At 38.9% G+C, this 446173-nt stretch overlaps 4 protein-coding genes and 1 long non-coding RNA gene across 41 annotated transcripts; 3 read left to right on the plus strand and 2 right to left on the minus strand.

The window, feature by feature from the left end:
* Window positions 1–537: 537 nt before the first annotated feature.
* Window positions 538–13587, plus strand: LOC127450420 (peroxynitrite isomerase THAP4-like). Its single transcript, XM_051714531.1, has 2 exons — window positions 538–1100; window positions 12413–13587. The coding sequence occupies exons 1-2, from the start codon at window positions 902–904 to the stop codon at window positions 12748–12750; spliced, it is 537 nt and encodes a 178-aa protein (XP_051570491.1). The 5' UTR covers window positions 538–901; the 3' UTR covers window positions 12751–13587.
* A 6267-nt stretch (window positions 13588–19854) lies between these two features.
* On the minus strand, window positions 19855–111674 carry LOC127450363 (cytohesin-1-like). 4 transcript variants are annotated; one of them, XM_051714434.1, is made up of 14 exons: window positions 77139–77215; window positions 76990–77043; window positions 53362–53444; window positions 45483–45547; window positions 45036–45102; window positions 44819–44937; window positions 41999–42079; window positions 41716–41828; window positions 37181–37329; window positions 36834–36946; window positions 31039–31117; window positions 24807–24875; window positions 24285–24439; window positions 19855–21893 (listed from the first exon to the last, which is right to left on the minus strand). In XM_051714434.1, exons 2-14 carry the CDS (start codon window positions 77015–77017, stop codon window positions 21815–21817), a joined length of 1200 nt encoding a protein of 399 aa, XP_051570394.1. In that variant the 5' UTR covers window positions 77018–77043; window positions 77139–77215; the 3' UTR covers window positions 19855–21814. The 4 variants fall into 4 exon arrangements, with proteins under 4 accessions (XP_051570394.1, XP_051570395.1, XP_051570392.1 ...); XM_051714435.1 differs by lacking the exons at window positions 76990–77043; window positions 77139–77215 and adding an exon at window positions 111643–111674; XM_051714432.1 differs by lacking the exons at window positions 76990–77043; window positions 77139–77215 and adding an exon at window positions 92332–92612 and having other exon boundaries at window positions 31039–31115; window positions 36835–36946.
* Window positions 111675–121925: 10251 nt separating this feature from the next.
* On the plus strand, window positions 121926–418775 carry LOC127450331 (gastrula zinc finger protein XlCGF57.1-like). Of its 33 annotated transcripts, none has more exons than XR_007898948.1 (3): window positions 122118–122152; window positions 296115–296228; window positions 300855–304938. XR_007898948.1 is itself a non-coding variant. In XM_051714358.1 (3 exons), exons 1-3 carry the CDS (start codon window positions 151446–151448, stop codon window positions 217925–217927), a joined length of 1386 nt encoding a protein of 461 aa, XP_051570318.1. In that variant the 5' UTR covers window positions 151292–151445; the 3' UTR covers window positions 217928–222151. The 33 variants fall into 33 exon arrangements, 20 of the variants coding, with proteins under 20 accessions (XP_051570322.1, XP_051570318.1, XP_051570321.1 ...); XM_051714358.1 differs by lacking the exons at window positions 122118–122152; window positions 296115–296228; window positions 300855–304938 and adding exons at window positions 151292–151527; window positions 206375–206404; window positions 216654–222151; XR_007898949.1 differs by lacking the exon at window positions 122118–122152 and adding an exon at window positions 151493–151527.
* Window positions 267690–304938, plus strand: LOC127450390 (gastrula zinc finger protein XlCGF8.2DB-like). Of its 2 annotated transcripts, XM_051714476.1 has the most exons (4): window positions 267690–267840; window positions 280953–281115; window positions 288606–290842; window positions 297383–304938. In XM_051714476.1, exons 2-3 carry the CDS (start codon window positions 281067–281069, stop codon window positions 289625–289627), a joined length of 1071 nt encoding a protein of 356 aa, XP_051570436.1. In that variant the 5' UTR covers window positions 267690–267840; window positions 280953–281066; the 3' UTR covers window positions 289628–290842; window positions 297383–304938. The 2 variants fall into 2 exon arrangements, with proteins under 2 accessions (XP_051570436.1, XP_051570437.1); XM_051714477.1 differs by lacking the exon at window positions 280953–281115.
* A 17195-nt stretch (window positions 418776–435970) lies between the features above and the next one.
* Window positions 435971–437263, minus strand: LOC127450443 (uncharacterized). The gene is made up of 3 exons (XR_007898995.1): window positions 437240–437263; window positions 436944–437030; window positions 435971–436090 (listed from the first exon to the last, which is right to left on the minus strand). It is a non-coding gene; the product is annotated as an uncharacterized LOC127450443 (long non-coding RNA).
* Window positions 437264–446173: the final 8910 nt, after the last annotated feature.

Genomic DNA, 446173 nt, shown 5'->3' on the forward strand with positions numbered 1-446173 from the left:
TACAGTATTGTATTTCTGTTGTACTTCTTTTTAAATAACATGTATCAGATCAAATTAAATCTGACTATAGCTGTAGTAGATGTGATGACGACTATGATATTTGTGGTAAGAACTGTTTGTTGTATCTGAACAACTGATAAATACCTGACGCATTCACGTATGTGTATTGCCCTCTAGTGGTGACAGCCCAGGAATTTAATAAACAAATATGTACACACAGACAGTATCTTAAATACTATATAAAGAGTGGCTTGTAGTGTAACTATCTACTTTCTCTAAAGGGAAGCATTTATATTAGTTTAGCTCATTTTTCTGTAAAGTAGTTGGTAGTTTATCTAGCTATTTGACTAGTATGCCCCATTTTTCAACGAATGAGAGAAAGTCAACGGCGACAAAAAAATAAAAAAATAAAAGTCCCGCCTTACAGGTAAAAGAGCCAATCAGATTTTAGATACAGACATCGCCTGTCAATCAACTCGAGAACGCACATTCTTATTCGCTAGACAAGCCGGGGAAATAGCTATATTTAGCATAATCGGAGGTAAAGAAGCACAATTTATGATGCAAGTGTTGACATATTTTACTGCTGATTTGAAATATGTTCTTTAATCGTAATCTTGACCAACCGTTTTGGAGATTTTGGTCTTTCCCTATTCAGGAAGATAAGAGCTGCACTTGTATGCCGCTTGTTTACATTGAAAATAGTTGCCCGGGAGCGTCCCAAAGATGGCCACCGAGTGGACTGACTTGCCTTGAAAGCCACTTTGTCCGCAGCCGCTTTTCATTGATTTAGGAAGTGACGTATTTGTTCCTCAAACGTTTCCGGTTTATCGCGCACGTTCAAAACAACAGCTGGAGTCGCTTCGTTCACAGTCAGTTTGCGGTAACGTTAACGTGAAAAATGTCAACGTTAAAACTAGGACCATGTTGTTCTGTAGTTGGGTGCTCCTTAAGGCCTGGAACTAACCTACTTTCGGAGATTAAAGTGTTTCGATTTCCGAAAGACAAAGCACAACGGGACGCCTGGATTGCAGCAGTGAAGCGACGCGGCTGGACACCGACTAGCAACTCGAGGATATGTAGCACACATTTTATCTCTGGTAAGAGATCGAACACTTTGCCAGTTTGATAGAAGACAGTTAAGTCCAGTTAAGAGTCAGCTTTGAGTCCTGTCATTGTTAAAACATGTTGATTTGGTATTGATGTGTAGTGTCAATTACTTTTGTATTTTTGTTTCTTATCTTAATGCTCTGTGGGCTTTATTTAGGAAAGTAGCAGCTCCATTAGATGTGACATGTAGACATCTAGTCATCTGACAGATGCCATGCGTCAACAAACTAATACTTTACAATAATGATGTATTCATTAACATTAGTTAATTGCATTAGTTTACAAAGCACGTAAAAACTATAAAACGTTTCCATCACTTAATCTTGGTTAATGTTAATTCCAACATACAATAATAGGGAAGTGACCCTAGGGTGACCATATTGTGGTTTTCCAATTCAAAAAAATGTATTTAATGTATTGTAACATGAATACATTTAATAATGGCCATAAAATAAAATAACAAAATCAGAAAAGATCAGGTTCCATTAAAATCCTTATGTGTGTGTGTGTGTGTGTGTGTGTGTGTGTGTGTATATATATATATATATATATATATATATATATATATATATATATATATATACACACACACACACACACACACACACACACCACTTTTCGGTTCTCCTGCTGCGCATCCCTGAAGATCATATTTTTATTACAAACTCTCGTTTTGTGTTTGTCAGTTGACTTGTAATATTTTGTATGGGTAACATGTGAATACAATAAACACAAAATATTTCAGCCTATTGTTATGAGATATGCATTTCTATTTCATAAAAAAATACCATCCAATTTGAATTGTGTAATGTTAACAAAAATTAATTAATGAAAAAAAACACAGTTATTTTTAATTTCAGTTTGTTAAAGATTACTTGAAATTGAAGTGTGTAAATCTTAAAACTATTGTTATTATTATTTTGATTGTAGAGACTCAGGGCTTGTTTTTACCCCTCATATGGTCTGACCTGTGTTCTTGTTCATTGTATTTTCTGTCTTTTTTGCCATTGACACTCAAGTATGTATGTTTGCACTACAGATGTTTGACAGACGGAGTTGTACAATTTCCATCATAGTCTGTTTATATTCGTCATATTAGTATAAATCTCTCTGATATGTAGTATATTTGATGTCTCAATATAGTCAACATTTAGTTCTAATTTAATAATTTGCAGAGTTGCAGAACATACTTCTAAAATTGTACTTGGGTTATTGATGTTTCTGCGCACGCACACATACATTCTGCATAGATGCTGCGCGAGAGAGAGTTTAAAAATATTAGCCTGTTTTGCGCTCTTTCAGTCAAAATAATAACAAAGACATAAACATGTGAAAACTGATAAATATCAAATATACAGAATGAATGATATTCCTAACTGTAGAGAGCACATCAAAATGAAGACGAAGTCAAATCCTGGACATTTTTAGCCAGTGTTAAAATCCCGGCCAGACACTTTTTTCAGGTCCAAAAAAGAGGATGTATGGTCAACCTATTAAGCCTTCATACCATATAAGCCCACTTACTGTTTTATTTTGAAACATACACTGGGGTCTAAAAGTTTGGAATAATGTACAGATTTTGTTCTTATGGAAAGAAATTGGTATTTTTATTAATCAAAGTGGCATTCAACTGATCACAATGTATAGTCAGGACATTAATAACATGAAAAACTACTATTACAACTACTTAAACTACTTCAAAGAGTTCTCATCAAAAAATCCTCCACGTGCAGCAATGACAGCTTTGCAGATCCTTGGCATTCTAGTTGTCAGTTTGTCCAGATACTCAGATGACATTTCACCCCACGCTTCCTGTAGCACTTGCCATAGATGTGGCTGTCTTGTCGGGCATTTCTCACACACCTTACAGTCTAGCTGATCCCATAAAAGCTCAATGAGGTTAAGATCCATAACACTCTTTTCCAATTATCTGTTGTCCAATGTCTGTTTCTTTGCCCACTCTAAACTTTTATTTTTGTTTTTCTGTTTCAAAAGTGGCTTTTTCTTTGCAATTCTTCCCATAAGGCCTGCACCCCTGAGTCTTCTCTTTACTGTTGTACATGAAACTGGTGTTGAGCGGGTAGAATTCAATGAAGCTGTCAGCCGAGGACATGTGAGACTTCTATTTCTCAAACTAGAGTCTCTGATGTACTTATCCTCTTGTTTAGTTGTACATCTGGCCTTCCACATCTCTTTCTGTCCTTGTTAGAGCCAGTTGTCCTTTGTCTTTGAAGACTGTAGTGTACACCTTTGTATGAAATCTTCGGTTTTTTTGGCAGTTTCAAGCATTGTATATTCTTCATTCCTCAAAACAATGATTGACTGATGAGTTTCTAGAGAAAACTGTTTCTTTTTTGCCATTTTTGACCTAATATTGACCTTAAGACATGCCAGTCTATTGCATACTGTGGCAACTCAAAAACAAACACAAACACAATGTTAAGCTTCATTTAATGAACCAAATAGCTTTCAACCGTGTTTGATATAATGGCAAGTGATTTTCTAGTACCAAATGATCAATTTAGCATGATTACTCAAGGATAAGGTGTTGGAGTGATGGCTGCTGGAAATGGGGCCTGTCTAGATTTGATCAAAAATGACTTTTTTCAAATAGTGATGGTGCTGTTTCTTACATCAGTAATGTCCTGACTGTACTTTATGATCAGTTGAATGCCACTTTGTTGAATTAAAGTGGCAATTTCCTTTCGACACAGCAAAATCTGTACATTATTCCAGACTTTTTGCCCCCAGTGTAAATAAGACAAAAAAGCAGAAGAAAAATGTATTGTGGCAGAGGAAATGCACATATTTGTTGGTATTATTTTACTTTTTATTAGGAGTCCATCAAATGTTATTTGGAAACGTGCAACCACTGCTCGCTGGCCATTTTGGAAGTTGCTCCAAAACTTCAGTTTTTTGTAGACCTCAAAAAAACTAAAACTAAGACAAAAACTATTGATTAAAAAACGTTTGCAAACTAAAATAAAATATATATTGTCACTTGAGTAAATGAAAAACTAAAACTAACAAAAGTTCTTGAAAAACTAACTGAAATAAAATAATAATCATCAAATTAATTATCGTTTTCGTAATCATCGAGCACTCACTCACAGTAGCAGATCCTTGCATAGGTGATATAGGCAGGCGCCTAGGGCAGCAACGCTCCCTGGGTTGGCACAACTGGTTACCTGCCAGGCCGCCCCCACACAGAGCTTGCAAAATCGTGATGGGAGAGCACCACTCCTGGCTTGCAAGATTGCGATGGGAGATAGGTGCCCCAAATTGTGCCACCCTGCCCCCGCACAGCTTCCAAAATCATAGCTACTCAGCCTTAAAGGCTCTATATGGTTAGGATTATGGATGTTTATAATGTATTCTTACATTATGAATGTATCAGGGACATTTTTAATATCAAACTCTACTTAAAATCAACATAAACAAACATGCAGCGCGGCCACATGTATCTCGCTCTCAAACCGGCGCCTCCGGCTGCCCTTTATCTCGCTCTCCCGCTGATCAGCTGATATGTGCTCTGTCACGGCACGGCCACGCCCTCCTCCTCGTCACACTCCTCCCCTGCCCGATTCAGGCTGGGGCACCACTGGTCTAACTAATTCCATCTCTGGGGGGGAGACGCTGCCCTTCCGGCCGCTCTGTCAGCCGTTGGTCCACCCCGCCTACTGTGAACCTGGGGGAGAGATGAGGGGAGGCGTGGGGAGAGGGAAAGGGTGAGCGGAGACAGAGAGAGAGAGGAGAGAGAGAGGAGAACTTGCTTGCCAATTCTCGGACGTGCTGTCGCCCAGTCCTCAACCGCTCCTCTGCCCTCTGGCAGACGCCAGCTCACTCCTCCCCCGGCGGACTGCAGCGAGTCCTTTGGCCCCTGGCGAATGGAACCGCTCCTCCCCTTCTCGGCAGACGGCTGTGGTTCCTCCGGCTCTCGGCGGCCGGCAGCGACCCCTCCCTCCCCAGGCGGATGGCAGTGGCGAGGACTCCATGACAGCACATCCCTCCTCCCTCCCGGGTTTCGGCACCACTGTAACAGTTCAAGGACGGGCAAGGAGCAGGCGGGAACTGGCTGAACAGTCACGTAAAGTTTAATCAGAAACTTAACTTAAAACAAACACAATAAATAATAAATAAACACAATAAATAAAAACAGACACACATGCAACGCGGCCGCATGCATCTCTCTCCAACTGGTGTCTCCGGCCGCCCCTTATCTCGCTCTCCCACTGATTCAATGCCGGCCGTGCTCTATCTCGGCCCGGCCATGCCCTCGTCACAATGAACAAACATAAGATAACCATGATAAACAGTAGGCCTATAGGTAGGCTACACCATGACACAGGATCTTCTTAGTGGACTTGCATTATTTAGGATCAACCATGTGATTGCCAGGCAGATATGACGAAGTCATTGATGTTTTGCATCAAGGAAAACTAGGAGGGTAGGGTTAAATTTTAAATTAGGGATTAGGTAATAGCACAGAGTAGCAGCAATCTGTAAGAATTCTGCCATATGCTTTATTTATTGACTCTATAATTTAATTGTGCAATTTAAGTTATGTACTGTATACTGTATAATGTCAATGTTAATAGAATGTGCCATTTTTATATATATATATATATATATATATATATATATATATATATATATATATATATATATATATAAGGTCGTTAAAGGGGGATGCCACATCCGATCTCGTCTAGGTCACCAAGTAACCCAGAACCGCCACTGCTCACTCATCAAATGGCGGAATAATCTGACCTGTGTAACATGAGATCATATTAAACTGCAGCCTGAGAGGAAGATGCACTCATAAGAGCTCACACTGATGCAGATAGCAAAGTATTGGCAAATTACACATACTAGATAATTAACACAGAATCAGTGTTGTTGAGAAATAAAACGCATCTGGCGTTCCGTAGGAGCAAAACTTGCATGTTAGCATATAAAAGGAAACACTCTTGTGTTATTTTCTTTCATCTGTATCCTTGATTTAAGTTGAAATAATAAGGGAGCAGGTGATCTAAATAAGCAAAAACTATGAAACTAGCATTTTTCTGTGCGCTGTTAGACCTTACCGTGTTTTTTGTTTTTTACAGTAACATACTGGCAACACTGTAGTCACATCGTTACTGTAAAAACCTGACAATAGGTTTGCTGTGTACAGCAATTTATTCAATACTGTAATTGGTAGCTGAGGTATAATACTGTAAAAATATAAATTGTACAGTAACTAGCTGTAATTATCCCATACATTTATTGTTATTAATAAAGAAAATGCATTTAGTTTATCATTTTTTCCTTTTTGTTTATTGGAGTATGACAAGAATAAGGGAACTGGGTCATGACATTTAGTAATTTTATATAGTAAAACATAAATGACAACACAACATATACAGTGATTAAAAAGGTAACAAGAATACAAATTTATACAGGTTGAAGAAGTCGATGTTAGTCAGTGCAGGGCCACAGGGATCAATGAAAAGAAAATAATATTTGATCAGTTTTAATGTTAAAATCATGAAGTCATCACACTCAACACTTCCCAAATTCTCTGCTCACATAAGATGCTTACTTGTGCCCAAAACAGCAAGACAGTTTGCAACACAATAGTGAATGTGGGTGTCAAAGACACATTTTAAAACATCGAACCACTTTCATCGTGACGCACCGTCTAAAAATCACAACACTTACGACGCGAGTAACAGCAGGGAGACACAGAGCAATGACTAAAAATTTACCAATATACCAACAAATAACGTAGATGGACAATTGTACATTTCTAAATTAACATTTACCAACAATAAAATATGCTGTAAATGTTCATAGTTAGTTCATTACCTGAAGCATTTGCTAATTTTAAAGTGTTTACTAGCGATGTCCCGATACCATTTTTGGAGACTTGAGTATGAGTACCGATACTTCCTTTTTCAGTACTCAGCAAAACGGATGCCGATCCATGTTTATATGTTTTATTTTATTCTTTTTGTAATGTTGCAGTTTTCAAATACAATACTGTAAAATTACAATATAGTATAAAATTGCACAGAAAAAAAATCTATATTGACCTGTTTCAGTGACGTCACTTTTTCCTTGCAGCCGTCATATTTGTGACCATCAGCGGGAGGAAACAATGGCAGTGAATGTAAAAACACCAGAGAAACAATATCAAGAAAAACATTAAAAAAAAAATGCTTTTGATCCATGCGAAGTCCCAGGAAAGGTTTATACAGGTCTGAAGACAGCACACATATTGGCAAATAGAACTTTCGTGGACATTTAAAGATATTTTATCCACGATTCATCTCCGTAGTGTACACACACCCACCGGTTCACAGTAAACATTCAGAAGTTACACATGTTTTTGTGTTGTTTTCTGCTTTGATTTGGACACCGTATTAAAAAACGTGACACCATATGAGGAGTGGATGTTTAAACGGTGAGCTCTGCGCATTTTGCTAGTTTTTAATTATTTTTGTCATAAACCGGTGATTTTCGATGCACCCTGCTACATATCTGTTCTTTGAAGTCAACACGGCAAAGAATTCAAAATCCTCGGGCTCTGGAGTTATTAAAAGACACTTACGTGCTCAAGCGGATACCTCAGATAGGCCCGCAGACCAGGGACTCGGTTTGGACGATGCTGCAGGAGAAATTGTCCAACATGTCTGTGATGCTGACGAAAGTTGTTGCTGACTTAGAGGATCTTGCTGTAATACGTCAATCAATTACTGCGATGGAAACTAAATTCTCTGAGTTGGTTACAAGAATTGGGGACGTCGAGAGACAGATCGATTATCTGGATTCATCGGAGAGGGAATTATCTGCTAATCCGCTAGCAAAGGAACGTATTTTGGAAAAACTAGAGGATTTGGAGAATTGTAATCGGTGAAAAAACATCTGAATTGTTGGTATAATATGATATAATATTGGGAGGAGCCTTTAATCTTTTGATGGACTCGGTCCTTGGATCATAGTGAAGCAAACGTGTGTAAGCCCCCTAGAGCAACATTGACACTTCACAGGATGTGTAAAAATCTTGGTCTTACAGATATTTGGAGACATTTGAACCCATTTTGAAGGTGTTTGATATGGTAGAATGGGATTATCTTTTTAAGATTTTGGAAATGTACGGGTTCGGGAATATTTTTATTTGATGGATTGAGTTACTTTATAGACACCCGGTAGCGGCGGTACAAACAAAAGGATTAATTTCAGATTATTTTACTCTGGATAGGGGCACCTGGCAGGGTTGCCCTCTTTCCCCATTATTGTTCTGTCTTGCCCTGGAACCATTAACAGCCGCGATAAGAAACAAGGATGATTTCCCAGGGGTGATTGCGGGAGGTATGGCGTGTAAGCTTTTGCTTTACGCAGATGATATTTTATTATTCGTCTCCGACCCCACTAGATCTATGCCTTGCCGCCACAGAATTATTAATACCTTTTCTAAGTTCTCAGGATACAGAGACAATTGGTCTAAATCTGAAGCTTTGGCACTGACAATGTACTGCCCGATAACTGCTTTTCAGCCGGGCGCCTTCCAGTGGCCCAAACAGGGCATCAAATATTTGGGCATTTTATTCCCAGCAAATTTGTGTGATTTAGCTAAGAGTTAATTTTGACCCCTTAATAAAAAGGTTTTCGAGCGATGTGGGCAGGTGGGCTTCATTACATTTATCTATGATTGGGAAGGTTAATGTTATTAAAATGAATTGTATTCCAAAATTAAACAACCTGCTACAATCTCTCCCTGTAGATGTCCCCCTCTCTTATTTCAAGCAATTTGATAACATAGCGAAGTCCTTCATTTGGAATGGGAAATGTCCCAGAATACATTTCAGTAATCCGCGTAGGCTGATTGACAAATGTGGGCTAGGCCTACTCAAGATTTTATTTTATTATTATGCATTTGGTCTTAGACATTTGGCTCATTGATCGCTTCCTCCTGAGAGAGCCCCTCCCTGGTTTTGTATTGAGCAGGAAGTTCTTGCCCCTTTTTCGCCATTGCAAAGCCTTTCTATTAAACTATCTGGAGAAGTTAAATTACACCCGTTATCTCGCATTTACAGTTATCAGTCTGTCCAGAGTGTTTAATTCGGACATTTATTTAAATGTTGCCTCGAGCTTATGGCTTAACCCCAAATTATGTATTAATAAGTCCCCTTTCTGCTGGTCAAAGTGGAATGTAAGGGGGGTTACTACACTCGGTGACCTATATGAGAGCAGAGTGTTGAGATCTTTTGAAGATTTGATTCAACATTTTGGGATTCTCAAAGCAGCGAATACTCTGGGAGTGGTGATTACAGCTTTTGGAAAAGTTCATGAGGCATCAGTGTATTACTCCCTGCTAATTCAGAGTCTGGGGGACGGAGTTAATTCTATCAAGAGATTATGGGAGAAAGATTTAAACTTGGTATTGGAGGAGGGAGTGTGGGCTAGGATTCTAAAACATGTCAAGTCTGCATCTAGAGACGCAAGGCTGAGCCTTATACAATTCAAGATTTTACATCGATTTTATTGGACCCGTTTTAGATTGTATATGCTTGGTCTTAAAGAGACATCCATAACCCATAATTTTATATAATTTGATTCTGCATTTTCTGTTATGTTTAATTTGTTGAATGGAATCAATAAAAAAAATTAATAATAAAAAATAAAAAAAAAGTCTGTGATGATTCTGTCTGCATGAATGTAAGAGCTGCTTTTAACTCCTGAAGAAGGTTTTTGTAGCATCTCAGTGCAGCACATTGAAGGTATAAGGGATATTGGTCATAAACATGGCTGCGTGGTCATACAGTGACGTAACATGAAACAGGTCAATAAAAATAATCATTATAAAGAAAACCAAGAGAGCTGACCTGCTGAATTTATTGGTTTCAGCAACTCCAACTGAAATTAAAACCAAGATGTGAAGGCTGTCCATCAATAAGGATTATTTTGCAAATATAAGGGACAGATTCTTTTTTTATGAACAGAAGCATCTCTGCATGTATGTATGGCCCTATTAAATCCAGTCATTTTCAACATAACATTGCATTGTTATTTGCTATGAAATTCTATTCTATATAGATCCTCAAAATACAACATTGAAGTTATTTCTTGTCCAATAAAGTGCTACACAACAGAGCATCCCAGATGTGAGGTATTGCTTGAATATAATACAGTTATTATTTTATTATTATTACATTGAATATTACATAACTATACAGTAGTGATCTATTTCTGTTGTATTTTTGTCCATTTAAATGGAGCTTTTATTTTGACGGGATACTGAGTGAAGCTGGTTTGTGACGACGGCTTCACACCTCCAGAAGAGCAGGTTACGTGACCCAATGTGATTTTAAACTGCAAAAGGCTGCAATTTAATTAACTATATACAGTTGTGCTCAAAAGTTTGCATACCCTGGCAGAAATTGTGAAATTTTGGCATTGATTTTGAAAATATGAGTGATCATGCAAAAAAAAAAAAAACTAATTTATTTAAGGATAGTGATCATATGAAGCCATTTATTATCACATAGTTGTTTGGCTCCTTTTTAAATCATAATGATAACAGAATGGCCCTGATATTAAGTTTACATTCCCTTGAATGTTTGGCCTTGTTACAGACACACAAGGTGACACACACAGGTTTAAATGGCAATTAAAGGTTAATTTCCCACACCTGTGGCTTTTTAAATTGCAATTAGTGTCTGTGTATAAATAGTCAATGAGTTTGTTAGCTCTCACATGGATGCACTGAGCAGGCTAGATACTGAGCCATGGGGAGCAGAAAAGAACTGTCAAAAGACCTGCGTAACAAGGTAATGGAACTTTATAAAGATGGAAAAGGATATAAAAAGATATCCAAAGCCTTGAAAATGCCAGTCATTACTGTTCAATCACTTATTAAGAAGTGGAAAATTCAGGGATCTTTTGATACCAAGCCAAGGTCAGGTAGACCAAGAAAGATTTCAGCCACAACCGCCAGAAGAATTCTTCGGGATACAAAGAAAAACCCACAGGTAACCTCAGCAGAAATACAGGCTGCTCTGGAAAAAGACAGTGTGGTTGTTTCAAGGAGCACAATACGACGATACTTGAACAAAAATGAGCTGCATGGTCGAGTTGCCAGAAAGAAGCCTTTACTGTGCCAAAGCCACAAAAAAGCCCGGTTACAATATGCCCGACAACACTTTGACACGCCTCACAGCTTCTGGCACACTGTAATTTGGAGTGACGAGACCAAAATGGAGCTTTATGGTCACAACCATAAGCGCTATGTTTGGAGAGGGGTCAACAAGGCCTATAGTGAAAAGAATACCATCCCCACTGTGAACCATGGTGGTGGCTCACTGATGTTTTGGGGGTGTGTGAGCTCTAAAGGCACAGGGAATCTTGAGAAAATTGATGGCAAGATGAATGCAGCATGTTATCAGAAAATACTGGCAGACAATTTGCATTCTTCTGCACAAAAGCTGCGCATGGGACGCTCTTGGACTTTCCAGCATGACATTGACTCTAAGCACAAGGCCAAGTTGGCCCTCCAGTGGTTACAGCAGAAAAAGGTGAAGGTTCTGGAATGGACATCACAGTCTCCTGACCTTAATATCATCGAGCCACTCTGGGGAGATCTCAGACGTGCGGTTCATGCAAGACGACCAAAGACTTTGCATGACCTGGAGGCATTTTGCCAAGGCGAATGGGCAGCTATACCACCTGCAAGAATTTGGGGCCTCATAGACAACTGTTACAAAAGACTGCATGCTGTCATTGATGCTAAAGGGGGCAATACACAGTATTAAGAACTAAGGGTATGCAGACTTTTGAACAGGGGTCATTTCATTTTTTTCTTTGTTGCCATGTTTTGTTTTATGATTGTGCCATTCTGTTATAACCTACAGTTGAATATGAATCCCATAAGAAATAAAAGAAATGTGTTTTGCCTGCTCACTCATGTTTTCTTTAAAAATGGTACATATATTACCAATTCTCCAAGGGTATGCAAACTTTTGAGCACAACTGTATGTAGTCTATATGTATTGCACATGCAGATGATATATTTATTTAATTAACTTGCAGCCTTTGCGGTTTAATAATCATAATTACGTAAAGACATTCGTACATCAGGCGGTATCGGTTTTTGTTATTGGAGCCTTTTTATGTGTATGAGGAGGACATGAGCAGAGTATTGCCATCGGGACATCCCTAGTGTTTACCATAATATGAAGTGGCCCGACTGGTAGCTAGCATTGATGTGTAGATGCAGCTTACAGCTTCAGCATGCTACATTTGCTACTTCTATCTTTAGGCAAGCCATCAGATGACCTTCTCAGTCCAGACTACGCTCCATCAAAGTTTCCTCACAAACCTGACCCCTCCAGAAAAATGGCAAGATATCAGAGGGCTCTGAGAAGAACATCAGCAGTTCATTCTTCAAAGGAAGAAGCAAAAGAGATGGTCAAAGTTAAAGAAGAAAATAAGCCCTACACTGATGAATGTCTCTCTATGAGGGGTAATGAAGACCTGCAGAAACCTAACACAAGTTTAAAAGAGCAAGCGAGAAGCCAAGTGTCAAAGGTGGAAATGCGCACCTGTGAGAGAATCGTGCCAGCAAAGTACTTTGAAATTGACGTTGTAATTAAGTAGCTGAAATCTGATGTGGATTTAAAGGATAATCAGATAATTCGCCGAAGGATGAGGATTCATGTCGAATTCAAAATGACCACATTTTACGACAAAAACTTCATCAACTTGAAGCGAAGTCCCAAAGACACAATGGCAACTGTTGATCAAATATTACTTGTGTGTTATGCATTATCGACTTTGGATGAGTCGTTTAGTTCATTAGGAAAATATATAAGAGACAAACAAACTGTTACAAACAATTTCATTGTCGATTGATTGATTGTATACAGTATTCACAATGGTGGCAGATTTAGCACATGAACAATGTTCCCTTCTCATCCTAGGCTTCTCTTTATTATTATTTTTCTCTTGGTTTTCCTTTAAAAATGCATATGATTCTAATTTAGTTGCCTTACATATCATAGGCTTCTCTTTATAATATTTTTGTTTTCTAGTTAACAATTTATTATTTGATTCTAATTATCTAGGAATAATTATTAAACATTCGATTGTTAAATATGAACATTTGCTGTCTTGCAATAGATTAAACGTAACCTTTCACATTATTCAAATTGCCTTGGGTGTGATTTCACATTATTTGGATCATTGTGAAGACACTAAACAAAACTGGATGCCATTCAGATGAAACACCTCATGACAGACAGAGCACTGCATGATAGTTGTCTTAGATGTACTTTTACACAAACACATGGTCTCTGCAATCAGGGGCCATGTGTATAAAGCTGCTAAGAGTAACATTTTCGTCTTAAGTGTGTCAAAAGTCTAAGTATGAAGTTATTTTGCTCTTATTCCTAGACTCAATAAGTGTCATGCATAAAGTTTCATAAGTGTTAAGACTTGGTCTAACACACACACACATATATATGTATATATATATGTGTGTGTGTGTGTGTGTGTGTGTGTGTGTGTGTATATATATATATATATATATATATATATATATATATATATAATTTGTTTTTTACATTTTTTTTTTTTTTTTTTTTTTTTTTTTTTGCAGGTTGTCAGTTTACTTAAAATGAACTAAAGCAACACAATTTTGTCAACTTGATTTCATTGCGTCCTATTAAATTTGTAAAAATGTAAGTTTACTTAATTTGAGTTGGGACAACATGAATACTTTTTGAAGCATTGATGAAACTGGGCAGGGGATTTCCATTTCCCAGCATGCTTTGCATGGGACAGGATGGGGTGAACAAATGTTGAAATTAAGTGTTATTTTATGCATTTTTGAGCAAGATGAGAATAGGAGGAGATCTGAGTGCAGCTATATCCTTACCTAGTGTGAAGCAGTACGATGACTGTGTTATGTTGAAACCACACTCTCCAACAAAGAGCATGTTGGACTTACAATTGGAATTTGGCCAAATGTGATTTGTAGTTGAGCGAATAATTGAAATCCATCAACATAATTTTTTTTAATTGCATCACTTTTTTTTTCATTAATAAATATGAAAGTCATTATTGTGGATGCACAGCAACATTAAGGATTTGAAAAAATTCAAGGGTTAAGTTTAGATAAGGGGTTTGGGTAAGGGCATAGTATTAATAAGCACGTTGTTGGGCCTCATGTATTCAGATAGAAGACAAAGGCAGGCCTAACAGTCGTAAAAACCTAACTCAGCCCCCACACATTCCATGTCGTAAATTATACTGATAAAAATCACGCCAAAATCAAACAAAGGGAGTCCAAAACAGACTACAAATCCATGAAGCCTTGCTCACTAAAGGATCGATCTCTCAACTCCTATTGGATGAGGCACACAACAGAACGCACCTCAAACCATGACATCATCAGGAGTTCAAATAATTCTGAAATGCTTCCAGAGTTACTTCCAGCGACTTAGTTCACCGAATACGGTCTTTAGCTTTTTGCTGCTCTCCGGTATAGTAACACTGATCTAAACAACCAGTAAAGCCCTACAACGTACTTAACGCCTCATGCGCGAAACTCATGCTTAATTCTGCATTAGATATCTGAGCATTTGCACGTGATGAAATCGCACAAATTCTACGAATGAACTCGTACGAAATCATACAATATAGCCAACTCGTAAAATATGTATGAATTTTCATGAGACTGGGTTGGTTGAATAGGTCTATTTTACGGAGCAAGTGAGCTCACATGCGTGTCAACCAAACACAGCGCAACCCACTGAGAAAGGGACCGCAATCATTTAGACTAAAATATTGATTTTGATCAAATATTGTTGATATGTTGAACAACAAATTTACCAGAAAATGTAACCATATTTGAATTGAAATTTTTCAAGTAATTGAAGTAATAATTTAAGAAAAGTAACTGTAATGGGATTACAACAAAGTGTTTGGTTTGTTATCATTTAAATAAGTTACTTTAAATTGTCCTTTTGCATTAACGTTGTTCATTTTTTTTTTTTTTTTGTATCCTTCAATTTGCACATTGTTTGGAGGAGAACATTGGGTAAGATGTTAATGGATGTTTAGTAGCCTAAAGTTCTGGTTTTGTAAATCACTGAAATAATTTTTTTTTTCTTCAGAATCTTGAGAGAATTGTGAACTCTATTCCAAGCAACAACAAAAACATTCATCCAGAATCGTGCAACTCTATCTTACATGTGTTCTGACAATGAAACGAAGGAACAGGTGGGCTTGAACAGCGTGCTAGTCAGAATGTGTCCTAAACAACACACTATACACATACAAAATATATTATGCACACAGACATGCAGTGTTTGAAATTCAAAGTGTCGTATCGTCCCAAATGGAACACTTACTAAATAGAAGCGTTCACTGTTTAACAGCTGAAGGAAGTGATGTTTCAAGCGCATGTGATGTGTTGCCGCTAGCTTTAGCGTGTTAGCCAGCCTCCGTTCAACACTTGTATCTCAAACATTGTCCATATTCAAACAGCTTGGGGTGATGGTAAAGCGTTCATCTCATATTTGTAAAGTGCTGTATCAGAGATTATTTAGCAGAGATGGACCACTTCTATTACAATGAATGGGAGAATTTGGATCGCTCAACTAAGGAGCTCTGAGCGCTCAATGGATATAGAAAGGAAGTCCCGCCTTACAGGTAAAAAACACAATCAGCTTTTAGATACAGACATCGCCTGTCAATCAACTCAAGAATGCGCATTAGCTTTACAAGATGGGAAAATATCATTTTTTAGCGTAATCTGAGATAAAGGAGCACAATTTATGATACCAGCAGATTTTACTGCTGATTTGAAATATGTTCTTTGATCGTAATCTTGACCAACCGTTTTTTAGATTTTGGTCTTTTCCTATTCAAACAGATAGGAGCTGCACTTGTATGCCGCTTGTTTACGTAAAAAATAGCTGAGCAGAAGCATTCCAAAGATGGCCGCCAAGTGAACTGACTTGTGTTGAAAGGGACTTTGGTTTAGGGCTGTCAAACTCAACTTTATGCTGATTTTAATTTATCTAATGGTCATTTTGGGGGAAATGAACTTAATTGTCATGATAATCAAGTCATAATGCACAAAAAATCATAATAGTCCTAAAATTAGGCTTTATTTGATTTTTCTTTATGCAAAATATAATAGGATCAATGACGTCACTACACAAACTGAGACAGCTGAAGAAAGTCACCTTTAAACTTTTATTTAGGATAGTTTTTGTATGGTCATTGTTGATAGTATTATTTGAAAAGGGTCATATGATCATTTGTCATACTTTCCCCCTGAGGTCTACTTAAAATGTCAGTCAAGTCGGTTTTGTGTCATAATTTAATTTTTCATGCCCAATCCATTGAAAACAGCTTTACAATCTGCTTTTTACAAATCTGCTTTACAATCTGCTCTGAATGTTCTGATCAGACTGAAATGATCAGGGACCTTGATAAAAAAGAAAGGAACACGTGGCACCGTAGTACTACATATAATAGCGGTTTATAGCCCCTTTAAAAAATTAAACTGATTACTGACTAGCATGGGTGTAGATTCCGGGGAGGATGGGGGTGAGGTAACCCCCCAATAATCAAAACAAGCAAGCTGATCTAATGTACAAAGGCAGGCTATTCCACAGTTTAGTCCCAGTTACAGAGAACACACAATCTCCTTTCGACTTCAAGCAGGAGTGTGGGATCTGTAGGAGTTGGTCCATAGATCTGAGAGTCCTGGAGGAATGCTGATGGACAAAGTGTTCTGATAAATAGGGTGGGGCCAAGCCATTTAAGGCTTTAAAAACAAATAGCAAAATATTAAAATCAATCCTGTATTTAACAGGTAACCAATGCAGAGAAGCCAGAACAGGAGAAATACTTTCCCTCTTCCTAGTGCCAGTCAGTAACCTGGCGGTTGCATTTTGGACTAATTGCAGGAAACGTAAAGTCATATGATTTATTCCAGAGTAAAGGGCATTGCAGTAGACAAGCCGAGATGAGATAAATGCATGAATAACGGTCTCTAAATCTTTAAGAGAAAGCATATGTTTTAGTTTAGTAATCATAGTTGATAAAAGCTGTTTTTCACCACAGCACTTATTTGTTTTTCAAAGTTCAGTGCAGAATCAAAAATCACTCCTAAATTTTGGACAGTGGAGTGAACAGCTGATGACAAAGATGCCAAGTTGCTTGTAACATCAGAGATGGCATTTGGGGGTCCGAAAACAACTATTTCTGTCTTGCTCTCATTGAGTTGAAGGAAATTTCTTGCCATCCAGCGTTTAATTTCCTCCAGGCAAGCAATGATAGAAGAAATCACCATTAGGACTGAGAGGGTCATATTGTTATGCCGATGACACTCAGTTATGATAGGAGATATTATGCTTCTTGAAAATAGAGCCCAATGGAAGCATGTATATTGAGAATAAAATTGGTCCCAGAATAGAACCTTGTGGAGCCCCACATGTGAAAGGTACAGAGGGAGAGGAAGAGTTCCCAATCCTAACACTCACAGTTCTATCTGAAATGTAAGATGCCAGTCCAAGGCTGTACCGTTTATTCCCTTTTCCACTGCATGTTACGGTTCGACTCGACTCTGCTCGCTTTACTTTTCTGAGCTTGCTTTTCTGAGCTTTCAAGCAGAATAGAGTTAACGTATTAAAATGTACCATCCTCCATCATGGACTCCAACAATGCCGAGCCCAGGGCTCTCTCCCTCCCATTGCTCACCGGTCTATTGCCATAGATAGCGTCCATTTAGTCGAACCACTTCCACTTTCTTCTGTTTGAACCACTCTGGCTGTTGTGGTCCTTGATGGTTCTGTGGTCAGGTTTTTTTATTTTTATTTATTTATTTATTCATTTTTACACTTTTCCCTATACTGTTGGCAGCCGTGTGCGGCCAACAGCTGAGACACTTCCTGAAAGACTTTTTCGTTTTGCGTCACTCCATCCAGCTCTCGTTGGATCCTCTCCTTGGCTACTAACGAGAGGAACATCTGCACCTCGTTTTTTGACCACGGCTTGGTTTAGCGCACAGCCATTTCTTTTCACAATTCGAAAGTCACGTGAACAAACGATACTGCCATCACTGTTGCTAACTTTAAAACTAGCGGGTTGATGTCCCGTGTCGCAAATCCATTGACGCTGGTAGTGACGATTCTCTCTGACCAATCAGTGATCTGCAGGGTTTTGATGTCACATTTAGTATCAGCTCGGCTCGCTTGGAACCTCGACCGAGGTGGTACTAAAAAAAGTACCAGGTACTATCCACAGTGGAAAACCCCAAAAAAGTGAGCAGAGTCGAGCTGTACCGTGCAGTGGAAAAGCCCCATAAGTGAATCTGAATAATTTGTTTCTTTAAATTAGATGCAGGAGTAGCACACTAACATTTAAAGTTATACACTTAACATTTGAATCTTTTTCTTAAGCCATTATTTGATTGGACTGTCAAAGAATAATACATTTTGACACAAAATTAGATAAGAAATGCAAATAAACCGTATTTATTTTCGAGATGTTATCTGGACGCCACGTGCAGAAATGAAACTAACTAAAATGTAGTTATGTTCTTTGCAGTTCTTTCTCCCATATTTTATCTACTCATATTATTGTTGTTAATAACTGTTATTTCTCAACAGTTCTGTAAGTTTCTGATGTGGACGTGACTCACCAAATGCTTATCGAGAGCCGCCCGTCTTTACTCCGCCTTTACACAGAAGCCGTATCTGCAGCTGCATAAATGTATTTACACAGCAGCAATCGCAGGAAACAATGTATCATGCGCGCGAAATGTGTTTTTTGTGGAAATAACCTGCTGATTGTGATTGGAAGAGCGCAACGGTGTGCCGTGTGGTTGCCAGATTTTCATTCCGGCAATCAATATACATGATTATGATGTTGTATTTTCATTCTTTAGTGCCTGATATCAAAACATTTGGTGACCGCAGTCCATTTTTAAAATATCCCAAAAACACAACACACGATTCTGAGATTTTAACCCGCAATTGTGTTTTCAAATGAGCCCAGTTTGGCATGAAACTCTGGCAACACTGCTCATTCATTGCTGCTGATCTGGAGAAGACACGTTACTGAATACAGTTACTTCATTTTTGTATTCTGAATACGTAACGCCGTTACACGTAATCCGTTACATCTCAATCCTGATTATGAAGAATGTTCAAAGTGGGCTCACATTGATTCAATCATAATAGAGATTAGTTTGTTTATAGAATACTTGAGATGTAATAAAATGCCAAATGTGTTTGAAATGAACAGGAAATGGTTGACATTTTCTGAAGTGGTTATTCTGAGTAAGCATTATCTTAATTTGAGACAGCAAGCACCTTGCTATCTCAAAATTATTTGCATTAGTTGTCAAATTGTGCCCTATAACTATTGCCCCTGTATCTACACGATATCAGTTTAAACCCCCAACTTAAAGAATTTTATTCAACCTTCTGTTGTGATTTCACACATTATGTTGCGCGATCAATAAAAAAAAATTAAAAAAAATGTTTTACCTTACATTTGTGACCAGAAAAAAAGCAAAATTTCCTTAAGGGGTGCCTTTAGTCCCGTTGTACCGTACCAGTAATTAAACAGATGTTATTTATCAGATAAGGCGTAAGGACAATACATATATTATGTTTCGCATGATCAACTACAGCCATCAATCATTACGAGCAGAAAGAAAGAAAAACAGAAAGACACTGCTGCTATAATATCATCTTTATTTCAGTGTAGTCTGGCTACCATTGCAATGGTATCGACCTCAAAAAGAAAAAAAAAGAAAAGATAAAGAAAATGGCACTCAGCTAGTACAATACTGCTACACAAACAACACATTTATAAAATGGAATCCAGTATTCTCTATACACTAAAGTATGTACATCTTTGATAAATTAAACCAATACTGATTAAGAATGAATATTTTGCTTGAAGAATAACTGCTGGACAGATGGAAACTTGAGAAAGGAAAGTGAGAATTGAGGAGTGAAAGTAAAAACACGAGAGCAGGCACTGGAGCGACCGCACAACATCTGATTTCACTGACAGTTCACAATCACCTGTGATGTCACCATCAGTCAGTATGCCAACTGTAATTGTAGTTACGTACATTTATTTTTTATAAAAAATGTTTTGTATTGATTGACCTCTCGTAAGACAATAACCTTACTGTCCGTCTGAGAATCGGACTGCACAATAAGGATTTATTCAGAGCCCTGCTGCAGAAAATGATGACATTTTTACCAACATATTATTCTTTAAAAGTTGTTTTCTTTTAAAACAATATTTTTACTTTTCAGTTGCACTAACAATTGGAAACTTGAAACTCTGTGACAATTTTTAAACTCACTTTTCAAAGAAAATGAGCTTCACGACCTTGTGACGTAGGGGTGTTTTCATTTTTATCCAATCGTACTTGTCATTATTATCTTTACTAAAATAAAAATATTTGGGCACCCCCCACAGTCTATTTTTTATTTTTTAAGGGGCGTCCCGGCCCCCCTTAATCATTTGGCAAAATAATAATGGTTTTTATTACCATAGTTTTGGTTTTCCTGTATTATTAGTATAGTTTTACTATGAATATTTGAACTATGGTTCCTGTAGTTATAGCATGGTTAATTTCCATAAGGGATGGATAAAGGTAGTCTGAGGGAACACAAAACTACTTCAGAAAGTAAATTCCCTCCCTGTCCAATAAGTGACTTTTATTTTGCCTGCGGAATTTCACTGTGCAAATAACCACACTTTTATACTTCTAAGACTTTCACAAAGTTTTCCTCCCACAATACCTAAACTCCCTCACACTTATTTATTATTAACACCTTATTGTTGAGCCCTGGAGAGGTAATGCATGATATCCTGGTAATGACGCTATCCCATAATATTTCGCTGGCTTTATATGTGCATAACAGCTGCATAATGACACAAGCTGCCAACATTCAAACCACTGCAGCTTTAACAAACGTTTACGACACGTTATACGCATGTCGCATTTAAAAGCACACTGACTACAAAATAAACGTAAATGCCCACGGATCTGTTTACTTTCAAGAGCAAATCATCCAACACTGAGGGTGATTTTCCACCCTCCCAACAAAAGTTTAAATTCCAGATTTTCTGTTGCAATTTGTAGTAGTCCGTAAAAAAAAAAAAAAATCAACAGTTAAATACAGAAACTTTTGAAAACTAAGCCACTTGATGCGCTGTAAAAATGTAAAAATAGACTTATTGCCTGTACATATCAAAGCACAAAGGAAATCTTCCTTTCCCGATGCAAGTAGGAACTTTGCCCCACTGTTTTCCACATTCTGTCAGACCTGCTGATTTCAGAAAATGCAAGTGTGCAAAAGACAAGAGAAAGAGAGAACAGAGGAGAAAGAGCGTATTTTGGTAAAGCATCAGGAAAAATGTATTCTTTGGGGGTTTCAAGGAAGCACCAGCAAGGTAAAAGCCCACTGACTTCCTTCCAACACTCACACACACACACACTTGAGCTGAGCAAGAAGACATTGAAAAAGACAGGAGCAGAGTCTAGCTTTGCGAGGTTTGACCTCACTGATCTCTGTTTTCTTTGAACAGTGAGCTTGTATTTGACTTTCTGCACAGCTCAGTCTTCTCCAGAAAGGGGAGCCCTGAATCTGTAACACCAGCGTCCTAAGCAGCTCTAGTGTCTCTTCATAGATGACACTTTCTTCTTTCTAGCAGCCAGCATTTCGTAGAAGGGATCTCGACTGATGGCCGCCCTGAAGAGACAGAGCATATGTGAGCGTTTGTAATGGAGAGAGTCCGATAATCAGTTTGACCGATATTTTTAGATGATATTTACACAGTAAATAGTTATCGGTTCTTTAATATCGGGTTAACCAATAAAGTTGGACACAATGGACTTCACATTTTAAATATTAATTAAGTGAGAGGCTTTTAACAAGTGTATATTGCAAATAAAACTAGTAAAATTAATGATTTGTATACCACGTGCAATATTAGTTTTGTAAAGCAGTTCTTTAGAGGTCAGTGATAAATGATTAAGTTGTTAAAGAAATAGTTCACTCAAAAATGAAAATTCTCTCATCATTTACTCCAGATGTGTATGACTGACTTTCTTCTTCAGAACACAAATGAAGATTTTTAGAAGAATATTTCAGCTCTGTTGGTCCATTCAATGCAAGTGAATGGTGACCAGATCTCTGAAGGTCCAAAAAGCACATAAAGGCAACATAAAAGTAATCTATTAGACTCTAGTGTTTTTATCCAAATCTTCAGAAGTGATATGATAGTTGTGGGTGAGAAACAGATCAATATTTAAGTAGTTTTTTTTTTTTAATTATTCTAAATCTCCACTTTCACTTTTACATCTGAAAGTGAAAGTGGAGATTTAGAGTAAAAAAATAACTTAAATATTGTTCTGTTTCTCACCCACACCTATCATATCACTTCTGAAGATATGGGTTAGCTGTACAGGTCCAATCACCATTCACTTGCAATGAATTGAACTTCAGAGCTGAAATATTCTTCTAAAAATCTTCATTTGTGTTCTGCAGATGAAAGAAAGTCATACACATCTGGGATGGCATGAGGGTGAGTAAATGATGAGAGAATCTTCAGTCTTGGGTGAACTATCCCTTTAATATGCCTAAAAGCAGAAATAAAACAAGATTTAAAAATCGGTTAAGCATATCGGTTATTGGACACTTAAACACAAAAATAATCAGTGTCATATCATTAAAAAACAATATCGGTTGATCTCTGGTTTGAAAGCATTCGGACAGTGTTCAGGTTCTGAATTGAGTTGGTACTCGGGACCACAGATACTTCAGAAAGACTGATATTGTTACATCATTTATTTATTTTTGGTACCTAACTATCGAAGTCTGACATCCCTACATCAGAGAGAGAATTTACGGAATGATAAGAACCAAACAATAAACTGTTATGCAAGAAAAAGGTCGATTTACAAAAGAATATATATATATTTGACCACAGAATGTAGTGATTAACCAATCAAAACAGAGATTCAGAACAGTGCCTGCCCACTTTTCTAGCCATCTTGGTTCTGGAAGTATTCTTCCCTTTAATTTTTTTCATGGGGACTTCATAAAATCCTTCATAAAACAGTTGTAAGCCATGAATCAAACCAACCAGCTCTTGAGGTGAATTACAACATTACAAACTTTGATTTGAAGCAAAAAAAAGTATTTGAAACCAGATGAAAAGACAAAGGTGCACAATGTCTTTCATGAGGGAATAAACTACAATCCCATGAAGCATTGCCAATGACGTAATTTAATTAAAAACAATGGAAAAATGATTAAACTATTGACTTTAAGTTGTTGATTTTTAGTATAGACACAATATATTTGAACTTTGTTGGAAAATATTCACATACAAATACCCAAGTAGTTCGAGAGTAGAGAGAGTGCAACTCGACTGCATCATTCACAGTGGGTCATGCGAATGGGCGGTCACTGCAGAGCTCTTTTAGCGCACTTTGTTTGCTGTAATTCTCTGACTGGTGGTTTCCCCCCATAAGACTTCACCAGGAATTGCACTATTAAACATGACTTTTTGTTAAAATAATGTGGACTGATGACCTCAAAACAAGCATATATGCTCGATTAATAATCTCAGAGCTCATGGTAGGTCTGCCTTTAAATGTTTATTAGTTATCGGTAAAAATACATTTGCTTATAGAGAAAGTGAATGGGATTTTTACTTCTGGAACCAGAATGTTGGACTCTGGACCGGACCACATCAACTAAATTAAAGGAATATTCTGGATTAAATACAACCCAAGTTGTGGCATGCTGTTGATTAAAATTTATCTCAAGCTCCAGTTTGTGAAAACGCAAAAAAAAACAAAAAAAAAAAAACAGGCTTTACAGTAATACACTTACAAAAGAAGTACCGGTATATTTTATTAACAGTTTATTTGCCATTCTGCCCACTTGTCTGCTAGGTTTCCATTGTAAGTGTATTACTGTAAAACTGTTTATAGCTTGAATGTGGGATGAACTGAAATTAATTGCTTCACTTTAGTCACAGGTGCAATTGATTGAGCTTAAATCAACCTGTAACTGTAAAAATGTTCACTTATTCCAAATAAGATCAAGGCTCTTTGGAGGTGCAAGACTCACTTAATGCTGTTCATCCATTCGTCTTTCTCCTCCGTGGTGGGAGCAGAGATGCGGTAGAAGGTGTGGTTGCCTTCAACGACCCGTCCGTCCGCCTCTGTCTTACAGGCCTTGATCACCTGATCTTTATTTTCAGGGATGAAGAGTTCAAAGCAGTTCTGAGGAGCAAACACAAATGCACTATCACATATCTGAACACTAGAGGGAGACAAAGCTCTTTTGATAAGTAAAGTCTGGTGAAACGTTTGTAAATCAATGCTAGTATGATGCTTACGGCATACCGTACACAAGATCCGCTGTGTGCTGCCTACTATTTTTTTTAAAGTGCATGTGAAGCAGTATGCAATATGCAATGATAAACATTTCTAACGGCAGCATGCTACATTGCTGTCTCAAGACCTCACTACGTTGAATGTTTATTTCAGCATGTTTCGTTCAGATAGCTCAAAGACTGCTAGGATAATATAATTTTTGCCAGTAGATTTTGATGATAAATTAATATGATGCTAAAAAAAGAGGTTTTACCGGTTTCTTGTCTTCCACTTCACGAATGCTGAGGTTCTCTAGTGGGATGATGCCTCGTGGTTCTTTGTCCTACATGAGAAGAGACACAATAGTCTCTATTTTATCATGATACACCATAGATCACATGATAAACATCAGTGTAAAGTGTACAGGGTATGCCTAATCACATGACAAGGAACTTTTAGTGAACACTAGAGATTTGACCGACATTTTCTATTTACATTTATGCATTTGGCAGATGCTTTTATCCAAAGTGACTTACAGTGCACTTATTACAGGGACAATTCCCCTGGAGCAACCTGGAGTTAAGCGCCTTGCTCAAGGACACAATGGTGATGGCTGTGGGGACTGAACCAGCAACCTGATTACCAGTTATGTGCTTTAGCCCACTACGCCACCACCACTACTTCATCAGTTATTGGTTCTTTAATATCATGTCAACCAATAAATGGGACTATTTAGTTGGGCTCTGAAAACAGCAATTAACTAACCTTTACCCCACTGTGTATTCAAAGGGAACAACAGAGTTCACAGGTCAAATTAATGTATTGTTTGCATGAATAATTAAACTTTTTTTCTTTCATTCTACAGTGAGAAACATGTTTTTATTTATTTATTTTTTTCTCCCCTTTTTCTCCCAATTTGGAATGCCCAATTCCCAATGCGCTCTAAATCCTCGTGGTGGCGTAGTGACTCGCCTCAATCCGGGTGGCGGAGGACGAATCTCAGCTGCCTCTGCGTCTGAGACCGTTAATCCGCGCATCTTATCACTTTGCTTGTTGAGCACGTTACCGCGGAGATATAGCGCGTGTGGAGGCTTCACGTCATCCACCGCGGCATCCACGCACCACGCACTCCACCGAGAGCGAGAACCAAATTATAGCAATCACGAGGAGGTTACCCCATGTGACTTTACCCTCCCTAGCAACTGGGCCAATTTGGTTGCTTAGGATACCCAGCTGGAGTCACTCAGCACGCCCTGGGATTCAAACTCGCGACTCCAGGGGTGGTAGCCAGCGTCTTTACCACTGAGCTACCCAGGCCCAAAACATGGCATTTTAAGCTTAACAGTTACACACAGCCCAAAACAATGATGAATAAACGGTGACCATTTAGATAAAACAAATTATCATTGGAATGGGAATCATGTGGAATTTTATGATTTTGGTTCGTTAATGGTTCCAATAATGTTTTTTTTTTTTTTTTTTTTTTTTTTACGTTTGAGGAAGAAAAATTTGGAAATAAAAATTCAGTTCGTATTGCATTTACTGGCCTCCGCAGTCAGTTGCTAAATGATGAGATCATATGAACAAGCTTGAATTCTCACAAGCCTCAAGTACTGTACTACACAACAGTTAGGGGTGTAAATCGCCAGTTTCATCATGATACCATCTTATATATATTCTGATAGCCAGCGATCCGATGTTTGCCGATACCTTAAAGTCTGCCGCGATGCGATTTTGATTCGATTTAGTGGCCTGTGATCGATATTTAAGCAATATCACACGAGCAAGAGTGCGATATGGACCTATATTAGCACTGCTGTGATTCGGCCACTGGTAATCACAGCAGTGCTGATTTAGGGCAATATAGCTCGACTGCAAGTGTGATATTGCTTATACACAACAGTTCAATGAACAAATTTGAAAAAATTAGGAAAACTTTTGTACGGTCACAAAAAACGCATTTGTGCATGGAACTACTGTCTTACGTGACGGATCAGAATCTGCTGTTGCTGATTCAAACCAAATGATGCATCTAAGCCTCTCAAAAACATCACTTTAGAACTACTAGTATCACAATGTTATTGGAGAAACAAGGATGTGTGTGTGAGATAAAGAGAGAGAGATGGAGCGTGTGCGATCACTTGTTGATGATGCTGTAATCTGTTAGTGAGCTTTCTGACGATAATGTAATTTCGGTGAAATGCATCCTATATTCTAAGTGAAAAAATAGCCGTCCAAGCGGGGGTATTCCTCCCTATTTCGTGGTAGCCGGTGTGCAAGAGTCATTCACTATAGAAACCGCAGTCTCCTCCGTCATTTTAAACAGTGTGTCCTCTCCAATGTGGAAAGTCCAGAAAGAGGTAAGCACCTTGAGTTTGTGTAATTAATTAGTCTGTTGTGTCTCTCAGCTGTGATGAGCCGTAATGCTGAAGTTGTTAGTTTAAAGCCATTTAAAGCTATTTCCTAGCTTTTGTAGTGTAGTAGTAATACGAGCGATCACAGAGTGCTAACATATGTAATGTCACAAAATTAAATGTAAAGAGACAGATGTCTCTTAACACATCTGCACTGCTCTTACAATTTAGTTTAGAATGGCACGAACACATGTGGAGTGATACACACAGTTAAGCATCTGAGTGATGATGGTGTACTCATGGAACGTTCAGAATCAGATTCGAGGACCGGAACTAACTGTTGTACATTAAACGATATTATGTACATATTTTTAAATAATAAAAAAAATAAAGTCACACACATGTGATCCTCAATGTTCATCAATATTCAAACCTAATAACAGCCGGTTTCAATGAGGAACTAACTTACTGCAGTCAAAATAAATGCACTGACATACATTTAGATGTATTACATTATTTTAACAGTAACAATATTTTAACAGTAGCCTATCCACTGCGGTGGTCGAGACGGGGTCCCATTCGTTCCGTTATCTTCCATGAAGATCAGGGTGTAGTTTGTTGAAAATGTCAATGTGAATGTCATCATTGAAATTTTAATGTAGAAATTCAGACGACGGTACAATTCATATCAAAAGCAGTCTCAAATTCTTAAACTGTAGACTTAAACCACAAAATAATTATTTTAACTGAATTTAATCAAAATAATTAACTGTAACTGTCTTAACTATAAACTTTGTAAACAATTAACAGGAGGCATTAGGATAGGGCTAACATTAGCTAACAAATAATACATTTGATCATCAGCCATCTGTTAGTTATTTTTCTGTACTTTTGTGTTCCCGTATAAAGATTTAAGCGTTTTTTACCATCTATAAAACAGCCGGAAAAATAATCCCAGGTTAAGGTTAAAATTTTGTGAATCTGAACTCTCTGAGAGCCCTTGGCTTTAATTATCGTTGTATCTCAAGTTCTCTGTGTGTCTGAAGATGTTGGTCATGTAAGAAGATCCCAGAAAAAAAGACGTGCTTTACAACTTATAGCGCTGGCTGTTGTGTATGGAAGGATGCATGTTTTTTCTCAAGCATTATATGCAATTATGTGTTCATTTATCCATGTAAAAGAGAAACGAACCAGTATGTTTTCTTTTGATTAGGTACAGTGCTGTGAAAAAGTTTGTTTTTTTAATGTAATGTATTATCTTCAAATGAGATATAACAAAACAAAGGCAACCTGAGTAAACACAAGGTTGACTCCAACACCTATATCACCCATGTGAAAAACTAACTGCCCCTTTAAACTTAATAGCTGATTGTGCCACCTTTAGCAGCAACAACTGCAACTAAACGAGGCCTGCAGTTCCTTGGATGTTGTCCTTGAATTTTTTTTATTTATTTTTTGACTTCCTGGATGAGTCGTCGCTGTGCTTTTGGAGGAATTTTGGAAGGTCGGCCACTTCTGGGAAGGTTCACTACTGTGCCAAGATTTCTCCATTTGGAGATAATGGCTCCCACTGTGGTTCTTTGGAGTCCCAGATCCTTTCAAATAGTTTTTTAACCCTTCCCAGACTGATGTATTTCAGTCACCTTGTTCCTCATAATTTCTGGAATTTCTTTCAACCTTGGCACAGTGTGATACTGAGTGAGACCTTTTATAGTCAACTTCATGCTGCTGAAAGTTCTATTTAGGTGTTTATTTGATTGAACAGTGCTGGCAGTAATCAAGCTTTTGTGTGTCTAGTCCAGCTGAACCCCATTATGAATGCAGTTTCATAGATTTGGGGATTTAGTAACCTAAATATTTTTTCACACAGGCCCAGTTGGTATTGGAGAACTTTTTTGCTTCAATAAATAACATTATCATTTAAAAACTGTATTTTGTGTTTACTCAGATTGCCTTTGTTTTATGTTAGATTTTGTTTGAATATGAATTTGAAACAAAATAGTATGAGATGCTCAAAAACAGAGGAATCTTTTTCACAGAACTGTAAATTAGTATACAAGCATGTAATATTGTTATCTGAACAGAGTGAGGGGGAGAAGTTGTGCTTTTAAGTGATGTTCGGACACTGCAGCCTCTCATTTCGGAACATATTTTCGGAAGGGGCATAAAAAAATTACAGAATGCTAACAGATTGTCCATATTTTTAATTCAAGATTGTAATATAGTATTACAGGCTCTCTAATGTCACTAGTTGTGCTGTATTTAGATATTCCAGATGTTCCAATCAATGTCTTCAAATAAGCCAAGATAGGCTACAGCATACGTTCATGATTCATATTTCTTGATAATTAATCAGCACAGCTATACATTTTCTGATGGATTATTAACCCAAAAATGAAAATTCTCTTATTTACTCACCCTCATGATATCTCAGGTGTTTATGACTTTCTTTCTTCACCAGAACACATTTGAAGAAAAATATCTCAGCTCAGTAGGTCCTTAAAATGCAAGTGGATGGAGATTTCTCTTTTGAAGCTCCAAAAATTACAGTCAGCATAAACTTCATCCATACGACTCCAGCGGTTAAATTAACGTCTTCTAAAGCGTTTTGGTGTGAAAAAGATAAATATTTAAGTACTTTTTAACTATAAACCATCGCTTCCCATCAGCAGCAGTATACACGTTCACAAGAACGTTGAGTTCAAGCGGTCTCTCGTGTGACGTATTCGCGTTTCTATTATATGGACGTAATCTCACATTCTCCTCTCAGTTGAGACATCCTGGTTAAGCACACAAACACACCATTGTGAGTAAAGAAACAGATAAATACAGATCTAAACCAAAATCAACCAAGATACTGTACAGTGTTCCTCCTACTCACTAAACAGCGCTGCTCTTCCATGCGCCATCAAATGCCAATACGATTGTCACATGCTCATGCCGCTGCTGACCGGAAGTTAAAGTACTTACATACTGATCTATTTCACACCAAAAGCGATTGTGTCACTTTAAAAGACATTAATTTAACCGCTGGAGTCATATGGATGACATTTATGCTGATGTCTGTTTTTTTTTTTTTGGAGCTTCAAATGTCTGATCACATCCACTTGCATTTTAAGGACCTGCTGAGCTAAGATATTTTTCTGTTTTTCTTCAAACGTGTTCTGGTGAAGAAAGAAAGTCATAAACACCTGGGATATCATAAGGGTGAGTAAATAATGAGAGAATTTACATTTTTGTGTGAACTCTCTTTAATTCAGTAAATGCTCCGACTGATATATATATAAAATCTTTTTGATTCAATTAAAGAATCAGCTCATAAGAGTCTTTCGTTAGAGATTTGAAGAGATTTCGTTAGAGAAATGTATTGGTAGCACTGTGGGTTTGTAACTGTAGAGTTAAACGATCCAGCTCATGAGAGTCATTTGTTTGGGAATCTGACACTGGTCACGCTGTGTTTCTAACATGATCACAGGGGATGTTGGCATGTTGTTTCCGAGAGTTCCGGTGCTCTAGGATCAGCCATATTAAGCCAACACACTGACAATTGTCATCTTGCATCGGCTCCAGTGTTTTTATCTTCCCCTATTGCTGAAAGTGTGTTACGTCAGTATAGCATGTGGGAGACCCGGGTTCAGATCTTGCATTAAAACCAGAAAGCCATCGCGTTTGCATAATCAGTGACGGAACTGTTTCGGTAAGCACAGACCGATTTTAGCCAATGAAAAATCAACTTGCTGTTTCCAATTTTACCATGAGAACTGGGAGCGTCTGAATAGCGGAACAGGAAACATCATCCAAATATTTTAGTATGTTTTTCCATCTGCGTCACTGAAAAGTTGCATGTTCTGGAACCATTGACAGAACCGTAAGTCATAAAAAACAAATAGTTCTTATATTTTTTTTAAATACGAAACCAGTTTTAAACAAGAACCAGTTCTTGGTTTTCAACCCTTATTAGTATAAACATAAAATCACATTTATAATATTTAAGAAAAAATCATATTTTTTCAAATCTAATGATTGTTAATTATTAATATTAAAGAAATAATAGTTGTTTAGTTATAATCATCATATATCAGTTAATCTCAAAAAAAAAAAAAAGCCACAACACCACCACCACCTACTGGTTTTTTCTTCTTCAGTACTTACAGTAGTGTACTCGAAGTAGTAAAGGCAGTTATCAGTGAGAATGAACCACCGTCTTTTCCAGGTTTTGACACGTCCTCCTAAAGAACACAGAATGAGTTTATTAACTCTGTGTGACGAGACGTCAGATTTGAGGGCAGCGTGCAGTTGAAGAGTTGAGCGGCAGACGAGCAGACAGACAGATGAACAAACAGACGATGAGAGCTTTTCTACAGCGACTCCATGTTCAATGAGGCCCAAGCACACATTCCTCCCCAGCACCACCCCATGCTCAAACCAGCGCTGCTGACACATTCCCGGATGAACCTCACAACTATCACATGATGGGTGCCATTCATCTTGACCTGACTGAAAACTTCTCTATTCTTGAAGGCCCAGCACCATGTCAAATGTGTTTTAACATGATCAAACTGTTACAATGCAAATAGCTTTAAAGATGTAGTATAGTGTAGTAGTACAATCTATAGAAATTAAAGTGTTTCTGGTCTTAGAATAGCTTAAAAGGACAGTAAAATGTTCAAGTCACAATTATCTGTTCCAGAAACAGATGATTAAGCAGATCCTTGCAGGAATGGACAAGCTCCAGATCTTTGAAGAGATTTATAGGATGTTTTCTCATGTCCCGCTCTACAGGGACTGTGATTCCAGGTTGACCTCTGACCTGTGTCACCCCAGTTTCCTCTGCAGTGAAACATGATCATAGTGTCAGATGGCACATTAACCAGATGGGACGGTATCACACACGCCCAATAAACAGTATTGACATCCAGGACTGTTGACTATGGGTTATGTATACTGAAAACACCTTTTAACTGATTGTGAATTAGGGTAGTTCAATATTTCCAATCAGCATCAAATTAGAATGACTTAAGTTATAAATGTATGTAAATATATGAGGAAATGTGTACATTTCAGGTCACTATTTTAACCACTGTTTTGCCTTCACTAATTAATTTTAAATGAAGTACAAATATTTCATGTAGTCTCTAATCTAATAGAACAACAGCATAAAAACAGCATGTTTCATAATTTTATTTTACCAAAATGCTGCTTAAAATTGTTTTAAATGCAGTACAGCAGGTCATCCCGCAGGACATCAAAACATTTATGTAAACAACTCATTAGTTAATAAAAAAAACAACATTATCAATAATTATTCACTCCAAAATGATACATCAGAACACTAGTCAGAGATACAGTTACAGTATATCTTAGAAAAGAGTATTCTTTGAACAGTAAATGATCCTCCTGCACTGTTGAGTGTATTCGTATTTGAATATTGGCAACAAAATACAGAAATCAGAGCGCTCTGGCAGGTGCAAGTTTTCTGAGAAAGTTGATTGGCTGAGTAGTGGACTGTGATTATTGATCAGCCAGCTTCGGCTGCACAGAGTTGTGGAGTGGCTGGAGGTTGTGCTGGGCTGCAGTGGAGACGGACACCCAGAACACCAGGTGACTGACTGACACTCTCATACAGGACAAGAGATGGATGGGCAGGTAAATCTTACAAAAATATGTCTGGGTCATACTTTGCCCAAAAATAAAGGAAAAAATAAATAAATTATATATTGTATAAAGAAAATGAAAACTACTTTAAGGACAATTATTATTATTATTATTTATTGGACCATTATTTGGATAGCATCCCCCCAGATTCTCATTACTGTAACACAAAACAATAATTATATATTATTTAAATAGTGAAGTATTTAAACCTCATGGTAGTATTTGTTGAAGTGAATTAAACTTTTGCTTGTTTTAAAGGAGCAATATGTAACTGACATCAAGCGTTTAAAATGGGTACTGCAGTCCAAATTCAAAATATTGGAGAGAGTTGTCTCCCCTACCCCCTTGAGACTGGAAGCTCACGTGGGTTGCCAGGTTGAGGACACGCAACAGGAACGAGCAAACTGACAATGGCAAGTTGATCAGCTAATATAAACTTTTGCAATGTTTTTATTGTTTGCAAATTATAAACCAGCTCATGTGGATTTTTTATAACTCTGTCAATGTTAGCTAGATGTATTGCTGGCTTCCATGGCTGCACCATGCTGTGTTTTCCCACTAACTTGTTTCAAATCTGGCAACCTGGAGTGTCGAAATACTATTGGGAAATGGGCAGTGGGCGGGATCACACAGGCCAAAACACAAACAGAAATTCCGGCCCGGAATGGACATTTCAAAGTAGAATATACTGGCATCAGCGTTGTTTTCGAAGAAGCCAGTATTTCAACTTAGCATGTTTCCTAAATCTCTGATAACATGTTATGAAAATTTTATGCTTTATTACAGTAACTATATTACATATTGCACCTTTAATAAAACAGTGTACTACAGTACATTTATACTGATTTTTTAATAAAGCAATGTTTTTCAGTAATTTTAATTTATATGTAGTTTCAGGATTTTTTGGATTGTAACCATGTGAATTGTAACATTTTCCCCCAGATTCTCATTAGTTTAATACAAAAAAAATAAAAAATACATCTAATTACTATAATGTGAAATTAATACTATTTTATTAAATAGTTGCACATTTATTGAACTGACTTACATTTTTGCTGGTTTAAAATAAAACTTAATATTACAGTCATTTTCTTTCATTTTGCAAGTAGTTATATGTCTACATCTCTCTATCTATATACCAAAGTAAACCATCCAAACACATTACATTAATGAGAATTTGATGATGAAATGTTCTCAATCGCAAATAAAAATGTCACAATATAAAAACCTTAATGGTCCTAAAAACAGGCTGTGTTCTTTATTCAAAATATGATTTCTTATTTTTTCTTTTGAATTTTGGGGTGAAATATGACCAGGACATTCTCCTAACGGGTTTTGTAAGATTTACCCGAGTATTTTAGGTGAGATGATAATGGTATCATGTTTCACTTCATGTTGGTAGTTTGAATTTCTTTTAGAAATATGTGCTATCAGTCATGCATGCTAATCTCTAATTCTGAACATGCATGTAAATGGAACAGAACACTTTAGATGCGGATTTATTTTGGTGTCAGTTTCACTGATATTTGATACATCAATCAATACCCACCCTCACCCAGTATCTTACCACATGCACACACAATCAGCACTGCAGTCCAGCATCACACACACTCCTATATTTTAGGTACAGCACAGTGAACAGCAGTTCGTTGGTACAGATGCAGTATTCTGTTTCAGTATAATCACAGTACAAACACCACATACTGTAAATGCTGACAGCTCAAGACATTCAACCATTAAGGGGTAAAATGGTTAAATATAGTTTAAATTCTTATTTTGTCCTCTGTAGGTTTTATTGGTGTTTTCTGGGCTCCATTCAGACTGAGCGTCAGCAGAAAATACTGCAGCTCCCAAAGTAGAAATGACACAGAAAGAAAACATTTCGAACATCACAGCAAACAGACAGTTACTCTTCACTGCAGTGGCCATGAAATCCAAACTCAAGCCCCCGCCACCACACACAGACAGGGCTGCACACGGATGAAACCGCTGATTCAATGAGTACAATGACATCGGACAAACAAACGAATAAACATGTAAAAAGACTAAATCAAAGTCAGGAAAAGACTAACCCCATGGAACAAAAATGAACCTACAGTGGCTAATAACAGAAAGGAGACAGAAAGCAAGGCTAATCACCAAAAGCACCTGAGCACGGAGAGATGAGCGAGTGTTTGGGAAGAGCAGGTGTACATACCTCCTGAGGGAAAGACAACAGCCAAAATCATGGGAACAAACGAACAAATGAGGAAGAAAGGAAACAAATTGTTTTTTTAATTAAATAGGAAATTACCCCCTCCACACATACACACACACACACACACTGCCTCTCTGATCACAGGAAGTGCTTGTGCATTTCCTGTTGCTGTGAATTATTTGTTTCAAATCGTTTAAAGAGGACCACTCAAAAATTAACAAGGGAATATAAGCAGAAATATACAGTAGAATCAAGTGACATTCAATTCACAATCATTTAACACAAAGATGTATTTTCCTTTTAAACAGAAAGGGAAAATGTCTCTGGTTTGGTCCATTTGTTTGCACCAAAAATCATTCACTGACATGCTTTCTATGAAATGTCTATAATGCACTACAAAGGCAATGTTAATGCACTCATAATATAGCCTATATATCACTTGTACATACTTGTAAATAACTGTATCAGCAGGTATAAAACATCATAATATTACCTTTTCCTTCACCTTTCTTATCTATATATATTAACATCTAATCTTATAACTACTGTACATTTTATATATAATATATATACTTTTTTTATTGTATAATGTGTATTCTATATTGTGTGTATTGTATACTGTACATTTGTATGTTATTATTTGTATATTGTGTGTAATTATGCGTATATTAGATTTTAAATTGTGTTGTGTTAATCTGATGTTTGTTGTAAATTGGTAAATGTCTCATCACTGTCATGACTGCTATATTGATCGGAACTGCACCCAAGAATTTCACACACTATTGCACTTGTGTATATGGCTGTGTGACAATAAAAGTGATTTGATTTGATTTGAACTTTCAGACAGGGCAGTTTCTGAAATTTGGTTGATTTGACATGGAATAAACCTGCAGTAGATATACAGGCGTATTAGAAAGTATAAGCAACAATCCCACATTTCCACTGGATTGAAGCGATGTGCTTCTCTAGAACAAAACCTCATGCAGTTGACTCATTTTGATGAAGTGACTGAGTTTGTGAGGATCTTCAGCTGTGGATCACCTTCATTTGATTGTGAAAGAAGACTTCAATCATGGAGAGAGCAGAAAGTAAGTTGTGTTGTCCTCTGATTTGTGTGGAATTGTCACAGCATCATCAGATGAGCTTACAGTGATTGAAGGAACATGTGCTTTTGTGTGTGTGCACACGTTTTAAACTTCACGGCTACACTATTGTCTCACAAATCAGGTTATCCCCTATCATATTTGCAATTACTTATTTCAAAAAATATAATAAAAATGAAACATCTAACCAAAACAAATCAAGTTAAGAATCACTCAAATAACATAGATGATGGTCTTTGTTGGGGTGTTCTAGAACTTCTCAATTTACTTTCTTTTATTATCACATTCGGAATTTCTGAAGACTATCGCGAACAAATAGACATCTAAAAAAAAAGGCCATTAGCTTCCACATCCTGTTACTTCTGTAATTGTTATTAGAGGTAGACCAATATATATATATATATATATATCGGTTTTACCGATTAATCGGTGCGATAGTTGCTTTTTGGAACTATCGTTAATGGCAAAAATTTATGCTGATAGTTGCTGATGGCTTTTTCGTCATTTCAATATAAAAGTCCCTGGTGTATTTCAGGCTTGTTTATATTTAAAAGTCCCGCATTACGCACCAAATCTTCATTTTGGTTGAACAATTAACTGCATCTTTTATTCATTTAGGACTCTTTGTCTGTGCCCATCATAGTAAGGAAAGAATAAGAATAATTTTTTTTGAAAAATTATCGGCCTATTAATCGGTTATCAGCCTTTCCTACCACCTTTGTTATTAGTATCAGCAAAATTCACAATGTCTGGCTGTACATTATCCCTTACTATGTGTCTTTACAATTTGTGTCTTTAGTGTGGAGTAGTTGTTAAGGCTTGATGACTGGTTGCCTCAGCCACATCCTGGGCAGAACCTCATCAGTTTGAGGCACATATCAATGAGATCTACTCATCTGCACATATTCTTCAATCTTTGGGTACGGTCATGGCCTGAATGAGGAGTTTAAACTTTTTGGTCAGTGAGAAGTAACGTCATTGTGTCCCACTTACCCAGTTTAAGCAGCCAGCCCTCTCTGTCTGGATTGAAGAAAGTGTGCGTCAAGTCATTGCCGTCATCCTCAGGGATTTTGAAAGGCTCATTCTTGATGCTCTCGTACAAGTTCTGCATGAGTTAAGGTGAAAGACTGTGAGTCATAACTGACAAGAAACAACGTGAGAAGATATAAATCAAGGAATGCCAGTGAGATAAGAAGTTCAAAAGGAGCATTACAACCCCAATTTAGTGTCAGGGTGTAACAAATTGGGGGCTTGTCCAGGATAAGAAAAAGAGTAAAGGACAGAGACATAACAATGTGCATACATTTAATGATGTAACAAGGAATGAAAGATGACTAACCCTGAGCAGTTCTTCTGGCAGGTCTCCTCCATCATTGATACCTCTGTTCATTGAGATGAATCGCTCCACTGTAGGCTTGTCTTTAACGTTTGGGTTGTGAAGGCTGGTGTTCAACATGATGATGGCAAAGGACAGGATGTAGCAGGTGTCTGCAAAGAAGAAAAGTGTCAACACATACATATACATTTATATATATTTATATAAAACTGCAGCTGTGAATTACACTATTTCCCTGTACTATTAATATTTTTACAAAAAGAAATTACAAATAAATGTCTCCCCCTTTTCACCCCAATTTGGAATGCCCAATTCCCAATGCACTATAAGTCCTCGTGGTGGCGTAGTGACTCACCTCAATCTGGGTGGCGGAAGACGAATCTCAGTTGCCTCCGCATCTGAGACCGTCAATCTGCGCATCTTATCACATGGAGACATAGCGCGTGTGGAGGCTTCACGCCATTCTCCGCAGCATCCACGCACAACTCACCACTTGCCCCACCAAGAGTGAGAACCACATTATAGCAACCACAAGGAGGTTACCCCATGTGACTCTACCCTCCCTAGCAACCGGGCCAATTTGGTTGCTTAGGAGACCTGGCTGGAGTCACTCAGTACGCCCTGGATTCAAACTCGCGACTCCAGGGGTGGTAGTCTTTGCTCACTGAGCTACCCAGACCCCCACAATAAAGTAATTTTAATATAAAAGCTAATGACTCTGATAAACTCCGTTGAGCTGAAGTAAGTTTAACACACAGGGCTAAAGAGAGGCAAAAAAGAGTTTTTTATGTAAGTAGGGCACCAAGACGATCCTTGTGTGCACAATCTTAGAGCTGACAGTGAGCGGGTACACACCGGAATGCCGTACTGCTAATGATGCAAAAATGTCTCAGTATTAGCAGCTATTCTTGTGTACCAGCAGTTCTTATTAGGTGCTGGTATGTTATACTACTCCCATGAAATGCTCAATTTTCTCTCAAACAGATTTAAGGTTAACGCTCTATTGAGTTTTAAATCAACAAAACCTGCCTCCCTACCTTAAACCTTCATTTTTGTGGTGATTCTATGACACTTTCGTGTCACGTGTCAACTAGTGTTGTCTTCAGGATTTGTATCCCAGTCCTTTGCATTGCAAGTTCAATGCTCTATCAGTTGAGCTACTGCGCAATTGTTTATGAACTGATAGTCTGCCATTTTACTCACTGATTTGTGTAAAAGGGAATAAAAGTCCTTGTAGTTCTAACGCCTCTAGTGTTTATTTGACAGTAACACAATGAACTACAGTGAACACAGTGTAGTTCATTGTGGTTTGAGTTGTATCTCATGGGCAGATCTTTAAGGTCTCCTGGAGAGGAGAGGTGTTCCTCTGGGATCAGTGTTTTGACCCCTCCTTTTTTCAATCTACATTACATCACTCGGCCTGATCATAAAGGCACATGGCTTTTCCTATTAATGCTCTTAGATGAAGCATTAAGTAGTATTACGCTGCTCTACCAGTCGACTCCACTGTCTCAGCTCATGTCTCTGACTGCCTCTCGGAGATCTCTGCCTGGATGAAGGAAAGTCACCTACAGCTCAACCTTACCAAAACAGAACTCCTCTTGATACCAGCCACCCCGTCCGTTGACCACATCCTCACTATTCATCTTGGTTCAACTACACTTATGCCAGCCAGGACAGCCCATAACCTAAGAGTGGTGGTTGACTACCAGCTTAACTTTACTGACAACATATCTGTGACGAGGAGAAGGGTGTGGCCAGGCCATGATGGAGCATGAATGGCACTGAATCAGCTGATCAGTGGGAGAGAGAGATAAGGGGCAGCTGGAGGCACCGGTTCGAGAGAGAGACGCAAGAGGCCACGTTGCATGTGTGTCTGTTCGTTTATGTTTTATGTTGTGTTTTATCATTAAACATTGTTTACTGTTCAGCCAGTTCCCGCATCCTCCTTGCCCATCCTTTACCTGTTACAGTGATGCCAAAAACCCCGGAGGGAGGAGGGATGTGCTGTGGTGGAGTCCTCGCCACTGACATCCGCCAGGGGAGCAGCCGCGGCCGTCTGCCTGGGGACGGAAGAGTCGCTGTCGGCCGCCGAGAGCCGGAGGAAACGCGGCCGTCTGCCAAGAAGGGGAGGAGCGGTTCCGACCAGTGGCACCCCGGCCTGAATCTGGCGGGGGAGGAGTGTGACGAGGAGGAGGGCGTGGCTGGGCCATGATAGAGCACGGCCTGCACTGAATCAGCTGATCAGTGGGAGAGCAAGATAAGGGGCAGCTGGAGGCACCGGTTCAAGAGAGAGAGAGATGCACGCGGCCACGTTGCATGTGTGTATGTTCGTTTATGTTTTTTGTTGTGTTTTAAAATGAAACGTTATGTTTACTCTTCAGACGGTGCCCGCCACCTCCTTGCCCATCCTTTACCTGTTACAATCTCATCGGCCACCCAGTCTTGCAGGTTTGCGCTTTACAACATCAGGAAAATCAGACCTTTCCTGTCTAAATATGCTGCACAGCTCCTGATCCAAGCTCTGGTCATTTCAAGATGGGACTATTTTACAAGCCACGTAAAAATCATTTAGCAAAAAATGTAGGTACAGTAATGTGATTCTATGAGACCAAGTTGATTTAGTAGCCTATTTCAGGAACAGTTAGTTAAAAGGTAATTTTAACCCTCTGGGGTCTGAGGGTGTTTTTGGGCCCTGGAGAACTTTTGACATGCCTTGACATTTGTGCTTTTTTCAGTTGCTTAAAAACATATTATTGGCTATAATCTGATAACACTGTATTCAGCACAAACTGGGCTACAATAATATGTGAGCAACATGAATGTATATGTTTGTATTTTTGAGAAAATAACGTTTATGCGTGGTTTTTGAAATAAAAATTTTTAAATCACTGAAATAAGGCCATATATCACATACTAAACATTTGTTCACAAGACTTCTGAGAACAGGATCTTGCAGCCTAGAGTTTTTGCTACAAAATGACATGAAAACCATCCTGATCACTCATTCATACAAAACAATCGTCATTTCACTTTTGTAAGACACTTTTAGTGTTAGAAAGGCCATATGTGAGGATGATCATGAATACTGATGTGATTCACGCCTGATGAGACAAAGACCCCTCCCCTGGGAACAGAATAAAATGTAATATCTGATATAGGGCATATACACAATATATTAAAAAGAATTCTGGATTCTTTGATGAATAGAAAGTTCAAAATAACAGCATTTATCTGAAATAGAAAGCTTCTGTAACATTATAAATGTCTTTACTTTTGATCAATATAATACATCCTTGCTAAATAAATGTATTAATTTCTTTCCAAAATTCTTACTGACCCCAAACTTTTGAACGGTAGTGTATAATGTTACAAAAGCTTTCTATTTCAGATAAATGCTGTTATTTTGAACTTTCTATTCATCAAAGAATCCTGAAAAAAAATTTATATATTGTGTATATGCCCTATATCAGATATTACAGCAAATCAGCATATTAGAATGATTTCTGAAGGATCATGTGACTGAAGACTGGAGTAATTTTTATATATATATATATATATATATATATATAAAAATAAATAAAACTTGCCTTGGGACATTTACCACTTGCATTGATCGCCTCAGCACATTACCATATGAATAGCACCCTCTGTGCGTGGGTGGGATCACATTAGTGATAATTAGCCGAGCCAGGTGAATCTCTTTAGTTTCATACAGATTACATTGCAGGAGAATATTTGTTTTAATTTTGAATTATTTTATTTATAAGTAGACATTTTAAGATTTCTTTAGACATCATGTTTGTGTGATAAGTATTCGTGGGGTTTCACTTCATTTTTGTGACGTGTTTCAGAAAGATGCTCGTGGAGACAGAGACGGCTTAAAGCGCACCTTGATTATTTTCTTTATTTTACAAAAGCACAAGGTTTTGTTGTTATTGTGAGTGTACACAAATAAAAGTAGACCCTTTATAATTTCTAATGATGTCTTACACTTATCTGTATGCCCAAAAATGATGGAGTATTTTAAGTTGTTTCCGCTGTTATGAGGAAAAAATCCAGCAGGTCGCGCCGGCGTGTCAGTCGACCCCTGAGGGTTAAGATAAATGCATCGTTTCACCGTCGGTCCAATTTGACAACATTTCTTTTTTTATCCAAGACTATACATTTTCAGCTTCTGCATCACATGAACCTTCACGTAATTTTGTCAACTCCTTTAGAACTTTTTAATTGTCTCATACTCTTAGACCATAGACTTCTTTCATCTCAGCGTTCTAACCTTGAATGTGCTCGAACCATTGTTATGTTACAGCTTTGTTCCAATGTTTTGTTCACACAACAAATGCTATTGATGCTTGCTATTGCAGTACTTCTTAAGAGCATAGACAGGGATACCAACAAACTCACAATTTGTGTTCATTGCTTAGGGAAAGCAATATTGGAATATGTATATGACTCATGTTTCACGGAAACCTTAAATGGATAAATGTTGAAGTACCTGCAGGCAAAGATCTAAAGCAAAATAATGAATGAGTTACCTGTGGACTGAAATACTCCAGGGTTGCACTGGCAGTAGCGCTGAGCAAATGCCTCCATCATTCTGTCGATCTTCTGTGCCTCCCCAGGAAGTCTGAAGCTCCAGAGAAACTGTCTGTGTGGAGACACACATTACTTTGAAAATCAGAGCACAAATGAAGTGTGTATCAGTGTGTGCAACAAAATCAAGGTGCCCCAACCATTGAAAAATCACTGTATAAACACCTTCCAGTCTCCTGACAGCATTTGTGTACAGTGCATTATATCGTAGTCTGACAGTTTTACCTGAGCGCCTGGACCAGGTTCAGATCTGTGAACTCATGCAGCTCCACAAACGCATGAAGGACCTGGATGTTGAAGTCATCCCTGTTGAATATAAAAATTAGTAGTAAATAAATTCCCATTTAGCAGACACATTCATCCAAAGCAACTTACAGTGCACTTCATGCAGGATCCCGAGGTAAAGAGTTCAAGGGCACAGCAATGAAGGTTATTTTTCTTAAAACTAAATGCCACTTGACTTTATATTCTGATAGTGCAACACATTTAATAATGTGTCTTAAATGTCCAAAGTTTAGTTGTCCAGACACCCATTCAAGACAAAGTGCATGTAAAATAATTCAACGCTGCATCATTTTTCAAAAGCATGACATCACATTTGACCTCCACTAGCAGAGGAAGTGATATCCCTCATGAGAACTGATGGCAATCTTCCAGTCCCTCCCTGGTGATCTACTCACGGGACAAAGCTCTGCAGACCCCCTCCCTAACAGATGAGCTGTTACACTCAGAGATACTGATCTGATGTGCTCTTTCACAGAGCTCTCAGCAGACACACCAAGAATAAGAAAGAAGAGAAAACTAAGAGGAATGAAATCAAGGATGCACTGCAAACATTTACTTTATCAGTTCTTTTATCTTGTTTTACAGTAAAAATATCTTAACATCCTTGAGACACATTTATTTGAGAAGCAAAATGATGTACAATGAGTCTAGTTTTGAGAGAAATGTAGATTTTTTTTTGAAATTTTGGTCAATTGATGTTTATGCTTACAACAAGAAAATACTATTTGCCAATGGTTTCAGGAAAATACAATTTTAAAATGTAAAAAAGTTTCAACGTTTATTTTTTTAGCCCACTGGCAAAGTTGATGCTTGTCTAAAGCATAAACCTCACTACATTTGGTTAGATTTCTCTGAAAACAAGGCTTAATATCGTGTGTCATTTTGCTTCTCAAGGATGTATACATTCTTTTACTGGGAACAAGACAACAATTCTGAGAAAGAAAATTATTTTGCAGTGTGGAAGGGAGACGAAAAGAAATAATATTCGTAGATGCAATAGAGGCACTAGGTGTTGCCCAATGACTCTCTAGAATAACATGCTTTGAGTTCAAGAGTTTCAACCCAGTCTGAGTCAACATTCTTTAAATATAATGAGCGTAATGAGAAAAGTGTCAGGATAAAAGGGTAAACAAAAAAAAAAAAAAAAAAACGGATGGACACAGGAATTACAGAGCAATCCACATCATCCTGTGATCTCGGTGCAAACCACAGTGGGAAGAAGACTGCTTTCCAGGAAATCCTGCACAAATTCTGTTTGACACACATATCAGGCTAAGCTAACTTATGTTGGAGAAATGGGATGTGTCCAAGGAAGTTTGTTCTTATAAGGTTGAAAGTCATAATTATGACATGATGTGCATTCAAGTACTTTAAGATGGAACTAAATGGAATTCTGAAATGTATTTTTTTATTGGCATATGTGTGTTTCTTCAACTTTGGCCAATTTCATTTTTCAGGGGTTCATTTTAATCCTTTAAGCTCTGAAAGTGTTTTTAAATAATTCCTGTTTCAGTGGCATGCCCAAAATGAAAGGCTTATATCTCTATTAAAAAAACAAAACAAAAAACAAGGAGGGTCAAGTGTTTGGTATCATTTTAAAAAAAACTTTTAAAACTTTTCGATGTAGATCAAGATTAATTGAGACTCTCAGCCTAGGAAACTGCTGAAAAAATAAATAAAATCGCACACAAAAAAAAAAAAAAGTTTTTTTCTTTTTTTTCTGATTTGAAATTATAAACCTCAGGGTTTAAATAATAAAAACTGCTTTTGTTTTGTTTGCAATCATGTCACCTGTAACCGAGTAAAAATTTGTGTTGATACGTCAAAGCAATGAAAGGTTATTGCATTACAAAAATGTCTCTAATTGTCGAAAAGTCTCTTCAAACAAATAAATCAAAATCATTTTAAATAAGTTTGAATTACACATGCAAACACAACAATGACTAAAGGTTTCCTTTCTCTTTTCAAAGCACACAGACATGAATTTAATAATGAGATTTCACCAAATGAGTTTCATTCTGTGCCATTTGAGTCATCATTGAGTCTGTGTCATGTACTTGGCACCATCTCCTGGTGGCCATATTTAATAAGTTACCAATCAGATGTCTCTGCCCAAATATGAATGACTTTTTGAAATGATCTGAACCCAATCTGATTGGTTTAGCGTTCCATGATGCTACATCATTTCCAATTATGTCAGCTGATCCAAGAAAGCTAACGTGTTTTTAGCCAGATTGCAAGATGCCAGATAGCCAAATGCTGTGTGCACTGTGCACATTGTGCTTCGTGTCAATTATCTAATGATCTATGCATCCAATTACCTTGTGTGTGGGCTTGTTTGAAAGATAATCGCCTCCTCTAATTAATGGTATGCAATATTTTGTTCTGTTCATTTTTAAGTGATGTTATTAGCAAAAACATGTAATATGAGCAACACCTGTTCACGTCACACGTATGTCAAAGACATGTACTTAGCAAAGACGTACTCACATTATTTTTGTTTGCGAGTAAAACAAATAGGTTGGTTTTATTCTACTCTTTCCAACAACGTATGGGCTTGTGGTGTGTCCATGTGCGTGTCATCTCGCAAGTATATTCTGCTCAACTTTATTGCATCACCACTGGTCACTGTTTCTCATATCGCCTCAAATCAACAACACTCACTGAAATTAAATGACTTGTGATCGCTTTCTCGCTGCAATTTCCTGACAAATTCTGCTCATGCAGAAAGGAGGCGCATGTAATCAATCACACACTGACCTCTCTCCAAGGTAATCTCCTATGGCTGTCTTGTTAAGACCTTCACCCTTGTAGAGGAACCGTGCAATATCTTCCCTGGTGTTCTTCAGAAGGTCATTTTCAATCAGGAACTTGATCCCCTGCAAACACACACACAAATTCAAAGTGTTAAGCCTGCAAGAAGATAAACATGATTTCATTCATTTTGGGAACATGATTCAACGGGCTGCTTCATCACCTTTTTGGGGTCCATGTTGAATTTCTTGCGGCCCATGGCCACTTGTTTGTTCCTCTGCATGTTTTTCCTGCAGAGAAAAAGACAATGGATGCACAACAACATAATTTTCTATAATTCCTAACGCTCTTAGTAACTTTTACATAAAATGCTGATAGTTTCATATACAGCAATATTGATGTCTTTCTAAAACCTCTGACTGATAAGATACAGAAGTGTATCGATACGAAGACAAACACTTTCTTTGGAAAAACATGCACCAATGAACAGTTCACAAGAAATGTGCAGCTAAGAAAGTTAAAGTTTTTGATTTCATGTTGACTTTAAAGATGCTAGCCAGATTTGAGACAGTCAAGTGGTGCACCTCACATGTGAATCACAGGTTGTAAGTGAAAAAAGACTGAGTGAAAATAGTGCGTAAAAGCAATGGGTAAGGGGGCGTTCACTCACCTCTCCTCTGTGGAACCCAGGTTCTCAATCTCACTGGTCACTTCAGCAATCTCATCCTTCAGACGCTGTGGTGAGAAGACATGTGAACATTCATATCAGACAAGACTCCAGAGAAGTTAACAACTGCCAACTGTACAGCTGAAAAATAACATAAAACATGAAACACACATGTACACACAGTGGCGTGTTGCAGATACAACTTTGCATCATTCCAATGCATGATAAGTTAATCAATAGCTTATTATAGAGTTATTCCATGTTAAACCAACCCAATTTCAGAAATTTCCCTGGCTGACATTTATAAAGAAAGATAAACAAATGATGATGATAGCTAAAATATTAAATGCCATGGATCAATATTTACTGAGTAATAGTGCTGGGTATTGATATAGATTTCCAGATTCAATTCGATTCTGATTCGATTCGATTCAATATAATGTCCCTTTTGCTTACATATAAAAGAAATTATCTCCCAGCTAATGCTGTTAATTATACAGGGGATCTTTTAACTAGGTACATCAGAAAAATATTAATTTCACTAATTAAATTTTACTACTTTTTCATCATTTGTCACATTTTGGCTTTTTAAAAAAGAAAAAAAATTATGTATTTAACCAATAAATAAGATATTATATTTTGCATATTATTTTTGTTACATATTTATTGTTAAATTGCATAAACTGTACTATTTACAAGTATTTACATTGATTTGTTGAACACATGCTTAAACTGGTACTGTCTATAACAAAAAATGGCATTTCTGTAAACATCGCTTTTAAATAAGCGAATGTTAACTAGAGAGGACTCGAAAGGCTTTACCTCATCTGTGTGATGCATGATTAGAATTAACTGTTTTTGATCAACAACTGACTGTAAAGAACAGAAAGGGTATTAAGAGACATTATTCAATGACAGATAGATTGTGTAGATCTCATCTTTGGACACATTATATGGAACAACTTTTACTCTCAACACACTGTGAAAGGATCTCGCTGCTGAACACTTCACGACTAAACTACACAATTACTGGTGAGTGAAATGTAAACATATATTAACATATATACAGTTGTGCTCAAAAGTTTGCATACCCTGGCAGAAATTGTGAAATTTTGGCATTGATTTTGAAAATATGACTGATCATGCAAAAAAAACTGTCTTTTATTTAAGGATAGTGATCATATGAAGCCATTTATTATCACATAGTTGTTTGGCTCCTTTTTAAATCATAATGATAACAGAAATCACCCAAATGGCCCTGATCAAAAGTTTACATACCCTTGAATGTTTGGCCTTGTTACAGACACACAAGGTGACACACACAAGTTTAAATGGCAATTAAAGGTTAATTTCCCACACCTGTGGCTTTTTAAATTGCAATTAGTGCCTGTGTATAAATAGTCAATGAGTTTGTTAGCTCTCACATGGATGCACTGAGCAGGCTAGATACTGAGCCATGGGGAGCAGAAAAGAACTGTCAAAAGACCTGCGTAACAAGGTAATGGAACTTTATAAAGATGGAAAATGATATAAAAAGATATCCAAAGCCTTGAAAATGCCAGTCAGTACTGTTCAATCACTTATTAAGAAGTGGAAAATTCGGGGATCTCTTGATACCAAGCCAAGATCAGGTAGACCAAGAAAGATTTCAGCCACAACTGCCAGAAGAATTGTTCGGACCAAAATAGAGCTTTATGGTCACAACCATAAGCGCTATGTTTGGAGAGGAGTCAACAAGTACTGTGCTCCTTGAAACAACCACACTGTCTTTTTCCAGAGCAGCCTGTATTTCACCTGAGGTTGCCTGTGGGTTTTTCTTTGTTTATATTTTACCCACCCCTACTGAGTAATCCATTATTTTGTAAAGGGGGGTCAAAATGAAAATTTTTGCCTACGCTTATTTTGAAGCAAAACTACAGGAAAAATAAAATACTTTGTAAAGGCAGCAGCATCATTATTTTATTTTGACACAGAGATAGGGAGGTCTATTACCAAAATCAGTTGACTTCAGCACCTCTTGTTGCATTATATGCCAAAGGTGTGAGTCCAAAAATTGGAAAAAGCACTTTGCTGTTTTTCCAAAGTTGGAGCACCTATAACTACAAAAGTATAAAATATATCTTAATATCCTTACAGATTCTGGTTTTGAACAAGCTTTCCTTTTGGCATCTTCATTTTTAAGGCCCTATTTGGTTAATTGTCAGAGATATGAGGCTCTCAAGGCTCCATCTGTAAATTCTTAAAAAAAAAAAAAAAATGTAATTGTTGAAAATAGAAATGTACCTTTATTTATTAACAGAAAAAAAAAACATTTCAAAATATCCATTTTTGAGAGTTCAGAAATACACTAATATGATGAATAAGCGACACATGTGGCCCTTCAGTACAAGACCTATCTCTAGTTTTTGGATTTCAGGAATGTACATCTGCAAAGTTCTGGAATGCATCAGTAGGGGTCCAAACACTAAATGTGCTGAAACGCTGCAGTATTTGTACTGATTTTCTTATGTCATTCTAGTATTAATGATATACATTGCCTGGGGACCTCTGGTTGAGTTTACACGGAATGACCCAATAAATGGATACAGATGGAAAAAGAGTGGGAGTATATATTGGTAAACTAAGATATCTACCTACAGCCAGAGGGAAATCCATTACACAATGCTCTCCAAATCTACACCACTCCAATGGTTTTCCTCTAATTTAACCAGAGTGTTTCACCAGAGGTGTTTTACAATGAGCAAACTGTAGCACTATGTTCTAAGAGTGAATTTTTCGGTCCTCAGTTAAAGTGAAATGCAGCAGCAAAGCAACCAAATCTGCCAATTGGATCATATTTGATACATATTTTTTTTTTTTTTTTTTAAATGGTTCCGGTTCTGGTTGTTGATTGGTCAATAAAGTGTCCCAGAAGCACTAAAATACAATGAGTGTTCATTTTCATTTTTTTTTATTTTAGTCATAATTTTGTCCTTTGATGAAAATGTCCTTTAAAAGGCAGTCAATATTTCATCATGTCATTGATTTTAGTCCATTTTACTGAAATGGCAAAGCATAATTTTATGTCGATAAAAATAACATTTTAGTTGACGATAATGTGCGAAATGACAAAAAAAAAGTGCATCAAACTGTAACAGACCAAACTTATATAACCAAATATTCAAATCATTTAAAAAATGTAGAATGTATACTTCCAATTATTTAAACTGACAATTACTTACATTGATGTATCAAATATAAAACTGTCCTGACATCCTGTTGTGAATTCCTCAAGTTTAGACAGTTTAGGATATTGCGTTACGTATAGTGTGTTTTTCACAAGTTGAGCATTCTAACTAGTTCGCCAGTAGTTCAATCATTGTCTAACTAGTAATCAGTAATTAGTTCCTTGTCTGTGCTGCATGTATCTTGTTGATATGTAAGGGATAATATACAGTTAGCCGGTTGTTATTGCACAATAAACCCAGACAGGGTGATCAAGACCCAGACGTAAAGCAGAGGACTCTTGCATCACTATTTTGCGATAACCACCAACTGACTGTACATTATCCAGCTTATTACACAGCTACTAACCAAATAAATAAATATATGGACATAAAATATTGATTTGCGTCAAAATTATGTAATTATGTGAGAAAAAAATAAATCGCTGAACAGCTGAAATCCACTAATCAGCACCATCGACCAATCAGTACTGAGTATTCCAACAAGCCATGTAATAAGGCTGATTATTACATGGCTCTCTGGAATACTCAATACTGATTGGGAGGGTCTTGATCACCCTGTCGGGGTTTATTGTGTGATAACAACAGACTGACTGTACATTACCCCTTACTTAATGTCACATATACAAGATGTGTTTGATAATTAAGATCTCTTATAGTGGAAGGAAGCCACTTAATTAATTTGCTTAACAAAATAATTCCTAAATAAATTTTTACAAAATATTTTTATCACATATCACGTATCTATTTAATAAAAGCTATATGTCATGCTTAACAGTCTCACATACCTTCTTGCTCTAATATACAGCTACAAGTCAGAAGTTTACATACACCTCAGCCAAATACATTTAAACTCAGTTCTTCACAATTCCTGACATTTAATTGTAGAAAACATTCCCTGTCTTAGGTCAGTCAGGATCACTACTTTATTTTAAGAATGTGAAATGTCAGAATAATAGTAGAGAGAATGATTTCAGCTTTTATTTCTTTCATCACATTCCCAGTGGGTCAGAAGTTTACATGCCTTTAAATTGTTTAACTTGGGTCAAATGTTTTGGGTAGCCTTCCACAAGCTTCTCACAATAAGTTGCTGGAATTTTGGCCCATTCCTCCAGACAGAACTGCTGTAACTGAGTCAGGTTTGTAGGCCTCCTTGCTCGCATACGCTTTTTCAGTTCTGCCCAAAAATTTCCTATTGGAATGAGGTCAGGGCTTTGTGATGGTCACTCAAATACCTTGACTTTGTTGTCCTTAAGCCATTTTGCCACAACTTTGGAGGTATGCTGAGATGTTGCTTCAATATATCCACATAATTTTGCTTCCTCACGATGCCATCTATTTTGTGAAGAGCACCAGTCCCTCCTGCAGCAAAGCACCCCAACAAAATGATGCTGCCACCCCCATGCTTCACGGTTGGGATGGTGTTCTTCGGCTTTCAAGCCTCACCCTTTTTCCTCCAAACATAATGATGGACATTACGGCCAAACAGTTCAATTTTTGCTTCATTAGACCAGAGGACATTTCTCCAAAAAGTAAGATCTTATCCCCATGTGCACTTGCAAACTGTAGTCTGGATTTTTTATGGTGGTTTTGGAGCAGTGGCTTCTTCTTTGCTGAGCAGCCTTTCAGGTTATGTCGATATAGGAATCGTTTTACTGTGGATATAGATACTTGTCTACCTGTTTCCTCCAGCATCTTCACAAGGTCCTTTGCTGTTATTCTGGGATTGATTTGCACTTATCGCATCAAACTATGTTTATCTCTAGGAGACAGAATGCGTCTCTTTCCTGAGTGGTATGATGGCTGCATGGTCCCATGGTGTTTATACTTGCATACTATTGTTTGTATAGATGAACGTGGTACCTTCAGGCATTTGGAAATTTCTCCCAAGGATGAACCAGACTTGAGGATGTCCACAATTTGTTTTCTGAGGTCTTAGATGATTTCTTTTGATTTTCCCATGATGTCAAGCAAAGAGGCACTGAGTTTGAAGGTAGGCCTTAAAATACAACCACAGGAACACCTCCAATCAGAAGCTAATTGTCTAAAGGCATCAATTTCATCACTTTCTGGAATTTTCCAAGCTGCTTAAAGGCACAGTTAACTTGGTGTATGTAAACTTCTGACCCAATGGAATTGTGATATAGTCAATTAAAAGTGAAACAATCTGTCAGTAAAAAATTTTTTGAAAAATTTACTTGTGTCATGCACAAAGTAGATGCCCTAAATGACTTGCCAAAACTATAGTTTGCTAATATTAAATCTGTGGAGCGGTTAAAAAAAACATTTGTTTTAATGACTTCAACCTAAGTGTAGATAAACTTATGACTTCAACTGTATGTTTAGTGGCAATTTGGTGGACATGAGATTTCACACTATGACACAATGAAAACAGTGACCAAGTGAGTAACAAAATGTGTTTTTGCATGCAGCTTGTGGTTGCTACTGGTTAGGACACAATCTCGGGTTAACTAGGATGAGATTTGGATTTATTGTTGCTGTTAAAACATGGTGCTGTACAGTATCATGCTTTTGTATTCTAGATTCTCTCTGCATGTGTCCTGATAATTAAATCTAATTAATTTGGAGGAATCGTTTGCTCTAGAAAGCTCTTTTTGTTATAACTGACATAATAGGAGGACAACTGGAGAAAGACCCCAGAGTCAAGGCAAGAGATGCCAAAATTGGATTATTTTTCTGTCTTTGGAGAGATTAATGGGATTAAGACACAAGTATGTCTCTTCTGCCAAGAGTTTATTGATGTCTGGAGTCGGGCTGGCCCTGAGGTCACATGATGAAGAGTTTCCCCTCTCGTGCTCATTAATCCTACTTCAACACCAGCTGTACAGCTCACAATCATGGTGAAATTCTGCAAACTGTTTGTTCCTCTTCTGTTTGTATAGGTCTGTCCCGTTTCATAAATAGTTCTTCCTGTCCTCTATGGGGTTGTGCACTATTCAATGGCAATTTTTAGTATGTCGCAGCTTTCCCTGGATAGTGGAAGGCAATGCGGGCCTGACAAAACTTGTCATGAAGGTAAAATTGGCATCTACAGAAACGTTTGTGGAGAAGACAGCATTTTCCAAATGTGACTAAATGCTTTTCCATCATTGTGTGATTCCTTAAAGTATATAAAAAGTCATTTTTGGGCACTTGTATTGAACATAGATTCAGGTTAGCTAACATGCTAATTCTAGTAGCAACACCACACATAAGGACATACTTCTGAAACTTCATTTTCCTCAACTTGAAAATGGCAAATGTTTACATGTGTAAGAAAAACCAAAACCAAAAAAAACAGTAATCCATCTGAGACCGCAAGAGCCTTTAAAAGTTGAGTCATTTCCTTTTTGGGCTAATTCTGTTCATACAACATGAATTATTGGCCAAAAGTAGGACACTACATTATATCTCACTTAATTTTAGATTTTCGAGGTTTCTTTTTCTGGGATTCAAAGTTAAATATTCGTTCATATCATTTTAATAGGATCTGAGAGATTAGATGAAATGGTAAAATGAATACTGTTTTATATATATACACATACATTGTCATTTTTGAAGTAGGGCTGAAACGATTAGTCAACGTTATCTACAATGTAGACAATAAAAAATTGTCGACAAAAATGTTTATTGTCGAATAGTCATTTGATCTCATTTAACATAACATGAGATCACATTAAACTCTAATGATGATGCGCGAGAGCAGCACTACAGTTCGCACCTGAATGAGGAGAGGAAGAATTACACAGCTCACAGTCCAGATGCACTCTAAACTTTCCAAACAGATTCAGGTGATGTAGATCGCAAAGTATGAGGGAATTATAATGCAAAAATACCAAATAAGTAAATACAGAAGCACTCTCATTGTGGAGCCGGAGCTCTTTAAAAGGAAACACCCCGTTACATCTTTAATGCAGTTATATTTAATGCATTACAGCTTTATTAAAGTTCAAATAATACGGAAGCAGATCATGTAAATAACTACAAACTCCAAAACTGGCATTTCTCTGTGCGGTCAGCGCACAGTGTCCTGATCTAAGGGGGAGAGATTGAAACTGCACACGGCTGATGCACGCTGTCACGGGGATGCTGATCCCTCGAGCGCGCACGCTTAATGCAGCTAGATTATCACATGATGACTCGTGACTTATTGAATCATAATATGCGTCACTGTGCATTTCTTAACATGAAGAAAATTGGCAATACGCAGCTTTATTAATAAGAGAGAGTTTGTTTTTGTGAGTTAAAGATGGACTGAAGTGAACAGAAATGTGAGAGAGGGTAGTCTTCTGTTGCAATAATCACAGAATAGTCAAATAATTGTTCTAATAATCGTTAGATTAATCGACTATCAAAATAATTAGTTGCAGCCCTATTTTGAAGGCTTTTGAATGTTGACATGCTTCATCCAACAACAAAGCACTTTTAAAATCATTCACTCATGGATTTAGCCCAATACATTTATCATCACCTTAGCCTATACATTTATTCCTGACATAAAACTTAATATTCTACCCTAATATGTACACTACTAATTGTTATAAAGTGTGGATTCTGTGAATCTGTCCATGATTTACACATTGTGGTGATCATAGGGCAAAATTGAACATTTGTTCATATCAGTTCTAGAAAGTAATTTTGCCACAGTTTTTTATTACCTGAATATCGTCCAGCAGTTCTTGCTTTCGTCGTCGGATGTTCTCCAGCTCTTTTTGCTCCTCGGGTGTGAGGTCATCAGGCACTAGAGACAACATGAAAATAAAAGATTATTTATGTGAGCTAGTGTCAGCTAAACAACCAGATAAGCTTTTACAACATTTGAAATAATCTGTCTCATTAGGTCGATATTGGAAGCAGAGTGAAGCATGGAAATTACACGGTAAAACCCTCTTTGAAAAGTCCCTTTAAAGTAACCTTTACTACAGCCGCACACATTTAAGCATTCAGGCATCGTGCTCTATTTTCGTGAGCGCACGGAGCGCAGTGCTACGTGCAACGATCGTGCTCAACGGCTTATCCGATTTTCGAGAGGCGCTAATTCTATGCACAACTTTTGTGCCAGTGCAAAGCACAATTGAGCGTGGGTGGGAGTGTTTGCCTGCAAACTGTGAGTGTATTGTATGGTAATGAAGTGGCACAAAGTGCAATTTGCTATTTTACAGAGAAATAGGCCATTGTGCTCAGACGTTTCAAAAGCATGTCTGTTTAAAGTGCAAAGTTTAAACTCAGTTCCTGCATCATGTCCAAACTCAGAAAATATAGTGGAACATCAAATCATGTCCCTGACAATCAGAGTTGTGGCAATCTTACATGAAACAAAAATGTATAAGATTTGTGTTATCTATAGGTAATGGTTTATTTTTCAATTATTATTATAATGTTTATATTTACAACTGTATTTATGATCTAATTTATATGGGTATTTTTCCACCTGTTGTTGTAGAGTAATTTTTAAGTCACTGCAAAAGAGACCAGTGGAAGACGTTGGGAAGGATAAAGTGGTCTTTTGACCACTTCATTATTTTGATTATATTTTCATTCCGTTTGAAGTGTAATTTGAATTTAGAAATATTTTTGGTTAAATTTTTTCATGTTTCAATAAATGAATTTAACTGTTCAATGATTTGTGTGTCAGTAGATGAAAATTATTAATAATACTTACATTCTCTATAATATAATGGAGCATATATCCAAAACCTGACAAGAAACACATTTTCTATGCTTATAAAAAGGAACGTGCCACTGTCATAGACATATTTCTATTCTTGTAATTCACTGCATACAGTACTTTTACACTAGGGCTGTCACTATTGATTATCAGAATCAGAATGAGCTTTATTGCCAAGTGTTCTCACGTACACAAGGATTTTTTTTTTTTTTTTTTTGGGTGATAGGAGAAACAAGTACATACAGAACGTTACAGTGAGACAGAATATAAGAGGAGTATAAATAGACATACAAATAATAAGACATATAACAGAGAATGGCGTATGTACATGTGCAAGTGGTAATGTATGTGCAAGGTAGGGGAATGTACAGTTATTGAATTAAATATGTGAATTTACATATGTACATGAGATATGTATTTACATTATTGCACTATGGGGGAGACCTGAGGCAGTTTAATTGTTCATGAGGAAAATGGCCTGAGGGTACAAACTGTTCTCGTTTCTGGATGTCCTGGCACTCAGTGCTCTGTAGCACTGGCCAGAGGGCACCAGTTCAAAGAGGGAGTGGGAAGGGTGTGTGGGGTCCAGAGTGATTCTACCTGCACGTTTCCTCACTCTGGAGATGTACAGGTCTTGGAGGGTGCGCAGGGGGCACCAATAATTCTCTCAGCAGTCCTGACTGTCCATTGTAGTTTCCTTCTGTCTGATTTGGTGGCTGAACCAAACCAGACATTTATAGATGTACACAGGACAGACTCAGTGACGGCCGAGTAGAACTGTGTCAGCAGCTCCTGTGGCAGGTTGAACTTCCTCAGCTGGCAAAGGAAGTACAACCTCTGCTGAACCTTCTTTACAATGGAGTCTATGTGGGTGTCCCACTTCAGGTACTGAGAGATGGTAGAGCCCAGGAACCTGAATGACTCCACTGCTGCCACAGTGCTGTTCAGGATGGTGAACACTATCACTATCACTACCACTATCATCTCCACTGTTTTGAGCGTGTTCAGCTCAAGGACTACACCAGAAGCCAGCTGTTCAACCTCCCATCTGTATGCAGACTCGGCACGGATGAGGCCAATGACCGTGGTGTCATCTGCAAACTTCAGGAGCTTGACAGTAGGGTCCTTTGCAGTGCAGTCATTCATGTACAGGGAGAAGAGCAGTGGAGAGAGAACGCTTCCCTGAGGAGCACCAGTGCTAATAGTGAGGGTCCCGGATGTGAGTTTCCCCAGTCCCACTAGCTTCAGCCTATCTGTCAGAAAGCTGATGTTCCATCGACAGATTGGGGTGGGCACAGACAGCTGGGTCAGTTTGGTTGAGAGAAGATCAGGCATGATGGTATTAAAGGCTGAACTGAAGTCCACAAATAGGATCCTTGCATAAGTACCAGGTCTGTCGAGGTGTTGCAGGATATAATGCACTCAAATATTGACAGCATCATCCACAGACCTGTTTGCTCGGTAAGAAAACTGAAGGGGGTCCAGCAGGGGTCCAATGATGTCCTTCAGGTAGGCAAAAACCAGTCTCTCAAATGACTTCATGACCACAGATCAATCAAACTAATATAAATCTTCCTCTGAAGCACGTATTCTAACAGTCTCTCCTCAACAGTTCCCTGTAACTTTTAACTTTCTTTTCTAATGATAAAAGGCAAATATCAATAAAACTTCTATTATATACCATCTGCAAATATCTAGTTTAAACAGATGTAATTTATGAACCTCAAGAAAATCCAGTGTTTTCTTCCCAGCAAGTGCTCATCTAATATCTTCCTCTAAAGCGTGTATTCTATCTGCCAGAATCAAAACTTCAGGATCAGGATAAAAAGTTCCTCAGATTCACAAATCATGACGGTCAGTCTGTGACAATCCAAGCAGGTGATCCTGGCTGTTTAAACTGTCAGGATATTGTTGCTGCTCCCTGGATCCACAGGAGCGCATGAGTGCAACTTCAAGGTAAAAGCGCTTCACGTGTGCTGTAAGTAAATGTCTTATTCACTATGCACTGTATGTACAATTGGTTTGATTCAGTATTTTTTTAGAAAATGTGATTGCTAACGTGGACATGCCATCTATGGTTGCTGGACTACTGTGTGTACTGTTATTTCCTTCTTCCTAATATATTAATAATTTCTTCATTTGCAAATTACAAAAATTTGATGACTAGACAGAAATCAGAAGTAACTGCTATCTACCATTTAAAATACAATATTATTTTATATTTTATATTATTATTATAAGTTAAAGTTTAGTGTGAAATTGAGTAAATATAGTGGTAAATAAGTGTTTATAAATTGTTTACCAATTTTATGTTTATGTTATTTACTATATTAAATTGTGTGATATATTGGCATTGTATTGGCCTATTGGCCAACCTGCTCTCTGGATATTGGCATCGGCTATTAGAAAACTCATAAACTATTGTGGGGGAAAGAAAAACTATTTCAGAAAATAAATTCCCTCCCTCTCCTCTAAGGAGCTCCGTAAAAAGGTACAGAACCAGAAAATCAAACCGTTGAACTGAACTTAGTCTAGATTTCCTACCAATTAAAATGTCCATTTACTCATGTACTTTCAAAGAGAAAAAGTGCTAAAACATGGAGATAATCACAACTACAACTTTCCCTGTGGAAAAATAGTGTTGGTGCTCTGATACTGGGTTGATACTCAAATCTATTGTTTTCTCCAAATGACAAGGTATCGCCAATATCCACACAAAAACTGAGGCAAGATTTACTCAACACAATATACATATCTAATATACACATAATTACAAACAACACAATATACAAATAATAATAATATACAATGTACAGTATACAATACACACAATATAGAATACACATTATACAATAAAATATACTGTAGGTTGTATTGTACTGTATTGACATTCAGGCTGTCAGTTGATAGTCAGTTGCCAGTGTGTTGTTAAGAGAGAATATAATTTATGACAGTCCAGTGTGAGATAATAAGATTAATACAGTGCAGTGCTGATGTATATTGATCGTGAGAGATCAAGAGATCAAAAGTCTGATTGCTTGGGGGAAGAAGCTGTCATGAAGTCAGCTGGTGCGGGTGCTGATGCTGCGATACCGCCTGACTGATGGTAGCAGTGAGAACAGCTCATGGCTCGGGTGGCTGGAGTCTCTGATGATCCTCCGAGCTTTTTTCACACACCGCCTGGTATATGTCCTGGAGGGAGGGAAGCTCACCTCCGATGATGTGTCTGGCAGTTCACACCACCCTTTACAGGGCTTAGCGGTTGTGGGTGGAGCTATTGCCGTACCAGGTATTGATCCGGACTCAAGATGGCGCCGAGTATGGCTGCTGCGTTGTGAGCTCTGACACAACATTGCAGTTTTTTGTTTGTTTTGTTTACAATTCTTATGTTTTTGTCTTGGATGTTGTCTGCCTTATTGTCTATGACAGACAAACACTTTTGGACATTGGTTCTGCAATTGCACACCGTAAACCGGACTTCAAATTCCTCAATGCCGACCTGCTGTTTTCAAACATGGCAGCAGAGCCCTTTGTCTGGGCAGCCCGGCCGCGGAAACGTAGAAGGAAAAGGGGAAACAGAGCCGGCGTTCTCATCAGAGTAAGACGTCGCACAAATCGACCCCCGCTACCCAGTATTCTACTGGCAAATGTTCAGTCTCTGGACAACAAGCTCTGCGAGCTGAGAGCGCGGATCTCTTTCCAACGAGAGACGAGGGACTGCTGCATTATCAGCCTTACGGAAACTTGGATGTCTGCTGAGATTCCAGATTCAGCCATCGAACCCGCGGGGTTCTCCGTGCACCGAACGGACAGAGCGAAAGACCTTTCAGGTAAAAGCAGAGGTGGTGTCTCGCGGAGACAGAGACAATTCGGGGATCTCTTGATACCAAGCCAAGGTCAAGCAGACCAAGAAAAATTTCAGCCACAACTGCTAGAAGAATTGTTTGGGATATAAAGGAAAACCCACAGGTAACCTCAGGTGAAATACAGGCTGCTCTGGAAAAAGACGGTGTGGTTGTTTCAAGGAGCACAATACGACGATACTTGAACAAAAATGAGCTGCATGGTCGAGTTGCCAGAAAGAAGCCTTTACTGCGCCAATGCCACAAAAAAGCCCGGTTACAATATGCCCGACAACACCTTGACACGCCTCACAGCTTCTGGCACACTTAATTTGGAGTGATGAGACCAAAATAGAGCTTTATGGTCACAACCATAAGCGCTATTTTTGGAGAGGGGTCAACAAGGCCTATAGTGAAAAGAATACCATCCCCACTGTGAAGCATGGTGGTGGCTCACTGATGTTTTGGGGGTGTATGAGCTCTAAAGGCACAGGGAATCTTGTGAAAATTGATGGCAAGATGAATGCAGCATGTTAACAGAAAATACTGGCAGACAATTTGCATTCTTCTGCACGAAAGCTGCACATGGGACGTTCTTGGACTTTCCAACATGACAATGACCCTAAGCACAAGGCCAAGTTGACCCTCCAGTGGTTACAGCAGAAAAAGGTGAAGGTTCTGGAGTGGCCATCACAGTCTCCTGACCTTAATATCATCGAGCCACTCTGGGGAGATCTCAAACATGCGGTTCATGCAAGACGACCAAAGACTTTGCATGACCTGGAGGCATTTTGCCAAGACGAATGGGCAGCTATACCACCTGCAAGAATTTGGGGCCTCATAGACAACTATTACAAAAGACTGCACGCTGTCATTGATGCTAAAGGGGGCAATACACAGTATTAAGAACTAAGGGTATGCAGACTTTTGAACAGGAGTCAATTCATTATTTTCTTTGTTGCCATGTTTTGTTTTATGATTGTGCCATTCTGTTATAACCTACAGTTGAATATGAATCCCATAAGAAATAAAAGAAATGTGTTTTGCCTGCTCACTCATGTTTTCTTTAAAAATGGTACATATATTACCAATTCTCTAAGGGTATGCAAAATTTTGAGCACAACTGTATATATATATATATATATATATATATATACACATACATACATACATACATACACACACACACACACAGGCGGCTAAAAGTTTGGCAGTTTGGAATAATGAACAGATTTTGCTGTTTCGGAAGGAAATTGGTACTTTAATTCAACAAAGTGGCATTCAACTGATCACAAAGTATAGTCAGGACATTACTGATTTAAAAAACAGCACCATCACTATTTGACAAAAGTCATTTTTGATAAAATCTAGACAGGCACCATTTCCAGCAGCCATCACTCCAACACCTTATCCTTGAGTAATCATGCTAAATTGCTAATTTGGTACTAGAAAATCACTTGCCATTATATCAAACACAACTGAAAGCTATTTGGTTCATTAAATGAAGCTTAACATTGTGTTTGTGTTTGTTTTTGAGTTGCCACAGTATGCAATAGACTGGCATGTCTTAAGGTCAATATTAGGTCAAAAATGGCAAAAAAGAAACAGCTTTCTCTAGAAACTCATCAGTCAATCATTGTTTTGAGAAATGAAGGCTATACAATGCTTGAAATTGCCCAAAAACTGAAGATTTCATACAAAGGTGTACACTACAGTCTTCAAAGACAAAGGACAACTGGCTCTAACAAGGAGAGAAAGAGATGTGGAAGACCAGATGTACAACTAAACAAGAGGATAAGTACATCAGAGTCATTAGTTTGAGAAATAGAAGTCTCACATGTCCTCAGCTGACAGCTTCATTGAATTCTACCCGCTCAACACCAGTTTCATGTACAACAGTAAAGAGAAGACTCAGGGGTGCAGGCCTTATGGGAAGAATTGCAAAGAAAAAGCCACTTTTGAAACAGAAAAACAAAAATAAAAGGTTAGAGTGGGCAAAGAAACACAGACATTGGACAACAGATAATTGGAAAAGAGTGTTATGGATCTTAAACCCATTGAGCTTTTGTGGGATCAGCTAGACTGTAAGGTGCGTGAGAAGTGCCCGACAAGACAGCCACATCTACAGCAAGTGCTACAGGAAGTGTGGGGTGAAGCGTTTATTAGTATATTTCTGGATATTTTGCAGCAATCTTAAAATATATTGTTTCTATACTAACATGCTTCATGGGATTGTAGTTCATTCCCTCATGAAGGATGTTAAGTACATAGTCTTGTACCATTGCCTTTTTGTCTGATTTTTAAATACTTTTTTGCTTCAAATCAAAAGTTTGTAATGTTGTAATTAGGGGTGTAATGGTATGACATTTTCACGGTATGATAACCATCACAAAATGACCACGGTATTACGGTCTCATGGAGGTGAATTGACGATATTATTAGCAGTTTAATATTTGATTATGAAATATGTCTGATAAACACAGAGAAATATTTCAGTTATAACCAATTCTTGAACTTTATATTGGATTTCTTCAATTTTAATCCTTTAACTTTTGATCTTCATCAGGACACTCTCTTAATCCGAGAAAGTAAAAAAAAAAAAAAAACTACATTGAATCTGGGTTTTTTTATGAAACAGAGGCTATAATTTATTATCCTGTATACTGTATTTCCACTTAGATCATCTCTGCAAATTCCGTGGGATGGTGCTCATGGAGATGGTGCTTAAGGTTTGAAGTGTTTCCCGCCTGAGCAGATCCTTTTTTGCAACAAACTTTACAGACTGGGTAACTATCAACATTAATGGCGCCTCATGGTTTTCTAACATACCCAAAGTAATTCCAGACAGTGGACTTCAATCGTTTTGGCGGTGTAAATAAAGGTTCAGGCTCGGACATGTCTGTATGATGCTATTGTGCTGCACTTCTGATATGCTCGTGACGTGCTGTTCTCGTGACACCTGCATGTCACCTTTAAAACTGAGTGACGGTTGAATGTAACATGAGGAAGGCGCAATTTATTTTATCTTGCCAAGTTTATATGATGCTGTAAAAAACACAGATTCTGTCTTAATTAAACTGATTCGGATTTTTAGAAAAGTTTTTATCTTCATGCAATACCGTCAATGAGAAGATTTCAACGGTATGATAACCGTCCGTTTTAAAACCGAGGTATACTTGAAAGCGTTACATCTTCTATTTGTCAGAAGCTTATAGTGCTGCTAGCTACTTTTTCTTAATAAGTTGACTGTAGATTAAGTTAACTAATTTAAATACGAGTAGACTGAAGCACAGCTTTCCCAACACTTTAATTGTAGTCAAACTATTCTCACCTATGATCTAAATGGGTATGAAAACAGTGGAAAAGTTTCAAACCCAAAAGGGACCCTACATGTTTCTGATTGACAGCAGAAACTCAGACTCAAAAGATGCAAAACCTGCACACTTCCATGTTCAGGATCAGAGAAACACAGCTCAGCTGGTTTCAGAATATGCTACTCTGCTTACTCATTGACTTGGTTTGATCTGGGCTTTCTGCTGACATATTTTGGTGAGCGCACTCACGTCTCTACTCTGAGTTCCCCTCACAGCAGAGATTTTAATAACCCAGTTCTGATGTCCTTATGTATGCCGTCAGGTGGCGTGTGTGCTGTTCTGATCACTTAGTGAGCAGCTCTAGTCACTTTGATTGGTTAAAAGGGTGGTGCCCATCCTAACTGGCTGAGGCACTGTGGCTCAACAAAGAAACACCACAATTACTGAGAGGCTCTGCACATAAACAAGTCCTTAAATTTCCATCTTGGCAGGCTTGACACACACTTATTTACCATCCAGATCCACTGCAGAACTCTCCTCCGACAATCAAGAAATGGAAACAGTAGGTTGACTTATTTTTTAGCTGAAATCCATCGGTGTTTACTGAAATGTAAAACACTGCCCCCAGAGGCCAAAGTGTTGTTGGGTGTATGAGCACATGTGAGCTCCGTATTCTGGGTGTAATTTCCACAGGGGGGCACCAAAAGCCAGTTGTAAAGCAAGTTGTTTTCAGCTGTACAGGCTGTAATACAGTGAAGAGGAATTCATATTTTACAAACTGAACCCCCAACACAAACCCCAAACCTAAACCTAACCACCAGTGCTGTAAATATGTAATGTTAGGGGGGAAAATGGCTCGTCACTGATTATGTGAAAGCGATTACTTCCTGCTTTCAACACAGAATTTAAACTCAGGTCTCCCACACTGCTGATGTAATGTGCTACCGGGGAAGGTAAACACGCTTGAGCCAATGCAAAAATGTCTGATAGTAGATGCCGCTTGTCAGTGAGCCGGCATAATGTGGCTGATCACAGTGTACCGGAACGCTCTGAAACAACATGCCGACTTCCCATGTGATCCTGCTGGTACCATGGGAACCATTTTTGGAAAAGAATATTAGCTCACTACTAAATACTAAGCAGTATACACTGTATACTAACTACTACAGTACTAACTACTGTAAACAGTACGCAATATGCATCAAAACATTTTTCAAACTATTATGCTAAATAATTGTGTAATAATTATATATTTAATGTCTTTAATAATGTCTTTAATTTTAGCAGTCCAATCAAATAGTGTCAAAATAAAGACATAAAAAACCTGGCTGCAAGTGCTTCTGTTCATTCATCAACTGTAAATGTGGACGATAACTTCAACATTTGTCTCAGGAGTGGAGGTTGAAATATGATGACAGCGGAGTACACGACTGGATTTATATTTGTCTCTTTGTGGTGTGTCACAGTTTCAGCCTCAACTGGCACACCTAAACTTAGTGTGACTGGTGGCTTTAGCTACATGTCGGTCAAACAGCCTGTTCCTGTCTAAGTGAACTGTTCTTAGCCAGAAAAAGCTGCAAAGCTGACTTTATATTGATAGTCAAAAGCCTGTCTATGTGTGACTAGGTCCATCATGTGACCTTGTATCGCAAGTGAACGAGAACACTCGGCCGACTTATTGACCAGTTTCTCTTACTCCTTCCTTGCTGTACGAACCTTTCCATTGTATCCACTTTTATTTGCTGCTTTTCTGTCTCATACAATCTTATCTCTCAAACACAGCAGCATCCACTCACAGTTTCTTTAGCAACAGCAGGACCTTGTTGTCTCCTGTCTCCCTTCCTAAAGGTCTCTCTGCTTCAGAGCGCCATCTATTGTTCAAACCTGCAAACATTAAATCATCCACAGACAGTCCACGAGGAAAATAAACAGAAAAGCATCCTTTAACAGTTCATGAATGTGCATTTTTCCACCAATTCAGACAAGCATCGTAATAAAATATGATGGTTGTTTTGACTCTACAATGCAACCGGTGCAGTCTGATTCCCAAACGAATGATTCTTACAAGATCGGTTCTTTTGAATCTACATCATGACCAGTGTGCTCCAGAAACTTAAATCATGCAGTGCAGTTACAGACTGGTTGTTCATATGACAATGTGTAGTTAAAGATAGGCGTACACATTAGGAGTTGTTGAAATCAGTGGAATTTACTAAAAAAAAAAGAAAAGAAAAGAAAAAAGAAAAAAAAAATAATGAAATATGATCAAATTTTTGTTCATTTCGATTTTTAAATTAATAGATATGTATACACATTATTGGATTGAATTTATGCCTCTTAAAAGTCTTTGAAAAGTCATTAAAATTCTGTGTAAACAAACCTTTTACAATACTTTTATTACATTCATTTTTTATTTAAATCCGTTCTGTTGAAATCTAAATTGACCTCATCAGTAAATGTAATAATATTGCATTTATTTCTAAATATGTTTTTTAACCAAAAATAGGAAACGTTAATGGAACCGTTAAGGACGTGTAATGGTTAAATTCCTTATGATTCCCATTCGGGTTGGGTATTGATACAGATTTCCCGATTCTATTCGATTCCGATTCACAAGCTCTCAATTTGATTCGGTTTCGAGCCGATACTCAGTAAATTCTCTCTCAGCTAATGCTCTTAATTATACAGGGCACCTTCTAACTTTGTGTAAAATATATAATTTCATAATGTACATTTTATTTCATCATTAGTTTTTCATTGTTTTAGTCACATTTTTTAGCTTTTTAAAAATGCACAAATTGCATGTATTCCAATAATAAATATGTCGTCTTAATATAACATATGATACATTTTAGATATTATATTGCTTATTTTATGCTTATTGTTTCCGTACTATTTGCATAATTTTAGCATCTGGAACATTTTGTATTCGACACTGAATTTTTTCTTGAAGATTAGGGACTATGTGACTATGCGAGTTCAAACTAAATTTAATTAACACCTTATTTCTATAGGACTAGTTATTATATTCTGACTGTACCCATGAGTATATAGCTAGTAAAAATGTTTGTATCCCTCTAAATAACAGATATAATATTTGTTTCATCAGGCTCCTAATGATTTAGCCAAGTAATTATTACTGTGGTTAGGTCAATGTAAATACAACTGCCACAGCTGTAATACATTATTAATAACATGTAATACATGTATAATAAATTATTTAAAACTATAACATTTCTGTCAAAATACCTAATCAAAATCCAAAATACATAATCATGATAAATGAAAGTGAATTATTTTGGCGTATGCAGAGTGTTGTCTCTTTTCCTCATCAGTGCTGAATAGAATGTCGGGGCTGTCCAGCTGTTTGAGAGGTTTGACTTCCTCGATAGATTTTACACTAGAAAATTTCAAAATACAAATGGGTCTTTGAAGTCTACACTATATCAAGGTAAGAATTATGATCATCAAGGGAAGCCGCCACGATATCAAGTGATCAGCTCTAAACTATCCCATCTCTGATAGAATGGAGCAGAGCGCACCACTTGCACGAGCTTCTGTGATATCTCGCGCCACACTCACATGACAAACAGGCGTCAACAGCACCGCGCAAATGCGTTTAAAGCGTATCAAGTGGCAGACGCCAGCGTCGAAAAACCGATAGCGTAACATTTAGTCACATATCCGTGTGCTTTACTTGAATCAATTTTAGGTTTTAAGAATCAATATCGAAATTGTTCACATAAGGATCATGCTGCATCGGAAAAACTATATTTTTACCCATCCCTAATTCCCATCCCCACTGATGATGCAGTGAAATTTATGTTTTCAGATTTTGAAGGCCAGTAAAGTGTTATGTAAGGCCTGACACTAAAGCCTCTAAGATACAATACCTTTTCTCTTTTTCCCAAAAGACTAACAAACTTGCTGTTAATCATTGAGGAGGCATAGGTACTGAGATATATCTCACCTCTGACACCCTGACCGTAAAACTGCAAGACTGTGAAACACATTCACTGGATGTATCGTGTCATTGTTTAAGGTGTGCATTGGACCACTGGACTCTAATGGGATGTGTGGGACCTACTGGCAGAGGAACACAGGCACGGTGGGCAGATCACAGATCAGTGAACTCCACAGAGGCCTCAAAACATCAATCCTCTGGATGAATGAGACAATACCTTTCTTCTTGAGACTGAGGACTCAACTGAGGACTGCTTCAAAAATACCCTCCAAAACCTAACTGAAATAATAAACACTGCCATAATGCTTCCTTGCATTCTTCAGCTCAAACTCAATCTTGCAGCTTTAAATGCCCATGCAACTCCTCGTAGACACGCAATAACTCTTCCTGATGGAAGAAATGAAGTTGATGGTCAGCCAGTGGCTGCAAGACACGGCATTAATGGAACAAATGACCGTGTGATGGCAGAAGCCATGTGACACTAACCTCACACGTTTTTTGAACGCTCAACACTGCCGAGAGTCTCCAAGCAATTTGACGGTTTCCAATCAAACCACTCAATACATAAGAGAGAGAACATATTACAGACACTTTCATTCTACACAGAAGAGAATCTAATGTAGTATACGTAAAATGCCACAAAAGTCATGGGCTATGCAATGTTTTGTGCATCTCAGTTCAGCTCAGCATGCAGCAGCCATAAGTTAAAGCAAACTGACCTGATTCTACAATCTTTACTGGAATGTACCTGGTCTTCCTAAAATATCCGTCCACTTCCGTTTTTTCATCAAAACTCTCTCTTCCTCTTCTTTATCACAATTAGGACCACAGCTGAAGAGAAACTCAAAGCAGTCAGCTTGTCCAGGTAAAAAGTGGCAATAAAGTGTCCAGTATGATATACTCTTGCTACCACGGCTCAGGAGACACAAAGAGACATTTCACATTCTGCTGCCGTCCATCTGGAGACGCTCTTCTCTCTCCATCCCACATCTATCTCTCTCTCCTTCCTCCACTCTCAGAGAGCATACCATTCCAAACAACAAAGCCCCCTCTAGTGGTCACTCTCTGATCCTTCTGTTAGACATTGGTCATAATCTGTTAACTCCATTATGTGCAGATGTGTGGTCAAGATGAGAGGGAGCAGGGGAGATGATGGCATCAGTCTTCACTCAGGCCAATGAGTCAGTGTCATCATTACAACACACATATACTAATCACCAGACCAAGAGAGCTGATGTGGACAGAGCTGAGAATATATAGGCCAACAGTACACAGGGGAGCTCAAAAGTCTGAGTCCACTTGTGAAAATGCTTCATTTCAGAGTTTTTTACAAATTATATTATCAGCATAACAATTTGAGTAAAAGTTAACATGAATTGAACTAGTGTTGTCACAATACCAACATTTCAGTAGCTGGTACCGATACCAATGAAATTTAAAAGTTCTTGATACCTATTTTGAGAAGCTCAGCGAGTACTGATGCTGACTACCACCACTGGAGTCGCGAGTTCGAATCCAGGGTGTGCTGAGTGACTCCAGCCAGGTCTCCTCAGCAACCACATTGGCCCGGTTGCCAGGGAGGGTAAAGTCACATGAGGTAACCTCCTCATGGTTGCGATTAGTGGTTCTCGGTCTCAATGGGGCACGTCATGCACAACGAGCCACGTGATAAAATGCACGGATTGACTGTCTCAGAAGCGGAGGCAACTGAGACTTGAAAATGGCTTTTTTTATTACTGTATTGTTGTATTAGTGCATTTAAATTAAAATGACTAAATATTGTTCACCGTTTTGTTAATTTTGGCAAAAACATGCATTCATTAATTTTAGATTTTATTTCAAGCATTAAACATTTTGAAAATACTTTGCTACAATGGATGTTTGGTTGAAATGGTGGTTCTTCTTATTAAAAAAACACTTTTAATAACATTTCAGTACAAAATTCTAAGATATCAAGACATATATCAACCATCATCAATAAGCTGAAAAATATAGAAATATAATTTTTGCAGCCATATCGCCCAGCTCTAGTAACTGTCATGAAAATAATGTCGCAGTGCAAAGAATCTTAATGGCCCGGCTTCATTTTCGATATGCAAAATGTTTCTTTTGATTTTGAAGTAAAATAGGACCAGGACACTGTCTGGACAGGTTTCGTGACAATCACCCCGTATTTGGTGTGTCCTCCTTTTGCTTTAATGACAGCATGTACTCATTAAACTAGAATGAATAAAACCTCCATGTTATCCATGTTAGATCCATGTTAATCCCATTACATAATTTGACATTTCTTTGCTTACATTTTTCCAGATTTAAAAATATCCAGGTTTAAATTAGATTTTAAATCCCAGATTTTTAAAGTGAACTCAATGCAGATAAAAAAAATTAAAAAAACCCTACAATAACAGCAGAGCGATCGATGCAACAGCTCATCATGGCCCGGGATGGTCATTAATTAGCTCTTACTGGAAGCGGGACGTCCCAGTGTGTCCTTACCTCAGCGGAGGACAGATCTCTGGGGAGATGACACATTTCTGTGTCATGCAGACTATTTCAACATCACACGAGAGAGAGCGAAAGTCAGTGAGTCAATGAAGCAGCAATGAGCTAAAAATAACACAGAACAGTAAAGGCCTACAAACTCTATAAAGCGTTTTTGAGTGTTTTATTTTTATCATTATTCTAACTAAACAATGAGGCACTGGAGTATTTTTACTGCAGATCTGATGTGCGATCAGTGAGGGGGGTGAACACTGTGCTGAGCAAACATCCTGAAGCTCTGCAAAGTAAACATCCTGCTGTTTGCATAGGAGAAATCACATGAATGGATAAATAAATACCACACATTTACACACCATGACTGAAGACCAGTGGATCACACCCATTCATTTTTACTCTTGAGCCCTTAGAAGTGTAAAGGTGTGTTTGGTGAATACAAGCTATAATCTATACTTCAAAAACATAAATATGACATATTTTGGATCCATGCAGAGGCATTTAGTTAGTGTAAATATTGTTTTGCATTTGTGCAAAGTAAAAACATCTACTGAGAGTGAGAACCAAAGCATAAAGTGATCACCCCACATATCCTTCAGCCGTTAAACACAGCACACACACAGGATGCTTTATGCATACATGACAGGAAGTCACATGACCACAGCGGTCACAACAGATAATCAACAATGCGCACAGACAGGAAACTGAGCTGAGCTGAGAATTAAAATAATCAAATGTCATGCGATTTTACACTGCAGATAGTTAACACGCTGTGACTTATCAAACTGCTGTCTGTTTTCCATGATTCTTATGCAAGTTTTAAAGGGCAGCGAGAGGAATAGTGCTTGCTGTGCTGGTTAAATGTAAGGCGTTGTTTCCTGTTGAATTTCTTACTCAGAGGGCAGGTCAGAGTGTCCACACCCTTACTATGGGAAAGAGAGCTCTAACTAGACTTACTGTTTAACACCCAGCCCAGATGCTGGAATTTAATTGTAGGTAATTAAATATGAAAATTAACGTAAATGTGTGAATCAGTTTCTGGACATTTCTAACTATATGAATATACATTGACCGCTGATCTGTTAAGCATTCTATAATATAAGCATATAGTGTTATATGAAATGTAATTATGCTTTTTACTCAATGTCTCTTAACTTTGAGGTCCTTCATATGTTCTAGACTAGTGCTTGGAATCAATAAAGAATTATTACACTTTGATGAAGAAAATATGGTTGTCATTTAATGTTAATTCAGTGTGATTAATTATATAAAAAATAAAGCGTTGAAAAAATTAACACAATTATTCATGTCCATCGGAGCAATTCAAGCTTGAAGTACTACCTGTTTTCAGCAGGGGGCAGTAAGCGAAATTCCAGCTGTATACAAGTTTATCTTTCTGCATCCTGCAAAACAAGGAACACCCACTCCAAGTAACGCAAACCCCTGAAACTCAAGTGATTCTATTAGCTGAAAGAACTTAAAAATCCTATGCAATCGCTGTATGATTCATGTTGTCTTAACAATGCAAATATGACAAATAATAGCTAACTTTTGAATTACGTCACTGTGGCAGCGGGGGCGTGGTCAAGCATCTCTCCGGAGAGAGAGAAAGCGGTAAGGGCGCTAAACTATGAGCTAAATTATGTCTAACACCTGTCTCTAATTTCAGTAAGCACGGGGAGAGCAGATAAATAGAGCCACACCGCAAGTAGAAGAGAGAGAGAGAGCCTGGGCACCACAGAGCCAAACAAGAAGCAAGAGTTTTTGTTATGATGAGAGTTTTATTTTGGTGAAGTGGTGTGTGATTAAAGTTCAACTTAGTGAATATTGCAAAGAGAAAAATAAATCCTTACCTGAACCAGGAAAGCTGCTTCTCGCCTCCTCTTTACACTGGTGCCGAAACCCAGGATCTTGAAGTTTGGGTTGAAAATGGATGGAAATCGTCCCGTAGAGTCCTCCCAGTTGGCGGAGATCCTCCAAGCCCTCGCTGGCCTACATCAGAGCCACCAGCAGACATTGCTTGAGCTCCGACAAGACCAAGATCGCCGGTTTGTCGAGCTCCTGCACGCTCAAGTCGAGGACCGGCAGGCAATCCGGAGCCTCCTCAGCCAGGAGGCGTCCTCAGCCGCGACCCCGGACGCTCCCACGCCGTTACCCCAGCCGGCATTACAGAAAATGGGGGTGACGGACGACCCCGAGGCCTTCCTGGATTTGTTTGAGCGGGCCGCCGAGATCTGGGGTTGGCCGCTCGGCCAATGGGCAGCCCGACTGATCCCACTATTGTCCGGGGAAGCCCAGCTCAACACAAGAAAAAAATTGTTCGGGAGGAATTAGATGCAATGCTCGATATGGGGGTAATAGAAGAATCCCACAGTGATTGGTCCAGCCCAGTTGTTCTAGTGCCTAAGAGCGACGGGTCTGTACGATTCTGTGTGGATTATAGGAAAGTCAACGCGGTGTCTAAATTTGATGCATATCCAATGCCTCGCGTTGATGAGTTGCTCAATCGGTTGGGCACTGCTCAATTTTACTTGACATTGGATTTGACGAAGGGTTATTGGCAGATCCCCTTGACACCAATTTCCCATGAGAAAACCGCCTTCTCCACACCGTTTGGATTACACCAATTTGTGACACTTCCGTTCGGTTTGTTTGGGGCCCCGGCTACGTTTCAGCGTCTCATGGACCGAATCCTCAGACCGCATTCAGCCTACGCCGCTGCCTATTTAGATGACATCATCATTTATAGCAATGTTTGGCAGCGGCACATGCAACATCTGAGGGCGGTTCTGAGAGGGCGGTTCTGAGATCGCTGTGCCGAGCGGGACTCACAGTGAACCCAAAGAAGTGCGCGATTGGACGGGTGGAGGTACGGTATCTGGGGTTCCACTTGGGCCACGGGCAAATTGACAAGACAGCGGCGATTGCGACCTGCCCGAGACCCAAGACCAAAAAGGGGGTGAGACAGTTCCTGGGGCTGGCTGGCTATTATAGAAGGTTCGTGCCTAATTATTCGGATGTCACCAGCCCGCTGACTGATCTCACTAAAAAGGGAGCTCCAGATCCAGTCCAGTGGACGGAGCAGTGTCAGCGGGCGTTCACGCAAGTTAAAGCTGCACTTTGCGGGGGGCCGCTTTTACATTCACCTGACTTCTCTCTCCCTTTTGTTTTACAGACAGATGCTTCAGACAGGGGGCTGGGGGCCATACTCTCGCAGGTGGTGGAGGGGGGGGAGCGCCCAGTGCTGTACATTAGCCGTAAGCTCTCGTTGAGGGAAACTAAGTACAGCACCGTGGAAAAGGAGTGTCTTGCCATCAAGTGGGCAGTCTCTCTCCGGTACTACCTGTTGGGGCGGGCCTTCACCCTCTGTTCCGATCACGCCCCACTCCATTGTCTCCACCGCATGAAAGATACCAATGCCCGGATCACCTGTTGGTACCTGGCTCTTCAGCCGTTTAAGTTCAAGGTGGTCCACAGACCGGAGGCGCAGATGGCTGTCGCCGACTTCCTTTCCAGGAATGGGGGGGAGTGGTAGGCAGGCCGGATGCCGCCCCGGCCTGAGTCGGGCGGTGGGGATATGTGGCAGAGGGGGCGTGGTCAAGCATTTCTCCGGAGAGAGAGAAAGCGGTAAGGGCGCTTACACCTGAGCTAAATTATGTCTAACACCTGTCTCTAATTTCAGTAAGCATGGGGAGAGCAGATAAATAGAGCCACACCGCAAGTAGAAAAGAGAGAGAGAACGTGGGCACCATAGATCCGAACAAGTAGCAAGAGTTTTTGTTATGATGAGAGTTTTATTTTGGTGAAGCGGTGTGTGATTAAAGCTCAACTTAATGAATATTGCAAAGAGAAAAATAAATCCTTACCTGAATCAGGAAAGCTGCTTCTCGCCTCCTCTTTACAGTCACATATATATTATTAAACCAAATATATAAATGGTGAAAATTAACATTTCTTCTGTTCACAAGCTAACTGGTTAGCCTATTAGCTTAGCATCTTCTCTTAATTTTCATCAAGTTTCTTCTCACTGTCGCCACCTAGTGATATGGCGGTGTGACTGAATTCAATAGATTCGTGGTTAGGGTTAGGTTTAGGGGTAGAGATAGGTGTAGGGTTGCTACGAGACTCCAAATAAACAAACACAGTGTATGAATGTGACATCCAACTGCTGCAAGACTTCAGCATTTCGCTGGTTATTTGAAGGGGGCATAACTTGTAGTGGGCGTGTCTTGTAGTCTTGCAGGATGCAGACAGATGCTTCTCGCTGTGTTGGCAACAAACCACACTGACAACACAAGATGAGGACACGTCCTTGCATTTAAACAGCTGGATGGAGTGCAGTTTTGAATACAGGGATTATCAGTCATGTTTCAAACTATGTTTAACTTGACACAGCGACCTAAGACGCTGTTTATGATGCAATGCAATTAAAGTGAGACGCTCCAAAAGCGTCCGTCTGACGCAGGTGTACAAAGAGTGAAATAAACCATTTCAATATTTATTGTGTAAAAATGATTATGAATTTTTTTTAAACAGTTGCAGCATCATTTAAGCCACACTAAACAATTTAGCTCCTAATTAAGTTTTTTTTAAAAGTTAGTGCACTTTTTAATGATGTCAACAATCAAGGGAAATATCACTTGTTAGCAGAAGATTTTTATTGGCCGTCATTTCCAATCAAGCTGTACTTTTGCCGAACTATGCAAAAAGTCTTCGCAAGACAAAGGAGTTGTTCATTTTATTTCCATCAGTGTCATTTCCAGCACAGATTCTGTTTTTAAGATGTGCTGGAAATCACACTGTGCTGGGAATTTCATGACAAAAATGACATTCTCCTGTGATTCATGCAAGTACATTCAGATACTGTTGGACATTATTAGTAGACAAATTAAATAAACTAGTGAGAGTGTGAAAAATGTGTTAACGACATTTTACTTTCTAGAAATCCACAATGCTAAAAGTGCCCGAAACAAAGAAACATCCATATATGTGGTTCTATATAAGAGCGGACAGAGGCAGATTTCTGCAACAGTTCCATCCTGTTCCGTTAATACATGAAAACACATTCACTCCCCTACATAACATTCCCACCCCCTCACAGGGCGCAGACAGCTGGGTCACATTCCTCTCCATCAGGCACCACAGTTGGCACAAGTGTTAAACACACACATGACAACAGCATGTTACAATACAGGAAAAATCCTGCTTAAAAAAATCATAGGTTGATATTCAGAGAGAAACTGCCGTTCACGTTCCCACTGGCTTTCTGCCAGATGCCTCAGGAATGTGTTGAGGATAATGCTACATAATACACCACTGCTAAATTATGAGCGCCGCTGTTGGGATTTCACAGTTAATTTAATATTCTTGACGCAACATAATGCTTGCCAGCCCCAGTCAGCTGTGCACTTTCTACACTGCGAAAGGGACCACACACACACACACAAATACACGCACTTACTCGCAGTGACATCACAGCATAACAACACGTGTCAAACTCGCTTCATTTCAAGTGATCCGCAAGCTCATTTCTGAAACGTAGGATGGAAGGGGAATCGCAACGTTTCAGTTAGCGCTTTCCTCGTGAACAATAATGAGCCTTCCCCTGTCATCTGTATGTTTTGGAGCGCATTTTGCTCACTTCAAAAGCAGAATGAAACAGCGCTACACAGGTCAATTATCAACATGGCTTAATCATGGCAGCACGAGCGCAGAGCAGGTGCGGTAATTCGCGGACTGGTCTCAACCGCACAGACTATTTTAAATGAACTTGTGAAGCAGTGAGGTGTACTGCGGGAATCGCGAATCCCATCTGAATGCGGTACAGAATTGACTCTTCTGTCTCGGTGATGAAACTAATTGAAAACAAACAGCCCCCACATTCTAAACGGCATTGACAAAGAAATCAATTAAGCTCAATTAAAAGACTTTTCAATTCACAGATCACAATGCTTACAAAAATGTACCACTGATTTACTGCAGTAACACTAACTGTACTGTAGATGGCAGTTAGGCAGAAATGTATTTAGACTGCTGTTTTTCATTACAAAAATGCCATAGTTCTTTATATAGAAACCATAGTTACTAATCATGGTAGTGAGGAGCCATGCATGGTTTTACCAATGGTTACCATGCTCTTATTACAAATATCATTGTTAAAACTATGGAAGAACTATGGTGCATTTTCATAATTATGGACCAAGCTATCAGTTTTCCATCTGTGTAAAATCTATACACTTGTAATGCCAATTTATTAGGTGTTCATTTTTTCCACAGATGTTACTGTTGTTAATATCATAATTTCAATCTGCATCCCAACCTCAAAATCAATGCAGTACTGTCAAATGTGCATTTCAATGCACATAACATGTAATATTATTTGCATGGTTCTTCCAAAGCAGGTGCTGGTGCCACATTTTCAAAGGGCCCTTTGAGGGCACAAATAAGCCCTCAAAGGTAAGGTTGAAATTGAATTTGACACCCCTGTTTTAATCTATTCTTTGACCAACACGCGTTAATATGGGTCCGGCATTGGGGGCTTGTGGATGTGTGCACAACAGCACCGCTGCTAAAAAAAATCCTAGGGGAAACACTGCAAGATGTACATGATATGCATGTAACATGATTTCAGTGTGATAAAATCACTTACTAACCTCTTATGTGTAAAGTTAGAGCCAATTTTACAACTTTGTTACCATTACAACATAACACTATAAATGCTAAAACCTAAAATAACCCATGAGTTAGCTCAAATAATACATGAGTTTTAACAGAAGAATTAATGTAAGTGCTTTTATTAAATTATAAACTTCCTATTTCTGCCTTTAAACCCTCCAAAAATTAGCCACATTCACTTTCATTGTAAGTGCCTCACTGTAACCTCCATTTCTGCTTTTTTTAAAGAAAAGGAGGGACAGTCGAAATTATTTTGTTGTGGTAATCAACATTATGCCACAAATGCTGTTGATTGGACTGAACTTGTATTGAACTCGGACTATTCCTTTAATAAGAGGTTAATTTAAAATGCATATTTGTCTGAGAAAACGCTGACCTTCACCTCACAAATTATATTTCTGAAAAGCCCCAGTAACTTCTAGTCAAAGAATGGTTTGAGCTACAAGAAAATACACAAACATGGGATGTAAACAAAAGTGACAGATGAATTAGACAATTCACCACATCCAGTACTGTGTAAAAGTCTTTAAGATGCACATAAGATGTTTCACAAAAGCATTTGTCTTAAGATGGTTATTTGTATTTTCAGCTTTAGTGTGTCAATAGGAAATATAAATGTTAGACTACCAAACATTACTTCTGCAAATAGAAAAGATTAGAATATAAGAACAGGGAGCCCTGCAACAGATGTCATGACCCCCACAAAGCCCCCCAATGAACATTGTGTCTGTCTGAGATTACATAAAGAGACAGAAGCAATTGAGACAATCTAAATAGATAGAAGAACTGTGGCGAATTATTTTTGAAGACATCCTCACTATGCAACATTTTTCACAAGTGCCTAAAACTTTTGCACAGTATTGTATATAAGCCTGAATATAGAGCAAACTATTTCAAAAACACGCAAATTCACACAAGCTTTATCCTAGAAAACACAGTTTCTCAACACAGTTTTAACGCTCAATAAGTGAGCACATAGTTATTACACCAAGAGAGCACAAGCTTTAAAACTCAGAGGATTTTTGGCATCTGCACATTTATGAGTTAGAAAACCATGTAACAATAAACTACTTTCTTTCATAACTGCATAAGCAACAAAGAAAATTTGATGGATAGTTCACATGAAGGAGTGCTGATGTCAACAGACTCTAACTACATTATCACACTCTTTACACATAAAACAAGATCCTGTAGTTTCTGATTATCTTCAATGAATGTTTTTACTATTATTATTATTATTATTATTAAAGTTTGTTGTGTTTGATCACGAGAATTACAAGAGATTTTAAATGTTTTGGCATATTTTGTGAACACGTGAGCACTGTAGAAATGACTCATGATATTTATTTTTATGTATTTGAGTCCATTTATAAAACTAAATCGAGATAAAAACAATACAATAATTTGAACCCTTGTGCATCAATAAAAAAAAAAAAAGTTACTCAGAGGTCCTTGGAGGACAAAAATGTCAGCGTCAAAAAACTGCCATAATAATATTATATATTCATATTATTTTCCAATTAGTACATTTTTTTTAACCAACATCAGTCCTGATCATAACTACCAAATTTACCAAAAGGATTTGAACCCTTTAAATGCCAGTTTGTTTATATAATGCCACACACACACACACACACAATACACACACAGAAAACACACTCTGACATCCATACAAACACACCCACACAATTTTAGCTGCATAATTTATTCAATTGGCCTGCAGTGCTCTAAAATACAGCAAACAGAAAATAGGGAAAAAAGCATGTATTTGCTCCATAGGCTAAACATGAGAAAAATGGCACCATCTGGTGGAAAACATAAAATGCTTTACTTTTGAAGCCAGGGCTCCAGAATGAAAGCATAATATCATAGAATTCATGATTTTATGCTTTAATGGCACTGGGATCAAATATTGCAGTTTTAATGGGTTTCAATGGGGACATTTTTGTCCTTAAGGTCCTGAGTGTAACTATTTTGTGTACACAGTGTATTATAGATGTATTATAGGAACTGAGGTTGAAATATCAAAATTCCACAAAAAAAATACACACCTTTGGCAAAAATGTATCACAGCCAAAATAATCGAACAAACAAAAATTAAAAAGACAAAAATGTCCCGAAGGTCGCACAAGTGTTAAATACATAAAAACTATACATTCTGACGCGAACACAATCATATATAAACTTCTATCAAGACGGAACAGCGACTCAAATATAAATTTTGCTTTCATTTATCTTAAATGGCACACTTTATGGACACAAGAACTGAATGTGTTATTGACGAGGAAAAAGTGTGTGAAAAGTAACAGATGAAAATCGTCACTCACCGACGCCGTCTTCAGATTTCAGCACCATCGCGCGCGCTCTTCAGTCTGTTAATACTGTAAATAAATCAACAAAGCGTTCAAATCGCCTCGATTTACAGCAACAACTCAACTTTAACGTCAATTTTCGAGAGCAGTAACAGGTATTTTACATAATACTCGAGACCGGAAGGCTGTTCGCCAGTGATCAAGGGAGTGTCTTTAACCGCAACGAGCCAATCGCGAGCGCCGTGCACGAGCCCGATGACTCGCTTTCCGCGCAGCTCCTCAGAAACGGGTGGTGTGTCAAACCACGGGGAACTCGCTCACTCTGTAGGCTACAGAGAGCAACAGTGCCCGTATTTTCCCTATTCATTTCCTCCTCAGACTTTTCATACAATCCTTCATAAAAGAGCTGTAAGTCATGAACCAAACCAACCAGCTCCGAGGTGAAGCGCAACATCACGAACGTTGTTTTAAAGCAAAAAAGTATTTGAAAATCGGACGAAAAGACAAAAGTACAAGAATGTATACTTACCGTCTTTCACGAGGACACAAACTACAATCTCATATAGCATTTCGAATGATGCAATCGAATATAAAACGATGGAAATATATACAATTATTGATTTTAGGATGTTGATTATGAGTATAGAGGCAATATAGTTTACGTTTACTGAGAAATATTCACATATATACAAATACAGAAGTAGTTAGAGGTTGAAGGGAGACCACTGGTTTGTGTCATTCACATAGACCCCATTTACACCTGGTATTAAAGGAATATTCAGGGTGCAATACAAGTTAAGCTCAATCAACAGCATTTGTGACATAATGTTGATTACCACAAAAATGAATTTAGACTCATTCCTCCTTTTCTGTAAAAAAGCAAAAATGGAGATTACAGTGAGGCACTTACAATGAAAGTGAATGGGGCCAAGTGAATCCTTTTTAAGATGTGTTTCGGGTGATCCAATCACAATACAAGTCTAAACAGGGTCTAAAATGTTTTGTGATCGGATCACAAAAACCACACACGAATGTGGTCAAAAACCCATGTGACCACACTGCATTTGAGGTGTAAACGCTGATCCGTCCTGAACACGTCCCAGACAGCAGCAAAGCACCACCCTTGACCTGTCAATCAAACCCTTGCGCTAAAACAAGAGCTTAAGCTTTGCCTCTTATGAGCAGCTTTGAAAAGAAATAACTGTCCGATCGTAAAATAAAAAAATAAAATACAAACGTTTACAAGCACAAGAACTTCAAAGATCTTCTTCAGTTTGTCTGATATCAACATTCAGAGACACCGATGAGAAGCATGAACATCTGAAACTCCTTTAATAAAATAACAGAGAATTCTACTCAAAATGTTGCATTTGTGCTTAGATAAAATTTCAGATGCATCTGGGAGAAACAGCGCACCGTTTCTTTTGCGCTTTCTCTGTCTTTTATTACTTTTTTGCGTTTTATTATCATGCAGTAACACACTGACATTGTGATTGATGTATACCATCATGAAATCAGAGACCCTCCCCTCGAAATCTGAATGCAAGTGGTCACAGGAGAGGCATTTTAGCGACCAGCAGTGATGTGTCTCACCTGACCACATGCGATCGGATCACCCGAGACGCATCATAATACCAGGTGTAAACGGGGTCAAAGCGTCATGAAAGTGGGCGGTCACTTCCGGGCATGTTTGGCAGACTTTCTTGGCTGCAGTTCTTGATTGGTGGCTTTTCCCTCTCAGTATCATGGGTTGTGTAGTTGTTTACTGGGAATTCCGCTATTAAGCATGAAATAATTAAGTAAAAATAATGTGTGATGACTGATGGCTTCAACAGAAGCATATACCATCAAGTTACAACCTCAGAGCTCACAGTAGGTCTGTCTTTAAGTGTTTATAAGTTATCGGTAAAAATACATTAATCTATGGTAAAAATTAATGGGATTTTTACACTTGCACACATGCTGCCCAAAAATGCTGTCTAGGTAGGCAGCTGGCTAGGTTTTGATATGCAGCCACAGTATTGAGTTTCACCATCCACACCCTGTACTGGCAGTGTGTGTGTGGGGGCAGGGAGTGTGAATGACTAACTCAGACAGAGAGTGGCCATGAACGTGTGTCTGTGTGTATCACTGACTACATAGGGACATAAAGAGATAACACTGGACTATCGGTCAAAACAAGTATACAACAACTTTTTTGGAAATATCTGTTCCATGGGTACATGTTTTAGGCCTATAACAGACATTACACCGCATACAACTGTATGTTTCCCATGCTTTACAATAATTAAAGAAGGCTGTAGACTCCTGGCAAGGTTCAACAGTGACACACAGTTTAATTATTTGAAATTATTCTCAAAAACAGAAATTTTGTGGAGCAACACACCACACCTGTTGTGTTATCTGTTCAAGCTACTTTTCTTTATCCTGTGTTATGGTAGATTATTGTAGTAATATTGCTGGGATGGCCCATTCGAGATAAACTCTGTAGTCTTTCTTTGCCGAGAAGCGAGAAATAATCTGTTTCAAAATAAAGCAAACGTAACAATGATGAAGGACAACTCTTCCAGGAACAGAAACTCAGAAATAAGTGTTGCATTCCTGTCCAATTCAACAAACATCAGTGCTGTGAGCTACAGTAGTCTAACAATGTGTCCTCTGTTGAGAAGTGCCATCGTTTCATAAATAAAGGTCTTCCTAGTATGCCAACTGACCCACATACTGTACATCCATTACACTGAGACAAGAAATTCTTGTGTTTGGATCTCAGGTCAGTCTCACAATCAAGGAATCTTTCGAACTATGACGCGATAACGAATTACGCAATTCATGCGACGTTAAGTAGATGCTTGCTTGTGTGGGCTGGAAATCTGATGTTTATGTAAATATCATGCAAACGTCAAAGTAACATCATTTATTGTAAAGTCTTTTGTTCTTGTTGTCTTTGAGTAAAATGTATGTACTGTAAACATCCATTTCTGCTTAAAATTATAGATTAAATTTACAACATTTATGAAGAAAATATCTGCAAAACTCATCACCACAAACGCACCAAAGTGTTTTCACTTCAGGTGAGGTGTTTGTCTGAATCCCTAATCTTAAGTATTAAGGCTTGCCTTAGCAATCATCATGAATAAAAAACAAAATAAGTCAACATGCTATATCTCCACGAGTTCTCTTCTTATTTAATAATGTGCAGGATATTAATTATAGATATCTATTATTCTATATCAGGAGTGGAATTGCTACTTGTGAAAATGCAAATTTTTTATATCTGTAATTACAATTGCACAGTGTTGGGTAAGTTACTCTAAAAAAGTAATTAATTACTAACTACTAATTACATCTTCTACAGTGTAATTACTCTGTCTGAAAAGTAACTGCATTACTTATTACTAATTACTTTCTAAAACCCTGATCAACCTCGACCAGATGAACAATACAAGGATAGACATGAAACTGTTCTTTTAATTCTTTCAAATAAATCATATAAAATCAAATAAATGAATCATGAACTGGCCAAAGAATTTAAGGGGGCAGCGTTAAATTAGAAAACAGATATTTTAACATTAGATTTTAAATTCACTATTGTTTTATATAGAATTGTTCTAGAGTCTGTACAGTATTTAACACAATTACATCAGAAGTAACTAATTACATTACTGAAAAAGTATGAGTAATCCCTTACTTTACTTTTTTCAATGAAAATGTAATTTAATTACAGTAATTAATTACTTAGTAATGCATTATACCCAACACTGCAATTGCACTAGCAAAAACATCAAATTTTGATATAAAAAATGACATTTATACTCTCAGAAATATCCACTGTTGATGTTGTAAAAAAAAGATTATTATTTGAATTCTGTGATTGCATTTCCACTAGTAGAATTTCACAATGATATGTCATTTACTTCTGTTCAAAACACAATTACGCACATCTATCATTCATTTATCACTAGTTTAAATTACAAACACACATTTACTACTTATTAATAAAAAAATTATAGTTTTTGATATCAATTATTACATTGTTACTAGTACAAATATCCATTCCTGACATTAACATTTGAATTACAACTAGTAAAAATGCTAATTTTGGGTAAATGTATTGCAACATGCTAGATTTTGGTATTTCGGATATCTGGAAAATTATTTTAGAAATCAATAAATTGAAGAGTAAGTACAGAATCTTAAAAGGCTTTCTTAGTAGTTACAATCACATTACAGAAATTACATTATCAGAAATGAACATCACATTACACATATCAAAAGTTAGCGTTAAATCAATTGTTGATATCAGGAATGGACATTTGCACTGCAGCAATGTGATCATTAAAAATCAGAAATGATCATTTTTACTAGTAAGAAGTACATAGCACGACTGTTTGGAATTTCGATTCACTTTTTAAACAGGAGTAAATCTTTTTCTAGTTTTTGAAATCAAGAATGTTCACTTCTTAAAGTAATGACACAATTTTATATGAAGAATTCATGTTTTTTTCTAGTGCAAACCTAATTATTGATATCAAATAATGCACTTTCACTAGTGGTAATTTTATTACTGATCTCAAGAATTACCATTTTTAACTTGTGAAAATTGAATTATAGAGATCTAAAATTCATATCCTGCACGTTTAAATGGCAAAAGGCCTTGCAATACTCTAAACTGCTTGTGCGTGTATTCTTTGGTTTGTTTTCGTAGCAGCACTGCTATAAGCACAGCTATTTGTGGAATGTTGTTTTTCCTTGTATTGTTTCTCAGGGCAGTGTCAGCAACACTCGTGGCTGTGGGAACGAGGACTGGCTGTCATGAACGCCCTCATTGAACAAATTCAGTACTGAACAATACATTTTTCTGAATAAACGTTGAGTTTGAATGAAACAGGCCCTGCTGGAGAGGGTTACTGTGATGAAGAGTCAGGAATGCATTATGAAAAGGCCTCGGTTAAAGAAAAAGCGTTTAAAGGCGTAGCGTAGCGTAGTGTAACCCGAGAAGATCATGGCACCATTCACTCCTTTTCTGATATTATATATATATTATATTATTATACCACGAAAAGAGAAAGCTTTGTCTGTTCAGTTCAGAGGAAGAAATGTAAATAGGTGTGCCTCGATAGTAAAGGACCAATGAGATTTTTTTTATTTTTTTTTATTCTATACATTAAATCTATTTTTTAAAAGATGATTTATTGCAAATTTACAATAAAAGATAAGACACAACCCAACATCAGAAGACACAGCCACTAAGATGAACACTACTAACAGAACAAACGAAAAGAAATGGCAAGGTGCAAGACAACCTACAGTAATATGGGATGATAGTAAACAAGACAGCACTAAATGATATACAGTATATATTTAACATGGAAGGTCATAAGTATTCCATTTCTTAATACACTTTTAACTCTGAAAAATCTTCACAAAATCATAAATAAATAAATTCAATGAAGGTCTGTTTTTCCCATTTACATATGTGCATATGATACTTGACATGGAAAAAGCCAGAAATTTGGGGATTCAAATTCCATTGTAAATAAATGAAATGAATATAATCAACATTTACTGACAACCAGTTCTGCACATCTACCAAAAACTTACAAGTATACTCACACTGAAAAAACAAAACAAAGCACGTGGTCTTACAAAGGCACAATTCAAAATATAATTGAAGAAAAATGCTTTGAGCGACACCTGCTGGCTCAAGGAACTTAGTGCAGAGCACAGAATAACAAATCCCAAGTCAGTTTAGCCCTCAAACGGGTCTTGAAGGAATGAAAGAGAGAGAAAAACTCAGAGATGCATGTCAGAGAGAGTGCAAGGCTTATTTTGTCACTGTAGATTGAGGTATTATTTATTATGGCAATATTTATTCACCCTCATGTCATTCCAAATCCCTATGCTGTTGTTTTATCCTGTAGAACACAAAAGATACATTCCCTGTCTTAGGTCAGTTAGGATCACTACTTTATTTTAAGAATGTGAAATGTCAGAATAATAGTAGAGAGAATGATTTATTTCAGCTTTTATTTCTTTCATCACATTCCCAGTGGGTCAGAAGTTTACATACAGTTTGTTAGTATTTGGTAGCATTGCCTTTAAATTGTTTAACTTGGGTCAAATGTTTTGGGTAGCCTTCCACGAGCTTCTAACACTAAGCTGCTGGAATTTTGGCCCATTCCTCCAGACAGAACTGGTGTAACTGAGTCAGGTTTGTAGGCCTCCTTGCACGCACATGTTTTTTCAGTTCTGCCCCACAAATTTTCTATCGGATTGAGGTCAGGGCTTTGTGATGGCCACTCCAGTACCTTGACGTTGTTGTCCTTAAGCCATTTTGCCACAACTCTAGAGGTATGCTTGGGGTCATTGTACATTTGGAAGACTCATTTGCGACTGAGCTTTAACTTCCTGGCTGATGTCTTGAGCTGTTGCTTCAATATATCCACATAATTTTCCTTCCTCATGATGCCATCTATTTTGTGAAGTGCACCAGTCTTGTCTGCAGCAAAGCACCCCCACAACATGATGCTGCCACCCCCATGCTTCACGGTTGGGATGGTGTTCTTCGGCTTTCAAGCCTCACCCTTTTTCCTCCAAACATAACGATGGTCATTATGGCCAAACAGTTCAATTTTTGTTTCATTAGACCAGAGGACATTTCTCCAAAAAGTAAAAATTTGAACCCGATGTGCACTTGCAAACTGTGGTCTGGCTTTTTTATGGTGGTTTTGGAGCAGTGGCTTCTTCCTTGCTAGCAGCCTTTCAGGTTATGTCAATATAGGACTCGTTTTACTGTGGATATAGATACTTGTCTACCTGTTTCCTCCAGCATCTTCACAAGGTCCTTTGCTGTTGTTCTGGGATTGATTTGCACTTATCACACCAAACTACATTCATCTCTTGGAGACAGAATGTGTCTCCTTCCTGAGCGGTATGATGGCTGTGTGGACCCATGGTGTTTATATTTGCATACGATTCAGGCATTTGGATAGTACGAGGTCCACAATTTTATTTTTAATTTTTCTGAGGTTTTGGCTGATTTCTTTTGATTTTTCCATGATGTCAGGCACTGAGTTTGAAGGTAGGCCTTAAAATAAATCCACAGGTACACCTGCAATTTAGTACACCTCCTATCAGAAACTAATTGGCTAATTGTCTAAAGGCTTGACATCATTTTCTGGAATTTTCCAAGCTACTTAAAGGCACAGTCAACTTAGTGTATGTAAACTTCTGACCCACTGGAAAAGTGAAACAATCTGTCTGTAAACAATAGTTGGAAAAATTACTGGTGTCATGTACAAAGTAGATGTCCTAAATGACTTGCCAAAACTATAATTTGCTAATATGAAATCTGTGGAGTGGTTAAAAAATGAGTTTGAATGACTTCAACCTAAGTGTATGTAAACTTCTGACTTCAACTGTATGCACTGAAACAACGACCAGGAAGAACACAATTTCTCTCACATCCGTTTTCATAAAAAAAAATTTACTGCCAAAACAACAACACCATTTCATGATGATATACTTATGACGTATATCCTAACGACATCCTTACAGCCTTTATCATTTCTGTTTTTTTTTTTTAATAAATCACATTTTAACAAAATACAGGAAATAAAATTGAGCTTTTTAAAATCCGATTAATCGATTAATCAAAGAAATAATCTAAGATTAATTGATTATCAAAATAATCGTTAGTTGCAGCCCTATTACTAACTACTTGCATTTAAGGAAGGTTGGGAGTATGAACTAATTTCTGTTTCCAACACAGAGCTTATACGGTTTTCACGTGGAAAATGAACAAAACACGAACACGGATTTTGCGCATGAGCAGCCACTATAAAACGAACGAATCAATCTCTGAGACTACTCATTCTTCCGAGTCATAAAAAAACATTTGTTCAAAATGAACGAATCGTTCATGAACGACCCATCACTATAACACAGTGGCTATCGATTAAGTTAAAATTCAGTTTGCACCTTATTAACAATTAATACTATCTGTAAGCGAACTGATGTGGCCATAATTTAAACACAATGTGTATAGTTTTATGTCAAGATTTTCTCCCCATAGAAAACCTTTTTGACTAAGGACATGTCATTTTGCGTTCCATGAAAAAAAAAAAACATACAGATTTGGAACTCATATTCACACGGGAAGTTGGCATATTGTTTCCAAGAGTTCCAGTTCCCTAGGATCGGCCATATTATGTTGTCAAGCACCATGTGTTTACCTTCCCCTCTTGCATCAGCAGCATGGCAGATTCGGGTTTGGATCCCGCGTTGAAACCAGGAAGTTATCACGTTTGCATAATCAGTGATGAGTGCGATTTAGAGGTTGGATTTTGTACAGCTGAAAACAACTTGCTTTTGGCGCCCCTCTGTGGACATTACACCTGGAAAATGGAGCTCACGCATGCTCATACACCCAACAGCACTTACCGCTTTGGCCGCTGGGGGCAGTGTTTTGCATTTCGGTAAGAACAGACCGATTTTACCTAAAGAAAAGTCAACCTACTGTTTCTGATTTCAATTTGAAATCAATCTGCATATGTTTTTTTTTTTGTTTTTTTGAGAATTCAGATTGAGACAATAGTTAATTTAATTGAATTATCTGAGTAATTAATTCAATGCAAGACAAATCAAATATGTAGACTTGAGCCAAATTCAACAAACCATAATACAGGAGAACATGTAACAAAGGCAACAACAGTCATATTTCACTGACAGTTCATAGCTCATTTTGTGAACAGATGCTGACAGAGAATTAATTGGCCATCAGAGTCTCAGAAGTCCATTAAGTATTGGATTTGGCTCTCCAGCTGGTTCTGCTCAGTTTGTGACCCTGCTGAAGCGATTAGAGCAGTGGGCATTCCTGGCAAGAGCCCCAGAGAAGAGTTAAATGCCAATGTTTTGCCATTAGGACACACACACATGCTGCAGATTCACTAGCCAGAGAGTTTCCTGTATTTCTGACCAAATCTGAACCTTTGTTAGGACTCTACCTGTCTAGAGCAGCTTTACCATCTCCAACACTGAAAGAAATACATCATGGCTGGTCACCAGCATATGTTGTGTTTTGCATGCTGGTCAACAACACAGCTGTTGTGCTGGTGTTCCAACAAGGCTAGTTCAACCAGCAAGATTTCCTTGGTTAACCAGCATTACCATAAATACCATACTGGATGACCAGCTTCACAATAACATGGCTATGCTGCTTCACAAGCGTAAACCAGCACTGACCACCATTGGAACTGCATGCTGGTTGAGCTGCTCTTTTCAGCAGGGACACTAAATATATAATTGGCTAGTTGATATGAAATACTAGTGGGAAGTTGACATGTTGACCTCTGGAAAACAACTGTCCGCTTTCATTGTATGGAAAAGGAGATCTGGAAATTCTTCAACATATCTGTCTTTGGTTTTCATAGAAAAAGGACTTGAGGGTGAGTAAACGATGACAGAATTTTCATTTGTGGGGTGATTTATACCATTAAATCTAGAATAACCACCTCTTGTATTACACCCTGACTGTCATACGCCTGTCTTTTTCTGCCACTGTTGTTTTCCAGAGGTCAGAGGAATAATGAGCCCTTGTCTCGATCTGTTTCCTGCCACCCCCAGCTGTCTCCAACCAGATCGTAACGTATGGAACAATTTCCGTGTCACTCAGACAGAAGCTATAATTTCATCGCACCTGCTCTGAACTGACATTTGAGTGATATTTATTTGCTAATTATCGTCAGCAGCAAAAAGAACAATGTTATTGTGGGATTTGTTTGCTAATTAGCTCAAGATTGCTGTGTTTTGGAGGGAACATTAATGCAGCACCACTGGGCTGGATGACAGATGAGATGAATGTTCAAAATAACATACTACAATACTACTCTACTCTATTTCTGCCGCACAAAGTCTCTATACTCTGCTACCAACTTTAACCTTACAGTACCCACACAAACAAAGATATTTTGGAGATATGATGCAAATATATCCATACAATGAAAAGGACAGACAGGCAGCATAAAGGTAATCCATACAACTCAAGTGATTTATATCATGTCTTCTATAGCGAAATCGGTCACCAACTGGTTTTGCGTGAGAAACAGACCAAAATGTAACCAAATATAGGGAAGTCAGTGGCTTCAGAAGACATGGATTAAACCACTAAAACCATATGGACATTTATGTCTTTTTGGAGCTTGAAAGTGTTGGACCCCATTGCATTGTATGAATATATTCACATCACATCTCCATCAAAATCTTCGTTTGTGTTCAGCAGAAGAAAGAAAGTCATACACATTTGGGATGGCATGAGGGTGAGTAAGTGATGAGAGAATGATCATTTGTGGGTGAGCTATCCCTTTAAGTCTCACCAGCCTCAAGTACACATGTGACAGTAACATTTCTTGGTTCATTTCAAGTCAGACATGACGAAATTAATGATTTGCAGTTCAGTAAGATATTCACTAAAAAGAACTGGCTGATAAAAGTCATTCATTCAGGAGGTAGCCCTCTATGTTTTTCTGTCTAGATAAAAAAAAAAAAAAACAGCTCGATCATTCGGGAATTAGTCTACACTGGTCGCGCTGTATGTTTTGCACAGTTGATTCAAAAGAACCGGCTCATAAGAGTTATTTGTTCAGGAATCGGACTACACTGGTCGTGCTGTTGATTCAAAAGAACAGGCTCGTAAGAATCATTTGTTCAGGAATCGGACTACACTGGTCGTGCTGTATGTTTTGTGCTGTTGATTCAAAAGAACCGGCTCATACGAGTCATTTGTTCAGGAATTGGTCTACACTGGTCGCGCTGTATGTTTTTGCACTGTTGATTTAAAAGAACCGGCTCGTAAGAGTAATTTGTTCAGGAATCAGACTACACTGGTCGCGCTGTATGTTTTGCGCTGTTGATTCAAAAGAACTGGCTCATACGAGTCATTTGTTCAGGAATTGGTCTACACTGGTCACGCTGTATTTTTGCACTGTTGATTTAAAAGAACCGGCTCGTAAGAGTCATTTGTTCAGGAATCGGACTACACTGGTCATGCTGTTGATTCAAAAGAAGGCTCGTAAGAGTCATTTGTTTAGGAATCGGGCTATACTGGTCGCGCTGTACATTTCGCGCTGTTGATTCAAAAGAACCGGCCCCTAAGAGTCATTTGTTCAGGAATCTGACTACACTGGTCGCGCTGTATGTTTTGCGCTGTTGATTTAAAAGAACCGGCTCGTAAGAGTCATTTGTTCAGGAATCAGACTACACTGGTCGCGCTGTATGTTTTGCGCTGTTGATTCAAAAGAACTGGCTCATACGAGTCATTTGTTCAGGAATTGGTCTACACTGGTTGCACTGTATGTTTTGCGCTGTTGATTCAAAAGAACCGGCTCATAAGTGTCATTTGTTCAGGAATCGGACTACACTGGTAGCGCTGTACGTTTCACGCTGTTTTTTTCAAAAGAACCGGCCCCTTAGTGTCATTTGTTCAGGAATCAGACTACACTGGTCGCGCTGTAAGTTTCACGCTGTTGATTCAAAAGAACCTCTTGTAAGAGTCATTTGTTCAGGAATCAGACTACACTGGTCGCGCTGTACGTTTCACGCTGTTGATTCAAAAGAACCTCTTGTAAGAGTCATCTGTTCAGGAATCGGACTACACTGGTCGTGCTGTACGTTTCACACTGTTGATTTAAAAGGACCGGCTCATAAGAGTCATTTGTTCAGGAATCAGACTACACTGGTTACGATGTATGTTTCATAAGCATAATTCAATAGTAGCATTGCAGGCAGCTGAATGGTAGTGCAGGGAACACTGTCTGAGTAATTTAGTATGGTGTACCGACCGCATCGGTGGAAAATGAATGTTCAAGAACTGTTAACGAAACCTAAAGTCATGAACGTCTTTCAGTTCCAGATTTTCTTTTTTTAAATGGAAAAGGTTGTGAATTAAAAAAAATAAAAAATGTTCTTGGTTCCCAACCCTACTATTAATGTAAACCAATTCACAGTAGCAATGAAAAGGAAAAATAACTTTATTTTAAACAGTTAAACACCAGCAACTTAGCAATGACTAATAGTATGACATTGTGATCCAGCCATTAGATGAGTCATGCAGCAAGATCTACAACGGTGTTCACACATGAGTTCAAACTCAATGCTTCCTTTTTTGTCCTGTAAGTACGAAGGGTGAATCTGAGGGAGACGCAACATTTCCTCAGCACTTACATCATCATATGGAGGAATTTCCAAACAAAAGTCCCTTGGACTTAACCCTACTTCCTACTGTACTCCATTGCCCAATACAATAGGACCGTAACCCTATGGCACTCATTTGCATCACACCAGCTCTACTGCTGCTTTAAACCAGAACATTTAGGTTCAGAAATTCTTGTCCATACCCATAACCGCCCTCTGCCTGGACACAGTCTTCTGCTGACTCAACTCACGCCCTTCAACATGGTGACAAAATCCTCAAATCACTTACTCAGTCTGGCAGCTCAGTGAGTGTTCTAACTGGACGTTAGACCTCCAAAGTACAGCTTAAACCCTACAGCTGCAACCTGTGTAACACACGAACACTAACAGCACCTGATTACTAACGCGCCTTTTCCAGTTTTCTTGTTTGTAACAGTAAAATGTTTAGTTTATTGAGTTTGTTGAACTTGCTTGTATTCCACCCTCACAGCACATCTTTTACTAGGGGAAATATTTTAACGTTTGCATTACATAACCAACTCCATTTAGCACAAGCAAATTGCGCTGTAGCTCTACTGATAGAGTGTTGTACTACTTGTGATGTAAAGGAGCAGGGTACGAGTCCTGAAGAGCATGCAAGTCGACACGTGAGTGTCAGAGAAACACCACAAAATGACATGATTGCTTCAGCAATTGTGTTTTTCATCTCACATTTGCTTTTCTGACACTATCGGTTAGGTTTAGGTTTAAGGTTTAGTGCAATAACCGTAAAACCTCATCTGTTTGAGAGAACATTTAACTCGCTTTTAGCAGCACACAGCGGACAATTCACCAGTACTTAATTACTGCAGAATGTACTGCTAACTGCCAATCTTGCATGATGGTTGTGTCTAGATGGTAAACCTTGTTCTGCTACCAAGGTTAGAGTTCGGTTTACTACGGGACTCCAAATAATCGCAGTGTATGAATGCTGCATGCAGAACAACACAACCATTTTGCATGAGGACATATTCCTGCATGAGGTCTGGTTGTTGACTAGCATTAGCATGGGTACAGTTTTAGTGATGACTGTGAGTGAAGACGCTAATGAAATTGACCACTGAGCCTGAAGGATTACATGTCTTAATGGTATTAACCGATGTCCTCTCTCCTCGGTTCCTGTTTGTGAGACTACAGATCCCTTAAGCTGACCAGACAGACTGACTACAAGTTCATTCAACACAAACACGTTCTCTCTGTTGCAGTCCTTCTGTTTGCTGTTCCAGGAACTGTTGATTCTAGTGCATAAACTAAACCTAACACTCCTCAATCTGAGTGCACACTGGAAATCAAAACTGACCCTATTTACTTTCCTCAAACACATTTCTGATCTTAATATGAATGATTCATTGGTGCACATTATTCCCAAGAAAATAACAGCAGTGCTTGTCTTAGTAATATTTTATTAAAATGGAATCATTTGCTCCAACTCTGAACGACTTTAGTTGTCAGCTAATATCACCAAACGGACCCTTGTTTTTCAACCCCTCCCCTCCAAATCAATTCCCACTTAATTAAATCAAGTCAAATCCAACTTTGTTTTTCAATTCAACCTGGTCTCATAAAATGAATGTTACTATAACTACATTTATGCTAACTGACCTTTACATGCAACGTTCTACGTATCATGGCAGTTTCCTGGTGAAATGTCCACTAGAGGTGCTACAACAACTGTGCGTTTTATTCACTTTCACACAAATCACGAGTACAACTGCTGATTATGACTTTATAAACACTTATTTTCCAACTCTTACTATAACTATAATACATCATATGAAAAAACTATACATTTTTACACGTGCATTACAGACCCACTTACATTTACACTCTCATTTCAATGCAATTAGCTAGCGCAGTAGCTCACATCATGGAGAGTTGGAGTTTGGACTCTGGAGTCCACATTCAAGCGCAGTCAAACACACAAGCTGTCACGTAGAACTGACAGAAAATGACATGTTTGCTTCAGAAAATTTGCTTTTCATGTCACATTTGTTTTTAGGACACTATCTGTTAGGTTTAGGTGTTGGTTTAGGGTGAGGATGTCTGTTTTGTTCACCTCTTGTTTGCTTTTTACATCACTATCGGTTATGTTTAGGTTAAAGTTTTAGGTTAGGGAGGTATGTTTTATTCATTAAAACCTCCATCTAACATTCACCTTTAAAACCTCGTCTGATTACGACACCATTTCACTCGCTTTTGGCGCCCCCCGCTGGACATTCCGCCAGGAAACTGCAGCAAAATGTCAAATGGAGCACTTTTGTTTTGCAAAAATGTTGCCACGGTCATGTAATGTTCATGAAATCAGGCTGTTTATATTCTCAAAGTGATATGCAAAAAATACTCATTGACACCAAAGCCAAACCAAAAACGATGATGTTCAGCTTACAATGTGCTGTTAGACAAACAAGTTATTACAAGTTAAGCTCAGTTAACAGCATGTGTAGCATAATGTTGATTACCACAAAAATGACTTTCAACTCATCTTCCGCTTCTTTAAAAATTGCGGTTTCAGGTACATACAATGGATGTGAATGTAGACAATACATACAAACTGAAATGCACACCGTTTTAAAAGTATATCTACAAGATATAAACATTATACATGTTAACATGATTTTAACGTGATAAAATCTCTGTTTTACATTATTTTAGTGGGATAAAATTGCTTATAGGGTTTACCGGCATTGCGTCTTTATGGAAATGAAGTTGTACTATTTATTATAACTTAACACAGATAAGGTTAGTAAGGGATTTTATAACACTAAAATCATGGTAACATGTATAATGTTTACATGTTGTGGCTGTACTTTTTAAACAGTGTGTATTTAACATTTAGGACTGACTCTATTCACTTCCATTGTAAGTGCCTTGTTTTAACCACAGTTATTGCATTTCTATCTTTTTTCTTTCATTTTAAATATATGAGGAGTGATTAATGTTATACCACAAATGCTGTCGCTTCACTTGTTTTTAACCTGGAACATTCCTTTAATAATTTATAGAACAATTATTCTATTAAAAATGTCAATGCTAAAACATCTGTATTTCAGGTGACAGTTTTGATCGAGTCACAGTACCCAGAGAATAACAGTGTGTTTTTTGATTACTAGATTATTAAGCAGCACTTACCTGGTGGAGTGCTCGGTACCGTCGGACACAAGAAAGCCTGAAAACTTGACACACACAGTTCAGTAACTGTCTCCATAACTGCAGGCTGAATGTAATTTTTTCAGCTCTGTCTTTGCCTCTTTTTTCTATTCCCCGATTTCAGAGCCCTCTTCAAGCAATGCATGCCCAAACCAGCATGCCAGTCATCTTACAGAATCTTGCAGCGTTTGTGCTCTTCCTCTTTAAGTCTTCCCATTTGTGTGTGAGTGTGTGTGTCCTGCACACTTGATAATCCCAGAACTTCTCTCTGACACTCACCCTTGATACCTCACAATGGTGTTTTGTGTTTGTTTCCTCTTTCCTAACTTGCCACATGAACTGCAATGCTTGTCTTCTCAATGCTAATAATGCTCGAAATGTCTTGCTGTATTACAACACTCTCATCTTCTGCTCTCTCTCTCTCTCTCTCTCTCTCTCTCTCTCTCTCTCAAAAACACAGTGACTCTTTAAGATATTCTTAGATCTTACTGACTGCACACGCGCATTAGCAAACTGAATAATACAAAAAGCAAACAGATTAACACATCTACACCAGGGCCGGTGCTATGGTATTAGGATGCAGTCTTTGGTGAAACGTTGCTTGTTTCTAATATGCAGAGACCACTTTTTCAACAAAAACAAAAAAATTCACATTGAATATCCTGTTTCACTCGAAAGTATAAGTATGCCATATTATGGAATCCAGGGCGTGCTGAGTGACTCCAGTCAGGCTTCCTAAGCAACCAAATTGGCCCGGTTGCTCGGGAGGGTTGAGTCACATGGGGTAACCTCCTTGTGGTCGCTATAAGTGATTCTCACTCTCGGTGGGGAGCGTGGTGAGTTGTGCATGGATGCCGTGGAGAATAGCATGAATCCTCCACATGCGCTATGTCTCCGTGGTTAACCACGTGATAAGATGCACAGATTGACTGTCTCAGACATGGAGGCAACTGAGATTCGTCCTCCGCCACCCGGATTGAGACGAGTCACTACACCACCACGAGGACTTAGAGGGCATTGGGAATTGGCCATTCCAAATTGGGGAGAAAAAGGGAGAAAATCCAAAAAAATAAAATAAAAATATGTCATATTATGGAAATAAAATGGGTTCAAATGGTGTTTCATGATGACTTAAATGTGAAGCGTGCAATTTTTTTTTATGTCAAAATACTTTCTCCTATCCCAGCTTAACCCTTCAATGCATACCTTGAGTCTTTAGAGATGCAAAACCTCCTTCCACCCCCTTTACCTTTACATTTTTTGGAGTTATGCCCCCACCTCTTTAGTATTCCTCAACCTTTCTCTAATGAAAAGGGTATTTTTAAAAAATTCTAAAGATTTTTTTTTACAAATATTGCCCAGCCCTAATGTAGTCAATTATAAGTAAACCATTTGTAGGTTGATTCCCCAAAAAACTGTACCATGTAGCTCTGTGCCACACAAACCAAACACATTAAAACAAAGTCTGCTTTACATTGCTAATTTTTAACAATACCTTTTTTTTTCCCTTTTTTTTTTTTTTAAAGGTATTTGATTATTTTCTCTTAAACTTACTAGAAAACCATACTTATAAATCCAGTTAGAAGTCCACCTACATCCTGTTCATTGTTGACACCGAGATGACATTTTCTGTTATTATAAGAACATTAAGACTGTGGCACTCACCTGCCCCAGTTTATTCTCCCAAAGACATTTGCACAAGTTTCAGTCTACCTATCAAAACGATACTGTTGCTTGGCAACACGTGGCAGAAGTGCTGTAGTTCTGGGTGATAATCAGCAAGCAGTTTAGTTGGTTTGTTATTTCTATTTTTTATTTATAATCAGACACTTTATGCTTCTGTTGAAGCCATCAGTCCACATTATTTCAACTTTTCTTTTTTTAAATCGTGTTTAATAGTGGAATTCCTGGTGAAGAACTACACTACCCATGATCCTGAGGGGGGAAATCCACCAATCAGGGAATCGCAGCAAACAAAGTGCACCAAACATGCTCTGCAGCAACCGCCCACTCCAATGACACACTGAGTCGCTCTTCCTACAATCTCAAACTAATATATTTGTGAATACCTGAATGTTTTGCAATGAACATAAAATATATGTATAAAATTGTTTCTATACTTAATCAACAGTTTATTTTTCCATCGTTTTGAACTTGATTACATCATTAGCTATGCTTCATGGGACTGTAGTTCATTCCCTTATGAAAGACAATAAAGTCCCAATGAACAGCCTTGATGAGCGCAGTTTTCTTTGGTCTTTGGCATATTTCCAACCGAAACATGAAGTTGGGACGGGGGATGTCGAACGGCTCATGCTTTTTATTAAAATAGGCAATAGGCATTAGTTTACAAAGACACACACACTCCACTGCACTGCTTCTCGTGCCAGAGCTGGTGTTCAGCCAGGGAAACCAAGAAGCGATTGCGAGTCTAAACGCATATCCACTGACTTGAGAAACGAACGATGATCTACCTGAACATATTACTTCATAACCAGCCCACAAAAAACACAACGCATCTGTCATTGCTCAAGACGAGGCTGGAGCCTTTGTGCAATCCAATACAGATGAATGAGAAACAAGAGTAAAAGATCACAATACACCAATGTTTTGAATCACTATACTAAACATAAAAAATAAAAAACACTTACTTGTGCTGTACAACCCAAGAAACATCAGACTGAGTTAAATATATGAATAACTTGCAGCCACTTTTCTCGCATCCAACTCCCACGTTCCATTTAGAAGTGATCATCCCTATGCCCTATTCCCTTCAGAGACAATTAGCCTCCAATGTGAGAGCTTCAGGGGGCTGAAAGGTGAGGACAGTCATTCACAACTCACATTTTAAGTGATTATTATTGGAATTCTGTTTGGAACGACACTACAGCATAGATTGAGCTCCCTTCAAAGTGCCCTGCGAAGGCATCATCAGCACCAGTTATAACACAGCCAGATGCGCTGAACAGTTATGGGGGAGGGTGCATTCTTGTTCTAGAAAGCATTTGATTGGACAAAGTTTCTCAGCCTCTATGTGACAATGATTTTGTCTGAGTCTGTTTTGCTAGAAAAGAGACGTATATTTTATGAAACTTTATTTTTTCAACATTTAGAGGTGTAGTACACTTGCATATAGATGACCTTGAAACTATTAGATATGGACAAAGAGCAGTAAAACTTCCATTTTGATATCATGGGGTCTTTAAAGCTGCACTACAGATCTTTTGGCCTCTCTATTGAAATCTGTGTTAAAAAGCTAAAATTGCATGTAACTTTCAAAGGAACAATTTTTTTTTTTACATTTATTTTACTTCAGTTGTGTTTTGCACTGGTCTTATGCACATTAGAATCTCATGGTTTGAGGTTCCCTGTGATCACTCAGAGATATTCATGTGCAGAGCCAGAGTCATAATGTGCTATTTTCACATAAATATTGAGCTCTATATTCAGGACTGCACTAGGCACAGAGCAACAACTGTGCGCCACGTTTTATCAAATTTTCGTGAGAGTGTTAATTCTAAGCGTAAATTTCTTGCCAGCACAGGTGGCCATGGGTGGGAATGTTTGCACTATCTGTGGGTGTATGCACACCAACTGTTAGTGTATTGTATGTTAATGAAGTGGTGCAAAGCACAATTTGCTATTTTTCTGAGAAATAGGTCATTGCGCTAAAACGCTCCAGTATCACGTTTATTTTCAGTGCAAAGTCTAAAATCAGTTCCTTCATTTGCAGTTTGGAGATTCCACCAGTAAATGATATCAAAGAGCTATCAATCACTTTATAACCATGATTTGTGTGTCAGTAGATCAATATGATTTATAATAATAATAATGATTTTTATTTTATATAGCACCATTCAAAAACTCAAGATGTACAGAAATTAAACATAAAACATTAAACAGAGCAACATAAGACAAATTTACATTACAAAACAATGAGCAATGTTTGAGCAGCAAAGCATATTTTAAACATTCTGTAACACCGTAAAGACCACAGGTGAGACAGGATTATAGAGAACACATAATGTACATCGCGGTCCGGAGGCAGGAGGAAACACAAACACCCTCTATAGTATTTCACATCAAAACACCATAGCACTGGAACAATAGCAGACAAAATGGGAGAATGTTCAGAGCAAGGACGTCGTTATTGCACAAAAGAACGTAAGCCACAAATGGTCCATATTTCTATTCTTATATTGCATTACCAACAGTCCATTTACACTACCAATTTCTTATGAATGTTCTGTCTTTGTTTATATTGCTGGTGCTTGACAGGGAATGGACTACATAATAGGACGCTGACGGTGCAATAACCGGAGAAGAACCTCTGAATTAAATTGTACTTGACCGAGCACTTTAGTGCTTTGCGTGCGAGATTTCTCCAACCCACTTGTGCCTAGACTTAGCGAATGCTTGCATGAAAATATCAAAACTTCATGGCCATGCCCACTGACTTTGCACATATAACGTATTGCATAGTGCTGTGCTTCGTTTAAACATTTATAACCAAGATATTACTTGCTTTTAGGAAGATGAACAACCCTCTTTATTACATATTTTAATACGATAATTCAAGTGTTTTATTTACTTCACATTAATGTTTGTATTGTATTACACATAAAATGTTCTATTATACATAAAACCTTTAATTATTTTTATATTACAATCAGCCAAAATGGACAATGCAAGTGAACTGTAATACTACAATAGTATGTCTATGCACTGCACACAATAAAACTGTAGGCCTAATTCAAAACACAAAAAGAGGATTCACTAATGATGAGAATGAAAGATACTTTATTATACCATGGTCTTTTTGAATACTCAATTCTGATTTGCTGGAATGTGTGCGTTAAAACCGTTTAATGCACAGGTAGTTTCATTCAGTTTTAATAACCGTTCAATATTAATGCGTCTACGCTTCTGTTCTTCGTACTGAGACATTGCGAGAGTTTTATACCTATGTTCAAACTACCTCCGGACATGTGTTTTGCAAGTTGCATGTGTTGCAAGTCTGATGAGCCTAAAAGCCGTAATTAACAATCACATCACAAAACAGGACATTATCAAGTCATGCAATGGCATCTTAAAATCAACTGTGAAGCGCTACAGGAAACATGGAAGAGACACCGGTGTTCATCAGCCCCGTATTACTGAGTCTGACCTAGAGATAATTAAAAATGCACCTACACTTTTTCCAAACCTAAAAGGCTTGTAAGAAGAGTATGGTTTGATGGTTTGCACGGAGGAGAGAAGAAAACTTTATCTAATATTGCTGCGCTGCTCAGCACACCTGCTAGAGGGCGCCGCTTGATCACGTATCGCTGACTGAAACACTGAATGGAGACTGATTTATAAAATACAGCCTACAGGACAACTGTTCGATTCATTAAAGCACAACAACATAAGCTTCAACAACCTGCCAGAAAACATATCCCGGCATTATAGCAGGTAAAAAACTTGAGTTAAACTTGCTTTCGGAGATTGATGTGCTGCCACTGCTATTCTGAAACTGCCGTAGCTTCCTGAGCTGACACACATGTGGCACAGTAACCTGTCCTTCTTCTCTGAGCTAACGGACATGATGTAAACACGAATGACGTAAGCCTGCCAATTTCGCCAAACTGCCAAAAACCTGACCTGACAGCTTATAATAAAAAACATTATTTGTGGCAAAGTGTGTAATGTTGTGAGTCACATCAGAGCTGGCTGCTTTAGTTCATGGCTTACAACTCTTTCATGAAATCTCTATGGTAAATATACTTCTGGAACCAAGTGGCAGACACTGTTGCGCTCTATTAAACATTAAATATGTTTTGATTTGCTGTGACTGTGCCACATTTTACGTTCAGTGTTTAATGTCTTTCTCTCAATCACAGTCAACAAAGAGACAGACAGGAAAAAGAAAGAGAGAGTAAAAGAGAGAGACAGTGAGTGTGATGCTGAGGGACAAAAGTCTCCAGCATGAGCTGCAAAGTCAGGGGGATTAAAGTGCTGCAGCTGCACATCAAACGCGTCACGGGACAGCAGAGCTCTTTCTGTCCACTCAGCAGCTCGCTTCACATTTACTGTTCACTTCCCTTTCACATGTCATTTATTCTGCAGCTTAAGCCTGTAAAAAAAAGTGAAAAGACAGGGGAAATGTAATGGGAATGTAAGGGATGCCTCCAGAGGGTGAGAATCAACCTAGGTGATGATAAATGTTTATTGGTAATAAAACTATAATAAGAAGTGTATAAGTTCTTAATATTTCTTTTCGATACCCTTTTTAAATCATGTTGCAAATCATGGATATAGAATATCATTCTTTATTTTTGATTTGCATCAAAAGCACAACTAGCCAAGTGTTAGAAGAAATCACTTAATTTCTAGAGAAAAGTCCACAGTGGAAAAACTCATAATTTAATCTAAGGAATATACTGAACACTGCATTGATAAACTGCAACATAGGGCACTGTAACTTTGCAACAATGTCTCCCCTTAGTGGTCATGAACTGTAATGCCACATTGTTGATGCCTCGAACTGATGACTTTTTTAATTTGATTATTTAGATTTAAGTTAAGAGCTCGCCATACAGGCGCAGTACAGAAGATAAAAAAGCCCTTCTGCATGAGCTGTGCATCACATTTTGTTTGTGAAAAAATGCACAAAAGACAAATTCAGGCGCAGTTTTATTGAAGGCCAAAATCTTTAATTAAACAAGAACTATGTAATCATCAAATCAATAATTAAATCACTAAATAAATCAATAAATGTCCCATATATTTAGTTTCTGCACTAGTTTGCATCCATTTTTATTTTATCCTTATCTTAGGGAACATTTTTCATTTAAGCACAAGATTCACGTCTTTTCATTTTCTGCATTTTTTTCATTTTCGGCTATCAGCAGGTCTCTCAACGACAGTAGGACATCCTCTTCAATAATAACCTTCTCAAAGAACCGACATCATGTCGTGCATTTTCCAGTGGAGCATACAGCTGCTCAACACTGTTAAGATTACTCCACACACCTAAGTCAATGTTACTGTCAGTTACAGCATTTATTTCGGCCATTACAAGGTGACAGCTTGAATGCTTAAATGAAAAATCAACCCAAAGATAATGCTCACATGAAAATGGATGCAAAATATATTAAATTGTTTAATTATTAAGTTAATTATTTTATAGTTTAACAATTCCTTTTTGTATTTAATGATTTATTTAGATATTTATTTCATGATTTAATTTTGAGTAATTTGGTCTGCCATTCCAGTTTGGGGTCACTGCCTGATGCTGAAATATCTCTGAATCACAGGTTGTTCCACAGGAAGTAAAAATGCATTGTAAATTAAGCTCAATCAGCAGCATTTGTGGCATAATGTTGATTACCAAAAAATAAATTTTGACTCATCCCTCCTTTTCTTTAAAAAAACCAATAATGTGTGTTTCAGTAAGACACTTACAATGGAAGTCAATGGGGCCAATTTTTGAAAGTTAAAATACTCACTGTTTCAAAAGTATAGACACAAGACATAAACAATATGTGTGTTAACATGATTTTAGTGTGATAAAATTACTTTCTAACCTTTTCTGTGTAAAATGATATCTAATTTTACAACTTTGTTGCCATGATTATGTAATGCCTTAAACACTAAAACACTAACACAATCATAAAAATGACGATTAAACAACTTTACAGCTCAAATAATACATGAGATTAAACAGAAACATTGTTTTAAAAGTGTTTTTTATAATTATAAGCTTCACATTTCTGTTTAAACCCTTCATGAATTGGCCCTATTGACTTCCATTTTAAGTGCCTCACTGTAATCTCGATTTTTGCTTTTTTTAAAGAAATCGAGACGAGTCGAAATAACTTTCAGTGCTTATCAACATTGTCACAAATGTTGTTGATTGAGCTTAACTTATGCTGAACCCAAAACTTTAACAACAACTGGGTGAATCTCATGAAATCTGACAAGAACGTCTCGGTTACTGTTGTAACCTCCGTTCCCTGATGGAGGGAACAAAACGTTGTGTCAATGTAGTGACACTAGGGGTCGCCCTTGGGAACCCCAAACACCTCTAATCTTTGAGAAAAGGCCAATGAGAATTGGCGAGTGGAATTTGCATGCCACTCCCCCAGACATACGGGTATAAAAGGAGCTGGCTCGCAACTACTCATTCAGGTTTTGTGCTGAGGAGCCGAGACAAGGTCCCGGCCATTTCAGCGGATAGTACCGCATTGTGGCAAGAGGGACACAATGTTTCGTTTCCTACATCAGGGAACGGAGGTTACAACAGTAACCGAGACATTCCCCTTCTGTCACTCACTCGACGTTGTGTCGATGTAGTGACACTAGGGGTCCCTATAGAAAAACGGCACAACAGCTGGACCGTGTTACGTGAACTGCCGATGCAGGTGCACACAAGCTGCTGCGTGCGTAATAGCAGGTGCATCAGTCCGCACGTAACCTCCTCTAACGCCCCACAAGACGTCATGTAGTTCCCCACATCCAAGAGGGGGGGAAGCGACGTAACTAGCGTGGGAGCTAGTTTTCTCTATGTTTTCTCTCCACAGAGTATTAGATTCGGCTGGGGCCATCTAACACTATTACACATGTCGGGGAAGGTGTTCTTTTCTTTTCCTATTCTTTCAGGGGGAAAAGACCCCGCAGAGACCACATCCTGCCCGGAGGAGAGGTAACATGTGGCAATAAGTCAAGTGGGCTCACTAGCCACACATGGAAGAGGCGCGGTGGTAGGTCCTGCCTGGAAGGGGAGGAGCTCTACAAACACAGCGACCGGGGGCAGAGAGGGCTCTGCCCAAGGGAGATGCGGGTCTGCCAACAGGGAGACCGTACCGCGGAAAATACATCACAGGGGGTTACCGGAGTAACCGGCACATGTGGAGCACCTATCCCAGTACAGGGCATATTAGTACCCGTAGTGGGTCCAGCTGCGAATTCCCCCATCGAATTCGTGAGCCCCAGGGCTAGGGAGGAAGGACATCCAGGGTTCACGGTTCGTGAACTCGCATGGGAGAAGCAACGCACATCTTTGCCTCATGGAGGGGAAAGGCGCTATACACAAGTGATACACCCAGCCAGCTGTTCCGTATTACCAAACTTATCTGTTCGTACCTGACAAAACATGGGACGAAACCGGCTCAACCCGGAGATTTTAAAATCTCGCAAAGGTATTGGGTGTTACCCAACCCACTGCTCTACAGATGTCTGCTAGAGAGGTGCCATTGGCCAGTGCCCACGAGGATGCAAGACTCCTTGTAGAGTGTGCTCGTATTCCCAAAGGGGCGGGCATGGCCTGGGTTTGGTATGCCAAAGTGATGGCATCCATGATCCAGCCGGCAAGCCTCTGTTTGGAGACAGCGTTCCCTTTCCGCTGTCCGCTGAAGCAGACAAAGAGCTGACAGAGAATGCCTGCAGGTCCCCAACCCTCTTGATGGAGGTGAGCGCAATCAGGAGGGCCGTCTTCAAAGAGAGGGCTTTCAGTTCGACTGACTCTAGCGGCTCAAACGGGGCTCTCTGAAGGCCCAGGAGGACCACGGAGAGATCCCATGAGGGAAAGAGGCATGGCCTAGGAGGATTCAGCCTCCGGGCACCTCTCAGGAACCTGATGATCAGGTCGTGCTTCCCTAAGGACTTACCATCCACTGCATCGTGGTGTGCCACTATGGCGGCCACATATGCCTTCAGGGTGGAAGGTGTATGTGTTGCTCTGAACCGAGGAGAGCTTGCTCTTTTTTCCAGTTGACCCGAAGCCCTAGACGGCTGAGGTGCCTGAGAACCAGGTCCCTGTGTGCGCACAGCAACTCTCGAGAGTGCGCTAGTGGTGGTGGCGTAGTGGGCTAAAGCACATAACTGGTAATCAGAAGGTTGCTGGTTCAATCCCACAGCCATCACCATTGTGTCCTTGAGCAAAGCACTTAACTCCAAGTTGCTTTGGATAAAAGCGTCTGCCAAATGCATAAATGTAAATGTAAATGTGAATCAGCCAGTCATCGAGGTAGTTGAGTATGCGGAAGCCCACTTCCCTTAACAGGGCAAGAGCTGCCTCTGTGACCTTTGTGAAGACGCGAGGGGACAGGGAGAGGCCGAAGGGGAGGACCTTGTACTGATACGCCCGGCCGTCGAAACCAAAGGAAGGGTCTGTGATGAGGTAAATCCGAGACGTGAAAGTACGCATCCTTCAGGTCTACCGCTGCAAACCAATCTTGATGCCAGACGCACGACAAAATGTGGCATAAGGTCCAAGAATGGCCACAACCCACTGCCTTTCTTTGGCACGATGAAGTAAGGGCTGTAGAACCCTTTCCTCATCTCGGCTGGAGGGACAGGCTCTATCGCAGCATTGCGCAGAAGGGTCGCGATCTCCGCATGCAGGGTGGCAGCGTTCTCGTGAAGCGAGGTGAAACGGATGCCGCTGAACCAGGGCAGGCGCCTGGCGGACTGAATCGCGTAGCCGAGTCGAATGGTCCTGGCCAGCCACCGCAACGGGTTGGAAAGCACTAACCATGCGTCCAAGCTCCGGGCGAGGGACACTAAGGGGACAATCGCGGCGGGGGGAGCAGGGGATGCATGTCGAGGAGGCTTGCTTCATCTCGAACTCTTGACTGCGCTGAGGGGACCCTTGAAGCACTTACCGTGCTCCATGTACCCGGCGTCGGGGGGGGGGTCGGCGACGGGGAGGAGCGACTTTTTGCCTGTCCTCGTAACTCGTCACAACCGCCTGGCCGTGGGTGTGAGTGTGGTGCGGTCAGGCACGCGAAGGCGGGGGGCCCAAGTCGCAGGTGCATCTTTTTTTGTAAATGTGGGCAAACATAAAACAAATGGGAACACAAGATTTACCTCCCGGCCCTCCACCAGGGGACAGAGTGGTCTGGATACCAGCTCCAAGGTATCAGCGGACATCTCCCTCCCTGGGTCATCCGTCTCAGGGGCGCTTAGGAGCCTTCCGGGTCCTTGCGCCTGGTCGTGAGACGGGGGGCGTCAGCTTCCTGCAGGGGGTCTATGCTGGGGCCGAGAACTGGGCTCGGACTGTGGCAGAGCCGCGTGGGCTTTCGCCGCCGCAGGGGGACACCCTCGGTGAGCAGACGGAGTACAGGATTTTGAGCCGCACCGGGGCAAGATGTGCTGTATTGCCTTAGTCTGCTTCTTCACCACCGAGAACTGCTGGGCAAAGTCCTCGACGGTGTCGCAGAATAGGCCGATCTGGGAGATGGGAGCATTGAGAAAGCGAGCCTTGTCAGCGTTCCTCATCTCGACCAGATTCAGCCACAGGTGGCGTTCCTGGACCACCAAGGTGGATATCACCTGCCCGAGTGCTTGCGCCATGACCTTCGTCGCCCGGAGGGTGAGGTCAGTCGCCGAGCACAGCTCCTGCATCACATCGGGATCAGGACTACCCACGTGCAGCTCTTTCAGTGCCTTGGCCTGGTGTACTTGCAGGAGGACCATGGCATGCAGGGCGGAGGCGTCCTGTCCAGCGGCACTGTAGGCTTTAGTCGCCAGAGACGACGTAGTCCTACAGGCCCCGGAGGGGAGCGCCGGACGATCCCACCAGGTGGCGGTGTTTTGCGGGCAGAGATGCAACGCAACCGCCTTATCCACCTGAGGGATCTCCGTGTACCCGTGGGCCGCCCAGCTGTCGAGGGTAGTGAGAGCGGATAAGCTGGGAAATCGAGTTTGGGCAGAAAAAGGTGCCCTCCAGGACCTCGTCAACTCATCATGCACTTTCGGGAAGAAGGGGACCAGGGGGGTGGACTGGGGGGCACGGCTGTGAGCGGCGCCCCGAGCCCAGGAACCAGTCACCTAGCCGCGATGTCTCAGGGGAGGGTGGAGAGTTCCAGTCCAACCCGACCCTCGCGGTGGCCCAGGCAAGCATGGCAGTCAGCTCTGCGTCGGCCTCAGACGGGGCGGGCAGACCCAAAGGTGGCAGCCCAGTCGAGTCCTCGGCATCCGACATCGCCAGTGCGCTCTCCGATGCAGCGATCAAGGACTCATCCTGCTCGGAGAGAGATGTTAGGCTGGCCGTGAGGCAAGCTGGTCTCATCTCGGAACTCGACGGAGGCAGACGAGCGTGCTGGGGAATGGGAGGTCCGTGGGGAATTACCCAGCGAGACCACGCCCATTGAAATCCCCAAATCGCTTCCAGTGCCAGCCGGGCCGGCCTTGTACCTGTAGGTAGAAGGCGCAGTTCGGGGGGCAGCTTTAATGGCTTTACCTCGGAGGAAGGAAAGCCGCGACCACAACGTTGCCATGGTCATGTTCTCGCAATGAGAATACGAACCATCCACAAATGCAGCCTCAGTGTGAGCGCGGCCCAGACACGTGAGGCAGCGCCCATGGCTGTCGGCTGTAGGAATTACATAAAGACAGAACGGCATCTTTAAAAAGATGCGTCTTTAGAAAGACGTTCACGTCAATGTGCTGCTCTAATAGAGGAAAATATACTCTTTGCAGAGATATATACTCTCTTAGTAGCGCTGTCGAAGCACCCAGGGGCGTAGTCTGCACTAAGCGTGCAGAAGGAGCAACAGCATAGGCTTCTATCTGAGGTGAGTGGACCGGCAGTGGAATTCAGCTCACTGACACACAACCGCTCGGGGGAGAGGCATGCATATTCCACTCGTCAATTCTCATTGGCCTTTTCTCAAAGATTAGAGGTGTTTGGGGCTCCCATGGGCGACCCCTAGTGTCACTACATCGACACAACGTCGAGTGAGTGACAGAAGGGGAACATTTCATTACATTTCACAAAAAATCAAAAGGGTATATATATATATATTCTATATATAGATATGTTCTATATATAGATATATATATATATCAAGATTATTATTTTTTTGGCATAGTGACATTATTTTAATGACAATTAAGCATGCCTCCCCTCACATACATTACTGTAGTGCAGACAAAAATAAAAAAATAAAAATATTTTTTCTTGTTATAGTAATTAGAATTATTTTTTTCACTATTACAATAACGAAAATGCAATTTCCCGCATCACAGTAATGGGTATGATGTTTTTCTCATGTATATGTTTTGGCAGATATGTCTCATCACTAGGTTTCAATACAGATCTCCCACTCTGATTCACAAACTATCGATTTGAACTGATTCCTATTTCTATACAATTTAATTTAGGTCTATTTCAGTTATGATGTTTTTGCTTACATATGAAAGAAAGTTTCTCTCATCTAATGCTGTAAATTAAACAGGGCACCTTCTAACTTACATGAAAATATTAATCTTAAACCAACAGGGCCTAAACTATGCAGTTCAATTGCTATATATTTAACGGGTATAATAATCAACACAATCAAAACTGAAGTAAACTTTAAACTAAAAGATCAATCTTATCTTGGAATTTGATGAATCAGTATCGGGACTGTTCCAATAAAGATCATGATTAAATGGAAAAATCTATATTTTTTATCCAGCCTTACTCATTGTCATGAAAATAAAGTCACAATACAAAAAAAATAAAAAATAAATAATAATACAAAAAATAATCTTAATGGTCCTAAAATGGTTTTCATTTCTTTCTGTAAAATATTATTTTTCATTTTCTGAATTTGGGGTGAAGTAAGAGCCATACACTCCTTCATAAGATTCACCCCACTAGCAAAGAAACAGTCTCTCTCTCTCTCTCTCTCAGAAAGAAGAAATGTGCTAAAATGTGCTGAAGAACCTCCTACGCATCTTCCTGCGCCTCACTGCAGATCTGTGAACACAGACAGAGCAGATCAATCCACATTGTGCCTTGGCTTCATAAAATTATGCTTTTTTTTTAATATGGAGCACACATATCCCCTGTAAGCTCATGACACAATGCCAAAAAGTTCACACATTTACTCACAATCATGTCGTTCCAAACCCATATGACTTTCTTTCTTCTCTGCAACACAAAAGTAGATGTTTGGGGAGAATGTTTGAGCTTGTTTTCACTACAACAAAAGTGGATGGTGATTTATACAAAACTCCAAGAATGACAAAAAGCACCCAATAAAATGTAGTATATATATATATTGTTTTTGTTTTGTTCATTCTTTTCCCTTTATTAACATAAACCTGCCATTAAACTGTACATAAAGGTGTTCAATAAAATTAAATATAAAACATTTAATACAAAATAACATTGAATCCACACAATGAATGAATGAGCTGTCTGCTGCCCAAGTCAACAAAGAAAAGAGAGTCAGGCAGGAGCCAGTGGGCTGACAACAGAACAACAAACCCTCTCAGGTTGCATCAGTAAAATGCACAATGTGTAGTCTGTATTGTTGATCGAGTGCAGGCAAAATTTCCCACTTACACCATTGATTTAATGAAGCCCATAGCTTGTCGTGGGCATGTAAAAGTCTTATGTCCATCCTTGGTGTCAATTCTCAGCTTTGCAGAAAAAAGCAGTGCGAAGCTTAGCTTCTGTTGGTGCAGTAATTTTTTACACTCTTTGAATCCGTCTCGCTTCACTTGTGTTGCTCTAGAAAAGTCCGGAAAAACCATGATGTTGTGGTCCTCCCAGCACAACTCGCCTTTATTCCTTGCCACACGTAGAAGTCTCTGTCAGCCGACCGCAAGAATCTTGACAGGATAGATCTGGATCTGGATCTGGATGAAGCTGACCAAGCCAGCGGCCCACCGTGTTGATCAAATTCAACTGCACCATATCTTGACCTTCCTTTCTCTCTGGGATTCCAACAGGCTGACAATTTCAAATTTTTCAACATCCTGCCCTCCCAGTACAGTTTAACAAACAAACTATTACAGTTCTCACCAGTTAATATTGATTAAAAGGATAGTTGTAGCAAAGTGGAGCTCGCCATCAAGAGATCAACCCTCGCATAGTGTCATGTGACTCACCTATTCCTAATATTGAAATATTTGTGTAAGGTACAGTTTATGTTGGCTTGACAATTTTCTCATAGATATTACACGACTGTGGACACAATTTTGCAAATTGACATTATGTGTTTCATTACATGTATTGTGGCAGTTCCGAGAAGAAATGTCCACTGTGTGATGCTATAAGTTCTCCCAAAGAGATGAGGTTTTTAAGGTTAATGCTTTTTCGAGTTTCAAATCAACAAAACTGACTTCCCAGTAGGTAGGTATAGGAAAAATATGGGATTGGAAAGACGTAGGAATTTTTCACATTTTTGGCTGAACGATTCCTTTCATGTATTGTTTGTTTCAGTTTGTATTGTACATATTTTAAGGAGTCTGACAGGTTTAAACTATAAATAAAGATGTTAAATGAGCCGAAGCTTTTTTATGTGTGTTTACAGAGTGTTGCACTGAACTACTGTAGAACTGTATGTGTAGGAGGAAAAGAGCTCTTGGAATCCCACAGCTTCGCACTTTCAGCCCACAATAGTTCACATACCTACAAAAACAGCTAATGAACTCTCACTCATGTTCACTGGGGGTTTCAATGTTCATCTGTCATGTTAGAACCAGATCTGAAGCTTGAACATGTCTCAGCAGACTGAGTTCCCTGATCTTAGAGCATGTGTATGCTTGTGCATTCAGGATTTGGGGTTGGGGGGGAGGGTACAAACCCATTATTCATACCATGATCAATGGAAACATGTAAATGCTTCATGCTGCAACCCCCCACCCCCACCCCCCATTGTTCAAGCCAAATCTACGCCCTTGGTGACAACACTGACCTGACAGCACACCTGGATAATGTCAGTATGCAATATGACTTGAACTTACTGTTTTTAGAGGCCATGCTTAAAACCATCATATGTAAGAGCACTCACACCAACTAGGCTAATAATTCACAACAAAATGGCCCACAAAATGGCCCATTTCTGAGCATATGGGGGCCCCAAGCGAAATCCTACTTAGAGGCCCATAACAATATGTGTATTAACATGATTTTAGTGTAATAAAATCGATTATTAACCTTTTCTGTGTAAAGTTATAGCCAGTTTTACAACTTCATTGCCATGATGATGCCTTAAAGGCTAAATCACTAACACAACCGTAAAAATGACTATTTAAACAACTTCACAGCTCAAATAGTTCATGAGTTTAAACAGCAGAAATCTCAGCTTTGCAGCTTATAAGTGCTTTTATAAAATTATAAGCTTCACATTTCTGCCTTTAAACACTCAAATTCACGTGCCTTATTGTAACCTGTTTTTTTTTTTTTTTTTTTGTGGGAATCACCATCATGCCACAAATGCTGTCGAATGAGCATCACTTGTATTGAACCCGGAATATTCCTTTAGGTTTTTATGTGTTGACTTGCAGCTCACAAATTATTACAAAACAAAAACATGCTTTGTGGTGGTTCATCATGAACTACATCATTCAGATTTAGTTCATTTAGTTCAGATCATAACACATTGCTGTTATTGTAACTGGCTCTATTTTTGCAACAGTGCTAGGCGACCAGAGTTTGCATGCATACACCCACAGAGAGTGCAAGCCCTCCCACCCACACCCACTTGTGCTATCTGTGGGTGTATGCACGCAAACTGTGGGTGTATTGTATGTTAATGAAGGGGTGCAAAGCGCAATTTGCTATTTTCCTGAGAAATAGGCTATTGCGTTAAGATGTTTGAAAACCACGTCTATTCTGGATGCAAAGTCATGGCACACGTCCAGACTAATATGTTTTCTGGTGGAAACACATTAGTTTTGCCAAGTTTCCACTCATCCACACTTGGACAACGTTTTCCGTCACCAACACTTTTGAAAACGCCCCCTAGTACTGCACACTTTGGAAAACAGTGATGTTAGGAAATGAATATTTTGACTATGTTTACGCCTCTTATCCACCTTAAAATTGCATTTTCATCCACTGAGTCTCAGTTACTGCCTAATTTGGAAAATAATTCTGTTAGGACCGTGTCCACAGCACAAACAGTGTGGGAAGATTTTGTTCAAATCAATAACCTCAGGTATGAGCAATAGCAATAGTGCTTGGCTTAGCAAAAATCCACAGTCACAAGCCAGTCTTACCTCAGCTCAAACACACATATGAACAATATTCTCTTTGTGAACCATCAATCAAATAAATGCATTAACCATTAACCATGTGATTTTCTTTAAGAGACTACAACAAATGGTATCCTGTAAACAGCCTCTTGCCACCACTGTTCTATTTCGGGACGCATTCTGCTCTCAGCAAACTGAATGATGAATAATTGAAAGCACTCTTTCCGTCACGATATGAACATCATACAACAGCACACACTGAAAATGGTGAATTTCATCATGTTACAAATCCAATTTCTCTGTAAACTGAATTAAAGACTTTTCTTTGTAGCAATTTGGATTGTAGTGATAGTAAACAAATTGATAGTAAACTGTGTTATTTAATAGGTGTACTATTTTCATCAATAAAGTTACATTGTGATTTTACTTGTGTTTACATCAGAATTCTGATGTGTAAATTGAAGGATGAATAGATAGAAGTGAAGATCTGAATGCATGCTGCTACACTCTGATACAAAACTGAAGGAAGTCATTACACACTTGATATGGGGCTAGTTATCAAACAAAAGCTATATATCAGTGACTGTAAGATTTAGAGTCAAATGTTCAAATGCACATATGCTTGTTTCCTCCAGCAGTGGTTTTGGATGTTGGTTTCAAACACCGGTTTTAAACCGTATTACAGAATATTTTTTGTGAATTCTAAAATTCCAATACCATTATATTTTTGCAAGAACTGTAAGGTAAACTATTGAACACAATAAAGCCACACTGGTATATATTCAGTCAATGGTCAACTCTATATCATGTAATATATTAAAGAAGATTTTAAGTTAAAGTTTGAACTGTGTTCACAGGACAAGGGGTAGTTTTTTTTCTTCATAAATATCAGGTTGGGGCAGTCTTGTATGTTGTAATTATATGGGTCAATACGTGACATTAATAAATCAAAAATACATTAAAAAATGCAATTCACACAAAACAGTTACTTGCATACACCTCTACTATGATAAACGTTTTCTGAGTTCAAATTCATTTTGATATTTTTGGGGGGACTTAAAGTAAAAAATGTCTAAGTAGTTTAACTGTCCAGAGACATAAAGAAATGTCTCATTATAAGATGAAATTCTTGAAAAAATAAATGTTGGCATGAGAAATTTAAGAAATAATTTTAATTATGATAATTTAGGAATAATCTTTAATTATTATTTATGTAAAATATATACAATGAAACAGTGACATTTTGTTTTAAAATATTTTAATAATATATATATAAAAAAATTCAGCAAAGTCCACCAAATCAAAGTCTGTTGTTGTCATGTGAAAAACAGAGAAGATGTCTTGACACCTCATGACTGTGTGTGAATTTTTAAAAACATTCAACCTTTTGACATTTTTATGAATAGACACATTTTGTTTAGGTCATGTGGTGTAACCCTCAGAAAACTTCTTGATATTCCTTATACAGAAATTCATGATATTTGTAAAAAAGAAAAAAAAAAAAAAAAAAAAAAACCTTGAAAAATGTTTTTTTTTTTTTCATGCTTTTTAAAAAATTAAAGATTAAGTTGTGTACACTCATGTGTATTTTAATACCTTTTATTTGATTGTTTCAACACTTGTCATTTTAAAAATCATTTTTGTAGAAAATGCTATAAATATTTTTTGTTTTTGTTTTACATTTGTAACCAACATAGGTCCCCCCCCCCCCCCCCCCCTTTTTTTCTTCTTCTTTTTTTTTTTTAAGATTTCTAATCTTTAAAATACTTCTTATCTTGGACAACCCATTCACAAATGTTTAATTACAATTTCTGTTATTTTTGGATGTTACCTTTGACAGTATTGCTGTGGTTTCATGAACTGTTTTACTGTTTAAATATTGTTAAATAAATGATAAAGCCTGTAATATTTAATTACAAATATGTTTTAGAAGTTACTATTTTTATTTCTTCTTCTTTTTTTTTTATTTTTTTACAGTATTTATGGTATTGCTCTGTCAAATCTGGTCAATAATACTACACTGAAATCGACTTAAAATATTTACTGGAGTAAAAAGTGTGATAACTAGATGTGGTCTCTCCCACTGTTGCGATGACAGACTGTACTTTATATACTAACAGTAAAGTACAGTACGTCAGTTTGATGCAGAATGAGTCTAAAGGACCTGTTTGAGACATTCCCAAAACTTAAAACACCCGCATCCCTAGACATTCAAACGATACATCTATCAAATGTACACTGCAAAATCACAGCACTGCGAAACATCCTCGCAGTTTGACATGCAATACCGCTTTCGCACCTGAAAACATGAAGACATTAAAGCGCATGTCCTACCGTAGCTTTCCTCGTCCATCTCCAGTTGACTGCCACTGACGCACGAAGAGTGAAGAAAACATCTCTCTCTCTCTCTCGATGATGATGATGATGATGATGATGATGATTCGCAGACTCCTTAACAGATACGATGTCACTCAAAGCATGTGTGGGGGAACACTTATTTCAAGCTTAATTTTACATTATAAGTTTACTACCATGATTGTTTTACAATGTCGCAAAAGCATCAATATACACAATAAAATCAGTGACCAGGAAAAAATAATAAAAAAATAAAAATAGGCTACCTATAAATAAAATAATAGTAAATAAAAATAGATGCCAGTAATGGAAGCCTTTTTTTTATTATTATTATTTTATTTATGTATTTGTCTATAATTAACAAATGTCAAACTGTTTGTGTACATGTATTATTTTTGTCATTACTATTTCTGAAAGTCATGAGAATTCCCAGCACAGTGTGATTTCCAGCGCATTTCAAAGTCTGTATTGAGTTTAATAGAATTTTGTGCTGGAAATTATGCATAATTTGGCAAAATTACCATTTGATTGGAAATTATGCCAAATAAAAATCTTCTACTCACATGTGATATTTACCTTTATTTTTCTTCAAACATCCCTTGTTTCTTATTTCATCCCAAGCATGCTCTTCACTCACTTTTTTGTTGACTTCATTAACAAGTACATTAACTTTACAAAAACTTTATCGGGGCAAAATTGTTTGGTGTGAAATGACACCACAACTGTGGAACAGTAGTAATATCGAAATGATTTCTGTTTATTTCAATAATAATAATAATTCATAATCTTAATATTTATTTATTTTTATAATGTACCTTCGTATAGTTTAATATTGAAAGTCTGTGTCTGGGTCAAGATTAAAACAGTAAAATTTATACATAAAAAGCATTTGAAAAGAACCAAAAATAAGTTATATAATTAGTTAATGTTGCATTCATTTAACAAAAAGAAAAAGGTTGGAATGTGTTCATTTTAAATAAAAATCAAGCCCTGGGACATGAAATTGCCAGTATAATAAATATATAATATATATATATATATATATATATATATAATAATAAATTATTATTATTATTATTATCATCGTCATCATCATCATCATCATCTGCTCCACACTTCAGTCCAAAGAATCGAGAAGAATAAGAGCAACTTCTGCATCCGTCTTCAAGCCTTTTACCTCTCGGAGGTCTCTCCACTGCTTGAAAAGCCTCGCCGTTGTTGACGCAGCTCCTAGCCCTCGACTTATCATAAACCTTCTTTTGTAGTTTATATTCGTCTGACCTTTTTCTATTGGTCTGTTTCTCAGCCATTTGTCCTCCTTGGAGTTTAGAAAGCTTGCATCAGCCAGATTTGCCATCGCTTTTCGAATGAATTTCCCTCTCGCTCTGCCCCCAACCCCAATCCTGTGCACGCACAAGAACCACCCCATTGCTGATTGGCTGGAGTAGTGTTGTGTGGATCAGTCTGTTCCACTTTGTTTTTGTCCCATTTACAGATCCAGGGCTGTGTACAAATACTAGATTTTTTTCTGACACACAGAATGGTCAGCTAGCAGACTGTGAGGAAATATTGGCAGAATTTGACAAAAAGTGTATTGGATTAGAATTACTGAGTGCACCTTTAAAGGTTGGGTATATTCTCATCATTCTGACATGACGAAGACGATTCCAAACAAGCAGTAATAACTTCAGGTGTTACAACTAAAAATCTGTGTGACACTGTTGTAAATATGTTTATTAAAGAGGAGAGTGAAGATATGGCTTATCCAGAAGCATGCAGAATTAAAACCAAACACACTGACGAACAAACAGGTTGGTGTTCATTCTTGAGTGCTGAAGAATATTAAGATAATAAAAGCTTCAGTAAATTAGATTTGGTGGCTGTAGTTCACAGAATCACAGAAGCTGAGAATGTTAAACAATTAAAGACACATAAATAGTGGGGCCTGGGTAGCTCAGTGGTAAAGACACTGGCTACCACCCCTGGAGTTCGCTAGTTCGAATCCCAGGGCATGCTGAGTGACTCCAGCCAGGTCTCCTAAGCAACCAAATTAGCCCAGTTGCTAGAAAGGATAGAGTCACATGGGGTAACCTCCTCATGTTTGCTATAATATGGTTCGTTCTCGGTGGGGCGTGTGGTGAGTTGAGCACGGATGCCGCGGTGAAGCCTCCACATGTGCTATGTCTCCATGGCAACACGCTCAACAAGCCACGTGATAAGATGCGCAGGTTGATGGTCTCAGATGCAGAGGCAACTGGGATTCATCCTCCACCACCCGGACTGAGGCGAATCACTACACAACCACAAGGACTTAAAGCGCATTGGGAATTGGGCATTCCAAATTGGGTGAAAAAAAAAGAAAAGACAAATAAATGAATAAACAACCTCAAAAATGCATCTAAAATGATGATCATATACTTAAATTACAAACATCTATGAGATTTGAGGAAATTAACATGACCAAAACACCTTTAAGAATTTTTAGTACATTACATAAAATATATAAATATTTTCCCCAGTTTTGACAATTGAATGTCTTTTTAGACTTGATAGAAGTGAAAGAGGAAAATCAAGAACTGAATGAAGTGCAGGAGGAACATCCGTATCAGAATCCTCATTTAAAACTGGAGAAACATATTTTAGTGGCTCACATACAAGAAAGACAAGCTCCTCTCGAAAAAGAACTAAAAGAACATACACCTGCCCTCAATGTGGAAAGACTTTTACACATAAAGGAAATCTTTTGGTCCACATAAGTCTTCACAATGGCGAGAGCCTTTTCATGTGCCCTCAGTGTGGAAAGTGTTTCATACAGGCAAAAGGTTTAAAAATACATGTGTGTCCTCCTTCAAAGCCATTGAACTGTGATCAATGTGGTAGAAATCTTAGTTTGGCAGGTTACCTAAAAAGACACCTGGGGGGCCTGGGTAGCTCAGTGGCAAAAGTCGCTGGCTACCACCCCTGGAGTTCGCTAGTTCGAATCCCAGGGCGTGCTGAGTGACTCCAGCCAGGTCTCCTAAGCAACCAAATTGGCCCGGTTGCTAGGGAGGGTAGAGTCACGTGGGGTAACCTCCTCGTTGTCGCTATAATGTGGTTAATTCTCGGTGGGGCTCGTGGATGCCGCAGTGGATGGCGTGATGCCTCCACACACGCTATGTCTCTGTGGCAATGCGCTCAACAAGCCACGTGATAAGATGCGTGGGTTGGCAGTCTCAGACATGGAGGCAGCTGGGATTCGTCCTCCGCCACCCGGATTGAGGCGAATCACTACACGACCACGAGGATTTAAAGTGCATTGGGAATTGGGCATTCCAAATTGGGTAAAAAAAAAAGAAAAAAAAAAGAAACCTGGAAAGTCATGCAGATGAGAGCACCAGACAAGTGCAGCAGAAAGTCCGGATTGGTGCGAGAGCCTGTGTGTGCTCTGATTGTGGGAAGGCCTTTACTAAAAGCGGTGACTTGAGACGGCATTAAAGAATCCATACTGGAGAAAAACCGTACAAGTGCTCACTTTGTGGAAAGAGTTTCTCATTCAGGAACCCTGAAGGGACATGAGAGAGTGCACACTGGTGAGAAGCCATACCAACACTGAAAATACTAATAGTTATCTCAAATTGTAAAAAAGTATTTTACTCAACTTTAGCTTAAGTTTTGACTGTTCTTACTAGTTTTAATTAAGTTACCATTACTCTCTAAATCCTAAAAATGTCATTAATTAAAAACATTTAAATGGTCCTAATCAAACAGTACTTGAAATGTCACACTCAAATATATATGTTCTTTAAACTTCCAGTACTACTAACTCAGAATGATCAAATACAAAATTGCAGCTGTGTGGAATACCCATAAGCTCTTGCACTTGAATAAATTATGTATATTTGGTCAAAACAAGGGAACGTATGTAGAAAAAATTATAATTCTTATTTAAAAATGTAAATAGTTTTCATTCTTATGACTATTGTTGTTGTTTTGTTGTAGCTGGTTGATATTTGAGATTTTTGTGAAGTCACCATGAGGGTGATTAGTGTTACCTCTGGTGAACTTAGAGCCTGTTAAATTTAAGTAATTCTTCCTTACTCAGTTGTACTTTACAAAAGTGCAGATTTATGTGTACTAAGAAGTGCTGAGTAGAATCCAATGTATCAAATATCTAACCTAGAGTCCAGTCGTAATTATACTGTAAAAGACAAGATATATCTCAATTTGAATTGAATATTTAAATAAAAACAATAATTCTTTAAAATACAGATGAGTTGCATTTACTTATAACTAGTTAATGTTACTTAAACAAAAATAGTTCAATTTACTTGAGCCAAATAAGTATGTTTACTTAGAAAAAGCATGCAAACTGATTGCCTTGAAATATCTAAATAAGTTTAACTAATTAGATTTTACAGTGAAAGCATTTCATGTGGAAGACTTTCAACCAACCAAGTTCTCTACAGTCACATTGAAAGAAGTATTGTCCAGTGTTGGTTTTGGCTACATTGCATTATCTTCCATGATGAATTGGCTGTCATTCTATGTAACCAGCATAGGAACTAGGACATTTGTTAAAAAAAAAAAAAAGTTTAGGGGAGGTGAAAGTATAAGCCAAAGTCAGGTAACTTGGCGGCCATATTCGTTACGCCTCCAGGCGTCTGTTTTCTATTGATACAAGTAAAGCTTCTATCTACTTGAATGGGGAAAGATTGGTCAAGTCTCCAAAACGGTTGGTCAAGATTATGATCAAATAACATGTTTCAAATCAGTAGTAAACAACAATGGTATGGTACAACAGGGCTTATCCATCAAGTCACCACATACAATGTGTAAGAGTTGATTTTGTTGTCGCAATTTAATCAAACATTTAAAATTTTTGCAAATTTACGGAGCTAATGAGAATCTCTGAAATTATTGCATTTATTTTGAGACAAAATATTTGTAATTTTCGGTTTAGTTAAAGGTCAAGTATGTAATTTCTGCACTACTAGTGGCACCAAACTGAATGACAAAAATGAGGTATGTTTTCAAACAACCTTTGCCAAAATAGACCCATCACGCTCTTTCACACTCTCTGATTCCCTACGAACAAATTGGAAATACGAAATAAGTTGATAAATGTTTAACGTCGTAATGAACAAGACACTATAACATATACACATCGGACAGAAAGCCTAGCAGAGGAATCAGGTCGTCTGATAACACTGCCAGATTGAATGGCAGCTGGGTGTGCGGTGGATCCAGCACATAAGGTAGGATGGTTCTTCTGGTAAATAAGAAGCATAACGATAAATATTTAGAGTATCTTTTTTTTTCTTTTTTTCCCCAATTTGGAATACCCAATTCCCAATGCGCTCTAAGTCCTCGTGGTGGCGCGGTTACTCACCTCAATCCGGGTGGTGGACAAAGTGTGTGGAGGCTCATGCTATTCTCTGCAGCATCCACGCACAACTCACCATGCGCCCAACCGAGAGTGAGAACCACATTATAGCAACCATGAGGAGGTTACCCCATGTGACTCTACCCTCCCTAGCAACTGGGCCAATTTGGTTGCTTAGGAGACCTGGCTGGAGTCACTCAGCATGCCCTGGATTCAAATTCAGCGTCAGGGGTGGTAGTCAGCGTCAGTGCTCGCTGAGCTACCCAGGCCCCATATTTAGAGTATGTTAAGAATTTATCCGAAGCTCGATAGTAATGAGCTAACTTGTGTAGCAATACCTTGAGTGTAGCTTACCTGTCAAGAAGCAACTCGGCATCTCCACTGAACTCCAAAAATTCCCTAAAATTCCTCCACTTTGTAAATGCGATGCCAATGTCTGTGTCTTTTAGCAAGTCTTCGAATTTTGGCTGCTGACATAACATAACTCAGTACTAGCTGGACATAACCCCCCCCCCCCTTTAAGGGGCGACTCCTGGCGCCCCAAAGACTGCTGAGGAGGGCAGGAAGATACAGGTGAGGAAGGGGACCCGGAAGATGACCAGGTGGCCAGGGAGAAGACCTCAGGGTAAGGATTAGGTCCGGAGGCCTGGGGGGCGGCCACAGGGCCGGGACTGGGTCAGGCGGCAGAGCTGCTGGAGGAGGGGCGGGCAGAGCCATGGAAGACTCGAGGGGCGGAGCCAGGAGAGGCTGGAGGGGCGAGGCCATGGAAAGCGGAGCCAGGGGAGGCTCGAGGAGAGCTGGCAGTGACTGGGTAACGACCTCTGTGGTCATGAGCACTGGCAGCAACTGGGGAGAGGTGTCTTTTTCCTTCTCCTATTCTGGACAGCTGGGAGCGTAGTCATGGGAGCAGGTGAGGCCACCGGCATTGTCTCTATGAAGGTTGAGACTACAGCCGTGGAGGCCTTGGAGCCAGGAGCCGTGGAGGGCTTGGAGCAAGGAGACGAAGATGCAGGTTTTGGCCCGGGGTTCCCGCCATAATCCGCTGTGTAATGGGAACTGCAAAGTTCCAGAGCCTTCTCCACATATTCACAGAGTGTCCAGTGAGGATCAGCCAGAGGCATCAGTTCCTTCAGTGCACTATTCAGACCGGTCTGGAAGAAAACCACCAGAGAGTGGTCGGGATAGTGCACCAAATTCTCTAGTTCCAAAAACTCACGGACATGATCCTCAACTGGACGGTCCCCTTGCTTAGGGAGCAGAATTCTGACAGCCGCTAGATCCATGTGGGTCAGTTCTTCTATGATGAGGGGTTGCTGAGATGGGAGACGCTGGATCTAAATGCAGGCTTTTAATGAATATGATAATAGTCAAACAAACAAACCAAAACCAACCAACCAACCAACCAACCAAAAAACAAACAAACAAACAAACAAACAAGAACTGACAAAGTAATGCAAAACTAGAGGGTATATATACACACACAAGGGCTAACGAGGGAATGGAAAACAGGTGAAAACAATGGGGAACAGATGGCAGTGATGAGGGCAGTGCATGACGGGAAACGTAGTCTGGGGGAAACACATCAAAATAAGAGTCCTAGGAAACACGAGGGAGACAGACTGTGACAGGAGGGCAATGAAATTGTTGGCAAACTAGCTAAACAGGCCCTAAAACACACACAGATATAGACATAGAAGTATCACTAAGCAAGGTTAAAAGAAAAAATTAAAGCCAACAAACAGCAAGCAGTATGGAATAGTGAAATTAAGAGGAGACATCTGTAAAACATTTAGAAACAAGTACACGTTGTGAATATTTCAATAACAGGAAAGAAGACTCAATAATTACTCGCCTTCGAATACAAAAAAACTCAGTACCTTAGAGGACAAAAATGTCCGCGTCAAAATACTGCCATAAAAATATTATATATTCATATTATTTTCCACTTTCACTGACTTAGATTTTTTAACGAACATCAGTCCTGATCATAACTACCAAATATTCATTCATTTTAGGATTTTAACCCTTTAAATGCCAGTTTGTTTACATAATGCCACTGTTGTTTTTTACACACACACACACACACACACACACAAATCTCAATACACACATACAAAACACACTCTGACATCCATACAACACACCCACACAATTTTAGCTGCATACGTTATTCAATTGGCCTGCAGTATTAATACAGCAAACAGAAAATAGGAAAAAAGCATGTATTTGCTCCATAGGCTAAACATGAGAAAAATGGGGCCATCTGGTGGAAAATATAAACAAAATTAATTTTGAAATTAAAATTGAAATTTTCCAAAATGAAATCATAATATCACAGAATTCATGATTTCATGCTTTAATGGCACTGGGATCAAATATTGCAGTTTTAATGGGTTTCAATGGGGACATTTTTGTCCTGAAGGTTCTGAGTGTAACTATTTTGTGTACACAGTGTATTATAGATGTATTATAGGAACTGAGGTTGAAATATCAAAATTCCACAAAAAATACACACCTTTGGCAAAATTTATGTAGATGGCATTAACACAGCCCAAAAAATAATAAAACAATAATAATAATAATAATAATAATAATAATAATAATAAAAGAAAAAAACAGAAAAAGACAAAAATGTACCGAAGGTCGCACAAGTGTTAAATATCGTAAAGTAACAGGGTTAGACGGGAGGATATAAGAATTTTGTATTGTTTATTTGAGACATGAAGATCCAGCGTGTATTCCGGAAAGCAGGGTTAACTTACCGGCACACCCTGAACTCTCGGTTGATTAACCCATTCCTTGCTTACCTGCGCGGGGTTAGTTCACTCAGCCAAGAGTTTGAAACTCAGAATTTGTGCGCGTTCACGGTGAACTCAGAAAAGCATTCTCAGCAGATCACCGAATCCACGAGTCACCATGGAAACAGACGCTAAGAAGAAAAGCGCGCCATATTTCAGTGAAGCAGAACATTAAGTTTTAATGACTGCAAACGAGCATTACTTCATCTTCACTCATAATAGCGATAGGAGCAACGTTGGTTCAGAACTGAGAGTTTGCATGACAGAAATTATACTGAATCATTGCGTGAATTTTTAAAGTAATAAAACTACAAAGTTCTACCATACATTTAAAAGCTTAATTCAACATTAACATTAGACCTCTCTCAACTACATTAAAGTTTAATAGGTCGACCGTTACGTTATTTGTTTGCACTGAACTTCATTAGAAGTATTAACATTCATATTCTATTAGTATTATGATAATAGGCTATAGGTTTACTATATATTTTATTTTAAGATTCATTTGAGTGGTATTTACCATGATCTGTGCATGCTAATTTTATTTTACTGTCATGTGAACTGAATGTATTTCCTTTATTTTTAATACCATTTGATGTATCCAGTTGGGGTTTCTAAAAACGTAGAATCATTTCACCTTTAATTTCCCCCAGTTGCTGATGGTGTCATTGTATTAATAGACCGTCTTTCAATTGTAGGATCTCCCACAGTTGTCATCATTTTCCATTGATTTAATGTAATGTTTTATAGTAGGCCACACATGATTATTCATGTGCATGATAAGATGAAGGTCTGCTGTAACAGAGGTGGACAATGATAGGATTTACATGTCCATTGTGTTCTTTTCACATTTGATGTGGCATTAAAACTTGTCATGTTGTGTTCACATGTACAGTAGGGTCCATCTGCCTCCACCAATATTGTACGGAATGAAATTATGTTGTTTTAATTGAAGATCATGTGTCTGACTATACATTATAGATGTTCATGATCTCAGCATTAGGGAAAAGTAACTCATCTCTTCTTTGTTAATAGGAAGCTGTAAAAGGTTCCTATTGAAAAGTAGAACAAAAATGTAATTTAGAGATGGACCATGTACAGCTTCTGATGGAGTAGAGGAGGCTGAGCATCAGAAAGATACATCTTTTCATTGAATCACCTGAACACCAGCTAAATGAGGGCACTGTGGGTGACTCTATATGACAGCATGTCTCATTTATATTTTCAGATAATAAAGAGAGTAATGAACAAGTCTTGAAATGTGTGCATTTATATGTACAGTAGCCTACATGAATTAGAATGATAAGATATAAAATCTCTATATCTGTGGTCTGTGAAATGATGACATATTGTCTAGTTAGTGAAGAAGAATAACGAGTGATTAATTGCTTAAGCTTTTAAATGGCAGACATTACCTACATATTGATACTATGGAATGTCATTTTATAAATAACATTAATATTCATTGACTGAAGGAACTGTAAATAGAATGTGGGTGCTATAATGATTTTATTTTATGAAATGTATAGAATAAACGTTATTTATTAGAAGGGCTAAATATAAATACATAAAGCCCTGTCTTCACAGTGAAGAGCGTGGGGGACTTTCTAGTGTGTTCTGCGTTAAAAAAATATTACATTATTAAAACCTTCCCATTAAAAGTTAAAGCACAATGGAAATGCCGGAGTAAAGAAGATTTGTGAGGTAAAGATTGCAGTTTACTGTAATATTGCTTTAAAAGTATAATATTGTGCCTAATCTGAACTTTCTCGCCCACTGTGCCGCTATTAAAAGGGCACGCATGCGCTGACAGCCTCAGAAACGTACTAACATCTACCTGAAATAAACTAACTCTGGAACTTAACCTACTTCGGAGCAGGTTATGTTCAGAGAGCAAGCTGCTATGGCTACTAACATACCCTGAAAGTTACCTCCGTTTTTGGAACCGAAAGCTGAGGCTATCCGTAAACTTATGTCGCATAACTTGCTTTCTGGAATGCACCCCCGGTGTTGTGTATGTGTTTTTTTCTCCCCATTGATGCTCCACACTTTAGTCCAGTTGGTGGCGGTAATGCACCAAAAGCTGGATTGACGATCGACAATAAACAGCACAAGAAGAAGAAGATTCTCTTTCATCTGTTTTATTTCTTAAGTAATTATACAAGTTTTATTTCCAGTGTTTATTTTCGGCGGGAGAATTGTAAAACTCCAGGAAACAAGTGAAATCTGTGTGACACTGTTGTAAAGATGTTTATTAAAGAGGAGAGTGAAGATATGGCTTATCCAGAAGCATGCAGAATTAAAACCGAACACACTGACGAACAAACAGGTTGGTGTTCATTCTTCATTCATAAATTATGATTTTTTCTTTTATTCAAAATGGTTTGTGTTAGTGTTTGGTTTATAGTCATTATAGTAAGTTTTATATAAAAACAACAGAAGAAATGTCATTTAGATAGCTGAGCAAACATGTTTACATTTCTTTACATCTTTTGACTGAAAGTTTTTGCATGTTTTAATAAAAATGTTATTTAATGAAACTAATTGTAAACATATTTCCAGTACATTTTGTTTGTTAAAGGTGCATTCAGTAGTTTGGAGCCAATTTAAAAGTTTTACACATTAACTAATTAATTGTGTTTTTGTGAAGTTTGATCTGAATGGTGTACACTCACATGAGATGAAGACTGTACTCATAATAGTTTTCTATAAAAAGTGTTTTATTCTACATGGTGCGGGTCACCCCCTTCAAAGTGTTTTGCCATGTCGAAATCATATGACCAGTGGTGTTTCACTAAACGTCGAAGAAGAGAATCCTCATGCTCATTGGCTGCCACCTATGTAGATACTCTTGGCTATGCTTACCGCAGTGTTGTTCGGTGATACGAACAGTGAAAAGAACACAGTGGAACATATTTATTATCATGTTTTAGCAGCAGAGACAACAGGAGATCCAGTAGCTGTACAGCCGAAGAAGCGAAAAAGGCCTGAAGACAGAAAGATGGGCAAAGGCAAAAACGTCTCGGTTATGTACGTAACCTCGGTTCCCTGAGACGAAGGGAACGAGACATTGCGTATTTACGCATATGGGGAGTGCCTTCATACACGACCTAGTTGAAACCTCTCTACAATAACGCCAATATTCTAATATTGGCTATGGTGTTTGAGCCCCGCCTGTTTTGGTGCGAAACTGTCCGCTATAAAAACAGGTGCACAAACACCATTTCCTCAGAATTTCTGACTGAGAACAAGGAGCACATTGCTCATGCCTCAAGAACTCTGAGTCTTTTAGTGCGGCTAGCATTCGCAATGTCTCGTTCCCTTCGTCTCAGGGAACCAAGGTTATGTACGTAACCGAGATGTTCCCTTATGTCTCAGTACACTTGATATTGCATAGTTACGCATATGAGGAACAAAATCCCATCACGTAGCACTACACGATATAACTTCCCAGAGAGGAAACATGGCGGCGCAGTTTTGTGGGACGGCAACCGACATGAGCATGCCGCAGTGAGTGATCCTCGTGATGGCCATGAGGAGAGCACTCATAACGAATATATGATCTATAGTCATATAGTATGAATTAACTCCTTATGAACCCAGTCGGGAAGGGAGTATATTTGTAATGAAAGTGCTTGCAACTTTATGGTACATTATAACAGCCTGACTGCAGGCGGTTGTGCAAATGATGGGGAGCCCGTACTTAAAGGCAAGGGCATAAATATATATATATTTGGCTAATGCATAGCAAGTGCTCTAAACAGAGAGGACTGTGAAAAAAGAGACGTTACGTCTAGGTTGTAAAACCTTGCGAATTTGTTTTGAGAGGACCATCCTGCTGCAAAACATATGTCTTGTAAGGACACACCATTCGTCCATGCCCATGAGGAGGCCATGCCTCTAGTTGAGTGTGCTTTAACACCAATTGGGCAAGTCTTACCCTGCGACTCATAAGCCGAGGTAATTGCATCGACAATCCAGTGAGAAAGCCTTTGCTTGGAGACAGACATTCCTTTTTTGTGTCCTCCATAGCATATAAAGAGCTGATTAGACAGTCTGAACTGGCAAGTATGCTCAACATATGCATGTAGTGCCCATACAGGTCATAACAATGCAATGATTGTTCCTCATCCGAATTAAATGGAGGAGGGAAGAAGACCTGAAGGTGAACCACCTGTGCTTTGATGGGCGTGGTTAGGACCTAGGGTACATAGCCTTTCCTGGGTTTGACAGTTGCTCTTGAAAGACCGGGGCCAAACTCCAGACATGAACTGTTGACTGATAGTGAATGCAGGTCACAGACCCATTTTACTGAGGCCAGAGCCAGCAGTAGTGCTGCCTTAAAGGAGAGCATGTGCAGTTCAACAGAGTCCAAAGGCTCGAAGGGGGGCCCTGCGAGAGCTTTTAGGACTAAAGTTAAGTCCCAAGTCGGGACTGTAGCCGGCCGAGGTGGGTTTAATAGTCTTGCTCCTTTAAGGAACTTTATGATTAAATCATGCTTGCCTATAGAGGTGGCGGCTTCATGTGCATGATATAGTTGCCACATATACTTTGAGTGTTGACGGGGTGAGTCCTGCGTCTAATCGCTCTTGAAGAAATATTACAATTTCACGTATGGGGCAGTTTACTGGGTCCTTGCCATGTAAAAGACACCAATCAGTGAACACCTTACATTTTAGTGCGTAGAGGCGTCTCATGGACGGTGCTCCGGCTTGCCGTGCTTCATGACTGAACGTGTCAGTTCTGGTGTGTGTAGTGCGCCCCGTTCAGGGGCCACACATGCAGGTTCCACAGCTGGGGCAGGGGATGCCAGATTGTGCCTTGCGCCTGAGGGGAGATCCCTCCTCAGTGGTATTTCCCATGGTGAGCAAGCTGTACAGCATCTCTATCATTTCCGGAAACCATGGCTGGTTGGGCCTTTTCGGCAACTAATAGAACCGTTTGCTTGTCTTCTTGGACTTTGCATATGACAGAGTGCATAAAGCATACCGGGGGAAATGTGTATTTGCGTTTCGCCGGCCATTTGTGTGCCATTGCATCCATTCCCCGTGGGGCTTGGGACTTCGAATAACAGAGGGGACAGTGGGCATTCTCCACTGAGACAAATAGATCGATTTCTGCTTTGCCGAATATTTCCCAAATCCTCAGTACATTTTGAGGATGAAGTCTCCATTTGCCCAGTATCTCAACAGTGTCAGTAAATGAATTCCACCTTGGCTGTTTATATATGCCATAACTGTCATGCTGTCTGAGCAAACCAGGACATGACAGCTCACTATTTCTGACTGAAAGCCTTTAAGTCTAGATTTATAGCCAATAGCTCTAAGCGGTTGATGTGCCACGCCCTCCTCGCACCTGTCCAGGTGCCGAAAGTTGGGTGTCCATCGCACACTGCCCCCGAACCTGTGTTGGAAGCATCCGTGGTCACCACTTTCCGTCTGACAACTTGGGACTTTGAGTACCAGAGGGGACAGTGGGTATTCTCCACTGAGGTAAATAGATTGATTTCTGCTTTGCCAGATATTTCCCAAATCCTCAATACAGTTTGAGGGTGAAATCTCCTAAATTCCACCTTGGCGGTTTATATATGCCACAACTGTCATGTTGTCTGAGCGAACCAGGACATGACAGTTTGATATTTCTGATTGAAAACCTTTAAGGCTAGAAATTCAGCCGATAGCTTTAGGCGCTGCGTGAGAACTTGCCCCAGCACGACACCTCGCTGGTAAAACACAGGAGCTGTCCGTGGTGCTAAAGCAGCTATACAGCGGCGGGAGTGATGTGCATGCACCCTTGGTGCCAAGCATGTCGTGGCACACGGCGCTTCAGCCAGCACTGAAGAGGTCTCATGTGTAAGAAACCTAATGGAATGACGGCGGATGCCGCCGCCGTATATATATAATATTTAAATTAATGACCGTTTGACTGTTCATTATCCAGCTTATTAAAAGACAACTTGTCAAATAAATAAAAATGGGCAAAAAAGATTGATTTGAGTTGAAATTATTTGATTAGCTTACTTGTAGAGATCGCACAGGGATCTGAGAAGTAGGAAAGATGACTCACAATACTCGGATGACCGGTCTGACATGTCTTGATCCCTGGATGTGCGGTTGTTACTGAGAAAATTCAGATCTCTAGATGGCGCCATTGGCCAATCAGAATCAAGTATTCCAGAGCTCTGTGTAATCTACAGTACATATATACTGTGTGTGTATATATATATATATATATATATATATATATATATATTAGAGCTGTCAAAGTTAATGGGTTAACGCTTGTGATTAATTTAAAACTTTAATGCATTTACCATTAATACAGCATAAACCAGCATATACACTGGTCGAAGCAGGGCTGAACCGTAAACCCTGCCCAGAGTCATTACACTGACACACACAAACACCACAGCTGTGTCAGTTATCAAATGATGGGGAAAAGACCTCCTAACTCTATTTGTTGTACAAAACAAGCACAGATGGGATAAATCAAGTACTTTGCAGCCTTTGTAAGGCACAGTTGAATTACCACAGAAGCATGTCAAGTCTTAACTATCACGAAAATGCATAACGAGATGTTTGCAAACACTTTTCAAAGCGGCACTCTGCTGTCATTGACACCCTGACATGAATCATGAACGTGGCTTCATGAATGCTGTAATAATACGGATAGTCACAGTCTGCCGGCTGATTAATATTGTGGAGAATGAGAGTTTGAGATATTTAATGCCCATTGCAATGAATTAGGGCTGCAATTAACGATTATTTTGATAATCGATTAATCTAATGATTACTACAACGATTATTCGACTATTCAGCTATTATTGCAACGATTAATCATTAGCTCTTAACCGATTATTCAGCTTGTGCCCCGACTTACAATAAAGAGGACAAAATCATCTTTTAAAAATACATCTAAATGACATTCACTGAATTAAAGGAAAAAATACTTTTTATTAAGTTTAATTCAGTAAAGAAATTCTCTGCAAAAAATCCTATTGTTATCAAGTGTTTTTTTTCTTTATTTTTCTTGTTTTCCATTTAAAATTGTCTTAAACATCTAAAACCTTTTTTAAAGGAGTTTTAGATATTTATATTGGAAAACAAGGCAAAACAAAAACAAATCAAAAACTTATTTTGTTGCGGTGTATAATGGGGCAAAGACTACACTCTCTCACCTTTTTGTTCACTTCAATCCATCTTTAACTCACAAAAAAACAAAAAAAAAAACTATTTGTTTTCTTAAATGTAAGAAATATGATATAGTGTTTCTTTAAGAAACGCATATTTCCTTGCAGGAAGCTGAAAAAGTTGGGAAGATATGGGGTGGACATTTTCTTTAGTGCTGGCTCAAGTAAGAGCAGGGGAGTCATTAGACTGATAAGTAAACATCTACAATTCAAATGCCTCAAACAGATTAATGATAAATTAGGAAGAGTCATTATTGTTTTAGCAGAAATTCAGGGGCAAAGTCTTATTTTGGCTAATATTTACACACCTAACGCTGATGATCAGGGCTTTTTTATAGATCTTGAAGGGATGTTGCAAGCTGCTGGCACCCCTCATGATATAATATTGGGAAGAGACTTCAATCTGTTGATGGACTCAGTCCTTGATCATAGTGAAGCAAAAGCGTGTAAGCCCCCTAGAGCAACATTTACGCTTCACAGGATGTGTAAAAATCTTGGTCTTAAAGATATTTGGAGACTTTTGAACCCATCTGGGAGGGACTATACATTCTTTTCATCAGTCCATAAGATTTATTTTAGAATAGATGATGTTGTTTGAAAGTATATCTATTTTTTTATGTTTTTATTTAATTTAATTGCTTTATTTTGTTTGATTTATTTTTGTATGTTCTGATTGTTGGTGACCACTGTGGTGCGTGTTTGTGTCGGGTGGGGGGTGTGGGGGAATGTTCAGGGGGAGGGGTTTAATGTGTATAATTGGTTCCGTATTTTATGTTATGTTTGTATGATTTATGCATGGATCAATAAAAACTGTTAATAACACCAAAAAATAAAGCTTCGTATTACCAATTTTCTTCACGATAAGAAATGCACAGTAACACATACTGTATATTATGATTCAATAAGTCGTGAGCCATCACGTTATAATCTGGCTGCAGCAAGTGCACGCACTTCATCTCCGTGACATAGTGTGCATCAGCCGGATGCAGTTTCAGTCTCTCCCACTTAGATCGGGACACTTTGAGCAACTCATAAAAGAGGCACTAATGCCAGTTTCGGAGTATGTAGTTATTTACATGACCTGCTTCCTTATTATTTGAACTTTAATTAAGCTGTAATGCATTAAATATAACTGCATTATAGATGTAACGCCGAGGTGTTTCCTTTAAAGATGCTCAACACGCAGGTTTTGCTTAAGCGGAGAGGCAGCTCCATCTCCACTTACTCCACAACGAGAGTGCTTCTGTATTTACTTATTTGGTATTTTTGCATTATAATTCCCTCATACTTTACAATGTACTTCACCTGAAGCTGTTTGGAAAGTTTAGAGTTCATCTGGACTGTGAGCTCTGTAATTCTTCCTCTCCTAAGTCAGGCGCAAACTGCAGTGCTGCTTTTCACACATCATCATTAGAGATTCATATGATCTCATGTTAAATAACATCAAATTACTATTCGACAACGAACATTTTTGTTGACAATCTTTTTTTTATTGTCGACATTGTCGATAACATCGACTAATTGTTTCAGCCCTACAATGAATATGCAGCCTTTGTGGGGACAAGTTCTTTAAATTAGTCAAACTCCCAGTTAGACTTTGGGGAAACTTTTAATGTTACTTGCATTGGTGAAATTTTAGTGCATTTCTATTTTTATATTAAGGAAAGCTTTCTTTGGAAAATGTTATTGTTACATATTGTTTTGTTTTCTTTCCTAAGAAGGAAATAAATGCATTTTGACAGGAAAAGAAATGTATATGGAGTACATTTTCAGCACTTTCAAAATCTGCGATTAATTGCGATTAGGCCTAACTATGAAAAATGATGTGATTAATTGCGATTAAAATTTTTGAATCAACTGACAGCAATTTTATATATATATATATATATATATATATATATATATATATATATATATATATATATATATATATATATATATATTAAATAGGTAATTATCATGTCATATCCACCTTATTTTTCAATGTGACATTTTCAACCTTGACTGTCTGGTGTAAGCTTCTTCCAGCTATTTTGGCAATTTAAAAATACTAAAGTATAATGCATTCATCTCACACTGTTGCGCAGGCAGTAGCTCAGTGGTTAAGGCTCTGGGTTACTGCTCAGAAGGTTGGGGGTTCAAGCCCCAGCACCGCCAAGATGCCCTTGAGCAAGGCCCTTGACCCTATCTGCTCCAGGGGTGCTGTATCATGGCTGACCCTGCACTCTGACCCCAGCCTAGCTGGGATATGTGAAAAAGAAGAATTTCACTGTATATGTTCAAATGTATAATGTGTGATAAATAAAGAAAATTATTATTATTAATTATTAGGCAGACGACAGCCAGATCATGGGAATGAATGAGAGCTCAGGCACTGAAACATACAGTCCTATCCTTCTATCATGGTCCACTACCACAAACTTTACACAACCAGGTGAGAAAGAGAGCAGAAAGCAGGAGAAATAAAAGCAGCAATATTTTCTCTTTCTTTATGGTGTATAGTAAATAGACACAAAGATGTCACATTCAGCATGGATAATGAAACATCACAGTTGGATTAACATTTTTATTGATTCCACAGAAGACACAAAAACAAAAAACATATACATGGAATCAATATTTAACATTTACTCTCCACCACTACCCCTCCCAATCCCCAACCCCACCCCGACCCCCAACACTCCCTCCCGTTGTCACATGAACATATTCACACATAAATAAATAAATAAATAAAAATAAATAAGCAAATAAATATATAATAATCACACACATCCACAGCTAAACCTCCCTCTCCACTACCTCTCCCCAAGAACCCTCCAAGAATGCCAACCACTTGCCCCACTTCCCAACAAACAAATCCAAATGACCCAATCTAATAAATATCATCTCCTCATATGCTGCCACCCTCCCCATCTCTACACTTCACTCCTGAAATGGGGGCACTCCAGCTGACTTCCATTCCCGCAAAACAACCCAGTTCTTTGTTTTTGTTCCCCCATATCGATGACCTCCCTATCACCCAAAACACAGAGTCTCGGGCAAAATGAAATCCGAGTGCCCAACACGTCACACACAACACCCTGAATCTTCATCCAAAACCCCTGGATCTCAGCACACCACCAAAAAACATGGGCCATATCTCCATCCTCCGATTGGCATCGCCAGCAAGTGGGTGTGTCTTTAAGACCGAGCCTATACAATCTAGAGGGGGTCCAATAGAATCAATGTATAATCTTGAATTGTATAAAGCGCACTCTTGCATCTCAGTGGTGGATGCGTAGTGGACTAAAGCACTGAACTGGTAAGCAGAAGGTTGTTGATTCAATCCCCGCAGCCACCCTAATTGTGTCCTTGAGCAAGGCACTTAACTCCAGGTTGCTCCAGGGGGATTGTCCCTGTAATAAGGGCACTGTTAGTCGCTTTGGATAAAAGCATCTGCCAGATGCATAAATGTAAATGTAAATCTCAAGATGCAGACTTGATGTTTTTTAGAATCCTAACCCAAATTTAAATCTTTCTCCCATAATCTCTTGATAGAAGTTAACTCCATCCCCCAGACTCTGAATTAGCAGGGAGTAATACACTGATGCCTCATGACCTTTTCCAAAAGCAGTAATCACAACTCCCAGAGTATCTGACGCTGTGGTGGTGGGGGGGGTGTACAGAGCAGGTGGCACAGCTGTAAATACCTAAAAAACTGAGATCTTGGAATCCCAAAATGTTGAATCAAATCTTCAAAAGATCTCAAAGCTCCGCTCTCATATAGGTCACCGAGTGTATTAACCCCCCTCACAATCCACTCTGACCAGCAGAAAGGGGACTTATCAATACATAATTAAGGTTCAGCCATATGCTTGAGGAAACATTTAAATAAATGTCCGAATTAAACATTCTGGACACTTTTGTCCATACTGAGTGCAAATGCGAGATAACGGGGTGTAACTTAACTTCTCCGATTAGTTTGATAGAAAGGCTTTGCAATGGCGAAAAAGGGCAAAGAACTTCCCGTTCAATTCAAAACCAGGAAGGGGCTCTCTCAGGTAGAAGCGACCAATGAGCCAAATGTCTAAAACCGAATGCGTAATAATAAAAAAATATTTGGGGGTAGGCCAAGCCCACCTTTGTCGATCGGCCTATGCAAATTATTAAAATGTAATATAGGACACTTAACATTCCAAATGAAGGACTTCCCTATGCTATCAAATTGCTTGAAATAAGAGAGGGGGACATCTACAGGGAGAGACTGTAGCAGGTAGTTGAATTTTGGAATACAATTCATTTCAATAACATTAACCTTCCCAATCATAGATAAATGTAATGAAGCCCACCTGCTCACATCGCTTGAAATCCTTTTTATTAAGGGGTCAAAATTAACTCTAAATAAATCACACAAATCTGCTGGGAATAAAATGCCCAAATACTTAATGCCCTGTTTGGGCCACTGGAAGGTGCCCGGCTTGAAGGCCGTTACTGGGCAGTATGCTGTCAGAGCCAAAGCTTCAGATTTAGACCAAATATCTCTGTATCCTGAGAACGTAGAAAAGGAATGAATAATTCTGTGGAGGCAAGGCATAGATCTAGTGGGGTCGGAGACAAATAATAAAATATCATCTGCGTAAAGCAAAAGCTTATGCGCCATACCTCCTGCCACCACCCCTGGAAAATCATAATCCTTTCTTATCGCGGCTGCTAATGGTTCCAGGGCAAGACAGAACAATAATGGGGAAAGAGGGCAACCCTGCCGAGTGCCCCTATCCAGAGTAAAATAATTTGAAATGAATCCATTTGTTTGTACTGCTGCTACCGGATGTCTATAAAGTAACTTAATCCATTCAATAAAAGTGTTCCCGAACCCGTATATTTCCAAAATCTTAAAAAGATAATCCCATTCTACCATATCAAACGCCTTTTTGCCATCAAGTGAGATAGCAGCGACCGGAGTCTGATCATTCCCACTGACCACATGATATTGATGAAATGCCTAATGTTATAAGAAGAGCTGCGGCCCCGAATAAACTCCACCTGATCTATATGTATAAGAGATGTCATAACTTAATTGGTTAGCCAGGATTTTTGCTAATATTCTAGCTGGATCAGGGAAATTGGACTGTAATTCTTGCACTCGCTTGGATCTTTGTCCTTTTTAGGAATCAGACTGATCCGGGCTTGTGTCATGGTTGGTGGAAGCTTTCCATTCTTTAATGATTCCGTATAAACTTCTAACAAAAGTGTAGCCAGTTCTGTAGCATAAGATTTAAAAAATTCCACAGCAAAACCATCTGGCCCCGGAGCCTTGCCTGTAGGCAAGGCTTTAATTACCTCATCAAGCTCCTCCAAGTTTATCTCAGAATCAAGAGAATTTTTTTGGTCAGTCGTCAGTTTAGGGAGTTCTAATGGTTCCACAAAGTTAAAAGATATCTTCATCAGTAGACGAAGATGTGGAACTATAGAGATCAAGATAGAATTTTTTAAAAGCATAATTAATATCAGTGGCTGAGGTAAATATATCACCACCAGCAGATTTCACTGAGGGAATGGTAGAAAAAGATTCTCTCTGTTTTATATATCTAGCCAGAAGCTTCCCTGCTTTGTCCCCTGACACAAAGGATGACTGTCTTGCCCTGAATAGCCAAAACTCCACTTTCTGCGACAAAATAGTATTATATCTGTATTTCAGTCGACGACATTCGGCACTTCAGCTCTGCCTCGGCACTTTTAATATTTCCTTCCAACTCCACGAGTTCTCATGCTTTGGATTTTTTGATGAATGAGGCATACTGTATGACCCCTAAGAACCATCTTAAGTGCCTCCCAAGCCACGCACACAGAGGATACTCCATATAAACATTGATTTCAGCCTTTAACATTTGTTGAAATTCAGGATTTTGCAAAAGGTATACATTAAAGCGCCAACTGTATGTTTTCCTTTTCTCCATATGTGGCAACACCTCTAAACTCACTAGGGTGTGATCTGAGACTAAGATGTTTCCAATTGAGGAATCCACAACAGATGAAATGAGGGACTTCAAATGGGTTCAAAAGTCTCCAAATATCTTTAAGACCAAGATTTGTACACATCCTTTGAAGCGTCAGTGTTGCTCTAGGGGGCTTACACACTTTTGCTTCACTATGATCAAGGACTGAGTCCATCAATAGATTAAAGTCTCCTCCCAATATTATATCATGATGGGTGCCAGCAGCTTGCAACATCCCTTCAAGATCTATTAAAAAAAGCCCTGATCATCAGTGTTAGGTGGGTAAATATTAGCCAGAATCAACCTTTGCCCCTGAATTTCTACTAAAACAATAATGACTCTTCCTAATTTATCATTAATCTGTTTGAGACATTTGAATTGTAGATGTTTACTTATCAATGCAATGACTCCCCTGCTCTTACTTGAGCCAGCACTAAAGAAAACATGTCCATTACATATCTTCCCAAATTTTTCAGGTTCCTGCGGGGAAAGATGCGTTTCTTGAAGAAACACTATATCATATATCTTACATTTAAGAAAATAAATAACCTTCCTACTTTTTATTGATTGTGTGTGAAAAATACAATTATAAAGACCACATTCCAACATTAGTGCAACAGTCCCCGAACCTCCCCCCGAACCAAACAAACAGAAAAAAGAAAAATGTGCACATTAACCCCTCGCACGTCAGCGCCAACCAGCGTCCATCCTTCTAAACTCAAAAAGTCCATGTACGCCTACGAGAGCCCCCGCGACAACTTTGCTGTCGGATTGCTCAAGTCCGGTGTTTCTATACAAAAAATTGTAAGGCAGAATTACACAACAGAAGATAGTCTATAAAACTGACTCCAGCCAGTAACTGAAATAAACACACAAAAAAAAAACATGTAGATTCATCCACTTAACTGTTTCGAAGGTGTGTGCCTCCACAAAACAAGCTTCAGCTGCTAGCGGAATCAGCTCAGAAAACAAAAAAACTGGCCGTTCATTTCTTCGGGTAGTCAAACTCACTCCAATGTCCTGCAAGAAATATTCCATAAAATCAACTTAAGCCAACATGAGGCATTAGCACCCAAAACGAGCAGATGTATCCACAAGCTGTCCCAAAGAAATGATATTACACAAAACAAACTCCAGCCTCTAGGCGGAACCAGCACAAAGAGAAATGAAAAAGGCACCCAGCTTCCTCGAACAGTCGAGTGTATGTTTAATGATGGCCACATGAAAATCACCAAATGGCTTACTCCAATGTTTTTATGAAGTACAATGCTTTTTGGGGACATGTGAATGTTTTACGGCCATCCTTATTAATTATTCTCAGTTTGGCCGGAAACATCAGAGCAAAAGCGATCTTCCGTTGATGTAAGAGATTCTTGGATTCCTTGAATCGATCACGTTTCTCTCTTGTCGAATTCGCAAAGTCTGGGAACAAGAAAATGTTGTGGTTCTTCCAAGAAAGCTTTCCTTTGCTCCTCACCTCGCGTAACACAAGATCTTTATCGGATGATCTCAGAAATTTGGCCAGAATTGATCTAGGCCTGTCTCCCTCAGCGGATCTCCGAGCCGGGACTCTGTGAGCTCACTCGATTTCCAGCTTATGGCCTGTTATGCCGAGCAGAATCGGGAAGAGCTCGTCTAGGAATTTCACCATATCTCGGCCTTCCTCATGCTCAGGATTTCCAACAGTTCGGACGTTATTTCGCCGGCTACGATTCTCAAGGTCTTCCAATTTTTCCAAAACACGTTGCAAATCTGTCTTGGTCGCTAGCGGATTAGCAGCTAATTTCCTCTCCGATGACTCCAGATAATCGATCCGTTTGTCGACCTCCGACAATCTTGTAACCAGCTCAAAGAATTTCGCCTCCATCGCCGTAATCGATCGATGTATTACAGCAAGATCCTCCAGGTCAGCAACAACTTTCGTCAGCATCACAGGCATGCTCGCCAGTTGCTCCCGCCGCACTGTCCAAACCGAGTGCCTGGTCTGCGGGCCTGTCATAGGTTTCAGCTTGAGCACGTAAGTGTCTTTTAATGTCTCTAGAGTTCGAGGATTTTGAATTATTTGACATATTGACTTCAAAGAACAGATATGTTGCAGGATGTATCAAATCTCACATAAAAATAATTAAAAACTGGCAAAGTGCGCAGAGCTCACCGTTTACACTTCCGCTCCTCGCATTGCGCCACGTTATTCCCGAAACATCACAGTTGGAAATAAATAAAGGCAACATCGGTATTATTCTCCTTCTAGTTATTTACATTGCAGCTAATGACAGCGGAACTATGTCACACTCACTGAAAACACGCTTGTTTGCTTCCATGTTGCAAAATAAGATGAATAAAATATACCGCCACAGTCTAGGTAATTAATGGGACACACTGTAGCCCCTATTGTATCTGTTAGTGTTATTATTGTTGTTATTATTATTATTCCTCCCCAATGGCTGTCTATAGCAGCCCATAGAACCGTACATATAACCGTACATCTAAACTGACGTTGTGGATCGTAGGATATTTCAGACCTTTGGACACATTTTTTTTATTATTAGAAATTAAGTCAAATCATAACAAGCTGCGTAAACAGTACATTTACATAATGATTCTCTGGTGATAGTGTGATAGTGTCAGCTGAATGTGCCTTTGTGCTTTCCCGGTGATCACTGACGTAATTAGTGCGATATTAGCCTTTCACAGATATAAGAAAACAATGCTTGGGTGATTTAGAATTGGTGTCATAGCGTAGTTTGTCCAGCAGAGCACGCTCCGACTCCATTGTTTACAGAGCTGAGCTGACGGTGGTTCTGCACACAGGGCGGAGTTAAGCGGTGTCTTAGCGGTAAATTGCTAACTAGTTTGTGAAATACATACTGGAAAGTTAATAAACAATGACTCATCATTTTCCCTTTTCAATATAACTAATATAACATTAACCCTGTCCCTGACAACCATGTCACTCATGTTTATCACATCCGATAAGGTAGCAGATTGAAAGGTAAACAGAGCAACTTTTTGCAGCTCAGCAGACAACGGTGCGGTGGTGGATTGTGTCTGTTGAGTGTTGATTTTATGCTACGTTGTTATCTAGTTGTTGAGACGCAATGCTGGAAAGTAAATAAACAACGTCCATCTTTTACTCTCCGTGACAACGAGCTTATAGCTAACTAGCTAACCACGTAGCTACTTTCATACATTGTCAGCTGAGTGGAAGCTAATGTGTAAACATGTATTCACCAAACTGTTTTGTTCAGGATTTGCAGTTTGGTACCCCCTTCAACCGAACAATTCCAGTCATTGCATTTACAAAATGTAATATTTAAAAGTCTGGTTTTCCACTGGAATACGGTGTAACACCGCTGCTGCTGTTTATCTCTTGACCCGGCAGCAGTGAACCATGAGTTATTGTTTGTGACTTTTGTTATACATTAACAGCGAAATATTGCTGATGATGTTTTGATAAGCAAAAAAAAAACTGTACTTTAAAACAATTTAGTGGTACTTGTATTTTACTTGAGTATTACTATAGCATTTCTATTACTTTATACTTCCACTACATTTCAGAGGGAAATATTGTACTTTTTCCAATGTTGAAAATGTATAATAATAATAATAATGTCAAATATTCTTTGATAAAAAATATTTAAGAAAGCAGCCTTCTGAGTTCCTTTTTATTGTCATATCGGTGCAAACTTGGTGCACAATCCACATAGAAAAGGTCTGTTTTCATTCCAGCTCAAAAATTAACTATATCGGCCAACTTCATATCTGACTGTGCATTTGTAGGGCTCTTCTGTGAACTGTGTGAAGCAAATAAGACATGACATGAAGTTGTAGGTGCCCTCTAGCGGCAGGTGACTGTAGACAGCCTTATCAACGTCTGCTGTCATAATTAAAAATGCATTTGTCATGAAATTAATTAATGATCTAAGCTTAATCAATCAAATTATTAATGACAATTAATTGATTTTCGATTAATCATCAACATCCCTAATACTTCTTGTTCTTCTTTGTCTTGGTGTTGTTCTTCTGATATAAATGGGAGTGATATCTTTTGAAAGGATTGAGAAGTTTGGAGACAGCATCACCTGTAGTTTAAAAAAAACATGGTCTGTTTAGTATGGTTATCATGCCACATGGTACGATAGCATAGCATGCTTATACAGGTGCATCTCAATAAATTAGAATGTCGTGGAAAAGTTCATTTATTTCAGTAATTCAACTCAAATTGTGAAACTCGTGTATTAAATAAATTCAATGCACACAGACTGAAGTAGTTTAAGTCTTTGGTTCTTTTAATTGTGATGATTTTGGCTCACATTTAACAAAAACCCACCAATACACTATCTCAAAAAATTAGAATATGGTGACATGCCAATCAGCTAATCAACTCAAAACACCTGCAAAGGTTTCCTGAGCCTTCAAAATGGTCTCTCAGTTTGGTTCACAAGGCTACACAATCATGGGGAAGACTGCTGATCTGACAGTTGTCCAGAAGACAATCATTGACATCCTTCACAAGGAGGGTAAGCCACAAACATTCATTGCCAAAGAAGCTGGCTGTTCACAGAGTGCTGTATCCAAGCATGTTAACAGAAAGTTGAGTGGAAGGAAAAAGTGTGGAAGAAAAAGATGCACAACCAACCGAGAGAACCACAGCCTTATGAGGATTGTCAAGCAAAATCGATTCAAGAATTTGGGTGAACTTCACAAGGAATGGACTGAGGCTGGGGTCAAGGCATCAAGAGCCACCACACACAGACATGTCAAGGAATTTGGCTACAGTTGTCGTATTCCTCTTGTTAAGCCACTCCTGAACCACAGACAACGTCAGAGGCGTCTTACCTGGGCTAAGGAGAAGAAGAACTGGACTGTTGCCCAGTGGTCCAAAGTCCTCTTTTCAGATGAGAGCAAGTTTTGTATTTCATTTGGAAACCAAGGTCCTAGAGTCTGGAGGAAGGGTGGAGAAGCTCATAGCCCAAGTTGCTTGAAGTCCAGTGTTAAGTTTCCACAGTCTGTGATGATTTGGGGTGCAATGTCATCTGCTGGTGTTGGTCCATTATGTTTTTTGAAAACCAAAGTCACTGCACCCGTTTACCAAGACATTTTGGAGCACTTCAGGCTTCCTTCTGCTGACCAGCTTTTTAAAGATGCTGATTTCATTTTCCAGCAGGATTTGGCACCTGCCCACACTGCCAAAAGCACCAAAAGTTGGTTAAATGACCATGGTGTTGGTGTGCTTGACTGGCCAGCAAACTCACCAGACCTGAACCCCATAGAGAATCTATGGGGTATTGTCAAGAGGAAAATGAGAAACAAGAGACCAAAAAATGCAGATGAGCTGAAGGCCACTGTCAAAGAAACCTGGGCTTCCATACCACCTCAGCAGTGCCACAAACTGATCACCTCCATGCCACGCCGAATTGAGGCAGTAATTAAAGCAAAAGGAGCCCCTACCAAGTATTGAGTACATATACAGTAAATGAACATACTTTCCAGAAGGCCAACAATTCACTAAAAATGTTTTTTTTTTTATTGGTCTTATGATGTATTCTAATTTTTTGAGATAGTGTATTGGTGGGTTTTTGTTAAATGTGAGCCAAAATCATCACAATTAAAAGAACCAAAGACTTAAACTACTTCAGTCTGTGTGCATTGAATTTATTTAATACACGAGTTTCACAATTTGAGTTGAATTACTGAAATAAATGAACTTTTCCACGACATTCTAATTTATTGAGATGCACCTGTAGATCTGACGGTTATTTAATAATCACGACACACCTAGCTGTAAAACCATAAGTAATGGGTTTAATCACCTCTAAAACATGTCATCTGGATTAATATCTGCTGTACTGGACGTGTTGCATGTGTTCTTTGGGTTGTGCTTAGTGTTGTGTCTTTTAGTGCTAATCAATGCATTTGTAAGGCAACTTGATAACAATGCTATCTACTTATATGCAATGTTAGCTACGAATGCTAATATGTTAGCATCCTAACTGGTAATCATGCTGACTAATGCTTTTGAGTATTCACTCTAAACTTGCCATGTCTCTTTGTCCTTGTAAGCTGTTTGGCCCAGTGGTTAAAGCCTATGGTGTTGGTTCAGAAGACCAGATGAACCCTGGTATGAATCCAACCTCAGCTAGTCTTAACATTGTGTTTCTGTTATACATAAAGCTCATTGCTTTATGCTTAATGAATCCTAGAAGGGCTTGGCCACATGATTGCTGCTGCAGCTATATTATTATTATTCCCCAATGGGAGTCTATGGCAACCCTATGAACGCTACATAGGAAAATGATGAAATTTGGCACACTGATAGAGGTGGTCATGAATAGACCACATACAAATTTGGGGTCTCTAGGGCACTCCATAGTGCCACCACCAGTTCAGAAATTCACTTTTCTTTTGTATGTATCTTTTGAACTGTTTGGCCTAGAAGCTAAATTCTGATTGCTGTCCTCCTGATGATTCAAACGGACCCCTTACATTAAAACTCAGCCCATTACAGTGGATGCCATCTTAGATTGTGATGTTTACAGTTGTAACTTTTCATACTGATTTTCCCAAACAATGGCTCAAAATGGCACAGCAATGTTAATACATAATTTTGATTTTCGCTTTTGTTTAAAAGTTACAGTATTGCAAAGTTAACGAGGTTGATGTGAAAATTGATTTGAGGTTGTATCTTGGCAACCCTTTGTCCTATCGAAAATACATTTTGTATGCTTCATGAGGACCATGGTCTGAGGGCTCATGCAGAGTTTTGCGACAGTGCCACCTATGGGTAAAGAAGTATGAAAAATTGCTATTTTTGCCTGGAACCGTATATCCTAAAATCATGAGGATTTCGACTATACCAATTTTTCCCATATTAACCATACTGTCTCTCCACCATATTGAAATTTATTTAAAAAATATATCTTTTAAATACATTGTTGGATTTCAAAGAAAATTGGTGCGCATCATCGACATCATGTCCTGCTGATACTTGAACAGTTTGGAGACAGTGCCACCTTGTCTCCAAACACTTGTGTACTGACTCTCACCTCAGCAAGTCTCTGCCACTCAATGGCCATCAGCTGAGTGGCTTTGTTTTAAAACACTGATTTATAGTTCAAAGGGTCTTGGGTTCAAATCCTACATAGACCAGTGTTAGAGTTGATGTTATATTGTACTGGAGGTCTTTGAATTGTTTTTACTGAATAGTATCACTGTTCATTTCTGTTTGCAGTTATACTTGTTCTTTTTTGTCTTAGTATTGTTCTTCTGATATAACTGGGAGTGATATCTTATGAAATGATTGAGAAGTTTGGAGACAGCATTACCTGTAGTTCCAAAGAGCATGGTCTGTTTAGCATGGTTATGTTACATGCTATGATAGCTTAGCATGCTAATTGGTTAACATGCTAACTCTGGGGTATTCTATCTCCTTAGGCTGTATGATTGCAATTCTATGCGTAGGCAACATTAGCTTAGCATTCTGTCTTATAAGGCTATTTGATCACAATTGCCAGCAGCTATATCACCCTGTAGCTGAAGCTAAGCAGGGCTGAGCCTGGTCAGTACCTGGATGGGAGACCTCCTGAGAAAACTAAGGTTGCTGCTGGAAGGGGTATTAGGGAGTCCAGTAGGGGGTGCTCACCCTGCGGACTGTGTAGGTCCTAATGCCCTAGTATAGTGATGGGGACACTATACTGTAAAAAGACACCGTCCTTTGGATGAGACGTTAAACTGAGATCCTGACTCTCTGTGGTCAATAAAAGTCCCAGGACACTTCTCGAAAAGAGTAGGGGTGTAACCCTGGTGTCCTGGCTAAATTCCCCCCATTGGCCCTTATCAATAATGGCTTCCTAATAATCCCCATCCATTAATTATCTCTATCACTCCACTCTCTCCACCAATAGCTGGTGTGTGGTGTGCGTACAGGCGCACTATGGCTGCCGTCGTATCATCCAGGTGGATGCTGCACACTGGTGGTGATTGAGGAGAGTCCCCTGTTCACTGTGTAAAGCACTTTGAGTGTAGTGTCAGAAAAGCGCTATATAAATGTAACGTTCATTCATTCATTCAATGCTATCTGCAGGCAACATTAGCTTAGCATGCTAATCAGCTTAGCATCCTAACAAATGCAAATGCATTTTTTAGGCATTACAACTGAAATGCCAAGTGGTTAACAGCAAGGAGTGTTGGTGGCCTAGTGGGCTTAAGTACAGTATTGGTAAACAGAAGGTTGTTGGTTTGATTCCCACTTTTATCACCATTGTATTCTTGAGCAAAGCACTTAACTCCAAGTTGTTCTGGGGGGATTGTCCCTGTAATAAGTGCAATGTTAGTCACTTTGGATAAAAGTGTTTGCCAAAAGCATAAATGTAAAATGCAAAGCATACATTCATTTTATGCTTCTGTTGACCTCTGAGTCTTCAGGTTGAGCTTACTACTATGTAAGTTGTACTACATTGCATAATTCCAGCTTGAATTCAAAACCAAATATCTCTAAAAACAATTATTAGCAATCGTTTAGTACTTGTGGCTTGGAATGCATCTTTGGCAACGTTTGGCTGCGTAAGCTGATCATCCTAGTGGTTAAAGCATTGGATTTAGGTTCAAAAGGTTGTGAGTTCGATTCCTGGTGAGAATGGTTTTTAAAAAAATTTCCTCTGAGTCTTGATATTGTACTTATTACTACACACGCAGAACCACATTGAAGAATTCCTGCTCTGTAGTACAGTGGATTGTTAATTGGATTATTGAACAGAAAGTCTCAGTTTCAAACCCATCCTTGGGTGACTAAAAATATTGTAGTTTTTTTTCTTTTGTGCTCTTTGGGTTGTGGTTAGTGTTTTGCAATGGTTGCAATGCTGGTGCTTGGCCCAGTGATGGCTGCTTGCAGCTATATTTTTGTAATTATTTTGATTATTATGTATTGAATTCTTTATTTAGGGGCCTTTTTCAGCAAATATTTATATGAAGTTAGTTCAATGAATTAATCTGCACTGCAAAATTCAGTGACAGCTTTAAAGGAATAGTTCACCCAAAAATGAAAATTCTCTCATTATTCACTTACCTTAATGCCATCCCAGATGTGTATGACTTTCTTGATTCAGCCGAACGCAAATTAAGATTTTTGGAAGAATATCTCAGCTCTGTAGCTCCTTATAATGCAAGTAAACAGGTGCCATCAGGCTGCTGTCTATTTGACAGTCCAAAAGGCATATTTAGGCAGCATAAAAGTAATCCACATCCACATTAATTCATTAATCCACATCCACATTAATTGATCGACTCCAGTCGATCAATTAATGTATTCTGAAGCAAATCGATAGGTTGGTGTAAGAAACAAATCGATAATTAACACTTTATTAACTTTAAAAGATCGATTCCTGCCAGCAGTGGATGCATCGATGACATAAGCACTATGGCGCATTCACGTGAGCAATCGGAAGCGAGTGCTTCGTACACAACAGAGGAACGAACGTCACGCTAGAGTTAGTTCATTTCAAACAGCATCCCAGCACTGGCCAGAAGCAATGATTTAAAGTTAAAAACATTTTAATTATCGATTTGCTTCAGAAGACATTGATTGATTGGAGTCGTGTGGATTACTTTATGCTGCCTAAATATGCCTTTCGGACCATCAAACAGCCAGCAGCCTGATGGCACCCGTTTACTTACATTATAAGGACTTACTGAGTTTTTAAATTTTTCTAAAAATCTTTATTTGTGTTCTGCTGAAGAAAGACAGTCATACACATCTGGGATGGCATCAGGGTAAGTGAATAATGAGAGAATTTTCATTTTTGGGTGAACTATTGCTTTTACTTTTCAATGCTGGCGATTGATCACGGTATAAGTGGGATAATTATCAGTGTATTATCACTTGCATATTTTATTTTTGTCCATCATGAAATGAGTTTTGACAGTTTGATATGTTTATTTTAGTGATGGAAGTGAAAGAGGAAAATCAAGGACTGAATGAAGTGCAGGAGGAACATCCGTATCAGAATCCTCATCATTTCAAAACTGGAGAAACATATTTTAGTGGCTCACAGACTGAGAAGAAATCCTCACCAAAAAGAACTAAAGGAACCTACACATGCCCTCAATGTGGAAAGATGTTTACATGTAAAGAAAATCTTTTAGTCCACATGAAAATTCGCACTGGAGAGAAGCCTTTCACATGCCATCAGTGTGGAAAGACTTTCTCACAGAGAGCAACTCTTAACATGCACATTAGAGTTCACACTGGAGAGAAGCCTTTTAAATGCGAATACTGTGGGAAGAGTTTTACACAGCAAGGAAGTCTTCAGAGACACATACGAATTCACACTGGGCAGAGGCCTTTCACATGCCCTCAGTGTGGAAGAGGTTTCATAGTGGCAGGAAACCTTAAAGCCCACATAAGGCTTCACACCGGAGAAAAGCCTTTCAAGTGTCTTCAGTGTGGAAAGAGTTACATACAGGCCAGAAATCTAAAAATCCATGTGTGTCCTCCTCCAAGGCCATTCAGCTGTGATCAGTGTGGTAGAAATCTTAGTTCGGCAGGTTACCTAAAAAGACACCTGGAAAGTCATGCAAATGAGAGCACCAGACAAGAGCAACAGAAAGTCTGGATTGGTGCGAGAGCCCATGTGTGCTCTGATTGTGGGAAGGCCTTTACTAAAAGCGGTGACTTGAGACGGCATCAAAGAATCCATACTGGAGAAAAACCATACAAGTGCTCACTTTGTGGAAAGAGTTTTTCTCATTCAGGAACCCTGAAGGGACATGAGAGAGTGCACACTGGTGAGAAGCCATACCAATGCATTTCATGTGGGAAATGTTTCAACCAATCAAGTTCTCTAAAGTCCCATAGAAAGAAGCATTGTCCTCTATTGAACAATGGACAAGATGGCATTTCAAGGGCCCCAGTTTAGCAGGGCCCCTCTCTAACTGAAATGGTGAAGCAAAGTTGCTTTTGACTCTAACAGGAGGCAGTAAAAGATAAAACGTTCCATTTCCTGTCCAGAGAGACCATAACAGATATGCCGAGTTCTGAGTCTCTGGCCTGGGAGAGGTATGAGACAGAAATGGACACAACATGTTCTGAGCTCGAGAGACAATAATAGGCACAACCAGCAACAAGGTGAAGCTCTTGCGGACAAATAATCCCTTCAAGTCTTCTGCATCTGCATGTCCCAGCTTGCAAGGACGCTCTCAATGCTCCAGGAGATCAGGATTTCTCAGCACTTTGTGTTCAAAGCTGGTGAAACGGAATCCAGCTCCTTCCCCACTGCAACACACCTCAGCAAAACCAGTGAAAGACGTCGCCATCCTCGAGCAGAACACACAACACAAGCAGATCGTAAATATCACTGTCAGTTCATGATTTCTAATGTTCTTTAAATTGCAAAACCTGTGCATCAAATAATTTGAGTAATTTGTTTAATTAGAGAAAAGGTCTTCAACTTAGACTATTGTTTCTCTGTAAACTACTGTTTTGACATGAGATGTCTTGCCATAGCTACATCCAACCGAATCACTTGCATCTTTCCATCCTATGTACTTTATTTTCTTATCCATTTGTATTATCTATTAGCATATTGGTACCATTTAGTAATTGTCGATAGTAATTCTTCTTTATTGTTTTTTAAAAAAAAATCTTTTTATTGCAAATGTGTCTTCCTTGAGTTGATAATACAGTAGGAGGCTCTAAATATTAAACAGAATTTCACACAGTCCTTCAGATTATTCAGATGACCAAATCCTTCCTATTTACATACAGTGATGTGAAAAAGTATGTATTACTAAGTATACTGATTTTTTCTGTTTTTTGTATATCTCATACTAAATTGTTTCAAAAAATCTAACATAAAACAAAGGCAATCTGAGTAAACACAAAATACAGTTTTTAAATGATAATGTTATTTATTGAAGCAAAAAAGTTCTCCAATACCAACTGTGCCTGTGTGAAAAAATATTTAGGTTACTAAATCCCCAAATCTATGAAACTGCATTCATAATGGGGTTCAGCTGGACTAGACACAGCCAGGCCTGATTATTGTCAGCCCTGTTCAATCAAATCAACACCTAAATAGAACTTTTTCAGCAGCATGAAGTTGTTAAAAGGTCTTACCCAATTGCACACTGTGCCAAGGTTGAAAGTAATTCCAGAAATTATGAGGAAAAAGGTGATTAAAATACATCAGTCTGGGAAGAGTTACAAAGCTATTTCAAAGGCTCTGGGACTCCAAAGAACCACAGTGGGAGCCATTATTAATGGAGAAAACTTGGCACAGAGTGGACCTTTCCAGAAGTGGCCGACCTTCCAAAATTCTTCCAAGAGCACAGCGACGACTCATCCAGGAAGTCACAAAAAAGCCAAGGACAACATCCAAGGAACTGCAGGCCTCTCTCGCATCAATAAAGGTCACTGTTCATGAAATATATTACAGGTGGTGTGACATCACTAGGTCACATGACCAGGAAGTTATATAGATTTGAAAATTTCAAAAATGCATAAAAAATACACAAAATCATATTTCCAAAATCCAAGTCATGTAAGATGTGTTATAGGTGTTTGTAAATGCATAAGAGGTGGTGTGACATCATCAGGTCACATGACCAGGATGTTAAATATAAATTCCAGAAAAATACACAATCAAAGCTGTGTAAGATATGTAGCAGGTGTGTATAAATACATTACAGGTGATGTGAGATCTTTAGGTAAAAAAGCCAGAAAGTTAAATAGATTTATTTAAAGCATTCAGTTTACATTAAATAGTTATAACAGGGATATAAATCATAATAAAAATTAAAAATGATCTAAATTAAACTTCATTTGTTTACCAACATAAACATAACACATGTAAAAAGAACCACTTTTTAATGTAGTCATGGAATAATGTATCTCTTAACTGATATGTGTGCGTTTGGCACTTTTGAGACACTCCCTAACTTGGACTGCCCTTGTTGGGATCGCTGTTTTGCGTTTTTCACTTTTTATGCTTAAAACAATTACATTTATCAAATGACATTATAATTACTTTTGCTATTATGATTTACAGTGTTATCTTAACGAGATGGCGTGAAACGTCACTATTTTGCAATTACAATCCAATTAATGTTAAAGGAAATATTGAATGTCTAACAAATGTCCAACATAAAAGCAACTTTACCGCAGTCTTACCAGTTGAGATCATGGTCATTAGACAGCTCATAAGACAAATTCCGTAAAAAGACTTGCATGAATAGATCCATAAGAATAAATTAATGAAATTCCTTGTAGAGAGCAGGAGGAGGAATGCAAAGTTCAGAGCTCTTAAACGCAATAGCGGTGGGCCGTTGATCATGGTAATTCGACCACTTTAAAGGCAAGTTCTGTAAAAACAGCAAAATGCGGAGCTTTGTAAATAGATTTAAGAGATTAAAAATCATGTGGTCATGTGACCTGCCACCATCTGGCTGCCTCCTGCCAGTATGGACTGGCAGGTCTTGTGAGCTGCCACTGTCGACTACACATCTGCCAGTGGTTGGTGGCAGGTCACGTGATCCGCCAGTGGCGGCTCCAGCAGCCAGCTAAAGATTGAACCCCTACTCCTCAATTGCAAAATCATTCAGTGCTCTGAAACGTTCGCTTCCTAAAAAAAAAACCCACAATTCACCGTAAACACTAGGGAGCACCGCTGCTCACTCCCTGCATCCGAAACCAGGAAAATGCTGCCTTCAGAGGCTGTATACAGATGCAGGATGAAAATAAGGTGCTTTTCTAACTGTTTGGAGACCAGTTTCCTTAAGAGTTCCATTCATTCAAAACAGCTGTCAGTTAAGCCATTAACTGAGGGTACGTTTACACGACAACGATGTACTAAAAACTGAAAGGTTTTTCCTTTGCGTTTTTAAAAAGTTTCACGTACAGATGACAACGTTGTCAAAACGATCCCCGTTCACACGGATCCGTGAAAACGACTAAAAAGGCTGTATTATGCATGACAGGCCAGTTGGCGATGTCACTTTGTAAAGAAACACTACGCGCCTGCGCACATAAGCATTCTTCCACAGAGCGGTGAATACAAACAATGAAGATGGTGAAAGCATCAAGTAATTTTGTCTGGACAGACAATGAGGTTGCTTTATTACTACAATTACTTTGCTGGAGAAGCGTCAATAAACTCAAAATCTTGAGCAGCACAAACACAGTCCTGTAGTCCGCCATTGTAGTATTGAATGTCTCGCGTGCATGCCTATAGACTGGACTCTCAAGATTATTCAATAAACTGCTCATTTTTACCATCACTTCATCTCCTGCCTTCTTCTGTATTCCCCTGCGGACTCTTGGGCTGGTAGGAGAGTAAGTTAACATAACAAGCTGTTGATGTTGACTGGTTTTGGAAATCGGACAGAACTCTGATATATGGATATCTTCTGACGGAGAGAGAGGTCTTGTGTACACTGGATCTAACATGCATTTTCACTGCCTCATGTTTTCATATTCTAAGCATATCACTGAATACTGTACATGGCATCACATCTCTGTCTATAGGATATATACATAAGCGGTGGGTGAATGAATTGCAGGGTAAAGGTACATCAGATAAAATTAAGTAAGTAAATAAATAACATTTAAAATACAAATACATTTTTCGCATCTGAATCCATACATTAATTTATTATTAATAATTACCTACAATTAATAATTGCAGGTTCTGCCTACTGTACAGTGTTCACACTCCATACTAAACACTCCAGTTGATTATTGTTATTTGCACAGACACCAGTATTCATATTGATAATTATACATCTCAAACTGATGCCCATCAATCCATCATTCTTTATATAACACGTAATACAAGTGCGCATGACGTCATCGTTTTCACAAATGCGCGTTTTTGTACGTTTACACGGAGATGATAACGGCATCGTATTCAAAAACTTGCACTTTGAAACCCGTTTTCAAAAGTTTGCGTTTTTAGGTCCCAAAACGCCATTGTGTAAACGAACAGCCAAAACGCATAAAAAGTTTTCAGTTTTTAGTTGAAAATGTTGTCGTGTAAACGGCCCCTGATTGGGCAGCAAGTCAGCCATGTTCCCTTACCGGAAGCATCGCCACGTCTTCTGAAGTCTCTCAAGTCGTTAGATGACAAGCACAAGTGTAAATAAATGATGTCAAGGCCTTATTTTCTCTTAAAAAGAGATGTTGTTTCTAATGTCTTTCATTCATAATTACCATGAAAGTGAAACAATATTTTACATATTTGAGTTGTTAAAAGAAGATTTTGAAATACACTCCTGTATATTTAAATTTCTTTATGCCATTTATCTGTTATAATAACACTGTACGTTTGAATATCTTCAACGACAATGAACTATAGTGTCATTTCTACAGCGATGGTGCTGATTAATAACAGCTGACCTTTTTCACAGACTGTGATGACGTGTTCCGCCTTATTTATCAGCGTAAATCTTTCAATTTTCTTTTTTATATTATACATTTTTTTTAAATATTGAGTGTAAATTTACAACATTATGCTTTGTGTTATATTACCCTGGAATTAGTTTTAAAAATGAATTACCAGAGCTGTGAGGGGGTTTCTATTACCGCTGCTGAGAGAGTGACAGTAAATGGCATCTTCTCCCATTTTACTGTCTTAATCCACCGCTCTCTATTTTTTCCTCCGACCAGTAGGTGTCGATATGCGAATCGTCAAAAAACTAAAGAAAAAGAATTAGGTCCTCTTGTGAATGTGCATAAGAGGGCTGGTGAAACTATAGATTTATAGTAAAAAAAGGACTTAAATATTGATCTGTTTCTCACCCACACCTATCATATCACTTCAGACAGGGCCGTAACCACCATAGACATTGAAGGGGACATGTCGTCTACCCCCCCCCCCCAATATTCATAATAGTGGTCTACTGATATGGGTTTTTCCATGGTTGATTATTACATTATTACATTTGGTACCCCCCAATCCTAAATATGTGGTTACATCCTTGGCTTCAGAAGATATGGGTTCAACCACTGGAGTCATATGGATTGATTTTATGTTTCCTATATGTTATTTATTTTTTTGGCTATGTGCACCATGTATTAAGCGGTACAAGTTCAATTTTTAAAAGCGTCTGTTCTGCCCTATGCTGATGCTGGCTGAAAGAGCCACATCTCGTCCGGTGTAAACAGACAATGGAAGATGTGAGATGTCGCACCTGTGAAGATCAGAGTCTCTGCTTTGGCCTCTGTAGAAGCATCCCAACATCAGGAAAATATTGACTGAAGTTTAACAAAGTTCCTGATCGCATTAACACAGGATGATATGAGTGTGCATCATGTTTCAACGTGGATGTGTGTTCAGCATATATCAGTGTGGATTGTTGCCTACATGAATGTGTGTTCGGCTCATTTCAGCATTTATTTATATGTGTTTTTGGCTCATATTAGTGTGGATTGTTTGTGAATCAAACACAACATGATTCAACCTTTGCAAAGGAATGAGCATTATTGAAAGAAAGGGCAGTTAAAACACTATTGGACCCAACTTAAAAACCCCAAGTAACCAGTTTCATTCATGAATGTTTCATATGTCATGATTGCTTGATATTTAGAGTTTATGGTGCTGCTGTGCTTGAATGAACATTCGGATGCAATGTGCTTGGTGTGTGGTATGTGTAAACCCTGAAATATTTTTTTTTGTTTTTTGTTGTGGAGCTGGTTCATTCTCTTCTGATTGAATTTAAAATATATGGTTGTATCTGCATACTATGAGACAGCCTAAATAGATAGAAGAACTGTGGTGAATTCTCCAAGAAGCTTAGAACATCCTATCTGCCAACAACCAAGAAAAACTGTGTCCAGGTGTACCCAGGAGAATTGGTGCTGTTTTAAAGGCAAAGGTGGTCACACTGAATATTGATTGAGCTTTTTTATGTTTACTGGACTTTGTATGACATTAAGTGATAAATGATAGTGAAATACTATATATATATATATATATATATGAAATAGTGAAATGTATGAAACAGTGACATTTCTGTATAACATTCAGAAACAAGTGGCCGTTGGGATTGGGAGTATAGATTCCAATAACAGGAAAGAAGACATAATAATTACTCACCTTTGAATATGTCATTCTGGATTAAATACACACTATTCATTATAGAAAAACATGAAACAGGACTGTGTAATTTTTGTGTCAAGTAGAAACAGTTGAGCATGTACTGCTGATACAATGTAATGAAAATGCCAAAGAAAAATCAGAGCTTGTTACAAAATTAAGATAAATGGGTGAAAACACATTTAATTAACAAAGTCTGCTTAACAATTCTGCAGGAGTAGGAAAAATATACAGTACTGTTTAAAAATATCATAAAGTAACTCGTGTCATCCTGGATTTATAGTGAAAGCTAGTGGTGTCAATGCAGCATCATAAAAAAAAAAAAAAAAATGTTTTTGTTACAAATTAGTTACAGATGCCTTTGTCGAAATTCACTATTCCCAGCTAAAAATTTTGGTTCCTAGACCATTTTGGGAATGTTAGTTTTTGATTCCCTGAATGTTCCCAGAATGGACATCCTAATTTTCCCTGTTGGTTAGCCAGGAAAGTCTTTTTTTTAACTTTTTTTTTAACTACGGAATTAGACTATGGAATTACGTTCCCTTTAGGTTTGGGAAACTAACGTTATACAATCAAAAAAGCAATCAGTCTATATAAATAAATAACCTTATTTACGCTAGCAATATCTTTTATTTATTTTTTCAGTGGGAATGACCCCTGCCCCATGCAGAATAAAAGCTTTTATTATCAGAATCAGAATGAGCTTTATTGCCAAGTGTTCTCACGTACACAAGGATTTTTTTTTTTTTTTTTTTGGGTGATAGGAGAAACAAGTACATACAGAACGTTACAGTGAGACAGAATATAAGAGGAGTATAAATAGACATACAAATAATAAGACATATAACAGAGAATGGCGTATGTACATGTGCAAGTGGTAATGTATGTGCAAGGTAGGGGAATGTACAGTTATTGAGTTAAATATGTGAATTTACATATGTACATGAGATATTTATTTACATTATTGCACTGTGGGGGAAAGTTATAATTGTTATAATTGTTTTAATTGGTCTCCAAAAAAATTAAATAAAATAGTGTCTCAGTTCCTTCCTGAGCCTAAGTCTTACATTTTTTTTCTCTCTTCCTAATATTTTTTTCTCTCTTCAAAAAAAAAAAAAAAAAAAAATTATAATAATAATTTGTGTTTTTTGTGTTTTTATTGATGCTCCACACTTTAGTCCAGTTGGTGGCGGTAATGCACCAAAAGCTGGATTGCCGATCGACAATAAACAGCACAAGAAGAAGAAGATTCTCTTTCATCTGTTTTATTTCTTCAGTAATTTCACAAGTTTTATTTCCAGTGTTTATTTTCGGCGGGAGAATTGTAAAACTCCAGGAAACAAGTGAAATCTGTGTGACACTGTTGTAAAGATGTTTATTAAAGAGGAGAGTGAAGATATGGCTTATCCAGAAGCATGCAGAATTAAAACCGAACACACTGACGAACAAACAGGTTGGTGTTCATTCTTCATTCATAAATTATGATTTTTTCTTTTATTCAAAATGGTTTGTGTTAGTGTTTGGTTTATAGTCATTATAGTAAGTTTAATATAAAAACAACAGAAGAAATGTCATTTAGATAGCTGAGCAAACATGTTTACATCTCTTTTACATCTTTTGACTGAAAGTTTTTGCATGTTTTAATAAAAATGTTATTTAATGAAACTAATTGTAAACATATTTCCAGTACATTTTGTAAATCGTTCCAAAGAAGCTTTACAGAACATTATGCTATGACAGAAAATGAGTCTGTATGTCTTTAATAGAATATTAAGATATATAGCATATGTGTGTGTGTGTGTGTGTGTGTGTGTATGTATGTATGTATGTATGTAAGTATGTGTGTGTTTTAATTTTTTTATCCCCTTTTCTCCCAATTTGGAATGCCCAATTCCCACTACTTAGTAGGTCCTCATGGTGGCGCGGTTACTCAACTCAATCTGGGTGGCGGAGGACAAGTCTCAGTTGCCTCCACTTCTGAGAATGTTAATCCATGCATCTTATCACGTGAAACAAGACGAGAGAACGCGTAACGCGACGCGCACCCGTGTTCGTGAGGGATAGACAATAGACTGTTGACGCGAGTGCATGCTGCCAAGATGATACAAGCGTGATGCACCCACGTCAATAACAGACAGACAACTCCTGACAATATCCTGACTCAGACCGAAACTGAACCAGACAGGAAGTCAGGATCCAGACACCATGCTCCTGACATGAAACAAGACAGAAGAAGAGTGCACGGCAGGGAATACAACTGAAATCACGTGCTCACACAAAGACAGACAACGAAACACAAGACAGACGTGGAATGATAATGCCAAGGTCCTGTCAGACAAAAGCCCAGACTGACAGAGTGACAGGACCGTGACAATGTAATTGCACTGTAAATATAAGGGCAAGTACATAAAGGCGTTTAAAGTCTGGACCTCCAAGACTTGTGGACAAAGTTTACCTCCTGTCTAATATGTGTTCTGTTCCAGTGATGTTTGATATTAGGAAATAAACTGGCCTTGTTAGTTTCAGATATTACTAAAGATTACTAAAATTATTAGGAGCCTGATGAAAGGAAAACAGTACCTGTTCTGGAGTAGGAAACAAATATTTTCAGTAACACGGTAATATTTATCTGTCATTGTATTGACATATTAAGTACTTTTAAAAAAAAAATTGTCTCGAATCAAAATTTGTAACAGAATTTGTGCCTTTTTCAGCAAATATTTATTTGCGATTAATTCAATAAAATGTTAACAATTTAATAATTCTATTAAAACTTTTAATCCATTGACAGCCCTAATTATTAACACTATCTTTGAGTCTTATTTAGAACAGTCAGAATTCGAGATCTAATGATCTGCAGATAAATTAACTGATAAAAGTGAAGTTAACCATTATTTTTATTCTTCCGATCTAAATTCACTGCAAAAATCAATGACAACATTAACTGTTCAATGCAAGCAATTGATCATGGTATAAGCGGGATAATTATCAGTGTATTTTTACTTGCTTATTTTATTTTTGACACTCATGAAATTAATTTTGACAGTTTGATATGTTCATTTTAGTGTTGGAAGTGAAAAAGGAAAATCAAGAACTGAATGAAGTGCAGGAGGAACATCCGTATCAGAATCCTCATCATTTCAAAACTGGAGAAACATATTTTAGTGGCTCACACACTGAGAAGAAATCCTCACAAAACAGAACTAAAAGAACCTACACCTGCTCTCAATGTGGAAAGATGTTTACATGTGAAGGAAATCTTAACGTCCACATAAATATTCACACTAGAGCAAAAACTTTCACATGCCATCAGTGTGGAAAGACTTTCTCACAGAAAGCAACTCTTAACATGCACATTAGAGTTCACACTGGAGAGAAGCCTTTTAAATGCGAATACTGTGGGAAGAGTTTTACACAGCAAGGAAGTCTTCAGAGACACATACGAATTCACACTGGGCAGAGGCCATTCACATGCCCACAATGTGGAAGGAGTTTCATTGTGGCAGGAGCCCTTAAAGCCCACATAAGACTTCACACCGGAGAAAAGCCTTTCAAGTGTCTTCAGTGTGGAAAGAGTTTCAGACAGGGCAAACAGTTAAAAATCCATGTGTGTCCTCCTTCAAGGCCATTGAACTGTGATCAATGTGGTATAAATTTTCCTTCGGCAGGTTACCTTAAAAGACACCTGAAAAGTCATGCAAATGAGAGCACCAGACAAGTGCAGCAGAAAGTCCAGATTGGTGTGAGAGCCCATGTGTGCTCTGAGTGTGGGAAGGCCTTTGCTAAAAGCGGTGACTTGGGACGGCACCAAAGAGTCCATACTGGAGAAAAGCCGTACAAGTGCTCACTTTGTGGAAAGTGTTTCTCTAATTCAGGAACCCTGAAGGCACACGAGAGAGTGCACACTGGCGAGAAGCCATACCAATGCATTTCGTGTGGGAAAAGTTTCAAAAGATCAAGTTCTCTACAGTTGCATAGAAAGAAGCATTGTCCTCTAGTGAACAATGGACAAGATGGCATTTCAGTGGCCCCAGTTGATCCCTCTCAAACTGCAGTGGAGAGTTACCACATTTTGATTCCTTAAGACCTCCAGATGCAGCATGTTAGTGGCAGCAGCGGCTGAAACAAAGAGGTCCACAAAGAAAGACAAATCTGTCTGTATACAGGGATGCAAACTCCTCACCTTTAGGTGAAATTTGCCATTTTGAAACGGAAATTGGTTCCTTTTGTGATTTGCGCAGATCCGAAGAGTTTTTGTTTTGGCGTGGGGGGGTTGGACTCCCGCATGATTACAGCTGTGGCCAATCGTGTGCTTGGCTACAGCAGCGTGTGAACAGTGAATCTGCGTCTGACAGGAATGAAGCATGAAGGTGTCTGAAAAAGCGACACTCATGAATATTTATGACTGACTCATGACTGACCTGGTACTTGTACCGACAGACTGAATGAGAGGGGCATGTTGTTTGTTCACTTCGGCATCAGCATTTGAGTTTACCATGTTCATCAAGGAGAGAAAAGGGTAGAAGAGCTATTATGCATAAAAGTGACTTTTTATATACATAAGGAGCTTTCATATGACTCGTGTCAGCGCTCACTAATACATTGAAGTCTATGAAGTGACGCCTCAGTGCAATACCGGCTCCAAATTTACACCAAAGTGTTTTTCACACACGTTTTTGCCTCACAAATGATGTCTTTGAGTGTACAAAGCCACAATAAAAATTTTAAAACTGTCCAAATTTATGAAGAGGTATTGAATGTCTCATAATTTATTTCTTATTAAATAATAGTTTATCGTTTCCGATTATCCACTCCAGTTATTGAATTCCAGTTATTACATTCACCAAGAAAACACTAAGACCTAAACATAAACCAGTCCTATTTTTATTTTTTCTCTTCCAAATACATGTTTTCAATGATTATTGTGCACATTTCCCACTTTCTTGCATGGCACTCCTAAAATTGCCCCTTCATTTTGCTTTCTGTAATGCTTGTCATGTGGAGGGCAAAGTGTCTCATAATGCAGGCGTTGAATGGATCATTGAAGCCTCTATGCAACTCATGTGGAAGCCGCTTTACAATGATGAATGTTGAAACTTGTAGTTGAAAATTATTATTATTAGGCTGTTATTGTTGTCTTTTCTGATAAAAGTCATGCTCAGCTGTTTAAATACTGTACAAAAATGATAGATCTGCTTTGTTGCTATAATGCTTAAACATTCTACAGAAGTCAGTAGATTTGCAGATATGCTAATTTTAATAAAGGAGAAGGAAAGGACATTATTGAAACTTATTATTATTATTAGACTATTATTGTTGTCTTTTTGGATGAAAAATCATCAGTAGTTCACAAACTGAAGGAAAATTATAGATCTGTTTACACTTTAAAGTCTCTTGGTATATTTCAGTCGTGGAAGTCCCAAAATGTCCTTTTCTGTCTCTTCTGCCCTAGCTTCTGTACTACTCCAGCCACTTTGAGAACTTGTGTGATACTGCAAATATTGTTGACTTTTGTATGCCAAATTTCTTGGTATGTTCCTCATTTGTTTGTCGCTTTGTATAAAAGCTTCTGCCAAATGATTAAATATAAAAATGTAAATGTAAAATGATTCAGGGATGCTCATTTGTTGCCACCTTGTGACATCTCCAGAAGGGGTCACTGAACTAATCAGTTAATAAAACTGAACACATTTGTGAAACAGAAGCAAGCCACACCAAAAAACTAATTCTGCACAATTGTGCAGGTAATTTGCTATACTTCATTAAAATCATTAAAATCGCTGGAATTGGTGCTTTTAGCTTATTCTTTACAAAAAAAATATCCCAGAAAAAACATTTTTGTGGACCAGTGATTGTCTAAACTTTTTCGCCCCTCATGAGTTTGCATCCCTGTATACAAATGCTTGGAATCCTTAAAATGGACATCAACTGCAACACGTCCATGTTCACTCGCAGAACTGTTCGTGAAGTGCAGTTGTTTAACACAATTCACAGCATTTGTCCTATTAACTCATAAAAGAATGCATTATTGATAGTTCAACCATTCAGTATCATGTTATACACTCTATACATTCGGCACAGTGCCAAGAGTATTTTTGAAGTGGTTTGGAAAGTGCATAGGTAAAACCTTTAAGAGACTGTCCTGTGAACTTTTGAAAGTGCAAATGAGTTCCAGGGGCAAGGATCCTCTCAGTGCTCCAGGAGGTCTGCATTCTTAGCGCTTCGTGTTCAAGGCTGTTGAAACGGAATCCAGCTTACTTCCTATTGCAACGCACACAGCAAAACCAGTGAAAGACATTGCAATCACAGAGCTCATCACTCGATCATACAGAACGTAAATATCACTGTTCAAACCTCTTTCCGGAGGCATTGGCATTAGTGTATACTATCGTTTTATGATTTTCTAATGTTCTTTAGATTGCACAACCTGGGTTTTAAATAATCTTCAATAATCAGTTATTTAATTAGAGCTAAGCTCTTCGACTTACTAGTTTACAGAGAAATAACAGTCTATATTGACATAAGATCTTGTCATGGCTACATTCAACTGAACCACTTGCATCTTTCCTTGTCCATTTGTAGTGTTCTTTAGCATATTGGTACCATTTAATTGATAGTTAGTTAGTTGTTATTCTTTATCGTTTTGTCATTTTATGACAACTGCGTCTTCCTTGTGTTAAAAATACAGGAGGTGGCTTTAAAGGTTAGGCAGAACTTCACACAGTGCTTCAGAAAATTCAGATTACCAACTCCCTCCAATGTACGTATTTCTAATGAATTAAATGGTCCATTTGGATCATTGTTATACTGTTAAGGTGAAATTCCCCAAGGTAAACATATGGAGGGGCCATCTGACTTTCAAACACACACACATCTTAAGTGACGGGTGATCAAAATTCTCCACATACTTTGGTGTCTTGTGTGAGGTCTCCTACATAACTGGGTCATGTGTGACAATCACTATAGTCCAGTGTTTTTGGCTACATTGCATTATCTGCAGTGATGAACCAGCTTTCATTCTATGTAAACAGCAAAGAAACTAGGACATTTGTTTGACAAAAATTTAGGGGATGTTAAAGTATGAGCCAAAGTCCAAGTGTTTTCTTGTACAGCTCCTATCTACTTGAATGAAATCCTGAAATCTATGAAATTTAAAATGATAAATGACGTATACATTTAGTCATTTAGCAGATGGAGGAGTCAAAAGCCATTTTTCAAACAAACCTCAACAATAGCTGTTTCCATAAAACCGATCCATGAAAAGTCGTACGAATTCGTACGTGTTGGCAAATCTGACGAGTTTGTATGTATTCGTACAAATTGCAGTCGTGCAAAACCGCAGATGTGTAATGCGAAAGTTCTGTGTCAACGTTGGGTGCTTCTCATTTCTGAAATTGTGCATCCTCGTTTCCTTGCTCCAACCTCTTAGGAAACGAGGACGGAGTAATCAAAGCCAGACAAATTTGTAAAACGAAATGTCCCGCTAGCTTAAGCTTCACTTAAGAGCGCCGTCTCTGTGCAGCTGCGTTATATCGGAGTGCTTGACGTTATGTTGTTGATACTTGATTAATTGATATTTTCACAGTAAAACCTAATAATTAAGATGCACTGTTAAAGTATGTGACAATTATGGTTTATTTAAACTGCGATGAAGATGTTAAAATGCTGCTTCCAGACATCAGAATCACATGCTTTGGTGCTGTTCTTGTCAAAAGAAAATTCCCTCATATGTGGAAAACTAAATCGAATGTACTGTACATGGGGTTGGGGAGGAATACCCTTTGCCCCTGATGTTGTGGCTTAAGCCCCTGATGGGTCATTCTTCAGTTGGAGTGGCAAACGAGAGATAGAATTTGTAAAAATGCTTCAGATTATGTAACACTTTACAATAAGGTTCCATTTGTTAAGATTAGTTAACAACATTAGTTAACATGAACTAACAATGCTTTAAAAAAAAATAAATAAAAAATTTAACAATACTTGTACAGCATTTATTAATCTTAAGATTCTGTAGCACAGACAGAAAAAGTAATTTGGATACCTAAATATTGTGGCAATCTCAATGTATAGCCTAATGTATACTGTAACTGACAGTGCATCCGTATGTCCCGAATGATTTGTGTTCTTGTTTGAAACAGACATAAAACGTCTCTGGTCCACGTGCTTTCAGTAGGTGGCGATAATGCGCTGTATTAGTTTGCGATTCACCATTAGACAAGAAGAAGAAGAAGAAGAAGAAGTGAAATGAAATCTGTGTGACACTGTTGTAAAGATGTTTATTAAAGAGGAGAGTGAAGATATGGCTTATCCAGAAGCATGCAGAATTAAAACCGAACACACTGACGAACAAACAGGTTGGTGTTCATTCTTCATTCTTTACATTCAGACAGTTGAACAGATTTGATGACTGTACTTGTAAAACAAACCATAAAGGAGGTGAGAAATAACTGTATGCATACAATATGCAAGCATACAAAAAGACTTTGAAAATGCATCTAAGTGATAACAATGAATTGAACAATCTCTAATATATACTGCAATTAAAACCCACAAAAGGCTTTGATTAACTAAATTAGGCTTGTTTGAATTGCAAGAACTCCCAAGCAAGTGATTACCTTAACATTACTGTAGTAAAACCATGGTTTCCATATGAATATGGGGTTAATTGCATCCAAACAAGGTTTCCACCAACAACAAAGATTACTGCAATCATGGATAAGTTAAATATTATTTGTCCCTGTAGTTTAACTTTCTTTTTTAACTGTAGTTTAACTTTATTAAACTACGACACCCCTTAAGCCTTTAGTAGGTTTTTTTTACCACGGCACCCAACCACTAAAAAATGTATAAATAACATGCTATTTGAAAAAAACCCTTTAATTAAAAAGTTTAATATTAATGTAAGTATTAACTAAAATAGTAGCCTTCAAGTGTTTCTCAAGTAAACATTGATTCAGGTTTCAAAGTAATTATTCAAGAACCAGTAATAAATATAGTCATAAACACTTCGTTTTAACAGCAGCAGTTAAACATTAAAGAATTGCAATTTGAAAAACAATAAAAAAGTAATCTAATGCAAGGAAAATTACTTAAATTATTAACTATCTTTACTGTGTGATTATTAGATATACATTAAGATTCAGTACAGTCAGAGTTTGATGCAAAGCAGACCTGAAATTTATTGGGCTTATAGCTTCTAAAGTTTTCTAGCAAAGGACAGTGAGTGCATTTCTCTTTTTCTTGTCAATATTGTTGATTGATTAATATTAATGATAGGCTTTAGTAACAGAAAGCAGTAGTTCTTTTAGGCTGCATACAGTGCTGTGAAAAAGTATTTTCCCCCTTCCTGATTTCTTCTATTTTTGTGCATTTTTAATACTAAATTGTTTGATATTCAAACGAGATATTACCTAAAATAAAGGCAACCAGAGTAAACACAAAACAGAGTTTTCAAATATATATATTTTTTATTGAAGCAAAAAAGTTATCCAACACCTATATCACCCATGTGAAAAACTTACTGCCCCCTTAAACTTAATATCTGGTTGTGCCACCTTTAGCTGCAACAACTGCAATCAAACACTTCCGATAACTGGAGATCAGTCTTTTACAACACTGTGGTGGAATTTTGGCCCACTCTTCTTTGAGAACTGCTTTAGTTCAGCCACACTGGAGGGTTTTCGAGCATGAACTGCCCGTTTATGGTCCTGCCACAGCATCTCAATCGGGTTCAAGTCAGGACTTTGACTAGGCCACTCCAAAACTTAAATTTTGCTTCTTTTGAGCCATTCAGAGGTGGACTTACTCCTATGCTTTGGATCATTGTTATGCTGCATAATCCAGTTGCGCTTGAGCTTCAACTCATGGACTGATGACCGGACGTTCTCCTTTAGGATTTTCTGGTAGAGAGCAGAATTCATGTTTCCCTCAATTATTTCAAGTCACCCTGGTCCTGAAGTAGCAAAGTATCCCCACACCATCACATTACCACCACCATGCTTGACCGCAGGTATGATGTTATTTTTGTGGAATTGTGTGTTTGATTTACTCCAGATGTAACAGACAGGGGTCTCCAAACAGTTCCACTTTTGACTCATCAGTCCACAGAACATTCTCCCAAAAGGTTTGAGGATCATCAAGGTGTGTTTTGGCAAAATTCAGACAAGCCTTAATGTTCTTCTGGGTTAGTAGTGGTTTTCGCCTCGCCACTCTTCCATGGATGGCATTTTTGGCCAGTGTCTTTCTGATAGTGGAGTCATGAACAGTGACCTTTACTGATGTGACAGAGGCCTGCAGTTCCTCGGACGTTGTCCTTGGCTTTTTCGTGACTCCCTGGATGAGTCGTCGCTGTGCTCTTGGAGGAATTTTGGAAGGTCGGCCACTTCTGGAAAGGTTCACTACTGTGCCAAGTTTTCTCCATTTGGAATTAATGGCTCTCACTGTGGTTCTTTGGAGTCCCAGATCCTTTGAAATAGCTTTGTAACCCTTCCTAGACTGATGTATTTCAGTCACCTTGTTCCTCATAATTTCTGGAATTTTTTTCAACTTGGCATAGTGTGCTACTGGGCGAGACCTTTAAGCCAACTTCACGCTGCTGAAAAAGTTCTATTTAGGTGTTGATTTGATTAAAAATGGATGGCTGTAATCAGGCTTGGGTGTGTCTAGTCCAGCTGAACCCCACTATGAATGCATTTTCATAGATTTGGGGATTTAGTAACTAAGGGGGCAAATACTTTTTCACACAGGCCCAGTTGATATAACTTTTTGCTTCAATAAATAACATTATCATTATAAAACTGTATTTTGTGTTTACTCAGATTGCCTTTGTTTTATGTTAGATTTTGTTTTAATTTTTGAAACAATTTAGTGTGAGATATAAACAAAAACAGAAGAAATCAGCATGGGGGCAAATACTTTTTCACAGCACTGTGTACACAAGGCAATGATCCGATATTTTCAGATAAAAGATTTAGGGATGCTCTGATCAGGATTTTACAGTGATGTGATACATATTTTCTTGTTATGTTATCGGCCAAGACTCATCCCGATCATTTAACTTTTAGATGTAAGCTTTCTGCTCACTGTTGTTAACTGAATTTCCCTGTTGGTAATATTGTATTTGTTGTCTAGTTTTTGGCAACAAAAATACTGTTGGTTTATTATCAAATAAATTATTATTTTATTTTTTATGAAATTTTCTTTAATAGGCCTTTAATATAAGTAGGCTTACACTAAGTATTCTGGATAGATAGACATAAAGAAACGTCCCTTTTTCAGGACACTGTATTTTAAAGATAATTTTGTAAAAATCTAAATAACTTTACAGATCTTTATTATAAAGGGTTTAAACAATGTTTTCCATGCTTGTTCAATTAACCATGAACAATTAATGAACATTGCTCATCTGCGTGAACGTGCCTTAGGCATGCTGCATGGAGGCATGAGGACTGCAGATGTGGCCAGGGCAATAAATTGCAATGTCCGTACTGTGAGACGCCTAAGACAGCACTACAGGGAGACAGGAAGGTCAGCTGATCATCCTTGCAGTGGCAGACCACGTGTAATAACACCTGGACAGGATCGGTACATCCGAATATTACACCTGCGGGACAGGTACAGGATGGCAACAACAACTGCCTGAGTTACACCAGGAATGCACAGTCCCTCCATCAGTGCACAGACTGTCTGCAGTAGGCTGAGAGAGGCTGGACTGAGGGCTTGTAGGTCTGTTGTAAAGCAGGTCCTTACACCGGCAACAAAGTCGCCTACGGGCACAAACTTACCTTCGCTGGACCAGACAGGACTGGCAAAAAGTGCTCTTCACTGACGAGTTGCGGTTTTGTCTCACCAGGGGTGATGGTCGGATTGCGTTTATCGTCGAAAGAATGAGCGTTACACCGAGGCCTGTACTCTGGAGCGGGATCAATTCAGAGGTGGAGGGTCCGTCATGGTCTGGGGCGGTATGTCACAGCATCATCGGACTGAGCTTGTTGTCGTTGCAGGCAATCTCAATGCTGTGCGTTACAGGGAAGACATCCTCCTCCCTCATGTGGTACCCTTGCTGCAGGCTCATCCTGACATGACCCTCCAGCTTGACAATGCCACCAGCCATACTGCTCATTCTGTGCTTGATTCCCCCCCACCTCTTTGTTCATGGACACATTATTCCATTTCTGTTGTTCAGTCTATGTCTTAGTTGTTGAATCTTTTTATGTTCATACAAATATTTACACATGTAAAGTTTGCTGAAAATAAAAGCAGTTGAAAGTGAGAGGACGTTTCTTTTTTTTGCTGAGTTTATAAAGAATGAGGCTTAGTGTCAAATTGAAAATGAAGTCAAACTAATACCCCTTAGGTGCAATTAAAGGGACAGTTCCCCCCAAAATGGAAATTCTCTCATCATTTACTGGGCCTCATGCCATCCCAGATGTGAATGACTTTCTTTCTCATGCTGAACACAAATGAAGATTTTTGGAAGAATATCTCAGCTTTGTAGGTCCATAAAATGCAAGTGAGTGCCAAGTTTTTGAAGCTCCAAAAATCACATATAGCCATCAGAAAAGTAGTTCATACGACTCCAGTGGATTGATTAATGTCTTCTGAAGTGAAACGCTAGGTGTAAGAAATAGATACATTTTTGCCTAAAGTACACTGCCTGGCCAGAAAAAAGTAGTATGCTCTAATATTTTGTTGGACCGCCTTTAGCTTTGATTACGCCGTGCATTCATCATGGCATTGTTTCGACAACCTTGTGCAATGACACATTTATTTCCATCCAGAGTTGCATAAATTTTTGGCCGAGATCTTGTATTGATGACGGGAAAGTCGAACCACTCCGTAAAGTCTTCTCCAGCACATCCCAAAGACTTTCAATGGAGTTAAGGTCAGGACTCTGTGGTGGCCAATTCATGTGTGAAAATGATCCCTCATGCTCCCTGAACCACTCTTTCACAATTTTGAGCCCGATTAATCTTGGCATTGTCATCCTGGAATATGACCGTGCCATCAGGGAAGAAAAAATCCATTGATTGGATAACCTTGTCATTCAGTACATTCAGGTAGTCAGCTGACTTCATTTTATTGCAGCATAACGTTGCTGAGCCTAGACCTGACCAATTGAAGCAACACCAGATCATAACACTGCCTCCAGAGGCTTGTACAGTGGGCATTATGCATGATGGGTGCATCATTTCATACTCTACACTTCTTAAACTGACGCGCCCATCGCTTCGGGTAAATCTGGACTCATCACACCACATGACCTTTTTCCATTGCTCCACAGTCCAATCTTTATGCTTCCTAGCAAATTGTAGTCATTTTTTCTGATTAACCTCACTAACACATGGCTTTCTTGTTGCCACACAGCTGTTTAGTCCCAATCCCGTAAATTCTCGTCACATTGTGCATGTGGAAATGCTCTTACTTTCACTATTAAACATAGCCGAACTTCAAGCGTTTTAGTGATCTCCGATCACGATCATTCAAGATTTTTTTCCGACCACATATCTTCCACGGGGCTGACGATTCACCGCTATCCTTCCAGGTTTTAGTAATGCATTTGACAGTTCTTAACCCAATTCCAGTGATTTCAGCAATCTCCTAGTTGTTTTCTTTGCTTGATGCAGGCCAATAATTTGCCCCTTCTGAAACACAGTAACATCTTTTCCCACGACCACGGGATATGTCTTCCGACATGGTTAAGGAATGAGAAGCTACACTGCATCATTTAGGGTTAAAAGAATTGTTGCCAGCTGAAACCTATTATCACTGCTGTAATGATCCAATCATTGGCTCTTAAGTATCTGCTTATTTAAATCCAAACAGCAACTTTTGTTTTTGGGCCAGGCAGTGTATAATTCAGTCAGATGCGGATGCTGCAGAACGCGTGATGTTAATCTTGTCATTAGCAGAGTGCTCAAGCACTGAATGTGCACAGCATAATTTTTCTAACCTCACGTCTTTGAACACGCAGAATGTGCATGCACCTGGAATTATTTGCACAAATTAGTGGATCCACAAGATGGCAATACTCACATTTTAACAGTTGTTGTCACAAAAGAATGCTAGAAGGTGATGTAATCGCTGGTAAATAATATGAGACGAAGGTAAAAACAACAACAGTCATAGCGCGCATGTGCCAACTGCCTGTGTATGCACGCACCTTCAAATGGAGTATATTTTGACAGGCTTGCGTTCGACTGTACACAGACGTTAAGCGTTCGCATCAAAATCGAAGTATACTTTGGGCTTAAGTGTGGAAGTGCAGTGTTGTTTACAACAGAGGAGCACAGATAATCATACATAGATGCCTCATTCAGCTGATTTGGATACATCAACTGCGGCGCCATATTGGAACAGTCAACAAGGAGAGCTGTTTGAATGCAAGTGAATCGAGGAGATGCCTCAGACCGAGCTCCTTGCTCAGACCGCTGCATAAGCTACTTTTGTGTGGAAACAGTATCGAGTTTGAACTCCACCCTCATCAATGAGCTGGCCAGAAGTGAACATTTTTAGTAAAAAAAAGTTTGAAATATTGATCTATTTCTTACACATAGCGTTTCACTGCAGAATGCAGAATTAATCCATTGGAGTCGTATGGATTAATTTTATGATGGCTATATGTGCTTTTGGAGCTTAAAATTTTTTTGCTCCTGATCAGAGCAACCATACTCGCATATGCGCATGATCCGTGAGACACGCGTGAGCGCAAAAGCGCCAATAAACCTCTGAACACACAGCAAATCAGACACATGCGTCAACGGTTTTTCTTTCGACTGTTCCTCAATAGAATCGTGTGCTTTTTGAAATGCACATCTTTGTGTCTATTGGCATTTCTTGTCATGTGTCACACTGAGATGTCTTAAAAGTCGCCCACCATAGCAGCAGGTAGATGAGCAAAATTACCCGCCGCTGTGCATGAAACACCAGCATTTGGCGGATGGTAGGTGCTTATTTCATACCCTGTTCAAAATCCTGCTAAAAAAAAAGGTGAAAGGTGTTCACCCTTTTGGCGCGCCTTCGAGCTATCACTTATGACCTCCTGAGGGCTTGTCTATAAGCAACACCCTCTGGTCAGCAGGATTCTGCAAGGTATGAGACGGCTAAGAGCCTTTTTTGTCCCGCTACCATCCCGGTCTGGGACTTAGCATTTGTGTTAAACACACTTGCAGGTTCCCTGTTTGAGCCATTTGAGGCTGTAAGCTTATGCATACTCTTTTGGGAGACTGTGCTGCTACTTGCTTTGGCATCAGTCAAGTGTATTGGGTACCTTCAGGCCCTTCAGTGTAGAGTTTGGACCAGATTTGTCTAAGGCCAGAACAGTTGCCGGAACAACTTTTACGGGATTCTTTCCAGGATCCCTGTGTGAAAGGGGCTTCAGTGTTGCCTTCTGCCAGCCAATCAGAACCTTTATCACTGTGTGGGTTGTACAGATGGTTTGACCACTATTTCGCTATTGTCTGTGTGCCAAACATTACCCCTCCTTATGCCTTAGGTTACAGAGCCCCCTTGGCTAACCGTTTAGACTATTCTGTTGTCAAAGTCAGTGCAGCCTGTCTGTCGCCACCATTTCCCAACCCACACCCCCATGCTAATGGTACAGCCCACAACACAAAAATAAAAATTGCTTCAAATACATTGTTTTCTTTCAAATATTTAAGTTATCACAGTTGCAATTTCCATTACATTGAAGGTCACTTTTTCATTCATATTTTCCTTTCAGACTTGATTGAAATGAAAGAGGAAAATCAAGTGTCAGTAGAAGTGAAAGAGGAAATTCAAGAATTCAGTGAAGTGGAACAGGAACATCAGTATCAAAATCCTCATCATTTCATAACTGGAGGAACATTTTTTAGCTGTTCACAGACTGAGAAGAATTCATCACAAAACAGTACTCAAGCCAAAAATTCCTTTATCTGCCATGAGTGTGGAAAGAGTTTCACACAGAAAGGAAGTCTTCAGAGACACATAAGAATTCACACTGGAGAGAAACCTTTCACATGTCCTCAATGTGGAAAGAGTTTCACACTGAAAGAATGTCTTAACCACCACATGAGAATTCACACTGGAGAGAAACCTTTTACATGTCCTCAGTGTGGAAAGAGTTTCACAGACAAATTAGGCCTTAAAAGACACATACGATTTCATACTGGAGAGAAGCCTTTTACATGTCCTCAGTGTGGAAAAAGTTTCACACAGAAAGAGGCTCTTCACTGTCACATAAGAATTCACACTGGAGAGAAACCTTTTACATGCCATCAGTGTGGAAAGAGTTTCACGCAGAAACAAAGTCTTCATAGACACATAAAATTGCACACTGGAGAGAAGCCTTTCACATGCCTTCAGTGTGGTAATAGTTTCAGGTCTAAAGGATCCCTTAATCTGCACATGAGAATTCACACTGGAGAGAAACCTTTTACATGCCTTCAGTGTGGAAAGACTTTTAGACGGTCAGACACGCTGAAACATCATGAGATATTGCATACTGGAGAGAAGACATAACACTGCTCTTCATGAGGGAAAAGTTTCCACCAATCAAGGTTTTTAAGAAGTCATAGAAAAGGGCATTGCCTAGAGTTATTGTAGTTAGCAAACTGCAAATGTGTATAATATATATATATATAGACCATTTCAAGACGCGTCTTCTTTTTGTTCCTTGAACATTTCCTGCTAGTTGTGTGTTCCAAATGGGATAAATCTCCCTCTGAAGGGCACTTTGAAGGGAGAACAATCATGATAGTCATGCTGTAAGATCACTTCAAACAGAATTTCCAATAAAAATGACTTCAATCGTGAGTTATGAAGAACCCTTATTTTTGAGCCCAACACCTTTTAGCCTTTCAAAGGCCTCACAGTGGATGGTAAAGTCTTTCAAGGGAATAGGGAACAGGGATGATAACTTCTGAATGGAACACACCCTCATTCAAAACAACAACGGGAAGCGCTTCATTCATAGTGAATGCACGATTTCTAAGCTCTGCAAGTCATTTACTTTTACATTTAGTCATTTAGCAGACACTTTTATCCAGAAGAGACAAGGAAAGTATTTTTATCATAAAAAAAAAGAAATCCTTACCTTGTCCGCAGGTCATGCAGACAGCTTCATTGAACGGCTTCATTGATTATAATAGGAGTGATCCAATATTACCGATCTCTCCGCTAAGAAAATAATTATGGGCATCTAAACTACGATACAAATTAATTGCCTCTCTCGCATAGACACTCAGTATCAACAACACATCTGGACAAGTCACTTCAGGTAAACGTTTGATGTATTTTGAGAAAATATGTTTACTCAGAGTCTTATTCAAAGGATCAGGTAATGATACCGGAAGTGCTTCAGGATCAGTAGTGTTCTAATTCCTTTGTTATTGTTTACATGCTTGAAACGGTCTCTACAGTGGCTATAAAAAGTCACAAGACCCCTATTAAAATGGCAGGTTTTTGTAAAAAGAAGAAACCAAGGTAAATCATGTTAGATCATTTTCCACCTTTAATGTGATCATGCAACCAACAAAATTCAAGTAAAGTACAAAATGGAAACTTTTTGGGAGAATGAAAAAGAAAAGACTGACTTTAACCTGGTTTCTTAAGTGTGCGCACCTCTTAACTAACACTTGGTTAAAGCTGCTTTGTTCATTGTACAGCACCCATTCTTTTTGTCCAGGAGTCTATCAGGTTGGCATCTTAATTTGTAAATTTTATTCCACTCTTCCTTGCAAAAAAGCTCCAGATCTATAAAATTGTGAGGGAATCTCCAGTAAGGTTGCTCTGATACCAAAATGTTTGCTTCGGTATGATACCAGCCCTGGTACCTTGGTGTCGATACTATAAACAACATATAAAAAGCCTCAGATTTTTGATGACATTACACTTAAATGAACAAACAATTAGAAAAATTAGAAAATTACTTAAATGAACTGCGTAAATTCTCACAGATACAAATTATGTTTTCCTTTTAATTTTTTCTGGATTCCATGTTAAAAGTTTTAATTAAATACATACATACATATATATATATATTTTTAAATAATTATAATAATTATATATATATATAAGTAATTTTTTTTTTTTTTTTTTACAAAAAATTGCAATTCTATTTTTGGTAAAATGCTGCACAACAGAGCTTCACATTATTAATGAAAAAAATATGATTGAGAGTTGCATGGCGCCATGCGAGGTTCGGATGTGTGAACGGCGAGCTCTGCGCACTTTGCTAGTTTTAATACTTTTTGTGTCATAATTGAGACAAATTGTGAGATTCGAGCCACCCTGATTCTTATCTGTTCTAGGAAGAATTCAAAATCCTCAGGCTCTGGAAATATTAAAAGACACTTACATGCTCAAGCTGAAGCCACTGAGCAGCAGGCTAAAAGCCAGGGAGTCAGTTTGGATGGTGAAGTGAAGGAAATTCAGCATTAATTGATGAATGTGTCGGCAGTGCTGATGAAGATCGTTGCTGACTAGGAGGATCTTGCTGTAATATGTCGATCGAACAGTGCCATGGAGGCGAAATTCACTGAGATTGTTACAAGAGTGGGGGATGTCGAGAAACGGATCGATTATCTGGAATCATCGGAGAGGGAATTTGGAATTCCAAGGCAGATTTGGAGTGTGTTTGGGAAAAGTTGGAAGACTTGGAGAATCGTAACCGGTGAAACAACATCCAAATTGTTGGAACTCGAAGACGAAGAAGGCCGAGATATGGTGAAATTCCTAGATGGGCTCTTCCGGAGTCTGCTCGACATAACAGGCTATAAGCTGGAAATCGAGCAAGCTCACAGAGTTCCAGCTCGGAGATCTGTGGAGGGAGACAGGCCCCGATCAATTCTGGCCAAATTTCTGAGATCATCCGATAAAGATCTCGTGTTACACGAGGCGAGGAGTAAAGGAAGGCTTTCTTGGAAAAACCACAGCATTTTCTTGTTCCCAGACTTTGCGAATTCGACGAGAGAAACGTGATCGATTCATGGAATGCAAGAAACTCTTACATCAATGGAGGGTCGCTTTTGCACTGATGTTCCCGGCCAAATTGAGAATAGATACTAAGGATGGCCGCATAATATTTACATGCCCACAGCAAGCAATGTCCTTCATAAAGTCAATGGAATGAGTAAGTCATTTTGTGGTACTCTCAATGCAGCCAAGTGAGCCTGGCTCACTGAATATTCACTTGACTGTCTGAGGAAACTGAGCACCTTTTTTGTTTCTTTTTGTGCTGGTTCCGCCTAGCGGTCGGTGTTTGTTTCCTTCGGGACAGTTTGTGGATGAATCTGTACATTCTTTGTGCTTATGCCTCCTAATGGCTGGAGTTTGTTTTGTGGAATATTTCTTGCAGGACATTGGAGTGATTAGGTCATTTGTTGCACTCATGTAACAGCTGAATGAGCCGGTTCACTGAACATTCGTTTGACTACCCGAGGAAACTGAACGGCTTTTATTTTTAAAATCTTTTTTTTAATTTTTTTTTGTGTGTGTATGCTGGTTTCGCTAGCGGCTGGAACTTGTTTTGTGGAGGAACACACCTCCGGGACAGTTATGTGGATGAATCTACATGCTCTTTGTGCTTATGCCTCCTATTGGCTGGCTTGTTTTATAGATTATTTTCTGTTGTGTAATTCTGTCTCACAAAATTTGTATAGAAGCACTGGACTTGAGCAATCCGATGGCAAAGTTGTTGCAGGGGCTCTCGTAGGCATACATGGACTGTTTGAGTTTAGAGAGATGGACACCGGTTGGCGCTGTCTTGCACAGGGTTAATGCACACGTTTTTCTTTTTTCTGGGGGATGTTTGGGGTTTGATTGTTGCACTAATGTTGGAATGTGGTCATTATAATAAAATTTTTATACACAATCTATTTTTTCTAATATGTCAAAATGTCAGATGTTAATATGAGTGGATTCTCATTCCATATGGAGAGAGACAATGGGTTGGGGCACCCCATAAAAAGAAGGAAGGTTATTTCTTTTCTTAAATGTAAGAAATATGATAGTGTTTCTTGAAGAAAAGTATCTTTCCCTGCAGGATGCTGAAAAATTTGGGAAGATATGGGGTGGACATATTTTCTTTAGTGCTGGCTCAAGTAAGAGCAGGGGAGTCATTACATTGATAAGTAAGCATCTACAATTCAAATGTCTCAAACAGATTAAAGATAAATTAGGAAGAGTCTTTATTGTTTTAGCAGAAATTCAGGGGCAAAGGTTGATTTTGGCTAATATTTAAGCACCTAACGTTGATGATAAGGGCTATTTTATAAATCTTGAAGGGATGATGCAAGCCGCTGGCACCCCTCATGATATAATATTGGGAGGAGACTTTAATCTTTTGATGGATTCAGTCCTTGATCATAGTGAAGCAAAAGTGTGTAAGACCCCTAGAGCAACAGTGACGCTTCACAGGATGTGTGAAAATCTTGGTCTTACAGATATTTGGAGACTTTTGTACCCATATATAATTTTTTTTTCATCAGTCCATAAGATTTAATCTAGAATAGATTTTTTTTATTTCTAAGTCCCTCATTTCATCTGTTGTTGATTGCTCAATTGGAAACATCTTAGTCTCAGATCACGCCCTGGTGAGTTTAGAGGTGTTGCCACATACAGAGAAAAATTATTCATATAGTTGCCGCTTTAATGTATCCCTTTTGCAAAATCCTGAATTTCAACAAATGATAAAGGCTGAAATCAGTGTTTATATGGAGACCAACTGGTCCTCACTATTCTCTGTGGGTATGGCTTGGGAGGCACTGAAGGTGGTTCTTAGGGGTCGGATCATCCAGCATGCCTCATTCATCAAAAAATCCAAAGCACGAGAACTCGTGGAGTTGGAAGGGAATATTAAAAGTGTTGAGGCAGAGCTGAAGACTGAATGTCGTCTGATGGCCTCCGAGAATTGACCCAATTGAAATATAGATATAACACTATTTTGTTGCGGAAGGTGGAGTTTTGGCTATTCTGGGCAAGACAGTCATACTTTGAGTCAGGAGACAAAGCAGGAAAACTTCTGGTTAGATATACAAAGAAGAGAGAGTCTTTTTCTACCATTACCTCAGTGAAATCTGCTGGTGGTGACATTTTTACCTCAGCCATTGATATTAATAATGCTTTTAAATAGTTCTATCTTGATCTCTAAAGCTCTACGTCTTCGTCCACTGATGAAGATATTAGAAATTTTGTGGAACAATTAGAACTCCCTAAACTGACGACTGAGCAAAAAAATTCTCTTGATTCTGAGATAAACTTAGAGGAGTTTGATGAGGTAGTTAAGGCCTTACCTACAGGCAAGGCTCCGGGGGCCAGATGGCTTTGCCGCTGAATTTTTTAGATCTTATGCTACAGAACTGGCTCCACTTTTGTTAGAAGTTTATACGGAATCATTAAAGAATGGAAAGCTTCCACCAACCATGACACAAGCCCGGATCAGTCTTATTCTTAAAAAGGACAAAGTTCCAAGCGAGTGTAAATGTTATCGTCTAATTTCCTTGATCCAGCTAGACGTAAAATTATTTTACAAAATTTTGCCTAACTGATTAAGTTATGACATCTCTTATACATATAGATCAGGTGGGGTTTATTCGGGGCCATAACTCTTCTGATAACATTAGGCATTTCATCAATATTATGTGGTCAGTGGCGAATGATCAGACTCCGGTCACTGCCATCTCACTTGACGCCGAAAAGACGTTTGATATGGTAGAATGGGATTGTCTTTTTAAGATTTTTGAAATAAACGGCTTTGGGAATACTTTTATTGGATGGATAGCGTTTTTATTGGTAGCGGCGTTACAAACAAATGGATTAAATTCAGATTATTTCACTATCGATAGGGACACCCGGCAGGGTTGCCCTCTTTCCCCATTATTGTTCTGTCTTGCCTTGGAACCAGTTGCAGCTGTGATAAGAAAGGAAGATGATTTTCCAGGGGTGGTGGCGGGAGGTATGGCGCATAAGATTTTGCTTTATGCAGATGATATTTTATTATTTGTTTTATTACTCCGACCCCACTGGATCTATGCTTTGCCTCCACAGAATTATTAATTCCTATTCTAAGTTATCAGGATACAGAGTCAGCTGGTCTAAATCCGAAGCTTTGGCTCTGACAGCGCTGCCCAGCGACGGCTTTTCGGCCGGGCGTCTTCCAGTGGCCCAAACAGGGCATTAAGTATTTGGGCATTTTATTGCCAGCAAATTTGTGTGATTTATTTAGAGTTAATTTTGACCCCTTAATAAAAAGGTTTTCGAGCGATGTGGGCAGGTGGGCTTCATTACATTTATCTATGATTGGGAAGGTTAATGTTATTAAAATGAATTGTATTCCAAAATTCAACTACCTGCTACAGTCTCTCCCTGTCGATGTCCCCCTCTCTTATTTCAAGCAATTTCATAGCATAGCGAAGTCCTTCATTTGGAATGGTAAGCATCCCAGATTACAATTCAATAAGTTACATAAGCCGATTGACAAATGTGGGCTAGGCCTACCCAAGATTTTGTTTTATTATTATGCATTCGGTCTCAGACATTTGGCTCATCGCATTTGCACTCTGTATGGACAAAAGTGTCCAGAGTGTATAATTCAGATATTTATTTAAATGTTGCCTTGAGCATATGGCTGAACCCAAAATTATGTATTAATAAGTCCCCTTTCTGCTGGTCAGTGTGTATTGTGAGGGGGGTTGCTACACTCAGTGACCTATATGAGAGTGTAATGTTGAGATCCTTTGAAAATTTGGTTGAACATTTTGGGATTCCCAGATCTTAGGTATTTACAGCTGCGCCACCTGCTCTGTACTACAGTGCATCCGGAAAGTATTCACAGCGCTTTTTCCACATTTTGTTATGTTACAGCCTTATTCCAAAATGGATTAAATTCATTATTTTCCTCAAAATTCTACAAACAATACCCCATAATGACAACATGAAAGAAGTTTGTTTGAAATCTTTGAAAATTTATTAAAAATGAAAAAGAATTACATGTACATAAGTATTCACAGCCTTTGCCATGACACTCAAAATTGAGCTCAGGTGCATCCTGTTTCCACTGATCATCCTTGAGATGTTTCTACAACTTGATTGGAGTCCACCTGTGGTAAATTCAGTTGATTGGACATGATTTGGAAAGGCACACACCTGTCTATATAAGGTCCCACAGTTAACAGTGCATGTCAGAGCACAAACCAAGCCATGAAGTCCAAGGAATTGTCTGTAGACCTCCGAGACAGGATTGTATCGAGGCACAGATCTGGGGAAGGGTACAGAAAAATTTCTACAGCATTGAAGGTCCCAATGAGCACAGTGGCCTCCATCATCCGTAAATGGAAGAAGTTTGGAACCACCAGGACTCTTCCTAGAGCTGGCCGCCCGGCCAAACTGAGTGATCGGGGGAGAAGGGCCTTAGTCAGGGAGGTGACCAAGAACCCAATGGTCACTCTGACAGAGCTCCAGTGTTTCTCTGTGGAGAGAGGAGAACCTTCCAGAAGAACAACCATCTCTGCAGCACTCCACCAATCAGGCCTGTATGGTAGAGTGGCCAGACGGAAGCCACTCCTCAGTAAAAGGCACATGACAGTCCCCCTGGAGTTTGCCAAAAGGCACCTGAAGGACTCTCAGACCATGAGAAACAAAATTCTCTGGTCTGATGAAACAAAGATTGAACTCTTTGGCCTGAATGGCAAGTGTCATGTCTGGAGGAAACCAGGCACTGCTCAACACCTGGCCAATACCATCCTTACAGTGAAGCATGGTGGTGGCAGCATCATGCTGTGGGGATGTTTTTCAGTGGCAGGAACTGGGAGACTAGTCAGGATCGAGGGAAAGATGAATGTAGCAATGTTCAGAGACATCCTTGATGAAAACCTGCTCCAGAGCGCTCTGGACCTCAGACTGGGGCGAAGGTTCATCTTCCAACAGGACAACGACCCTAAGCACACAGCCAAGATAACAAAGGAGTGGCTACAGGACAACTCTGTGAATTTCCTTGAGTGGCCTAGCCAGAGCCCAGACTTGAACCCAATTGAACATCTCTGGAGAGATCTGAAAATGGCTGTGCACTGACGGTCCCCATCCAACCTGATGGAGCTTGAGAGGTCCTGCAAAGAAGAATGGGAGAAACTGCCCAAAAATAGGTGTGCCAAGCTTGTAGCATCATACTCAAAAAGACTTGAGGCTGTAATTGGTGCCAAAGGTGCTTCAACAAATTATTGAGCAAAGGCTGTGAATACTTATGTACATGTGATTTTATTTAATTTTTTTTTTTTAAATACATTTTCAAAGATTTCAAACAAACTTCTTTCACGTTGTCATTATGAGGTATTGTTTGTAGAATTTTGAGGAAAATAATGAATTTAATCCATTTTTGAATAAGGCTGAAACATAACAAAATGTGGAAAAAGTGAAGCGCTGTGAATACTTTCCGGATGCACTGTATATTTGGGAGTAGCATACACCCTCCTAAAGTGGCAGACACTCTGGGAGTGGTGATTACTGCTTTTTGAAAAGGTCATGATGTGCATGTGTGCATGTGTATGTGTGAAGCCGATGACAGCGGCATCTCTTGTTCATTCTGTAGCGTGCAGCGCATGTGACTGTGTATTATTTAATTAAATTACATCCTTCTGCTGTTTAATGATCACACTTGGCCATATCCAGAGGGTTTTTATTTCATTTTCAAATTGTCATTGATTTCATTGCAAAACTGTCATGTCTTATAACACTTTGCTAATGGCAGCATACTGCAATATGGTACCGAAGTCAGCAACAAGATGATATCTTACCGTTTAAATTTTTTTTAAATCTCCAGTACATAGCCTTCTTAAAGGGATAGTTCACGCAAAAATGAAAATTCTCTCATTATTTACTCACCCTTATGATATCCCAGGTGTTGATGACTTTCTTTCTTCACCAGAACACATTTGAAGAAAAACAGAAAAATATCTTAGCTCAGCAGGTCCTTAAAATGCAAGTGAATGGAGATTTCTCTTTTGAAGCTCCAAAAATCACAGAATAAAATAAATTGTAAGCAATGTTACACACGATGAAAGCCTTTACTATTCAGTGATGTGGTTCTGTTGAGGAGTTCCTCCCTGAGTGTAAAAGAAAAGACATCAATCACAGAGAAACTGTATTTCAACAGTGGGTCATTTAAAGTCAAGTGTTATGAAAGTAAACTTTAGAATTACATGAATAACAGGTTATCCTATTTTAACTCCATCCTATGTCAAACATAATCTTGTGATAATTGGCATTACAATACAATACAATACTCTAAACGAATACCACTGTGTTCTGTATATTTGAGCCTCTTTGGGGTGGATTTACTGCAAAGGCTGTCCCTAAAATGTAAATTGCAGCCTAAAAGTTATAATGCAAAAAAAATAAAATAATTATGAAGCACATAAAATGGTTAAGACACTGCACGTCTCTCTGAAATAAATATATATGCTAAATTGACATTATTAAACCATATTATTAAACAGTACTACTACTAATCACCATCATAATGTTAATATTTAAGCATTTAGTTAAAATCCAAGACACCAACTATTTCTCAGCACAATTTATAGGTACAGCAGATGATAATGTATTTAAATATATGTTATATTGTTGTGTGACGTTACGTACAATTGTAATATAATACAAATAATTTGAGACGTCTACCATTGCAATGCTCGTTTGGACCTCTGTGGTGAACTTTTGTGCAGAAAATGTTACAGGGATTGTTCCTTAAATTAAAACAGGTGTGGCCTCTCCATATGGGCAGGTAGGGCAGAGCCCCACCTAAATATTCATCCCTTTGAAAACACAGATCCATACTATAAACTGCTAATAATGTAATTTGCTTACATGTAATGTGTTCAAAATGCTGACATATGTATTTAAAGCAGGCCTAGGATATGTTTTTATTCTATTTTTAAGTCGTAATGTAGCTGGAACCTCCGTTACACTGTGTTTGATAAAGATAAACAAGCATTTGGAGCAGAGAATCTACTGCCCTCCCGGTCCTCATTTTTCCAATTGAAATTTGTGGTCAAATATGGTTTTATGGGAATCTATACCAGTCATGCCTGCCCACCAACAAGTCAAGACATTTTTATTTGTAATTAAATGAAATCACAACACACATCGTTTCAAACAGCTTTACAGAAAATCATGCTTTAACAGAAAATTAAGCTGTAATATCTGTAGTCTTAGTCAGGAGAATTAAGTCATAAAATAATTAAATATGTAAATCATATTTTTTTAGACCCCCAGTGAGCAAGCCAAGGGCGACTGTGGCAAGGAACACAAAATTTCATCAGATGTTGGTGAATGGAGAAGAATAACCTTGGGGGGGGGAAACCAGTCTCACTGTGGGGAACAGTTCCCCTCTAGCTAAACAGCGTGAATATAATGCCAATATTAGTTATTTATGTGCAGTGCAAGTCATGGTTTAAAATTAATAAACTAAGTAAGTGTTAAGGGCCAGTGTTTAAACAAGATTTTGTACGAACTGTAAGATTAATAACCGCCTTTGAAGTTCATCCTGGATTAACTGCAGAAGTTCACATAGGGCGTTTTCACACCTAGTTCGTTTGACCACTCCAAACGCTCTCAGAGCGGTATAACGTGTATATGTGAACAACCCAAGTGGTCTCAGACCCCCCTTAAAAGGACCCATCAGACCACCTCAGGAGCGAATATAGATATACCATGATTACCATGATGTGTTTTTGTGTCTCATTCCATTCTTGTTGTATTGTTTGAGCACCTAAAATGAACGGACTGGCCGCATTCAGAGCAGCGCGTTAAGATGAACCACTTTAAAGTGCTCTGATGGGCGTACCATCTACGGGGGTTCCCGCCAAAATCCCATGAAAATACAAGCGAGAATTTGTATAGTTTCACTTTAATTTTATTTGCGCAATGGCAAATGTTCTTGGCTCATACACACAATGTAAATGACACACATGAGACACTTGCTTGTTCCATTACTCTCGAGATAAAGAAACATATTTTCAAATGCACATAGAATTTCAAATGTTTTCCTTCATGCAAAATAAGGGCTTGTAGGTTTTATCGGAGATAAACGTGAGAGAGTGAAGAATTTAGGACAGAAATGCAGTATACATTATTACTATTGCATAATGTAATATAATTGGGGTGTTGTCTGGGTTTCATAAATGAAATAACATATAAAATATTTCTTTTTATGTAATTCTATCCCTGTGCAATAATTTTTTATGAAATTTCAATATTTTTTAAAGCCTTAAAAGTAATAATATAGCCCCATTTTATTATATGATTTCAAGTTAAATATCAATTAATTACTGCTTAAGGTGTAGGCCTATCTGTCATAAGCATACAAGAACCTTAAGAAATATGACAATTTGTATGACAAATTGATTTATGAAAAATTATTGTCAGCCAAATTTCATAATCGTGACAGCCCTAGCTGCAATGGGGTCTGAGTTCTTAAGGAGCTGTGGTGTGAACAACAAAGGGTCTGAGATCATATTAATGTGAAGAGAACCAAAAAGAAACTGGGTCTTCTTTTAAGTCTACTTACATTTTTAACACCAAAAGCACTGAGGTCATTTGCGGCTGGTTCCCTTTCTGGTTCACTTTAACCGAACTGGGTTTACTTAAAACGTACTATATGTGAAACCACCCATAGATGCATTGTCCTTTGTTAATTGGCTGATGAAGGGTTTTGTTAGCTATTAATTGGTAGTCTATGTTTTACATTTCAAGAGTGTAGTCCATCAATAGACAAAGGTGATGCAGGCAGAGGTCAGTGAGGTACATCGCAGTTCAACTAGCAGGTCATTTCGGTGAGGTCTATCCTAAGTCCAAGGTTCAGGCAGTGGCATATGAAGTATCCCATGTCTTGGAGATTGTACCACTTCATCCTCTGTGAAGTCCATCGTAGTAGACTGAAGTTATGTCTGTCTGGCAGAGAATGCAGTTAGTCGTCATCACTCAGCGACACGTAGCCATGGAGTCAGATATCAATCAGGAATGGAGGTGGATCTGGCCGGCTCTGGTAACCTTGGGATATGAATCCTGAGGTTGACAGGGAAACAAATAGAATAATATTAGCATAGATGCTATTCAATTTATTGCAGAGTTATAGATTATGAGAAGTGTTTCCGGTTCTGGCAGACCTAACTAAAGCAGCATAACTATGAATTGATGGATAAATAAGGTGTATGCCTGGCTGAATAGATAAGTCTTTAGACTTAAACTGAGAGAGTGTGTCTGAGTCCCGAACAATGTTAGGAAGACTATTCCATGGCTTAGGAGCTAAATAGGAAAAGGATCTACCTCCTTTTGTGGATTTTGATATTCTAGGTACTATTGACGGGCCAGAATTTTGCGATCGTAGTGAACGTGATGGAATATAGCATAATAGAAGGCCACTTAAGTAATGTGGAGCTAGACCATTCAAAGCTTTAAAACAGACATTGATAGCTTTTTAGAATCAGTTAAAGAAAATGCTGTAATTACTGAAGATGAATTCCAGAATGTATGTGATGCAGAAATAACATTAAATTAGATAAAATTAGGAATTGCAAAACTAAAAGAGAACAAATCCCCTGGAAATGATGGGTGGAGGAGTAAATTTTACAAAGCACTTCAGGATGATATCTCTGAATTTTTCCTTCCTACTACGATGACACGAGGATTGATAACTATAATTCTGAAACCAAACGAAGACCCCTTATTATTAAACAAATGGAGACCAATAACCTTAATTAATAATGATGCAAAATTATTAAATCTAAATCAAATCACTTTTATTGTCACACAACCATATACACAAGTGCAATAGTGTGTGAAGTTCTTGGGTGCAGTTCTGAGCAACATAGCAGTCGTGACAGTGATGAGACATATACCAATTTACAATAAACATCAGATTAACACAACACAATTTAAAATCTAATATACACATAATTACACACAATATACAAATAATAACATACAATGTATAGTATACAATACACACAATATAGAATACACATTATGCAATGACAAATAGTATATATAGTATATAAAAATGTACAGTAGGTTGTATTGTACTGTGTTGACATTCAGGCTGTCGGTTGATAGTCAGTTGCCAGTGTGTTGTTAAGAGAGAATATAATTTATGACAGTCCAGTGTAAGATAATAAGATTAATAAAGTGCAGTGCTGATGTATTTTGATCGTGAGAGATCAAGAGTTCAAAAGTCTGATTGCTTGGGGGAAGAAGCTGTCATGAAGTCAGCTGGTGTGGGTCCTGATGCTGCGATACCGCCTGCCTGATGGTAGCAGTGAGAGCAGCTCATGGCTCGGGTGGCTGGAGTCTCTGATGATCCTCCGAGCTTTTTTCACACACCGCCTGGTATATATGTCCTGGAGGGAGGGAAGCTCACCTCCGATGATGTGTCTGGCAGTTCACACCACCCTTTGCAGGGCTTTGCGGTTGTGGGCGGTGCTATTGCCGTACTAGGCGGAGATGTAGCCAGTCAGGATGCTCTCTACAGTGCTGGTGTAGAACTGTGTGAGGATGTGGCGGTTCATTCCAAACTTCCTCAGCCGTCTCAGGAAGAAGAGGCGCTGATGAGCCTTCTTCACAATGGCCTCGGTGTGGACAGACCATGTGAGTTCTTCAGTTCACTCTGGGGAGATCTCAAACATGTGGTTCATGCAAGACGACCAAAGACTTTGCATGACCTGGAGGCATTTTGCCAAGACGAATAGGCAGCTATACCACCTGCAAGAATTTGGGGCCTCATAGACAACTATTACAAAAGACTGCACGCTGTCATTGATGCTAAAGGGGGCACTACACAGTATTAAGAACTAAGGGTATGCAGACTTTTGAACAGGAGTCAATTCATTATTTTCTTTGTTGCCATGTTTTGTTTTATGATTGTGCCATTCTGTTATAACCTACAGTTGAATATGAATCCCATAAGAAATAAAAGAAATGTGTTTTGCCTGCTCACTCATGTTTTCTTTAAAAATGGTACATATATTACCAATTCTCCAAGGGTATGCAATCTTTTGAGAACAATTGTATATATGTGATATTTCTGTTAAGAATCAAGTCCCCCACATTGGTATTAAAATATGTAAAGACCAGAAAGAGCATGCTAATCAAATTTTTTTTCCAATTCTAGAAAATAATGGAAAAAAGTTTAACTTGTGGTTAATGAGGGACCTATCACTGTATGGCCGTGTACTTACACTATATTGCCAAAAGTATTCGCTCACCCATCCAAATAATTGAATTCAGGTGTTCCAATCACTTCCATGGCCACAGGTGTATAAAATGAAGCACCTAGGCATGCAGACTGCTTCTACAAACATTTGTGAAAGAATGGGCTGCTCTCAGGAGCTCAGTGAATTCCAACGTGGTACTGCGATAGGATGCCACCTGTGCAACAAGTCCAGTCGTGAAATTTCCTCGCTACTAAATATTCCACAGTCAACTGTCAGTGGTATTATAACAAAGTGGAAGTGATTGGGAATGACAGCAACTCAGCCACGAAGTGGTAGGCCACGTAAAATGACAGAGCAGGGTCAGCGGATGCTGAGGCGCATAGTGCGCAGAGGTTGCCAACTTTCTGCAGAGTCAATCGCTACAGACCTCCAAAGTTCATGTGGCCTTCAGATTAGCTCAAGAACAGTGCGTAGAGAGCTTCATGGAATGGGTTTCCATGGCCGAGCAGCTGCATCCAAGCCATACATCACCAAGTGCAATGCAAAGCGTCCGATGCAGTGGTGTAAAGCACGCCACCACTGGACTCTAGAGCAGTGGAGACACGTTCTCTGGAGTGACGAATCACGCTTCTCCATCTGGCAATCTGATGGACGAGTCTGGGTTTGGCGGTTGCCAGGAGAACGGTACTTGTCTGACTGCATTGTGCCAACTGTGAAGTTTGGTGGGGTTGTTTTTCAGGAGCTGGGCTTGGCCCCTTAGTTCCAGTGAAAGGAACTCTGAATGCTTCAGCATACCAAGAGATTTTGGACAATTCCATGCTCCCAACTTTGTGGGAACAGTTTGGGGATGGCCCCTTCCTGTTCCAACATGACTGCGCACCAGTGCACAAAGCAAGGTCCATAAAGACATGGATGAGCGAGTTTGGTGTGGAAGAACTTGACTGGCTTGCACAGAGTCCTGACCTCAACCTGATATAGCACCTTTGGGATGAATTAGAGCGAAGACTGCGAGCCAGGCCTTCTCGTCCAACATCAGTGTCTGACCTCACAAATGCGCTTCTGGAAGAATGGTCAAAAATTCCCATAAAAACACTCCTAAACCTTGTGGAAAGCCTTCCCAGAAGAGTTGAAGCTGTTATAGCTGCAAAGGGTGGGCCGACGTCATATTAAACCCTATGGATTAAGAATGGGATGTCACTTAAGTTCATATGCGTCTAAAGGCAGATGAGCGAATACTTTTGGCAATATAGTGTATCTCTAAATCTGAAGGGTTGTCAAGATTGGTGTGTGCTTCCCTAGGCCGAGATGTTCCTCCCTCAGTTATTATAAATGTTGACTCCAAGCTTTTTAATTTTATATGGAGGAATAAACCTCATTATTTTAAAATAGGGATCATTTGTAATATTTGTAATATAGGAAAAGGAGGTCTAAGTGCCTTGGACTACCAGACAATAGAATTTTAAGATAAAATGGATACAAAATTATCTAAAGAAAAAGGATTCTATGTAGAACATTTTCCCAAATGTAATCTTTCAACAGGTTGATGAATCTACCAGTGAAACTTGCAAACTTTTATATACAGGTGCTTCTTATGTGGACCCTTACATACAAACATAATTTCTCACCTCATAAATACATAATCTGGAATAATAGGGATATAAAGTATAATAATAAAAAAATTCTAAAGGATTGGTTTGAAGATCACAATATGGGTTAAAAAGTTAATTAATTAGAATAGAGTGTTTTTTAACTGTTTTGGTAATTCTATCTTGAAAAAGTAATAAGATCCATCCTTGGAGGGGTGAGGTCACTGTTTAGAGATTGCTCAGACCTTTCAATGTACAAAAAAAACAAAAACAAATGTCATATCCTTTATTCATTTGGAAGGTGTTGATATTAGAAAATGTAGTAATCATATATTAGATCTAGTTGCTGAAGTAATAGTACCCCCGCTTCGTGTTATCTAGTGGAATATCAATGTAGAGTGTATTAATTGGAAAAACGTATGGACTCAATGTACCAAATACTTTATGTAGGGCTTTACTGGTTGTTTAGATCAGTGTTACTATCAGAAATAATTAATAATTATTTCTTTAGTTATTAATTAATATTTAAATTAATTAATTGAATCTAACTCATTAAAACCTCATATGGGGCTCCAGTAAATGTAGTGTGCTACGTTTAGGAGCAAGTTTGTTTATTAGCAATAATTAATAATTATCAAAGATAATTATTAATTATTAAAATCAATAGAACATTGATGAGAATCAATGTTAGCTTTTTTAATCCTTCAAATCAACAATTATCAAAGATAATCGTTAATTGTTAACATCGATGAAACATTAATTAAAATTAACACTAGCTTATTGATCATTCAAATTCAATCAAAGATAATTATCAATTATCAAAAATCAGTAGAATATTAATAAGGATTAACATTGACGGGGCACCACCCTGGAATCAGGGACTAATAACCAAATAGTAAAACAGTCTCAATATTAGATTGTTTTCTTAGGAAAATCGACATCCGAAGAATATCGATTTTTGGGAAAAAAAAAACAATGAATGAAGGTTTGAATCCGAGCACTGACATCCCGTCAGCACGACACAGGTGTATGCAAAACAAACCAAAACACTTCTCTTTGTAATATAAACAAGGTTTATTTATGCAGTAATAACAATTAATAATTAATACAGTGCAGTCAATAAACTTCTGACTTACAACTACAAACTAAACAGTGATATGATTAGATATGGAAATAAAATAATCCTATAACACATAAGGTGTGTGTGTGTTGTGTGTGTGTGTGTGTGTGTGTGTGTGTGTGTGTGTGTGTGTGTGTGTAAGGAGGGACGCGCACAAAATGGCGGACGTGACTCTCGAGAGTATGTCACGCGAGACTTCCGGCCAGGGAATATGACCGCGAATGGGGACGGAGAGAAACCAGTCAATGGTGTCTACCAAAGCTGGGCTTTAGCATTTAAGCTATCTACGAGCCAAAAATGTGTGCCAGAATGTTTGTGAGGAGTCGCGTGAGTGTGTGTGTGGTTAGTACGAGAGAGAGAGAGAAGTGACGGCCCTAAAGCCGATTTCACGATCGTGGGAGAGAAAACAGCTGTTAGTTCATCGCTCAGAGAAGCGGTGGACGGCTTGTAAACAGTCCTGCGTTATTTGACTCTTTAATGGATGAACTCAGTTGCTGTCTCACCCGCGATGGCAAAATTGCACAACAGTCCAATTTGGTTGGACCACAATACAGCAAAACAAATTCGTAATAATTAATACCCTGAATATTAATAATGAGCGGACATGGCGGTCCGTAAACTGTACAAGCAAAAAAACCTTGATACACAAGAATAACACACTATAATATTCTATCTCTGCCCAGACGTAAACCTCTTACTTGAATCGCATGAGGACACAGGTAGAATGTGTTTTCCTCCGTCCTTTAACTCTGACCCGGTTCCTTGAGGCTCGTGTGATGACGGGAGACCGTTTCCTCGCTCTGTCGGCGGGCGGTATGGCTGTTGATTCTCGGCGGGCTGGCGGAGAACTCAGAAATGTCGACTTGATTGAAGATGGAAGAGAAATCTTTAATCTCTTCACTTCTGCAGGCAAATGGATGAAAATGCGGATTGCTCAGTGGTCTCCTTCGGATCCGTTAGAGTGTTTGGTTGAACACAGAGTAATCTCAACTCGTCCAGCGAGATGGAGATTGTATGGCCACAGTTTCAAGTCGGATGTTACTTCCTTGTGCCACGAGGTTGCACATGAGAGCAACGATGAGCTGCGTCTACACACTGCAAGCAAAGTTGCTGGAAGCAAATCCCGAAAGCATTTCAGAGGTATTTCAACTCCTGATGATGTCATGGTTTGAGGTGCGTTCTGTTGTGTGCCTCATCCAATGGGAGTTGAGAGTTCGATCCTTTAATGAGCAAGGCTTCATGGGATTTGTAGTCTTTTTTGGACTCCCTTTGTTTGATTTTGGCGCGATTTTTATCAGTATAATTTACGACTTGGAATGTGGGGGCTTGAGTTAGGTTTTTACGACTGTGTTAGGCCTGCCTTTGTCTTCTATCTGAATACATGAGGCCCAACATTTATAACTAACAAAACTAAAAAAGTCACATTAAAGATTATTTATAGAATATACCCTGTCAAAGATTACATTATTAAAAGATGTAAAATTGAAATGAATGATAAATGTGCATTCTGTAAAGATGAAATGGAAACATTATCCCATCTGATTTTTTGGATGTGCTATTTTGTAAATTATTATTATTATTTTTTTTTTTTTTTGGAATGATGTCTCTCATTTTGTGTGTAGAAAAACTAATGATACAATTTCCCTTGAAGAAAACAATGTATTACTTAATTTTCACCACTGTAATAAAGATGACAACCTTTCTTTTAGAACACATTTCTTAATTATTTATGGAAGATACTTTATACATAAGACGAAATGGTCGGAAAATAAACCCAACTTCTGTTTATTTCTGATAGAATTGCAGTGTTATCATATGATGATAAAGTTGCGTAAAAATCGTAAAGCACAAAGATTTGGGGGTAAAAGTCTGTATTATATTTGAGCGTGTTTAACATGTTTGCTGTTTCAATAAATGAAAAAAGAAATTAATCTGCCCATAACGTAGTACCAAACCAAAGGTAACTTTAGCATTAATGCACGCTAGCAGCATTGTGAACATGGCGTAACAGTGTGTCTATTGCAAATTCAAGACAAATTGGTCATCAAACAACGTGGTCCTGACAAACCAGACATAGGGTATGTGATAACTAAGACATTGTACTGTATGTATTGTATGACGAAAAATTGTATTTCAGAAAGTCTTGGCCCTTGGTTTCGCTGAACTGAATAAAATGTTATGTTTCCCATACTTTTTCGTTCTTATTTTGCAAGGGGACAAGGGGATGTGTACAGTATGCAAATGAACTACACATCATCACTGCTGTCTGCGATCATGTCTAGAGGGGATCCCTCTCTCGTCAGTCTCGCAAGATTCTTACACGGCGTTAATTTGAAGTCACACAGCAACAACGCGCTCCTAAAAGTCTATTTTAAATTGTCTGTTTTGATGAATCATTTTTGATGACCAATTCAAGCTCTAAAATAAATATTTAACAAATTTGATAACATTCAGATGTACATCTGCTACTGTCAGTCATGAGATTGTTGGTCAGTGGAGAAGTACATCAATCAGTTCTTCTGTTAAGCATCTGACTGTGTGATCTAGTGGTAACTAATTTGCTCCTTGTGTTAGAGGCTCTGGGTTCTAATTCACCTATATGAAACATTTGAATAAAGATTGCATCTGCATCTCAGTGGACGTACATCTTGAGTGGGGACACATTTGTTTGCATTTTTCTTTGCGATTCGACTGGAAAGCAGAACTCGCAGCAACGAGGAGCTCTTGCTGCCCATTCTCGTTTCCCCAAGTACATCACTGCGCACATATGTCGCCATCTTCTTATTACTGTATAATTAATGCATATGATGTTTTTAGAATTAAAAGCAGTTCATGAACATGCCATAATTTTACCCGGATCAAACCTTCCACTCAAGTCGCTGACCTTTATCATGACCAAATCACTGCGAGAAAATCAACTTTATATTAATTTTATTTAGTATTATATAGTATTAAAGAAAAATATTAAGAGATGAGACAGGTAACAGGATGGTGAAAACTGGGTCAAAAGGCAGATTTGAACCCATGCCATCCGCATGAAAAAACACATCCATACAGACTGAGCCATTGCGGCAACTCATAAAGATTCAGTTGTCTTTAATTTCTTTGTTTCCACCAGACTATTTGAGTGCAAGTAGCTGCACTGTGTGTAGTGTAAATAATCATAATAATAATGTTATATTATTGATATTATTTACGTTTTTAATGCTCTCTGTCATTAATACGCTGAGGCGAGCAGAAAAAGCACCATAGCATCAAAACAGAATGCACATGCCTGAGATTGATGAGGGAGGGATCCCTTCTAGAAACAATCAGGGTTTCTTCCTCGAGTTACTTCAGCATTTAATGTCAGTGGTCAAAACAGCTTTCTGTGCTTTACCGCCACCTGTTGTGCTGGTTCTGGTTTTACCACCAGTGTTGCCAAACTCCTCCATCTGAAAATCTCCAGAACCACCCTCAAAAGCCTCAGTTTGTCACAAAGTGTCACCAAATAGGAAAACACACTATATATAGGCCTATATGTGTGTATATTATTAAAAGCATATAAAAGGGGCATTAAACAAGTTCATCGGTAAAGTGAGGGCCAATTACAACAATTTATGGGCCTGTGTAATTTGATGGCAGTAGCTTCTTTAAAAAAGTCATATTCATGAATGGAGCAGAGGAATCCTGCAACACTTGCAGTGATAAACTTTATTGGACTTGAAAATAAATAACACAAACCAATGCGTTTCAGCACGTAGGCCTTCAGGGTCGTAGGCCATCATCAGGGTCATAGGTCTTCATCAGGGTCATAGGTCTTCATCAGGGTCATAGGCCTTCATCAGGGTCATAGGTCTTCATCAGGGTCATAGGCCTTCATCAGGGTCAGAGGCCATCATCAGGGTCATAGGTCTTCATCAGGGTCAGAGGCCTTCATCAGGGTCAGAGGCCTTCATCAGGGTCAGAGGCCATCATCAGGGTCAGAGGTCTTCATCAGGGTCAGAGGCCTTCATCAGGGTCAGAGGCCATCATCAGGGTCATAGGTCTTCATCAGGGTCATAGGCCTTCATCAGGGTCAGAGGCCATCATCAGGGTCAGAGGCCATCATCAGGTTCATAGGTCTTCATCAGGGTCAGAGGCCTTCATCAGGGTCAGAGGCCATCATCAGGGTCATAGGTCTTCATCAGGGTCAGAGGCCTTCATCAGGGTCATAGGCCATCATCAGGGTCAGAGGTCTTCATCAGGGTCGTATGCCATCATCAGGGTCATAGGTCTTCATCAGGGTCAGAGGCCTTCATCAGGGTCATAGGCCATCATCAGGGTCAGAGGCCATCATCAGGTTCATAGGTCTTCATCAGGGTCAGAGGCCTTCATCAGGGTCAGAGGCCATCATCAGGGTCATAGGTCTTCATCAGGGTCAGAGGCCTTCATCAGGGTCATAGGCCATCATCAGGGTCAGAGGTCTTCATCAGGGTCGTAGGCCATCATCAGGGTCATAGGTCTTCATCAGGGTCAGAGGCCTTCATCAGGGTCATAGGCCATCATCAGGGTCAGAGGCCTTCATCAGGGTCATAGGCCATCATCAGGGTCAGAGGTCTTCATCAGGGTCGTAGGCCATCATCAGGGTCCTAGGTCTTCATCAGGGTCAGAGGCCTTCATCAGGGTCGTAGGCCTTCATCAGGTTCGTAGGCCATCATCAGGGTCGTAGGCCTTCATCAGGTTCGTAGGCCATCATCAGGGTCGTAGGCCTTCATCAGGGTCGTAGGCCATCATCAGTGTCAGAGGCCTTCATCAGGGTCGTAGGCCATCATCAGGGTCATAGGCTTTCATCAGGGTCAGAGGCCTTCAACAGGGTCGTAGGCCATCATCAGGGTCATAGGCCTTCATCAGGTCGTAGGTCTTCATCAGAGTCAGAGGCCTTCATCAGGTTCCTATGCCTATGGGCCGAAACACATTGGTTTGTGTAATTTATTTTAAAGTCCAATACAGTTTATCACTGCAAGTGTTGCTGGATTTCTCTGCTCCATTCCTGTTGTTTCTATCCATGCACCTTGTGAGTGGGAAAAGTAGTGCCATATCTACTTCTACAATAAATGTCATATTCAAAAAGCAAGAGTAATACATTTCAAAACCTATTTTTAGATTATTTTATGTTGATGTAAAATACTTTTGTGCCTCAGCCTCCTTAAAGAAAATTTGTAGACCTGTGGATACTAATACAATCATGAAGTGACAATCGGATTACTACATATAGTTGTAATGCTATAATCAGAGACTATTAAGCAGACTTTGCTATAATGTACCTTAAATGACGGCGCATTGTGTTGTCCGTTTGTCTCCAGTGTTTAAATGTGTTCTTGCTCTGGTTCATACTGTCAGTAGGTGGCGATAATGCGTTTATAGTTTGTAATCGCCACTGTTAGATACGAAGAAGATGATATTCCGCAGATATTGAGACTACACGTGTGACTTTCATCTGTTTTATTTCTTCAGTGATTTCACAAGTTTGATTTCCAGTGTTTATTTTCGGCGGGAGAATTGTAAAACTCCAGGAAACAAGTGAAATCTGTGTGACACTGTTGTAAAGATGTTTATTAAAGAGGAGAGTGAAGATATGGCTTATCCAGAAGCATGCAGAATTAAAACCGAACACACTGACGAACAAACAGGTTGGTGTTCATTCTTCATTCTTTACATGCAGACAGTTGAACAGATTTGATGACTGTACTTATAAAACAAACCATAAAGGAGGTGAGAAATAACCTCGTTGAAAAAAAAAGAAAGAAACAAAAACGACATTGAAAATGCATACAAGTGGTTGTAACTTTGAATTGCAAACATTTAAAGATACCTTTTAAAGGATAGTTCACCCAAAAATGAAAATTCTCTCATCATTTACTCCAGATGTGTATGACTGACTTTCTTCAGAACACAAATGAAGATTTTTAGAAGAATATTTCATCTCTGTAGGTCCTTATAATGTACAGTGCTTTGAAAAAGTATTTGTCCCCATCCTAATTTCTTCTGTTTTTGTGTATATCTCATACTATATTCTTTCACAAATCTAACATAAAAAAGGCAATCTGAGTAAACACAAAATACAGTTTTTAAATGATAATGTTATTTATTGAAGCAAAAAAGTTCTCCAATACCAACTGTGCCTGTGTGAAAAAATATTTAGGTTACTAAATCCCCAAATCTATGAAACTGCATTCATAATGGGGTTCAGCTGGACTAGACACATAAAAGCTTGATTACTGCCAGCACTGTTCAATCAAATAAACACCTAAATAGAACTTTCAGCAGCATGAAGTTGGCTAAATGTCTCACCCAGTAGCACACTGTGCCAAGGTTGAAAGAAATTCCAGAAATGATGAGGAGAAAGTAGATTGAAGAGTTCTGGGAAGGGTTACAAAGCTATTTCAAAGGATCTGGGACTCCAAAGAACCACAGTGACAGCCATTGTCTCCAAATGGAGAAATCTTGACACTAGGGATGGGCACGAGTACACGGGTACTCAGACGTGGCAGCAATGTGATCACGCATGATGTGACTTTTCACTTTATTCGAAATTCGACAATTACCTGACAACTAAACACAAATGTGTCAAAGGGGGAGCTTATTTTTAATTTTGAGATTGATTACGTTGTGACTTTGAGGGGTGCATTGATTATCAGAGACTTCTCATGGCAAACATACACACCAGGAGCGTGTGGCAGTGTACAGTAGGCGAGTGTTTCAAACAGCTAGACAGAGCGCAGTTAAATGGAACACAATGCAGCATCTTCAAAAGTGAACTTCAACTTAACACATTAAATCGCAATGGTTATGGCATCTCCTGTTATTTGAAAATAAATGGTTCAGACAGTCACTAAAAAAAACTGGTGCGCACTTACTAAGATTACTATGGTAACCTGAAGGAAGAACAGACAGACGTGCATTAGGCACATTCTTTCAGATTTGGGCAGCGAATCTTCACATAATGACAAATTATGATGCATTATATTTTGATTGTGCAATCTTTTGTACATTTTGTAACAGATTATTTTATAACAGCCTATAATAATGAATAGACGATGCACTGGAACAACAAAATGCAATGCAGCAGCAATAGATGTTTGTCAGACATGTTATTATATATAAAGTTATGAACATGTAACTGCCCCTTGAGTACTCGACGAGTACTCGAGTAATTAGTCCGAGTACTCGAGTAGACAAAATGACCAAAATGCCCATCCCTACTTGACACAGTAGTGAACCTTCCCAGAAGTGGCCAACCTTCCAAAATTCCTCCAAGAGCATAACACCGACTCAAAAAAGCCCTTTTTGAGAGAATGAGAAAATGTTCTGTGGAACTGTTTGTTAGACAGGGGTCCCGTTACATCTGGCGTAAATCAAACACAGAATTCCACAAAAAGAACATCATACCTAAGGGGGCAGTTAGTTTTCACATGGGTGATGTAGGTGTTAGATAAAATGTTTGCTTCAATAAAAGAAAATATATATTTGAAAACTGTATTTTGTGTTTACTCAGGCTGCCTTTGTTTTATGTAATATCTCGTTTGAAGATTGTAACAGTAAAAGGACAGACAAGGAGGAGGCAGGAACCGGTTTAATATCTAAAACAATTTAGTTTGAAAAATACACAAAAATAGAAGAAATCAGAAATCTTTTTCACAGCACTGTAAGTAAAAAGGTGCCATCAGGCTGCTGGCTATTTGATGGTCCAAAAGGCATATTTAGGCAGCATAAAAGTAATCCACATGACTCCAGTCGATCAATTAATGTATTCTGAAGCAAATCGAAGATTGGTGTAAGAAACAAATCAATAATTAACACTTTATTAACTTTAAAAAATTGATTCCTGCCAGCAGTGGATGCATCAGTGATGTAAGTGATATGGCATGTTCACGTGAGTAGTCAGAAACACGCTGTTGCTTACAAGAAATTGTACACAACAGAGGAATGAACGTCATGCGAGAGTTAGTTCATTTCAAACAGCTTCCCAGCACTGGCCGGAAGCAATGATTTAAAACGAGTTAAAAACATTTTAATTAACAATTTGTTTCTTACACCAATCTATCGATTTGCGTAAGAAGACATTAATTAATTGACTTGAGTTGTGTGGATTAGTTTTATGCTGCCTAAATATGCCTTTTGGACCATCAAACAGCCAGCACACAGATGGCACCCATTTACTTACATCATAAGGACCTACAGAGCTTTAACATTTTTCTAAAAATCTTTATTTGTGTTCTGATGAAGAAAGACAGTAATACATATCTGGGATGGCATCAGGGTAAGTGAGTAATGAGAGAATTTTCATTTTTTATTTAACTATTCCTTTAATGGGTGCGGTGGCCACACACTCCCTCCCAACCACCTGCGGGGCTTATGATTTACAGTGCATCTCATCTCGCTTCCTTTTCATGGTCTCTGACATTCACATTCGACTGTCGTTCACATTTGACTGTCATTTGTCGTGATGAACTGTCAGCTTGCTCGACAGGTTTGCTGCCAAACCTCTGAATGGCATAACTGTGTGTGATTTTTGTTCAGCAGATGGATGAATTAAATTAAATTAATGATTAATATTCACTCAGTATTTGGGTCAATGATGGATTAGGATTTTTTAAGGGCTATTTTAATTTTAGTATTTTTTTATTTATTTTTTGCATAGTTAAAATAGGTGAACGCTGTGCTTAATGTTAATTAAAACTTAAAAATTACAAAATTTAAATGAGCGTAATGTGTTTTTACAAAGTTAATCTGTTCTTGCCCCTAAAAAAAGTCATGTGGTGCGACCACATTATTTAAAATAACTTCTTACCTTAAAATGAATAATATTTTAACAAGTTATTAGTAGTACAGTGAAGTGTTTTGAAAACAAGTTTGCACTTCATTTTTTTTTTAATCTGTAAGTACCATTTTCATAATTATCTTTTAAGAGCAGTCTCTCAGGTGTTCGTGAGATCTGTTTTTTTTTTTTAAACCCATAAAATGTATAGAAAACATACAACTAAATGATCCACATTAGCATATTTTATCAGTCATTAATATTTCAGAAACAGAAATTAAATATATAATTTTAAATGTAATATTTTTACTGCCATATTTGGTTGCACCAAATGATGACAAGAATGCATGAGGTTAAATATGAGGTTGAAAAAGGCCAGGGCACAACCAGATTGACTCAGTTGTAACAGTTGAATGGACATCATGTATTTCATTAATGTATGTCATTCAGTCATAAATAGGGCTGCACGATATGGGGAAAATGTCATATTGCGATTATTGAGGTCAATATTGTGATTGCGATTTAATAAACAAATGGTATCATGAGTCAACTTGCTTGGTTATCAAGGAAAATGCACACACAGATTACTGATAATGCTGAAATGTGTATTTCTCAACTCAAACAACTAGAAATGCGCAGTGTTTTCAAATTAAAATAATATTTTTACAAAATTAAATAGCAGTAACATCTTTGCATTACTGCAAACTTATTTTCTCAATAGTACGGCTAAATAAAATAAATAGAACAATAAATAAGAACATACAAATTTTCATGAAAATAAGATTTTGTCCAAACAAACAGGGACATTCAAGCAGGATGTAATATATACTTTGTATAAACTCTTTTGAATAGGAAACTGTGGTTCACTCATTCAAACCACTAAAACTGTTGTTGTTTTTTTTTAAATGACCAACTGGTACTTCCAAATCCTCTTTCTAAAAAGTTCTACTTATCACTTGAGAGGTTCTTTGCCAAAAAAACAAGCATATCCACCTTGTCTGGTTTCAGACCGGAGCGATGATTCGATACAACATTACCACTAGTGCTAAAAGCTCTCTCTGATGCAGAGCTTGTTGCTTGTATGCACAGATATTTCTGTGCTAGTTTGCATATCCTAGGGAAGTTTATTTTGTGAAACTTCCACCATTTCAGTGGATCTTCTCCATGTTCTACACATGGAATGTTAATGTAAGCATTGAGTTCAGCAGCCACTGCTTCTCTAAACTGTACCATGGGATCAAATGTGGTTGACAGTGATGTTTTCTTCTTGGCGGTGGATTTTCCACATCCAGGCTATCCTTCTCCATTGCTGCAGTGCTTTGAGCTACAGGCTGCTGCTGGTGAATTTCCTGAAACAAATAAAAAATGCTCATGTTTTAGAAATCTGTTACATGGAATTCTTACCAGTTAAGTAAACACTGTGGTTTCACTCACTATCAACTCAGAGATGACTCATATTTTTAAGGTCTGGGTCTCTTCTGCAGAGATGTATTGTGTTCAGAACCTTGGGTCTAGGAAAATGGACATGTTTAGCAGGTCCTGCGTGACTTCATATTTCTCAATGAGGTAGTTCAGAATTTTTGATTTCAGTGATTTGGTCAGGTCAGTGTCCTCTTCCTCTTCAGCCAGCACTGAGGTGTTCAGAAGATGCAGAGCAGGCTTCACGCAAGATATGCTCACATAACGTTCACCTGACAGGGCATCCGTGAAGTCCTGGAGTGGGCTGAGTGCCTCCAGGTCCTGCCATGAGGGCAGTAGGTGTCGCACTTTGCGATCTGTATAGAGAAACTTGGACAAAGCATTTTGCTGCTTCAGCACTCTTGCTATCATTTTCTGAGTGGAACCCCATCGTGTTGAGCAGTCTGTCACCATGGCATGCTCTGGGAGGTTGAGCTCTCTTTGTGCTTCCCTCAAGGCCACTCTTTTCTTCCAGCTATGGGAGAAGTGGCCCACCATCTTCCTGCATGTACCAGTAGCCTTGTTAATGCATTGTGCATTATCTTTCAGAGCATTTCCTGTGAATGATAAGAGTGTGAAAAAAAAGGCAGAACATTTACTTACTACAGTGACATTGCAAAACATTTAATATTCACACTCTGATTACATGCCCAGTTCCATACTACTAATAGCATAAAACAGCAATACAGAAATTACAACAAACACAGTTAATATTCATATCATGTCACCACTCTAAGCCTAATGAATGATAATGCAGTAGTCAGCAAATAGCTGTGGCAGATGTGTACTTTACACACAACCAACTCTTACAGAATTATGTTTCATGCTAATAATTAGCCCTAAATGAAATAGGCCACTCCTAGTATGCTTGGTGGCACACAGAATTCTACACTATTTAAAATTATTTTATTCTTAAATCGACGGTACAACTACCCCAAACCCCATGGTTAATTGCTGTCCTCTTAAAAGTACAGTAGTATAAAATATTTGCTGTAGCCTAATAACAAAAGATTAAATCAGTTTAACTTACCGGTGGCCAGATGAAGTCTATGCCCAAAGCACTGGAATCTAGTCCACTGATTAAGCTCCACCGCTTTGACAATGTTAGTGCCGTTGTCTGTTGTGATAGCGAACTGACGCTCCTCACAGAGGTCCCATGCAGCCAGTGCCTCTCTCAAGCCCAAGGCTATGTTCTCTCCCGTGTGGTCGTCGGGGAAATAGGATGTTTGCAGGCAGCGGCTTTTCAGTTCAAACTCGTCATCGACAAAGTTCACAGTTAGGCTGATATATGGTTCAGACGCCCTGCTTGACCACAGGTCCGTAGTGGTTGAAAAGAACGTCACCGTAGCCATTTCCAGTTGAACCTCGCCATGGCATTTGCTGTAAAGCTCAGGGATTGCAACTTGAGAGAAATAGTTTTGTGAGGGCAGCTGGTACCTCTTGTCCACTGTGTGGATCATTTTCTGAAATCCCACTTTGCTAACTGTGTATATGGGCATCATGTCACTTGCCAAGCAGTGCGTTATGGAGTTGGTCATTTCTTTATATCTCTGTGAAGACTTGTCGTATGGCGTGACACTCGCAAACACATCTGTAATTGTGCTTTGTTTTGTTCGGCTTACAGGTTGTTCTTTGTTTTGTTCAGCTGTCTCTTTACTAATTTGGGCTTTCACCGTCATGCATTCATCATACTTTTCTCTGTGCTGTTTCAGGTGCTGATATAAATTTGTCATGTTGCCACGTGATGTAGCAACTTTAATTTAGCAAATTTTGCACAGTACCTCTCTCTGCTCAGTGTCGGTTATCTTAAAGCCAAAATATCGCCATATAACAGAGGTAGCATTTGGCCACCAGTTCAGTGTCGGTCTGCTCGGCATCTATCTTCACCTGGTCTCCATGCTGCACACCGGAAAGTCACATGATATGACCATACGCGCCACACGTGCCACTGCCTAAACTGAGACTGACTGGTCATCTTTTTATTAGCGGTGTAGAAAATGGGCAAACAGCTCTCAGAGAGAATGGGTTGTCACGTCCACACATGCACTTATTTATTTAATAAAATCGCAGCATTTTGCCATCATATAATCTTACAGGCTGACATCGTGATTGCGATATGATTAATCGTGCTGTACTAATTGTAATTCACCTGTAGTACAGTTGAAGTCAGAAGTTGACATACACTTAGGTTGAAGTCATTAAAACAAATTTTTTAACCACTCCACAGATTTCATATTAGCAAACTATTGTTTTGGCAAGTCATTTAGGACATCTACTTTGTGCATGACACGAATAATTTCCAACAATTGTTTACAGACAGATTGTTTCACTTTTAATTGACTATATCACAATTCCAGTGGGTCAGAAGTTTACATACACCAAGTTAACTGTGCCTTTAAGCAGCTTGGAAAATTGCAGAAAATGTCAAGCCTTTAGACAATTAGCCAATTAGCTTCTGTTAGTCTAATTGGAGTCAATTGGAGGTGTACCTGTGGATGTATTTTAAGGTCTACCTTCAAACTCAGTGCCTCTTTGCTTGACATCATGGGGAAAAAAAAAACGTTTGTAAAATAACAGTGTTTTATTGCATATTTGCTTACAAGTGCAATACCAAGTTAACACAGAACTGTTAATGAAGCTTTTTACTGCTCGTTTTGCTTTTTAATTGCTTGTGAGAAACAGGTTAAATCTTTTTTTATGCAGTTTTTTTTTTTTTAACAGGATTTTTTTTAATGTTTTTTTTTTTTTTTTTGCAATAATCTCAAGGTGCTGTTTGATTTATAATGTATCCGTTGCGCCCCCTTCTGGACTTTTGATTAACAACTTTATTGAATTTTTGCATAGATTGAAGCAGAGAACATTTTGTCAGAACCTCTGGTAAATGTTACTTTGTTTAATACCCTTAATACCCTCCAGGTCTTGTAAATCACTGAAATAAGCATTTTTCTTCAGAATCGTGAGAGAATCGTGATCTTTATTCTATGCAAAAAAATCATGATTCTCAATTTATCCGGAATCGTGCAGCTCTAATGTTCATTTGTACAAACAATAGTATGCAAGTATAAACACCATGGAACCATGCAGCCATCATACCGCTCAGGAAGGAGATGCATTCTGTCTCCTAGAGATGAACGTAGTTTGGTGCGAAAAGTGCAAATCATTCCCAGAACAACAGCAAAGGACCTTGTGAAGATGCTGGAGGAAACCGGTAGACAAGTATCTATATCCACAGTAAAACGAGTCCTATATCGACATAACCTGAAAGGCTGCTCAGCAAGGAAAAAAACACTGCTCCAGAACCGCCATAAAAAAGCCAGACTACAGTTTGCAAGTGCACATGGGGACAAAGATCTTTTTGGAGAAATGTCCTCTGGTCTGATGAAACAAAAATCGAACTGTTTGGCCATAATGACCATCATTATGTTTGGAGGAAGAAGGGTGAAACGTATTTTGTTGCAGTGTATAATGGGGCGAAGACTACCCTCTCTCACCTTTCTGTTCACTTCAATCCATCTTTAACTCTCCATAATAAAGCTGTGTATTGCCAATTTTCTTCACGATAAGAAACACACCATGACACATTTTATGATTCACTAATCACTATGTCACGAGCCATCACGTTATAATCTAGCTGCAGCAAGCACGCTCGTCCCCGCCCCCAGAGCGTGCATTAGTCGGGTGCAGTTTCAATCTCTCCCCCTTAGATTGGGTCACTTCACGTGACTCATAGAAGAGGCTCTGACTGCACAGAGAAAGACCAGTTTCTGAGTTTATACTCATTTACATGACTTGCTTCGTTATTATTTGAACTTAAATATAACTGCATTAAAGATGTAACGTGGAGGTGTTTCCTTTAAAGACGCTTTGACATACAGGTTTTGCTTCAGTGGAATGGCAGATCTGGCTCTGCTTTATTTCACAACGAGAGTGGTTCTGTATTAAATTATTGGTATTTTTGTATAATTCCCTCATATTTTGCAATCTACATCACCTTATGCTGTTTGGAAAATTTTGAGTGTGTCTGGACTGGAGTTGTGTGAGGTGTGGCTTAAGGTGGTCAGTGCTCCTCTCACGTGCCGTCATTAGAGTTTAATGTGATCTCATGTTGCGTTAAATGAGATCAAACGATTATTCAATAGGGGTGTAACAATATACTTAGCTGACGAGACGATACACGATATTGGGTTCATGAGAACGAGACGATATTTTAACACTTTTTAAGAACTCTTCAATGACGAAATATATGACTGGAAAAATTGTCTTTTATTTGACTGAAAGTCACAAAATGCAAAACAGTGCAGGTGCATTTTGAAATGTTTTAACTAATCATCTTGTGATGAATGTCACAAGCAATAGTTTCATCACTGCTTTCATTAATACTGTGATGCTATAGTGTGCAGCACTGTATTTGACCAAAGAAAATAAAACAAGTAAACAAACAAAAATCCCTCAAATTTTGTGTTTTGGATTGTGCTGTGAGGATCAGTATAGAAACACTTCATTTGATAAAAATAATGCAATGGTGTGTTGAAAATTGTTCTGCTCTCGTTTGATTAACATTTGATGAATTAATTTAATTAGATTTTTAGTGATAAAATGTAATTAAACATTAAAACCCAGTATTCAGGGAAAATAAAACGGAAAACACGGAATTTGGGAAAAAACAAAACGGATTTCACAGGGCCCTAAGTGAGTCATTGAATCTTTTTGAGTCGTTCACGACCGAAAATCTAGCAAGAGAATTGGCGTTTAGGCATTATAAACACAAAGCAGACCTAAAATTTCCCTTCAGTTTGAGATTTGCAGAGCATGACTTTTCATCCAAAAAGACAGTAATAGTCTAATATAATTTTCAATAAAGTTTCAATAAAGTCCTTACATTCTCTTTTATTAAAATTTGCATGTCAACAAATATACAGACATCAATAGAATGTTTAAGCATTATAAGAACAAAACCCTCTGGCTAAAAAGCATGAATGTAATCCCAGTATTAGTTATGTGTAATAAAATGTATAGGTTACATTTTTAAACCGAGTAGGTTTTGGTGGCCAATGTTTAAACACAATTATTTAGTATGGACTGTAAGATTAATTATTAATAGTCTTTGAAGTCCATCCTGTATTAACTGCGGTTGTGCACACAGATGCAGTGTTCTTCATTATTTGGCTGATGAAGGCTTTAGTTGGCATTCATTTGTGTTCCATTTTAAGAGAGTGTAGTCCTTCCTTTGACCAAGATGATGAAGGTACTGTAGAATTCAGTGCATTGCAGTCCAGCTGGATGCTTATGACAGTTAATTTCCAGTGAAGCCCATTCTATGTCCAAGGTTCAGGCAGTGGCCAGTGAAGTAGAGCTGTTGGGAAAAAATCGTTTCAGCGATGCATTGCGATTCATACTCAAACGATTCTGAATCGATTCTCAAAAGAATCAGAATCGATTCTGAGTTCAGTTTAAATCACGGTAGAGCAGTGGCGCACGCCAAAGACAGATGTAGAAACAAAGACGCGAGTTAAGTGCATGCACTAAAGTCAAGTGCACAAACACGACTGTTTGCAGACCAGCTGTATCAAACACATGACAGTTTGTGCCCGAATGAAACTACGATCCCGAAATTCTTTCACAAACCCACGCACATAGCAACGGGAATTTATTAGTGATAAGCCAACAAACAACATGAAAGACAAGCTCGCACCCATTATTGCACTGATTTGCACACAACAGGGGAAAACACAGAAGAAAATAAAGACGAGGCAGCGGTTCGGCTCTCCATTTCATTGGCTTTTGTCATTGCCGGTCACTCGCTTGTCAGGACAGTGCACACAGAGCAAACAGATGGAACAGTGCATACAAGACGCTTGATACATTTCTGAAGCAACAACTGCGCTATTTAAACCACTTTACTATCACCTGTGCAGGTGAGGAGAGGAGAAGCTGACAGCTGCACTCTCATAGAAGCAGATATATCTCTCATCCTGGACCAGCAACTTCCATTTGTGATTAAAAATGAAAATTAATAGCGTGGCATAGATTAATTTTAAATAACAATTAAATACTATTAAATGATTTACAATGCTTAAAGAAACAACAACAACAAAAAAATATGATCAGTTGAAGTAATAGTATTCAGTGTGTTTTGATGGAGAACCAATATTTTTTTGTGTGCTTTTTAAGAGATTTTTTTTATAAGGTTCTAAAGAAAGAAACTGAAAAACGGAGATATTCTTTTAAACTATAGAACCATTTATTTAATCTTGTGGATGTTCCATGTTTTGTTCACAGCTCATACTGAATGTAAAAGGCCAGTTTATGTAATGTGACTCGTTCTGATATTTTAAAACAGCTGTTAAATAAAAAGATGAGAGAGTAAAAAATAAATTTTGAAGAAACTGAAAAAAGAAAGAAATTGAAGGACAAGATGTATCGTGATGCATCGAGAATTGTTTTATAATCGAATTGTTACACTTTGAATCGTAATCGAATCGTGAAGCCAGTGAAGATTCACACCTCTACAGTGAAGTATCACAGGTTGGAGTTGGCAGCAGTTCGTTCTCTGTGAAGTCCATCATTGTAGACTGAAGTGATGTCTGGCTGGCACAGGCTGCAGTTAGTAGTCATCACACATCGACAGATAGCGGTTGGTGAGCTGGATCTGGCAGGCTCTGGTAACCTCAGTATGTGTATCCTGAGGTTGAGACAGGTTGAGAGGGAAACTAAGCAGGTATGTGGTGTTATCCTTTGATGCAGAAACAATGGCAAATTATTGCTTGCAATGTATGGTTTACTGAAAAACATCATCCGGTTTGAAGCCGAAAAAGTCCCACTCTGTGGTATAAAACCCTTTTTTCGGTACAAGAACGACGTCGGGGTTCGGATTATTAGACCTGCTTGTGCTTTCCTCTGCCTCACTCATTCTGCTCTTATGCTAAATTTTTCATGTTTCGTGTCTGTCTGATGGGTAATTCTTGTGACGCTCTCTGCTGCCTTTTTGCCGCTAGCACAACCTGGCTTTCGCTATGCCCGATGTGACATCATAGTGCCCATGTATACGCTGTGCGTGATGGTAGATTAAAATATCTTGAGCGTAGAGAAGAGTTGACCGATAGCTGCAGCTCTCCTCCACTCATTGGTAGTGTCAAAGTTTTGTGAGTGTGGTAATGCCAAGTAGGATTTTAAAACTTTTATCTGTGGTAGTCGAGTTATCAAAGGCATGCCACGGGAATGTTCATAGACATAGATGAATGGTTGTTATTTAGGAATAAGATCGCGTTGGTGTTTGAATCGAGATGACGATCTTTTAATGATAAATCGTGCAGCTCTACCGCCAAGCTGTTGTGGGTTTAGGAGCTACTTGTAGCATTAAAATGCTCCATGAATTACTCTTAGATGTCACATCCCCATTCAACATGTGTAATCCCACAGTGCCATCTAGCTGACATTAACCGAAGACAATGTCTAAAGCATAGTCCATACAAGAGAACACATTAGTACCCTGATCATTCTTATAATGTATTTTATATCGCTGCACTTTGCATCCAGTTTAAAACTTCTCATCTTACGCAAGTTCTCTTCACAGTGTAAATTATACTGCGGCATCTTTGCTTTTGTATCACTTTTTAATGAACAACTTTACAGAACTTACATGGCTTTTCTTCAAATAAACACCATTGCTGTGACTTACTAGTACATTCTATTCTGCCATATTTGTACCAGAGTGTCTTTGTATACCAAACACATGGTGGTTTCTCTTCAAAATTATGTAATCTTTATTGCCGTGCTATCATGCAGCAGCTTCAAACAATTGAATCAATCAGCAAACTGGCTGTTACTAGAATCAATCATGTGATCTTCAGTGGTTGGACTGCATTAGTCAAGTAAGCTTTACGCCTTTTTGTTTTTTATCCTTAATATCTAATCAGCAGCAATGTGGGATGTTATATATTCAACATTTGCAGTTGCAATCGTGATATGACAAAAGCACAATATATTTTTTTTGTCCAATCGTGCAGCCCTAATTTGTTAAAGTTAATAATTTAATGAACCTTTAGTGCATAAAATATGATATAAAATTAGATACTTGACTCCTGTAGATTTCTTCCATTACATTGAGGGTCACTTTAATTACTTTACATTGATATTTTCTTTTTAGACTTGATGGAAATGAAAGGGGAAAATCAAGAACTTATAGAAGTGAAAGAAGAAAGTCAAGAACTGAATGAAGTGAAGGAGGAACATCAGTATCAGAATCCTCTTTTCATATCTGACGAAAAATATTTTACTTGCTCACAGACAGAAGAATTTTCACAGAAGAATTCCTCACAAAACAAAACTCGAGCCAAAAATCCCTTCATGTGCCATCAGTGTGGAAAGAGATTTACACGGAAAGAAAGTCTTCAGAAACATAAAATAGTTCACACTGGAGAGAGGCCTTTCACATGCCCTCAGTGTGGAAAGAGTTTTGGGAAAAAAGGAGTCCTTAAGGATCACATGAGATATCACACTGGAGAGAAGCCTTACACATGCCTTCAGTGTGGAAAATGTTACACAGACAATATAGGCCTTAAAAGACACATTCTATCTCACACCGGAGAGAAGCCTTTCACATGTCTTCAGTGTGGAAAGGGTTTCACATCTAAAGGATCCCTTAATGGGCACATGACCATTCACACTGGGGAGAAGCCTTTCAAGTGCCATCAGTGTGGAAAGAGTTTTGCAAAGAAAGGAGGCCTTAAGGATCACATAAGATATCATACGGGAGAGAAGCCTTACACATGCCTTCAGTGTGGAAAGAGTTTCAAGAGTAGGGGAAGCTTTCATGCACACATGAAAAATCACACTGGAGAGAGGCCTTTCATATGCTCTCATTGTGGGAAGAGTTTTGTGTTGAAACAGTGCCATGAAATGCACATGAGAATTCACACTGGAGAGAAGCCTTTCACATGCCTTCAGTGTGGAAAGTGTTTTAGACGGTCAGATGCGCTAAAACAACATGAGAGATTGCATACTGGAGAGAAGCCATACCACTGCCTCTCATGTGGGAAAAGTTTCCATCAATCAAAGTCTTTTAGACGTCATAGAAAAGGGCATTGCCCAGAGTTGTTGAAGTTAGCAAATTGCAAGTAATGGCATGTCATTGGTATGAAATTGGTTTGCATTTTTCCTTTGCACCCTCTTGAAAACCTCTCATCTTATGCAAGTTCTCTTCACAATGTGAATAACATTTTGGCATCTTTGCCTTTTGCATCACGTTTTGTATCACTCTATACTTGCTTATATGTATCAAAGTGCCTTTGTATACCAAAAACGTGGTAGTTTCTTCTCAAAATGATGTAATTGTATTGCTGTTCAATCATACATTATCGAACTTACACAAATACTGAATGAAAAGCAAATTTGGCTTCTGCCAGACTCAATCACTTGATGTACCATGGTAGGATTGCTGTAGTCAAGCGAGGGTTATGCCTTTTTGTTCTTTATCTTTTATTTATTAGGCAGCAATATGGCATATGACATAAATATTTAACATATTCACAGTTGTAATCGCAATACATAGATGTATATTTTTTTGGCCAAATCAAGAGCACTGAACAGCTGCTTCTGTAAAACTATGGAGAGAATGGTCAATGAGCATCTAGTGTGGATACTAGAGTCTGAACACAAGATCAGTAAATTCCAGTGTGGGTTTAGAAAAGGAAAAAGCACATTGGATCACCTTATTAGACTGGAATCATTTGTACAGGACAGCTTTATTAAAAAAGAACATGCTGTAGCTGTTTTCTTTGACCTTGAGAAGGCTTATGGTACCACTTGGAGATATGGCATCCTTAAAGATCTATATGAATTCTGTCTTTGAGGCAAATTATCCATTTTTATTTCCAATTTCTTGTCCAATAGGCATTTCCGTGTTCAGATAGGAACTACCCTGTCAAATTCACATATTCAAGAACTAGGGGTCCCTCAAGGAAGCATTCTGTTACACTTTTCAGTATCAAAATTAATAGTATAGCAAATGTTATAATGGCCAGTATTTTTGGCAGTTTATATGTTGTTGATCTGTGTATTTGTTATAGAGGAAAACATGAATGTAATCGAATGACAAGTACAGTTATGCATCAATAAGATAAATGAATGGTCAATCATACATGGATTGAAATTGTCTACAAAAATGTTTGTATGCACTTTTGCCTTTTGCGGTCTCTACATCCTGACCCAGAGTGTTTTTTTTTTGGAAGGAGAACCCATCAAAGTTGTCAAAGAACTTACATTTTTAGGACTTGAGTTCGATAACAAACTCACATTTATTCCACACATGAGAAACCTGAGGAAAAAGTGTTTCAAGACATGAATATTATAAAAGTGCTGGCAAAATCAAAATGGGGTGCTGATTTAACTGTACTTTTACGACTTTACAGAGTGCTAGTCAGATCCTGGCTAGACTATGCGTGCTTTGTATATGGCTCAGCAAGAAAGTCCTACATTCAAATTCTGGACACCTTACATCACCAAGGACTACGACTGGCTTTAGGAGCATTCAGAACCTCTCCTGTTCAGAGTCTTTTCACAGAAGCCAGAGAACCTTCACTCCAGAACAGACGTTTGAAGTTGGCACTACAATATGCAGTGAAACTTAAGGAAATACAAAGCAATCCAGCCTACCAGACAGTTTTTCACCCCGAATAATCTTACTTATATGAAGCCAGACCCAGATATATCAGACTTTTTGGAATGAGGATGAAACCTTATCTAGAAAACCTGGATATCAATTTGGACAACTTAACCCAAACTCATGTTTGTCTTATACCACCATGGGATCTGAAAAGGCCAAATATCATTTTGACAATGACCCAGCACAAAAAGACAGACACACACCCTAATGAGTACCACCAGCAATTTTTAGATATAAGATGTGCTTTTCCTCTCCCTGAACCTGTTTTCACTGATGGATCAAAAGCAGATAATAAAGTTTCGGCAGCAGCAGTTATCGGAGATCAACACTATGGAATCCGTATTGCTGGACAATGCTCCAACTTTACTGCTGAAGTTCGTGCTCTGCTTTTAGCCTTGGAACATTTTAAGAATGAACAAGGACGAAATGTTTGAATCTTCACAGAGTCAAAATCTTGCCTTCAAGCTTTGGAATCTGTAAAGACTGATCACCCCATTATTTTGAGTATTTTAACTAAAGTAGACAACTTACAGAAAGAAAACTTCAGTATCTTTTTCTGCTGGATCCCAGGTCATTTTGGACTGTCAGGCAATGAGAAAGCAGATATCGCAGCTAAAGAAGCCCTTTCTCTAGAAATCACAGAGTGTAGTATTCCACCCACGGACTTAAAACCCTTACTAAACTCTTATATCTCTAACAAGCGGCAGATAAAATGGGACGAATGTAAAAAGTTTTATGAAATAAATCGCAGCGTAACTAATAATCTTTTCTCTAACTTTGAAAATAGGCATGATCAAATTGTATATACTAGGTGTCGAATAGGTCATTCTAGACTGACACATGGATTTTTATTAAAAGGTGAAGAACCTCCGTCATGTCTTTCCTGTCAGACTATACTGACTATTAAGACCATTTTATTGTGTTACGCTGCTTATAATACTATTAGACAAAGGTTTTATTCAGAAACAAGCTTATCAGACATTTTTTTAAATGTATCACCTAAAAATATCTTCGAGTTTCTGTCTAACATAAAACTAAAATTCCTTATTTAATTTTTATGTTTTTGATACTTAATCTGTTCTCGCCATGTGGATAGCCTTGTTGCTGACATGGTGCTAAAAATAAATAAACAAATTGGCCAAATCATGCATCCCTAATTTGTTGGAATTGCTGTGTAATGAAAAAAATGTAAATTAATGTAAATGTAAATCTTGCCCACACTTTTGTGTTGGCATTTTCCATACACAACACAAGAAGTGGTGCAAAAAGCACCAGCACAAACGCAACAATGCCCACGACTGCTTCAGACCAATGGAGAATGAAAACATGTAGCCTATCCAGGGCTCCAAACTGCGACTAAATGGTCGCAAATGCGACCCAAAATAATTGATTGCGACAATTTTTTTTCCCATAAGAGCAAAATCTGTACATTATTCCAAACTTTTGGCCCCCTGTGTGTGTGTGTGTGTGTATGTGTGTGTGTGTGTGTGTGTATATATAAGATCAAGCTTTTGACACTTAGGACAATTGAGGGACTTGTACACAACTATTACACAAGGTGCAAACATTCATTGATGCTCAAGAAGACAACACACTACTATATGCATACTATATGTAAATATCTGTAATGTAGATTCTGAAGAGCAGTACTAAATAAAAAAAAATATTTTATCTGTTATATTTGTATAAGTTATGAAAGGGGTGTGAACATTTGAGACAAAAGTGAATGCACACTTTCAACTATATAGATACTGTTTATTAAACCTTCGATGAATGGGTTATCAGCTGAATTCCTTTTCTTTGGCTTTCTATCTTGTTCTGAACAGCAATCTAAATCGAGCAATTCTGTGAATTGGTGACTAAAAACAGCCATTTGGCTCCTTAATGTTTCAGTTTAGGAGCCATTGACTCCTAAGTAATTTTTTTAGTCTGGAGCCCTGCTATCTCTGATTGAGGCAATTACAGTAAAAATTGTATTCCGTGTTCAGTGTAAGTGAAAAACTAAGAAAATTCATGAAATAAAATGGGTTGTATTTTTCCATACGTGTTATTTCTCCATAAAAGAGTTAGCCTAAATGTGAAATCTCTCACTTGTTCCCTAAGGTGATTGACACCGTGCACTATATAGGGAACAGGGAGCGATCGATCCGGGCCTTGTTTCCCAAAAGCATCATAGGCCTAAGTAGATTATAGAAACAATTGTACAAATCATCTTAGAATTATGGGCTGTTTCCCAAAAGCATCATAACTTTGAGATAGTTCATCCAAAAATGAAAATTCTCTCATTATTTACTTAATTTACAGTGCTTAAATATTTATCTTTTTCGCACCAAAAGCGATCGTGTTGCTTTAGAAGACATTCATTTAACCACTGTAGTCATATCGATGATGTTTATGCTGACTATCTGTGATTTTTGGAGCTTTAAAAGAGAAATCTCCATCCACTTGCATTTTAAGAACCTACTGAGCTAAGATATTTTTCTGTTTTTCTTCAAATGTGTTCTGGTGAAGAAAGAAAGTCATAAACACCTGGGATATCATAAGGGTGAGTAAATAATGAGAGAATTTACATTTTTGGGTGAACTATCCCATTAAGTAGTACTTGAAAATTGTTGTAGTGAGGCCTTTGGATGAATCGTAGAGCACTTAAGAGCATCGTAAGAACATATATTTAAGCCCCAACATACTTCATATTGACACTGAAGAACGAACAGGTGTAATGATATTTTAAACAAAATCTGGCCCAAATGAAGGTGTTTTTGAGTTCATTTCAGTGGTTTATAACAGGAAACATTCAGGAGAACATTGTTCAGCTGCTAGCTCCACCTGCTTTGAGGCCATAAGCTAATTCCTATTCAGTCATTTATGATCTGTACACAGAGTTGGGGAGTAACGGAATTCATGTAATGGGATTACATATTTAAAATACAAAATATAAGTAACTGTATTCCACTACAGTTACAGTTTAAATCATTGGTAATTAGAATACAGTTACATTCAAAAAGTATTTTGATTATTGAAGAGATTACTTTGCATTTTATTGTCATTTGTTTCATTTAATATTTAGTGCTTTCAGATGGAAAAATGTATACAAATAAATGAAATGATCCAAAGTGCATTTGAACAGCGGTGAAACACTTTCTTATGATGTGTTACATTCATACGAGCAGACAGAGAAGTAAGTTTGAAGTAAGTTTGGAGCAGAAGAAATAGAAATAAACCGTATGTAAATTGTCAGCTTTACGCTAAGCTAAAACATAATTTCTTTTTTTCTAGTAAGACCTTTGATATTAGGGCAAAAATCGTATTATTGATAATTTTTTAATTGTTTTTCTGTAAAAATATCTAAAAATCCTTAAAACAAGTTCAATTAGATTAATCTTGTTTTAGAAACAACACTGCACAAGATATTTAGGTTTTTCAGAGAATGTATTTTTAACGTGTATTTTGTCTTACTGTACTGGCAGAGTTTTTATAGTCAAAACAAGTGAAAAAATCTACCAGTGCTGAAGAAGTAATCCAAAGTATTTAGAATACGTTACTGACCTTGAGTAATCTAACGGAATACGTTACAATTTACATTTTACAGCATGTAATCTGTAGTGGAAAACATTTCAAAAGTAACCCTCCCAACCCTGTCTGAACACATGAACACATAGTGTGCACAGTTATTAGCGAGCTGCTGCAAACTAACCTACATCTGAACAATCATTTTCATAGAGACATTTTCAAAGAACATGTCATGTGATTTTTATTTTATTTATTTTTTTCAATTAACTTTTTTCTTGAATTAATCTAAGTTGACCATATTCTGGTTTTCCAAAAAGAGGACACCTTTTTGGGGGGGTGGGGGGGGGGGTGGTATAATAGGGTTCAAAACAACCCTGTTTCTGTGAATGCAAACTTTAATACAGTGCAAAAGACATAACATAAATATATGAATAAATAAACATTTCTACTAAAATAAAATATTTGAATGGCCATGAGTGTACCTTCATTTACTATTACTATTATTTTGAATGTCCATGGAAAATGAAGCAATGTGATAATTTTACCTGGTCGTAAAAAGTAGTCCGTTAATTTTCCTGATGAACTTTCACCTTTTGCTGACCCTTTATGCTTCGCAGAGCTAATGTGTGCTTCTAAATCACTTGCACCTTTATTAGCAACTGACACAAGTGTCATATATTCTGCTTCCCACGGATCTCGACCTGGACAAAAGCATGGGAATTTTTTGTGCAAATCTTCTGTAAATTTGCACTTTCGTTTGGGCACTGTTTCCACTCAGCTGACATTTGCTGCTACTGTCAAACAACTGTTTGATGCCAAACACAATGGCGCTTCGCGTGTTCATGGAGAGATTGACAGGCAGGAGTTTGGCCAATAGTTGCTGCAAGGCTCTTATAATCGACCAATTGGTGTGCAAGAAGGCGGGACTCGCAAATTTATAAATCCTGGCCGGACGCTTTTTTAATGTCCGAAAAAGAGGACATGTCCAGGAAAAAGAGGACGTATGGTCACCCAAATTAATCAATAAAATGAATCAAGTCTACTCAAATACTCTTAAGTGCCCATTCACGCTGTTGATTGATATGCTGCTTCAATCATGCGCCGTCTGCAGCCGAAAGCCATTCACACATCTGCCTATAGACCTTATTCACAATAGCGCCATCTTTGATTTTGAATGGGAATGACAATGAGGCTGTGAGTGATAGATGTACAGTCTCTTTAATGGGCTGTACTTCAGTTTAAAGTGTTTTTGGATCGTTCCGCAATCAAAACATTGATAAAATATCTGGACAAGAACATTCAGTATACAAAATAACTATACAAAGAACTCTAGACAACATGAGTTTTGGAAAATCAGATGTGATTTAGGAGCTTTATGCAGCTTCAAACTGTCTATCCCACACAGCTTCGTTGTCATTCCCATTAAAAATCAAAGATGGCGTGTGAATAAGTTCTACAGTAAGGTATGCCTCGTCATTCTTTTATCTGTATTCTACCCATTAAATCTCTTTTATACACCCATCTTTGCAGTAATATCAGCGTCATCATAAATTACAATAACAGAGTGTAATCTGGCGCATATTATGTCCCCGAGTAGCATATTAGCGTATTAGCATCATGAATGCAGAATGTCATTGAGTAGTTGAAATGGCTTCTTTTACTGATCTTGAGTGAATTCTACTCATAGAATGAAGCATGAAGTAATTGATAACGCATTTTAATGTCACATCAGTTGATGTTTTACATATAGTCTAGAGCGTCCTCGCATTTAAATGCTCCTCTAAACGCCACCCCAGCAGTGTTGAATGTTCGCACACAGTATGCCGTTGCTCAGCTGAATGAAGAAGAATTTTGGATATATCTGTCTTAATTTGAGGGTACTGTATATCTGGTGTGGCTGTGTATGTTCACTAGGTAGCCAGTGTGTCATGACAGTCTCTGACAGTGACAAAAGAACATATATCTCCTTTCTCCTTCAACTGCGGCATAGCTAGACTCTGGCCGATAGGGCTGAAGCCCCGGCTCCTTTGTTAATAGCCCCGAATTTTTTTTTGATGAAAAAAAAAAAAAAAAGAAGGCTTAATGTTAATTACATCAGGGTACAAAAGCAACAAAGCAGGCTGCAATTCTGGCTTCAAATGCAAATTAATTCCGATCAGTGAGCCCATCTTGCATTAAATGACATTAATGTCAATGTTAACTTGCATAAATAAATAATCTGTAAACCTCATATCTAATCTTCAATCGTTTAAATAGCCTCTTTGTGGTGCCTTGATGTTTAAATGGTTTAAAATCAAATGGCATTAAACTTGTTAAATTATTGTACTTAAGTCAGCACACCAGAGCAAAAACACTCAACGCAGGTGTTTCGAGATGCGTTAATAAGAATTAAAGTTATTATTTAGTTTACTTTGTGATCCCACAATGGTGTTTTATTGCCACGTTAAATAAATAATTAAGGTTTTGATTATAAAGTCGTAATATTTTGTGAATAAAGTAAATATTACGAGACATTACATTTCGTATGAGAATAAAGTAAAAAATTATTTTAATAATATCATAGCATTTTGAGATTATAGTCATATTTTGAGAATAAAGTAAAAATTATTAGAATAAAGTCTTAGCCTTGTGAGAATAAAAAAGTATATTTGAGGGGGAAAAAAAATCTCAATATTAGGCTAAACAGAGCATCATCACACCGATAGAATGGACGGCGTGCCAACAGCTTCATTAATGCAAGAGATGGATGTGGAGGATGTAGTTAAATCATAGGCCTACTTTAGTTTAGGATTTAGCAATAAAGAAATCCTTGGTCTTTTGGTGCATCAGCACAGAGTTATTAGTATCCGGACACTGCAGCAGCAATGTAGGAAATTGAATTTATTCAGGAGAAAGAACCAGACAGATTTACGCAGTCCCACTCAGCGTTGTTATTGGGTTTTCCTCCCTAAACAATACTGTAACTGAGGGGATGTTATCATATACAATGTCTTGAAGTGGACCTACTGTATATAATTCACAGCAGTTCCAATTATTTTTCACTTCACTTGCATGTGAGCCTATATCTCGCGCCTCCCTTGACAGGCACCCATATGTTGAAAACTCATGTACTGATGCACACCTCATTTATGAACAGATAGCTTGCAAAAACTTCCCACAAATTTAGCTCGGTTGCATAACCAAGTTATCTCCCTGGTTAGTAGTGTTGTATGTAAAAATCCAGACACTCCACTTTGCTGTTGTCCACCACATCACTTTCCTTTCAGTTTATTCTCAAAATATTACCACTTTAAACTCGTAATGCTTCGACTTTATTCTCTAATATTATGATAAATGACAATTGCAAATTTAAATGGTTAAATTACATGGATTTTATTGTTAAGCATAAGTTTCTGCACGATGAACAATGAGCCGACAAGTTGTAATGTTCGCTTTGATCTGCAATTTAAATAAAAAATGTGTTTGATCCATTTATTGTGTTTCTGACGTATGCTCATATAAAGTTCTGAACCGGTGTCAGTGTTGTGCACTTAATATAGGCCCTAATTGTTATTTGACAGGTAGGGTGATCATATTTTAAGTCATGAAATGAAGGATTCTTCTTATTTTTATATTATAATATGGGCTGTGGGCTAAGCCCCAGATGTCACTGAAGTCTAGCAACAGCCTTGTATGGCAATAAATGTTATTTTTTAGAGTGGTGCATTCTGCTGCAGTATATAGCCTATTTGTAAATGTGTGGATCTTTTAAAAACAAGCAAACAAATAAACATATAGGCCTATACAGTATATGATCATTATAATAATAAATATCACAGTTTTTATTTTTCTAGAACCACACTTACTAGAATTCAGCTGGGTCATTCTGTGTCAACTCAACCAGAGACCCCCAGCTCAGTTTTTGTTTCATATATACAGTTGAAGTCAGAAGTTTACATACATTTAGGTGAAAGTCATTAAAACTAATTTTTTTAACCACTCCACAGATTTCATATTAGCAAATTATAGTTTTGGCAAGTAATTTAGGACATCTACTTTGTGCATGACACCAGTAATTTTTCCAACAATTGTTTACAGACAGATTGTTTCACTTTTAATTGACTATATCACAATTCCAGTGGGTCAGAAGTTTACATACACTAAGTTAACTGTGCCTTTAAGCAGCTTGGAAAATTCCAGAAAATGATGTCAAGCCTTTAGACAATTAGACGATTAGCTTCTGATAGGAGGTGTACTGAATTGGAGGTGTACCTGTGAATATATTTTAAGGCCTACCTTCAAACTCAGTGCCTCTTTGCTTGACATCATGGGAAAATCAAAAGAAATCAGCCAAGACCTCAGAAAAATAATTGTGGACCTCCACAAGTCTGGTTCATCCTTGGGAGAAATTTCCAAATGCCTGAAGGTACCACGTTCATCTGTACAAACAACAGTATGCAAATACAAACACCATGGGACCATGCAGCCATCATACTGCTCAGGAAGGAGACGCATTCTGTCTCCTAGAGATGAACGTAGTTTGGTGTGAAAAGTGCAAATCAATCCCAGAACAACAGCAAAGGACCTTGTGAAGATGCTGTATGAAACAGGTAGACAAGAATCTAAATCCACAGTAAAACGAGTCCTATATCCTATTCCTCAGCAAGGAAGAAGCCACTGCTCCAAAACAGCCATACAAAATCCAGACTACAGTTTGCAAGTGCACATGGGGACAAATATCTTACTTTTTGTAGAAATGTCCTTTGGTCTAATGAAACAAAAATGTAACTGTTTGGCCATAATGACCATCATTATGTTTGGAGGAAAAAGGATGAGGGGTAACAGCACCATTTTGTTGGGGTGCTTTGCTGCAGGAGGGACTGGTACACTTCACAAAATAGATGGCATGGTGAGGAAGGAAAATTATGTGGATATATTGAAGCAACATCTCAAGACATCAGCCAGGAAGTTAAAGCTCGGTCACAAATGGGTCTTCCAAATGGACAATGACCCCAAGCATACCTCCAAAGTTGTGGCAAAATGGCTTAAGGACAACAAAGTCAAGGTATTGGAGTGGCCATCACAAAGACCTGACCTCAATCCGATAGAAAATTTTTGGGCAGAACTGAAAAAGCATGTGCGAGCAAGGAGGCCTACAAACCTGACTCAGTTACACCAGTTCTGTCTGGAGGAATGGGCCAAAATTCCAGCAACTTATTGTGAGAAGCTTGTGGAAGGATACCCAAAACATTTGACCCAAGTTAAACAATTTAAAGGCAATGATACCAAATACTAACAAACTGTATGTAAACTTCTGACCCACTGGGAATGTGATGAAAGAAATAAAAGCTGAAATAAATCATTCTCTCTACTATTATTCTGGCATTTCACATTCTTAAAATAAAGTGGTGATCCTAACTGACCTAAGACAGGGAATGTTTTTCTAAGATTAAATGTCAGGAATTGTGAAAAGTTTAAATGTATTTGGCTAAGGTGTATGTAAACTTCTGACTTCAACTGTATATCTCACACTGTTAATAGCTTACAGTATTATTTTTTACTTGCATATTTTCGTCATCAGTATGCTGTAATAAAATCATAAATTATCGTCATGATGTGTCTTTTTCATCTTGTATTCGTTATAGTTCAACGAACTTCATCAACAAACGTTTTGGTCAGTGATTCCATTGACGAGTTTAACACTGTTTATTCATGTCAATGTCAAGTTTATTTATAAAGCACAATTTATACAACAATAGTTGACCAATGTGCTGTACAACAACTATAAGAAGCAAGATTTAAAAACAAGAAATAAAACAATAAATGAACATTAAAACAGAACACTAAGCACAGTTAAAAGCCGAGGAGAAAAGATGTGTTTTAAGCAAAGATTTAAAAATGGGTAGTGTAGGAGCAGTTCTTATTTGAACAGGTAAACCATTCCAGAGCTTGGGACCAGCTACTGCAAAAGCACAATCACCACTTTGCTTTAATCTAGACCTAGGGACAATGAGCAGTCTTTGTGCACCCGATCTAGGAGATCTACAGGGGTTGCGAGTACAAAGTAGTTTGGAAAGGTATGTTGGTGCCGAGTTGTTCACTGATTAGTTGACAAATAGAAGGATTTTAAAATCAACTCTGAAACGGACCGGCAAACAATGAGGTGAAGCTAAAATAGATGTAATGTGTTCACGCTTGCGTATGCCCTTTAGAAGTCTAGAAGCAGCATTCTAGACCATTTTTAGACATCAAAATTCATTTATCATGCAACATTTTTCTGTCTAAAAAATGTTTCTGTCTTCCAATTGAATAGCAGCTTGCTCATACTTTGTGTTTTACAGTGTAAAAACGTGTGGAATAAAAAACAGCCCTTTGAATAGCACAAAGCCTTAAATTGGGGTGGCCAGTCCCATCCCAGGCCAGCCTCTAGTGCCGCCACTGCAGTTCACCAAATTGGACTGAAAAATTTGGAACAGTTTGCATCTTGAGTCAACATTGATCCAAAAGTTACTCAATCATAACCTGTCTCTCGGATGTGCCTGACATTCCGACTGGAAATGAGCCGGTAACCGGGAGTAATATAGCCCAAAAACTGGTGATAGATAGGAATAGTTTTTTGATTTTTCATTCTCTTTTCTACAAGGACTCTGAGTAAAATTCAATGTTTCAATATTTCATGGCTCTTTGAAATTTTACGGCTCTTTATGGTTAAATGTCTATTTAATGGACAATTAGGGGCCGGGATGTTAGAGCCGTTTTGTAAATATTTTGGGAAATGTATCTTGTAATTTTCTCTGGATCTTTAAATATTTGGTGTATTTATTCTTTGTTATGCACATGTACTTTCAGTATTTTGTACATGTTATATTATCCATTTTGTGTAGTATTAAGGGGGCATGGCCACTGTAATTTAGGTGAAGGAAACAGGTGAGTCAGGAGAGCGGAAGGGAAATAGTTTTTAGACCGTGCATGCGAATGTGCTAGCATGGAACGTGTTCTGTACTGTGAAGCATTTATGGAATTCTTTGATTATTTTGGTGGAAATATTTTGTCAAAATAAAATGAACACACGACACGCATCAACTGAGCCGTTCTCTTCTGTTTAGTGGCATGATTTGGCCACTACGTCAGCTTTTTCTAACTCTTTGTAATGAACCGCTCTAAATCGGACTGAATGCTCCAGGCGCAACAGGTTTGGAGTCAGCAGTCCACTGAACTGAGAATCGCCTCTCTTGGACGTGTCCAACATGCTGAGAACTGATAAGTGAGCTGCTGATACTATGAGCATGCGTGTTCCAAGGGTTTCATTAAGAGGGGCGAAATGTATGTTTTGCTGAACAGAAGAAAGTAGAACAAATAAAACATACTGGAAATATGTATGGATTGATTGCATTACCGTTTTATCAACGTATAATGATAATCCGGTCGCAACAGTTCTCGAGTCAACATTATGCTGTTCCGGACACAGCAGTTCTCTAGTCCAGTGGTTCTCAAACTTTTTGACTCCAAGGCCTCCCATTGTCTGAGAAAATATTCGAAGGCCCCCCCATGTAGGCTATTAGATATTTATATTATAAGATATATCTATTATAAGATACACCGATCAGCCACAACATTTAAACTACCTGCCTAATATTGTGAAGGTCTGCAGTTACAGAAATACTCAAACCAGTCCGTCTGGCAGCAACAATCATCTATGCAGTTATCTAATCAGCCAATCGTATGGCAGCAGTGCAGTGCATAAAATCACGCAGATATGTGTCAGGAGCTTCAGTTAAATTTCACATCAACCATCAGAATGGGGAAAAATGTGATCTCAGTTATTTGGAGTGTGGCATGATTGTTGGTGCCAGATGGGCTGGTTTGAGTATTTCTGTAACTGTTGATCTCCTGGGATTTTCACGCACAACAGTTTCTAGAATTTACTCAGAATGGTGTCAAAACCAAAAACATCCAGTGAGCATCAGTTCTGTGGAAGGAAATGCCTTGTTGATGAGAGAGGTCAACAGAGAATGGCCAGACTGGTTTATACTCACAAAGTCTACAGTAACTCAGATAACCGCTCTGTACAATTGTGGTGAGAAGAATATCATCTCAGAATGCTATTATGAGATGCGGGTTGGCACTGTTTTGGCACTGTATATTCTTCATAAAAAGCAAGCTGTTGAAGGGAGTTATTCCATTTTTAGCATTTTCAGTAGGTTGAATTATAATAATTATACAAAAATTATAATATATCATATTTTAAATAATTTTAAGAGATCTTGATGCACATTTGGAAGTGTGCTGAGGCCCCCTAGTGGGTCCCGACCCCCTGGTTGAGAACCACTGCTCTAGTCCACAGTACGGTACACTGAGTCAGTCGCAACAATTCACAAGTCTGAGAACTGCCTCTTTCGTACATGTCTGCGTTGCCGAGAAGTGATGAGGAAGCTGCTGATACTGATACAAAGTAGCCAACTTATATCTCCTTACTTGCTTGTTCTGGCTGTAAATTCCTCTTTAAGAGAAAAAGAGAGAAGCCCCCAGAATCTTCTGGAAGTTTATGTGGTCAGAGTGGGTGGGAAGGATATAAGTTCTATAGGCCTGGTTGCTAGGGAGGGTAGAGTCACATGGGGTAACCTCCTTGTGGTTGCGATTGGTGGTTTTTGCTCTCAGTGGGACGGGTGGTAAGTTGTGCGTGTCTCGCGGAGAGTAGCATGAGCCTCCACATGCGGAGTCGCCGCGGTGTCGTGCACAACGAGCCACGTGATAAGATGCACGGATTGGCGGCCTCAGAAGTGGAGGCAACTGAGACTTGTCCTCCGCCACCTGGAATGAGGTGAGTAACCGTGCCACCACGAGGACCTACTAAGTAGTGGGAATTGGGCATTCCAAATTGGGGGGAAAGGGGATAAAAAAAAATAAAATAAAATAACTACACTGAAGATGTTAAAATTAATTCGTTTTTAATATCATAATACATGCTTTCCCTTGGTGCTCAACCTTTCATCGTGAGCGCTATCTCCGAAGGAGCCATGGGACGCCGCCTCTAGCAGAGCATGTGACTCGATGTGACTGACAAAATTTAGACGTGTAGAAAGATTTCAGCCACAGACAGTATTTTCTACATGCAATAATAATTCATTTTGATTATCGAAGGAACAAATATGTCTTTGGAATTTCAAATACTCCATTCAGAATCCTCTTGATGCCTCTGCCTTTTAAGAACCTTTAGTACAATATGATATAGAAGTAGACCCCTGCAAATTTCTTCCATTACATTGCAGGTCACTTTAATTACTTTTCATATTTTTTCTTTATAGACTTGATGGAAATGAAAGAGGAAAATCAAGAACTGAATGAAGTGAAGGAGGAAAGTCAAGAACTGAATGAAGTGGAGGAGAAACATCAGAATCTTCATTTTGTAACTGGAGAAAAATATTTCGGTTGCTCACAGACTGAGAAGAATTCCTCACAAAAAAAAACTCAAGCTAAAAATCGCTTCACATGCCTTCAGTGTGGAAAAAGTTTCGTAAACAAACAAGGCCTTATAAGACACATTAGAATTCACACTGGAGAGAAGCCTTACACATGCCCTCAGTGTGGAAAGAGTTTCACACAGAAAGAGGGTCTTCGTATGCACATCAGAATTCACACTGGAGAGAAGCCTTTTACATGTCCTCAGTGTGGAAAGAGTTTCACACTGAAAATAAGTCTGAACAACCACATGCTATATCACACTGGAGAGAAGCCTTACACATGCCCTCAGTGTGGAAAGAGTTTCACACAGAAAGGGAGTCTTCGTAAGCACGTCACAATTCACACTGAAGAGAAGCCTTTTACATGTCCTCAGTGTGGAAAGAGTTTCACACTGAAAATAAGTCTGAACAAGCACATGCTATTTCACACTGGAGAGAAAACTTTCACATGCCCTCAGTGTGGAAAGAGTTTCACTCGAAAAGGAAATCTTAACAAGCACATTAAAATTCACACTGGAGAGAAATCTTTCACATGCTCTCATTGTGGAAAGAGTTTCGCTCAGAAACGAAATCTTAACATCCACATTCAAGTTCACACTGGAGAGAAGCCTTTCACATGTTCGCATTGTGGAAAAAAATACACAGACAAACAAGGCCTTAGAAGACACCTACAATCTCACACTGGTGAGAAGCCTTTCACATGCCCTCAGTGTGGAAAAAGTTACACATATAAAGGATCCCTTAATGGGCACATGACAATTCACACTGGAGAGAAACCATTTACATGCCATCAGTGTGGAAAGTGTTTTGCAAAGAAAGGAATCCTTAAGGATCACATAATATATCACACTGGAGAGAAGCCTTACACATGCCTTCAGTGTGGAAAAGGTTTTATGAGTAGAGGAAGCTTTTATGGGCACATGAGAAGTCACACTGGAGAGAAGCCTTTCACGTGCCATCAGTGTGGAAAGAGTTTCACAAAGAGAAGTGTCCTTAAGGATCACATGAGTATTCACACTAAAGAAAAGCCTTACTCATGCCATCAATGTGAAAAGAGATTTAGTCGGTCATACTCCCTAAAACAACATGAGATATTGCATACTGGACAGAAGCTATAACATTGCTCTTCATGTGGAAAAAGTTTCCACCAGTCAAGGTCTTTAAGAAGTCAAACAAAAAAAGGGGATTGCCCAGAGTTAATGTAGTGAGAAAACTGCAGGTAATGGTATGTCATTGCATGTACATGGTGTGTCAAGTCATTTTTATATTTTATTTATACTTTTCACAACACATCGTTTCAAAGCAGCTTTACAGGAAATCATGCATTAACAGAAAATGAAACCGTAATATCTATAAAGTCTTGGAGTCATCATTGTGTAGTTTGATTAAATTTGATTGTAAATTGTGTATAAAAATAGATAATTAAATAATAATTGTATTTAGGATCCCCAGTGAGCAAGCCGAAGGCGACTGTGGCAAGGAACACAAAACTCCATAAGATGTTGGTTAATGGAGAAAAATAACCTTGGGAGAAACCAGGTTTCAAATAAATAAAAAGTTGGTATCGTCAGCATAACAGTGGAAACTTATTCCACGATTCCTGATAATATCTTCCAGGGGAAGCATATGTAAGGAGAAAAGCAGAGGCCCTAAAACTGATCCCTGTGGCACTCCATTGGCATTGTGTTAAGTATTGCATCTAAAAGGCTCATTTGATACATTGCATTACCTGTATTGATGAATCAGCTGTCATTCTGTGTAAGGGGTTGTAGGAAGTATAGCTGGACAATACAGCAAAGACAAATAAGATGCATATATACAGAAACTATATAAAGTCTATACACCCCCTGCAGGGCTCCAGACTGCGACTAAAATGGTCGGTTTTGTCAGATATCATCTTGTGAGTTATTGAATACATCTTTAGAGCACCAGTGTGTCACGCTGCTTTTCACCTTTTCTATTGATGATATGAGCTCGCTGGCTGCTCGCAACAACAAACACAGCATGATGTCCAATTTGTGAATAAATTACTCTTTTGAACTGGGTCTTTGTAATGAATCCAAACAGTCCATGGCGATGTTGGGCGTTTCAAACAGCTTCAACAGGCCAAAGCAGAGACGCTGGTCTTCAAAGGAGCGACATCTCACATCTTCCGTTTGTTTACACACAGAACTGCATGTGTTTCTCCAAGTTAGTGGCTCAGCTGAGTGAGACACGTTTTTAAATGTTGCGCTTGTACCGCTCTTAAAACGCGGCGCACATCGCCGGAAACACATCAAAACAATCAAAGACGTCCATATAGTACATGCTTACAAAAGACCAACAATTAAATATTGCACAGATGGGTGCAAAAATGGTCCAGGACACCTTCAAAACAACAGGAAACTATTGAGTTTGAACTTGATATCGCGTCTTGTGTCCAGATAGGCACATGAAGGTATCCTGTGTAAGTCCCCTTTGCTGTAGATCAGTGGTTCTTTGTCAAAAATCAAGTGGCTCACCGGATGTCTCATCATTCACCAACACATGATCGTTTAAATCTTTCTAGAGATAGTTTTGCTACAGAAAGTGTGGGTGCGATTGAAAATTTGAAGTCAATGACACTGTTTTGATTTCCTTTCTCCCAAATTTGTCATACAGACTACTCTTAGTGAACAAGGTTTGAAATTAACACCTGCCAAATGCAGATTTTTCATACGCAGTGGTGGGTAATTTTGCTGATGTACCAGTCACTGTGGAGGGTGACCTGTAAGATGTCTCTGAGTAAAATGTCAAGAAATTAGACACAGACGCGCGTTTGAAGAAACACGTGTGATTCTATTTTGAAGAACAAAGCCGCCGATGCGCTTCTGATTTGAGCAGTGAACTCTGCTGCTCACAAGTGCAACGCAAGCGCTTCTCCAAGACACGCACATGCATAGAGTCATCTGAAAACAGTTTGCAAAAATAGTGTTATGAGAATGCTGCAAATTATCTCGGTATGTCTCAGGAAGTGTTTTGAGTTTAGTTTGTTTTATTTCCATGTAGCAGTTTGCGAATCAGAAGGCCTGCATGAAATTGAACTTGACCACTTATGAACTGGACTACAAAGCTATCTGCAAGACCATGCAAAGCCAGAAGTCACAACAGTTGTGAGTAGCCTTAATATAGGGAAGTAGGGCTGGGCGATAGGGTGATATAATCGGATATTGACAGACGACGATCGACAATATCGGTAAATGGCAAAGCCATGGATATGGGAAGTCGGCAAATATATTAAACAGTAGCCCAAGATGTGAAACTAGCACCCGCTATCTGCCAAATGCAATGAAGCTCAATCCAGTTTGCAAGCTCCTTGTTCAAATGCAGGTATTTCATGCACGGGTAATTTTGCTCATCTACTCGCAATAGGCGGGTGACCTGTAAGACATCTCGTAGTGACACATGATGTTAGACACAAAGACACGCTTGAAGAAACTTTATTATATTTTATTATATAAGAACAGACAAAAGAAAAGCTGTCATTGCTCGCGTCTGATTCGCTATTTGTTCAGAGGCGTGCAGCATGAGCCTGTCTCGTGGAACACGCTCATGTAAAGAGTCTCTTTTTTTTTTCTCTGTTTCATTCGTCTTTAAGCTGTTTACAAGAATAATGTAGTCCATAATGAGAATGCTGCAAAGATCTCCGATCATTTCGTGAGGTACTATGAGTTTCGCTTTATTTCCACGGAGCAGTTCGTTCTTACACATTGTGAACGCAACTCTGCAGGTTCAGTAATATATACAGGGATCTTTGTATTAAAGAAACAAAGACGAAAGTGATTAAATCATAAAGTAATACAAGACACGTTCACCTTGAACCTCAAATTTAGTTCTATTTTATTTTCTTTAGGCAGAATTAACTGATTACCAAAATGCCATACAAACACATTCGATCAGTTCGACACATTAGGCAGCATTATTTTGGGAACACAAAGGAATTTATTAGGCTTATTTATTATGATTATGATTATGATTATTATCTTTAAAATTATAATTGTCTTTGGTTCTTAATTTGTATGCTATTTGTAATTTTTCACCTGTTGCCGCATACTGATACTTGCATGATGGCAAGTGGGGCCGTTGGAGATGGTAAATGTTTGGAGTTGGGGAGGTGATTATATATAAGATTTTTTAATCAGTTTATTATTTTGATTGCTTTTTTCGTTTAATTTAAAGTGCAATTTGAATTTAAAAATGTCTTTTAAGTTTTTTTGTGTTTCAATAAATTAATTTAATTTTAAAGAAAAATCAATAAAGCAAAAATATTCACCGACCCTCGGAGTTAGTTTATGAGCATAATAAACATTTTATTTGATTGAAAAACGTCGATTTTTGAAAAGAGTTAATTATTAGTTTTTGCTATGGCTCTTTCTAAAAAAAATGCATTAACCACAAATTAAAAAAAGATGAATCTCCCATGACAAGCCTTCTCTCCAATTCACCTGTGACTGACTGTGAACGACGAAATGCAATGATGAAAAATAGGCATTGATGTCTTGCTGGAGGCAGTCATATGCAGATGTATTTGGTCCTTGTGATGTCACGAGTTCCACAAATTCCAAACAGCCATTTTTCAAGGAGGAAGTTTTCAGTTCTGAAACTTACAGTATGTATTTATAGCACAATGACCTCTTATATGTCAAGAGATCAAAAAACTTTGATTCCTCATGTCATGACCCCTTTAACTAATACTTGGATGAAGCACCTTTTGTTTGTTATACTGCACCCAGTCTTTTTGGGCAAGAGTCCAATATCTTGATTTGTAAAATGTATTCCACTCTTTCTTGCAGATCAATAAAACTGAGGGAATTCCTCAACTCCATTTATTTTCTAATCAGACAGGGTCAAAATTCAGGGCTGTCACCAGGGATGGGCATTTGGGGTTAGTGCCCGTAAATGCTATGCGCCTACCACACACATACAAATTAACTCGGTCAATCTACTACTATGTCCGATTGTTGCTCTGTGGTAAAGCTGCAGTTTTTCTGTTACTGGTGGTCTAGGATCAGTTTCTTCTACCCAAGTTTAAACCCTAACAATTAGTGGGATGGGAAAAGCTTGTCAACTTTAGTCATATTGCTTGCTATGATTGCTTGCTTGTTTTATATCCGCTGAGAAAATGTAATCTTTTGTATATAAAAAATAAAAATTGTAAACAAATGTTAAATAAAATTAGTGCAGTTTGTGGTATAAAAAGACTGTATAAAATAGTTTTGAGTAGGATGTGAACACAGTATGTATGGTCTGCTTTTTTATGTACTGAATGGAATTTAAAACTGCAGTTTTTTAAATTCAAGCTCAATTTATTAAACGGCAGTGGATTTGCCCATTATGGTGTGGTTATTGCTTTGTAAGAAAAAAGATATACATAGCGTCTCACTAAAGTGTTCACCATTTCATATGATTTGGCGATGCCCCTGACATGATTGTTGTCATATTCACATACTAAATGTATTTTTTGTTTCACAAGAGAGTTTAAAAAATGTGTGATACGAAGACATTAACTCCTGCTACCATAAAGGCACACTTTTAGTATAACTGTTCAAATTAATCCAATTTAGAGAGATTTCGCACCTTAAAGTGACCGGTAAAAATGACAAATCGTCAGCAGCATAGATGAGAGCATGAAAAAAGAGACTTGCTGCATCAGGTAACGATCTCTGAAGCCCTTTACAATCATGCCAATCTATTGGCAGAAGGCGCTTAATTCTCCGCCCCTGATGCGTGAGTCACGCAGACATAAAAACTGGAGCACAAAGCCATATCATCAGGATTTTCAACTAAAAGGAGGACAGCGCATCTCTCCGTTCTTTTACAGCGAGAAATCAGTTGTTTGGCAAGCGTCATGCAGTGTCTCGTCCCTGCTTTTGGGGAACCAGTCGTAACCTTAGCATTCCCTTTTAAGTTGATTACTTCGATGCTGCTTCATTTGCTGACACTGTGGTGACCCTATACCATTGCACTGTGCTACTGATTGCACACATGTATTGCACCACTAGCCCAGAGGGCAGAAAAACACAAACACAAACTTTTCATATTGAATAATAGAAAGGAAGGAAGGAGAATGAAAAAGTCCCCTCGAAGGGGCAGAGTTCAACAATGACACTAGCCATCAGGTAGTGAAACAAAGAGAGGATGCCATTACAATGAGGTGGACACCTCCTCACTAATTGTCGTACTTTAGTAGTTTAGTACCCTGTGCGTCGGATCCATCCAATAGTTAAACATTGCACACAAACACACATGTGTAAATATGCATTCACACTGTAATGGGAAAAGCATAGAACGGTCACAGACGATAATGCCTAATAAATGCCACTAGCCAACCGAGTAGTAAATCATAAGCATTAGACAGTGCCCAACGGACACAAGGTAATCAACTCTCCTTCACAGCCAAGACCTGGGAGGAGAGAAAGGTTACCTCCAAGTAATAGAATCTGGCAAAAGTGTAAGGGGAAGCCCAGCCTGCCACCAGACAGATGTCCTGCAAGGACACACTGTTCACCCAAACCCAGGAGGAATCCATGCCCCTGGTGGCATGGGCTCGTTCACCTATGGGACAACTTGCGTATCGTAAGTGAGCATAATGGTGTCAACAAGCCAATAAGAAAGTCTCTGCTTGGAGATGGAAAAATATTTCGAGCAGCCTCCAAAGCAAACAAAGAGCTTCTCTGTCAGCCTGAACTGACTTGCACGATCAATGTGCAGCACCCTCACAGGGCAGAGCATGTAACATTTTTGTGCCTTGTCTGATTCAACAGGAAGAGGAGAAAAAGCATTCAAGGTTACCGCCTGAGCCCTAAAGGGAGTGGTCAGAACTTTAGGCACATAACCGCACCTAGACATAGTGCAGCCTTTGACAAGCTAAGGCCCAAATTCAAGGAGTGTGCACAAAAGCTTGCCTGCTCAAATGGCTCAAACGGGCCCACTGTCAAAGCGCTCAAAGCGTGTTCTGTTGCTATGGTAGCAACATATATTTTGAGCATGGATGGAGTAAGTCCTGCTTTGAATCACCACTGTAAGAACAGAGCTATGCACTGGGTACTTTGATGCTGCATCAGTTGCTGATGCAATGGAGGCTGTATGCCATCATGGTGTATTACTGTTTGCACACATGTATACATGTATGGCACCACTAGCCCAGAGGGCAGAAAAGTGCAAACACAATCTCCTCTTTGTATTGAATAATAAGAAGGAAGAAAAAAACAATAAGTCCTCTTGAAGGGGCAGAGTACAACATTGACACTAGCCATCGGGTAGTGAAACAAAGAGAGGGTGCCGTTAAAGTGAGGCGGACGCCTCGTGAACTAAAGCACATAGTCGACATGAAGGCACCTAAACTCTCCATTTTTCTACAACAGCAAAAACAGGCATCGAAATGACCTGTGTCACGCCACATATCCCATCCTGGCTCGCGACATTGGGGAAAGCGAGAGGGCTACCAGGTGATGAGGAAGTGCCTATAATCTTGTGACATAGCAGTCTTCTGGCATGGCGTCAACAACAGCAAAATTCCACAAACTCGTTCCTGGCTCACAACAGCCGGGAAACCAAGAAGCAAATTCCTGACAAATTTAGCCAGGGATGTCACTTCACAGACACCTGGCTGCCCATAGACCTGCCAATCTCCTGGGCAGAGACCTTGGTGGCCAGAGCACCATTTTGTGGTGCTGCACATTTAACATTCACCACAAAGGCAACAGCACCAGAGATCTGACTTCTCAGGAGGCTTTCACACTGGGCACGTTTGCTGCTGTCCGATTCCGAGTGCAATTGTTACTGGTATGGTTTCACACTCACTTGATTCTATCAAACCCTGGTCCATTTGCGTTCATCTTACGTCATCACAAACATGCATGGAGAACACAATGCGACTCATCATACTTTTTGTTTTTTTGGTGCCATTATGCACAGCAGAGTGAATGACAACTGCATACATGTGCACTTCATGGTGTAACTCATCAGATGGCCAGGGGAAGGCTGCTTGCAAACAGCATTTTTTGAGGAGACAGCTGATTGCACTCATGCTTGTGTCCATGGTGAAGTTATTGCCATTGTCATCTCCCATTATACCCTATATTTATATATAAAGTTTACATTTATATTATTTTTTTATTTCCTATTATTATATTTATCACACATTTGCACATATACAGTGAAATTCTTTTTTTTCACATATCCCAGCTAAACTGGGGTCAGAGTGCAGGGTCAGCCATGATACAGTGCAGATGGCCTTGCTCAAGGGCCCAACAGTGGCATCTTGGCAATGCTGGGGCTTGAACCCCCAACCTTCTGATCAGTAACCCAGAACCTTAACCACTGAGCCACCACTGCCCCTATACCGCAGGTTAAAACAATGTCTAAATATCTATTTGGAAAATAATGCAGCTACCAGTTAAACAGAGGGTTTCCACGATGAATAGGCTAATAGTTTCCCTGCTTCCTTTTGCAGCAGTAGTAAAACAAACACAACAAGGGCTTATTTTTCTACCTTGAAAACCTGTAGATGTAATAATCATCTGTTATACTAATCTCCTTTACATTATTACCAATACCTCTCCTTCATGTGCTCCTGTGGCTGCCGCAAGAATATGGCCACTGGTCCAGAAAGACTGTGTTGTAGGGAGGTTAGGCAGGTTTGTTACAGAAGTGCTACACATTAGCAGAGGACTTTGTATGAAGATAAATAAAAAGACTTCACTTGCTAAACATCAGAGAAAGGAAAAACCCAAAACATTGTAATTTATATTATATTCCTATACATTAATGCATTAACATTAATCTAATCTTGTGTTGTATCAACGTTTATAGCAGCTACAAAACTTTGTCATTAATGTTTCAAATGTTCTGAAGCTGACCCAACCTGGATGCATGACTCAACAACCAGGTTTTGAAGCAGTCTGTTTGAACCCATGGGTTCTTCAAGTTGAGTATGCATCCATGGTCCAGTATTATGGTGACTTATGTCCAAGATCAATTTACAGATGAGGAGTAAGTGTGAAAAAATTGCAAATGCATGAGCTACTAGTAATATTCTACATAAATAAGTCAGTGTTCTATATGCTGTAATGGAGGCTTCACTTCACCAAATAATTTCCCCCTTTTTAACTTGTTTTGTTAATGGTAATTAGTTGACATAACAGTTTTCTACAATTTTATTTTCAGACAATATCATCACACTGCTTACAGGACATTTGTCAGATGGTGCTGGGGCTACTTGGGGGGGAAGAGTACGTGTTGTGATTCCATCATGTGTAATAGATAAGATCAGAAAGACATTTCCATCTGGACAATACCAAGGATTCAAACTGCCTCTGTTACATCCTCACTAATATTTTTATTTAATCTGTGTTTTATTAAATGATGCCAAGACTTGACTTGTACCATTGCATTTTCATTTTACACTTTTGCGGAACACATTCAGTTCTTACTAAGATGTTCCCTTTTACAAATATTTGAGCAGAACTTTACTATTTTTCAAGAAAAGACTGGACAACACATTTTTCATATACTGTACATTCTTACTGTGAAAGTGCATTTTAGGAATGAAAACACTCACTCACACACACTCTCTCACTCACACACACACACACACACAGAGTTTCTCTCTCACACTGAATGTTCATGCGAGACAACCAAAGCAGGTTGTGAAAAGCGGGACCAATGTCTGGCTTCAGCTTCCTGCAGGTCAGGCCTGTCGAAGGCAGCACACAGGTGGTCAGGGTCCTTCAGTTCATTCATATGTTCCTGGTATGGGCCAGGATTAAGAACAACATCCTCGAAAAGTATTTTCAGCAGGGTGTCCACATAGTCTAAAATGAGAAAATTATTATTGATATGACAGTGCAAAATGATTTTTTTCAATCACATCAAGGTAAAACAAGCAGAAGTGTACTAAGTAAACAAATGATGCTTACTATTTAAAATAGGCAGCAAGTTATGCTTCTGCTGGTGAATGCCCCAAAGTACACATTTTGACAATAGATGTACATCTGCGCACGTGCTGACTATCGATTTGGAGTATACCAAGTTATGTATTTTTAGTTCAGTTGTCCAACTTACTGTATGTAGGTGCTGTTTGTCTGCTGAAAAGTGTATATTCACCCTTTTGAACTTTGGCCATCTGACTTTCACTGACACGTCGCCACTCCCATTGCATGCCTGTTCCCAATCTGCGTATTCATTGTAGTGGAGAGCAGCAAGGAGTAATCTAAACATGTTACAAAAGATATAATGGGGATATATTTATGGAGAGACTTGAGTGATGCATGTAGGAGTACTTTACATGTTATGTCAGCTGACATTCTAATGAAAAGATCTGGTTTACATTCTGAGTAGATTGTGAGACAGAATGCACAGAGAATGCATTTTTCTGATCAGGTTTCCTCAAGTCTGCTCTTATAGCCCTACACTGCATGTCTTTCCCTGTTCTCCTTGCCCTAACACACTTAATTAGCCAAATAATTGTGTAATTTAATAAATGTGCTGGTCAAAAGCAACTGCAATAAGAGTCAACTGTGATATTGGAACAGGTGGAATACATGCAGTGCTCAAGGGCTCCAAGATCATGACCAAGAAACCCTTCTTTGATAACATTAACATAGGATGGTACATTGAAGGGATAGTTTACCATATAATTACATTTGTCATTTACTCACCCTTGTTGCAACTGTACTACTTTGAGAAAAACAAATCGGCAGAATGTAGGCCTCGGGCCACCATTCACTTTTCACAATGAAGAGTGAATGGTGACCAGAACTGAGCATTCTTCTAAAAATACATGTTGGTGTCCCATAGAAGAAATGCTGTTTTACGTGACAGCGAGTAAATTACAATTTTCATTTTTGGGGTGAACTATAATGATAAATATTTGAGCAGAACTTCACTCATTTTCTAGTTGCAAGGAAGGACTGTTTCTTCCCAACTGTCTTACCTACTCAACATTCCCAGAAATGGAAATGCCACATTCTATGGAGCAAATTTCACTATCAAGCTATGATAGCATTCAATTGAAGATGTCTGGTGGTGAGGGCTCAGTTTCGCAATGTGCTTCAAGGGACGTTCTTGCAGCATCAGGTTGCAAAATCTTTCACAAGCTTTAGTGCCTGCATAAGAGATTAACACAAAAGGACATGACAGAAGGATGTGTTAACATCCAAATATCAAATTACTTAGTAAAAAAGGTTTCTGAAAAACTTCTTATAACTAATGAAGTTAGGCATGTCAATCAATTACAATTTTTAATAGAATTAATTACATGACCTGCTGATTAATCTGATTAATTGCATATAGCTTATTTGGTGAGAAAGGCTCCCTAATAGAGATAATTCAATATAAATAATACATAATTCCAGTATTTATACATACAATATTTTGGGCCTAATATGTACTGTACGTGTGTGCCTCAGATGAACGAAGTGTCTCACTGGGTTTAGAGTCATGATTAGAGTTTAAAGATCTCATGTTATGAACCGTGAGATCAAATGAGTCATTTTTTTTTTTTTAATGTCGACATTGTCAATAATGTCGACATATCGTTTCAGTCCTACAGGTTATTTTGTTGTTATTGACGTTTTAATCACGCTACTTGTCTGACCGGGCATATAAAATTTTGTTTAATTAACTTGCCCTGTCAAAAATACACTTGTCCCGAACAAGCGAGCCCCGAATCACACTGAATGAATGCATTAAATGAACAGCCCTAAATTAAATACATCATCCTGATCAAGCAAAATTCTCACCAGAGAGGGATATTGCTATTTTTGTTTAGTCTGTAACACTACAGTCACATAAAAATACATACTTATACTAATTTATGGTGTAGTGTGTTCTTTGCTCTAGGCATGTAACTTAAAATGATGAAATACAATAAGCTCCTTAAGAGGAATAAACTACTGTTGTGATGATTCACATTTTGCACGTGATTGTTTATTGGCCTCCACTTTGCCACAGCTGCTTCTCCGGTCTTTGAAGAGACTCCACTCCAGTAGAGGTGATTCACAACACTCTTTCTCCAGCAGAGAACTTCTCCACAATCTCATTCTTTTCCAAGAGCATCTATTGTCTTGGTGAGACCTTGGACAACAAATACAGAGAACATTTCAAATTTGCTCAAAGCATGTCATTCAACTTTTGACTTCATGCAACAATGGTTAGATGGCCTGACTGAACGTAATTGTAGTAATATGCAGTCAAGTCACCATAATTGTAGTTTGGAACAAGTTTGAAGTAATATGCAGTCAAAAAAATGTATACAACATTGCAGTGTAGCACTCCTGGCTAGATGAACTCGTAGTTAATAGTTCACCCTAAAATGAAAATTCTCTCATAATTTACTCACCCTCATGCCATCCCAGCTGTGTTTGACTTACTTTCTTCTGCTGAACACAAATTAAGCTTTTTAGAAGAGTACTTCAGCACTGTAGGTCCATACAATGCAAGTAAACAGCTACTAAACTTTGAAGGTCCAAAAGGCACCATTAGGCATCTTAAAAGTAATCCATATGACCCCAGTCAATCAATTAAATGTCTTCTGAAGGGAAATGATAGGTGTGTGAATTTGGACCTTCAAAGTTTAGTAGCTGTTTGCTTGCATTGTATGTTTGCTACAGAGCTATAATATTCTTCTTAAAAAACCATAATTTGTGTTCTGCAGAAGAAAGAAAGTCATACACATATGGGATGGCATGAGGGCGAGTAAATGATAAAAGAATTTTCATTGTTGGGTAAACTATTCCTTTAAAGCTGAGAAGGACATACCCTTAGATACAGTTGTGCTCAAAAATGTGCATACTCTTGGAGAATTGGTAATATATGTACCATTTTTAAAGAAAACATGAGTGAGCAGGCAAAACATATTTATTTTATTTCTTATGGGATTCATATGCAACTGTAGGTTATAACAGAATGGCACAATCATAAAACAAAACATGGCAACAAAGAAAAAAATGAAATGACCCCTGTCCAAAAGTCTGCATACCCTTAGTTCTTAATACTGTGTATTGCCCCCTTTAGCATCAATGACAGCGTGCAGTTTTTTGTAATAGTTGTCTATGAGGCCCCAAATTCTTGCAGGTGGTATAGCTGCCATTCGTCTTGGCAAAATGCCTCCAGGTCATGCAAAGTCTTTGGTCGTCTTGCATGAACCGCACGTTTGAGATCTCCCCAGAGTGGCTCGATGATATTAAGGTCAGGAGACTGTGATGGCCACTCCAGAACCTTCACCTTTTTCTGCTGTAACCACTGGAGGGCCAACTTGGCCTTCTGCTTAGAGTCATTGTCATGCTGGAAAGTCCAAGTGTGTCCCATGCGCAGCTTTCGTGCAGAAGAATGCAAATTGTCTGCCATTATTTTCTGATATGCTGCATTCATCTTGCCATTAATTTTCACAAGATTCCCAGTGCCTTTAGGGCTTACACACCTCCAAAACATCAGCAAGCCACCACCATGCTTCACAGTGGGGATGGTATTCTTTTCACTATAGGCCTTGTTGACCCCTTTCCAAACATAGCGTTTATGGTTGTGACCATAAAGCTCTTTTTTGGTCTCGTCACTCCAAATTACAGTGTGCCAGAAGCTGTGAGGCGTGTCAAGGTGTTGTCGGGCATATTGTAACCAGGCTTTTTTGTGGCATTGGCGCAGTAAAGGCTTCTTTCTGGTAACTCGACCATGCAGCTAATTTTTGTTCAAGTATTGTCATATTGTGCTCCTTGAAACAACCACACCGTCTTTTTCCAGAGCAGCCTGTATTTCTCCTGAGGTTACCTGTGGGGTTTTCTTTGTATGCCGAACAATTCTTCTGGCAGTTTTGGCTGAAATCTTTCTTGGTCTACCTGACCTTGGCTTGGTATCAAGAGATCCCTGAATTTTCCACTTCTTAATAAGTGATTGAACAGTACTGACTGGCATTTTCAAGGCTTCGGATATCTTTTTATATCCTTTTCCATCTTTATAAAGTTCCATTACCTTGTTACGCAGGTCTTTTGACAGTTCTTTTCTGCTCCCCATGGCTCAGTATCTAGCCTGCTCAGTGCATCCATGTGAGAGCTAACAAACTCATTGACTATTTATACACAGACACTAATTGCAATTTTAAAAGCCACGGGTGTGGGAAATTAACCTTTAATTGACATTTAAACCTGTGTGTGTCAGCTTGTGTGTCTGTAACAAGGCCAAATATTCAAGGGTATGTAAACTTTTGATCAGGGCCATTTGGGTGATTTCTGTTATCATTATGATTTAAAAAGGAGCCAAACAACTATGTGATGATAAATGGCTTCATATGATCACTATCCTTAAATAAAAGACAGTTTTTGTGCATGATCAGTCATATTTTCACTCAGGTTCTCAAGTCCCTTAACATAACCCACCGAGTTTCAAGTGCATGCCATCCTGACAGTCAGGGCGCACTTTAACTTTTTCACCAAACACTGTAGTCCGTGTTGAAAAAGTATTGTATGGAGACTGGTAAAGCATGGGACGAAGGTGTTCCATTAGTTTTGTTTGCCATACGTGAGACTGTTCAAGAGTCTCTAGGGTTCAGTCCTGCTGAACTTGTTTTCTGTCACACTGTCAGAGGACCTCTAAAAGTTCTAAAAGAACAAATGTCGGCTGTTGATTCGAGTCCAAAAAGGAACATATTAAGTTATGTCAGTCAGTTCTGAAGGCAAAATTTGTGTTTTGTTTTGTATGAATGTTCAAAGCAAGTAGGGAATGGTAGGAGTGGATCGAAAGCTCTGGAAGAGGTTTTCTTAAAGATGGTTGAAGTTTTTTTTTTTATTGTTGATAATTACAACTAAAAGTTTCAGTCCTATCTGATATCAACATGCAGGGGCACAGATGAGAAGCACACACATCTGAAGCTCAGTTAGTGGAGGTACTCCACTAAAATAATGGAGAAATCTGTTTGAAATATTTTTGCTTAGATTGACTAACTACCTAACTGCATGTGGGAGAAACAGTGCACTGTTTTTTTTTTGTGTGTGTGTGTGTGCTTTTTTTGTTGTTGTCATATTTCCTGCAGTTTATTATCATGCAGTAACACACTGACATATTGATGTATGTCATCATGAAATCAGAAACCCTCACCTCGAAATCCAAACAACCTCCCCTCGAAATCCAAAAACAAGTGGTCGCAGGAGATGCATTTGAGTGACCAGATGTAAACAGCGATGTCTCGCCTGACCACTTGTGATAGGATCACTTGATATGCATCCTAATACCAAGTGTAAATGGGGTTATACATATGCACAAGCAGGCATCAAGAATTACTATAAAATTCACAATTTATTTCTCTACTGAGAGTTTTGTCATCTATCCGTTGGGGGTTTGGGGAGCAGAAGCTGCTGCCAGTACTATGATGTTATACCGGCTCACTTCGAGCACTCTTTATATATCAGTTCTGGGTAGATTACTTCTGAAATATAATCAGGTACTGATTGCAAATTACACAACTTAAATGTTATCCATTACATAATCTTTTAGATTTATATTAATTTTAATATGATTAGAAATGTTTGGAAAGTCATACCATTGTTCCTTTTGTGTGTATTTCTGTTGTCCCTAACTTTAAAATGTATCCCAGTTCTATCTAACCAATAACATAAATTAATTATGACCTTAATGAAAGCATAACATAGTATACTGTATGTAGAATAATGGCTTTTCAATAAATATATCCTCATAAATAATAAAAATAATTAATATATGCAACTGGATAACTGGCTAAAATCAATTAATCTTTCTTTTAAAAGCATCATATGATATATGATTAGGCATTATTGGTGTAGTGGAGGAGCTTGGACAGACTGATCGCATGTTGGCTGGTATGGAGAAACAAACAATGACATTTTGTAGAGCAGGGGTGTCAAATTCTGCCTGTTTGGACTAATAAACATCACCTTGCGGGCCAAACAATCTACTCTGTGTAAAGTGGTAACCTGTGAATGCAATCTTAAAGAGCTCGAGCTAACCCTTAAAATTAGTTTTATTAGTGTATTCAGGTTGATTCAATGATTTTTAAATAATATTTTTGAAAATGAGCTGGGCTGCCCTGTGTCAGTAGTTCCTCACAGATCCAGATGAAGGGCATGAATTTTCCGCGACACACAGGTCATGTTGGACTCTCACTGGGTGTGTGTTTAATACCACTGATATAAAGCAGTAGGTGTAGATATTTTACTGCTGTGATTAGTGGTTTGTCACACTATATTGTGCTCTGGGAGCTAAGCACCAGCAAGGCCAAAAATGCGACTGTACTCTGGAAATAAATAATAGTGGTTGACCAATATGTCGCCAAGGCCAATAAATCAGCCGATATTCTGAATTTTTAAATGATCAACATCGGCAGATAAATGTTCCCGTTTGGCCGATTTGTTTCTTAAGGGCGCCGAAAATCGCCTGCTTGCATGTGAAGCAACTGAGACATGTAAACAACCAGTTATGGTTCTTTTTTTTGTTGTTACATGCCATCGTGTTACTACTATAACAGACCGGTGTGCAACACAGTCCCATTTAAACAGTCCGCATATCAGAGCCGCGGCAGATGCGTTTGAGCTCAGAATGTTAAAGTTCTCACGTCTTTCATTTTCCCTCTCTCTCCTCAACAGTTCCCTGTAAATATTAAGTGTCAAGTCTAATGATAAAAAGGGAAATATCTATAAAACAAATATCATATACCGTATATAAATATGCGCATATCTTGTTTAAACAGATGTAATAAACAAACCTCACAAAACTTCAGCCGATCCCACATCCTGTGGAGCGCTCATTTATTTACCTCTAAAATGCGTATTTTAACAGTCTCCCCTTAGCAGTTCCCTGTCACCTTTAAATTTAATTTCTAATGACAAGCCAAATCTATGCCCTTGCTATGCACTGTACGTACAATTGGTTTGATTCTGTATATTTCCTTCTTCCTAATATATTAACAATTTCTTCATGTACAAATAATTTACAAAAATTTTAAGACTAAACAGAAATCTGAAGAAACTGCTATTTACCATTTAAAATACAATATAATTTTTTTTAGTTTTGTGTGAAATTGAGTAAATATAGTGCTAAAGAGTTCCAATTAAAATCCAATTAACTTTATTTAATAACCCAATACATATGATAAGAAAACCTAAAGGGGAAAACACTAAGAAATTATGGAAAAATTAACATAACACTCGAGCGCAAGGCGATAGTATATGTTCCGCACCTGCTATCGCTTCCTTGAATAACGTTTAACGTGCAAGTAAGGGCAGCCAGTGGAGTTTCTGGTGCCCCCCTAGGGTAAGATGGTGTCCCCCTAGGGAGTTGGTGCCCCACACAGACTGTGTAATATGAGGAGTGGCGGTACTGTTGTATACAATAAACTAGACAAAAAACACCTGATGCACGCATAAATTCTCCTCCCCCTTCACTATGCTCACACAACAGTTTTAATTCATGTATCACCGTTGCAGTTTAAATAAACCATAATTGTCACATACTTAATTGTGCATTTTGAATTATTAGGTTTTATTATGAAAATATCAATAAATACATTTTCAACAACAGACTGTCAAGCGCTCCGATGTACTGCAGTAAAATATGTAAAATAATTTAGAGATTAAGAACATATTTATCATTTTGTGAAGTATATGGTTTTTCTAAACAAAGTAAAATATGGGGGCCTGGGTAACTGAGTGGTAAAATACGCTGGCTACCACCACTGGAGTTCGCTAGTTCGCTAGTTCGAATCCCAGGGCGTGCTGAGTGACTCCAGCCAGGTCTCAGATGCAACCAAATTGGCCCGGTTGCTAGGGAGGGTAGAGTCACATGGGGTAACCTTCTCGTGGTCACTATAATGTGGTTCGTTTTCAGTGGGGTGCGTGGTGAGTTGAGCGTGGATGCCACGGTGGATGGCGTGAAGCCTCCAGACATGCTATGTCTCCATGGCAACGCGCTCAACAAGCCATGTGATAAGATGCGTGGGTTGATGTTCTCAGACGTGGAGCCAACTGGGATTCATCCTCTGCCACCTGGACTGAGGCAAGTCACTACACGACCACAAGGACTTAAAAGCGCACTGGGAATTGGGCATTCAAAAATGGGTGAAAAAGGGGAAAAATCCCCCCCCCCAAAAAAAAAAAAAAAAAAAAAACATATTCCATGGTTCTAAGCATATGGTTTGCCATGCGCACTTAATAAACCATCTCATTCTAGAGCTGAATGCTGAGCAGGAGTCTAGCCTACAGCCTCAGAACAACTGGTCTAGGAAATACACAGCCTAACTAGAAGCACCCTCCATTTTACAAATCTGTCTTGCTTTGATTCCTCCGTCCTCATTTCCTTCTATCCATTTCTATCCATATATGTATATATATACATTGAATGTATTTTATCACTTAACTCCTTTACTGAACAATATCATTAGATAATTAAAGACTTTACACTTGTTGGAAGAAACAAATTAAAATAGCACTCTTTTTAGTGTGTCTGACGGAGTTGACACAAATGACAGTACGATGCAAGTTACGAAGTGAATAAATGTCAATTTTCAGAAGAAAAAAAAAGCGTTCTTATAAAAACCTGTTCCCTTACATCGTTTGTTAGCTGAGACCTTTGTCTACAAATATATCCATTTCAAATTAATTTAGTATTAAAAAATAAAAACTCAGATTTTAAACATTTTTTGTCCCTTATCTCAAGAATCAGTGAAATAAATAGATAATTGAATTAGAGCTCGGGGCCCTTTGGGTTTAGAGGCCCCTGGGCAACGGCCCAACTGGCCCGGTGGTTAATCCATACCTGGCTGTTTCTAAGGACAGGGAATAAATACCCAGTTTGTCCTTCATGTTTTTTAGATTTCATAGCGCAGCTAGTCCCACCTTTCCAAATTCTCATTGGTCAATGCATGCCTACATTAGTGTGCGCTGCAGCAAATGTTGAAATGTTCTCAACTTTAGGTCACTTGATGGAGAATCACTAACGCAAACCTTTGTTTTTCCTTCTCCGTCCTTCCAATGCACAAACCCTGCTGAAATCTATGATTTCGTAAACTTTAGTGTGTATACTTGCCATGCACCACGGTTGCACTCTTCTCCAAATGACAGATGCAGTGTAAAGAAAATTTTAGCTAATCCAGCAAGAAACAGCAGTGAAGAAGAGCTTTGATGAACTTTACATTTATACGTAAAGTTTTATATGATAATAAATAGTTCATGATCACTAATCATAAGCAAAACGTGAACAAAACAAAAACTCTTCAGAACCAGTAGTAGGCTATTTACACTGCCTGTCTGTGGCTAAACTCAATCACTTGAGTTCACGAGAGCGCTGAGATCAAGCCATCTCTCGTGTGACCAATTCGCGTTGGCATGTTATGGACATAATCTCACGTTTTTCTTTTGGTTGAGACGTCCAGGATAAGCACACAAATGCACCATTGTGAATAAACACAGATACAAATACAGATCTAAACCAATACCAACTAAGCTTCTGTACAGCATTCCTTCTACTCAGTTGTAAACAGTGCTGCTCTTCTGGGTGTGTCACACGTGCATCAGTTCTCACGTGAACATGCCAACACAATTACGATAAAAAGTACTTAAATATTTATCTATTTGCACCAAAAGTGATCGTATCGCTTTATAAGACATTAATTTAACTGCTGGAGTCATATGGATGAGGTCTATGCTTACTGGACCACTCCAGTGTCTGGACCTATCACTGTCTGTGATTTTTTGGAGCTTCAAAGTCTGATCTTCATCCACTTGCATTTTAAAGGGGTCATGAAATAAAAAACCTAATTTTCCTGATATTTGTATGTATAAGAGGTAACTGTGCCATAACAACACTGCTAATTTCAGAACATTTGATTAAAAATAATTATAGTTCCCATCTTTCTGAAACGTCTCGTTTTGAAAACTGTGTGGTCGTGATGTCACAAAACATTGCTCAGTTGTATTTACATGCCCCACAACATGTGTCATTGCATCCTTTGCCCCGTCCACTGGCGCTCAGATCGTATCGTAAACAGAGAGGGGGAGAAACAGGCCTAGTGTGACCAACTATTCCTGAACACTAAAGGGGATCCATCTGGACTATTTTGAAGTTTTTGTTTTGCATATAACATGCATTACACGGACGTCTTTGACCGTTCTCATGTTTATCGCTTTTAAAAGACGCTGTGTCAAGTAACAATTCAGAAAAGGAGATGCCATTCAGTTTCATTCAGCTGCTCTGCATCTCGCTGCACTTGTGGCCATTTACACTATTTTTAAGTGTTGGTGAATGTAAACAGCACTAGCTGGACATCTTTGTCCATTTGGATGCATTTCTGGCAATCTGTGCCTCGGTGCACCTATGTGTGTGCGTGTTATGTTTCACCGCGCTATGGACTATGGAGCCAGAATGATCTCAAAAATAATATATATATACACACAAAAAATACAATTCATAAATGTACAGCACAATTCACATTCTAAAAATCCGATTCATATATATATATACTCAATCTCACTTTAATAAATTCAAAATGTTTTCACAAAAATGTATCTATCAAGTTCTTGAATTAATTTGCATCAAAATATTGTGAATGTTGTTACATTTATTCATGGATTGTTGAATCTGCATTTGTAAATCGTCACGTGTGTATCGCTTTAGATTTACCTTTCACGAATAACTCTCTATTATGATAATGTTGTACCTAATAAAACATGACATCCCTTGAAACATTGAAAGTGCCAAGACTTAAATTGCTCACAAACATGACACACATTTTCCCTGAGAACACACTGTTGAGTTCATAGCATCTCAGTGTGTTGTGTTAGAAAGCCAGTGTAAATAGCAGTAGTGTGTATTTGTTGCACCTGAAAATGAGAGATTTTTATTTTTTATTTTTACCAACTACACTCTGAAAGTACTTTGCAATCATTCCCCCAGTGTGAATACACATTACAGTTGTGATATAAAGAATGGCATGCAGACATACCTGATTAGTTTGTGGTTGGTGTCAGGAGAGCTCCTCGGACAATCCGTTATCCAGCATCTGGTATAGAGTTCATCTGGTATCGCCAGCTCATCATCAGTACAGGTGCTATACAGTGCTCTTACTGACGTATTGTTGTCAGCCAACCTCCTAAACAATGTTGCTCAAGAGACTCCCTGTAGTTTGGCAACACATTTCAGAGGCAGCCCAAGTTCAATAAGGTGGGTAAGAGTGTTTTTTTTACATTTTAAATCTTGGATCCCCACCCCTCTCCACATCCACTTTCACACACACCTAATTGCAGGTATTCCAGTGTCCAGAGCCTGTTTCTAAGACATGTACCATGCGGTGGAGGAGAATATTGGAGGATGCAACACTTTATTGATTCCTAAGGAATTAAGGAAAAAAAAAAAAAAACATTCAGACCTTATTGAACATATCAGAGCTTAAAACAAATAACTGTGCTGATGTTGTCTCAGGATGACAAGCTATAGGGGTTGTTTAAAAAAAACAAACAATCCTTTTACATGCATAAATGTATACAATTTTTGTTACTTAATAAAGTAAAATATAGAAATCAAGTAGTTGTCAACTTTACAACACTCAGATCACTGAATAATCACGACATAATGGTGTAAAGCTAACATTGTACCATTTTCCTTTCAATTACTGGTAATTCTAAATGTGGTACCTATGATTTTCTGTCTAAAATAATGTAAATTCAATCCATACAATGTGATAGCAAAACTATTTTTTCATAATTAAAACAGGTTGTTTTAATGCAACCAATGAAATTGTTACATTTATTAAACCATGGCAAAGGTGGTACCACTCTTGTGGTACCTGTGATTTATACGACCTTCCTACAAACACTGGAGTTAAAATATGTTTCTCTTAATTTTAAAGATAGCTGGGTTCTCTTCAGAAAGTGTGGCTACCGGTCATTAACAATAGCTTTACAGCACTGCAAATGCCACACTTATTAAAAACAAACCTCAGAATTTATTACGAGTTATAAAATGCCATGAGACATAGAGTAGAAAGTCTGCTTTACTTACTCGTGGAGTGTGGTCTGCTGCAACGGTGAAACGTGCACTAATGCAGGCACATTGCGCAAAACATCATAATGTTATGCTTCTCAAATCAGATCAGCACAGCGTGTTATGATTGGTGGATTAAAAGGAAGGTCTCAAAAATAGCCACATACAAATCCAAAGCGATACACACATGTGACGATTTGCAAATGCAGATTCAACAACCCATGAATAAATGTAACAACATTCACCAATTTTTGATTAAAATTAAAGAACTTGATAGATACATATGTGTGAAAACATTTTTAATTTATTAAAGTGAGATGTATTTGTGTGGGCAATTGGGGAAATATCTGTGCTCTCACTTGTGTATTTATGAATTTTATTTAGAATTTATGTATCAGATTTTGAGAATGTGAATTGTGCTGTGATTGTATTTTGTATATATATTATTTTTGAGATCATTCTGGCTCCATAATGGATTGTGTGTGTGTGCGGCTAATATCAGCATCGACTGCTTGTGAACCAGTAATAATACAATTTAAGCTTTGCAAAGTAACTGAAAAATTGGGCAATTAAAAACACCTGGACTTGAATGCAAAACCTTGAGTAAACAGTTTCATTCATAAATATTTCATATGTCATGAATGTTTGATAGTTTATGGTGCTGATGTGCTTGAGATGAACAATTTAATATATTCGGATGCAAAGTGTTGGATGTGCGTTGTGTGTAAACCCTGAAATTTAGTTTTATAATGTTGTGGAGCTTGTTTATTCTCTTCCGACTGAGTTTCAAATATGGCTATATTTGAGGGGAAGCATGATGTTAGCCAATCAGAACAGAGGGTGTTTACATTGAAGTCTCAAAGGAGACGCTCAGGCCAAACCTGTGTGTTTCAGACAGAGGGCCAAAGACAGGGTGGGAAATGATTTTTTATTACTAAACTATGACAGTTTTGGTGCAAAAAAAAAAAAAAAAAAACGTTACTGACATTATCAGTGGACCTCAAGAAAGACAATATATATATATATATATATTTTTTAAATAGCATTTCATGACCCCTTTATGAGCCTACTGAGCTGAGATATTTTGTTTTCTGCTGAAGAAAGAAAGTCATACACATCTGGGATGGCATGAGAGTGAGTAAATGATGAGAAGTTTCATTTTTAGGTGAACTAACCCTTTAAATATAACGTGCTCAGCGCACATTGGCAAATGTAATCGAACTCTGAGCACATCTGTCAATTAAATTGTGGTTCTTGCACAGAACCACTGTGAAACCATTAAACACTCTATCATGAGCCTCATGCATGACAAAATGTAGTGTATTGTTAAGACCTTTATATTCAGTGTACAAAAGGTATTGGATAAAAAGGCTTAATTGTCTTTCTAAACAAGTAGTTTACGTTGGCTCAAAAGTGCAGGCACATCTGTCCTGCCCCTTTCCTCAAATTTATCTATTGGGAATGCAGCACTTCAGCTTTCTGAATATGCCCCAATTTGCTGTTGGTCAAACAAACAGAGGAACATGCCAAATGTTGCACATTTACATTACAGAAAATGTAATACTTGTTTACAGTACATTCAGAAAGTATTCAGACCCCTTAATTTTTTCACATTTTGTTATGTTGCAGCCTTATGCTAAAATGCTTTAATTTTTTTTCACATCAATCTGCACTCCATACCCCATAATGACAATGCAAAAACCAGATTTTTGATAACTTTTCAAATTTATTAAAAAAGGTAAAACTGAAATATCACATTGATATAAGTATTCAGACCCTTAATTACAGCACCTTTGGCAGCGATTACAGCCTCAAGTCTTTTTGGGTATGATGCGACAAGCTTTGCACATCTGGATTTAGGGATTTTCTGCCATACTTCTCTGCAGATCCTCTCAAACTCTGTCAGGTTGTATGGGGACCATCTGTGGACAGCCATTTTCAGGTCTCTCCAGAGATGTTCGAATGGGTTCAATTCTGGGATCTGGCTGGGCCACTCGTGTTGTCTTAGGGTCATTGTCCTGTTGGAAGGTGAACCTTCAGCATAGTCTGAGGTCCTAAGCGCTCTGGACCAGGTTTTCATTAAGGATATCTCTACATTTTGATGTGTTCAGCTTTCCTTCAACACTGACCAGTCCCCTGTCCCTGGTGCTGAAAAACACCCCCACAGCATGTTGCAGTCACAGGCAGTTCCTTTGACCTCATGGTTTTTGCTCTGATATGCATTTTCAGCTGTGAAATCTTATATAGACAGGTGTGTGCCTTTTCAAATCATATCCAATCAATTGAATTTACCACAGTGGACTCCAATAAAAGTGTAGAAACATCTCAAAGATGATCCAGAGAAATGGGATGCACTTGAGCTAAATTTCAAGTGTCATAGCAAAGGGTCTGAATACTTATGTCAATATAATATTTCAGTTTTTTATTTTTTAATACATTTGCAAAATTATAAAAAAAATCTGATTTTTGCTTTGTCATTATGGGGTATGGAGTGTAGACTGATTTGAAAAAATAAAATAATTTAAAGCATTTAACATAAGGCTGCAACATAACAAAATGTGAAAAAAATGAAGGGGTCTGAATATTTTCTGAATGCACTGTATTTAGCAAGAATCGTTTCTGTAATAATTATATTTTCCTTCTGCAAAATTGGTTTACTTGTTTTTTTTTTTTTTACAGACTTTATTTTTTAATGCAAGGTAGCTCAAATTTATGTGCAGGTCTTTGGATATGTCATGTTCAAGCCTTAAATGACACTGCACATGCTCACTTGCTGCAGGTAGCACATTCTGAGAGGTAGGTCAGATTATCAGGACACTTTCCACCTGGCCACCTCTGCGTCTGACAAAAGATTTGATAAGGGCTGACTTTCAATGGATCGTCTAGAGTGAGCTGCTCTTTTCCGGGCTGTGTAAGAGCATTCAATCGGCTGCATCCAAGCAAATCTCAACGGCTTAAGCAGTTTGTGTGCTCTATCACTGAGCGCATGAAAAGCACCTATACCTTTTATGCACAAAGTAACATCATTTTTGTTATTTGAAATAAGACTGTTCCTAATAATGTGTGTGTGTGTGTGTGTGTGTGTGTGTGTGTGTATATGTATATATAAATATACAACCCTGATTCCAAAAAGTTGGGACAGTATGCAAAATGACAATAAAAACAAAAAGGAGTGATTTATAAATTCTATTCACCGTGTGCTGTATTGAAAGCACTACAACACATTATTTGATGTTTTACCTTGTGAATTTAATAGATTTAAAAAATATATACATTCATTTCAAATCAGATGATTACAACACGCTCCAAAAAGTTGGGACAGTCGGGTGTTTACCATTGTGTAACATCACCATTTCTTCTAATAACACTTATTAAACATTTGGGCACCGAAGACACAAGTTGGTTAAGTTTTGCAACTGGAATTTAACCCCATTCATCCATTATGCAGGTCTTCAGCTGTGCAATTGTACAGGGCCTTCGTTGCCATATTTTGCACTTCTTAATGTACCACACATTCTCAATTGGAGACAGTTCAGGACTGTAGGCAGGCCAATCTAGTACCCGCACTCTCCAAATACACAGCCATGCACTTGTGATCTGGGCAGTATGTGGTTTGATGTTGTCCTGCTGGAAAATGCAGGGATGTCCCTGGAAAAGATGGCATCTGGATTTGCAGCATACGTTGCTCTAGAATTTGAACATATCTTTCTGCATTAATGGTGCCCTCATAGATGTGCAAGTTACCCATGCCATGGGCACTGACACACCCCCACACCATGACAGACACTGGCTTTTGGACCTGACACTGATAACATCTTGGATGGTACATTTCCTCTTTGGCCTGAAGAACACGACGGCTGTTTTTTCCAAAAAACTATTTGAAGCGTGAACTTGTCTGACCACAAAACACAATTCCACTGTTCTACTTTCCAACTCAGATGAGACCAAGCCCAGAGAAGTCGGCGGCGCTTCTGGACAGTGTTGATGTAAGGCTTCTGCTTTGCATAGTAAAGTCTTAACTTGCATCTGTGGATACAGCGGTGATCAGTGTTGACCGACATCGGTTAACTTAAATATTCCAGAGCCCAGGGCCATAACCACAATATACTTTGAGGGGGACAAGTCCCCACCAATAATCAGATATGGCCAGATTGTCCCTCCCCAATAATTTATATCCTTGTTGCTGTTCTGCTGCACCGCTCTTCAATGTCATATGAGATTCAATCAAATTGATGAAGGCGGGACTTAAATTTAAGAAGCTAAGAGGGAACCTCGTGGAGCGCCGTGCATCAGCAAGCAGTTGAGGTTAAGAGTTTTTGTGTCATGTGAGATGTAAGTATCTAACTAAACATGCAAAATTTGACCACTGTTTTATGATTGAAATGTTGTACCAACCAACATAAATTTCCAAGGGTGTAAACTATTTACCATTTTGCAAAATTCACCGTTTTGAATTGAAAATGTCACGTGTACATGTACAGTACGTGATTCGGATGTCATTCATAACTGTGAATGTGAAAACATTAACGGAGCTGTTTTCAGCATGTCAGACTTAAGACAAAGCTCGAATGTGTGTATATTGAAAAGGAACTGAATGGGGGGCCTGGGTAGCTCAGTGGTAAAATACTCTGGCTACCACCCCTGGAGCTCACTAGTTCACTAATTCAAATCCCAGGGCGTGCTGAGTGACTCCAGCCAGGTCTCCTAAGCAGCCAAATTGGCCCGGTTGCTAGGGAGGGTAGAGTCACATGGGGTAACCTCCTCGTGGTCGCTATAATGTGGTTTGTTCTCGGTGGGGCGCATGGTGAATTGAGTGTGGTTGCCATGGTGGATGGTGTGAAGCCTCCACACGCGCTATGTCTCCGTGGCAACACACTCAACAAGCCACGTGATAAGATGCGCGGGTTGACTGTCTCAGACGCGGAGGCAACTGGGATTCGTCCTCCGCCACCCGGACTGAGGCGAATCACTATGCGACCACGAGGACTTAGAGTGCATTGGGAATTGGGCATTCCAAATTGGGAGAAAAAGGGGAAAAATCCCCCCCCCCAAAAAAAAGAAAAAAAAAAAAAAAAGGAATTGAATGAATGTGGTAATCTGGCAGGCTTTTGAAGTAGCTTTTTAGAAAATTCTCTGGACATTGTCTAAGAAAATTATCTAAAAAAATAAATAAATAAATAAAAAACACAAAGTAGAGTATTATCACCCAGATCAGAACTAGAACATGGTAAGACCTGTGACTTCTACTGTGCTTTTAGGTTTTGGCAAGGACAGTGTCATATATTCTTAATACAAATATTATAATTTGAAACTTTCTAAATAATTTATGTCTTTATTTCTGAATTTTGTACAGCATCTCCTAAGAGTCTTCTTTTAAAAGAGCCCATTTTATTTTGAGTAGGTTTGTGCTCAGAAAATTAGCCACCAGTTAAAGTAGTTCACCTAAAAATGGAAAATGTACTTTTACTCATTTACTCACCCTTATGTTCTTCAAAACCCAAATGCTGGGGTTTTTCTTGGAACATAAAAATAGATATTTTAAGCAGCTCTATTCCATAGAATAACAGTTTATAGTGAGCAGGAGCTGTCAAGCTTCATAAAAGACAAATACTATAAAGCACTATTTGTAACAAACTCAGGAGAAACAGAAGGTAGATCCATTTGCAGCTTTACTAGTAAGGTCACAGAGAATATACAGCAGGCAGAGGTCAATATGCAAAATATACAGCAACGTAGGCAAATCCAATAATCGTGGTCACAAAACAGACAGAGGGTCGAGGCAGGCAGCAAACAATGACAAAGAGTATTCCAGGAACAGATCAAGGTCAAAAGGCAGGCAGCAGTGAGTCAAAACGATAATAACAGGCAGTAGTTCAAACACAGACAGTCTAGAATAGAATAGAAAAACGCTGAGAAATGTTAGCCGGGGCAAAAACAAGACTTTGCACTGAGCCCTGTGTTTGCAGTGCTTAAATAGTCAATGGCTGTGTCTCGTTTGGAAGGCTGTGTCCTCTGGAGGTCGCCATCATGTCATCGAGGCTCGTTTCATAAAAGCGAGTAGGACACTTTGAATGCGACCTTCTTTCACGGGAATTCGGAGGATGCTTCAACAGAAATGTCTAAAACATGACGCCAATTTGCCCGTAAATATGATGTTCAAACGCAAGGAATGTTAATTCCCAAGTTGAAGTACCTCAGTAGATGGGTGCAGAGTATATAATATGTATAATTATATTAATATATAATAAAAATAAAGTATTAGACTAAAAGTATAAGTGTAAAATCTATTTTCTTTTCTCTTTACATCATTATAACTCTCCTAAAATGTACATCATACCTTCCCTTCTAAAGGGACTTTGTTCCCTTCTCACTCAAAGTGCTCAAAGAGTGGCGTGCTGTCATAGCAACTATGTTCCGTTCCGTTTTCCGTTCGTCCTACAAAGGCCATCTCGTTTAAATGAGGCTTGTTTAAAGGAGGACACTCGGTATACTGCAGCCTTCAAAGGACGCATCCTACCTAGCATGCAGCCTTCCAAAGGAGACACAGCCATTGAATTGGGTACAGGTGTATTGTAATCAGTCCCGCTGAGGATGATGGGAATCGTAGTTCATAAGAAGTTAATACTCGGGTGACGGCGCTCTCTGGTGGTTATCGAGGGGAGTGTTCGTAACACTATTAAAGGTTCAGTTTAAAGACATCATAACAGTAGTCCATATGACTTGTGCACTTTATTCCAAGCTATCTGGGGCTATACAACAGCTATGTGTTATATGGACTACTTTTATGCTATTTTTATAATTATTTTTTTTCCTCTTTGGACCTTGACAGCAGTGCTCAATATGAACTGTTTTAGTATGGAAAAGAGCAGCGTTAGGATTCTTGAAGAAAATATTGTGTTAAGATTCTACTGGGAGGAAAAAACAATGAGGGACAACTTGAGGACAGTAAATAATTTTGTGTATTTTCTTTTTGCAAACCAGCTGACACAGTCATGTCATTTTATAGATACATCAATGATGAAAAGAAATTCAAATTATATTAATCTTTTCTTTGAGGAAGCACAAAAAAGAAAGAAAAGATGACAGAAACAGGTGAATTGCTAGCAATGCAGACACCGTGTTTGTCTTGTACTGTGGGAATTTTAAAAATGCATGTATCTTTAAAACCAAAAATTATACACTTTTGGGCCTTTATAGCATTTCAAGCCTTTATTCAGAAAAGTATTGTATTCAGCGCCTTTATTAAAGGACCAAAGAGGAACATTATATTTGTGACCTCAAACACCCGTGACCCCCCAACCCCAAAATGGTTTGGTCGCACCCAATGTTCAAGACATGGTTACGGCCTTGCCCAAGCCCATGTCATGATATCCATTACAGACACATGACGGTTTTTAAGAGAGTGACGTCTGAGGGATCAGAGATCACACACATTTAGAAGTGGTTTTCGGCCTTGCCCTTTACGCACTGAGATTTTACCGGATTCCTTGAACCTTTTAACTATATTTTGTACTGTAGAGGATAAAATACCCAAAATCCTACCAATCTGTCTTTGAGGAACATTGTTCTGAAGGTGCTGGATTATTTGCCACTGCATCTGTTGGCAAATTGGTGAGCCTCAACCCATCCTTGCTTATAAAGGACTTGGCTTTCTTGGAGGCTCCTTATATGCTATAAAACAATTTCCACACCTGTTTAACATCACCTGTTTCATATAAGCTTGTTATTTTAACTCGTCAGATTGTTATTAGTCCTAAATTGCCCATCTCAACTTTTTTGGAATGTGTTGCATTTATTAATTTTAGAAATAACATGTATCTTTAAAAAGCAATGCAGTTGATTAGGTAAAACATGACGTATGTTGTCTTTATACTGTTTTTGTTTGAATACAAGTCATAGTAAATTTACAAATCACTCCTTTTTGATTTTATTGTAATGTATTATACTATCCCAACTTTTTTTTAGAATTGGGGTTGTGTGTGTGTATATATATATATATATATATATATATTTATATTAGGGCTGTCGATTTAATGCATTAATTCAGTGCGATTAATTTTATAAAAAATAATGCGTTAAAACATTTACGCAATTAATCATGTCCCCGGACCATAATAAGGAAGATTCCTGAGAAATTCATGCTTGAAATACCATCTGTTTTCTCCAGGGGGCAGTAAGCAAAACTTCAGCTGTATAGGCAATGCGCAGCTTATACAGAGAACAAACCCTTCAGCAGATAGCACAACGAGAGGATGCGTTCTTGCGTTCAAAACAGCTTGATGGAGCACAAATCTGAACTAAGGGATCTCAAGACGTATTCTTCTAAGTATTAAACTACATTTAACTTGGCACAGCGACCTAAAAATGGTATGTTTATGACGCGACGTGTATATATATATATATATATATATATATACACACACACACCAATCAGTCACAACATTAAAACCACCTGCCTAATATTATGTAGGTCCACCTCGTGCTGCCAAAACAGCGCCAACCCGAATCTCAGAATAGCATTCTGAGATGATATTCTTCTCACCACAATTATACAGAGCAGTTATCTGAGTTACTGTAGAGTTTGTCAGTATAAACCAGTCTGGCCATTCTCTGTTGACCTCTCTCATCAACAAGGCATTTCCTTCCACAGAACTGCCGCTCACTGGATGTTTTTTTTGTTTTTGGCATCATTCTGAGGAAATTCTAGAGACTGTTGTGTGTGAAAATCCCAGATCAGCAGTTACAGAAATACTCAAACCAGCTCATGGCTGATCAGTGTATATGTATATATATATTAGGGCTGTCAAACGATTACATTTTTTTAATCACGATTAATCGCATGTTTTCTTGTAATAATATCTCATGAGTGGACAAAATATGCTCCATTCAGATGTATTTATTGTTTTCAGTCATTTACACACAACCTACCTTACCAACAGAGTTGGTACAACAGAAAATGAACACAGCACAATTCAAAATATGTAAAAATAAATACATATAAATATATAGTTGTATGTGTATTATGACAGGACATATTTGCTTCCTTTTATGGTGTTTTAAAAGACATTATGTTTAGAGGAGCACAGTGGAATTAAATAGCTTTGATCGTCTGACGATTTGCATCACTCATGCAAAAGAAAAATGTCTGCACTGTCATTTACAATTGACAACTCTGTAAAATACATCAACAACTCCTTTTAGACCCCTTTCACCCTGTTCGGTGGATTAAATGGTCTAATGACAGTGTAGATTACCTGCAGGGTTCCAACATCTTCTGCTGTTCTACAGTAGCTAGTGCACTATCAAATGCACTATTATGCAGAGACACAGTGGCTGTGTCTCATTTCGAAGGCAGTGTCCACCGGAGGTCTCATTTGTCGGCTGCATACGTCATCGAGGCTGTCTCATTTCAGAAAAGCGAGTAGGACACTCCGAATGCGACCTTCGAATGCGACCTTCTTTCACAGGAATTCGGAGGATGCATGAGGTGTATCCTTCGTGGACACTCACAACCCACAATTCTTTGCTCAACGGAAATGGACATCATTTGTCTAAATAAAATTACGGCAATTTGCTCGATACATGATGTTCAAATGCAAGTGATGTTAATTCCCAAGTTGAAGTACCTCAGTAGATGGGTGCAAAGTATATAATATGCATAATTATAGTAATATATAATTAAAATAAAGTATTAGACTAAAAGTACACCTGTAAAATCTATTTCCTTTTCTCTCTACATCGTTATAAAATTCCCTTCTAAAGGGACTTTGTTCCCTTCTCACTCAAAGTGCTTGCGCTTGTTAAAGAGTGGTGTGCTATCATAGCAATCATGTTACGTTCTGTGTCCTACGAAGGCCGTTTCATTTAAACGAGACTTGTTTAAAGGAGGACACTCGGTATACTGCAGCCTTTAAAGGACACGTCCTACCTAGCACACACCCTTTGAAACGAGACACAGCCAGTGACAGAACCTTGGAGACTGTGCACAGCAGTGTTTCCGTTAGCTGGAAATGTCTGACAAATTCAAAAATTATTTGCGCTGCGCTGCCACGGAGGACTTTCCCGACAGTTTGCGAAGTTCAAAAGCAGCCTGCGTTATCCCTGTCTCGCATGCCAGTTTAAAACTCTTCCTTTAGTGCATCGGTTGATTAACAGGTGAGTCCTGAAACTCATGCACAAACTCAATGGGAGAGTTAGTTCACGATAACATGTAAACAAACAACACAAAAGAACGGCTCACACCCGTTTGGGGTGATTAAATCAGAAGTGGACAAGCGAGAAATATCACCGTTATAACTGGACGTAATATGTTTCTTTTTCTGACCACTTGTGTTTGAATTTCACGGGAGAGACTCTGGTATAATGACACATTAATCATTAGGCCTATGTCAGTGTATTATTGCATGATATAGCGCAAAAAGTAAAAGAAGAAAAAGAAAGCGCTCCGTTTCTCTTAATTATAATGGCATTTAATCTAAGCATAAACATGATTTTACCAGCAGAATTCAAAGTAATTTAGTGGAATACCTGAATTAACAGAGCTTCAAATGTGGTGCTTAATTATGCAAAAGCCTTTTTTTTCCTAACTAGTATAACCAACAGGAGACTATTGATGTATGAAGTGATATTGGTGACACTACACTGTATAAGAGTAAAGTTATTGAATATTTTCCCTTATAAAAATTCCCCCAAATTATGCAAAAGCCTTTTTCCTAACTAAGTGTTGTAGTATAACCAACAGGAGACCGCTGATGTGTGAAGTGATTTTGGTGACACTACACTTTGTAAGAGTGAAGTTATTGAATATTTTTGCAGTATCATTTTTCGGTGTTGCACTTTGTAGATGGTCTCTGCGCACTCGTCTCACAGTCGTCTGCACGTAGAGACCAATGTTATTTGTCCAGCTCGGAGGACGGCTCGTTTTGATGAAAATTAGGTTGTAGCTCATAACTACGGTTGGAAAGTGGCATTGTTTGTGTTTTTAACAACGTTCCGTTTATGAGTTATTGATCCGGGAAGTTTGAATCTGTGAATATATGTCCAGATTTACCAAACTATTTAAACTTACTGTATCGGTTTAATTTTAACCAGCTTTGCTTTGCTTGTCTTCCTCAATCTCAGCACGCACTACGTGCATGATAGAGGGAAAGAGAGCATGCACTCTTATTCAAATGACCGTGAGAACAAGGCACTTTTTGATAAAGACATAGAATGAGTAACTCTGAACAAACACTTCGATTATCACAATAAATAAGACTGAAAATGTCTGTTTGTATCTTACCTCAGTTTCAGTGAACTTGTTTACATTCAGCTGATCTGTTAGCTAATGAAGTTTGTTAGAGGTGGGTACTGTTTCATATAGATATGCATTACTCGCTCGGGCTTTCAAGAAACAGGAAAAATTCCCGACTTTAAATAAATAAATAAGTACATGTGTAGGACGTTTGTGTTGTAGGAATGTACATGCAGATTTTAGATATAAAATCGGTGATCAAATGACTAATGTTTACTCGTTAAATGAAATGATTTCTTTTTAAGTCAATAGGGACAGAGGAAAGTTTGGGCAGAGCAATATGGCGGTGCAGTGGCTTCACTGTTATGACATCATGAGCAATCCAGTTATATATGCAGTACATATCAGTGTATTTATATGATGTGATTAATTGCGTACATTTTTTAACACGTTATTTTTTATAAAATTAATCGCACTCCATTAATGCATTAAATCGACAGCCCTAATATATATATATATATATATATATATATATATATATATATATATATATATATATATATATATATATATATATATACACCACAGATTTTATGCACAAATTTGTGTGTGTGCACGGTTGGTTATTATCATTCAAATTATATTAGTCTTCTGAGTACATTTCCAATTCACAAAGCCAGAGTAATACAAATTTACTCTGGCAAGCCTAATTGGTTTTCTACTGATCGAGAAAGTGATTAGATCCCTAAATACTAAAACAATCATTATGAAATTCGGATTCCCAAATATTTTGGTAATGTTGAAATGTACTGTAACTGATGGTGTATTTTGATGTCCGTATGTCCCCTTTTTGCTCTGGTCCAGATGCTTTCAGTAGGTGGGTGTGTTATTAGTTTTCAATTCACCATTAGAGAAGAAGAAGAACAAGTGAAATCTGTAAGATGTTTATTAAAGAGGAGAGTGAAGATATGGCTTATCCAGAAGCATGCAGAATTAAAACCGAACACACTGACGAACAAACAGGTTGGTGTTCATTCTTCATTCTTTACATATAAAACCACAGAAGGTGATCATAACATTGTAAATTAAACAAAGACGCACAAATATATAACAACAACTTTTACAATGCTTCTTAAAGAGCACCTATTATGGTTTTTAAAAGTGCCTAATTTTGTTTTAAAGGTCTCATACAATAGATTTACATGCATCCAAGGTCAAAAAACACTTTAATTTGCTCATAATTTAAATTGCAGCATTACCTTTATTCCCCAGTGTCAAAAACGACTCGTTCAATGATCTGTTCTAAAGGATTCATTCTAAATTCCTCCTTTCAGAGAGCCTACTCTGCTCTGATTGGTCAGATGTCCCAGGCTGTTGTGATTGGTCTACCGCTTAGTGTAGTGTTTGAGGGCGGGTCAAAGCTGTTCGCGAGCAGCCAATGACGACCAGAGGCGGGTTTTTTTGTTACCAAATTACGTTGTCATGTGTATTTTGTTGATTCATGTCTTTTATTTTGAAATGTTTAGTTCCTGTTTCCCTTGTCATGTGATTTGTTTTCCCTCCATGTTCATGTGTCATGTTTTCATTGGTTTATTGTTTAATTATCTTGTTATCAGTTCTGTTTGTTCATTGGTTTATGTTCCCCCATGTCCATGTATTTAAGCCTCATGTTTTCCATTGTGTGGTTGTCTAGTATTGAATGTGAAAGGGTATGTGCAAAGTCAAGTCAAGTCAAGTCCATGTTCTGTAGTTAGGGTTTTGGATTTCACATTTATTTAATAAACTGCACTTGGGTTCTTCATCTCGTCTTTGTCATTGCCAGTTCCAGCATACGTTACATACGTAGGTTAGTACAGGAAGTAAGTCTGGAATTACTTGCGACTCGTTTCAGGTGTTCAGAATCGGTTCTTTGTTTTGGGAGTCAATAACTCCATTTGTCGTGCACTTTGATTTTTGATGCTTTGCAGACTTTTTACATAAAGCTAAATAACACACTACGTGAAAGGTAATATTTGAAAAACCATAATAGGTGCTCTTTCAAGTGATCAAAACACTGAATTACTAACATTTTAAGATTTGTTGTAGGGCTGCACAATCTATTGAAATCAAAACGTGGCTGACTAGCACAGCAGTTAAACCTCAGGCTGTAATAAAAAAAAAATTAAAAAAAATGAATAGCTTTTGCACTATTTTTACATACAAGTGATACATTTTCTGAACTCTTGGTACAAAACCTAAACTGATCACACAAAGTTAGTTGTTCAAAACCTGCTTTCATTAGGGTTGTACATGTTTGCTTTCATGTGATTATTGATTCAGAGCACAAGATTGTGACATGCAATGAGAACATTAGGTTTAATCACCAAAACACTAATTTCAATTTATTTATTTAACAATCAATTCAGTTGCAAACAAGATTTCAATTTGACCTTAAATATGCTGAATAAAAAATATTACAGTACTGTAAAGTCACAATAGGAAATACAATAACAGTGCATAACCAAATTGACACTGTAAATTTATAATGTCTATATTATCAGCCCAATTTGTAAACAAAAGGTGTGATAAATGAAGACACATTATGACACTGGAAAGACGTTCTCTGCAGGGGTGATTCTAACATGTTTTAAACGTTAATAGTATTTTTTTGTCCCCACTCGATTCTTTCTAATCACTCCTCAGACTGTGTACAGTATACATGATATTACTGCCAGTCAACTTGTCCAGCAGGTGAATTTAAATAATTAGTAGTGATGGGGAGTCGACTCTGACTCGTCCCAGAATCGAAGTTGTCTCTAATACAGGAATCGATTCTTTTGTTCGACTCCGTAACTTTACAAATAGGATGTTGTGATTGGCTTACATCAATGAATTAGCGTTCTTAAAAACGAATTACATCCTCTACAAACACATGTTGGTTGGTGGGACGCTCATTCATCATGTGCGTTTGAGTGAGAGATAATGTGCGTGCATTCGAAAGAGAGAGAGGGTGTAACAGATTTTAAAACTTTCAGAACTTTGTGAAGAATTACATCAATGCATGGGTCAGTGGTTGGAGAAGTGGATTCTCCCAGTTTGTCTAGTTTGAGAATTAAACAATTTCCGGCTGGTTCTTGTTTTTTTTTTTTTTCCTTAAAATTGGATATAAACGAGGGAATGACAGTGTTACCGGTAATTTTGAGGAAAATTACATAATGTCTCTAAATAAGACTAATTTCAAAGTGCGCTGGTATAATAGCAGGAGTTTATGTCTTCACGTCTCACATTTTTTCTCACATCCCAACTCTTTAAAAGAAAATAAGTTATACATTTTGTGTGCGATAATAGTGGGCCATCACCATTAGAAAACAATATTAACGTACAGGTAAGCTAGTGATACATTTTCATGTGGTTATTGCTTTGAAAAATCCACTACTATTTAATCTGTTGAGGTCGAGACTGTCGAGTTTAAAAAGCTGCCGTTTTTATCTGTTTACTATACATAAAAAAGCGATTTCACGTACCATACTGTATGTTCCATTTAAAAACAATGGTCCAAATTCATTATTTTCTTATTCGATTACTTCTCCATACTTTGCCTATTGATAATTATTGAAGTGAATCGAGCAAGAATATATGCACGATTTGTTTTTCCATCAGCATGGAAGCCATCTAGAGTCAGCTTCTCCCGTCCCACTAACGTTAGTGTTTGGATTTGGGTAGGAGAAACTGACCAGCAGTTACAGGAAAACTATCACTGTGCAGTGATCGGACGCAGTGGATTGAGCGAGCAATATACGAGTGAAAATTAATGATGAATTCCACTGATTTTCCGCTCATGCCTGACAAGCATTTCTGGGGGGGTGGGGGTGAAAATATGTCACTTGGAAAAGCACTGCCCACTAATGGCCATCCCTGGTGATGGCCCTAAATTTTTACACTATCCTGATTAAAAATAAATGTCGAGGAGTCGATTCCATCGACACCAAAGGCTGGAGTTGGGAATCGATTCTACTCAGAAAAACACAAAATCGAAAACCACTAATAGTTAGTAAAGTCTCGAATGTTTTCTGTCCCGTTCAGTAAATCAACAACAAACTTGTCATCGCTGCTGCGCCACCTGTTGTACCGGGGTAAAATTGCTTGTCGATTAGCGCCACCTATTGTAAAGGCGTGAATGTGCTAACGGCAATCATTCGCCTCGCTTTTGAGAAAGGGCCATTCGTCTGTGATTCCTTTCCCGTTATCGCTTTGCCTCTGGTGTGCAAAAGCCTTTAGACTGAAGTAGCCTATACTTCAGTTTTGATGCTCAATTCAGTTTTAAGGCCTCAATTACTTTCTTTCAGGGGCCAGATTATCCTAATGAAAGCTTGATGGTGGTCAAACATTTTTCCATATTTATCTTAGTTAGCACTTTAATTTTAAGTAACATGTTAACATGAAAAACAAAATGAAACACCATTAATACTGCATGTTTTTAACATTCAAAAATTCAGGGGTATTTAATTAACATTTTTAAGGTCTAGCCATAAGTTCCTTTTTATGATCTGGCTAAAGAAATTAAGAAAAACATGACTTCATAACCTTAACTAATAAATACATTTAGATCAACTTTACTCTGAAAATAAAAACATAATGATCAATAGGTAATCGTGTTCTGAAATTTGTCATGGGATTGAGAGTATTGTGCACAATTTTAATCAGTCCTGCATGTTCAACTTTCATAATTACGATTCATAACTAATTATGCAGCAAGGTTCTCTTTCAGAATTTAATTAATATTTTCAATGATTTCTGTCAACATTAAACTGACTGATTGACTCGAACTAGTGATAGTTCACCCAAAAATGAAAATGCCATCACTTACTAACCTTCATGCAGTCGCAAACCTGTATGACTTTTTCAGCTGTCTCAATGTGGTGTTCTATGAGATTCGTGCAATCGGGTAGAGGTGAAAACACATCAGAAAAACTCAGTTTGCAACCTTCTTGACTTGGAACAGTAAGAGGTGGTCTCCGCAAGGAACTGGGGTGTTTTGAAATGCTGTTTTTATATTCACCTCCGGTCCCAGCTCCTCCCTCTCCTTAACGACTGTCGCCAACGCCACAGGAACTGCCTCTCTCCATAGTTTTAGGAGATTGAGGTGGTATATTTGCCGTGTTCCACCTTTACAGGGCTCCAGACTGCGACCAAAAATAATTGATGGCGACAATAATTTAAAATGTAGTTGCCACTGGCGACAGTCGGGTTGTGTGCGTTCATATGCGGTTTCGTCAGATATCATCTTGTGAGTTACTTAATATATTTTTAGAACGCGCACAACCAGTGTGTCTCGCGCCGCTTTTCACCCGTTCTGTTTCTGATGAGCTCCCTGCACCGCACGCAACAACAAACCCAGCGCGAGAGAGTCATGAACAAATGACTCTTTTGAACCGGATCATTTTAATGAATCACCCGAAAAGAACTGAGGGTTTGAACTCAGGAGCTCAGGTTAGCAATTTGATGCAGGTTAGCAGTGATGCTTGTTATTCACTTTCTCAGCGACTCAGCCATCAAAGAGCTCAAAACTAGGAATGCAGACATTTCAAAATACGAGTCCCATGTGTATTTCGGGATTCTTTATAATTACCGTATTGTGTACCACTTTTTTCTTCAGGTAATTATTGATTGGGATTGGAGTAGCAAAATAAACTGCATCTGGGATTTCATTCAATTTGCACTCTTATAGTCTCTGTGTCTGGGGCCATCAGTAAAGAAAGACTATGGCATTATTTTAAAACAATTAAAATTATATATATACACTACCGGTCAAAAGTTTTGAAACACTTATTCTTTATTATACATTTTTTTCTTCATATTTTAGAATAATAGTAAAGTCATCAAAACTATGGAATAACATAAATGGCACTATGAGAATTATGTTGTGACTAAACAAAATCCAAAATAAATCAAAACTGTGTTATATTTTACCATCTTCAAAGTAGTCACCATGTGCCTAGAATTTGCAGACATGTACTCTTGACATTTTCTCAACCAACTTCTTGAGGTATCATCCTGGGACGATATTTAAACAGTATTGAAGGAGTTCCCATCTATGTTGGGCACTTATTGGCTGCTTTTCTTTATTATTTGGTCCAAGTCATCAATTTCAAAAACTTTTTTATTTAATATACAATTTTATTTTTGTAATTAAATAAATTAATATGTTGGCACAATTATATTTTTGTCTACAAAACTAATTTCAAACATTTAAGCACACGCCTTCAGATCAAAAGATTTTTAAGATCATGAGAAACATTTCAGTCAAGTGTTTCAAAACTTTTGACCAGTAGTGTGTGTGTATATACAGGTGCATCTCAATAAATTAGAATGTCATGGAAAAGTTCATTTATTTCAGTAATTCAACTCAAATTGTGAAACTCGTGTATTAAATAAATTCAATGCACACAGACTGAAGTAGTTTAAGTCTTTGGTTCTTTAAATTGTGATGATTTTGGCTCACATTTAACAAAAACCCACCAATTCACTATCTCAAAAAATTAGAATACAAGACCAATAAAAAAAAAACATTTTTAGTGAATTGTTGGCCTTCTGGAAAGTATGTTCATTTACTGTATATGTACTCAATACTTGGTAGGGGCTCCTTTTGCTTTAATTACTGCCTCAATTCGGCGTGGCATGGAGGTGATCAGTTTGTGGCACTGCTGAGGTGGTATGGAAGCCCAGGTTTCTTTGACAGTGGCTTTCAGCTCATCTGCATTTTCTGGTCTCTTGTTTCTCATTTTCCTCTTGACAATACCCCATAGATTCTCTATGGGGTTCAGGTCTGGTGAGTTTGCTGGCCAGTCAAGCACACCAACACCATGGTCATTTAACCAACTTTTGGTGCTTTTGGCAGTGTGGGCAGGTGCCAAATCCTGCTGGAAAATGAAATCAGCATCTTTAAAACGCTGGTCAGCAGAAGGAAGCATGAAGTGCTCCAAAATTTCTTGGTAAATGGGTGCAGTGACTTTGGTTTTCAAAAAACACAATGGACCAACACCAGCAGATGACATTGCACCCCAAATCATCACAGACTGTGGAAACTTAACACTGGACTTCAAGCAACTTGGGCTATGAGATTCTCCACCCTTCCTCCAGACTCTAGGACCTTGGTTTCCAAATGAAATACAAAACTTGCTCTCATCTGAAAAGAGGACTTTGGACCACTGGGCAACAATCCAGTTCTTCTTCTCCTTAGCCCAGGTAAGACGCCTCTGACGTTGTCTGTGGTTCAGGAGTGGCTTAACAAGAGGAATACGACAACTGTAGCCAAATTCCTTGACACGTCTGTGTGTGGTGGCTCTTGATGCCTTGACCCCAGCCTCAGTCCATTCCTTGTGAAGTTCACCCAAATTCGATTTTGCTTGACAATCCTCATAAGGCTGCGGTTCTCTCGGTTGGTTGTGCATCTTTTTCTTCCACACTTTTTCCTTCCACTCAACTTTCTGTTAACATGCTTGGATACAGCACTCTGTGAACAGCCAGCTTCTTTGGCAATGAATGTTTGTGGCTTACCCTCCTTGTGAAGGGTGTCAATGATTGTCTTCTGGACAACTGTCAGATCAGCAGTCTTCCCCATGATTGTGTAGCCTAGTGAACCAAACTGAGAGACCATTTTGAAGGCTCAGGAAACCTTTGCAGGTGTTTTGAGTTGATTAGCTGTTTGGCATGTCACCATATTCTAATTTGTTGAGATAGTGAATTGGTGGGTTTTTGTTAAATGTGAGCCAAAATCATCACAATTAAAAGAACCAAAGACTTAAACTACTTCAGTCTGTGTGCACTGAATTTATTTAATATACGAGTTTCACAATTTGAGTTGAATTACTGAAATAAATGAACTTTTCCATGACATTCTAATTTATTGAGATGCACCTGTATATACACACAGGCTGGAATAATGTACAGATTTTGAAAATGGTACTTTTATTCACCAAAGTGGCATTCAGCTGATCACAATGGATAGTCAGGACATTAATAACATGAAAAATTACTATTACAATTTGAATTTTTTTTTTTTCAGAACTTCTTAAACTACTTCAAAGAGTTCTTGTCAAAAAATCCTCCATGTGCAGCAATGACAGCTTTGCAGATCCTTGGCATTCTAGTTGTCAGTTTGTCCAGATACTCAGGTGACGTTTCACCCCACACTTCCTGTAGCACTTGCCATAGACGTGGCTGTCTCACGCACCTTACAGTGTAGCTGATCCCACAAAAGCTCAATGGGGTTAAGATCCATAACACTCTTTTCCAATTATCTGTTGTCCAATGTCTGTGTTTCTTTGTCCACTCTAACCTTTTCTTTTTGTTTTTCTGTTTCAAAAGTGGCTTTTTCTTTGCAATTCTTCCCATAAGGCCTGCACCCCTGAGTCTTCTCTTTACTGTTGTACATGAAACTGGTGTTGAGCGGGTAGAATTCAATGAAGCTGTCAGCTGAGGACATGTGAGACTTCTATTTCTCAAACTAGAGACTCTGATGTGCTTATCCTCTTGTTTAGTTGTACATCTGGTCTTCCACATCTCTTTCTGTCCTTGTTAGAGCCAGTTGTCCTTTGTCTTTGAAGACTGTAGTGTACACCTTTATATGAAATCTTCAGTTTTTTGGCAGTTTCAAGCATTGTATATTCTTCATTCCTCAAAACAATGATTGACTGATGAGTTTCTAGAGAAGGCTGTTTCTTATGGGATCAAAATCTCGTCAAATGTATTGCGGTCACGGATCCAAAATAGATAAAAATAATAAGCGTGAATCAAAAAATTAATATGTGCAGATAAAAAAATTATAAGTGCAAAAATAAATAAAAAGCATAGATCAAAATAATAAGCGCAGATCAAAATAATTAGCGCAGATCGGGGGGCCTGGGTAGCTCAGCAAGTAAAGACGCTGACTACCACAACTTGAGTCGCAAGTTCAAATCCAGGGCGTGCTGAGTGACTCCAGTCAGGCTTCCTAAGCAACCAATTGGCCTGGTTGCTAGGGTGGGTAGAGTCATGTTGGGTTAACCTCCTCGTGGTCGCTATAATGTGTGATTTGCTCTCGGTGGGGCGCGTGGTGAGTCGTGCGTGGATGCCACGGAGAATGGCGTGAAGCCTCCGCACACGCTAGGTCTCCGCGGTAACATGCTCAACATGCCACATGATAAGATGCGCGGATTGACGGACTCAGACTCGGAAGCAACTGAGATTCGTCCTCCACCACCCAGATTGAGGCGAGTCACTACGCCACAAAAAACAAAGCTGGGTTGGTGGTGATGTTTGATGCATGTTTTTACTAGCTGTACCAATGTAGTCGCGAGTTCAGAACCAAACTTGATCTGCTTTTCCATGAAATAAAATCCAGATCCAGACACCAAGGCCTATTACAATACTGATGAATATAGAAATGCTTACATATAATTTTTTTACATATAACTTACATATACTATTTGTGAATAAAGAATGTCCAATGTCAAGCCAACTTTATTGCATTATTTATTGTCGTAGGAACGCTTGGTCACTTGTTTCTGATTTCGCTGCAGTATCGTGGAAAAAGAAGCTACATGTAGCCGTGCCAACGATGCCAACGTAGGATCAGTACATAACGGCACATTCAGCAACATGGAAAAGCAGATCAAGTTGGGTTCTGAACTCATGACTATATTGGTACAGCTAGTAAAAACATGCATCAAACATCCACACCAACCCAGCGTAGTTTTTTGTTTTTTTAGATATGCAGCCAATTACCTACAAACAAGGAAGTCTTAAATAATGCCTAAACTAAAGACTCTGCTAAATAAATTCAGCTGACTCGATACATACGGACTATGATAATGACCTACTCGGACAACACTGTTTCCTAGAGCTGGCAGAAAATACTCAAAACAGACACAAGCAGCGTGTCTATCAACCACATATAATATAATATTGAGCAGCAGCCGGCAGAGTTGCATTGGAGTGATGTCACCTGCCCTCTTCAAATGACTGGCTAGAGGAGGAGCTGTCGATCAAGAACTAGTGGACCAATAGGGACACAAAACGCCCCCTGATTTACATGAAACTCTACTCACATCTTTTGGAAAACCAAGCACAGAACTTGGAAACAAAAGCAAAGAAAAATACAGTGTAAGCGTACAAAAAAATTAAAATATGAGCAAAATTGTCTGAGCACAAAAAAAAAAAAAAAAAAAAACAGTAATATAACCAAGGAAAACCTGATTTTGTTTGCAATTCTGATGACTTTGCTTTAATTTTCCTGTTTTTGTTTTTGTTTTTTTCTTTGCAGCATATTTTAAATGTGTTTATATATTTTTGATTCATGCTTGTTATTTTTTGATCTGCACTAATTATTTTGATCTGCGCTTGTTATTTTGATCTGTGCTTTTTATTCACTACTAAATGCATACTAAATGTAAAAATCTGTAATGTTGATTCTGAAGAGCAGAACTAAATTAAAAAAAAAATCTTTCATCTCTTATATTTGTATAAATTATGAAAGGGGTGTGAACATTTATGAGACAAAAGGGAATGCAAACTTATCTTCTCAACTATATATACTGTTTATTAAACCTTTGATGAATGGGTTATCAGCTGATTTGGTTACTAATAACAGCCATTTGGCTCCTTAATGTTTCAGTTTAGGAGCCATTGGCTCCTAAGTCATTTTCTTTGTCTGGAGCCCTGCTCTATCCGTTCGCTTAACCTCATAGTCTTCTTCCCCGACTCGTCGTGTGACCTCAAAGGGCCCTTTTCACTTGGCGAGAATTTTAGAGCTCAACGTGGGTAATAATATGAGGACCTTATCTCCCTGTGAAAATTCCCATTGCTGAGTGCCCTTATTATACAGCTGGGATTGACGTTCTTGAGCCTGGAGCAAATTCTCCAGTGTGAGTTGCCCTAAGTGAAGTTTTGCTCTCAGGTTAAGAATGTATTGGATTTCGTTTTTTACTCTCCAAAGGTCCTTCCTCCCAGTTTTCCCTCAAGATGTCCAAAATGCCGCGAGGCTTATGCCCATATAATAATTAAAATGGGGAAAACCCCGTGGAGGCTTGTGGGACCTCTCGTACTGCTAATAATAGGGGTTCAAGCCACTTATCCCAATTTCACGCGTCCTTGTGTACAAACTTCCAAATCATATTTTTAAGAGTTCGATTAAAACATTCGACCAGGCCATCTGTCTGAGGATGGTAAACACTGGTGCGAATTGATTTAATCCCCAATAATTTGTAAAGTTCGCAGAGTGTACGTGACATAAACAAGGTGCCCTGATCAGTTAGGATCACTTTCGGGATCCCAACTCGGGAGATAATTTTGAAAAGTGCCTCCGCAACACTGCGTGCTGAAATGTTGCGCAGAGGCACTGCTTCAGGGTATCGCGTTGCATAATCCACCAAGACTAATACAAAGCGATGCCCCCATGCAGTCTGTTCTAATGGCCTGATGAGGTCCATGGCAATTCTTTTGAGGGGGGCCTCGATCAGCGGAAGCGGGCGCAATGGTGCTTTTGGAGTGGCCGGTGGATTCACCAACTGATATTCTCGACATGTAGCACACCACCTGCACATCCCTGCTAATGCCTGGCCAATAAAAACGGTTCAGTATCTTGTCTTGCCCTAAATGTCCCACCATCAGATTAGAATGAGCCGCCTGGAAAACAATTTCCTGGCGGCTTTTCGGAATTAACAACTGAGTTGTATCTGTTTTTGTTTGAGCATCCTGCGCCACTCGGTACAACCTGTCTTTAATAATTGAGACGTAAGGATAGGAGAGCGCAACACCGGGTTGAATCTTTTGAATATAAATTACTCTCACTTGGTCAAAGGCACACCTGAGAGTGTCCTCGGTAACACTATATTTTGATGGTCCCCCTACAGATATTCAACTGACTATAAGTGACTTATCAACTGACTTGCTATAGCTAGTAAACAGTGTTTCATCAAACATTCAGTAGACTTTCTATAGCCTGTATAAAAGCAAAATAAGAGTTTGTCAACTGACTTGCTATAGCTAGTAAACAGTGTTTCAACATACACTATATTGCCAAAAGTATTCACTCACCCATCCAAATAATTGAATTCAGGTGTTTCAATCACTTCCATGGCCACAGGTGTATAAAATGAAGCACCTAGGCATGCAGACTGCTTCTACAAACATTTGTGAAAGAATGGGCCGCTCTCAGGAGCTCAGTGAATTCCAGCGTGGTACTTTGATAGGATGCCACCTGTGCAACAAGTCCAGTCGTGAAATTTCCTCGCTACTAAATATTCCACAGTCAACTGTCAGTGGTATTATAACAAAGTGGAAGCAATTGGGAATGACAGCAATTCAGCCACGAAGTGGTAGGCCACGTAAAATGACAGAGGATGCTGAGGCGCATAGTGCACAGAGGTCGCCAACTTTCTGCAGAGTCAATCGCTACAGACCTCCAAAGTTCATGTGGCCTTCAGATTAGCTCAAGAACAGTGCGTAGAGAGCTTCATGGAATGGGTTTCCATGGCCGAGCAGCTGCATCCAAGCCATACATCACCAAGTGCAATGCAAAGCGTCGGATGCAGTGGTGTAAAGCACGCTGCCACTGGACTCTAGAGCAGTGGAGATGCGTTCTCTGGAGTGACGAATCACGCTTCTCCATCTGGCAATCTGATGGACGAGTCTGGGTTTGGCGGTTGCCAGGAGAACGGTACTTGTCTGACTGCATTGTGTCAGCAGTGAAGTTTGGTGGAGGGGGGATTATGGTGTGGGGTTGTTTTTCAGGAGCTGGGCTTGGCCCCTTAGTTCCAGTGAAAGGAACTCTGAATGCTTCAGCATACCAAGAGATTTTGGACAACTGTGTGGGAACAGTTTGGGGATGGCCCCTTCCTGTTCCAACATGACTGCGCACCAGTGCACAAAGCAAGGTCCATAAAGACATGGATGAGCGAGTTTGGTGTGGAAGAACTTGACTGGCCTGCACAGAGTCCTGACCTCAACCCAATAGAGCACCTTTGGGATGAATTAGAGCGAAGACTGCGAGCCAGGCCTTCTCGTCCAACATCAGTGTCTGACCTCACAAATGCGCTTCTGGAAGAATGGTCAAAACTTCCCATAAACACACTCCTAAACCTTGTGGAAAGCCTTCCCAGAAGAGTTGAAGCTGTTATAGCTGCAAAGGGTGGGCCGACATCATATTAAACCCTATGGATTAAGAATGGGATGTCACTTAAGTTCATATGCGTCTAAAGGCAGATGAGCGAATACTTTTGGCAATATAGTGTACATTCAGTAGACTTTCAGTAGCTTGTATATAGATCTTTATTAATGATCTACTTACATTATTGTTGAGAACATCAGTTCATTAAAATTGTTGGGCAAAACAATGACTTCTGTACATTTATATTAACTTTTACATACAGTCTGTGTGCTGGTTGCAATGTGGTGCTACTATTCCTGTGTGTTATTATCAGTATTGGTATTTACCATCTGTTGATTCTCTGTTTAAAAAAAGGAGACATGTAGCAGTCAGTTAACCGTATTCCTTAGATGTTCACTTTATTTTGATGGTCCCTAGGTAACTATAGATGAACAGCTGATACTACCTTAAAGTAAAGTGACTCTGTACTGATAGGAAATTCATATGCAACAAACAGTTAGTAGAGCATTTCCAGAAAACCTTTGGGCAACTAAAGATGAAATAAGAAAATGAGCTGTTAAGCAAAGAAATGTAAGTAGGTCATTAATAAAGATCTATGTACAAGCTACTGAAAGTCTACCGAATGTTTGTTGAAACACTGTTTACTAGCTGTAGCAAGTCAGTTGACAAGTTACTTATAGTCAGTTGAATATCTGTAGGGGGACCATCAAAATAAAGTGTTACTGAGTCCTCTCTTGTCTGCTCCAGAGGGAAATTCCCCATGTGGATTTCCCGGAGGGCCAGAGGGGCAGAGCCCTCTCTTCCCTCCAGGTTTCCCTGACTTGGACCTGACGTCAAAGGCTCCGCCTCCCCAGCCAGTGCCGCGTCCACCCCACACCAAACTTTCCTTTCACAGGACCCATCCATACACATTCCCCTCAACATTGTTTGAAATGGTGACCAATTTATTCCCAGAATCAGCAGATGGGTGAGGCGAGGTCTAACCGCCGCCTCTATTCTATGCTTTTGACCCCGAAATTGCACCGTAACAGGCACTACAGGGTAATTGTGAACATCCTCATGTACACACCTCACCTTCACCTGGTGTATTATACCCAAATCCTTCCCTTTGAACCAAGCATTGGTGAATTGAGGTCTGATTACAGCCTGAATCCAATACCCCCTTGGATACTCACAGGTATGCGATACGTCCCTGCTCTTTCGGGGGCGGCCTGTGGCGTGTTGGGGACCCGGACCCACACCCCCACATCCATCACCTGGCATTGTCCTGGAAATGCCCAGGCTCCCCGCAACGCCAACACACCTTTACACCCACACCTGCGGCTACGGATTCCCCAAACTGGCGGATGAGGGAGCAGAGACAGAGGGCTGAGGGAAACCCCTCTTTGGGGCTGACTTTGGGGCCATTACCCCCCTTTTCCAGGGTGTGGGGATGGGAACAGGGTGAAATGGAGAGGCAGAAAGAGAGAGAGATGAAGAAGAAAAAGGGGGTTTACCGTCCCCTGAATACGCCGCCAAATGGTCCTCAGTCAGCTGGACTGCCTGATCTAGCAATGCCGGATGGTGGCACTAGACCCATTCTGTTGTTCACTTCGGCAGCCGGTTGATGAACTGCTCCAGCACCACTAAGTTGACTATGTCATCGGTATCGCTCTTCCCCACCAGCAACTACCTCTGACAGGCCTCACGGAGCTGTTGGGCGAAGGCAAACAACCGCCCGAACAACAGAGCACGAAAGCACTGACGGTGCTGTTCGGGGTTGCGGCCGACCCGTTGCAGGATAGCTCATTTTAGATTGGAGTACTCCAGCAGGTTTGCTACCAGAAGCTGTTGTGCCACGAGCTGGGCTTCCCCCGACAGTAGTGGCAGTAACCGGACCACCCATTGCATGTTGGGCCAGCCCCACCCTTCAGCCGTGCGCTCAAACAGTTCGATGAATGCTTCAGAATCATCCTGTGGCCCTATTTTAGGCAGCGTGATGTGGGGCGTGGCCATGGTAGGGACCAGGGTTGCTGCTGGAGTACCCCCTTGCTGCAATAAGCTCCATATCACCTGTCGGCCTTCCGCCTGGGCTTGAAGGAGCACCTGGAAGCGCTGTTCTTACTAGGGCTTGGTGTTGCATCTGGTGGATGTCAGCGAGGGATTGCACAATCTCGGCCAATGGTGAGGACTCCATGACAGCGCTTTCTTCCTCTTTATCCCGGGTTTCAGCACCATTGTAACACTTTCCCAGTTCACCTGTAGAAAGAGGAAGCGGGGGACAGCGATGACAGTTCCAAATTAACTTTTATTGTTTTTAACACTCTCAAAATATTATCAGACACACACACACACACACACACACACACGTCGGTGCTCATTTCAGCTCTCTCTCTCCGTCTGCTGCTGACCCCACTCCTTTTAACCCCGCCACTGCTCACTGCAGTATAAATCAGCTGTTAGTCAATTCCCGCACAGGTGTGAATCTTTTACTACTCACCTCTCCTGGCCTCACTCTCCAGAGATCGGTGCTCGACCATGCCCCCGCTTCCATAGTCTGCATCACAGGTCATTTTAAAGGTTTGGCTGTCTCCAAACTAAGGCTTTCACATTGGATAGTGGATACCATTGTGCTCGCATACGACTCACAAGGCATGCAGTGCTCTATTGGAGTAAAAGCTCACTCCACTAGCAGCATGGCATCTTCATGGGCATTGTATAATGGTGTTTCCATTGAAGACATCTGCCTAGCTGCAGGTTGGGCTTCCTCTAGCACTTTTGCCAGATTTTACAACTTGGTTGTTTCCTCTCTCTCTTCCCATGTGCTTACTGTGAAGGAGAGTTAAACTGTGTATTCTGCTGCTTACTACCAGCTTATTTATACTGGTCATTCCATAAACCACAGTTAGCGATCACTTTATATATGTTTTCACTACCCATTTATTAGTCCCTTGTATATATAGTATAAATGATGAGGACACTCTGTTGGTGCTTTTTACTACCCCATTGGCGAGTAGGCATCATTACGAATGCGAATTAGTAGTATGGCGTGATGGTATACATTCCCCATAGTGTCAGATATGATGCAGCATTCATGACTGACTTGAAAGGGAACGATACGTTACAACTGTAACCACGATAGGTTATGACTCTAACCATGGTTCCCTGAAAGGAGGGAATGAATGCTGCGTAAGCTGGCTGCGCTACTGAATCTTCGTTACAAGGGTCGAGTATCGCTTGCACCCTTCAGTCGAATATTCTGAATAGATATAGTTATATACGCTCGCTACACGCACGAGAGAGGCAGAGCACAACGTGCTATCTGCCAATTAAAATTGGTGAGATTTTAAAGTGTTTCAGAGATTGGCCATGCCTGCGGAGATAACCCCATAGTGTCAGCTATGACATAGCATTAATTTTTTCCTTTTAGGGAACCATGGTTACAGTCGTAACCTATCGTTACCATAGCCTTTCTGTCAGCTTGAACCAGTCTGGTAATTCTCCGTTGACCTCTCTCATCAACAAGGCATTTCCGTTCCAAACTTCTGCTCTCTGGATGCTTTACTTTTTGGCACCATTCTAATGTAAACTCTTGAGACTGTTATGCGTGAAAATCCCAGGAGATCAGCAGTTATGAAATACTCAAACCAGCCCATTTTTACTCAAACCAGATCACATTTTTCCCCATTCTGATGGTTGATTTGAACATTAACTGAAGTTCCTGACCCATATCTGCATGATTTTATGCAAAACACTGCTGCCACACGATTGGCTGATTAGATAATCGCATGATAAGTAGGTGTACAGGTGTTCCTAATAAAGTGGTCACTGAGTGTATAATGAATCTTATAAGCTACAGCTATGTGCAGGAATGTACTCTCTTTTGTCTTAATATTTTAGAGACTCGCAATAATATTAAAACCCTCTTTGAAACAACAATAGCAAATGTTTAGTTTTAATTTACTTAGTTTTATGAACCCAAAACTTCTCCAAGAAAAACTATTCAACAGAATAAAAATTATGTTGAAGAATTGTGTTATCTTTATGAACTATTTATCATAAATGAAATCAGAAAACTTCACTTCAAAGGGGGGAAAACATTTATTATTGTTCCTAATCAGAATCATTTTTTGACAGAAGTTGCTGTATTATTATTATTATTATTATTATTTTAAAAAATTGGTGAAGATTACAAAAAAACGTAATAATATTAATTTTGATTACACTGTAAGATTGCTTTTTCTTCTGTGTAAATCTAATATCCACAAAGCCAGAAAAATATATTCCAAACCTAATTTATTTTGTTTTCTGTTGATGTTAACTTTGCCTCGTTAGAGAAAATAGACTCCTGAATACCATCATAATGTAATTAATATTGTGGTAAATGCTTTTATATGTATGTAGTGAGTATGTCCTCATTAATGCATTAAAATATTCTCGTTTACATAGGAAAAAACACCGGTCCATGCTTACAGTAGGTGGCGGTAATGCGCTGTATTAGTTTGCTAATCGCCATTAGGGAAGAAGAGGAAGAAGAAGAAGAAGAAGAACAACAACAACAACAAGTGAAATCTGTGTGACACTGTTGTAAAGATGTTTATTAAAGAGGAGAGTGAAGATATGGCTTATCCAGAAGCATGCAGAATTAAAACCGAACACATCTGACGAACAAACAGGTTGGTGTTCATTCTTCATTCTTTACATTCAGACAGTTGAACAGATTTGATGACTGTAGTTATTAAACCAGCTGCGAAATAAAATCTTCCCTTACAAAACAGCTTTGGAAATACATCCAAAGTAATTATTACTTTAGACTTTAAACATCTTCTAGATTTGTTGTAGGGATACACAATCTTTAAATTACAACTGAATAATGCCATAGTGCGAGTATTAAACTGCAAACACCTGTAATTAATGAGCAGCCAAACAAAAATAAAGGCTTTTTAAATGTACTGATTTTCTTTAAGTGCAACAGAAATAGATGTACATGGCAGTAACTTGTTATCATGATTGTTCCAATTGACAACATTTGTTTTAACAGTCATTGTGCAGTGATTTTAACAAATGTTAATTAGTGATCGTCCGATAGCGATATACATCTGATGTCACACATAGTAAATGACATGGCCAACATAAAATGCTAAAAATGAAATCATTTTTTTATTAAACATATTATTTACTCAATTTCACAAAACAAAATCTGTTTTAGATAGTAGCTTGTAGTAGCAGCTTCTCCTGGTTTCTGTTTCAGTCATCCCATAGGCTTATACAAAAATAAATTATTAAAATATATCAATAAAATTAAGTAAATAACAACAGTGCAAATAGTAGGGTACACGGGGCTAAAGGCTCCTTTGATTTGATTTACCCCCAAAACACTAAATAGCATCAAAAACTACCACAGTACTTTCCCAAACACCTGTTTGTCACAAAGCAATATTCCTGATCCATGTGATCATTGTGTGTAATGTCTAAAGTTTGATTTTGAGGCAGTTTTACTGTTTTAAAATGTTGCAAATTTATGTAGCTAATGAAAATCCTGTAAATTATCACATTTATTTTGAGACAAAATACTTATGTCATTTTCAACTGAAGTTGTGTTTTGTTGGGGTACAACATCGCCTGGTCAGATGAATCTGGATTTCTGCTGAGGTACACAGATGGTAGACCCACAGCAGCCGCAGTGTTCTGTTCTTGGCTGACAGAGTCATGTGCAATCATGCTGTACTGCCAGGAGAAATACTGTTCAAGAAAGGGTGTTTTCACTTAAGTCTTAAAAAGAACCAGACTGAATAAATAAAAAATACAGTGAAACAAAGAGGGGGAAAAACAGCTTCACATCACCTTCACATTGTACAGTATATTCACTGTGTAGCCTGCCTTTTTTTGTCTAATTTGTGATAGTCTTAGCCCACATTTACCATGATTTTTTAGAATAATAAGTTACTAATTTAAGAATTTTTACTGAAATCTATTTTTGTATAACATTAACAACAACAACAATAACAAAAATAATAATAATACATTGTTGTTTTCATAAAATTATGATGTCATAATTTCTCAACTTTAGGGATGGGATGATATTGTTATCTCACGATTCAGTTCAATATACTGCCGTGCAAAGGCAAAAGGCCGTAACTTCATTTTTGGTCAAAAATTAGTTAGATATTTTTGAGACATTCAAGACCTCCTTTATCATATGGATAAATATCTTGAGTCAATTCCGTTGTTTTTTCGAGAAAATAATGGGTTGTCTTAACAGTAACTTCCAAAAGCAGAGGAGAAACCAAGGCAGAACTCCATAACTCCAATTACCGCTCTTTGACTTTGTTTTGGAACGCTCAAATTGAGTTAGGGTACTCTGCCTTTGTTTAGCCCTGCGTCAAAATGAAGTTACTGTGCCGGCATTGAGTTACTGTACTCTGCCTTTGTTTTTAAAGTTTGCCGCGTTTAAATTACGGTGTAGCCTGTAACTGTCATACATCTGTCATTGAAGCAATCTGACACACACGATACCTGAATAAAAGTGTAGTAAACAAATATTGTAGAGTGGTTTTCTATAGCGTTTAAGGGAAAATGATGGTTGAGATGGCTTTGAAATGCCGACGTCATGATCAAGGTAAGAAATTGTGTAACACAAAAGATGCATTAGACAAACGAATTAGATAGATAGATTGCGATCTACTTCATTTAGCTAGCTAGCAGCCTATAATAGCATAAACAGGCTACTCGGCTATCCAACGAATAGGCTACCAAACTGCTCCATATAACAAAGAACTGTAAACAAGCAAAGACTAGATAACTTGCCAGCAATAAGTAATCGTAAATATTCTCAAAGGTTTTTTTATTTATTTATTTATTTCATAATGCAGATTATTCAGTCACTGCCAGCCTATCAGTGACAGCTGTCAACATCAGTGTCAGTGAGTCTGGGGCTGCCCACTAGTTGCACGAGTGTGGACTTGAACGCCATGACAGCGTAGCATGATCACACATAAAATCAGTAGTAACGGTTTGCAGTTAAATCTGTCCTACCTTTTCTGGTAACCCGATAAAATCCATGGCAATGAACATCATCGCAGGTGTTTAATCCATAACAATCCACAAGCATTCTGATTTCTGAGCATTATTCCTACTTGTTGGCGTTCACATCAATCCACAAGTCGATCTTTTAGGCTAGGCTACTTTCATTCAATTCGATGTAAAAGCACTTAGGCTAACTTATGTCTTGTATCCTTTTATGTTAGTGAACACTGCAATAAATAAATTGGTTTCAAAACGGTATCCAACCACATGTATAACTTTTCGTTTGGATGTCAGTTATGGTCAAATTCAGAAAAACAATTAATATTGTCACATTACTCTATATTATAGGCTTTGAGATTGGCCAATCCAATCCACCAGTCAGAGAGCTGTGCATTGGAGCATGGTAGCTAAATTTAACCCTTGATTAACCAGCTGTGGCACTAACTTGTAGGCCTGTGGCTGTATTTATTATCTCTTATTCCAATCCATGCATTTTAAATTTGTACATGATTTGTTATATCTTTGCATTGCATTATTAATTAAATTATCATGTTTACTCATTAGAAATATGCTTATCTTGTATTTATTCATATAATTAAGTGTCACCTATCTGCAGTCAACCTGCACACCAATTGAAGATATTCTTTACCGCTATGGCGGTATGTGTCATGTCTAATGTATTAAAAATGCCATCAGAATACAACCAAAGCACAGGATAGCAATAAGTACATGGCTATAAGTAATTGTAAATCATCCAAAATAAATGCCATGATCACTAGATTTTATACAGGTGTTACTATAATGATTTTGTAAATGGTGATCAGCAACCAAATATTGATAATGTGGAAGTTACTGCCTTTTGCCTTGGCGTGACTTCTCACTTTTTGCAGACAATACAAAGGCAGAGTACAGTAACTTCAAAATAGGGGTCAAAAGTCAAGTTTGAGCTCAAGATTTTTTTATGTAGATAAATTTCATTACTAAAACATCTAATTGCCAGATTTTCAGTGTCCTACCTATAATACATTTGGCTGGACAACTAAAAAACTTTAAAGTCATTTTTCTCAGTTCCACACTCTAGCGAGTTAAGGTCTTTTGCTTTTGTAGGGCAGTATAGGATATGAGGTTCACAATTCAATATTATCTCGATTTGATATGATAACACTTAAATGGCAAAGTATGGCAGAAAATTGTTTATTTAAAAAATGCTTGCACAAAATGCACATTATAACTTCTCATCAATATAAAGTTCTTTAATGCACAATTTAAATGCTCAAAGTTTAAATAAAGAGTTTCTCATACCTTTCACTATAAGAAAAGATCACAAACAAATGAGCCTTCAAAAATAGTGCATTTAGTACTACAGTCAGACTGATCAGGTGCAGAACAAACTGAACAGAACCTGTCCCAAAAAATAATGTGAAAATGTTTTTTTTTTTTTTTTATAAATAGTTTGTTAGTTTAAACTTTTTAAAAATACAAATATTCTTTCTTAATTTTTTTTATATATAATAATGATATGAGCTGTCAATGTTTGAAATAATTTGTACAATTTATAACAACAGTAAGTTTACATTAATTTGTGTAACAAGCGCTATAACGGCACTGTCACTTTAAGAGTTTAACGTGCATCTCACAGACTCGCACAGGTGTTCCAGTTCTTTTGTTAACGAGAGACAAGTCTAGGTTTTTTAGTCCATCCGTGCTATTTGTTATTAAATTTAATATTTCTTTTAACTTTTTTATTTGACTGTAAAGAACAGAAATTATATTTAAAACATTATTCAATGAAAGTGGAGTGCGGGATCTCATCTTTGAAGGATACGTATTACAATGAAGAAATGGTCAGTTTTAATCTCAAGCACTTTTCAATAAAACAGGGCGATTTTACAGATATTGCAGTACTTACATTTCTAAAAGCTAAATGCAGGCACTTTAAGCATTTCAAGGACTAGGGATGTGCGAGACTAGTCGACTAAACGGTACAGCTGCTGCTAGTCGGCAGTGGAAAAACTGATCGGCAAAAAAAACATTAAACTTAAAACGTGTAATGTATACATTTACGTTTTGTTTTATATTTTTACTAAGGCTATGCTCAAGTTAGTGTCATTTTAACGTTACTTTAAAAAAAAAAAAATATATATATATATAAAAAAAAAAAGAAAATGGAAAAACGGATGTTTTAATTTCACATCAGGCCCTGCGTGCTGCTTCTCCCTTTCACTCATGTGTGCGTGGGAAAAATGTCCTCTCACAAGACCAGCAAAGTGTGGGAATATTTCGATTTAGAAAACGGAAAAGTTGTATGTAGGCTATGTCCAAGGGCATAGATTTGGCTTGAACATTGGAGGGGGGTGGGGGGGGAATGGATCCCCCTGGAATCTATGCCCCTAGCTATGTCATTTCAAGCTAGCATATAACAATTCCACTGGAGCCATGCGCAGCCACATTCATTACAGGCACTTAAGCGTTAGCCTAGGAGAGACTACTAGCCAAAGAAAGCAAGTGACGATCACTTCATTCACTTACTCAACTCGCCACCACTGTGATCCCACCCGCTCCAAAAAAAATAACCAAGCTCCTCACAGAGATGACTGCAAGGGACATGCTGCCCCTCATTTCGTTGAGGGTGACGGCTTCCAAAAATTGATGAAATACATAGATTCTGAATACACGGTACCATGGAGAAAAATTATAATGTCAAGGCTGGAGCTGGTGCATCAGAAGATGATGGCGAACATCAAAGAGACTCTGGAGAAGGCAGAGTATGTTGCGATAACCACGGACGGCTGGACTTCAATTACAATGGAGTCTTACATGACCATATGTGGCATGGGGGGCATGGTCATGTATCGGTCTGCGGGAGAGGGAGCACGGTAAGGCTCGTCACCTGGGTCGTAATTATCTCTAACGCCAGGGAGGGGGCTGGCGCCGCGACCTCCCCGGAGCCTACCCCACCTGTGGCCCTAATGAAGATGGGGCCAAATGATGATCCAGAGGCCTTCCTCGACCTGTTTGAGAAGACAGCTGAGGTATGGAAGTGGCCTCCCGATGCCGTGAATGTCAGTTGGTGAATCTACTGGCCACCCCAGAAGCACCATTGCACCCTCTGCCGTTGATCGAGGTCCCCTTCGAGAGAATTGGCATGGACCTCGTCGGGCCATTAGAGGGGACTGCACGCGGCCATCGCTTTGTATTAGTTCTTGTGGACTTTGCAACGCAATATCCGGAAGCAGTGCCCCCTGCGCAGCATCTCAGCACGTAGTGTTGTGGAGGCACTCTACAGAATTATCTCCCGAGTGGGGATTCCAAAGGAAATCCTCACTGATCAAGGCACAAAATTCATGTCACATACACTTCGCGAACTATATGAATTATTAGGCATTAAATCAATTCGCACCAGCGTTTATCATCCGCAAACCGACGGGTTGGTCAAACAATTTAATAAGACCTTAAAAAACATGATTAGTAAGTTCGTACACGATGATGCTAAGAATTGGGATAAGTGGCTCGAACCCCTGCTGTTTGCAGTACAAGAGGTCCCGCAAGCCTCCACAGGGTTTTCCCCATTTGAGCTTCTGTATGGGCGCTGGCCACACGGCGTGCTTGACGTCATACGGGAAGCTTGGGAGGAAGGACCTTTGAATAGTAAAAACCAAATTCAATATTTTCTTGACCATAGAGCAAAACTCCACACTTTGGGGCAGGTAACACAGGAGATACTAAATTGTTTCAAAAATTCAAACAAAATCTAACATAAAACAAAGGCAGTCTGAGTAAACACAAAATACAGTTTTTAAATGATAATGTTATTTATTGAAGCAAAAAAAGTTCTCCAATACCAACTAGGCCTGTGTGGAAAAAGTATTTGCCCCCTAAGTTACTAAATCCCCAAATCTATGAAACTGCATTCATAATGGGGTTCAGCTGGACTAGACACACTCAGGCCTGATTACTGCCAGCACTGTTCAATCAAATAAACACCTAAATATAACTTTTTCAGCAGCATGAAGTTGGCTAAAAGGTCTCACCCAGTAGCACACTATGCCAAAGTTGAAAGAAATTTCAGAAATGATGAGGAAAAAGGTGACTGAAATACATCAGTCTGGGAAGGGTTACAAAGCTATTTCAAAGGCTCTGGGACTCCAAAGAACCACAGTGAGAGCCATTAATTCCAAATGGAGAAAACTTGGCACAGTAGTGAACCGTCCCAGAAGTGGCTGACCTTCCAAAATTCCTCCAAGAGCACAGCGACGACTCATCAGGGAGTCACGAAAAAGCCAAGGACAACGTCCGAGGAACTGCAGACCTCTGTCACATCAGTAAAGGTCACTGTTCATGACTCCACTATCAGAAAGACACTGGCCAAAAATGCCATCCATGGAAGAGTGGCAAGGTGAAAACCACTGCTAACTCAGAAGAACATTAAGGCTCATCTGAATTTTGCCAAAACACACCTTGATGTTCCTCAAACCTTTTGGGAGAATGTTCTGTGGACTGAGTCATCAGTAAGAGTCATCTGACCAGTAAGATGACTCTTATTGGTCATGCACTGCCTATTTATTTGAATGTTTACTATATGCCTATATTTTCTAACGTTGATTCATGAATGCCATGCTTTCAAGTACGTTTACTGTGCTATCAAAATGAAAGGCAAGCATGTCGCAAATAAATGCACTATTTTACAGAGGCATTTAGTACGCTATGTCGGATTTTACTATCGGAATAATAGATTAAGAGTTTAAAATAGATTGTGTACACATTTTTGGGCTGTTTTCTGAGGGTTTCTTTTAGACTAGTCGACTAGTCGGTTACAAAATTGATGTTTAAACATCAGTGAAATTAGTCGTTGTGCACATCCCTATCAAGGACCTTGTTTGAACCCTGTAAACAGTGTAGACAAAAAGTGCAGTAGGGGTAAATCAAGTGACAGAGAGATTATGATGTTTGACGGGTCATTTCATTTATGATCACATGGACAAAGAACAATATTTCAAATGTCCAAATATTGAGTTTTGCCCCCTTTTATGTTTGTTCACAATTTATCGTAATTCGATATATCGTCCCATCTCTACTTAACTTGCATGTGTCATTGCTGTGCAGTCCGGTTAAACCCTAAAGCCTTTATTTTGGCGGAACACTGAAGAAAGACATTTCTGTTTGTGGTTGAGTTGGCAATGACCTTTTAATACAGAGAAATGCTCTCAACTTCTCCTGTCCACAAAAACCCAGGGTTATTATGAGGTTACTTTAGACTTGGATGCGAAGCATATTTGGAATTATGCAAATGTGTTAATCTAGAGCACTGAAAATTTAACATGCTCTGCTCATTATTCTCAGGTGTGCTTTGCGTATGTGTAATACACATCAGAGAACAGAGCTGTGCACATATAGTAAGCGCAGTGAGCAGCATGTGCAGATTAGTTATTTTATTTAATCACAGCCTTCGTGGTTTGACAATTGTATCACGTCGTATTGTGAAGTGTCTCAAATGTTTTCTTTCTTGTGGAGCAAATTAACAGCAAATTTGTCATTGGTGCTGCAGATTGCAGAGAAATCAGTTTTCTTTGCTATTCTTTTTTTTGATCAGCTTATTAGAGAACTCTTTTGTACTGTGATTCCATGGTTGTTTTACGAACTTTTTGCGAACTTTTTAGGTAGCTTTTCTTCTCTGATAGTCTGTTCTCTACCTATCTTAAAGGTGCTTTAGGCCACTTACTGTGTCGGAGTAAAATTGATTGTCGATCAGCGCCACCTTTTGTAAAAGTGTGAATGTGCTAACGATGCAATTATTTGCCGCTTTTAGTGTGAATGTGCTATTTATCAGGTATTTTAGAGCCCTCTGAAATCTGTTTTATTTTTTCACGAATTCCATGTTTTCTGTTTTTTTGTTAACACATTTTGTTATCAGAAGTGTGTGTAAATGAATACAATGAGAACAATTTATCAAATGCACAATCCAGACATTATTGGAGCAATTCTGTCAAATAAAGTGCTGCACAGATGTGAAATATTTCTTAAATGTAATATAATTATTAGTTTATATATCATTATTATTTTTACTTCAGTGAATAATACATAACTATACAGCAGTGCTATAGTTCTGTCATACTTTTTCCATTTAAATTGAGCTTGGCGGAAACTTGGGTAAAGCTCCTTCAGTTTTGCTGTGTTTTTGATGATAGTATCTCAACTCCAGATAAGCAGGACACTACATGGCTCATTGTGATTATTAAACTGCAAAAGGCTGTGATTTAATTACAAAAATATATAGTCTATGTGCTGTGTGCTTCAAAGTGAATGAGCACTATGCTCTAAATATAAAACCACAGAAACATTCTGGCCACTTATTTGAATTATTTCAGGTATTATCCTCTAGTGTAATATTATCAAAATGTATCATATTTCAGGTGTTGGAGCAATTCACCACTGACGATCAGTAACTTTTAATTCAGTCTGACAGACACATTCGGCCAATGCGTTATACACTGATGCATGATTAACGGCTATAAATATTTCTATTAATAATATGAAACCATATCTAAAATATATTTTGCATTATTTTTATTCAAAATACGGGTTGTCCTCACGACAATGGGATTACTTAATGTTTTAGCCTTTTATCGGTGATAAACTTGCATCACATGAGCCAATCTCCGTCCATATATGAAACTGGTCTCAAACACATGAACACGTCAACCCGATATCATGTTATACTCCTTACAATGGACACATGATTGTGTTTTGTATTTCCTGCATCCTAGACATTTACATCGTCCATTTACATCATCAGCGAGCTTCAGAATTATGCAGCATTTCCCACAACAACAAAAATGTACCTGCCAAACGGCGAGTTGATTACTCAAACTCCAGTATCTTTTCTCAATTGATATAACACATCTACAGAGGCAGAATATCAGTATGAATGAACAAAGACAGAGCTGCGTGGCTTTAAAATTGATTTGCGAGTGCATTCTCTGAGGGAGAGCAGGGAGATTTCATAAAGCAGCGTATATTTGAGGGTCGTGCGTCCAGTTTTGAGCGAGAGACAAGAACGTCTGTGTGCGAGTGGAGAGATTCACGCTCACGCAACTGATACATGGACGCACTCTCGCATGATATGCATGTGTTCACGACATTAACTGTATTATAACTCCATAGAGCTACGGTCTATTAAGCTGGACTATGGTCTATTAAGCCAATAATTTTAATTGATCATCACAATACATTTGTATAGTATTATGTTTTGATTTCACTTGGTGAATTTATCATCAATGTCTGCACCTCCTCTGACATGCTCTGGCGCGCCTCCCAATTTGAAAACCGTAGTACTAGGGCATAGCATGATTTTATTTGATTAATTGTGCATACATTTTTATCCCAAATATGTAAATTCTGTGATATTCTCAGTTTTATACTGTAGATCATAATTTCAATTCATGACTGGATTAGGGGATTCCGTCCACGTTCTCAGCATCACGGAAATTATAAGACCCTACAATTCATCTAGCTTTTTAGTGTCACGTCCGGTGTAAAAGGGCCTTTAAACGGCTAGAGCGGGGTCGGCATCCAAAACTACTCGACATGAATGCTGTCACGATTTCTCCAGTCCACACCCCATGTAACGGTACAGCTCACAGCGCAAAATGCATGACACAAAAATGGAAAATGTATATATTTTTTTACATTCTCTCACCAATTACATTTTATTTAGCAATTTTTTGCCTTAGACTTCTTACGTCAATTGACATTTAGGAGTGGTCTAAACGTCATTAGGACAGCATTAGGGTAATGTACATACATAAACTCTGAGTCTACATAAAGGCTATCACATTTTTGTAATTTCACATGTTATTATTCAGAAAAACAAGTGGTGAAAGTTTGCTTTTTATAAAATATGCTCTGCCCATGTTCAGAGATTTAACCCGCATACTGAATTCACTTTACATTTTCTTTCCACAATAAAAGCTGATGCTCATCTGTTGGTTTGCATGTGTCCAAAAACAACTGAAAAATAGGAGAGTAGAATTCAATAATAATCAAAATATTTTGATTTGCTTTCAAAAGCACAGATGGCATCATATTTTCTTCTCTCATTCAACACCTCGATGACATCCTCAACGCCCACCCCAGTGGACTCAATTGTAACTGTGAGATTTAGTGAGGGATTCAGAGGGAAATACAGTGTAATTAACCACTACATACTCACAAATGCGTAAAGGAAATTTAATTTGCGATATTCGAGTAGTGATTTTAATACTCGAGTAGCTGGTGCAGAACGAGTACTGTCTTTATTTTCGTCCGCCACGATGGCCTCTCTGTGTCCGGTGGACATAGGAATCATATTAATGTGGGTTACAAGATGGGTTTCAATTAGTGCTGTCAGTCAATTAAATTTTTTAATTGCGATTAATTGCAAAAAAATATTTTTTTTGTTAATCGTGATTAATCACAGATTTTTGCAAGTGCTGAAATTTTACTCTATATATAATTATTTTCCATTAAAATGCATTTATTTCCTCCTCAGTAAACAAAAAAAAAATAAAACAATATGTAACAATATAATGCTTTATTAACATTTTCCAACAAAGCCTTCCACAGTGTAGGCTAAAGGTAGAAAGGCACTAAAATAGCACCAGTTCAAGTCTAAGTGGGAGGTTGACTAATTGAAGGAATTAGTCCCCATAGCTTAAGTATTCATTGCAATAGGCATTAATTTTGGGCTCTATAAAATCTGTTTTATTGTTTTCCAAATTCTGTTTTATTTTTTCCCAAATTCCATGTTTTCCATTTTATTTTCTCTGAATTCTGGGTTTTTAAGTTTAATTACATTTTATTTATATATATATATATATAAGTCTAATCAAATTAATTAATAGTTTTAATCAAATGAGAACAGAACAATTACATTTCAAAATACCATTTTGCTTCTATAGTACTGATCATCAAAGCACAATCCAAAACCCAATATTTATTTATTTATTTATTGTCAAATACAGTGCTGCACTGTAGAGCATCATGGTATTAATGAAAGCAGTGAGAAAACTCTTGCTTCTGAGATTAATATAGTGTAATTGTACATCAAATAGCATTCTCCATCACTTTATTGCTTACACGGATTTGCTGTTGTCCGCCCTTCCAACCAGTGTTTCTGCTGGTTTCTGCTGTTATGAAGGTAAATGTGTTAATCGTGATTAGGAAAAATTAACGCGCAGTGCCGTGGGAAGATGATTTAAGTTGGGGGTGCTGTAGTGGGTGATGCATTTTTGTGTGTACATGGGTTTTAAGGGAAACATAAAACTGGCATAGACAAATAGACTTTACCTAATACACAGTGTGTAGTGGGTGTTCCAAAAATCAAATTTCTAAGAAGTTTCAGCAACTTTTTTTTTTTTATTCCATGCATAGTGTCAACTTGTAATATAACAGTATTACAACTATATAACAGTATATAACTATATTACAGTAACAATCACTGTTAATGAACGAGTGCAGTCATTGTACTTTTCTGAGATATATTCTTGGCCGTACAACAGGTAACAGCCAACACAATGCTAATGAACAATTCTCTCTCAAAATCATTCACTCACTTCTCTCTCACACAAACCATGCACATGCACACACCGAACCCCCCAGTAGGGCGGCTTTCCTATTGTCATCCAACATGAAAGCACAATCGAGCTTAGTGCATTATATTATCAGTGCATTCAGAAAACTTGCACATAATCGCACATAATCTAAACACACTACAATATCAATCAAATTTATGCCAGTCTTGTAACTACCAGGTCCCGTTGCTCACAGCAGACAAGAACATATCCACATTTTAGGTTCAAAAGCCCAAACTACACCGCACACAGCAACATAAAAGATTCCATTTTTGCAGCAAGAGTATAGCTTATCAGTGTAATGTTAAAAGGTACTGACAGCTGTTAATATAAAACTGCTCGGCAAAAGACCACTTCGGGTTCCATTTCTGTCAATCAAGAACACAAATCTGAGGCTGCAGTGGGTCTACCATCTGTGTACCTCAGCAGCAATTGAGATTCATCAGACCAGGCTATGTTTTTCCAGTCTTTAACTGTCCAGTTTTGGTGGGCCTGTGCCCACTGCAGCCTCAGCTTTTCTTTCTGTTCTTGGCTGACAGAACACCACAAACACCACAAACACACACACAAAAGGAGCTCTTAACGCTATTTGTTGTGCAAAACAAGCCTAGATGGAAATTGTGATAGAAATCAAATACTTTTCAGCTTCCGTAAAGTGCGTTTTATTTACCACAGAGTCATGTCAAGTCTTAACTATCACCAAAACAAAGAAAGAGACGTTTTTCATGTGGAGTGCAAAGCAGCACTTGACGCCCTTGAGCGAATCGTGAATACGGCTTTGTGATTGCCGTAACAAAGCGGATAGCCACACTCTGCCAGCAGATTAATATTGTGCAGGATGAGCGTTTAAGAGATGTAATGCCCATTGCAATCAAAATGCAACCTATATTGGGACAAGTTCTTTCAATTAGTGAAACTCCCTCTTAGACTTTGGGAAACATTTAATGTTACTTGAATTGGTGCTATATTAGTGCATTTCTTTCTTTATACTGTGGAAGGCTTTGTTTGGAAAATGTGAATAAAGCATTATATTGTTACATAAGTGATTGAGGGGGATAGCGGCCCGGCATCCTGCCCGTCAGCAGCGACGCGCGCTCCAAACCCCTGCCTGGCATTGCATCTGATTCGGGCCTACCATCTGTGTACCTTTGCAGAAATCGAGATTCATCAGACCAGGCTATGTTTTTCCAGTCTTTAACTGTCCAGCTTTGGTGAGCCTGTGCCTACTGCAGCCTCAGCTTTCTGTTCTTTCTATTCTTGGCTGACAGATGTGGAACCCGACGTGGTCTTCTGGTGTTGTAGCCCCTTCGCCTCAAGGTTTGACGTGATGTGCTTTCTGAGATGCTATTCTGCTCACTACAATTGTACAGAGGGGTTATCTGAGTTACTGTAGCCTTTCTGTCAGCTCGAACCAGTCTGGTCATTCTTCATCGACCTCTCTCATCAACAAGGCATTTCTGTTAGGGTCGACCGATTAATGGCCTGGCCGATAATCGGATCCGATATTCATAATTTTTCTAATTATCGGAATTGCTGTTTTGTCTGATCTGATTGCCAATAAATTTTAAAATGCACTCTGTTGGCTCTGATGACACGTCTCTCTCTGAAAGGTTACTGCTTGTAGTCTGGCTCAATGTCCCGCCCACAGTATTATGGGATTGGTTATATGTCACGAGTAAATGGCCAATCAACACTGTATTCTGTATTCATGGGGGAGAGGAGGGAAAGAGGAAAGTGGCAAGAGAAAGATGCATCACTGAGATGACAAGCTGTTTTCAAAGGTAAGAATGCAGATACGGAAGTTGCAGTAAACATCACAATACCCTATGCCAGCAGTCACCAATTAGTTGTTCCATCCGGACCATGAGATATCATGGCAATGGTTGCCCCATCTCACCGTTTCTACACTTTAGGTTAGCAGCACAACAAAACAACGGAGATGTGTACACCGCAAGCGCTCCAGGGTGTAGATAGCACTGATCTTTCGGTGGTATATCCTTGAATATTTTTCGCTAGCACCGAACACGCTTCATCAATGCCCTTTCGTTCTTTGCACGTGTTGCCTCTCTCCCCCGGCCCATGACATGAGGTGCTGCATAATAGAGCTGCAGACGTGGTTATTTTAACGTCAGTAGACCATAGCTGAGAAATACCCTGAGCAGCAATACAGATGAATACTGGCATTTTTTGCTAAAATACACAGCAGAAAATGAAAATAAAGTTCATGTGTCTGATATGACTCCCAATGGTTCAGCTAAGCAAGGTTTGTGACAGGACAATTTATCGTGGTTCCAGATTGCCTTTAGACTTGAAACTATTTATTTTTTTCTGTGTAAAATTAGCTTTATTAATCAACATTTTTCTAGGACATTGATAGTTAAAATTTTGTGAAAATTAATCAGAGATAACATCATCTCTGGCATGGACGGCAAGAAAGACAACCAAAACTTTGAAATTAATATTTCTCTGCTTATGATGAAAAACATTTCCATTATTTGATAGTCAGCCTATTTATACAAACAAGAGCAAACGATATTTTTAAACTGCACTATTCTGATATACACTGTGTGTTTGTCTTTGGTAGATTTGCATTTTAAGGGTGGAAAAAAATAGTTAATTAATACTTTTATCTACATTTTCTCTCGGGGGTTACCCCTGAACCCCCGTACAGTATCTTTCCTATGTATATACGTATAAACAGTAGATGGTCCCTCATAGTCCGCTACTTTGGTTGTCTTTGGGCCACAGTGTCCTCATTCTTGCCCAGTTCTTAAGATACTTTTTGTCTGTTGATTTATGATTTATTATTTCTTTTCCCCCTCATTTTACAAAGTACTAAAGCTGCCAATTTTACATTTATAATAACTATTCCAAAAAAATAAATTTGCATTTATTGCACATTATTAGTCAGAATACGTTCTGAGATTGAAATGTCGAGACAGGACCTCTTGGATACTGAATTGAATACCCCTGCTCTATGCTGAAGTTGCAATAAACATCACAATCATTATAATCCACTTCTGTGATGACTATACCCAGTTTAAATTTTTGGGGGGCTAACGATACTCCACTGAAAATGCCTGAATGTAATGTAATGTTTGGGTGTAGCAAACATTGGTAAGCAACTTTTTTTCTAGACTTTTCCTAGTTTCCTTCCACAAAACTGCCACTCACTGGATGTTTTTTGTTTTTGGCACCATTCTGAGTAAATTCTAGAGACTGTTGTGCATGAAAATCCCAGGAGATCAGCAGTTACAGAAATACTCCAACCAGCCCATCTGGCACCAACAATCATGCCATGGTCGAAATCACTGGAATCACATTTTTCCCCATTCTGATGGTTGATGTGAACATTAATTGAAGCTCCTAACCAATATCTGCCTGATTTTATGCATTGCACTGCTGCTAAATGATTGGCTGAATAGATAGTCATATGAATAAGAAGGTGTACAAGTGTACAGTACCTAATAAAGTGGTCACTGAGTATATATACAGTTGAAGTCAGAAGTTTACGTACACCATAACCAAATACATTTAAACTCAGTTTTACACAATTCCTGACATTTAATTGTAGAAAACATTCCCTGTCTTAGGTCAGTTAGGATCACTACTTTATTTTAAGAATGTGAAATGTCAGAATAATAGTAGAGAGAATTATTTATTTCAGCTTTTATTTCTTTCATCACATTCCCAGTGGGTCAGAAGTTTACATAAAAATTTTTAGTATTTGGTAGCATTGCCTTTAAATTGTTTAACTTGGGTCAAACGTTTTGGGTAACCTTCCACAAGCTTCACACAATAAGTTGCTGGAATTTTGGCCCATTCCTCCAGACAGAACTGGCGTAACTGAGTCAGGTTTTTAGGCCTCCTTGCTCGTTTGCAGATTGAGATCAGGGCTTTGTGATGGCCACTCCAATACCTTGACTTTGTTGTCCTTAAGCCATTTTGCCACAACTTTGGAGGTATGCTTGGGGTCATTGCCCATTTGGAAGACCCATTTGCGACCGAGCTTTAACTTCATGGCTGATGTCTTGAGATGTTGCTTCAATATATCCCATGATGGCGCCGCGGATGGCTGCCTCGGTGTGGAGTGCTCCTATTGTTTTGTTGTTTTTGTTTGTTTGTCCTGTGTTTAGTAATATTTTTCCAGTGAGTTTTACCAGAGACGAACTGCTGAACATTCAACAGCATATACCAGACAATCTTTTCCCGGTTTTTGAATATTCAGACATTTTGCTGGACATTTTAGTTGGAGGCGCGGCTGTGTTGTTCAAGAGACGCAGGCGAGGGAAGCAAGCCGGTGCACTGGTCAGGCTCCATCGGCGCGGCTTTCGAACAGCGCTGCCGAGTATTCATCTTGCGAATCTCCGCTCTCTTGCTAACAAAACGGACGAACTACATCCCCCTCACCCGCACAAACAAGGACTTTTCAACCTCAGTTGCCTTGTGCTTCACAGAAACCTGGCTGAGTGAAGCCATTCTGGACAGCGCGTTACATCTGCCGGGCTTTCAGCTGTTCAGAGTGGATCGCAGTTAATGGGGAAAATGAGAGGCGGTGGAACATGCTTTTACATCATTGAAAGTTGGTGTACAGATGTAACAGCGTTAAAGATGATGTGCTGTCCTAATTTGGAAGCGCTCTTTATTTTTGTTTTGATTTTTACCCTTTTTCACCCAATTTGGAATGCCCAATTCCCAGTGCGCTTTTTAAGTCCTCGTGGTCGCGTAGTGATTCGCCTTAATCCGGGTGTTGGAGGATGAATCCCAGTTGCCTCCGCGTCTGAGACCATCAACCAGCGCATCTTATCGTGTGGCTTGTTGAGCGCGTTGCCACGGAGACATAGCGCGTGTGGAGGTGGCATCCGCGCTCAACTCACCATACGCCCTACCGAGAACGAACCACATTATAGTGACCATGAGGAGGTTACCCCATATGACTCTACCCTCCCTAGCAACCAGGCCAATTTGGTTGCTTAGGAGACCTGGCTGGAGTCACTCAGCACGCCCTGGGATTCGAACTAGCAAACTCCAGGGGTGGTAGCCAGCGTCTTTTTCCACTGAGCTACCCAGGCCCCTGGAAGCGCTCTATTAAATGTAAGCCTTTCTACTCGCAGCGGGAGTTTTCCTCATTTATTCTGGTGAGTGTTTACATCACGCCAAACGCGTCTATAAATGCCACGCTGCAACAGTTGGCTGATCAAATCGCAGACACGGAACAACAATACCCGGACTCAGTTATTATTATTCTTGGGGATTTTAACAAAGCAAACCTCACACGTGAACTGCCCAAATACAGACAGCACATTACATGCCCCACCAGAGACAGAAATATACTGGATCACTGCTACACAACAATAAAGGATGCATATCGCTCTGTCCCTAGAGCAGCTTTGGGACTCTCCGATCACTGTCTGGTTCATCATCTTCCAAACTACAGACAGAAACTAAAATCTGCTAAGCCTGTAGTAAGGACTGTTAAGTTATGGCTAAAAGAAGCCATTTAGCAGAGTGGCTAAAAGAAGATACTCTGAGAAGCTGAAAAACAAATTTTCAAATTACAGGACTCCTGCCCCCAACCCTGTGGTGGACCAACAACTGGCTGACGACCTGAATGTGTTCTACTGTAGATTTGAAAGGCCCAATCTCACACCCCACACCCGCTCTGACCTTGACTTCACACAAACCTCAACACCTCCTGCAACCCCCCTCCTCCCCCCTCCTGCTACTCAACCTGCACTTAAGGTCTGTGAAGATGATGTGTGCCGTGTCTTTCGAAAACAAAAGATAAGGAAAGCTTCAGTCCCAGATGGCGTTTCACCTGCATGTCTTAGATCCTGTGCTAACCAGCTGGCCCCCATCTTCACACTGACTTTCAGTAGATCACTGGAGAAATGTGAAGTTCCCTGCTGCTTCAAATGCTCAATCATCATTCCTGTCCCAAAGAAACCAAAAATCACAGGACTTAATGACTACAGACCCATCGCCCTGACGTCTGTGGTCATGAAATCATTTGAGAGACTAGTGTTGGCCCACATGAAGGACATCATTGGACCCATTCTAGATTCCCTTCAATTTGCTTATTGAGCAAACAGGTCTGTGGATGATGCAGTCAACATGGGATTGCATAATATACTGCAACATCTGGACGGACCAGGGACATATGCAAGGATCCTTTTTGTGGACTTCAGTTCGGCTTTCAACACCATCATCACAGCTATTCTCCGGACTAAATTACACCAACTCTCTGTTCCCACGTCTATCTGTCAGTGGATTACCAGCTTTCTGACAGACAGGCAGCAGCTTGTGAGACAGGGGAAATTCACTTCCAGCACCTGTATAATCACCCATGGATGTGTGCTCTCCCCACTACTCTTTTCCCTCTACACCAACGACTGCATCGCCAAGAACCCCTCTGTCAAGCTCCTGAAGTTTGCAGACGACACCACTGTCATCGGCCTCATCTGAGTTGATGATGAGTCTGTATACAGAAGGGAGGTTAAACAGCAGGCTGTCTGGTGCAGTCAAAACAGCTTTGAGCTGAACACGCTCAAAACGGTGGAGATGATTGTGGACTTTAGGAGGAACACCACAACACTGACCCCCCTCACCATTCTAAACAGCACTGTGGCAGCAGTGGAGTCATTCAGGTTCCTGGGCACTACCATCTCACAGGACCTGAAGTGGGAGACCCACATTGACTCCATTGCGAAAAAGGCCCAGCAGAGGTTCAATATCTGTCTGGTTTGGTTCAGTTACGAAATCGGATATCAGAAGACTACAGAGGACAGTTCGGACTGCTGAGAGGATTATTGGTTGCCCCCTGCCCTTCCTTCAAGAACTATACACTTCCAGAGTGAGGAAAAAGGCTGGAAAAATCACTCTGGACCCCACTCACCCTGCCCATTACCTTTTTGAACTGTTGCCTTCTGGCCGACGCTTCAGAGCTCTGAGCACCAGAACCGTCAGGCACAGGAACAGTTTTTTCCCTCTGGCTATCCATCTCATGAACAGTTAAAACTGCCCCATTGAGCAATAATTAATGTGCAATACACAGCTTAGTCTTTTTATATTATCCATCACATCCAACCTCTTCTGCCATTACATTCCCTTGCACTGTATATAACCAATTTGTATTTAGATTTGCACTACGTGTGTGTGTGTGTGTGTGTGTGTGTGTATGTGTATATATACATATACTATGTGTGTGTGTGTGTGTGTGTGTGTGTGTATATATGTATATATATATGTATATGTATGTGTATATATATGTATGTATGTGTGTGTATATATATATATATATATATATATATTGTGTATTCTATATATACTTTATTTTCTTTTCAATATTTATTTTTTTATTCAATTTGTAATTATTTTTTAAAAGTCTTGTTGCTGTTTTGTATTGTTGTGTAATGGAAGCTTCTGTCACCAAGACAAATTCCTTGTATGTGTAAGCAAACTTGGCAATAAAGCTCATTCTGATTCTGATTCTTCTTCTGATAATTTTCCTTCCTCATGATGTCATCTGTTTTGTGAAGTGCACCAGTCCCTCATGCAGCAAAGCACCCACACAACATGATGCTGCCACCCCCATGCTTCACGGTTGGGATGGTGTTCTTCGGCTTGCAAGCCTCACCCTTTTTCCTCCAAACATAATGATGGTCATTATGGCCAAAACGTTCCATTTTTGTTTCATCAGACCAGAGGAAATTTCTCCAAAATGTAAGATCTTTGTCCCCATGTGCACTTGCAAACTGTAGTCTGGCTTTTTTATGGCGGTTTTGGAACAGATCTTCCTTGCTGAGCAGCCTTTAAGGTTATGTCGATATAGGACTTGTTTTACTGTGGAAATAGATACCTGTCTACCTGTTTACTCCAGCATCTTTACAAGGTCCTTTGCTGTTGTTCTGGGATTGATTTGCACTTTTCGCACCAAACTATGCACATCTCTAGGAGACAGAATGCGTCTCCTTCCTGAGTGGAATGATGGCTGCATGGTCCTATGGTGTTTATACTTGCATACTATTATTTGTACAAATGAATGTGGTACTTCAGGCATTTGGAAATTGCTCCTAAGGATGAACCAGACTTGTGGAGGTCCACAGTTTTTTTCTGAGGTCTTGGCTGATTTCTTTTGATTTTCCCATGATGTTAAGCGAAGAGGCACTGAGTTTGAAGGTAGGCCTTAAAATACATCTACAGGTACATCTCTAATTCAGTACACCTCCTATCAGAAGCTAATTGGCTAATTGTCTAAAGGTTTGACATCATTTTCTGGAATTTTCCAAACTGCTTAAAGACACAGTTAACTTGGTGTATGTAAACTTCTGATCCACTGGAATTGTGATTTAGTCAATTAAAAGTGAAACAATCTGTCTGTAAACAATTGTTGGAAAAATTACTTGTCATGCACAAAGTAGATGTCCTAAAGGAGTTGCCTAAACTATAATTTGCTAATATTAAATCTGTGGAGTGGTTAAAATTTTAAATTAAAACCCGACATTAGTTTTAATGACTTCAACCTAAGTGTATGTTAACTTCTGACTTCAAACGTATATCAGCCTGCTGCTGCTGAATTGTTTGCACAAATTTTGTACAAAATATTTTGCACTTGTTGGATTGTTAGTATTACATATTCTAGCAGCAGACACTGACGCAATCTGATGTGGTAGTACTGCAGTAGCATGTGTAATGCCTCTTTGTTCTGGTAAGCAGCAGCAATATGAGATGTTAAATATTTCACTTATCGGAGCTACAATTTCCATTACATTGAGGGTCACTTATATTCATTGATATTTTCTTTTCAGACTTGGAAATGAAAGAAGAAAATAAAGAACCGATTGAAGTGAAAGAAGAAAGTCAAGAACTGAATGAAGTGGAGGAGGAAGATCTGTATCAGAATCCTGATCATTTCATAACTGGAGAAAAATCTTTCAGTTGCTCACAGACTGAGAAGAATTCCTCACAAAACAAAAGTCAAGCCATAAATTCCTTCACATGCCTTCAGTGTGGAAAGAGCTTCACACAGAATGGAAGTCTTAAAAGACACATGAGAATTCACACTGGAGAGAAACCTTTCACATGTCTTCAGTGTGGTAATAGTTTCACATGTAAAGGATCCCTTAATGTACACACGAGAATTCACACCGGAGAGAAACCTTTCACCTGCCCTCAGTGTGGAAAGAGTTTCACACTGAAAGGAAAACTTAACAAGCACATGAAAATTCACACTGGAGAGAAACCTTACACATGCATTCAGTGTGGAAAAAGTTACATAGACAAATTAGGCCTTAAAAGACACAAACAATTTCACACTGGAGAGAAGCCTTTCTCATGCCTTCTGTGTGGTAATAGTTTCAGGTGTAAAGGATCCCTTAAAGTGCACATGAGAATTCACACTGGAGAGAAACCTTTCTCGTGCAATCAGTGTGGAAAGTGTTTCACAGAGAAACAACATCTTAAGAGACACACAGTAATTCACACTGGAGTGAGCACTTTTACATGTCCTCAGTGTGGAAAGAGTTTTACACAGAAACAAAGTCTTCAGAGACACATAAGGATTCACACTGGAGAAAAACCGTTCACATGCCTTCAGTGTGGAAAGAGTTTCAAACAGAAAGCAATTCTTGACAACCACATGAAAATTCATACTGGAGAGAAACCTTTCACATGCCATCAGTGTGGAAAGTGTTTCACACAGAAAGGAAGTCTTGACAACCATATGAAAATTCATACTGGAGAGAAACCTTTCACATGCCATCAGTGTGAAAAGAGTTTTACTCTGAAACAAAATCTTCAGAGACACATAAAATGTCACACTGCTGATTAGCCTCTAAAATTCCTTAAATGTGGCAATAGTTTCAAGAGTAAAGAACACCTTAACGTGCACCTGAGAATTCACACTGTAGAGAAGCATTTCTCATGCCATCAATGTGGAATAGGGTTGGGAACCGAGAAACGGTTCTTGTTCAGAACCTGTTCCATTCTTTAAAAAATACCAGAATCATATGATCTTTCAGTTCCATTAACGGTTCTCCTGTGTGCAGGAGATGCGGCTGGAACACCATCCTGAAATACTCTGACAGTGTTTCCAGCAGTGCATCTCTGCAGCAGCACTGCCCTCTACTGACTCTACAGCGTAAAACACACAGCTCTACCAGTGTATTTGATTCCCGATCTCAAGACGGCTCTTTTGAATCTACAGCGTGAAACATATGTGCTTCCGGTATTGTTAGATTTCCAAAAGAATTATTCAAAGGAGCCGGTTCTCTTGAATCTACAGCCCAAAACATATGGCGCTTCTGGTACAGTTAGATTCCTGAAAGAATCATTCAAAGGAGCCGGTTCTCTTGAATCTACAGCCCAAAACATATGGCGCTTCTGGTACAGTTAGATTCCTGAAAGAATCATTCTAATGAGCAGGTTCTTTTGAATTTGTAGCGCAAAACATACAGCGCTTCCATTTATAATCCACCATACAAGTAATCTTATACTGATGTGCAAGTTATGAATGTCCACCTCAAAATTAAAATTGCAGTTACTGACTTGTTTATATGACCATGTATAATTAAAAATAATGAGTTTTGTTGTAATCAGTGGAATTTTATAAAAAATAATTAATGAAATATGCCATCACTTTTCTTGTTGGTTTAGATATATTTAAAATAGAGTAAGGATCTATTATTAGATTGTATTTATGTCTCAAAGTCTGTAAACACACCTTTTACAAGGATTGTATTACATTTATTTCTGATTTGTTAATGTTCTGCTCTGTAGAAATCTGAAATTATCTCATTATTTGGTAACAGATAGCAGAGGGTAGTAAATACAAAAATAATTCCATTTATCATTTCCAAATAATTCATTTTAAAAAAGGTACTAAAATAATTACTGGAACCGGAATCGTTAAATTCCTTACAATTCCCATCCCTAATGTGGAAAGAGTTGCAGTCGATCAGACACCCTTATACAACATGAGAGAGTGCATTTTGCAGAGAAGCTATAACAGTGTCCTTCATGTTTCCACCATTCATGGTCTTTAAAGGTGCACTCAGTAAGTTTTTAGCTGACTCTTATTCGTTGCAATAATACCAGTGGTTTTGAATTTTATACTTATCGTCGAGGATGCACAAAATGTATTAACTGCTGCCTTATTAACTTAATTTTTGTCTTTGTCTCCGTCTCATACTACACACATCTGTTTAATGAACATTCTTGAATTAAATCCAAACGAATTTTCATGCATTGTTGTGCAATGGACTGTGACCGGCCTGCCGTGTCTCACAAGCTCACTCGTGCTTGATGTCGTGCCTTTTATTGTGGCGTGAGAGCTGCAGGTTTAATGGTTTGTTTCATGACTCCCGCAGGGACCTCTTGTTTGGACATTTTATCTTTCCACTTGCAATCAATCTTTTCGGACCACCTTGTGGAACACACTCCTGCTGATCCATTCCATTACTCTTGACTATACTATTGACGTGGGCTCCGCTGTTGTCTGTAGTTGGTATATTACTACAAGTAAAGAGTAAAATGGAAACATTTAGGAGAATAAAATAAAAATAAAAGATTTCTAATAAACTGGTTTCATAAGTGTGCACAAAATCTGAGGCACTTATTGGCTGACACCTGCAATTTTTCACACCCAAATTTAGAAGATCACTTTACACAAATACAGTGGACTAACTGCATAAAATTGCTATAATTTTACAAAAAAAAAAAAAAAAAGATTCCAATAATTCATAATACTGTATATGTTTAAAACTTATGATGAACGCGCACACACACACACACATATATATATATATATATATATATATATATATATATATATATATGTACATGCATATATACACACTGTATATATACTATATACACTGTCAGCCAAACATTTGGAATAATGTACAGATTTTGCTCATATGGAAAGAAATTGGTACTTTTATTCATCAAAGTGCCATTCAACTGATCACAATGTATAGACAGGACATTAATAATGTGAAAAATTACTATTACAATTTGAAAAAAATGTTCAGAACTCTTAAACTACTTCAAAGAGTTCTCATCAAAAAATTCTCCACGTGCAGCAATGACACCTGTGCAGATCCTTGACATTCTAGCTGTCAGTTTGTCCAGATACTCAGGTGACATTTCACCCCACGCTTCCTGTAGCACTTGCCATAGATGTGACTGTCTTGTCGGGCACTTCTCATGCACCTTACAGTCTAGCTGATCCCACAAAAGCTCAATGGGGTTAAGATCCATAACACTCTTTTCCAATTATCTGTTGTCCAATGTCTGTTTCTTTTCCCACTCTTACCTTCTCTTTTTGTTTTTCTGTTTCAAAAGTGGCTTTTTCTTTGCAATTCTTCCCATAAGGCCTGCACCCCTGAGTCTTCTCTTTACTGTTGTACATGAAACTGGTGTTGAGCGGGTAGAATTCAATGAAGCTGTCAGCTGAGGACATGTGAGGCATCTATTTCTCTAACTAGAGTCTCTGATGTACTTATCCTCTTGTTTACTTGTACATCTGGTCTTCCACATCTCTTTCTGTCCTTGTTAGAGCCAGTTGTCCTTTGTCTTTGAAGACTGTAGTGTACACCTTTGAATGAAATCTTCAGTTTTTTGGCAATTTCAAGCATTGTATCATATTGTATTCTTCAAAACAATGATTGACTGATGAGTTTCTAGAGAAACTGTTTCTTTTTTGCCATTTTTGACCTAATATTGACCTTAAGACATGCCAGTCTATTGCATACTGTGGCAACTCAAAAACAAACACAAAGACAATGTTAAGCTTCATTTAATGATCCAAATAGCTTTGAACTGTGTTTGATATAATGGCAAGTGATTTTCTAGTACCAAATTAGCAATTTAGCATGATTACTCAAGGATAAGGTGTTGGAGTGATGGCTGCTGGAAATGGGGCCTGTCTAGATTTGATCAAAAATTACTTTTTTCAAATAGTGATGGTGCTGTTTTTTACATAAGGAATGTCCTGACTATACTTTGTGATCAGTTGAATGCCACTTTGGTGAATTAAATTACTAATTTCCTTACGAAACCGCAAAATCTGTACATTATACCAAACTTTTGGCCACCAGTGTACATTTGTGCTCAAAAGTTTGCATACCCTAGGAGAATTGGTAATATATGTACCATTTTTAAAGAAAACATGAGTGAGCAGGCAAAACACATTTCTTTTATTTCTTATGGGATTCATATTCAACTGTAGGTTATAACAGAATGGCACAATCATAAAAAAAAACATGGCAACAAAGAAAATAATGAAATGACCCCTGTTCAAAAGTCTGCATACCCTTAGTTCTTAATACTGTGTATTGCCCCCTTTAGCATCAATGACAGCGTGCAGTCTTTTGTAATAGTTGTCTATGAGGCCCTAAATTCTTGCAGGTAGTATAGCTGCCCATTCGTCTTTGTAAAATGCCTCCAGGTCATGCAAAGTCTTTGGTCGTCTTGCATGAACCGCACGTTTGAGATCTCCCCAGAGTGGCTCGGTGATATTAAGGTCAGGAGACTGTGATGGCCACTCCAGAACCTTCACCTTTTTCTGCTGTAATCACTGGAATGTCAGTTTGGCCTTGTGCTTGGGGTCATTGTCGTGCTGGAAAGTTCAAGAGCGTCCCATGCGCAGCTTTCGTGCAGAAGAATGCAAATTGTCTGCCAGTATTTTCTGATAACATGCTGCATTCATCTTGCATCAATTTTCACAAGATTCCCCATGCCTTTAGAGCTCACACACCCCCAAAACATCAGTGAGCCACCACCATGCTTCACAGTGGGGATGGTATTCTTTTCACTATAGGCCTTGTTGACCCCTCTCCAAACATAGCGCTTATGGTTGTGACCATAAAGCTCTATTTTGGTCTTGTCACTCCAAATTAGTGTGTGCCAGAAGCTGTGAGGCATGTCAAGGTGTTGTCGGGCATATTGTAACTGGGCTTTTTTGTGGCATTGGCGCAGTAAAGGCTTCTTTCTGGCAACTCGACCATGCAGCTCATTTTTGTTCAAGTATCGTCGTATTGTGCTCCTTGAAACAACCAAACCATCTTTTTCCAGAGCAGCCTGTATTTCTGCTGAGGTTACCTGTGGGTTTTTCTTTGTATCCCGAACAATACTTCTGGCAGTTTTGGCTGAAATCTTTCTTGGTCTACCCGACCTTGGCTTGGTATCAAGAGATCCCTGAATTTTCCACTTCTTAATAAGTGATTGAACAGTACTGACTGGTATTTTCAAGGCTTTGGATATCTTTTTATATCTTTTTCTATCTTTATAAAGTTCCATTACCTTGTTACACAGGTCTTTTGACAGTTCTTTTCTGCTCCCCATGGCTCAGTATCTAGCCTGCTCAGTGCATCCATGTGAGAGCTAACAAACTCATTGACTATTTATACACAGGCACTAATTGCAATTTATAAAGCCACAGGTGTGGGAAATTAACCTTTAATTGCCATTTAAACCTGTGTGTGTCACCTTGTGTGTCTGTAACAAGGCCAAACATTCAAGGGTATGTAAACTTTTGATCAGGGCCATTTGGGTGATTTCTATTATTATGATTTAAAAAGGAGCCAAACAACTATGTAATGATAAATGGCTTCATATTATCACTATCCTTAAATAAAAGACAGTTTTTTTGCACGATCAATCATATTTTCAAAATCAATGCCAAAATTTCACAATTTCTGCCAGGGTATGCACACTTTTGAGCACAACTGTATATATACACACAGTATATATATATATTTGCATGCACACACACACTAAATGACTATTTTATTAGGTACACCTGTACGCCTACTTATTCATGAGATTATCTAATCAGCCAATCGTGTGGCGTCATGTTCAAACGCTGGATTTAACGGTGAACGGTGGTGACTAGTGAGTCAGATGGCTCTTCTCCACTGTAAGTGCTACATACAGCTCTAGAAAATTTAAGAGACCACTCCAAATGTTTCTTAAATCAGCATCTCTACATGTATGGCAGCCATTACATTCCAGTGTCTGTTGAATTCCTGCTTTAATTTTTGAGCCAGGAGTGGCATAAAATCACCCAACAGCAATGTGAAAGACTGGTGGAAAGTGAGCAAATATGCATGAAAGCTGTGATTGAAAAGGGTTATTCCACCATATATTGATTTCAGAACTCTTCCTAACTTAAAACATTAGTATTGTGTTTTTTTAAATTGAATGTGAACTTGTTTTCTTAGCATTATTCGAGGTCTGAAAACACTGCATCTTTTTTGTTATTTTGACCAGTTGTCATTTTCTGCAAATGAATGCTCTAAGTGACTATATTTTTATTTGGAATTTGGGAGAAATTTTGTCAGTAGTTTATAGAATAAAACAAACATTTTCATTATACTCAAACACATACCTGAAGTAATCTGAACATTTGGAGTGGCCTCTTAATTTTTTCCAGAGCTGGATACCAAGATAATTTATCCTTATGCTTAAATGGTGCTTGTTTAACAAAACCAGAGCAGATAGTTTTCACGGTTGTTGTTCCTATGTCATATCTTCGGGTCACGAGACAATGCCCACGTCCCTGAACAAAGTATGTCCGAAATCTATTCATACTACTTGCATGCATACCTAAAAGAACGTATTGTTTTGCAGGCAGATAAGTATGTCCTTCATCCAGTACAGTACATACGTTGACAGTACACAATTTAAGACGCAGCATAAGTTATTTCAACTGTGGTATGATTTTTGGTGCCAGACGGGCTGCTTTGAGTAATTCTGTAACTGCTGATCACCTGGGATTTTCATGCACTACAGTCTCCAGAGTTTACTCAGAACAAAAAAAACATCCAGTGAGCGGCAGTTCTGTGGACAGAAACACCTTGTTGATGAGAGAGGTCAACAGAGAATGGCCAGACTGGTTGAAGCTGACAGAAAGGCTATGGTAACTCAGATAACCCCTCTGTACAATTGTAGTGAGCAGAATAGCATCTCAGAATGCACAACACGTCCAATTGAGGTGGATTGGCTACAACAGCAGAAGAACACGTCGGGTTCCACTTCTGTCAGCCAAGAACAGAAAGCTGAGGCAGTGGGTCTACCATCTGTGTACCTCAGCAGAAATCAAGATTCATCAGACCAGGCTATGTTTTTCCAGTCTTTAACTGTCAGTTTTGGTGAGCCTGTGCCCACTGATCTGTTGTGGTAGTACTGCAGTAGCAAGCGTAATGCCTTTTTGTTCTGGTAAGCAGCAGCAAGATGAGATATGAAATATTCCACATATCGGAGGTGCAATTTCCATTACATTGAGGGTCACATATTAATTGATATTTTCTTTTCAGACTTGATGGAAATGAAAGAAGAAAGTAAAGAACCTATTGAAGTGAAAGAGGAAAATCAAGAACCTATAGAAGTGAAGGAGGAAAGTCAAGAACTGAATGTAATGGAGGAGGAAGGTCTGTATCAGAATCCTGATCATTTCATAACTGGAGAAACATCTTTTAGTTGCTCACAGACTGAGAAGAATTCCTCACAAAACAAAACTCATGCCAAAAATTCCTTCACATGCCTTCAGTGTGGAAAGAGTTTCACAAAGAAAGGAAGTCTTAAAAGACACATGCTAATTCACACTGGAGAGAAACCTTTCACATGCCTTCAGTGTGGAAAGAGTTTCACACTGAAAGGAAAACTTAACATGCACATGAAAATTCACACTGGAGAGAAACCTTACACATGCATTCAGTGTGGAAAAAGTTACATAGACAAATTAGGCCTTAAAAGACACAAACAATTTCACACTGGAGAGAAGCCTTTCTCATGCCTTCTATGTGGGAATAGTTTCAGGTGTAAAGGATCCCTTAATGCGCACATGAGAATTCACACTGGAGAGAAACCTTTCATGTGCCTTCAGTGTGGAAAGAGTTTCACAGAGAGACAACATCTTAAGAGACACATAAGAATTCACACTGGAGGGAGCATTTTTACATGTCCTCAGTGTGGAAAGAGTTTTACACAGAAACAAAATCTTGAGAGACACACAATAATTCACACCGGAGAGAAACCGTTCACATGTCCTCAGTGTGGAAAGAGTTTCACACAGAAAGAAAGTCTTCAGAGACACATAAGGATTCACACTGGAGAAAAACCTTTCACATGCCATCAGTGTGGAAGGAGTTTCAAACAGAAAGCAATTCTTGACAACCACATGAAAATTCATACTGGAGAGAAACCTTTCACATGCCATCAGTGTGGAAAGTGTTTCACACAGAAAGGAAGTCTTGACAACCATATGAAAATTCATACTGGAGAGAAACCTTTCACATGCCATCAGTGTGAAAAGAGTTTTACTCTGAAACAAAATCTTCAGAGACACATAAAATGTCACACTGCTGATTAGCCTCTAAAATTCCTTAAATGTGGCAATAGTTTCAAGAGTAAAGAACACCTTAACGTGCACTTGAGAATTCACACTGTAGAGAAGCCTTTCTCATGCCGTTAAAGTGGAAAGAGTTTCAGTCGGTCACACACCCTTATACAACATGAGAGAGTGCATTTTGCAGAGAAGCTATAACAGTGTCCTTCATGTTTCCACCATTTATGGTCTTTAAAGGTGCACTCAGTAAGTTTTTAGCTGACTCTTATTCGTTGCAATAATACCAGTGGTTGTGAATTTTATACTTATTGTCATGGATGCACAAAATGTATTAACTGCTGCCTTATTAACTTAATTTTTGTCTTTTGTTTTTCTCCATCTCATACTACACGCATCTGTATAGTGAATATTCTCGGATTAAATCCAAACGAAATTTCATGCATGGTTGCGCATTGGACTGTGACTGGACTGCCACATCTCACAAGCTCACTCGTGCTTGATGTCGTGCTTTTTATTGTGGCGTTAGAGCTGCAGGTTGGAACGGTTTGTTTCATGACTCCAGCAGGGACCTCTTGTTTTGACATTTTATCTTTCCACTTGCACTTAATCTATAGTGATGTCCAATTTGTGGACGAATCGTTCTTTTGAACCGGTTCTTTTTAGTGAACGTGTTGAACCAGTTCACCAAATCGGACTGAATCGTTTGAAACATTTCGCGTCTCAAGTCGCCACTGATCCACAAGTTACTCTATCTTAACCTGTCTCTCGGACATGCCTGACACTCCGACTCTAAATGAGCCGATAACTGGGAGTAATATGATCCTAGAACTGGTGTCATCTGCTTTTTCTAACTCGTCTTTGCAATGAACCACTCCAACAAGGTCACAAATCGGACTGAACGCTCCAGTCACAACAGTTCTTGAGACAGCAGTACAGTGAGTCGCTCATAACAGTTCTCGATTCAACGGTACACTGAACTGAGAATCGCCTCTTTCGTAGGTGTTCAGCGTACTGAGAACTGATGAGCTGTTGACCATTGTGCATGCGTGTGGTTAAGGGGAGAAATTTATGTTTCAGGTGTTTTTTGAAGTATAAACAAATAAAACATACTGGAAATATGTTTATATCTTGATTGTATTACCGTTTTTTCAACGTATGAAGATGATCCAGTCTACAGCTCTCGAGTCAACAGTACACTGATCCGGGGAGAGCAGCTCTCAAATCAACAGTACACTGATCCAGGGACAGCAGCTCTCAAATCAACAGTACACTGATCCGGGGACAGCAGCTCTCTCGTCAGCAGTACATCGAGTCGATCACAGCAATTCACGAGTCACCAGTACACTGAATTGAGAATCACCTCTTTCGGACATAATACTGAGAACTGCTGATCAGTGAGCTGTCGATGAGCATGCATGAACCAAGGACTTGAATGAGGGGGCAAAACATTGCAATCAAGAGATGTAAAGGAAGTTTACTACGGAGTATTGTGCATGCAGATTATATTTTAATTTGTTATGAGGTGGATCATGGTTTCTGTAAGTTAATTAAGACTAGTTTAATCACTTTATATGCTTTAGACACGTACTGTAGAACAGCCGCGTTTGTATATCAGTTTCAGTATTGGGTGCTTTAGGTGCAAAACTTTAATGTAGGCTGTATTGTAAAATCACTGAATGACACACTGACAATAAACACCCTTATTATTATAACTTTATTAAATAAAATGTAAAAATCAGCAATATGAGCTTACATATGGCTTTATTGAATGTGTTTGAGACCTCAGCCAAGACCTCAGAAAAAAAATTGTGGACCTCCACAAGTCTGGTTCATCCTTTAGAGCCATTTCCAAATGCCTGAAGGTACCACATTCATCTGTAAAAACAATAGTATGCAAGTATAAACACTACAGGACCATGCAGCCTTCATACCGCTCAGGAAGGAGATGCATTCTATCTCCTAGAGATGAACGTAGTTTGGTGCGAAAAGTGCAAATCAATCGCAGAACAACAGCAAAGGACCTTGTGAAGATGCTGGAGGAAACGGGTAGACAAGTATCTACACTACCGCTCAAAAGTTTTGAAACACTTGTCTGATGTTTCTCATGATCTTAAAAATCTTTTGATCTGATGGCGTATGCTTAAATGTTTGAAATTAGTTTTGTAGACAAAAATATAATTGTGCCACCATATTAATTTATTTCATTATAAAACTAAAATTTAATTTAAAAAAAATCAAAGTTTTTGAAATGGATGACTTGGACCAAATAATAAAGAAAAGCAACCAATAAGTGCCCAACATAGATGGGAACTCATTCAATACTGTTTAAAAAGCATCCCAGGGTGATACCTCAAGAAGTTGGTTGAGAAAATGTCAAGAGTACATGTCTGCAAATTCTAGGCAAAGGGTGACTACTTTGAAGATGCTAAAATATAACACAGTTTTGATTTATTTTGGATTTTGTTTAGTCACAACATAATTCCCATAGTGCCATTTAGGTTATTCCATAATTTCGATAACTTTACTATTATTCTAAAATGTGAAGAAAAAATAATTATAATAAAGAATGAGTACGTTTTGACCGGTAGTGCAAAACTTTTGACCGGTAGTGTATATCCACAGTAAAACGAGTCCTATATCGACATAACCTGAAAGGCTGCTCAGCAAGGAAGAAGCCAATGCTCCAAAACTGCCATAAAAAATGCAAGCGCACATGGGGACAAAGATCTTACTTTTTGTAGAAATTTCCTCTGGTCTGATGAAACAAAATGGAACTTTTTGGCCATAATGACCATCGTTATGTTTGGAGGAAAAAGGGTGAAACTTCCAAGCCGAAGAACACCATCCCAACTGTGAAGCATGGGGGTGGCAGCATCATTTTGTGGGGGTGCTTTGCTGCAGAAGGGACTGGTGTACTTCACAAAATAGATGGCATCATGAGGAAGGAAAATTATGTGGATATATTAAAGCAACATCTCAAGACATCAGCCAGGAAGTTAAAACTCGGTCGCAAATGGGTCTTCCAAATGGACAATGACCCCAAGCATACCTCTAAAGTTGTGGCAAAATGGCTTAAGGACAACAAAGTCAAGGTACTGGAGCAGCCATCACAAAGCCCTGACCTCAATCTGATACAAAATTTGTGGGCAGAACTGAAAAAGCATGTGCAAGCAAGGAGGCCTACAAACCTGACTCAGTTACGCCAGTTCTGTCTGGAGGAATGGGCCAAAATTCCAGCAACTTATTGTGAGAAGTTAGTGGAAGGCTTCCCAAAACATTTGACCCAAGTTAAACAATTTAAAGGCAGTGCTACTGAAGGGGTGGATGCCTGGATATATATATCCTTTGAGTGAATTAAATTTAAACTGATCCTTTTGAACTAATGATTTATTATTCTAAGTATCTTAATATATGTTCTTTGTGGTGTTATGCTCATACAAGCAGTTTGAGACCATTCTTTATCTGTCTTCATGCTTTAGGAGACAGTGTGTCTTCTGACTAAGAGGCCTAGGTCACGTAGGCCGCTTCTCTAGTGTCTACATTGATTATGAATGTTTCTGCCAAGTTAACAAGAATACAATTTCAGCTCTCCTGAGAGAAAGTACAGTTATCTCTATGTTTTAAGTTCCAATAAGATAAGACCAGTCTCCAACAGAAACCTTGAATAGGAGAAACTGTGTGTGTTTCTCCAAAAGTATTTCTGTTTCAGGAATTCACTAAAGTGAGAATAGCAGTCGAGAGGTGGACAACTGGACCTCAGAGACCTACTATTGTCTATAAAGGGAAGACTGTCCGTGGCCTATGTCCTGACTCGGACCATTGGATCCTATATACAGAACTAAAGTGTCATGCCAACAATCAGTGAGATAAACAATGGACACGATGACCATGTCCAGAATTGTTCTATAGTTATCAATGCTTGTAACCAATCAGAATTCTAGAAGCTATAGCATTAACGTCAACTTGATGCTGTATCTGACTATAAGTATTGATGTTTTTGGACCTGGATTCTCCTGTCTTCGAACTCAGAGGCTTTTGTACTGCTGACTTCTGCCATTTGATTTTGCAAACAACTGTCTTCAGTAAAACTAATTTGATTGACACATCGACTTCAATAAAATGGATTAGTGATCATAACTGACCTAAAACGGACTGTTTTCTACGATTAAATGTTAGGAATTGTGAAAAACTGAGTTCAAATGTATTTGGCTAAGGTGTATGTAAACTTCTGACTTCAACTGTATATGTTTACAATCTTATGATTACATATATATACATATATTTTAGAGATGTGCCCGAAGCCGAATACCCTATCCGGAAAGGCATGAATAATGACTTCAAAACAAATAATGGATTCATCCGAATAATATAAAAAATATTTGTATGACTGATTATCGAAGAAGCACAAGGATAAAGTGACATTTTTTAAATAAACATATCCAAAATTACAATTACTTTATGAATCTGTGCAGCCAATATTTCTAAAGTGTAAACCTTATGAATGAAAATGCACACGTTGTTATTTCAGATTGGATGGGCGCGGTCTCGACTCCGTTTGTGATCTCTGTTAATTGTGCATCTCTGGAGCTTATCAAGTGTAACATTATCTAAGATATGACATCATTTACACTTTCCATTTCTTGAAATGTCTGTTAATGTATCACACGATTCACACGTGATTCCCATGTATTTATTTATAGCCTAAACCTGAGTGCAATGTTAAATTCCTGACCTGAAGTGATGATTTCACGTCGGAGCTCGTCTATCTGTCTATCAGTTAATCACATTTATATCCACATCAGAGATTAAGGTTATTAATTGGTTAAGACTTTATTCCGAAATAAGTTAAAATGCTTTATAAAGGTTTAAATGCTTCATAGAGTATTCATCTATTCGGAATATTCCTACTTATGTAAAACGAAGAAACTGAAACATGCTCCGTCTTTTTTTTTTTCTTCTTCATCTTTAAACTGTGCTACATTTCAGAACGTTAAGTGTTCTTCTTATTATTGTAAGTATTGTATGTAAATGATTAATAGTGTCCTATCGTAACAATTCCTAACAGACTTATGGGACTTTCATCTATTTGTAGGCTATATTGATTTATTTTCATTTCTTTTCATGTTTGAATTTTTATTTATTATTCACTGTAAAATATGTGATTGATATTTCACATTTTGCTTGACACCTCAAGAATAATGTTGCTTTACATGCACAGACAAACGAAAATTCAAGTTTCATGCAGATATTAATATCTGAAATACCAGGCGAAACCAAAGCTAACAACATATTCCACAGTTAATGTAGCCTACATGTAATGTAGCAGTGTAATTTCAGAAGACATTAGTTAATCCACTGGAGTTGTATGGATTACTTTTACGATGGCTATATGTGCTTTTTGGAGCTTCAAATTTGGCACCCATTCACTTGCATTTTATGGACCTATAGAGCTTAAATATTCTTCCAAAAATCTTTGTTTGTGTTCAGCTGAAGAAAGACAGACATACACATCTGGGATGGTGTCACGTTTATTTTTGTTTTTGTTCATTTCATTCATTTGTTCATTTCATTTTTCATTCATGTTCTTCATTTAGTCATGTCTTTTATTTTAACATTTGTTTACTTCCTGGTCTGGTCACATGTCTTGTCATGCGATTTCCTGTTCCCCTCATGTGATCCCTCTTGTTCATGTGTTTATTGGTTTGGTTCATTGCCTTGTTATCCGTTCTGTTTTATCATTTGTTCATGTGTTTATTGTCTTGTTATCAGTTTTCTATTTTTATTAGTTGTCATCTAGTCTCTGTAAGCCCTCATGTTAGCCAATGTTTCTTGTCGAGTATTGTGGATGTAATGTCGTTGTTCTTAGTAATGTTATTAGGTTTGGTTCTTGTTATCTTGTTTTCATAGTCATAGACTCAGTCATGGTCAAGTCTGGTTTAGTTGTAGTCATGGTTCATGTTTCTTGATTTAATTTCTAGTTTTCTTATGATACTTTCACATTTTGGATTTATCGTTTTGCACATTTGATTTAATAAACTGCACTTGGGTTCTCACACTTCAGCTACTTCATCTTCATCTGTTCCTGTCTTCAGCCTGCAACGTTACAGAATACTCGACCAATCATCATGAACCCAGCAGTTCGCCTCATCCATTTACACCAGGGGAATGGTCCCCTCGAGGACTATGTTGCTGAGTTTTGTGATCTCAGTTGTTAGGTGGACTTTAATGAGATCGCCCTCAAGGACATTTTTCAGGCAGGCTTGAATGAGCCCGTCTACTCCATGATGAATGGTGGTCAGATAACTTTAAATCTGGATCAATACATTGATTTTGCCTTGCAACTTAGCGGTTCATCTTTCACTGTAGGAGTGGCTGATGAGGAACTTTGCACTCCTACAGTGGCCACCATGTCAGAGCCGTCCACCATCATGGCCACAAAGGGTCACGAGCCAGCACCATGCCTGCCACGGACCACAAGCCAGCGCCCACACCTGCCATGGACCACGAGCCAGCACTCATGCCTGCCACAGACTACAAGCCAGCGCCCACACCTATCATGCCAAGCCATGTTGTCACGCCTGCCATGCCAAGCCATGTTGTCACGCCTGCCATGCCAAGCCATGTTATCTCACCATGTCAAGCTGCCACGTCTGACCCACCATGCCAAGTTGCCACGTCTGACCTGCCATGCCAAGCTGCCATGTGTGACCCACTATGCCAGACCACCTTAACCCCTGGGTCTCCACCTACATTGGCTCCGCCCCCTGGGTCTCCAGCTGCTCTGCCCTCTGAGAGTCCAGCATGCCTTCCCTCTGTGTGTCCAGCATGCAACGCTGCCTCGCCATGCCACACTATCTCGTTAGGCCCTACTCCACAGCCCACGTCTGTCTTGTCTGACCCTGCTCCACTGCCAATGTCTGTCTCGCCAGGCCACGCTCCACGCCCTGTCTTGCCAGACCATGCTCTACGCCCGCCGGATCCACTGTGGTTTCCTGCTGCATCGCCTGGACTGCCCTTGTCTCCGGGCCATCCACCTGCTCCGCCCTTGTCTCCAGCGCCATCTGGTCCCCTGTGGTCTCCAGAGCCATCTGGCCCCCGTGGTCTCCAGCGCTGTCTGACCCCCATGATCTTCAGCCCCATCTGGTCCCCCATGGTCAAGGTCTGGCATTGCCCCAAGAACCCCGCCCCTCCAACTCCCTGTTGAACTCTTGTTTGTTTTATGTTGATTGTTGTGCATTGGGAGCCACCCGTTGAGGTGGGGATATGTCAAGTTTATGTTTGTTTTTGTTCTTTTCATTCATTTGATCATTTCATTTTTCATTCATGTTCTTCAGTTAGTCATGTCTTTTATTTTGACATTTGTTTACTTCCTGGTCTGGTCATGTGTCTTGTCATGCAATTTCCTATTCCCCTCGTGATCCCGCTTGTTCATGTGTATATTGGTTTGGTTCGGTTCATTGTCTTGTTATCAGGTCTGTTTTATCATTGGTTCATGTGTTTATTGTCTTGTTATCAGTTTTCTATTTTCATTGGTTGTCTTGTTAACTTGTTTACCTAGTCTCTGTATTTAAGCCCTCATGTTAGCCATTGTTTCTTGTCGAGTATTGTGGATGTAACATCATTCTCTTTTCATAGTCATAGGTTCAGTCATGGTCAAGTCAAGTCCAGTCCAGTTTAGTTGTAGTCAAGGTTCATGTTTCTTGTTTTGATTTCTAATTTTCTTTTGATACTTTCACTTTTTGGATTTATTGTTTCACACATTTGATTTAATAAACTTCACTTGGGTTCTCACACTTCAGCTACTTTGTCTTTGTCTGTTCCTGTCTTCAGCCTGCAATGTTACAGATGGCAGGAGGGTAAGTAAATGAGATAATTTTCATTTTTGGGTAACTCTTCCTTTAACTGGTTTGTTCAAGCCAAAAGTGGAAAAAAAATCTAAAGGTTTGCCAACTTCCAGAATTTCAGTGTGTGCTCTTCATTAAAGTTGAGACCTAGGTTAAGATGTAGTTTTTCCTCTGCTTGGTTCATGTTACTGGTCAAGCTTTTTGTAATAATGCTGGTTGGTGAGGAGTTAAAGAGCTGAATAAGAGAATAATCCACAACAAAGTACAATGAAGCAAGAAACCAGAACAAGAAACTAGTGAAGGCTGGGCTGGGTTACCCCTGTTTCTTTGGCCTGTTGATGAGTTGAATACACACACTACCAATTGTTTTAATCAAAAGGTAATCATTGTCATCTTGGCCACATGCATTTATTCAGGTTATATTGTAACTATGAATGTTTGTGACATGGCGACCTCCTCCCCTGACGTCAGCAACGCCCTGCTCTGGGGCAGGAGAGAGAGGAGAGGCACAGAAACGTTTCCCCATTTGGTTTCTGTATGTTTTGTTCTAGCAGAGAAAGTCAACACTCAGCCTGGGTCTCGATGACATTATCATTTTAATGAGTCTTTTCTTTCTCTTTACTTTATCTCTCTCTACTATAGTTTTTATCTAATGATGTCGTTGCAGGGATTGTTTGGAGCAGTGGCAACTTTACAGCCATACGCACGTGCGTACCATGAGCTCTCCGACTGACCTGAGAAACATTTACTCTCAGAATATTTCAGCAATAGTGACATGTGTACCATCTTTCTGTTGGCTGTTTAAAAGAACTAGCAATGACCAATTCGCAAATTAATAATTCTGAGTCAGTTCTTTTCAGTGAATTGGCCAAACGGGCTTGCAAAACGGTCTGAATCGATTCATGATTCAGTACAATTCATTCGGAGTGCTCTCTCACTTAATCATTTGGAGCGGTTTCTCACACATTAAAAAAATTGGGATATTTACGAACGCAGAGATCAAACAGCGCTGGATACAGTGGAAATTTACCTACAATCAACTGAAACAAAAGGCTGTCTTTCTGAGAGGTAACTTTGAGAAACTTCCGCTAGTACTGTGTCATGTGAACAAGTTTGGTTTGAACAGCCTCGTGTTTTTGCATCTGTGAACACTAAAGAAAATAATGGAAAAAAATGCTTCTCTCGAAGTCATCAGAATTGCAAAAAAATGCTCCCATGGGAGCATGTCCCGGAACCCCCCCTAGATTTAAGGTTGTAGCCCTACTAGTCAGATTTCTGTACCTACCCTCAGATGAAATCCAGCATTCTTTGCATGCATTTATGTATGTCCAGTTAAATAAATTAAAACATACTATGCCAAGGCGTTTGTTTAATGTGTTGACAAATGGGTATTAATATATTTGTAATCCTATATTCACATTATGATGGACAGCATTTTGGTTTTAGATGGCATCTCTGGACTTATGTTTACACAGAATTGTGAGGTGCCAGTTCATAGATGTACAGGACACTTGTGATTTCAACTGTAGGTTCCTTTCATATGTAATTCCAGACAAAGGACAAAAGATGCCACTGTAAATCTGATTGTAAATTCTAAGTGGCAATTTTCCTTTTCTCTCTTTAAATTTTACAGTTGTAGCCAGCACTCTACATAGCAAAGTAATAAAAGACCAGTGTGTTTTATTAAATGACAATGGCTTTATTACAAGAAAATAAAATACATTTCATGCCACCTACTGGGCAGGGAGGAGAATTTATAGTAAAAAAGGGACTTGAATTTTGATCGGTTTCTCACCTACACCTATCATATCACTTCAGAAGACATGAATTTAATTACTGAAAATTTTGGCACCCATTCACTTGCGAAATCTTTGTGTTTAGCAGAAGAAAGTCATGCACATCTAACCTAACCCATAATCCTTTAAGTGATCATTTTGTCAGTTGTGTAGATGATTTTCATGAATTCCATATAGTAATGGTCCTGTGAGTTTTCTGTAGTAATTAAAATGGTCTAAATTGTCTTGTCTTTTCTTTCTGTACACTTCTTTAGGTATGAAGCTGAGGACTCTGTTCAGGCCAAGTGATGAGTGCTCTTTATCCAGATACATTTAAGAGGTTTATTATGTCTTTTTGTCTTTGTCATCAACTTCAATAAAAAACATGATTTACACATTCTGATGATTTGAAGTCCTTTTCATCATAATTCAAATATTTTGTTTTTGTAATTTCTTGGACATTAAAATATTAGAGCTACACAAACTCGGCTGACTTTTGGCATTCTTGGTTTGGTCAGGTGCAGGTTTGCAAAAAACAATGTAACAGAGTTAGAGTGGTTCAAAAGTAAATTTTGCAGAGTTACACATTAATTTGACCCACGACAATCAGGTTTATTTAATAAAAAGGGGGCCACTTTTTGCCCACTCTGGCCCCACAAAAGCCCCCATATAAGGGCACACAATAAGGGGCCATTGTGGGTCCAGTGTGATCACCTACACAGGCCCCATAAACGTACTATTTGTAACCCACCTTGGCCCCATTGTTAGCACTGATTTGGGACCTAGGTGGGCCCATATAATGAACATCCACATTGCCCCCACTTAGTTCCTGCAATGTCCCCATCTTTTGCACACATGGGCTAACATAAGGGCCTTTCCCATTGGTGGTACTAAAGCCTGTTTTAGGTACTTTTCCCTGGGACTAGAGCTTCTTGTCGCTTTCGCACCTAAGGAACTATAGTTCCTCGATGCCGTTTTAGGGGACATTTTTATCTCTTACTCTTAGATACTTTTGGAGCATAAAGGTACTGTGGGAGGTGCTGCAGCCTGTGATTAGTCAAAAACCTGCATTGAGAAAGGAGAGGAGCTCCACAGCATCCATTAGTAAACAAACTAGCTGCTAGCCTGCAACTCAGATGATTGCGCTAATTTTACAATTCCCTTAACAGAAATAATGTTTAACAAAGTATCCAAAGAGAATCACCCGTTTCAAATGCGTGTGTGTGTGAGACTACACCGGGAGACACTATTTGAGTTTTCATCACATCTGTACTGTGTGACTATACAGAAAATAAAGAGATTTCTGGATTACTACATTTAATTTTTCCTGGGATGATGGATATAAATAATCAGATGTTTATTGAGAGTGGATAATTGAACTTTATTATACACTAAACCGTCATTAAATCTAGTTTACACGAGGGAAGTATTGCGTGCCTGATACTGCATGGTTAACTTGCATCAAGACTCTTTTTTTTAAGTCAATGATTATTTCAGTACAGTAATTTATAACGAGTCATACAATTTCAACATGTTGTCAGCTGAGTTCAGTGTGTGCTGCGCATTGGGTTGCCACCCGTCCCATAAAATATGTGATCTTTCTGTATTTAAAAATAAAATGATGCGCTTTTTAAACTGTTCAGATAGTTAAATTCATCCAAAAACACTGTTGTTTAAACCATTAACTGATAAGGCAGCTGCCTATGTTTTCCGATGCAACCAAAGTTCGTATAAAACAGCCCTAAATAAACAAAAGTGTAGCTTCGATCCCGGCGTCCTTCGTCGGTGTTGTTGATTTTGTCGTTGTTGCTATTGAAACACGCATGCAAATAACCTCAGAAAAATTTGTCATATTAGATGATGTCACTATGGTGGTTCTTAGAAGTTCTCATCTAGAAAGTTACTGAGGGAAAAGTACCAGGACTGTAGGTGGGAAAGGGCCTATACATGAGGCCCATATGGAGCTGATGGACAAATTTCTCTTGGCTCCGTTTGGGTTGCCCATGCAGGTCCCACATGGGGCCCACGTGAAAATGTTGGCTGGGATATGGAAAGGCTATTCAATTGCCTCTGTCTGATTGTGATATAATCGTATTGCAGTCTGATCATCGGAGCGCTGTCTGTGCAAAACTCAGCAGTGAGTTAAACAACTCTCAGCGACGTGTGGAACAGCATTCAGCGGTCATCAATTTAGAGCACAGATCTGGACAGGACTTTCGCAAAAGCAGCGAAACAGGATGAGAAGTAAAGGCAGAACAAAAGATGGAATCAAAATCGGATCGCTGTTTAAATGTAAAGGTAAAGTTTAACATTTGCCCCCACCAAGTTTTTATTTGCATACCTGGCCCTGCAAGAAACAAGCTGAAGAGCCATGTCCTATGATTTTATAACCACAGTCAAACTACATATAGAGAATGAAGAATGAACACCAACCTGTTTGCTCGTCAGTGTGTTCGGTTTTAATTCTGCATGCTTCTGGATAAGCCATATCTTCACTCTCCTCTTTAATAAACATCTTTACAACAGTGTCACACAGATTTCACTTGTTTCCTGGAGTTTTACTGCGTTATAGACAACTCACCAATCTCCCGCCAAAAATAAACACACTGGAAATAAAACTTGTGAAGTCACTGTAGAAATATTCTGCGCGGGGAATCTTTTTCTTCTTTGTGTCTAATAGTGGCAATCACAAACTAATATAGCACATTATTGCCACCTACTGACAGTATGGACCAGAGCAAGAACACATTTAAACACCGCGGAACATGCGGAAGTTAGATTTTTCGATCTGCTGATATTTTCTTTGAGCAAGGGGAGTTTCTCTTATTTGATTTTATTACATTGAAAGGTGCAACTGTTTCTTTAAAAGACTATAAAAAGGCAAGACTACAATAATGCTGTTGCAGTATTACATCTAGTTTAAGATCTACGAGCACATTTAAGGTATCACACTCCCATTCTTTTATTCAGTGCTGTTAGTATACTCCATAAGAGATGTAATAATTAGAAAAACCCTTCTCTCAAATCACAATTATTTCTAGAGTTTTGTACCCAAACCCAAACATGAGTAATTTGTGGATTTCTTCTCCTCATATTTATAGTGCTGGGAAATAATAGATTATATGTAATTTGGATTGCATAATCAGATTAGAAAAACAACTAGCCTACATGTAACTAGATCAAATTGCATTTTAAAACACTCATTAGATTACATGTACCTTTGTATGGATTACATTATTACATATTAATCAGGAAAAGGCAGACAATTGTTTATAACTTATTGACCCCTCTAATTTTTCTACTTTCTTAAATACTTTTATTTTTCAGCTGATATACATTTGGTATGTCTCCAAGTGTATTTGAATGGGTGTGGGGTGAGGTTGCACATGAATGGCCTTTTGATTTTGTAACTTTTACATTTACATTTATTCATTTACAGTAGCAGGCGCTTTTTTGTAAAGCGACTTACAAATGAGAAACATAAGCAATTTGTCATTCAAAAGTCAACAATATCTGCAGTATCACACTGGCAAGTTCTCACAGTGGCTGGTGTAGTACAGATACTAGTGCAGAAGAAAAAGATAGACAATGATTTTTTTATCAAATGTTTTAATTTCTTTTTATTTTGTGATGTTGATTTGCAAACATAACTGGTCTGATCTTTTACCATACATGGATGCATTTGTAATGCCAAAATTGCAGGAGTAAGAACATTTTATGTGCCTTTTTTATTTCGCCCAGAAACAGACACATAACTCACACACACACAAAAAATCATATCAATTCTCATATTTTGATCCATTAAGAACGTTTTCTTTAATGCATTTAAGCAACATTGTCAAAATGGTTCAAGGTCACTCTACAGAAATGTCCACATCTGAGGTAGCACAATGTCTGAAAATATATTTTATTTTTAATCATTAAACCTAGATAACATTTCTTGGTTAGCCCCTTGGCTTTATGAATCCACATACAGTAAATGTCAGCTTAACAGACTTATTTTTAAAATATTGATTTAAAGAAAGCTTGTGTCATCTTTTTGTCACTGGTGTTACTTTATTGTTTTTGGAACATTAAATTCATTTAAAAAAAATATTTCTCAATCTATTCTGCACATCTAGTTACAGGCAGTTTGTAGTTTGTATGTAGTTTACAAGCTAATCATACTCAAATGCATGTGACATCAAATAAACAACAATTAGGTCAGAAGCAGAGGTGGGTAGAGTAGCCAAAAACTGAACTCAAGTAAAAGTACAATTACTTTAAAGAAATAATTACTCAAGTAGAATTAAAAGTACTAACATAAATAATTACTTGAGTAAGAGTAAGAAAGTATCCAATTTAAAGAGTACTCAAGCAGTGAGTAACTTGTTACTTTCAAAAATGACATAATGGATGTTAACTCTCCTATATTCATTACATAATACACATTTAACATGTATTACAGAATTATTATTATTATTATTAATGGAAATTCTGTCATCATTCACCATCATGTTGTTCCAAACCCGTATGACTTTCTTTCTTCCATGCAATACAGTAAGGAGATATTAGACAGAATGTTTGCCTAAGTCAATATTTTCTTTCAGTGAATGTTTTATTTTTTTCTATATATTTTGAAAGGGAATGGTGACTGAGACTGTCAGTCCCAAACATTCTGGCTGACATCTTTTGTGTTCCACAGAATACAGAAGGTCACATGGGTTTGGAACAACATGAGGGTAGGGAAATGATGACGGAATATTAAATTATGGCTGAGCTATCACTTTAAAGGGATAGTTCACCCAAAAATTTAAATTCTCTCATCATTTACTCACACTCATGCCATCCCAAATGGCTGTATGGCTTGCTTGCTTCTGCAGAACACAAATTATGATGGTCCAAAAAGCAAATGCAGGCACCATAAAATACAACTCCAGTGGTTAAACCCATATCTTCAGAAGTGATATGAGAGGTGTGGGTGAGAAACAGATAAATATTTAAGTCATTTTTTCTAGAAGTTCTTCTCCCAGCACAGCAGGGGGTGATATGCAGATAAGAATGTGACTCACCAAAAACAAAAGAAGAAGAATGTGAAAGAGATCTGATTCTCATCCACACCTATCCCATCGCTTCTGAAGATATGGATTTAACCACTGGTGTCTTATGGATTACTTTTATGCTGTGATTTTTTTTAGTTTTAAAATGTTGGTGCCCATTCACTTGTATTGTATGGACCAAAAGAGCTGAGAAATTCTTGAACTATGCCTTCAAGGGCTCTTAAATTTTATTAATGCCTATTTTGCTATTTCATAGCTTTAAGTTCTTATTTCAGTGTAGTTACAGTTTTCAGTGTCGACAGAATTTAGATCATTAGTTCTGTACACAGTACCGCCGCTCCCTAAATGCAGGGTACGCAGCCTGCGAAGGGCACCACGCGCAGAAGTGCTGTCTGTTCGAACTCCAGTTGTCAATACATGTTTGGCAGAGCACAAGGCATTTACACTTAACGTGGATGTTTACATGGATTTATACAGTTAATTCGTCTGAAGTAGCTGCTATAGTTTCCAGTACCCCACAAGGGTGTGGGGTAAATGTGTAAATACTGCTTGCGGGATGTGGGACAAAGTGCTCTGATATATTGCTGCACTGATTTAAAAATGTACACTTAAAAACTGATGTCACAAGAGTCCATATTTACAGAATCACCCTGAAAATTACCATCCATCATGACAGAGAAAAGCCTGCGTTATCATTAGAGCCCCAACTTAACTCAGCATGCTGCTTTAAGTTGAAGCTGCAATTTTAATCTTGAAATATCTGCTTGACTTTGTGTAAAATGGTGCTTCATGACAAAACTATTCTTTTTTCACTGTGCAGAGTGAAGAAAGTGTTTCACTTATGAAGAGCATGATGCTGCAGCAGTGATGGACTCGGCTTGAGTGACAGTCTGTGACTGTGCGAGCAGCTGTGTGAACTTCCGTTGTTGTAAATGTCCCATTCAGTAATCTCTCAATTAATTACACATTAACTAAAATTAAACCCAGTAATGTAACGGCAAGAACACCACCCATTGTAACGAAGTAAAAGTAACATTTTTTCATTAGAAATTTAATTTGAGTGAGAGTAAAAAGTACCCACTTTTAAAGGAGACCTATTAATGCCCTTTTTATAAGATGTAATATAAGTCTCAGGTGTCCCCAGAATGTGTCTGTGAAGTTTCAGCTCAAAATACCTCACGGATCATTTATTATACCATGTTGTAAATGCCTCTTTTTGGGTGGAATCAAAAACACACTGTTTTCGTGTGTGTCTCTTTAAATGCAAATTAGCTGCTGCTCCCCGCCCCCTTTCCGGAAGAGGGCTGTGCCTTTACAGCTCTGCTTCGGATACTACAGCAACATCAAATCAGAACCACTTTTAGTACAACTCTCTTATGTTCACAGAAAACACACATAGTTTTCAGAAAGACAATCACCTTACTGTATTGTGCATAATAAAGGTGCGGTTATGAATTATACAGACAGTAAGCATAAAAATAACGACTTTGCTCTGGTCTCCGTGAATACAATCAGAGACAATGGTAACTTTAGCTGCATTAGCCGTGGAATCAGCTAACAAGCACATTCGGAAAGGCGATTTGCAAACATTCACAAAATATAAAGTGCGATACTTACATCTTCAGGATATAAAGCTGGAACATGAACAGTTGGTACTGATCCATGCTTGAGAATCAAATTTTTGGAAAGTCCTGCTTTATATTGACCCTCATTTCACAGTGTAAAATGATCTGCACAAACATACAAAAATTTTGGTATGTTTTGGAGCACATTTGCTTCAAAAACAAAACTTGCCCACTGCGTCTTCAGTGACTCTGATGCCAGGAGTAAATGAAGACTCTTATGTTCACTTTTACAGCCAACAACAGAACACTTATGACGCTTATGAAGTTGAGACATTATTCTTCTCACTGTAGCTGCTCCAGCACAGAAAAAAATGGCGGACTGTGTGTAGATCACTCAGGGGAGGATCTATGATAATAGGGTGGAGTCTGTCACCAGTCGTGGGCGAGACCTGCGACTCTCACTTTGAGTGAACCAATCACTTTGAGACAGTTTTTGATTCATAGAAATATAAGAAAGAGGAGTGGGTGGACTTTTAACATTGTATAGTGGTTGTGTACACACACTGCCGACTCACATTTATGTTCAAACACCATGTAAAAGTGAATTTTGCATAATAGGTCCCCTTTAAACCTACTCTAAAAGTAATTTTTTTTGATTGTACATTTACATACACTCTAAAAATGTAATCCAAGATTTTCCTGACTATATAATGTATACTGTCGGTAACAGTGGCGATTTCTCAGGGCCAGCAAAGCCTTCTCTGCTGGCCAAACATGCCAAATGGAGTTAATTAACAGAGGTTTGGGAGGAGCATGTTAATTTTAATCTGACAAATCACAGCCCACGAGCAGGAGTATATAAGCCGCTGCTTACCTGCTTCTTGTGACAACTCTCCTGACATGAGAGTCTTTCCGGCATTCGGCCCCGCCCATTTCCCACAAACAAACCCAGGCAGACAGATCATCGGATGCAACTTCCCTGCAAAGCATTCGGCTCCACCAGAACAGCTCTTCCATCCAAACAGTCTCGTTATTCAACAGAAGCTGCCACAGCAGCTCTTTGTTTTTTAGCAGTATTGATGGCTACCACGTTAAGTGTTGTTATAAATATATATTTATATATTTTTTACCCTGTCTGTCTTTCTATGCTCCATTCGATGAAGCAATTTATAGCGCGAAGTTGCTGCCGCATACTGGCTGCTCCTGCACTTTAAAAATGTGAAACAGCTCTCTACGACTGCTCATATGTTCTCTTATCTAAACTTTCCACCCGGAAAGCAGTGCCTGCTTTCTCTGCGAACGGGCGCTGTTCCAGCTTCATGCCATTAGAATTCAATTTTATTTGAAAGTGAAAGAAACAAAGATTAACTATTCAGTCCAACCACCATTTCAACTACCAGCATTTTTAATCAGGTTCTACCGCACAGGTGTTGCCTGTCAGCCTCATTATCATGCCACAGCTTGTTTAGGGGGCATGCTCTATTCAGCGATTGTTCGTCATCTTCTAACATGAATATCACGATTGTTTCTCCCTCCAAAGTGCCCTTCGGAGCGTGATTTATTTAATTCTGAACACAGGGGCATCATGCAACACAGAACTCCCTTCAACCGACCGATAATCTAATAACAAATTATTTTCAAACCAACGCAGACATTTTAACGCAAATTTGCTGCCGCGCAGCACTCGCTCTGACCATTCCACAGCACACTGCAGTTATACACGGCCTCTGTCCGAACAGACACGAGTCGAATTCGTCTCCGAAAGAGGCAGATCATGTGCCGCATTCCAACTCATTCATAATCATTCTGCAACGTGTCTCGCTTCCTCTCAGCATTATTGACATATATTGACGTATATTGTACAGCAGGGGGCAGTCATACTCCAAAGGAGCGAATGACCACAAGTGTATCCTTCAGTAATGATTGCAAGTCCATTTCTCCTGCATATCTGCATGCAGTACAGAGCCAAAGCTCTTATTTCTCAGATCATTTTATGCTGTTTTTCACATTGTTTATTAAGATGTACTGTATTTCCCAGCACATTTCTCTTGCATTTCTGTATGCAGTGCAGAGCTGCAACTCAACGCATTTCTAGATATTTCACTCCTATTGTTATGTGATGCATTTCCTATGCAAGATGTATATTGTACTACAGGCGACAATTATACTCCTAGGAGTGAATGGCCTCAAGTCAATCCTTCAATGATGATTGCAAGTCCATGCATATCTGCATGCATTACAGAGCCAAAGCTCTTATTTCTCAGATCATTTTATGCTGTTTTTTTCACATTGTTTATTAAGATGTACTGTATTTCCCAGCACATGTTTTCTAAAGTTTCACCTAAATATGATTATTTTGTCTTTTCTACAGCAACGCCTGAAATTTCGCCTTCTGCAGGGTCTCACCAAAATTACTGCAGCAGGTCTCTGCGAGAGCCCATTTAAATTCCTGTCACTGGACTGCACACTGGTTTACCTCTCACTTTCTCTATCTAGGTGTCTTTCCAAGACTTCACCATTACCTACCGAGGAGCCAAAAATGGCAACCATTTTAGTTAAGAAAGCACAACTGCGGTGCTTCTGCCTTCGGCTCCAAAAACGTGCTGTAGGCATCTTTTGGGTCATGCAACAAACCCCCACGACACAACAAAGCAGTGCAAACGTGCTCTACAGGTGCCGCAACTGCGGTGTCCTTCGACAATGCAAAAAACTCCCACCACACCGCAAAGCAGCGCAAATGTGCTGTAGCATGCGACAAACTCCCACCACACCGCAAAGGTGCTGTACAGGTGCTGCAACTGCGGTGTCCTTTGGACCATGCGACAAACTTCCACCACACCGCAAAGCAATGCAAATGTGTTTTTCCAGGTGCCGCAACTGCTGAACCTTTCGGGCCTTGCCACTAAATCTCCCACAACACCTCAATCATGTTTCCTGTTCCCTCTTATTAAAACTCTAGGGGCACAGCTCATAAATATATACCCATCACAAACCGCAATTCAGCAAGATTCTTTACTCTGTGCCACCCGTCATTCGAATGCAGTGTGGGCCCTCCTGTTCGAACGCTATGCAGGCTTTCCCATCGAATTGCAGTGTGGGCTCTTCCATTCGAATGCAGTGTGAGATTTCATGTCATTCATTCCGTGGGCTCTCCCGTCCGAAACACAGTATGAATTCTCCTGTTCGAGTGCAGTGGTGGTGCAGTAATCTTAAGAGCCTTTTAGCTTTTCCCGTTAACCGTGGCATTGGCATGTTCTTTGCTCATGGTCGAAATGAGCCCGACACACAATAAGGTGTGCCTAAATGTGATAAACTATGTGTGCCATATTTGATACTGCAGCCACAGTGCCCCACCAGATAATGTGCCGCAGCGCCCGCCCACGCTTGATACTGCCAAAGCATTGCCCGCACACACTCAATTATGCCACAGCATCACTCCTTTTGCATTTTTATACTGCCGCAGCAGTGCCCTGCCATGACAAATGTAATAAAGTTGTATTCTTAACTAACCTTTCGCTTCCCTCAAAGCTGCATATAAATGTAATTGACACGTTTTCCATAACTAACCTTCTGCTTCCCTTACAGATGTATATAAAGGTACATATTCCTAACTAATATTTGCTCCTTCTACAGGTAAGTACAAACTAACCTTTGCTTCCCTTACAGGTGTTGATGATTCTAATAAAGTCTTTTGTGCCCTACTTAATACCGCAGCAACAGTGCCCCGCCATGACAAATGTAATAAATTTGTATTCTTAACTAAATTTTGCTTTCCTCAAAGCTGCATATGAACGTAATTGATATGTTTTCCATAACTAACCTTTTGCTTCCCTTACAGACGTATATAAAGGTAATAAATTTACATATTCCTAACTAACCATTTGCTCCACTACAGGTAAGTACAAACTAAACTTTGCTTTCATTACAAGTGTTAATAAATCTAATGAAGTCTTTTGTGCCCTACTCGATACCACAGCAACAGTGCCCCACCCATACCAATTGTGTGTACACAGTTGTTAATATTTTCTCCACAGGCGCTTTCAGTGTCTAAGTTCCATACTTTCATAGAAGTGCATCTACAGCAAAGGAAACACAGCAGCGCTCCCACAGGAGCTCCTTCACTATGCCCCCAAATACTCAATCCACTGCCACAGCAGTGCTATAAACTCTGCTCCCGCAGGAGGCTTACTTTACTGCCGCAGCAGCATTTTTACCCTGCTTCCGCCGAAGCCTTTTGGTCTTTGCTTCTCAGCAGCTGCAGTTAGCATTACAGGAGATAGCGGTCACCACCTCTTCTCAAGCACCATATTTCCCTATCTATGGGCAGTCTATTGAGTGAGGCTACCCCTGCAAACAAGCCCCGTTCCTCTCGTTCTCATTTTCCCTGTTCGATTGCTTGCTGGGCTTACCCGTTTGAATGCTGTGAGCACTCTCTCTCTCTCTATGGAGCAATCTCCCATTGGAATCGCAGTGTGAGCCCTCCCTTTCGAACACAACGTGAGCCAACTAGTGCTCACTTCCCCCATTCGACTGCTTGCTGGGTTTACCCGTTCGAATGCCGTGAGCGCTCTCTCTTTATAGAGCAGTCTCCCATTCGAATTGCATTGTGAGCCCTCCCTTTCGAACGCAGCGCAAACCAACTCTCGTTCTCATTCTCCCCGTTCGATTGCTTGCTGGGCTTACCCGTTCGAATGCCGCGAACGCTCTCTCTCTATGGAGCAGTCTCCTGTTCAAATCACAGTGTGAGCCCTCCCTTTCGAACACAGTGTGAGCCAACTCTCATTCTCACCTTCCCTGTTCGACTGCTTGCTGGGCTTACCCATTCAAACGCTGTGAGTTAAACCTCTCTCTCTTAGAACAGTCTCCCATTTGAATTGCAGTGTGAGCCCACCCTTTCGAATGCAGCACAAGCCAACTCTCATTTTCACCTTCCCTGTTCGCATACTGTGAGGCCACCCACTTTTACGATGAGTGGTGGTCTCTCATTCGGATCGCAGCGTAGCCTCTTGACCAGCAATCGTTTAAGAACGCACCTTCAAACAAATGCTAAAGTACTCCCTCTGTAAACATTTTTTTGGGGAAATACAATTCAGAAACATCCGCCAAGCCAATTTACCAAACAGAATTGTTGCTGGCTTGTTGTCCTAAATAATTCCTGCCATAGTCATGGTACTGTTCTTTCATCTTAATGCCTTTTTGGGGGTAATCAGGACTCGAGTCGAGTTACTGAAATGGAGTTAATTAACAGAGGTTCGGGAGGAGCATGTTAATTTTAATCTGACAAATCACAGCCCACGGGCAGGAGTATTTAAGCCGCTGCTTACCTGCTTCCTGTAACAACTCTCCTGACATCCCACCTCCACCCCATCTCCACATATTCTCTAGATCCATTATTTAAATAAGTAAAGTCCGGGTGGTTAATCAGGACTCGAGTTGAGTCTCGAGCGCCAAGCCCTCCAGTATACGGACAGCAAACCAGATACGTTTACTGCTTCAACACAAGATTACATTAACATACGAACTACTGAAATAAATAAATATTTTTTCATCCTTTCATTCTCAATCACCTTTATACCTATGCATTTTTAATCGCTTTCCACTCTAAATTAATCTACAAACAAATAGAGAAAAACTAAAAGTTTATCCAATTAGAATTTATTCCTTGATGCTTACAAGAAAAGTGTGACAATTGTTTCACAAATCGCATGCCCGAAGTCATGCTCCTTAGCAGAAGCAGCGCTTGAGTCTGAGCTCCACTCCCTCAGGCCTTCAGAATTTCAACAGAATCCCTCAACAGTGCAAATGGATGAGCAACTAAAGTCGGATTCATCAGCCCATCAGACTGATTTATTTGTTCTTGGTGAGTGTGGTCTTTAGGACATGTCCCAGTCGAGGACTTCTAACTGGCCTTGAGTGACACAATCACGCTTTAAGTGATGTACGTAATTTGAAAGTTAAGAGTGCGAGATCTTGCTGACGAGTCAGCTGTCATCACTGCTGTTATTGCCGTTGAGAAAGAGATCTTTATGGATTTAAAAACATGAGATGTTCTGCATGATCGTGTGATTGCTTAATTTATTAAACAGGAAAGGAGGACTGATTTTCACTTCAAGTAAATTGGTAAGTGCCTTTTGCATTGTTATAGCAGCATCAGGAGTTTTCTAAGCGTAAATTAGGCTGCTTGAGCATTCAATGTCGGATCAAGTTTTGAAAAGTAGTGCTGCATTCCATTCAACTCGGAAAGTCAGATTTTACAACTTCCTACTAGGAAAAGTGCAATGGAATGCATCTTTAAATCAGAATTACAACTTGTAGGCTCGTGCAGAAATTCTCAACTCTGATTTCACCGAGATGCAGGGGCATGATGTCACACAAATATGGACACTCAGGGAGATATTCAAAGTGATAAACATTCACTTTATTAAGTAATATCGATAAATGAGTTTGTTTCCACATTACATGATATTAAAGCTTGTTTAACAAACACCTGCAGAAACAGGTGTATAAAACATTATAATCTCTTTTGATAATCGTACACCTGTAGCACAAATTCTAGGCTGCAGCATTGTTTATCAGTTGGGTTGCTAGGAGACATCTCTAATGAGAGTCAAACCCCTGCTAAGCTAATGAGAGCGTTGCAGTTCCGAATATCAGGGAATCAAGTAGGAATATTCCACATCCAACTTGAATGGAATGCAGCATAACCGTGTACCCTGATGAAACAAAATGTATTGCAAGCAACATTTAAATCACAAATATTATTAGATCGATTTTTCCAGGTATTATAGACCACCTTGATAGATTCATATGAAAAATTATGATTTTTGAATGTCTGTTTGGGAGACAAAGCAGTCATGCTGCAGTTAAAATTTGGCTTGCTTGAGCATTAAGTGTAATTTCAAGTTTTGGCTTTCGTGCGTGGACGTGTTTTTAAAATATCAGTTGGTATTATTAGTTAGCTGTGACATAATGTATGATGCCCAAAGGCATAGGGTGTCTTATTCATTGTGAAACTGTGTTTTCTTAATGGCATGAATCACACTGAAGGCCTAGACTTTAAATGCATTGTTGCAAAAAATTGCTGCATCATAATGTTCTTGTAGGTTATAAAGAAAAATGTATCTGGCCCATACTGTCAGTAGGTGGCGATAATGCACTGTATTTGTTTGCGAATCTCCATTAGAAAACAAGAAGAAGAATAAGAGTAAATGTGTGTCTTTCATCTGTTTTATTTCTTAAGTGATTTCACAAGTTTGATTTCCAGTGTTTATTTTCGGCGGGAGAATTGTAAAACTCCAGGAAACAAGTGAAATCTGTGTGACACTGTTGTAAAGATGTTTATTAAAGAGGAGAGTGAAGATATGGCTTATCCAGAAGCATGCAGAATTAAAACCGAACACACTGACGAACAAACAGGTTGGTGTTCATTCTTCATTCTTTACATTCAGACAGTTGAACAGATTTGATGACTGTACTTATAAAATTATATGAGCTGACAAATAACCTTGTTAAAGAAACGAGGATGCAACGTTTACATTTTGATTATATATATATATATATATATATATATATATATATATATATATATATAAATCTGTAATTCAAATTTTCTATCAAATTATTTATTTTCACAATTTAGTTGAATAATTGATTAACTGAATAATAACAGACAGATCAAATCTTACCCGGGGACAAATTCCCCATCTTCCCTCACAAAACAACTTTGAAAATGCATCCGACAAGTGATCACAACTTTGAATTGCGAAATGGATGTTTCGAAATATGGCATAGAGTGATTATTAAACAATCAATAAGCTGTGATCAGTTGGAGGCTGATATGTAGCCTAAGTATCGATTGATCAAAACAATAAAATTTTGAAGGTTTTATTATCTTGTTTTCCTGATAATTATGCTTCTATACAAAGATGAACTCTTTCTGATATCTTAAATAGTCTTGGTGATTAACAAAGCGTTTTAATCTTTCTGAACTTCAACCCAACACTTGTCAATATTGCAGAATAGATCAAATCATTATCTGAGTGGAGGGCCCCATTTCAGCTGACATCAACTCACCATGTAAAGAGCAACTCTATCCATCGCTCCTTTATTGACCAGAATATATGTCCTACAGTCTTCTACTTTTGATATTCTTCAATAATTTGGATTTCATTGGTATTTGGCTAAATTTCACTTAGGGCTGGGTGATAAAACGATATCGATATTATCGGAAAAGGTATATTTTCGATATCGATGTTGAACTTTGAGTAATTTTAGATATTTAGCCCACAATATGTTCTACATCTAGTCTTTAGTCTGGAGTAGTAGGAATCAGTGCAAGTGTTACACCATGTGAACTGTCTATTGAAGCGTTTCCCCCCTCATTTTACGTTTGACTTAACATTTAAGAAAATGGGCCGACTAAAACTTTTTATTTATTTTATGCACATTAGTTTAAAATTAAATGCGCTTTTTTAACAGCCAGGATAGGAATGTTCTATGGAATAATATAATGGTGCTGAATGGCTTATGTATATTTTGCGCCCTCTTGTGGACTAAGGAAACAGTGTCAATTTAAAAATCAGCTGACTTTAAAATTCAAATATTAGTTCATATATCTTAATATTTATATATTTATTTCATTTAAAAAAGTACAATACATTTTCATGGTTCAGTCAGCACTGTTTATATAAAGTTCAGCACTATTTTACTTTGAGTGTTATCATATAGGTAAAATCTACTATCGGTCGACCTCTACTGAATGAGACAACACTGACAATGCAAAACAGCTATCGAGTGAACACAACAACAATTCTGATTTGATGTTTATTTATGTACTGTTGATTTGTTTGTGTACTATATGCTGCGTTCCATTTGCCTTGGAAATTGGAGCTCAGGACTCGGATCGATGTCATATCCGTAAAAAAAAAAAAAAAGAAATCCGAGTTGGATGCGTTCCTTTTACACACAAAACGACAAGTCGGAAAAAAGATGGACGCCTCCAGGAAAGTAATTGTTGAACTAGCTCTTTTGGAGTACAGAGAGCTACAAAATAAGTGTGCCCTTCACCTAAGAGACCTCGAGGAAGATGACAGAAAGCGGAGAAGGTATGTTAATGTTTCCGTGTATTTGATTGTATCAAAACATGTTAACCACGTTTTAATCGAACTAGCAGTGTAAACAAAGGGCACTGCCCTATGGAAGTACAGACGTATATTTGCAATATAAATTTGCCTAATGGGGTTTATGTGTAAACGGTTTTACAGTTTGTAACGTTAGGCAGTGTTGTTGTAGCAACATTGACCATTGTTCTTATAGCTGCAGCAACCATTGTTGTTAGCAGCAGCAGCGACCTAGCCAATTTTAGCTGTACCAGTTTATAAACAACACATTACGCAGTAATTCACGCATAACAGGATCGTAGCAACATGCCTGTATGCAACGGTAATACAGTATTGTGTATACGACTTACTAAACTGGAAACAAAAAAGACAAAAGTGCTAAAAAAAACTTTAAACCCACAGCATACTACAGTCGATGCTCTTCACAGCCATCTTGCTTTCTGAACTCGGGGTCCTCTGAGTTCGTCCGACTTTCCGAGTAGGAATTCCGACATCGGGGGGCGTTCCATTTGTCAGTTCCGGTCTCGGAACTCGGAAAATAACTCGGAGCTCCGACTTCCGAGACAGATGGAACGCACGAAAAATGTTCAAGAAAAATGTTTACATTTTTTATTTCTTCTTCTTGTGATGTTTATTGGCAGTTGCCAATCCAGTTTATGGTGAATTACTGCCACCCACTGAGCTGGAGTGCGGAGCGTCACAAAGTCTTTCAGTGAAAGATGATGAAATTGGAGAAATTTCATAAAAAAAGATGTCACATGTAGATTGCATTTTCTCATCCATTAATGGTATTAAAATTATATTGTGATAAATATTACTATCGAACGATATAAAAAAGATTGGCCATATCGCCTATCCCTATGCCAGTGAATATACTACAAAACATTACTACTGTTATCACATGACTCCCTATGTGAATTTTGCCAATGGATGAGAAAAGTCTCAAGTTCAAATCCCGAAAGAGTGTACTCCAATAGACTAAGTAAAATGCAAATGTACAGCAGTGGATGTATATTAGGCAGTGGTAGGATTTTATTTTGTAATTTAATCAATTTGACCTATACTGTACAGCACTATTGTCATCCGATATTATTATCACCAGGTAAAGACACTTTTTCCATGGGCAGACCGTTTATCCTATTTCTGTGATACAAACAGATAGCAGCCGAAGTGATATCGGGCATCAAAATAAAGCATTTGGAGCTGCTCGAAGTTATGTGCAAGATCCCAATTAATTTAAAATGAGAGGAGCAAACAGAACGGTGAACTAAACTGTCCGGACAGAATTAGGGATGGGCTAAATGACATAATTTCAAAATCGACTAGTTGGTGGGTTATGTCGACGGTTAGTTGACTAGTCATCAATGAAGCCCTGTATAATTAGGCTGGAGTAATTTCCACAAGACACCAATCAGCTGCATTCGTTAATAATAGTCTATACATGCTAAGCACATCACCTGAATAGGATAACAGACAGGCTATTCAAAAAATAAGCTTAATAACTATAACCTTTGTGTGCACAAAACTGTCAAAGTCATCAAAACAGAGACTTATGGATTATGTATGAAACAACGGGAACATTGCTCCGAGCCGAAAAGTCAGATAGTAAAATATTGTTGTGCCACTTTTAGGGCTGCCCCCTAATATTTGACCAAACATTAGTCGATGAGAAGAGTCTTGGTAGACCAAGTTTTGATTGGACGGTTGGTCGCAGAAAAAAGAAAACTCCACAGGAAACCGATGAACACCGGTATTACCGCTGATTGGATGCTAGGTGGTACTATGGGGGAATTTTCGTAAAGCAGGGTTAGGGCTAAGCCTACACAATAAAGCAAGACACCTTGATTTCAAACTTTGAACTTTATTTATTTTAACCAAAAATTCAAATGAAACTGGAAAAAAATTATCTGCATTTAAAATGTGTGTTCAACATTTTGAAAGATGGCTTTCCAACAGTTGTGAAGGCCAACATCTCTCTGGCAAAGAACCTACTTCATCTGTGCATTTTCTACCGGTTGGGTATTCTGTTGTCCGGGAAAATACATCATGTGTGGGAGGGAACAAAATTAATTTATTCACACATGATGTATTTTCCCAGACAACAGAATACAGGTGCATCTCAATAAATTAGAATGTCGTGGAAAAGTTCATTTATTTCAGTAATTCAACTCAAATTGTGAAACTCGTGTATTAAATAAATTCAATGCACACAGACTGAAGTAGTTTAAGTCTTTGGTTCTTTTAATTGTGATGATTTTGGCTCACATTTAACAAAAACCCACCAATTCACTATCTCAAAAAATTAGAATACATCATAAGACCAATAAAAAAAAACATTTTTAGTGAATTGTTGGCCTTCTGGAAAGTATGTTCATTTACTGTATATGTACTCAATACTTGGTAGGGGCTCCTTTTGCTTTAATTACTGCCTCAATTTGGCGTGGCATGGATGTGATCAGTTTGTGGCACTGCCGAGGTGGTATGGCAGCCCAGGTTTCTTTGACAGTGGCCTTCAGCTCATCTGCATTTTTTGGTCTCTTTTTTCTCATTTTCCTCTTGACAATACCCCATAGATTCTCTATGGGGTTCAGGTCTGGTGAGTTTGCTGGCCAGTCAAGCACACCAACACCATGGTCATTTAACCAACTTTTGGTGCTTTTGGCAGTGTGGGCAAGTGCCAAATCCTGCTGGAAAATGAAATCAGCATCTTTAAAAAGCTGGTCAGCAGAAGGAAGCATGAAGTGCTCCAAAATTTCTTGGTAAACGGGTGCAGTGACTTTGGTTTTCAAAAAACACAATGGACCAACACCAGCAGATGACATTGCACCCCATATCATCACAGACTGTGGAAACTTAACACTGGACTTCAAGCAACTTGGGCTATGAGCTTCTCCACCCTTCCTCCAGACTCTAGGACCTTGGTTTCCAAATGAAATACAAAACTTGCTCTCATCTGAAAAGAGGACTTTGGACCACTGGGCAACAGTCCAGTTCTTCTTCTCCTTAGCCCAGGTAAGATGCCTCTGACGTTGTCTGTGGTTCAGGAGTGGCTTAACAAGAGGAATACAACAACTGTAGCCAAATTCCTTGACACGTCTGTGTGTGGTGGCTCTTGATGCCTTGACCACAGCCTCAGTCCATTCCTTGTGAAGTTCACCCAAATTCTTGAATCGATTTTGCTTGACAATCGTAAGACTGCGGTTCTCTCGGTTGGTTGTGCATCTTTTTCTTCCACACTTTTTCCTTCCACTCAACTTTCTGTTAACATGCTTGGATACAGCACTCTGTGAACAGCCAGCTTCTTTGGCAATGAATGTTTGTGGCTTACCCTCCTTGTGAAGGGTGTCAATGATTGTCTTCTGGACAACTGTCAGATCAGCAGTCTTCCCCATGATTGTGTAGCCTAGTGAACCAAACTGAGAGACCATTTTGAAGGCTCAGGAAACCTTTGCAGGTGTTTTGAGTTGATTAGCTGATTGGCATGTCACCATATTCTAATTTGTTGAGATAGTGAATTGGTGGGTTTTTGTTAAATGTGAGCCAAAATCATCACAATTAAAAGAACCAAAGACTTAAACTACTTCAGTCTGTGTGCATTGAATTTATTTAATACACGAGTTTCACAATTTGAGTTACATTACTGAAATAAATGAACTTTTCCACGACATTCTAATTTATTGAGATGCACCTGTATATCTGCCATATATATATATATCTGCCGTATATATATATCGCAATATCCAATTGCATGGCTGAGGGATCAGTGAATATTCTTGCGTTAGCGAGTTTGCATTGAAAATGTAATTTATTTATTTAAAAAACAAAAAAACCTAAATCAAATACATTTCTAAATTCAAATTGCACTCCAAACTAAATGAAAAAGCAAATAAAATAATGAAGTGGTAAAAAAAAAAAAAAAAAAAAATTATATATATACTGTATATATAAGTAACCACCTTTCCATTTACCTTCAGGCAAGTATCCGTCTAAACATGCAGACAGAAAATTACTTACACAAATGAAGACATAAAAAAGAGTGAGAAACTTTTACATGCGCGTGTTCCACAAGACTGCACACCTCTGTACAAAAGCTTGTCATGCGCATGACGGCTTTTCTGCCATCTGTTCTTAATAATATAATAAAGTGTGTTTCTTCAAGCGTATGTCTGTGTGTCTACGGGCAAATTATTTGTAATATTAATTTGATAATAATAATAGCCTAATAATAATAATTGAATAGATTAATGGGAAAACGAGCCAAATATCGTCTTGACATCGTCAAAAGCATCAGCTGTTGGCGATCACTCTGACCATCGTCGATCCCTGAGATCATCATCTGTCGGCACAACCCTAATGTGCATTTCTCTCTATAAATGAACAAAATGTTCAGACAGTGTCCTTGCTGGTTTTTCTGACACATTCAGAATCATTACCGCTTTTGCCGGTGTCGCTGCGTCTCGCTTCGTGCGTGCGCTTGTAAAATGTATATTTTAAAGGCTCATTGTTATGGTTTAGTATTTCTCTGTAATGTACAACAGTGTTAGCAATGTTATAACATTCTTTCTCAGCCCTGGAACTCAAACCATTTTCTGATGCCCCCCAAAAAACTAACGGCTTAAACTAACGAATAATAGTAGACTAGGAAAATCTTTGGTCAGGGGCAGCCCTAGGCACTTTACTGTAGCTGGGTTTTTCACCCTTAAATGCATGTTTTGCCAACACCTTTTGTTGTTCATCTCTTCATTACATAAATAAGCATAATTATTTTTTATTGTTTAAAAATTACTAGTTGATGCCACTAATCGACTAGTCAGTTGTTGATAGACTAGTCGCCTGGTTGACCATTCTTGCACATTCCTAGACGGAATATGCTTCAAGTGTCTCATGTCAGCAGAAGTAGCCCTGTGCTGCCCCAGAGAACCCTGCTGCCCTGTGTGACTGCCTGTATCGCCTATGCCAGGTTACGACACTGCTCCAAGCAAATAGATTCATTTAGTAAATTTTTTACGTTTAATTTTAGTTAATTTATTGGACAAGTAGATGTCCATGTCAATAACATTCTGCCAGTCAACTTGTCCAGCAGGTGAATTGAAATAGTCTGTGAAAGCATCTCAAATGTTTTCTTTCTCGTTGAGCAAATCAACAACAAACGTCATCGCTGTCGCAGCTTGTAGATATATACATTTTCTCAAGAGAACTTGCTTGCTTGGCTTTTATACTGATTCCTTGATAGTTTTGCAAACTTTTTAGGTAGTTGTTGTTCTCATCCGTAGTAGGCGGAGTGAGGACCAGCTGAAAGGTGCATTGCACCACTAACTGTACCAGAATAAAATTGATAATTGATCAGCTCCACCACCTCCGCCTTTTAAAGATGAATGTGCTGACGGCAAGGATTTGCGTCGCTTTTGTTGTGAATGAGCCATTTTTCAGGCAACAGAAGGGTTGTTACGATTTTGCGATTTGATTATAGTACTCAGTTTAAAAATTGCCTAATCGACAAAAAGGCGGAAGTGACAGTCTGTGGATGAGTATCCGAACACAACAACGAGAGGTGTCAGCCGTGTAAGAGCACTTCACTTTAGATTTGAAAAATCATGTAGTTGCCTGTCAACCTGAAATACCGTAATATCACTTCAACAATGCAACACCACTTGAAAAAACAACACACAAGAGAGAGAGAAGCTTAGCCCTTCGTTGCTGCACGGGACATGCTGAACTCTGCAAAAAAAAAAAAAAAAAAAAACACATTGTAATGCACACTAAACCTATTTATCTACACAGTAGGTTTGCTCCGATACCAAAATTTTAGCTTTGGTACGATACCAGCCCTGGTACCTCGGTATCGATACTAACTCGAGGCAACAAATAAACAATATCTCAGATTTTTTATGAAATTACACAGAAAATTACTTGTCTAAAATAACTGCATAAAGTCTTTTATGCCTCTTCTGTTTTAATTTTTCTGGATTCCAAATGTTTTAATTAAATGTTATGATCAAATTGTGTTTACATACATACTGTACAGCTTTACTCAAATGAAAATATAATACTTAAGAAGTTTACATACATCTTAGCCAAATACATTTAAACTCAGTTTTTCACAATTCCTGACATTTAATTGTAGAAAACATTCCCTGTCTTAGGTCAGTTAGGATCACTACTTTAAGAATGTGAAATTTCACAATAATAGTAGAACGTTATGAATGCTGTTCCTGTTGCTAACGGCATGCTACACGAGTGTTTGTTGCCTGCTAGCCTGCTTAGCATTGCTTATTCTCATACATTCCTCATTTATCCTTTGTCATTTTACAGCGTGTTTTGGGTTTTTCCGCTTTTCTACTGTTTCATCTGTGTGTATTTTACCCGTTGCTGCAGGCACCTACCATGAGTTTTCCCCCGTATTATTCTCAACGTGATTCAACTGCATGCATTTTCCGCATGCATCCGCTCTCTATTTTTATCGTGATTAAACTGCGCGTATTTTACAGCGCGCACCCGTTTTTCTCCTCTGTGTTACATGGATTATTGCATCTATCTCAAAGCACCGCTTATCAAGAACAACAAACAATTGCGTGAGCGATTCACATCGATCTCAAAACCTACCAACAACCAACAACAACAACAATCAATTGCGGTAAGTCATAGCATCCACTCATGTTATTTCTTCCTGCATTGCATGTTACATGGTTACAATAGCTTCTTCCATCAGCAGTGAGGGATTCATATGAGATAAATGTAAGGAATTAGTCAGGCTGACGGAGAAGGTTAATGAGTAAGAGACACGCATCCGAACGCTAGTGGAGGTCAGTGAGAAAAAGAAGCCAGTAGATATTGTTTTGGATATGGGTAGAACAGTGAGCAACACACACACTTTGGTTCCGGCTCTAGAGCCCCTGTAGCAGGAAGTTTGGGTGACATCTCGGTGACATACTAGCTCAGCAAAGCGACACCACTCTCCTGTTCCTGTTAGGGTTTCCAACCGATTCTACCCACTCAGTGATGCACCCACTGAGAATCATGTTGAAAGAGCCCTAATAATTGGTGATTCTATTGTAAGGAATGTGGAAATAGAGTCTCCAGCCACTATTGTTAAATACATTTCGGGTGCCAGAGCATCTGATATCAGATAAAATTTACAAGTGCTAGCTAATGCTAAACATAGATTTTCTAAAATTGTTATTCATGTCGGCACTAATAATGTCTGGCTCCGCCAGTCGGAGATCACTAGAGATAATTTTAAAGGTGTGTGAACTTGCAAAGACGATGTCAGACACTGTAATATGCTCTGGCCCCCTCCCTGCTCGTCGTGGTGCCGAGGTTTATAGTAGATTAGCGTCACTGAATGGCTGGATGTCTGAGTGGTGTCTGGAGAACAGCATAGGATTTATAGACAATTGGAAGAGTTTTTGGAGTAGACCTGACCTGCTAAAGAGAGACGGACTCCATTCCTCCAGGGAAGGTGCCGCTCTCCTCTCTAGTAATTTGGCTCATAGTCTTAATAGTGATAGTATTTGACTAACTGGGGCCCAGGTCCAGAAGCAGACAAAATGGTTAATCTGAACGTCTGCTAGCTGCCTTGAGACATCACACATGTCACATAAACTATAACACATAGAGACTGTATCACCTAGATATCACATAGAGACTGTGTATGTTCCCCAAACTACCAAACACAAAACTCGTACAAAAAAATTAAAGAAAAACATCATATGAAGGTAGGGCTACTAAACATTAGATCTCTTTCTACCAAAGCACTAATTGTAAATGAAATTATTACAGATCATAGTTTGGATGTGCTCTGTTTGACTGAAACCTGGCTTAAACCGGATGAATATATTAGTTTAAATGAATCTACTCCCCCAGGTTATTGTTATAAACATGAGCCTCATCTGAAGGGTCGAGGAGGGGGTGTTGCTACAATTTACAGTGAACTTTTTAGTGTTACTCGGAGGACAGGATATAAGTTTAAGTCTTTTGAACTAATAATGCTTAATGCGATACTGTCAGATATAAATAAAAAAAACTCTGTCATCTTTTGCCCTTGCTACATTATATAGATCACCCGGGCCTTATTCTGATTTCCTTGGTGAATTTGCAAAGAAAAAATTTTAATCGGATCTTGTAGTTACTGTAGATAGAGCTTTAATTGTTTGTGAATTCAACATTCACATAGATAATGAAAATGACACATGACACATTGGGATTAGCATTTATCTTGGAGTCTTGGAGTCAGACAAAATGTGACAGGAGCAACTCATTGCCATAATTATACGCTAGATTTAATTCTGTCATATGGCGTTGATGTTGATACTATAGAAATTCTACCGCAGAGCGATGACATCTCAGATCATTACCTCATCTCTTGTATGCTGCGATCAGCTAATGTTACTCAATCTACACCGCTATCGTTCAGGTAGAACTATTCTTTCGACCATTAAAGATAGCTTCACTAATAATCTTCCAGATACACTCAGTAAGCCCTAAAGCCTAGAATAACTTGATGAAATAACAGAAAATATAAATACAGTCTTCTCTAGCACTCTTGATAGTGTTGCCCCCTTTCGATTAAAGAAAATTAAAGAAAAAAGCCCTTCACCATGGTACAGTGATCACACTCATGCTCTCAAGAGAGCAGTTCGGAAAACAGAGCGCAGGTGGAAGAATACAAAATTAGAGGTATTTTGCAGTGCATGGAAGGATAGTGTCTGTAGCTACAGACAGGCACTAAAAGCTGCCAGGTCAGCATATTTTAGCAAACTCATAGAAAATAACCACAACAATCCTAGGTGTTTATTCAATACTGTGACTAAATTGTTTAGGAATAAAGCCTCAACTGAACCAGATATTCTGGCACAGCACAAAAGTAATGACTTCATGAATTTCTTAACTGATAAAATTGAAATAATCAGAAATAGAACTATGCAATTATGCAGTCATCTGTCACAGTACCTCAGAAAACAGGGTCTCATAATTTTCCTCACGTGCAACTTCAATCCTTCGCTGTCATAGGTCATGAAGAGCTAACAAAATTTATCGAAACATCAAAAGCCACAACATGTAGGTTAGATCCAATACCAACAAAGCTCTTAAAAGAGGTATTCCCTGTAATCTCAGAACCTCTTCTTAATATTATTAACTCCTCGCTATCCTTAGGACATGTCCCTAGAAACTTTAAAATAGCAGTTATCAAACCGCTTATTAAGAAGCCACAACTTGATCCTGGAGAACTGGCTAATTATAGACCGATTTGGAATCTTCAATTTATGTCGAAAATACTAGAAAAGGTAGTATCCTCCCAAATATGTTCATTTCTACAGAGAAATAGTATATATGAACAATTTCAGTCAGGATTTAGGCCCCGTCACAGTACAGAGACTGCACTTATCAGAGTTACAAATGTCTTATCATAATGGCTCTTATCATCTGATCGCGGCTGCATTTCACTTCTAGTGCTTTTAGATCTTAGTGATGCATTTGACACAATAGATCACGACATTCTCTTGAATAGGCTAGAGAATTATGTTGGCATTTGTGGACTTGCATTAGCATGGTTTAGGTCCTAATTAGCAGACCGCTACCACTTTGTCTATGTAAATGAGGAATTGTCAAACCAAACAAAAGTAAAGTATGGAGCGCCACAGGGATCAGTTTTAGGGCCTCTGCTTTTCTCCTTGTATATGCTTTCCCTGGGAGATATTATCAGGAATCGTGGAATAAGTTTCCACTGTTATGCCGACGATACCCAACTTTATATTTCTTCAAAACCTGATGAAATTTCACAATTCTCCAAATTAGCAGAGTGTATCAATGAAATAAAAGATTGGATGGCCAGAAATTTCCTTCTACTCAATTCCGACAAAACAGAGATACTAATTATTGGACCAAAAACCTCTAAAAACAAGCCACTAAAATATAATTTGACTCTTGATGGATGTACTGTTACATCATCATCAACAGCGAAGAACTTAGGTGTTATATTTGATACCAATCTGTCCTTTGAAAATCAAATTACTAATGTTTGTAGAACAGCATTCTTCCACCTAAGAAATATTGCTAAATTACGACACATGCTCTCTGTTGCTGATGCCGAAAAACAAATTCATGCGTTCATGACCTCAAGACTACATTATTGTAATGCATGACTGGGAGGATGTCCAGCAAATCAGTAAATAAACTTCAATTGGTTCAAAATGCAGCAGGCAGAGTGCTGACTAGAACAAAGAAATATGATCATGTTAGCCCCATTTTATCGTCGTTACATTGGCTACCTGTTAAATTTCATATTCATTTTAAAATTCTGTTAACTACGTACAAATCTTTGAATGATCTAAAGGAGGTAGATCCTTTTCATATTTCGCTAAACTATGGAACAGTCTCCCTAACACTCCCTAACACTAAATTGAATGGCATCTGTGCTAATGCTATTCTATTTGTTTCCCTGTCTCAACCTTGGGACTCCTATCCTGAGGTCACCAGAACCGGCTGGATCCAGCTCCATTCCTGCTTCGTGTTAGACTCCACTGCTACGTGTCTGAGTGATGATGACTAATAGCAGCCGGTGTCAGCCAAACATCACTTCAGTCTATTACGATGGACTTCAGAGGGTGAACTGACTCTAACCATAAGACATGGGATACATCATATGCCATTGCCTGAACCTTGGATTTTGGATAGACCAAACTGAAATTACTGGCCGATTGAACTGCAATGCACCTCACTGATCTCTGCCTGCATCACCAAGGTCTAATGATGGACTACATTCTTGTAATGGAATACATAGACTATCAATTAATTGCCAACAAAACCCTTCATCAGCCAACTAAAAAGGACAAGTCATTAATCTTAGTTCATACAAAATCTTTGTTTAAACACTGACCCTTAACTCTTACTTAGTTTAATCATTTTAAACCATGACTTGCACTATACAAAAGTAATATGGACAATATATTCATGATGTTAGCCAGAGGGGACCTGGCCCCCACAGTGAGCCTGGTTTCTCCCAAGGTTATTTTTCACCATTAACCAACATCTTATGGAGTTTTGTGTTCCTTGCCACAGTCGCCTTCGGCTTGCTCACTGGGGTTCTAAATGCAATTATTATCCAATTACTTATTTTTAAACACAATTCACAATCATATATTATCAAACTACACAATGATGACTCTTAAGACATTATAGATATTACAGTTTCATTTTCTGTTAATGCATGATTTTCTGTAAAGCTGCTTTGAAACAATGTGTGTTGTGAAAGGCGCTATACAAATAAAAATGACTTGACTTGAGAATGGTTTATTTCAGCTTTTATTTCTTTCATCACATTCCCAGTGGGCCAGAAGTTTACATACACTTTCTTAGTATTTGGTAGCATTGCCTTTAAATTGTTTAACTTGGGCCAAACATTTTGGGGAGCCTTCCACAAGCTTCTCAGAATAAGTTGCTGGAATTTTGGCCCATTCCTCCAGACAGAACTGGTGAGGTTTGTAGGCCTCCTTGCTCGCACATGCTCTTTCAGTTCTGCCCACAAATTTTCTAATGGATTGAGGTCAGGGCTTTGTGATGGCCACTCCAAAACCTTGACTTTGTTGTCCTTAAGCCATTTTGCCACAACTTTGGAGGTATGCTTGGGGTCATTGTCCATTTGGAAGACCCATTTGCGACCGAGCTTTAACTACCTGGCTGATGTCTTGAGATGTTGCTTCAATATATCCACAGAAATATCCTTCCTCATGATACCATCTATATTGTGAAGTGCACCAGTCCCTTCTGCAGCAAAGCACCCCCACAACATGATGCTGCCACCCCCATGCTTCACAGTTGGGATGGTGTTCTTTGGCTTGCAAGCCTTACCCTATTTCCTCCAAACATAATGTTTGTTTCATTTGACCAGAGGACATTTCTACAAAAAGTAAGATCTTTGTTCCGTTGTGCACTTGCAAACTGTAGTCTGGCTTTATTATGGTGGTTCTGGAGCAGTGGCTTCTTCCTTGCTGAGCAGCCTTTCAGGTTATGTTGATATAGGACTAGTTTTAATGTGGATATAGATACTTGTCTATGTATTTCCTCCAGCATTTTCACAAGGTCCTATTCTGTTGTTCTGGGATTGTTTTGCACTTTTCGCACCAAACTACGTTCATCTCTAGGAGACAAAATACGTCTCTTTCCTGAGTGGTATGATGGCTGCGTGGTCCCATGGTGTTTAGACTTGTGTACTATTGTTTGTACAGATGAACGTGGTGACTTCAGGCTTTGGAAATTGCTCCCAAGGATGAACCAGACTTGTGGAGGTCCATAATTTTTTTCTGAGGTCATGGCTGATTTCTTTTGATTTTCTCATGATGTCAAGCAGAGGCACTGAGTTTGAAGGTAGGCCTTAAAATACATCCACAGGTACACCTCTAATTCAGTACACCTCCAGAAGCTAATTGTCTAAAGGCTTGACATAATTTTCCTGAATTTTCCAAGCTGCTTAAAGGCAGAGTTAACTTAGTGTATGTAAACATCTGATCCACTGGAATTGTGATTTAGTCAATTAAAAGTGAAACAATCTGTCTGTAAACAATTGTTGGAAAAATGACTTGTGTCATGCATAAAGTAGATATCCTAAATGACTTGCCAAAACTGTTGCTAATATTAAATCTGTGGAGTGGTTAAAAAAATCAGTTTTAATGACTTTAACCTAAGTGTATGTAAACTTCTGACTTCAGCTGTATATTATTTTTAGTAAAAAACAAAAAGATGCACAACAGAGCTTTACAGTATTAAAGGTGCAACATGTAATATATTTACTATATTAAAGCATAAAATATCATAATATGTTATCAGAGATGCTAAGTTGAAATACTGGCATCTCTGAAAACAATGCTACAGCCAGTATATTCTACTTTGAAATGTCCGTTATGGGCCGGAATTTTTGTTTGTGTTTTGGCCTGTGTGATCCCGCCCACTGCCCATTTCACAATAGTATTTCGATACCCGGGGTTGCCAGATTTGAAACAAGTTAGTGGGTAAACACAGTGCGCTGCAGCCATGGAAGCAAGCAATACATCTAGCTAACACTGACGGAGTTATAAATAATCCACACGAGCTGGTTAATAATTTGCAAACAATAAAAACATTGCAAATGTATACATTAGATGTCCACATATTTGGACATCAGTTTTTAGGAAAATGATTTGCTCTAGATTATTATTATTATTATGATGTTGCTTGTTTATTAGATGCTACTAGTAAAAAATCAAAAAGGGAAATGGAAAATGCACACAGCAGTCACGCTCCGGTCTCAAGAGGATATATTAAACAACAGTATGTTTAAGAAGAATTGTTTAATTTTCCCCATGATGCAAATTTTCCATCTTGTCTTTGTTAATGCAATCACAAAATACCTTGTACATTTTTGTCAGTAATTTTGTTGACTATATTAACACTGCTTCTGAACGTGTATTTAGTGCGGCTAGACACATCATATACTGACATTTTTAGACTGTTCGGGTATCGGTCCAACGAGCCCGATCCAAATCTGATACTGTGTGTTAGTCATGTACTTTACTGTCAAACTCCAAAAATGAAATAAAAGAACCATAAAGGCACCATTAAAGTAGTCCACTTGAAGACATGCGATAAATTTGTGAATTGCAAAAGGCTGTGTTGAGTAAGTAAATATATTGTATGCATGTGCAGCACGTTAGTGAATGGTGCTGTTCTGTTAACACACATACATAGCACACAAGCTGGTTATGCACTCGTGACTATTTTCAGCCCTGAGAGATTGTGGCTATTTTCATATGTGAGTGCTACTCACAAACAACATCTCAGATGTAGATACTCAATAGTTCGGTTCGCTTATAACATGCATTGAGAATGGCACCGAGCGGAGGTGCATTTTACCAGAATTTTAATAAGAAGCTAATTAAACTACTGTGAACAAGTCAACATAAAGACACTTCCAGACTTCCTGGAGTGTTCAGACTGTCAAAATAAAAGCTTGAGGGTTTTAAAGTTAAAGGTGCATGACTGAAATATAATACTGTTGTATTTTAAAATTCTAAAAGTCAATAATAATAATAATAATAATAATAATAGTAATAATAATAATGGATTATTATCATCATTTTTATTTGTTTATAAATTACAACAATATTTAAGTTGACTGGGCTCCAAAAAATTACTTTGTAAATGAAAAATGTACCGATATTGTAATGTAGTGGAGTCTCAGAGAGCGAGGGTGTGGATCCAAACGCATTTTATTAAAGAAAAGGTATAATACAAAGCGAGGCTCAGATGAGGCAAACACTAGAACTGAAACTCCCGTTAAGCTGAATACATCCAGCAAAGGACAAGAACTGACAAGAACATAGGGGAACATGGAATAAATGCACAAGAAACTAATGAGAAAACAAGTAACACCTTGAACTAATAAACACAAGAACCAAATCAAATAAAAATCAAATCACATTTATTGTCACACAGCCATATACACAAGTGCAATGGTGTGTGAAATTCTTGGGTGCAGTTCCGATCAATATAGCAGTCGTGACAGTGATGAGACATATACCAATTTACAATAACATCAAATTAACACAACACAATTTAAACATATGTTATACATAATTACACTCAACTTAAAACATCACATTAACACAACACAATTTAAAGTCTAATATACACATAATTACACACAACAATATACAAATAATAACATACACTGTACAGTATACAATACGCACAATATAGATACACATTATTCAATAAAAATAAAAAAGTATGTATAGTATATATAGAATGTACTGTAGGCTGTATTGTACTGTATTGACATTCAGGCTGTCGGTTAATAGTAAGTTGTGAAGAGAGAATATATATAATAATAATATAATTTATGACAGTCCGGTGTGAGATATAAGAGAGTAATAAAGTGCCATCTGATGTATTTTGATCGTGGGAGATCAAGAGTTCAAAAGTCTGATTGCTTGGGGGAAGAAGCTGTCATGAAGTCGGCTGGTGCGTGTCCTGATGCTGCGATATCGCCTGCCTGATGGTAGCAGTGAGAACAGCCCATGGCTCGGGTGGCTGGAGTCTTTGATGATCCTCCGAGCTTTTTTTACACACCGCCTCGTATATATTTCCTGGAGGGCGGGAAGCTCACCTCCGATGATGTGTCTGGCAGTTCGCACCACACTTTGCAGTGCTTTGCGGTTGTGGGCTATGCTATTGCCGTACCAGGCGGAGATGCAGCCAGTCAGGATGCTCTCTACAGTGCAGGTGTAGAACCGTGTGAGGATGTGGCAGTTCATTCCAAACTTCTTCACAATGACTTCAGTGTGGATGGACCATGTGAGTTCCTCAGTGATGTGGACACCCAGGAACTTGAAGCTGCTGACTCTCTCCACTGGTGCTCTATTGATGGTGATGGGACTGTGTTCTCTGTCTTTTCTTCTGAAGTCCACCACAAGCTCCTTTGTCTTACTGACATTGAGGGAGAGGTTGTGCTCCTGACACCAGAGTGTCAGAGTGTGCACCTCCTCTCTGTAGGCTGTTTCATCATTGTCAGTGATCAGACCTACCACCGTTGTGTCATCAGCAAACATAATGATGGCATTGGAGTTATGTGTTGCCACACAGTCATGTGTGTACAGGGAATACAGGAGTGGGCTGAGAACTCAGCCCTGTGGGGCTCCAGTGTTGAGGGTCAGTGATGAGGAGATGTTGCTGCCTGTTCTAACCACCTGGCGTCTGCTTGACAGGAAATCCAGGATCCAGCTGCACAGCGAACTGTTTAAGCCCAGAGCCCAGAGTTTCTCATCAAGCTTGGAGGGCACTATGGTGTTGAATGCTGAGCTGTAGCCTACAAACAGCATTCTCACATAAGTGTTCTTTTTTCCAGGTGGGAGAGAGCAGTGTGTAGTGTAGATGCAATGGCATCATCAGTGGAGCGGTTGTTGCGGTAAGCAAACTGCAATGGGTCAAGAGAGAGAGGCAGCACAGAGCAGATGTAATCTCTGATTAGTCTCTCAAAGCATTTGCTGATGATGGGGGTCAGAGCAACAGGACGCCAGTCATTTAAGCAAGTTATTTTTGATTGCTTTGGAACAGGCAAAATGGTGGATGTTTTAAAGCATGTGGGGACTACAGACAAAGACAGGGAAAGGTTGAAAAAGTCTATAAAAACACCAGCCAGCTTATTAGCGCACGCTCTGATGACGCGGCCCGGAATGCCGTCTGGAATTCCCTGCCACATGCTTCTAGAGTTGGTGGTGTTAAACTGTCCTTCAATCTTGTTCCTGTACTGGTGTTTTGCTGTTCTGATAGTTTTTTGGAGGGCATAACTGGCTTGTTATGCTCCTCCGCGTTCCCGGAATTAAAAGCAGAGGTCCGCGCATCAAATGCCGTGCGAACATCGCTATTCATCCATGGCTTCTGGTTCGGATAGACTCGTGTTGTTCTGGTCGGAACGACGTCCTCCACGCACTTTTTGATGAAACACATTACGCTATCAACATAAACCTCGATGTCGTCATCAGAGGCGGACCGGAACATCTCCCAGTCCGTGTGATCAAAACAGTCCTCTAGCGTAGAGTCTGATTGGTCTGACCAGCACTGGATCGTTCTGAGGGCGGGTGCTTCCTGTTTCAGTTTCTGCCTGTAAGCGGGCAGAAGCAGAATGGAAGAGTGGTCTGATTTGCCAAATGGTTGGCAGGGGAGGGATTTGTAGCCATCCTGGAAGGGAGAGAAGCAATGGTCCAAAACCCGGTCCCCTCGTGTGTTGAAACTAATGTGCTGGTGGTATTTTGGTGCGACTGATTTGAAACTGGCTTTATTAAAGTCCCCGGTCACAATGAACACGGCCTCAGGGTGCGTGGTTTCCTGCTCACTTATACTCCCATACAGTTCCTTGAGTGCCCGGTCTGTGTCGGCTTGTGGCAGGATGTACACAGCAGTGATACTGACCGCTGTGAATTCCCTCGGTAGCCAGAATGGTCGACACAGAAGCATGAGAAATTCCAGATCAGGATAGAATGTACGTTCCTCTGGTCACACCAGGATTTGTTGATCATAAAACATACACCACCACCTCTGCTTTTACCTGAGAGGTCTTTCGCTCTGTCCGCTCGGTGCACGGAGAACCCCGCGGGTTCAATGGCTGAGTCTGGAATCTCTGCAGACATCCAAGTTTCTATAAGGCAGATAATGCAGCAGTCCCTCGTCTCTCGTTGGAAAGAGATCCGCACTTTCAGCTCGCAGAGCTTGTTATCCAGAGACTGAACATTTGCCAGTAGAATACTGGGTAGCGGGGGTCGATTTGCGCGGCGTCTTACTCTGATGAGAACGCCGGCTCTGTTTCCCCTTTTCCTCCTGCGTTTCTGCGGCCGTGCAGCCCAGACAAAGGGCATTGAGAAATTTGAAGTCCGGTTTACGGTGTGAAATTGCTGAACCAATGTCCAAAAATGTTTGTCTGTCGTAGACAATAAGGCAGACAACATCCAAGACAAAAAACATAAGAATTGTGAACAAAACAAACAAAACACTGCCATGTTGTGTCGGAGCTCGCAACGCAGCAGCCATACTCGGCGCCATCTTGAGTCCAATGGACAAAGACAAGGAAAAGAACTACAAAACCCATTATCAAATGAAAGAAAAGTGAAAAAGAAACATAGTAACACAGTAAATAAAAAGTCATTTTTTGGTTGAACTATCCCTTTAATGCAGTTAATGCTAGCTAAAGAAAATGAAATAGAATTAAATTTTATGTTCAAGGTGACCGTGTTTGATTTAATCACTTTCATCTTTGTTTCTTAAATACAAAGATTTGTATATACTAGTGCTGTTGAAGTTAACGTGTTATTAATGCTGGAAACCGGCATGTTATCTACACTGTCATTAACCCATTGAATCCCACCAGGATTGTCAGTTGTAAATGACAGTGCAGACTTTTTTGCATGTCTGTCAAAACTCTCCTGACATAATACACTTACAACTAACATATTTTTATACATAATTTGAATTGTGTTCATTTTCTGTTGTTCACCTCTGTTGGTGGGGTAGGTTTTGTGTGGATGACTGAAAAATACATCAGGATACATATTTTGTCCACTCATGTTTCTAAAGATATTGCGATTAATTGCGATTAACTACCAAAAATTAATTATGCGATTAATCACAATTAAATATTTTAATCGTTTGACAGCTGTAATATATATATATATATTCCACGAGACAACCTCTTAACAAACAGCGAATCAGACATGCACATCGACAGCATTTCTTTCATCTGTTCTCCAAAATATAATAAAGTGTGTTTCTTCAAGCGCGTGTCTTTGTGTCTAACAGCATTTCTCTGCATCTCTAATTTCACACCCTGGGCTAATATACTGTATTTGGCGACTTCCCAGTTCCATTGTTTTAGTCATTTCCAGATATTGTCGTTCATCATCTGTCAATGAATGTCGCAAACGGCATTGGGATATTTGACGGATATTGTAATCATTTTAATGTCTGTAACGTAAAATAAATACATTATGTGGTTGAAAGAATGCATCTGTTTCTGTGTACCCCGTATCGAATTTGTCACTTCCCATGTCAGTGGCTTGGCATGAAAGCATATTTAAAGTCTGGGAGCTTGTGATATTGAATTCCAAAACCACAAATATGTGATGCTCCACTACTGGGCACTTAATAAGCTGTCACAAATATTTGATGCTACAAATGAAGTGGACAAAAGTAAAGGACAAGCAATTCAGGAGAGATCAACATTGTTTATTGCAAGTATGTTTGTTAATAGAGGAAAAAAACATTCTAAATCTGCAAGGATTCAATGATTACTCCTGCTTGCTGAAGTGGCAGGTAAAATGACATCAGTAAGAGCTGGCAGGTCTTGTGATCTATCAGTGTTGGCCTCTGTCAGCCAGCATGAGATTGAACCCCTATCATTTTGTGGGTCATGTGGTTTGTCCACTCTCTTGCTACTGCACGTGTGTCAAAATATACCCCTTCACATGCCTTAGGTGAGCTGCGCTAGCCTTTTTGACTACTCCATTCTCAATGTCAATACAATAAACCCACCATTTTCCCAACCCAAAATCCCATGCTGATTGTACAGCCCACAGCACAAATCGCATGACACAAACATAGAAAAATAAAAATTGGTTAGTATTAATTTATTCAAATATAATTTCTGATGTCAAAACTTAGAAAAATGTAAATTAGAGAAAAGGAGAGAAATAGCGATTATGCTTTCATGAAGTGACCGAAAAACTATGAATTATGAAAGTTCATAACCATTTTTTTATTTTTTTATTTTGGATTGGTATGATCTGAAAACAGAATGACAAAGTGTTACACAGACCAACATAGACACCTTTCTTTCTTTCTGTCCACATGCCACTGCTGGACTTATTAACATTTTACATTTTAATGTTAAAGTATGAAGACGTAATGTAGACATCACTTCAGTTTTTTACGATGGACTTCAGAAGATGAACCGATGCCAACTCCAATTGTAAGACATCAGATACTTCATATGCCACTGCCTGAACCTTGGACTTAGGATGGACCCCACCGAATCGATCTGCCGGTTGAACTGCGATGCATCTCACTGATCACCTTTGTCTGTTGATGGACTGCACTCTTGAAATAGAATACATAGACTATCAATTAATTGCCAAGAAAAGCCTTCATCAGCCAACTAACAAGGACAATTGCATCTATGTGAACTTCTGCAGTTAATCCAGGATGAACATAAGTCATTAATCTTACAGTTCATACCACTGGATTTTAAACACTGGACCTTAACACTTACTTAGTTTACAAATTTTAAACCATGACTTGCACTGCACACAAATAACTAATATTGGCATTATATTCATGCTAGTTAGCCAGAGGGGAACTGGTGCCCACAGTGAGTCTGGTTTCTCCCAAGGTTATTTTTCTCCATTAACCAACATCTTATGGAGTTTTGTGTTCCTTGCCCACAGTCACCTTTGGCTTGCTCACTGGGGTTCTAAATACAGTTATTATTTCATTATTCAATTATTTATGCACAATTTACAATCAAATTTAATCAAACTACACAATGATGACTCCAAGACTTTATAGATATTAGTTTCATTTTCTGTAAAGCTGCTTTGAAACGATGTGTGTTGTGAAAAACGCTATACAAATAAAAATGTAATACTTCTACATAATATTTAAGACTTGTTGGACTGCCAATTATATTGCTAGAACCAATAACATGATCTGTAGGACTGCAGTAGTCAAGTTATGCATTTTTGTTCTTTATCCTTTATCTAAGCAATGGCAAAATTAAAAATTAAGTGCAATTTTAAATTTCCAAATATGATATAAAAATAGATACTTCACCCCTGTAGATTTCTTCTAAGACATTGAGGGTCACATTAATTGCCTATCATTTGTTTCCTTTTTAGACTTGATGACTAGACTAGAAAATCAAGAACCGATAGAAGTGAAAGAGGAAAGTCAAGAACTGAATGAAGTGAAGGAGGAACATCAGAATCCTCATCATTTCATTACTGGAGAAAAATCTTTTAGTTGCTCACAGACTGAGAAGAATTCCTTACAGAAAACTCAAGTCAAAAATTCCTTCACCTGCCCTCAGTGTGGAAGGAGTTTCACACGGAAAGAAAATCTTAAAAAGCACATGAGGATTCACACTGGAGAGAAACCTTTCACTTGCCATCAGTGTGGAAAAGGTTTCACATGTAAAGAAAATCTTAACAAGCACATGAAAACTCACACTGGAGAGAGGCCTTTCAAATGCCCCCAGTGTGGAAAAGGCTACATAGAAAAAATTGGCCTTAAAAGGCACATGCTATTTCACACTGGAGAGAAACCATTCTCATGCCTTCAGTGTGGTAATAGTTTCACATCTAAGGGAAACCTTAATGTACACATGAGAATTCACACTGGAGAAAAGCCTTTCGCATGCCCTCAGTGTAGCAGGAATTTCGCACGTAAAGAAAGTCTTAACAATCACATTAAAATTCACACTGGAGAGAGGCCTTTCACTTGCCCTCAGTGTGGAAAAGGATACATAGACAATATAGGCCTTAGAAGACACATACAATTTCACACTTGTGAGAAGCCTTTCACATGCCTTCAGTGTGGTAAGAGTTTCACGTCTAAAGGAACCCTTAAAGGGCACATGAGAGTTCACACTGGAGAGAAGCCTTTCACATGCCATCAATGTGGGAAAAGTTTCACAAAGAGTGAAGGCCTTAAGGATCACATAATGTACCATACTGGAGAAAAACGTTACACTTGCCTTCATTGTGAAAAGAGTTTCATGAGTAGAGGAAGCTTTTATATGCACATGAGAATACACACTGGAGAGAGGCCTTAAGGCCTATTCAGACCAAATTGCAAGACAAACTTCCTATGAAAGATCTATTTACAGTGAGTCCGAAATGAATGAAATGAAAATCTTTTACACCCCTGTACAGTAAGCAATGCTGTTGCTGTTCTACAAACATACTTATTTTGGTTTCCTGATTGGACCTTAATCAGCTGTCAATGCATGAGATTGATATACTGTATGTAATGCTGTTAAGGCATTTATTTACCTGATTTGGCATAACTGTTTAATTATGTTCTTTCCTTGTTTTTGATGCATTTTAAGGAATATAGAATCAGTTTTTTTTTTATACATGCGAGATGATTAATAAAGGGTGCTGTTGCGTAAATCTACGTCCCATGTCTTTATATTTGCACATGCGTTTTGCTACGATTACATTTCAAACGGACTCCTGAACCCAACTTCATTTTTTGTAATAACACAAGATACAGTGATATAGATACACATGGAAGAATGTATGGGCAGACCGGGAAGAGAAATTGGCCCTGGGCATAACACGGCAGTCCATTTCAGCTTAACGCCACCTATTCGGCCCCTTTTCGCAGTCGGCCCACAGGGAATAGTCCTGGTTCTCCGCCCCTGGAAGAATGTACATTAAGTAAACATATGTATAGGATCAAATATGATGCATAACATTAAAAACAATGTAAAAGAAAACAGGCTCACAGTTTTTTCTTTATTTAACGATTGCATATGTGTATTGAATTCAGGGTTTCTTGTGTGTGGTGTGAAAAAGCACCTTTACAGGAATACTTTGTGTTGTATGTTAACCCAGGTGTCCCGCTCGTGGAACCATGCCTGTCACAAGTTTAGACCGCCCCGCACAGGAAGCGCCAGACTGCTTTGTTTGCTTTTCATGCCTGTAAGACTGACTAAATCGTGAGCAGCAGAACAGTCAACATAACTTTAATTACATAAAAGAACTGAACATAACATAAGACACACACACACACACAGTGGCCACATACTTCACTCTTGAACTGGATCTTCGGCTCCCCTTTATCTCACTATCCCGCTGACTCTGCGCCAGCCACGCCCCCCTCCCCTCCACAATGGGCTATAGGCTAAAGTGACAAAACATAAACCATTACTAATGAAAATAACATTCAAGCCCACCTACATTTCGGCAAAACATGTGGCAAAATGTTTTATGGTCAGATGAGGTCAAAGTACAACTTTATGGCCATAATTCCAAAAGATATATTTGGCACAAAGACAAGAAAGTTCATCACCCAAAATACACCATTCCCTCTGTGAAGCATGGTGGTTGAAGCTTCATACTGTGAGGCTGCTTCCAATCAGCTGTGCCTGGGTCTCTTGTCAAGACAGAGGGAATCATGGATAGTGCTATATACCAGTCCAATGTGGCACAAAACCTAGGTGGAGTCTTCAAGATCTGCAAAAAAAGTATGATACAGTGAAATGCTGACAAGGAGACAAGATGTTGGAAATCAGTGGAAGAGATAATTTATTACACTACTGTACATAAACTGCTTCTGTGAGGAAACAATTTATCTCTTAAGAAATTGACTTCTTGTCTGCTAATCTACATCAGTACAGGTTTCATTTGAGAAATCACAGACAATTTTGATAGTTGCACCTATTCATTTCTATGGTATGCGCAAACAGTAATGTACAGTCAGAATGTTCTTAAAGCACTAAATTTATGTTGGGCCATTACATGATTTGCTTACAAGACTTGCATGATCCAAATTGACCGATATACTCTCTCCAATGGTAGATACTCTAAATGGTAGTATCAATGGTACAGTTGAAGTCAGTAGTTTACACACACTTAGGTTGAAGTCATTAAAACTCATTTTTAACCACTCCACAGATTTAATATTAGCAAACTATAGTTTTGGCAAGTCATTTAGGACATTTACTTTGTGCATGACACAAGTAATTTTTCCAACAATTGTTTACAGACAGATAGTTTCACTTTTAATTGACTATATCACAATTCCAGTGGGTCAGAAGTTTACATACACCAAGTTAACTGTGCCTTTAAGCAGCTTGGAAAATTCAGGAAAATGATGCCTTTAGACAATTAGCCAGTTAGCTTCTGATAGGAGGTGTGCTGAACTGGAGGTGTACCTGTGGATGTATTTTAAGACCTACCTTCAAACTCAGTGTCTCTTTGCTTGACATCATGGGAAAATCAAAAGAAATCAGCCAAGACCTCAGAAAACAATTGTGGACCTCCACAAGTCTGGTTCATCCTTGGGAGCAATTTCCAAATGCCTGAAGATACCACGTTCATCTGTACAAACAATAGTATGCAAGTATAAACACCATGGGGCCACTCAGCCATCATACCGCTCAGGAAGGAGACACATTCTGTCTCCTAGAGATGAGCGTAGTTTGGTGTGAAAAGTGCAAATCAAACCCTGAACAAGAGCAAAGGACCTTGTGAAGATGCTGGTATCTATTTCCACAGTAAAATGAGCCCTTCCTTGCTGCTCAGCAAGGAAATAGCCAATGCTCCAAAACCACCATAAAAAAGCCAGACTAGTTTGCAAGTGCACATGGGGTCAAAGATCTTACTTTCTGGAGAAATTTTCTCTGGTCTGATGAAACAAAAATGTAACATTTTGGCCATAATGACCATCATTATGTTTGGAGGAAAAAGGATGAGGCTTACAAGCCGAAGAACACCATCCCAACCATGAAGCATGGGGGTGGCAGCATCATGTTTTGGGGGTGCTTTGTTGCAGGAGGGACTGGTGCACTTCACAATATAGATGGCATCACGAGTAAGGAAAATTATGTGGATACATTGAAGCAACATCTCAAGACATCAGCCATGCAGTTAAAGCTCGGTTGCAAATGGGTCTTCCAAATGGACAATGACCCTAAGCATACCTCCAAAGTTGTGGCAAAATGGCTTAAGGACAACAAAGTCAAGGTATTGGTGTGGCGATCACAAAGCTCTGACCTCAATCCAATAGAAAATTTGTGGGCAGAACTGAAAATGCGTGTGCGAGCAAGGAGGCCTACAAACTTTATTCAGTTACACCAGTTCTGTATAGAGGAATGGGCCAAAATTCCAGCAACTTATTGTGAGAAGCTTGAGAAAGGCTCCCCAAAACGTTTGACCCAAGTTAAACAATTTAAAGGCAATTCTATGGAGCTAAAATCATGACTAAAGTCTTTGACGCATAAAAGCATGTTGAATTGTACTAATCGAAAATATAAATGCATTGTATTATCAGTGCTTGCATTTAAACGCATTGTTCCCTATCTGTCACTCACTTGACGTTGTGTCAATGTAGTGACACTAGGGGTCACTCTTGGGAGCTCGAGACACCTCTGGTCTTTGATAAAAGGCCAGTGAAAATTGGCGAGTGGTATTTGCATGCCACTCCCCCGGACATACGGGTATAAAAGGAGCTGGTATGCAACCACTCATTCAGATTTTCTCTTCGGAGCCGAACGGTCATGCTAATTGACCTGAATTCCCACGACTGTTCATTCACCTCTGCTGGATCTGACGGCGCATTTCAGCGGCTTCTCCCCCCTCTGCACTGGTGCACTGCAGAGAATGCCCCTGGGCGCTTCGGCAGAAAAAAAGAGTATATTTCTCTAAAAGAGCGGACGCATCTTATTAAAGATGCCTTTCCGATTGTGTGTTATTCCTGGTTGCGCTCGTTATCTCTCGCCTTCTGACGATCACGATCACTGTCTTTCGTGTCTGGGCACTGCTCATGTGGAGACAGCATTCATGGATGTCCATGGCAACAATGCAGTCGCGGCTCGCCTTCGTAAGAAAGCAAGCCACCCCAGAGGCTCCCTGCCTCGGTCCTTTTACCCACAGGTATGAGGCCAGCGTGGCTAGCACTGGGGGCGATTTGGGGACCCCAATGGGACCGCCTCCGCCGGGTATCCCCCCGTGGACCTCCCATTCCCCAGCACGCTTGTCTGCCCCAGTCGGGCTTCCAGATGAGTCTGCCGGCTCGTCTCACGGCGAGTTCGACCTCTTATTCGGAGCCCGCGAATGTGATGAGCTCTTGAGCACAGCATCAGAGAGTGGTCTCATCCAGTCGGATGCGGAAGCCTCAGCTGGGCTCCTCCCTTCGGGGACGATTGCCCAGTCACAGGCTGATGCGGAGATGATGACATGCTTTCCCGGGCAGTCGTGAGTGTCGGCTAGAGTGGAACCCTCCCCTCTTCCCTGAACCCTCGCGGCTCAATGATTGGTTCCTGGGCTCGCGGCGCCGCTCAAAGCCACGCCCCACCCCTGTTCCTTTCTTCCCGGAAGTGCATGAAGAGCTGACAAGGTCGTGGGAGGCACTTTTTTACTGCCCGGTCCCGATCTTTTCAGCTTCCCCGCCCTCACTACCCTTGATGGTGGGGCGGCCAAGGGCTATTCGGCAATCCCTTGGTGGATAAAGGCGCTCGTGGTGCACCTATGCCCGCAGAGCGCCGCCACCTGGCACGGGTGGCCAAAGCCCCCATCCAAGGCCTGTAGGTTTACGTCGTCTCTGACGGCCAAGGCCTACGGTGCCGCTGGACAAGCCGCCTCTGCCCCGCACGCCATGGCTCTCCTGCAAGTCCGCCAAGGTGCTAAAGGAACTGCACGAGGGTAGTTCCACCCCGGGATTGATGCAGGAGTTGCGCTCGATGACCGACCCCGCTCTCCGAACGACAGAGGTCACGGCGCGGTCTCTCGGGCGGACGATGTCCACATTAGTGGTCCAGGAGCGCCACCTTTGGCTCAACCTGGTCAAGATGGGTGAGGCTGACAGGACACGATTCCTTGCTGCCCCCATCTCCCAGACTGGCCTATTCGGCGACACCGTCAAGGACTTTGCCCAGCAGTTCTCAACTGTGGAACAGTAGACGGAGGCTATCCTACCCACCGCAGGAAGCAGACGCCACCCGTCTCGCGGCCGCCCAGAACCCGTGGAAGGCTTCAAAGCGCCCTTGAGAAGGGCGACCCAGGGACGACGAAACCTGCTGCTCTGGAGCTGGTAAGCAGATCTCTCCATCTTTTTGTTACCTTTGCATTTAATTGTGCTGCGTGCCCAAGTGGCTGCAGTACTTAAGAGTTCAGCAAGAGCGGTTTCCTTGTTCCCTGGGTCACGTATCCGGTGTGCACAGCCGTCATCACGACCACCGTCCACCACTCTATTTGGCAGGTTTGGTGCTCCAGCGGCGGTCTCCCACCCCTGAGCGCCCAGCTGTGGCACAAATCCGCCCCCGATGTGACAGTCTCCACGGGTCACGAGGACAGGCCTCTTCCTCCCCCATCCCAGGCTGTTCTGGGGGTGGTCACAAGGAGCCAGGTAAGTGCTTCGATGTCCCTAGACTCAGCACGGCCACGACATGGTGTGGCACCTCAAGCTCCGCCCCACCGCGAGGCTCCACCTGCCGGTACGTCCGACGACGTTGTCCCTTTGGTCCCCCTTGCGCGGAACTTGGACGCGTGGCTTGCGATTTCCAATCCGTCGCGTTGGCTGGTCCGGACCGTCCGACTCGGCTACGCGATTCAGTTCGCCAGGCATCCGCCCAGGTTCAGCGGTGTCCACTTCACCTTGGTGAATGACAAAAACGCTGCTACCTTGCGCAGAGATCGCTACCCTCCTAAGGAAGGGCGATAGAACCTGTCCCTTCGGCCGAGATGAAGAAGGGGTTTTACAGCCCCTACTTCATCGTACCAAAAAAAAGGCGGTGGGTTGCAGCCAATCTTGGACCTGCAAGTACTGAACCAGGCTTTACACAGACTCCCGTTCAAGATGCGGACGCAAAAACGCATTCTGGCGAGCGTCCGGCATCAAGATTGGTTCGCAGCGGTAGACCTGAAGGACGCGCACTTCCACGTCTCGATCCTTCCTCGACACAGACCCTTCCTGCGGTTTGCATTCGAGGGTCAGGCATATCAGTTTTGGCCTGTCCCTGTCTCCTCGCATCTTCAGGAAGGTCGCAGAGGCAGCCCTTGCCCCACTAAGGGAGGTGGGCATTCGCATTCTCAACTATCTCGACAAATGGCTAATCTTAGCTCACTCTCGGGACATGTTGTGTGCACACAGGGACTTGGTGTTCTCACACCTCAGCCGACTAGGGCTTTGGGTCAACTGGGAAAAGAGCAAGCTCCTCCGGTTCAGAGCATCTCTTTTATCGGTTTGGAGTTGGACTCAGTCTCTTTGACGAGCGCGACCAGTCGGTGTTGGTCTGTTTGAAGGCGTTCAAACAGAAAACAGCGGTTCCACTGAAAATTTTTCAGAGGCTCCTGGGGCATATGGCATCCTCAGCGGTGGCCACCCCGCTCGGGTTGGTGCATATGAGACCGCTTCAGACTCAAGTCCCGAGATGGGCATGGCGCTGCGGGACACATCGTGTGGTCATCACGCTGGTCTGTCACCATCTTTTCAGCCCTTGGACTGACCTCTCATTTCTACGGGCAGGTGTTCCCCTAGAACTGGTCTCCAGGCGCATCGTGGTCACGACAGATGCCTCCAAAACGGGCTGGGGCGCTTTTTGCAATGGGCACGCAGCCGTCGGCTTGTGGACGGGCCCGTGACTGCATTGGCACATCAACTGCCTCAAGTTGTTGGCAATTCTGCTCGCCCTGCAGAGGTTTCGGCCATTGATCCAGGGCAAGCACATGTGAGTTGAGATAGACAACACGGCAATGGTAGCATATGTCAACTGCCAAGGTGGTCTGCGCTCTTGTTGTATGTCACAACTTGCCCGCCGTCTCCTTCTCTGGAGTCAGCAGCACTTCAAGTTGCTGCGAGCCACTCACATCCCAGGCAACCTCAACACTACAGCAGATGCGCTGTCACGACAGGTTACCCTCAGGGGAGAGTGGAGACTCCACCCTCAGGTGGTCCAGCTGATTTGGAGTCGATTCGGACAGGCACAGGTGCACCTGTTCACCTCCCGAGAATCCTCCCCACTGCCCACTATGGTACGCCCTGACTGAGGCCCCCCTTGGCATAAACGCACTGGCACACAGCTGGCCCCCAGGCATGCCCAAATATGCGTTTTCCCCAATGAGCCTACTTGCACAGACCCTGTGCAAGGTCAGGGAGGACAAGGAGCAGGTTGTCCTGGTAGCACCCTACTGGCCCACCCAGACGTGGTTCTCGGACCTCACGCTCCTCGCGACAGCCCCCACCTGGCGAATTCCTCTGAGGAAGGACCTTCTTTCTCAGGGACAGGGCACCATCTGGCACCCACGACCAGACCTCTGGAATCTCCTTGTCTGGACCTGCGGTGGTAGACACGATCACTCAGGCTAGGGCCCCCCTATGAGCCGCCTGTATGCCTTGAAGTGGCGTCTGTTCGCTAAGTGGTGTTCTTCCCGACGGGAAGACCCCAGAGATGCGCAGTCGGATCAGTGCTTCCTTCCTGTAGGAGAGGTTGGAAGGGAGGCTGTCCCCTTCCACCTTGAAGGTGTACATTGCTGCCATAGCAGCACACCATGACGCAGGTGATGGTAAGTCCTTAGGGATGCACAACCTGATCATCAGGTTCCTAAGAGGTGCCAGGAGGCTGAATCCCCCCAGACTACGTCCCATGCCTCTCTAACAGACATTTGCAGAGCAGCAGGCTGGGCAACACCCAACACCCTTGCAAGGTTCTACAACCTCCGGGTGGAACCAGTTTCATCCCAGGTAGTGGCACACAATACAAGTGGATAAGCCGGGATAGCTGGCCGGGTGTATCACTTGCACATAGCGCCTTCCACCTCCTTTTGAGCTGAAGACGTGTGCCATTAATTCCCAGTAGTGTTCACAAGTTTTGTTCCCTGGTTGACTTCCTCCGAGCCCTGTGGCAGTCGAGTTTTCAGAGAGACTCGCTGCCGGCCCAGTACACGTGCTAACTAAGAGCCCTGTTCTGGGGTAGGTGCTCCACATGTGGCGGTTCCCCGTAAGGCTAACCCCATGCGATATATATCTTCCGCTAATTCATTTCCCTGTTGGCAAACTGCGTCTTCCTTGGGCAGAGCCCCTCTGCCCCAGTCTCCATGTTTGTAGTAACTCCTCCCCCATTGGGTAGGATCTACCTCGAAGACTCTCCACATGGTCGGAAAGACCATGTGACATATTCTTCCACTTAAATATCCCCCCCTTTCTTTGGACAAGGTGTGGTCTCCATGGTGTCTTCCCCTTGGGAGGGACACCCCCCGATTAGACCTGGTGGCCCAGTCGGATAATCCCCCTTCTTTTTAGGGAGTGGAAAAAGAGAAGGGGAAAAGAGGCCACGACTGGGTTAAGCCTGTCTTTATCTCTTGAGTAGTCGACTTGTCCCCAAAGGGCCGTTCAACACTCATAACTATGTTGGGGGAGGTTACGTGTCGACCTGGTGTGCTGGCTATGAGGCACACAGTAGTCTGCCCACCACACACCGCCAGTTCACGTAACACAGTTCAGCCAATTGTGGCATTTCATATAGGGACCCCTAATGTCAGTACATCGACACAGTGTCGAGTGAGTGACAGTTAGGGAATGTCATGGTTACTTGTGTAACCTCCGTTCCCTGATGGAGGGAACGAGACGTTGTGTCCCTCCTGCCACAACGCTGAACTACCCGCTGAAATGGCCGGACCTTATATCGGCTCCTCAGCATAAAACCTGAATGAGTGGTTGCATACCAGCTCCTTTTATATCCGTATGTCCAGGGGAGTGGCATGCAAATACCACTCGACAATTTTCATTGGCCTTTTATCAAAGATCAGAGGTGTCTCGGGCTCCCAAGAGTGACCCCTAGTGTCACTACATCAACACAATGTCTCATTCCCTCCATCAGGGAACAGAGGTTACACAAGTAACCATGACATTTTTTACAGTGCTTGCAATTTGGGAAGCTGAATTTTAACAAAGTTGTATTTTTAAGCATTGGATATTTCATCTGGAAACATTTCACAACTAATTTAATTATTAAAAATTCTATAATATATATTCACCTTCCAAAGTCCAAAGTTCATTTGAAAATGCAATCTAGATTTTTCGACAGGTAAAATTCAGCCCATTTTTTTCGCTTAACAAAATTTGCTTCCTCAAATTCATTGGTTCAAATTCAGTTGGAAATTCAACCTTCCACATCCGGGAACAGCAGGAAAAGCAGCAGATTACTGATGCAAAATCTGATGCTATTCGTTTTCACCAGTAGGTGGTGCAATGCAATCAGGTGTTGACTGCTGATGACCAAAGCTACCAGTAGAGAGAACAGCCATGTGCGTTTTGATAGTTTGTTTTTCAAAACTGTTTGTGGGTAGAAAATAGATAGATGTATGATTTGCACATGTGGGTGGGCATGAAACGCACCTTTCCACTGATTGGTCAACCCACGTCATCATCGGTTCCTTACTGCCATGCAACAGAATTATTACCCACCGCTGCTCAATTTTTATTGCAACTACATATGATCTCTCTCTCATCAAACAACCGGACTAAGGAACGCCTGTGACACAAACCGTACTAGTCAGGGAAGGTCTATAGACACGAAGCCCTGTCTGTAGAGAGGGCTTCGTGCCAATATTCTTCTGTGTATACATGGGTTCTGCAACCTACGTGTGCCGGAGAAATATTAGTTGTCTGTTTTAGAATTAGCCTATTGATGACCCTCGCATCTGCACTCAAAATTACTTAGCCTACTTCTTAGACACAGTCTGTTTATTTAGTGGTCAGTTATCAAAATCTCTATCAAAAGGTATGGTGAAGCTGCGCACCCAGCGCGACCCACTGGACCACGCAGAGCGGATGCATTTACTTTGTAGTGAAGCGCAGACCAGTATGTGGAATGCATTCACTTTTAAAAATGTTTATAAAAATATTGCCGATACATTGTCCAGCTTCTTACATAACTCACTTTTTTAAAATTTTTTATATATTTTTTTTGACTCAAGATGGCGCCGAGTATGGCTGCTGCGTTGCGAGCTCCGACACAACATTGCAGTTTTTTGTTTGTTTTGTTTACAATTCTTATGTTTTTTGTCTTGGATGTTGTTTGCCTTATTGTCTACGACAGACAGACACTTTTGGACATTGGTTCTGCAATTACACACCGTAAACCGGACTTCAAATTTCTCAATGCCGACCCGCTGTTTACAAACAGGCCAGCGGAGCCCTTTGTCTGGGCTGCCTGGCCGCGGAAAGGCAAAAGGAAAAGGGGAAACAGAGCCGGCGTTCTCATCAGAGTAAGACGTCGTGCAAATCGACCCCCGCTACCCAGTATTCTACTGGCAAATGTTCAGTCTCTGGACAACAAGCCCTGCGAGCTGAAAGCGCGGATCTCTTTCCAACGAGAGACAAGGGACTGCTGCATTATCTGCCTTACAGAAACTTAGATGTCTGCGGAGATTCCAGACTCAGCCATTGAACCCGCGGGGTTCTCCGTGCACCGAGCGGACAGAGCGAAAGACCTCTCAGATAAAAGCAGAGGTGGTGGTGTATGTTTTATTATCAACAAATCCTGGTGTGATCAGAGGAACGTACATTCTATCAAGTCTTTCTGCTCTCCTGATCTGGAATTTCTCATGCTTCTGTGTCGACCATTCTGGCTACCGAGGGAATTCACAGCGGTCATTATCACTGCTGTGTACATCCCGCCACAATCTGCTCTGTGCTGCCTCCATCACTGGACCCATTGCAGTTTGCTTACCGCAACAACCGCTACACTGATGATGCCATTGCATCTACAATACACACTGCTCTCTCCCACCTGGAAAAAAAGAACACTTATGTGAGAAAGTTGTTTGTAGACTACAGCTCAGCATTCAACACCATAGTGCCCTCCAAGCTTGATGAGAAACTCTGGGCTCTTGGCCTAAACAGCTCACTGTGAAGCTGGATCCTGGACTTCCTGTCAAGCAGACACCAGGTGGTTAGAATGGGCAGCAACATCTCCTCATCACTGACCCTCAACACTCAAGCCCCGCAGGGCTGTGTTTTCAGCCCACTCCTGTATTCCCTGTACACACGACTGTGTGGCAACACACAGCTCCAATGCCATCATTAAGTTTGCTGATGATACGACGGTGGTAGGTCTGATCACTGACAATGATGAAACAGCCTACAGAGAGGAGGTGCACACTCTGACATACTGGTGTCAGGAGCACAACCTCTCCCTCAATGTCAGTAAGACAAAGGAGCTTGTGGTGAACTTCAAGAGAAGAGAAAGAGAACACAGCCCCATCACCATCAATGGAGCACCAGTGGAGAGAGTCAGCAGCTTCAAGTTCCTGGGTGTCCACATCACTGAGGAACTCACATGGTCCATCCACACTGAGGCCGTTGTGAAAAACGCTCATCAGCGCCTCTTCTTCCTGAGACGGCTGAGGAAGTTTGGAATGAACTGCCACATCCTCACACGGTTCTACACCAGCACTTTAGAGAGCATCCTGACTGGCTGCATCTCCGCCTGGTACGGCAATAGCACCGCCCACAACCACAAAGCCCTGCAAATGGTGGTGCGAACTGCCATACACATCATCGGAGGTGAGCTTCCCTCCCTCCAGGACATATATACTAGGCGGTGTGTGAAAAAAGCTTGGAGGATCATCAGAGACTGCAGCCACCCGAGCCATGGGCTGTTCTCACTGCAGCATCAGGACCCGCACCAGCCGACTACATGACAGCTTCTTCCCCCAAGCAATCAAACTTTTGAACTCTTGATCTCTCACGATCAAAATACATCAGCACTGCATTTTATTACTCTTATATCTCACACCAGACTGTCATAAATTATATTCTCTCTTAACAACACACTGGCAACTTACTATCAACCGACAGCCTGAATGTCAATACAGTACAATACAACCTACTGTATATTTTATATATACTATATATACTATTTATATTGTATAATGTGTATTCTATATTGTGTGTATTGTATACTGTACATTGTATGTTATTATTTGTATATTGTGTTATGTGTAATTATGTGTATATTAGATTTTAAATTGTGTTGTGTAAATCTAATGTTTATTGTAAACTGGTATATGTCTCATCACTGTCACGACTACTATGTTGCTCGGAACTGCACCCAAGAACTTCACACACTATTGCACTTGTGTATATGGTTGTGTGACAGTAAAAGTGATTTAATTTGATTTTGATTTCATTTCATTTATTTGACCATGGCTGGGTTTCCCGAGGCACTATAAAACATTAGCATCACTAAAGTAGTTGCCTACTTAATCTCTATGACGTGTTTCCCAAAAAGCATTGCTATAGTAACATAAAACGTAACTTAAATTAATGAGGGCTTTGAACTGCTCTAAAGTCATAAGTGCAACTTAAATGTACACTGGCAGCCAAAAGTTTGGAATAATGTACAGATTTTGCTGTTTCGGAAGGAAATTGGTACTTTAATTCATCAAAGTCGCATTCAACTGATCAAAAAGTATAGTCAGGACATTACTGATGTAAAAAGCAGCACCATCACTACTTGAAAAAAGTCATTTTTGATCAAATCTAGACAGGCCCCATTTCCAGCAGCCATCACTCCAACACCTTATCCTTGATACAATGCTTGAAATTGTCAAAAAACTGAAGATTTCATACAAAGGTGTACACTACAGTCTTCAAAGACAAAGGACAACTGGCTCTAACAAGGACAGAAAGAGATGTGGAAGGCCAGATGTACAACTAAACAAGAGGATAAGTACATCAGAGTCTCTAGTTTGAGAAATAGACGCCTCACAATTCCTCAGCTGACAGCTTCATTGAATTCTACCCGCTCAACACCAGTTTCATGTACAACAGTAAAGAGGAGACTCAGGGGTGCAGGACTTATGGGAAGAATTGCAAAGAAAAAGACACTTTTGAAACAGAAAAACAAAAAGAAAAGGTTAGAATGGGCAAAGAAACACAGACATTGGACAACAGATAATTGGAAAAGAGTGTTATGGATCTTAACCCCATTGAGCTTTTGTGGGATCAGCTAGTCTGCTTTGTCATTATAAAGATCTTATTGATTTACATAAGATATTATGATGCCATTTTACTTTAAACTCCTGAGACCTGTCAACAAAAGTTTTACAATTTCCTTTTTATAAATGTCATTGTAGTATTTGGTGCATAAAATACATATAATATGTATTTATTTTTTTATTTATATTTCATTTGATGTGCTGAATGGCAATGTCATCCAATTCGTTAAGTTTTTTTATAGACTAAGGAGAGGAAATTGTCATGGCCAAACTCAGAAAAGAAAATGTATGGGCTAAAAGAAACTTAAATAATAAATGTCTTTTGCAAAAATGAATGGGTGGGTCTCAGAAGGATAACGACCTTCAAAGACTGATGTATTAATTATGATACAAAAACTAATCACATTTAAATATATATATTAGGGCTGGGACGATTCATCGACGTAATCGACGTCACCGATTACAGAAATACGTCGATTTGCATAACATGCGTCGGCGCGTCGCAATGGAGTAATTAAAATGGCAGCGCCCAGTTTAAATTTGGATTCCCCAAAGAACAAGCTGCAGCTAAAAAAAAATCTAAAGCGTGGGAGTATTTTAGCCAGAGACCCAACAATGTGGTGCTGTGTAAGCTATGCAAATTGGAAATGGCTTATCACAGCAGTACAACAGCCATGAACGAACACTTGAAGCGAAAGCATCGCAGAGCGCTTTGTCAAGACGGCAGCAAGGCAGCACCGTAAGTCCTGTTTACTTTTTATCCCCACCCAAGCGTGACATAGTAGTATTACAACACGTGTTTCTGTTAGTAGTAGTCACTTTAAATTGATTTTCTGAATGTTTCCTCATCGCTCCCATGTTAAAAGTAATTTCTGCACTGCTGCTAACGTAGGGTGACCATACGTCCTCTTTTTCCCGGACATATCCTCTTTTTTGGACCTTAAAAAAGCGTCCGGCCGGGATTTCTAAATTTGTGAAAATTTCCGGGATTCGGCTTTAGTTGCATTATAATGTACATCTGGTCTAATACTTCATTGTGTGTGCAAGCATATTTGCATTGCTTTAACCCCTCTTTGTAAGCCTTCTCGCACACCAATTGGTCGATTATAACAAACTTGCAGCAACTATTGGCCAAATTCCTGCCTGTCAATCTCTCCATGAACACGCAAAGCGCTGTTGTGTTCGGCATCAAACAGTTACTTGACAGTAGCAGCAAATGTCAGCTGAGTGGAAACAGTGCCCAAACGAAAGTGCAAATTTACAGAAGATTTGCACAAAAAATTCCCATGCTTTCGTCCAGGTCGAGATCCGTGGGAAGCAGAATGTATGACACGTAAAGCTGGCACTTATGTGTCAGTTGCTAATAAAGGTGCAAGTGATTTAGAAGCACACATTAGCTCTGCGAAGCATAAAGGGTCAGCAAAAGGTGAAAGTTCATCAGGTAAATTAACGGACTACTTTTTGTGACCAGGTAAAAATTATTATCACATTGCTTCATTTTCCATGGCCATTCAAAATAATAGTAATAGTAAATGAAGGTACACTCATGGCATCAAATATTTTATTTTAGTACATGGACATTCAAAAGAATGTTGGAAATGTGTATTTATTTATATATATATTTATGTTATGCTAATAGTGTCTTTTTCACTGTATTAAAATTTGCATTCATAATAACACTGTTTTTTGTTGCAGAATAATGCCCTGCACTGCAAACTTTGTTTCTTGTACATTTATTTGTGTTTAAGAGAAGATGATTTAATAAAAGTTTGAAATATTAATGAGACAAGTTTTTTTATATTTATTTTGGGTTAATTAATTGATATATTAATCAAGTAATAATTATAAAAAAATCTTTAGAATAATCGGCAAATTAGTCGTTAGATTAATCGACTAATCGGAAAAAGAATCGTTAGATTAATCGATAAAAAAATCATTAGGTGCAGCCATAATATATATATATATATATATATATATATATATATATATATATATATATATATATATATATATATATATATTGTTTAATGGTTCAGAAAATAACTCCATTTAAAAAATAAATCTAGTTTTCTGACTTATTTCATAGGTCAGGCTTTAAAGGCATTAATATAAATTGATAAAAGCAGTAGACTGCTTAGAAATAAATATGATTTTCACCCTGCAAGCTTTGCTGATATGCTTTGCAGAGTAGACGATGACCTTCTGCAGTATGCAGAATGACTTGTGTGTGGTTTAGATGAGCCATTTTTAGTGGTGAATGCAGCATTCAGAACAACACCAGAGACCTTTCTTAAAAATACAAACTTCCCATTGTCTCCAGATCGTTTGCAGACTACCTCATGTTGATAGAGAAATTCAACACGATTTCGAAGAAGAGACATTACGACATTGACGTTGTAGCTGTGTAGTTTTAATTGTATGTATATACACTACAATTTTTAAGGTAAAGATACTTTTAGACAAATCAGTGTAGGTATGCCAAATGAATAAAAACATTAACACAAGTTCAGATGTAAACCATCTTTAATGATGTGAACGATTTCAGGGAAATTGAAAGAAAATGTCATTAAAACTTTGAGGGCAGTCAATGAGGGCAAGTTAAAGCATCGTTGACCCAATTTTGATCCTTTACTCACCTTTGTTGTTCTAAACCCTCAGCCCTGTGAAACACAAAAGATGTTTGGCAGCATGTTAGTGACTTACAGCCACATCTCCATTCATTTTAATTGAATCTTTTCCCCATACAATGAAAAGAAATGGTGATTGAGGCTTACAATTTTGTAAGGTAAGAGTGAGTAAATTACTTTCATTTTAGGGTTTTTCTAATTTCCTTTGAAAGAGTTCATAACTGCAGAACAGATAAAATGTTTAATTTTCACATGAAATGAACGTTGATTAAACTTTCAACTTGGAAATGAAAAGGATTTTCTGTGTATTTCTTCTTCTTTTTTTTTTTTTTTTTTTTTTTCACATATTACTGTCAGGTTAAATTTACTCCCTTTCTATCACTCACTGTTTTTTTAAACTGTAGAGATGTAATTGACGTTGTACCATTATAACAACAATACTATTGCCAATATTGGTACTTTTGTGTACCAATTGTGAAATATGGCAGGAAAAATTCAAACTTTTTTCTCATGTGAATGGTATGAAAATTTGGAAATAAGCAAGAGCAACAGCATGATATATAACAGAATAAAAACTTCTTTTGTGCAGGTTATGACAGTTACATTTACCAGTTGTAACTATAATGGCTTTTAGATCTGGCCCCACCACTGTTTTTAGGGAAAGCACAACTGAAGAAGCTTCAGGTTGTGATGCTGGAACGTAGTGTAACATCATGGCAATAAAATTGTATCTTTTGCTCAGATGTTCCAGAGCATGTGGCTGTGCATTTTGTTGCCATTTGACTGCACAACTGCCTTTGGTTTTTTACTGTCCAGGGTGCTAACTTTGTGAAAAGTTCAAGGTATGTTGCTCCCAGGGACCAGATGTCAGAGCTTCTGGAAGCCAATTCAAATTCAATAAGGCATTCAGGAGCCATGTACAGGAAAGTTCCACCCATTGGTCCTAAACTTCCTCCAGCAAATCAGCTCCCTTGATGTAGTACAGCTGTCTCTTATGTTGGCAAGGCCCCAGTCAGTAAGAACAGCTTTCTTTGAGAATTGGTCGATCTGTGAAGTTACAGAAAGGTAATAATTTCGACTTGTGCTTACAGCAATGTAGTATTTTGAATGAATGTTCTCATAATGAGCTGTTACTTCTTTATTTGTTTTCCCTTGTAAGGACATATGTTACCAAAATATTGGCTGGCATCAGATCCTGATGGATGATGCTTTTTGAATGGATGTACTCAATGGCCATTGAAACATCAAAGGCAACAAAGTGATTGTCATTTCCTTGAGCTAAAAAAAAAAAAAAGGCAATAAAATTCATTTCAAAATGAAATTACAAACATAAATGGTTTCATATGCACATCACAAATCTGTTGACAGTTCACATAAAGGTTGCCTGCAACTTTTAAGATATTAAAGTACTTTCTTGTATCCCAGCTTAGTATGAAAAGGGAATCACCTTAACACAAACATTGTCATTATGTAGCACATCACCCAGGGTTGCACCGTGTATGTACTCATTTGCTAGCAGGAAGGTGTTGTCAGTGCAGGTTGCTGCCATGAGTCTAACAATATTGGAATGGCTCAGTCAGCTAGAAAATACAATTGCGTAAGAGGCATTCAGCAAACTATCGACACCATATGCAAACCTCAACATTTCTAACAGTAACAACAGCATATCATAACTGTCACATAGGAAAACTACTCTTTTTTTTCAACAATTTAATGTAGACGTGTTATCCGCTGTATATATGCAGGTATTGCCTACGGTTGCCTTTCTCCCAAAACATATATTGAAGTTTAGTTATCACAAATCTTAATGATTATCTTACAATGATAATCATGCTGGATGTCCTAATCTTGAAGTCCTGCTGTACCATATGGAATCCTCTTTATGGCAGCTGGGGTTCCCTGAAAAGAAACTCTGTATACTTTCCCAAATGAACCTTAACCCTTCTCTTCACAATAACTGATAAGGGACTCGTCCACAAATGGCAGGTGTGGAACATATACTATGGTATTCCAAATGACAAAGTTAGACAAAATCTATCACCATCACACTCAAATCACCATTTAGTGTATCTTAACATATCTTAAGGTATGTATCTAGCATTATCATCCATTATCAAAACTCACTGCCAACTTATTTGACTAGTTGTATTACTTACATGATGGAAAGATGGTGACAACATTGGATGACACATAAAAACACCTCATTTTGTGGGCAAATGCCTTTGACGACAGACGCCCCTATGCCTCCTCCTATGGGTCTCTCTGCATCAGGTTCTGGACTTGTTAAACTGCTTGCACTCAGACTTGGAATTAAAGGGATAGTTCACCAAAAAATGAAAATTTACTCATCATTTACTCACCCTCATGCAATCGCAGATGTGCAAGACTTTCTTGCTTCTGCAGAACACAAATGAAGATTTTTAGAAGAACATCTCAGCTCTGTAGGTCCTCACAATGCAAGTAAATGGGTACCAACATTTTGAAGCTCTAAAATGCAGATAAAGGCAGCATAAATGTAATCCATACGACTCCCAGAAAGGTGTGGGTGAGAAACAGATCAATATCTAAGTTAATTTTTACTATAAATTCTCCCTGCCCAGTAGGGGGTGATATGCACAAAGAATGTGAATCGCCAGAAGAGAATAGTGTGAAAGGGAAAGTGGAGAATGACTGAGCAGGGAGAAGAATTTACAGTAAAAAGGGACTAAACTATTGATCTGTTTTTCACCCACACCTATCATATCACTTCAGAAGAACTAGATTTAACTACTGGAGTCGTACTGTTTACTTATGCTGCCTTTATGTGCTTTTTGGGGCTTCAAAGTTCACTTGCATTGTATGGACCAAAAGAGAAGAGATATTCTTCTAAAAATCTTTGTGTTCTGAAGAATGTCATACATATCTGGGATGGCATGAGGGTGAATAAATGATGAGAGAATTTAGATTTTTGGGTGAAATATTCCTTTAAAGCAACAGTTTAACAAAAAAGTAAAATCTGTAATTATTTAGTCACACTCATATAGTTACAAACATGTATGCTGTTATTATTTCCATGAAACACAAAAGTAAAAAAAACAAACAAAATAATTAAACACTTATGGTGCCTATCAAGCTCCAAAAAAGGACAAAAAAAAAAAAAAGAAAAACAAAGAAAGAAAAGAAAGCAGGCCGCATAACTAGTGCATTTTATTCCAGTTCTTCTAAATCAAAATAGCTTTTGAAAGGAACAGACTGAGCTTTATGAGAGGAACTGACAGAAATACAAGTTATTATTCACTGATAATCGTCCCCTCTACTGAAGCTTAGTTTGTCATTTATTGTTCTTGTATATTGTAACCAAAAACTAGCCAGTTCGAAAAAGTTTGAGAGATGCAGTGCAGGGGAAAATACAACTTAGAGTTTGGTCTGTCCTTTTTGTTTTAGTTCTTTTGTAAATGAACAGATGTGTTCACTACACAGCCCTCTGTGATACTTGATTCCGAATGGTCATTTAGGTATTGCGTGTGACCATTTCTACTTTGCCTACTGTAATGTGCTCCTGTTCTCACATATCACTGAGTAATCTCTTCAAGTAAGATAATGCATTGATTTTAACTCAAACTTGACATTTTGTGAGTATTTACTTATTAATTTGGTAAGTAGTTGTGTAATAAGCTGGATAAGCTTTGCTTCAAGATGGGACTGCAGATGGCTGCTTCAGTGTGGAGCTCTCTAGAGTTTATGTTACTTTTGTTTGTTTGTCATGTTTTTTGTCACTCTTTTCCAATCAGTTTCACCAGGGATGAACTGCTGAATATTTGGCAGAGCGTACCTGATAATTTTTTGCCGGCGTTTGATTATTCTGATGTTTTATTAGACATCTTAGTTGGAGGCGCAGCGGTGCTCTACAAGCTATCCAAAAGATGCACGCTCGCTTGTGAAGCTTCGTCAACGGTAAAGCTTCGCTTTAGGACTCCGCTGCCGAGTATTCATCTGGCGAATGTCCGCTCCCTCACCAATAAAATGGATGAACAACTTCTGCTCACTCAAATAAGGACTTTTCTAACTCTGCTGCTCTGTGTTTCAAGGAAACCTGGCTGAATGAAGCCATCCCGGACAGCGCATTTCATATGCCGGGCTACCAGCTGTTCAGAGTGGATCACGTTGCGGAATCATCAGGGAAAATGAGAGGCGGTGGAACTTGCTTTTTTTTATGCTTTTACATCAACGAAAGTTGGTGTACAGATATAACAGCGTGGAATTTAGTAGCGCTCTTCATCAACTGTAAGCCTTTCAACTCCCCCATGGGAGTTTCCCTCATTCATTCTGGTGAGTGTTTATATCCCGCCACAAGCATGCGTGATGCAGCATTGCAACAGCTGGTTGATCACATGAAGCAACAACACCCGGACTCACTTATTAATATTATGGGAGATTTTAATAAAGCTAACCTCACCTGTGAACTGCCAAAATACAAACAACACATCACATGCCCCACCAGAGACAGAAATATACTGGACCACTGCTATTCCACTGTAAAGGATGCATATTGCTCTGTCCCACGTGCAGCTTTAGGACACTCTAATCACTGTCTGGTTCATCTTCTCCTGACCTACAAGCAGAAACTAAAATCAGCTAAGCCTGTAGTAAGGACTGTAAAGAGATGGACTAATGAAACAGAGCTGGAACTATAAGCCTGCTTTGACTGCACTGTTTGGAGTGTTTTTGAGGCTGCAGCCACAGACCTGGACGAGCTCACAGATACTGTGATACTTTCTGTGAGGATATGTGCATACTTACTAGGACATTTTTATCATTCAATAACAATAAACCATGGTTTACAGGAAAACTTAGACAGCTTCGTCATGCCAAAAAGGATGCTTACAGAAGCGGGGATAAAATATTGTACAACCAGGCCAGGAACACACTGACTACGGAAATCAGAGTGGCTAAAAGAAGCTACTCTGAAAAGCTGAAAAACCAGTTTTCAGCCAACGATTCTGTATCTGTGTGGAAAGGCCTGAAAAGCATCACAAAGTACAAGACAACTCCCCCTCACTCTGTAGAGAGTCAACTAATGGCTGACGAACTGAATGTGTTTTACTGCAGGTTTGAAAAGCCCAGTCTCACACCCCTCCCCCGCTCTAATCTTCACTTCACATACACACCAGCACCTCCTGGAACCCCCCTCCTCCTCCCTCCTGCTTCTCAATCTGCACTTATGATCTGTGAGGAGGATGTGTGCTGGGTCTTTCGGAAACAAAAGACTAGGAAAGCTTCAGGCCCAGACGGTGTTTTACCTGCCTGTCTGAAACTCTGCACTGACCAACTGGCCCCCATCTTAACACAAATCTTCAATAGGTCACTGGAGCAGTGTGAAGTCCCCTGTTGTTTCAAATGCTCCACCATCATTCCGGTCCCCAAAAAACCCAAAATCACAGGATTTAATGACTACAGACCTGTTGCGCTCACGTCTGTGGTCATGAAGTCATTTGAGAGACTGGTTTTGGCCTACCTGAAGGACATCACTGGACCCCTGCTGGTCCCCCTTCAGTTTTCATACTGAGCAAACAGGTCTGTGGATAATGCTGTCAATATGGAACTACATTATATCCAGCAACACCTCGACAGACCTGGGACTTATGCAAGGTTCCTATTTGTGGACTTCAGTTCAGCTTTCAATACCATCATGCCTGATCTTCTCTCAACCAAACTGACCCAGCTCTCCATGCCCACCCCAATCTGTCAATGAATCACCAGATTTCTGAGAGATAGGCAGCAGCTAGTAAGACTGGGGAAACTCACATCCGGGACCCTCACTATTAGCACTGGTGCTTCTCAGGGATGCGTTCTCTCTCCACTGCTCTTCTCCCTGTACAGGAATGACTGCACTGCAAAGGACCCCACTGTCAAGCACCTAAAGTTTGCAAATGACACCACGGTCATTGGCCTCATCCGTGACGGTGACGAGACTGCATACAGACGGGAGGTTGATCAACTGGCTGTCTGGTGCAGTCACAACAACCTTGAGCTAAACATGCTCAAAACAATGGAGATTTTAGTGGACATAGGAGAAATCCCCATGCACCCACCCCACATCATCCTGAACAGCACTGTGGAAGCAGTGGATTCATTCAGGTTCCTGGGCTCTATCATCTCTCAGGACTTGAAGTGGGACACCCACATAGACTCCATTGTGAAGAAGGTTCAGCAAAGGTTGTAATTCCTTCGCCAGCTGAGGAAGTTCAACCTGCCACAGGCGCTGCTGACACAGTTCTACTCGGCCGTCATTGAGTCTGTCCTGTGTACATCTATAACTGTCTGGTTTGGTTCAGCCACCAAATCAGACAGAAGGAAACTACAACGGACAGTCAGGACTGCTGAGAGGATTATTGGTGCCCCCTTGCCCACCCTCCAAGACCTGTACATCTCCAGAGTGAGGAAACATGCAGGTAGAATCACTCTGGACCCCACACACCCTTCCCACTCCCTCTTTGAACTGTTGCCCTCTGGCCGGCGCTACAGAGCACTGAGTGCCAGGACATCCAGGCACAAGAACAGTTTGTACCCTCAGGCCATTTTCCTCATGAACAATTAAACTGCCTCAGGTCTCCCCCATAGTGCAATAATGTAAATACATATCTCATGTACATATGTAAATTCACATATTTAATTCAATAACTGTACATTCCCCTACCTTGCACATACATTACCACTTGCACATATACATACGCCATTCTGTTTTATGTTCTATTATTTGTGTGTCTATTTATACTCTTACCTTGTTTTATATTCTGTGTCTCACTGTAATGTTCTGTGTGCACTTGTCACCAAAAAAAAATTCCTTGTGTACGTGAGAACACTTGGCAATAAAGCTCATTTTGATTCTGATTCTGATAATGAACAGTCAGGCAGTCATTATTGCAAAATATACAATAAACACTAATAATAACACCAAATTACTGTAGATCACAATGTTAACACAAACTGGAGGTTCAGTGTTTCTAGAAACTCTTCTCACAATAACAATTTTAAGCCAAATCAAAATTTCAGATTCATTTATTTCCTTATCTGGTAAGTAGGTGTGCAATAAGCAGAGAATGTGCAGTAAGGCAGCCATTTTCATAAGGTAAATCCCTTCTGCTGCTAGAATTGAGTATTTAATTTGACTTGAGCTGTCTGCAGAATTCCTCTAAAATTATCTTTGTGTGTTCCATGTAAAAAATATCAGCATTCTTGTTTTAGTAACATGTATGAGAAAAAGAAGAGAATATAATGACACATTTTTTTGTGTGTCTGTAAAATATTCATATTTTCCAGTACCTGAGTCAGCACTAGTGGATCTCGCTGCACCTGAATCTGGATCTACACTTGTTTCTGTACCTCCATTCAAATATCTCTCTGACCCTGGATCTGGACTTGGAAAAGCACTTGTTGATCTTCTTATACCCCCATTTATCAATCTCTAACAACCTTAAGAACTTCTCTGCACCTTGATGTGTACCATGAGATCTCACTACTCCTGGGTCTACACATCTGGATCTCTTAGGTTGGAGATCCTACAAACAGCCATCAAAATCATAAATCTTATTTAAACATTTAAAAAATGTGTTTACACAAACAAAATAAATGAGTCAAAATACTGTTTACCAGATCCAAGTCCTCTCACTTTTCATCAATTCCTTGAAGAATGGAGCAACAAATAAATAAATAAAATTAAAAATTATTAGGCCATGACAATAAAATACAAGATCACAAACTATGATGCATTGACTTGAAAATATCATGGTACATACCTGATGCTGAAGTAGTTTCACCAAGGCAGATGATATCTGTAGAAATGACACAAGATGTAATTAGTATCAAAACAAGAAAAGTTCAGAACACAAAAATATGTAATATCTACTACCAACATCTACAATACCCATTTCTCTGCATCCGATATAAAATGTTATTTTCCAAGGTGTTGTGATCTCTGAAACAGATCCATATTCCTGATGGAACTGCTCCTTTGTCCACCTTGTGCCATCTGCCTGGCAGAGAGTAAATGTACTCCCCTCTCTCTCCTCCTCGATCCAAAATTCCTCCTGGCCAATCTTTACTAGTTCATCATAGCCCTCGGTGCCGGTGACTATGATTCTTGGTGGAGCCTCGTAAAGAATACATTTTTGATACCGTCCTGTTTTTTTTTTTTTTTTGTGTGTGGTTTTTTATGTTTTTGGTTTCCACTCCATGGGAGTAATTTTTATCTTGCAGTACAATAGAAATATTTGGTTGGTAACAATCCTTAAATTTTACACTGGACATGTGAAACACATTGACAATGCCACAATAATTGCAACAACTAACCTTTAATAAGGGTTTTCCTTTCTCACGGAGTGGAAACTTGCATTTCTTAACCTGAGGTTTTATTAAATACTTTGCCTTAGTAAATACTTGTGCTGCATCTGTGATACAAACATCAGTAAGGAGTTTCAATTAAACAGTCATTTCACTTTGAATTAAAAGAACTGACAACGAAGTAGTCTAAATTAAAAACTATTTAATCATGTGACTGTGATAGTAATATTTTGTGTCTCCTTACCCATGAAGGCCTTCTCATTTGTTTCTTTGCTTCTCTCTAGAATGTTAAGAGGAAACGTATTATATATGATATGAATTAATCTGACACTTTGTCAATAGGTACAAAATCAAAAACAGGATAGGCTACCTGATGTTCCTGCAAATATGAACTTCTCCACTCAACAGATTTTTTACTCTTGCATCAAAGCCTTTTTGAGTAAGCTCATCTAGAATATTTGGCAATGGATCAACTTATAGTGGTTTGATAGAGAATGGGACCCCCCCAAGGGAGTGTCATAAGCCCTTTACTGTATATTTTCATGATTAATTATGTATTTGCTACAGCTGACAGTAATATAGGTAAGTTGTTGTTTGCAGATGATGGGGCCCTCTGGTACAGATGAAGGAATGTAGACAGGGGCGGACTGGGAAGAGAAATCGGTCAAGAGGATCATCACCCTACCAAAAAGGTCTTAGAAGCATGTTGGGAATATGGAAAAGGCAAGAATACTAGCTTTGGTTGGATTGTTGATGACTTAGTACATGAAATGAACTTAAGCGAGCATAAATGTACAACAATAGTAATATTACCACCAATACCTCTGTGGATCTTGCCTCAACCAAGTGTTGATTTATCTCTGTTGGATGCAAGGCAAGGGAAAAAATGTTCAAGAGGTATACATAGTGAGGGAATATATCTGGTCAAAATCTGGTCATTACACACAGGTCTTTACAGATGCATCAAAAGATCCAAAGAACAGGTGGGGATTGCTTATACTATCCCAATGATGATAGTGGCGGAAGGGAAAAGGATATCTGATCATGTTTCAGTGTTTACAGAAGAACTTATAGCCATTATGATAGCTATACAAAAGATATATGATATTGGCTCAAGTCATGCTCTCATCTGTTCAGATTCTAGTTTGGCATCTGGATGCCCCACAGTCTGACACAAGACAGGATATTATGGTGGAGATCCTTCAGATCTTATATATAATGCAGCAGTCAAACATAGAAGATCAGTTTGTGTGGGTTCCGGCTCATATTGGAGTGGAGGGAAATGAGGATGCAGACATATGACAAAGCATATGCAAATAATGGATAGTAGATCAGAACTCAATAATTAAAAAGAAGACAAATAAAAAATGGCAACAGTGTTGGGATAATGAAGAAAAGGGAAGACATTTACATGCAACATAACCAATGGTGGGAAGAGGAAGGACTTCGGGTAGGAATAGAAGAGAAGAATGTATAATTTCAAGACTCAGACTGGGACATATAGGACTTAATATAACGATGCATTTAATAGGAAAACATTCAACAGGATTGTGTGATCGGTGTGGGGTCAGTGAATCTATAGAGCATGTAATAAAGCAGTGTAGAAGGTATACAGAGGAAAGACATAAGCTATTAGAAGAATTACGGAAGAAAGGAGAACAACAAATAACATAAAAGAGTCTCTTAAATCCAGAAATGGGAAGCAGTATATCACCACTAATACAGTTCCTGAAAAGCACACCTCTAATTGATAGAATATAGGTAGAAGTTAGACAAGTAATTAATGAAGGAATTGAAAAGATTATGTATATCGTATAGTACATATAGTAAGGTATAAACTGTATATATATATATATATATATATATATATATATATATATATATATATATATATATATATATATATATATATATATAATTTCCTCGCAGCGTCAGCGGTGTCTTGAGCCCTGATAGGTCCAGAGGAGGGGATTAAAGAGGGATAGTCTCTAATCCAGTGCTAACAGTAGATGGCGGTAATGCACTCAGTTTGCGAACCGCCATTAAAAAACGAAAGAAGAAGATTCTCCGCACAGAATGAGTAATGGAGAGACTTAATCTGTTTTATTTCCACAGTGATTTCATCTGTTTTATTTCTTCAGTGACTTTACCATTTTTATTTGTAGTGTTTGTTTTCGGCGGGAGAATTGTAAAACTCCAGGAAACAAGTGAAATCTGTGTGACACTGTTGTAAAGATGTTTATTAAAGAGGAGAGTGAAGATATGGCTTATCCAGAAGCATGCAGAATTAAAACCGAACACACTGACGAACAAACAGGTTGGTGTTCATTCTTCATTCTTTACATTCAGACAGTTGAACAGATTTCATGACTGTAGTTATAAAATTATATGAGCTGACAAATAATCTTTAAAACACAGACACGTAAATATATTATTATTTTTAATAATAATAATAATGATAATAATAATAATTATTATTATTATTTAAGCAATATCTCACAAGCAAGATTGCTTTTGAACTGAATAGAAGTTTTTGTTAATTTTTTCATTTATAATGTGATGCTCTGTTTTGCAGCACTTTATTTGACAAAAATAAGAACAGTGTTGTGCTTTAGATTATGCTGTGAGGATCTTTACTGAAGCACTTGATTTGATATAATTTTTTTTGCAGTGGTATGTTGAAAAGTTATTGTTCTATTTTCATCAGGGTTCCCACCCTCCTTGAAAGTCCTTGAATTTCAGACACTTCGATTCAAGGCATGGAATGTCTAGTGAAAATAGACTTAGGTCTTTGAAAGTCCTTGAATTAGGGCTGAACAATTAATAGAAATGAAAATGAAATCGCGATATGACTGAGTGCGATTATCAAACCGTAAAGGCGGGAATCTTTTTTCCAGAATCAGCGTGTGTAAATCCTTGAGCAAGGCACTTAACTCCATGTTGCTCCAGGGGGATTGTCCCTGTAATAAGGGCACTGTAAGTTGCTTTGGATAAAAGCATCTGCCAAATGCATAAATGTAAATGTAAATCGCCTTTACTGCGTCTCCCTCTTGCACGCTCGCATGTGTACTGCATTCAGCAGCTTATTGAACGCTTGTTTTTTTTCTCCCCAATTTGGCATGCACAATTCCCAATGCACTCTAAGTCCTCGTGGTGGTGTAGTGACTCGCCTCAGTCCAGGTGGCGGAGGACGAATCTCAGTTGCCTCCACATCTGAGATCGTTAATCTGCGCATCTTATCACGTGGCTCGTTGAGCGCGTTACCACGGAGATGTAACGCATGTGGAGGCCCACGCTATTCTCCCCGGCATCCACGCACAACTCACCACCTGCCCCACTGAGAGCGAGAACCACATTATAGCGACCACGAGGAGGTTACCCCATGTGACTCTACCCTCCCTAGCAACCGGACCAATTTGGTTGCTTAGGAGACCTAAAGACCTGGCTGGAGTCACTCAGCATGCCCTGGATTCAAACTCGCGACTCCAGGGGTGGTAGTCAGCATCAATACTCGCTGAGCTACCCAGGCCCCTATTGAATGCTTGTTGAGTTTAGTTTGAACGCAACATGAGCAAAGGAAGAGCATTTTCACATATTTGTTGAACTTAAAGATGTATAAACATGTTAATTCAACCCTCTACGGACATGTTGGAGAAAGAATCGTCATTGGCTAGTAAATCTTTGTTTTTACACACCAGACTTTTGACGACATGCAAGCGTAATGCAACTGAAAAAGATATTACGAAAACCGAGAAAGAGGTCATCTTCACATACTGTATATATAGTATTCATATACAGTATATGACTTCACGCAATATAGTATGCAATATACCTTGTCAATTTAATCGCATTTTAAAAATGTACAAATTTCACATTCCATCAATTTATAGGATGTAATGAAATTGTATTTTTTAATAATGACACAAGCTGTTGTCACTGTTTGAAATGTCATACACGTTTTTAACAAAACAAATCACAAGGTTGGAACCTAATAATAAAAATTAGGGCTTTCACGATTATGAAATTTTGCTGATGATTAATTGTCAAACAAATAATTGCGATTATGATGATTAATTGCCTGTTTTTGGGCTTTCACGAATATGACAATTAATTGTCATACAAATTGTCACTGTGTGCTTCATGCACACAACAAAGTAATTTATACAAATTTTGCTTGGGTCATACAATAAAACAAGTTTAAATGATTTCCTTTTCAGGCTTCAAAAGCGTATGTATGACAGTCAAATGCAAAATATAAAAATAAAGCTTAAAATAATTAAAATAATATTTTAAGTATCAAAAAATTTCTAAATAACAAAAAAAAAAAATCTTTTTTTTTTTTTTTGGAACCCAGCCAACATGTATTGCTATTATATGACCAGAGACATTTGCAATTACATAGTGGTTCAATTAAAGTGAAACGTGAAAACTTTGCATTCAGGAGTTTGGTGCAAGCCTCTGTAGACAGCGCGAACATCAGAGTGCTTGAGTAGCTGTTCATCTTCACATGCTCTCAAGAAAGCTGCTCTGGGTGAAGTCCGTGGTGCGATTCCATGAGACGTTCAGAGTTCAGTTGAATGAGACACAAACTTGTTTTCCTGTGTGCTCATGAGACACAGCATGCAGGGAAAGATGAGGCTGAATACAGCTTCTTAATCTTCTGCTTTTTATTCAGTAAAAGTATCTTGGTGCTTCGACACTACACAACTCAATCACTGGCAGGTGAAATGTTAATATTTACTAGCCAATGGCTAATAGCAGACATATTTTAGTCACATAGCGCAAAATGTAGTCGCATATGCGAGTGATTTACTCACAATGTAGAGGGCTGTAATTCGACGTGCAGATGGCGTAAATTCGCTTGCAGAGACATGATATAACTATTGCTACTGTTCAGAATTTCAGCGCAAGTGTGTGACTTTGGAGCATTCTAGTTGCTTCTTTACATTGTGCCATCTTTAACAAAAAAGGAAGAAATAGCAAAAATTCTTTGTGTAAAATTCTACTCAGCTGGAGAGTGAAGAGAAACACTTAAATTGAGAAACACAGAAGAGAGAAATTAACAAGGGCTTGGAACAACATAAGGTAGAGTAATCATGACAGAATTGTCATTTTTGTGTGAGCTATCATTTGAACTACCTGTTTACAACCCCAATTCTCCCAAAAAGTTGGGACAGTCAAGTGTTTACCACTGTGTAACATCACCATTTCTTCTAATAACACTTTGTGACCAGGAGGAGGGCGTGGCCGGGCCGTAAGGATGCACGCCTGGTGCTGAGTTGCCCCAGTCAGTGGGAGAGAGAGATAAGGAGGAGCCAGAGATGCCAGAGATGCCAGAGAGAGAGAGAGAGAGAGAGAAAGAGAGAGAGAGAGAGAGACATCCAGCCAGCCGCTGTGTGTGTGTGTCAGTGTATTTTGATAATGCTGAAAAGCAGTTTTATGTTGTGTTATGAAAGTCTTTTTGGTTGATAACCCAGTTCCCACTTCCTTCTCTCCGATGAACAAGAGGCTTGCCTGCCACACTGGTGCCGAAACCCGGGACTGGAGGAAGACGATACACGGATACACGATCCGGTGGTAATGGAGTGGTCCGCCAGGAGGCGGAGGAGCCCGCTGCTGTCCGCCAGGAGGCGGAAGAGCCCGCTGCCGTCCGCCAGGAGGTGAAGTCCAGTTCCATCGCCCGGCGTCGTGGAGGATTGCTGCACAGCTGGATGAGGACCGAATGGCGGAACCGGAGTGTTTTTTTTTTTTTCACTCTCTATCTCTCGGGCTCTTCTGCTCTCTTTCTCTCTCCCCTCTCCCTCCCCTCATCCTACTCTGCTTCCAGGAGTCGAGGAAGCAGAACGGCCGAAGGGGCAACTCCTCCCCTCCAGGAAGGGGGGGAGAGAGTACGTCAGGCCGGTTGGTTCCCCGGCCTGAATCGGGCGTTGGGGGTATGTGACGAGGAGGAGGGCTTGGCCGGGCCGTGAGGATGCACGCCTGGCACTGAGTTGCCCCAATCAGCGTGAGAGAGAGGTGCCGGAGATGCCAGAGAGAGAGAGAGAGAGAGACACGCACCCAGCCGCTGTGTGTGTGTCAGTGTGTGTTTTAGTTGAAAAGCAGTTTTATTTTATGTTTGTGTTATTAAAGTCTTTTTGGTTGATAACCCTGTTCCCGCTTCCTCCTTTCCGATGAACAAGAGGCTTGTCTGCCACACACTTATTAAGCATTTAGGCACTGAAAACACAAGTTTGTGAAGTTTAGAAAGTGGAATTTTCCCCATTCATCCATTTTGCAGGTCTGTAACTGCAGAATTGTACGGGGCCTTCTTGCCGTATTGTGCACTTCATAATGGAGACAGATCAGGACTGCAGGCAGGCCAATCTAGCACCCACGCTCTCTTCTTTCGCAGCCATGCACTTGTAATCTGGACAGTATGTGGTTTGGCATCCTGCTGGAAAACTACTTCTGAATGCGTGTAATCTCCGATCCCTCAGACTTTACTATCTAAAAAAATGTCATGCGTCTGTAATAGATATCATGACATTGGCTTGGGAATATTTCAGTAAACCTTTGTCAGTCAACACTGTTCGCTGCTGCATCCACTGGTGCAATTTAAGGCTTTACTATGCAAAGGAGAAGCCGTAAATCAACACTGTCCAGAAGCGACGACCAACTTCTCTGGGCTTGGTCTCATCTGAGATGGAAAGTAGAACTGTGGAACTGAGTCCGACGAGTCCACATGTCAAATAGTTTTTGGAAAAAATAGCTGTCATGTTCTCCGGGCCAAAGAGGAAAAGGACCATCCAAGATGTTATCAGCATCAGGTCCAAAAGCCAGTGTCTGTCGTGGTATGGGAGTGTGTCAGTGCCCACAGTATGGTTAACTTGCACATCTGTGAGTGCACCATTATTGCAAAAAGAAATGTACTCATTTTAGAGCAACATATGCTGTCATCCAGACGCCATCTTTTCCAGGGACGTTCTTGCATTTTCCAGTAGGACAACATCAAACCACATACTGCCCGGAGTACAAGTGCAAGGCTGCGTAAGCAGAGAGTGTGGGTGCTAGATTGGCCGCCCTCCAGTCCTGATCTGTCTCCAATTGAGAATTTGTTACATTATTAAGCGCAGAACACAACAACAAAGGCCCCTTAAAGTTGTGCAGCTGAAGACCTGCATAATGGATGAATGGGGGAAAATTCCACTATCTAACCAACTTGTTTTCAGTGCCCAAATGCTTAATAAGTGTTATTAGAAGAAATGCTAATGTTTCACAGTGGTAAACACTCGACTGTCCCAACTTTTTTGGAGCATGTTGCAAGAATCTGATTTGAAATGTGTATATTTAAAAAAATAATAAAAATAATTCAATACATTTGCAAGGTAAAACATCAAATAAATTGTTGTTGTAGAACTTTCAATATAGCACAGGGTGAATAGAATTTACAAATCACTCATTGTTTTTATTAGCATTGTCCATAGTGCCCCATCTTTTTTGGAATTAGGGTGGTATCTGTTAAGTATATTTGCCAAGAATAACAATGTAAATGTAAGTCAGCACATGATTGTATGCCTTGATGGGAAACAGGTGACTGAAGTGAAGGGTCGTTATGTAGGCTGTATACTAAAAGACTAAGTAAGTAAAATACAGAGTAAATGTTGTCGTGAAGGGAAGCTGGCGTTCCACGGAAGCAAAATTTGCATGTTGTAGTGTAAAAAAAGAAAACACCCCAGTGTTATTTCCTTTTACCTGTACTGTATCCTTTAAAGTTTTATTAATAAGGAAGCAGGACATGTAAATAAGTACACATTCTTAAAGAAATAGTTCACCCAAAAATGCAAATTTGCTGATAATTTACTCACCCTCAGGCCATCCAAGATGTATCTGAGTTTCTTTCTTCATCAAAACAGAATTTAAGATTTTTAGGATTTCCTTTCTGGCCTCCTCCTCTAAACAATGCAAGTGAATGTACTCCATTTTTTGATGGTCCAAAATACATATTTAGGGTGCATCAAAATTACTCCAGTCAACAAATAGAGTTCTTCTGAACCCAAACGATTGATTATTTTTAGAAACAAAACAATACTTATATACTTTTTAACTACAAATGTTCGCTTCCTTACATCTCTGTGATGTGCGCTCATGAGAGGGATGACGTAAGCTCGTTGGTAAGGTCACGTGTCACGTGGAGGAGGAGGCAGGAAGCGCATCATTGTTTACAAGAGAAGGAGCACTGTGCGAAAGTTGAATTGTCTTTTCTGTAGATTTGTATTTGTGTAAGTGTATTGTTCTGGATTCTTCAACCTTCAGAAACCCCAAAGAAAATGAAAAATATTATCTTTTCATCGATTGCCTATGCATGATCATGAGTGATTGAAGCTCTGGCTTATCACACTGAACCTGGATATCAGTACACCCCTACATTCTCTCAGATATTGGAGGGTGTACAGTGAATATTTTACACCTGAGGATTGAGGAACCATCAAAAGAAACAAAGGGTCGATATCTGAATTCATCGGCTGTGCCCGTGCTGTTTTTCCAAAGAACTCAGGTATGTGTGAAAACTTTGTCATTGTCACGCCTCCCTCAGCACTCCGCTCCTCATCACCCGATTTTTAATTCACCGCACCTGCACTCAATTCACTCACTCATCACTGCCTGCATAAATAACTCACCTTCACGCCACTTCACTGTCAAGTCTCTCACAAAGGACTCGCAGTGTTTATTTACCTGTCTGTATTTGCTCTTGATCTTCGTCGATATCTGTTTATTGCTTACCCTGTTGTTTCGCCTTTTACCTCTTCAGTTTGTGAAGCTTCTCTTCTGTGATATCACCTGTAATGTTTTTTATTATTATTATTATTATTATTTGGAAATAATTTTTTATTTTATATTGTTTTGGACTGTTTTGGTTTGTGAACGGCGCTTGGTCTGTGCTCTGTGCAAGTTTCTCTTGTAAACAATGATGCGCTTCTTGCCGCCTCCTCCACGTGACACGTGACCTTACCAACGAGCTTACGTCATCCCTCTCATGAGCGCACATCACAGAGACGTATGGAAGTGAACATTTGCAGTTAAAAAGTATATAAGTATTGTTTTGTTTCTCAAAATAATCAATAGTTTGGGTTCAGAAGAACTTTATTTATCGACTGGAGTCGTGTGGATTATTTTGATGCACCCTAAATATGTATTTTGGACCATCAAAAAATGGAGTACATTCACTTGCATTGTTTAAAGTAGGAGGCCTGAAATGAAATCCTAAAAATCTTTTGATGAAGAAAGAAACTTGGATACATCTTGGATGGCCTAAGGTTGAGTAAATTATAAAAAATAAATAAATAAAAAAATATTTTTGGGTGAACTATTCCTTCAAATTGGTATTTCTCTGTGTGGTCAGAGCTGCTTTTAGGAGTTAGCGTGAAATCAAGTTAACAAAAAGGTGAGCGAGATTAAGCCTGTTGTACACTGCAAGAAGTTCTTCATTTGTTCTAGATGACTTTTTTATTAGTTGTTTTGTTTTCTTGTTTTTTTAATAAAAATGTCCAAAAATCATTTAAAAGGTACATTTACTTGAGCTACACTGCACAAAAGATTAATATTTGTTTTCAGAGAGATTTTTTTTAACTTGTTTTAAGTATAAAGTAATAAACAAAAAACAAAAAAAAAAAACTTACATTTGGAAAAAATGTATTGAATTAATATACTAATATTAATAATAAATTAATAATAACTAATTTCGTAGCAGCCCTCTACGGACACATTGTAGAAAGAATCGCCATTGGCAAGTGAATTTTTGGTTTTACTCGCCAGACTTTTGACAACATGTAAACATAATGCAACTAAAAAAGATATTAAGATAACTGAGAAGGGGGAATCATCATCATATCAGTTTTGATATTTATAATTTCACACAATATAGTATGCAAGATTGTACATTTTATTTTAATATTTCGCTTTTGATCCTTTTAATCACATTTTAACTTGTGTACAAATTTCACATTCTGTCAATTTATATGATGTCATGAAATTGTATTTTTAATAATGATACAAGCTGTTGTCACTATTTGAAATTTCATACACATTTTTTAACAAAATTTTCACAAGGTTGGAACCTAATAAAAATAGAATTTATAATAATATTACAAAAATAACAAGTTATGTGGCACAAGCCAATTTGTTAATTTTTTTCATATTTATAGTGTTTTCTCAAGTTAAAATATTTCACAATGTATGATTGTTCCTTTTAAATAGTTATTAATTTACACATTTATTACACATACTACATTACTAAATTTTGTAACATGTTTATATGCACTTGTACGATTTACATTAAGTTTGTGAATAACAGAAAGGTTTTTAAAAGAGACATGAAATGAAAATGGGGTGCCTGGGTCTCGTCTGTGGATATAAAATACACAGAACCAAGCAAAAGGAAACTTTTAGTTGTAAAATGTGTATGACTTGCTTGTACAAATATTTATTGTACACATTCTCAAATTTAAATTTATAAGCTCTTGAGGTTTGCAACACTTTTACCTTCTAACAGCAATCATGACAAATCCGGACCCACTGTAGCCAAATACGGTCAATTCCCTTCAGGGTGCGCTCACGAGACACAACAGGCTGTCAAAGATGTGGCGGAATCCAGCTTCTTAATTGCCGGCTTCTTATTCAGTAAAAGGATAGCGGTGCTTAAGGGGGTCATGACATGGCTATTTTTTTAATTATTTTAATATGTTCCTTGAGGTTCACTTATAATATTAGTAAAAAAAATAAAATGAAAAATCACAAAAAACAGGCATATATTTGAAAAACATGATCATTTCCCACCCTCATTCTGACCCTCTGTCAGAAACACTTGGTTTTGGCGCAGCTTCTCCTTTAAGACCTGACCATAAATTCCCATTGCTCTGATTGGCTCTCTGCTCTTGACTAACCTGCTCTCTGTCATTGCCATCTCACTGCTCACCGCTACTGTACAGGGCTACGGAAGTGATAAGGTTAAGTTGTGGTTGATGTGTTGTTGTGGAGGTAGTCAGATGCAAGCGTCTACACAGTGTGACATCACAATGTGGATTAAGTAGAGAATGAGTCATTTTGGCAGCTTGGTTTCAACTAAAGGTCTTTTTGGTCTGAGGAGGAAATTTTGAGTTCTGAAACTTACAGTATGTTTTTATAGTACAATGACCTCTTATACAGTATGTCAAGGAAATGTAATTCCTCATGTCATGACCCTTTTAAGTTCTTCTTCGACACTACACAAATCAGTCGTGGCTAATAAAATACTTATTTTAGTCTTATAGCGTGAAAATTGGTCACATATGCAAGTGATTTACTTGCTATGTAGAGGGCTGCATAGGCTCCTATACAAATCAGTGTAGGCTATGCATTTACTAATAATTGCTAATTAACTGTTAATTCATTTATCTATTTTATGCGTTTATATTTTAATTGAATAAAACAAAGTCTCGTTGTATACTGCATAAAGTGTAAGCATTACATCATTAAAGGAATAGTTCTCCCAAAAATAAAAATTCTCTAATCATGAACTCCACCTCATACCATGCCAGATGTGTCTGACTTACTTTCCTCTGCTGAACACAAACGAAGGTTTTTAGAAGAATATTTCAGCTCTGTAGGTCCATACAATGCAAGTGAATGGGTACAAAAATGTTGAAGCTCCAAAAGAACATAAAGGCAGCACAAAAGTAATCAAAAAAATTTCATTAGGATTACGTGCTACATAGCACATTGTTATGGCACCGGCCTATTTTAACTTAGTTAAAGTGCAGCTGTGCATTAGGACTGTTGCGGTTGCAATTTTTTACCACCTTTTTTGTTAAGGGCTAATTTCCACCGGTGAATGGTGTTATAGGGTGGTTGAAGGGGGTGAGGGAGGGGTGCATGCAAATTACCTGTTTATTACAGATCAAACTTTAAAAAGTGCATAATTGAACACTCAGTAAAAATTAAACCCTTTGTGAAATATCACAAAATACCCAAAATGACATAAATACGTTCTGACATCGTTTTGCAATGGTTTAACATTTCTGTCAGTTATTGCGCCATACAGCCTATCTGATATGTCAGTAACATGTAGCCTTCACATAAATGGTGAAAACTATAACAGATTGTCAGATTCTGTTAATATAGCTAAACTCCTTTATTAACCATGAATAAATACCAATAAACAGCTGGAAAATCATTAAATAGAAAATATGATGAGCAATAAACAACACTGCAAGATATTACCAATGCACTGACAACATTTTGAAGAGAAACCTTGTTGAATAAAACCTTGTTTGTTCAGATGATCCAGTCATGGTATTGTGAGGATATTTCCAGTCTAAGCTGCATGTTGTGAGATGAAAACTCTGATCCCCGGTAAACTGAACCGGTTTTTTTAATCACCAATTTTCAAATGCGTCATATATAAATGAGCCTTAATTGGCTATATCAACAACATAAATGTAATATTATTATTCAAATCTGCAATGAAGTGAATGCACAATGGAGCTTGACGTTTATATAGAGCGCATAAATGGGCGCGAGCCCTCTTTTTCATGTTGTCATGTTATCACTAATAAACTCTCCTGTGTGTGAGTTTGTGAAGCAGTTTCGTAGGGCTGTTCGATACCAGTAATTTGGGAATCGATTCCGATTCCTGGTTTTGGAATCGTTGGAATCTATTACAAGTGTCGGTTCCAGACTTATTTATTTGATTCTTTTTTGATTCCGAATAAAACCTGGAGGCAAAGTTAAATCTCATAATAAATAGCTTACTACAAAGCGTTCTTTGCACTGTTTATAATAGCATGAATGACATTTACTATTAATAGGTCCTTATTATGTGCCTATTTTACACAATCAATGACTTATTTTTTTGCCCTCAAATGCAACCAAAATATAATTTGAATATTTTATTGAGCTCTCTGAAAAGTGCACATTAGGACATCCACAACAAAATAAGGTACTTCAGATGTTGAAATAAAATGATACAGATAATAATATAAAACGTCACACACAAGTGATCATCAATCGTTTGATTACAGCTTATTTTTCAGTTTAATCAAACTCAAAGTACTTACATACCCATGACTTGTTTCCAACTGTCCGTGCTATCCGCGGTTTTCTTGGCTACAACTTCCACAGTTGTAATGAAAAATTCTGTTACAGTTAACTGAGATAAATGTTAGTAAGGGTGTTGATGTGTAAGGTTCTCTTTCCCTCATTAGTGCTGATGTTTCACATGATGGTTGAACTGCTCCATGGTACTTTAAAATAGCAAATTCTCATGTAAAATTCAAATGGGTCGCATGCGCAACGATATCGATGGAAGCCCGAATTAATCGCACATGTGAGCCGCTCTGCGTTTGTCACCAGATCTCGCATTTTAAGGAGTGCCCGGTTGACACATGCGCACGGATAGCAGAGCACAATTTGGCTTCACAGACCCCGCTCACATCCTTGTCCCACATGAAAAGTGTATTTAGCGTTCATAAAGTGAAATGAATGTAATAAGGTTGCTTCATGGCCTGATGGAAATGCGTACGGATGAGGCTGACATGAGAGTATTAAAATAAAGATACATCTTAAATACATTTCTATATTGATATTTACGCATTGTATCGCTAACATTGGATCGTTGATTATTGGATCGATGAATCGTTACACCTAATCCCATGAGATAAATCTGAGGGAAGTTTGAGTTCATGTGCATGTATTTCAAAAACTACCGAAAATAGTCTTAAAAGCACCATTTAACCTATATTGTAATTGTCTGTTACCACTCATGAGTTCTTGTTTAGAAAGTGGTTTAAATTATAATGTACAGTTATTGTCCACTACCTTTTGTACACTGAATAAAATGTCCAAACAATTCACTTCAGTTTTATTAAAAAATCCACATTGTTGTACTGGTTTACTTCATACAATATAAAAAAAAACAAAAACAAAAAAAATATATATATATATATACACACACACATTTTTAACATGTATTTAACATTTTTGTTTTTGAATTATTAATTACTATTTATATAATTTTAATGTAAAATGTAGGCTAATTAAAAAATAAATATATGCCAAAGTTTATAAAACACTGTAAAAATGTTGAGAACGAGTAGAGAAGCTTTAGATTCTCGCTTTTATAAGTGCAGATCATTTAAACTTTAACATAACGATTAATTGATGTGAACTGGGAAGCTGACTCAACTCTGCGATCTCCTTGTTGCAGACTTGTGTTGTAACATCAGGGAAGTTGTTATTGTATGCCAATTTACTGTCACAAATTTGGCATGTTACTTGATTATTAGTTTAATCCAAAGTAAAATACCGGCAGACTATCCAGGTCTGGAAAGCAGATGTGTTGAAGAGCTTGTGTGATTGCTTCATACAGATGAACAAACGGAGCGGATTTGACTCGGAGTCAGATTGATTATTGTTAAGATGCAGTCATTTTATAATAATTTTGTAAATTGTATTAGTGCTATTAGGCTTCTGAAATGTGTAGTTCAATGGTCGAGGAAATAAACAGTCAACAGGTTTCCCCGGAAGGAATCGACTCCAGCTTTAGAGGGTTCTTGGCCCCGTTTTCGCAGTCGGCCCACCGGGAAAAGTCCTGGTTCTCCCTATGGCCAGTGCGCCCCTGACTAAGGATCTACTACTTTACTATACTCATTAAACAAGATTATTTCAGGAATTTATTTAATGTTTTCACAAAGTCTTTTATGTAAGTTGATATATTTACGTCACTTGCATAACCGCTGGTGGCACAATATTTTATTTGTGTTGTCAGTGTATCTAATTAACTTCATATACAGTATATAGGATGCATTTGAAAAAGATTTTGTTTACCGGTGTTCAGCTCTTACAGTTCACATGGTACAATCTTCAAAGTACTATGACTGGATCATGTAAACAAGGTTTTTTCATCAGGGTTTTTCTTCTTCTAAAACATTGTTAGTGCAGATTTTCTGTCTCGTCTTTCTTAACGGATTCACAAAACACCTTGTGCATTTTTGTCAGTAATAATGTTTACGAGATGAACACTGATTCTAAACGTGAAAACATTACGACCCCAGTTAGGTCTTCTCTAAAACTGGACAATGTAGGTTTTTTTTTTTCCCCTGTCAAAAAATAAATAAATAAACATCTGACAATTGAAAAACTTTCAGCCAGGGTAGGAGTGAACCATTTAGTTACTGTCCACCTGTTGATTGGTATTACGTCGTTTTGAATATTCAAGATTATCTGTATTAACAGATTTTGACATTTTTAGCCATTGACATATATGAGATCTATTGGGGCAATAACAGACAGACATTTTAAAACCAATGCAGACAATTTTTGTTTTAGTTTTGTATTATGTTATGTAACAAGTTCTTTTGGGCAATGGAGGAGACAGGAGGCAACGAAGCAGTGCAGGTTTTTATTTCCTTTCGCCTCAGGTTCTGAGTAACTTAATGCAGCCTATACACTCAATCAGGTAACAAAATAATCTTTTCTTGAACACAGTCAGATCATCAATAAGTGTCAAGCTCATACTCTCTCTCCTCTTCTCTGGTGAGCTGGTGGCCTTTATGTCTCCCTCCGTCATCACTATAACAAGAGACAGGTGTTAGAGATAATTACAACCCAGGTGAGGAGCCTTACCACTCGCTCTCTCTCCCACAGACAGACACACGACCACGCCCCCGTCCCCCGTTAAAGTTTTAATTATCAATTTGTTTCTTACACCAATCTATCGATTTGCTATTGATACATTTATTGATTGGAGTCATGTGGATTACTTTTATGCTGCCTAAATATGCCTTTTGGACCGTCAAACAGCCAGCAGCCTGATGGCACCTGTTTACTTACATTATAAGGACCTGCAGAGCTTTAACATTTTTCTAAAAACCTTTATTTGTGTTCTGATGAAGAAAGACAGTAATACATATCTGGGATGGCATCAGGGTAAGTGAATAATGAAAGAATCTTCATTTTTTGGTTAACTATTCCTTTAATTTGCTGTCACAAATATTTAATGCTACAAATGAAGTGGTTAAAAGGAAATTAATAGCAGTTCAGGAGAGTATTCTTTGTAAATAAATAAATAAAAAAAAACATTGTAAAGGAGTCAATGGTTACTCCTGCTTGCTGAAGTGGCAGGGGAAATGACATCAGTAAGAACTGGCAGGTCTTGTGCAGGGTTGTTCCAGGGTCAGAAGTGGTCTTCCGTGGTGGCTGACGTACATGGTCATCACATGCGTGATGCAGGTTTTTTATTTTTTTTATTTTTTTTACACTATAGCAATTAATATTTAAGATATGTAGTTGCATTTTTATGTTTGTAATGAAAATTATATTTTTGATCATCTGAGCATCTAGAAACTTCTGAATTCAACAGAGTTTTTGTACTTCAAGTTGTTGTGGGAAATCAGACTAATTTAACACCTTATTTCTATAGGTCTATATAATATTCATGAGTAAACCAACTACTGATTTGGGAACTGTGTTTCTATAGAGGAAATGTTTGTTTCCTACTCCAAAACAGATATTGTTTTCCTTTTACCAGACTCTTAATGATTTGGGAATCATTTTGATTATAGGAATATCTTCTGCCAAACCAGGCCAGTTTGTTTCCTAATCTCAAACATCATCAGAACAGGAAATGTATTAAAATAGTTGCAAAGGTCCATACTTTTATTCCACATTGTACATGCTCTTATGTTTACTATAGTTCTTTCATTGTTTAACAGTTGCATTTGTAATGCCATAATCACAAGTAAGACCATAGATGGCTCCTTGTTACTGTGGTTAGTTAGGTAGTTAATTGTTCTTTAAAAAATAAACGGTTTAATTGTTATGAAAAAATAATAACCTAAACACATTTTCAACTTTTTTAAATACAACTTCCACAGTTATAATGAAAAATTCTGTCACCTTTTACTGTGATAAAATAGTACGGGTAAAGTGTTGTAGGGCTGAAACGAATAGTTGACGTTATTGACAACATCGACAAATAGTCGAATAGTCGTTTAAAGTCATTTAACATAACATGAGATCACATTAAACTCTAATGATGATGCGCGAGAGCAGCACTACAGTTCGCACCTGAATGAGGAGAGGAAGAATTACACAGCTCACAGTCCAGATGCACTCTAAACTTTCCAAACAGATTCAGGTGATGTAGATCGCAAAGTATGAGGGAATTATAATGCAAAAATACCAAATAAGTAAATACAGAAGCACTCTCATTGTGGAGCCGGAGCTCTTTAAAGGAAACACCCCATTACATCTTTAATGCAGTTATATTTAATGCATTACAGCTTTATTAAAGTTCAAATAATACGGAAGCAGATCATGTAAATAACTACAAACTCCAAAACTGGCATTTCTCTGTGCAGTCAGCGCACAGTGTCCTGATCTAAGGGGGAGAGATTGAAACTGCACCCGGCTGATGCACACTCTGTCGTGGGACGCTCATCCCTACAGCACACACACTTAAATGCAGCAAGATTATTACATGATGACTCGTGACTTATTGAATCATAATATGCGTCATTGTGCATTTCTTAACATGAAGAAAATTGGCAATACGCAGCTTTATTAATAAGAGAGAGTTTGTTTTTGTGAGTTAAAGATGGACTGAAGTGAACAGAAATGTGAGAGAGGGTAGTCTTCGCCCCATTATATACACTGCAACAAAATACATTTTTGATTTGTTTTTGTTTTGGCTTGTTTTCCAATATAAATATCTAAAACTCCTTTTAAAAAATGTACATTTACTTTAGCAGTTATACTGCAGAAGAAAAAATTGTTATCGGAGAATGTTGAATATAATATTAAAAATACAAATATTTGAAAATATCTAAAAATCCTTTAAAAAAGATGCATTCACCTGAGAAGCAGCAGATAAGATATTTAGACTTGCTTTTAGAGAATAGATCTTGAATATAAGTATATTTTCTTTAATGCACTTGCAGAAGTATAACAAAGTGAAAAAATCACTTATATTCAAAATACACTTATATTTAAGATACATTCTCTTAAAGCAAGTCTAAATATCTTATATGTTACTTCTCAAGTAAATGTATCTTGTTTTAAGGATTTTTAGACTATTTTAAATGGAAAACAAGACAAAAACACTTGATAACAATAGGATGTTTTGCAGTGAATTTCTTTACTGAATTAAACTTAATAAAAAGTATTTTTTCCCTTTAATTCAGTGAATGTCATTTAGAGGTATTTTTAAAAGATGATTTTGTCCTCTTTATTGTTAGTAAGCATGTTTAATACAACCTTTTAAGTCGGGGCACAAGCTGAATAATCGGTTAAGAGCTAATGATTAATTGTTGCAATAATCTACCGAATAGTCAAATAATCATTCTAATAATCGTTAGATTAATCGATTATCAAAATAATCGTTAGTTGCAGCCTTAATGTCTTGTAATTAATGCAGGGCAGGTGTTTTCTCTTTCCTTCATCAGTGCTGTTCAGAATGTCAGTTCTGTCGTTTGGCATGGTTGAATTTTATCCATAGTGCTTTAAAATAGATAATTCTCATGTAGAATTCAAATGGGTTGCATTAGTTTTGTCGTCTGTGCCACTATATTAAGAGAAGCCCAGTTTAATCGCACATGTGATCCGCTCTGCACTATCCTGTCACCGGAGCTGAAAAATCGAGGGAAGCCTGGTTGACGCGTGCACCTGCACCTGCGTGCTCCAAAGATACAGTAGGATAGAGCAGTGCATCACGCGTGTGATTCCTGGTGGATCGCGCAACACTCGCACAAAACCAGTTTTCAATCACCCTGCGCACATCCGTGTTCCACGTGAGAAGCATATTTTGCACTAATAAAGAGGCAAAGCAAGATGAATTTGGATTTCATATAATTCCGCTTCGGCAGCTACCGAAAATTTTTTTAATGCAGGAATAACCCTGTTGTGATCTGTCAACGTCGGCCTCTGCCAGCCAGCATGAGATGGAACCCCTATCGCTGTGTGGGTCGTGCAAATGGTTTGTCCACTCTCTTGATACTGCACGTGTGTCAGCAACATGAGATGTTAAATATTAAACATATCGCAGTTGCAATCTCTATGACAAAATTGCACCTAAAAAGTGCAATTAAATTTGACAAATATGATATAAAAATAGATACTTCACCCCTGTAGATTACTTTTATTACATTGAAGGTCACATTAATTGTGTTTCATTGATGTTTTCTTTTTAGACTTGACGAATAGACTAGAAAATCAAGAACCGATAGAAGTGAAGGAGGAAAGTCAAGAACTGAATGAAGTGAAGGAGGAACATCAGAATCCTCGTCATTTCATTACTGGAGAAAAATCTTTTAGTTGCTCACAGACTGTGAAGAATTCCTCACAAAACAAAAGTCAAGCCAAAAAATCCTTCACCTGCCCTCAGTGTGGAAAGAGTTTCACACGGAAAGAAAGTATTAAATACCACATGAGAATTCACACTGGAGAAAAACCTTTCTCATGTCATCAGTGTGAAAAGAGTTTCACACTGAAAGATGGTCTTCAGAAACACATAAAAATTCACACTGGAGAGAAACCTTTCACATGTCTTCAGTGTGGAGAGAGTTTCACACGTAAAGGATCCCTTAATGTGCACATGAGAATTCACACTGGAGAGAGCATGTTCTCATGCCCTCAGTGTGGAAAGAGGTTCACACGTAAAGCAAGTCTTAACAATCACATTAAAATTCACACTGGAGAGAGGCCTTTCACTTGCCCTCAGTGTGGAAAAGGTTACATAGACAAATTTGGCCTTAGAAGACACATGTTATTTCACACTGGAGAGAAACCTTTCACGTGTCTTCAGTGTGGTAATAGTTTCACTTCTAAAGGATACCTTAATGTGCACATGAGAATTCACACTGGAGAGAGCACTGTCACATGCCCTCAGTGTGGAAAGAGTTTTGTAAATAAAGTAAGTCTTAAAAAGCACTTGAAAACTCACAATGGAGAGAGGCCTTTCACTTGCCCTCAGTGTGGAAAAGGTTACATAGACAAATTAGGCCTTAAAAGACACATGTTATTTCACACTGGAGAGAAACCTTTCACATGCCCTCAGTGTGGGAAGAGTTTCACTTCTAAAGGATACCTTAATGTGCACACAAAAATTCACACTGGAGAGAGCACTGTCACATGCCCTCAGTGTGGGAAGAGTTTCGTAAATAATACAAATCTTAACAAGCACATGAAAACTCACACTGGAGAGAGGCCTTTCACTTGCCCTCAGTGTGGAAAAAGTTACATAGAAAAATTAGGCCTTAGAAGACACATGCTATTTCACACTGGAGAGAAACCTTTCACATGCCCTCAGTGTGGTAAGAGTTTCACATCTAAAGGAACCCTTAATGTGCACATGAGAGTTCACACTGGAGAGAAGCCTTTCACATGCCCTCAGTGTGATAAGAGTTTCACGTCTAAAGGAACCCTTAATGTGCACATGAGAGTTCACACTGGAGAGAAACCTTTCGAATGCCATCATTGTGGAAACAGTTTCACAGACAAATTAGCCCTTAAAATACATATAATATTTCATACTGGAGAGAAGCCTATGACATGTTCTCGGTGTGGGAAAAGTTACATAGATAAAGTAGGCCTTAGAAGACACATGCTCTTACACACTGGAAAGAAACCTTTCTCATGCCATCAGTGTGGCAAAAGTTTCACATCTAAAGGAAACCTTAAAGTGCACATGAGAATTCACACTGGAGAGAAACCTTTCATGTGCCATCAGTGTGGAAAAAGTTTCACAAAGAGTGGAGGCCTTAAGGATCATGTAAGATATCATACTGGAGAAAAAAGTTACACTTGCCTTCAGTGTGGAAAAGGTTTCATGAGTAGAGGAAGCTTTTATATGCACATGAGAATACACACTGGGGAGAAGCCTTAAGGCCTTTTCAGACCAAATCTGTGACGAATTTGTGAGACGAATGTTGGACCTGAGTAGCCAGGTAAAAGGATATTAAGAAAATTACACAGAGAGGCCTTTAATTTTGGGAAATTACTCTAAGCAATTAAACAGTGAGGAATTCTGACTGGTGCCAAGAAGTCTGAGCTGACCTGTATCTACCTAGCCTTAACATTCACAAAACAAGGAATGGTTGTCCAGGGAAGAACACAAACTTCATTCACACCCCCTTCAATGATCATAACCCCCACAATTGGCAGGAACATTGCAAGAGATAGAGAGAGAACTGTTACCATGGAAACCGCAACCGATCAGAACTAAAACTCCTCTGTTCCTTTCAGAGACAGTCATTTCTGATCCAAACCGACTCCCTGTTGGATCTGAACTTTTGTACTCTCTTTAGCTGGAGACAAAACTTATGCTTTTCTCATCTCATCTCATCGCTCTCTCTCTCTCTCTCTCTCTCTCTCTATATATATATATATATTATGAACTTCAGCACAATTGTAAGAATTGTAATTTGTTTGCTGCAAAAATACACAACCATGTGTACAAACATGCCAAAATGTGGGAAACTCACAAAGTTTAACCTGATTGTAACCTTTAAAACATGTGTTATGACTTGTAATCACTGTTGTAACTGACAAATTTGAACATTGTCATTTTTAATTTTGTTTTATTCATGTTGTATCACTAGTAAGGTAATCATTTATTTTAAGCACATCATGCTTACTGTCATTGAGTTTCATTTTGCATGTCTTGAATTCTAGTGAAGGATATTTTCTGATATACCTTAGCTAGCGTAATTGTGATATTAAAATGCATGATTAAACATTGCCCTATTTCGAGTGGGAGACTGGAAAGACTTAAGAACAATGCTCATAAATCACCCTGAGAAAGGGTGACCATTTGACATTGCCAAAGACACTTCTGATTGGCTCAAGACAACTTTGGGCTGCGGCCAACCTCAACAAAACTCCCCACCTCGAATAAACAACGTTCTCCTTGGGAAAAGGACTGAGGCACGGCTCTTCTTTTCGGGAATGCTCGTTCTCCAAGTCTGCGAAGTCTCTAGAATGTAGAAGTTGCAAACTTTTTCTGCAGCTGTCTCTTTGACTCTGCTAGTCTTTCCATCATCAATCCAGCCTGCATAATTGATTTGTACCGAAAACAACAAAGCTTCATCTAAACTTCAAGATCATCGAACTAAACAAAACTTCCACAAGCCAAGCCAAAGGACATTGACTTCAACGCCAAACAATGTAACACAAGTACAAGTACCTACAAACATTTTCTGAAAGTGCTGGTGTTACTTTAATATAATTTGAGGAACCCGATCTTACATCACGGCGTACTAATTTAAGCATTGATGATTCTTAAGGTGAGGTCTATAGACTCCATAAAGTTAATTTTTCTGTTACAGATTATTTCATTCATTCTCTGTCAAAACTCATTCATTAACTTGTGTTCATGTTTGGCTGTGTGTTAGTTTAGTTTTATGTTGCAGATTAGACAAAGTTTGTTTGTGTTTGAAGAGAAATTGACTGTGGTATATTTTGGATAAATAGTTCTTCCCTTTACTCTAAAAGATCGTTCTGTGTTTTCTAATGCATATACTGTACATATATATGGCCATGAGAATAGTATTACTCTAAAGAGTTGTCAGATATGTCAAATCAACTCCACGTGGGCCACAGGTTGAGAAGACGTAAACATTCATTCTTGTGAATTAATCATAATTTCCTTCTTGAGCTAAATTATTTACATATAAATTGTGAGCGGATACAACAAGCCTGTTGTGTTAATTAATTAATTAATTTAATGGTGGAGAATTTTTAGTCAGATTTCTTATATGATAATTTGTAATTTATCCTACATATATTGGTGGAGAAACGCAGACAATTCCAAAACTAATTATTTGTAATTCTCTACATATATTCCCCTACACATATTGATGGATTGAATGCGAGCAGATTCCGAAAACAAACTAATTACATGTAGCAAGTCATTACAACAGTGACATGCTGACCTACAGATTTCTTCTCCAAAGACCCACCAGGTATGTTCATGTTTTTTATAGGGATAGTGTTTAGGTCGTTTGTCCGATTGCATTCTCTCCACAAGCAAACCACTCCATAGTTCGTTTGCAATCGGCCTGAGACCACCTCGTCCAGGAGGTCTCGGACCAATTGTTTTAGTGCGGATCCGAGTGCAATTGCTATGTTCATAAATGCCTAAACAAACAAAACTAAGGGAGAAAACACACCAGTTTCTGAAACAAATGTTCCAAACAAGCCAGGTGTGAAAACGTCCTTACTCAACCTTATGCCATCTCAAACTGTGTGACTTTCTTCTGTGGTGCACAAAGATATTTTCATAGATGTTTTTATACCCATGCAAGTTCATTAAGGTCCAAATTTCCAAGCTTTTGCTGTTTTCGCTCACAAAAAACAAATCCAAATACAATGTGACACAATCACCAATCATGATGCATAGACCTTTAAGGGTTAGTTCACCCAAAAGTTAAAATTATCTCATAATTTACTCATCCTCATGCCATCCCAGATGTGTATTTCTTGCTTTTTTCAGCAGAACACATTTTAAGAAAAATAGAACAAAATATCTCAACTCAGTAGGTCCTTAAAATGCAAGTGGATTGTGATCCCAAATTTTGAAGGTACAAAAAGAACAGACAGCATAAACGTCATCCATACGACTCCAGCTGTTAAATGAATGTCTTCTTAAGCGACAAGATCGTTTTTGGTGCAAAAAATTAATATTTAAGTACTTTTTAACTGTAAAGACTACTGAATCCTGAGCCTAGATAAACCAGCAGTACAGGTGCCAAAATTAACTGGTGAAATTGAGAGCACAAACCGATGGCATTAACAGGGAACTTGACCCAAAGCTGCTCGAGACATCAGACTGTCATGAGTATCAACTATTGCAGCATTAACATCATTCTCCCTAGATACGGCTATGACCTGACTTGCCAATACTGGTATTCTTCCACCCCAGATACATTTTGAAAAATAGATTTGTACCCCTAATGAATGTGGACGAAGAAACCCACAACGTGATAGGACAAAGATCACATCAGTCAGCAGCTAACATTGCAGCTGGCAGGCAGTCAAGGCTGAGCAGGCATCGGTGTTCACAGCCAAGCCAAGCACTCTGAAAGTGGGTGACTCCATTATCTGCAACATTGGTAACCAGGCTAATCATACTTGCCTGCCTTCCTCGAGCAACAGTTTCTGATGTGAATAAGAAACTTCAGAACATTCTGTGATGAATCATAAGACTGTAAATCGGGTTATTATACATATGGGAAAAAAATTATATTCGGAAGGAGCAGTCAGAAGTCCTTAAGAGGGATTTCAATTAATTCTTTGAAACACTTGGGTGATTGAAAGTTCAGTCATTCATCAGTGGACTGCTCCCAGCCCAAGCAATAAATATGTTTTCTCGGTTACTCAGTCTAAACCTGCAACATGAGAGGACTGAACTACATTGAAAACTTCAATCTTTTCTGAAGTCAAAGAGAACTCGAAATCATATGGCCTCTATCCAAACAAACTTGGTGCAAAAGTGTTAAAAGACAATATCTACTTTTCCCTCCATCCATCTGCAACATGCACAAATTCACTCAACCTGGATGGCACACAAACACCACCGCAGTGTCAGGATAACCACATGATCGCACTTCAGCACCTGGATGGACATTTGATTGACAAATCCCACAATTACACAGCGAAGCCACAACATTCACTGCTCTGGGACACAATCCAGGCTGAGCCCCACACACAGAGCATACTACAGTCGGACTGTGATGACTTAGAACTAGTGCCTGACTGATATATTGGTATCGGCGTATATTTTACCGATATGCGCAGATATGAAAACTTTTTTTCAGAACATATGCAGAAAACAATGCTTTAGAATTGGTGTCATTACATAGTTTGTCCAGCAGAGCGCGCTCCGACTCCACTGTTTACAGAGCTGACTCTGAACTGACGGTGGCTTTGCTGACAGGGCGGAGTTAGGCGGTCTCTTCTCGGTAAGCTGCTAACTAGTTTGTGAAATACATACTGGAAAGTTTTAAAAAAATGACCCCATCATTTTCCATTTTCAATATAACTAATATAACATTAACCCTGTCCCTGACAACCATGTCTCTCATGTCTGTTTGCTGTTAGCCAGCTATAGATCGTCAGTGCAGTCAGTAATGTAGCAGATTGAAAGGTAAGCATCAGAGCATCTTTTTGCAGCTCAGCAGACAACAGTGCGGTAGTGGATTGTGTCTGTTGAGTGCTGATTTCACGCTATGTTGTTACCTAGTTGGTGAGACGCAATGCTGGTCCATCCTTTACTCTGTGACAACGAGTTTATAGCTAACTAGCTAACCACGTAACTACTTTCATTGCTTGTCAGCTGAGTGGAAGCTAATGTGTAAACGTATTCACCAAACTGTTTTGTTCAGGATTCACAGTTTTGTACCCCCTTCAACCGAACATTTCCAGTCGCTGCATTTATAAAATGTAATATTTAAAAGTCTGGTTTTCCACCATTGAAAGTTTCTTCTGAACTTATATAGCAGAATACGGTGTAACACCGCTGCTGCCGTTTATCTCTTGTCTCAGCAGGTGTAAATGCTTCTTGTTTTACAACCTGCCAATAACTGACTGGCAGTATTAAAATAGTCAGCATTTGACTGATACTGAACATACAGTACTGATGTTTATTTAGCTATTTATTTTATTTTAATGTAATCATTACTTAAATGGTCAGCAGCTGAGTGATACTAAACAGTACTAATGTTTTTTAAGTTATTTATTGTATTTTTATTTATTCTTTATTTTCTCAGTGTTTATTTCTAGAATTTGTTGACAATGTATAATAATATTGTCAAATATTCTTTGATAAAAATATTTAAGAAAGCAGCCTTCTGAGTACCTTTGCATAGTCATATCGGTGAACAATCCACATAGAAAAGGTCTGTTTTCATTCCAGCTCAAAAATGAACTATATCGGCCACCATATCGGTAATCAATGAATTTTCCCCCTCTAAAATCGGTATCGGTCTCAAAAATCCCATATCGGTCGGGCTCTACTTAGAATTGCTCCAAGATACAGGAGATAGCATACTTCAGTCTCCAGAAACACCAGAGCCACAGCCTCTCTCACCACACACGTTCTCCCTCTCACCAACATCCTTACTTCTGAGCCTCTCGGAGGAACTAGTGTATGCTGGAAGAAAGCTCTCCCACTCCATTGCTGCGAGCCCCCAGATACCAGATAAAAAATGGTGGGCCCCTCTACCAACAAAGCCTGCGAGCCCAGCTCACCCTCCACCTCCCTCAGAGAGAGCTCTCCGGCCGCTGCCAGGGCACACATCGTCTTTCTTTTGCACTCAGTGAACAACAAACAACTGATAACAGATCTCAGTGATATGTGTCAGTTCCCCACTTTATCTACTGTTTATCTGTTATGTTAAGTGATAGAAAGACTAAGGCCTTCTCAAGACGTCTGGAAAACATATCTAATCTGTTGCCTATTAGACGTAAATCCGAGACTGCTGTGGGGCCAAAAACAGATACTGTTAAGTTAGCACTTTTAAACATCCACTCACTAAAGAAAAAGTAATTTAAGTCAATGACCTCATCACCACAAACAAACTAGATTTTTGGTTTCTAAATGAAACTTGGTTTGATAACAGCTGCACTGCAACAGTCCTCAATGAATCAGCTCCTCCAAACTTTACTTTTATGAGTGTCTGCATTTTTTATTAATTGTAATAATTTGTAAAAAAATGTACATTTATTTTATTACTTTTATTCTTATTTCTTGATCAATTCTTCGAATTGACAAAGTCTACAGTAACTCAGATTTTACAATTGTGGTGAGAAGAATATCATCTCAGAATGCTATACTGAGATGTGGGTTTGCGCTATTTTGGTGGCAAGAGGGGGACCTACACAATATTAGGCAGGTGGTTTTAATGTTGTGGCTGATTGGTGTACACACACATATATATATATATATATATATATATATATATATATATATATATATATATATATATATACTGTATATTTTATTATTGTTACAGTATTCATAAAAGAATAGTTGAGGAATACTAAAGAAATGTATTCGTCTTAATCGTTGTTAGAAGAAATCTGTATTATAATTAAAGGGTGCGGGTCTGACAGAGATGGTCAGTTTACTTACGGGCTTTGTACAGTAATGCATAGGAAATTTGCTTTACCTCAATATATGCACCAACTCCATTTGAACCAATCTTTCTTGATGATACAGCTGCGACACTGTTGAAAGTCAAGGGGTTTCGTTTTATATTGGGAGGGGATTTTAATGCAGTAGTAGATAATATGTTAGTCAGGTCATATTCACAACCCGTTCTGTCTCCTGCTAATGTAACATTGAAACGTTTTATTGGGGAATGTAATGTGTGGGACGCATGCCGTATGTTACACCCTAATACCAAAGACTTCACTTTTTTTTCTAGTAGACCATGTATATTCTCTTATTGATTATCTGTTTGTTTCCCCCTAATTTTTTATCTGCAAAACTAATATTTTTTCAATACTACTATCTGATCATGGGCCAGTTCTCTACTCATTTATTTTTCTGCCTATTATTCCTGCACCTAAGCAATGGAGTTTTAATACTTCCCTGCTCCAAAACTCTGAATTTATTAATTCAACTCCGGGAAGAACTAACTGAATTTTTACAGTTTAATTCATCAGTGGCTGACAACCCCCAAACGCTTTGGGAGGTCACTAAGTGTTATATACTCAGTAATTCTATATTGTTTGCTTCTTATGTTAATTCCTCCCACTTTAGGAATATAGCCGACCTGGAGAAGACTATCCTAAATCTTGAGTCGGTGCAGAAGAGCAGCTATTCTAATAAAACGGCTAGGGAATTAGCTTTTGTGAGGAGTAAATATGATGAGTTATCCACGTTTCAGCTTCACAGGGCCAGGAATCTCTATTACGAACATGTAGATCGACCAAGTAGACTGTTAGCTTTAAGACTGAAAGGTTTTGAAAAGCTTTCCTCTATTGACGGAATATATGATGGTCAAGGCAAGGTCACTTCAGATCCCATAGCTATTAATAAAACCTTTGTAGATTTCTATTCCAATCTGTATACTTCTGAGGTATCTGGAGTTAACTCAGCTGCTGCTTAGTTTTCACAGGATCTAGACCTACCTGCACTTAATAGTGATCAAAAAGAGTCCTTGGAAGCCCCTGTGTCTCTTTCAGAGCTACATGCTGCGGTTAAATCACTGAAAAAGCAAAAATTGGCTGGTCTCTATGGTATTCCACTTGAGTTGCTGTTGGAAATCTGAGATTTGGTGGGTCCATTAATACAAAATTCTACTGATTATATCTCAGAAACATTTCTCATAATCTATAACTCTGCAGTCAATTTAAATGCAGCCGGTGCCAGCCAGACATCTCTTCAGTCTATTACGATGGACTTATGGGGATTAACTGATACCAACTCCAAACATAAGACATGGGATACTTCATATGCCACTGCCTGAAGCTTTTTAGAATTTAGGATGGACCTCACCGAAATGACCTGCCGGTTGAACTGCGATGCACCTTACTGATCTCTGCCTGCATCACCTTTGTCTATTGATGGACTACACTCTTGAAATGGAATATATAAACTACCATTTAATTGTACAATGCATCTATGTAAACTCCTGCAGTTAATTCAGGATGAACTTCAAAGACTTTAGTCATTAATCTTACAGTCCATCCAAAATGTTTGTTTAAACACTGGAACTTACCACTTACTTAATTACTAATTTTAAACCATGACTTGCACTGCACACAAATAACTAATATTGGCATTATATTCATGATGTTAGCCAGAGGGGAACTGGCCCCCACAGTGAGCCTGTTTTCTCTCAAGGTTATTTTTCTCCATTAACCAACGTCTTATGGAGTTTTGTGTTCCTTGCCACAGTCGCCTTCAGCTTGCTCACTGGGGTTTAAATGCAATTATTAATTATTTAATTTTTATACACATTTTACAATCATATTTAATCGATCTACACAGTGATCACTTTATAGATATTACAGTTTCAATTTTGTTAATGCATGACTTCCTGTAATGCTGCTTTGAAACGATGTGTGTTGTGAAAAGTGCTATACAAATAAAAATGACTTGATTTGACTTGACTATGCTGTAAAGAGCATGGCTCTTTTCATCATGACCAAAAAGTATACCTAATTTCTTTCATTCTCAAAAAGATAAAAACCCACTCCACTGCGCTAGTTACAAGCCTGTCAGTCTTATAAATTCTGATTAAAAAATATATGCAAAGGCATTAGCTCTCCGACTTGACTCATTTATTTGCTCACTTATAAAATATGATCAACGGGATTTCTGAAAGGTAGGTTCGCTAATGATAATATTCACAGGCTAGCACACATAATTGATAAAATTGACGATTTGCAGGCGGGTGCTGTTCTCTCTTTAGACGCAGGAAAAGCATTTGATCGCTTGGAATGGGGCTATTTATGGTTGGTTTTACAGAAATTTGGTTTTGGCCCAGCTTTTAAAAAGATTTCTACTCTGTATAATAATCCTACATCAGTTGTCCAAACAGGGGTCTACAGATCTGTGGTGTTCTCTCTACAACGCAGAACTTGTCAGGGCTGCCCCTTAAGCCCTTTTTATTTATTTTAGCTTTGGAAACTCTCACTCAAGCAGTCCGGAAGTCTCCTAGTATTAAGCCAATCATGATTAAGGGAACATATCACGTTATATCTCTATTTGCGGACGACATACTTCTTTTTTTTATCTGAAATTAGTTACTCAATACCGGGTGCTTTAGGCCTCTTCTCATATTATGCCAGTTTCTCTGGATACAAAGTAAATTGGAACAAATCTATTTTAATGCCTCTGCAAAACAACAGCCCATCAAATGTACTTCCTCAGACTCCCTTGGCCATCAGCAGTAATGGTTTTACATACCTTGGGATTAAAATTAGATGATCATTTTTTCAACAGCCTCAGATCCATTGGAGTTGATTTTGAGAGGTGGTCAGTCCTACATTTACCCTTACATGATAATGTATCTGCTCCCACATATAAACTTTATGATTTCTATGATCCCCTTTGGGCCACCAATAGATTTCTTTTAAGAGACCCACTTTATGCTTTCAGATTTCCTTTGGGGTGGCAAACGATCTCGTATCCGTCCCTCCCAAAGGCCAAAAAACCTGGGTGGCCTAGCAATCCCAAATTTTGAATTATATGACTTGCTTTTCATATGTGGGCCTTCCAGGTGTGGCTCACTGAAGATTCGCAGGTGCCCTGGAGGGCCATTGAGGCCTCATAAGTTCATTCACAATGCCTGCAAGATGTCCTGTTCTCTGTAGAAAAAGTATAGAACATTTTCTGTTAAATATGATCCCGTTTTTTTGTCACTCCCTTGTTGTGCTGCACAAATTACAACATAAATACATTAAAGCGCTGTCTTATACCACTACTTCTCCTCTTTGGTACAGCCCTGTTTTTATGCTAGGAGGCCAACCATTGAAGAACTCTGTATGGCTCTTTAAAGGCATACACACATTGGGGGATATATTCAGTGATAATGGCTTGCGCACCTTCCAAGATATCAAAACAACCCTCTCTCTCCCAGGTTATACTCCTTTTACTTACAGATTCGCTCTGTATTTCAGGCATGCAAAATTTCTTTGGGTGTACCTCTAGTTTCTCATGCCTTGGTCAAATATCTGTCCATGGGTAAGGGGGTAACATCATGTCTAGATTAGCAATGTGCTGTTCAGGTAACAGAGAAAATTTCTACATTTACGATTTGGGAGAGAGAGAGAGTTGCATTTGGATACTGGTTTTGCATGGGATAGGGTTTGGGGCAACACTTTCTTTTCTTCTCCGAATTTAGCACAACAGTTAATACATTTTAAGTTAATTCACAGGGCATACATCACTCCCTTGAAACGTTTTCAGATTCAAGTATCCAAGGATCCCTATTGTCACTTATGTAACAATTGGACTGTTGGCACAGTGATGCATATGTTCTGGGACTGCCCTGTTATCTCTGCATTCTGGCCCAGTGTAGCCTCAGTTGTTTCAGATGCTCTGGTATCTCCTCCATTGTTCTTCCTGAATGATGACTCTTTGTTGAAGCTCTTGGTGACATGCTGTAAACTCCTTCTTGCTGCACTCACAGCAGCCAAGAAAAACATTCTCCAGACATGGTTTACACCTACCTTACCACTGGTCAGCACTTGGACACAAATTGCGCACATTGTGAGGGAATTTATTTGAACCCTTAGTCCACTTAGTTCCCTGCCTTGGAATTTGTAGTTTATTCATTTATCTATATATTTTTTATTTTTTATTTTATATCTATCATTTTGTTGTTATTATTATTATTATTAGTAGTAGTAGTAGTATTATATATTCTTTATATGCTTATTTTTCCAAAGGAAAAATGATGTACCTTGAATCAGGGGCGAGGCCAGAAATCTCCAAATGAGTGGACCTCTATTCTGTGCCTAATTTCATCATGAATATAATGAAGTGTGCCCCTTTCCTCAGCCTTTATGAGTCAATATTCGCTCATTTATCTAATACTTAGAGTTGCATAATTACATAAGTACAATAACAATACATTTTTGTTAACAATTATTAAATGTATTATTAGAAATGTACCTTAATAGGTCATATTTATGCAATTGAAATGGGGTTGTCTCTGCGTTGTGTTGAATAAAGCACTCAATTGTCACCATCTCACGCCTTTGGTGGATTTTATTCTGTTAAAACACATTGAAAAGTGGTCGTCAGTCCCAATAATCATGCTAACGCATGTTCCACCACAACCAATCTCTCTCGGCTGGCACAAATCTTAATCTTTATGTATGAACAATATAGGACAGGCAGGGCCGTAGCAAGGTAATCTGGGCCCCCTGACTGCATATTGCTCTGGGCCCCTTTCCTATTAAAACCTACAGTTTAGAATTTGTTGTGGGGGCCCCCTGGACCTTTGGGCCCCTAGAATCGTTACCACTTTTCACCCCACTAGCTACGGCCCTGAGGACAGGTATACAATAATTACACATATTATTTGAAATATAAAGTATGTACTTGTTTAAACACATTGAAATGTGGTGGTCAGTCCCAATAATCATGCTCACGCATGTTCCACCACATCCACTCTCTTGGTTGGTGCAAATCTTAATCTTTATGTATGAACAATATAGGACAGGTATACAATAATTACACATATTATTTCAAATATAAAGTCTGTACCTGTTTAAACGCATTGAAAATCAGTGGTCAGTCCCAATAATCATGCTCACGCATGTTGTATAATGAGAATTAAATCAAACATTACTACACATAAAACATGGTAGCTTGAGGTATACATAAAATTAAGTAAAGCAAGTGGAAGCACTTTTCTGACCCTGTTACACAATGAAAAATGAAATGGCCATAGAAATAAATTAAAATAAGAGATATTGCAATAAACATTATTATTAGACAATTTTCAGTCCTCCTGCTTTTCACAGGTGTTGGCTGGGTTTCCCGAAGCACTAAAAAAAACGTTAGCAGCACTTAAGTAGTACTTCATCTCTACAGTGGGTTTCCCAAAAGCATCGTTATCTATGTAAAAACGTTTGTAAATTAAGGAGAGCTTTGAACCACTCTTAAGTCCATTAAGTGCAACTTAAATGTATCTTTCTTGCATCTTTCACAGTTTATCAGAGACAAAGGGACACTGAATAAATTATATTCATATATTTTGATCACTGGAAAGCCATTGTACACTGTTTTAGAGGATTAAAAAAAAGTGTGGAAAAATTGCATTTAAATCAACTGGCAGTCTCCACAGTCTGTGCATGCAACGTGATAGGTCTAAAGATAAATCTAAATTTGTATAATACAGTATAATGTTTAATTGGCCTTATTTGATATTCATAACTATGATAGCAATAGAAAGATTATCTTATTAAACATATTTTTTAGACGTGAGTAAAGGGACCTTGCAGATTAAAACTTAAATAAATAGGTCTAAATAAACAAATAAAATACGTTTATCAAAGGAGGTTAGAGTGAGTGTGCAATGAGAGATTCCCTTCATTCTGTTTAGAAAGGTCTGTGAGTAGTTCAGTACAGATGTCCATCATTTTAATCCTGGTCTTTGTGCATCTGTTCAGTTTCCAGCCAAAAAAACAACACGGGCTATGTGAAATCCCCTTACTTGCATCATATGATGTGATGCTCATTGTGTACATTCACGTTACATGCACTCCTTGCATCACTTTTATTAATCTCTATAAGCTGAGCAAACATCTGAAACCCTGTCTTACCAAAGCCCTAATTATTTATTTAATTGAATTCGGTAATTGTTAATACATTTCGGCACCTCGACAAGGTTACAAACAACTTCCATGTTTGTTAGTATTTCCACATTATTTTCATTTTGAGAAGACAAACACCTGGACATATTTGCCAAAGTGATCAGCACCTTTGGACCGGACAGCTCCCATATTGAAGCACTTAAGTTCTACTTTATAACAAGCAATCTACATGCTGGTTTGGGAAGCAGGCGTTACTCCATCGCAAAATAACGAACAACGTCAGTTAAGATGACCGTAAAGGCTTAAGCTGCAGCGTTATCGGGAAACCCAGCGTTGGATTTTTCCCCAAAGATCGAAACTTTAAAATCTGACAACTCTCCTTTGGCTTATGTTCTGGGCTTCGTGGAGCTGCTGCAATGTCGCAAAATATTTCTTTTGATTAGAAGTCTATGTAAAATAAGATGTTTGGAGAAAAACGTGAGTGAATCAGATTTAACTACTTAACAGCTGTCCTATAGAGTTGGGGAATGTTACATTCAAATGGAAGCTAAAGAGTAGACAAGCACAGAAGATAAACTTCTTGTTCAAGAACCGTTTCTGAGGTTGTAGCTACTGAATTATGACACATATGTCCTTGCATCCTGAGATGGTCTGAGATCATATTCAGCATTCTCATAGACAACACTATTCCTGCAAATTGATCCCAGATTACGAACAGGGAAGAAATAGTGAGAACTCGTCATATGCGAATCAGAGACGCTCATCGCCGGCTTCTCTTTCGTCTGTTTTCCAAAATATTATTGTGTCTAACTGCATTTCTTGTCATTTGTCACTCCGAGAAGTCTTAAAGGTCACCTGCCACACAGTTGCAGGTTGATGACGAGCAAAATTACCTTCTAATTTCATACCTTGCCATGTCATCTACAGAAACATCTACCACACTCCCACATAAAATAATAATAATAAATTAAGTGAGACAAAGCGTGGATACATTATCTTGGTGCTAAGCGCAGTAAGCGGATCTGTTTACAGGCATGACTGTAGAGAGCTACGCAGTGCAGAGAAAATGAGCGACTCGGTCAGAAGCGCGCCACAACACATTTCAGTTCACCATAATCATATCAAACTTTTCATTTGAAATAAAAACACATTTTTCTAACTATATAACAGGAATATGATGATTATCTTGCATGTGAGCTATTTTACGTGCGATAAAACGCAGTTTCTTTTTATTTACAAATTTATATTCCTGCAGTTTTGATTGGGTGGACCAGCCGTCAATCTGGGTGGAATAGTGCCACTCCGGCCCTTATGTGGCCTCACGCCTGCCTTGAATGCATGTACGTAGTAGCTTGGCTAATTTAACGCACACCAATGACCAATCTTTTTTCTAAATAAAGGAAAACAATGGTTCACAAAACAAAAGCAAAAATAAAAAACTGAAAATGGTTGGTTTGAAATAATTTATCAGGACAAGTGAACAGAAAGCATGTTAGTAATTAAGATGTTTTTTTTTAAAGATATTTTACCAGGTTGAAGCAGATATTGCTGTTAGGATCATTAGGAATCAAATGCAAAGAGTCTGTTTTTCCACAGCCTGGCACTGCACAACGTTTTGTAAACTTCACAGGCATCTCGAACCTCTTGTTCCTCCAATAATCCCTATGTTTCTCCCTGCTGTGCCGACTCTTTATCACCGCTCTGACCGCGAACCTGTGGGCGGGCCAAAGAGGCGATGATGAACTAGGCGTTGACCTGTTTATGCAGAGGCAGACTTGTGCTGATGTATTCATCTCTATTACGTAATACAGACGAGGAATTAGAAAACGAGTCGTTTATGAATATTGGTTTCTGTAAAGCCATTTTTTGGACTAACGAATAAGTTTTGAGTTTTGAAATTTCCTTATGTTTTTATAGTACTATGACCTCTTATATGTCAAAAGATCAAGGACAATTTGATTTCTCAATTCATGACCCCTTTCATTTGTATGGCTTTTTTCCTCGTTAGAGAAAGTGTCTAGACCCTTAAATACTAAGACCATCATAAAATGTCATTTGGATTGCTAAATATTGTGAAAATGCTATAATGCATTGTAACTGAAGGTGCATTGTGATGTCCGTATGTCCCCAGCATAGTATTTATCAGTTATTAATATGTTCTTGTAGGTCTAAGAATGTTTTTACTTCTCTGGTTCATGCTTTCAGTAGGTGGCGGTAATGCATTAAGTTAGTTTGTGATCGCCACTATCAGACTAGACACGAAGAAGTAGATTCCGAGCTCAGATCAATCCGTGTCTTTCATCTGTTTTATTTCTTCCGCGATTTCATCTGTTTTATTTCTTCAGTGACTTCACAAGTTTTATTTCCAGTGTTTATTTTCGGCGGGAGAATTGTAAAACTCCAGGAAACAAGTGAAATCTGTGTGACACTGTTGTAAAGATGTTTATTAAAGAGGAGAGTGAAGATATGGCTTATCCAGAAGCATGCAGAATTAAAACCGAACACACTGACGAACAAACAGGTTGGTGTTCATTCTTCATTCTTTACATTCAGACAGTTGAACAGATTTGATGACTGTAGTTATAAAATTATATGAGCTGACAAATAACATCGTTAAAGAAACTAATAATGACACGGGGGGAAATACCCCTTCTTAAAAACAACTTTTTAAATGAACAAATGTACATCTTTACAGGATACAGGATCATGCGAAAATAAATAGAAACATTTGCTAATTTAGTTGTCATAGCACAACATAATATTTTTTTTTAAAGGGGGCCCTCGTACACCTCTACTAGCGTAAGATGACCCCCTAACTGGAGTTAGAGCACTCCATCATTCTTAATAATGTAGTTTACGTCATTGTAAAATTATGTAACTAAAAGTTTCTATGTAATAGATATTTTCACAATTTAGTTGAATAATTGATTAACTGAATAATGACAGACAGATCAAATCTTACCCGGGGACAAATTCCCCATCTTCCCTCACAAAACAACTTTGAAAATGCATCCGACAAGTGATCACAACTTTGAATTGCAAACACTTTCCATATTTTTTGTAGGGCTGCACAATCTTTCTGATTAAAATCTAAATTTATGGCATAGTGTGGTTATTTAGCAATCAATAAACTGTGATTCATTTTTTTTAAAAAAATATATTTTTTTTTTTTATGAAAAAGCAGGTTTTTTTTTTTTTACTTTTAAACAAACTTTTGTAGAAGCGTTAAAACCTAAAACACTTGATCAGTGTTGTTCCAATTGCACAAGTTTGTTTTAATAGTTAATATTATTTTTATATAAAAATTATTTTCAGTCACCCCTAAGACTGTGGTGCATGTTTAAATTGCCAGTCAGCTTGTCCAGCAGGTGAATTGACCCAGTTATGAAAATTCTCTCATCATTTACTCACCTTCATGCCATCCCAGATGTGTATGACTTTCTTTCTTATTTGAAGAATATTTCAGCGCTGTTGGTCCATACAATGCAAGTGAATGGTGTCCAAAACCTTTAAGCTCAAAAATCACATAAAAGCAGCATAAAAGTAATCCATAAGACTCTGAAGTGATATGATAGGTGTGGGTGAGAAACAGATCAATATTTAAGTCTTTTTTAAAAAACTTTATAAATCTACTTTCAAACTGACCATTCACAAGAGTTCTTCTGTTTTTTTGGTGATTCACATTCTTCGTGCATATCGCCAATTGCGAGTGTGACACCGTACTCTCCTCGGCCATGCTGAAACTTGATGCAGAGAGTAGTGCCCGACCGATATATAGATATCGCCGTATCAGAACATATAATGAAGAAAACAATGCTTTAGAATTGGTGTCATTACGTAGTTTGTCCAGCAGAGCGCGCTCCGACTCCATTGTTTACAGAGCTGAACTGACAGTGGCTCTGCAGACAGGGCAGAGTTAGGCGGTCTCCTCTCGGTAAGCTGCTAACTAATTTGTGTACTGGAAAGTTATTAAAGAATGACCCCATCATTTTCCATTTTCAATATAACTAATATAACATTAACCCTGTCCCTGACAACCATGTCACTCATGTCTGTTTGCTGTTAGCCAGCTATAGTTTGTCAGCGCAGTCAGTAATGTAGCAGATTGAAAGGTAAACATCAGAGCATCTTTTTGCAGCTCAGCAGACAATGGTACGGTGGTGGATTGTGTCTGTTGAGTGTTGATTTCACGCTACATTGTTACTTAGTTGGTGAGATGCAATGCTGGTCCATCTTTTACTCTCCGTGACAATGAGCTTATAGCTAACTAGCTAATCACGTAGCTACTTTCATTGTTGTCAGCTGAATGGAAGCTAATGTGTAAACATGTATTCACCAAACGTTTTGTTCAGGATTCACAGTTTGGTACCCCCTACAACCGAACAATTCCAGTCGTGTCATTTATAAAATGTAATATTTAAAAGTCTAGTTTTCCACCGTTGAATGTTTCCCCTGAACTTGTATAGCAGAATACAGTGTAACACCACTGCCGCTGTTTTTTCTCTTGACTCGGCAGGTGTAAGTGCTTCTTCTGTTACAACCTGCCCCTAAATGACTGGCAGTATTAAAATAGTCAGCATTTGACTGATACTAGACAGTACTACTGATGTTTATTTAGAATAAATAAAAATAAAATAAATAGTTAAATAAACATCATTTCTGTATGTTTAGTATCAGTCAAATGCTGACCATTAAAATAAAGAATAAATACTAATAAAATAAATAGCTAAATAAACATCAGTATTACTGTTTAGTATCTGTAAATTGCTGACTATATTAATACTGCCGAGTCAAGATAAACAGCGGCAGCTGTTTACTTTCCAGCATTGCGTCTCACCAACTAGGTAACAACATAGCGTGAAATCAACACCAACAGACACAATCCACCACCGCACCATTGTCTGCTGAGCTGCAAAAAGATGCTCTGATGTTTACCTTTCAATCTGCTACATTACTTACTGCACTGACAAACTATAGCTGGCTGACAGCAAACAGACATGAGTGACATGGTTGTCAGGGACAGGGTTAACGTTATATTAGTTATATTGAAAAGGGAAAATGATGGGGTCATTGTTTAAGTTTCCAGTATGTATTTAACAAACTAGTTAACAACTTACCGTGATGACTCCTCCCTGTCTGCAGAGCCACCGTCAGTTCAGCTCTGTAAACAATGGAGTTGGAGCGCGCTCTGCTGGACAAACTACGCTATGACACCAATTCTAAAACATTGTTTTCTGCATTATATGTTCTGAAAAAAAGTTTTCATATCTGCACATATCGGTAAAATATACGCCGATGCCGATATATCAGTGAAAGGCTAATATCGGTCGGGCACTAATTTTAATGGTCAGCAACTGACTGATGCTAAACATACAGTACTTATGTTTATTTAGCTATTTATTTTATTTGAATATATTCTTTATTTTAATGGCCAGCAACTGACTGATACTAAACAGTACTGATATTTATTTAGCTTTTTGTTGTATTTCTATTTATTTATTTAAATGGTCAGCAATTGACTTGAACTAAACATACAGTACTGATGTTTTTTAAGCTATTTATTGTATTTTTATTTATTCTTTATTTTCTCAGTGTTCATTTCTAGAGTTTGTTGACAATGTATAATAATAATAATAATGTCAAATTTTCTTTGATAAAAATATTGAAGAAAACAGCCTTCTGAGTACCTTTGCATAGACATATCGGTGCACAATACACATAGAAAAGATCTGTTTTCATTCCAGTTCAAAAATTAACTATATCGGCCACCATATCGGTAATCGGTGAATTTTCCCCCTCTAAAATCGGTATCGGTTTAAAAAATCCCATATCAGTCGGGCTCTAGCAGAGAGTGTCCTCCCCATTTGTAAACTCATGTATTAAAATAGAATCAGAATCAACTTTATTGTCAAGTATGCTTACACATACAAAGAATTTGACAGAAGCTTCCAGTGCACAAACAATACAACAACAAACAGAGATGATAATAAATAAATAGAAATAGAATAAAAATAAAAAGTGAATAGAAAATACAAGTATATATAGAAATACACAAAAAGACTGTATATGAAAATATGACTGATCATGCAAAAAAACTGTCTTCTATTTAAAGATAGTGATCATATGAAACCATTTATTATCACATAGTTGTTTGGCTCCTTTTTAAATCATAATAATAACAGAAATAACCCAAATGGCCCTGATCAGGAGTTTACATACCCTTGAATGTTTGGCCTTGTTACAGACACACAAGGTGACACACACAGGTTTAAATGGCAATTAAGGGTGTGTTCACACTTGGCAGGTTTGGTTCGATTAAAATGAACTCTGATGCGATTGCTCTGTTAGTGCGGATCATTTGAACAAGTGTGAAAGCTGCCATCCGAACCTTGTTGCGCACCAAACAAGTTGACCGAGACCGCCTGAATAGTGGGTCTCGGTCCGCTTCCAAACGAACTCTGGTGCGGTTCGATTGATATATGAATGCAACATGGACCAAAGACGTCTAAACGGACCAAAAACAGGAAGTAATTTGCCTAATACTGACCTCAAGCATACCTGGTTCTTCTCATCATAGGAGCTGTATTGCCCATTACAGTTCGGTACAGGTGTAGGCACCGCCATCAGCTGTCCTTGCAGCATATCTTCGTTTGTGTGTGCAACGGAGGAATTCCTGGCGCTGTTGTTACTCCTTTACACATTGTATTAGCTCTTCGTTTGTTCTCAGCTGGTAAAAATACCACCATATATACATATATAAATTTAACGAGCGCATTTCGCCCAGCAGCCAGCATTGTTTTGGATGTTCGGAAAGTTCCGTCGCAAAATATATGTCATAAAAGCTGTCCAATCAGGTTGTGACTTTTTCCCGATGCCTTTTGTGTTGTATCGTTAGGTTCGGTGTTAAAAATGCCAGTGTGAATGTATCATTTTCTTTTTTGGTGCAGACCAAGAGAACCGAACTACAAGTGTGAACACACCCTAAAGGTTAATTTGCCACACCTGTGGCTTTTTAAATTGCAATTAGTGTCTGTGTATAAATAGTCAATGAGTTTGTTAGCTCTCACGTGGATGCACTGAGCAGGCTAGATACTGAGCCATGGGGAGCAGAAAATAGCTTTCAAAAGACCTGCGTAACATGGTAATGGAACTTTATAAAGATGGAAAAGGAAATAAAAAGATATTCAAAGCCTTGAAAATGCCAATCAGTACTGTTCAATCACTTATTAAGAAGTGGAAAATTCAGGGATCTCTTGATACCAAGCCAAGGTCAGGTAGACCAAGAAAGATTTCAGCCAAAACTGCCAGAAGAATTGTTCGGGATACCCACAGGTAACCTCAGGAGAAATACAGGCTGCTCTGGAAAAAGATGGTGTGGTTGTTTCAAGGAGCACAATACGTCGATACTTGAATAAAAATTAGCTGCATGGTCGAGTTGCCTGAAAGAAGCATTTTCTGCACCAATGCCACAAAAAGCCCGACAACACCTTGACACGCCTCACAGCTTCTGGCACACTGTAATTTGGAGTGACGAGACCAAAATAGAGCTTTATGGTCACAACCATAAGCGCTATATTTGGAGAGGGGTCAACAAGGCCTATAGTGAAAAGAATACCATACCCACTGTGAAGCATGGTGGTGGCTCACTGATGTTTTGGGGGGGGTGTGAGCTCTAAAGGCACGGGGAGCCTTGTGAAAATTGATGGCAAGATGAATGCAGCATGTTATCAGAAAATACTGGCAGACAATTTGCATTCTTCTGCATGAAAGCTGCGCATGGGACGCTCTTGGACTTTCCAGCATGACAATGAACCTAAGCTCAAGGCCAAGTTGACCCTCCAGTGGTTACAGCAGAAAAAGGTGAAGGTTCTGGAGTGGCCATCACAGTCTCCTGACCTTAATATCATCGAGTCACTCTGGGGAGATCTCAAACATGCGGTTCATGCAAGACGACCAAAGACTGCATAACCTGGAGGCATTTTGCCAAGACGAATGGGCAGCTATACCACCTGCAAGAATTTGGGGCCTCATAGACAACTATTACAAAAGACTGCATGCTGTCATTAATGCTAAAGGGGGCAATACACAGTATTAAGAACTAAGGGTATGCAGACTTTTGAACAGGGGTCATTTCATTATTTTCTTTGTTGCCATGTTTTGTTTTATGATTGTGCCATTCTGTTATAACCTACAGTTGAATATGAATCCCATAAGAAATAAAAGAAATGTGTTTTGCCTGCTCACTAATGTTTTCTTTAAAAATGGTACATATATTACCAATTCTCCAAGGGTATGCAAACTTTTGAGCACAACTATATGTTACGTATGTACAAATACAAATCTGTTATATACAGATGCAAGGGAATGTATGGCAGAAGAGGTAGGATATATTGGATAAATATAAGCTGTGAATTGCATATAATTATTGCTCAGTGGGGCAGTTTTAACTGATCTTAAATAATCTCTGCATTTTCCAGTTGTAATTATGACATTCAAGAAATCTTGTATGATAATTCCAATAGCAAGTTTAGGCCGCATGAGTGACAGTGCCTGTGTTCTGACTGATTAAATCCGCTTATTGACGAAGCAGAATATCTCTCACCAGAAACTCACTCAAAACACAAAAGATGGTCATTTGTCGCCAATCTTGGCGTAAATGTTTCATTTCACAGGGATGAATCAAAATCTCTCATTACTCTGGTGTAAAATGTCACAAACTCGATCGGAGTGATACAAACAGGAAAGTGTTTTATCAGCACCATTGGAACGCCTCTCGTCCAATCAGATTCGAGGACTGGAACTAACTGTTGTATAATATATCATAATAATAATGAACTTGACTTGGTCCCAAAGTAATAATTTAGTATTGTGCAATATTCAACTGGGCTCCAAAAAATAAGTGAGTGATGTAGTTTTTGCACACATTGTTCATTCAAAAAACAAGTTTTGGTAAAAATATATGAAGGTTAAAATATCATTTTATTAAGTTATGTATCATTGTAAATGGAATATAAATATTAAAGTGCATATAAATGAAAATTATTCAATCTTACTCTCCCTTGTGTTCATTTAGTGAAAATTGCCTTACCGCAGGGGCCCACAAATTATTGTTTGATCCACCATTAGCACCCTTATTAATCACTAACTCGCACGTGAGCGACCAATTGCGAGAGAGAGTATGTATTTTAGTTTATCAAAGTCCATTGCACCTGCATACCAAATATTCCTCTTGAAGTAACCCTTCCTTCACCTTTCACACTGGGTTTCTCTCAATATAGTGCTGCAGATGACTAAACTTATGCAACCTATTTGAATTCTTCATGAGTATTTTCTATTTTAAAGCGCTTTGGAGCAATTCAACAATTCTGAACAGCTCTGACAAGGGAAAGGAAAAACACCTACTCTTTAACAGCATCAGTTATAAGACTTTTCACATCTACACATCAACAAAACCCTTACTAACATTTATCACAGTAAACTGTAACAGAATTTTTCATTACAACTGTGGAAGTTGTATTAAAATCGTGGTGTTAAATGTGTTTAGGCTACTATTTTTAACTTATAATCAGTTTATTTTTTTAAGAAATACTAAATGCCTAACTAACCACTGTAATGAGGAGCCATCTATGGTCTTTCTTGTGATTGTGGCATTACAAATGCAACTGTTAAACAATGAAAGATCTATGGTAAACGAAAGGGCATGTACAATGTAGAATAAAAGTATGGACCTTTGCAGCTATTTTAATAAATTTCCTGTTCAGATGATGTTTGAGTTTAGGAAACAAACTGGCCTGGTTTGGCAGAAGATATTCCTATAATCAAAATGATTCCCGAATCATTATGAGTCTGGTAAAAGGAAAATTTCCTGAAAATGTTTCGATTAGTAAAGGGGGGCTTGACTGAAAATGTTTGGGAACCATTGCTTTAGCAAATCGAGAGACTTCAGAATAATTACTTTCCCTAATTTATCTTTAATCTGTTTGAGATATTTGAATTGTTGATACTTACGTATCAGTGTAATGACTCCCCTGCTCTTACTTGAGCCAGCACTAAAGAAAACATGTCCACCCCATATCTTCTCAAATTTTTCAGCTTCCTGCAGGGAGAGATGCATTTCTTGGAGAAACACTGTATCATATTATTTACGCTTAAGTAGAGAAATAATCTTCCTTCTTTTTATGGGGTGCCCCAACCCATTCACATTCCACATGGAGAGAGACAATCCACTCATATTAACATTAGACATTTTGACATATAAGAAAAAATAGATTGTGTGTCAAAACTAAAATTATAAAGACCACATTCCAGCATTAGTGCAACAATCAAACCCCAAACTTCCCCCTGACAGAAAAACAGAAAAAAGAAAAACATGCGCATTAACCCCGCGCACGACAGCGCCAACTGGCGTCCATCCCTCCAAACACAAACAGTCCATGTACGCCTACGAGAGCCCCCGCGACAACTTTGCCATCGGATTGCTCAAGTCCGGTGTTTCTATACAAATTTTGTGGACAGAATTACACAACAGAAGATAATCTATAAAGCAAACTCCAGCCAATAGGTGGACTAAACACAAAGAATGTGTAAATTCATCCACATAACTGTCCCGAAGGTATGCTCCTCCACAAAACAAACTCCAGCCACTAGCGGAAGCAGGTGTCAGCTTGAGCACGTAAGTGTCTTTTAATTTCTCCAGAGCCCGAACATTTTGAATTCTTTGACATATTGTCTTCCTTGAACAGTTAAGGATCAGGGTGTATTGAATCTCACAGGTTTATGACATAAAACGTATTAAAATTAGCAAAGTGTGCAGAGCTCGCAGTTCACACGTCCGAACCTCGCATGGCATCACGTGACTCCCCGAGTAAAAATCTCATTTTAAAATAATAAAGGCATGTTTCCTCACAGTTTTTCACATATGAACACAAGGAGATTTAATAATTTTCAATTATATGCTCTTTTATATAAGGCCTGTATTTTATATGCAATGATACATGTTAGCTTAATAAAAAGCATTATTTACTTTATTATATTATTACTAAAAAAAAATGTTTGTGAATGAATAAGGTTTGCCAAAACTACTTCACTTATTTTTTGGAACCCAGTTGAATATTGCATAATACAAAAATATTACTGTGGGACCCAGTAAAGTTTATTATCAAAATACATTACTATTTTACAATTAATTATAATTTTTTTGAGGAGAAGACTTTATATACACACACTACCGTTCAAAGGTTTGGGGTCACTTACCTGAAATGTTTCTCATGATCTTAAAAACCTTTTGATCTGAAGGCATATGCTTAAATGTTTGAAATTAGTTTTGTAGACAAAAATATAATTGAGCCAACATATTAATTTATTTAATTACAAAAATAAAATGTTATTTAAAAAGAAAACAGTTTTTGAAATGGATGACTTGGACCGGATAATTAAGCAGCCACTAAGTGCCCAGCATAGAGATGGGAACTCCTTCAATACTGTTTAAAAAGCATCCCAGGATGATACCTTAAGAAGTTGGTTGAGAAAATGCCAAGAGTACATTTCTGCAAAATCTAGGCAAAGTGTGGCCACTTTGAAGATGCTCAAATATGACCCAGTTTTGATTTATTTTGGATTTTTTTAGTCACAGCATAATTCCCTTTGTTCCATTTAAGTTATTCCATAATTGTGTTGACTTTACTATTATTCTAAAATGTGAAAAAAAATAATAAAATAAAGAATGAGTAAGTGACCCTAAACTTTTGAACGGTAGTGTGTGTGTGTGTGTGTGTGTGTGTGTGTGTGTATGTATATATATATGCCACCTGCCTAATATTGTGAAGGTCCCCCTCGTGCCGCCAAACAGCCCCAACCCGCATCTCAGAATAGCATTCTGAGATGATATTCTTCTCACCACAGTTGTACAGAGCAGTTATCTGAGTTACTGTACAATTTGTCATTTCAAACCAGTCTGGCCATTCTCTTTTGACCTCTCATCAACAAGGCATTTCCGTCCACAGAACTGCCGCTCACTGGATGTTTTTTTTTTTTTTTTGAGACTCTTGTGTGTGAAAATCCCAGGAGATTATCTGTTACAGAAATACTCAAACCAGCCCGTCTGGCACCAACGATCATGCCACGGTCAAAATCACTGAGATCAAGTTTTTTCACCATTCTGACGGTTGATGTGAACATTAACTGAAGCTCCTGACCCATATCTGCATGATTTTATTCACTGCACTGTTGCCACATGATTGGCTGATTAGATAATCGCATGGATGATTGTTGGTGCCAGATGGGCTGGTTTGAGTATTTCTGTAACTGTTGATCTTCTGGGATTTTCACACAAAACAGTCTCTAGAATTTACTCTGAATGGTGCCAAAAACAAAAAACATCCAGTGAGTTCTGTGGTTCTATGGATGGAAATGCCTTGTTGATGAGACAGATCAGCAGAGAATGGCCAGACTGGTTTATACTGACAAAGTCTTCGGTAACTCAGATAACCGTTCTGTACAATTGTGGTGAGAAGAATATCATCTCAGAATGCTATTCTGAGATTCGGGTTGGTGCTGTTTTGGTGGCACGAGGGGGACCTACACAATATTAGGCAGGGGGTTTTAATGTTGTGGCTGATTGGTGTGTGTGTGTGTATGTATGTATGTGTGTGTATATGTGTATATATATATATATATATATATATATATATATATACACACACTGTATATTTTATATAAAATATATTTCTGTCCTATTTTCTTCACCTTCACCAGGAGCTTTTATTTTGACACTGAAAGTGCAGAGTGTGTGCGTGTTCCGCATCTGGTGAAGAGCTGTCAAACTCTCCTTTTCTGTTATACTGTTACACGTTTGTAGATTTGTATAATAACTTAAGTGGCTACTAATGTTTGGAATTGCACAAATGCCTGAACCTGCAATATTTTTCTTTCACAATGCATGTGAACTGCTCTAAATGCTAAACAAACAAGCACATCAGCCCCGCATTTGCACAGATCAGCTTCTCACGTGTAAGCACCACTTAAGTGAGGACATTGGAGAGAGCGCTTAATAAACTTGAGCATCTGTGCTTATACTGCACACACTCAGCTCACACATGCACATCTACAAAATAAGTTTTGTCAATAAAAGAGTTATTTCTTGCATCATTTCATAACAGGAAAATTTAATCAGATTCTGATTATTGTGATGGGTCACACCCAACACTGCACACTCTATATGTGTTTTGCTTTTCATCTGTGAGTAAAACAATATGCCTGTTGTATTCTATTCATTCATTAACGTTAGCAACTGTGGACTTTTCTGATATTTGCAACCCTCGTTGCAATATATTAAATATCTGGTTCAGATGTTTTTACTCTGAGTGTGATGAAACGTCATTTGGTGGGCATGTAAGGTATTGTGTTTGACAGCAGTTTAGAGTTTGTTAGAACAATAATGTTATGATGGACAAAATATTTAAACTGGTTGCATAAAGAACTTTGTAAAGGCAAAATATTCTGAATTGGCAACTTTAAAACTCTTCCTACCATCTCTATGACTGATGTTTTCATCTGTTTTGGTGCTCCAGCCAACATCAGTTACGTATAAATTATGTATATAAGTCGCTTCAGACTACAAGTTGCAGGGCCTTTCAGATGATGACAAAAACGCAACTTATATTCTGGAAAATACTGTATAATATTCCATGGAAGGCACATTACTGTTCCAATAAACACAAGTGTTTTTTAATAAGTGAAATAGCCAATCCTTTATTAACTTATTTTGTAGGTTATGTAGGACCTACAAACGCATAACACAGAGCACAAAGTTATTAAAACTTGCCTAATATTAGGCATACAACAAAAAGTTGATGCATAGTGGCAGTGTAGTAGCATCTAGCCTAGATTGTCAAAATTATTACAGTGATGTGGCCTGCAACACTTTATTTAAAGTTAGGACATCCCTGCAGTAAATGGTCTGTATTCAACATTTCCCAAATCCACATCCTGTGCTAATGGTACAGCCCACAGCGCAAATTGCATGGCCTTAAAAATGGTGAAATAGAAATTGGTTAGAATTTCTTTTTTTTTAACTGTGATTAAAGAAAAGGAGTGAACATGGCAGTTATGCTTTAATATTTGGAGTGTTATGATCTGAAAACAGAATGGCAAAATGTTACACCAACCACACAAACTTTTCTCTCTTTGTTTCCTTTCTTGTGTCTTTTTATCTTTTTTTTTCCAGCTTGCGGCTGCTGGACTTCTTGTTAACATTTGCACATATTTCTTCTAGAGCTGGCCTATATGGCCAAAAATGTTTTCACAATATTTTTTTTTTCATATAATTTGATATCGACAATTATCATGATATACTTGTACTTTACTGGGGAAAGAAATGCATTCCACATGTTTGTTAGACATAAAGAATTAATTAAAATATAACTTTTGTTTACAAGTAAACCACAGAGGGTAAGCTAAAGACTAGGATTTAATACTACATAAGGTGTGTGTGACCTCTTTTTGCTGAAATTTCGGCCATTTCATTATCTTCAGCAGGCGTTTGACTACACTGAGTGACTTTGTGACGCTGCACACACCAGCTCAGTAGGTGGTGGTAATGCATCATAAACTGGATAGCCAACCGCCAATAAACGTCACAAGAAGAAGAAATACTTTCTTGCCTGTAAGACGCTATGGATCATGAAAAAACGTTTAACTAAATAGTACATAAATAAACAGCAATGGTGTTGATGTCAGAGCTTTTGTTGTGTTCAGTCAATAGCTGTGTTGCATTGTCAGTGCTGTCTCGTTCAGTACATAATGATATCATATTGGCTGGATAGCTAGCTAGCAGCTACGAGCCTCATTATTAGTTTCCATGACTGCATGGCTATGTAGTTGCTAGCCTGCTAATACTTCCTAACCAGCTGATTTCATGACTGTGATTCAGTTAGCTAGTTGTGTTGTGTGTATAACTTTGCTGAACTGCTTGCGTTCTAGCGAGAGGTACTTGATCCGATCGTCTAGATGTAGAACATAGGCTAAATATATAAAATTACTCAAATGTTTATCATTGATATCACATTTTTTAAATATCGATATTGTTTTATCGCCCAGCCCTAATTTTTACATAATATTTTACACTTGTTGATCTGTGCTAATTAAATTGGCTAGCAGCTCTCCTTGCAAAAATCAGGAGTTCATTGCAAATTTGCAGCATTTTGGCCACTGATCATTTTCACATGCAAATGAGCTTTGCGGCAAACTTGCTGCAAATTGTCCATTGTTGCCAAAGGTTTGCAGCAGGGTTATCACTACCAGTGAAGAGTTACAAACATTTGCAGTTTTTGTAATTTTCGGCTAGTTTGCCAGAAGTTTAGATTTTTTTGTAAGGGTAGAATCAGTCATGCAATCTGATGTGTTAGGACTGCAGTAGTCAAGCAAGTTATGCCTTTTTGTTCTTTATCCTTGATATCTAAGCAGCAGTAAAATGAGATGTCAAATATTTAACATGTTGCAGTTGCAATTGCAATAGGACAAAATAAGTGCAATTTTGTATTGGTCAAATTGTGCAGCCCATACGTTAACATGAATTAGCATGAACAAGACCTTTAGTACATAAAATGTGATATAAAAAATAGATACTTGACCCCTGTAGATTTCTTCTTTTACATTAAGGGTCACTTTAAATGCTTTTCATAAATATTTTCTTTTTAGACTTCATGGAAATGAAAGAGGAAAATCAAGAACCAATAGAAGTGAAAGAAGAAAATCAAGAACTGAATGAAGTGGAGGAGGAACATCAGTATCAGAATCATCATTTCATAACTGGAGAAAAATCTTTTAGTTGTTCAAAGACTGAAAATAATTCCTCAAAAAGCAAAACTCAAGCCAAAAATTCCTTCTCCTGCCCTCACTGTGGAAAGAGTTTTGCACGTAAAGGAGACCTTAAGGTTCACATAAGGCTTCACACTGGAGAGAAACTTTTCACATGCCATCAGTGTGGCAAGAGTTTCACACAGAAAGAAAATCTTAAGAGACACATAAGAACTCACACCGGAGAGAAACCTTTCAAGTGCCTTCAGTGTGAAAAAAGTTACATAGACAAATTAACCCTCAAAAGACACATGTTATTTCACACTGGAGAGAAGCCTTTCACATGCCTTCAGTGTGGTAATAGTTTTAGGTCTAAAGGATCCCTTAAAGTGCACATGAGAATTCACACTGGAGAGAAACCTTTCACATGTCCTCAGTGTGGAAAAGGTTACATTGACAAATTAGGCCTTAAAAGACACATGATATTTCACACTGGTGAGAAGCCTTTCACATGTCCTCAGTGTGGAAAAGGTTACATAGACAAATTCGGCCTTAAAAGACATTTAGTATTTCACACTAAACAGAAGCCGTTCTCATGCCTTCAGTGTGATAATAGTTTCAGGTCTAAAGAATCCCTTAATGTGCACATGAGAATTCATACTGGAGAGAAACCTTTCATGTGTCCTCAGTGTGGAAAGAGTTGCACATGGAAAAACGGTCTTAACAAGCACATGAGAATTCACACTGGAGAGAAAGCATTCACATGCCCTCAGTGTAGAAAAGGTTTCACATGGAAGGAAAATCTTAACAAGCACATGAAAACTCACACTGGAGAGAGGCCTTTTATGTGCTCTCATTGTGGAAAAAGTTACATAGAAAAATTAGCCCTTAAAAGACACATGCAATTGCACACTGGAGAGAAAGCTTTCACATGTCCTCAATGTGGAAAGAGTTTCACATGTAAAGGATACCTTAATGTGCACACAAGAATTCACACTGCAGAGAAGCCTTTTACATGCCATCAGTGTGAAAAGAGTTTCACAAACAAAGGAGGCCTGAAGGAGCATGTAAAATATCACACTGGAGAGAAGCCTTGCATGTGCCATCAGTGTGGAAAAAGTTTTATGAGTAGAGGAAGCCTTAATGTTCATATGAAAAGTCACACTGGAGAGAGGCCTTTCATTTGCTTGCAGTGTGGAAAGAATTTTGTGCGTAAAGGATGCCTTGACACGCACAAGAGAGTTCACACTGGAGAGAAGCCTTTCACATGCCATCAGTGTGGTAATAGTTTCACGTGTAAAGGATCCCTTAATGTGCACATGAGAATTCACACTGGAGAGAAACCTTTTACATGCCTTCAGTGTGGAAAGTGTTTTAGTCGGTCATACACTCTAAAACTACATGAGAGGGTTCATGCTGGAGAGAAACCATAACACTGCCCTTCATGTGGGAAAAGTTTCCACCAGTAAAGGTCTATAGGAAGTCAGGCATTGCCCAGAGTTGTTGTAGTGAGCTAACTGCAGGTTATGGTATGTTATTGCATGTACATGGTGTGTCATGGTATGAAATTCAGAATTGCATCTAAAAGGGATGTTTGCAAGGGTGTAGATTTCTCTTGAACATTGTGTGTGTGGGGGAAAGAATGTTTCCACTGATCATGGTATAAATGTTGGGGGGTTGTACTTGCTTGTTTTTATTATTGGGGTGGTGGGGGGAATCTATGCCCCTGGTTGTTTGCTACATTGCATTACCTTAGTGATGAATTAGCTGTCTTTCTATGTAAGGGGTAGTAGAAATTAGAGCTGTATGATAGAGCAAAAACAAATAAAATATATTGTGTATATGTACCAAGGCTATAAAACCTGCACACCCTTGGTAAAATGGCAGGTTTTTGTAAAAGATGAAACCAAAATAAATCATGTTTGATCTTTTTTCACCTTAAATGTGATAATGCAACCAACAAAATTCCAGTGATGAACAAAATGTCTCCTTTAAAGGAAAATAAACATGAAAGACTTACCTGGTTTCATAAGTGTGAACACCACTTATTTGATTGAAACACCTTTTGTTTGTTGTTAAGCACCGAGTATTTTTGAGCAAGAGTCTATCAATTTAGCAATCTTAATTTGTAAATTTTATTCCACTCTTCCTTGCAAAAAAGATCCAGATTGTGAGGGGATCTCCAGTGCACAACCCTCTTCAAGTCATTCTGCAGCTAATAAGACATGAAAGCGGTGTTCATGTTTACATGCACTATGTTTGTGGCACACTCTTTACCCCCGTATACATGCGGCTCAGTCAGGAAGCTGCTTTCTCCATAGCAATAAAATTGAAATGTAATGATAGTGTAAGTAACTAACATGGCATGTGAGAACAATTCACAAATTTTTGTTCTCAGTTGTTTTGCTTCATTTCCAGATATCCCAAAGTTACTGCTGTCTTTGTTTCATCAACTTTCCTGCAACCTGCCATGGCAGTAGTGGGGTTTCCCTCCTACGTCATACTTCGGGATTCCCTCAGAACACTTGAGCATTTGCATCACTAATGAGCCAAAACATTATGACCACCTGCCTAATATGCTGTTGGTCCTCCCTGTGCTGCCAAAACAGCGCTGACCCGCCAAGGCATGGAATCTACAAGACCTCTGAAGGTGTCCTGTGGTATCTGGCAACAAGACATTAGCAGCAGATCCCTCCGTCCTTCAATTCCTGTAAGTTGCGAGGTGGAGCCGCCATGGATCAGACTTGTTGGTCCAGCACATCCCATTGATAATCAATTGGATTGAGATCTGAGGAATTTGGAGGCCAGGGCAACACCTTGAACCCTTCATCATGTTCCTCAAACCATTCCCGAACAATGTGTGTAGTGTGGCAGGGTGCTTTGTCTTGACGAACGAGGCCACTGCCATCATTGCCATGAAGGGGTGTACCTGGTACCTGCAACAATGTTTAGGTAGATGGCACGTGTCAAATTGACGTCCACATGAATGGCCGTACCCAGGGTTTCCCAGCAGAACATTGCCCAGAGCATCACACTCCCTCCACCGGCTTGTCGTCTTCCCACAGTACATCACTTCTTCAGATAAACGGTGCACACTTACACAGCTGTCTACGTGATGGAAAATAAAACGGGGCTCATCGGACCAGGCGACCTTCTTCCACTGTTCCAATGTCCAGTTCCGACGCTCACGTGCCCATTGTAGGTGCTTTCAACGGTGGACGGGTCATCATGGGCACACTGACTGGCTTGCGGCTACACAGCCCCATACGGGAAAACGCTCAGGCATGGATAAATGTCTAAGTTTAAAATTAACTTCTTTAGCCATACATTCAACTCTTTCATTGAGTAAAATGTATGAATGCCCTTGTTGTTCAGTCTTTCACTTATGAGATTCTTCAATCCTTTCATCTTCATCTGTTGTGCTGGCCACAAACTGGCAGATGGGTTGAAAGGATACCTCTGATAGTGATTGTTTTTTTAATGCGGAGCAAATTTCATTTTGCCTCCATACATAAAGTCTAATGAACTTACCAGAGCTAAAACTTGCATTGTTAATTGACTGACAGTTCGGCTGTGTGATACTGGATTTATGCGCAGCATTGGACAGGCACTTTGGAATGAAAATTTGAGTGTGCTATATTAGGGTCCTTTCCACTTAAGTACAATATCTCTCAGCCAATCTAGATACTGTATACAGTTGTGCTCAAAAGTTTGCATACCCTGGCAGAAATTGTGAAATTTTGGCATTAATTTTTAAATATGACTGATCATGCAAAAAAACTGTCTTTTATTTAAGGGTAGTGATCATATGAAGCCATTTATTATCACATAGTTGTTTGGCTCCTATTTAAATTATAATGATAACAGAAATCACCCAAATGGCCCTGATCAAAAGTTTACATACCCTTGAATGTTTGGCCTTGTTACAGTCACACAAGGTGTGCTAATTTCCCACACCTGTGGCTTTTTAAATTGCAATTAGTGTCTGTATATAAATAGTCAATGAGTTTGTTAGCTCTCACGTGGATGCACTGAGCAGGCTAGATACTGAGCCATGGGGAGCAGAAAAGAACTGTCAAAAGACCTGCGTAACAAGGTAATGGAACTTTATAAAGATGGAAAAGGATATAAAAAGATATCCAAAGCCTTGACAATGCCAGTCAGTACTGTTCAATCACTTATTAAGAAGTGGAAAATTCGGGGATCTCTTGATACCAAGCAAAGGTCAAGTAGACCAAGAAAGATTTCAGCCACAACTGCCAGAAGAATTGTTCGGGATACAAAGAAAAACCACAGGTAACCTCAGGAGAAATACAGACTGCTCTGGAAAAAGATGGTGTGGTCATTTCAAGGAGCACAATACGACGATACTTGAACAAATATGGGCTGCATGGTCGAGTTGCCAGAAAGAAGCCTTTACTGCGCCAATGCCACAAAAAAGCCCGGTTACAATATGCCAGACAACACCTTGACACGCCTCACAGCTTCTGGCACACAGTAATTTGGAGTAACGAGACCAAAATAGAGCTTAAGGATACAAACATAATCGCTATGTTTGGAAAGGGGTCAACAAGGCCTATAGTGAAAAGAATACCATCCCCACTGTGAAGCATGGTGGTGGCTCACTGATGTTTTGGGGGTGTGTGAGCTCTAAAGGCACGGGGAGTCTTGTGAAAATTGATGGCAAGATGAATGCAGCATGTTATCAGAAAATACTGGCAGACAATTTGCATTCGGCATTTGAGGATGCATGCCTGGAGCTGAGTTGCCCCAATCAGCGCCAGGCATGCATCTTCACGGCCTGGCCACGCCCTCCTCCTGGTCACACAGACAAACACCTTTTAACATGAACAGCTCATGAATATGACTGAGCGTTGGTCATTTTGGTATAGACCAGAGACTGCATGAGTGAGGTGAGTGAATGCTTAAGGGATAGTTCACCCAAAAATGAAAATTCTTTCATTATTTACTCACCCTCATGATATCGCAGGTGTGTATGACAGTCTTTCTTCACCAGAACACATTTGAAGAAAAACAGAAAAATATCTTAGCTTAGTCCTTAAAGAATTAGTACTAGCGGCGTAGCTAGACCCTGGCTGATAGGGCTGAAGCCCCAGATCTTTTGTAAAGTAAGGCTTAATGTTAATTACATCAGGGTACAAAGGCAACAAGGCAGGCTTCAATTCTGGCTAAAAATGTAAATTAATTCTGATCAGTTTAACGGTTTGCATTAACTGACAGTTTGCATTTTGACTTTCACCTGCTGTTCGTGCTCAAGTTCATCAGACATGTTAAGAATGCCTCTAGTGGGAGCTTTCTGTTTTCTCTCAGGGGGATGCAGCTTTTCTGTATCTGAGGCACTGAGGTTTTATTATGCAAGCCTTATTTCTAAATATATAATCTATAAGCCTCATATCTAATCTTCATTTTTTTTTTTTTTAACAATGCCCACACCAAGTAGATTTTAACGCATGCACCAGTCAACTTATTGGTTATTCAGGTTTAGTCAGGAGTTTCCTCAAACGCAACTTAAAATAGCAGAACAGTGAGCTATAAGCCTAAATAGCACAATAAAAAAGGTCTTAAAATGAGACATCTCACATTAAAGTCAAACAATAATGATCAAATTGTCACTGCCTGTATATGTGCTCTGCCTGGGCTGGTTCATATTTCCATGTCATGTGCGTGGAGTTAAACTGCTGCGTTTAAATAGCCTCTTTGTGGTGCCTTGATGTTTAAATGGTTTAAAATCAAATGGCATTGAACTTGTCAAATTATTGTACTTAAGTCAGCACACCAGAGCAAAAACACTCAACGCAGGTGTTTCGAGATGCGTTAATAAGAATTAAAGTTATTTTTTACTTTACTTTGTGATCCCACAATGCCGTTTTATTGCCACGTTAAATAAAAAAATAAATAATTAAGGTTTTGATTATAAAGTCGTAATATTTTGTGAATAAAGTAAATATTACGAGAATAAAGTTGTAGCATTATGATATTACATTTCGTATGAGAATAAAGTAAAAAATTATTTTAATAATATCATAGCATTTTGAGATTATAGTCATATTTTGAGAATAAAGTAAAAATTATTAGAATAAAGTCTTAGCCTTGTGAGAATAAAAAAGTATATTTGAGGGGGAAAAAAAATCTCAATATTAGGCTAAACAGAGCATCATCACACCGATAGAATGGACGGCGTGCCAACAGCTTCATTAATGCAAGAGATGGATGTGGAGGATGTAGTTAAATCATAGGCCTACTTTAGTTTAGGATTTAGCAATAAAGAAATCCTTGGTCTTTTGGTGCATCAGCACAGAGTTATTAGTATCCGGACACTGCAGCAGCAATGTAGGAAATTGAATTTATTCAGGAGAAAGAACCAGACAGATTTACGCAGTCCCACTCAGCGTTGTTATTGGGTTTTCCTCTCTAAACAGTACTGTAACTGAGGGGATGTTACAGCACAATACTGTAACGGTGAGGGAGACGAGCTGGAGCGCTGGTCAAGCTCCGTCAGCGTGGCTTTCGAACAGCACTGCCGAGCATTCATCTAGCGAATCTCCGCTCTCTGCCTAACAAAACAGATGAACTACATCTCCTCACCCGTACAAACAAGGACTTTTCAACCTCTGCTGCCTTGTGCTTCACAGAAACCTGGCTGAGTGAAGCCATTCTGGACAGCGCATTACATCTGCCAGGCTTTCAGCTGTTCAGAGCGGATCGCATTGTGGAGTTAATGGGGAAAACATACTTTTACATCAATAAATGTTGGTGTACAGATGTAACAGCGTTAAAGAATATGTGCTGTCCTAATTTGAAGCGCTCTTTATTAACTGTAAGCCTTTCTACTTGCCGCGGGAGTTTTCTTCGTTTATTCTGGTGAGTGTTTATAATGCGCCAAACGCGTGTGTGAATGCTGCGCTGCAACAGCTGGCTGATCAAATCACAGACACAGAACAACAATACCCGGTTATTATTATTCTTAGGGATTTTAACAAAGCAAACCTCACACGTGAACTGCCCAAATACAGACAGCACATTACATGCCCAACCAGAGACAGAAATATACTGGATCACTGCTACACAACAATAAAGGATGCGTATTCCTCTGTCCCTAGAGCAGCTTTGGGACTCTCTGATCACTGTCTGGTTCATCTTCTTCCAACCTACAGACAAACTAAAATCTGCTAAGCCTGTAGTAAGGACTGTAAAGATATGGACCAATGAAGCAGAGCTGGAACTACAATCCTGCTTTGACTGCACTGGTTGAAGTGTTTTACAGGCTGCAGCCACCAACCTGGAAGAGCTCACAGATACTGTGACATCATGTATCAGTTTCTGTGAGGATATGTGCATTCCTACTAGGACTTATTTAACGTTCAACAGCGACAAACCATGGTTTACAGCAGAACTCAGGCAGCTTCGTCAGGCCAAAGTGGATGCTTACAGAGGTGGGAATAAAGACTTGTACAATCAGGCCAGGAACACACTGAATAAGAAAATCAGAGTGGCTAAAAGAAGATACTCTGAGAAGCTGAAAAACAAGTTTTCAGCTAACAAACCTGCATCAGTGTGGAGTGGCATGAAACAACGTACGAATTACAGGACTCCTGCCCCCAACCCTGTGGAGGACCAACAACTGGCTGATGACCTGAATATGTTCTACTGTAGATTTGAAAGGCCCAATCTCACACCCCACACCCGCTCTGACCCTCACTTCTCACAAACGCCAACACCTCCTGCAACCCCCCTCCTCCCCCCTCCTGCTACTCAATCTGCACTTAAGGTCTGTGAAGAAGAGGTGTGCCAAGTCTTCTGAAAACAAAAGATAAGGAAAGCACAGGGCCCAGATGGTGTTTCACCCACGTGTCTTTGATCCTGTGCTAACCAGCTGGCCCCCATCTTCACACTGATTTTCAATAGATCACTGGAGCAGTGTGAAGTCCCATGCTGCTTCAAATGCTCAATCATCATTCCTGTCCCAAAGAAACCAAAAATCGCAGGACTTAATGACTACAGACCTGTCGCCCTGACGTCTGTGGTCATGAAATCATTTGAGAGACTGGTGTTGGCCCACCTGAAGGACATCACTGGACCCTTTCTGGATCCCCTTCAATTTGCTTATTGAGCAAACAGGTCTGTGGAGGATGCAGTCAACATGGAATTGCATCATATCCTGCAACATCTGGACAGACCAGGGACATATGCAAGGATCCTTTTTGTGGACTTCAGTTCGGCTTTCAACACCATCATCCCAGCTATACTCAAGACTAAACTACACCAGCTCTCTGTTCCCACGTCTACCTGTCAGTGGATTACCAGCTTTCTGACAGACAGGCAGCAGCTTGTGAGACAGGGGAAATTCACTTCCAGCACCTGTACAATCAGCACTTGTGCCTCCCAGGGATGTGTGCTCTCCCCACTACTTTTCTCCCTCTACACCAATGACTGCATCGCCAAGGATCCCTCTGTCAAGCTCCTGAAGTCTGCAAACGACACCACTGTCATCGGCCTCATCCAAGATGATGATGAGTCTGCATACAGAAGGGAGGTTAAACAGCTGACTGTCTGGTGCAGTCAAAACAACCTGGAGCTGAACACGCTCAAAACGGTGGATGATTGTGGACTTCAGGAGGAACACCCCAACACTGACCCTCCTCACCATTCTAAACAGCACTGTGGCAGCAGTGGAGTCATTCAAGTCATGGAAGGAAGGATGCTTATTCTTATATTATGATATGGCCTGTGGGCTAAGCCCCGGATGTCCCTGAAGTCTAGCGACGCCCCTGGTTAGTACCCCCAAAAATGAAAATTCTCTCATGATTTACTTACCTTTATGCCATCCCAGATGTGTATAATTTTCCTTCTTCAGCAGAAACGAAGAGAAGATTTTTATAGGCAGATTTCAGCTCAGTTTGTCCATACAATGCATGTAAAGAGGGTTGGGGAGTAACGGAATACATGTAACGGGATTACGTATTTAAAATAAAAAATATAAGTAACTGTATTCCACTACAGTTACAGTTGAAATCATTGGTAATTAGAATACAGTTACATTCAAATAGTATTTTGATTATTGAAGAGATTACTTTGCATTTTATTGTCATTTGTTTCATTTAATATTTAGTCCTTTCAGATGGAAAACATTTATACATTTAAATTATGCAATCCAAAATGCATTTGAACAGCGGTGAAACACTTTCTTATGATGTGTTACATTCATAAGAGCAGGCTGAGAAATAAGTTTGAAGTAAGTTTGGAGCAGAAGAAATAGAAATAAAGCTTGTGTAAATTGTCAGCTTTACGCTAAGCTAAAATGCTATTTCTAGCCATTTTACAATGCACGTTACCAGGCACGATCATATTTTTTTATCAAGAAAATTCACGTTGGATCATAATTTCTTTTTTCTAGTAAGACCTTTGATATTAGGGCAAAAATTGTATTCTGGATAATAATTTTTGTATTTTTTCTATAAAAATATAAAAAAATAATTGAAACAAGATCAATTTGATTTTTCTTGTTTTAGAAACAACACTGCATAAGATATTTAGGTTTTTCAGAGAATGTATTTTTAACGTGTATTTTGTCTTACTGTACTGTTAACAATTAATCTGCCTCAGGATTCTCCCATAGCGCAATAATGTAAATACATATCTCATCTACATATGTAAATTCACATATTTAATTTAATAACTGTACATACCCCTACCTTGCACATATATTATCACTTGCACATATACATAAGCCATTCTCTGTTATATGTCCTATTATTTGTGTCTATTTATACTCTTACCTTGTTTTATATTCTGTTTCTCACTGTAATATTCTGTGTGTACTTGTTTCTCCTGTCACCAAAAAAAAATTCCTTGTGTACGTGAGAACACTTGGCAGCAAAGCTCATTCTGATTCTTATGATTTATAATAGGTGAACAGGTCCAATTTCTGAACTAAAAATATTCACTTTTTAAAAAATATAGCCACAAGACATAAACAATATGCATGTAAACATGATTTTAGTGTGATAAAATCACTTACTAACCTTTTCTGTGTAAAGTTATAGCCAATTTTACAACTTTGTTACCATAAAGATGTAATGTCAACAAATCCTAAAATTACTGTAAAAACGACAATTTAAACAACTTTACAGAACTTAACAGAATAATTAATGCAAGTGCTTTTATAAAATTATAAGCTTTACATTTATTCTGTAACGATGCGCTGGCGTTGGCAATGATGAATACGATGACGATGGAGTGAAGAACCCAAGTGCAATTTTATTCCAAATGTGAAATCCAAAAAACCCTAACTATAAACGTGAACAAAATAAAAAACATGACCTTGACTGTAAACTTGACTTAACATGAACACATTACAAAACACAATACCTGACAAAACGACAATGGAAAACATGAGGGCTTCAATACTTGGACATGAGAGAGAACGCATGACAAAGATAACCAATAAACACTAAGAACTCTAAACAAGATAATCAAACAATGAACCAATGAAAATAAGACACATGAACATGGAGGGAAAACAGGACATCACATGACCTGACAGATCGGAGGGTTGAGGCGTAGCCAGAGGATCGGAGAGGGATGAGGAACCCTGATAAAGCCAACAGGCTGAAGGACCACAGTGGAGCCGAGGGAACGTAGAGCCGAGGTGTTGTCAAGGGATCGACAGGCCAAGGCAGAGTCCAGGGCTTGGAGGGTCTAGGTGGGTTCGGAGGGTCAAAAGTTCCCTTTGCCTGATCATGAAGCATCCATAGGGTGGGTACAAGGGCAGGAACCATCTCCAGCAGACTCAGGCATGGCTGTGACGTGGCATGTAGCAGGCTCAGGTGTGGCTGTGACATGGCATGGAGCAGGCTCAGGCGTGGCTGTGACATGGCATGGAGCAGGCTGAGGCATGGCTGTGACATGGCATGGAGCAGGCTGAAGCATTGCTGTGACATGGCATGGAGCAGGCTGAGGCATTGCTGTGACATGGCATGGAGCAGGCTCAGGCGTGGCTGTGACATGGCATGGAGCAGGCTGAGGCATGGCTGTGACATGGCATGGAGCAGGCTGAAGCATTGCTGTGACATGGCATGGAGCAGGCTGAGGCATTGCTGTGACATGGCATGGAGCAGGCTGAAGCGTTGTTGTGACATGACATGGAGCAGGCTGAGGCGTTGCTGTGACATGGCATGAAGGCGTTGCTGTGACATGGCATGAAGCAGGCTGAGGCATTGCTGTGACATGGCATGAAGCAAGCTCATGATCCAGGGCAAAAAATGGCACTAGCTCAGCGACCATGACGCGGAACTCTGGCTCGGCGGCCATGTCGTGGGACGCTGGCTCGGCGGCCATGACGTGGGACGCTGGTTCGGCGGCCATGACGTGGGACTCTGGCTCGGCATCCGCCTCCCCTACAGTGAACGTAGAACCAATAATTTGCAGGGCAAGGTCGATATACTGAGCCAGGCTGTAAGTACTCCGACCGCCAGGCATCAGGGAGGAAACTGGCTCATTCAAACCTGCCCGGAAAATGTCCTTGAGGGCTACCTCATTAAAGTCCACCCGGCAGGCCAGAGCGCAGAAGTCCTCCACATAATCCTCTAGGGGATGATTCCACTGACGTAGGCATAGGAGTTGTATTGCTGGGTTCATTTGCGGTTAGGTATTTCTGTAACGATGTGCTGGCGCTGGCAATGAGGAAGACGATGACGATGGAGTGAAGAAGTTTTATTCCAAATGTGAAATTCAAAAAACCCTAACTATAAACGTGAATAAAATACAAAACATGAACTTGACTATAAACTTGACTTAACATGAACACGTTATCAAACGCCATACCTGACAAACGACAATGGAAAACATGAGGTCTTAAATACTTTGACATGGGAGAACACATGACAAAGATAACCAATAAACACTAAGAACTCTAAACAAGATAATCAAACAATGAACCAGTGAAAACAAGACACATGAACATGGAGGGAAAACAGGACATCACATGACCAGGAACACATGACATGAAACAGGAAATAGAATTTCAAAATAAAAGACATGAAATACATGAACAAACACATCAAACATTACATCTGTCTTTAAACCCTCCAAAAATTGCCCCCATTCACTTCCATTGTAAGTGCCTCACTGTAACCTCGGGATGAGTCGAAATAAACTTTAATGGTAATCAACATTATGCCACAAATGCTGTCAATTGAGCTTATCTTGTAATATCAGTAAATTCACATCTGCATCCCACTAATATATTTTTTGAATATACTTTCATAAGTTGAAACATCAAGTACTGCACACTTAAAACAACTTAGAGAAAGCAATCCAAAGCAAGACAAGGGGCTCTATTTTCGGAAAAAAGACAGTGCGCTACATTTTATCCTATTTTCCTGATTTATGAGATTATTTGTATTAAAATTTATGATATTTGTGTTATCTATATGTCTTTCTATAGGTCATGGTTTATTTATCAATAATAATATTGATTGTTATGTTTATATTTACAGTTGTATTCATGGGGGGTCACGTGACACCATGCGAGAAGCAGACATGTGAATCACGAGCTCTGCACGCTTTGCTAGTTTTTTTTATTATTTTCATGTTATAACCGGTGAGATTCGATACACCCAGTTACATATTTGCTCTTTGAGGCAATCATGGCAAAGAAGTCAAAATCCTCAGACTCTGGAGACATTAAAAGACACTTATGTGTTCAAGCTGAGGCCTGTAACGGGCCTGGGAGCTGGGAACTCGAGTTGGAAAGTGCATCGGGAGAAGAAATCCAGCGTCAACTGTCCAACATCTTGGTGATGCTTACGAAGGTTGTCGCTGATTTGGAGGATCTCGCTGTAATACGGTGATCCATTATGGCGATGGAAGCAAAGTTCTCTGAGTTGGTTACAAGAGTGACGGATGTTGAGAAAAGAATCGATTATTTGGAGTCATCGGAAAGGGAATAATCCCCTAATCCACCCACGTCCAAAACAGACTTGGAATGCATTTTGGAAAAACAGGAATATCTTGAAAATATGATCCAAAGGAACAATATACGAATTGTTGGAATACCTGAGCATGAAGAGTGCAGAGATATGGTGAAATTCCTGGACGAGCTCTTCCCGAGTCTGCTCGACATAACAGGCCATAAACTGGAAATCGAGTGAACTCACAGAGTCCCAGCTCGCAGATCTGCTGAGGGAGACAATTCTGGCCAAATTTCTGAGATCATCCGATAAAGATTTTGTGTTGCGCCAGGCGAGGGAAACGCGATCGGTTCAAGGAATATAAAAAACTCTTACATCAATGGAAGATCGATTTTGCACTGATGTTTCCGGTCAAACTGAGAACAGACACCAGGGGTGGCAGCAAAGTATTTTTATGCCCCAAAAAGGCACTGGCCTTCATACAAACTATGGGTGAGTAAACCATCGGGCGATTCTTATGTGAGTGGACTGACTCGCTGTTGAGTGACTCGACTGTCTAAGGAAGCTGGGCTCTTTTTTTGTTTCTTTTTGTGTTGGCTCCACCTAGCGGCTGGAGTTTGTTTTTGAGGCATGACATTCCAAGAAACGTTTGCATTGACGGAAGATAATTTTTACACTGAAGTTCCCGACCAGATTGAGAATGGACACTATGGATGACTGCAAAATATCTACATGCTCACTTAAAGGATGTCTTTTATAAAGTTGACGGACTGAGTAAGTCATGGTGTATTTTTTTTTACGCGGCCTCCGAGTGAATTTGACTCACTCAATACACACTTGATCATCCAAGGAACCGGGATGCCTGTTTTGTTTCTTTTCGTACTGGTTCCACCTAGCAGCTGGAGTTTGTTTTGTGGAATAACACTGCTTCGGGACAGTGTTGTGGATGAATCTGTTCTTTCTTTGTGCTTATGCCTCCTGTTGGCTGGAGTTTGTTTTTGTGGAGTATTTTTAAGGGACATTAGAATGATTACATCATCTGTTGCACTCATAACAGCTGGCTCACTGAACAATTGTTTGTCTGTCTGAGGAAATTAAACAGCTTTTTTTCAGCTGGAGTTTGTTTTGTGGAGGAACACACCTTCAAGACAGTTCTGTGAATGAATCTACACGTTCTTTGTGTTTATTCTGCCTGTTGGCTGGGGCCTGTTTTACAAAGTATTTTCTGTTATGTAACTTTGCCTCACAAAATTTGTATGGAAACACCGGGCTTGAGCAATCCGATGGCAAGGTTGTCATGGGGACTCTCATATGCATACATGGACCTTCTGAGTTTAGAGGGATCGACGCCGGTTGGCACTGTCATGCCCGGGGTTAATGCTCACATTTTTCTTTTTTCTGTTTGTTTTGTTCAGGGGGAAGTTCGGGGTTTGATTGTTGCATTAATGGGCAATGTGGTCTGTATAATCTTGCTTTTGACACACAATTTTTATTTTATTATATCAATATGTCAAATGTTAATGTGAATGGATTATCTCTCTCCACGTGGAATGTGAATGGGTTGGGGCACCCCATAAAAAGAAGGAAGGTTATTTCTTTTCTTAAGTGTAAGAAATATGATATAGTCTTTCTTCAAGAAACACATCTTTCCCAGCAGGAAGCTGAAAAATTTGGGAAGATATGGGATGGGCATGTTTTCTTTAGTGCTGGCTCGAGTAAGAGTAGGGGAGTCATTACATCGATAAGTAAACATCTACAATTCAAATTTCTCAAACAGATTAATGATAAATTAGGAAGAGTCATTATTGTTTTAGCAGACATTCAGGGGCAAAGGTTGATTTTGGCTAATATTTACGCACCTAACGCTGATGATCAGGGCTTTTTTATAGATCTTGAAGGGATGTTGCGAGCCGCTGGCACCCCTCATGATATAATACTGGGAGGAGACTTTCATTTATTGATTGACTCAGTCCTTGATCATAGTGAAGCAAAAGTGTGAAAGCCCCCTAGAGCAACATTGACGCTTCACAGGATGTGTAAAAATCTTGGTCTAGTAGATATTTGGCAACTTTTGGTAAAAAGATTTGGCAATCTGGTAGGGACTATACATTTTTTCATCAGTCCATAAGATTTATTCTAGAATAGATTTTTTTATATACATCTAAGTCACTCATTTCATCTCTTGTTGATTGCTCAATTGGAAACATTTTAGTCTCAGATCATGCCCTGGTGAGTTTAGAGGTGTTGCCACACACAGAGAAAAAGAAATCATATAGTTGGTGCTTTAACTTTGTGGAACCATTAGAACTCCCTAAACTGACAACTGAGCAGAAAAATTCTCTTGATTCTGAGATAAACTTGGAGGAGCTTGTCGAGGTAATTAAGGCCTTGCCTACAGGCTCCCGGGCCAGACAGCTTTGCCGCTGAATTTTTTAGATCTTATGCTACAGAATTGGCTCCACTTTTGTTAGAAGTTTATACGGAATCATTAAAGAATGGAAAGCTTCCCCCAACCATGACACAAGCCCGGATCAGTCTGATTCTTAAGAAGGACAAAGATCCAAGTGAAAAAATTTGGCTAACTGATTAAGTAAAGTTATGACATCTCTTATACATATAGATCAGGTGGGGTTTATTCAGGGCAGCAGCTCTTCTGATAACATCAGGCGTCTAATCAATATCATGTTGTCAGTGTCGAATGATCAGACTCCGATCGCTGCCATCTCACTTGACGCCGAAAAGGCGTTTGATATGGTAGAATGGGATTATCTTTTCAAGATTTTGGAAATATACGGGTTCGGGAATACTTTTATTGGATGGATTAAGTTACTTTATAGACACCCGGTAGCAGCGGTACAAACAAATGGATTAATTTCAAATTATTTTACTCCCAACAGGGGCACCCGGCAGGGTTGCCCTCTTTCCCCATTACTGTTCTGTCTTGCCCTGGAACCATTAGCAGGCGCAATAAAAAAAGAGGATGATTTTCCAGGGGTGATGGTGGGAGGAGTGGCGCATAAGCTTTTGCTTTACGCATATGATATTTTATTATTTGTCTCCGACCCCACTAGATCTATGCCTTGCCTCCACAGAATTATCAATTCCTTTTCTAAATTTTCAGGATACAGAGTAAATTGGTCTAAATCCGAAGCTTTAGCTCTGACTGCTTACTGCCCAGTAACGGCTTTTCAGCCGGGCGCCTTCCAGTGGCCCAAACAGTGCATTAAGTATTTGGGCATTTTATTCCCAGCAAATTTATGTGATTTAGTTAGGGTTAATTTTGAGCCTTTCATAAAAAGGTTTTCGAGTGATGTGGGCAGGTGGGCTTCATTACATTTATCGATGATTGGGAAGGTTAATGTTATTAAAATGAACTGCGTTCCAAAATTTAACTACCTGCTGCAGTCTCTCCTTGTAGAACAATTTGATAGCATAGTGAAGTACTTCATTTGGAATGGTAAGCATCCCAGGTTACTTTTCAATAAGTTACATAGGCCGATTGACAGGTGGGCTAGGCTTACCCAAGATTTTGTTTTATTATTATGCATTCAGTCTCAGACATTTGGCCCATTGGTCGCTCCCACCTGAGAGAGCCCCTCCCTGGTTCTATATTGAACAGGAAGTTCTTGCCCCTGTTTTGCTATTGCAAAGCCTTTCGATCAAACTAATCGGAGAAGTCACCCCCCGTTATCTCGCATCTGCACCTGGTTTGGACGAAAGTGTCCAGAGTGTTTAATTCGGACATTTATTTAAGTGTTCCCTCAAGCATATGGCTGAACCTAAAATTACACATTAATAAGTCCCCTTTCTGTTGGTCAGAGTGGATTGGGAGGGGGGTTACTACACTAGGTGACCTATATGAGAGTGCAGTACTGAGATCTTTTGATAATTTGGTTCAACATTTTAAGATTCCTAGATCCCAGTTCTTTAAGTATTTACAGCTGCGCCACTTGCTCTGTACTATTTTTGGGAGTAGTGTACACCCCCCTAAAGCAGCAGATACTCTGGAAATGGTGATTACTGCTTTTGGGAAAGGTCATGAAGCATCAGTGTATTACTCCTTGCTGATTCAGAGTCTGGGGGATGGAGCTTCATCTTCTCTCAAGAGATTATGGGAGAAGGATTTAAATCTGGTATTGGAGGAGGGAGTGTGGGCCAGGATCCTAAAAAGCATCACGTCTGCATCTAGAGATGAAAGAGTCTGTCTGGTGCAATTTAAGATTTTGAATCGGTTCTACTGGACCCCCTCTAGATTGTATAGTTTGGGTCTTAAAGACACACCCACCTGCTGGCGGTGCCAATCAGAAGACGGGGGCACAATACGTGTATTTTGGGGATGTGTAAAGATCCAAGAATTTTGGTTGAGGGTTCAGAACATTATGAGTGAGGTGTTGAACACTGAACTTTCATTTATCCCCAGACTCTGTATCCTGGGTGATGGGATGACTCTGGACATTGGGGACAGTTATTTAAAAAGTTGGGTCCTAGCCAGAGTCATGATTGGTAAAATAAATCACCCTCAGGGGATGGAAGTCGGCTGGGGCACCCTCATTTAGGGAATGGTGTGGGGAGATGGGCGAGGTGGCGGCGGCATTTGAGGAGATGTTTTTTAGAAGGCTGGGGAAATGGGATTTGTTCATCAGGTAGTGGGGGGGGTTATTTGGATGGTTCTCAGGGAATGGCTGTGGAGAGGGATTTGTAGTTTAACTGGGTATGTGTTTTATTGATTTTGTTTGAATATATCTTGTTTTATGTTTTTTTTTTTTTTATCCTTTTTTTATTTTGATGATCTAATTGTTGGTGACCACAGTACTGCATGTTTTTTTTTGTTTTTGTTTTTGGGGGGTGGGGGGGCTGTGTTAATGTGAATAATTGATTCAATTTTTTATGTTGTGTATGTATGTTTTATTTTTGGAATCAATAAAATTGTTAATAACAAAAAACCATTGTATTCATGATCTGATTTCCATGGGTATTTTTTCCACCTGTTGTCATAGAGTGATTTTTAAGTCACTGCAAAAGAGACCAGTGGAAGAAGTTGGAGAGGGAAAAATGTTTGGATTTAGTATGATTTTTTTGACCACTTCATTATTTTGATTATATTTTCATTTTGTTTATTTAATTTGAATTTAGAAGTATTTTGGTTGAATTTGTTTGTGTTTTAATAAATGAATTTAATTCTTCTAAATGAAAATCGGCTGGTAGATGTGAAGTTAGTTCTGATACAATCACTGTTAATACTAGCCATGATTTCTGTATCAGTCGATGAAAATTATTAATAATACTTACATCCCTGTCATTTAACGGAGAGTTCATCCGATCTCTAAAATACATGTACACTTATATACAGTACATATGTAATATGTGTAACAAATTTTTTACGAAATTTTACTAAACTGTTAAGCATTGTAGCTAATACGAGTGTAGTAATGTTCACGTTAACACGTTGTCTTCCCAGGTAGCAAAATACACTCACCTGCCAGAGCCTATCCCTTTGGCCTGCTTCTGTCTCCTGTATTTGGGCCGGATGCCTGTTTACTCACTCCCCGATTCTGGCCCGAATCAGTCGGCCCAGAAGAGGAAGCTGGTGACGTGCCAAAGCTGCCAGAGTTAAGACGGAATCAGCCTGAAGCTATAAGTGACAGCTGGCCCGAGTTATGTAACTGTGTACGGTTAATAAATGTTACCTTTTAAAACAGATATTTTGCCTAAAAGTTCTCTTGCATTTTAATTATGGTTTATAATACATAAATAATATATTTTTTTTACAAATCTATATAATCATCTCATTATAATAAATGTACAAGAACATTTATTGACAACATTTTACAAACATAAGTGTGCTTACATTTGCAAGAAAAATAAATATTACAAACAGCAATTAGGCCCATATACAAATGCATGAAAGACAATTTTTCAGCTCTCATTGTTTTTATTAAGTAATCTCCAAATTGAGTAATAACTAAATCAATTCACCGAATTGAGTAATTGTATGACGTACATAGTATGACTTATATATGTGAAGTATTTAAACTTAAATGAGGTGTATGAACTTATATATAACTTTTTATAAAAAAAAAAAAATATATATATATATATATATATATATAGTAGGTCCAAACAAAATTAATGTTTCAAACAATACAGTTTGGTAAAAGGCAAAGCAGCTTTAATTAAACTTATTTAATACATTTAATACAAACGTAAACATATTTTATAAACCATATGTTTGAATTAAACTGATCAGGAATACTTTTTTAAAGTAAATTACTGTGCATTGGCCTATATTCATTTTCTCCTTCCACCATCTCTATCGGGAGCTTTTCGTGGTCATTGTGCAACATGTCTGTCCACATCTTCATCCCATGAATTCTTGGTTTGGGAGTTTTTCTTTACTGTACCTTTAAATAGTAAATAATAAAGTACAATAAATTATTAACAAAAGCAACATGATCTAACTGAATGCAGACTTAATGAAATCAAATATATTTAAAGGTAGGCCAAATTTTTCATGTGTTGCCAACACCTCCATGTTGTTTGATAGACTATTTACACAATGCAAACTCCAATGATTTAACAATAAGTGGCTGTATCCAGCATAGATCATTTTGAAATGTGTGTTACATCAAGTAAAACTAGTACAGTATATACACTGTTTCCCCTGATCATCATGGTTCAGAAACAATAATAGTGAAACAATGGTAACATTTCACAATAAGGTTCCATTGGTTAACAACATCAGTTAACATGAAATAACAATTAACAATACTTTTACAGCATTTATTAATCTTAGTTAATGTTAATTAAAACATTTACTAATACATTTGTAAACATTATAGTTAATGTATTGTGAATTAACATTGAACAATTGAATTTTTATTAACTAACATTAATGAAGATTAACAAATTCTGTATATATATATATATATATATATATATATATATATATATATATATATATATATAGTTATATGTTAGCTGATGTTAACTAATGTTAACAAATGGAACCTTATTGTGTTACCGAAACAATAAAACAAGGAATGTATTCTGTATTCCTAAGTCGCTTTGGATAAAAACATCTGCTAAAAGAATAAATGTAAATGTAAAAATTTAAGTAAACTAGCCTTACACCAACTGTTGTCTCATATACTACACAAACATATATAGTGCATTAACTTATGGAGTTCAAATATCCTTTGGGCCAGTTCATCTTTAGCCAAGGAGCTGCAAAAACCTCCATATATGTAAACAAACCTGTTGGGGGTTTTTCTAATATGCTGCACCATCGTCATCTTCATCCTCCTCATCACAGTTGTGCAGCATAGAGTGCTCAAAACACCACTTTCAATAATGCATAGATTAAACATGAAAAATAAATTGTTTATTTGTTGAAGGTAGTAGTACAGAAACAAGTGGCTAAACTAAACAAGAGACTTTGACTAAGCTAAGCTAACTGCTCGCGACAGTCTCGCGTGTGCAGTTAAAGTGCTTTATGTCCCTTTAAGAGCATTGGTTAAATAAATACACCAAATGTAAATGCGCATGCTTACCCAAGTTGTTTTCTTCTTATTCTTCTTCGGTGGGTTTATTGGCGGGTCGTGAACCAACTTAATAGGTGCATACCGCCACCTACTGTACTGGATTGTGAAGAGAATTAACTCAAGTGTTCATTGTATATCCCTAAATCCTATGTTTAAGACCACTGAACCTAATGAATTTCATAACTGTTTTTATTATTGTTCCTTCTCCTGGAACATTATTTAAGATGCATGACATCCTGAAATTTCTAATTCTTACCTTAATTCAATCCATCCTCTTTCGTATTTAGAACATGCCATTAAAACATTGTAAGGGAGTTCTTTGACTCTCTGAAGGAAGCAGGAGCCGTGCAAACATCCAACATCAGACTCTTTATTGTCAGCACTTTTCAGTGTAACAAACCATTCAACACCGCTGCTTTTCAGCAGCATGAACACACATCAACAGGGTGCTTTCCAGCTCCCCAGACACACACAACTTCGTTGAATCTTTCTCTCTCTCTCCCTGTGTCTCTCCCCGACTGCAGTTCTCGTCGCGGCTTTATCTCTCGCCCGTTAACGCTGTAATCACCCACAGCTGGGCGAGATAATCTGCTGCAGGTGTCCATCCCAGTTCATGCATTACATAAACATGTATTATGCTTCCCCATAATATGTAGAGTACCACTGATTTTTGAATGTTCCATTCTCAAGTGAGAAATGGCCTCTTTACTGATATTATGAGCGACTGTGATGTGTTTAATGTTCCTTTGTACCCTATGAAAATGTCATGTATCCCAGTACTTCTGCCATTTGTTGTTACATGCTTGTGATAGGATTGAGTTCGTGTGCAGTGGAGGAGTCAGGAGACAACAAAACAGGTTCACGGTCAGTCTTTATTATTAAATAAAACAAAAAGTCTCCTTTTCAGCTTAAATCAAAAACACTTGTTCTCTGTTAACAGACACGTAGACTCTGGTCTGTCTCTCTCTCCCTCCTTAGACTTCCAACCTGCCTTAATTTGTATATTGTAATCATTATTTCTGTTAAAATATCACTGCAACATGAGTACCCTGTGCGAATTCCAGTAGTTGAGTGCCCCTTTCGTATAGTCGGTGTTGACGTTCTTGCGCTTGGAGCAAATTCTCCTGTGTTACCTTCCCCAAAGTGTGGAGATTTGCTCTAAGGTCAAGAACATATTGTTTTTTGCTATTTAAAGGTCCTTCCTCCTAAGCTTCCCGTATGATGTCAAGCACACCACGCAACCAACGCCCATACAGTAGCTCAAATGGGGAAAACCCTGTGGAGGCTTGTGGGACCTCTCGTACAGCAAACAACAGGGGTTTGAGCCATTTAACCCAATTTTTAGCATCTTCGTGTACAAACTTAAGAATTATGTTTTTCAAAGTCTTATTAAATCGTTCAACCAATCTGCCGGTTTGCGGGCGATAAACGCTGGTGTGAATCGATTTAATGCGTAATAATTCATACAGTTCACGTAGTGTACATGACATGAATTTTGTGCCTTTGTTAGTGAGGATTTCCTTTGGAATCCCCACTCGGGAGATAATTCTGAAGAGTGCCTCCGCAACACTACATGCTGAGAGGCACTGCTTCCGGATATTGCATTGCATAGTCCACCAGAACTAATACAAAGTGATGGCTGCGTGCAGTCCGCTCTCCCGATGAGGTCCATGCCAATTCTCTTGAAGGGGACCTCGATCAACAGCAGTGGGCACTATGGCGTTTTTGGGGTGGCCAGTGGATTCACCAACTGGCATTCACAGCATGCCACACACCATTTGCGTACGTCGCCGTGAATGTCTGGCCAAAAAAAATGGGCCATTATACGGTTCAAAGTTTTTTCATGACCTAAGTGACCAGCCATTGGGTTATAGTGAGCCACCTGGAAGAGTGTTTCCCGGTGGCTCTTTGGTACTAATAGCTGCATAGTATTCTCTTTGGTCCGAGTATCCTGCATCACTCGATACAACCGCTCTTTAAAAATAGAAAAGTACGGGTATGTGAGTGCAACATTAGGCTGGAGCTGTTGACCATCAATTACTTTCACCTGGTTCGAAGGCGTGCTTGAGGGACTCATCACGCAACTGCTCCAGAGGGAAACATGAGACACAGGGGGTGGAGAGAGAGAAGAGAGAGGAGAGGGAGAAGAAAACACTTCTTCACTGCCTCCTGGAAATGCCGCCATGTAGTCCTCTGCCAGCTGGACGGCCTCCTCCAGTGACGCCAGCCGGGCGGTGGCACTGGACCCACATGGACATGCCTCGAGGAAGTTGGGAGATGAACTGCTCCAGCACCACCAGATCGACAACTTCCATGGCGCCGCGGGTTCCCTCTGCCAGCAACCATTTCCGGCAGGCGTCACGGAGCTGCTGCACAAAAGCGAATGGGTGGCCGTGCTTCCCGAATCCCAGGGACCTGAAGAGCTGCCGACTCTGCTCCAGGCTACGACCGACCCGTTGCTGGATGGCCTTTTTCAGATGATTGTAATTAAGGAGGCTGGCGGCGGGAAGTTGCTGTGCCGCTAGCTGCGCCTCCCCAGAGAGTAAGGACAACAGGCGGGCTGCCCACTGATCAGGAGGCCACTTCCATATCTCGGCTGTCCTCTCGAACAGGTCAAGGAAGGCCTCCGGATCATCATTTTGCCCCATTTTCATCAGGGCCACAGGAGGGGTAGGCTCCGGGGAGGTCGCAGCGCCAGCCCCCTCTCTGGCGATCAGGCTCCGGATCACCTGCCGGTCCTCCGCTTGTGCCTGGAGCAGGACTTGGAAGCGCTGTTCCTGCTCCAGGCGTATGTCCATGAGGGCCTGGTGTTGAGTCTGCTGGATGCTGGCAAGGGTTTTGAAGATTTAGCCCAGCGGTGAGGATTCCATAATGGCGTACTCCTTCAAAGCCGGGTTTTCGGCACCACTGTGATAGGATTGAGTTAGTGGGCAGTGGAGGAGTCAAGAGACAATGAAACAGGTTCAAGGTCAGTCTTTATTATTAAATAAAACAAAAAGTCTCCTTTTCAGCTTAAACCAAAAACACTTGTTCTCTGTTAACAGACACGTAGACTCTGGTCTGTCTCTCTCTCCCTCCTTAGACTTCCAACCTGCCTTAATTTGTATATTGTAATCATTATTTTTGTTAAAATATCACTGCAACATGTCTGGAATGTTTGAATGCTCAGAAGTGCTGCCACTGAATCAGAACAAACTACCACTTTCTCCGGCATCACTTCTTCTACCCAGCTGAGTGCCATTTGTATTGCTATCATCTCAGCAGTGTATACTGATGCTCCTTCTGTTATTCTCCCACATATTCCTTTTTTAAATTCTGGAACATAGAAAGCTGCACCTGTCCTCCCAGTATCTGGGTGAACCATCAGTGTACACTTGAAGAAATTTAGAGTGAGCTGTCCAATATATTCCATCATATAATTACTTATATTGTTTCCACACTCTTTTTTTAATTCTATCTTGCAATGAAAAGCCAAGGGGGCACTGGGGAAATTAATACTATTGGACCAAATGTTATGGAGTCTAATGCCATTTCAGTAGCCCATTTCTTTGCTTTCCATGCAAATCCTGTACCAGATGGATTTGATGTTTCCCAACTCTCTTCAAGCACTTTTCTTACTGGATGTTCACTGTTTTGACCCTGTAGATTAATCCAGTAGGCCATTGCTAATTTTTGCATTCACAGATTCAATGGCATCTCTGATGTTTCCACCTGCAATGCTGCTACTGGTGTTGTTTTGATTGTCCCCTGTAATATATCTCAGTGCTTTAGCCTGAATAATATCTAATCTCTTTAGCATGGTAGCTGATGCCGATCCATAAACTATGCATCCATAATCTAAAATCGATCGAAGAAGTGCACAATATACTGTATGTCCTTCAATGACTGTTTATCAGCCCCCCAATCTTGTCCTGCAGCACATCTAATTAGATTCAACACTCTACCACTTTCCTTTTCAATATATTCTGAATGTTCTTTCCATGTGAGCTTACTGTCAAACCATGCTCCCAGATGTTTGAAGTTGGGTACCTTCCCAGTGGTAGTCCATACATATTTAGTTGCAAGTTTTTTTTTTATTTTTCTTCTTGTAAACATCTGACAACAAGTTTTAAAGAGAGACAATTTAAACCCTCATTCTAAAGACCACTGTCCAACTATCCCTACTGAATTTTGTTAATTATGAAAGTAACATTTCTTCCCCTTTTCCACAAAGCACCGTCATCAGCATGTAATGTTATACTGATTCCTGATGTTATTCCCTCAAATATATTTATCAGACATTCCTTGTTATCACACTTACTATTTGTGAAATTTCACTGCCCACCTGTACTTGAATTGTTCGTCCAAATAAGAAACTTAAAACCCAGTTATATAATCTTCCTTCAACCCCAATCTTCTGTAATTTTTATTAATAATCCTTCATTCCACATCATGTTGTAAACCTTTTCAATGTCAAAATAAAACTGATACCAGCACCTCTTGCATTGCAATAGCTTTTTTAACCTGTTAACAAATTTACTAGTGCATCCAGCGTGGACCGACCTTTCCGAAAACCATATTGATATGACACACACTCCTCTACTTTCTAACACATAATATAATCGATTTACAATAATGTTTTAAAGTAAATAAAGTAATTTGCAGAGGTTGGATGTAATCTAAATTATCTGTACTGTGGGCCTTTTGAAAGGTTTTTACTAGTATTTCTGCCTTTTCTTTCTCAGTAACAGCTATTTCGTTCCCTATTGAAAAGCAGTATGATTGCCAGTATTTATTTTGTGCTTGCTTAACTACTGTCCTAGCCTGTGCTCTTTTCCTCTGATATATTAGCACGAATTCTGGTACTAATGTTCTTTTTAGTACCCTAAAAGCTTAATTCCTGTTTTAAACTGCCTGAACTGTCTTCTTCCCATTACCTTCCCAAATTACAGATTTGGGAATGGACACTTCTGCTGCACCAATTATAATTGAACTTTGTTTATCTGCACAGCTGTCAATATCTTCATCAATATTAAAATTCAATAGTTCCTCCTCGCATATTTTATAAAATTTTCCCCAATTTGCTTTGTGGAATCTCCATCTTAACTGTTTTGTTGATGTATTCCTATGCATTTCCACTCCTACTGAACAAACTATAGGGAAATGATCACTCCCTACTGTTGATGATCTAATACTTTCCATTGACATTTTAAAGCTATTGTTCCTGAAACTAATGTGAGGTCTAGACAAGACTAAATCTGGTTCCACTTCCATCATTTAAACAAACCAATAAATGCTCTTCCATAAATTCTTCCATAACTATTCAATTTCTGTCTGTGACTGAACTCCCCCATATAACATTATGTGCATTAAATCCCCACACCATATCACAGTACCCTCAACATTTCCCCAAATTTGATTGAAATTTTCTGCAGATAACTGAGCACATGGATTATAAAAATTCACTATTCTCACACTCCCAGCTGATGTCCACACCTCCACCATAACACACTCACTCTTTGTCTCTATATTTATCTTTCTAAATGCCACACCATTGCTCACAAACTTTGCACACCCTCCACCACATATTTCTACCCTATCCTTCCTCACCGATCTTAAACCCAGGAATACAAAGTTTAATTGCTGCTTAAGCCAAGTCTCTTGAATACATACGTATAATATCTGGGACAGTCATTATTTCATGCACCTTTTTTTTTTGTTTTTTATTCTTGACCATTTGCAATCAAACTTCGAGCAGTGCACTGTAATATTGTAAATGTCATGTCATTTGTTTACTTCTATGCCTGTCCAGTAATTCCTGAGAAGGTACAACACTCTCAGCTGGCCCTAGAAGTGCCTGAATTTTCTCAACTGATATTTCTTTTATACCCAAGTGGCGGGCGGCTACAGAAATTATGATCTTTCATTTTTCTGTCCTTTTGTTTGTTTGAGCTGAGCAGTTAATAACTTCTGCATTAAATGCAATAAAGTTAACTTTACTGACCACAAGCATATCTGCAACAATATTACACTTGTGACTACTCACTCCCTTCCCAGACTCTTCCTGTGTGTTAGCTTGGGTTAATCTATTTTCTATGCTGTGTTCTTGCTCACCCTGAATTTGTCTCACTGCTTGGGCATACGGTACATTGTGTACTGATTTATATTTCATTGCCTCCATTGCTTGTTTTTGGGCCCTGCACCCTAAAAAGACTGCATTATGAGGCCCACCACAATTCAACACTTGGGCCCAACACCTTCTCCACACTGACCATACTCGTGATCTCCATCACATTTACAGCATCTCTTTCTTCCCTTGCAAACTTCTGCAACATGACCTAGTCTTTGGCAGTTAAAGCATCTCAGTGCAGGTTTTATAAAAGGACGTACTGGGTAGCTCACATGTCCTATTTTGACACGTTCTGGCAGAGTCTTACTATTAATCGTTATCATCACTGTAGTGCTTGCTTCTTTTTTCCCATTTCTATTTGATGATAGTAGTCTTACATCTGCTACTATTTCACTCATTATCTGTGCTTTTAGTACAAAGACACAGGTAAACTAGTAATCACTCCTTTAATGCTATTATTTTCACTAGGAACATGGCATTTCACCGGCCACACCTTGTTGTTTTTTATCCATACAAAAAAGCAAAACACGATTGTTGGTTAAATATCTTGCTGATTTAGTGTTTCCCACTGCTTTCTTTATTAACTTGGTCAATCGCATTGGATTGTTTATGTCCCCCACTGCCACAAAAGTTATCATAACTTTGTACTCATCCTCCATCCTCATTGATTTATTGATTTCTATTGATTTATTGATTTCTTCTGTTACGTTATCATTCGATACAGAGTCCCTATTTTTCCACTTATTTGATGTGTGAAAAACTTGGGATCATTCCTCACTATCCATGACTGAAGATTCATCTTCATCACTCAGCCAACCCGCCTCCATCCTCTCCAGTCACAGCACAGTCGTCACTAACCCGCCAACCACCAACTATTGAGTGATGAGCACCGTCGCACACGTCGATCTCAATCCCGAATCCCAAGTTGTTTTCTTCTAAATTAGCCAATTTTTTATGACTTTGCCTGGGTCCAAACAACAGAAACACGCCGCATATCCCCCAACTATCACCGGTATAATAAGACTCCTCCCATTGCTGTGAGTGAAACTTTTATGTACCTCAATGCACAAATTGAAGCACATTTTACAAAGCAAACTGCTGAAAATAATTCATTACCCTCGTCGCCATGTCCATCTTATTATTTATAAATATTTGTAAATTTCCCTTACTGTAGTATTTATTTTATTTGAGATATAATAGGCATATTTAATTTTTCCACTAATTCACGACATTAAACGAGTGGTTTACAAATTTTATGACATTACAGGTGTGTGATGTTCGTTTATGATAGACGTACATAATGCAGCCTAATAAAGATCAGTCCAAGCCAAATAATTGCCAGAAGTGGCCCAGACCAAGTGGCCTGATCTGGCCCAGCTGTGCTGAGTCGGTATCGGTCCAGTGCTGTAACGCCGTAACTAAAAAACTCGAGGCACCCGGCTGCTGGTATCACTCGGTCCGGATCATACCTACTGATGCTGAGTCTGAACTGCATGCGCCGCTATGGTGTCGAGCTCGGGCCAGTTACTACATGCTACCTGGGTTGTATTGACATATATACCCTATATATTGCAAGGGTGCCATAACATGAAGTATTTTCATAAAGTTTAATTGCATAAGTTAAATGTAAATATATTTATATTAGTTTAGCAGGAAAATAAATTAACAGTGCAAATTATGGTTACTCCAAGGATGCTTGTGCATCAGATGCTGGAAATGTTCCGCTCCTTACTGAAACGGAAAATATGTCCGAATTGAACATTCTGATTGGTGAATCAGCTTAGTCAGACTGTCTGTCTTGCCCATGCCATCAGTTGCGCTCCCACAGCTCCATGCACGTTTAGAGTGAATCTCTGTACACTTGGTACTATAATTCACCAAAGTGGCATTTAGCTGATCACAATGTATAGTCAGGGCATTTATAATGTGAAAAATTACTATTACAATTTGAAAAAAATGTTTTGAACTTCTTAAACTACTTCGTCACAGTTCTCGTAAAAAAAAAATCCTCCATGTGCAGCAATGACAGCTTTGCAGATCCTTGACATTCTAGCTGTCAGTTTGTCCAGATACTCAGGTGACATTTTACCCCACACTTCCTGTAGCACTTGCCATAGATGTGACTGTCTTGTCGGGCACTTCTCACACACCTTACAGTCTAGCTGATCCCACAAAAGCTCAATGGGGTTAAGATCATAACACTCTTTTCCAATTATCTGTTGTCCAGTGTCTGTGTTTCTTTGCCCACTCTAAACTTTTCTTTGTGTTCTTCTGTTTCAAAAGTGGCTTTTTCTTTGCAATTCTTCCCATAAGGCCTGCACCCCTGAGTCTTCTCTTTACTGTTGTACATGAAACTGGTGTTGAGCGGGTAGAATTCAATGAAGCTGTCAGCTGAGGACATGTGAGGCATCTATTTCTCTAACTAGAGTCTCTGATATACTTATCCTCTTGTTTACTTGTACATCTGGTCTTCCACATCTCTTTCTGTCCTTGTTAGAGCCAGTTGTCCTTTGTCTTTGAAGACTGTAGTGTACACCTTTGAATGAAATCTTCAGTTTTTTGGCAATTTCAAGCATTGTATCATATTGTATTCTTCAAAACAATGATTGACTGATGAGTTTCTAGAGAAACTGTTTCTTTTTTGCCATTTTTGACCTAATATTGACCTTAAGACATGCCAGTCTATTGCATACTGTGGCAACTCAAAAACAAACACAAAGACAATGTTAAGCTTCATTTAATGATCCAAATAGCTTTCAACTGTGTTTGATATAATGGCAAGTGATTTTCTAGTACCAAATGATCAATTTAGCATGAATACTCAAGGATAAGGT

This window comes from Myxocyprinus asiaticus, chromosome 13 (genome assembly GCF_019703515.2).
Source record: "Myxocyprinus asiaticus isolate MX2 ecotype Aquarium Trade chromosome 13, UBuf_Myxa_2, whole genome shotgun sequence".
Classification (NCBI taxonomy): domain Eukaryota; kingdom Metazoa; phylum Chordata; class Actinopteri; order Cypriniformes; family Catostomidae; genus Myxocyprinus; species Myxocyprinus asiaticus.

Coding starts and splice junctions, on each gene's coding strand:
- LOC127450420 (XM_051714531.1), top strand. CDS start 902: ATGTCAACGTTAAAACTAGGACCATGTTGTTCTGTAGTTGGGTGCTCC. Junction 1,101..12,412: donor TAGCACACATTTTATCTCTG/GTAAGAGATCGA, acceptor TTCTATCTTTAG/GCAAGCCATCAGATGACCTT.
- LOC127450363 (XM_051714432.1), bottom strand. CDS start 92,407: ATGGAGACAGTTACTGAACTGTGTGTGTCAAGTTTTCAGGCTTTCTTG. Junction 53,445..92,331: donor GGTACCGAGCACTCCACCAG/GTAAGTGCTGCT, acceptor TGTTGTCTCTAG/TGCCTGATGACCTCACACCC. Junction 24,440..24,806: donor AAGTGGAAGACAAGAAACCG/GTAAAACCTCTT, acceptor TTTGCTCCTCAG/AACTGCTTTGAACTCTTCAT.
- LOC127450331 (XM_051714348.1), top strand. CDS start 158,347: ATGTTTATTAAAGAGGAGAGTGAAGATATGGCTTATCCAGAAGCATGC. Junction 158,429..386,876: donor ACACACTGACGAACAAACAG/GTTGGTGTTCAT, acceptor TTTTCTTTTTAG/ACTTGACGAATAGACTAGAA.
- LOC127450390 (XM_051714476.1), top strand. CDS start 281,067: ATGTGGAACCCGACGTGGTCTTCTGGTGTTGTAGCCCCTTCGCCTCAA. Junction 281,116..288,605: donor TGTAGCCCCTTCGCCTCAAG/GTTTGACGTGAT, acceptor TTTTCTTTTCAG/ACTTGGAAATGAAAGAAGAA.